The sequence below is a fragment of the Phaethon aethereus genome, assembly GCF_964289735.1.
Source record: "Phaethon aethereus genome assembly, chromosome: 7".
In the NCBI taxonomy this organism is placed as follows: domain Eukaryota; kingdom Metazoa; phylum Chordata; class Aves; order Phaethontiformes; family Phaethontidae; genus Phaethon; species Phaethon aethereus.
The window spans coordinates 4,880,675-5,445,244 of NC_138583.1; the positions used below are offsets into that span (position 1 = coordinate 4,880,675).

General features: G+C 52.2%; 10 protein-coding genes across 12 annotated transcripts; 5 read left to right on the top strand and 5 right to left on the bottom strand.

The window, feature by feature from the left end:
* Positions 1-32,983: 32,983 nt before the first annotated feature.
* On the top strand, positions 32,984-85,755 carry UNC5B (unc-5 netrin receptor B; the record flags this gene model as incomplete). The annotated part of the gene is made up of 17 exons (XM_082002094.1): positions 32,984-35,174; positions 71,291-71,512; positions 75,124-75,267; positions 76,872-76,975; positions 77,872-78,052; positions 78,621-78,788; positions 79,101-79,265; positions 80,082-80,114; positions 81,192-81,386; positions 81,841-82,236; positions 82,654-82,741; positions 82,826-82,994; positions 83,117-83,350; positions 84,239-84,388; positions 84,665-84,829; positions 84,920-85,101; positions 85,590-85,755. Exons 1-17 carry the CDS (start codon positions 35,090-35,092, stop codon positions 85,753-85,755), a joined length of 2,847 nt encoding a protein of 948 aa, XP_081858220.1. The 5' UTR covers positions 32,984-35,089.
* A 4,827-nt stretch (positions 85,756-90,582) lies between these two features.
* Positions 90,583-99,232, top strand: SLC29A3 (solute carrier family 29 member 3; the record flags this gene model as incomplete). The annotated part of the gene is made up of 5 exons (XM_082001909.1): positions 90,583-92,072; positions 95,348-95,430; positions 96,365-96,591; positions 97,712-97,874; positions 98,563-99,232. Exons 1-5 carry the CDS (start codon positions 91,809-91,811, stop codon positions 99,230-99,232), a joined length of 1,407 nt encoding a protein of 468 aa, XP_081858035.1. The 5' UTR covers positions 90,583-91,808.
* A 19,192-nt stretch (positions 99,233-118,424) lies between these two features.
* CDH23 (cadherin related 23) lies at positions 118,425-318,453 on the top strand. 3 transcript variants are annotated; one of them, XM_082002394.1, is made up of 67 exons: positions 118,425-119,354; positions 122,238-122,315; positions 158,053-158,195; positions 161,498-161,545; positions 161,777-161,869; positions 203,529-203,723; positions 206,905-207,033; positions 213,957-214,035; positions 225,705-225,817; positions 227,847-228,035; positions 236,650-236,799; positions 237,599-237,757; positions 251,911-251,975; positions 252,533-252,770; positions 254,078-254,183; positions 254,562-254,689; positions 257,989-258,061; positions 258,344-258,460; positions 259,048-259,160; positions 261,242-261,349; positions 262,573-262,762; positions 263,670-263,815; positions 264,132-264,351; positions 264,998-265,150; positions 266,103-266,216; positions 267,390-267,538; positions 276,260-276,320; positions 276,692-276,840; positions 277,784-277,919; positions 278,124-278,512; positions 278,605-278,706; positions 280,665-280,814; positions 281,457-281,585; positions 281,711-281,839; positions 283,493-283,720; positions 299,809-300,030; positions 300,113-300,232; positions 302,142-302,322; positions 303,218-303,351; positions 303,588-303,797; positions 303,977-304,084; positions 304,630-304,732; positions 305,641-305,766; positions 305,853-306,056; positions 306,289-306,747; positions 307,616-307,732; positions 308,315-308,539; positions 308,624-308,793; positions 309,076-309,213; positions 309,369-309,488; positions 309,937-310,114; positions 310,896-311,107; positions 311,640-311,834; positions 312,132-312,242; positions 312,429-312,558; positions 312,738-313,001; positions 313,126-313,287; positions 313,404-313,660; positions 313,934-314,031; positions 314,132-314,252; positions 314,430-314,509; positions 314,826-314,866; positions 315,199-315,259; positions 315,682-315,811; positions 315,893-316,015; positions 316,198-316,311; positions 317,258-318,453. In XM_082002394.1, exons 1-67 carry the CDS (start codon positions 119,288-119,290, stop codon positions 317,585-317,587), a joined length of 10,080 nt encoding a protein of 3,359 aa, XP_081858520.1. In that variant the 5' UTR covers positions 118,425-119,287; the 3' UTR covers positions 317,588-318,453. The 3 variants fall into 3 exon arrangements, with proteins under 3 accessions (XP_081858520.1, XP_081858518.1, XP_081858519.1); XM_082002392.1 differs by lacking the exons at positions 118,425-119,354; positions 316,198-316,311 and having other exon boundaries at positions 121,844-122,315; positions 314,781-314,866; XM_082002393.1 differs by lacking the exons at positions 118,425-119,354; positions 316,198-316,311 and having other exon boundaries at positions 121,844-122,315.
* Positions 288,283-298,154, bottom strand: VSIR (V-set immunoregulatory receptor; the record flags this gene model as incomplete). Its single annotated transcript, XM_082001910.1, is given in 8 exon segments — positions 288,283-288,320; positions 288,589-288,776; positions 289,197-289,224; positions 290,395-290,502; positions 291,824-291,871; positions 292,649-293,104; positions 298,000-298,073; positions 298,075-298,154. Coding segments are annotated over 8 exon segments (1,020 nt in total).
* Positions 318,454-319,466: 1,013 nt separating the features above from the next.
* Positions 319,467-326,315, bottom strand: LOC309406670 (prosaposin-like; the record flags this gene model as incomplete). Its single annotated transcript, XM_082001949.1, has 14 exons — positions 319,467-319,502; positions 319,585-319,692; positions 319,856-319,936; positions 320,022-320,191; positions 320,285-320,468; positions 320,574-320,660; positions 320,872-321,081; positions 321,350-321,406; positions 321,572-321,715; positions 321,943-322,218; positions 322,411-322,536; positions 322,638-322,712; positions 323,019-323,143; positions 326,255-326,315. 14 exons carry the CDS (start codon positions 326,313-326,315, stop codon positions 319,467-319,469), a joined length of 1,740 nt encoding a protein of 579 aa, XP_081858075.1.
* A 3,161-nt stretch (positions 326,316-329,476) lies between these two features.
* LOC309406705 (prosaposin) lies at positions 329,477-352,146 on the bottom strand (the record flags this gene model as incomplete). The annotated part of the gene is made up of 14 exons (XM_082002009.1): positions 329,477-329,512; positions 330,104-330,211; positions 330,787-330,867; positions 332,522-332,673; positions 332,844-333,030; positions 333,236-333,331; positions 334,348-334,461; positions 337,287-337,352; positions 337,892-338,035; positions 338,980-339,174; positions 339,433-339,558; positions 340,284-340,358; positions 341,358-341,491; positions 352,104-352,146. 14 exons carry the CDS (start codon positions 352,144-352,146, stop codon positions 329,477-329,479), a joined length of 1,557 nt encoding a protein of 518 aa, XP_081858135.1.
* A 23,341-nt stretch (positions 352,147-375,487) lies between these two features.
* CHST3 (carbohydrate sulfotransferase 3) lies at positions 375,488-379,100 on the top strand. Its single transcript, XM_082002517.1, has 2 exons — positions 375,488-375,734; positions 375,886-379,100. The coding sequence occupies exons 1-2, from the start codon at positions 375,598-375,600 to the stop codon at positions 377,114-377,116; spliced, it is 1,368 nt and encodes a 455-aa protein (XP_081858643.1). The 5' UTR covers positions 375,488-375,597; the 3' UTR covers positions 377,117-379,100.
* A 7,060-nt stretch (positions 379,101-386,160) lies between these two features.
* Positions 386,161-392,392, top strand: AIFM2 (AIF family member 2; the record flags this gene model as incomplete). The annotated part of the gene is made up of 8 exons (XM_082002068.1): positions 386,161-386,589; positions 387,497-387,612; positions 389,021-389,140; positions 389,560-389,652; positions 389,945-390,053; positions 390,235-390,387; positions 391,177-391,377; positions 392,238-392,392. The coding sequence occupies exons 1-8, from the start codon at positions 386,415-386,417 to the stop codon at positions 392,390-392,392; spliced, it is 1,122 nt and encodes a 373-aa protein (XP_081858194.1). The 5' UTR covers positions 386,161-386,414.
* Positions 392,393-393,676: 1,284 nt separating this feature from the next.
* Positions 393,677-414,047, bottom strand: MACROH2A2 (macroH2A.2 histone; the record flags this gene model as incomplete). Its single annotated transcript, XM_082002395.1, has 8 exons — positions 393,677-393,842; positions 397,390-397,564; positions 399,643-399,732; positions 400,679-400,778; positions 402,531-402,641; positions 404,273-404,470; positions 405,848-405,954; positions 413,876-414,047. The coding sequence occupies 8 exons, from the start codon at positions 414,045-414,047 to the stop codon at positions 393,677-393,679; spliced, it is 1,119 nt and encodes a 372-aa protein (XP_081858521.1).
* Positions 414,048-433,135: 19,088 nt separating this feature from the next.
* COL13A1 (collagen type XIII alpha 1 chain) lies at positions 433,136-494,700 on the bottom strand (the record flags this gene model as incomplete). Its single annotated transcript, XM_082002163.1, has 40 exons — positions 433,136-433,432; positions 437,940-437,978; positions 442,304-442,390; positions 446,537-446,572; positions 447,397-447,450; positions 447,711-447,764; positions 450,308-450,343; positions 452,856-452,936; positions 454,761-454,787; positions 455,302-455,343; positions 456,815-456,913; positions 457,693-457,845; positions 458,191-458,235; positions 458,770-458,823; positions 459,895-459,918; positions 460,456-460,524; positions 461,150-461,194; positions 461,402-461,455; positions 462,161-462,247; positions 463,306-463,359; positions 465,389-465,451; positions 466,082-466,108; positions 466,936-466,968; positions 468,707-468,751; positions 472,410-472,436; positions 473,038-473,100; positions 474,437-474,472; positions 475,222-475,248; positions 476,093-476,134; positions 476,608-476,724; positions 482,144-482,200; positions 484,300-484,326; positions 484,623-484,649; positions 484,758-484,784; positions 485,838-485,864; positions 486,956-486,982; positions 488,440-488,475; positions 492,302-492,352; positions 494,012-494,038; positions 494,680-494,700. The coding sequence occupies 40 exons, from the start codon at positions 494,698-494,700 to the stop codon at positions 433,400-433,402; spliced, it is 1,980 nt and encodes a 659-aa protein (XP_081858289.1). The 3' UTR covers positions 433,136-433,399.
* Positions 494,701-564,570: the final 69,870 nt, after the last annotated feature.

A 564,570-nucleotide genomic window follows, 5' to 3' on the forward strand; every position in this document is an offset into this window, starting at 1 on the left:
GGACTGCCTCTCGGACGCAAACCGGGGGTGTAAGTAAATGAAAAGATAAAGAACCTTGCAGAGAGACGTGGTCACCGGTTTTGTGTTGGTGCTGCTTCGGGCACTTGTGGAATGGAAAAGGCTCCGCGCCGTGGGTCAGCTCTCCACCAGATGCTGGCCGCAAGGAAAAGGCGGGTGTGTCGGTCACTTCTTAATATTCTGCCCTGGAAATTGGAAGCACCATGTAAATCCTAAATGCCGTTGTTTTTTTGTTGGGTTTTTTTTTTTTATTGTTATTATAATAGAGCCAGAGGGGCGGCAGCAAGCGGGAGCAGCACACCCGCCTCTTCGCGGGCATCGCGGCATCTTACCGAGAAGATGGTTCTGCCTGCGCTGGGCACCCGCTCTTGCTTGCACGGGAAAACACCGACCCGTGGCACTGCAAGGGTGAGAAGGGGGAGAAGGCGTGAGAAAGGCGGGCACGGGCAATCGGGTCGCGTTTCCCTTTCCTGGTTACAGAAACCGGTGCTGTCTGAGGCGTAAAAGGGGGAAAATGCAGGTGACTTGACCTCGCTTGCGCCTTGCCCCAAGTGCGGCATTCGCCTCTCGGGCCCCGGGCAGCTGGGCATCCTCTCGATGTCCCGTTCCCCGCTTGGGCCCTGGGGCAGGAGCCAATGGTGCCTTGTACCACCGTGCTCGAACATCAGCCCTGGGGCAGCGACGGGCACGGAGGAGCGGGAGCGAAAGCCCTGGAACACGGCACAGCCGGGCGGCTGCGGGAGACGGCAGCCCTGCTGGATTCGGTCTGGAAGAAGACGAATCAAAACGCAACGAAACAGAAGGGGCAAATTTTTACCAGCGTCACGACCGTGCTTTTCTCAGGGCCCTCTTCGTCTCCAGCCTACGTGCTCCGCTGAAAAGAGCTGGCGGGCGACTCCGACACACACCGTCCCGCTCCGCGGCGGGAGCACTTCTTAATTAATTTCAGGGCCGGATGGACGGGCAAACTCCGCCGCCGGAGGAGCACCCACCTTAACATCCCCTCTGAGATTTCCTAGCCAGCAGCTTGCGGTAAAACTCTCCTTTTTTTTAATTTCAAACCCAGGGCAGACAGTGGCCGGGTGCCGGCGGGAGAGGTGGCCGAGCCGGAGCCCACCCGGGAAGGCGGCGGTGGGCAGAGACCCCAGCGGGGTGTGCTGCCAGTAGCGCGCAGCAACCCTTTGCACGAGAACATTGTAGGAAGCCAAACCCAGGTCCTGCACCCACGGGACCGCTCCTCCAGGCACCCCCAGGCCCCGGCAGCACGAGCGATGCCGGGGAGAGCATTAGCGGTACCGGCCCCGCATGGAACAACAAGCAAAGGGCACAGGTAGGTAATCTAGATGATGCCTCCTCTTCTCTTTTTTTTCCTTTTTTCTTTTTTTTCTTTTTTCTTTTTTTTCTCTTTTTTCTCTTTTTTCTCTTTTTTCTCTTTTTTCTCTTTTTTCTCTTTTTTCTCTTTTTTCTCTTTTTTCTCTTTTTTCTCTTTTTTCCTTTTTTCTCTTTTTTCTCTTTTTCCTCTTTTTCCTCTTTTTCCTCTTTTTCCTCTTTTTCCTCTTTTTCCTCTTTTTTCCTCTTTTTTCCTCTTTTTTCCTCTTTTTTCCTTTTTTTCTCTTTTTTTCTCTTTTTTTCTCTTTTTTCTCTTTTTTTCTCTTTCTTCCTCTTCTTTCTTCTTTTTTCTCCTTCTCCTCTTCTCTCTCCTTCTCCTCTCTTCTCTTCAGTGCTGGTGATCTGGGGGCAATGCATTTGTTTGGGAGAGTTGAACAGAAGTGGCAACAGATGCACTGTGTAATAAAAACGCCAAAGCCACTATTCTGCTTTCAGGAAGGGAGCAGAGAGGAGAAAAACTGCAGGCATCGGAGATAAACACACGCAGGATTATGGAAAGGCAATATTTAATAGTTCACCAATCACGTTCTCATTTCCAAGGTACGTTACCCCTAGAGCTGAATTAAATTAGAATCTATTTATGTCTTTACAAAAAAAAGCACAAACCCAAGTATCTCCCACCACCAAAAGAATGAAACGCTGGCTCCTACCCCTCCATGAGACGAACTTTCCCGGTCCTCACGCCGCGCCAATGCATCGCCCGCTTTTAGGCAGCCTGGGCCAGTTCTGGTTCGGCATCGCCCCTTCGCCGTGGCTATGTGTGCCCCGCGGGGGGAACCGGGCAGTGGGTTTTTTTGGCGGCTCTGCCCGAGGGCTGCGTTTTACCCTTCACACCCGAAGGTTTTCACTAGCACAACCCCAAATCTAGAGAAACTCGAGCGACTCGATGGGATGGAGGGTGGGAGGAGGCGGTCGGTGAGCGGCAAAGGGCAGTGATGGCAGCTCCTTACACCAGCTCTGCCGCTGAAGGCTGTACAAGGCTGAGGTCAAGGTCCATCTAGACCAGTATCTTTTCTTCTACAGCCGCTCTACACATGTTTTCAGGGAAGAATAAAAACGGGCAGGCTGATACGACTGGTCCCCATCTCCTCGTCTTCACACCCCCGTGCCGTCGCTCGTTATCCCCTCCAGCCGTGGAGGGTATTTCCCCCGTGCACGAGGCGGAGGGGCCGGGTCCCTCGGCTACCGGCCAAGCTGGCATTGATGTGCCACGGCTGCTGTGGGTCAGACGGACCGTGGGTCTCGTTCTGCCCCGGCTCTCAGCACCTGCCCGGTGGCTCTTCCCTTTCATCCCGTTGTGGGACCCTCTCGTTCTGCACCGGTATCTCGCCACGTAGAATGGGACCCGCGCATAGACCTTCTGGGCGCTGCGTTAGTACCACAGATAAAACAAGAACAAGTACCACAAATAAAAAAAGAACAGCCTTGGACTTGCATGGACTGGCTCTTTCAAGGAGGTAGTACCTTTCATAATTTTTAAATTCATGTGAGGCAACTTGGAATTACCTACAAAGGACTCTCTCTAAAGCCAGCTTGTATTGTACTTAATCCCTATGCTTTTAGCCCTCTCTTTCCTTATTTTCTTGTACTTATAAAGTCTTCTAAAGGAAAATCTATCTTTTTTTTTTTTTTTTTTTTTTTCCAAGTGTCTGTGCTGGCTCACAAGTGACTCAGTACTTGATCAATACCTCCGGTGGCTGTTGGTACAGCCACTGATGGGAAGCCAGCAGAGAATTATTCAGGTGAAAGCGTCTGAGAAAAATCAGTTGGGGGAAGGTTGGTTAGTTTGCTCGTTTTAAATCCTCATTGTTTTCAGAAACAGGCGAAAAGCTGAGAGACAGCCGGAAAACAGGTTTTGGAGAGTGACAGAAGTATTTAAATACCCAGTGGAAGGAGGTGAGAGTTTATAGCCACAAAACTTATTACCAGTTTTTTTTAAAAAAAGGCACATTTCCAACACCATTGCACTTTGCAACCGGGAAAAGCCTGTAAAGACGTAAGAAAGGCCTTTCTGGTTCAGCTGCAAAGCGCATCTGTACTTACCACAAAGGCTGTCCTGACCTCCGACTGCTTTCCTCTCCGGGGAATCGCGGAGTCTGATGTGATTTCTCTGCCTAGTGCCACCCAGCAGATTTTCCTCCCTGCTTTGCTGCATCCCGCCCTGAGCCTACGCGAACATCTTCCCCTCAAAGGTGTTAAAGTAAAAAAAAAACCAAAAAAACCAAAAAAAACCCCAAAAACTTACTTAAAGGGTCAGATTTCCTTGTAGCCTTTTACCTTGGTATCTGCTGCTGTCCTCCAGCACACCACCCCAGCCTGGAGGGAGCAGGAGGACCCTCCCCACCTTCTTGCCCTTGACAATGAGGTTTATTCCTGGGGCTTGCGGGCTGTTAACCCCTCCTGAAGCACCTTCCCACGCCAAGTGCTGCACCACCCGGAGCTCGCCCGCGTCCCACCGCGCCCCAGACCCTTCAGGCTCTGCTCCCCAGGGACCCTCCGCTGTTAAAACCCTCCCCGGGAACTTCCCGCTGCCGCAGAGCGTCCTGACCTCGCGGCGCTGGAAGTACTTGTGCGCCCACCCGCCTGGCTCCCGCGCCCGGCGCTGGGCAGCCGGCCGGCGGAGCGGCAGCTCCTCAGGGCTCCGCTTGGGGAACCCAGCCCCTCCGCAGGCCAGGAGAAACCCCTAAATCTCGCTTTCCTCCCGGCTCGCTTCAGCCCCGCGCGGCGGATGCCACGCTACGTGCCGAATCCTGCAGAGACCGAGCACAAACTCGGGGCACCCGCCGCCTCCGCTGGATAAACGCCCTTTCGGCGAGCCCCCGGACCGCCGCGGGGCGGGAGCAGCTGGAGGGGCTGAAAGCCTTCCACCCCTTCCCAAGAGCTGCCTGCTCGTTTTTGGCACGGGCACTTGAGCTGAGCCCATCCTCCACAAGCCCCCTTCCTCGGGGGGTAAAACTCCGCCACCAAACTTTGCTGGGCGATGAGCAGAGCCCAGCAAATAATTCTATGCAAATAACTCGCTAAGTGAATCGAGCTTCTCTCGCCCCTCGCAAACCGCCCGTGAACACGCTGCGACCCACGGTGTCCCCGGGCAAACCAGTTATTGGAAATCGTTTGCCACTTCAAAATTCGTTCTTGGGCTTATGGCGTTCAATAAGCGAGCGGCGCGTATCGGCAGCGGCTGGTCGCATAAATCACGGGGCGTTTTCTTCCCCTTCCCGACCACCAGACGCCAGAAGTCAGCGGGGTGGGATGCGTCCTGGAGAGAGGTGGTGGAAAGGCAGGATTACCAAATTTTGGAGCATTTCAAACCTTCGCCTCCCCACGCAATTAAGCCTTGTGTAACACATCGCTCCAAGGGAAAATAGACCCTGGCAGAGAGCATAGTTCAGATTTAATCTTGCTGTATTGAGTTCACACATAAATAATTACCTGTGAACTTGCTCCTTCGATGTGCCCCGCTGACCGGCCTCTGTCGAGGCCTGGGAAATTCTCCTGAGTTAGGTGTTTTGCCTAAGATGAGCCAGAGGAGAGGTGCCAAGGAGAGGAATGATTTTTTTAACGTGAACACATCAGGCAGCCTTTGCAACATTTGCCCAGAGGATATTCGTTCCTGGTATCGCTATTTTCGTGGTGGCTCTTTTCAATGATTAATTTAAAGTGCCAGCATCAGGAATCATGGGAACCGGTGAGAAACCCGGTTTTCCTTTTAAAACAGAAGTACGTTTCCTTCCCGACGTTACAGAAGAAACCTGGAAAAAGGTCACGCTTAAAGGCATGTACAACACCCCTCCGCTTCTTGTCTAACCCCACACTTTTTCATTCCCTTACTTGATTTGGGGAAGGAACCCTCTCGTTCGGAGCGCACCGTACGGTTGCAGATCCCCAAAATGGAAAAGCCGGTATCGTTCGACCTTCAGCAGCAGATGCCCCGATTTCCCAGGGCGCTCAACAACGGGCGCGCGCCAGCCACCGCCTCACGTCCTCGTCTTCCGAGAGCTTCCACGGCGAAGTTGGGCTTGCGCTTCCCAAAGCAGCAAGCGAGGCGTGCGGATGGGGGACGGCGTCTCCAGCCGTCGCTTCCCTGCGCGGTAAATTACGTCTCCCCCCTTCCCGGTCACCGCTCCGTCCCCGTGCAAGGAGGAAAGTTGCTGCCAGCCCTTGCCCGGGGTGCCTTGTCCGTGCGTTAGTTGCCTGCCCTGATGACACAGTCTACTTCTTCAGGCCATCGGGCAATGCCACCTTTCAGGGGTCTTCGCCGTGACCGTGAGCTTGTCTTTTCTTACGCTTTCTTAGCTTGTGGTTGCTTTACATCTGCCCTGTAGCGCTGAGAAACCCGTGGCCTTCGGTTGGGTACCTGGAGGAGGTCATCTCCACGTCCCTCGGCGCTCCATCTCAGAAGGTGGGACCTCTTGACCAAGGGTCTTTTTTTCTTGTTTGTTTTCCCCAATCTCACGTTCTGAAGCAACATCTTACAGCTTGGCAAGGCCAGCAAAAGCCTTTCCTGCAAATCTGCTTCCCTGCAGCTGTACTTGGGATGTTGCCCCGTGGCGGTGGGTGACCCCAGCGCTCCCCTCCCCTTGCCGTAGACGTGCCTCCCCATCCCCGGTGGCCCCGTGGGCATCTCTCGTCTCACCGCTTTTTGCTTTATCCACCCGCTTGAGGGTGAGGCACCTCACCCACCCGCCGGAGCTGGGATTTCCGAAGCGTGTTCTGCCGCACCCCGAACCCCAAACCCCTGCGCTTCCGCGGCCGTCGCAGGCACACGTGCTCCGCACCCTCCCCAGGGACCCTTCCCCGCCCCAAGGGCTCGCCGGACCAGTGGCCTCCTCCTTGCCCCCGCGCCTGCCCCAAGGCTCCGCCGTCGCCTTCCGCCGGGGCACCTCGCCTTTATGCCACCCTGCACCCCTCTCCCCTCTCCTCCCACCCCCCCGTGCTGGGCACCCTGGGGTGCACCCCGTCCCTGACGGCAGACCCCTTGCCTTTGGCGAGCAGAGGGCTGGCAGTGACTGGCCGGGGAAAGGATAAGCTATGGCGTTTATATAAAACGTATTAATAATTTCGCCCTTTCCCTCCACGTTTACCAAATTGATTTTTGAACTGCTGGCGGTCGTATTGCAATAAATATAGTTGAAATCCATTGCACGTAATGGTTTATAAATTGTGAGTCATAATTCAGCGGGAGCCTTGGGTTTGGTTTGCTGGCTTCTGTCGGCGCGCGCGCCCGTGTTTTCCTTTCTCCAGCCCTTAAGCCTGCGCAGCTCTCCAGCGGAGTAATAAATTGGGAATAATAGCAGCTCCGCTAACTAAATTCCGCTCGTCGGGTGGAAGATTTCACGCTGCGCGTCAAGTTCTCGCAAATCGCGCGAGGTAAAAAAAAAAAAAAAAAAAAGATGAAATAACCGCGCCGTCCCCACGCTCCCAGCTCCCCGCGTCTGGGGTATCGGCGCGGCCGGAGCTCCGGCCTCCCGCTCCCAGCGTCGGCCCCCCACGAAAGCAGCCCCTCATGCCGCCGGGCAGCGCGGCTGCTGCGGGAGGGAGTAAGCTTGCGGCTATTTCGTGACGGGGTCCTCTTGTATAAACAGAGGGAAGACACCGTCCCCGCAGCCGCCGTCCCCCAAAAAAACGCGATGGCAAAGGCGCTGGGCAGGGGAGGCGGGAGGGGGATGAGGTCCCCGCTCCCGGAGTGCGGAGACCGAGCTGGAGCTCAGTGCGGCGGCCGGGCAGGAAAATCCGTATCTACCGCAGATTTATTATCTGTCACGTGAAATGTAGCACGGATATTTTTAAAACATAGGGCCATTGAGCTCTCCAAATGGGCCGGCTCACCTGTTATATTAGCAACACCTTGTGACACCATCTTATTTTATAAGTATTCCTCTCGGACCTATTAGCTCTCAGCTGTCGCATCCCATTTTGAGAGAGGAAAATGCCGTCAAGACCACCGCTCCGGTCACACCGAAACCGTTTAATGAGTTTTTATGGGGCGCAGGCAATTTAAGCGCTGGTCCCAGAGTTTTGGAGAGGGAAAAAAAAAACCTGCTGGGTTAGGAAGGGGGGTATTTACATATTGCTTTTCATTTTCCTGCGCTCTCCTCTGCGTGGCCGCGTGTTTAGTGTGGGATGGGTGCACGGGAGCCTGCGAACTTTCTCTGGGTCCCAGTGATGAAGAGGATGGGAATATTGGAAGCGCCATCCTGCAACCTGACGTGTCTGCAATAGTGACATATCCCTGGACGCAGCCCCGTTTTTTTGGTGCCAAAAAAAACCTTTCTCCTGAAAAAATACCCCCCCCCGGGTGCTGCCGGTGGCCAGCACGAGCCCTTGGGCGAGGGCTCTTGGAGAGGCAGCGCCAAGAGAAGCAGGGGTGAGGTCATGGAAAAAGGAAAACAAACTACGTCTCGCGCCTGGGAATCGGCTGCCAGTGCGGAAGGAGGGCAGAAAAATGGGTTTTGCGGCTTCCCAGCCCCTCGCTGGCAGCGGAGGGCTCGGGGCAGCCCTGGGAATGGGGAGGGAGTGGGATGCTCGGCTCTGCAGTCTGAGGCTTTTTGCCCAAATAAGTTTATTTTTGGGGGGAAAAAAAAACCAAACAAACAAAACCCAAACCACCACCAACCAATAAATGAAACAATTAAAAGCTTTGGAGGAAAACACGCTGGGTTTTCTCATCTTGCGACGAGATGCCGGGAAGCTGGCGAGTTCGGGGGATGCTTGCGGCACCGCTGCCCCGTCACGCCCCACGGAGCGGCGTGCTGGCGGGGGACAAACCCGGCTCTCCGGGCACGGGCGAGCCGCGCCGTGCCCTTGACGCGCCCGGCCGGCACCCCCTCGCCAAGGCAGGGGCGTCGGGGCGGGGGTCTCGGCACCCGCTTTCCAGCCCCTGGCCCGCAGCACGGCTTTCCAGCCGGAGCCCGCGCCCGCGGTTGAGGAGCGAGCCGAGCAGAAGCGTGACACATCCCCGAAAAACAGGAGAGTGGTGACTACGAGGGGCTGGATTTGGAGCCGAGGGATGACAGCGTTTAACCCTCGGCGGGACTCGCCGCTCGCCGAGTGGCTGGGCCGGCTGCAGCAAGGCAGGCAAATTTGGGGGAGAGAAGAGAGGCTCCGGTGACCCCCCGTCCCTGCCTTCCTGGTGGGCTCGGGGGGCACCCGTGCACCTCCTCTGCCTGCCGCGGCCAGCGGGCTCCAGCCGGCGGCTTTGGCAGAGCCCTGGGGCGCATCGGCGCCCGGCCGCGCCGGCCGCCTCCCCGTGCCACCTGCCCTCCCGCCCCGCCGGCAGGTGCGCCGAGCCGTGCCGAGCCGAGCCGAGCCGAGCCGAGCCGTGCCGTGCCGTGCCGAGCCGTGCCGTGCCGTGCCGAGCCGTGCCGTGCCGAGCCGTGCCGTGCCGAGCCGTGCCGAGACGTGCCGAGCCGTGCTGTGCCGTGCCGAGCCGAGCGGAGCCGAGCCGTGCCGTGCCGAGCCGTGCCGTGCCGTGCTGAGCCGAGCCGTGCCGTGCCGTGCCGAGCCGAGCCGAGCCGTGCCGGGCGGGTGCAGGAGGCACCCGGGCAGCTAAAAGGTTCCTTCCCAGAGGCTGAGAAATCAGCAAGGTGGTAATTTGGGGCTGCCTGACAAAAACGGGGCACCGGTTCCTCTCCTGGTGTGCCTCAGGGATAACCATGTCCACCTGCGGAGGTTTTGGGGCCGTAGTCCTTTCACCCCCGCCCTAGCCCGGCTATCAGCCTTCAAGGGGGCTGGCAGAGGCTGCTGGTGGCTCTGGGACCTGGTGGATAAGAGGTGTGGGACCTGGGTGCTCTGGAGCTGCTGGGAGAAGCTGCCCTGCTTGGGCACCGGGGGATGCACCGCTGGGAGGCAAGGTAGCTATAGCATGGCCATGAGGGTTGGTTTTGCGGGGGTTTTTTGAGTGTTTTTTGGTTTGTTTTTTTTTTTTACAGATAACCCTTAGTAATAATTTATTAAGGACTATACCCTGCTACCAGCAGAGTTGCGTGAGCACCTTCTGGCTTTCACCTTTAGGAATGAAAAAGGAAACCTTGGTCCCAATTCCTGGCCGAGTGCTTTCCAAATGGCTTGTGCTCTGCCTCGCTCCTCTGTTTTATTTAATGTTAAAATCACAGCAGAACTTTGCTTGGAAAAATTTAAAAAGTAGCCAAGAAGAATACACACAACTGCCCAGGAGAGATAATCGGTTGTCAAAACATGCCTGCTGCTCTAATTAGAAAGGAAATGAAATTGGGTTTAAAGTGGAATTAACTAAAGGCTCCCTTATCCTGTCCATCTATTGTGCTCTCCCAGCCCTTCTGGACAAACGTGATGGAAAGAAAAAAAAAAGCTGATCCTCCCTGAAGCCCCCATTCCTCTGGAGATCCCTCCAGACCCGGGACCTGAGCAATGCTGGAGAAAGACACCCAGTCCCTTCTGCTCGGCCAAAAACGTACCTTCAGCTGCGGCATCACCAGCTGTATGGGTTCCTGCAGAGCTCGCGTTTCACCGCCGCCTTGTGCTAATTTTCGGCGTCCTGGGAGTAGGCAGAAGTAGATTGCCTGTGTCTAATAGGTGCTTTAAGCTGTTTGAAATGAATTTCTGGTTATTCAGTCTTGGTCGGTACCATAGGTATCTTCCACTTCTTCGGGTGAAGGGTTAAAAGCCTGCGTCGTTGATGCTGATGTAATGGCAATAATGCTCATGGTCTCTGCCTCTCCTTTGAAAGGAGAAGCACTCTGGCCCTTAAATCTGGCCCCTCGGGAGGGAAACGTGCCAATAGGTAGCGGTGTTACGTGGTCAACACACTTTCGCCTGCTCTGTGATCCTTTCCCTCTTGACGACGGGGTGATCCATCCTTTGGTCTCCTCCGGCAAGGTCCTCTCTCCCCGCACGCTTGCGGCCGCGCTCTGCTGTTTGGGGAGTGGATCTGGGGTTTTTCTTGCTGAGCGTTTCCAAGATGCTAACAGCTCTTAAAAGTGGGTGAAATTAAAGATTGGCAATGATAAAAAGAGATGGTAAGGTGTTGACATGACCCTAATGGCGCCTGCGAGGATGCTTCTCTCAGCGCCTCGTCACCCGGCCTGGCACCTTTTGGAGTAAAACTCCCTGCTTGCGCTTGACATCTGGCTTTGCAGGTTCGGACGAGGGGAAAAACGAGATGTTAGCGCTGTGTCAGGGGTTTCTCTGCAAAACCGGACAAGAGGGCTCTAAAACTTGGCTTGGCATGGGTAACTCCAGGACTGGGACCAGTGAGGCTCTCCAGCAGCACACCATTTGCAGGCGTCGGTGGGAGAAGCCTACTGATCAAAGGGAGGGGAAGAACCTGGCCCATGGGAAGACTTTGCCAACACAAATGTCGCATTGAAGTTAGAACCACGGGTCCCAGCAGGGAAGGCCTTATCTGAACGCCAACTTGCATAGCGATAGCTATGCCAGTTTTTATTCCCGTTGGCTGATTTGAATGTATTTATTGGCAGAAGCCAATGTTTGGAGATGTTTGCCGATTTTGATGTTTTCTAGGCGAGATCCGTTGCAGCCGTCTCATGCCATGCAGCCTTCACCATTACCTCTGAGCCTGAATGCCAAGGGCAGGACTCTTCCAACCAGACCTCCCGAAGAGCTCGGACCCTGGTTAGGCACTGGAGAGATGCTTCACCAGAAGGTTGCGTGCATCTTAAAAATTTGGTGGCTCCTCCTCTTCCCATCATCTTCCCAACACCTCCTCTCCGTTAACCTTTGCGTTTAATACCTGCGCAGCTCCAGGAGTTAGCAAAGTAGGAGCGGCCGTGCTAGGGCTGGCAAGGGGTCCACACATGAGGCCATCAAGGTTGGAGCAAGACAGTGTCATGGGGCAGTGCGCCCTGAGGCAGTGAGTTCCAGCAGTAAATCATCGCCCCCCCACTCAAGGCATTTTTCCCCTGTTAAATTTAAATCAAGCTCCCACCCCTGCATGTTTTCGTGCTGTGAGAAAAGGGAAATACCTTCCCAGGACCATTAGTTATGTCTGCGCTCTATTATGGCCCTCTTATTCAGCTGCTTTCCGAAACTGCCAGTCCCCGACCCATCAATCTCTCCTTGTCTCTGCTGGTTTCTATTACTCGTCTCGGAGCCTCTTGTGTTTCTGCTCTGTCTTTTCTTGGATTAAAAACGCAGCCATATATTAGACCTCCTCGGAGGTGTTCGGGGAATCTGATGAGTGGGCTCTTTGGAAATGCAAACACTCGGGACTAAGGAGCTGCTGTACGCTCAAGTTCATCTTGATGCACCGCTTGACCTGTACCAGAGTGTTCTGAAATGACGCATCCACCACGCATTAGGGTGGGCCACGCACGAAGGACGGAAGCCCCTTCTGGCTTTTCCCTTGGATTGAATTCCTATGGATCCCAGCCTCCTGCCTGACTGTCATGGCTCGCCCTAAGGAGACCCTCGCCGATAAATGAGCAAATTGCTGGATGGCTGAAAAACGTGCACTCTGCGTCCTCTGTAATTTGTACTGCCACACAACTGTTTGTGGAAGTGAAATGCAATCGATGGATCAGACCAGAAGGCTCCAATTTAATCTCTGCAAACACTGAAGAGTCAAGATTTCTCTTGTTATCCTTTTTTTTTTTTTTTCCCCAGTGCCACAAGAGCACCATCCCATCACATTCAGACAAAATCTTCAGGTCATTTCATACCTTTACACGCTTTGTTTCCTTTCTGTAGATGAAACTTCCTCCTTGCCCAGAGGGTCAGCAGGTGTACCACCTAAATCTAACTGAAATCCTGTTCCCCTGGTTGAGGGGTTGGCAAAAGTGACCGGGTGGGGTTTATCTGTCATCTAATTCACCCGGCCCTCCTGGGCATTTTTGCTGAGGAGCATTTTTCTGATGGTTTCTCTTTTTTTTCCTCACTCGTGACTGCATTGTGACGTTGCTCTCCTTGATTCAAGACCCAGCTTGTCCCTGTTGCACTTGGCCGCCACTTGGTTATGGGGTGGGTCGGGACCATGATCTTTGCTCCGAAGGGTTTCTGAAGGCATCTGACGTGGCTCAAGCCTGAGGCATGGCACAGCCCTTCGAGCCAGCGTTATGTGTCCCAAGGAAACCTCGTTCACCAGGAGGCTTGTCCGCCTCCTGCAACCTGTAGAGCTGCAGAAAAGTCCACCGCGTAGCAGCTGTGAGATGGCTGATCTGCATAATTTTGTGGTTTACTTGTTTCTGGGTGTTTTCATCTGTTGCAATTAGCCAGCAAGCCTTGTTTTCTTATGACCATTTGTAGTGCTGATCGTTTGCCATAGATCTTTGGGCCGGAGCCAGAGAGCGCGGCAGCCTGGAAAGCAGCTGGTGCCCGAAGCTGGTCAGAGCGCTGGACTGATGCACAGATTATTTTATATGGATTTAGTTTAATTCAGAGCCATGAAGAGGTGAAGGTTTGATCTTTACCAGTCTGGAGTATCACTCCCTTAAAAAACCCAAAACCCCTGAAACCCTCCCACCCCACACCCCCCCCAAAAAACCCCAAACAAAACCAAAAAAACCCCCCAAACCCAAGCCTCATTGACTCAAACGCTTGGTTCCTTCTTCACAGGAAAAACTAGTGAATAACTGTTGGAGGAGACTTCATCCTTGATGGTGGTCCACTGGTACAGGCGTTGCCTGAGAGCGTTTGGAGGTGGTGACGCAGAGACCCCAGCCTTGCTTGTCATGTTCTCCTGCCCTGTCTTGTCCAGGGTGCGTGTGGTGTGAGCACCTCTCGCTGACTGCGTGGCTGCCATCAGCTGGCATCTCCCAGCAAACATTTCTTGCTGCTGTAGACCTGGGTAAGCCCCAGTTGCCTTCCCGGGAGGCCTGATGCACAAAAGGCAGGAGCATCAGCCACCTGGGCTCCTCAGAACTTAAAAATAATCAGCTGTATTTAACGTAAGCTCAACAATTTGCGTCGCCCAAGTGCTGCTCTAGCCGTGTCAGGAGGAGATGTTGGCAGGTGGGGAGAAAGAAAAAGGGACTCTATCAGGACCCAGCAGACAGACACCCATGTCTTTTCACCGGTGGTGGTGTCCTCCACCATGTCCCCACCGCTGGGCTGCAAGAAGTCCCCAGGGCACTGGGGTGCAGAAGGGGAGGGCTAACGGCTTTTGGGTATCTCCATCACCTCTGGGGATGCTCCTGTCCCCCAGGTGAAGCTATGGGGTGGGGGAACCTTCCACCACTCCTCCCAGGTATTTGGGGTGTCCGTTCGGGAGCTGGGGCTGCTCAGGTGTCGCGCCGTGCAAGACGTCGCACGGAGTCAGCCTGGGGTGGCAGGTGCTGCTGGGTTAGAACGAAATAATAATTCATGTCTCTGTTCCTGGGTCACGCTTGAAATTAATGAATAGCTTTAAAAAAAAAAAAAAAAAAGGGCACGTTTCCTTTTGTTGCTATATTTTGGACTCTTTCTTTGCCCACAGGTGTCCGGTCATGCTTTCAAGCTTTCTTCCAACCTAGAAAACACAAGATTTTCTTTCATCATGAGAACGGAGATGCTCTGCTAATCACACGGGTCCTGAAGCAGGGTCTTCAGGGAGGGGGAAAAGCAAACGTAGTAAGCAGCCGGTGGTAAAATCACGGTCTGGTGTGACTGGCACGTGTAGATATCCTTCAGCAAGAGGCAGGAGAGCGAAGGCCAAGATTCGCGGGGCTGTCATGAAGCCGTTGCAAAGCGTTCGCTGCCGGCGGTTTCCTGAGTCTCGCTCTTAATGGGTCCCAATGGGCCAAAAAAAATTGGGAGGCTGTAAGGGGGAGCCCGTCTGCGAGGAGGCAGCCTGCTGTAAGGGTTTCAGCGCCTGTCCAAGCGCCGAGCGTTTTGTTACGGACGGATGAGCGGAGCGAGAGAAGCGGCGTTTCTCTGAGACCGCGTCGAAGACGGGTCTTCGGCAGGTACCTCGGCGGGGAGGATGACTGTGTGGGGAGAGGTGCTGCAGGAGAGGAATATTAAGGGGAGTTTGCAGATTTTATTTATTTTTTTTTTCTTTTCTGGGGCATTTTGAGGGGTGCATGCGTGCTGCTGTATTAAAGGAAAAGCCCCCCACAAAGCTGCTGTGGCTTGAGCATCTCTCCCGTGGAGCGCAGCCTTCTTGGCATGGGTCCCCTCCTGCAGCCCACTGGCCACCGCTCCCTCCCCAGCATCCCCCACCTCGCCTTTCTCCCGGATTTAAGGTGTTAAAATGTTAGTTTGGGGCGTTGGGGGTGGGGGTTGGATGCTAGGCTTGCTCCCCATCCTGCTCCACGCGTGGCGGTGGGCAGTGGGGTGCGGATTCCCCAGGGCTGCGTGCATGGGTGGTGGTAACGGCAAAACGAGGGGGGGGGGAAGAAGCCACACGCACAGGAGGAGAAAATAATCAAGCCGAGGGGAAGGAAGAAACCAACTTGTCCTCTTATAACATAAAAGCCTTTCTCCCCTCGAAAGAAATAAAAGCCAGAGCGGAATGAAGGTAAATGCCAGAGGTTTAAGCGCGAGGCTGCCGAGGGTGTTTTAAAGGTTACCTTTCAGGGGGTTGAAGAGAGAGCGGGCGACAGGAAGGGAAGGAGTTGGAGCACTTCCCGTCGCGAGGAACACTCCAGCTCTTAATGGGTTTTTATATCCCTGTCTGCTTTCCGTGACATGATTAAAATTGTTTATTTTTAAATTTTTTTTTTTTCCCCTCCCTTTTCTTCACCTGGGCGAAGGGGTCGGGGTGGGGGGGGCAGGAGGACAAACTGTTGCCACGGCAAAATCCAGCTGCACGGTGCACATCTGCGTGGCTCCTTTGGAGACCAAAAAAAAGAAGTTTTGGGGTAGTTTGGGGCAGTTCGGCACGGCCCCGAGCCGTCACGCCAGCCGCTGGCGTTGTGATCTGCCTGGGTAAGCTCCTCTTCGCTCCTTACATCTTAAATGCCTCATCCTCACGACGGGCTGGCAAAAAAAAAAAGAGGGGAAAAAAAAAAAAGCACATTTTTGGTGGGATAAACAAGTGGCGCTGGGGCTAAGCTTGGATGGGAAGCGGCACTTCTGCTGGTCACCTCCCTTTTTCCCTGCGCAACCGGGAGACGGCCAGGGCTGCTTGCCGGTTCCCCGCCGGGCGCCTTGACCGGGCTCTTGCCGGGTGTCAGACGGCCTCGCAGAAACACGTTGTCGCCTCGCTCACAGCAGCCCCGGGTTTATGCCACCGAGCCCCCCGCTTGCGGGACCGGCCGTCCCACCGCCGCGCCGAGCCCCCCAGGCACCGTTATCCCAGCGGGTGGGTGGGGAAAGCGTCAACTTGTTAAAACTTTTCAGCTTTGCGCCCGAAATCTGTGTTTTGTCGGCAAACAAGTAGTAGGTACGATAAAATGAAGGTAATCTTTACTCCAAGGCTGTATTATTATTTTTTTTTTTTTTAGCTCCAGGGGCTCTGGTACCTCCTGCTTTGCTCTTATTTCTTTTGCTTTTATTTCACCAGAAAGCCCACAATAAAAACACCGCGGAAACTCTCGGAGAGAAGCAGTTGCCGAGACGAGTAGCTGTGGGAAATGCTTGGGGCCGAGGGATGACACCGAAGTCACGCAGCAACCAGCCAGGCGCAGCGGGAAGAGCTCCGCAGGGACGCGCCTTCGCATCCCGCTGCTGTGCCGGCCGTGGCTCTCGCCCCAAGGTGCGACTGGAAGGGTATTAGCCCCCTTTTTTGGGGGTTTTTTTTTTGTTGTGTTTTTTTTTTTTATTGCAAAACCAGGGCTTAGCACCTGCGTGTAAAGGAGAGCAGCAGCACCTATTTGTGCCGTGCTGGGGGTTGTGGATGGTGTGGTGGCCAAGGAGAAAGGATGGGTTGAGTCAAGAGGGAGCTGTGCCATCAGAAAGAGGGGAAAAAAATAAAATAAAACGGTCAGGCTCAGCCCCTCCTGAGACTACGTGGTGCGTGCCAATGTATATATTTAGGTTTTGGTTAGCTTTGCTTGCCTCCCAGCAGCTCGGAGCGGGACCCTGGAGACCCCGGCCAGCGCTGGAGGGACGCGCAGGCGCGCCCGATGCCGGCGGTGGTTGCTTGATGTGGATTAGGATTAGGACTCGTGCCTATTGCTTTGGTTGATTACGCCACTACAACGGGTGGGGGGAGAAATGAAGTCAAGGGGGAGATGGCGAATTAATTGGATAATTCTCACCGAAGCATCTCCTGGTTAACCAGCCAGAACCCCACCTGCATCTTTACATTATTTTGCATGTTAACAAGGTCTGCGTCCCGTGAAGCGGCTGGTGGGGCACGAGGGGTTACTAAACCTGGCGACGCCGCTTCCATTTATCCTCCAGTGTAAATTTTATTCACCGTTTATCCCCCTCTTGATTCCACCGAGCTGGGCGCCCGGCGCGGCGGCCGGGCTCTTCCTCGGGCTGCTCGCACGCGGAGCCGGAGCAAAACGCCGCGGTGCGGCAGCTTGGGCAGCTGTAGTGCCATCGTGTCATCCAGCAGCAGCGGGAGAAATGGTGGGGGGTTAACATCCAACCTCCGTCGGGGTGAACGAGCGGGGGCCCTGGCTTTGTTTTGCCTTTTCCCCTGCACTTGGCCGATGAGTAACAGCGCGAAGCAGGGCAGCGGGAGCAGAAGGGAGCAACCAGGACAGCTGAAAAGCTCTGGGTTTGTTTATTTTGCTCTCCCTAATTATCCAAAACAACCTGAATGGATGGATTTCTTTCTCCCAAAGCCGGGCTGGGCACAGACGTTAAGCCGGGTGGGAAAGACCTGCAAGAGACGGTCACGGACAAATGCTTAAAAGTATAAATATATCACTGGAAACTTCTGGAGCAATTCCCATCCCAGACAACCTGACCTTCAACGTGTTGAACTTCATCCCGTGATTTTAATGGCTGCCAGTGCAGATGCAAACCATTTGTTCCTGGAAACGCTGAGCTGTCCCCCAAGCCTTGAGAGAAATTCACGTTGCCCTTGTCCCCCCTGGGGAGGTCTCGCTCCGAACGCTTTATTTCTCTCGGAAGCATCGCGCCGCTCTCCGGGAGGTTGCCCCCTGCTCCGACCCTTGGAAGACATGTCCTGAAAGATGTCACTCGGTGGGGAAGTAAAGCGTAAAGGCGCTTGCCTGAAAAACGGCGGGATCAGGCTGGGGGAACGCACACCGGGAAGGTGGAAGAAGGTCTCAAGTTCTCCCCTCGCCAGCATCGACGATGGTCCTAGCAACGAGTGGAGGGCCCGGGAGAGAGCTGCTGTGGGACCCGCTCCTGCCACAGGAGCCCCCAGTCCGGATAGCTTTCACATTGGCTTCTGGGGGGGGGGGGGAAATTTGAATAAGGAGCAGATAACCCCAAATTCTCAAAATTATTGTGGGTAGTAAATTAGCAAGCGAAGGCAGGTGCCTCGGACTCGAGCATCCTTCTCCCAGAGCGTGGCTTGACGCAGCCTTTGGTGGGTGTCCTTTAACCGGAGGGAACCTCTCTGAATGCCGGGACGTGCCATCGGGTTTGCCCACGTCAGCTCCAAAAGGAGCTGCTATTCTGGCTGATTTTCTGGGTTTTTACGGCTTGGCTCTATCCAGGTTTTCCCAGGTGAGAAATGCCACGGGAGGACCGGTGACTGCACGAGCTGCTCCCGGAGCTGCACCCCTCAGACTGAGAGGGGACGCACAAAATCCCCAAGGTCCCTAATCCAGATGCAACCCTTAGCCAGGGAGCACAGCTGGTAGTAGACATCAGAGACTCCTCGCCAACACCCACCCGCTCCAGAAACACAAACTCCATTCAAAACCGGGCACCTCCAGCCCTCTTACTCACAGAAAGAGACGTCGGGCGCTGGCAACCTCCAAAGCCTTGGACTTTGGGACTTTGGGGTTGGGTCGATGTGGGCGCGGCGTTAATTTAGCGTCAGCAGGAAAGGCTCCGGTCCCTCGAACCCATTCCTGGTAAACACACACCGCCCTGCTTTTGGGGTGGGGAGGGAGGTCTCTACGCCGACCGGCGAGGCGCGGCGCCGTCCTTAGGGGCTCACCCAAAAGACCAGTGTTGGCAATAGCCAACTTGGTGGACGTGCCTGCCGGTGTGGGCAGCGCCAGACCTCTGCAGGCAGTGGGCATCTCCCTGCCATCGGGAAACCACGGCTTCGACCCACTGCTGTGGTCTTTTTCCGGATGTCGGGACGGTCCCGTTTGCTACCCGGTAGATATTTGCCCGCTTTCTTGGCAAGGGCAGCGGGGGGCTTCTTGCCAGCCCCCCACCCTCCCGAGCAGCTCTCGTTTTCATCCGACGAGCCCAAAATCAAGCAGCCACCACCCTCCTGCGCCTCTCCCCTTTACAGAACACGGGGCTGCGGTTGCAAACGGAGACCGCGAGCCCTGATGCAGCGTGTGTGGATGAGAACGATGAGAAGGGCGTTTACGGGGAACCGCTTTTTCCCTCGACTCCGCTACCGCTTGCTCGGCCGCGTAGGATGTAGCGCAAAGCGCGCTGGACCGAGCTGCAAGACGCTTGGTCCCTCGTCCCCGCGGCGGTGGGTGAACCCCAGAGCTCAGCACCCCCAGAGCCACCACAGACCCCATCGCGGAGCATCGTTCCCAAGCATTGGGGTGGCTTCGGCCAGCGGGAAGACCAGGAGACGCGATTCGAGGCTCGCCGCAAATGGAAATGCTCCGGGACGCGTGGCCGGAGCCCCCGGCCCCGCCGCCCCGCGCCCTTCCCGGATCCGGCCCGTCTGGCGGATACTCCCCGCAGCACCCCTGGTGCCGGTGCCGTCGGCAGGTGCATTGCGGGAGGAAGCTGGGCTTTGCCTCAGCGAGCGCCGGGTGTCACTCAGCAAAGGATGTCCCCGGCGCTGGGCGGTGACACCCATTGTTAGCAGGGCCAGGCTGCGTCAGGAAAAACAAGTGAGATGACACTCGGCGATCAGCAATTCCTCCCCCTCGCTCGTAACTCTGTCAGCCCTTTCAGCTGGATTGTCAAAATACGTTTGTCACGGAACAATCCCTACTCTTTTCTTTATTATTTTTATTTTTTCCCCTTTTTTAGACTCCGGCTGAACTCATCCGTTTGCAACAAAACCCAATATTCATTTCCTCTCTGGGCAGTTGACTTTATTATTGGCTCACCTGCTCCTGCAGTTGAAAAGCTATAAGACTAGCTGGGTCTTCAAAATTAAATTCTGTTGGGTGTTGGGTGGTGGTGTTTTGTTTGGGTTTTTTTTTTTTCTTTCTTTTCCAGCCTCACGTATTCCACGGCTGCAGGTTACTGGCAGGGATATGAAGATTAACCTGGCAAAGGCGCTTTCCGTCTGGGATGGGGATGAGCAAAACAGGAAGCCTGCTTCTCTCTAAATCAGCATCTTTCCAAAGGCCCGGACTATTCCGGAGCAGGACGGACCACGTCTTTCGCTGTGGATGACGCGGTGCTGTGGGCAGGTGCCAGGTGTTCCGCCGGGTGGTTGAGGTTAAAAGCGGAAAATGTGGGTTAGTTTGGGTTTTTTGGCGGGGGAAGGCTCCTGCTGAGCCCCAGCTTAGCAGCTGGGAGCCCTGCCGGGCTAGGATGGACTCAGGACGTTGTTCGGGCTTGGGATCCTTCTTAGGCTCCCCGATTCCTGCCGCGGCAGGATGAATTTTGCAAGCTTCGGGGACCGCGTTTGAGACGTCAGGCTCGAGAGTTTTGCATTGCACTGCCAGCTTTGCTTGTTTTAGCTACCCATCTTCTCTGCTGGCCTAGCAGAAGGACGATCTTGGGACAGGGAGGGGGGGACCCGCGTGCCCCGTTGCGTCGCTGAGACCGGCTTTCCCAAGCCAGACCCAAAACGCACCATGGGCTGCTTGGAGAGCTGTGCTAAGGGCTTGGGAACTCCCCATTAGCCACCGCGGGATTAAACTCTCCGCTTTTCCGTGGCTAGGTGATTCCACCTTCCTTCTGCCGCCGGAGGAGCGGGGCCCGGGGGTAGGCAGAAAACCCTAATTTCCGCCCACACCGGCTTTCACCTCCCCGGCAATATTCTCCGCCTCGCTTGTCCACGCGCGTGTTTTCCCTGCCTGTCTTTCCCGCGGGAGTCCTGGCGGAGACGTCCGCTCCCCCGGAGGAGTTCCCCGCAAACGCCAGCTGAGGTGCCAAAGCCAAAAGCTGACCTCGTCCCTCCTCCGTAGGAAAGAAGTTTGCCGACAGCGGGTATTCCCCTGACCTCGTACCGTGGAAGGTCTGCGTCCCCGCGAGGCCGGCAGCAGGAGCCAGAGGCTTTACCAGAAGGGGGATTTTTAGCCTAGCGAGGCGTTGCACTGGGAAACCGATTCCTTCAGACGGTAACGCCGTGGTCCATCGGGGCAAGCACGCGGGCTCTCCGGCGGCCGCGCCGGCGCCATCCCCGTGCGTCCCCGGCACCGCGGACGGATCCAGACCTGCCCGCCCGCCGGCACGGGTCAAGGCCGGACACGTGTTAGAACACGACAAGCAATCGCAGCTGAAAATGAGAGGAAGGGGAATGTGACGGAACCCTCGCGGGTGTCAGACGAGCCCCTCCGAGCCTTCCCCGCCGGCTCTGCCTGCCGGATAACGTCCGGGAAGGGGGCTGCTCCGGCGCGCACGCTGGCGTTTCTGCCCTGCCCCGGGAAACCGGTGCCGGAGCCTGGTGGCCTGGGGAAGCCGGATGCCGGGCTCGCCCACCGCGGCGGCCGAGGGCACGGAAATGCGTAAACGGGGTCGGGTACCCACGGGGTGAGGAGGGCCACGCAGCCACGCGCCCTCGGGGCCGGCGTTTCTCCCCGGCGAGCCGGGCGCGGGAGGACGGGGAGAAGCACGAGCTGTCGTCCCCTGCGCCTGCACGCTGAGGGGAGGGAAGGAGCCGGCGGACGCCACGTGTGCCGGGCTGCCCGGGCAGGTTTCCCCCTCCCAGTTACCAGCTGCAATAAAGGCGGCGGCGGCAGGACCGGCCCCGTTTAGTGGGACTGGGACTGGGATGGTCTGGGCTGAGTTTCCAGCCTCCGCTCGCGAGGCAGATGGAGCGGTCAGGGGGAACCGCGCCGCGAGCCCGGAGCTGGCTGCCGCAGGGTCGGCTTGAAACCCAGAGGAGGAGGATAAATCCCACCGGAGTGTGTGCGACGGCTGGGTTTTGGAATAAAGGGGGCCGCGGGAGGGCCCGGAGGGGTGCGGAGCCAGCTGGCCGGCTGGGGAAGCATCTCTGCCTGCATCCCGGACCCACCCCGCCATCCTGCCCGGCACCCGCGCCCTCAGATAACGCCACGCGCTTGCCGCCTTCACGCTGCTGTTGCCCCGGCAAGCCCCCTCGCGCCGTTCCCCCGCTAAAATAAAGATCCCCAGCACCGGTACGCCGCTTTCCCAGGCGGTCCCGGGCTCCGAGCTGAGGCCGTGCCCATGCCGTGGCAGCGCAGGCAGCGGCAGGCAGGAGGGGGGGGCAGAGACGGGGCGGCGGGCGAAGCCGGGGATGGGAGCGATGCCGAGAGGGTGATTATTTCATTCTTTTGGGGGCAGGAGGAAGCAATTTCCACGCGGGCTGGCCGGGCACACCTGGAGGGCGCAGCTGATGAATAGGACCGGTTTACTTGCCGCAGGCTGAGCCCCGCAAAGCTCAGGAGAGTTTTTTGCCTGAGCTGCTCCATTAACACAAACAGACAGCAGTGCTAGCTGCTGACACCGGGGTTAATTAAATCCATCTCTCCATCAATTCTTATTCAACTATTATCGATGGTCATTAGATCAGCAACAAAGTGACAAGCAAATGGTAATAGACTCATCTTAACCCTTGCGGTGCTGGAGAAGGGTTGCAGGCTAGGTGAGTGGGGAGGCGGCTTCTCCGGGGCTCCGCGCAAACTCTACTCGCTCCGCCTTAGAGCATCCCTCTGTGTTTGAACTAGTCTTCTTGGTGGGGCAGGTCACCGGCCCCGCTCCCCGAGGGGCAGAGCCTGTGCCCGTGTCCCTCGCCATCCCTCTCCGACGGCTTCGCCGCCCCGGGTCCCCACAGGAGCTGCGCCGCTCCTGGGGACGGCGGATGCGATCCGTGGCGCGGTGACGCGCGGCCTGAGAGCAGAAAGGTCCCGCGGCCGCATCCTTCTCGCCGCGGCGCCGAGACGGCAGGATGCTCCCGGGCAGCCGCGCCTCGGTGTCGGTCCATGGGGACAGAAAACCACTCTCGGCACAAGGTGGCACGGCCGAGGCACGGGGCTGGGTCGGGGGGGACACCACAGCACCCACGGAGCTGCTCTGCACACCTAAGCAGCTAAGCAAACCGCGGGAAAACTGGTTAGTGGGATAACTCCACCCGCGGAAGGACTAGCAAGAGCAAGGGGAATGCCTCCTTGCAGCCAGGCAGAGCTGAGTTCTGCCCCCCGTGCCCGTGTCCTGAAGGCCCTTCCAGCACCACTCGCGCTTTTACGGCCAGGCTCGCGGGGCAAAGCCGCTGCCGCCGCTCTCCTCCCTCTCCCCCCCAATTAACAGCTGAAATGAGCGCTGAAGGCTGCCCAAGGGCTGCAATACATTTCCGCGCCGCCGCAGCCAACGAGCCAACGTCCGGCTCTCTTCAAGGTCGCTCGCGACCTTCGAGCGACTCTCCAGCTTGCTGGGGGAGCGACGCTTGCGTCCCGCGGTTGCGAGCAAAGACGGCGGGGTCTCGCCGGGAGTGCTGGGGCCGGGTCTTGGCGGTGGCTCGCACGGGACGCACGGCGGTGGGTTATGGGATGCCTGCAGTAAAATGGCTATGTAATTCTGCGCATACACGCGGGTAAAGAAGCCAGGCGTATTTACCCTGATTTTTGCCTGGTCGTAGGTGAAACTCTTTGCCAACATCGCCCTTGGTGGTCCATGCAGGTCCTGGGGGTAGTCCCTGGAGGTCTTACACGCAGGTTAGGTAACCCCTTGGTTAGGAAGGGTGGGAAGGACTGCTTGAGGTGACAAGGCAAAGCCACCGCTGTTTCACGAGCCCAGCATTTGGGGTTGCCTCGGTGGGGTGTGCTGTAGCCCAGAGCTCTCCAGCTTTATGCTTCCTACGTTAGCGAAGCTACAAAGTGCCACCAAACACCCACCTCCACACTGGTAGGACAGAGCTCTCGGTGCTTGTTGGCTCTCAGTGGAGGCTTGCTATGACTTCTCGATCCAGCATGGTGCAGGTAAACTATTAAAAAAATACAGTTATTACCACTTTTCTCCTTCTTACAATCTTTCTGTTCTCGTCTCACTGGAGTCAGGCTGGTAGGGTGGTAGGGCACGGCCAGGCAGAGGAACGGGACATGGCTTTCTGGAGAAACTTCTTGAACACCCTCCTTCCAGCCTCTACCCAGAAGGTTTTGACCCGAAGACAAGATTTCTGAGTGCGGGTACAAGTGCCTCGTGATGGCCCATCTGCTCTGCCATGGAAAGTGTTTCTTCTTGCAGGATTGCCTGGGGTTTGTGTTTCTGGAAATAGTTAATAGTTACCGAGCTGGTTCATCGCTCCTCGGTACACGCCGCTGCATCGCTTCGCTGTTTTTGCGGGGTCCAGAGATCTCGGCGTGCGCGGCAAATAGCTTTCCTGGTGTAGCTCCTTAGGTCGGCTTTTAACACCTGCAGAAGCTGCAACATGCCTGAGAGACGGCGAAGAAACACTTTGCGAGTTGGTAAAACCCTTCGTTGCCGGAGTTGGGAATGGGCGCGCGTGAAGCACCATTGAGATGCTGGAGCGTGTCCAAAGAACAGGCAACGGAGCTGGGGAGGGGTCTGGAGCACAAGTCTGATGAGGAGCGGCTGAGGGAACTGGGGTTGTTCAGTCTGGAGAAGAGGAGGCTGAGGGGAGCCCTCATCGCTCTCTACAACTGCCTGAAAGGGGGTTGTGGTGAGGTGGGGGTTGGTCTCTTCTCCCAAGTAACCAAGTGGTAGGACGAGAGGAAACGGCCTCAAGTTGCGCCAGGGGTGGTTTAGATTGGAGATTAGGAAAAATGTCTTCACCGAGAGAGTGGTCAAGCATTGGCACAGGCTGCCCAGAGAGGTGATGGAGTCACCATCACTGAAGTGTTCAAAAAAAACATGTAGACGTGGCACTTCGGGAGATGGTTTAGTGGACACGGTGGTGTTGGGTTGGTAGTTGGACTTGATGATCTCGAAGGTCCCTTCCAACCTTAACGATTCTGTGATTCTGAGATTCTGTGAGCGGACAGCCAGGAAAGAAAAGAGGTAGGATGGTGCAAGGCGTACCTCTGTCCCAAAACAGAGAGGTCCTTGCTCCGTGTTGACCTCTTCCGTGCACAGACGGCCCCTCACCGCCTTCTCCTGGAGGTGACGTTTGTACGCCGCAATTAAAGGCGAGAAGGAGCCTGCGGTGGATTTTGTGTTGGGTTTTTTTTTCCCCTCTCCCTCTGTGTTTTTTTTTTTTTCCCATCAAATCACATGTAACGGATAAAATGTTCTGGCTTCTCTGGCTCAGGCTGGGGGGAGAGGAAAGGTCTCCCTTAACTTCGTTCCCTGCACCGGGACGTCGCGGCTCAGACGATGACTGCGGCGAGAGCGCGCTTTTCCCCCCGCGCCCGCCATGGCAGCCGGGCGAGGGCTGGCGGCAGGTTGAAGGAGCCTGTCGGTCATTCAGCGGGGCCAGGAGAGGCACAGGCGGGCACTTAGCACAGGTTAAACAATTTACGGGGGATTAAAAAGGAAAAGGATTAAAAAAAAAACGGCTAGAAGGCCTTCCCGCCTGTGCCAGCGGCGGGGTCAAGTCTGAAATCTATTCCTTCGAAGCATCAAAGTCCCGGGCTGGGATTTCTGGGCAAGCACCGCAAATGGCGAAGGGTCCCATTCTGCCACGGGCGCCGGCGTCCGGCACGCGCCCGGCAGCGCGGCCACCGCAGGAAAAACGGGGCTCCCGGGAGCCCCGGGGCGGGGGGCGAGGGCGGCTGGCGTCCTGCGGCGGGGCACGGAGGCTCTGGTGGGTAAATCGGGCGCCCCAGCCTTCGGCGCGGCCCTCGGTCTCGGCTCGCCCACTCCCGGAGGGAAGCTGGGGGCACGGCTGGCTCCCCCGGAGCGGAGGGGAAGGCGATACCTGCACGGGCTAATTGACACTAAATTATGTGGGGAAAGAGGAAACGGAAGGCGGGCGGTTCTGTAAACATATCTATTTTTCACAATCCGCACCGCCGGGATTGAAGCTGATGTCAAGGGTGATGCACGATAGAAAACTGATGAAACATTGATGTCGGGGGATGAATATTTCAGGAGGAGCTGTATACATTGTGCAGAGCTTTTCTTAAATCTTTAAGCAGCGTCGGGTAACCTTGAGCGGGGCGTTTATAAGTTTATCCAGGGGAGCAGGGAGCCGGCGGGGATTCGGGGCGCGCTGCGCCGGGGGGGACGGTGATACCCCCGGCGCGAGGCTCAGCGCGTCCCATCGCACGGGGCAGCGGGGCTAAGCTGGCACCCCGGGGAAAATCCGCCAGGCTACCACACGCCGAACCTTTCCCGGCTCCGAAAGCGAGCGTGGGGTGGGAAGGTCAACCCCGGCTCCGTCTTCCCTCCGGCAGCCTTCGGAGCGTCCCGAGGCGGCGGCTCACCCCTGCGCCGGCTGTAGCCGCTTGACCCGGTCCTGGCCGCCGCCGGCTCGGGCACGGCACCCTCGGGCCGACAGAAAACAAGTTTACAAGCTGCTTTCTCACCCGGGTTGGCTTTTCAGCATCAGCACCCGGCTTCGGCCGGGGGGGCCGTCCCCGTTCGAAGGAGAGGCAGAGTGAGCGGGGGCTCGGGTCCGGCTGGGGACCGCGAGCCCGAGCCGCGAGCGCTCGCAGCGCGGGGGAAGTTCGGAGCAGCTCGCAGCCTGGTGAGTGGAAAAGTCCCGCTGGCTTGTAGCTATTTTGAGGTAAGGCATTAATTGAGGACCAGAGGGAAAACAATAAAGCCATCCCGAAATAGAAGCTGTCAAAATGTCGTTGCTAGGAGGGAAGCTGAACCCGACTGTTTTTTTTTTAATTTTATTTTTTTTCCCCTGTTGCAGAGCCCGTTGGCTTCAAAGCAACTGCGAGGGGCCTGAGTTTGGGGTTTTTCTTTGCTCCCACCAAAACCAGACTTCCCAATGTCCCCCGTGCGCAGAGCAGGGGCCGGGGAGGCAGCGGCAGCCGGGCACACCTTAGCACTAATGCTTTTCGGTGACATTTAGAAGACGCCTCGGGAGCCCTTTGCGTTTGCTGCTCTGAAGATTTGCTTGTTTATTTTGGAAATTAGCAGCACTCAAGGTTTTTTATTCATAAAACCTCTAAGATAAAGGGTTTTTTTTTCACATGGAGGGAGCGTCGTCTGGATGACGGGTGTTCGGTGGGGTTTTGTTCCCAGGATGGAGAGAGGGAGAGGGAAGATTTGCAAGCAGGAGGGTTGTTTTTAAGGAGCAGGTTTGATGTTTCGTGTACAAAAACCTGTGTTATTGTAACACCGGGGTGTGCCTTTCCAGGAGCAGGACCTCCTGCCTGGGGCTGCTGCCTGGGTAAGGGTCCTCATCCCAGCAGGACCAGTTTCTCCCCAGCAGCTCAGAATGGAAGCGGAGCCAGCTGATCCGCGCTTCCCCCCCACCCCCCCCCCGCCTCTCCGTAGGCAACGTTCACCCGAAGGAAACAGGATGAGCGCGAGGAGGGTGCGGGAAAAAAAAAAAGGAGGAAAGATCCTGCTCTGCTGCGCAGAGGCTCGAACCATCCCATCCCCAGCTGGTCATGCCTGGGGTCCTCGGCACCGGCAGCCCCTCCTGCGGGGTCCTTTCGGGTCGTGCCCATGCCACGATTTCCGAGGCTGCAAATGAAGACCCTGGGGCATCCGCGTAGCACCGGGAAGACTCTTGTCTATCTTTTTTAAAGACATATATTTTTCGTTTTGCAGTGTTTAAACACCATCTGCTGTTTTGTACGGTGGCACTTTCACAGGAAGGGGTCGTTTTTAAGTGTAAATTGTTCCTTAAAGTACATATTGACAGTACTGGAGGCTGAAAGGGCAGGAAAAACCCTGCCGCGAGCAGGGGAAGTCCCACAGCCTTGGTCTGTAATGGCCATCCTCATCGCGCAGGGGCTTGGCTTCTTCCCTTCCCGCCTGGAAGAGCATCTTCCACCCTCGGTCTCCTGCAAACCCAGCTAGCAACCGAGGTCCCGGTCCTGAAAAAGAGGCTGGGGAAAAAAAAAAAAAAAATCCTGGACCGCTTGGCGGGATCAAGGCCAGCATCACCCTGCCAAAACCACTGGGCTTGTAACAACAAACCGGTGACGCTGCCTACGGCAGTGGTGATCACGGGGAGCGACGCGGCACCGCTCTCGGCCCAAAACCGGGGTATGAGCCCCCCCGGTTGATCCCCTGGGGACTCGGTCTCCATTTCAAGGTGAGCAAAGCAACAGCAAATACCTGGTGAAGACTGTTGGTCCCCGATCTGTTGCGCTGAAACAAATACGATTAAAATAATTGCTGCAGCCGGGTGGCCGCCCTCCCGTTCCTCGCTACGGAGCGTCACCGGGATGTAAGGACTGCAGCAGCGCTATTCCAACCTTAATTTGGTATGTCACGCCCAGCTGTCACCTTATTTATTTTAGAAGCTCTAATTTACGTCGGGCCAGCCATGCCAACTGCGCCAATGAACGCGGAGGTCGGGCAGCGGCTCCCGCAAACTGCGCGAGTCGGGGCTGGGTGCTGCAGCAGCCTCTTCCCGGGATCCCCTCCTGCCGCTCCGGGACGATGCTACAGGAGCTCCTGCCGCGGTCCAGGCTCAGGCACGCTCCGTAGACCGAGCATCTGGCACCTCCAGCCAAGCGCAGGGAAGCAAACCCTGTTTTTCATGTGTGGTTTTTATTTTTCCTCCCCCTTTTCTGTTTGGTGTTTTTTTTTTTTCTTTTTTTTTTTTTCCTGTTCTATCTTCTTGCTGGCAACAGCAGGTGTTATATTTTGACGAGTTAATAAACATCTCCCCCGGGAGTGAAGGAGCTCCAGCAGGCTCTGCTTCGCCGTGTTTTACGTCTGGCTAACAGAGTTTGTAGAGCAAGAGGTGTTTTTCTAACCCGAGAACTCCCCGGCTCCCGTCTCAGACTTCTCCCCAAAGCTGCTTCGCTTCCCCGCATCTCGGTGGGCTTCGTGGGGCTTCTGTGCTCTCTCCCGGGGGCTGACCCGTCGCCGCAACCTCCCCCGGCCCTTTCCGCCGCCCCCTACCCGCTCCCGGCCCCGGATCACCTCTTGGATCTCATGGTTTGGAGCCATTTATCAGCCTGGCATACCAAGGCACGGCTGTACCCCTCGCTCCGCGGCACCTCGGGGACCCGCGCGCTCCCGGGGCGCAGGGTTTCTGCCCTGACAGGACCCCCTTGCTGCTGGGGGGGGCACCGATGGACGCCGGGCACTGCTGTAACGAGCTGCTGGCAGATGCTCGGTCTCTGCAGGGGGGATGCACCTTGTCTTGCTCCTCCCGAGCACCTCCGTCTATTGCTTCGCTTACACAGAGTCCCACAACCCGTGGTTTTTATCGGTCTTTCAGAGCAAAACCCAAGAGTTCTTCATAATTTTGAGACCGGCGGGTGAGGAAACCTGAAGAGCGGGGACAGAGGGATGCGGCTCCAAAACCTGCCCCTTCTAGGATGCCCCTCACGGCCGTACCAACCCGGAGGCGGCCGCTGCCTTCCTGCCTTTTGGCAAGAAGAAGGGAGTCCTCGGGCGCAAGGCAGGTCCGGGACGACGGCGTGCGGGCCGGGGAGCCGAATTGCCGGTTCGAACTTGTAGAACATTATTGCTTGTGAATTATAGATAATTATTGCACCTCCTGGACGATAAATTATTGAGCTGACACGCTGGATGGAGAGCGAGGAGCCGCTGCCGTGTTGACGGCAGGCGGATCCGGCACGGGGTGCCCTTGCGGGGAGCGGGGGGATGTTTTTCTCCCTTTCCTCCCGAGCTAGAGCATCCCCCCCCGAAGCTGAGGAAACAGCAGGGCTCAGCGCCGCGCTGCGCCGGCACAGGGACCTAAGCCCCGGGGGGTGCGTCCCCCCCACCCCTCCCTGCCTATCCTCTAGCACCGTCCTCGGCACCGCCGAGGGCCGGTGACCTCCCCCTTGCTCTTAAGAGGATTTGGGGAACAGTTTATTTCTGTGGGGAGACACGGAAGGAGCATCCCGGGCGGGGGACGGCAGCTCTGCCGAGCCCCTTGTGCCACGCGTGCTCCCGGCAGCTCCGGCTGAGGGACTCCCGGAGGCGGCTGCTCCGTCGTGTTCACAGACCTTGACAGACCCCGTGTGCCCCTCGAGTTTGCCTAAATGCTTTTTGGGGCCCATTTAGGCTGGAGGTCTCCATAGCATCCCGTGGCAGTGAGTTCCATAATTTAATCCTGGGTGGTGCGGAAAAAGCACGGTCTTTTGTCTGTCCTTAAATCTGCTGCCCGGTAACTCGATTTGGACACTCCTGGTCCCCGTGTTGGAAGAACCGGGGCATTACCACTGCCTCTGCACCTGCTCCCGGCACCGGCGCGCGGCAATTCCCACTGCCCTGCCAGCCCGGCGCGGAGGATGGAGCCGGGAAGGTCTCTGCTTTGCTCCATGGCTGTGTTTATCCCCGCTTCCCTCCCGCCCTTTCCTTTTACCGGCGTGGGAGAAGCGCCGGGGCGGGGGGACGCAGTGCTGACTCCGGTCCGGACGCCGACGGACTCCCTCTGGAGCAAATCCCGATGCAAATGCCCCAAAGCATCTTCTGGGGGTTTCGGGTGCTCGGTCCTGCCCGTGGGGTCCGTGTGCGCACATGTGGACCCTTCCCCAGCCCAGCCCCTCAGGAGGGGAAGGGTTCATGGCACGGGAGATGGTCACCTTGGGAATTACTTATCTCCTAACCAGGCTTCCCTGGAGCGGCTCCCACCTCCGTCCCTCCATGGGACAGAGATGCCATGGAGTATCACCCCGGGGTGGGGGGAGAGAGGTGGCACGAGGGTCCGAGGCGGGGACAGGGAGAGGGGGGTGTTTGTGTCGGCCTCTCTCCGTGCCGCGTGGGGTTTCCGTCGCGCCTCAAGCCGAAGCCGAGGAGGCTCGGGGGTCGGTAGAAAGCGAAGCGCTTTCCCTAATCGAATCACACGCCGGCGTGACTCGTAAAGCTCCGCAAAGCAGAAAGGAGCCGCCGAACCACGAACACCACCTCCCTCCCCAGCGCCGCCGCGCGCATCCTGCCCCTCCTCTTCTCCACCCTCTCCTCCATGACCAGGATTTGGGAGGGGGCCAGGGCAGGGGCTCGGGAATCCCGCCCTGTGCCCCGCGTCTGGTGCGGGTCCATCACACCGCGTATCCCGCGGGCCCGAGGGTTTTGGGAGGTGCACACGGTGCTTCACGGTCTTGGTCTTCACCTTGGGGATGTTCTGCCCTTGCTGGTCACTTCCCCAACAGAGACGTCCCCCTCCGAGCAGGCCCTGGGCATGCCTTACCCCTTGCTCTTCCAGCGGGTCTCCTCCATCCTCGGCTTCCATGAAGGTGCTACGTCCCGCCCTGCGCTTCGCTCGGCTCCTTCACCAGCCCCTGCCAGCCCGAGCACGGCACGTGCAGCTCACAGCCACCCCGTCCCGAGGTGAGGGGCAGCAGAACAGCCCCTCGCCTTCACCTTCCCGAGAGGGGCAACCCGGGGACCGCAGGCAAGCTCCCGGGGGAGCCCGCGGAGCAGGGGAAGGACGGGTCGGTGCCGGGTATCTCAGCCTTGGAGCTGGGAGCAGAGAGCATCAGCAAGGTGCCCACCAGCAGTAACCTGCCCAGCGAAACAGGCTGGTCCCCCTGTTTTGCAGGAATACCTGCCCTCTCCTCCTCCAGCCCTTTTTCTGCCCTGGCTTTTCCTGCATTACAGAGAGAAGCAAATTCCCTGTCCTTTACAGGCGGCGGCCGGGACTTCTCCGCGGCAGTGAACAGCATCCTGGCAGCACGTCCGTCAGCGGCAATTTCCACAGCCTCCGTCGGTGCGGCCGGAGCACGCAGGCGAGGAAATTGCCAGTAGCAGGGGAAAAAAAAAAACCCAAACCAAAACCAAAACAAAAACCACTGCTAAACTCAGCATTTACTTCATGCCAGGGGCTCTCTTGGTCACAACGAGCTCCCTAGAAAAATCCCCCTTTACAAAAAGCAGTGGGATTTCAGCCGGGAGGGATGCCTGGAGGAGGGAAGCGGCTATTTGCGGAGCGAGGGACGGGCAGGGGCCAGCCGAGCCTCCTGCGGCGGTGGGACCGGCAGGTTTTCGGCGGTGGCCGCTTTCCCCGAGCGGGAAAGGAGCAATTTCCCACGTTTGGCCCCTGCGGCTGCGGGTGAGCCGGTGGGGAGCCGACGCCAGGGCGTCCGGGCTGCAGCATCCCGGGGAAAAGCAAAACTCCGTACGGCCGCGGCTCCTCCTTGCTGGGGAAGCCCTTCCCGGCGCCTCGACCCCACGTTATCCGCAGCTTTGCCGCGTATCCCCTCTTCTTCCCCTGCGTGCGCGGCTTCAGGCGCTCTCTCCTTCCTAATGCCTAATGGTGTCGGCGGGACCGTTGGGCCCCGGTCATGGATAACGCTACGTGAATTGCCTCGAAGACCTATGAACAAACCCCCAAAATAGATAAGCACCTCAGGCTACCCCCGGGCTTAGCCGCCTGTGGCCTTTCCAGGTGACCACGGCCGCAAAGAGCACGGGGGGGCTTTAAAGAAAATGCTCTTTAAAAAAAAATCCTTTCCCACCCCCCGTAGAAAGTTCTTTATACCATAAAGATGCCTCGGCATCTCAGCGCAACCAAGCCCAGCCTTATTCCAGATGCCGAGATATTTAGTGAGGAGCGTGGTTACTGTCTGAAAGAAAAAGGCACTTTTTAGAGGACATTTCGTCCCACCTAAGGTTTACTCGGCCTCTAAAGTTTGGGGGGGGGAAGCTGCCCACCCCTCCCGTGACAGTGCGACCGCGGCTGAAGGGCGCCGTGACCTCGAAGTCTGAACAAGCGAGTCTTTGTCTCACCTCCTGATTATGCTTTGGGAGTTTCCTCTGTTTATTATTCATCCGATTGCGATCTTTTTTAACGCTTTAATGCCCCCCCCGCCTATGCTACAGACCCAAATACCCCACGTGAGCCACGCACCAGAGGGGGCGGGGGGGCCCTGCTCAGGTGCGGTGTACGGCGCCGGTGGGATGTGGACTGCTGGTCCTCCCGCACCCCTGAGCGGGGACAGTCCCCTCCCTGTGCCCCAGGCGTCCCCAAAAACCGGGCGTCCCCTCTGATGCCGCCCCTCTCCTTTGAGCCATACCCAAACCGGGTGCTGCGGACCTTTCCCACGTGCCACCCGCTTCCCCTCGGCTTCATCCGGCACCATCCGCCCTCCGTCCCTCCGGGGCTGGCGGCGAGGGCCGGGCCCTGCCAGCCCTGCTGCGGCGGGGCGGCTGAGTCCCGTGCAACTCGTCGCACCTCCCCATCGGCTGCTGGGAGCGGTCCCGCTGTGCCGGGGCTGGGATCGACCCGCGCATACCAGGCCATTAGAGGAACACGAGGGGTAATACGTAAACGCCTGGGAGGGAGGAAACAACAGCCCTTTGCCTTAATGATAGTTTGTCATGTCATATTTTTCTAGAATTGTGAAATAGCGGTAGGCTAACCATTCATTTGCATGGCTTTAATTCGTATTTTGAATACCAGACAGTGACTTAAACGCCACCTGATTTAAACCCGCCCGCTCTCATTTCTGCACGCAAAAAAAAAACCCCGTACAAAAGGCGTGCTCTGCTCCCAAAAGCGGGCGCTCGGACCGCCCGCCGGCTCTTCCGCTCATCAACACCAGCAGCCGCACCGGCGCCAAGCCGCTCTCCAGAGCCCCTCGACGCGCTTTACACGCAAGCCTGTGTGTTATCGCTGGTATTTAATAAAAGAATAAACCCCCGCCCAGGCACAGAGCCCTCTCTCGCACGAAGGGTCGCGGAGCTCCGGCGCAAACGCCCGGGCTTCGGGGCTGCACGTGGGGCCGGAGCCAAGCGCCGATGTGAACCTTGAGTTACGCTGCCGGGAGCCCCGCGTGTGGCCCGATCCGGCTGGAAAATAGCCTTTTTTGCTGGTTTATTTTCCCGGATCTCCCACCCCCAGCCCCTCTCCAACGCCAGCGCCAGCGGGTCCGCATCGGGCGCATCCCCCGCTCTTGCTGCCCAGTCGAGCTCTTCTTTTACGGCTTCACCCCGTCGACAGCAACTGGAAATGAGATTTTTTTTCCTTCTTTTCTTTTTTTTTTTTTTTTTTTTTGCTCTTAAGACTTTTCCGGCACGTCTCGCTGCTCTGTAAACACGGGCTGAAGCGCGGCCGCGCGTGGGGTGCCGGAGGCAGCACCGAGGGCAGCCGTATCGCTGGCGACGTGCAGGTGGCCCCAAGCTGGGCGGCACGAGCACCCCGGTTTTGGGGTCTGGCCGGGGTACCCCCGGGACCGCCCGAGGGAGAGGGCTCTCTGCAAAGGTGGGAGAAGGTAACTGGGCAACGGGGAATGCTCATGACGGCTCTGAAAGATTCCCAAAAGTGGATTTTCATTTTTGGGTGATGCCCAAAACGCCCATCCCAAGCGCAAAGGCCACCCCCGGCGCTCCCGCGTCCCCTGCTCCGCACGCGACCCCCCCGAATCCATCCCCCGGCTCCTCCATCCCCTCCGGGGCCGCGCTACCCCTCCGAAGGCGAGGACGCAGCTCGGGCCAAGGAGCAAACCCACGGCCGGAGCGGCGCGGCGGGCCCGGCGAGCGGCAGCGCCAAACCCACAGCCCTGGTTCCACCGGCCCTAATTACTGCTTGGAGGGTTTCTTCACCCCCGCTGCCCAGCCCCGGAGGAACCGGAGCAGCTGCCAGCAATTAAAAGTAGTTAGCCGTTCCCATGCTATTTTAACCGTTTATAGGCAGCAGTGGCGGTGCCTTGGTGGATGGGAGAGGCTTTTGTTGTCATCTGGTGCTTTGCAGCCCTCCTTGAGTTGCTCGATCGTGGTGCAACTTTGCTGAAGTTGGGGTTGTCCCCCCTCCCGGGGGGTGGCTGAGCCCTTTTGCCCCCTCTCCGGCGAGCGAGGAGGTGGGGGGGGGGTAAACCCAGCCTTGTGTGGAAAACCGTGAGCCTCGCCGCCCAAAGTTTGCAAACCTGTGAGTTTGATTTCAAGTCTTTGCAAGAGGGGAGACGTGCGGTTATTGGGGAGCAGCTGCAGGGTACCTTCCCCGGTGTGTGAATTGTACTTTTTTTTTTTTAATTATTTCTGCGTGTCTGGGGGGTTTTATATGCTTTTTTAATACGGTATATTCTGTGTATATATATATTTTTTTTTTTATATGGTACATTCTGCAGCCTGGGTCTCGGTCCCAGTCCCTGGGGCGGGAGGGGGTGTAATACTCCATTAGGTGAGCCTGTGGCGCTCGCATCCTCAGCAGCAGAAGGACACGTTGCTTCACGCGTGGAAGTATTTTTGCCGGCGTGCTTCTCCCCGGGGTTTGGCGAGGTGGGGGGGAGGTGTGTGGAAGCCGGCGCCGAGCGCGTTGCGGGGCTCCCCCTTGTGCCCGCACGTCCCCGCTGCAGAGAAGGCTCCGCCGGTTGGTATTTCCCGTGGTTTTTCCATCCCGGCCTCGCAGCCCCGCTCCTGGCTCGGCTTTGTTATCCCTCCTCCTCCTCCCCAGCACGGGCTGGGGGGAGAAGGGGCTGGCGGTGAGGGGAGAGGGGGCGGGGGGCTGAGGCCGGGAGCAGCTCATCGCAGGGGCGGTGCCGCCCCGCCCCGCTCGGCGGCGGGCAGCCCGGCAGTGTGGCCAGGCGGGCGGGCGGGCAGGCAGCTCCGCTCCGCTCCCGGCCCCGCCGCCATGCCGCCGCCCGGGCCCCGCCGCCCCGCCGCCCTCCTCCTCCTCAGCCTCCTGCTGCCGCTCCGCCGGGCGCTGGCCGCCGCAGGTAACGGGGGGGGGGGGGCTGGGGAGGGGGCAGAAGTTTTTCGGGGTATCCCCCCCACTGCCTCTCCCCGCGAAAAAGTTCACTGCGGTTGCCCCCTTTTTTAGGGGCAGCTCGGGGAGGGGGGTGTCCAGCCTTGTGGCGCTTATTTATTTTCTATAGATACGTATTTTTTTAATGTAAAGGCTGAGGGGTGTGCGGGGAAGCGCGGGTTTGGGCAGGGGGGGATGCGGGCTGGCAGCGCTGCTCCCCGCCCTGCCGCTTCCTTGTATTTTATTTTATATCAACATTTAATAGAGATACTAAATTTTATAGATATAAAATTTTATTTTTTTTCCTTGAGAAAAGCAAAACAAACCCAACCCTGTTTGTAGTACCGCCAGCTGTGATTCCTCAGCGGGGCAAATAAGTAATCATTCAGCTTGGATAGGTGTTATTTTATTATTAATTTTTTTTTTTTTTTAAATCTGCCTTTTGATAAACCGAGCTACCGATCGGGCAACTCGGTGGTCTTTTCCTACGGCTCCTCAAAGTTTCCCGTGATGGAGATGCACCTAAATCCAGCCTTTCCCTCGGTAATTCCTGCCACAGACAATAAACAGAGGCGCGTCTCTCCTGCTGCCCTCTCTCGTTAGGACTCCTGTGATCAAATTCAGCCTCTCCGCTATCTGTTTTTATTTCTACCCCGCTCCCCGGGCAACTCACGAACACCTTCTGCGTCTCAGGACTTTGTCCTTTGTCATCCTCCGGCGGTGGCAGAGCGAAGGTACCGGTGTTTATCCCGCAGATATAAAAAGATGTCTTCGAGCGTAGAGCTCGGAAGTGGAGCCCTGTGAAGTTTGGTGGCTTTTAGAGGGCGGAAGAGACCAGAACCGTAAGCGTCGGGGCTCCGGTGACGGGCAAGGTCATCGTCCCCGTGGGAACTTCGGGAGGAGAGCCCCTCGCCCGCTCCCCGCGGCTCCTGGCGCGGGTTTGAGGACGCGGCGCGAAGCCGCGGATCCGTCTCGTTAGCAGTTAAAAGCGTCTCCTGACAAGCTGATTTTCTAGGAAAATGAACCAAGCCTTCTTTTCTGAAGCGTAATTAAGGTGACGAGGAATTTTAGGGAGGGAATTTAATTAGATTAATATTTTTTTCCGCCTCTGCCAGACAAAGATCTAGTGTGTTTCGGCAAATGGAAAACAGAAATGGCACTATTGACTTATCCAGTGGCCTGGACGTTGCTGCAGCAGCCTCCTCCAGCCAGAAGAAACTCTCCTTTTGCTGGGAAGGGGGAGCTTTGAGAGCCGGCAACCGGCGTCCCGCTCAGCCGGGAGCAGCGCGACGTGTGCCGGAGGGGCCCGTGCCGTGGGAGTGGGCGGCGAGGGGCCCGGAGGCTCGGCACGGCGTGGGATGCTGAGGATGGGCTTGGGAAGGCTGGGTTAGGCAGGCTGCGGTGGGTCAGGGTGCAGCCTGGGGGGGCTGCCGCGGGGGCTGTCGGCTGGGTTGGTGGTGCAGGACCCCCGTGCCCGGCTCTTTGTTTTTGCGGGCACCAAGTTCGTGCGGGGATTGCAATAAAGCTGGGCAGGAGGGAGGGAACATGAACGGGAAAAAAACCCCCAAAAACCAAGGTAAACCTGGCCAAGCTGGGTCATTTTGAGTCTGGGGAGCTTTCTAAAGGCACGCTGTTACTCTGGCATACGTAAACGCGTGTAAAGTTTTTAGCCGTAGAGCTATAATTAGTGTTTCTCCAGGAGTGTTGTGTAGAGATCGCGTGTGATGACGCAGAGGAGGGAGCTGAGGTGGGTGCTCAGCCCTGGTGATGATGTGCTCCCTTCCCCACCTCGGCCTGGTTTTAAGGAGGGACGGAGAGACATCGCCCAGAAAAATGTATTTTTTTTTTTCTTTTAATGACAGAGAATGTACGTAGCGTTCCTGTCGGGTTTTGCTTTGGGTTGGGGTTTGGCACCCAGAAGCGGTCGGCCCGCTCGCCCCCAGGACTGCTGCTGTGCTCCCCCCTGCTCCCGGGGGACCCCCAGCCCGTGTGCCCCCCGCTCCCGCGGCTTTGCCGGCCGGGCTCCTCGCCGAGCGTCCTGCTGCTCTGTGTGTGCCGCCCGCCGTAAGACAACGACGCTGCTCTACCGCCGTGGGGAGGGAAGGAGGGAGCGGGACACCGGCACCGCCGGCCCCCGCCGGCGTGGGTCGCGGGCTCCGGCGCGTCGGTGGCCGCGGCGAGCCCGCCCGCCGCTGTCCTGGCGGGCAGGTGGCTGGGGGAGAGATGCCCCGAGACCTGTCGCTCCTCGGCCGAGCCTGCCCTTGCGGGAGGTGGAGGCTTGCCTCGCTTGAGGCCGGCGGCACGTGGAAGGACCTGCTTCGCCTTTTGGTCGTCTTCTCCTTTAGCTTCCCGGCGACGGAACCCCCTCTCTTGGAAGCGGGTGCTCGCTGTGTGTGATCGTGGCAGAAAGAAATGATGAAATAAAAAAAAAAATAGGAGAGAAAGGGAAAAAATACTCCTTTTAAGGCAAAATGCCTTGGGAGTGGCAGTTGAGGGGGGATGCGGATTGCATTTTGTCCACTTAAAAATTAGAAGCGCATCACTGCTGACACAGTAAGCGGCTTGTAGGGACCAGCTGTGTCCTTTATCTCCTCTCCTGTGTAAGGCCCTGTGGGTCCTTTTGGTGCTGTGCACGCTGGCTCCCTTTCCACCCCTGTCCTAGCCATACAGGGATAAAATAAAAAAAAAAAAAAAAAAAATCTGTATTTTGGGTCAGTTAAGTGAGCCAAGATGATGCAAGGAGCTTGGCTTTGCTTCCGTTCCTAGCAGCAGCAGCGCTTTTGAGTCCTCAGCCCGGTGGCTTTCTCCCTGCCGGGGTGTTTGGGGGTGACCCCGTGGGTTATCGGGAGAGGAGCGGGGCTTTGCTGGGCCAGGCCCACCGGCCGGTGCCGGGGAGGTGGCGGGAAGCGCCGGGCTGCGCGGCGAGGGCGGAAGGGGCTGTATGGAGTCCGCGAGGAGTTCATTACAGCAGATGTCGGTGCCATAAAGCCACAGGTTCCTGCTGTTTCCTATTCACTTACATCCTCCCGGCTTTAGCGATGCTAACGTGAGCGAAAACATTTGCCGGGGCCGGGGTGGGGGGTATAAATCACCAGCCCGTTCCCTCTGCCCCCTCCTGCCATCCCACCCGCGCCTCTCTCCCGGCGGAGCGGGGAGGTTAATACGGGCGCGAGGGACGCCCGAGCCGCTCGCCGTCGGCCCCGCCGTGGCATTTTGAGGCCCGTTGCCTCCCATTTTGGTTTTCCTTAATAAGCAAAGCTGTAATTTGCTGTAATCAGTTGTATTGTGCAAGCCACCCCGGCTCCTGAGCCAGAGCGCGGCGGCGCGGAGCTGAGACGGCCCCGGCCCTTTCGGGTGCCGGGGGGGGGTGTTTGTGTCTGGTGGCACCAAGATTCGTTCCTCCTGCTGCTCATCCTGGGACGAGGGGAGCTCGGGTGAGCCTCACCCGGTGCTGCCAGAGCTCGGGACCCGAAATAAATGCTGTACAAGGTGCTTTCCCTCCCCAAACCGGGGCCTTTGTGGTGCCCCGGGAGTGGGGAAGCGGTGGCTTTTTTAGCGATGTGGCTCCTCACATCAGGCCTGGGCACTAGAGGGGGGAGGAAAAAAAAAAAAAAATAAAATTAAGAAATGCTGTATGGCCTGCCGCGGGGCTGGGAAATGCGGAACTTTGACTTGGGAGAGGCAGAAAACCCAGAAAGCTGCTCTGAAGGCTGGTTTCACAGCCGCCCTCCCAGGGACCTCTCTTGGTGGGAGCCCGGAGGCCCCTCGCGGAGCGCAGCACCCTCCCTAAGGCTCCCCAAATCCCCCCTCTCGCTGTCCCCGCGGGCTGGGCTGGCGCTTGGATTTTTACTGGCGAGGCGGTTCTGGAGCGCGGGTTTCCTTTTTAAGCTTCGTGCCGGAGTCCCGGCGTGGAGGGTGATGTTGTTCGTGAGGGTCCCGGCTGGGTTTTGGTTTAAATCGGTTTTGATCCCGTTGCGGAGCGAAACGCTAAAAGCAGGGGCTGCGTGCATGGGGGGGAGGCTGGAGAGCCGGGAGGCGAGCAAAGCATCCCGGCTGCACCGAGTATTATTTTTGAAGCCTCCTGGTTTTTCGGAGGCCTGACTCACGGCGCAGGAATGCGCTGGGCTGGCAGCCCCGGACCTGCTCCTTGGTGGAGGGGAAAGAGCTGCCGTCTCCTCCTCCTGAGCCCGTTCCCCATCCCCTCTCCTCCCAAACCGCTGGGCTGGGCTGGCAGCAGCCACGTGTTTGCTGAGCTTGGATTTTTAGGGGATTTTTCCCTCCCCCCCCCCTCGCTTTTGCTATTTGCTTTTTCACGTAGGGGCTGTTTTGTTTTGTTTTGTTTTTTGGTGGGGCTGGGGCAGCTTGGCGGGTCGTAGCAAGGCACCTCCGGGTTGCGCTGGCTGGTTGGAGGCGAGGGAAAGGCAGAACGAGCCCCGAGATCAAACAGGAGCCAGGCTGGGAAAGGCTGGGCGAAGCCACGCTGGAAAACGAGGAAAGGGAAGCAGGAATTACTTAGCACGGGGCTTGCTCCAGCGTGTCCCGCACGCTCCCTTTAATCTCCTGCGAGTCCCTCCCCGCTGCCGCCCGGCACAGCCCCGCTGGGGTCTCCTCTGCTCCCCCCTGCCTTTGATGGCTTTTCGCAGACCTGGTGGCTCAAGCCCAGCTTTTGGGGGTCTGCTCCCCATTGCAGCGAGCTCCCCTGGACCCACACGGGCGTGTTATAGCTGGGTTAGGTTTGTAGTGGAACACGTGGGGCAGTGGGTCCTGGTCCTGACCCTCAAACTGGGGGTCCAGGTGCTGCTACCTGGTGTAACGTGGCGGGTGTTGAAGTTGCAAGCCTTAACCCAAACTCCTGGTGGTTGGGAGGAGTGTACCTTGGGGTAAATCTGGTAAAGGGACCGCGGTGGCAAGTTTGGCTCCCTATGTTTCCCAGTGTTGGGCTCCATGGAGAAATTCAGGTGGGGAGGGGGAGAAAAGCATGCAAAAAAAAGACACCGGCTGGGTGTCTGACAGCTCAGAAGGAAGAAAGTGTTTTTGTCTTTGGTGCGGATTCTTCTTCCCATCTTTCCTCAGCCTGGGTCCTTTGCCTTGGCTGCCTGGAGCATCCGTGGAGGCCACCGTCTTCCCTCCTCCTGCCTCAGGCCCTCTCCAGAGGGGCTTGATGGCCAAGCACTCGCTCTTTTGGGTGCTGGGAAATATCCCCTTTCTGGCTAATACATTGCTGACCTTGCTCTTTGCTGCGAGGAGGAGGAATTACCAGGTCCCAAGCCCTGGGTGTTTTGGCTGCGGAGCCACCTGAGGCACGTACGCGGGGATGGCAGGCTGTGGGGCAGGCGTGGCGGTGGCACAGGAGTCCCAAAACTGGGCTGCGACCGTGAGACAAAGCCTCCTCCTGCAGCTGTATTTGTGCAGGCAAAATATTTATCGGGAGGCACAATCCCGTTGCCTGCCACGCAGGGCTTGGTCTGAGTGGATGGGGCTGGCATAGTCCCTCAGGATCTGAAAAGCAAATGTTTTGAGCCAGTTTTTTCCCCTTTAAGTTAAAGGCAGTGATTTTATTTTATTCTTTTTTTTTTTTTTTAACCCTGGGAGATGGAGGACACAAGTTGAGACACTTACTAAAGAGCAATATACCTGATTATACAAGGAGAAAACTGAGAAGAGCTCTAGCCTCAAACTCTGAGGCTTTTTTTTCCCACATGCATTTGGGGTCTGGGCTGGCCCGTTCCCTTTTCCTATCTATATAGGAAGACCTATATAGATTTCCCCAGCATCTCTGGGGGTCTCCTTCTCCACCTCCATCCCTCTGCCCCACAAGTCTGATCAGCAGCGGTCCATAGTACACATATATACACACGTATAGCACAGCTGCCTTCGCTTTGAGAGGAAGAAGAGCCAGGAGGAGGAAAAGGGCTTGTTTGCCCCACAAGCAATCCCTTCCCTGCCTGAATACCCGGGGCTGTGAGCATGGGCTGTCCTTCTAATCGGTACAAAACCCTCATCGAGCCGGATACAAAAGTCGGATCGTGGCATTGCTCGTGCTTCCGGGGGGTCCCGCCGGTGCGGTTTCCATGAAGGTCCCATGAGTAACCTTTGCTGCCCCACGGCTCTCCGCCTTCACAAGCCTGCGCCGAGTGTGAAAGCTGAGTGATTGTTTCCCTTTGAAAGAGCGTGGAAAATCTCATTTTGAGATGTTTAATGCGTATTAGATCCATCTGCCTTTCTCTCGAGCAGAGGCCACCGCAGGAGGCGAGGACAGGACCTTGGAGCGCGGATGCCCGGTTGCCCGGGCAGGCTTCGGGGCTCTGCAGGAGTGATGCTGCGAGCAGCATCCTTGACCAGAGGATCCGTGCAGGTGGATAGCACGGGATGCTAGAAAGAGGAAAGGAGGCGAAAAACCACCTGCAAAACTTCCACAGAGGTGGAGAAATGCTCTTGGCATTGATGTCACTGTATGCAGGTGCGGGATTGTTTTGGGTGCTTGGGCTTGCCCTAGGGATGGATTCAGCATGCCTCGATGTATTGGACCGAATGGCACGCGGGCACAGGTAACGTGTGCCCGAGAGGGTTTGGGCTCAGGACGGCGCGTGGGGAACGCTTCTATAGGGCACGATGATGCTTCTTCCCTCCCCGCTGAAGCTGCCTGGAGATGGACGTGGTGGCTGTTGAACGACACGAGCCCGGCGAGGGGGAGGCTTGCGCGGGGAGGTGAGAGCGGCCGAGATGAGAGCTAGCTTTTCTCCACCCTGACTTTGTCCTGCTGTTGCTCCAAGTCTTCCCTTTTGCGGAGCAACTCTCCTCCCTGGGAACTGCCACCGGCCTGGAAGTTACTCCCAATTATACCTCTTCTTGCCATGCTCCCTCCTTGGTGGGCAGCATTTAAATACCGCTGCATGTCCTCCTCCATGACTTAAACAAGGAGCAGTATGGGTTGCCCACCTCTGGGTGGGTTCCTTGGTGTGTGCCTGCATCTCCTGGGGCAGTGGCAGGCCGGAGGGATGAGACGTTGTAAAACAAACCCCGGATGGCTCGCGGAGGCGGGAGGCTATTAAAAGGGTTGCGTCGCATTGTATAGCGTGGGAGTTTTCCTTAGGCAGGAGGCTAGAGAGCCCAGAAACTCCTCAGGACAGATTTAAATGGGAGAAGGGACGCGCCTGGGATGCAGCGTTGCTGTCTCCTCCTGCCTGAGGTTGCCGTCGGCGGGAGTCCTCAATGCTTTCTGGGCTGTGAGGTTTTTGGGCTTATTCATGACCAGTGGCACACATTGGCCCATCCACCCAGCGGTGGCTGAAGGCACCAAGAAGGTCCTCAGCAGAAGACCTTGCTTCATTGACCATCCAGTTTTCTGGTGGACTACCGTGATATGCTGGGAAGTTGTAGTTCTTCCTTCAGGTGCTGGTGACCGCTATTTGGAGGATGGAGAACAACTGGGATGGAGCAATGGGGCTTTGGAGGATTTTATGGAGACAGATGAACAGAGCTTCCTTCTGCCATCTTGAGGCGGGGGTCTCATCCCTTCTTTGCATGGTCTGTGAGTGGGGCTGATCTCCACGTGCCTGTTATCCCCCGTGGAGACCTTGCTGTCCTATGTCATCACGCGGCTGGGTTACTGGCTCTATCTGTTTGGATTGGCTTGAAGAACAGGAGGAGGGTGTTTTCCAGCAGCCAGAAAGTGATTGCTATTTAAAACAACCAAAAAAAAAAAAAAAAAAAACAACCACCGCGGTCTGCTGCTTGCTTTTCATCGTCTAGCCAAGTGGAGCCGAGCAAGCATCCCCACCCTCACCTGGAGGGGCATCTCTGAAGGCTTTGCAGGGCCTGCAAGTGAAGCTAGCAGTTAGTGCTGGTCATGAGGGTGGATCTTGCAACGTGGCCATGGTGTCTGCTGTGGTCTGGCCGGGGGCCATCGTTCCGTTTCGGATGGCTGCTGCCCAGGTGTGGGATCCCAGCAGCTTCCCTCCACCCCTGTTTATCCCAAACAGGCTGGGGATGCTGGTCGGGGTGCGGGTACCTTCACCTCCCTGCCTGGCGTGGCTCTTTTTACAGTTGCTGGATGGGGTTCCTGCGCTGGAATATTATTTTGCAGGCTTTTACTTTTCCCCCTTGGCAGATGTGAAATGTAGAGACATGCTTAAAACGAAAGCATGGCTCCTAAGTTCAATTACACAGCAATTAAAACTAATCGGTGGTCTAGGCTGCTGCATTGGAGACTAGGCTCATTGAAGGGTTTTCTCCTCTAGCCTGTCTTAAAGAAGCTTAAATGTCCTGTTTTCTGCTTTCTGGGACCTGACCTGAGGACGTCTGCCCAGAGTGGGTCAAGTATTGCTGAAAATCTGCATTAGGCTGGAAGTAAGCTGTTCCCAGTGCTCAGGGGCTGCTCATGCGGGGCTGTGGCATCCCAGCTCCGTAGGGTCTCCTCTGAGTTCCAGCAGTCTATCCGCTTTGGGGACAAGCGCTTAGTGACACAGTGTCACTGCTGAGTGCATGCCCGGCTCCGTCAGTGCGGCTGGAAAGAAGAGGTGGCAATTTGGGCTTCTCTGCCCATGCGCTTCCACCTGGGTCTGCAGTTCCTCTCGTCCTCCCCTGGTCTTTAGGAGGAGACGGTTGACTTGGTTGTGGAAGTACGCTTTCCTGGAGGACGTGTGGTGCTTGCTGCGCATCGTTTCAGCTGCTTTTCTGCAGTCGGAGCCCTGCAAACACCTCCTCCTGTGCTCCAACGTCGGCACTAAAGGGATTTGTTTCAGGAGAAGGGATTTGGCTGCATGGCTGTGCAACATGGAGCTGCTCGGGTGACCGGGGTCCAAAATGTGATGAAGCTGGGGTATGGGCTGCCAAGGGCTATAAAACTTTTATTATTCCCCCCCCGCCCCTTTCCAGTCCCTCTTTTTTCACGTGTGTCTCCACTAAATGATTTGCTGCTGGTGAATGACTGGTCTGTGCTTAGGTGAAGCAAGATGGGAGATGCGGCTGTGGAGGCTTTGCACGTCAAAATCCCCTGGTGCCATAGCCCAGGGGTCCCAGCTTTGGATCGCAGGAGTTACAGCCCCGCGGTTAATCCCTATCCTGGGTCGCAGGTACTTCGGCTACCCTGTTATATAGATATAAAACAAGGTATTGAGGCACATAATTCAGACTCTAAAATTTATACACCAAGATAAAAATGTTGGCTCTGCCCAGAGCTGGAAAAGCGAGATCCAAAAGCTGGGAAGAGGGTTGGGTTTTGTTTGGGCTGAACGGTGACTAACAAGAGTTGAGTTTTTAAAACAAATGCTTGGGATAAACTGGTTATGCAAACCGGGGCGAATTGGGCAGGTTCCTTTGTAGTTTGCAACAAAACCCCGGGAGTCTGGGGCGTGTTGGGGCTGGTCCTGCCGGGGATGGAAAAACCCACGCGCCGGCTTTGCAGACGGGGTCCCAGCGATTGGGAAGGATCCCGGGGGATAAGTGGCAGGGAAAGCCACAGGTTACTGCAGAGCCTCATCTGCCCAGCTAAAACCTTGAGTAATGCTGATCCTAAAAAAACACGCTGGGTCAGAAATAGATGGTTTGTTTTAAGTGTGGTTTTGTAATACCTGCTAAGAGGACTTCTTGCTGTGCTTGGCTCCAAGAAACTGTCAGGCTTGCTTGGTCCCGTGCTGCCGAAAATATATAAATTCAGAGGATCTTTGGGGTTTTTTTTTGCCGCGGCACTCATCGGCCACGGCTGGGAGGATGGTGTGGGGTGCGCAGGCGCGCCGGCAATGCTCGGTATGCTTTGCAAAGGCAGTCGGGCTCACAGACCGCAAGGCTTCTGGTTTCTATCACGGCCTGTGCTGTTTTGGCCGGGGGCATCCATCCCCCCGTCCGTCCCACAGCCTTCCCAGGCTCTGCGAGGCTCCGCTCGAGTGCGGTGCTTTAAGGACACTAGAAAAAAGAAGCAGGTAGAAAGGCCCTCATGAGTTTTTTAACTTCACCCCGTGACGTGGGCTGGGGGAAGGTGATGCCTTGCTTGTTGGTTAAGGCGAAGTAATGCTCTGTAAAAATCTCTCTTGCCGTTTCCCGCTGGATTGGTCCTCTGGGCTGAACAAAAACCGGCTTAGGCTGCCGTCGTCTCTTTGCGGGGAAAAGCCCGGCTGTTGGATGAAGCGGAAAATTAGATGAAAACTGCGGAACAGGAAAAGAAAGATGATTTTTGGACACGGGGAGGGGGAAAAGAGGAGGCGAAGTTGCTGCTTAACCCCGTTGCCTGCCCTTCGAGCATCCTCCGACTACCGGCACCCTGCAGCACTTTGGCATCGCTGTACCTGTTTGCTGTCCCCGCATCCCAAGGGCTTGCTGCTGTTTCCGTCCTCTCCTGCTAGCCGAGAGGGATGAGGCTGGAGGTTTGAGCAGGGTGGCTTTTCGGTGGCCCCCGGGCCGGCTGGGGAAGGCAAAGCCCCGCTCGCGGAGCGGGTGTTTGTTGTGCAGGCGCTTGCTGCCTCCCCCTTTCTGCCTCCATATCCCAGTGACATACTGGCTCTGTTTTCATTAGTATTTATAGACTAGCTATAAGGGGATGCAGCAGATCCAGCCAGGCTGTTAATGACCCCTGCATGAAATAGCAAAGCCCACTTAGCAGTCTCGGCCGAGGGGTTTTACGGTCTGCCCGTGCCTGTCTCCTTCCTTTAGAGAGCGACGGGGAGGGCTGGCTGTGCGGCTTCTCGCTTAAAGAGAAAAGGGCTTGGATTTGTGTGCCTATGGGAGGCGGGGGAAGGAGAGTGTCTGTGGAAAGTATAGGGGGGAGAATGCAAACCATATGTTTCTGCAAGGGTCAAGTTGCAGAGCTAAAACCAGCGGGGCAGCAAAAGAAGCCGGAGTCCCGCAGTTTGGCTGCGCTTTGCATCCCGGTAGGTGTGGGAGGGTATCCAGCATGGCCTGCTGAAGGATGATTTTAAAAAAAATAAACCCATCCTAAAAGATGGTTTGGGTCCCTGCCTGGCACTCTGCGGGGTCACTGCTGTGCCGTGTCTTTAGGGCTGGGTACAGGGCTGTTCCCAAACCCTTAGGGCTCCTATAAATAAATGGCAGGGATGTTGGGAAGAAGGCTCTCCGGGTTGCCGTGAGTTCCTGGCGCGTGCGAGTTTGATAGGAAGTCAAGGGAAGAAACTCTTTGCAGAGAAGGGAGTTCCTGCAGCTTGCTGGAAGAGCAAGGTTGTGTTTGTGCTGTGCACCGTGGCTGTCCTTGCGTTCTCCTTCCAGCTACGTAGAGGACAGCCACACGAAAAGATCCGTTTTCCCTTCTTGGGTGGAAAAAGTTATGTGCAGGCAGCCTGGAGAGCTGTCTAGGCTTCAGAGCTACGCGATGGGAGCTGGACTGAAGTGCTTTTAAAAGAAGAAATCCGAAAATAGGGGGAGCGGCAGGGTCCCGCAGCAAACTTTTATAGCTGGGAGACATCTTTTGTTTCCAAAACTAAAGGCATGGAGACAATATCTGATTCCGTGACCGGCTCTACGGAGCCGTTTGCAACCTGTCAGCTTGGTAACCATCTGCTCGCAGCCTGCAGGGACCGCGCTATATGTGGGGTGCGGGAGGAGAAAGGCATTGCCCTGGCCCCCCGGGAGCAGCCGTGGGCTCCAGCCCCTCTGCAGAAGGGACCGTGGGGCACAGCATCTCCTTGGCCCATGCACCGAGAGCAGCTCCTGTGGCTCAGACATCAGAAATCCGTATGGATTTATCTTTTGGCTGTCTGGCTTACTTGTTTGTTTGGGGCAGTTTTCTTCTTTTAGCTTGGTTTCCTAAAAAAAAATCCAGACTGGGTTTTGTGGTTTTTTGTTTTTTTGGTGGTTTTTTTTTTTTTTTAGTGGTGCTGTTTGTATCTGCAGCCCTCCCCTTCTTTGACTCAGAAGTAGATGTCTCACAATTAAGTGCCTGCCTGCTTAGGAAATTAGCAATAAATTTTTTATCTAGGCAAGCTGGTCGGCCAGGGAGAAGGATCTATTAATATCCCACTAAAAAAACCCAACAGCATAACACTTGCCACCTACCACTGGAGAACGCAAACACCACGTGGGTGTGAGTATTTTGAGCAACAGATCTATAGGAAAGCAGGATTCATTCTGCTCTTTATGGGACCGTGTAGTTTTGGCTGAGATATGGGGTACCTCGAAATACATGAAGAATGAAGAAAAGTATTGGAAAAACCTTAGGCAAGGTGAGAGAAGCGCTGAAGGATGCCTTCAGGTCATGGCAAAAGACACTTGTTGGCAGATGATCTTTATTTGTTGCTGAAGGAAATGGCCCTTCACTAATGATGGTTGAGTGGCTGAAGGGGATGCAGGAGGAGAGCATCCTTCAGCTGGGGGGAGATGGGGAGGGAAGGGTGGGCTTCCCTATAGCATACAGACAAGCTTAGGAAGAAGTAGCTTGGCATGCTGGATGTGGCACCCCCATTCTTGGGTCTCGCTTTGCCAGCACGTGTAAAGGAAAAAAAAGTTAAAAAGGTGTTTTTGGAAACTGCAGGGGCTGGAGGAGTTTGGATTATCTTAGATCTTTGGGTCAAGGGCGTTCTTGCAGCTTCGGCTTTTCACGCTTTTGGGGAGCAGCAGTCTTTTACATCTCTGAAAATGGGGCATCAAAGGGGAAAGATGGGGGGGAAGAGCGTCTTCCCATTGGCATGGTGCCAGCTGGTCCTGCGGGTCCCCGTGGGGTTTGATCTGGCTGGCATTCAGCCCTAGGTAAGTGCCATAATTAACCTGGCTCTTGCTCCGCTGGCAGGGTGGCCTCCTGGCTCGTCCCAGCCGAGCTGCCCAGGAGGTGCTTTAAGGAAAAAGAGGTGCTGAGCCTGGGGAAGGGCTGCTCAGGGGTCGGGTCACTTGGGTGCCGAAAAGAGTCCTTGTCCTATTGCAGAGTTCCCTGGATTTTATACCATGTTACCTGCAGAGGCAGTCTCCTAATGCAATGCAGAAGAAGGCTTGAGAAACCATGATGAGGTTCTCAAGAAGGTGGTGAAAGTGAGAAGCTGGAGTTAGGAAGGCAAAAGTGTCTTTTCTTCCAGTACCAGGATGTTTATTCCAGATACAACACAGATGCAGAGAGATGGTATCCCTTTTAAATTAAAAAAAAAACAAAACAAAAACAAAACCCCAAAAAACCTCTATTTTGAAGCTGCTGAGAATGTGACTGCCCCTTGTAATGTTTCACAGATGAGATCATTTCTGGCTGAGTTAATCCACTCTGGAGGTTTTAGTCTCAATCTGTCTGTATGGGTGAGCTCAGAATCTGAATTTTTACATGGGGCGGGGTGGGGGGAGGGAATCTCAATAATTTGGGACCAAAAAGTAAAATAAAGCTATGAAGAAGCATCAGTGAAGAAAAGACTTCCAGGTTTTGGGGTAAATCTGAAGCTGCTCTGCTGTAACTGTAATTTTGCACATACAGATAAGCAAAACAAGAAATGCAGAGCAGTTGCTAAAAGAACATTAGCAAAAGCTGGAAGGAATTACTCTTTTCAGAAGTAGGTAATAGGCATTGTTTTTGGAGTAAATAAGTTTCACGAGTGCTTATTTAGAAAGAAATTTAGTCCGTTCACTGTATCACAGACTCTTGGAGAAGATATTAAGTCCGAGGCAAGCAGGCTGCCTCTGGGAGCAACTGAGACTCAGAGCAGGGCTTTAATTTCGGCGGTGTATCAGTGTAATAGTAGTCTTCGTAAGCTGCTCTTGCCACATGAAAGCAATGTTGTATTATCCTGGTTGGTCCTAAAAGCAGCGAACCGGCCAGAAGAGGCTTGATTACAGAGCGGCAGCTCTTTCTTCCCATCACTACAAAAGAATGGACAATAGAAACCAGGATCCAGTTTTAGCTCCAGTAATGCAATGCCCTCCTCCTGGTGGTCATATTGCATGCTGCCTGAGTAGTTCCCGTCCTTTTTCTGCTCAAAAACGGGCCTTGGAGGGAAGGAGCAATGCCTTTGGCTGGGTGATGCCGGGATCTGGTGTCCTGCTGTGGGTGCAGGCTGGCAGAGATGGTGCTGCAGGTGGACCTTGGACGAGGCACAGAGCTGCAGGTTTAGGAGAAGGTGGGATGGCCTTCTTCAACGTTTGTAGGGATGGTGGTGCTGAGGAGCTGGTGGGTTGCTGGTTGGAGGGGTCGCCGCCCCTAGAAATAGGGAGCACTTTGGCTGGAACTGGGTGTTTGCTTGGAAGATGGAGCCTGAGGTGTTGGAAGAAGAATTTGCAAAAGGAGCTCTGTGGTCACTGCTTGCTCATGCCATAAGCTTGTCGTCCATGCGAGGCGGGTACTAAGGCATGGCAAATGTTGACTTTTTTTTTTTTTCCTTCAAGAAGAATAATGAACTTGACCTGTGGGTAGCTGCAGGACATGTTGGGCAGCCAGGAGCTGCATAGCCTCCCTTTTGGATGTGGTTCCTGCCGGTCAGGTTACCATATAGCTGCATCGTGTGCTGCTTCTTGCCTTTCTAAGGTGGTTTGGAAATAGGAGAGGGTTTTGCTTCCAGCTTATTTTGTGTCACTTGACTTCCCCAGCTTGGGGCAATCCTCTTGGGATTTAATGGGTGAATGGAGAAGAGGAGGAGAAGGGGGACCCCGCCGAGGTTGTGCTGCAAACTCCATCATTGCAGAAGGCATGGAGAAAACTCTGGTGGAGTTATTCCTTAGAAAAAGCAGCTGCCGATCACAGCTGGCTTGCTTTGACCAGGCGTTCCCAAAGAGCTGGTTGGGAAACTGGTGCAGAAAGCCACAGCAGAAACCTCATAGAATCACTAGGTTGGAAAGGACCTTTAAGATCATCAAGTCCAACCATTAATCCAGCACCACCATGTCCCCTAAACCATGTCCTGAAGCGCCACATCCACACGTGTTTTGAACACTCATGGCTCTTTGTGCCTGGGACAAAGAGCTGGTTTGGAGTTACAGGGAAGAAAAGAAGCAGTGTTGGGGAGAAAGGTGTTGTAAGATGGGTATTGGGACCTGGACGTAGCAGGGGGGAGGCAAATGGGGCCATAATGAGCAAATACATCGTTGGGGATGGTTGAGGCTGCTGGCCTGCGGTGGGGGAGAAATCTTTCACTGGCCTGACGGTGGTATGGATGCTGATTTTTCTCCCACTTCTCTTCAGCTTTAAACACACAGAAGACAAACTTTCCCTGGTTGTCTTGGTGGCAGGAGATGGGTACACAGCATCAGCATCCTTCTCCTCATCCCCTGGGAGTGTGTGCCAGGGATGCTGGCTGTCCCACAGGTGAGACCTAGACCTGCTGCCACCCCCCAGCCTTTGGCCTCTGTGGGTTTTTTAAGCTTATTTTCCCCCTGCTCATTCAGTTTGCAGTTAGGAGTACCTTTTGTGTGCTGAAGACTTATGGTTCAGCTTGAATATGTTATCAGTACGGTGTCTGCTAAGTCTTCTGCCTCAAAGCCCTGGGGAAGCGCCTGCTCAGGGTCGCTGCAATAGATTTTTCTCTTACCCAGCTGCCTACGAATAGTATGATTTTTTACTTATTCCTTAACTGAACAGAATTACTTTCGTCACTGGAAAGAAAAATGCATGTCCTAGCCAGTGTTGTCCATAAAGGCTTGTGATGCCTCTCCCCTCTTTCATAAATTCATAAATGGGTGGCAGGACGTGCTGTTAGGAGGGAATAAATCTGATTGTGTGGGTGAGCTTGGACTGTATGAAGAAGGTGGCAGGGGGAGGATGAAGGGTTTGTCTGGGTGGGCTGTGGAGCTGGTGGCCTGATCTTTTGTGTGGATGGTGTAAAGGGTGGAGGCACCGGGACATTAGATTTTGCAAGAGGAGAGATGCTGAAGCATCCCTTGAACAGGCTTGCAATGGGGCTTGGCACTGACTGACTCTGGCTGCGAGAGGTGAAGTACAGTGCCCAGAAGAGAAGGGTTTTTTTTTTTTCCCCCCAAGCTGGCATCTTGCCGCTCCCCTTCCCACCCTGCTCCTGGGTCTTGCTGGTGGGATGTGGTTGCAGTGCTGGGATTGAGGAGAGCCTCCCCGGGACCTGGTGCAAGTGGGGTGTGGGTCAGTGGGTCGTTTGCTCGGTGATCCGTGGGTGTCTCGACCACCCATTGGGATGTGCTTGGGTGGCTGGAGGGATTCGTGGCTTAAAATGGTGTTGGAGTGGGCATTTGGGGCAGCTTTGCCCGGGCAAGATGAGGATGTGGCACTTCTGGAGCAACCCCTGCCCCAAACCATGGCACTCCAGAGCTCAAACAGGCATGGTGGGGGGGTTGTGCCCAGCAGGGAGGGTGATACAGGGGTCCCCGTTGCCGTTTGGTAGGCAGGAGGAGGTACTGCATGGCATTGGGTGCAGAGCATCTCTGGAAGCAGTCTTGTGGGCATTAAAGAGCCCGAAGCTCCCCTTTCAAGCTGTAATAGCCAGAGCTGAGAGAGTCAATCCATATCTATTTAAAGCACTTCAATAAATAAAGGTACTGAAGAAAATCACAGTGGCCCTGTACTCTCTCCCTGCTTCTAGGGATTTCTTTCCCCCATGTTTGCCTCTGGGTGCATCTTAAAGCAAAGGTGGGGAAGGGATGTGGACCATCAGGAGGCTCTTAGTTTGGGTAGATGACCTATACCCTGTAACAGTGGGGTTGTTTTCTTTTTCCCCTTTCCCAAAGACTAAGCAGGGAATACTTGTTGAAGGATAAAATTAAAAAGCCCATGGCGGTTTATTTTGAGGAAAATGTGTTTGCTTTCACATCATGCTGGAGGGAATTGCTCTGCTACTGTCAGCAAATAAATAAAATAAGAGCTTTGTTTTAAATGAGACTTTCTTCTGGTCGCTAATTAGGCGAGCTGATACCTGCAGTTGCATTACCTCGGCACTAAGTGTACCGTGCATATTTGAGGCATATGGCTGGTGTCGGCAGCTTCTGTACTTCATTAGCCCCTTATGATTTTTTTTTTTCCCCCAAATATCCCCTTAATTGGATGCAAATTCTTTGGGGGTCCGATGGCATCAACACAGTTCTCCATGGGTGGATGCCCGTGAAACCCCTGGCAGGGGTGAAGCCGGGGGTTGCCGACACCAGCCCGGACTCGGCTGTCTGTGGCAGCCATGTACCCATGTGGCGAGCACAAATTCACCGTGGGTGCCGGCGTGAGGCTTTCCAGCCGCTGAGGGGAAAGTTCTGGGTTCCTAATTGGGAAAAAGAAAAAAAAAAAACAAACCCACAACAAACCACTTGCAGCTCTCTTTGGGTGTTGGAGCATTCGGTCCTCGTACCGGGAGGGAGGTGAGGGAGCTCCGGGCTGGAGCCATGGCTCCTGTCCTGCCTGGCAGCAGGCAGGAGGAAAGGCAGCAGCTTGGCTTTGGCCTCCCCTCCTTCTCCCCTGCTGTTTTTGGGCTGCTTGAAGTTCTTGTTGGTCCTGTTGGTAATGGAGATCAGCCCCCGGGGAAGCTCTAGCGCCGGTGTCTGAGCACCACACTCCTCGCCGGGGAGGAAGGCTCTTGGGGGCCAGCCCTCCTCTCCCTCCCACCCTAAAGGCTGCTCCTGTCTTGGAGGGCCCGCAAGGCCAGCGCTGAAGGCCTTGGGTCTCTGTGGGGAACGGCTCACAGCCCTCGCCCTGCATCCGTGTGGGTGGGAGGGGAGGGAACGCGGCTGTGGCCTCATGTCCGCCGGGCCCGTGCCCTGGGCTTCTCCCGGAGGGCTCAGCCCGGCCTTGGCTCCTTGCTTGGCTTTGTTTAAATTTTTTTTTTTTTTTTTTTGGAGCCAGCCTACCCAGGACTTGACTTTCCGGGAAATTAAAACAGAGCAATTATCCCCGGCATAATTACACGGCCCTTGGGCCAAGGCAGCGGGTGCTTCCCACCCCGCCGGCCACCCCGGGAGCTGGCGGCTCAGCCGTGGTCACCCTCATGGTGGGGTCCCTGCCTCCCTCTCCCCTTCCCCACTCCTGCTAGTTCTGTGTGAGAGGGGGTTCCTCCTTCTCCCCCCCTCTCCTAGAGCTGTTGCAGGGGCTGCCCACATTCCTCCTTGGGAGGAGATAAGGATCCCGTCTGGCGCCGGGGTTTCAAATGTGCTCCCTGATTATCAGCAGGCGCCGGGGCAGAGCCCCAGGCAGCAGATAAAGAGGGAAGGGGAGCGGAGGAGAGGGGGCTGCTGCCAGGCCTGCCCCGCTGCGCTCCGCAGCCCCCCGGGCCTCCTCCACCACCACCACTGCGCTCAGGAAACTGGTTAACCCCGCTAGAAAAGGGTTTTGGTTTTTATTTTTTTCTGTTGTTGCATGTTCCTGTGGCCTCGTGTCTGTAACTCCTCTGCGGCAGGCAGCGCTTGCGCGGGGATGGAGAGGGATAAGGGGAGAAAGGAGAAGATGGCCTAAGCTCGGCAGCTCGGTTCATCGCTTCCCATCTTTGCTCAGCGAGAAGCCACCACCCAGCGTGGCACTTTGCCTCCTGTCCACGGCCGCGTGAGGTTTCGGCGCAAGGACGCTGCCGCCAAGCTCGCAATGGTGCTCCCCTCAGCTGGAAGCGGGGGACGTGCGTGTCCAACGTCACGTGCAATGGTGCAGCAAGCGCTGTGTTGCATGGGACATTGCCATGTTGCACGCTTCCCCCACCAGCCCCTGGCCTTGCACGTCTTGGCCTTGCACGTCCCCCACCAACTCCTCAAGCTGGGCTTGACCAAGGTGCCCCTGAGTTTCATGAGCTATAGGGTAGGGCCTTGGCGGGTGGGCCCACGACTGTGGACAGAAGCTTTTATCATGCTCGTGTCCTGGCTGTGGCATCTCTGTATGCAGTTAAACCCTCTGTGTCTCCTCTCTGCCAAGGAACCTGGAGGCGAAGGAAGAGGCTTATCTTCCTGCTGGTGGCTGGAATGCTCGTGCAGCCCAAAGGTTTTTCTCTGCCGTGCTAGTGCTGAGATCTGGGTGGAAAAAAAATGAGGGGGAGTTTTGCCTTCTCTTTTCACTACTAAGCTTATAAATAACAGTGCAGCATCCCAGGGAGAGGTGGTGGGTTTTGGTTTTCTTCTTCCTTAACCTTTTTTTTTCTTCTTCTAAGTGCAACTCTGGGCTGATATCCCAGGAATGTGATCTCTCACACTCATAAAGCCCAGCTTCTGGCCGCCTCCTTTCTCCTCCTTCCTTCCCAGGCATTAAAGAGCCAGGCCTCGGAGATGAGCTGGTGGGATCTCATATCCACTGGGATGCTCCACGACATATGGGGCCTCTGGTTTCCGGTGTGATCTCTCTGAAGCTTCCTGCATTAGTATTTGATGCTTTTCCTTGGGGTGAACATTAAAAAGAAATCACTACCACCACCAAAAAAAAAAAAAGGTGTTTTTTGTTTTTAGTGGGGAGAGAGAAAGAAGGAGGGGGAAAAAGCTGAAATGCAATCATTTTTTATGGCTTCCTGGAACGGCTTGGATGTGGGTTGGACGGCAGCGGGTCAGGAGCAGAAGGAGCAGATAGCCCCATGATCGTCTGCCTACTTGCATCTTTCCCTTTCAGGTCGTAAATATAAAACCACTACTTGAAAAAACAAAAAGCTCGTTAAGCTGTCAGCGGGCTCCCTCTTGGAAGGTCATAAATGTGTCTCTTAGCAGCAGCTTTCGTTCCTGTCTCAGCTGGGACGTAAGCACAAGGTCCTGCATGGGGCTGGAGAGTGGTCACTGCTCATAGAGGCACCAGGAGCTGGTGGAGGGGATCCTGACCCCACTACCGAGGGGAGTAACATCCCACCGCCACAAATCCCTCCCCATCCATTCTTGACCTGTGTCTTGGTCCCCCTCGTGGACCTTGGGGTATCACGCCTAGGTATGATGGTGTTCCAGTGGAGCTGACGTGAAGTGCAACTCCTTCAGAGTCTCTGCCTGCTGGTACGTTGGGGCAGGAACAGGTCATCTCTACTGGCCAGGGCCTGCAGAGTGTTGGCTTCTCTTATAAAGCCTCTGGTAGGGTGATAAAAAAATACTAAATTTGAAATCGGATTAACTCTTCTGATAATGGTGAGCTAGGATCTTGGAAGTAAGGTGAAGGGGAGAGGACGACGGAGCATCGCGGCCAAGTGTTCTCTGAGTGCGGTTGGGTTTATGGTCGTGTTGGCGATGACAAGCGGTGGCCCTCGTTGACTGTCCTTGTGGTGGGGGCAGGCGCCGCAGGCAAGGGCACAGACTCCTGCCCGTGTACCACCTCACTGATTTTATTGCGAACAGCTCAGCTCACCTCCTCGCAACTTGCTGAGGTGAGGGTTAGAGATGATTCGAATAAACAGCCCAGCAAACAGCAGAGAGGAGGAGGAGGTGGTGGTGAAGAGTGTCCTGTTGCCTTCTCCTGGGAGATGGTCCACAAAGGAGCAGCCAGGAGGGTTGGTTGGTCTTGTGGCTGGCGGTTGACCTAAACACAGGTTATTTTGGGATGCCTCTTGTTCTGGTGCGGGTTTTCCACTGGCTCTGGCTGCATTACAACTAGACAAAACAACCTCAGAGATCCTGGGGATGGAGAGGGAGGAGATCTGAAGCAGGCACCATTGTGGGCCATGGACATCAGGCAGCTATCAGTGGGTACAGAAGCAATCCATCCTGGTGTGGAAAGGATATCAATGTCTTATGGCCTATTTTGCTTCCAGAGAGATATTTTTCCACGCTGAGAATAAAGACGCCCATCCCTGTGATCTGTTTGTCCTTTAGGGCCCTGATATTTTTCTCTTGGCTACACCACGTGCTGAAAATGCAACCGCTCTCGCATTAACATCTAATTAGCAGCAGCTAAAAAAACGTGCCTGAAACAGGAGGAGAAAGAAAAGGGTGAGAAATTAAAGATGCAAGAGACCTGTTAGATCATCTGGCCCTTCCTTTGGGATTGTTTCAGGGTGTTTTGTCCAGTCTTGCTCAAAAGTCTCCAGGGCCATTACCGCTTCCCTCAGAGGGCATTTCATTGTGTATTGAGAGAAACCTTTATAAATGTAAAAGCTTTATACAATTGAGGTAGAAGAAACAGATTGAGTCATTGTATTGTTCTTTGTAATCAGCTTTGCTTTTCATTAATTTCCTCCCCAAAGCCTTATTTAGGCTGGGAATTTTAAAGCAAAGCAGGGAAATGGCACGTGTGAGGGATGGTGGGAACAGGCTGCCCGGCTCCGGTGGGTTCCTGTGCATCACCTTCCTCGCCCCCATGGCGTGGATGTGTTCAGACACCTTCAGGAGCCGGTCTGCCTGCTCGGTGGGCCAAATTTAGCTGCGGTGTTGCACACCGGGGACTGGTTTGGTGCTCTTGCCGCCTCTTGCAATGGGGTCCAACTCGTTCGGGCAGCTGCTTGCGTGAGTGCAAAACACTGTCCCCCCAAAAATGCCTTTGTCCTTCCTGCTCTTGTGGGATGCCTGAGCCACAAGCACTATCGCCAGCGGTCCTGCACGCCGCTGCCCGCGTGGACACGATGGGAAATGAGCAGCGGGTGCCAGATGCCGTGCAGCCGCCTGCCCCGCTGCCGCTTCCTTGCCGGCGTGGTCCGGCGCCCGACCGGCTTTAATCCTCCCCGCTGGAAAATGCGAAGATGCTAATCCCAGGCTCTGCCAGAGCAAATGGAAAGTACATCTCTGCCTGTGTAGGAAACGCAGAGGAGATGTTTTGGGGGGAACTGGGGTTTACTTTGGTCTTATCCAGTGGGCTGGGGGGATCCCATCCTGCGCGAGAAGCGGCTGGTTTGCTCCGAGGAGCCGAGCGAAGCTGGGTTGCCAGGAGTTTGGTGCTGTGCCCCATGCCCCCACGCCGCCGGTGTAAGAGCGAAGGCGGCAGCGGAGTCGCTCCGTGGGTTTGAGCGTGGTTGTTGCGTTTCCCGGCTACAAATGCAGCTGGGGGTGCACGGAGATCACAGAAGGGACTCCTGCTGTGATCCAGGCTAGTGCTGAGCATGGCCGCTCTTTCATTGCCACTCCCCCCTGCTGTCATCTAACACCTCCGTGGGGTTGCTCGCATCCCCGTGCCCTTCTTTTTTTCTCGCCCCCAGAGCTCCCCGTTGGCTGTGGGCGGGTGGAGAGGGAAGACGTGGGACGGCAGCTTGGGCTGGTGGCCAGGGGGGAATTCCCCCACGCGGAGGGCCCCGGCTGCGAGCCGGCCGAGCCGGCTTTCCTCCCGCGCAGCCGGGCTGGAGCCGGCCCAAGCGTCAGGCCCGGCAGCCTCCCCGGGCTTCCTGGGTCTGTGCGTGGGGTAGCGCGCCGGGCGGCTCTTTCCGCGGGGCTTTTGGAGGAGTAAGAGTAGGAGATGAGGAAGAGGAAGGAGAAAACACCTCCAGCCCCCTGCGCCGGCTGGGCAGGACCTCCCCTCTCCGGCGGCGGCGGACGTGGGGCATCTCTCGGGGCTGGCAAAGCGTGCCCTGGTGCCCGCCCGCCACGCGCGGAGCCCTGCGCCCGGGCGTCCCGCTCGGCGGTGGCGCGTCCCCGCCGCTTTCCCTCCCTCCCGACGCTGCGCGCCGTTGCGACGGGCTGAAGCTGCCCGTGCCTCGGCAGGTGGGAGCGGCGGGAGGGTTTTACTCGTCTCACGAGCTCGGGGGTTGCATCGCTCGATGGGACGAGCTGAGAGACGGGCACGGGTTCCCCCGAGGAGCGCCCTTTTTGGGGCGGGGGCTTTGGGTGCCTCCACCGCTTTGGCACGGCAGGAGCAGGTACCCGGCGCTGTGCCGGGGCTGGGCTTGCAGGACGGCTGGGGTCAGATGTTTCCCAGATGTTACTCACTTCCTGTCTGGCTCCTCCGCATTTAGCTTTTTATGTACTTGTTTGTTTTGGACTACAAACAAAATAAAAAGGGTTTTTATAACCCCGTTCCCATGAGGCTGCGAGTTCAGGATATAATCTGAAGTCTATTCACTATTGTCTTGATCCCTCTCCCTGCCCTCGGTGTCGTCCCTGGGCACGCACAAACTCACACGCTGCTTTTGTTAAAAATGTTTTTTTTTTTTCTTCCCCACGTGACGTCTTTTCTCAATGGGCCACCGGGCATTTTTCCTTATGACCTCCTCCAGCGCTCAGGGGAGCGGTGGGAATATCCCCAGCCAGTTTGGGATGGAGGCAGGAGGAAGAAACACCGTGTTTCTCAGTCCTGACCTGCTCCTTGCCGTGGGCTGTGCTGTTGGGAGGGTTCTGCTGTAGATCTGAGGATGGGAAACTCATTGCACTGATGGGATCCGGCATCCTGATGGATTGCTCTTGTGCCAGCGCTATGCCTTGCTGAGGATGTGGGGAGGGGGATGAAGGGGGATGCGGAGAGAGCGAAATAGCCATTTTGCTGAGATTACCCCGAGATTAAAGGTGTTTGTACTTGATAGGTGAGTGCAGGGGTTAAAAAAGCGGGGAAAAAATCAAAAAGGGGTCAGGAATGGCACTGTGTAAGAGAATGCTGTTGGCTTAGGGGTAGGGAGGAGGGGAAAAAAAAAAAACAACCCTTATCTAAAAGTATTGTATGTTCTGGCATGTCAGGAAGTCCTGGCGATCGCCGTAACCGAGAGCTGTTACAAGTGCAGCCGTGGAGTTTTCCTCTCCCGGAAAGGATGCGGAGCAGAACCGGTCCCGCGGCTCGGCGGGCTCCGTCAGCGGGTGCTCCCCCGCCTGACCCCCTGGGTCTCGGAGCACCCGCTGTAAGACCCGCTGGGCTCAAGCGCGTGGCGAAACAAAATGAAGCTGAAGCTGGCAGCGTCCCTTTAAAACGTGTATGTTCTGCTCTTTCTGGTCTCCTCTCGCTTCATTTATTACTTCCCCCCCCCCCCCCCCCGCCTGTTGGGGTTAAGGCCCCTTTTCCTCTTTTCTTTCTCCTTGTCTCTTAATTGGCTGTTAAATAATTTAAATATTTAGGACTAAAGGGCTTCAATTATCCATTAATTTACATTAGTAATTTATATATCGGGCTGAATGGACACACTGTTAGCGAAATGGGTCCCTGCGGACAGGCAGAAGCCGTGCTGCAGTGCATTTTCCTGGAAGCACAGCCTTTTTTTTTTTTTCTTTTTTTTTTTCACACCTCCCGGCCCTTATTTCAAGCGTGCGGGAGGGAGCCCGCTGCTTGCACGCATGCGGGGGCCAGGCTGCTGCAGAGCCCGGCGCGCTCCTGCGCGCTTGTAGGTGACAAATGCAACCCCGTCTCCTTGGGAGAGGGTTGCTTGGGTTTTGATGCAGCATTTTTTAAAATTTTTTTTTTTTTTTGGCAGTTTGAGCTGTGCTTCTAAGAATCTGGCACTGCCCAGTGCCATTCCCACTTAAACATCCCCTTCTGATCTCGGCTGCAAGCAACACTGAGCTTAGCAGGTTCTAGCTTATACTTAGGACTAGATTTGAGACTAAACCCTGGCTTTAAATTCAGCCAGAAGGGCTGTATCCCTGCCTGGGTCTGCATTTTATGATTGCTGCTTGCTGGCGCTGAGGATCCCAGGTCCCGGGCTCCTGTAGGCACCGAGCAGCTGAAGCGGAGGAGCTCGGCAGGCTGCCCGGAAAACTCGTCTATTTAGGAGCGGGGGGAGACCTGTGGGAAGGTGCTGGAGGACCCTCAGCCCCGTCCGCCGCCTCCTTGGCGTGTGCCGCGCAAGCCCCGGCTTAAGCCTCGCCTACGGCAGAGCTTGCCTGGCCGGGGCTGGACACGTCGCATGGTGGTGGACGTGTCCCTTAGCGAGGACAGGATTAATTTGGGGGTGGCGGGGGCTTTCTGAGGCTAAGCCCCTTGGCTGCGGGCTGAAGCCATCCGAGGGTGCCGCAGGGATGCCGGGAAGCGGATCCGGGCTGGCGGGTGGCTGGTGCTTAGCCTCAAAGGCCGGTGTCCCCTGGGTGGTGACAGCTGGCTCTTCCCTTCTGTCACCCTGCCCCGGCACGGCGACAGGGCGATTCCTCTTTTCTGCCTTCAGAAATACCCTTCTGGGGGGCTCTTGGGGGCTTGCATACGGTTGGTTTGAACCCAGCTTGATGGCCACCAGCCCTGGGCTCTCTGGCAGCCGTGGTGGCCGACTCACGGTGCCGTGGCATTGCCGGCAGCCGGCCCGGCCGGGTGTCGTCAGGGTCCGTCCCTGCCGCGGCACGGGCGTCGTGCCCATGGGGAAACTGGCAGCATCTCGACTCCCCGCCCGGGGTGGGGCAGGAGTGGGAGCCATTGACTGGTCGGGCTCCAGGGAAGGGCAAATGGGAGCCCCGCTCCATGGCTGCGGCACGCCGGGGACGCGGGAGCGTGCCCCGCTTGGGGGGCGCGGCCCCGTGGCCCGGCCGTGGGGCTCCGCGCCGGCCCTGCCTGCCCTCCCGGAGCAGAGGTCACTTAGCGACTCGGATTACCCGCGGCATGGCTGTATTTAAAGCAATTAGCACAAATCACTTATGGAAATGCAGCCGCTGGGGGACGGAGAGGAGAAGAGGACGAGGCTGGGGGGCGAGGTGCTTTTTTTTTTTTTCCTTCTTTTTTTTCTTCCTTTTTTTTTTTCCCCCCTCCCTTTCCCCCTCCCTCCTTTTTCTGCGTCCTTGATGCTCCGTGCACGTGATCCTGTGCCCCTGCAAAGAGACCCCTCTGGATCACGTCTGGTCCCGCGCTGGTGCTGCACATCCCTGGGTGATGCCTCTGAGCCCAGCAAGAGCCGTTTCACTGCCAGCCCGGCTACGGCGGTGCCTTGGGTGTCCTGCACCCATCCTCTCCGGGCTCCAAGTTTGAAGTTAAAGACGCTCAGCGTGCTTGTCCCCATAAAGTCTCCGGATTCAGCATCCCAAACTCCGTTTAATGTGTTAGCGTTGCGCCTCGCTAGCAAGCGTCCTAATTTTTTAGGGCGATTTTTATCGATGCCTTGGGGTCCCGTAGCGAGAAGGGAGGGAGGGGAGGGCGCGGGAGGGAGCGTGGTTTGCGTGCAGGCGTATCGCTACGCGTAGCTCCGTGCGGTATCGGTGGGGATGCCGCCGTCTGGGGTGCCGCAGACCCCTAAAGCCGGGGTGTTTCCAGCCCTGGCACCCACCGGGTGCCCGTGAATCGGGGCTCGGTCCGCGGGGCAGAGCTGGAGCGCGCGTGCCGGGGGACAAAGGGAGGAAAGAGAAACGCGGCGCCGCTGGAACACGGGCTGCATCCAGAGAAGAAAAGGTGGAAATTCCCGGTGGTGAGAAAGGAAGAAGCGGGCTGTGGCGGCTCGGGGTCCCGTGGTGTTTAAACCCCCCGGGAGCGCGGGAGGCTGGAGGGTGCCAGCCAGCGTTAGGAAGCTCCCACCTTGCTGCCATCGGGAACGGGAGCGGGAGGGAAGGGGCTTGGGGTTTTTTTTTTATGGGGTTTCCTTCCGCTGGAGCGTGGGGTGTTTCTCCCCCCGGCGCGGGCAGGGAGGCGGCGAAGGCAGGCACCGAAAATAGGCACCCGCCTAAAAAAAACCCAACCCAAACCCCTCCCAGCTTTAATAAAATCTCACGTTTTCTGCTCTCTGTAAAAGCAGGTGCGAAGTGCTAGGAGCCCAGCTGGCTTCGGGGGTTTAGTGGGGAAGGAATAAAACTAATCAAGGTAATTGCTAAAATCCTTTTGCAACCGGCTGGAGACCTCTCTGCGTGCTGCGAGGGGGAAGCCGAGCCCTGATCTCGGGTCCCCGCTCTCCTCCCGGCTGCGGGGATTAACGTATAGCGGCGGCAGGGGATGGGGAAACCTTGTCCTCTAAGCTGGTCTCCCTGATTGTTTTGTTTATTCTTTAATAGGGATGTTGCTGAAAGGGAAGGGGGAGAGAAAAGTCTTAATATTTGATATTCAGCATAGGAAGGGATTATTTTTTTTTTCTTAAATCTTTTTCTATCTGTGTTCTCCCCCTTCCCCTCCCCTTTTTTTCCCTTCTGTTTGTCCCTTACTGTCGCAGTAAAATGAGAAGGGAAGAAAAGGGCAGAGAAAGGACAATGAAAAGCAAAATGTTTCCAGCCAGAATTCGTAGTGGTTGTTTTTTGGGTGGTTTTTTTTTTGTGGGGTTTATTTTTTTTTTTGATCATAGCAACAAATCTGAAAGATTAAGGGCAACTTTAAAGACTTTAATAAGGGCCTTAATCAGCTGCTCTTGTGATATTCCTCCTCCAGTTGAATTAATGGGGGATTTGGGGCAGCCCTGCTTCCCGGGATTTCGGCACAAAAGTGCCACCCAGGGCCGTCAAACCTCGGGGAGCCGCTTTTAGAGGGCACGGTCGGGCTGTCACCCCCTCGATGGTTGGCACCTGGACGCTCAGAGGGTGGAAACCCGCTCCCCTCCGGCTTGTGGTCCCGGCGGGATGGCCAGGGAGGGCTGCCCGGGGCCGGGATGCCCGGTGGGCAGCAGAGCATCCTTCCCCTCCCCAGGAACACCGGCGGGTTTGCAGCCCTGCTTGCAAAAGTCGCTTTTCGTGCCCGAAGCCAAGGCGGTCGCCTCCGCATTTGCACGTTGGGGAAAAGAAAAAAAAACAAAAAAAACCCCAAAAAACCCAACCCAAATGAAAACCAAAACACAACCAAACCCATTGCAAAACAGCCGCCTGGAAGTTGCGCTCTCAAGGGGAATGCTGGGGAATTTACATTTTTAAATATGTATGTCATTTGGGCAAGGGGAAATCGCTTTCTGTCTGCAAAACCGACAACTTTCTCACGGAGTTAGCATTTTAAAACCGCGTTGCTCATTTGACCAGGAGACCCATTTTTTTTCTTTCTTTTTTTTCCTCTCCAGGGAGAGATTGCATCTTGCACTTGATTTACTGCAGTTTGAATTATAATTAATAATTCCTCGGACTTTCTGGCGTTAACCTGGGCACCAAGTCCCTGTTTGTTCCTTGTTTTCTTTTCCCTTCTCGCTTTTCTTGTTGAAATTATTATTCTTTTCACAACAGAAACACGGTACACGCCGTACATGGGAATAAACAGCATCGTACCGCATTATCCGCTGCTGGCTTTTTTTCTTTTATGAGCCAAAGCAAATAAATAAAAGTTCATATAATTATTATACCCATTAAAAAGAACTCTGTAGCTCAGTAAACAGAACCTGCTATACAAGAGTACCGCGACAATGGAATTAAAATAGCACAAAGAAAAGTGTCCGTGCCCATAACAAGAACCAGCGCTAGATGAAATTTGGAGATAGTTTTCAAACGTAACCGCTTCCCTGAAGGAAACGTATAAAATAGCACAAAAGAAGCGAACACAATAGAACGTAACAGGGATTTGGTACATAATTCCTCCTCCTTTTCTCTTTCTTTATGTTTTTTTAATTCATTCTCCTTTCTGTGTGGGTATTTACGGGGATTCACGAGGCTCACGGCTCCGCTCCGTCCAAACCAGAAATAAGGAACGATTTACTCCAATCTGCCTGCGCCGTGTTATAAATCTATAGCATGAAAAATGAAGAGGTTCGTACCATAAGGGATCTCAGCTGTTTGCACTTCTCAGGAGGCTTTGCCTTTGATTATCATAATCATAAAGATAAACAAAAGAGTAGTGGCTCCATAAATACTCCAGCGCAATGCGTAATCAGCAAGATAAATCTCTTTTTTTTTCCCATTTTTTTCTTTTTTTTTTTTTTTCCTCCCCCCCCCATCCCAGCGAGGGAAGTTGCTGGCAGAGCTGGGTGTTTCTCCTCCGGGGTGCCGGTGCTCGGGATGTGGGTCGGACCCTCTCAGCCGCCGCGGCTTGCGGCGATGCAGGGATGCTCTGGTGGGCCGCCCCGTGCCAGGGTACCCCGCTTTTCGTTTCCCTCTCGGGCTGCTTTGCAAAAGCCTGACCCGGGGATGTAGCTAAAGAGATAATTAGATTTTTTGGTCAGTTGAAGCGTTTTTTGATGGATAAGATGCAAAAACACCCTTGGTGCCGCCCAGCTCCTTCTTCCCACCCTTTCCTCAGCGCAGACTTTCCTTTCTGATTTGTCTTTTTTCCCCATCCTGCCCCGGTTTAATGAAGGTGCCCAGCGAAGGGGGCCGGCGACGGGCTTTTCCTTTAGCTGGGAGAGGAATCTGCTTTTTTTTTTTTCCAAGGGTGTAATTAGGGCTGACTGGGCACACCCCCTCGTTACCCGCGCTGGGGAGGAATGCTCTCTAATTATAACATTTGCCTGCCGCCGGGCAGGGAGGGGTCTGCTAACCTGCCTGGGATGTGGCCGTGAAATGCTGTCCTCCCGTCTGTCTGTCTGTCCGTCCCTGGTGTCCCCTGTCCCCAGCTGGGAGGGCTCCGGGAGGAGCTGGAGGTGATGGGACCGAGGGATGGGGCTCGCTCGTGCCTGGATTTACCCGCCCCGGGGACGATGCCGAGTTGGGATACGAAGGGATTGTAAAAGTCCCGGGAAAGGGCAATCGATGGAGGCAGAATGAGGCGGTTTGTCAGGCTTTGGGAAAAAGGTTTAAGCGGTTCTTTCCAAATTTAGCTATTAAGAGCAGACGGGTGAGCCTAGAGGGGTGCTGGCGTGTTGCCTCGAGGGAGAGAAGGGCGTTCGCCGCCCCGCGTGTCGGTCTGTCCGTGCTGCCCCGAGTCCTGCTGCTCCGTACGGGGAAGGGGGGTGGGTTGTCCCCCCAAACTCAGCCCGTGCAACCAGGCTTGCAGGTGCTTTCCCGGCGAGCGGGAGGGGTGGGCTCTGCTTTTTGGGGGCGCGGAGAGGAAGACCCTATAAACGCACGACCCCGGGGTAGAGGAACACCTTCTGCGGACCCCGGTAGCGAGGGTCGAACGCTGCAACGTGTGTTTTTGTGGTCCGGCCTTTCCTGAGTTACCCTCCTGCGTGCTTGGGGGAGGTGTCAGACGCCACGGGGATGGGCCACCCCATGAGCACATCAATGGCTGGACCTTCCCCGTGACCTCAGAACCCAACCTTGCTCCAGGCTGGAGATGAGATGCTGGGTGGGTACCGGTGTTTCTCCTTCCCCGACCCTCCCCAGCTCCCCCGTGCTCAGATTTTGGCCTCCTGAGGCTGAGTCTGTGGGCAGCTGGGGTCTGTCTCATCCCGTCCTCTCGGTCCTCCCGCGGAGGGAGACGCTAACGAGCGCCGTGCTGAGTTAATGAGGCCGGGGGGTTACATCAGCAAGCTGCGAGCCAGGACTCGGGGGTGACGGCAGCCCTGGGGACGGCGGTGCCGGGGGCCCGTTCCGTCCCCTGCGTCTCGTTTTCGTCAGCGCTTCCCAGCTTGCGCCTCGACCCGCTTTACAAACAACTCGGAGGGCTCTGAAGGCAGGAAATTTTGCTGGCTCTGTGCAAGGGAGAGGGCTGGGGAGGAGGCTTCGGTCAGCGCAAGTGGCTTCGAATCCCCCAAACCCATCCTCAGTTGACACCCTTTGTTTTGGGGCATCAGATGCCCCCCCGGAGAAGGGGGTTTGGGCCACGGCTTCGCACGGCACCGCTCTGCCTCGTGGAGACTTGGCCTTGGAAAATGCCACGAGCTGCTGGCACCTCCTTGGTGGCGGGGGGGGGCCGAATTTGTGCGACGGGGAGCAGAGCGGGGAGGGGAGGGCGATGCTGGGGGAAGAGACGATGATGCTTTGGGGAGAGGAGATGCTCGGGGCGCTTCTAGGAGGAAGAGCGTGGCCGTGTTTTACTGCTGGACCCGAAATTACCCCAGGAGGGCACTGTGCAGTGGGAAGCCCTGGGGGACAGGGCAGCCCTGGACCGGTGATGCTGACTCCCCCCGAGCTCCGGGGTGGGCTGAGATGTGGTGGGGTGAGGACTGCATCCCACGCGATGGCCCTCTCCCGGGCCGGGATGCCTCCGCGTCCCTCCGGGGCTTGCAGCAGGGATGTCCTCGGTCCGGCAGCCGTCCTGGCGTGGGAGTGAGCCACGCCGTGGCTCGGGCACCGTAATTTGCTGGAGCTTAAATGGCACCGGCACTAATCCCTAAGTGCGTCTGTTCATACGTTTTCCCTGGAGGTGATCAGAGGGGGTTTGGGGTGGGAGAAGAGCCCCGCTCCAGCCTTTCAGAGACCTCCTCGAGCCAAGCCGGTGGCCAGAGCATCCCCACCGGCTTGGCCTCGGGAGCCGGAGCCGTCCCCCTCCCCGCCGTGGGGCTGGGAAGGCAGGCGGCCCTCCTCCCCTGGAGCCGGAGATAAGCTGTCATATTGTTATTGGTTTTTTGTTTGGTTTTTTTTTCATTTCTCCAGGGGGATTTCTACCCACCCGGCAGGCAGCGATGGGTTTAACCGTTGCCTCTCAGGCCTTCGCATGCAACAGCGCTGACCCCGAGACAGGCGTGGGGTGGGGGAGAGGGAGGCGGAAAGGGTTAAGCGCCCGCTGCCACCAAGATTTAGCTGGAGAAACCCGGCTGGAGAAACCCAGGCATCCCGCTTTAATCCTTACGCCGCATTCCTGCCTGCCCAGCGCGGCAGGGCGGGATGCGTGGCAGTGGGTGATGGGCACCGGGCTTCGCCACCGCTAATGCTCCTGTAATCTTCCAAATATTTGGAGGGATAACAACGGCAGGAGAGAGGATTTTAACGCTTTCCTGCGGAGGTTTGCTCAGCCGTTGCTGCAAGGGGAGTTGCTTTCGGGGCTCTTCATCCCTCGTGCCGAGTGTTTTGGGGCGATGGGGGGGTTAATGCTCGAGCCCGGCTGCGGCGCTGCTCCCCGTGCAAGATGCTGGTGTTGGTTGGTCGGGGCTGTCGATCTTCCACCAAGTTGCCAACAACTGGCTGCAAACATCTGCAGGTCACCCCCCGGGGAACAGATGCTGCGGATAATCCAGCTCAACCCCATGGGATTAAAACGGGCGATGAGGGACGGGGAGGAGGAGGCCGGAGAGGAAAGAAGTCGTCGGTGCCTACTCCCCCCCTCCCTTTTCCGTCCTGCTGCTCCTACCGCGCTCACCCTCGTGGCGTCAGGCTTCGGTCCTTGCCTCTCCTCCCCCAAATAGAGTACCGAAGTCAGCACCCGACCGCGCGCCCCGAGTAGCGCGAGACTGTGGGACACTGACAGCCTGGGACTTTGGGAAAAAAAACCCCAGAAAGCTCCCGAAAGGGAGCGGGGAAGCAGGCACCCACCTCTGGTGGGAAGGAGGGAAGCCGGCAGATGGGAACCCCCCGTAGACGCCTGCCAGGGAGGTGATGATGGCCGCCGGCGCGGCGCGCTCTCAAATATTTACCGGTTTGTCGCTGCTGGGAGTTTTATGGCTCGCCCGGTTGCAGGACTGGAAATCCCGGCTCCTTCCCTGGCTTCGCACGCAAAAGCCTCTCGCTTGCCTGTGTCCCTCCCGCGCCCGGCGCTGCTCCCATCCCACCCGAGGTAAAGCAGAAGTGGCCTCGGTGCACGCGTGGGTCCAAGCATCCGCACCCGAGGGCGACGCTTGCGGCCGGCTCCTCGCGGGCGCCCGTGCCGACCCTGCCGCTGGCAAAGCCTGCGCCGGTATGAAAGCCGTCCGAACGTCCCGGCGCGTACCCCCAGCCTGAGCTTGGCTGGTGAAGGCAGGGACTGCTTCTTGCAAGCTTGCTTGTGTATTTTTTTAATATATATATATAAAATGCAACCATAATATTATAATATGATGCAAGACCGTTGCAAGGGGAGGGTGTTCTGGCAGGGGATACCCTCTCCCACCCTTGCAAGGCCATTTATCGATGTCCCTATTCTGCTGGCACAGACCGAAGCCCTTCCCCAACCTCTCCATCCTCTGCTCTTGTAACCCTGGCACTAACAGCACCTCGTCCGGGCTGTGCCGGAGCCGGTTGCCCCCCCGTGCTATGGGGGAAGGACCACCTGGAGGTGATGGTGTTACACCACCGGGAAGGTGCTTTTTTTTGCTTTTTTTTATTTAATTTTGCGGGGGTTTTTTGTATTTTGCTGCTGGATAGTCAGGGCAGCCGGGAGCAGCACTCGTTCGTCCTCATGGCACGAGCGGGTGTGCTTTCCCCCCGGCACTGACTGTACGTGGATTTTTGGGGGGGCCCCCGCCACGAGCGTTAGCCGAGCCAGAGGTTTCCCATGCGGCGGGTGGCCGGGCGTCGGGAAGGAGGGATGAAAGCCCGGGTTGATGGCGTATGATAAACGTGCCCAGCGTGGTTCTCCTTCCTTTTCTCGTCCAAACTCCTCGTTGTTCCTCTGCCTTAATTCTTCCCCGGAGTGTTTAAATACAAAAACATACGGGATACGGGCTGTATCCCGTGCCGGAGCCAGACGCCCTGCCCAGGTGCCAATGCCCGTCTTCGGCTGCGTAGGGCTGGTTTCTGGATGGAGAAATGGGGAGAAATCCTTGCTTTGCTCGTTCGTGAGTGGGCAGGAGCCTGGGGGAGCCGTGGGGCCGAGGCTTTGTGGCACGGCCCCGGTTATGGGTCCGCCACAAAAAAAAAAAATATCTTTTTTTTTTTTTTTTTTCTGTCTCCTGTTAGAGCTGCTTTTTTGGCCCCAGATCTGTCTTGGCCAGGAAGAAAAGATCTCTCGGCTGTGTGAGTTTGCAGGATTTCAGCTTTCCCAGCAGCCAGGATGCTCCTAGCATTAAAGGTTCGGGGGTTTTGGGTTCAAACCTTAAACCGAGCAGGTTTTTATAGCGACCGAAAGCTGATGCTGGATCTGGCGGCGGCTGGGGAGATCATCCTATTCCACCACCCTCATCCCCAACCTCACTGTGCCCCCTCGGAGAAGAAACCTGAAACATTGAGCTCGAGACCCCCAGCACGGATTTGGGCAGACCCCCTCTCGGGGCGGGGGCCTGGATGGGTGACCCATCAAAGTCTGCGATTTTCATCCCTGTCGGGCCGTAACTCGTCCCCTCCCCGCTTCCAAATCCTCTCGGGTGACCTAAAGACTCATTTAGCATCACCGAAGTGGCGGTGGGCTGGGAGAAAACCTGCCTTTGGTGTTGGCTGCTGGAGGGGGACCTCTCCTTGCCCGGGGTTTTGGGTCGGGGGGCACGTGCACTTTGGGGCGTCACCTTGCCAGATGCAAGCCCCAGACTGAAAGGTCCTCCTGAAAATCACCTTCTTTGGGGATGTCAGGCTCCCCTGGGTCACCCTTAGGGTGCTGGGCGGGCCGCAGGACCCCTCACCTGGGGTGTTACTCCTGGTTTGGGGAGGGGGGAAAAAAAAAAAAGGAAGCAAGAAAAGAAAAAAGCAGCTGGCACAAGCTATAGAAGAAAAACTTAACGGAGGGTTTCACGCCGGCGTTACGGCCAGGGATGATATCTCTTGGAGTCGTTACCATCTCTGCCGAGTGCCCTCTCCAACCCAACAAAACAACAACTCGGTGGATGCAAAATCGAGTAGTAAATTAAAAAAAAAAAAATAAAAAGAAAAAAAGTTTTTCTTTTCCCGTCGGGGCACCGGGAAAACTACAGGTCGGCAGCCGAGATGGAGGAGGAAATGGCCGGCAGCGGAGAGGTGAGAAGAGCCAGCCAGAGAGAGGGGAAATTAGCCCGGAGTTTAATTCATTGTTTCCAAAAGAGCAGTTAATGGATTATGACAAATGTCCTACCGCTCTCCCTTAGTGCTGTGTTAAATGGAAGTGGAAAGTCAATTTTCCTAAATGGATTTTAAACGACTGACCTCGCGTGTTTTTTTTCCCCTCGCTGATTTTTGCTCGGGAGGCAGCTTGGTCATCTTGTTTTCTTGATGCATCTGATTATTTTTTTCTTCTTCTCCTTCCATCTGGGGGTTCTCTGATCCTCTCGTGCAGCGCTGCTTCTTGCCAAGGGTGACGAAGGGAGTGGGCTTCTTTCTTCCTTGCCAGCCCCGGAGATGTTATCACAGGGCTGGGGATATTTACCGTTTTCTTGCACGCTGGAGTTGAGAATCACAGCTCTCGCCGGGGGAGGAGAGGAGGAGGAAAAGCTTATAACTCTTTTAGGTGTTAAAAAAAAAAAAAAAAAGCCTCGTGACGTGACCTGACTGCTAGCGAGATGCCCAGAAACAACAGGTTAAGCAGCAGCATCCCAGCGCGAGCGCGCGTTTTGTCAGCCCCGCGATATTTGGGTTTGCTCTTGACGGGCAAAGTGGTTGGGAAGACGTCTCCTATGCTGGGTGCTGCAGACGCTCCTCGGCGTTGGGCACAGCATCTTCTCAAGCCGGTGCTGGGCACGAGCCACCCTGAGGCTCCTGCTCCTCGGGGCTTATGTCCCTGGGTGAGCCCTAAAGCGCTCGCTTACCCCTCCTCAGGACTTTTCCCGGCCTGGCCTGAGCAGATGCGAGCTCTTCTGCTGGTTGTTTTTGCAATGAATCACGGAATCACACAGAATCACTAGGGTTGGAAAGGACCTTCAAGATCATCAAGTCCAACTATCAACCCAACACCACCGTGTCCCCTAAACCATGTCCTGAAGTGCCACGTCCACACGTTGTTTGAACACCTCCAGTGATGGTGACTCCACCACCTCCCTGGGCAGCCTGTGCCAATGCTTGACCGCCCTCTCGGTGAAGGAATTGTTCCTAATCTCCAATCTAAACCTCCTCTGGCGCAACTTGAGGCCATTCCTCCCGTCCTCTTGTGCTTGAGAGCGAACGAGCAGGAAGACGGGGGTCACCGGGGCGCTGACCCCCTCTGGTTTCTGGGGTGGGATGGTGTGGACCCTGCTCGCCTTTTCGGGTGGCGTTCTCCGGAGGTGGCCGGGCTGGAAGCAGTCGCTGGTGTGTGTGACGGGCAGGTGGCCGGTCCCCGTGGGCAGCGCTGGCAGGGGCTGCCCCCCGCCCTGGTGTGATGCTGAGATCCAGGTGTTGGCAGCGGGGCGAGAGCCCGAATGCGGGTCCGCCGGAGAGCGGGATGGGTGGGATTCGTGCCCGTGGTCGTGGTCAGCGCTCCCAGCACGAGCCGTGCCAGCGTTTTGCTCTGAGCGAGCCCGTGCATTCCTCGGAAGGGAGGCTTGGGATGAGGACGCCAGCCCCTCCGGAGCCTCTCTGTGTCCCCGTCACCATCCCGGGGCTTGGGTTTGCTTTGCTTTTTTCCTGGTGGTCTCCTTCAGCGAGGTCACCCAGGCTTTAGGGTCGGCCTGGGTTCGGGGTATGGATGAGGGTCTGGTACCCCAGCAAAAGCAGCCCGGGCGAGCTGCACCCCGCAGCAGCAGATCTCTAGCTAGCAGAGATCTGCTTTTCTGTTTTTTGGGAGCCTCCAGCCCTCTTTTGCTTTTTCGAGCGTCCTCGGCAGAGGCTGCTGGTGATGCCACCACGTGTCGGGCACTCCTGGGAAGGAAAGGGAGGGATGAAACGGTGTAGGCAGGAGTTAGGTCCCCGCTGGGACGGGACTGACGGCACCTCCCGACCCTCTCGCTCCTCTGGCAGGGCTGGAGTACAGCGACGTGCTGCCTGACTCCTTCCCCTCGGCCCCGGCGGAGACCCTCCCTCACTTTCTGCGGGAGCCGCAGGACGCCTACATCGTGAAGAACAAGCCGGTGGAGCTCGTCTGCCGCGCCAACCCCGCCACCCAGATCTACTTCAAGTGCAACGGCGAGTGGGTCAACCAGAATGACCACGTCACCAAGGAGAGCCTGGACGAGGTCACCGGTGAGCAAACCCACCCCGACATCACCCTGCCTGCCCTTCCCCTCTCTTTTTTCCGTGCTGCCCTTCCCTCTCTTGTACACCCCCACTGGAGATGGTTCTCCTCCGGGGAGACCAGCAGGTCTCTCCAATTCATTTATATCATTCCCAAGCGGCTGCAGTCTCGCGAGGTGGCTTTTTTTATGTTTTCCGCCTCCTCGGTCCATGCGCAGCTTGTCTCTCTCGCCACGTCATCGGTGAATTTTAGTAGAGGAGTTGCCCCTTTCCAGACCACTGGTGAAGGCATGATGATGGTGCGGGTCACCGTACCCCATAGAAGCTTAGGGAAGTCAGCCTGCGCGTTTGCGCGCTTGCCCTTCTCCAGGATTTGGGGTTGTTAGATGGGATTTGAAAGGCAGCACGTTTAAAACTGATAAAAAGAAGGAAACGCCTTCCTAGAAAATGCCTTATCAACACGTAGGAGGGGTTGCCACGAGGGGTGGCAAAGGCCGGCAGCTTACTTGGGTTTGCAAAGGGATTAGGTGTTTAATGGGTAATGAGAACGTTTGCAGGTAGGATTTGAAAAGCCTTTTAACGGCAGATGAGCTCTCCTCTGCCTCGGAGGACAAGTCAACCACTGGCTGCCTGAAACGGGGGGCAAGAAGGTGGTTTAGGCGTCTTAGGGGGGGTCTTATTCCATGGGATTGGGCACTGGCAGAGCTGCTTGCCCCATGCTTTGAAGCATCCCAGCGTGAGACCAAGGCTTGGGGTTTGGGTATATCATGTAGTCAAGCAGATTTGCTAAAATCAGGACATTTCAGCTCAGCTCCCACCTTTTCTGCCCTGATGTTGGTACCTGTGCCCCGACCAGGAGAGGAGGAAAACAGTCCCTTTTCCTGTGTTAGACCTGTTCTCCGCAAATCCCCGAGCCTGCGGCATCCCTCATCTCCAGAAGGCTGTAAACCAAGGCAGCCTTTTGAACTGCTGCAGTGTTGGCCCCAGAAGGCAGGCTGGGCTTAGATGAGAGACTTTGTCGACCTGCAGGAGCGCAAGTACTTTTAGAAAATCTCCTCTTGTCCCTTTTTGCCCAGCCTTGCCCTTCCCCAGCATCTCCTCGGCTCTTCATCCCATGCTAGCCATGAGCCGGTCCTTGCTTGGGTGCCTCTCTGAACCTGCGCGGCAAAGGGGAGATCGTTCCTTTTCCCCGTGCCTTTCTCAGCCTTTCCTAAAGCTGCTTCCTCTGGTCCTGGGCTGTTTTTCTTCCAGAAGATCTCTTTGTGAAGGATGGCCAAAAATGCACGGCGAGGCTGTCCCCTTGCTTCTGCGGAGGCTGCCGGGAGCACCGGCGGCACCGTTTCTCTCTTTCGGGGTGCATCGCCGGCTCTCGCGGAGGCCAGAGTTGAAACCCTCGCCGCTCTGGGGCAAAGTCAGTGCCAACGAGCGACCGAGCAGCCTTCCCCGAGGGGTTATTAACGAATTTACAACGCGTGACCGCGCTGGCTCGAGCCAAAGGTCCGCGCGCGGCAGCGGCGGGTGCTTAGGGGCAGAACGTTGAACCGGGACGAGGATGGAGCGACGGACCCCGCTCCGTTACCCTCCGGCAGCGGTACCGGAGCGGCGTGCTCCAGCCCCGCATGGATTCCTTCCCTGTGAGTGTCTCTAAAGGCTCACGTTTATCCTGTGGGTTGCCCCAGCATCCTGTAGCCGGGGAGTTTCACGGCTTAGCGCTGTGCAGCGTGGAAAAAGCACTGGATTTCTGGCTGCACCTCTTGGGTGAATACCCCTTTGCCGAATAACCTGCCTCGTGCAACTCTGGAGCAGAACAGGCTGGAGAAAACCCAGCGGAAAGTCCTGGCAGCAGGAGCTTACCCTGTTTTAGGGGGGGACTCGTTTGCTTTGGGCCAGCGTCTCCCTCCCAGATCCCAGCCTGCAGATGCAGAACACGTGCCGGCAATTTGGGGAGGAAACAGCACGTACCTTCTTCACCCGGCTTTCGAAGATGGTATTGCTGTGAACAAACCGGTAACACCTTCGGTACGGAGGTGATGCCGTGCATGCCAAACCCCACCGGCGTGGGCACGTCTGCCTGGCAGCTACCCTGGGAAAGGGAGCCGCAACCAAAATGGTTTGCTGTGCTAAAAAGACCCTGCGTTTGCAGCGGCTGCCGTTCGTAGGGAAAGCTGCTGCAAAGGGGAAGAGAGGGGAGAGCCGGCCACGAAGCGACGGGTTCACGCGGTTAGGCGTTCGCGGCCTTTTAATTACCCCCGGTTAAAAGCTTGGCGGAAAGGACCTTTCAAAAAAAAAAAAAAAAAAAAGAAGAAAACAAAAAAAACCCAACAACTCTTAAGATGATGTCTCTTTCTGACTGCATCTGATCCCAAACATTTCATGCGGAAGAAAGGAAAAATAGGCCAAGTCAGAGAGGATAATTCGGCAGGACAAGAAGGGGCAGTCGGTAAGAGCGGCTGTGTTTGGATGCCTGTGAGACATTTAAGTAGTGACTCCTGTGAGCCGTAAGCTCAGTCTATAGTTTTGGGTAGCCTTTGCTTTCGGGGATACAGAGAGAAGCAGGGCATTTGCAGGATGCTCCCCACCTTTCCAGGGTGGCTCAACACACCCCACCGGGGCTTTCCAGAGAGACGAGATGGTTTTGAGCCGTCTCCATCCTGGGTCCTTCTAAAAGCTCTATTTTTTCCAAAAGTGCTTGGCCCAAATGCCTTTTCTCGTTGGTTCCCACACCCCTTAATAGTGGCAAAATAAATTGTATTTCCTTGGTGCGCTCCTGTCAGCTATTCCACAGGAGGATGGCAGAGAGATGGTAATTGCTCCTCGCAGCGCCGGGAGCAAGCTAACAAAATTACAGCTGGGGAGCACACGGCTCTCGTATCGCCATGAACTTGAGGCCTTTTCATAAATAGAAGCTGCACAAAAAAGGCAGGTATTGCTGAAAATAGGGAAAAGCAAGCCCCGAGTCCCTCCCGCCCTCGGCGATGGCCACGCCACGAGGGGTTGATGCTTCGGGCGAGGCTCGGCATCCTGCGGTCCAGGGGACCATGTCCTGGACCCGGCGGTGCCAGCTTTGTCATCGTGCCATGGCCACGGTGTCCTGGGCGGGGGGCGTTGCGGGGGTTGCTGGAGGCGCGTAACCCTTTTTGGAGTCAGTGGGCGTGAAACACCATCATCGTTGGATGGTTTCTTTAAGATCTTTTATTTGTCTTGTTATATTTGTGTTTAAAATGGCAGCTGACAGAGATGGTTTCTCGCCCCAGCGAAGCCTCGGAGGCATCCTTCAAACCCCGGTGGGCGGGAAGGGGTCTGGGCGGGGATGGGGATGTCCGTGCCGGGAGAGAGGGCTGGTGGAGGAGAGTGATGCCTCTTTGAAATGGTTCAGACCAGGGAGTCAAAAAAAGACAAGACCCCTCCACATGAGCCGTCGCCCTGGCTTCAGCTGCCAGTTGCCCTCCAGAGGGAAGAGTCTCCATGACTTGCAGAGGTGCCACGCTCAGATGCCTCCAACTCGCTGCCTCCGACCTTGAGCTTGGAGCAGCCAGCAGCCCTCCTCTCGGGCACCGCCTCAGCTTCCCTCCTCCCGGCGGCTGCTGCCGAGCTGATGCCGTCCCTCCGTCCCCTTCCAGGGATGCTGGTGCGGGAGGTGCAGATCGAGGTCTCCCGGCAGCAGGTGGAGGAGCTCTTCGGCTTGGAAGATTACTGGTGCCAGTGCGTGGCCTGGAGCTCCGCGGGCACCACGAAGAGCCGCAGGGCGTACGTCCGCATAGCGTGTAAGTGCCCGGTACGCGTAGCGCTTGCTCGGACGCGGCCCCTCCGGCAGTGCTTTGGCTCACAGTCTACTGAGTTACTTTAAATGAATCCTTCTCCCATCCTCTTTTCCGCTTTTGGGGGCCCCCGAAAGGTTTCCAGAGGGTACAGCTCACCCATTTAGAAGTGGTTGGCAAAGCCCCGAGGTGCGACCCTGGATCCCAGGCTGTAAAAGTGGGGGTGTCAAGCTGCTTTTGGCAGCAGCGCCGGCTGAAATCGCAGCCGGGCCGTTCATTCCCAGCTCCCCGGGACCCTGGTTTTAGCTCCCCGTCCCAGCTCTAGCTTTGCTTCTGGGCGAGCATCGTCCCTGCCTGCCTGGGTGAGAGGCCGTGGCACCAGCTGGGTTAACGCCGCGTCGCCCACCAGCGTGCTCAGCTCTTCCCCGCGCTTTATTATCGTTAATAACCCGACGCTTAGCACCTTGCCACGCTTTGCCTGAATCAGCGACTCCATGTCCCCGGAGTCCCTGCTGTCATACGTCGCTTCTCTAAGCTGCCGTTTGTGGGTGTCAGCCTGATTAAGGGCGCGTTAATCAGGCTATTAACCGGCTGAATTTGCTCTCTTAGCAAATGAGATGGCAAAGCTACAGGAGAATGGCCAGGCTTCCCCCGTCGTAAACAGATTTTGCTATTAGAGGGCTAATAACCCAGCACGTTATCCAAAACGGAGGTGGCTGGTAAATCGGCTACGCTGCTGAAGGATTTAGCCTCAGCGGGGAAAATGTTGCCGGGCACAGGGCTGGCTACTGAGGGAGCCCGTTTGTCCGGCCCCAGCCGGGGGCCTGGTGTTCCTCGGCGCCGAGCGGGCGAGCTGAAGCCGGGGCTGGCCGCCCTGGAGGAGCGGGAGCCGCAGCCGCAGAGGGCTGGGTGCCGTCGCAGAGGATGGCAGCACCATCTAGTGATGCTCCTGCTCCTGCCGAGGCTCTGGAGCGGGTCCCTGCCATGGCCCCCGCCTCCTTGGGGCCTCTGCTGGGCTTCTCCCCTTCCCCCAAAGTGCTGGCCAGCCCCTTGCCGAGCAAGCCTGGCTTTTCAGCAGCTCCCGTTCCCCATTTGGGCACTGTAAGTTGTTTCCGGCAAGTCTGGGGACGTGGGTCAGCCAGGACCAACTGGGACAGAGCTGAGCAACGGGCCCCCGTAGCCCTGAAATTGGGGGATCGGCTTCGGCGCCGACGTGGAAGCCGAGATGTTGCCCAAATCCCATTTCCCCCCCACTCCAACGCAGAAGGGTCCCGGTGCCGAGTCCAGAGGGGGAAGGAAACGGGAGGGGTGGAGAAACAGTGGTTCAGCTGAGTTTTAGCCCCAAAAGGAAGAGACGGGAGGAGGGGTGTAAGCTTGCAAGTGCATGAAGGAGGAAAGGCATCGTCCTCGAGCACCACGAGCTGTCCCACATCCGACCTGGCAACGGCACTTCTTCGGCTCCGTCATCCCGGGACGTGTTTTGCTCTGGCCGTGCCATGCCAGAGCGATCTCCCTGCTCGTGGGTCCCTGGTGCCCCCGCTCCGAGGTTTTGCAGGTTGCCCTGTTTCTGCAGTGGGCTGGTAACCCCTGGGTTTTCCTTTCCCTCCCAGACCTACGGAAGAATTTCGACCAGGAGCCGCTGGGCAAGGAGGTCCCACTGGAGCACGAGGTCCTGCTGCAGTGCCGCCCGCCCGAGGGGGTGCCGCAGGCAGAGGTGAGCCGCTCGGCAGCCCAAAAAAGAGGGGCATCCCCTCCCGGCGGTCCGCAGCCGCAGCCGGGGAGAGACGGGGCACGTCCTTGCAGGTGGCTGGCGGCCGTGATGGATGGCCTCGCGCCGAGACCGTCAGCTTTCATTATTCAGCAGAATTGTTTATTTTGGGCAGCGGATCTGTTGTTCTGACATTTAATAACACACGTAACCTCAGCACCTGCTCAACCCACCTCTCCCACGCTTCCTGATGTGCCGTTAACCCGTTAGAGGGAAGATGTAACGAGGAGGCACCCAATGACTTGTCCAAAATCGCAAGCAAGACCCAAGGTCCAGGGAAGTCCATGCGGACGGGTTTCCCTAGGTCAGCAGCGATGCTTTCCCTGCCCACAGCTCTGTCAGCCCCCAGGAACTGTGCGCCGGTGGTAGCCACAACGTCCCATCCTTGGCCAAAACAGCAGTAACGTGCCCTGGTCGGGCCTGGTTTGGCCCAGCTTTCGAGGAGAAATAAATACAGGCAGAGGCAAGGTTGGCCAGATGGTTGTGGTGCTGAGGACGCCGGTGGTCTCGGTGTTGAAGACGAGGAGGGTGCTGGGGCAGGTGATAGGCTGGTCTGGGGGGGGTTGCTCTCCATCAGGGCTGGTGAATTCGGCCCCTCCAGCCTGGTGTTTGTCCTTGCTTGTGCTCACACCCGCTCTTGGTGACAGTATCGGCTCATGGCCTTCCCAGACAGCCTAGTTAAGCAGTTGTGTCCTAGCTTAGCTTTGGGGGGCCCTTGGAGACCCTCATGGTGGGGATGGGCATTTCCACTGAAACTCGTGACATGCTTTTCCTGGCTGAGTGTTCAGTTCTTGTTCGGCTTAATCACCTTCCTTTCCCCATCCCTTCCTTTGCATTGCCAGGTGGAGTGGCTGAGGAACGAGGATGTCATCGATCCCACCCAGGACACCAACTTCCTGATCACCATCGATCACAACCTCATCATCAAGCAGGCCCGGCTGTTGGACACAGCTAATTACACCTGCATGGCCAAGAACATCGTGGCCAAGCGCCGGAGCACCACGGCCGCCGTCATCGTCTATGGTACCAGCCCTTGCCGTCGGGGAGGGGGCCTTTGCTGGCAGCCGGGGCTCCAAGCCGAGGGGAAATACGGGGGTTTTCTAGGAGTGGTAGAGAGCGAACCCCACCAAGGCGTCGCATTAAATTAGGTAACAGCCAACGTCTGCAAAACAGGTACCTCGAGCAGCTCGCGCAGGTTGGGAGGAGAGGTTATTAGGTGTCGGTATTTGCAAGCCTTCTCGGTGGGGTACGAAGGTTGGGTGGAGGCTGGACCCAGCCGCGTTGCTCTGACTCTCAAAAGCAGCTGAAAAGGAGCATTTGGCTGAACTTTGCTATGAAGCCAAAGATCTGCTGTGGCCGGATGCAAAAATACTTGCAAAGTGGAAAAAGGACCAAAACAGGCTTGAGCAGCTTGTGCGGGGGGTGCGTGACACAAGAAGAAGTCTCGTGCTTTGCTTTTCACGAGGGTAAGCTGTTCCAGGGTGTCGCAGAAGGTGCAAGGACAGAAGACCCGGCGAACCCTCGGCTTAGCTCCGGGCCCTGCTGAAATGGGCTCCGTTGGCGCGTTAACGCTGTCCGTCTCCTCTTGCAGTGAACGGTGGCTGGTCCACCTGGTCCGAGTGGTCTCCTTGCAACAACCGCTGTGGCCGGGGCTGGCAGAAGCGCACCCGGACGTGCACCAACCCCGCGCCGCTGAACGGCGGCTCCTTCTGCGATGGGCAGCCTTTCCAAAAAATCACCTGCACTACCCTCTGCCCAGGTAAGGCGGGTTCAGAAACCTTACCCCAGGTTGCGCGGTCCGGCCGTGCTCCCGGTGTTCCCCAAGGAGGCAGGGGCTCAGGAGACCACTCCGAAGCATCTTTCGGTCTGCCAAGACCTGAAAGAGCTGGAGACATCCGCAGAGACACGACAGGGCTGGGTTTGCTGGGGTAATGCTCCCCGAAGGTCCGCGGAAGCCCCGAGACGGGCATGGGCACCGTTCTGCTGCCGCGGACATCCCGGCGCTGGGGAGCGAGCCCCGAGGCCGCACCGAGGGGTTGTTCCGACACGCCTGTGTTTCGGTGGCCCGCAGTGGACGGCGCCTGGACGGAGTGGAGCAAGTGGTCGGCGTGCAGCACCGAGTGCACCCACTGGCGCAGCCGCGAGTGTGCCGCCCCGGCTCCCCGCAACGGCGGCAAGGACTGCAGCGGCGTGCTGCTCGACTCCAAGAACTGCACCGACGGGCTCTGCCTGCAGCGTGAGTGTGCGGGCGGGCGGGCAGCGACCGGTGCCGGCGGCGATGCCGGCGGCCGTGGGGCTCCGGCGCTTGGCCGCGCTGTTGTTGGCCTTGCCCCCAAGTTGGCGGGGCAGGCAGCAGTGCCGCTGGCGCCCGGGTTTTAAATTCTGTCTTTAACAAGGGGGTTTTTTTAACCAGACTCACCCTTTCCAGAGCTAGTTCTCACCCGGTGGAAAGAAAGGTTTTTGGGGATTTTTGGTGGGATCTAAACGTCCCAGCAAGCCTTCTGAAGCAGGGCTAGCTTTGGGGTCTCTGCTGAAATAAGGCTGGTTGCGGTTAGTGGGGGCGAGTCAGGGGCAGTTTCTCAGCCCCACCATGAAAACGTCTGACCTGGGTCCTTGTTTGGTAGGAGCCCTGGAGCAGCAGCTAGGAAAAAAAACAATAATAACAACAACAATAATAATAACAATAATAATAATAATAATAATAATGATGATGGTGCCCCACTCGATGAGTGGGCACATGGAAGGCTGATGCTGCCACCTGCTGCTGTGTGACACCACTGTCCCCTTTAACACTGCCACAGCCAGAAACGCCCAAAATTCCTGTCAGCTGGGGACACATGCCCCGGGGGCTGCCCGGGCCTGGGGACATCCTCATCACCGCTTCTACCTGGGGAAGGATGCCGCTGTCCCGTCCCGCCCCACCACGCCGTGGCTCCTCAACCCACCCCCCGGCTCGGCTCTCCCCCCACTCCCCCCCCTTCTGTTTCGTCTCATCCCCATCGCACCATCGCCACCTTCACCTTTTGTTTTCTAACTTTTTTTTCCCTAACAGACAAGAGAGTTCTAAGCGAACCCAAAAGCCACCGTAAGTGCTCATCTCATGCCCATTTTGTTTCTTTGCGAGGCATTCCTTTGGTTTTGTTCTGTCCCGTCCATGGTGGGACTCCACGGCAGCTGGGGAAGGGCAGGGTGGGAAGAAGGAGCAACTGAAGCCCACCCCGAAACCCCCGTGTACATTAAATCGCCCGCTTCTGCACCCCTGCTCCTGTGCCTTGGGTGTACCGCGATGCGGCCGGTGTCACACCCCCAAAGCGTCGTCACCCTGCCCCACGAGGACTCCCGCCCTCGAGTCGGGGGTCCCAGGAGGCATCAGGGTTCTGTTCCTGGCATCCAGAGCCGGGGGACACTTGGGGACGAGGTGACACCTCCCCGAAGCGGCATAGTCCTGACGTGGTTGAGCTCGCCGGGCTCAGGACAGGGCTTCGCTCAAGCGTGAAACCGTAGAACCCCAAGAGATGTGGGCGAGCGTGGAGGGAGAAGGAGAGAAGGACGGCTGAGCGTGCTCCGCTCCCGCTGCTGAGGGCTTCACCGTGCTCTGCCTTCCCTCTTCACCCCGCTCTTTCCGGGCAGAGATACCCAAGATACAGCAGGCGCGTCAAGGTCGCGAGCCTTGTGGCAGGGGAAGGGGCGACGGGGAAGCCGAGGGGTGTCTGTCTAGGTACAGTGACGCCCCATCTTTCCCAACGGCTGCGTAGCTCAGGCACCCGTACGTGAGACGCACGGGCAGGCGTGACGTTTGCTCCCAGGGGTTGTCTCCGTTAGGATGCGAGGGTTGATCACTTCGTGAACCTGAGCTATAGAAACCCAACGTTTCGGGGAGTCTCGGCGCTCAGGTAGAGTTCGCACGAGCCGCGGCGAGGTGCCCTCCAAGGGCTGGAGGGGTTTCACCTCCATCTTGTCCTCTGGCATCGCTCTGACTGCTGGACGGCGCTTAGAAAACAGCCTCCATCCGCCTGCCACAGCCTTTCCAGCGGGCGCAGGGCACATCGTCCCCTTCGTGCCTGCCTCCCGAGTCAGGCGGTGGGGTTGGGGAGCACCGGTGGGTCTCGACGCGTGTTTCTGGTGCTCCCCGTTTCACCTCCATTTCTTCAATCCCTCCCAGTGCTGGAGGCCACGGGTGACGTGGCCCTCTACGCCGGGCTGGTGGTGGCCGTTTTCGTCTTCATCGTCATCCTCATGGCCGTGGGGGTGGTGGTGTACCGGAGGAGATGCCGGGATTTCGACACCGACATCACAGACTCGTCAGCCGCCCTGACCGGTGGCTTTCACCCCGTCAACTTCAAGACCTCCCGGCATGGTAAGAGCTGTAGCCCGTGCAGGTCCCGCTCGCTGGCCCGAGCCCAGGCAGAGGGTCTGGCTGCAAGTCACAGAAGCGCGTAGAGGACGGGTCCCTGGTGAACCCCCAGCCCCCGTTTTCTAGGGGAATGCCCTGATTTGTGAAGGCCGAGGGCTCTGTGGGGGTGGTCAGGCAGGCGGTGGCGGCGGGAGTCGCGGCACGGCAGACGCGGTGGGGTTTTGCCGCGGAACGCCGCTCCTCGCTTAGCCGTGACGCTAAGCAGCTCCTTTCCAAGCGGAAGGCGGGTGGACGTAGCCCGGCGCTGCGCCCGTTGTACCCCCTGCGCACCCTCCCTCCCTTGCCGGGCGAGGAGGGCGTCTCGCGGGCACCTCTTCCAGCCACGCGGTGCTTCTGCTTGGGGTTTGCCTGGTTTCCACCGCCGCCTTCATGCGATCCGTGCTTCCTCCCCCCGCAGACAACCCTCAGCTCCTGCACCCCGCGATGCAGCCGGACCTGACGGCCAGCGCGGGGGTCTACCGTGGCCCCATGTACGCCCTGCAGGACTCCTCCGACAAGATCCCCATGACCAACTCCCCCCTGCTCGACGCCCTCCCCAACCTCAAGATCAAGGTCTACAACTCCTCCACTGCCTCCTCCTCCTCGCCGGGGCTCCACGACGGGACAGACCTGCTGGGGGGGGTCCCTGCCACCGGCACCTACCCGGGGGACGCCGCCAGGGACGGCCACTTCACGAACGTGCGGGGCAAAGCCCTGGGCTCCCAGCATCTCCTCAGCTTGCCCCGGGAGCACGGCAACAGCGCCAGCGGCACGTTCGGCTACCTGGGGGGAAGGCTCACCATCCCGGGCACCGGTAAGCCCCGGGCTGGGGAGGAGGGCGCGTTTGGCCGCTGAGTTGCTCTTGTCCTGGCAGACCTGCCTGCCGTGAGCAGACCTTTGCTGTCCCAAAGCTGGCTCAGGGGAGGAAGGCAGCAAGCCATTCCCAAGCCAGGGTCACAGCTCGCAGGACTTTCCTGGTCAGCCCTGCCATTGATCCTGGGCCAGTGCCTTGCAAAAGGATCCAACATGCGGTTCTGCTGTCTCATGCAGTGGCCTGGCTTCTCCCTACAAGCAGTGCAGCTGAGGAACAGCTGGAGATGTTCCTCCTGGGGCACCCCAGGCTGCCCTAGCTCGCTGCTGCCCTCGTGCTCGCCGGCTGGGGTGGAGGGATGGTTTCTCCCGGGTGGTTTCTCCCTCGTTTTGTGACTAACGCCTGCGCGTGTCGTGCTAGGGGTGAGTCTGCTGGTGCCCCACGGGGCCATCCCCCAAGGGAAGTTCTACGAGATGTACCTGGTCCTCAACAAGGCAGAGAGCGCCCTGTAAGTCGCGCCGCCCGCGCTTCTGCTTTTCGTTGGCCACTGTGAGGCTTTCTTTAAAACCGGTGCCCCCTCTCCCCTCCCCAGCCTGCCCTCCGAAGGCACGCAGACGGTGCTGAGCCCGGCGGTGACCTGCGGTCCCACCGGCTTGCTCCTGTGCCGCCCCGTCGTCCTGACCATTCCCCACTGCGCCGACGTCGGCTCCTCGGATTGGATTTACCAACTGAAAACACAGTCCCACCAGGGAAACTGGGAGGTAAGGTGGGAACCCAGCCCCTGCAGCCAGCGAAGACCGTGAGCGTTGTGGGACACAGTCCTTAGCAACCCCCCCGGCCGATGAGCTGACCCCCAGCCTTGATATCCCATCTCTCCCTGTAGGAAGTTGTGACCCTGGATGAGGAGACCCTCAACACTCCCTGCTACTGCCAGCTGGAAGCCAAGTCCTGCCACATTCTGCTAGACCAGCTGGGCACCTACGTCTTCGTGGGAGAGTCCTACTCCAGGTCAGCCATCAAGAGGCTCCAGCTGGCAATCTTCGCCCCCACCGCTTGCACCTCCCTGGAGTACAGCCTCAAGGTCTACTGCTTGGAGGACACGCCAGATGCTCTGAAGGTAACGTCGCCTTGCGACGCCGGCGTGGGCCGCCCCTGCTCCCCAAAGCTGTTCGCGCTGGCGGCGAGATGCTGCCTGGTCCCCTCTCAGGATGGCCTGGCCCCAGGGAGCAGACAACCTGATGCAACTGCCGGCAAAGTGACCACAGGGAAATAAGCAGCGTGTTTACTGCTTTCCCTCTCCGAAGGAAATAACGGGGGTGTTGCTTAGCTCCTATACTGGGGCCCCTTTCCGCAGCCGTTACACGAGAGGTGCTGCTGCTGCTGGCTGGGCTTTCTCTCTCCTACGCAAATAAAACCCCACTTGCTGCTGTGATTTACCTCGTCGTTCTATAGATCCTGTTACTCCTGAGTGGAGACGTGTCTCTCCCCTGCTTGGGAGGCTCTGTGGCACTGATAGCGTGGAGCGCAGCAGGAGGAGCTCGAGTTCTGACGCTTTGGCTGCCTGGTTTAAGTCCCCGTGCCGTGTCCTGTGGCGTCAGGAGTGCTGCAGGGCCTCTAGGTGGAGATGCAGGCAGCGCCCTGGCTCCTGGATTCCCTCCTCCTCCTCCTCGGGAGAGCTGCTGGTCATAGCGGGGTGGTGTTAACAGATCGGCTGGCGCTCCTGGGGAGCGCGCCTGACCCTGCTGTTGGGCCTCGGCGCCGTCTGAGGAGGAGAGGGGCGTTACACCCATGCCCGCGTGTTCTAAAAGGTTCAAGTTGTAGGTGGGGCTGGTGCGTGAGGCCAGTGGGCAAGTTCTTGGGGAGCAGCTGCTGGGCTGGCAAAGGCTTGCCGCGGGCCACCGGCTTCTCTCGGCGGGAACGTGCCTGGCTTTGGGTATGGAAGGGGAGAGAGAAGCGGCCCCTGCTCGTCTCGGGGGTCTCACGCTGCCTGTCCCGCTGCCCGCAGGAGGTGCTGGAGCTGGAGCGGACGCTGGGCGGGTACCTGCTGGAGGAGCCCAAACCCTTGCCCTTCAAGGACAGCTACCACAACCTGCGTCTCTCCATCCACGACATCCCCCACGCGCTGTGGAGGAGCAAGCTGCTGGCCAAATACCAGGTGAGGGGCCGAGGCGCGGGCAGCCGGCGTCCCAGACCGGGGACACCATCTTCAGCCAGGCACCACCGGCTTGTGATTCCCCCGGTCTTGTCTCCGGGAGCATTGCAAAGGGACGGAGGAGGAAGGGGGACTGTTTTTCACGTGGTCCTTCCTGGTGGGATGCTGTCTGTGGGGTCCTCCTGTCCCGTCTCATCCCTGTGGGGTGGCCGGAGGAGGTGGGAGCTCCCAAGGGAGCCGCTGGAGCCTTTGCTAAGCCCGTGCTTTGGCGGCCTGCAGGAAATCCCCTTCTATCACATCTGGAGCGGCAGCCAGCGCGCCCTGCACTGCACCTTCACGCTGGAGAGGTACAGCCAGGCCTCCACCGAGCTCACCTGCAAGATCTGCGTCCGGCAGGTGGAAGGGGAAGGGCAGATCTTCCAGCTCCACATCACGCTGGGAGAGGTGAGCGGTGGGGAGATGGGGAGACAGCAAGGGGACGTGCTGGGGAGCCGCTCCGCGCTGCAATGTCTCGCCCCATCCCTCCCCTTGCAGCACGCCAGCTCCTTCGACACCCTCCGCTCCCACCACAGCGGTGCCACCACCACCACCCAGCTGGGACCCTACGCCTTCAAAATCCCCCTCTCCATCCGGCAGAAGATCTGTAACAGCCTGGATGCCCCCAACTCCAGGGGAAACGACTGGAGACTTCTTGCCCAGAAGCTTTCCATGGACCGGTGGGTCTCCTCGTGCTTTGCTTTCCCCTCCTGCACCCCGGGCAGGGGGGCTTTGCTCCGCTCCCTGCTGCAGTGCATCCAACTAGGTGATGTCCAGCTGCACAGGCCCATCCATAAATATGGATACAGCTATGCACAGCTATACCCATCTATGTCGCTGCATCTGTCTGTGCCACGGTCCCGGGTTCTCTTGTCACTTTGAACTAGCCCTTATTTATCTGGGTCCGTGCTTGGGCTGTTCCTGTCCGGGTTCACCTCCGAGGACCGAAGGAAGGGAGGCTAATTTCAGCAAACCAAAGCTTGCATTGCTTTTGCGCGGATGCCTGTATCAAAAATCGAAGATGATGTCTCAAGGGCCTTGGCATTTGCGTTGTGGCATCTCCCGGGGTTCGCATTGCAAACAGGTTTGCTGCTCCAGCATCTTCCATCCTTCCATCCCCGAAGGGCGCCGCGCCAACCTGGACCTCCTCTCTGCTTCCCCTTCGCAGGTATCTGAACTACTTTGCCACCAAAGCCAGCCCCACCGGGGTGCTCCTGGACTTATGGGAAGCCGAGCACCAAGACGACGGCGATCTCAACACCCTGGCCAGTGCCTTAGAAGAGATGGGCAAGAGCGAGATGCTGGTGGTCATGGCCACGGAGGGCGACTGCTGATGATGCTCCCCGCGGCTGGCGGGACGGGAGGACGAAGGGGAGGACCCTTCCCCGACGGCGGGGGGAGGCACATCCATCCCTGGGCAGCGGCTGAGCGAGGAAGGGCCGAGGCTGTCGCTTTTCCCTCCCTCTCCGCATCACTGTCAGCCTTGGAGACCCATCCTCAGCGTTTACAAGCAATTCAAGTGTTATGCAGCATTCCTCTTCCTCCTCCTCCTCCTCCCGGCCATCCCCAGGGTGGCAGCCGGCGGCACTCGTGGCACGGGGAAGAATTAGGCCTTCTCGAGTCGGGATGGGGGCTTTCCTTCTCCTCCTTTGTTTGGGTTCCCTTCCTCTTCCTTTAATAGCATTTCTGCGTTGGAGAGACGAGTACAATCTAGGCGAACGGCTTACTTCTGTCAAAAGCTTCAGACAGCTTAATAAGGCAAATAAGAAAGAAAAAAGGAAAAAAAAAAAGTTTCTTAGGAAACGCAAATAATTTATTATCCAGATCTTTGGATGAGTCCTTTTTAAAAAAAAAAAAAAAAAAAAAAAAAAAAAAAGAAGAAAAAAAAGACAGATTTATACATCTTTTTTGTGCGTGTGAGCAAGAGCGTTGCTGTGGTCAGGGTGGCGAGGAGAGAGATTTCGGTGAAGACACTTTTGTAGGGAAAAGAGTGCGATCCAAGTTGAGCAAAACGTGTTTACATGTCCCGGGGAGCCCGTAGGGTGAAGTGCCTCTACGCCCCTCTGGTTCCGGGCTAGCTGAGACCCTCCCCAAGATTTTTTTCCCTTGCAAACGCCCCTTCCCCCCTGCAGGGAGGGCTGAGGGGTGCTGCCCTGCATTTAGGGTCGGGGCGGGGGGAAGTACGTCCAGATATGGGTATTTTTAACGACTTCTTCCCTGGGGGAAGCTTTTCAGGATGATGCCGCCTTCGTTTACCGAACTTCAGTCCAAACCAAAGAATTCAGTCCTGGGGCCTGAAGGGAGGTGAGCAGCTTGCGGAGGGGCCCGGGCAGAGCAGAGGGCTGGCGGGTCGGGACGCGGCCCCCGGCAAGCCGCCTCGGTCCCGGGTCCGTGCGCTCGTGCCCGGTTTTTGATGCAGTATTTCGGCGGGGATTTGGGGAGGGAGGCCGCAGTATCTCCCGGTTGTGAGCCAAGGCTGAGTGTTTTCATGCGAGGGACGGCGGTGTAAGCGGTGATCGGGTTTCCATCCTCTCATTGCAGCTCCTTTTTTTTTTTTTGTCTTTCCCTCCTGTAATAAACTTTTTATAACGACGGAGAAGCTGTGGGATGAATGGAAAGTCATCAAGGGGTAGGCAGGAACGAGGGTCCTCACAAAGATACGGTGTCTCAGTGAAGGTAAAAATTGCCTGCAGGTAGAAATAGTTACTCGGCGAGTGCTGTATCTTAGAAATCTGTCTGTTGTTAAAAAAAAAAAATAAATAGGAAGGGGATGGTAAGCTCAGGATTAGACGAGGCCACGCGGCGAGGCTGTGGATTCTCCCCATCAGTGGAAGTATTAAGAGCAGGGTCTGAGAGCGGGTCCTGCTTTGGGCCGCGACGCGCTGCCGGCTGCGAAGCCCCGGACCGGGGCGGCGGGACACCCGTGGCATCCTGCGGCGTGCCGGGGACCGGAGCGGACGCGGGGAGCCCTGCCCTGAGCGCGAGCATCGCCTTCCCCGGGCAGCTCGGGGGGGTGCTCGGCATTGCTGGGGCGCGGGTCCGGCTCCCCGCGGCAGCTCTAGAAGCGGCGACGGAGCGCGGAGAGCCGCTCCCTCCTGCGTTTCGGGGTCTCCAGGGTTCCTTTCTCGTTGGGTTTTCACGGCTGTGGGAGAAAGGGGAGGTTTTTGTCATTTGTGCTGGGTGGGAAGACTTCTGCGTCACGGCGGGTTTTATCTGTCCTTTAGGTCGCGTTTGAGCATCCGATTTCTGAGACCCCGTCTCTGAGCTGGGGGAGGGAATAAGTGAATTTGGAAGGAAACGAAGGGCTGGTGTGTCGGCCCGGCTGCCGGCGTTTTATAGGGCTCCTTTCTCAGCGCCACGGTGCTCTCCGTGAGGCGAGGTGCTCTTCCTTCGGGTCGCGTCTGAATCTCTCTCGCCGTCCCTCTCGCTGTGTCTGGTTTGCGGGTCACTCCGCGCCGTCCATCCGTCCGTGCCGTCCGTCCGTCCGTGCCGCCCGCGGGCGCCTCTGCCTCCATCCCCATCCGTCCGCGTTTGTCTTCCCCTTCCTTTCGGTGGGCAGCAGCCGCCTGGATCCACCGAGGTGCATGTTTGGGGGGGGGGTTCTCCCCATTTTTCAGACCAGGGAACCTGGCGTCGGGAGCAAGAGAGGGAGGAGGCAGGATTTGCCCCCCACCCCGGTCCTCCGAGCGCCTGCGCCCATCTCCCATGGGTGCCAGCTGCCAGGAGCCCTCCGTGGCTCCCTCTGCGACCGGGGCTTTCTCCAGCCGGGCGTTTTGGCAAAGGCAAACCCACGGCCCGTGTCGTGCCGCCAGTGTCCGCCTCTTGCTCCGCAATCTGTTTCCATATTTATATGTCCAGGGGATGGGCCTGGTGGCATCCTCTAACGCCGCATCTGTTTAATTCTGTAAACTAAAGAACTGTAAATAAAGTTTAGCATTCCTATTGTAACAAAATAATTTTTATGCAATAAATTATATTTCCTAGTCTAATAATAAAAAAATAATTAAAAAAAAGAAACAATCTGCTCGCTCCTCTCATGTTCCTCACTCACCAGTTCCTGCTGGGTTTAGCATCCGCAGGGATTCGGGTCCAGCTCGAGCAGCGGCCGCAGCGTGGGCATCCCCGTCAGCGTCCCTCCGACCTGTTTTTGGGTCGGATGCCGCAGGAACGCCAGCGCCGGCAGCAGGAGGACGTTGCTGTCGGAGTCCCCGATGGAGGTAAGGGCTGCAGGGATCGCTTTACGGTTGGCTTCGGACTCACGTGGGTGATTACGAGGCGGGAGAGGAGCAGTTCATTTCCTTCCTCGAGGGATATCCGCCGGCCCTGCTGAACGCGATGCCCCTTCCAGCAAGGACCAGGGTACCTAATTTGGGAAGCGGGAACGGAGCACGGAGCTGTGCTCCGCCACTCGGGCATCCCTGTCCTGCAACCCCTGCCTCCTCGCTTTGGGACCACCGCCGCGCCGCTCCCCGCCTTCGCTCCCATGGCGCCGGCTCTGCCAGAGCAAGCGAAGCCGGGAGGGTTTGCAGGGCGAGGTGAGGGTCCCAGGGCGAGGTGAGGGTCCCACCTGGCCCGGCTGACGGGGACAAGGTGCCATGAGGAGATGGCAACGTTGTCCCTGCTCCGGGCAGGCGTGGGGATTCTGTGACTGGTGAAAGAAATGGGGGGAAAAAATTGCCGCCCTGTCACTGCAGGAATTCCAACGTAGCTACGCAGAGATGCACAACGTTCCAGGCTGGGCAATCCGGCTCCCGGTACGGTGCTGAGGCAGGTACCTTCTCGGAAGCGATAGCCTTTCCTTCTCTTTGCATATCAGCTCAGCCTCCCAAGCCTCCCGAAAGACGCCTTTTGCACTAACCCATCTTTCCAAGGGCCCAGATCTGTGCCTAGCTTTGACCAACCGGCGACCGATTTCATCTGAGGTTCTCTTGAAATACTCGGCTCGCTCATTCCCCTTGAAATCAAGCTGGCCCAGACGCTTCTCTGCAGCTGACACCTTGAACTCGGTCCCCACGGCAGGTTCAGAAGGGGCTTTTCCCGTGCACTTGCCACGAGCCGCTCCGTACGGCGGCAAGGGGTGCCGAGGCGGGGGGGGGGGAAGCAGCCTGCACCCCACCTTGAGCACAGGGGTGTCCCTAAAATCTGCCCTGAGTCCGCGGCGGGGGGTCTGCGTCACGGAGGGTGGGTGATACCGACTCGAGGGGCATGTGGACCGCCTTTGCGTGGACCGGCTTTGCGTTGGCTGCTCGGCTGTCGGGGTCCCTGTGTGCTGATGCGACCCGAGGCTCTGCCGCAGCGGTGGGTTTTTTCACGTGATAGGCAGCAGCAGGTCGGAAATACTAAGCGGATCCCTCCGAGCTGATGGGTTACCGGCTTGGACGAGCTGTGCCGTCTCCTCAGGTGCGCTCCCAGCCTGGCGTGTCAACGCGGATGGAAATCCCAAGGAGAAACCTCTGGAGAGAAACCCGCGTGCTCTTCTAAAAGCCTTTCCGTCCCAGCGCGTCGCCGGTGGGTTGGTCGCGTGCTTCTGCTTGTTTGCTGGTGAAGGCGGGTGGGGGGGGTTAAAAAAAAATTTAAAAAAAAGTAGACAGTGCATGTGTCTTGGGCTGTTTTCACATCTGGGTGGCTGAGGCCATCTGATCTGCTCTCCTCGAAGGCTCAGAGGAGCCGGCGGTGTGTGGTGGCTAGCCCAGGCTGCCGGGCAGTGGCCGGCTGCACGTGCGCTGCTGGTGCTGCTGGGAGACGAGGCACCTGGGTCCGTCTGCATTTGTCCCCCAGGCAGCTGTACGTGGAAAAAAAACCCCAGACTAGACCACCTTGGGACCTTCTGTGAAAAATGGAGGCTAATTTGCTTCGATGAAGAAAAGCTGGATACAGGTGCAATGGAGGAAAAAGCAAGGGCCAGGCTGGTTCTAACCACCTCAGCCGGTGGAGATGGGGAAGGCTAAAGGCAAGGAGCTGGCAGCAGGAGCCAGAAGGTGTAAAACTCCACTAGTTGCCCACACACATGCAAACAAAGTGCCAAAGGGTGTCTGATTGTAGCGGGGTTACAGAAAAGCTGGGGCCCCACCAGTTTGTCATCTTCCCGTGTCCCACCTTTGGGGAAGGAGAGAGGGAAAGAAGAGTCTGGCAGAGGAAGAAGGCTAATGGTGTTTTCCTTCCCAGTCCCACGGTGCCCTCACGGTGAGCGTTAAAAGAGTAGTTTGGAGGGCATGGAGGATTTTTACAGCGAAGTTCATCCCAACAGGGCGTTGCGGGAAGCAAAGCGAGTAAAGGAGCTCTGGCGAGGGGTCCCCCGTGCTCCAGGAGATGCTCCCCGTTCCCAGCCCTCCATCCTCGGTAGCAGCTGACGGATTTGCGCTTTGATGCCTTCCACCAAAAACCAGACCGGGGGAGCGGGGGAAGCTTTTTGTTATTCCCCTCCCGTAAGCCAGGCCCTGAATAACGCGGATTTTTAAGAGAACGCTTCTCATTTAAACCCCCCGGGGGGGCTGGGGGGAGCGTGCTGCTTGCGCTGCGCCTGCAAGAGGTCAGACGGACTAAATAATTAAAAAAAAAAAAAAAAAAAGAAGAAGAAGGAGGGGAGAAGAAGGGGTTGGGGGGGGCGGGCGCTGCGCCGGGCCAGCCCCGGCGGGGCGGAGCGGGGCGGCGGGGCCGGCGGCGGCGGGGCCGTTTGTCCCCCCCCGGTAAGTGCTGCGGAGGGAAGGGGCGGCGGGGAGGGACGTGGCGTTTCCCCCTCCTAAAACTGAAGGCTTTTTTGCCCCCCCCCCCTTTTTTTTTTCTTTTCTCCCCAAAATCCCCGATTTCCGGCATTTCCTGCGCTGGGCCCGGCCCCTTCCCCCGCGGCCACGGGCCCTCGTGGCCCTTTCACGAACCGCCCCAGCAAAAGCCGCCGGTGGGGCGTTAGTTTGCGCGTCGTTATCCAAAGCCCGGTGACGTCGACGCTGGTTTATGAGTCAATTTGGCATGAGCCGTGACGATGCTCTAGGAGTTTACAAGCCGGTCCGCGAAGCCCGGTGGCCCGGCGTGAGTTTACGGGTCGCTCCGCGCAGCCCGGTGGCCTTGTTTAGTTTAAAAGCTGTTAATTTATTTCCGCTCTATTTATTTATCTACGTATTTAATTGATTTGAGCCTCGTGCGCGCTGAGGTTTCCTGCATTTGCAAGGCCAAGGGGGACGGGTTAATTACGGGTTACGGAGGGGAACACGGGTGCCCGCTCCCACGCCTTGCGCGGAGCCAGCCGTCGCCGCGCCGAGCCGGTTCAGCCCACTCATCCGGCTGCACGGCCGGCCGTGGGAGGAGGGACCCCCCTCGCGCGATAATATCTCTTTTTATTTTGTTTTTTTCCTTTGGTTTCGGTGGTTGGTTTCGGCAGCGTCGCGGCACCATGCAGCCGGCAGCCAGCGGCGTTCCCCCGGACGAGGAGCCCTTGGTCGCGCAGCCCTCGATCGCGGAGCCCTCGGTGAACAGGTACAGCCAGCAAAAGCCGAGCGACCGCTTACATGGGGCCTACGTTATTTTTTTCCTCCTGGGCATCGGGTCCCTGCTGCCCTGGAATTTCTTCATCACGGCAAAGCACTACTGGATGTACAAGCTGCAAAACTGCTCGGATCAGGCAGGCCCGGCAGGACGGGCAGCGGCCGATCTGCGGGTGAGTGTGCTGCTTTCAAGTCAGGAAAAAAAAAAAAAAAAGCCTCTTTCCTTCTTTATTTGCCTTTTTTTCCCCCCACTCCGCTTCCCCAGAAGGTGAGTGAATGTCCTCTGGGGTTCTGCCTCCTGCAAACCTGAGGTAGGGGTTTATTTGGGGAGCGCAAAGAGTAGCAAGCAAGATGCTTAAAACTAAAAGGCGTAACGCTTTGTGGTCTGTCTTTTAGCTGTATTTGAAGTGCTAAGGTTTCAGGTGCATAGTAAAAAAAAAAAAAACCGTGGCTTTACCTGCCCCATAAGCAAGGACAGTTTGTACGGTGCAAGGTAAAAATCTGTTCATGATTTTTTTTTTTTATTTTATTTTATTTTTTGTGTACTTCATGCTTGATGGGCCCCTGAGCCCCGCAGGGCTCTGTGCTTTTTCCAGCCGGCCTCGGCCGCGACTCCCCGCGGGCTGAGAGAAAAATTACCCTGAACTTCTGGCTGCGCGATGAGGCATCGAACAGGTTTTGGGCGTTTTCTCCCTCGCGCTGGCTGGCGCGGCGCGGCATTGGGAGGCGGCAGCAGGGCTCGGCGCGAGCACCGGCCCCGGAGCGCGCGGCTTTGCGCTAGTCTCGAGCCCTCCGGATGTTTTCCTGCTTTTCCTTCAACATCTGGCAGCTGTGACCAGAGTATCTCCTTGCAGCGATCAACATCTGGCTTTTGGCATATGGGATGAGGAGCTTGTCACGGGGCAATTGATGAGCCGGCCTTGGGGCAGCAGGCTTGGTGGCTGCTCTTTTTCTCCCCCAAAAAGCCGCCTTCTGTTGCTCCTCTGCCACGGCAAGATTATTTCCCTGTGCCCCCCGACAAAGCACTGCTATTTCTTTGTGGCTGGAAAAAGCGTCGGCGCGACGAGGCCGCATCCTTCTGTTGCCGAGCTCGTTCAAGTGGTTTGGGCACATTTTCTTTTTATATAAACATAGAGCCAGGTGTGACACCCACCCTTTCTCGATGATTTCTCACGCCATTGCGGCATCCACGGCTGTTTTAATTTCAATAGTTGTTGAGCCGGCTGCGTTTTTGATGGGGAGGAAGCAGAGCGTCACCGAGGGTGCTGGTACCGGGATGCTGAAGTCCTGGTGTAAATCGAGGTACTGGGTGGGTTAAACTGATGGAGACCAAGCCCCCGTGGTGCCCGAAGACCACGAATCGGCTGCCCCTGTGCTAGCAGGGGTGCTCAGAGAGCGGGCGAAGGGTGCTCCGCCACCACGTGGCACGGCGTCCCGCCACGTTCCCTGCGTCCCACCCTCTCCTCACGCCTTCTACCTCAGGCTTCTCCAGGGCAATTCTTGAAATTTAGGAAGTTCTTCCTAAAAAACTCTCGCGCGGCTGCGTTCCTGGTCGGATCCGCCATTATGGTGTCGAAAAAGATTTTTGTTTTTTTGGTTTTTTCCTCTTTCTGTATGGCCGTGGCGCAATGCTTTTTACTTCCCCTGTTGAAAAGCAGCCTGGCTTTTCCGTGGCGGTCGATCCGACCAAAACCAAACCAGTCGACCGCGTCTCTGCCCCGGGATGGCGAGCCGCGGTGCTGCGGCAGGAGGGCTTACCTGCAAACGGAGCTCGACCCCGGAAAGACGCAGCGCCCCGCTCCTGGCTCCCGCCTGCCCCGCCGCTGCTGATTTCGTGCTCCAGGTAACGCTCCGGTGCCTTCAGCCGCCACCCTGGACCGGGGCTGCTTTTCAGGAGCCCGGCTGCCGAGTCCGGGCTGGAGCGGAATAAAAACTACTTTGCAAAAGCCTCTCAGCAGCGCCGGCCGATGCCGGTGACCGATTTGCCACCGTCATGCTTCGTTCTTCTTCAGGGTTGGTTTTCGTTAAGGTGCCGAGCGTGTGCCGAGTATCACGGCAGTGTGTTTGGAGGTAATACAGGGCCAAAAATGTGGTGTGAGGGCTTCCCTTGGGGTTTTTTTCCCCACAGAAACAACCACAAGTGAAACCTTTCTACTTGGCTTTTCTTTTCCAGTAGGGTTTGGCCATGGGTAAGGCAAGGTAAAGCTTCCCCGTGCGGTGCAGGCTCCTCAGTTTTTTAAATACTTCCCTAATTCTCTTCCCACCGCTGGTGTGAGCACGTTTGCTGGGAATGAATGAACGTTTCCCCGGGGTGCTCGAAACGCAGCATCTCTGCTGGATTACTTCAAGTACGCTTCTGCTTGGTGGAAAGCATTGCAAAGTCTTTTCTCCTCCCCAGCAGAGAATGAAAATTAACTTGGAAGTACGTGAAATGTCCCCAGGCTGGTTGGGGAGGGGGGTTCTTTTAAGTAGGTTGGTAAATAAGTCTTAGTTTTAGCAGCCACCTTTGCATTTTATTTTGTCTTTTCTCCTATAATTCATCCTATGGCCGTAGAGCTCTGAGCCTCCTGCTTCGCCAAGCCGATGCCATAAGTGCAGGCGTCTGTGTCTCCGTCTACATGGACCCTCCAGGAGCGATTATTAGATTTCCCATTGCTTACAATAAAGCGCCTGGTGGGGAAGGATAAATGAACATGCTTGTCAACTGATTAAAAGACTACAGTGCAAATCTGAGGGGGCGGGGGGAAACAACCCCCAAAAAACCCAACGTAACATGCGGAGAAAACGTGCCGAGTGCCTTCCCGTGCCCGGACGCGACGCGGCCCCGTCTCTGTAGCTGGGTAACTGCAGAAAATGAAAGCCCGTCGCGATGGGGGTGGATATGTAGGTCATTCTCTTTGCGAGCATCGTCCTACCTGCTGGCTGAGATTCCAGCGGTTAGCTGTGGAAAATTGATGCTGCTGTTCATAAAAACCGGCCCTCACGGACCTCAAGTGGGGTAAAATGTTCAGGGGGGTTGGTCCAGGGCACCGGAGCCATCCGGAGAAATTCAGACCCCCTTATTTTGGTTGCTGCCCCGCAGAGTCGGCGCAGCGGTGAGGCAGGTAATGCCTTCGCCGTTTTTGCTTCTGAATTTATCACGTCCCCATTTTCCTAAAGTACCCCAGGGCTGCTGCAGGACGAGACAGCCCCGGGGCGGTCCCCATCGCCCATTCCCGTCGCCTCTCGCCCCGAGCCGCGTTGGCAGCATGTGCTACGATGCGAGGAGGTGGACACCCGCATCGTGACTCCCCATGTCTGCTGTATCGTGACATATTTAGGACCTGAAATTCATGTCTTGTTCCCTCTCTCCTTTTTTTTTTTTTTTTTCTAATGGGGTTGTTTGTTTCTTTGTTTGTTTCTTTGTTTGTTTCTTTGTTTGTTTGTTTGTTTGTTTGTTTCCTGGCAGGACTTCTTTGAGAGTTACATCTCCATCGCTTCGACTGTGCCCTCGGTGCTGTGCTTGATGGGAAACTTCTTGCTCGTCAATAAGTAAGTGCTGCTGCGTTCCCGGGTCTGTTAGCCGTGGCTCTCCCTGGCTTTCCCGCATCGCTCCTGTCTTCCTCTGGCTTCAGCCGTCGTTCCCAGCTCCGCCGGAAACGCCTGGCGGGGAGAAGCTTTAAAATGGGGAGGCAAAGCTCGGGAAAGCCGTGCTGTCCTCTGGCTGCCGCGAGCGGGGCGAAGCACCCCGTCCTGGAGTTGGTTTGAGTTGTCGCCACCGTAAATAAATCCCTAATAAATTCCTTGGGTAAATCCTCGGGAAGGAAGGTCCGTGTATGCGGACATGTGGTCTTTCCTTCTAAAAATGCCACCGTTGTCACCGGGGAAGCGGACGACGAGAGCCAGGCACGTCCGGGCAGGCGTAACGCCCTGCTCTTGTCCTACCGGCCATTGAACTGGGTTAAGAAAAGGACCTTGCTGCAAGCCTGTCTTAAATCTAAGTCAGCGTCGCCTCATTTGTGAGGCGTGTGCTTAATCTCTCGATCTCAGCTGCCGGCCCGGCCCCTCGCTTCGCTCCCTCGCCCCTCCGTCCTGCGCCCGGGCCAGCCCGGCCGGTCCCCGGCTGCGCGATAAGCAACCTCCGTGCTCAGGCAACTAAATATCTCATTATCCTGTAGCGACGTGCCCGGGATTGCTTTCACCCGGCCCGCCGTGCGTTGCTCCCGCGCTGGGGAGAGATTTCTGGGAGATTTCTGGGAGAAATGGGTATTTACAGCTCGCTTGGGCTGGTAGGCTTAGTCCTACCGACGGCAAGAGTGGAAATGGCAGAGTTAACGTCGAAAGGCTTCTGAGAAAAATCATTACTTTTTATTCCTCATCCCCCCCCGCCTTTCTTTATTTTCTTTGACCCTTCTCGCAGCCGAGGAGTTGGTGTCCTCTGCACCGCGCCTTCGCGTTGGAGCTCTCTCCTTCCCCTTGTCCCCAGGGTGCCCGCCAGCGTCCGGATCCTGTCCTCCCTCTTCGTCATGCTGGCCGTTTTCCTGGTGATCACGGTGCTGGTGAAGGTTGACACCTCCGCCTGGACCACCCCCTTCTTCGCCCTCACCATCGGCTGCGTGGTCGTCGTCAGCAGCGCCTCGACCGTCTTCACCAGCAGCATCTTCGGCCTCAGCAGCCGCTTCCCCATGAAGAACTTGCAGGCGCTGATCTCCGGTCGGTGTCCTCCGGCCGCGCCGTCCCGGTGGGCTCGTGCTCTTCGGGTTTTCTGCGGTTGGGCGCTCGGTTTCCTTCTCCCTCCCGCCTCGGGCGTTTGGTCGCAGGGAGTTTGTTTTAGAAACTTAACTTGGCCTTGAAGATAAAGGGAAGTTGCTGGAGGAGAAACACGCTGGGTCACGCGAGCCGGGCGTTCTCGTTTCTGTAAATACCCGTAAGCCCACGCGCTGGGGGCTCGGCAGAGACCAGGAGAGCGGCGGTCCTTCGCCGCCAACGCCCCGCGGAGCAGCTCCAGCCGGCGCGAGGGCTCGGCTCGGCCGTTCGTTCTGCGCAGGGAGCGGGGGGGAAGGAGGCGCGGCCCCCGGCCCCTCTCTTTGCAGCTGGAGGAGTCCTCAGCTCCTGCGTTGTCTCCCCCCCGCGGCATTGCCGCGAGCGATGAGCTCCCCGGAGGGTTGATAACGTCACGGATGCGCCGAGGAACGGCTGGCAAAGCCAAGAGGCGGGGGGGGGGGGGAAAATATCGAGACAGAGAAATTTGTCCCAGGGCCAAGACAGGAGTGTTTTAATGAGTTTAGCCCGGAGCGGGAAAGCCCCGCGTCCCCGAGACGGCGTACCTGTTGCCGGTGCTTGAATTCCCGTCGGGGGGAGCGCAGAAGAGGGGTGGTGGTGTGTGCTTGCCGGTGGGAAGCCAGGTTTGGGCTGTGGGCAGAGTTTGGACCTACTCCGCAGGACTCGGCAGAGGCCAGCCCGGCGGGCCGGGTCCCATCCTGTCCCTCGCGCAGTGCTGCGGCCGCGCCGGAACGGGCGCGGGGTGGGACCCGGGCGGCGATGCAGCCCCGCAAATAGCCGTGCCGCTGCGAGGCGAGGACGTGGCGGCGAGGCGGTGTGTGCGGCTGCACCCTGAGCTGGCTTTGGGGAACCGGGGTGTGGGGCACGGGGGGGAGCTGCTGCTCCCGAGGGGGTTCTGGGCACCGGGGGGGGTTAGTAAGAGGACGCTGCCGTTTCTGGGTCCCCCCTCTGCACCGAAGCCCTCCTCGCTGGAGGTGCTGGGGTTGCTCTCTGCCACCTCGACGCCCCTCACCCGTGCCCTGGGCGCTGAGCCCTCTGGTCCCCCACGCAGGTCAGGCCATGGGCGGCACGATCAGCGCCGTCGCCTCCGTGATAGACCTGGCAGCAGCGGCCGACGTTACGGACAGCGCCCTGGCTTACTTCCTCACCGCTGACATCTTCATCGTCGTCTGCATCATGGTGTACCTCCTCCTTCCCAGGCTGGAGTACTCCAGGTGCGTGCACCAGCCTGCCGTGGGTGTCCCGCCGGGGGTTTGCTGCCGCCGGTGCCGGTGGGGTTGCCGGGGATGCTTGCCGCGCCGGTCCCCGCGCCGTCACCCCCCGGCGTCCCACCACCCCCGCGCCCCACGCGCTCCAGCTCCGGCGCTGCGCCGCCGCCAGCCGCGCTTCCCCGTTTGACCGAAACCTCGGACCGAAACCGGGTGCCCGCCCCGGCGCGTGCCGAGTTTCTGGCAAGCCGCCACCCCGGGGGGGGCAGAAGGGCGCTGACGCGGGGGCTGACCGAATGCGTGACGTCATCAGAGAGCTGTAATCGGGCAGCGGCCAGCCGGGTGGGTCCCCATAGGGTGTCCGTATCTGCAACGTCACGCACCGACGTGCGCGACCCGTTGGTCTTGTCGGTGCTCGAAACCCCCTGGCCCCCCCGAATGCCTGCGTGCAGTAGGGTCCCCCCGTGAACCACCGAGGGCGTAAAGGGACCCCGGCGGTGGGGAGGAGGGGGCGGCGGGTCCCCGGGGGTCACCGCCCCACCTGAGGTGGGAGCTGGAGGCGCGGCGGGCTCGCTGCAGCCGCCCTCGCTGGGTCCGGCAGACATCCCTGCCTTGCCAGCCTCTCTCCAAGCCTCGGCTGGAGTTCCTCCCAGGACACGCGTGGCTGATAATCTCCCTCCTCCTCCTCTTCCAGGTACTACCTGAGCAGCCAGAAGGAGAGCCCGTCTCTGGCCGCCGTGCCGGCCGACAGCTTGGCGGAGGAGGGGGAAGAGCCGGGAGGCACCACAAATCCCTCCTTCCTGGCGAGAAGCACCGGCATCCCCCCGCTCCGGCCCATCCTGCAGAAGACAGCCCTCCTCGGCTTCTGCCTCTTCTACGTCTTCTTCATCTCCATCATCATCTTCCCTTCTCTCTCCTCCAACGTCGAGTCGGTCAGCAAGGCCTCGGGAAGCCTCTGGAGCACCAAGTACTTTGCGCCGCTCACCAGTTTCCTCCTGTACAACTTCGCTGACTGGTGCGGGAGGCAGATCACCGCCTGGATCCAGGTCCCCGGCCCCAAGAGCAAGCTGCTGCCCGCCCTCGTCCTCCTCAGGACCATCTTCCTCCCTCTCTTCATCCTCAGCAACTACCAACCCCGGGCTCACGTCCCGACGGTGGTCTTCAACCGAGACGTCTACCCGGTGGTCTTCACGGCGCTGCTGGGGCTGAGCAACGGCTACCTGGGGACGCTGGTCATCGTCTACGGCCCCAAGATCGTGCCGAAAGAGCTGGCCGAGGCGGCGGGGGTGGTGATGACGTTTTACCTCACGCTGGGGCTGGCGGTGGGGTCCGCCTGCTCCGTTCTCATTGTCCACCTCGTGTAGAGGAGCAGCCGGGGCGGGGATGCCCTCGATTCGCCGTGCTGCTGTCGGGTATTTAGGGTTTTTGGTTTTTTCCTCCCCCAAAAGCCAGGCATGCTGTGTCTTGGGCTGGGGGTCTCATCCAGGGGGAAAGTCCCCCTTCTGGAAAGGGGTGTCCCCTGCCTTTGGGAGGTCCTTTGTCACTCCCCACTTTGACCGGAGCAAAAGGAACAAAAAAGCCTCGTCCTCCCCGGGGAGCTCAGGGGAGCATGGGGGGCACGGGGAAGTGCCGGCGGGCAAGGGTGGTTCGCCTGTGCCACCACGCCGGGCTTAAACCGAAACCGGGGCTTTTGAGGGCGCCTTGGGTTTTGCTGCCTCTTCGTTAAGAGTTTAGCCCTACAGCATTTGGGTGGTCTCGGGGAGCGCCCGGCGCGGTGCTGCTAGTCCCGGGGATGCATGTCGTGGCCCAGCTGAGACCGTTTCTCCTGCTGTGGCCGCGGCGGGATGGTTGTGGACTCGTAACTTGCCTGTCTGTGGCCGAACCCCAAGGAAAGCGAAATGCTAAGTGGTCCTAACCGGAGGTTTTTAAGGTGCCTTTAGTCTGCGTTGAGGAGGGTCCGTAAAAGCCATGGAGCGGTATTGAGAGGCTCTGATCTGGTCTTCACGGCAGAAAGCTGATTAATTTAGGTAGGCAGGCGGCATACGGTCTCCAGATGCTTTCAGAGGGGCGAGCTACTGTAACACCCACAAAGATGGCCCACCCAAAGGGGACCGGCTTTTAAAGCCACTTAAACTTCCATATGCAAATGCAGCCTGGACCAAATAAATAAAATTATTGCGTGGATTTATGGTCTAGGAGAGGTGAACTGGTGAGCGAGGATGTAATGGCGTAACTTGGCACTACAGCTGATGCCTCAGGGATGCTATCTGTGGAAAATACGTCAAGAATGGGTCGCTAGCGGGTGCTCTCTCCCCGTCTCCCACTTGACCGAGTCGTGGTGAAGAGCCCGAGCCAGTCTTGCGCTGGCAACCCAAGTGTCCCTTTGTGGCCTTCAGCGCTTCCCACTCGAGAGCGCGCCGCGTGGTCTGCTCTCCTCAACTCATACGTTTTCCTCCGGTCCCAGGTATAATGAGGTTCTGCTCGTTTGCCGGCTGCTTTGCGCCTCTGCCGATCCTCGCCCTCACGTTACAGACCGGATACGTCTTGAGAGAGAACTTGATTATCCGGTGCCGTTGCGAATAAAGTTAATTCTTGATAGTGTGCAACTGCTGGTGTCTGAAGTGATTTCTCTTGGAGACGCGCCGATGCACGCGCTTTTAGTTTGCATTTTTCCTTCCGGTCACCCTTCTCTCCCAGCTTGGATTGTAGACTCGGAGAAATCACTGGGAAGGGAAATGGCAGAGAGAATTGCTTTGAGAGCCCAGGTTATTCTAATTTAGGATCTCCAAATGACCTGCAGGTAGGTGTGAAGAGTGTACTTACTGCATCTGCCAGGGGAAGCAGGAAGGGAATTTATCCTTTGTCTTTGATGTCTTTCCTTAGTCTTTTCAGCTAAGGAAAGTTAGAGAAACGAGGGGAAAAATCAATAGAGGTGCAAACTGGGCAAGAACGAGGCCTGAGTACAGAGCGGGGACGGATGCTGGCGGGCAGCCTGCGCCACGAGCGTGTGGGTGACCCCCCCCCGGCAAGAGGGGACGGGTAATTTACCGGGCGTCGCATATAGCGGCGGGGAAGCAAGTGCTGCTGTATGGTGCCGGGGCGAAATCGCATCCCATGCTCCGCCCGGGCCGTACCGACGAGCTCAAGCTAAGGAAGTGCAGCATGACTGGCAGGGCTGCAAGTGTTGGCACCGTCTCTCCGCCCCACGGGGTAGAAATGCCGCCACGTCTCCACCCGTGCCACCAGCCTCGGCCAAACCCCGAGGTTTGGCGCAGCGCTATCGCCCCTCGGGCGGCGGAAGCATCATCGAAGCAACGTCCCTTACCCTTCAGCGTGGCCTTGGTGGAGACCAAGGAGAAGCTCCGCTGCCTGTCGGCCGCTCCGTTGTGCGTGTTTTGGGGTAGGGCTCGTCCTGCCGGCTGCGGTGGGATTGCCTTCGGCGGCTCGACGGCGGGAGCGGGGGTGGTGGTACGCGGTACCCGGCAGCACGGAGCATCCCTGCATCCCTGCCTGTCCCCGGCATCCTGACGGAGCTCCTAACGAGCCCCGGCGGTCCCCTGACCTCGCGCTCGTTTACCGCCCCGTGGCGGCTTCGTTCGCGTGGGCAGCGGGGTCCCCGGGCAGCGGGGTCCCCGGGCAGCGCCCCGTTCTGCCTGGCCCCGCGGGCTGCGGCGAGCGCGCGGAGAGCCCTCACCCCACCACGGACGGGGTGATGCTCTCCGGCCCCCGCCCCTCCAAAACGCGGCCGCCTCGCCCTCCGCCGCCGCGGAAAAGACCCGTTCCAAGGTATTTTAGCTCTCGGCCCTCGTTCCCCTCGGCCCACGCTGGCGCCCGGGGGGGTGCCGCTTTTGCCAGCCTCCCCAGCTTTGCGGCGTGCCCCTGGCGAGCATCCTCCCGGAGCGGGGCCCGCGAGCCAAGGGCCCGAAACGCCGGCGGTCGTCGTCTTCGGCAGGGGCTCGGGGTGCCCAGCGGATGAGCTGAGCTGATCCCGTCCCAGAGGGAAAAAGAAAAAAAAAAAACCTCGGCTTTGAAAGCTCGCCAGCCAGCTGCAGGCTTGCCCGGCTGCTCTTCTCCTTTTCCACGTTTTATGGAGTAATTTGTACTATATTTACACGACGGCGATAAGCAGTTTTTAAAATGGAAGCAAAGAAAAAGCTGTTGAATGGATTGTTAGAAAAAAGCCCTGTTTGCCATGCCAGCAGGGGGGAAAAAAAAAAAAGGGGGATAAAAATCACCATCCTAGGGACACGCTGTTCGTCATATCTGGGTATTTTTTCCCTTGATTTGTGTGCCTAACGCGAGGAGAAGTCGCAGATGCGTGCTGAATTCTGCAGGGAACATATGCACGCGTTTAAATCATTTACAGCATTTACTGGTGCAATTGTGGAGCACATTATTTTTCTGCATTTGTAATTAGGCTCCAAACAGATGGCGGAGGACGGTGGCTTCTGATTAGGCAGGCTTGCGCTCTGTTGGGCGGCGCTGGGAGAGCAAACCGAGCCGAGAAAGTTTTCCTCTTAATTTATCACGCCGTGGCGGGGAGGGGGTAGAGCACCCGTGGCCGGCTGAGCGCGGGCTCCGGCGTGCCCGTAGCAGGCTGGGCAAAGCGGAGCGAGCCGGCGGGTCTGCTGCCTCTGCCATCCCCGCTCGCCGATGGACGGGGCGTACGGACACCCCCCCAGCTCGGTTGCGATTCCGGGTTTGGTAACTCTGCGCGGCACGGCTTCGGCTACCCGGCAGCGCGGGACGGGGCGTCCGCTTTGACAAACGCTTTTAATAATGAGGCGGGGGGCCGGGGTTTGGGAAGGGGCTGTAGAGCGGGAGCGAGCCGCGGGCTCACGGCTGCGCGCGAGGAGCGAGCGCGCCGTCAGCTCTGCGCTCCGGCGTTGCCCTCGGCTTGGCGAGGCGGGTAGAGCTCTCCTGCACCTCTACTGGGGGCAACCTTGGCAGCTTTGACAGCAATGCAGGGTTGGCCCGTTGCCTCTCCATCTTAAGGACCCGACTGCTGTTTTAAATGCATCACCCTGGAGACCTGCTAGCCTCGTTTTTGACCTTAAACAGCAGCAACAGCTCTTCACAGCCAAAGTGCAAGTACCTCCACGCCAAGCCCATGTTCCCGTGCATGTGCCCTCACTCCAGCCGGTCAGGGGTCCCCTCTGACTGTCCCGTAGTCATATAGAGGAGAATTTATTTGGTGTTATTTTGTACTACTTCCTACAATTTCCTATTTTCCTGACATAACCTCCCCAAATTCTAGGTGCGCGAGCCCAGCCAAAATGGATTAAATGAGAGGCAACTGGAAGAGCAGAGCAACACAGGAAAGGAGCAGATCGTGGGCCTGAGCAGCTCAGGTAGACCCATGGGTCTGGAAGTTGGGGCTCTCGGTGAGCAGCATAAGTGCTCTCCAGGTTTCCCCCAAGGCAACTGCATAACCGCAGAATCACAGATTCATTAAGGTTGGAAGGGACCTTTGAGATCATCAAGCCCAACCCTTAACCCAACACCACCATGGCCCCTAAACCATGTCCCGAAGTGCCACATCCACACGTTTTTTGAACACTGTCAGTGATGGCGACTCCACCACCTCCCTGGGCAGCCTGTTCCGATGCTTGACCACTCTCTCGGTGAAGACATTTTTCCTAATCTCCAGTCTAAACCTCCCCTGGTGCAACTTGAGGCCGTTTCCTCTCGTCCTATCACTACTTACTTGGGAGAAGAGACCAACCCCCACCTCATCACAATCCCCTTTCAGGTAGTTGTAGAGAGCGATGAGGGCTCCCCTCAGCCTTCTTTTCTCCAGACTGAACAACCCCAGTTCCCTCAGCCGCTCCTCATCAGACTTGTGCTCCAGATGCCTCACCAGCTCCATTGCCCTTCTCTGGACATGCTCCAGCACCTCAACGTCCTTCTTGTAGTGAGGGGCCCAACACTGGACACAGGATTCGAGGTGCAGCCTCACCAGTGCCGAGTACAGGGGCACGATCACTTCCCTGCTCCTGCTGGCCACACCATGTCTGATACAGGCCAGGATGCTGTTGGCCTTCTTGGCCACCTGGGCACACTGCCGGCTCATGTTCAGCCGGCTGTCGACCAGCACCCCCAGGTCCCTTTCCGCCGGGCAGCTCTCCAGCCACTCCTCCCCAAGCCTGTAGCGTTGCAAGGGGTTGTTGTGACCCAAGTGCAGGACCCGGCACTTGGCCTTATTAAACCTCATACAGTTGGCCTCGGCCCATCGATCCAGCCTGTCCAGATGCCTCTGCAGAGCCCTCCTGCCCTCCAGCAGATCAACACTCCCACCCAGCTTGGTGTCATCTGCAAACTTACTGAGGGAGCACTCGATCCCCTCATCCAGGTCATCAATAAAGATACTGAACACGACCGGCCCCAGAACCGAGCCCTGGGGAACACCGCTTGTGACCGGCAACCAGCCGGATTTAACGCCGTTGACCACAACTGTCTGAGCTCGGCCGTCCAGGCAGTGAGTAGTGGCCGTCCAACTTTACTTTGTGTCCTCTTTGGTCCTTCCCTCCCAACTGTGCCAGCGGTGATCACCTTTCCCTTGTGTTTTTGTCCTGCTGCTCCTCCTGGGCTGCCGCCCGTCAAGGTTACACGCAGGGTTGCCCAAGAGCTGGCCAAGAAGGAGGTCATCTTCTAACCGGCACGGCGCTCTGGGCAGCCCCTGACCACAAAAGCGGACAACCTGGACACGCAACTCGGAGACCACGCGGCAGGGAAGGTGACACAGCAACGGCTATGGTGGCATGCGACAGGAGGGGCACGTCCAGAGGAGGCGAGCGATCCGGAGGGCTGCTGTGTGGATGCTGTGCCTGTAGATGGCACCTTCTACTCTGCCACTGCTGAGGAGGAACGGAAAACTGAGGGGGGAAAAAACAAAAAAAACCCCAAACCCACATCAAAACAAATAAAAACCACCCCAAAACCTGGCTGGTAAGGTAGGGCTCGAAGCTAAGAGGACGATGCTTTGGGTGCCTGGCATGATCCAGGGTAGTCACCCCCCCGGGGAGTAAAGCACCCGGCTCTCCCCCTCGCCGTAACTGCGCTGGCTCCAGGTTGCCTGCCCCAGTCACCGCCAAACCCTGTGAATTTACTAACATTGCCCATCCGCAGGAGATCCCACCGAGGGCTGTTCCAAAAACCAGCAAAAAGCACCTCCAGCTGCTTGGGCAGTTGGTGTGAAAGGGTTGGGGTTGTTGGTAGCTCAGCTGGACCCACCGGTGGACGCAGGCTGGCGGGTGCCCGATGAAGGCTGCCACGTGAATTGGGCATCGGTTATAAACCTGTGCCCAGCTCCTGCCCTTCCCACCAGCTTTAAACACGTTTGCCTTACCCTCCGTATGGACTATATCGCTTTATAAAGGTGCAATTTGAAATGCAGCACTTCTGTATTTCTACAGGAGGGAAAAAAAACCACGGAACGGTCTGTTCTTTCAGTGTTTTTCTTCTACAGAGGGAGAAAAGGCAAGCAATCCCTTGACTTTGCCCAGATTCCTCTCCAGCCTCCTTCACCCATAAATTCCTAAACAAACAGCGTGATCCTAATATTGGCCTTCAAAATTCTGTGTGAAATGGACCTGGAAATTAATTTCACACCGGAAAAAAAAAAACGGCTCGCTGTCAGCCGTGGCGCAGGTGCTCGAAAAGAAAACCCGGTGACGGCCGTACAAATTAATCCTGCAACGTGGGCGAGAGGGTCGCGCGGCGGGGAGCGGCCTCCCTTGTGCCGCCGGCCCCGTCCGCGCCGCCACGGGGGATGCCGGAAAGCCACGGGCGGTGGGAGGCTACCACCATCCCTGAGGGGCTCACGGTCTGAGGGGGTCACAAAATCACCGTGTCCCCCAAGAAAGTGAAAATGGGGGGCACGGGCTGCCTCCTCCCGAGCGAAAAGACCTCCTGCTCTTTCACACGGGTTTTTGCTTGCTAAGCGAGGACGATGGTTTGGGGAAGCAGGTGAAGGGATCCTTGCGGGAGACTCCTGGGGAAAAGGAGGCGTGAAGAACTGACTGATGGTGCAATATCGCACGCGCCGGTTGTCGGGCAGCTGATGTCCGTGCAGACCCTGGGGTCCACGGCAGTACGTGGTCCGTGGCAAGCAGGGATAATTCAGTGCCTTAGCTGGGCAGGATTTTGCACGTGCCTGCATTTCGTCTGCTTTCCATGTGGTATTTCATCTGTTTAAAGATTTAGAGGCCAACGGCGATCGCACCCCTCGCGGCAGAAGGGCCAGAGGAGCGGTACGCCGAGGGGGCAGTTGGACGGAGAAACGTTCCGTGCTTCGGCAGAAAAGCGAGGGGGGGAGAAGCCCTGCGGTACAATTCCGAGGTTGAGCGAGTGGTGCCGGGAGGCTGCGAAGGCTCTGCTTTCGCTGAGGGAGGGGGTTATGGGATCTGCCCCCCCCCCCCCCCCCCCAAAAAAAAGTTTCCCAGTAATGAGCCCACGGAGAAAGGGCGGGGTAGCCGGGAGGTTACCCTCGCCCTCCTGTGAACCGCCGTGCTCCCTGCCTCGCAGGGCTGGCACTAACTGCGGTGGCCTCCGAGCCCGACGGCGACTGGGAGCATCCCTCTGCTCACGACGCATCGCTCCATTTCAGTCCCTTTTTTTTTTTTTTTTTGCCCCAGCTATGAGCTTATTAAAAACCAACTGTGACGGCGCATCCCCCGCGGATTGCGTCTCCCATCGACGCTGCTTCCTTCAAACAGGAGCTCGGGGACATCAGCCCGGTGCGCTGGTTTGTGGTCCAGCCCGCACGCAGCGATTGCTGTTGCCGCCTGATTTAAACCGAGCTTGACAGGGAGCTACAGGTCATGGGCTACTGAATTCCCGTGGGTTTTGTGAGCCTAGGCGGTGAGATCCCGCTAGTCCTTCCCCCCCGATGGGAAAGGCTGCCACCCGGGCTCCACTGGGAATCGGACCAGGAGTCCAAGCCGGACCCACAGGCCAGGAGGGACTCGGCTTCGTTAGAGCTGACTTCTGTAAACCCGGCGTCAGGTCGAGGTGTGAGCTGTGGGTGATTTTGCACGCCGAAAGCCGCGGTGCGAAGCCGAGGCGTAGGAACCGGGCAGTGACTAAGCGGAGGAGAGGTGCGCTTCTGTTTAAATAGCGATGCTGACCTGAATTTATCATGGGAGTCATTAAGTGAGCCATCACTTGTGCAAAGTCAGAGCGGCTGCAGACAACAACCAGGCCTGACGTGTGTCCTCGGGTCGCTTAACGTACAGTTTTGCTTGGGTTTCCCCCTCTTTTTTGTTGTTCCTTCCCCTAATTAGTGCCCTGATTTTATGGAGACAGCTGGGATGGGCACGGTGCGGGTAACCCGGCTGCGTGCACGCCGCCTTGCGCCGATGACGAGGACAAGGGAGGGATGAAGGACCCGGGAAAGAGAAACCACCTGGACCGGCGTGGGCTCAGCTCAGCAGGATGCTCCGAGCCCCGCACCGGTAATGCCTGCGCCCTTTGCGCTCCTTGTGACCTGCGACTTTAGGACAGTCCTTAGCAAGCCCGGTACAACCCAGGCACACCTGAGGAGACACGTCGCCAGCGTCTCCAGCATCGCCAGTCTCATCCCCCCCCCGCCGCAGGCAGCCAATGGCACTCAGCTGTTGGCCATGGACTTCTGGTTTTAACCCCAAAAACAGCTTCAGGTGTGCAACGTCGGGCTCAGGGCCCCGCCTGCAGCTTAACTGGGTTTGGGGGAGGCCCCTGCCCATCATGGGGAGGGGGGCTCTGCCGTGGCCCCCCCCCAGGGCGGAGGTGAGGGCACCAGGAGCAGACCTCTGCCCGATTCAAGTCAATCAGCCCGGGAGCTGTGGTAATTGCCTAATTAGCAGAAGCTGTTCAAGAGAGGCAAGGGCTTAATTATCCCCTCCTGCTCCCGCAGAGGCATTTGCCCGCTGCTGCTCCAGGAGGAGGGATGCAAAGGTGGGTGGATGGGAACGCTCCCGACATTGCCAAGCAGGGCTCCAGGAGGGGCTTTAGCAGCACAAACTTCACTTATTTAGTGTTTTAATCAAAGCTGCTCGTGATGGGGTCGGGGGGAAGGTAAATCCCTTCCAAGTTAGGAGCGGCTGGAGGCTTGTGTACGCGTGTGTGGCGGGGCAGGACCCACAGCCCCGGCCCTTGGCGTGGGGACGGCTGTCACCGCAGGCCGCTTTCTGCGGCTTCGTCGCTCCCGAGAGGTGAGAAATGGGGCGAAGCGGTAGGATTTGGCTGCCTTCCCTCAAGCTTGCTCGTAGGGAGGGCTTGGACCGGGGGCAGAGATGCGCCCTGCCGGGATTAGGGAAGCCGGGAGGACCTGGGGTCGGAGGGGCGAGAGCGCGAAGGGTTGGGTGGAAGCCCGTGTCGGTGGCGCGGCAAAGATAACACCGTGCCCGCAGAAAGCGAGGCCGCGAGTGCCCGAGGGAGAGGAGCCGGGGAGGAAGAGCTGCCGTGCGGCTCTCCGGGCGCGCCGTATCGCTTCGCCGCTCGCGTGTGATTTACGCGCCCCCCGGGCCTGCCGGCCGCGGTCGCGCGCGGCTGGGGAAATGCTGCCGGTAGCAACAGCGACCGGGGACGGGAATTAAAGCCGAAGAGGCTTGAGCTCAACTCCCTGCGGCCGCTGCCCGGGGCTGAGCCCGGGCTGGGGGGGGGGGTCGCTGGAGGCGGAGCTGAAATACCCGTTACCTGGGCAAGGGGCGCTGCGCCAGCCGCCGCCCGGGCTCCTTCCCCACCCCTTCCTCCTCCTCCTCCTCCTCCTCCTCCCGCGGCGGCTCACTCGGCTGGGCAGGGCGGCGGGGGCCGGCAGCCGCCCGGGGAGGGGGGGACGACATGGGGGGTGACCGCTGACACCGAGCGCCGGGACCCCGCCACAGGTAACGCCCCGCCGGTTTTCCTTATTCCGCGTCTGTTTGTTTGGGGGTTTTTCTTTTTTTTTTTTTTTGGGGGGGGGGGGGGGAGATGCGCGGAGGATGCGCGGGCGCGGAGCCTCCGGCATCCCCCTCCGCCCCTGAGGGTGGCTTTGCGCGCCGTCCTCCTTCCCAAACCTCTCTGATCTGCTCCCTCCGAGGGGACAACTTGTTTGGGGTGAGCGCTGCCATCATCATCATCGTCATTACCTCTACTATTGTTATTGGGGGGGGGGGGGGTGTCGTTCAGCGCGGTGGTTCCTATGGCAGGAGTCGGGGAGCCCAACCTCTTTTATCAAAAAATAATAGTAACGCTAAAAGGTGTTGGTGCCTGCTGTCCTGCCCCTGCCCCAGCAAGCGCCGTCCCTGTCCCGCACCCCCAAGCCCACCCTGGGCTCTAATTTTGAGTTTGGCTCGGAGGAAGGAGGCGGTGAGAAGCTGCGAAGTTTCTCAGGAGAGCCAGGGCTGAAGTTCTTCAGAGGCGTGGGGATGCGAGGCGTGCGGGTCTGGCCCTAGCCGAGCGGGACCGAGCTACAATGCAATTTTTTTTTTAATCCCCTCAAAAACTTATTAAATGGGAGAACAGCTTTTCAAAATGACAAACTTGCCTTGAACGGTTTCTTTTTATTTCTGCTGAAAACACTTGCTTTGAGATTCCACCACCGCTTCTTTGCTCGCTCCTCTTTTTTCCTTCTCCTCTGACAAAACCTGTGATGGTCTTTTATTTAAATAAACGTTTTCCTGAGCACCCCAAACACCGACACCTGCACGCATCCAGCTTGGCATTGGCCGGGCGTCTTTAGCTTTGAACTGCCTGGAGTCATCGCTGGAGCCTTTATTTAAAGAAAACGCTCAGACTTCAAGGGTCTGGTCCCTATTAAAGCCGGCCAGCTAAATTACATTACCCTTCCTTTTAACCTGCAGAGTTTGGGGTGTTTTAGCCGTAAGCTTTTCGGGGCAGGGATAGCTTTTCCCCGGGTGGTGTTCTTTGGTTTGATCTACCCCGGCACCAGCCCCTTTGTTCTGATCCATGATTTTTGGATGCAATGTGAAGGTAAATAACAGCCTGTGCCCACTTGCAATTAGAAATACAGGCGTGGGACTTCATTACTGCCATTTAATTGGCAAAAGACAAGATCTTGGGGTGTCGGTAGTGAAGACCTATTGGGGGTGTGTGGAGATAAGGTGATAAGGCTGTTGATGTAAAAGGCAACAGTTCTTTAAAAAAAAAAGAGAAGGAAAAGCAGGGCTGGGGTAGCTTATTTGGCCAAATTAAAGGGTGTGGAGGATGGGGTGATGCGCCTGTGCGCAGGTGAGCAGCGGAGCTGGGAGCTGGCTGGGGCGCAGCCCGGGGGTCTCCCACGGGTACTCTGCATGGGAAGGGCAAATCCAAAACCAGGCCGGTGCCAGCGATGCCCGGGGGTGCTGCCAGCACCTTCTTGCCAACCACTGTCGCTTCCCCAAGCTGCCTGTCCCCTCTCATCCACCAGTGTTTCCTTGGGGAGGAGGAATGGGAAGTTTTCTATGCTAGTGCATGGGGTTTTTGTTGTTGCTTGGGGCTGGGGTTTTTTTTTCCTCCCTGTGCTGCGGGAAAGCCCTGCCTGGCAGCACATCCCCTGGGCATGACTGATGTCGGGGGGCTGGCAGAGCTGCCGTGGCCAGGCTGCAGGTGATGAGCCCGGCTTCTTCCCGCGGTCTTCCCGGCGCATCCTGCAGCAGCCTGGGACGCGCCGTGCCTGTGGCCTCGGTGCACGACAGCGCTACAGGATAGAGCTGGTGCATGAATTAAAAAAATAATAATTTTTTTTTTTGCCAGAGCAAGGTAATTCCCATGGGAAACTCACATTTGTCAAAATCCAGCTGGCTGTTTCAAGAGAAGGAGTTTTACCGTTGTCTTTCCTTCTTCCCTGCCCTGAGGAAGGAGATCCCTTTACAATCCCATTTTCCTTCTCCTACCCCTCTCCCCAGCACCAAGCTCTCTTGTTTCGGGAGGCAAACTGTAGGTTTTGTGGCACCAAGTCAATGTCCTGTTGTGAAAATACAATGTTTTGTTTTAAGACCAAGTTGTAAAACACTCCCTTTATGGGAAAGTGTAACCATTTATGTTCTTTTTTTTAAATTTTTTTTTTGTGATAATATGGAAGAAACAATTTTTGCAAGAGGTGGGACCTGAGGAGCTTGGCTGGTTGCTGTAGCTGGGAAGGGCACCCAGCCCATGTGCAGAGAGGCTGCGTGTCCTTCCTGGGGCCATCACCTGAAAATAGGAGGGAAGTAGCACGAGAAACATAATTCTCCAGAGCAATATCCATGGTATGGTAGCTTCTCTGCTCACCCGACGGACGTATGGAAAGAAAAAGGGCACCGCAGTCCCCTTTGGTGCATGCCCCAGGAACAGCCGGGGTGGTGAGGATGTCTTAAAAAGGATGTAATTTATGAATTTTCTCACATGTTCTGCGCCGATGGTCTTGAGCACAGATTATTTTTAAATTTATGAGGCTTTGGGATATGGGCTTGGCTTGACGAGGGGCTGGCCTGTGGCCTCTTGTCGGGGTGTAAAATGCCCCAGCTGCTTGCAGCCGGGCTATTGCAGCTTGCCTAATTTTGCTGGAGCTTTGCTTTGTGAGCGTAAACAGCTCAAAGCACATCCCAAAACTTCTGTGTGTTTCCCCCCCCCCCCCACTACGGTACCCTGCTTTTTGCAATTAAGACTTTTAATAAAGTTACAGGAGGGTTAGTTTGGGGCTTTTATGGCCTGAGACCTACAGACGTGAAAATTCACGCCTTTATCCTTGCGTCGCCGTCGGACCCTATCTCAGCGTGCAGGTTCTGCCGCTCAGATGGGGAATCCTGGTGGCTGAGACTCACCCAAATCTTGGGGATGTCCTGGACCTTGCCCGTGGGTTGCTGAATCACCAGGACGCTGTCGCAGGGGCTGGAATGGCGTTTCCGTACAGGCTGCGCTGTGCGGCGTGCCGAGCTCAAAGCCTCGGTCAACGTGGGCAGAAAACCTTTGGTGGTGGAATCTGGTGGCTTTCAGTCCGTGAAGGTGTCAGCAGGTGGCTCTGGTGGGTGCTTGCTGACCATGGTGTGCCCCATAAATGAGCAGAGGGGCCATCCCTGGCCACGTCCCCTCCCGAGCCTCTGCCAGAGCCAACGCCGCAGCGAGGTTTTTTCCGTCCTTAGCCCGAGTTGCTTTGCCCTGGTCTCTGCATTTGGTACAAGGGCTGCTCTCCGGGGGAGAACGAGATCCCGCCTGGAGTACGCCGAGGAGAAAGTCACTGGGGCCAAAGTCCTGCTGGCAACAGGAGGATATGCTGGTGCCCGGGCTGCTGCGGCGTGGGAGAGGGGCTGGACAGCTTAGAGGGTCCCCAGCCGTGGCTGAGGTCCTAGGAGGGCTTGCACGAACAAGCCTGTCGCTGGTGATGAACTACTGTCATTAATCCAAATAACTTCATTGCTGCTGAATGCCTTTGTCTTTCAGTTTGATCCCCTGCTCTCGGGGGCTGCTGTTTAGGATTGAGGGATTTTTGTGGTGTGGTGTGGTTTTTTTTTTTTCTCTCCCTCTGAAGTAGCCTCATCTTCCTTTCCCTGTGCTCTCTCTACCACTTTGGGTTTTTGCCCCCCATCCTAAAATTTCAGCCAGCGAGTGATTAGCCACAGCGTGCCCACGGTGTTACTCCATCAGGCAAAGCATCACTTTTATTAGCTAGAACAGCCAGTGGGCCTTGAAAAGGTCCGTTGCAGCAAAGTGCCTCTCGCTGAAAGTTAAGTGAGCTTTGTGCAAAAGCAGCAAGGACACTTCTCTCTTGATTTGGATGAGGCCAGAAATGGTCTGAGAGCTTTTGCAGCTGAGGTTGCTCAGTGTGAGGGTGTTTTTTTTTGGTTTGGGTTGGTATTTTCCCCCCCCCCCTCCTCTGAAGCACCCCTATTTCTCTTTTTTTTTTTTAAGATCTACCTTTCCAGCCTGTGGTTTGAGTTGCCAGAGGACTGAACAAAATAGCCTTGTTGCTTCCTCATACTGACGCAAACATCCAGCCCGGAGCTCAGGAGTAGCTGGAGGCAGGGAGACGGGGTGAGGTCCTGGGTGCCCTCGTCCCCGGGGTCCTGTGCTGATGGGGGGGCTTGGAGTGGCGTCTTGAGCGTTTGCCAAGGAAGATGGTGTGAAATAACTAACCCGTCGTCTTCGGCAGGGCTTCAAAATGTAGTTTGGCTACTGATTGTCAAGAGCTCCTGGTTCTGTGGCTGGTGGCTTGCTCTTGAAGTTGATGCTGAATTTCTTCCTGCGTTGCTCACGCTGTTACGGGCGTACTTCTCGGGGTGAAGCTCATGGCGTGCTTCCTCCCCCCCGCTGCAGAGAGGGGATGCTCACGTTCAAAGCTGTACCCCGGTGCGGCAAGGAGGGAGGTGCCGTGCCGGTGCCCGCCTGTGCCTGCAAGCGCAGGGCCCTGCCGAGCCCCCGGCTCCGCTGCAGGGCCGGCCGGAGACCCAGGGCTCGAGCAATACTCATAGAAGCATAGAACAGTTTGGGTGGGAAGGGACCTTTCAAGGCCATCTAGTCCAACCCCCCTGCTGTGAGCAGGGGCATCCCCAACCAGAGCAGGTTGCTCAGAGCCCTGTCCAGCCTGACCTGGGATGTTCCCAGGGATGGGGCATCGACCACCTCTCTGGGTGACCTGGGCCAGGGTTTCACCACCCTCATTGGGAAAAATTTCTTCCTTGTATCCAGTCTAAATCTGCCCTCTTTTAGTTTAAAACTATTACCTCTTGTCCCATCACGACAGGCCCTGCTAAAAACTCTGTCCCCATCTTTCTTGTAAGCTCCCTTTAAGCCCTGGCAGCTGCAATAAGGTCTCCCCGGAGCCTTCTCTGCTCCAGGCTGAACCCCCTCAGCTCTCCCAGCCCGTCCTCCCAGCAGAGCTGTTCCAGCCCTCAGAGCATTGCTGGGGCCTCCTGTGGCCCCGCTCCAGCAGGTCCATGTCTCTCCTGTGCCGAGGGCTCCAGAGCTGGACGCAGCACTGCAGGGGGGTCTCCCCAGAGCGGAGCAGAGGGGCAGAACCCCCTCCCTCGCTCTGCTGGCCACACGGCTTTGGGGGCAGCCCAGGACACGGTTGGCTTCTGGGCTGTGAGCGCACATTGCCGGCTCATGTCCAACTTTTCATCTCCCAGGACCCCCAAGTCCTTCTCCATGGGGCTGCTCTCCATCCCTTCACCCCCAGCCTGTGCTGGTACCGGGGGTTGCCCCGACCCATGTGCGGGCCCATGCCTCGAGCTTGCCCGGGTCCCTCCGGATGGCATCCCGTCCCTCAGGCGTGCCAGCCGTGCCACGCGGCTCGGTGTCACCTGCAAACTCGCTGAGGGTGCCCTCGATCCCACTGTCTGCGTCAGTGATGAAGACGTTAAAGAGCGCTGTCATCTACCCTGGGTCCGCTGTGCGAGCTTCTTATTCTGTAGATGGAATGGGCAACATTCAGATGAACTTTTTTTTTTAATTTAATTACACTTCACAGATGTCCTCTCTTACCTTTTTTCTTTCTCCTCCTTTAAAAGCCCCAACCTGAAGAGAAGTGTGCTTGCGTCTGGAGCCGTGCAGGCAGGAGTGCCCCGGGATACGTTACAAACTCGCCCAAAAATATCGCGTGGGGGCCTGAGGATGCTTCTCCTGCATGGTGGTGGTGGCTGGCGGTCCAGCCAGGCAGCTGCCCAGCCTCGGTCCGCAGGCAGGCCTGCCTTCTTCTGGGCAGGGCATGAGAAGGAAGCGCCTGGCCTCCTGTTCGCTTTGGGTCAGCCCTTAGCACCTTTACGTTGCCCCTCTGTCCCCTGCTGTATGTTTCTGGAGCGTCTGGAGAGCGGTTCCTCTCTTGCGAGACCGGACTGTGCACGCCACTTCACCGAGCTCAGCTTTCTGCCTCCTCCTAAAGCAGTAATTCCCATCCTTCTTCCCTCTCCTGTTTTTTTTTTTTTACCCCCCTCTTTTTTTTTTTTTCTTTAAGCGCAGTTCTGTTGCTGTTGGCTTCTTTCCTACCTTTTCATCCCACCTCAGCATCACCTGCCCTGCAGCCCTGCTGCTCCTTTGCAGCCTTGCCCCCGTGTGCCGGGCTCTGTGTGGGCGCAGCCCCAGAGAGCCGGGAGCCACTTGGCTTGGTCTCCACACCCCACCCCAGTCCGCCTCCCACTTTAGGAGCCACTGTTCTGGCCTAAGTGAGGTTTTGTGATGGAAAATGGTTGCTAGTCACCATAAGGATCGTAGCAACCAGTGCTGGAGACTCAGTAGAGCCGGTGCTGCCCTACTCGACAAAAACCAGGCATCTCCTCTTCCACCTCCCCAGGAAAGATGCTGCCTTCTCCCTGGAGGGATGGGTGGCAGCGACTGCCGCAGCGGGGAACGGGGGGTCCCCCCTCCCAAAGCCCCGAGGGGGGTGTTCTAAGGTTGCACAAGTGGAGAGGTGGATGGGATGCTCGCACTCGTAGCGCTAAATGACCCTCCGCGGGGTTTGCCCGTCGCTAACGCGGAGCTGGGCAGTTGTCGGGATGACCTTATGGCGGCTGCCGTGACTTGGAAAACCAAGTTCCCTTCCAACCCAGACAAAGCTTTCCTGCATGGACGGAGAAGTTCAAACACAGTGTTTTCTTCTGGTCTTGGGCTGTTGGTTAAAGGCGCTGTCCTGGAGCGAGCGCTTGTTTCCTATGGGACAGCGAGCCTCTCGCAGCCCCAAACAAAATGTTTCCACTCCTGTCCTTGTTTTTGAAAGGGAGTAAACTGCTGGGAGCGTGGGAAACTTTGGTGTTGCTCGTCGGTAAGAGCTCTGGCTTTTTCCTCTGCTAGAAGAAAGCTTTAAATACCACCAAGTGGTGCTGACGGGGACGCGCAGGGCAGCTCCGGCTCGCTGCCGGCTTTGCGGGCATCCACCCATCTCGCAAAGCTGAGGTTGGATTTTGGGGTGAAGGAAGGGGGGAGAGCATCTTTCATGCTCCTTCTGCAAGCACCAGCGCGGGGCTGAGGTGGGTTGTGGCAGCCGTGCTCCCTGTTCTGTGTTTCTCCATTCTTCCCTCCCCACCCCGACGTGCATACAAATATTTTGGACTGTATTTATGTAACGAGGGAATTTTTTCCTTCGCTGCGGGGAATAGAAGGGGGGAAAAAAAAGGGCAAATTTTTTCACTGGGAACAAATCTCATTTTCAAGAGTCCTGACAAAATGAGCCATAAAATTACAATATTTCAAAGTGCTTCGTAATTCTAGCGCGGACGGCTCTTCATCATGGAATCTGAAAGCTCAGAAAATATAAAACTCATTAGATTAAAATAAACCACCTACTGCGTGGAAGAAAAGCTTATTTATCAATATCAATTTACTTCTGATTACCCTGTTCTGCAATTTGTTATTTTTAGGAATTTTGATTTGTGCATAGCTCATGCCAATGGTGGTGGGGGAATAAAATTAACTTTTACTTTTTTTTCCTTTTAAATCCTATTTATTGTAAAGACCTGACCAAGAAGCAATAGGAAGAAAAGGTGAATTTCTAACGGCGCCTCCGGCTGAGGAGCGGAGGGACGGAATAGCCGGGAAAGCGGGAGCCGCCGCGCCTCCGCAGCGGGCGGCGTTTTGGCGTGAGGCTCGACGCCGCGGGCTTTGCCGCAGAGGGACCGCGGGGGTGGCCGCTCTACGGCGGTGGCCCCCGCCGGAGCGTGTCCCGGCCGCCCGCCCCAGCTGGCCGACGTGGCGGGGGAAGCCGGGGAGAGCGGGCGGGGGCGGCGCTGACGCTGTAAGATTTGAGGCGCGAGCGTCGCGGTGCCGTTTGGGGAAGGGAAGAGCGGGGAGAGGGGCCGGGGGCTTGGGGGGTGACTGAAGATGCCGGCGGCAGCTCGAGGCCGGGCTCCGTCCGCGGGGGCTGCTCTGTCCTTCGGCCGAGCTGGTGGGGTCTTTAATAAAGCCGCTTCCCAGCCGTGGGAAGGAGGGATTTGGGGCAGGCTGAAACGCCTCTGCCGTGCCGCTTCCTAAACTTTCAAGCCCTGGACTTCTCGGCGGAGCGGTGTTTCGGCAGTAGAGGCTCCGCCGGTTCCCATCCGTCACCGTCTAATGGGGTTCTGTCTGCCGCTTCCCGTGCCGTGGGGAGCGCTTGCCGGCGGACCGGGAAATCTCTGGTCTAACGTTAGTGCCTTTGCAGCCGGGAGACAGCGGTTGAGTTCCCAGAGGTGGCTTGCCCGGGTACATTATTATGCTGGAAACCGCACCGAATGCTTCCTGCAAAGAGCCTCTTTCAGGCAGAAGGTGTGATTTAATATGCTCTTAGTCACAATTTTTAAGTTCTCCCCAGAGATTTCTCAATCCCGTTCCTAAATTTGCAGTATTCGAGTGAACCATTTCGGAGAACCAGTGAAGAGCTGCAATATTAATGAAGACAGACAAAATCAAAATGACATTTCAGGCAATTACTTACATAATGAAGTGACTGACTTGGAATATACAACATTTAGATTTATCATGACACTCGAAAGGGGATGCTGTCAGCTGCCTTTATTTCTACATCGCATAAATTGTTTTTTCCGCTGCCCTGTTGCTTTTTAAACGTGGTCTGCGAAGCCAGAAAATAATATTTCCGCTCACTTGGGCTGGTAGCGGTGCTGTTCTGGGAGAAAGTTAGCGTTTTCCTCAGTGGCGTTTTGGCAGAGCAGAAGGCGGAGGAAGAGCTCGGGGTTGTGCTGCCTTCCTCGTCTCCGTCGCATCCTTTCTGGCGACAGCACGATGAGCGTTGGCTCTGCACCCGGGGAGATGCGGGGGCCTGAAGCAGCGGCATCGTCGGTGTCCAAGGTTCTTCTCCTCCCTGAAACCTATTGAAGAAAGCTGGGCAGGACAGAGAAGTTTGGGGTTTTTCTTTGTTAGAAGAGTCTGTTCTGCTTTTGTTGGCCGAGTCTAAAGATTTAAAGGGCCTGACAGGATGCCTGGCTCCTGGGGAAGCGGTAATTTTTGTTTAGAAACTGGGTTTTTGGATGCTCTGCTGGCACCAAAGTCAGAAACTTGTTGGGGGGTGGAGGACTGCAGTCTCCTGCCCTGCCTGTGTTTTCTGGGGAGATTGCCTGGCGCACCTAGAAGTTAGGCAGTGCTGGTCCCGAATGTCTTCTCGGGCTCGTGCTGAATTTCCTAAGGACACACAACGAAAGCCCACAGCGCTGTTTTTCTTGCCGAGGTGCAGACCTTTTCCTCCGAGAGGCTCTCTCGTGGCAAAATAGCCGAAGAAACTAGAATTTAGGGCCCTTTCTGTGGTGACGAGAGCTGTTATGAACTGTCTTCTCTGACCAGTAGATCTCAAATACGCGTAGCTGTTGCTTGGAGGGTCCGCGGAGGTGGGGACCACCCGTGGGTGCCCGTGCATCTCTTAGGGTAGCGACGGGGTGTGGACCCCTCCACCCTCCGCCGGGCTCGCGGCGGCAGCCTGTGCCCAGCACGGTGCCCCGCTTTTGGGTAACTCCGCACGCTGTCGTATTTAGGGTGCTGGAAAGGGAAGGCCGAGCTTTTTTGGGCTAAGCCGAGGGCAAAGCGGTACCCTGGGGTTAAGGATCAGCTGTCTGCTTGGGTGCTCCCCGGGTGGGGAGCTCGTATCACAGCAGCTTATTCAGGTCTGTTGCTTCTGTGACTTGTTCTCCGAGCGCCGGGTGAGCAAAAATACCGGCCGAGGATACAGCCGGTTGCCAGTCTAACACTCGGGCTCACAGATGGAAGGGGCGATTTATTACTCGTTTCAGCCCTCGCGGCGCAGGTCAGCACTTGATCTCAAGTGGGAGCCGCTTACGGGTTTAACTACGGGCTCGTCTCCCTGTTCGCTGCCCGGAAGGCTGGATGTCGCGTCCGTCTTCCGTCTCCTTGGGTCTGCTGCTGCGTGGATGTGCTGAGCCGGTGGGAAGACGTTCCCCCAGCCCACACGTTTCGCAGCCCCCCGCCAGTGGTTGGAGGGGTTTGAGAGGGCTCCGCTTTGTCCTGCGAAATCCCGGTGCCTCTTCAGTGCTCCTGGGTTAGGCTTCCCGTGCAGCTCTGCCGAAGCACCTGAAATCCCGCTGTGACCGCGTGCCGCGGCTCCCGGGTCACAGCGGCTCTTTCTCGCCCTCAAAGCCCCGCTCGAGCGTCTGGTCTCAGCCGGGGCTGCTCCTGCTCCGGACCCGACCGCAGAGATCGCCGGGGCTTATCCCCTCGTGCGCGACGAGCGAATAGGCTTCGGAAAGTGGAAGATAAAAAAAAAAAAAAAAAAAAAAATTAAAAATATGTATCGTCTAGGCCAGGTTCATCCCGGTTTTGATTTGGCGCTCACCAAGGGGACGGCTGGGGCTGCACAAAACAAGGGATCGGCGGCGGCACGCTTGGGCGAGGTGCCCCATATGGAAGCCGGGCGTTAAGAAAACGTTCCCCAGCCCGAGCGGCTGCGCCTGCAGCATCGGGGCCGGGCCGCGTCCCCGCGCCCGCTTTGGGGAGACGAGGTGACGTCCGTAAAGGGCTGGGCTTGACGCTGCTTTTCTTCTTCGACAGGAACCATGAAGCGTCCTGCTGCTGCCGGCAGCCTTCTGCTTCCCCTCCTGCTCCTGGAGCTGCTCTGTCCGGGTGAGTAGTCCCGCCGTCTGTCCGGCGCCGTGCTCCCCGCGCGGGTCTCGCGTTTGCGCGGTGGCGGGCCGACGCGCGCTGCGTTTGCGCTCTCTTGGTGAGCACCTGAAGGCGACGGGGAGATGGGGCTGGCACGGGTCCCGCCTGCACCGCACGCGCTCCCGGGGACCCGCGCCGCGTGCTCCCCCGGAGCCGCTTCTCCTGCGGGAGGGCTTGGGAGGAGGCTTGGAGGAGGGGATGCGCTGGCGAGCCCCATGGCGGCAGATGCTCCTGGCGTGTCTCGCTGGGAAGAGCGTGGCGACTTCCAGGTGTGGGGTCCCAGAAGTCAAAGCTGGTGGTGGCAACAGACGTGGTGTTAGGTCACTTTATGTAAATAAAACCCGAAGGACGTTAGAGGGAGTGGAGATGAGGCAAGGATGTAAACCAGAAGCTTGTTAGTCGCTCAACAGCAGAGGTGTTACCTCTCCCCGTGTTCTCGGCAGCTAAACTATTACCCGATCTGTGCTTTTAATATACGCTGCACGGGAAACAACTCCTCTCCGAGCTGCAAAACCTCTTTTCTGACTCCAGCCGGAGGGAAGGGCAGGGCTCCGGGCAGGCAGAGCCTGCTCGTGCCGCTGCCGGGCTCTGCCCTGTGAGCACGACGCTCTTGGTCTTCGCCGGCGCGTGGGCTTCGGGCAGAGGGATGTGGGGTCCAGCCCGGCGGCCGGCTGGGAGCTTGTGGGACGAGTGGTGTAGAAATTTGTCTCTCGGGCCAGGCTTTGACATTCCCCGGTGCTTAAGCGCTGTAAATGTATAGCAAAGCCCCGTGAAAACCGGCATCGCTGCGTGAACGGGCTAAAGCCCCTGGGTGCTGGGGGGCGGAGAGGGAGCCCGGGGCGGGGGGTGCCTGCGTGGAGCTTGCTGATAAACAATAGCGAGTGTGTGTCCGTCTGATAGCGCTGTGCCCTTTGGAATAAAGGCTTTTTATTTTTTCTTTTCCCCCTACCGAAGCCTCGAGAGGGCTCGCCCAGATTGGCAGCCTGATTAAGCAGTCGGTGGCTGCCGTTCGCTGTGACTGACGGGCGCAGTCAATATCCCTCTGGTGTCGTACTGGATCAGGAGTAGCCTCGCTAGTTAACTGCCCTGTCACTCCTCTGCAAGGGGAGAAAAATAAGTTAAAAAAAAAAAAAGGCAACCCAGAGAGTCCTTCGCCCCGGTCCGAGCCTCGTAAAGCTTGCCCCCCGCCCTGTTGGAGAGACCGCTTGCCACCGGTGCTCCAGTACGTGCCCTTGGAGGTGGGAAGGTGGGTGATGCTCGCCTGGCTGGGGTCTCGCTCCTTCATCCCTCCCTGTGCCGTCGGTGCGCCCGGCCCTGCGCCGGGGGCTCGGCCGCAGACAACGGCAAGCCGCGAAGAAGAAAATCCCCCGGGGCACCAAAACACCGTCGATCGCCATCCCTCGGAGCCCGTCGGCCGCACGCCAAGGAGGAAGGAAGGGTCGCGAGGGTGTGGTGGAAGCGACGGGTTTCTGCCACGCGCCTTGCTGGGGGACCATGGGCAGGAGTTGCCTGTTGAGGGATGCAGCGAGGGTACGTCCCAGGGTATGGCCGGGTGGCTGTGGTGGTCTTGCAGAAGGGAAGTCCAGCTGATGGTCCGCTGGATGAAACCATGGATGATGGGTGGTTCGCTGAAAGTGTGAACTCGCTTTCAGGCTATGTGGTGTGTGGTGGTGATTCCCAAATTAATTTCCGTGAAAGGACCAATGTACCCAAAGCCAAAAAACCCCACTGACATTTCTGGATTTAATGCGAGAGGAAAAATTCCGGAATCCTAGACTAGGCGGCAGGACGTTTGTGTGGAAAGCTTGGGTTTCACCGGCTGGTGAAGCACCTTTTGACAGCAGCCAGGTTACAAGGGTAAGACCTCACGGCCGGATCTGAGGTGGGGAGAAGGTTCCTCAAGGTGCCCCAAGGATGCAGCCCTGGGCGGTGGTCCGGGCTACGGGGGAGCTGGAAGTAGCTGTAGCTGGGACGTGAGTAGGGATGTAGATGGGACAGCGTAGGGCGTGAGGGTGGGGGCAAAGTGCAGCGCGGTCGAGAGGGAAGCCTGGACGCCCGATCTCACGCGGGGTTTGCTGTGCCTTTGTCCGAAGCGCTGCCTTTGCCGGAGGCCGTGCCGGTAACGGCCGTGTTGAAAGGAGCCCGGCGGGATGCGCATCTGGTGTGGCGGGGGGTCACGCTGCCACTTTGCTGGTAATTTTTTTTTATACTCCTGCAATCTTGGGTTTTGGCTGGGCTGGTGACGGCGGGGAAGCGACGCTCCATCACTTCCAGCGAGTCTCCTGGCCTTGGGGCTGTGCTTGGGACCCCGGTCCAGCCTCTGCCCCTCCTGGGGCGGCCCGTCAAGGGCCATGAGCTGTTTCAGCCAGACCGGTTCAACCCTCTGCCCACCCACGAGCAACCCCGTTTCGGACGTCTGGCAGCTGAACTGCATTTCTTAAAGCCTGCAGGCTTGGCCAGCTCTGGCCGTGTAGCGAGAAAAACCTCAGATGCAGCCCGGTCAACACCAAACCTTCTTGGAAAATTGTTGTGTTTCTCTCCCAGCACCTTTTTTTTTTTTTTCTTTTCTCTCCCGGCATCCCTCGAATGGTAAATCTTTGCTGGTTGACTTTTTTCCCCGTCCCGGTTCAGGCTGCAGTCACTGCGTTCCCGTGCGTTCCGCGCTCGACTCTGTGCCGCCGAACGAGGCTGCGGTTCGGGCTGAGGCTCCGGAGCTCCCGGCTCCGTCAAAAAGGGAGCGGGAAGAAGCGAGGCTGGCTATTAAAGGCGAAAGGAGGCAATTAGAGGGAAAGGCGGTGGGTGCCAACCAGCGAGATAACGCTTTGCTTTTTCTGCTCTTCCCAGGCCGGGGCAATCGGCTGCCGTACTTCATAAACTACTTCTTCGACACTTACCTGCTGATCAATGAAGATACTCCCGTGGGTAAGTGGGGCGTGCGTGGGATGGGGTGGGGGGCCCGCTGCTGCTGACCCCTTGATGGAAAAGGGTTAAAGAAATGGGCTTGTTTTGATTGACAGGTGTAGCTTGCTTTCTTTAGCTAGGGATCGGTTTTTAGTAAATGCAGAAATCGACCCGGTCATTCCGGGCCTCTTTCCAGGCGCTCAGTCCATTAAACTTGTGCTCTTCAATCAGGGCTCGTGCCTGGCTTTTAATGGGGGGGGGGAATCGATTGGGAGCGGAGGGTGTGGAGGCTACGGAGGCCCCTTCTCGCCGCTTCTGCCGCCCTCAGCCGTGTGCCCCGAGCCGCAGCCCCCTTCGAAAAGGGGCTCTTGCCTCACCTCGGGCACCACCGGAGCCGTCGAGGGCTGGAGGACTCTGGGGAGGTCTCCAGGGCTTCCCGGTTGAGAGAAGCTTCTGTCTCCCCTTGGGGCGGGGGGGTCCGTCTGCCTGGGGAGATTTGTCCCCGGTGGCACGCGGGTTTATTTGCGACGGGAAATAATACTGAAACCTCGGGTGCCTTTGCCCGCAGCAGCGCCGAGAGCGAGCTGCGGGCAACGTAAGGAAAGGAATCGCTGGTTGGGAGCAGCTTAATGGAAATGCCACCTCACCAAGCACGCGGTTCTTGAAGTACTCGAGCTTTTGAAAGACCTTATGGGAGTTGGACTGAAGTTCTGCTTTGGCAGAAAATGGGGAAGACTCCTGGCAGTCTGCTTGCTAGTGAGATACCGTGCGAGTAAAATTTTCCCTGGAATTACTCTGGGGGTTGAATTCTCTTTTGTTTTTTTAACCTTTGTATTGCACTGTACAGAAATGAAATTCACTCTTAAGAATATTGGTACCCTGGGATTTTGTTTCCAGACGCACCGGAGGGGAATGTCAGCCTTGAAAGTGTTGACAAACAGCATTTCTGTGTTTTCTGCTGTTGGTAGGTGTTTTCCGAGTTAGGCTTATTAACTTTAAAAACAAAACAAACAAACAAAACAAACCCCCAAAACAACCCTCCCCCCAAAAAACCCAAAACCAAACCAAAGGCATCATCTGGAAACACCTTTCCTGTATCCTGACTGGGGTGTCAGTACCAGAACTGTATGTGGTGCCTCTCGGCTAGAAAAAAGACTGCTCCTTTTTGGATGCCTGTTAGAAGTGCCCATCACCGTGGCATTGAGTGACGTCCCCTTGCAGCCCCCTCCTCCTCTCCCTATGGCATCCCTGGGCATAGCCTCACCTAGCCCCAAACTGAGCAGTCCCCGCTTGCTGCCTGCCATGCCAAAAGGGATCTGGAGCAACAATTAAGAGATCATTCCCCCTCTAATCACTTACAAGAGTAAATTAGTCTTGTCAGGAGCTATTAAGACAAAGAGCTCAGAATTCATTAGGTGAGATTGGGCCGAGGGAGCTGCTGGCGCTGCCGCCGGTCCAGGCTGATTAATTTCTCCCAAAACATCATCAATGCCCATCTGTTTCGTTTAGGTCTGGGGAGAGCAATTTTCAGGTGGACTGACCCTCTAGTCAATTATTTCACCCGGCGGTAATGAAACGCGCGCGCCCGCGCGGAGGCAACGGGAGACGTTGAGCTTGAGGAAGGGGAAAATGATTGAAGGGGCCGGGGAAGAAACTGCAGGAGGAGGGGGAGATGCCTGGAGAGGAGGAGGAGGAGCGGGAGGGATAATGACTGGTTGGGCTGCGGTGGCACGGGCGAGACGGGGCGCCAGGAGAGCCCGTGTCGGCTGCCGGTAGCCGGATCGCGGTGCGTCTTGCTCCGAAAGCAGAAGTACTGGCTGGCTAACAGCCCTTAGGAGAAGAGTTTGCAAGAGAGGGACCATCCATCTTTATCGTGCTGCTCACTGCCTTTAGCAAAATCCTCCCAGGGGCTATTTCAGTTAATCCCAAACCATTTAGAGGGTGGGGGAGCGTGGCTGTGGGTATCGATGCCAGGTGAGCTGCGGGAGGTGTCTGGCAAGGTGTGATGCTCATCTGGATTTGGTAGCAGGTGGGAACAGGCAGGCAGTGCTCTTGGCTTTCTCTTGGCTCGGCTCCCCCCTGCCCTTGTGGCAAAAGGAACGTCTTTTTAGCAAAATGTAATGGCTGGAGTCTAATTTCCCAGCAAATGGATTTGCTGTATGCAGGACAGGAATGGGAAAACGAAGACGATCCATCATGTCGGGTCTGTAACTAGCCTTGTAACCACCGAGCTTGGATTCACCCGAGTTTCTCTGAAAGCTTTCATGCCTCAACACCTTGCAGAATGCGTGACAAAAGAGGCCGTTCAGACGAGCGCGATTCCGCTTTCCTTTCACCCTAGAGATAACGCTCTGGCATCACTGGAATAATGTTGTCTTAAAAGAGCGGGGAACACTTCAGTCGCTGCACCCCAGCTGATACCGTGCCCTTGGCTTTGCTCTCGGGCCACGCGTGTCGGGGGCACGGTCGTCTGGGTGGGCTGGGGACAATGTGTCCTTCCTGCCCATCGGACCTTGGTCCCACATGGCCTGCTCAAAACTAGGAGAGGGGACTAAATTTGGAGGACTGATCTGGCACTTCAGGACATGGTTTAGCGGCCACGGTGGTGTTGGGTTGATGGTCGGACTTGATGGTCTTAGAGGTCTTCTCCAACCTTAACGACTCTGTGATCTCCTCTGTAAGGCTTGCTGAGGTGGAGCAGGGCATGACGGAGGGGTAAACCCACCGGGATTTAGCTGCGAGGCTTGGCCACCCCCCGGCAATGTGAGCATGAGGAGATGCCGGCGAGGCTGGGACAGGCGCGTGGGACGGCTGGCGGGTGGGGGGGCCGGGGCTGTTTGATTCCCTTGGTCGTTTCTGGGCGGGAGAGCGCGCAGCTGAGCCTCTCGGCTCTCCCGGGACCACCGCTGGGACGCTCGACCCCGGGCCCCCCAAAAAGTTGGGCTGCTTCGGCACCTCCTTCTGCGGCAGCGCAGGGCCAAGGAGAACCTCTAACTCGGCAAGTCCCGCGCCGGGGGCCGCTGGCGAGCGACAGCCCCGAGCGGTGCTGGCTCGGCGCTCGGGGGCTGCCTGGGCCGCTGGGATTTCGGGCAAAGGCCTCGCCTGCTCCCTGACCCATCGGTGCCACTGCAGCGTGGAGGGACGGGTGCAGGCCGTGCCTTCCGTGCCCTGGGCTCGCCCGAGTCTCTTGGTGGCGTTGACCGAGCCACGAGCTCTGCCAGGGCGCGGGTGGAAGCAGTCTTGCTGGGGCACGTGGCTGCCCGGTGGCTGTGCCGCTGGATGCCCGAGGATCCCAGTCTGGCTCTCGGCACTGAACAGGAGAGCTTTGCTGTCTGACGGATTTCTGGTTGGTGTGGTTTGACTTTCTGCGGTGGGGAGCTCGGACTGTGCTTTTCCAGGGTGGGCCATGTTGAGCAGACCACCTCCTCCGCTCACAGGAGAAGGCACCAGGGATTTGGGAAGAAAGCTCATCTTCCCCCGCTCCCCGCCCCGGCTGAGGAACTCGGGGGGTTCAACATACAGATGTTTCTCCACCAAGTTCTGAGGGGCAGAGCTTGACCTGGCTTTTTGAGACCACCTCCACCAAAATGGGCCATGGTGGACATTCCCCGTGGAGTTGCGCTCTCGCTGCGCGCCCCAGGTTGTTGTAGTCTAAGAGCGGCCGGGGATAGCGCGGCACCACCGCAGTGTACGTTGCTGGCTGGCGGTAATTAAAGTAATTAGGTTGATGCGTGTTGTCACCTCTTTCCGGCCTTCTGGGACGGGGAGCTCTTTCACAAGAGGACTGGAAGAGGAACTCGGTGTTTAGCAGGCAGCGGCGGGGTGCTCGCCGGTAACTCCGCGCGTGGGTCTGAGGCAGCGTGTCCCTCTGATATTTGTGGATGACTTGGCTTGGTTCTCCGTGCTGGGCGAGGACCAGGCCAGAGGGCTTTTCTCCTCCAGGCAGGGAAGGCTGCCATCTTCTGTGCGCTGTATCTGTAGCTTCCAAGGCAACCTTCTCCTCCACCACAGCCTTCCACTGCAGTGCTCTGGTCCTGGGCAGCCAGATGCTTTGGCACCCGGGTAGGGTCCCCGGGGGTGCCGGGCCATTCAAGCTGCTGCTGAAGATACGGTTATCTGTATGTGACGGAGCACGGGCTGTCTCGGCTAAACCCTGCCCGCTCCTTTGATCCCACAGCTGTAGGCGTCCGCGGTGGCTGAGCTCCTCCACCATGGCACTTGCCTAATGCATCACCGGAAATGATGGGGGGGGGGGAAAAAAGGGGAAAAAAAAAAAGTGCTGGCTAGGGTCTCTGCGTGCTTATGGACTGATTAAATTGTTTCAGACCTGTCTGGCCCCGGTATCCATGCATGAGGCTTGTGGGCCATCTGTCGGGGACAGCTTTGGAGATGGGACCGTGGGCATCTGAGCACGGGACCCCTTTCCCTTTGGTGTCTCCTGGCCTCCCTCCTCGCCTGCAGGAGCATGCAGCTACTGCTGGGGAGGGGGAGCTGCCTTGGCACATCTGCTGTTGTGCCCCTTTTGCTCAAAATTAAATACTGAAGCTAAAAGGAGAAAATTAATTTGATCTCTGTGCACCACGGGGTTAAAAGTCACCGTGGCAAGACCGGAAAGCATTGCGGGCATACTGTTAATGAGGTGTTAATTGGGTACCAAGGAGGTGTGGCTCAGAAGAGCACAGAGGATGGCTTTAAAGCTTGGGGTTACCTCCCTGGAAAGGAGCAAGGCAGCCCTGGGAAGCCAGAGCAGCGCAAGAGCCTTTGGATGCTACAAGGTAGACTGGCTTCTAGCAAAATTTGGCAAGTTGGAAGATGCTTTTGGAAAATGTGGTGGCACTGGTCGTGGAGCGGATGGAGAGCTTGGGAAAGGCAACTTGTTTGTAAGAAATGTACGTCAGAGCAGTGGCTGTGCCCTCTTCACGTCGGTGCTGCTGGGCACCTCCTTCCCATGACTGCATGCTCGGCCGGACGTGTGGGGAAGGGCCTCTGTGCCTGTGGAAGATGCCACCTGCCTTCCCTTCTAGAGGTGCTCCATCCAAGGTGGTTGCGTGGTGGTTAAGCCTCCACCCAGCTTCACCAGCTCCGGCCACACGTTACCGCCCTCCCCGCAGCCAGCGCCGCGCTCTCAACGCCCGCTGGGTTAGCGGGAAAACCATCCCTGTGGTTTTGCGTGTGTGTTAGTTTGATGAAACGGCTCCAAAGAAAAGCTAATGCCCTTACAGGAAGGCGAGGGAGGAATGTACAAGTGGGAGGAAGGTGAGAGCCCAACAGCCATGGGACCTTCCCCACCCCAGTCACACCGACACTAGGTGCCTGGGGTGCAGCTAACACCTACTCATTCAAGGATTTGTCTGCTGGTCTGTAAAGCTAGCTTTGAGCTAGACCAGCCTTTAGGCATAGCTGATGGTAGAGCGGCAAGGTCAGGTGGACGTGTAAGTCATAGGAGTCAAGATGGCACAAGAGGGCAAGGGAGGCTCTCCCTTTGCCGTGGTGTTGCCCGTCAGCGGGGTGGGAGCACGTGCGTGCACGTGCAGCCAGCAGAATCGTTTTCAGTATTAACGGCGAGCGCCGTGACCGTCCAGTGGCTATTTACTGTTTAAAACTGAATTTGCAGGCTGCCTGAGTGCTCTGCGAAGGAGCAGCCTTGTTTCCAAGTGTGGTAACGAGCCTAACGAACAGCAATATTTGAGGAGTATTTGAAGAAGGGGTCTTGGTTCTCGTAACGCAAGCCCTTCTGTTGTCTGTCATTTGAAGACCTGTTGATGAAATTACTTGTTGAGTTGTAGAAATTACAGCATCGTTAATGAAAACTTAAGGCTAGAAAATTAGTTATTCCCAACATCAGGAAACTTAAGGGAAAAAAGCTCTCCCCACCCCCTCCGCCCCCAAACCCCTTAACCCTGTGTCATTAAATTAATCACTTCATCAATCACTTAAATTTTCATATCTGCTTTGCTAATAGGCAATAACGTTAATGCTTACATTTAAAAAGAGAGAGAGGAAGAAAGTATATTTGCAGCACGGACTAATTAACGCGTCAGGGTAACCTTGCTTTTGGCAACTGCCTTGTCAAACCACTTGGAGGTTTGATCTTGCCACCTTTCACGCTCGCGCGGGGGAGCCCCTGGCACGGGGGCTAAGCCCTTCCAAAAGAAATGGAGGAAGATATGCGTTTGTGGTAACGAAGTCTGAGGTGATTTTTTTATGTCTGAGACTTACTTTAGTAGCACTAATCTCAATTATTTGTACGACGCTGTCTGTAGGAGCTTCGCTCGTCAGGTAGCTTCTTGCTGGGTATTGGGCTGTGCAATTAAAAACAGATTATGCATGTATATGTGTGTATATATATTCAAATTAGGAGGAGATATATATATATCTATCTTTTGTGGAGGTATTAATGTTCTAAGGGAATGTATTATGGGCCAAGTATTTCCCTGTGTTGTAAGGAAACATGAGAGGAAACGTCCTCAAGTTGCACCAGAGGAGGTTTAGATTGGAGATTAGGAAAAATGTCTTCACCGAGAGGGTGGTCAAGCATTGGAACAGGCTGCCCAGGGAGGTGGTGGGGTCACCATCACTGAAGCGTTCAAACAACGTGTGGACGTGGCACTTGGGGACATGGTTTAGCGGGCACGGTGGTGTTGGGTTGGTGGTTGGACTTGATGATCTTAAAGGTCTTTTCCAACCTTAATGAGTCTGTGAAATACTTGCATATGCAATGCTCTAAATGTTTATTTTTGGTGGGGAAGGTGAGCTGTGTTTTCACTTTGAGTCTATCAGTGGGACCTTTTAGAAAAAAGCTATCATCATAAACAGTGCTAAATGTACTTATGCATTTTGCCAGATCAGGAATTTGATATATTTGGGTTGTGTGAGTTTAAAAAAGAAGCAAGAAAAAAAAGAAGTGCCCCTACTTCTGTGTTTGCACACAACGCTCTTATCGGAGACCTCTGCAATCTGCATCTGCTCCACCACTCTCCAGCTAAATTTGAGTAATTTGAGGTTTTGGGGTGGGCCGGCATCCAGCCGCTTGCGTGGTTCACCGTTTAGCAATGGAACGCTGCAGAGGCACGCATCCAGCCCCCAAACTGGCTGGCTGAGGGGCGGGGGAAAGACCTCGAGGTGCTTTCCTGTGCTGCTGCAAAAGGTATCCTGCTATAGCCTCTGTGAAGATGGCTCATTTTACGCCATTTTCAGACTTCCAGCCTCGTGAGAAGCTAACCCGTTCGTTAAACTCTCCATCATTGAGCACCGTGGAAGTATTACTTTGTCTTTTTAAAAAAATGAAAAAGTCAAGCTATTCCCCACCACCACCAGTTTGTGGTTGTTGCATCCTGGTGTAAAAAAAGTCATAAAAAGAAAAAAAAAAAACCAACCAAAGAAACCCAAAAACCCCAAAATCAAACCTCCCAACAAGCAAACAAAAAAGGTAAAAAAGGTCCAGCTTCATTTCACCTGCATCAAAATCAGCTGAGCAGTTAAAATGGGAATATCTACTTAGCGAGTCCTCGTGATGGAAAAAGACCATATTCTTGTATGCGAACAAGCAGGTAGCAGAGATCCCTTCTGGAAACGTGTACACGTGCCGAGACAGTGGAGTGCAATGTGCCGCGGTTGGGAAGCGTCCTTCTGCTTTTGAGGGGCTTTAACGTGCTCGATTGGTGGTGGGGGGGGGTGTCCTAAATTGGTTCCTTCCGTCAAGCTGCTTCCGTACTTTGATGGCTTTTGAATTAACCGTAACCACCCGGGGGTGGGAGAGAATAAAGCTGGCGACGGCGTTGTTGGCCAACTCCATGAAAACATCTGTTCAGTTTACGGCGGTGGTCAGAAGAGTGAACAAGCTCTGCGCGCTCCCTCTCTTAAAGATTTATTAATATCGCTCTTTACGCAAGGGGGAAAGATTGCAAGCGCTTGATGTTTAATGGTTAGTAACTCAATTTTATTCCATTCATCGGCATGGGTTTGTCAAACGCCTGTGCTGTCGAGGCTCCCGCATCGTATCGCGTAGGCTGTCCTTCCGTGCGCACGCGATCTGGAGGGTGATTTGGTACCTGACTACGGAAAAAACTCGTGGGTTTTTTTTTCTCGTTCTAATTGATTATTAGGGTTGAGGAGGGAGAGATTGTGTTATGGAACGTAATACGCTTTCACAAACAGTGATGGGGCTTCGTTTCTTACTCCACTGTTCAGTTTCGAGCAGTTGATTTGAAAATAGGAGAGGGGAAAAAGACTTTAAAATGTAGAAAGTCCAAGGGAGACTAACAATTCAGGGTATGGGGAGAAGCATGGAGCATTCTCACCATTAATCTCAGGCAGAGATTAATGGTTGTTACTAATGATTTTGGGAAATAGAGGGGAAGGAATAGATACGGCAGAAAACTGTAAAATAAGTAACGGCACTGCAGAAAACCTCGACTCTTGAAACACACCTTCTCCCGTATGACAGCTGCATCAAATGAAACACATCCTCCCGGATAAAATGCTATTTCTGTACGAAAAACTATTTTTATTTACCTGCCTTACCCTCCCGCCCGACGTAAAACTCAGTGTGGCGGGAGGGTAAGGCAGGTAAATAAAAGGGAGCAAGTAGAAAGCACCATCCTTCTATCGTCCCCAAAGCAGCTTTCCTCGCGGCATAAAGGAAAGGGTGGGTTAAAAAAAAAAAAAATTTCCCTGGCTTCTGCAAGTTGTTTTTTCCTCTTGGAAAAATTGTTTCAGTCCTGGGGATGCTGCCTGCGGTCCCGTGGGGTAGGGAGCTGGGAGTGATGGGTTGCCCAAAGCCCATCGGCCGTTACCCTGTGTACTTCGGTGGGGCGGGGGAAATAATTGTAAATGAAGGCTCTCTCCCCAGTTTCAGTCCAAAACGTGCGGTCGGCTTGTCAGACTGAGCGAGCCATGAGCTGGCTGCGCACCCCGCAGCTCCGTTTCCAGCCTTGCGCTCTGCTTTATTGTAGCCCTCAGTGCAGCACCTCCGGTTTTCGGGGACCTGCGCCGCCGTGCATCGCTTGGGGATTCCGCTGGGTGAGGGGACGGGGAAGGTGGGCTCCGTCTCCCGCCTTGCTTCTGCTGGGTCCCTCGTCGTGGGAGGGAGGGAAACACCCCAGCACACGGCACAAAGCGCAGAGCCTCATACGTTACGCAGTGGGAACGGAAACCCTGCAAGGAGCCTGTAACGGGACACGTGTCGCAGAGTCTTGAATGCAATTAGCATAGCTTGAGAATAATTTCTTGCTCCCAGGACAGCCCTTGACTATTTTCGTTTTAAGCTTTGTGGTTAAATATAAAATATTGGCTTCTTATCCAAGACTGAAAAAGTATGGCAGTAGCACGAGTGCGTGGTGCTAAATATTACAGAAACCCGCTCTGCCTTGCCGGGCTGCTGAGCTGGGGCGGCGTGTGGGAGATGTATGTTTTGAAGGCTACATTGAGGTGGAGAGGGCTGGCCTGGCCCCCCGTCTAAGTAGCAACTAGCATCTGGATGCTCTTGCCGGACTTTCTCCAAAAAAAATGGTACAAAGTTCCCTGGGCTGGAGGAGAATCGCGGCAGAGTGGTCTAACGTCGGAACAGGCTGCCCAGGGAGGTGGAGTCACCATCGCTGGAGGCGTTCAAAAAACGTGTGGATGTGGTGCTTTGGGACATGGTTTAGCGGGCACGGGGGTGTTGGGTGATGATCTTAAAGGTCTTTTCCAACCTTAACGACTCTGTGATTTTGCATGAGAAGATGCTTCCTTGCACGTCGTGTCAGCTGCCTCTCTTGGACCTCGCGTCCTTCGGGCAGTACCAGGGCAGTGCTCGGGCTGACGTGGCCAGAGATGTCTCTGGTAGCCCTCCGCAAGCCCTGCCTGTGGGCAAAACCCCTCTGCAGTAGCTTTGCCCTCCTCCCTCGCAGGTTACCCGCTGAATTTCCAGCATGCAATGAGAGACTGAAGGCTGCCATTCAGCCCGGAGCATAAATCCCTGTCTCTCCCTTGTCCTCGCCAATTTTTGGACCAATGACTCTGTCCTAGGGTGATCAGGAGAGGGTTTCTTTCTCCAAAAATTCCCCCTCTTCCTGTGCCTCTTCCATAAGGGCCAGAATTTGATGGCTGTGGCTTTGGACTCAGCAGCGAGTGCCCAGCTTTTCTGGCCTCAGCTTCATGAACAGCAGCAGCAGTCCGGGAGGGGAAAAAAGGCTCAGGGTCTCTTTGCTGCTCACAAAGAGCTCGTTATTTCATATCGGAAGCCAGAAGTGCTGCGCTCGGCGGGCATCCGGCTGTAAAACCAGCTGGAGTCTGTTGGAGATGCTGCTTTCCAGTGTTTGGTTCCCCCCCCGCCCCCAGAAATATAAGTTCACCCCAGGGACCAGCGATACTGCAGGTGCTTTGGTTCTGGCGTGTCCTTCGTGCATCCTGCATCCGGTGGCATCCTCCGACAGTCTTCCTCGGGACGCTGATCCCAAAAATGAAGGCATGTCCCCTCCAAAAAAACCCCCTTTTCTAGCACAGATCTGCATGCCGCCTCTTTTGAGGAGGAAGCAGCATCAATATTTGGCTGCCCCGGCTGGAGGGTGCGGGTAGGGCTGCGTGGGGTGGTGACCGGGGGGTTGGCTGGGCAAACTGCTTCGCCAAGCGCGGTCTCATCCCCGTTGCCTGTTAAACCCACCGCCTTGGAAGAGTGGAAGTGGCCCCAGGTGGTTGGATAATGGCGTCTTTAATTGTGCTCTGAATGAGATTAACGTCTTATCTGACAGGTTGACATCTCTATTATTATTAATGTGTGAATAATAGAGTGCAGGGTGGGTGGCTTTTTTTTTTAATACGTACTTGTGGTAGCAAATGTTTCGCTTTTGTTTAGCGGTGTCTGTTACTTTGCTGGTTAGCCACCCTCGGATTCCCAGGCTCCGAGGGCGGGGATCCCTGAGGTTAAGGGATGCTGCTCCTATTATTTCTTGCCTTGCTAAATGGTAGCGAGAGGCAGTGGCAAGCAAGTTCTCCGCTGGCTCTGGAGTTACCTAGGCCAACGGGAAGGGTGGTGGGATGGGACGCGGAGGCGGGGGGCTAGGGACTGTCCCTCCCGAATGCCGGGCGGGAGGAGCGATACCCGCGGGCTGGCCCTGTTCCGGAGGGAGACTGTTACGGCCCCAGGAGCTGTGTAGAGGTTTGCACCGCTTCCCGCTGCCTGGCCGAAAAGGGAAAAATGAGTCCAAAAGCTGTTGCCTTACAGTTGGGGCGTGTGTGTGTGAAATGCTGCTGCTGGGGAGGGGGCTTGGGATGCTGCTGGGGGGGCTGCGGGTGCCCTGGCAGGGGCTGTCTCGGAGCGGCGGAGGGTGGGGGGCGGCTGCAAATCTATCAACCCCACGAAAAGGGGTTTCTGCGGTGTAACTTGCTATTAAATGGGATAACAAGGTCAATAATGCCTTTGCCTGGGAGAGCTTCAGCCAACACTTCTATCAAAAACAATATTAATTTTCACTAATTAGGAGCTGCGGCTAATGAGTGTCACAGCTAATTTACGTCATCCGTAACGAGGCAGAGGAGGGGGTCAGGTGCCCAGGATCAGAAGCTTGCAAATCTGCCTCCTCTCCGCCCTCCCCTCCCCTCTCGGCGGCGGTCGCCTGGGTGCCTTTGCCATCTCCGGGGGCGTGTGCGTGGTGTCCGTCCGTCCGTCCCCTCCCTCCCCCCCGCGCCTTCCGCGGGGTGGGGGGGACGCTTTGGGGAGGCGGGGGCGAGGCACCGCGCAGCCGGGCTTGTCTGGTCCCACTCGAAAGAAGGAGCGGCCGGGTGAGGCGGGGAGCACTGGGCACCCCGGCACCGCCGCGCTGGCTCATGCCAAGGGGAGGCGGGCGAGGGGGGTTCTGGAGCTCGGCTCAGAGCTGGGGGGGGCGGGATAAAAACGGAGCTTGGAAGGGTTTGCGAGGGAAATGCTGGGAAAGAAAAGGATGGCTGTTGTACTGAAGGGGAAGCTGTAGCAAAGCGTGTTTGCTCCTGAAACTCTTAAATTAATTTCAAAAGCTTTTACTGTACCTTTTATCCCCGTTCTCTTCCATACCAAACGACTGCTGTATGCCAGGGCAGATGAGCCAGCCTGGAAAGCACAAAGGGATGAAGCAGTTTGTCACCGTTCGTGCAGCCTCCAGACTCCCTAAAGCGAGCCTCTTTCGCTGGTGGAGCCTTGCTGCAGGTCTTTGATTCTGTGACAAGCTGGACAAGCGTTGCAAAGGACGGAATTTTTTACCGGCTTGGCTGCCAGCACGGGCTGCAGGCGGGAGCACTCCGCAGATGTTGCCAGCAGTACTAATAGAAAGCGAATTTCTGATTGGAGTTATCCCTGTTAGTCCTGTAAACTTGATCTGACGGCTCAGGCAAGGGAAGAAAGGGTGCAATGTCCATCGCATCTTTCCAGAATGGCTCAGGTTTTATAGTCTGTGCTTTCTAAACAAGCTAGAGAGTAAGAATTATCCACAGATATTATTGTTTTAAGTAAGAACACGCTAGAGAAATTTGTGCTCTGCTCTCGGCTCACTGTTAGGGATGGCCAATATTGACTGATTCAGTGGTTTTATTCCCCTTGCCCTGACTAAACCTCAGGAGCCTTCCTTGTCGGAACTGATCCCTTCTCCTGGCAAAAGGATGAGCGACGTGCGCACCATCGGCCCATCCGGGCACACGCTTGACGGAGGACAGAAGAGCTGTTGCCTGGTCCGAGGCGGCTTTCCTAACAGACATCCTCCCGTTGAGGGTTTCTGAGGCCTTGAGAAAAGGTTTGGGCTTTTAGTCACGCCCGGAGAAACTCGCGCAGGGAAGTGATGCGCAGAGAAGAGCCTCTCTTGGAAACCATCTCACCAAGAGCATCTTTTTGGAACATCCTGTGAGGTTCAGGTGGGAGCTGCTTACAGTCCTGGCTCTTATCCGTATGCCTTGGTGGGGTTTGCCTCTGGTAGCCCACCAAGTTGGTTTTGCTGCTAGTCCATGTCCAACTCTCCAATTAATCCTGGCTGGGGCCGGTTTGTTTGGTTTGAGCTGCTGGTCTGTGAAACTGCCACCCAGCCCGTGGTAGCTCCCAGTACGTGTTTTGGCTCTACCTGCTCTAAGGCTCGCTGCACCCGCAAATGGTTGGGCTTCTTGACTTGTTCCTCACCAGCTCCTCCCGTGTCTGTCGTCAGCCTTGGTGGGGAGAGGAGCATAGCAGCAGAAGGGCTGTGAGTGGGTTTCGTATTCGTGCCCTCAGCGTGCTCAGAAACGATAGGGTCAGTGCTCCCCTCTTTGTCCCGACTGCTTTGGTCGCCAATAAGGACAAGGGCGACTTGCAGGTAAGCAAGTCCCAAACACCTTTATAGCTTAAAACACACACTGTGAGCCTGTAGGCCTTCCCGTAGCCTTCTTTACTTTCTTCGTGGAGACTTTGACACCACCGTCAAATGCCTGTGTTCAAAACAAGTTAGAAAGGAGGAAGAATGAGGAACGGGGAGAGCAGGAGGTAGCCCATGCCTTGGCGGTGCAGTTCTGGTGATGGGGCCTGAGCTTCACGGCCAACTACTTGTCGCACGAGAAGTCCGCGTACAGGTCCTCTCTGTGCTTTGACAGCCTTTGATACGTACGTGCAACCTACCCAGAGGCACGTGCGGTCCCGTATTTGTCCTCTGGCCGGAGCAAACCCGGTGGTTGATCAGATCCTGAACCCTGCTTGGGAAGTTGGCAGCACAAACTTTTGAAGGGCAGAGAAAAATCCCCGTTGGCATTTTCTTAGCTGAATTTGCTGCAGGTCAGCTCTAACCTGAGGAGCAATAGTTAGTAACATATTTCTCTGCTGCATCAACCCCAGCACTTTCTTCTTTTTCCCCCCCTCCTTGAAGCCTCGCACCGTCAGCTGAGCCATCTGCAGCGCTGGGAGCAACAGGGATAAGGCAGCGTGTGCTGTAGATAACGCACACGGGTAGTTGCTCCGCTGATTGACCCTGCTTTGAGCAAAGGGACAGAGCTTGCCAGTATGTTGTCGGCACCAGAGGAACGTCTGGGAAATCTTCAGGGGGAAATCCCATCCTAGAGAGACTACGCAGTGTGACTGCGCGGCCTTTGGATGACAAATATGTGGGTTTTTGTTAATGTGCTGGATGAAGTTGTATTTTCAAGGTTTACCCCGCTTCCTACGGCACCTGTTGGCTGTTGGAGTTGCAGTACCAGTCACGCTACAAAAATAATAGCGTGGTGGTGACAGTGAAATATAAGCCAACAGCAGTATCCATGAACTCCTCTGATGGTATTTGTGCAGAGGAAGATGTAGCCTCATGCATCAAACGTCTCGCGGCAACGGATTCCCGATCCTTGCAAAGGAAGGGTTGGAGGGGGTGCGGATATTGCCTGCAAACCTCTCAGCTGTGCGCGAGCTGTGCTGGGTCAGCTGGCGGGCTCTGCGTTTCTCCGCGCCAACGCGTTTGCTCGATCCGTTGAGGACGCGGAATTTGGGGTGGGGGCGGCTCTCGAACCAGGGTGTTGTGCTTTTGCTCCCCGGTGGGAGGCCGCAGCCGGGGGTCTGCGGGCAAAACGTGCCTTCCCAGCGAGCAGACGGGATCGCTGGGGGTGCTCGGGCAGCCCGAGGCTGAGCACACTTGCTGCCATCCCCGGCTCTCCTGCGCGCCCTTTGTTGGGGGGCCAAGGCGCCTGAGAAAGTTTCTTCGCGCTTATCACCCAAGAAAAGCGACCTTCAGGCAGAGTAGTTCTTTGCGGGGGGAAAAAGCTTCCCCGACCGTGACAGATTTGACTGTAAATCTCCAGTATTAATGCTCGGGTTCCCAAGGTCTGTCGTCCTGCACGCCGGCGAGGCGCGCGAGTTGCTCAAAAACAACGTGCCGACTCATCAGTCATTTCGGGGGCGTGTTGGAAAAGCTGTAGCTGCAAGCGGAGAGGTTGAAGGAAGCCCGTGAGCGTGCTTGTGTGGGGGTACACGGGAGAATATCCTCAGCTGGAAGCACGCACAAGCGTCCCACCGGGGTCCTGAGCCCCACAGCTAGCCAGGGTAGCGGGTTTCATCCACCGCGTTGTCCTCTACCCTTCCCCGTACTCGGTCTCTCCGTCGTACCCCCGATTGCCCTGCGTTCTCTGGGAGCAGGCTGCAGGTACCGCTCGATGCCGTGCGTTTTCCTTGGCTGTGCGTGCCCAGAGCAGCCTTGCCGGTGCCGTGCCGCGTCGGCAGCGAGTAATGCCAGCATCCAGCCAGCTGCCACCCGCTGCAGGAGGACAGCTCTGTTGCAAAAAAAAAATATTTTATTTGGATTTTTGTGACTGTCTTCATCAACAGAGGAAGAGAGTGCTCTTTTTTTTTTTTTTTTGCCTTGGAGAAAGTGTCAGACTGGTTTTAAAATAGACTCAGCGTGAGCATCTTTTATTGGTACAGGAATTAAGTTAGTTATGAATTTCTTGCACTTTGTGTCCTAGGAAAATCCTTCCCTTTATTCCTTCCTCATTCACTCTTGGTTAATAAGGCTTATTAGCACTCCTTAATAATGACAGATACAACCTCAGCCCAAATTTGAGGAAATTTTGGGAGCTACCTAGGCCGGGGAGCTCTCTGCATCCTCCCAAGGACAAGGGCTAGAATAAAGGACCACCAAAAGAGGAGGAGAAGGACCATGGCCGTCCTTTTAACGGGAAGGGGGAAGAGAGGTGCGTCTCTTGCCGACGGCAGGAAAATGCTCGCCGCCAGTAACGCAGCCCTGTGTACGAGTGCCCGTGGCACGGTTGGCTTGGTGGAGTGAGTACAGTTTGGGTTTTTCTTTGAGGGCTTTTGGCCGTGTCTCATGCTGTGGAGATTGCCAGCTACTGGGGCAACGTCCCTGGGGCTGCGACATCCTTTCAGGTCCGATGAATTAGGGCTCGCACCCCCCCCCCCCCGAGGCCCTTCTGTAGAGGCAAGGGGCCAAATGGCCGGTTGTGGACTCTCAGGCTGCACATCATAGTTGCAGATGGAGAGAGCTGGGGTGGGTCTCCTTCACCCGGGAAACGAGCGTATCTGAAGGGTTCAGCTCTGGCAAACGGGTTTTCTCGGTTGAGACCCTTAGCGCTGAGTTGCCCTGTCCGTGCTTCCCGGGGAGGAAGGCGCGCCGAGTTCAGACCCCGCTCTTCCTCACGGGCATGGCGTGCTGAGCAGGCACCGCTCCCAGCCCAGGTCCTCGGCCCCTCCGGCACGTGTTTCGGCGCGGCGCCGTGCACGGCCCCTCCAGCGAAGGACGCTGAACTTGCCTGCGGGAGCCGGCAGCGGAAGCGTGGCTCGCCGAGAGGGCCCCTGAGGAGCGCAGGAGGCTTCCGAGGCGCGATGGAGGGCACGGCTTTGCACGCGCGTTAGAGGCTGGTGCTGCCGAAGGGGCTGGAAAAACACTCGGCGCGCGGGACGCAGGGTGGCTGGGGTTTGTCTCTGATGCGTACAAGTAGCTGTTGGCAAGCGGATGCTGAATTCAGTGGTCAATACCCATTTCTTCCTCAGTCAGGGCTTCAAGGGAAAGAGAAGCTTTGAAAGTCTTTGAGCAATTGAAAGAAAAAGCCTAAAACTGTGACTTATTGGATCACTTTTCTCTTCATAGATTTCCACTTTTAGCACAGCCTGTGAAACCTCAGTGATTGCTTTCTTTCTGCCTTCAAACAACGCGGCAGCTGGGACTTAGCGGAGTTTTTTTTTTTCAGTTTGGATTTTGAAGTGTTGTTTGGTTTTACATGTGACAAAGGGGGAGGAGATGGGTTGTTTTTGAGCATGGGCTGGCCTGGATATCAGACGAGGGGTGCATAGCCCTCAGCCACCCCTTGCAGCTCTGACCCAGCTTGCAGAAAGGGGGATATGACCACGGGGAATGTCCCAGGCTGATGTGTGCCTTAAGTTGGGGGTCCTGCTGGGATGACTGCCACGGCGACTTGGGTAGAGCTCTTGATGTCTACTGTTGAACATGGCAGCGCAGTGGGGTAAAGGACCAGGAACGCAAGGTCTTCCCCTTGATATCCCTTAAAATTGGGTCATCTGGCTGGTCTTCCACCTGCCCCTAAAGCAAACGTAACGCGATATGGCCCCTTCCTTGCGCAACATTTGCTTCTCTACCTTCTTAACGTGGTGATGAAGAGCATGAAAAACCCATTTTGCTTCTCCTAAACATAAAAATTGTCTCGTTCTTAAACAGTAGAGGCTTATCTGGGTTGTCAAGAGCCCCTTGCCCTCTTGCCAAAACGCAGCAACCTCTGGAGCAAAGCTTGGTGGTAGCAAGGGAGACAACCGCCTTGGAGCAACGTGGTGTAGACAACCAAAACTGTTCTTGTAGGAGGATTTGTGGTTTCGGACGTGCTGCACATACTGTTACAGGCTACAGCTTGTGGTACACGGGCAAGGAGGAGTCCGGGCTTGTCGCGTGCCCAAGGGATTACGTCGGTCTTGGAAATAGCCCTTCAAGTCCTTTCTCGCCCTGTTTTTTTTTCTCGCTGCTGTGATGGAATTCCTGCAGCAAGCGTTCCCTGGAGTTTTGAGACAAAATGCACCTGGACAGATAGGATCCCGAATAAGGAGCCCCGTGGATGCTTGCAGGGTGCTGTGGAAGCTACCGAGAGGTGCTGCCGCTGATGTTTTGCGTAAAGTCAATTCAATCTGGTATTGAACTCTGTTTGTGTTTTCTTTGGGACAACTCCTGTGCAAGTTGTCTTGTGTTTTTAAGGAAATTCAGGCAGGCCAAACACTCCGCATTTGCATGAGGGTATGTTTTGTGCAGGTGCTTCCACAGACCCTTGGAAAGCTCTTTCTGGAGGTACGTTGCATTCCATCAAGATGCAAAGGCGTTCCCACCTGACCACAGGGACCATTTACATGGTGCAAACAGCCACTTGCCAACACTCAGAGCAACAGTTGTAGGAGCATTTAGCAAGAAATCCTTTGTCTGAAATATGTTTTTAATAAACTATTCACTGAATATATTCAAATAACAAATAAATTCCTGCAAACCCAAGTCTATTTGCAGACAACTCACAAACGAGAGAGGCTAAATTAATTGAATGCTTTAGTCACTAGGGACAATGGTCCAGCTGTAACAGGTCTCCAGATGTTTGCTTGCAGAAAAGTATGCTTTCATAGGAAAAGAAAAACACTCGTGGGTATATTAACTCAGAAACAAGTTTACAGCTGCGTGCTTGTGCGCTCTGCCTTGTGCTCCCACCAGTGGCTGCGGAGCTCTGTTCCAAGGTTTCCTCCTGCAATAAACAGCCTCTCTATTTCTCGCTCATTGTCCTCCTGGCCACGTTTAGACATCTGTGACGTGCAAAGTGAGGCAATGGCCCTGTGAAAGCCTCCCAGGCGTCAACAAATATCACCCTCGCTGTGCTCCGGGCTGTACCACGTGTTGCAAGTACAGCTGGACTGTTGCCTCTTCCAGTTTAGGCTGTTGTGGCTTGGCTTTTCCCCTTTGTTTGGGTGGGTTTGCTGCACGAGACTGTAGGTTGGGGGAACAAGATGCTGCATGTTGTGTTAAGGCTGCTAGGAGCTTGCAGGGGTGAGCGGAAGAGTTTTGGTGGCTGGGAAGGGGGAACACTCTCGATTTAATTTCATCTATAGGCTGGAGCTCTGCCCAACTTCTACCGAAGGAGCTTGGCTTTATCAGTGTGTCGGTCATCAGTCCAGCGCGTTCCATCTGTTTCCCTTGGTCTTGTTTTGTTTCCGTCGTCAAACAGCCCAAGTTGGGTGTGAAGCCCCGTAGCTGAAGTGCCCCATTACTCACAGGCGAGAGGACAATAGAACGCGGGGCCGCTCTTAAATGTCTCTCCACGTCGGCGTCATTAATAACCGTAATGCTGGCACCACTTGCTCCTAAATAGCCTCATTTATCAACAAGCAATTTACTGCAGCGCTGTGGTGGGGATGCAGATAAGCTTGTGCCTCAGATACCCAGGCACCACCTGCCAAGTCTCTCCCCACCTTCTCTTTGGCATTCGAGAGGGAGGGAGGCACGGTAGGACATGCTCCGTTCGAGCTGCGGCCGTTGTTGCCAGCCCAAGGAGTTGGGTTGAGCTCGGAGGAAGGCAGCTCCGAGGCCGGGACCGGTGGACGAAGGGGTTGATGAGTTGCACGCGTTGTATCTCCCCCTTTGTGAAGAGTCTTCCGAGCGTCCGGTTGTTTCTCTTGGTTCTCTTAAGGGTTTCGTTTGCTTTTTCAGGGGGCGAGAAGAGCAGGAAATGTAATCTTTCCAAAACTGGCTGCCTTGGGCTTCAAATTTCTGGCCCCTTTCTGCAAGTCTTGCTTTTACTGCAGCCACATCTTGGAGACCAAGAGGTGCTAAGAACTCCAGAGAGATAAATCAAGAAGGGACTTCACTGCCTCTTCATTATAACCAGGCAGAATCCATCACCCAGCACGCGTTTTGAAACCTCGGAGAGTTACGGTGACAGTCCAAGGCCAATTTGCTTACGGATCTGGAGTCTGCAGGCCAAAATCGGACACCGGTCCCACTTCCTTCTGGCTTGGGCCAGTTGGTGGGACTTTGATGCGCGTAGCAAAGCACGCTCGTGCCGGAGCAGCGCGTCCTGCAGTATCTGGGGCTGAGGATGGCTGTATTTGCTCCTCCGAACGTTCGGAGAGCGGAGCAGCTGGGCCATAGGCAAGCTGTAGCACTAAAGGCTTTGTATTCCCTGCGAGACTCAGCGCCTCGGGGGGTGTTTCATCTTCCGTAAGGCGCAGATGAGGCTTCAAACGTAGACGTGAATGAATCCTGCTCGAGCTTGACTTGCGCAAGTAAAATTTGCTGACGGGTTTTTCCTTTTCCTCATCCGTATCGATCAGCTCCTTGGCTTGTCGGGGTTGCCGGTGGAGGAAGCGGATCTCGGGCAGCACTGCTTCAGAGGTGGCATTTTACACGCTGGCTCATCCCCGTTACTGGGGCTGGCGTCGTGCCGATGTGCCGTCGATGGAGCCCTTCGGCTCTGATGTTCGCGTGACTTCTCCGTTAGCGTTGCTGGCATCGTCGCCTCGCTGTCCCGGGGGTGTCTTCCACCCTGCAGGCGCCTTGCAGTCCTGCTCCATGCGGGGGTAGCCCGGGGACCTGGTCTGTAGGCGTTGCTTTATCTCTGACCTCGTATTAATTGCAGAACACCTTCTCTTTTCCAACTAACACGAAGCTATGCTACCTTGTCCGGGTAAGATGCAAACTACTGCGTGTGTCATCTTACTCCTACATCATTTATTTACGCCAAGTAGCAAAGCACCTCATTAACTCGACTTCTGGGGTCCTGCTATTCTTCTGCTTGCCCCACTGTATTTCTAGAAAGCTTGGTGTGGCCGAAGAGAAGCAATGAACTTGAGGATTCTGGGTCAGCTGCACCTCCTGGTCTCTGAACCTCCTGCTTTCTGCGCTCCGTGGGAGACTGCAGTGGGCATGTACCCCTGTTTTTCCAAGTTGAGGTGAATCTGGATGATCTCTGTGGAGCTCCTGTGAGTTCATTGTAATCCACTGAGCAAGCCCTGGAGCTGGGATGTGGTTTCAGTCCTCGCTGCTAGCCCAGCCAACAGAGCTGGCTGGTGCTCTCTGGACATACGGTAACTCTCAGTCCTCCACCTGCTCTGGACCTCCCTTTCTGGGAGGGGTGGCAACGCCTTGTACGCCTTGGTGGCATGTTTTGGCTCAACTATCCCCGAAGCAAGCCTTGTCTAATCTTTCCTAGTGAGAGCGCATGGCTTGCTTCGGACTGGTTACTCCATCTTCATGCCCAGAGGAAAAGGTGCCTCTGAAAATACCGGTGCTCAGCATCCCCGTCGCTACTCGGTTTTATTAGCCGGCAATAATTGCTACGCCTCGCAGTAGTCAAAAAGGGCAGCTGCAACAGGTCACCTGCTGAAATGCTTTCTTCTAACCTGTGAAGCTCCTTTCGCGGTGCCTTGGTTTCTCCGGCAGGATCAGGAGTCTCTTGTTATCACTGTTCTTGCCAGCTGGCAGTCAAAATGCAAGCTTGCTTGGCTCTGTTGGGAAAATCAGCCCTCTGTCCTTCTGCTCCCCGAAGGGGACCGACCCCAGCACTGTGCCGCTGCGGAGCTGGTCTCCGCGCTTGTTCGTACGACTGGTTTGGTCAGTTGGCGTAATTTCTACAAATGGCTCTTGTTTCTGGAAGCACCGTGACTGTTAACGTCAGTCGCTGCAGAAAGCCCCCAGCCGTGGGGTTCTGACCTCAAAATCGGTATTGATGTAGAGTTCACCCCAAGCAACAGCTTGGAGTGAGTGCTTGGGAGGAGTTCCCGAAACCCCGTCTCTGCACGTAGTCAGTAAAACTCCTGGGAAGAAGGTCTCCTCGCTATGTCCGTGAGAAACCTGCGCTGTCCCGAGAGAGGCAGGATGTCCCGCTCCCCTGTGACGGTCCGTGTTGATGGGACATCTGGCAACTGCATCTTTTAAACAAAAAGGGCTGTGCCCCTAAGGTCACCCATTCAGCTCTCCTTAGTTTAGCTGCTATTTTCACGAAGCTTGTAGGCATTGTGTCTCTCTTGTGGTGCAAATCCTCCTCCTGTGTCTGGCTGTAACTTTCCAGGGAAGCTCCTGGGTTGTTGGGGAGAGGATGGTCATGGTTGTTGCTGGGAGTACCTGCTGTGAAAGTACTCGTGCAGCTTCTATTAACTGGGTATCCTACCGTCCTTCTTTCGAAGAAGCATGGTCTTCTAAAAGCTGGCCATCAAGGTCGCTGTGGGTATCACAAAAATTTGCCTTCAGAAATGGTATTTGGGGAAGGGAGTTAAAGATCTGGCCAGCGACCAGCTGTCCTGAGTCCCCTCCGGGTGGTCTCCACCTCTGTCCTGGAGCTTGCCCAGCACACAGGCGCTGGTGGGAAGCCAGGGTGAGGGTCTCGCCATCACCGATGACCTTGTTTTTCTGCCTTTTGCTGAACCGCCAGGCTCATGCAGAGGAGAACCGGGTGGTGTTTCCGTCCACGCGGGTACCTGTGACAGATAACTTTGATCTGCGAGTGTTTAATTAGTTTTAAAATGAACTCTCTTCTCTTCGGAGGGAGGTGGGGAGATCGGGAGAAGGCAGGGAAGAACAAAGGAAATATTCCTTATTCTTTTTGGGCTGTTTCTTATTTCAAAAACTAATTAGAAAAGGATATTCTATGGATTTAGGACTTAAACTTCGCATCAGAAACGTTAATCAAGACTGCATTAGCTAGGTTTTCATTGAGGAGCGCGTGGGGAAGGGGCATACGGGGTGTTTCGGAGGTGGGCACGAGGCGGCGTGGAGCAGTGCTCGTGGCGATATTTGGCAAACCCCTTCCCTCGGCGTGGCCACGCTGCCTTCACGGGTGGGGAGCACCCCTCTCCCCGGAGCTGCTGAGCTGGGCTTTTGGATCCCATCCTGTCCGTGCTTCTGGGGCTGTTCCTGGGCTGGTTTCGTAGCATCTTTTCCTGGCCAGTTTTAGAAGCCCCCAGGTGACGTTGGGGCTTTTTGCCGTTATTTAACACCTCAGTAGATTTCACCGCTGGGAGGCTGCTGCTGACCTCGGATTTATGTTTCCCTTTGCTTTTTCGGTTCATCCTGCTTCCCCCCACTGCTATGCCCCTGTCTCACCAGTAGTTGTTGGTCAGATGAGGGCAGCTCCAAGGAGCAAGGCTGGGTTTAATATTTAGGGTTTTTCAAGAATCCCCTTCCCCGGCGGAGCTGCGGGGGCATCCATGCAGACCTCCCTTTGCTTCCCGGTTGGCAGCGCTCAGGAACGAAGGCGCTGTTCCTGCCGCCGTGGAATCGGGAACGGGCTTGCCTGCTTCGTGCCGTCTTGTCCAGGCTCCCGAGCATCGCCCCAGCCCTCAGGAAACCCCGAGCTTCGCGAGGCTGGGCGCTTTCCCGGGCGGACGGGACAGTGAATCCCGCGGGGTTTTGCCCTTCGCAGCCCCACGATGCTCGGCGTTCGTGCTCCTCTTGGTGTTTACTCCCCCCTCCTTCCCCTTCTTCGTATTTATTCTATGAGTTTACCAAGCACGGACTTTCCACCCCGGAAAGTCTAGATACTTTAATTCCACAATTCCTTGCTGCTCCTCTTGTTCTCTGACCCTTCTCAAAGGCATGAGTGAACCGCCGCTTAATTTCCTTTGTAAAATTAGTTTAAAACCAAGTGCCTTGAACGGTTGGCTCGCCAGCAGACCTCGTCCTTATAACGGGGCTGCTCTCCTGACTTGTGCTCTGGGCTCTGCTTGGGCACAGGATCACACCCCGGCTGGAACCGGCTTCTCTCCTTCCCCTTCTCGCTGTGGGGATGAAGAGGGAAGGACAGATATCAATAAAAATGAATGAGACTTTTTGACAGAGCAGCTTCTGCGAGGGAACTTTTTTTTTTAATGGTGCAAACAATGGATGGAGCAGAATTTGCATAAATCTCATTAGAAAAAAAGTACAAGTTTCATAAATCTTGTGATAAATTAATGTGATATCATTCTGAACGTGATGTATTAATTTTAGGATGAAATGAATGGGTCTGTGATCATTGTTGGTAATTATGAGGCTCCCAGGCAGTGTGGAGAGGAAATTATTTTTAAGAGGGCTTTTTGAGTGTGGGAACAGTTTTCACACTAGGAATATGTTAAGACACTCAGACGCCTTTTTTTTTTTTAACAAGTGTTTCTTTTCTTATTTTACTTTCTTGTTTTGTGGGTTTGCTTTTTTTTTTCCTTTTTGATGCAATTGTATTTACTCCCCTCTTTCATGCTGATACAGCCTATTCCTTTCCAAACACAAGGAAACAAAAGTCCTTTCAGCTTTTGCAAACTATCCGTGTTCTCCCTTGTCAGAGGGATGAGGGCTGTGGGTTTTGTGGTGAACCTGAGGGCAGGCATGGCTGGATCCCTGCCTGAGCCGGCAGGGAGGAAGGAGAGGCAGGCACCCCCTGAGCCCGTTGCTGTTTGCAAGTGGTTTGCCCAGGAATTAGCTTTTTTTAATTTTTTTTTTTTTTTTAAATCCTCTTTTCCAGGCAGATCTGGAGCTGCCACAGTGACGCTAAGGCATATCAGTGATTTTGGCAGCCTGGTTGGAGAGTTTTGGTGAATAAACCACTGCCTCCAAGCCCCAGGGGTGCCAGTGACGGGAGTGAGGGCTGTGACCCAGGAAGGCACCGGCATGAAGACAAACATTTTTAACTGGTTTTGGAGAGCTTGCTCGATATCTGTGGTGCTGTAAGACCCGTTCGAAGGTTGATGGAGCAAAACTGGCTCTATCTTAACGGGGTTGATATAAGTGTTGACTTTAACTGGAAGGGTGCCGCTCCTCTGCCTGCGTGCCCACCGGCAGCCCAGCGGCTGCCTGTGCCGCGTCGACCGGGAGAGCCTCAGGTATTGTGTTTACTGTAATGGTAATGTCAAGGAAGTTCAATATACCCTTTGGTTTTTGTAGTGTGGGTGGTTTTTTTTTTTTCCTCTCTCTCTCATTTCCCTTGTAAAGTTAACCGAAGTGTTTGGTAAAGAGCAAAGCAAACCAAAAAAGCCATCTGTTACGGCCGCTCTTGGTGCGGCTGCTTGGCTCTCCTGTACCCGCTGCTGCGCTCTTCCCTTTAAACGGCTTTACACCCTTTTAAACGCCCCTGCGAGAGCTGGGGGGAGCGGAGGCAGGCAGTGCCTCTTTTGAGGTTTGCCGCCGGCTGCCAGGTCTACTTATGGCTCCCGTCTCGCCACTGACTCCCCGCTTGAAATAACCGAATGCAGCAGAGGAATTACAGGCTCTGCCTCCTGCTCTGGCTTTGAGCATCCGAGGAACTGGGAAAAACTCGCTGCTTCCCAGCTTGATGCACTCTCTCAGAAACGGTTTTGACTGCACAGATTTGTTTTCCCCCTTCTCTGTCACCTCCTTGTTCGGCTCCTCTCTCTCCTGTACCTGATGGGTGATGGCAGTAGTGCACGTGGCTCCTAGACCAGCTTGTCCTGGCCTTTTTTCTCCATAACTGGTAAAGACTTACCTCCTGATTTTTTTTAATTTCTTTCACAGGCAGAAACTGCTCTTTTCTCCTTTATTTATTATTAGACTCTTTTAAAAAGGTGTTGGTGACTCCCTGCCCTTTTTCACCCGTCCCGCAGCACAGCGGTGGGAGCGGAGGCAGCCTTGGTGGCGGGGTAACCTGACACTTCCCATTAGCACCTGGAAAGAGAAGCATGGAACGTTGAGCTCCGTTGCAATTGTAGGAGCGGAAACTTCCTTTGCTGAGTCGTTCCGGAAAGTTCTGGCTCAAGTGGTCAAGCCCTTTCTTGAGAAAGAGGCCAGAGAGTATCAGTTGATGTCGCAATTACGAAATGAGCTGGCGGCCACGTGCTTTGGGAGAAAGGCTTGGAGATGGGTGAGTGGGTTGCCCTCGTGCCTGTGATGCGCATTTAGGTATCCCTGAGCCTATCTGAATGATGCTGGCCAGGGGCTAACGTCAGGGAGCTTGCATGGCATGAGTTTTGCTGTTATTGTTCACCCAAGGCGTGCTCCAGCGGCGAGGAGCAAGGTCTCCCCTGCAGTAGGAGTCTGGAGCACGTGGTGGTTGGGCTCTGGGAGCCCCCATCTTCCGCGTACGCTATGGCCATCCGTGGTACGGGTAGGGAAACCGCTCCAGGAGGCTGGGACCGACTGGAAGGCGGGCAGGAGCAAAGATGGAGAGACCCAGGTGCCCGCAAGAGGTTTCCTGAACCCAAGTGTGTGTTGGTTGCTCTCCCAGCCCCACGCACCGTGCCCACGCTTGCGCTTCAGCTGGGGTCTCCCGAGCCTGCTTTGTCCCCAGCTTGGGGCTTGCCCTCTCTGGGAAAGCGATGAAGTCTCATCCCAAGCACGGGAGCAGCTCCCGCTTGCTGCGACCTCCTGCTTGAAACTAGGTTTTACTTTTATTTTCCTCGCTGTCCTTTCCTCTCCCCGGTGTTGCTCAGAGGTGGCATATTGTAGGATTGCTCAGCGGCACAGAAATATTGGCATTTCATCTTTTCTTTTAAAAAAATCTTTGGGAAAGCATCACGGAAGGGCACTTTTTTTTTTTCTTCATTTATGTTTTTTCTGAAAGGTGAAAGAGAAAATGAATTATAGGCAAAGAAAAGGGAGCAGGTGAAAAATGAGAAGAAGAGGGTTTGAATTTCAAGATCAGATCCGTCAAATCCTGACACCAAGCGCATCAGAGGCCAGCCTGCCGTGATGAACTGGGCTAACTGGAGATGCCTGTGCTGGGGCAACTGGGGCAGGGCTGCTGGCTAGCAGCTGGCATCAGGAGCGTTGTGGGAGAAGTGGATGGGGTGTGACTGTCCCACCTCCCTCCCGAGGAAGGAGGGGAGAGCCAAGGAAATCTGGTGGCAGCTACTCTGGAGCAAAAGCGTGGCAACGGCCTTCACGTAAGGGGACTCCTTGCTGCAGGACGTGGACGCTAAAATCATTTTTATGTAAAGAAATTTGTGCCGGTTTGAGAAGTTGAATAGCAACTGAGGGCTCTCTGTGCCAGCTAGTGACCTTGGTTGAGGACCATCGGCGTGAGGGCTGTCTCCCGGCCGCTTCCCGGTGTGCCCGGTGCCTCTGATCCGTTTGCCGCTGCTCACTTAGAAATTCCTGGCTTCTTGTTCTGCAAAACCCCTGCAAGCTGAGGGCCCAGGGTGCTGGCAGGCTCTGGACCGCTCCGAGTGGCAGAGGCAGAAGATGGGGAGCCGAGAGGCTGCGTGGTGACTGCGCCCACGGAAAGGATCCGAAGCTCGGGAGGGGTGAGAAACAACGAGCCGACGAGAAACGGGCACGGGCTTTTAAAAGCAGGGATTAAAATGCTTTTAGCGTGAACGTGTAGCTGATGCCTGCAGCGTCGAGCCCAAAAGGCAGCGCAGTCAGCGGAGAGATTCCTGTTAACTCCACTTGGGTATGGATTAGACCTTTCAAGAGAGCATCATTTTAAACAACTCATTAGAAACTTGCCCCTTCCGTTGGATCAGGGCGTCCTCCATCCCGTCCCACCCCATTCCTGTGCAGACTGTGTCAGCGTCTTGCTCTGGCAGCTTCTTCATCCTCCGACTCTTTCCCCGGCCTTGGGGCTTGGCGCTTCCAAAACCCTCCAGGAGCTCTGGGATCTTCCCGGAGGGCGCGCTTTTTTTTCCCTCCTTTCTTATCCCGCTCTTGAAAGCAAAACCAGCCGAGAGGAACTGGGAGTGCCCAGCCCCTTTGCCTACTTTCCTCCTCGGTAAAATGGAAGGGCAAGAAAAATGTGCAGGTTTACAGCTGAAAGCGAGATGCTGAGGGAGGAGTTCCTGTATGGGGGGGAGGTACACCCCATAACGCAGCCAAACCTTAAAAAAAAAAAAAAAATTTAAAATCCGAGCAGGGACAAAGCAAGAGGCGGCAACAACAACAAAGCTCCCGAGGTCAATAAAAGTTCAAGACTCGGAGAAAGAAGAAAATCTGTGTATGTGTGAGAGAGAGGGAGAAGCAGCCGTGATTGAGGGAAAGGAGGCAAAAGGAGACAAGGTAAATTGTGATTATCTGGTGGAATCAAGACACTTAGCTGCCCTGTCTGAGTCCTGCGGGGAAACAAACGCAGCCCGTAGCTTTGCACTGCAGAAGGGCAATTTGTCCCCGTCTCCTCAGCCCTCGCCGGAGCCCGCTCAGGTCTGCGGCGGCTCGGGCGGCATCCTTGGCGCGGCCCTGGGGACAGCCGGGGCTCCTTTTTTTTCCTTGCAAGTGCCCTGGGAGAGGTTTCTGAACGATGTGGTGCTCCCCGGGCTCTGCGTGCCCTGTCCGAGCAGCACCTTCCTCTTTTGTTAATGATTTCCTCATTTGTTAATGAGGCAGGCACCCTTACCTGAAGGTGCTAGCGCGGCTTTGGCAATCCTTGTACAAGGTGAAAAAGAAATCCATGAAAAAGAGTGCGGAGTCCGGCTGCGGAGCTGGGTAGCGCTGGGTCGGGTGTTTGCCTCGGTCTGGTTTCACCTATGGGTGGGACAACAGCACCTTCCCTGTGATCGCCCCGGAAAACAGGATTTCCTGGGGTCTGTCGAACGGTGACCGTGGCACGGACGCTCCGGCTCTGCGTTTGCCTTGTGCTAGCCAAGCTAGCCAGCTCCTCCCTTGGGGGGGGGATGCGGGGGGAAAATGCAGACTCAGAGATATAGGTGCTAAAGGAATCGGTGGCAAGTAGCTTGCGGCAACTTCAGCCTCGGTGGTGAGGGAGCCCAGCGCGCCCGGCTGTGGTCCCCTCTCGTCGCAGCCCGCGCTCCTGGTTCGCGCCTAAACTTAGCGTTCCCCTGGGCTAAAGCTCGCGAAAAACGGGAGTAACGGATGGCCAGGTGATGATGAAGTCTCATTTCTTATTTCGGGGATCTGCTTCTCATTATCTTCTATATAATTTGTTATTTTCATCTGTATTTTATGCTTTTGATCCGTGTTTTATGCGGGGTTTTTTTTTTTTTCTATAATGAATTGGGAAGTGCTCTTCGGTTAGGATGGTGGTTACTGGCTGATGGACAGGTAAGGGAATGGGTAAAATAATAATAATTAGCTCTTAATTTTTAATTAATTAATTTTAAATTTAATTTAACTCTTAATTAATTAGCGGGCCGCGGGGCTCCGACTCTGCGCGTCTGCGGACGGGCAGGAGCGAGATACGCAGGCGGGCCAGCCCGGGGGGCCCTGCCTTCTCCTCCGGGTTACCCTGAATTTAGGGACTAAATTCCCTGACGGCGGGAGGCAGCTGTGACGCGACGAGGCAGCGAAGAGTTCGATGTTTGTTTGCTGGCTGGTGCTGGTTTGTGGTGGGTTTGCAGCACAGAAACGATGGATGCGTCCCGGACTCGGCACGGTTTCCCGACCCGGCAGGGTTTTTAGGAGTGTTCCCCTCCCACGGAGCCGAGACCCAGCCCTTCTGGAGTTTGGGGTCGGTACTCCTCGCCGCCCCGGGGGGACCTGCGGGGGCCGTGTGAGGGGGACAAGCCTCTTCGGTCTCCCGGCATGTAGAAGTTTGACCCCGCGTTCGGACCCGCTGTGCCCGCCGGTTCGGCGAAGCCCCCCCGGGTGGAGGGGGGGGAAGAGGGGACTCCGGCCCCGCCCCGGGCCGGCAGCGCGCGCTCCTGGCGAGCGGCAGCGCTGGCGCCGCGTGGGCGGGGACTAGCGCGGCGGCGGCCGCCGAAGCCCCTCACGTGCCGGAGCGGCCCCAGGCAGCGCGAGCGGCCCGGGGCGCGGCGGTTGGCGCAGCCCGCCCGGCAGAGGCCCCGCCGTGGTCTCCGCTCGGCCGAAGGCCGCGGCCGGGAGGAACATGGCGGCCCAGGCCGAGCTCCCGCTCGAGCGCGCGGCTGTCCCGGTGTCCGGCTGCGGGTAGGGCCTGAGCTCACTCGTGCCGGAGGCGGCGGAGACAACGCCCGTGTGCGGTGCGGGCAGGTGAGCGACCTGCTCGGCCTGGGGCAGAGCTGGCGGAGGCGGCGGAGAGGCTGAGGGGTATCGGGGAGTGCGAGGGAGAGGTGGGTCGGTGGAGCCACACCCGGCCGTCCCTGGGGCAGAGGCAGCCGGTGGAGGCTCCACAAGCAGCGGGGGATCCCCTGTCCTCTCGCTGCCGGGCAGGAGGAGGGGACCCAACAGACGAGGGGGAACGGAAACAGGTTCCTGCTCGGGGCAGCAGGCGAGTCCCCTCCCGGCCTCCTGCACTGTCCCGGGTGCCCTCACACAACAGACATGGGGCTGTGGAACTTGAGGGCCAGGCACGTGAGGACCTTGATGAAGGTCCATCCAGGGGGTTGCCCAGGGTGAGTCAGCCAGCCCCACGCATCAAGACTTCCTCTGTTACGAGAAAAAGGAGGATAACTGTCGCAGGCGACTCCCTTCTGAGGGGAACAGAGGGCCCAATGTGCCGACCGGACCCAACCCACAGAGAAGTCTGCTGCCTCCCCTCTGCCTCCTCTCATCTCCCGGTGAGAGATGTCACCAGGAAACTCTCTGGTCTGGTTCAGCCCACCGATTACTACCGGCTGTTGGTCATGCAGGTGAGCAGTCGTGAGGTTGCGCAAAGAAGTCTAAAAGTGATTAAAAGGGACTTCGGAGCGCTGGGGCGACTGGTCAGTGGAGCGGGAGCACAGATAGTGTTTTCATCAGTCCCTTCAGTGGCAGGGAGGAACGCTGAAAGGAAGAGGAAAACACACCTGGTTAACACGTGGCTCAGGGGCTGGTGCCGTCGGCAGAATTTTGGGGTTTTTGACCATGGGGTGGTTTACGCAGCGCTGGGCCTGCTGGCAGCAGATGGAGTGCAACTGTCTCCAAGGGGGAAAGGATTCTAGCTTACGAGTTGGCAGGCCTCATCGAGAGGGCTTTAAACTAGATTCAAAGGAGGAAGGGGATAAAACCAGGCTCACTGGAGATGAGCCTAGGGGTGGCGTGCCAGAGCTGAGAGTGAAGTCGATAGCCCAGCTTAAGTGCATCTACACCAATGCATGCAGCATGGGCACCAAACAGGAGGAGCTGGAAGCCATTGTGCAGCGGGACAGCTATGACTTAGTCGCCATCACAGAAACATGGTGGGATGAGTCTCACAACTGGAGTGCTGCAATGGATGGCTATGAGCTCTTCAGAAGGAATAAGCATGGAAGGTGAGGTGGTGGAGTGGCTCTGTATGTTAGGGAGTGTTTTGGTTGTATAGAACTTGAGGATTGTGATGACCAAGTCGAGTGCTTATGGGTAAGGATGAGCAGAGAAGCAAATGAGGCAGATATCCTGCTGGGCATCTGTTATAGACCACCCAACCAGGATGAAGAGGCAGATGAAGCATTCTACAAGTGGCTGGCAGAAATCTCGTGATCTCTAGTACTTGTTCTTGTAGGGGACTTCAATTTACCAGACATCTGCTGGAAGTATAACACAGCAGAGAGGAAACAGTCTAGGAGGTTTCTGGAGTGTGTGGAGGATAACTTCCTGACACAGCTGGTAAGGGAACCTACCAGGGGAGGTGCCCTGCTTGACCTGCTGTTTGCAAACAGAGAAGGACTGGTGAGAGATGTGGTGGTCGGAGGCTGTCTTGGGCTTAGTGACCATGAAATGATAGACTTCTCAGTTCTAGGTGAGGTAAGGAGGGGGGGTCAGCAAAACTGCTACCATGGGCTTCTGGAGGGCAGACTTTGGCCTGTTCAGATTGCTGGTTGAAAGAGTCCCTTGGGAGTCAGTCCTGAAGGGCAAAAGGGTCCAGGAAGGCTGGACAGTCTTCAAGAAGGAAATCTTGAAGGTGCAGGAGCAGGCGGTCCTCATGCACTGCAAGATGAGCTGGCAGGGAAGACAACCGGCCTGGCTGAACAGGGAGCTTTTGCTGGGACTCAGGGAAAAGAGGAGAGTTTATCACCTTTGGAAGAAGGGGCAGGCAACTCAAGAAGAGTACAAGGATCTCTAGGTCAAGCAGAGACAAAATCAGAAAGGCAAAAGCCCAGCTAGGACTCAATCTGGCTACGGTCGTAAAGGATAACAAGAAATGTTTTTACAAATATATTAACAACAAAAAGAGAGGCAAGGAGAATCTCCATCCTTTGGGGGATCAGTATCACCAAGGATGAGGAAAAGTCTGAGGTACTTAATGCCTTCTTTGCCTCAGTCTTCAATAGCCAGACCAGGTATCCGCAGTGTATTCATCCCCCTGAGCTGGAAGATGGGGATGGAGAGCACAATAAACTCCCAATAATCCAGGAGGAAGCAGTCAAGGACCTGTTATGCCACCTGGATACCCACAAGTTTATGGGGCCTGATGGGATCCACCCAAGAGTACTGAGGGAGCTGGCAGAGGAGCCAAGCTACTCTCCATCATTTGTTAGCAGTCCTGGTTACCAGGGGAGATCCCAGAAGACTGGAGGCTTGCCAGTGTGATGCCCGTCTACAAGAAGGGCCAGAAGGAGGATCCTGGAAACTACAGGCCTCTCAGCCTGACCTCGGTACGGACAAGATTATGGAGCGATCATCTTGAGGGTGCTCACAGGGCATGTGCAGGACAACCAAGGGATCAGGCCCAGCCAGCATGGGTTCATGAAAGGCAGGTCCTGCTTGACCAACCTGATCTCCTTCTGTGACCAGGTGACCCGCCTAGTGGATGAGGGAAAGGTTGTGGATGTTGTCTACTTGGATGTTAGTAAAGCCTTTGACAGCATCTCCCACAGCATTCCCCTGGAGAAACTGGTGGCTTGTGGCTTAGACAGGTTTAATCTTCGCTGGGTAAAGAAGTGGCTGGACGGCCGAGCTCAGACAGTTGTGGTGAACGGCGTTAAATCCGGCTGGTGGCCGGTCACAAGCAGTGTTCCCCAGGGCTCGTTTCTGGGGCCGATCTTGTTCAATATCTTTATAGATGATCTGGATGAGGGGATCGAGTGCTCCCTCAGTAAGTTTGCAGATGACACCAAGCTGGGTGGGAGTGTTGATCTGCTGGAGGGCAGGAGGGCTCTGCAGAGGGATCTGGACAGGCTGGATCGATGGGCCGAGGTCAACTGTATGAGGTTTAATAAGGCCAAGTGCCGGGTCCTGCACGTGGGTCACAACAACCCCACACAACGCTACAGGCTTGGGGAGGAGTGGCTGGAGAGTTGCCCGGCGGAAAGGGACCTGGGGGTGCTGGTCGACAGCCGGCTGAACATGAGCCGGCAGTGTGTCCAGGTGGCCAAGAAGGCCAACAGCGTCCTGACCTGTATCAGCAATAGTGTGGCCAGCAGGAGCAGGGCAGTGATCATGCCCCTGTACTCAGCACTGGTGAGGCCGCACCTTGAATCCTGTGTTCAGTGTTGGGCCCCTCACTACAAGAAGAATGCTGAGGTTGCTGGAGCATGTCCGGAGAAGGGCGACGGAGCTGGTGAGGGGTCTAGAGCACAAGTCTGATGAGGAGCAGCTGCGGGAACTGGGGGTGTTCAGTCTGGAGAAGAGGAGGCCGAGGGGAGCCCTCATCGCTCTCTACAACTGCCTGAAAGGGGGTTGTGGTGAGGTGGGTGTTGGTCTCTTCTCCCAACTAACTAGTGATAGGATGAGAGGAAATGGCCTCAAGCTGTGCCAGGGGAGGTTTAGACTGGAGATTAGGGAAAATGTCTTTACTGAGAGGGTGGTCAAGCGTTGGAACAGGCTGCCCAGGACGGTGGTGGAGTCACCATCACTGGAAGTGTTCAAAAAATGTGTAGACGTGGCACTTCAGGACGTGGTTTAGTGGGCATGGTGGTGTTGGGTTGGTGGTTGGACTTGGTCTTAAAGGTCTTTTCCGACCTTAATGATTCTGTGATTCTGTGGATTTATCTTGTCCTAGTTACTGGCTGTCACTGCTATGGGGATGGTCACGGTCTTGCTTGTTTCCTGGGGCAAACAAACCTTTGCTAGGGATGCCTTCAGATATCCTCCAAAGTAAAACCAAATTAGTAGCTTGTTTCATATCAAGACTCCGAGGTTTGAGAAAGTGTAGGGTCATTTTGTATCTCTGCTGTTTGCCTCACTGAGGCGATGGGAACGTTGCAGATGAACTGGATGATTGTGGTGGTTTGGATAAGGACTCTTGCTTTTGGGTCTTTGTCCACAATGTTTTGGCCATGACCTGTCACTCACTTGCACCTGTGTTGGTGGAAGGAATTTTTTTTTCCAATGGTTAATTATAGTTGCTCTTCTTAAAACAACTGGTCCTTTTTCTAAGAGAAATTTGTCTGGGATCGGGCACTGAGTCTTGCTGTTTTTTCTTGCATTGGGCTAGTCACCTTTACTACATTTTGTTCTCTTCATGAATGTGCTCCAGAGGGCCTGAGTCATCTCGCTCTTCTTTGTCTTAAATGAACCAGTTCAAACTTGTAAACTCCTTGTTAAGTGCAAAGTATTTTTGCTAGCTCTCAAATGTTTGTGGCTGCTTCTTGCACCCACTCCCGAAGACGATGCAGCCAGCCAGGCAGCTTGTAGAAACGCACTCTTGGTAGAACTGGCTATACACCCCTAAAGTCACTCCTCTGAGTACCCGAATTGCACTGTGGCTCTGTCAGCCAGGGCATGGAAAGAGCTCCTTGCATGCTTGGACCCTCCGCCCTACCAGAATGGCTGGTTTTGGGATGCCCTCCTCTGCAGCTGTGGTCCACCAGCCTTTTTCGAGGGTGTTTGGAAGCAGGGTTGTGAAAACAAATTTTTAACCAAGCAAGCCCAAATTACCAGGTGCTTCACCTGTCTGCTTGGTCCTCCTGTTATTTGCCATGCTGCCACCCAAGTTTGTACTGACAGCGATTTTGTGTCATGCGAGGATGTCCCCTGACTGCTGTCGGTGGCCTTGGGACCTGCCAGGCAGCTGGGCTCTCGCTCGAGTGTGCTTTGTCGATATTGTACGGCGCTAAATTTTTAATCAGAAAATCACGCAATGCTAAGTCAAATGCTTTACAAAAGTCTATTATTTCTTTGCAGTTACCTTTATCTGCCAAAATTGTAATCTCATCAAAGAATAAAATGAGGTTTGTTTGACAAGACCTATTTTCCATAAAATCGTGTTGACTGGCATTAATTATGTTCCTATCATTTAATTCTTTATTAATGGAATCTCATATCAGCTTTTTCCATTATTTCTGCTGTGATTGATGTCAGGCCAACCAGTTGGTAATTGCCCAGGCCACTCTGGTTGCCGAGCTGTGCCACCATTTTCGCCCTCCGGTCTGCCAGAGCTGGCCGCCTCTTCCCAGAGGGATGAAATTTTGGCATCTGCTTTCCTCAGCCAGATGATTTGGGGTCATGGGGTGCTCTTGTACCGCCAAAGCTGGCTCATGCAGAAGAGGCTGTCTCCTCCCATCGTCAGGGCCAGGCGGCCAAGGGGATCTCCTGTCCTTATTTCCACCTATTGGATTTTTTTCCTCCTGTTTTCTCCCCTGTCCTTCTGGGGAGGGGACTGAGAGCGGCTAGGTGGGTGACAGGCAGCCAGCCATTGTCAGCCCCCACACCAGACTTTGAATGCGTTCAGTTGCGTCATGGAGAGGCCCAAAATGACCAACAAGGCTCTTATGGGGCTGAAATGTGGCTCCAAGAGTGGTGGCTGTCCCTTGCTTTCCGACCAGTAGAAGTCACCTCGCTCTGGGAGCAGCATGGAGGTCACAAACAGGACACATGGCTCCCGTGCAGCAGCTTCAGAGGGTCTGAGTTGCCTCTTGGGTGCAGTCAGGAAGAGACGTTTACAACCGCACATCTGTGAGGGATGGCTGAGCAAGGCCTCTGCTGGCTGAGGTATTCAGGATGCTGCAGAAGATGGTTTCAAACATGATTTGGTAGAAGGTGTTGATGGATTTGTCCTAGCAAATGTCGTGCTCTGTGGATGCATGTGCTCCACGTATGCCAAGAAGACCAGCACTTGCTGCAGCTGCTGTGTTCAAAACAGACCCCAGGTTTGTGTCTGGCTCCCAGCCCTACCAAATCCCTGAGTCTTTAAGCACCTGTGGGCATCGCATCTGTGCTCTTGGCCTTGGGATGTTTGCTTTTAACCTGGAAATGTTGTTATATCTGCTGGTGGTGCCCCTTGGCAGGGGAGAGTGTGAGGAAGGCCGGTAGGTGCTTACCCAGAAGTGGTATGGGTTTTTCCACTGTCTCTAGTGCCCGAGATGGCCATGCAGCAAACGTGACTTTCGATAAGAGCGAGGGAGGAGAGGAGCTGTGGTACAATTTATCTGTGCTTGAGAGAACAGTAAGACCATGTACAGCTTGACTCCCCTTGCCGCTGTATAAATGTTTCGGGCATTGCAGCACCACAGGAAAATAGTTTGGGTATGACTTGAGGGAGGAAGGCAGAAAACCTGAATATTTTCAGGATTTCTTCCCCTTTGTCCTGTTTTGCTCATGATTTCTTTCCTGTCTGTCTCTGCCAGGCTCCTCAGTGACTCAGCTGCTGGCCCGGGACCTGGACAATGACCCGCTGGTCTTTGGCGTGGTTGGGGAGGAGGCCAGCCGGTTTTTCGCAGTGGAGAGTGTGACCGGTGTTGTCTGGCTCAGGCAGCCCTTGGACAGAGAGGTAATGCCGCTTGCTGCTGAGAGTATCCTCTGCTGAGGGGAGAGAAAAAACATCTCCACTCATTTAAGTGGTGTCTCTCTGCCTTCTGTAGGAGCTGGGATGTCGCCTGGGTGTTGCTCTCACACCGAGTCGGGAATCCAGGTGTCAGATGTGTCCCCATCGGGGTCTGTCCCTAACCATCCTGTCACTACCCCCAGCTCAGTGGGGACATGGGGAATAAGCAGGGTGCTCTGGTTCGATCTTGCTTGTTAGTTTTCTTGGAGCCCAGAATAATATCTGCAAGTCCAGAAGTAAAGAAAGTAGTAAATGAAAAATGATCTACTAAAGAGCAGGATGCTCATACGTTCAGAGAAGTCTATAGGTTCCCCCTTTAAACCTCTATTACAATTAAATCCTTTACTATTTGAAACAGTGCATGAAGAGATGTGAGGTATCCCTGCTTATTCATGACCTTTCATCATCCTGTGGATTCAGGCTGCTGGATGCTAAATTTGGCAGGATTTTTGCCTCGAAGCTGTTTCACACCCCTATTTTCAATGGTAGCTTTGGTGTGCAAAGATGGTATCCTACCCAGGTACCTGTTCTACAAAAGCCCTGGCCCTTGCCGCATTCCTGGAGCAAGGAGGAAGGGGACAGCACAGGAGCTTGGTAAGAGTGGGCAAATACTGTAACGACTTGGGCAACGTGCTGAATTTTCCCTGTGCTCCTGTTCTTCTTTTGTCAGTGGCAGCGTTGTGAATAAAAAACTCATGAACGCACCTCAGGCGCTTACAGTCTTGTGCTGGTGGTCCTGGTCGGAGCCGGCCAGATGTGGGGATGTGGCGGAGCAGGGTGATGGATGCTGCTCAGGCTGAGGGAGGGCAAACCCCATTCCACTGCCTTAAGAGTGAAGCTCTAGAAAAAGAGTTTTTCTTCACCCCTTTCCCCTCCGCCTCCCTGTGCCAACAGCTGCTAGCATGAGTCATAAACCTTTCCTTATTCAAATGCCTACCGCTTCCCAATACTTATGACGACAGCCTTAAGCTGGAGAGGGTGATCAATGGATTTAGGTGGCTTTTGGTGGAGGGTGGGAAGGGAAGGAGCTGAGCAGAGCTTGCATGCCTGCCCAGGGTGAACCAGGAGAGGAGCCTGCACCCATCAACTGATGCCAGGGGCTCAAAGTCAGCGATACATGGAAGAGAGTGAAGACAGACGCATGCATTGCTTGGTCTGACTAAGGGAAAGGTGTAAATGGCAATTTATGGTGGAGGAAGCAGGATGGCATGGGAGGGAAGGGACGGAGGTGGACAGCACGCTGGGGGCAGAGAACGCTGGCCTGGATGTATGCGATCAAAAAGTCAGGGGAGAGAGCGCTGTACAAGAAAAGTGGTGGGGAAAGAAAAGCAAGAGATCAATTCTTGTACAATGGAGGAGAAAAAGAGACATGAAAAGGGAGAGGGAGTCATAATAAGGTAAATGATGCAGGAAAAGGGAAAATAGAGCAAGAGAAGAAGGGGCAAAGGTACAGAAGCAAAACAATTTTTAAAAGATTTTTCACTCCCACAAAGTTTAGAAGGAAAGCAGGTTTTTTTTTTTAATTAAAAAAAAAAAAAGAAAAATCCTGGGTCAAAAAAAAAAGTGCTAAAATGAAAGGTGGAGACAGAAACTAGCAGGTGGCAGCTTTGTCTGATTATTCTATCAAGTTTTTAAAATTTAAATGCTCAACAGGTTGTTTCCTCTGTCCTATTTTTCCTTTCTTCTCTACTGCTTTGTCCCTCGTGGTGGCACCAATGGGTAGGGGGGAAAGAGGGGTGAAAGATGCAGACGCAGCAGGGTGGGATGTCACAAGGAGCAGAGGCTCTCCTCTCCATCAGTATTTCTGCTCTTTATTCTGCCTGCAAGCATTGCCTCGAGGCAGGAGCTAGGAAAGGCTTTCTCAGGCTGAATTCCCCGACTATTTGGATGGGGGGCTGAGTAAGGGGGTAATGTGGGGACAGGAGGGGTGCATGCTCTGGTAAGCTGTTCCCCAAACCCTTCTCCAAAATGAACCGCTATGCCGGTGCAAGCGGAGCTCCTGGTCTGGGCACCAGTGGCTGCTGCCTGCCCCTGAGCTGATGTTATTAGGAATAAATCAGCCAAATCTGCAGCACGGAGAGCCATTTCAAGCTTGCTTTCCAGCCTTTCCTACACAAGGCTTTGGGAACATCAAGCTGCTGGGCTCAAGTAGCTTGGGCAGGGGCATTGCGGGTGGGAAGGGATGCTGGGGGAGGAAGAGAGATTTGGGCTTTGGGGGAACCAAAACACCAGACAGAGCCTGGGTACCAGATAGGTGTGGTGGTCCAAGTCCTGCTGTCTATCTCTGTGTGATTCCTTGGTAAAATGTGAGTGAAATGGTTGCTGGTGGAAAAGAAAGGTTAGGAAGGCAAGGTCTGCATCCTCTAGCAACGTCCCTCTGCCCTGACAGCAAAATAATCCCCTCTTCCCCGCTCGTCGCTCACCCCAGCACCAGTGACTTTAATATATTACCATTTCAGACCAAGCTGTTAATTTAGTTAAAGCAATAAGGGGCAGAGAGGATTGCACAGGCATTTTTTTGAATGGGCTTCTGGGATTTCAGCCAGTTCATATGACAGACCCTGGGCTTATCCCAGCTTTTCCTGCTCTGTGATATCCCGGGAACTGCTGCATGGCAGCTAGAGTTGGAAAAGCAATAGCAAGATTTAGATGTCCTCAGTGAGACTGTGTTGTATTGTTATCTCAGAAAAAAGCTAATTACACAGCTTTTTCTTTGGACTTTCTTCTCTTTTTGCATCATCCCTGTATCTTGCAGTTGGCGATGATGCTAGGTCACAGTAGACCATGGGTGGAAAACTGCTTTTCTCTGCCTTGTGCTGATTCCTTCTCGCCACTAAAAGAAGGCAGCCTGTGGCATCGGGGACCGGGCGGGTGTGCAAAGAGAGCTGGGGCTTGCTGCCATGCTGAAGAAGGTTAAACAGTGGGTTCCTCTCATCTGCTTTGGCTTAGTTGTCTGTTTAAAGTGCTTGGCTGCCAGTCGAGGAGTCTGTTCCCTGGTCCTGCATCCTCCTGACCCAGGGCAGGGTGGTTCTCTGTGCCTGTGCAATACACTGGAGCCCTGCTGGCGTTAATATTTCTCAGCATTTTATGCTCAATGTAGGTAATTGCACTCAAGCGCCCCTTCTCTTCTTGAAGGTCCTGAAAGCATTTTGCATGTAATAATATTGGCTAAAAGTCCCAAGCCTGCCATCTGCAGATAAACACTACAGTATCTTTAATTATATGTTTTTCTTCTCCTTCCCTTTCAGACTAAGTCAGAATTCACGGTTGAATTTTCTGTCAGTGACAGCCAAGGGGTAAGTGTGACTTCTCATTTCATGGTCTGTGGCACAGGCGGAGGGGAGCGGGGAGGATGAGCGTGGGTCGCCGGGGGACCTTCTGTATCACCCTGGGAGTGGGGGCCTGGGGAGTGAGGCCATCCCTTGCCAAAAGCCCAAGTCAGAAAATACAGCCACAAGCTTGCTTTAGGTTTTAAATCTGTGGATAAAACTGACACCCATGCCCTGTTGTTATCCTTGGGGCTGCAGGTGATCAAAGGGACTGTCAACATCCAAGTCGGAGACGTGAATGACAATGCTCCGCGCTTCCACAACCAGCCCTACAGCGTCCGCATCCCTGAGGTAGGGATTGCTGCAGCCTGGCTTCTGGCTCTTCCATTGGTGGCCACGCTTGCTGCCTGGTTGCCACCGCAGAGCTGACTGCCTGAGGGCCACCAAAGTACGGGACTGTCGTCCTGCCCTGGACCCTCACTGTGGCTGCGGGGAGGATTACACATCTGGAAGTTATTGTTGCCTGAAAATGGGCGGAAGCAAAGTGATGGTGTTTTGGGTGTTGGGGGAACGGAGATGGACAAGGAGGTTTGGAGCTCAGAGCCTTTGCAGCCTTGGTGATGTCGTTCCCATGACAAATGTAAAGTTTGAAAATAACTGTAAATGGGAATCTGCTTCTTTTTCCTTTGAGCCAGGGGGGATGTGCAGCTCTTTTCTCAGGTGACCTGAGGTAGGACTAAATATTTCTCCAAATGCCTGATGTCTGGCCCAATGGCTTCTGCCCTTGTCGATGATTTTCTTTAACAGCTCTGGAGCAGGACTTGTCCCAGGATGTCCTAGGAGTAACATAGGCAGGAAGGGACTACAGGAGGTCATCTGGCCCAACCTCCCACTAAAGCAGAGAGAATTTTCATGTTAAATCAGGTTGCTCACAGGGCTTTATGCAGCCAAGTGTTGAATATCTCTAAGGACAGAGTTTCCACAACCTTCTGCCACTCTCTCTCCATGCTGCCCATTGCAAAGGAGATAACACCTAGTCAGACGGTCGGGGAGAGCTGCTGCACATAGAGCTCAGCTTGGCAGAAATATGCCAGGGACTTGCAGATCGGCTGTGAATTTAGACTTTAAAGATGTGGAGTGAAAGGTGGTTGCTGGTGCTAGGGGGACATAGTTGAGGTATTATATTTGAAATAGGGGTTTAGTGGGGCATTTCACATACTCCTGTGGAGGAAACCTCTCCCTCATGCACCCTGGTGCCAGGGCAGAGCCCGTTTTTCCCAGAGCATGCCTTGGGATGTGGATGAGGTCAAGCGTGCATCTGTGTGTGTGAAATCAAGCAGTCTTTGGTAACTGAGAGGTACAAACGATTGTGTTACAACAGTTTATTTAGTATGCTGACTGCTAATGCCTTGCCATGCTGGGCTTTGATCTTTCCCCGTCCCTCTGCTGCGAGGATGAGGTTTCTTCGTTAGGTTGCTTGTGATGTATGAGCTGGGAGTTTTAGCCTCATCTTTGTGCCAAGTCATCTGAAACTTCCCTTTGAGAATGGCACTGGGTCAGAGTAATTTCTTCTCCTGTTTAAAGCACGGAACAGTGCAGAAATGACTTGGCAAAAGCTGCACGAGCTGCTCCTTGCTCTCGCCTTTCTGCTCGGAGCGCTGGAAGGTGATGGGTGGACATCTTGCCTTGCTGCTGCTCTTCCCAGTGATGGTCTATCTGCAAAGTAAAAGGCATGTCAGTAGGGCTGAAGGGGAATAGTCTCCTCTCCCCTGCCCTCAGATTTACCTCGAGTTTTGCGGTTTACAGCACCTGGTGCAGAGGACTCCCTTCTCTGCGTGGAGAGAAATGGAAAGTGGGTTTCTGTGTCCGTCCCCAGGAATTGGGGATGAGTTAAGCCCCGGTGTTTCTATACCTGAAGCAGCTATGCCACATCTCCTGTTGCTCATTGCTTCTGCCCTAAGCACCTATATTGCAGATCGTTTCAGATCTTAACCTGCATCAAGCCTGGGGAGCAGGGAGGGGAAAGGTCCAGTGCTAGTTTGGAAAATTAGGGCTGGCTGAGGAAAGGGAACTGTGGCCAGGTGAGCTGGATGAAAAATAAAAAGAGGCTGAACCCCAGAGCCTGCCTCTTGCATGTCATGCTGCTTTACCCGTGAGCTGTGGTTCTGCCAGGAGGGATTTCCAGGACTGTCTAACCGTTCGGGGTGCAGCAAACATGGGGCTTCCCCCAGCGCACCCGCTCTGCCACTTGGCCTTCAGAGCTCTGCTTTTTCTGGAGGGTGGCCTAATCGGATTGTAAGGCGTCATGTGGCAGTTTCCAGTTTCTATCCATGATCTTTAACCAAGGACACCGATCGGAGCTAATGAGCCACAAACTCATTGCTCAGCCAGCACTTCTGTTCTTCTGCCAGGGAGGCAGCATTTCCTTGTCAGGCACTGTGCAAACAAGGGATGGGGTCCCACCACCTAAGGAGGACCCTCCAAGGGCTACGGTCCATGGGAGATGTGAGCAGTGAATTTACCGTGCGTGTGCTGGCATGGCTCTTGAGGAAGAGACGCTCTCTTGCTTTGAGAGCTTTGCTGGGCCACGGGTTGTCCCGGTTGCTTGACCACAAGTACTCAAAGCTGGAGGTGATGTGGGATAGAGATGTGCCTTCAGAAGCTGAAGCTCCTGGAGCCAGGGGACACCTTGGATGCAGCTGAGGCTGGGGAGCCAGTCATGGTAGGGAATGACAGCTTCCCCAGGTCACGCCCCTGCTCTAGACAGCTCAGGTCAGGGTGAACAGCAAGGGCATGGGTAAAAAAATCTGTCTCAAAGACCACCCAGCCCAAGCTGCAGGGCTTAGAGCTAATGAATAAACAGGGGCTGGAGCTTGGGGATGGAGAAGAGGCTAGCAGAAGTGCTGGTGAAGCTTTGCATAGGCTGGCTCTGTGCAGAATTGGCAGCTAATGAGGGTTTTTCTCTTTTTAATTTTGAGATAAATGGGTGTATCGATTTGCAGTTGTCCTAGCTAATGGAGCAGCAACAGAAAGGCTATTTAAACCTCACTGCTATTGTGTGGCACTAGGAAAGTCAAAAGAAGAGTGTGCATAAATAAATGGGACATGAAGTAAACTGACCTTTAAAAACAATACTGCCTCTAAATACCCGTCCTGGTGTTTTATGCTGTCCGCTTGATTTGAGAATGGGAATTTATTTGGGCATGGGCTGCGGACTGTGATTCCTCTCTAGCCTGGGGAGCGGGGAGAGCATGCCCAGTTTAACCGTGGGCTCCTCCACATCGCAGCAGGTCCGAATACCCAGCCCGGGCATCGCTCATGTGTTGGGCTGATGCTACTGGTCCTCCGCGCTCGTCGTGTCTTAATCGCATCCCTGGCACCTGCCTGGAATAGCGGAGCGAGGGCCTGCATGTCGGGAGAGGGACGTTGTTCCAGTGTAATCGTCCGTCCCGTCTGGACAAGGGCGCCCTGTGATTTGCTTGTCAAAAGGCAACGAGGCGGTGCGGATGCTTTCAAGTCTGTAAAGAAAAGGGGAATCCTGCTAGAATTGGCAACTTAATTCACCAAGCTGGCCTCGACAGAGCTCATTAAGTTCTCGTGTATTCATTTCAGGCTAATGGCTGTCATGCTGACTGCTGTTTGATTTGCTATAATAGACTTTTATGGCTTTCCAGTTTGCTAGGACGTGTGTGCCTGTGTCTGTGCCCTGTGGTGCTGCTGTAGTACATTAGTTAGCCGCTCATGTGCTTGCTACTCTGACCTTCAGGGTTTGTTCTCCTCTCAGATGCATCCCTTGCACTTCATCTCTTGCACACGCTCTTTTTACCCTCCTCATCCTCACCCAGGGTATCATGTTTCTGGGAGTCTTAGGGTTTGACTTTTAAATCAGGTAAGATATATTACTGAGCCTGTGGCGGGCTGTTCTGGCGATGCCTCAGTTTCTGACAAGTCCGATCTGCTTTTTCTAATCTATTTTTCCATTTGACTGGACCTGTAGGAAACTTGGTCTTGTCGGATTGTTGCAGTTCAATGGGTTTATACAAAGTCAGCCAGTGAAGTGGAGCCAAGCCCCCACGTTGGTTTTGTGGTACCTGCTGTGGTGTTGGGATGGGGGTGGACTATTCCCATAGGTGCCTTCTAGGCATTCCTGTCCCAGTTTCCAAGCATGAGACCTTCAGGGGCATGCAGCCCCCCATTTGCCTTTGAAGTGAACATCCTTTTAAGCTTATGCTTGAGAGGCATGGCTCTGCAAGCCTCCCTTCTGCATCTGCTGCTTCCAGGTGCTATGCTGTCTACAGGATCCCATCTCGGATCCTGCAGAGGTTCCTCAAACGTTGAGGCTGTCGTGTGGTGTGGTAACCACGGCTAGTACCTTCTTGCGAAGAGCTGTTTTTCCCCATGACCCCCCAACATCCTGAGCCTGCTGAATCAAGTTCAAACCATCTGTGTCCTCTCTTGGCCCTGAAGCATCGTCGGTGGCAGAAAGGTCACTTAGTTTTTTGTTTCTTTGCTGAATATTCCCTCAGGAGGTTTCCAGTGGGTTTCTCTCTCCTTCGGTGCTCTCCTCACCTCGCTACTGTTACAGTTAACACACTGAGTGATTTATAAAGTATTACGTATTATTGGGATACATCTTCCAGCAAAAATCTGTCCTCAGCCAGGCTTTGGGCCAGAGACTGCCGTTTAGCATCCCGGCCGTTCGCAAGATGACAGTTGCACCACGAAAAGTATCTGTAACTTGACAGGAGGTATTAATTATAACAGGGCTCTGTTTTCAAAAGGCACCCACTGCGTATATAACCACAACCATCCACGTTGGGAACGTGCTCATCTCGCCTTGAGTTTAAGCAAGCACTAGTAAGAGGCAGGGCTGTGGAAAAGAAATTTAAAAATAGAAAGGAAAGTTTCTGGGCAGCACACAGCATCGGTTAGGCAACTACAGTCCAGCTTGCAGGTGTTGCATCTCCTGAACTCAGGCCCGATTTACCAATTTATTTTAATTGTGAGGCAGGCGGGCACTCACCATCAACAGCAGTCCCTTCTGCTCGGGGAGTAGCCTTTGGGATTGAGTCTTCACAAGCTGCTGGTCACCATTTCCATCCTTAATGTGGTGCTGTAGTTGAAACAGTGGCTTTTATGATGTTTTTCTTTTAATCGTGCAGAAAAGTGTTTGGCAGGGAGAGGGAGAGAAAGGAGAGGACCATCACTGTCCTGTCCCATTACACAGCCTGGAACCAGACCATGCTAGGTGGTGAGCAGGGACAGGGAGGATCAGAGAAAGCCCCAAAAGCCCTAGCTGTAATTAAGATTATTATTTTGCTTTAATGGTAATAATGTCGGTAATTACATCAGTTTCCTTGCCATCCTGCCTGGGAGTCTTCAGGGGCTCATATAATTCTATTGCGCTGGCTCCGAGGCCTGATGCTGCGCATACGAAGCAGCCGCAATGAGTGTGAGCTCCCGCGTCAGCCCTGTTAGCCGTTCCTTTGCATGCTCCCAGACACCTTTTGGGTTTAGTTGTTGGTTTGTTGTTTGGGTTGCGGGGTTTTTTTTTCCCTCCTTTAAATAAAGAGCCTTTAAATTGAAGGCGATGGTAACAGAACCGATAAGAAAGATGTTCCTGCCATGTTGCAAAACGGCCTTATAATCATTGCTGGCTGCTTTCCTTCCTCGTTTCTTTTTTTTTTCCTCCCTCCTTCTCCTTGCTCACTGCTTTCTTTCTTTCCCTGCCCTTATGCTTCTGCGTGGATTTTAGAACTGAACAAATAATTTATAATGAATAACTTATCCACCAAACCCGGCCTTCCCCTCCTTCTGCCACCTTCGCGCATGCAAAATTTGCAGGTGTATTGAACTCTGCAAAACTTTGGGTGCAATTCTATTTATCTATTTATGGTGTTTTGTTTGTTTAAAAAAAAAAAAATTCCTAGAAAGGCAACAAAGTAGTGAATTATTCAAGCTGTGTTTATTAAACACTGTTGGCCAGAAGCAGGCTGGTTCTCTTTCCTGGGTAGGCAAGAATCTCCATCTCCTCTCCACCCTGGCATCCCATCGGCGTGGCCGGTGCTGGGGACCGAGGGTGATCTGGTGCCTGTTGGAGAAGTGGGAGTTGAGGCTTTTACCGGTGCTCGCTGCAGCACGAGGGTCTCGGTCACACAGGTACACAACGATAATCTGCAGCAGGTGAAACATTTACTAAACTTCCTGAGCATCCTCATTTTTAATTGTGTTTATTGTCGCTGGGTTTCAAAGCCAGCCTCCATTGGCCCTGAGGGAACAGCTGGCTGACAAAATAACAGGTTAGATTTCCATGCTGTCTCTCTGGCTTCACAGAGCTGGTCACCATGCATTTGTTTTGATGTTTCTCATTTCCAGACTTATTTTTTTAAAATTTTTTTGAGCAACCTTTAATTACTTTCCAACTTTGTCCAGCAAACTCATGGAAGCAGAGACATGTTGTGAAGGGTGCGCCTACCCTTCAATAGTCTTAAGTGCAGGTGTACTGTCCATCTGTTAAAAAGCCATCTCTTAGCAGGATGAGATAATCCTTTTGAGAGGGTTTCATCTGCTCTGTAATCACTAGGTAGAATATAATATCCCTCAAAGAAATCATGCCTTTTCCCCTCCCCTCTCAACCTCAACCTGCATGATCCACCAAGATGGGGCTATTTCTGTATTGCTTGGAAAGATTGAATGTTAAAATGTATCTTTACATGGAGAAAATTGTCAAGTCAAGATTTTTTTGCCAGCAATGCCATAGGATGCCCTTTTCCATCAGTAATCAAGAGGCTGCATGAGTGACCGTCTCCTGGCTTGGAAGAGCAGAAAGAAGGGGAGCTGAGAAAGCAGCAAGCAGATGGAGACTGAAGGATGTGAATAATGCACAAGTCATCAGGCTGAGTTTACTCTGATGGGTGGGATGCCATGTGTGTTGGCATGCTGGGCACGTTTGGCTCTGGGGTGAGTTTGTAAATATTCACAAAGGTCCCCGCTTTTCACATGCAAGCAAAACATAAATGGGCTGTTGAAGCGCAGGGAAGTTTGAGCATGGTCTGGGGCCTTGGTTCTGACTTTTGGACGTTGGTGATTCCTTCGGGCGAGAGCTTGGAAGCACACCAGGCAGCAGCTGCCATGTTCTCCCTGTTTTTTGCTGCCAGCACTGAAGAAAGGCACTTAAATAAAACAGGCTGCAGTGCACTGAGAGAAAGAGCATTTGGGCTAAAGGATTTGCACAGCCAACATCAGAGATGTCCGTGGGATTTATGTATAAATGTTTCTTTTCAGGGGGTGAGGTGCTTACATGTGATAAGACATGGAGGATTTGCGTGGCGTGGCTCGGGTACAGCGGGTTGCGTGGGGCTGGGAGGCTCGTAGAGGTCTCTCCTTTCCTTGCATGGAGAAAGCTATTGTGTGATGAAGGAAGTGCTCAGACCTGGAAGCATCCTTCCCTCTGAAGGTCATCCGTGCGCAAGTTTTTGTCATTAATTGTTGGCGTGTATACTGTGACGCCAGATGGAGAACGTCAAAGGGTCTTGAGTGACGTCCTAGGGAGAAAGTCTCCACCTCTGGCAGTCCTGTTGCCTGTCTGGCTTCACCGGTGAATAGGAGACCCTGGTCCTTTAAAACACATGCCCGAGGAGTGAAATGAGAGATGCAACAGAAACTACTGGGGCGGAAAACTCCAAATGGCGTGGAAGTAATGTGTAAAGTGTCCTGGAGATAACAGTCATTTCCACCAGGCAAAACTTGGGCTCTTTCTGGAAGGATACTGCAGCAAAGAGGGGGGGACAGCCTGAAAATTAGAAATAGTCATGCTGTTCTGCCCAGCATAATGCTGGGGTAGGCGAAGGGAACAGGGTAAAGCAGAAAGGGTAGAAAACAGCAGATTTTGAGCTGAAAGGAAAGCTAGTGTGGGGCAGCAAGCAATTCGGTGCCTCTGTGGAGGAGCTGTCATGCTGGGAAAATAAGACTTCCGGAGCCAAAGAAATAATTTTGGGACAGAGGAAGAGAAACACGTCCACCAAAAGAGGAGCACCCAGACAAAGAGGGGAGAGGTAATTTAGACAACTCGGGAATCATTCCTCTGGGAAGAAATGGGAACAAGGACAACCACTCTCACTCGCTGAGCTCCTGAGCAGCCCCGGGACACTGGTGTGCTTTCAGGTGCTCTGTCGGAGTTTCTTCATATGGGTGCTGAGACCCAGTGTGTGCCCGTCCCTTGCTGAATTTCAGAGCGCTGAGTTTATTGCAGGTGTCTGTCCCAGAGGTCGGGATGATGTCTGAGCTCGGGATAGATGAACAGCTCCTCGGGATCCCCTTGGCCCCACTGGCAGCTGGGTTGCTCAGACCGGGCACACTTCCTCCGGAGCGGGGACGGTGGCTTTGTGGTCCCACAGCATCTCTCGCTGCAGAAGCAACTGAGGTGTGGGCTGAAAGGCTGCTCTTTTCCAGGGGACTGGAAGCGCCCGCGTGGGGCGTTCGAGCCCAGCCCTTTCAGTATAATTACACTTACACATCTGGGCAGCAGATGGCTTCAAGGTCTCTTCCTTGTCCCCGGCAGGAGGAAGGGCTATCTGCTGCCAGAAACAGGCAGAGGAGCGAGTAGCTAATGAATGTGACCTGCTAGCAATTAGTTTTGTTTTATCTCTTTTTCCTCCCAGAAGCCTGGGATGTAACTTACTCTCTCATCCTAGCCAGCAAAAGCCGCATCCCTTCGCATCCCTGTTTGTTTGCTTACCTCTCCGTACGTCGTCTTCGAAGTCGGCAGCGGGAGCGTGCCTGGCCGTAGAAATGTTAATTAAGGCAGCGCGCGGGTAGCAACTGCTCAGTGCAAGGCAGCAAAAGAACCTTCATTGAAAGTGCGTTGTTTTGTTTTGTGTGGGTTTTTTTGGGTTTTTTAACCCACATCATGCGGTTTAGTTGTTTTGGGCTCCTTTTTCAATCGGGCTGCCTAAATGAAGGAGTGATTAAGGTCATACAGAAATGCACTGTGCCAGGGGATGGTGCCCTGGCCGCTGCCATTTTAGTGTATGGGCTCTTTTCAACCTGAAATAATTGAGCTCAGCAGCACACCTGCGAGGTGGGCACGTGTTGGCATCCTCACCCAGCGCAGCTAGGGAAGGTGAAGCTGGAGCTGGCAGAATAGGCTTGCCAAAGCATTTTTCAATAAAAATGCTGTTTTTAATTAAGATAGAAATATTTAGGAAAAATGTTGCCATTTTGACAGCAAAGCTGGGCAGAAATAGCATTTCAAAAGAACAATAAAAATCACTCTTGCAATAGATTCATTCCAATTTCTTTTTCAGAATTGCATTTTGTGTTTTATTAGTTTGTAATGTGTCAGTGACAGTCATGTATAATAAGCTTTCTACTGCTGGTCATACTTTGTGATAAAATAATAGACTACATCAGTCTTTATTTTTTTAAAATATGTGTGAACTGAACTGTTTTTATCGGTTTCAAACTATTTTCATTACAAGTGGAAGAAAGTTGATCTAGGAATAAGCTTCAATCAGTATTAGGCAGCCATTGCTTAATTTCAACCATTAATTGCTGTTGAAACTTAAAACATGGTTGATTTATTTTGTCGGTGTGAATAATGAAGGGAGCAGGAGAACTGCATATAGGGTTCAAGGCAATTTTGTTTCAAGAAAAAAATCAAAAAGTTTTTAATTTTCAGGTTTTAGTTTTATGGGAGATTTGAAAAGTGTGTTGTTGGTTTGTTTTTTTTTTTTCCCCTAAATGAGGATGCAAACCAAATCTGGGCGGACGTGGGTTCAGACAGCTCATGTTGTGCAGAAGGCTTGGCCCTGGGGCAGTGTGATGCTGAGCCGCTGGGCATTTACGGAGATCATCTCCGCCACTGCAATATTGCCATCAGGCCCGCTCCCTTCTGAGCAGCAGAACTGAGCAAATGTGCGGTAAATGAGCTTTGCAAATACGCTTTTGCGGTTCTCTTGCCTCCCTGCCGCCCCATTCCCAACTCCTGCTGTGTTTCTGCCGCTCTGCCTTGCTCTCCAAATGTCAGGCTCTGCTCTTTTTTCAGCATGAGCAGCTCGCGAGGTGGTTTTGTGCGCACACGCGCTTGCACGTGCGTGCAAAGTGTCTTGACAAATAGCCGTGCAAGCCAGCTCCCTGTCTCCAAATAATTAACAGAAGCGTGAAGAGGTGCACAGGTGGGAGGAGAGAGCTGGTGGCTGTCGCCCTGCATAGGATGGTGGTAGTTTGTCCCTTTCTTTCCAGGGACCAAGCTTATTCGGCGTGGTCCAGGGGGGTCTCGCTAGGGTGCCAGTGCAGTGTGTCCAGCCACAGCCCACCCGTCTCCTCCGAGCTCAGGCGACGGTTATACTGACAGCCTCTCTGTTTTGTCAAGCAAGCCTTGGTTTTCATCATGTTGATGTGTCACTTCCAGCTAGGCTTGGCCCACGATTGTAAATCAAACTTGAAAGGGTAATGGGAAGGAGGGAAGGGAGAAGAGGAGATATTAATTAAGTCGGCCACCTCCTGCCCAGCCTGCGTGTGATGAGTCTCGGTTGCTCATATGTGTTTGGAGGTATCTTCTGCTTAGATGACCTGGGGTTTGTGCTAGGGTGGCCACCAGCACTACCTTCATACAGGTATCTAAAGAGGGAAAAAAAGGAGTTTGTAACCAGCAGGCTGGTATGCCTATCTAAGCAATGTATTTTAGCACTTCTGAGTTCATTACCAAGAGTGGAAGATGAAAATAACTTCCACTAATTAGTAAATCTTTATTTAGAGGTAAGTTGAGAACACAGCTTTGGAGAAAGAGGGACCTACCTCTGCTTCGTAGCATAACCAGACCTTGATGAGCACCCTGAACGGGGAACGATTTCTGCAGTGCATGCGATTTGGAGGACCCCAAACCTACATGAGTCGGGAACCGCTGAGCCAGCACTTGGAAAATCACTCTATTAAACATGCTGGAACCACACGGCCAGATGTGCCTGTGCAGATTTCTCAGCCTCCCAGGAGAAAACGCTGCCCTCTCTGAGTTGTGCTACCTTTGCCTTGCCTTCGAGATGGGCTGAGAGGGTTAAAGCGTAAAGCTGTTCCACCGCAGTGGGTAGCTGATGGCCCATGAAGCATCGCAGGGGTTTTCAGCTGGTTGGTGAAATAGCAGGACAGGTGGATATTTTTTTTTCCTATGTAGAACTTGTGCATTTGGGGAAGGAAATTTTTCAAAGAAGCTGTTTCTTCCAGTACGAGCCCCTGAGTGCTACGGCACTGTGGTTCACCCCAGTCCTTGCAGTCAGCAGGGAAACGGGTTTTGGGGCTAAAGGCCAGGTGTGATGCAGGTGGGGTTGTCTCTGCCCTGTGGGGCATACCTGCAGCGTCACCTTGGAGCGCATCTACCTTGCATGCAAACTCGTGCTCAGGTCCCAGAGCTGCATGAGCTTCAGGGCATGGTCTGGGAGAAAGCTGGAAGCCTGCATCTTCCTAAGGTGGGTGAGCCAGCCTGGTATCCCACCACATATCACAGCCCCTGCAAGGCTTTCCCGTGATGACCTCATTTCCAAGGGCCTTGAACACAAGACCTACCCCTATCTGCAGAGCAAGTGGTACTTTTTCAGCAAGGTTGCACCTCCAGAGCACGTGCTTCATCATCATCATCTTAACTGGTGTCTTGCTGCATGCTCGCGTGTTGTCTTTGGTCTGCTTGGAAGATGTGAGGAGGAGGTCAGCTGTTCTCTGGAAGACTGCGGACCTGTTTTTCACTTTCAGTTGTATGAAGCGGTGAGTCCTTCACCGGGTTGTTTTCTTGTTTGTGAGCACCTCTGAAAAGGAGAGTGTAAGTGGCTGCGCTGGGCTTCTCTGGGGTGTATGGGGGTGTCTGGTGGCCTGTGTGTGGCCCTGGCAGCAGTGACGGTGCTTTCTGCTTGCGCCTGATGTGCGTTTGAGGAGCCTGATCTCTGTGAGTCTGATGCTTTTGGGCTTGGGACCTCAAGAGGCAAGTGGAGGCTGGAAGAAGAGCGAAAAGGAGCCCAATCCCCAGCAGGAAGGTACCTGGCAAGGAGAGAAGGCAGCCTAGAGGAGACCTTCAGGACAGGTGGGTGGCAGGAACAGGAGAGCCAAGCCTCACGCTGGCTGCGAGTCACATCCCTTCTGCACGTTTGCGCTTGAGGCCAAGCTGCGGCGGTCGTGCTTTTTTGGGGGGTTTTGGTTAAAAAGCCTCATTGGAGCGTTATGGAATTGGAATGTGAAGGGTAATTGAGCTGAAAGCCATTCTCTTCCTGCAGCCTGTGCCGCAGGACCTGCCGAAGGACCCTCAAATGCCAGCCTGGGAATCCCGCTAGAAGAGCAGGAGGTGGGGGGAGCATCCCCTCAGCCGCCCTCCTGTGCTTAGTGCTTGCGGGCAGGGGTAGGAGATGGTCACTATAAGGGGTGATGTGGAGGAGAAGCTGGATGAGTGACAGATGAAGGTTTTGTGTGAAATGAGCCTGGAAAGGTAAATAGGTTCCTGAGCTGCAGTCTCCATTCTTGCAGGCATCGGTATGCTCTCCGAATGAGTCCTTGCAGCTCGGACGGCATCTCCCTGCATCCGTCTGCGGTCACGTCCTCCCACCGCACCCCTTCCCCATGCAGGATGTCAGAGTGGAGCCCCACCAAGCAGCCCCACGCCCCCTCCCCGTGACACTCATTGTGCTGGTGCCATCCACACGTGGAGAAATGCTCCAGCATTCACCAGCATGGTCAAACGGGTAATATTTTTGAATAATTGTAAGGACTAGATTAATCAAAAAAAAACCAGAAATGTGGCTAGTCAGGACAAATGTAATTATGAAACACAACCACAAGATGTTAGTCATCGCTCCGGTCTCGTGCCTCTCTTATGGAAGGAGTGTGTGGAAGGGGATAGGGAGTTGGAGACCTGCCGATGTGACTTCGAGGAGGGGATTAGCAGAAGACCCCTCCATTTTGGACCTCCGGCACAGTGATGGCGTGAAGTGCACGGCCCGATTGTGTACCTTGTCGTGCGTTATTGATTGCTGAACAGGCGCAATTAAGTGCCTCTCATTAATATTTGTTTTGGTCTTTTCCCTGAATTCCGATGAGCGGAGGAGATGCTTCTTATCTCTTTCCTGCAGGTTTTCTTTCTAGAGGATTCCTCTGGCTGGTGACAAACCCGGGCTTTGTAGCCACTCTGTTCCCCTTTCGGGAGGAGGGATGAGTTAGTAGCTGACACAAAATCTTGGGAACTCTGCAGAAAGAAAGCGAGGAACCAAAATTAACACAAAATTAAGAGGTAAAAATGCTCTGCCTGTATTCTGCAGATGAAATATGGATTTCCAGGATCAGCTGGGTTTGTAAATCTCTTAGAAGGGACTCTTTGGGCACACAGGTCACGCTGGCTAAACTTCTAAATCTGTGAGCAAGGATGAATGGTGTGAGCTGTGGGGCTGGTAACCAGGGACTGATTCTCAGTCAGTGCTTTTGTAGCTGGTTTTGAGGTTTCAAAATTAAGACCAGAGGCTGTGGCCAGTGGACGTATTGTCTGTATTTTCTGGGCTGTCGTGTTGACATTGGTCCTTCAGCTTCTCCATCACTTAGAAGATGGCCTTCTCTTCATTTCCACTCATCTCGCTGTTCTCCTGAAGATAAGGCCTGGTTTGTGCATTCCTATGACAGCTGGCTGTCCCCACTTACAGTTTTTGACAAAAGCCTGCATCTCAGCATTGCGCTGTGGTGGTGCCACTTTGGCATCATGCCCATTTGTATCAGATACTGCTTTTGAGGCAGTCTTCCATGGCTCGTATTGAGAAGCTTCCTGCAAAGGTTTCTCACTTTGGCTGTGCTGTTTGCCTCCCTGAACAGCAGGCTTCTTGCAGAGCAAGACGTGGAGAAGGTTGTCCCACCTGTGGTGTCACGTGCCGTTGGATGTCCTAGGTCTGGAGTGGATCCTTATTTCTCTCCTCTATCCCTAACCTTGGTGTGCAGTGGATGACTCTCCTCTTTGCTTTCGGTACCCCTTCTCCCAGGCAGCGGGGGACTCTAGATAGCCGTGCAGGTCTGAACTGTTGGGTTATGGCCAGTCTCTTTCATGAACAAAGTCACAAAAGGGGCTTCTGAAACTTGACTGTAGCTTAAATAGGGCAAAGCACTATTTCTTTCTGTCTTGTATAATAATGCCTTGTTTGTTAGGCTTGACTTAACCGCAACTGGTCCACCCGAAGCTATTGAAATGATTTTGAGCAGCAGTTTCTATTTATTCAGGTTGTGCTCCCAGGCACTTAGGTGCAGCTCCTGAAATGAAAGATTTCTGGTGTGCCCAAAAGCAGTGAAGAGAGCTATTTTAACGTGGTTGCTTCTCTGGCTTTTCAATGGAGAGTTGGATTCAGGTCTGTTATGAAGTGATATTAGAGTCTGTGGAGCATGAGAAACTGCATTTGTTTGTGGGTTACAAATGAAGACCTGTCAAAAACCTTTTTAAGCAGAGACAGAAGTTTTTCTTTTTCATGATACATTTAACTTAAAGGCTTTTCCTCCCAAGGAAGCTTGGTTCTTCTCTTTGTCCCTTTCTATGAGTTTGGAAAAATATGCTTGGCAACAGTTGCTCTTCTCCTTTTCCTCTGTCTCCCCATCCATTTGTAGGGTGTTTGGATCCTCTGGGGTGCTCTTGCTTCTGGAAAACGGTGTGGCCAGGAATGAAGGGGGTGATGAGCACTGGGAGAGAGGGGGCATGGGACGTGGTGCTTGAAGCAAGTGCTTTACCAGCTTCTTGTGGGAAAAGGGTGCAGGTTATTTCTATCGATTTGGTGTCAAGAGATGTTTTTCAAAGGGTAAATGTGTTTATAGGATTTCTGTTCTTTTGTTGTAAGAAGTAGGACATCGTTCCTGGACACAGGAGTTTGCTAGGAGAGTGTCACATCAGTTCTTCATCAATGTGTTTCATGTTGTAACCTCATTCCTAGGCATGCTATGCAGGTGGCGTGTGAAACGTGGTGTTGCTCACTGCTGTCAGCTGTGGCTGAACCTTTTATTCAGTGCAGGCTCTGGACAGGCATTGGGAAGCTGCTTCCAGGCACCATACCCCAACCTGTGTGCTCCTGGCTGTGTCTGTGGCTTCCTTTTGAGCAGCTGGAACATCTGCCTGGCTGTGGGTTTAGAAGTATGATACAACTGGACATGTACAGAATAAAAAGGGCTTGTCAGAGTTGATGGGATTGGGGTTTTTTTGCTCCTCTGCCCTAGTCTCAGCTCAAGAGTTGTCTCAAAGCATTTGTGGGGAAGGTAAGAAATTGTCACAGCTGGTGTTTTCATACAAGCTCAGGAAGGTGAACGCTCCTCTCTCCACCCGCAGATTAAGTACCACGGGAGGATGGGGGATGCCAGGATGTGGGCTGGTGGGTTTCAGCCTCGATGCAGAGAGGTCTCCTCTGGTTTAAGTCCTTCTGCACCGTGACTGTGGGGAGGATTAACACCTTTACCTTCCTTCTGTTGACAGCACTCTTTCATTACCGCACCCAGGGAAAATGGGTGTGGTTTGTGGCCTTCCTGGCCTTCCTTAGGCTAATTGGTTGTAGCAGTAATGAGCAGAGATGCTTTACGGAAGAAGATGTTCATCTCCAGCTGTTCAGCTACCCAAAAAAGTTCCTCCCCTCGAGTAGGGGATAAGCTAACAGCGTTACCCTGCGCTCCAACTGAGCGGGTCTCATTGCTAATTAGCAAGGGATCTTCATTAGGAGAGGGGTTTCTTGCCATGAACCGCCAGCCCTTTGTGTGCCTGTACCATGGGACGCTGCTGCTCCTTGGGTCCCGGGTGGGGTCACGCTTTTGGTGGGGCCGGTGGGCGTCAGCAACCCAGAGAACTGGGGGGCTGTGCCAGCAGGCACCCTGGCAGGGGATGAGGAGGAGCAAGAAAATAGAGGAGGAAGGAAAGGACCTGCATGGTATCCACTGAAAAAATCTGCCTGCCAAAAGCTTGCAGGGAAGGAGAAGCAGTGCGCTCTTGAGCGTTTGGGTGTTTTTAGCAATTGAGGGTCCTTGGAGGGGAAATGGTAGCAGTGACCCACGGTTGTGGCCTGCAGCTCCCAGAAGGTCTGAGAGAAGGAGGCTTTAACACGCTTGTTCTTTTGCGGGTGTTGTACATCTTTAGTTCATCGCAGATCCAGCTGTTTCTGCATCTATTTGCAGGATAGATTTGCTAAGTGAGAGGTTTGGTAGCAGGGGATCTGGATCCTGCCCAGCTGTCCCAGCAAGAGAGCAGTCCCTGGGAGAGAAGTCTCCAGCTTCTTCTGGTCTGTTCAGGACAACAGGCTGGCGTTAGGTGAAACGATAGCCTTGGCAACACACTTCTGTGGCCTTATATTTCACTACCTGCATAAGGTCTTTTGCAGCTGAGCACCAAGATTTAAAATAACCCAGAGATAAAATGACACAACAGAAGATGACAGTTCCCTCCAAACCTTTGGGACTGACCCACAGTCCTGCAGAAAAGTAACTGCAGCCAGGTAAGATGGGATCAAACCAGATGAAACAGCAGCCGTTTGCATCTCCTTAGCACATCTGACACTTGGAGTTAAATGGATCCTGCTTTAAAATGGACTTAAACTTGAACTGGCAGGAAAAGCTCAGCCAGCTGCGTCAGCCTCCTTCCTTGACGGTCGCTTTGTGCTAATCTCTGGGAAAACTGGCAGGGCTGCTGCCCAGAGCACTTAGGAGGACTTGGAGAGAAGATGGTGGTCCTGTGTCTCCTTCTGTGTGCTCCAGGATCAACCAGAGTCTCTCCTAAGGAAGCTGCACCACTGTAAAATAAGGGTACTTCGGTTCCTGCAGCTCCTTAAAGAAAGGATTGGACAGAGGGATTAATAGCTGTTCTGGGATTGCCTGCCTCAGTTTCCTTAGACATCATCTTTCTTTCTGCCTTGTGCAAGGGGTGGGCGTCCCTTGGCTGTGGAGTTGGTAGAGCAGCTCCTGCTGCCCACCAACCATGTGAAATCAGAGTGGAGGGGGTGAGGCACATGAAGGGCTGGCCGGGCTGCCTGAGGCAGCATTTCTACCTCTCTCCAGCTCATGGAGGTAAAGATGGCAAGATGTATTTTTGCCCTGGGCAGTGGACAGGTTAGGACCACTGGCTCTTGCTTTCCATCCTCCAGCAGCTGTATTCACAGCTGTATTCTCATGGCTGTGGAGCTGCCCCTGCTTGAAAAACTGCACCCCCCCTTGTTTTTTTTCCAAATCCCTTTGCTAATGATTTCTGAATTACTAGCAGAAGAGACCTTGTTTCTAGCTTGGCGTACTCCTGCCCTGTGTCTCTTCTCATCCTGGGCACCTATGCTCCCACCAGATGCTTGGGCTGCTTGAGACCATCTATCTTTGGGCTCCTGGTGCTTGTGGATCGTATCACGTTCCCTGCCCCAATGGTGAATGGAGGACCCCCAACATTCCCCCCCCCCGCCCTTCCCTTGTTGTCTTTTTCCAGCAGGGATTTCTCTCACAAAGCTTGCTTGTTGAGGGCCGTATATTTTGGGTTGGCATGCCGCAAGTGCTTTCATTTAACAGATCTTTTATCAGGGTCGATTTTCTATTCCTCCTTCCCTTTGGGTGTGCTTGGGGGGAATTTATTATTTTTAACACGTTTATTCCAGTGTCAGGTATTGGTTTTAAAAGGCTGGGGGCCCTTTGATTTGATGCCTGGAAAATTTATATGGTTTCTGGTCCCCTCCTGGGACTGGGAGGGAGGGGTGGTTGGATGGATAAGAGGAGGAAACTGCAACCTCTTCTGCCCATCTAACAACAGCTTTCTCGTTCTGTGTGTGTTTCACACTCACGTTTCTTCTGCTGCCACCAGCAGCTGAGTCCTGCGGGTGGTTCTGCAGGAACCCTCGTGCAGATAAGGTGCCAGATGTCTCCCTGTATATTTTACGTGGCGCATCTCTAATTCTTGCAGGTAACCTGTACCGGCGCGGTTAGCCGTCTGCATGTCTGCTGGGGAAGCTGTACTGGTGTCAGCAGCCCTAGGGGTATCTGTAGAAATAAGCACTTTTTCAGCTCTTCTTGTGAAGGTGTGAAGGCAGTGGTTTCACTCACAGAAAATGTGCGAGCTGAATGAAGTCCCTGTATGAGGACTATGGGAATGGGGGCTCAGAGACAAGATTTTTTTTTTTTTTCGGTGCCATTTTGCTTTTATTTCTCCATTACGTTCCTCAAGTCTCGGGTTTCTCATAAATGGAGCTAGAAGCAGGGTTTTGGTTTGGTCATTTGGTTAAATCGCTAGGAGGGATTAAATTGAGAAATACCCCCATACATCTCCCTTGCAGCTGAGGGCAAATTTAACCACTGGTTCCAGAGCTTCTGAAAATGGCTTTGTCTGAAAATGAATTTTGGCCTCTCAAAGTTCAAACATTTATCCTGAGCCAGAAATATACACAGATTTGCTCTCTAATTTAATAAAGTCATCCAAATAATATGATTTCTCCCATAACCATCGTTTATGTTTCACAGCGAAATGATAATGAGAAAGTCATTAGAAGTAATAAACAAAACAAAACCCACACAGCAAATCCTTCACAGAGCCTGACTGATGGGAGGAAGAGCATTTGAGTCTTGGGCCACGTAATGTTTGCCGGCTGCAGCTGTTTTGGAGTAGATGCATTCTTGAAACATTATTTTGGTTGTTGCATTTTAATGGGATTTTGCTGCTGGAGCAGGTGGGCACCAGCAGCGCAGGGGAGCAGGTCTGCGGTTGGGTTAAATATTGCACCCGTGCCCAGTTGGCATTTCTGTTCTCGCCTCTTGAGGGCTGGCTACAACTGATGATTAATGGGCATCAAATCCTCCTCCTTATCGTGACTTTGACAAAGTGCTTTTGTTTTAATTTCCTGGTTAAGACTTGGACCAAGTGCCCGCTGAATGTGTAGAGAACGAGAACTGCATCGAGATAGAAAAACCCCTCTCCTTTTTATTTATAACTGTATATGCGCTTTGGGCTGCAAGCTGAATGTTTGGGTTTGGGTTATCCTCATCCAGGCAAATTTTGCTTTGACTTCAGTGTTTTGCTTCAATGGGCGTTTTAATGGCTCTTTACTATTAAAAGCATTTATTGTTGCTGTATCTCCCTTCTGTTATCCTTTTGCTACCTGACTGTGGCACCCAGGGACATGGTTTTGTGGTGGACTTGGCAGTGTTGGGTTGACGGTTGGACTGGATGATCTTAAAGGTCTTTTTCAACCTAAATGATTCTATGATTCGATGACTTTACATTGCTCTCCTTGCTGTGCAGTTGTTCCAGCTGGGACCATGCGAAGGTGGCTTGTCCATATAGTCTTCCTTTTGGGTCCACGCAGAGGTGGCCAGAAGGACAACGTGCTGTTGTTGGGGTTTGCTCCTGCTGCCTGAGCCGGGGGCCGGTGCCATGCTGGGAGGTGAAGACCTGCTTCCGGCACAGCGTTTCCAGAACAGACGTCACTGCGGTTATTTGGCTGACACTGTTATGCTATTCCAGCTCTGGCATTTGTTCTTTTTGGCCCAAAATAGCCTACGTCTGTTGCTGCTGAGTGTTCATTCACTGCCTTCCATCCAGGCTTTGGGGGAGGGATAGGATCTTGGGAACAGCTGATATCTAGCAGTTTGTTGGTATTGTTGGGCTTCTTTATAGGTCTCATTCATTGGTTTTCTGATTCGAGGGCACCTTTTGTTGATTTTTGTGCTTTCAAAATCACAGCGAATGTACGTGGGCCCAACATAAACCTGTTTACTTTCTTCTCTTAATTATAATTTTAAATACAACAATGTGAGCTGCTCTTCTGTGCAGAGTCAGGTCTGCAAACTGGACATGCTGTGGGCAGAGGTAGGTCCTACAAAATATATGACTGCTCCAACCATGGCTACTGCACCAACTCTTTCTATTTAGCTCCTGAGCTATGGCTGCTCACGGTCGGAGGATGCAGAGTACCACACGCCGTGAAGGACTGCGTAGGTATGCAATGCCTCCGTAAGTTTTCCCTACTCCCACTTGAACTTTGCGTATTTTTAGTGACTGTTGCTGTTTTGTTTTAATCTGTTGACCCTCCCCAGACACTGGGTAGTTCTGTGTGTGCATAAAGGTTAAATCCCCTGTCTTTTGTGAAACTCAAAAATGAAAGGGTTGAGTCACCTTTTTCTTCTTCGCTCTGTTTTTTTGTGGTCATGTTGCTGTGAAGAACGGTCATTTGTCTGGAAAGCACGCAGGGAGGAGAGGCTGGAAGCAGGGAAGAGAGGCTGCAAGTAGAAAGGTTTAGCAGTGCAAAAGGTTCAGCTTGGCCAACGTAGGGTGCCGGGAGAGGAGATGGAGGAGTCTTCTTCCACTGTCGCCCCTCCTCGGCTCCTGCTATCCTCTGTCCCTCATCCCTGGGCTTCACCATCCTCCTAGCTCCCAGAGGAGCTCCAAGGGCTGTTTGTGGCACTGGTGGTGCTGAGGTGGGAGTACCAAAGGTCCTCCGAGCCGGAGGCTGCATGTGTGGCTCCTTCTCGACTCCTGCCCAAGAGGGTTCATGAGTCCTTAGTTTTCCACCCTCCTTCCCTGGCCTGACCTAGGTGCTAACAAATAGCTCCTCCAATAAAAAAAAAAAGGCTCATTTTTGGTATTTCTTGTATGCATTTAATAGAAAATAAATAGTAATAGAAGAAACTCTGCTGGAAGAAGGTTTCAGACAGCATGTCCTGCACATTACTCTTTTGCTGCTGTATAACTCCTGTCTGGGCTGATGGACTAAATGGTGCAAAACTAGAGATGTAACAGCTCTTTTTGAAATAGTACATTCAAGCTGTCCCTGGACAAACTCTTGCCTGCTGACATTTCAAAAATTGCTCTTTTAGGGTCCTCCTCACTCCCTTCTTGCTTGCACTGTGATCTTCTTCCTTTCTGCTCCTAAAAGAAAATCTTATTTCTGTTTTCACCGTTGAAAAATGTAGGGGTTTTTTAAAAAAGGAAAAACAAAATCGGATATGCATGCACTGGAGCTGTGTGGTGGTCAGAGAGGAGATAGCTGTTCCGGCTTTTACTTGTATTTCCTACCCAGATATGCTGTGAGATTCTTGGGCAAAACCAGCTGAATGGAGAGAAGGTCCCCTGAGAAAACAAGGCTCCCGGGTCTCCTGGCTGCTTTCTTCCAGGGGTAATTTTTGTATTTTGAGCATACGTAGCGCTAAGTTGAACATGAGTTTCCCTCAAGCCACTGAGAGCAATTTGCAGCCTGTGTTTTCAGCAGCCTGCTTTTGGCAGAGAGCTGCTGGGTGCATGAAACCTGTGCTCGATGAAAAGCTGAAATGCCCAAGAGCGTGCTTCGTGTTGGGAGGGCAGATTTTTGGCTGGAGGTGCACGGATTTGTGTTTTCCAAAAGAGTGATCCTAGGGATGGTTTTGGAGGTGTACATCTGCCGTAGTGGGGAAAAGCAAAGTGAGCTGCTTGTCCTGCGTCGTCATTTTAGCTGCTAGGATGCTCGGCCGACCACGGAGAACAGGAGGGGAGTGCCTCGTGTGGGTAACAGGCTCGGCTCTGCTGGGGCTGAAAGCAGAAGGAATCATCACTTGGGAGTGCTAGAGAAGGTCCTGGCGGCTTCCCATGGCTTTATGGAGAAGTGGAAAACAAATATACTCATTTTCTGGGGATGTCGAAGCTTCTGTAGGGTGCACCTTGCATGTGGCTAGAGAGCAAAGGGTGGAAATTGCTATTTAAAAGACGCTGATGGAACATGACCATTCTTTATAGGAAATAAAGGGAATTGACACTCTGATTTGTTAATGACTGCAGGGATGCTTTGGGTACGCTGGCAAAACCAAATGAAGAATTATAAACCCATGTTTTCTCTCGCTGCCTTTTTGATGCATTTCTGATAGAAATGCCAGTGCACAGGCCAAAAATGCAAGAGCCCTGTTTCCCTAAAATCCCTGTTGGGATGTTACCTGGCACCTTCCACCCCCAGAGCAGGGTGCACCCCAGAAAGAGAAGAGCTCCCTTTTGCGGCGGGGTCTCAAGCCGGTGCGGGGAAGGCGGGGGGTGACGGGGCAGCCGTGTTTCACCGCCCAGCTTTGCAGCACCTTGCAGAGACATGGCAGCACCCCCAGGCTAAACGCACACCCTCGGAAAGGGCCCGGCAGCTCTCTGAAGGCAATTCTCATTCAGCAGGCAGGCGTTTGGAAATAGTCAGTCATCAGGCACTTACGGATCTTTCAAGCCCCTTTCTCTCCCTAATAATCCCACCTCTTGGGAGGTATTGATTCTCCGCTGTTGGCTGCCTCTTGGTATTCCGCAGTCCATTTTTGTCTGTGTAAATCGCTGCGCTGTCATTTTCACGCAGCAATTACCTACTCTTGATTTCTTTCATCCACAGTCCTTTGCCAGAGATCTAAACTCTGTATTGACAAACCACCCTGGAAGAAAGAGAGGGGTCGGGGTTTGGGAAGAAGTTTAACACAACAAAAACTTTGGGGAGAGTTTCCCCTGGGGTGTGATCATCTTGAAGATGCTCAATCTGTGTTTTTTGTTGTTGGGTTTTTTTTGTCATCCGACACAGAGGTATGCTGCGGCTGCCCAGCCTGCAAATGTGACTTCATGCCTTGCTTTTTGCTTGTGCTGAAAACACAGGAAATTTGTCACCTTGCTGCTGTGCAAAAGATCAACCTGGAGAGCTGGGGGCAGCTGTTTCCCAAGTCATCCTCGATCCTCTGCTGGGGAATGAGCACCCATCTGCATGAGCTGTGGCCAGCCATGGGGAGGTACCAGACCAAGTTAGACCAGGCACAGGTGCCCAGGCAAGCTGTGCTTTGGTTAGACAAAAGCTCAAGGTGCATCGTAACGCGGACCAAGATCAACAGCTGTGTCTACCTGAGGGTTTTTGGGTTAAAGCTTCCCCATGCTGCTGCTCCAAAGAGCTTGGGTCTGCATGGGTTTGTAGCGGGGCTGGGGTGCTAATGCAGAAAGCGAGCTGGAAAGCTTAGGAGGTGTCTCCTCCGACAGAAGCAGTTGGATCAGTTGGCGTGGGTTTTAGATTGCTTGCTGTCGCTGTCTCTTGTGCTATTAAGCTGGTGGCTCATGTGCAAGGAGGTCACCCTGGCTTGTCATCCGAGATGGTGGCTCAGCTTTGGGCAACCTGAGAGATCCCACAAGCATCTGGGTGAGATGTCAACTGGGTGAGGTGTCACACACTCTCATCTGGGTGAGGTGTCCTGCAGAGCCGTGGTCCGATGTGCTGGTGAGCAGGCACAGGGCTGTGCAGGGGTGCACTGGAGACTGAGTGCTCACAGATGAGCAGCATCATGGGCAAAAAGGATGGGCATCTTCTAGTCTTCATGATCTGTTTACATTTCCAGTCGGGTTTACAAGGAAAAGGGCTGGAAATGCCTTTAAAAAAATGAAAACAGATATTCATGCTGACATTTCTAGGTCCCAAGAGTCACCAGGGAGAGCAAATGCCTGCAAACACATGTTTTGGAGGCCTTTTGTACCACAGCAGGTTTTCCTAAAGACACAGGCACAGTTGTAGGCAAAAAAAGCTAAACCCAAGTACAAACCAAGAAAGGTTCAGCCTCAGGTCCTTGAGCAGGAATTTCATGGTCTTGGGTAGTTTTGATGGTGGTGAAGGTATCGGTGCAGCAGTTGTGAGCTTCCTCTTGCTTTCTGGGAGGTGGTCCTTTGATTCGGGGTTGTGGTTCAGCCGTCTGGGGAGGAAGGGGACATTTGGGAACTGGTTTTAGTCCCTGGTGATGTTTTTCTTTCCAGGTAGATGAAAGTTGAAGGACACTGATTTACAGCAGTGGGGTTTCCTTCAGCCTCGTCTGCCGTGGCACAGGAGCTGCAGCTGCCCCCCCAGAAGCGGCAGGTGCTGTATTAACCTGGCACAAAGGCACACCTCCAAACTTGAAGGCATTTTGTTATTAAAACGGCACGCCTGGCCGGTGAGGGCTCTCACTTGAACAGAATCCCCATCCTAGCAGAGAATAAATTAAAAAGCCAACTGGCCGCGGCTGCCTGAGGAGCACCGGGACTGGAGATAGGGCCAGAAGTCAGATAACAAACAGTGTCCAAAATTGCAGCGCCTGGTGCAAGGCGTGAAATTAAAACCTTTTCTGCCTCCTCCTGCATGCTGTAACAAAACAGCTCCTGCCACAGTCTGTCGGCACTGTGAGCGAAGAGGAGAATAATTAAATACATGGAGATTTTTGCCTCTGAGGGAAGGTCTTCCGAGGGAAAGGATGATGCTGCTCTGCCGTGGACCTTGGTGCTTTGGTCCTGCAGCCAGGCTTTAGCTGGGAGGGTCTATGGGCTGTCCTGCTAAGTTGGCTTTCGACGGCTTCTGCTACCTGGAGGTGGGAGGAATCTTCCGTTTGTTTGGTTGGTTTTTTTTTGGTGACCTTTTTTTTTTTTTGTTTTGTTGCTGTCATTGTTGCCTTTTTCTCTGAGTTTGCGCCCTTCACCTTCCTTTTGGGGCTCGGCAGCAGCCCTGGGATGTGCTGGTGTCGTATCGGCTCTTCTCTCCCCAGACCTCACAGGCTTTCCAGACCTCGGGAAGGACATTTCTCCAGAGTTACTACCCAGGAGTGATGAAGAGGGCAGCGCTTTTTAATCAAAGTTACATTAGGTGAAGCTTATATTATTCACTCTGCTTTATTGCAGCTATTTTTACACGGGGGTTAGAAGTTAATACTACCCAGCGAGCCTGGTTTTGCTGAATTCTGGCAAGCATCGAAATCCATCAGCACATCCAGACAGGGTAGGAAAGAGCCCGAGCAAAAAATAAACGCGATAGCTGAACTGAAAAAGCAGTCAAAAAAAAAACCCCCAACAACCCCAAACCTTTTAAAAAATAAAAAAAACACCACCAGACCCTTGATAATAGAGGATCTGGTCTGGAGGGGCAAAAACCAGCCAGGACCATCAGCTGTAATCAGCAGAAGGGCGAGCTTTTGCAATCAGCGCGGAAAGGGGAGCGGGAGCCGTAGCAGGAGGGCTTGGGTGACTGCAGTGCCACAGGGTTAGTTTTTCCCTGCTCTGGCAAATGAGCCTGTCCCTCTCCCCACCCTCATCTGCAGCCACGGTCGATATGATGAAGGCTTAGTCTCATTCTACCAAAGTGATGTCGGGGCTCGGGAAATGGCTGTTGACTGTAGCCAGTGTCTCAAAGTGAATAGTTTCAGCAAATAAGGCTTTGCAGGGTTATGTGCGTTTTTTGTTTGTTTGTGGTTTTTTTTGTTGGTTGGTTTGGTATTTTTTTCCCCAGGTAATGCCAAAGGTTTAAGCTGTGCTAATTCCTTAGACCTGGCAAGGATGCTGGCAGAGCTGGGATCTTCTCTGCTGGTTGAAAAAAAGACATGATGAGCTGAGAGGGAAAGAGGGAGTTGTCCCTGTGTTTCTAGAAAAGGGCCAAAATGCAGCTTTTTTCTTTCTCCTTTCTGTTTTTTCTCTCTCATTCTCCTTTTCCATCTTTTCCCTGTTCTTCAGCATAGAGTTCCTTTGCTGGAACACCCTTTCCACGCTGGTGTTTTCTAGGCCCTTTGCTGGTGTATTGTCCCCGCAGGAGATGCTATGTTGAGGCTGTAGGACCGAATTGCCTCTGTTCATGTGCCATCCCCATGCTCAGGACTGTTCAGAGATTGGGGCCACTTAAAAAAACAACAACAAAAACAAACAAACAAAAAAACCCAATAAACCAACCCAATCCTGTGTGCTTTTAAATAAAATAACAGGTAGTTTTAAAAACCGCTTCAGGTATCTTTAAAAAGTGCTTGACTCAGAATTGACTCAGAGTCAGAATCATTAAGGTTGGAAGAGACCTCTAAGATCATCAGGTCCAACCACCAACCCAACACCACTGTGCCCACTAAACCATGTCCCCAAGTGCCACGTCTACAGGTTTTTTTGAACACCTCCAGTGATGGTGACTCCACCACCTCCCTGGGCAGCCTGTGCCAATGCTTGACCACCCTCTCGGTGAAGACATTTTTCCTAATCTCCAATCTAAACCTCCCCTGGCACAACTTGAGGCCATTTCCTCTCGTCCTGTCACTTGGTTACTTGGGAGAAGAGACCAACACCCACCTCACCACAACCCCCTTTCAGGTAGTTGTAGAGAGCGATGAGGGCTCCCCTCAGCTTCCTCTTCTCCAGACTGAACAACCCCAATTCCCTCAGCTGCTCCTCGTCAGACTTGTGCTCCAGACCCCTCACCAGCTTCGTTGCCGATTGATTGCTTAGACCCCTCTTCCACCGTGACTTCACCGAGTGTGCTCGGTTGGTTCTTTGGGCTGTATGGCAAAGGCTGGTTCCTTTGGCAGTGCTATTAGAAATTAAAGAAGAAAGAAAGAAAAAAATAGTTTTAAAGCAAAACTCTTCTTAGAAGTGAAGCCTCCTGCTCCCACTCGGAACCGGTTGCAGATTGGGAAGGTTAATCTGAGTTCTTGCATGGAGAGTGCTACAAGTGGGGAGCGGGTGGAGTGGGCCGCAAGCCTGGGGCAGTGGCATATCAGCAGATCGCATGGAGCGGTGAGGGGCACACGGTGCCCTGCCCAAATGTGCCCGCCACGCTCTGCCGGGGGCAGCGGCATAGCTGGAGGGAAAGCGGCATGCAAAGCAGAGCAGCTCTGCTCTGGCACCAGCTGGGAGGAGGCATGTAGGAGAGCTGGTTGCTGACCACGTCGGTGGCTTTGCAACTGCTTACTGAGGCTTTCTGCCAGCTGCAGGGAGGTTCGACAGCCGAACGATGCCAAATGCTGCCCAGGACTGCACAGGGCAGGACCTCTGGAGCTGAAGGAGCTTGTAAGGGAGACGGGAGGATTGAGGAGAGGGCTCTGGAGGCTAGACCCAACACCCGTGCTGTTCCCCTAGGCTGTTAGCATAGGAGCCTTCAAAGATACCCTCTGGAGCTCCCATTAAAAAGCATTGGCAATTTAGGATGATGTTTAATGTAGCATTACTAGGCTACGGTATTATAATTGCTTGTTTGTATTAAAGTGTATCCACAAAGCTTTTCTGCAGGCGGAGAGTCACTGACAAAGGTTTGAACCCTGGTTAGTGCAAAGCGTGCGATGAGCAGGGGTGAGGGGAGGGGGTAGGTCTACGAGTGCATAAAAAGCATCCCTTTGGGCCAGCGGCCCTTCTGGAGAGAAGGGAAGGAGGAGGGGAAACTCACACGGCGACTGCCTTGTGCTCCTGTGAAGAGTAACTTGCAAGGGATAGCAAGCTTGTGGCTGCATGGCTCAGCCCTTCCTCTGCCACTGGTGGATCTATCTACCCAGCAGTGTCTTTTATGGAAGAGATCTGTGGAGACCGAGTGCTCTGGGTGGCATTTCATGCCTCCAGCTTCAGTCGGGAAATTAATAGTATGAAAGAAAAATCGGTGGTTTTAGCTTACCCCACTACTTGTACCTGATGTTAGGGATGAGTGTCCTCGCTCTTCTACGTGGGGGCAGATGGCCGTGTCCTGACATGCAGAGTATGGGGAGAGGCTGGGAGGGAAGCATCTGGGTGGTCTTTGAAAACCTGTGCAGGAGCTCAGCTCTTCCTGGTGTTTTGCATTGCTGTTGGGGATGAGATGTTTAAGGAACAAGAGAGAAAAGGGAAAAGATTTTATTTTTAATGTGAGGATGCATGTAAGCCACATCCAACATGATCGCTTTTGTGGGTCGACTTGATAAGCTAAGTTTCTGAAAACTGTCATTAGAAATAGGGTGTTTGTGGTGTGACTTAACCGATGAGGTCACCAGCCTTGACCGTGTCCCGTGCTGATGTTCCTGCCGTACCCTCTGCACCTCCCTCTGCATCTGCTGCCTTGCTGCAGCCTCAGACTTTGTCGAGGCTTGAATGATCTCCCCACTTCTTGGTCGCGTTGTTCCTTGGGGTTTTAGAGGCAAAAGTAGCCAATTGCATTGCTTCAGTAGTCCAAAGCTTGAGTAGCATAAAGCTCTTCACTGCACCAGGAGCAGGCATTTAAAGACGCGGCATGCTCTTCCTCCGGGGTATTGACTTGGCAAGTGGTGCCTGCTCGCTTTGGGGCTGCCTCTTAAAAAGCAGCTCCTCTAGCTATCGTTTAAAATTGGGAGAGCAGGTGTCAGAGTGTGAACCAGTGTGCTGTGCTTCGGTGGCAGGGTTTGCAATGCCTCAGCCGTGTAAACAAGGGGTGGTAATGTTATTCCTGAAGTGCACGGATGCAGAGGTTGTTTAGCTTATGCCCATCTTCAGAGTACGTGAGCAGAGGTACGATGAGTTGGGTCTGGGGTAGCAGCATCATGCCGAGAGGGGTACTGTGCCCTTCTCCCCTGGGCACTGCTTTTGGGCCTGCCAAAAAGAGTCACCTGAAGGTGTTCAAGGTCATGCCCGGAGGCTGAGGTTGACTGGTGCCTGTGCTGATGTGCCTTATTCAGAGTTGAAAGATGGCCACAGCAGAAGAAAGCCAGTGGGGAGCTGAAGGAGAGCTCGGGTACGTCTGGGGTGCGTGGCGCACACCTTGGGTTTTGGGGCTTTTTGCTTTTGCTTTGCTGGGGCTTGTTTAGCATGAAGGGGTGGGGAGAGAAATTTAAATGGACTTAGAAACTCAAACTCACCTACGACTGACAGACAGTGGGTCCCTGCCAGACATCAGCAATAAGCTTCTGGTGGTGATGCCAAGGAGGTGAGTGAAGGTGAGAAACAGCAGAGGAAAAGAGGGGAAACCCTGATTTATTTGTAGTTGTTGTGAGTTTTGTTTAAGTTTGTAACCTGTAAGCCAGTGATACTAAAGAAACAAAGTTGGGCAAATAATCCATTTTCTCAGCTGTGAATGAGGGCAAAGCCGAGGGAAGAGGAGAACTGAAGTGACCCATGTGAAAAGAATAGACTTAACCCCGTTCCTCAGGCAAGGTTCGAGAGGATTAAGCTGGATTTGTGCCTGTTTCCCACCACACAGATGCTGCCCTGAGCTGAAGGGTGTTGGCCTAGAGTGAATGAAGGGAATTCCAAAACATTACTCCTTTAATTCACCCAGATGTGCCAGTCAATGAGGCCGGTGAACTGAGCCCTCTGGGAAAATCCTTTTCATTAGGAATCCCGCTAGACGGGGAAACAGCGCAATGTGAACACAATCATCCCAGCTGATGCACCGAGATCCCAGCCTGGATTAAAGAAAAGCAAAGCCAAAACAGAACAAACCAGAAGTTAAATGATTCAAAGAGCTTTATTGCTGTAAACGTGCAAACGTATTTTAATCACAGCTTGGAGAGCACGTTGCTGACCAGGATAGGAGAAGAAATGCAGCAGCGACGTGGCTCCGCAGCTGCATCCAACGGCTTGCATCCCTTCCCCTTGTGCCGGGCGCTCGGCTGTGTCACTGTGCAGAGCAGCCCCGACATGGGATGCTCCTGTAGCGGGGTTTCGCCTCTGCAAGGAAATTAGCTGGAGAACTGTGAACCAAGAAGACAATACCTTGGAAAAATTGCTTTTCAGAGCTGCCTTTTCCTCATCGCCTGCACAGAAACCTTCAGCCTCGCTGAGGGCAGTGCTGAGAGCAGATCTGTCCATCCTTTCCTCAGGGTAGGATCTAAAACTTTTAATCTGATGCCAAAAAATGACAGCCTCAGTAAAGTTACTAGGTGTGTGATGCTTTATAACTTGCCCCACCTGTAGCCAGAGGCAAGGATTACTTGTCTCTCTGTCCTCGAGAGGCTGATGACTTCATTGGCCCTTTCTGTGCTAATATTGCTTTTCCACTTCACAAATAACTGCTGTGTGGGTCTGCATGGTTAGCATAGTCTCACTAAATTCAGAGCATTAGTCCTCGGTCTCTGTTTGGCTTGGAAGGATGCTCTTTTGTTGTTCCAGAGCTGAACATCAGTGTCTTGTCCAACACAAAGTGCTCTTCCCTTTGCGAACCTTGCTGTGCTCCTACTTGTCCCTTTTCCTCTCCTTTTGAGGCAGGCTGGCCTCTGATGCTCTGTGCTCAAGCATCTGCTTTTGGGACCAGGAGTTTATTCACCATGTACCTTGGAGCTCTTGTGCAATTTTTCATGCCAGCGTTGCTGCCTGAGGTCTTTGCCTCTGATCTTCCCAGGTTGGAAAAGCCTTACTGTCATGAGAAAGCATGGAAAAAAAACCCCAACAAACAAACAAACCCAAAACAGAGTAAGGTGAGCATCATCTGCTTATAGCAGAGGGCAGGCTCTGTCCTCAGGGTGCCTCATCCTTGGTGCAGGCAGGCGGCCTCGAGCCTAACAGTGAGACAATGCTGCTCTGCATGTGGGTGCAGCGTGTAGCGCTAAGCAGGGAGTTTTCAGGCCAAAGCAGGTAAAGCTGGGGTGTTGCGTGTTGCTAAACCCCTTTCATAGCACGCGTGTTAGCAGAGATGAGTTTGGAGCGTGTGACACGCATGCCATTCCTTATGGCTGCGGCACCGGGATGCTGCATGAACTCAGAGCCTCGGTGCTTTTCTTCCCATTTCTTCCTCCTCTGGGTCGCTAGATTTCCTGACATTATGGTACGTCTTAATTAGCTTGGTCTAGCTCCTTTGCTGGATTTTCCCGCTCTAGAGGTTCAAGGACAAGTCAGTAAGTTTTCATATATTGTACTTAAAAAAGAAATAAAATTCCCCACACGTTTCTTTGTCCCAGGTTTGTAACTGCTTTTTCTACCTGTGATCGCTGCAGAGGTGGTGGGAAACAGCAAACTGGTGCTAGCTCTCGTGGGAGAGCGGTATCCGCACTGCCGGCGTCCCTCCAGGGGAACCATGTCATGACATGGCTCGACAGAAACTCTTCGTGCTGGAATTTGCTGGTTTAGCACGAGTGCTTCAGCAAGAGCGAAGCCCGATGAGGAAACCTGAGCTAAACTGTTACTGATCCTTCCTTTGGTAATAAAGCCATCTGCAGGAAGATGGGGAAATATTTTTTTTTTTAATCAGCACAGCTGTACAGATTTTGCTTTCGCTCATGTTGAGTGCCGATACCTGCTCGCAGGCAGCTGCAGAAGCTCTCGCAGGAGTTTCTTTTTGATGGATCTTTGGGATCTCTAAATCCCAGACTTCAAAGAGAGATTTCTGCGCCCCCCTCCCCCCTTTTGTGAGGACAAATTACTTGCTCCACCTGTGGTCAGAAATGAGCCACTCTGTGCTTTTAGCTTTTCTACCAGAACAGGGGATAAACAAGCAGTAAAATAAATAAGGTGGTAAAGCGGGCAGGTTTCTATCTGCTTGGCTAAAATGGTAGCGCAAGAGATGGGGGAAAGAAGGGTGATCCTCTCTACAGGAATACACGTGCTAGATCAGAGGGTCTTTTGAAGGCTCGAGATGGTCATTGGGCGCGTGTGGGATAATAGGAGGAGATGGCAAGAGGTCCTGGTGGTGAGTTGATACGAAAGCAAGTCCCGATTTCTCCTTGGCCAGCTGGGCTGGCCACCAGGTCCTCCTCCAAGGTGGCTCAGATGGTTTGAGAGCCAGGGAGGGACAGATACCGGGCTGGCATGGAGAGGAAAGTGTGAATAGATAAGCATCCACAGATTGCATGTATATATTTACAGTATGCTGTATAAATTAATGCAATACCTAATGATTCGTGGCTATTATTTGAAGGGCCCCAGTGTTACAGATTTATTTGTCATTTCTTGTAATAACACCGATGATAATGAATTCATTTGTATTAATGTGGGTGTCGTGGACTTCCGTTGATATTCTGCATTAATTAATGTACCATTAAAAGAAAGTGTCACCCAATTAATATCAAGTAGAAGCGATACTCAGTGTCCTGTCATTAGGGTTTCATTTGTAATGCATTGTATTAACACTCTGCTTTAATGGAAGTCATTTGCAATCCGGAGCATCACCCGATGGGGTGCCATGGGGGGTGCCAGTTTGTACCTCTTGCAGCAAGAGTTACCCAGATGAATCGATGGGGACAGGCTGCCGTTAAAAGTAATCCTCCTTACTGCCTGGGCTTGGGCACGGCAGTGGGCACCGCTCCCGTCCTCCCCGGCTCTGGCACAGACGGCTGCCGGAGGCTGGTGCGCTGCCTTCCAGACATCCTTTTTAGTCCCCAGCTTAAAGGCTGGTGCATTAACTCAACCCACATTCTTGACCTCTCCTTGGGCTTAGAAAGTAAAAGTTAGCAGTGACTGCAAAGAAAATGGGATGTAAAAAAATAAGATCTGCCCGTTTTATGGTATCAACCCCGAGCAGAAATCAGAAAAGGGATTTCTTCATTCACTCTGTAATGTATGTTGGCTGGTAGCAGTAAATCACACTGGTGACTTGATTTTGCTACTGAATCTTAATATTGAGAGGAGGGATAGTGGAAAGTCTCTCTGGCTGCTGCGGGTCAGGGCGCCCTTGGCTTCCCTGGACAAAAGCTGCCTCTGCCAATGCTGAGAGCAGAGGCAGGAGTGGAGACCTTGACTTTGGCCATCTGGATCCACTCGGTCCATGCCCACCGTTTCCGGCAAGATTACAGCCAAAGGGGTGCCAGGCCACCTGCGGTGCGTGCCCTTGCAAAGGAGGGAGATTGCCCCGAATGCATTCTTCCAGCATGAAAATCACACCAGCCGGAGCGAAGCAGCACCGTCGAAGCCAGGAGCTCTCTGACTGACAGGTTTTCACATTCTTGGCATTTGCCTTTGACTTTCAAACGTCTCGTTAGACCATCTTGGGTTCCCATCTGCCGTCTCCGAAATCGGGACTGACATAATAGCAGCCCAGGAGGGCAGCGCGGCCTGCCTCCCAGCCCTTGCTCTGGCCCAGCTCCTCAAAGGCTGGAGATGGATAATGAGCAGAAATGGGAGGGAAATGTGGCTTTTGGCTGCAGGTGCTGAGTTAGTGAGGTTGCGCTTGCTTTACCACCCTTCCCAGTGGGAAACAGTCTGTTTTACAGGGTGATTCCTCCTTCCTAGGAGAGCTGTGTTTTTTGGTTCATATATAGGACTCTGCATTTACACATTAAAAGTAACAGGTATTGGCTCAAACCAGTTGCTAGCAATCTGCTTGATGTTGATGGTCTGTGCCCTTTGTTGTTTACCCATCTCCCAACCTCTGTGCTTTTACTTTTCCAGATGATTGGTAAAAAAGTCAAATAATGGGCAAAGACCTGCAAGTTCCCAGCAGGGATCCATTAAAAATACACTTGCCTGATAATATTCCTTGTTTGCAATTGTGTTTTGAGGGCTACATGCTAGCTGACTGTGTTGATTTTGAATTATTCTATGTGTTAATCAATCTCACAGCGCACCGAGTCATCATATGGCTTCAAGATGATGTATGTGACTTTGATTCTGTCACCCTTTTCGACCCAAGATTGTTGTTTGGTGGAAAGATGAGAGAGAGCATAGAGCAGGATCTATTGTCTGTCAGTCTTATGGGAGGTGTTAATGGTGCTGCTTCCCTTTAATTCCCTATTAGCCAAGAGCTACGCTGAGGGTTTCATTATTTCACCTGGAGTTGATGTACCGAGAGGTCTGAAGTCGCTCCCGCTGAAGAAATCGTGACAGCATGTTGGTTGCTCTGCCCACTCCGCTGCTGCTCCTTGGTCTTTTGCGGGGCTGCTGAACACCATCAGGAACGGTCCAGTGAGCATCTTGGCCACCGTCTTTAATGCTCTTTGGCAGGAGTTATCAGACCTGCTGACTGAGATGTGTCTCGCTGGAGGAGGCTGCAAACGTAAAGGTAGACTGTTTTGTCCCTGCCAGAGCTCTCCCCACCTCTTTTCCAAAGACGGAATAGTAACCCTACGTGGGTTTTTCTCCTCTCTCAGACTGTGCTTCTGTGCTTATGACTTTATGAGCACAGTCCATCTCGGTGGCTTTTTGGTTGCTGGAATGGTTCCCACAAAGGTTCCCCTGCACAGAGTATGTAAGCTGGCATTAGCTTTGCTCCTTTTCAGTACTTCTCGTGGAGCTGTGAGAAGCCACTCATGGTCTCCTGAGATCTGGAGCAGCAAACGCAAACCCAGGGCACAGCGTAATCGCTCGAGTTCCCTCGAAATAGGGGCTGTCGAGGGAAATGAGCTTCGACAGACAAAGCTGGCTGTCTGCTTAAATAACCGGTAACAGCGTGGGCAGGATGGCTTCTTGAAAGCTGGCATGGAATTTGCTTTCTTCTCTTTGCTCTCTTTCTCCTGGTATTTCACCCACCTGGGTGCTTGTTGGTGTGCATGGCGGGTGGTTGTGCAGGGCTGGGGAGGGACCGAGCACCAAGATGAAGGCACTGTTCAGGGGGAGGAAAGAGAGAAGCAATCCTCTGGGTCCGGTGGCTTGGCTGGGGATGGAGGTCGTGGTGCAGCCCCTGTGCAAGCCCAAACCTTGTGCTTGCTGTGGTCTAGTCTTTTGCCCCTGAAGCTGCGGATTAAAGCTCTGCCATATAGTGCTTTTCCACCCCTCGCTTTCTCGTTCGGATATAATTCGAGCCATGTGGCCACTGTTGCTCCCGAGAGCGGAGAGCTGGGGGGTGACAGGTCCCACTTAGTGTACCACTGCCTGGAAGGCACAGCAGCCAGAGCTAGTTGGGAAGTTATAAATAAGAGGAGGAACGTTACGGGTTTCTTTATTTTCTTATTAGCAATTCCTTCCTCTCCCATCGGTCCTCTTCTGCCTTTCTTGGACTTGCCCCTCGAGCTACATGCTGCATAAATGATGGGTGCCAGGAGGAGAGGTGGCCGAGCTGCTGCGCGCCCAGCTTTTGGGATGCCATGCCCAAGACCCTCACTGGCAAGGGCATAGTTATTGTCGGTGGGAAACGGGGCAGGTCTGGGCCGGAGGAAGGAGGCATTTTTATCCTGCGGGATACCAGAGCATCCTCTCCCATTTGTGCCTGCTTGCCCTCTGCCTGCCGAGCACTGCTGTCCTGCCAGCGCGGCCAATTCCCCCGCCAGCTTCGCTGGTTGCAATCTCCCTTTCTTCAGTGCCGTGCGTTGGGTCGGGCCGCGTCTGCCGTGAATAAGCGCTCTCAGCTCCGCATGCGGTTACCCAGCCGCGAATTCAGTCCCCAGCTCCAATAACGCATCTATTCCAGCTGTGTTTATGGTGTTTTCAAAAGCCCCTCAATTGAATTATAGCTCTGCGGTGGCCGTTCGCCAGTGTCACACGATAATGAGGGAGGTCACTTAATAGAGATAGCAACAAGAGATACATATTAACGAGAGCTGATTGAAAGGTGGGGTGAATTTCAACCAAAAAAAAAAAAGGAAATTATCAGGTTTTAAAAATCAAACTTTGAAATTGGAAATTGCTTGGCTCAGACTAGCAGTAATGCAATTAATAAATGTAATTAAGAGTGTAATAAAGAATACAGGAATTGGAAGTCTGTGCACATCCATGTGAGCATTTAGAGCTGGCATGCGAGCGAGGGACCCAGTCTGGCAGTTGGACCGCTTCTGAGATGGAGCCTGGGGAGGGAAACCCAAACCTGGGGCTGGTTTTCCCTCTCGGCAGAGTCTGGAAGAGGGGCTGGTGCTCGTTCCAGCTCTGCCTTCGCGGCTTTCTCCTGCAGCACTGTGTATGAGACCTGGAGGGGAATAGGTGACTTAAATCTGTCCCAGGCAGCCCAGGGACGAGGGAGCCAGGATTTCAGCTGTAGCAGAAGAGCACTTGGATTCAGTGTCAGCTGTGTTACACAGCACCTCTGAGATGCCTTGCCTTGGGCAAGCGGCATCGAACCCCCCTTCCTGCCCTGTGCTGAGACGGGGTTGGCGAGAGCACCTTTGACTCGAGCTGGGGGGGATGTCTGAGCCGGCTTTTAGCAGAGCGCAGAGCTCTTTTCATCTGCCCCGCTGCACGGTGGCAAGAGGCAGGGAGAGGGGAAAGAGCCATCAGGAACAGCAGCAGGGAATTATTTAAGAGTAATAGGTTGACCCGAGATATAACAGGAGCACGAAGCAGCGAAGCATCTCCTGATGGGAGCGGTCAGCTCCTGCCTTGATGTAGGGGCAGCGCCGGGAGGGGGGGAAAAAGCAGGACCTGAAATAGGGCTGGCAAGATGGTTTTGATGCTGATGTGAAGATCACAGCACGGGCGGCTCAGTTTGCTGCCTGCTGCTCCAGCCCTCGTGCCTGTCACCGTATGCCCCTCAGTCCGTTTGTGTTGCCTCCCCTCATCCCATCGACCTTCAGACAGCTGTTCGGCCAGATTGCCTGCCGTTTTTCCACATTATTTGCGTTGGTACAGCACACGCGCATCCGCATCCTAATCATGTCTACCAGCTTCTGCTGGGGTGCTGCTGGGTGACTTTGCCCTGGGAGGTTAGATGGATGTCCTCTACACGGCCAGCCGCTGGAGCTGGGGAGCAGGCTCGGAGGTACCATCCCCAGATAAACCCAAATAAACATTTCTAGAAGCTTGTAACAGCCTGTCTGTAGGTTGGAAAGGTGGATGCATTTAAGGGGAGTATCTGAGAAACTAACTCCCGGATCTCCTCCACCTCATCTCCCCCCTTTACTTTCTATCTGACCCCACTGTAAAAAAGTCAGCTCCAGATGTTCCCCCTCTCAGCCCTTTGCCCGCAGGGTGCCCGGTGTCAGGCCAGTTGGATGAGACGGATGGATCAAGGCACGTTCGAGGTGTTGGCGTCCCGTGGCCCGTGAAATGGTTTTGCCATGGTGGAAAGCTCTCAAAGGCGCTGTGCAAATCCGCTCTGTTAGCGGGGTGAGTGGCTGTCTGACAGCCAGAGGGTTTTATACGCTCTAGGAGCAAGTGCTGTGGGCCTGCTGAAACAGCACGGATGCTGGCTTTTCTGCAAATAGCCTTTTCATTTTTGCCCTGTGTGAAAGAGGAGCTTGTTCACGTAGGTTTACGTACGCCTTAAAAGTTGACCCCCCCCACTAAAGTTTTCCTTGATTTGGGAGCTTTTTCCTCAGCAGCTCCTCACCCAGCCTCTCTCTGGTCCTTATTGTGCTGGCATGGTCCTGTCGCTGCTTTGGTCCTTGGTGCTTCTCCAATGCCAGCCCTCGCCCCAGCAGCCCTCGGGGAATGTTTGATGGCAGACAAGAGGAGATTGTGCTCTGACATTTTTAGGGAGTCCTGCCCCACGCAGGACCCTCACGTTCAGCCATGTAATCTGCCTGGTAGGGCACGTCGTTCCTCCGGAGGCTGCATCTCCTCTGGGTCATAATCCGCTTTGTGTTGCCACGCTGCGTCAGAGCAGCGTCCATCAGAAATTTTATTACTAATACATTATATAGCAGGATTCATTATAAGCTGTGAAAGACTATAGACGTGGCCAGAAAGTGAGGGGTAAATATACTTAAAAGGCCCTTTTCTGATAACCTTTTCTTAAGCATTAGCTGTCCTTTTGAGGAGAATATCGTACGTAGCCTTGGTGTCCCAGCTGCCAACGTGCTAGGGCTGACCCAGGACATGTCTGCGTCTGGTCACTCGTGCTGGAGGGTTGTGTGGGAGGTGTTTGCTGCCATGGGCCGTGCTTGGTCCATACTCGTGAGAGCTTTTGCATGGAAACACAACTTCTTTCTGGTCGCTTGAACATGCATATTGCCTTGTCGTACCGCTACTGCATCGGTGTGAGAGAGGTAAGGCCTTCGTCTCTCCTTTGCCTCTTCCTTGTGCAGCCACATCCTTTTGTGTTTGGACAGGGATTTTAGGGTTGTTGATGCCTTATTGTAATAGGAGCCTATCCTTGCTATTGGTGACACACTGAAACGGCTTATTCTCTTCTTGTACCTTGCTGCTCTTGGTTTGGGCTTCCTGGCACGTTGGGTAGCTGTGTGTAACACGTGCCGTTACCATTCAGTATTTCTTTCCGGCAAACAGGACCCCAGAACTTCTCCTATAAGATTTTTACAACAGTTTGAACCTTTCTTACACATTTATTGCAAAATAAGGGAGGCATAAATGGCCTTGCTGCCTTGTGCCCTGGCATCCCCAGCCCACACGGCTCAGCTGACTGACCAGAGCCCTTTAACTCCCGGAGCTGCTCCTGCTGAGCTGTTGGATGAAGGATGGGATGCTGGAGACAGGTCAGGAGCCGGTCCCGCTCCCGTTTGCCCTCCTTCTCCTCGGTGGGAGGCATCGTCTGCATGTTTATTTTTGTCTCACATCTGCTGGCATCGTAACAAAGATTTAATGATATGACACAGTTTTGTCACCGGTTCTTTTTTCTGTGGCGAGTTAAGCTTCATCACTGGCTGCTGGAGAGAGTCAAAAGCTTTAAAAATGACAAAAATTTGGCAACTCATGTAGAAACTCACCTGTTTGCCACAAGCACCCGTGGGCTGTCATCTGACTGCATTTCCTTTTTTTCTGGACAAAAGATAGGATTTGCTATTTTTGCCTGTCGGTGATCTCTAAGCATAACCACAATTAATCTTTGCAAAAAGAACAGCCATGAGGGACGTGCAGAAGAGTCCTGTGAATGGGCCAAATACTCAAAATGTAGAAACACGGTCCGTCTTGAGCGGGCCTGGTGCTGGGCTTTCCAGTCGCATCTCCCTGGGACATGCCCTCTGCTTGTTACTTACCATCAAACACAAACCTGAGCTAGTGCTGTTTATACAGATATTTTGCTCCATTGTTTGGATGATGAGCCACATCTTTTGAGAAATAAAGATGTCAGGCTCCCGCTGAGGAATATCTTCAGCCTTTTTGACCCAAAAATAGCGAGAGGATTTTAAAGACATACTTCTTAACGCTTTTTAAGGCAGATGATCTGAAATTCCTCCAGGTCCTGACTGTGTCTTGCCTGGGCACGAACATTGAAAATGAGGCCTCTTTTCCTGGAGGACTGTCAATATGGGATGTCTGCATTCCACAGCTGGTTTTGTCTTGACAGAGTTTGGGGGTTTTTTTTGCTTGCATTTGAGCTGGGGAAAAAAAGGTGCATTCCCCAGAGCACTCCTTATAGGTCTGCATCCTTATAGCTGTGCGCTGTCAGGAATAAGGGCATGCGTTTGGTAGTGAAATTTTCACAGAATCATTAAGGTTGGAAAAGACCTTTAAGATCATCAAGTCCAACCATCGACCTGTGCACTCTGGGCAACATCAGAGATTTCCCCCTCTGCAACCATGCTGTTCTGCTTCAAGCTCCTGTGACGCTCCTCCTATTGCCTGGGGAGCCCTTGCGCTCCCCTCCTAATTTCACCAGCCCCGTGCTTTGCTCGTGTGCTTGCCCATGTGCTTGCTGGTGCCCAGTGCCCCCGCTGAGATCCTGCCCTGGGGTCCCTCGCAGCCCCTCGGATGCTTTGGTGTAGATGCCAGTGACTGTTTTCCAGGGCTGGCCAGATCTTTGTCCCAGAGCTGATACCCTGTTTGTATTGCTTTTGCTATCCTGGCCAACGAAGGGACCTGGTCAGCAAAGCTGTAAAATAAGGATAAAGATACAGTAATTGCCAAGTCAGAGCTCAGGCGGTGTCTGCGGGGGCCGGAGCTGATAGCACCAAAGCTGGTGACCTCCGTGTCCCTCCAGGCAGCTTCTCCTTTGGAAGGACGAGGAGATGAACTCTCTTCAAAGCCTGCTTTTGGGCTATTGTATGAAATACAATGCTGGGGAAATCAAGCTCTCCTCTTTCATAGCCGGCTGCGCAGCCCCATAATCACGGGTGACCAGAGCGGATTTGCATGTTAAAAGGAGTGGCTAGGGGCACTTAAAAAGAAGAGGAAACATATTCATCAAATCTAGCTTTATCCTTATGAATATTATTATTCCTGGGGACAATACACCCCAGACCTCATCGGTGCAACCCCCCATCTCCTCTTTTGCTGCTTCTCCCCTCCTCCCCCTATTAATGGTTAATGTGCAATGCTCTTCGTCCTGACATTGATACTGCGCTGGCTCCGGGGGAGGAATTTGAGAAGGCGGTTGTTGGAGCATGTGGACCGCAGCAGTCGAAGCAGTGCCCTGGCAGCAGCGAGGGGAGGGCTGCGGGATGCGCTGAGGCTGCTCCCAGCTGATGATGGCTTGGGGGGAGGCAGGTAGCCCAAAGAGGGATGGGGTGATGCTCTAGTCCCACCCGAGGAGGTGTCTAGGGAGGGCTTGGAAAGCGAACACCCACCGTAGCCCTCCCACGAAGGGTTTCTCCACCCCAATGCGCCGCCCGGACTATCTGAGCTGTGGTGGCTGGGTTCTCTGCACAAGGCAGGATTAATGTGCTGTGTGCGTGGCACAAAGTCAAGGGCTTACGTGGCAGCAGGGTGGATCTGGATTAAGCGTGCCAGAAAATGAGCGGTTGTAAGGCAAAAGGCAGCAAACTGCTGGGACAAATGTGCTGGGGAGGCTGTGATGCCTCCATCGCTGGGAGGCTTTAAGGGTGGGAATGATTTAGATGTAACACTGGGACAGGTTTCTCTTTTGAGGTCCCTTCTAGCTATATCTTTCATGCTTTTATGATTGCTGATCACAAAAAAACTTGAAGGCGCTTTAAAAAATAATCTTTGGGCCATGTCCTGCAAGGCTTTCTTTAGCAGCTTGATTTAGAGGGTGAAAAAAAAGAAAGCAAATGAAAAATCTAGGTGGGAACTGCAACCTCTCACACCTTGGCAGAAGTGATATTGAAGTAAGGAAAGTGGAATTTCTCTGGAGCCTGAGGCCAGCTTAGATGTCAGAGCATCCCTGCAATGCCGTGTGGCCGGATACAAGAGCAGGGAGGTGCAAGGGATGTGCGCGGATGAGGATGTTCAGCGCTGCTTTCTGGACCCCGAATGCAAGTCGGCGGATGATGCGACCTGGGTTCCTCGCTGTGTCTAACCAGGCTTGCAGCAAGTCCTGTCACCTGCCTTGAAGGCAAGTTTCTGCTGGCCTGAGCCTCTCCGGGGGAAATTCAGATGCTTTCGATCTTTTCTGGTGCTATCACCCAGTATTAAACCGGTTAAATTGGCTCTCTGAGTGTGGAGCCCTGGTTTCTCATGCTTTCTAGTGGAGGTGGTGGTCTGGGGCAGCCTTGCTGAAGCCCTGGTTGTGGTTCAGTGCAAGTTTTGTGGTTCCCAAAAAAACTGAAAATGGCTCAGTTGGTTGCTCAGCTTCAAGGGCTTGAAGGAGGAGCTCCATATGGAAGCAGTGCCGCATCTTCTAAGCTCTGCATCTCCTCAAGTCTCCTTCTCAGCACTTCATGATACTTCTCTGTGAGCTGAGGACGAATAAGTTAATACAAATGACGTTAACAATAAAACGCAGAGGCTTGGGAAGGTTTGCAGAAATAATCCTTGTTATCCCAACCGGCCATAACCAGCTGCTGCTATGTCTGGCTTCTGACCTCTGCTGTCTCCCTTTCAAGTTTTAGTTCTTCGTCAACCCCTAACGTGTCTGTGAATGTGTTACAAACATACGGGCTTGCCCAAGCGGTCGCGATCTGTGGGTACCTGCAGCCCGGGTCCCCAGCAAGGCCTTTTTGCTTGCGGTATGTGCTTCTGCCTTTAAGAGAGACAAGAATATGCATTTAAGATTTGCATAGGAACATGCAGCTGTTCCACCAAAAATGGATAATTGTTCTCCCTGCTGTGAAGTTAAACAATAAGAAGTGCCAAACTGCATTTGCCATTGCTGATTTTGTGCACTCAGCTGCATATTTTATGCATGTAGATTAGTTCCAGATTTATGACGATTTAACTGTTAATGCCTGCGTTAATTGGGCCAGGTTGTAGTTGCTGTGGCAACTATAACTTTGAATTTTGCATAAAGTTCCGTGTTGCATGTAATGCTTTTTTTTTTTTTTTTTTTTTTGAGGCTGTCTTATGTTTAATGTCTTATGGTGAAAATGGAGAGGGAATCAGGGCTGAAAAGAAAAGTGCCTTTGGGCAGAAAACAAGTTTCAGCAAAGAGAATAATTTTTCTGGAAAGTTGTGATGTCTGGGAAATAAGGGTTTGCGATAGAGTGCCATCTTGACCACAGCTGTATAACTATTATTATAAGCGTGTAACAGCTATTATAGCTGCTGCAATACTGTCATAAAGAAAATAGCTGAATAACTTATAAATGTCCTGAATCCTAAATACAGGACTGAAGTTCTTGGGTCTCTAGATATTCCTTCTGGTGGGCAAAGGAAATTGCTGATGTGTGTTTGATGAGAAGATAGGTTGGTGCACAATTTTACCTTTTTTAATTTTTTTTTTTTCTTTTTTAATATTTCCAGAATACGCCGGTGGGCACTCCGATTTTCATAGTGAACGCCACGGATCCGGACCAGGGGGCAGGAGGCAGTGTGCTTTACTCCTTCCAGCCTCCTTCCCATTCCTTTGCCATCGACAGCGGCCGTGGCATCGTGTCGGTGATACGGGAGCTGGACTACGAAGTGACTCAGGCGTACCAGCTCCAGGTCAACGCGACGGTGAGTCTTTTTCTGCCTGCTGCAGGAGACGAGCTGTTTTCTGGAAGGACTGCGATGGGGAAGGAGCTGCTGGTTGCTTATTTTATTGTCTCACTCTGGCATCTTCTCCAGCACATCCAGCATTTTCCACTTAGAAAGGTATTATCATGTTGCGGTGCCTGGATAGTTTCAAATCGCTCGTGGAGCACAGCTGCACCTCTCCAACAGCATCGTATGCATGTCAGGGGCTTCTGCATAAAGGCGAGCAGCTGCCTTGGTGAAGGAAGCCAATACAGGGCGTACAGCCTGTTAAATCCTCCGCCCTCATTCCTTGTGCATCACGGCTTATCGCAGGTGGATTCACCTCTATTAAGTCTGCTGAGGCTCACTCAGTAAAAGCTGAGTTCAGACCACAAGAGTTAAAATTTTGGTGGATGGAGGAGGAGGAGGAGTCACGGTCCTAGTTACAGTAAATACCACCGTACCAGGAGGGGACCCCTGGGAGAGGTACATCGAGATGGCAAAATTCACTCCTCGTCTGAATGGGAAACTTCTTTCCTCAGTCAAATGTAGCAAGAGCTCACTGGGGAGCATGCCATTGAGGAGCCCTTTGCCAGCAGGCAGCCTGGGTGATGGCGCCTTTCCCATCTCAGATACAATAGAGGAAGGTGAGATTTAGCCCTACAACACGTCTGACCAACTCTGCATTCAGGAGAGGGGGCGGAAAACCCTTCCCAACCTCTTCAGGCAGCTGGGTAGAGTTCTTGAAGCATGTGATTTAATCAAGATCATTGTCTTGATGCCCAGCCACAAATGTCATGAGGACACGGAGGGCTGCGCAGGGCTGCTTTGCTCTCCACAGCCACAGAGGCTGGGCATTTGCAGACGGCAGGGCCACAGGCAAACAGCTCAACCTTTCAGCTCACTCCCTGCACATTTGAAGCTGTGACATTTTTCCCAGAAGCTTAGTTTTTCCTGAAGCGTACCTCATTTTATTTTAAATACTCCAGCGATAAGAGGCCCTGCCTGTTATTTGGTTCCTTGTTGGTCTCTGTTGCCGACACGCTTTCCCAGGACGTGCTGTTCAACTACCTAGTGGGTTACAAAACATGGGACCAAACATAAGTCCTGATGGACGCATGCCTTTCTTTCCCATGCCTGATTCTGGTTTCCTCAAGGATGCCATCTCGGTTCATCCAGCTCCATCAAGCCCTGTACCCCAGGTGCAGTTACCCGCAGAGATAAAATGGGGGCATATCTGGTACCTGCTACCTAATACGCTCCTGGCTTCTAGTGATTCCCAGCTCAGGGAGTTCAAAGACTTAAATATTTAAGTCTCTGAACTGGGCTTGATTGCAGCTGTGGGAATATCTCCTCTGTTCGGTTGCAGGGCGCAGGGAGTTTCTGGCAGAAAGGCAGTGAGAAACCCCCGGGCAAAGCTCAGCCTGGGAAGGAGGGTGAGAGTTGCACCAGCGTAGCAGGAGCTGGAAGAGCAAATGCAGTCTCTTGCCCACCTGATGAAGAGTCGGCATGGTCTGGAGTGGCAACTGGGGTGATGGTGAATTTGGGGTGGCCACAAGAGCTGTGGAGCCTTGGTTCAAGGCAGGAGCTGTCTCATTCCAGGGATGTAGGCAGCAAAGGCAGAAAGAGGCTGGAAAGGACAGTGTGAGAGGTGGTAGGTGAGGAAACTTGAAATGTGCTTGCTTTTTCAGTGCTATCTGTAATACTTTACCAAAATTTAAGAGATGAAGGGGAGGGAAAAAACCATTATCTGAAGAAACAAAAGACTTCAACCTGATAACGCCAACAGCAGAGTGCGAATCAGAAATAAGCATCCATCCAGGCCATAAACGCTGAGGCCTGCAGGTTAAGAGGATAATGTACGAGCTGTGTTGTTGAATACGGCTTAAATTAACATTAATCTTCTGGCAATCAGTCCTTGCCGCTGTTCATAGCCATTTTGCAGAAGTGTGCGGTAACCTCTAATGGTCGCCTTTCACCACAGTGCTTGATTAGGGGGTAAAGAGATTTATTTCCTTCCCTTTGTGTGTTATCTCTTTGCTCCTGCCCTTTTAGTAAAGGGCTACGGGCATTGGGGTCGCTTTTGAGCACCCATGGGACAAGGCTCCAGCAAGAGGACTGGTGGCAGCAGGGCACTGCGAGGACAAGCTGGTGGCAGCGTGTACTGCTGTTGCGTTGGCTGCTGGAGAAGGGTCTTGCCCTGGGAAAGTGCTCGTGGCTCCGACCTGAGTGGCTCCATGCATCCCAGTGGTGGCATGCGAGGGAGATGATGCTCCTGCTCAGAGCATTGAAGTGTTCAAGGGCCACCACTGGTTGTCCCAAGATTGCTGCGTGCTGGTTTTGACCTGCTTCGCAGAGCAGGGAGATGGGGAGCCATCCTCCCTGCAGCTGTGAAAGCAGCTTGGCTTGCCTAGAAAGGCAGCTCCTGCTTACCCCGATCCTGCCAGTCCCTGTGCAAGGCGGGACGGTAGAAATTTGCAGTTTATCGGAGACAAAACCATTAGCCCAGTAGAAAGGAGGTTGCTATCGCCAGGATGTATCCTGCGGTTTGGGTTTCCACTCTGCCTTCTGCATGAGAGCTGAGGCATCCTACAAAACTGGGAGCGGCGCTTGGTGCACGTACCCTCTGCCAAAGCTCAATGGAAAAGAATAAAGCCACGGCTGCAACACAACCCGCAGTGTTATGAAGAGCAGCAGAAAGGCAAGGGAGCTGGTGGGCTTTGTCATGTTCCAGCCGATGGAGCCCAAGCTGTGCGGAGGCATCGGCACTGGGGGGTATAAGATGCTCTAGCGTGATGTCCTGGTATGAAAGCCTGCTGGCAACCACACCTGAGTCTCAGTGCGAAGGTGCCCTAAGGGTGTATCTGTATTAGAAGAGAACTTGTATTTTGAAGTATATGTTGAACAGTGTTGCTGCTTTTCCAACCAAAATGTGATGAAAACTGAATTGGTGCTTGCTCTATTTTAAAGGACTAATGCTGGAATGAAATGCATATTGTATTTCAGCTTAGAGGGAGGTACAGTGGACAATAATTCCAGCAGGTAGCTTGAAAAAGAGATGATTACCAGACTGTTCAGAAATTTTGACCCAACTATAGCTGCAAGAGACTTAAGGCTGTTGAATAATTCTATTTTTCTGATAGAAATCCTTTCTCTCTCCCTCAACCCTTGTTTTTTCAAGGACCAAGATAAAAACAAGCCTCTGTCCACTCTGGCCAACCTGGCAATCACCATCACAGATGTGCAGGACATGGACCCCGTCTTCATCAACCTGCCCTACAGCACGAACATCTATGAGAACTCGCCTCCGGTAAGGGCTGCTGCTTCACTGGGATGTGACCTCAGTGTTGCGCCGGGGGCCAAGGGAGTATGGGGCAGATGTAAAGCACGAGGTATCCCACAAGAGCTGGAGGAAAACCTCTTCCAGAGGTATTTGTCCTTCCATCCTTCCTTCTATCACAGATTTTCGTTGCTTTGCCCTGACGTTTGCGGCTCAGGTGCAAAGAGGAGGAGCCTTGTTTCCATGCTAAAGCACAAATGCTCTGAATCATAAGATTCAAATGGCATCCAAGGAGAGGCAAGCCTTTTTCTTTCTGGAACATCATGTTTCAAGCCAGCTGCAAAACATTTTGCCCTTTTTAAAAAAAGGGAGCCTGAGCAAGGAGGTTTAGGAAGCCTGAAACCCAAATAAAATGTTTTCCTAAACATTTTTTCTTATATTTTAAAAAGGCTTTCTGTTGTTCTTAGCACAGAGTCAGCCATTTCCTCCCCACAGCATCTATGCATGCCATTTCTAATAGAAAAGTTGAAGAAAAATGTAAACGTTCCTGAAATGAGGCAGTTTTGAAAATGCCAGAATCATCAGCCATTTCAGCACTTTGAGCATTTTCCCCCAGGTTTTGCCAAATTGATCCAATCATTTTAGTTCTTCTGAAACTCAGTTTGTCAGCAAACTCGCTGTTTGTGGAAAACATCTCCCAGTCTCTAAATACAGCAGGGCTTTTTTTCCCCGCAGCAGACGGCGGGCAGCTTCGGCTTTGGGAGCTGTTATCTCTGCTCCCAGGACCTTCAGCCCAAGCACCAGCCCTGCTCAGCAGCATCTGCCTTCCCAAGGCATCCCATAGCTTTGTCTATAGGGCAAATATTTTTGTACATGGATGGAAAAACCTTCTGTCCTAAAATTGTGGCATGGTAGGCATCCATACTACATGCGTGTCCCGTAACATCTCTGGGGCACTGGATCCAAAACGCCTAATGGCTCAGTTCATGCAAGTGGTAGGGGAAACTCCAGCTCGTTTTAGTTCATGCCTTTTTTTTATTCACTTTGGAGCAAACTGCTGGCTCTGACGGCACGGAGAGTGCTGGATCAATAGGGCTGAGTCCTACTGTCACAAATCCCGCGGTCAGACAGCACATTACCTGTCTGCCGGGCCTGAAGATGGCCAAAAAATGGCTTCATGCATCACTTTCATGAAGTGAAAGTTTCAATGAGTTTCAGTGCTGTTGAGATTAAGGACTGCTGCTGTGGTGGGCAGTATGAGCTGCAGGGAAGAAAAAACACCACTTAGATCACCCTCAACTGGGGAGGAAGAAGCCTTAGATGAAATTATAGAAATGGAAATACCACAAGTATCAAAAATTATAGACTACATCACCTTCATGGAGTGACCTGGTATCTAGGAAAGGGGATCTCTCTCAAAGTAATGATGTATATTAAGGCTGGAGCTCAACGATCTCTTTGTGTTGATACACCAATCACAGTAATTCCCGGAACGTACGCTGTTTGCAGTAGGCAGAGCAGCAAATAATCGCTGTGTAACCTGTAATAGGGAATAAGTGAAGGAGGAGTGCTCACCAAAACAAACTGTTACCAGTTTTCTGATGGATTTAGAGATTTTAACTTCTCTTGGCCCCATATAACATCTCCAACGGCATTGAGATATCCAAGATGGATAGGTGCCACCAGAGACATGATGAAGAAGACAACTACTGAACGTGGGCAGTACTTTGGGTGGGATTGCTCTCTGGTTTGGACCCCAAGTCCCATCCTTCACAGGAGAAATCTCTGCTGCTGAAACAAGGATGTGGTTTGCTATGGCAAGCCTGGGGTTTAACGTGTACATTTTTGTCTCTCCATGGGAGGTCTTCTCATCAGCTCTGCCCTACCGCCCAAGGGAGCCAGTCATAGTGCAGAGTGGAAGCTGTCACCTCGCAGAATGGCTCAGTTACCAAAAGGGTAACAGCAAATTTGGGTGAGGAGTCTGGGCTTGTCCAGGTCAAGCCAACAGGCTGCAGTGGATTTGTGGGTGACATTTGCCCTGCCACCGGGCTCAGTGGGTCAAAATATGCTCGAGACATCTCATCCCAGCCCCAAACCTGCAGAGCTGAGACTTGCTGCTGCTCCACGCGCCCGCTCTCTGTCTCTCTTGCCTCTCTTTTTATCTGTGGTGCACAGCATGTCTGTGTTCCTCTATCAATGTATCAGGCGAGAATACCTCATCTAAAGTGTATACATTACCTAATAAAATCCTTCTTATTTGGGATTATTGCATCAAATTTTAATTTCCTCACTCGAGTAACAGCATGTCAGCCAGCCCGTCAGTGAAGAGCCGATAGAAGGTGAAAAGAGTGGATAAACTGCAGCAAATTACCGCAAACAGATCTCTATCAGCCCTTTGACTGGAATTGACTGGAATTAAGAAGTGAGAAATAGGATTTTTTTTTTTTTTCCGTGGCAGCTTTCTGAAGCGCTCCCCCCTCCTCCTCCTGCTGCAACGCTGGGCTGCGCTTTGCCTTTCAAGTCCCTAATCCTGTAAGAGAAGAAGAAGAAGAAGAAAAAGGGGTGGAGGCGTGCGAGAGGGGAGAGAAGTGCCATTGTGGCTCTTATTTTTCGCAGGCCAGGATCTGGAAGCATAATTTAGAAGCATTTTGGACACATGCTTATTTGGACACTGGAAAAAAGAAATTTCTTATTGGGCAAAGGAAGAGGATGCAACAGGGAGAGACTTTGCTGGTCGCCCTGGAGGTGGTGTATCTTCTTCCGTGATGCTGTTTATCTACTCAACGTGCTTCAGACATTTCTCCCAGGGCACCCAAGTGCACCAAAGCTGCCTGCAGCTGTGACAAAGCTTGACGATGTTGTATTTTCCATCCTCAAAGTCTTTGTGGGTGTCCGTCCTCACAGTGTCTGTAGACTGGATAGCATCGTTGATGTCCTCCAGACAAGTTAATAGGTGCTGGAGCAGAGGGGCCATTTCCCCTTGCAGAGATGCTGTTGGTCTGATGGCCCTGCTTTTGGACCTCAGCTGGTGCATGATCTAGGCAGCATCACAGCTTCACTTTGAGGGTGCAAGAGGAGGAATCCACTTGCTAAGAGAGAAGCTGAGGCCTATGAAAGTGTGCTTTATCCCACAGGGAGCCACACAAAGGCAAGAGGGGATACAAACCCCACTGGTAGTTGTATTCCCTTGCAACAGCATGGTACAGATACGTGTCAAATATCATTAGAACAGTTTTAATTCTTCAGCACCATCCCCCTCCTCTTCAAAAACTCCTTGGGTTAAAGAAATAATGTAGAATCAGTGCTATTTTTGCCCTAGAGTCTCAATAGCTCAGAGTTAATTCTTTCTTACAATATTTCCAGCCCATCAGTGTGAACACTTTATTAAAAGCTCAGGGTTTTATTAAAAAAGGATTGATTTACCCCTGCCCCTCTTCAAAAAACCCTCAGATTTTGTTTGGATAATGTGCCATTCTTTATTTTCTTTGCCTTTTTTTTTAAGCATAGGCTTTTCCAGATTATTACTTTTCTAAACCTTCTTCCTCCTTCCCTAGAGGGAGAAAGTTATTCTGTTCTGGTGCTTCGGTCTATACCCACCACCCACGTCCTTTCCTTGCAGCCACCGTTGTCTGTGGTAGGCGGGCGAGGTGTTACTTGCTTTAAGAAACGTCAAGAATATTTGGGAGTTTCCAAGAGCTGCAGGTTCAGACCACAAATACATAGGGTAAGATCTGGGCAGAGATATTGGTGCTGGAAGTCAACTTGGTGTTTCCACGAGTAAGTGGAAGCCTTGCCAGGTGTGTTTGGCTAGAGAGGGTGGGAGGGTGCCCTCCAGTTTAGGGGTGCAGCTGGCTGCCTATGGGAACCAGAGCACAGCATCTCATGCCCTTGCTGTGCCAAGACTTAGATAGTGAAAGGTATCTAGGTGGTCTGGCAGGATTTGGGAGGAGAAATTAGAAATTGTTGAGCTGTGGTTGGTGAGAGGTCAGTCTTTGCCATTGTGGGATTCCCGTGATCAACAGTTTGTTTTGGTTTTGGGTGTTTTCTCATTCCTAGTCTCTCTTCTCTGGTTAGTTATCTCTGCTGACATGGTGAGCAAGACACTTCATGGTGGTCACAGGTACTAAGAGATGGGTGTAGCCTGTGTATAGCAGCATGTTTTGCATCACATCGTCTCCCCATCTCACTCAGACATGTGCTGAATGAGAATACTCCTCCTTGTTGACCGTGCTGAGCAATCATGCTCCTAGGCTATCTTCATCACTTGTTACCACGCACTACAAAACCAGTAATTGCCACCAGCTATGTGGATAACAGTTATGCCTGTCCTGTGGCACTTGTTTGGCCTCTTCCCCAGAAGCTTCAAGATTGATCCTAAACACTCTGTGGATGCTTGGGGAGGGATCATCCATTCCCAGGAACTGGGATCTGCCAGTCTTGTGGATATTGGAAGCCTCTTGTGAAGGAGCTGACAAGAAGGATGGAAACTAGGAGGGATGCAAAGGGGTGGCCAGGTCCTTGCCTCTGCCGTGGTTCCAGGAACGGTAGAGTGCTCAGCCCTGCATGAGCATGTGTTTCTCGGTCACTGGTGAAGTGGATGGGCTGGTGAAGGGGCTGGCGGAGAAGGAGGCACCACTCAGGGTTGCAAGAAGAACAGGGGGAGACCCAATCTCAGAAAACAGCAGCATGAAAGCTGTTGTCACGGGCTTCCCAAGGACCAGGCAAACCTTAGCATGCTCTCTAGCAGCCTTCATTCTTGGGATCATATGTCTGGGTAATTTCTGTCCTGTGGACACCTCTCTGGCACATGCTGCTGAGATACCCGAACAAGATTCCCTCTCCTCCCCTCCCAAACTTTCCTGACTGCAACATCTGAGCTCATCCTTTTATCTCTCCCAACAGCCCTTCCCCTTGGCTCCTACAGGAGGGACCTTTCCTGCAGATAAAGCGGACCCAGTGTCGGCCGGCTGATTGCTATTCCTCGGCCATCGCAGGAGCCCTGCCTTCTCCCGTAGCTGCCTTCCCTTTGAAATGTGCCGCACGGCAGGCGACACTTACCATTCTGTGCCGCTCCCTCGCTTTTTGACAGGCAATGAGCAAGCTGTCAGATGGACCAAGTGCCTTCACCCACCGCCCCTGCCACAGAGGAGCTCCCACTTTGCTGGGGAGCAGAGCGGGGCTCGTGCTGGCCCTGTGGGCATGGCAGATTAAAGCAGAGTACGCTGGGGAGAGCGTGCTGGATTGCATGCCTCTTCTTTTTTTCTCTGCTTTGCCTTGCTTTCCTTTCCACATGCCTTGTTCTGCTTTCCCACCTGCTCCTTTCCCACTTCTCTTGTGCTTTTTAGCTATCCTTGCTCCTTTGGAAAGGACAGTTATTGTCGGTGATTTAGAGGATCTCTGGCGGCTGCTGAGCCTCACCAGCCGAGTGCTGCTCAAAGGCCACTGACCTGCGATTTATGGCTAATGTCGGTTAATAATGTGGATTTACTTAAGGAGTCTATTGAAATGCCCTGGGAGATCAAGAAAGGGGCAACCTGCCCAGCCCCAGGAGCCTTCTTTACGGCCGGCTGTGGCAAAGATGGCAAGTCCCCGCTTTCCACTGGTGATGTTTCTGCAGCAGCTTTCCCTTTGGCCTTCAAGTGATGGATTGCAGGACAAACAGCACCGCTGTCCCACTGTGCTCCCTCGTTAGATATGCAAACGCCTCTGTTGACATTTCCTTTGAGGGAGAAAAAAAAAATTGCTCCTTTTCCCACTGTTAATAAACCAATGAAAACAAGAACAGCTGAGTTGTAAATTTTTTCACACTACGTTAATTATGTGCATGTGTTTGTACTCACATGGGCTCACTGCCGTGCAGCAGGGGCAGTACAGCTTACGGAGCTGACAGAGGCACATGATCTTTTCATTTAAGGAGCTAAATGAGAATTTTGGATCACACATTCTTCATTGGTTTTGAGCGACTCTTGGCCTTGTGGACCTTTTTGCTGGGGTATAAGAAACAGGTTTGTCCTGCAGGATGGAGGATGAGGTGGGTGAGCTGGAAGTTGCAGAAGCTCCTGCCTGTGGGCAATCCCCTGTTCTCAGCATCTGTCCAACCCTCCTTCTCCTTAAAGGTTTCAGTTAAAATCTCTGCAGCTCCCTTAGTTACGCAGCTGGATGCCGATGGTCAGCACGAGCATCCCTTGTCGCTTGGGGTGCCTCGATTGAAGAACGCAGGGGGAGAAGAGGACTGGCTGAAACTGGGAAGACCGTGGGAGATAAAACTGGTATAGTGACCAGTGCTGAAGCTTGTGGTGAGAGGGAATTGTCGATTTTGCTCTTGAGGGACTTCAGAGTGAAAATCTCTGCGACAGAGAAGCGTGTGCTTTTGCCTGTCAGCCAGAGCCTCAGCCTGTGCAGCTGTGACACTGCAAGGCAGCGTGTCCTGACTTTCCAGTGCTGCACCTTCAGCTCCTCCTTCCTCTTCTTCCTCAAGCACTGATAGTTGTGCTCACCGTGCTGACCTTGCTTCAAACCCTTCTCCTCTGGGCAAGGGACAAGCAGTGTGGGGAATGACCCTGATGGAGCGCTCTCCAGTCCCTGTGGATGCTTGCCCTGGCACAAACCAACTCTATGGTCAAGGTCAGCCTGCTCAGTGGTTCAGTTAGTAGGACATGCTCTGCCGGTCCTGCCCTCAGCATCACCAGCTGCCTCCTGGGATGGGTTAGCACAGTTTCGCAGCTTGCACAAGAGTGATGAGTGGTGAGCCCCAACTGCCCCAAGAAGCAGGGATGGGACTTTTCCATGACATGCCTTGTCCTTGGACAGGTTTTCCTAAGCACATGGCCCATGGTAAGAGATGCAATGCTTCGGCAGTTTCTAGGTGAGCTCTGCTCTCACTACCCTGCTCCAGGAGCCCCAGCAGCACTCGGCTGGGGTGGCTGTAATGCGCGTCTCCTCTCCCTCCCCAGGGTACCACCGTCCGGATGATAACGGCGATCGACCAGGACAAGGGCCGTCCCCGGGGCATCGGCTACACCATTGTCTCGGGTAAGTCACGGGGGGACGTGGTGGGAACCCCAGCTGGGCCGGATGATCTAGCCCTGCAATAAGTCTTTGTACACCCTGTGTCTGGGAAATCTTATTTGGCTAAGTTTCTCCTCGACTGTACTGCTGTCAGAGCATGTCGTTTGTGGGATCTCCCTTTCCTTGAGCAGCAGACATTATTTCTAACAAATTTGACAATATCTCATAGGAAAACCTTTCAGTCCTAATGACGAGCCACAAACGGCCCTGCTTCATGCAATGCCACAGAGGAGACCTGCAAAAAGCCGGGCATAAAACTCTTGCTGGTGGTGCGGTGGTTATTGTTTAGGGAGAGAATGGGACTGATTAACTGCTCCTGGTGGTTTCCATGGCACTTCCCGAAAGCCTCGGTGCCGAGGGCTGGCATTGCCAGAGCTTCGCAGGCTGAGAGGCAGGGTGCTGGACCCGCGAGGGCACGGGGCTAGAGAATTAAGCTTAATTAGAGCGGTGGAGACTTTCTGCCTTCTGGCAGCCACGTGGATTAATCCTGCCTTCATAGACTGGCTCCGAAGCCCGGGGAACCCTTCCCAGTATGTGTGGGTAGCTTGCTGAAACTGGTGTAGCGGGTCACCCACGGATTCTTGCTGCGCAATGCTTGGCTCTTTTAGGACGATAGCTCGGGGACCTCTTCTGACAGCAAAAAAGCCAGGGGCAGGACAGTCTGGGCAGGCGTTTCCAGATAATACACAGCTAGCTGCTTTTTGGAAGGGCCAATTTTTGGTGCTGGACCTGTCTTATTTAAAATGCCTTGAGGTCAGTGAGCCTCTGCCATATCCAAGGCAGACTTTGATGCTCGCTGGGCTGCACTTAGATGCTGCTTTTGTGGGGCTGTGCCTCAGGACGGACAGACTACTCAGGTTAACCCAGGAGTGGGAGACCAGCTTGGTGGGTCTGGGTTGTAGTCCTATTTCTGGCATTGCTTTTGAGGGGGAATCTTCACAGCAAGAAATGGCAGCAGTGCCTCCTCTCCCTGCTGTGCCACATGTTTTAGGTGCTGGCTGGCAGCTCCTTCGAGCTACACATGTAGAAAAATTTCCCAGTTTTGCTTCCTCAAAGCTTAGGCATTTCAAATGCTCTTTTAATCAACCTCTAGGGTCAAGGTGATTTCACCCTGACTTTCAAGTCCATTGATCCGGACTGCAAGTATCCAGGTCAGTCTGCCTTTGAAGATGCAAGGATTATTTATTCCACTAATTCCCTCTGCAATTTATTCTAATGTTCCCCCAGCATGAATTAAATGAGAGATTCCCCCAGATCGCATGTATCCATCTGGGCAAAGTGCAGCAGGGACTTTCTTTGACTGATGCGGGCTCTTTTTCACTGGAGACTGGACCGAAACCTCAAACTAATTTTGCAGCTGCCGCTGAACTACTGTGAGAATGGTAAAAGCCTTCAGCTTAGAGAAACCTCACCCAGCTCAAAGCCTGAAGATGCTCAGTGGGTGGGAAATCACCCCTGTGCTGTTCATACACCCTCCTTTGGGCATCTGATGATGACCACGGACCCTTTTTCTGACCCAGTATGCTGTAGGTACCTAATTTTCCCTTGTCAGCACCAGTGCAACACAAAGCTCTGGGCTCTTTATTTGACAGCTCAAACCTACAGAAACAACTGTGCTGTCTAAAGAGGGGTAATTCGCTAAATGCATCCCTCCACTCGTGGTCACGTCAGTCTTTCTGCTCACTGGGCAGTCACGGCTGCTCTCCCGAATCAAGGAAACCAAACCTGAGACCCTGGGTTTTTACCTGGAGCGTTCATGCATGCTCTTCTTGTCGTGGCTTTGGCTTTCCTGTGAAATGGCCACAGTGCCCCTTTGCGAGCGTCTCCCACTCAGTGCCAGGGTAGCCGTCAGCCTGGCCATTACGGCCGGGCGGAGGGATGGTGGAAGGGAGCCAGGTATGCTCCCGGAGCCTGGTGGTGGCGGGGTGCAGAGTGACAGGCAGGCGGATCAATGCAAGCATCATCGCATCTCCTTGCGTATGCTAAGAGCTTAATCTCTGCCCCTGGTCCTGCCTGGCGGGGGGCAGCTCTCGTATCGGAGGATCAGGCAGAACACATCAAAGAGTGATTAAACTGCTTTGCATTTTTTTTTTTTTAAACCCAAACATGAGAATTGCAGAGTGTTTTTGTGGCTGGCCAGGAGTCCTCCTCCCGTCGGCACCAGCATCTTGCAGAGCGGTGGTGCTGGGAAGGATCAGCCCGTGGATGGACGGAGGGATGACTGCACACGCCTGCTATTGCCTCCCACCTCCTCCCCATCCTCACCCTGCCTTTAGCTTAAGGTGGAGATTTCCAAAATCCCTGAAGCCAAGCTTCAGAATGCTCTGCTTCCATTTTTAATTGAGTTTGTTTCTAGAGACAGGGTTTGCCAGCTCCACTCAGCTGCCAGATTGCGGCTGAGATGCGTGACTGAGGGCAAATTTTAAAGAAAACATGGTCATGGGGCAAAAAATTTTTTTCCTGAAGTCAGCAAGGGTGCAAATGCCTCCCCGGCTCTTCTCAAAGCGTTCACTTATACTTCCCATGGTTTCCTTCTTGCTTTTGAAAGAAGATGTTACCTTCTGATGTCTGAGAGTCCGGACATGGGAACCAGCAGCTAACGCACCTCCAAAATCCTGCTCACCCAAGGCAAGCGATTTTTTTGGCGGGCAGGTAAAGCCTAATTAACTTCTCATTATCCTCAATCACGATGGTAAAGGTCAGCGAGCAGATTTTGTGCCTGAGCTGGTAAATTTTTATGGCAATTTTACAAAAAAAAGGTCTAACATAGGGAACGGGGAAGCAAATTAAATTAGAAACCGACCGTAAGCAAAAGTGAAAATGGCCGGTGGAGGTAGTAATTATACCTGGCTCTTCAGCTCACTTGCACGAGGGGAGGTGGTGATGATGCTGTTCCCATTCCGTGGCAGGGATGGGTGATGCCTCTCCCCAGCTCTCCCAGGATTTGAGGCACCAGGCTCACATGTGGCTGGTCTGATTTTACCTGCTAGGGTTGAATATACAGCACTGAGAGAGCTGAAAAGCAACCTAGCCATTTATCATTCCTTCGGTATTAATATCTAAAGCATTGGTATGATTTGGAGGCGGGGTTTAAAAACTAATTTGGAATTGCTGGTGTCCTGTTCAGCTCCGTCCCTTGGGTAGCTGTGCCTAGGGATATACTGCAGCAGCTCTTATTTGCACGGCTATCTCCAGCACAAGGTCCTCCTGTGACAGGAAAACAATAAAACTAAGAGATTAACCATAATGACATAAAATAAGTCTTAAGATCTAACTTTATGCTGCCAGCTTACAAAGCTGTTAAGCCTGAGATGACGGAGGAGCGCTGATCTAGCTGTGTCGTGGCATTGGCTAGTTGTCCTGTTGGGACAGACGAGCCTGCCTGCTGCCTGCCTGCACTGGGAATCACTTCCATATCTTACAGGGAAAAGCTATTTAGTTGTTTCTCTCCTGTCCTTCCAATCCAAGTGTTTTAACCCTGTGAAAACATGTACTTTTTCACCCCGTGCTTTGTGAGGAGCGGGGTCACCGCCCTGCGAAAGGCCATTTGAAAAAGAAATCCAAACCGAGACCTCACAATTCAAGCCCCTCGTGCCGACAGGCTGGTCGGGGCCGGGGCTTCCGTCGCTCCAGCGGGTGTTTCTGCTGTTGTTCCCAGGCAAAAAGGAGGGTGCAGGCAGCCCACGGCTGGTGCCCTGCAAAAGCCTTTCCTCCCTGGTTCCCCGGCTGCTTTTGACAGGTTGGAGATGCTCAGCCGCTGAGGTCAGGACTCTGTTTGAAGGACAGATAATTAATCCTGCAAAGTAATCCACGGTTCTTTTTTGGCAGATTTATGGAGATAGCCTCTGTACCGGGGACTCTGCCTCATCATCTTTCATTTCCCAGGCAAAGCGAGTGACTTGTTGTATAACACAACCTGTTCTAGATAAGGCTTTTCATTTAGGGGAACTCTCTGGTCTAACGGAGATTGATTTTCCCAGTGGAAATGGGAGGGCCCCCGGTGCTCTCGGCAGAATCAGGCCTGCAGACGGCAGTGTGTTTTCACATTTGCTGCTGCTGCGCATCACCTGGGGCGTGGGGAATCCTTTGGCTCTTTAAGAGAAGGATTTTTATCGTGAATTACATGGCAATTTAATTAATAGGTAGGAGGGGACTTTGGCCCGCGAGCTCTTGTTAGGAAAACGTATTGTGTGACTGCAGTCTCGTGCTTTGCTCGCTAGCGGAAAGCTTTGGGTTTATTTCCAGGACGCTCGGGAGACTTCATGTCTCCTGGCATGAAGATATGAAGGTGACCGGTGCTGCTTGGGCAGGCATCAAAGGGTTAAACCAGGACAAAAGGGTCCCGGGGCTCTGCAGGATGCCTGAAAGTCAGTCTCTGCCTGCCTGACACATTTCGGGTGCGATGATGGATGGGCAATGGGAGATTGCACAAGGGCAATCCATACGTCCTTCCCAGGGCTTGGTAAGTTCTGCAGGAGAGAAGGGAGGGAGCGCATGGTCTTTGGTCGGTGAGCTGGTCCTCAGGGCTCTTCATGAACCCTTAGGGCGTTATTTTTTTTTTTTTCCCCAAAGTTGATTGTTTTAGGAGGCTGATGCAGTTTCTCGGCAATGCGCGCTCTTCCTAAAGCTGGTGCGTCCCAAAGGAAGCATGAATTAAAAATCATTATTTGCCCAGTGTAATAGAAGCATGAGTTACAAAAGCAAGAGGGAAGCATGTCTGAAAAGAATTGTTCTCCGTCTTTCTTCTGGTTTTCCTGCTAAGGAATAAAATACCATATATATATACACATATATATGTAAAAATCGGTGCAGTAGCTCTCAGAACATGTTTCAGATGGTCTTAACAGATCTGGAGACCCCCGCTGCCTTCCTTTTGAAAGTGCAGCACGAACCCTTTAGGGTAAGGTTAAGTGGCCAAAGAGGTCTCCCAGCCCTCAGCTGCCAGCACCTCTCTTCGTGTTTTGACCTGACTTCATAAAGAAGGCAGGGCAAAGCAAGCCGCTTCCCTGGATCCCTTGAACTGGACATCAGGGAGGATCCTTGGATTAGGATCCTAATAACCTGCTAATTGTAATTTTCCTGTTGCCCGTTGGCCTACATGGCACCGGCTTTTTCCCACATTCGGATCGCTTGGTGAACTACTAGGGTGTTAAAGTCCTCATAAATTACAGCTGCTGGGAGGGCCTTCCAGCGTGATTTAAAGGCAGTCATCATAGCAGAACATTTCTGTAGGAGGACACGCTGATGGGTGGAAAAGTGCCTCGCGCCGAGTTATTCGTCAAAGGCTGTTTTTCCACCCTGCCAATGCAAGGGGATGAGACAGCACAAAGAAGAGATGGCAGCAGTGGCTGCAACCCCTCTCTTCTTGGCTTGCTCCCCATGTTCATCCCCGCTGCTAAAGATGCTTCATCGTCACGTTGGCATCGTGCTTTGGCTCCCTGCCAATCCAGAAATCGCTGGAAACAAATACAGTTGGGGTAATGGTTTCTGTGGCAGGTGGTCCCCCAGCAAATGGCCTTCAGTAATTAAAACTATACATTCCCATTTATGTGTAAATATGAAGCAAAAGCATATTTTTTGTTTAATTTCTGGGACTATTTAACTTCCTGGGATTTAATGTGTGTTCGAGATGTTGGCAACCACTGGAGAAGGATGAACCTGCGCTGCCTCTGTTCATGTTGGGGCTAGAGAAAACCACGGGTTCTGAGATGGTTTTTAATGGAAGATTTTCTGAAAGGTGTTGAGCCTGGAGGTGTGGGGTTTATGTTAAAAGCTGATTCAGACTTGTTACCAGGCATATTACAGTGTATTTCTTTCACGTTCTCCTGCCTGCTGCTGTGGGAGAAGCAGGAGAGGTGATTTGTGGGTCCCTCAATCCAGCCCAGGCACAGTAGCCGTTAAGAAAGTGCCAAGTTTATGTGTACGCATCCTTCGGCTGCGGGGTGAGAGGGTGGTCTGCAACTGCTGCTCCGAGGTGGCGATGCCTGGCAGCCCGGACCAGCCCGTTCTCTCTGGGAATGCACGCTGCCTTCCACACCCTCTTTATTAGGACAAAATCCTCTGCGAGCTCAAGTTGGGGGTTAAAGTGTTGCCTTTACAGAAATGAGTGAAAGAAATGCTTACGGTGGTTTTCCCTGCGCTGCTCTGCTGTCTTGACTCATGATCCAGTTGTTGGCTGCTCTCCCGTAGCAGGTCTTAGGGTGAGATTCATGGAAAAGAGGAAAGGCTGGGAGGAAAAAAAGCCAAGCCAGGCAGTGCTGATTATTTGCCTTCCCTTTGAGCCACTGAGCACTTTTTAGATGACGTGGGGGAGTGGTGGTTGTGGTCCAAGACTCAGCATCCTTTCGTGTGATGAATTACACTCCGAGCAGCGACCTTTAAACTCTGCAGGCTCTGTTCTCCTCTCTGGTACCCACGTGTAGCTCCCGGGGGCTTCGGGAGGGGGATTGCACCTCGGGTGATAAATCTCTCCTTTTATTTTCTCTTACTGTACGTTTGGTTCTAAAAAAAGGGAACCGTGCGAGCATTTAATCCGAGCTTCTTTTGCAGCTCTGCAAGATCAGAAATTCTGCCGTTTGTGCTAGAACGGGCAATTAAATCTTTTGGGGAAAGTACTAAAAATGCCTGTTTGCAGAGCAGGCGCGTGCAGAGGAGTGCCGGCACGCAGCTTTGGGCTTGAATCCGTTGTCCCAGAAAGAGCTGTATCCTCTGGGAAGAAGAACAAACCGAAGTCCAGAGCAGGAGGAACGGTCACTGTTTTCTAGAGCAGAATGTGACAGCAGCTGGATTTCACGCAGAGTGAAGAAATATAATAACTCCCCTTTCCTTTGGAAATAACTTCTTCCCTTTGAATTTAAGCGTAGGGTGAGGAATCTGCCCTGGCCTGCTTCCCTGCATATCGCACGGGGGCAAAAACTCAAGGTGAAGAGCAGCGAGGTGGTCATGGCAGCTGACGGACTATTTATACGATGATAACTGTGTCTGTTGCTGACTCCATGAACCACATCCAACAGCATCTATTTCGGTGCCGAGGAGCCCTGACAGAGCACATTTTGATTAATAAATTATCCGGCGCAAGGTGTGTGATGGGTTCCCCTTTCACATCTCATGAAAGTCATCCGCTCCAAGTTCAGCAGCTCAGCGAGCCCAGGGCCTTTCGAGGATGTGACTCCCCGATACAAACGGCCCTTCGTGTAAGGGGGGTGGGAAAATCTGCCTGTGCGGGGGAATCGGCTTCCCCTGGATGACAGGTAGCTCTTCACTAGAGCTGGACAATAGCTGCATCTCTCTCTCCTATGATTCTGAATGGTGCTCAAAGGCCAAAGGGGTAGGGAGGAAGGAAGAGACATCAATGTCTTTTTTTTTCTTTTTTTTTTTTTTTCCTTGGGTTTGAGCCAGTATTTTTAATGGCCTTTTTAAACTGTGAGAGCATTGGCTGAGGGCAATTAAACATTATGGCCCTCATCTATAAAACCCCTCGTTATAGCAGTGTTTCTCCAAAATGATGCCTATGCCACCATCCGTTCCTCAATGAGCCTGGAAAAACACTCCAAATGGGCTACTGCGATCCATCCCATTGCTCCCAATCCTGGCTGCAGTGGATGTAGGAGCTGCTGCCGCCCATGTACCCGCACACGGATGGAGGGATGGGAAAGTTTTCCTTCTCCTTTCACCCGCGTCATAACAAGAAGCTGGGCTTGAATGTCCTGAGCAAGCCTGTTCCTTGCCAGGTGAGAGCAACAAGTCTGCCAGGAATGCATTCGTATTGCTGTCCCGAAGTTCGTTCTTTTTTTTTTTTTTTTTTTTCCCCCCTCACCTTTCCCCTGTCTTTTTGAGTATTTAAAAACATTGTCTGTTTTGCTTTTCTTCTCTCTGCACTGCCTTTTGATGCTCGGCCTTCCCATGCTCAGCCTTTCCCTTCCCAGTAGCCTGCCTTCCCATGGGGGTGTCCTTCTCCAGGGGATGCTGCCTCCTAGGCAGCCTTGTGTTTATTTTCTGCTCTGCTTTTCTTAAAGCCGTACTTGCTTTCCCAGCACTTGAAAGCAGAGCTCCTCCTTTGCTGATGAAAGACCCATTTATTCCTTAGCTTTGCCTGCTCCATGCAGCGGAGCTGGATTGCCTGTGAACGTGCCACATCCTTGTTTGGATGGGGAAGGAGATGGAGGACATGTAAGCCTGTGCTTAGCAGAAACCAGAGCGTGGTCTTAGGCTCCCTTTTCAAACCAGAGGCATGGAAATGAAGTCCTTGGTCTCCACGTAGAAATGCTTTGGTGGCTCAGGCCAGACCTCAGGCTAGGCAGTAGATGGCTCGGGCAGGGACACATCCAGCAGCTGGAAACTCCTGAGCCATCATTGCCTGCCTGGTGTGGAGCAGGAGGCTGTGTGCGCCATGGCGTGAGCACTGCTTATGGGAGAGCATGTGAGTGGGACACCTTTCTGAAGGTCACTTGGCTTCCGTGTCAAGCGCAGCCATGATAGTTCCTGTCTGTGTCGGTGAAACAGTTTGCAGAGTGCAAACTCGGAGATGGAAAGGTCTGTGCCGTTCTGTGTCTTCTGGATCCACAGGATTATCTGGGGATCTTGACTGAGTTTGAAATGCCTGCTAAGATTCTCCATCCCCTCTGTGTTCTCCACCTCGTGTCTGTGCATTGCCATATCGCTTCAAAACCAGTGACAAGCAAACCCTGGTTTGCTCCGTTGGCGAGCCCGGCAGGCAGCGCTGGCCATCGGCCGGAGCGTTGCGGCAGCGTGGAGAGGAGCTCACGGTGTCCACCTGCCTCCAAGGCCACGGTGGGCACAGACCCCTGTGCCCAGGAGCAGTACAGAGAGCGGTGGAGCAGACAAACAGCTTGAAAACCGTTCAGCCGGTGTGGCTGGCTGCACCGTTAGCTGCAGACTAAGCTGCACCTAACCCAGGCTTGGCTTTTTCCTGGGTCAGGAAGCTGATGGAGAGATAACAGGAAAGAACCAGGTGGGGAGAGTGAGAGACTGGGGGGAGGGAAAGACAAAATTGGGTATTTTTTCCCTCACTTTTTTTTCTTTTCCCTTACTCTGAGGAAAGTGAAAACATGTGAAGATGATTAGAGAGGTTTTTGCAAAGAAAGCGTCTTGGGGGAATGTGCATTGTTTGGCAGCGCGAGTACTTCATCGGGGATCACTGGCCAGAGGAATAATGAAATGATGGTTGGAGAGGCGTTGTAGAGGAAATTATGAAAGGCCTCTGCGGGATGAGTTTGGAGACCCCTCTTTCCCTTCTGAGGCTAATTTGCAAACCCAGCAATCCCCTGCTCGAAGAAAGGCGCCCCAGAAGGTATCAGACGCATAGCTGCCATCCGAGCGGTGTTGGGGAGGCTGAGCCTCTGGTGTGCTGCCTGGGATGGTATTTGGGTCCTAAATGTATTCATCTATCCTGCAAAAAATGACTGTGGTCAAATATGGAACACATAACACTACGAATTTTTAGGACACGGCGCTCGGTGCTGTGTTTAGTCCTTTGTGTCAAATTCCTGCCCTAGTGACCTATTTCCACTAAAACCCATTGGTCTCCGCGTTTACTGATGCCTATTAGCAGAAGAGTATTTTGTGATTAAAAAGGTATTTTATTACTCTTTATATTAGGGGGAGTGTACCAAGATCGCCCTGATGCATAAACTTTACCATGGCAACATGGCATCCTGGAGCATTTAAATGCCTTGCAGCACAATTCAGTATATCTCGTGGAGTGTCCTTCAAATCTGGTATCAGAAGAAGTCTCCTAAAGAGTCAGCCATAAATTACACAGCAAAGGTGGGAAGTCAAGATGAAAAGAGGGGAATCCGCAGATCTTCACATATGGCAGCAAAAAGTTAGATTAAAAAAAAAAAAAGCAAGGATGCTGCTTATATTTTAAGTAGCCGTGCATCAGTTTGTTAAGCTGGCTAGCAGTCAGTGGGCCATTTTGGCCGGAGAGAAGAGAGGACCAAGGACAGAAATGGGAGGCATTTGGTCTGAGAGGACGATAGAACCTCAGTAATGGGGGCAAAAGGCGTTATGACACTTTGGGTTCTGGGAAAGAGAGGAGATGCTGGCAACCAGCAGCTCGTGAAGGCCAGGGTGGCTCCCAGGGCTGGTAGGGAGGGGAGAGCCAGACCTGGAGGCTTTGGCCATCCTGCAAAAGGTGCAGCCATGGTTAAATGGGGGATCGGAAGAGAGCGAGGGGGATGCTGAGTGATGGGAAAGAACCTTCTGTGGCAGCAGTTCTGTCTTGCAGCTCCCTTCCAGGGAAATTATGAATGTTGTGTGTGTTTTGTTCATGCTGACATCTATTGAGAAGACAGGGTTGGCTTTTTTTAATTTTTGACTGGGTTGAGTATAGCATACCTGCAGGGTTTCCTCTCTCCCGTTTGGGGCTGGATCAGGGGTTTCTGCATACTGTGAGACGAGGAGCGGAGTGGTGTGGGTGGCCATCTGCCTGTGTGCAACCACCTTAGTCATCACTAATTCAGCAGCCGCCTCTGGTACTGTGTCGGGCCGGCGTCAGGTATCCCAGGCTCCACATACCAACTGCTTTCTTTTGTCTGGCTGACAGAGAGAGCACCTGGGACTGTCGCAAGGGCATTCCCAGTGCTGGACATTTGTCTTTTTAGCATCTGCTGGCTGTGAGACGCGAGTGTTGTCTTAATCCTCTCTGGGTGTCTAGTTCCAGAGGAGGAGTCAAGCTGCGGATGGGATGCTCGATGGAGCAGCACAGCCCTCCGTGGCACCCTGTCTGGTTGCTTGCACGTAAGGACTGGCACAGAGGCCAAATTTGGCTCAAGTAGAAGAAAATAAGGCAGCTGCACAAGGTCAACACAGCTGGCAAGAGCATAAAAGCAGCGCAAGTGCCTATCGTACTTACACTAATACTCTCCCTGGCACCAAGTATGTCCAGCTAAGAAAATTCCCGAGCTGCATGTGGCTTCTCTGTTGATAGGTTTTTTGGTTTTTTTCATTAACATCTACAGTCTCTCCTTGAATACGTGTGGACTTTTATCATCCTCAGCATCCTCTGGCCAGAAGCCCTCCAGTTAAACTACCGCTTGTTATCATATAACAAATTACTTGTGAGCTTGGTCCGTCTGCACCTTCCTCTGATTAACCTGGACTGATGTCCCCTTAGCCCATGTGTTTTAAGAGAAAGGCCGTGGCCACGCTGGGGACATGGTGTCCTGTGAATGCAGGCAGTTGCTCAGAGGGGAGCACCTGGATTCGGCCCTAGTTTCGGCATGTTTTAACCAAAACCCTTTGAAATTCTTCAGCTGCCTGCAGCGTTCGCAACCTTATTGGCTGTTGGAAGGAAAACACTGTTTTGAACCTTGAGCTGGGGCAGGCGAGAGGAGGAGAAGACCATTACAGCCATTAAATTTTAAAGCACATTGAGATAATGTGCAGGGTTCGCAGAGCCCGCTGCAGCCTGTGCCCAGCTTGGAGCTCCTGGCCTGGCAGTGGGTCTGATCTGTAAAACCTCTCTTCCAAGCACCAGGTCCGGGCACATGTGGAGACTGGCAGGGAAAGAGGCTTGTGTCCTCGTGCTTCCCTCTCTGCGTTACCCCCTGCACCATTCAGCATCGGCTGTACCAGCTGCTTGTGCTCACATTGCCTCTTCTTTTCCTCAGGTAACACCAACAGCATCTTTGCATTGGACTACATCAGCGGAGCCTTAACCCTGAATGGGCCGCTGGACCGGGAAAACCCCTTCTATAGCACTGGATTCATCCTCACGGTGAAGGTGAGACCTCCTCCATGTGGGAGACACACCGGCAGAGCAGGACGGGGAGGGCACCCTGCTTGGGCACAAGTCTTTTGAGACGGAGGCACAAACCTGGGACACATTGCTCCTGTGGGCATCCAGAGCCGTGATGTGCTGTTCCCCAGCCAAGCCAAGCAAGATGTTTCTTGTATGATTGCCTCTATATGGGTGTTTAAGGTTATTTTTGGTGCCCTGCCTTTGCCTGCAACTAGATCTCCCTGTGGCTCTAATCTGCTGGCAGCATGCAGATGCCCTGGGATTGCAAATAGCACAAGACACCTACATTCAGGCACCTGAGTTGTGCCCACTTGTGCCTATTTCCCACCCTTTTCCACCCCAAAACCCCAGAAAAGTAGGAACATTGTGTCATGGCAGCAGGCAGCAGTGTAACAGGGCATTGTTTGCATCTGCCGGGCACAGGGAGGGAGCGATGCTGAAAGTTGCCTTGTCAAGAAAAGGCATTGGAGCGTGGTCTTCCAGCCCCACCAGCCCCACCTGAGAGCGGCTCCCCAGCTCCGCTCACAGCCCTGTAATTAAAATCAATACCAAGCTGGGCAGCTGGTTGGAAACATATTTAGAAGTATAGATTCTGCTGGGCTGGGGTGGGGAAAAATCAGCACTGTAGGAAGGGTCATTGATTGGGAGGGCGGCAGCCAGCGCATCACCTTCTCGTTCTGGCAAGTGCAACGCTTTGTCAGGGGGGCAAAAGGACAAGAAATTACCCCTCGTGGTCCCAAGCACAGGTCATACTGTGGGGCTTTATGCACAGGGAAGAGATCCACATCCATCCCTAGTATCTTTTGGTTTGAGCTTTTATAGTTTAAATTCAGTAGAAATCCATAGAGGGAGGAAAAAAAACATACGCACGTTGTCTGTTTTTAATAGGGACAAAAATATCTGTTTAATCTTGGAAAGGTTTTTGAACCTGAAAACTTGCCCATTTTCCTGCCTGCATGATAATGGAGTTCCAACTATATTCTGTTGATCTGATAGATTTTTATTTCCTCTCCCCACAAACTTTGCATCCCCCCGCAAATGCCAACTCTGTGCATCCCGCATCCCCGGGACCCAAAATGTTCTCTGCCGCTCTCATCCTGGAGCACGCAGTGAAAATACAGCTGGATTGCTCCTTGTTCGGATCAGCCTGTTCTGCTGTTGTGTGCAGAAGCGGTGAATAGCAGTGAGCCGTGTGGGTCGTGTTAGCGTTGCTTTTCCGTGCCCACAGCAAAGCAAGATTATCCAAAGGACAAGAGGGAGGGACTGTGCTTGAAAAGGCTGTTTCACAAGTCTTGCTTCTCTGGCAATAAAATCTGCACGCTTTTCTTTTGGGAAAGCAAAATTGAAGTCCTTCTTGAGACAGAGGTGCGATACGGAGTCGTGACTCAGATCTGTATTTAGACACATGTTACCAAACCTATTTTAAGGTCTAAATCTTGTTTTTCTCTGTTGCCCTAGTTTTCTGTCACTTCAATAGTACTATGGTGGTTAGCTCCCTGCTCCTGATCCCACCTCTGGAGATTGCAGAGGGGAAAATAGGAGTGCTGTTCACTCCCTTGTGCCTTCCTTTATTTTGAGGACTGTCTCCCACATCTCGAAAGGCAATTTTCTGGTTTAAATGCTTGTGGCAGGGAAATCACCTGCTCATCCCCCAGTGTGACTCCAAGTCCTGACAACCTGTTGTATGGTAGGGCCAAGTGATTGCATGGTAGGGCCAAGTGAGAACTTGGGAACTTGAGAACCAAGGGAAATGTTAAACCCCTGGGAAGGGAGCAGGTTTGCGAGAGTGCTGTGGGTCTGAAGCATGGGTGATGGAAAAACTGGGTCAACATCTGCATGTGTTAATGGGTCAGCAATGTGGAAAGGTGCTCAAGGTTAAGGGGCAATGGCAGAACAAGGTGAACATCCTTCCTTGGCAAAGTGGAGGAAGCAAAAGCTGCAAGAGTCCCTAATCACGGCGTGCACACTTTTACATTTTACTCTGATGCCCTATTGTTTTCCCTCCTTGCAGGCGACAGAGCTGAACGATGACCGCACACCCTCCAACGCCACCGTCACCACCGCCTTCAACATCCTAGTTATTGACATCAATGACAACGCACCCGAGTTCAACAGTTCGGAGTACAGCGTGGCCATCCCGGAGCTGGCCCAGGTGGGCTTTGCCCTTCCCCTCTTCATCCAGGTGCAGGACAAAGACGAGGTGAGATACCGCCTGCCACGGGTGCTTCTCTCCACCCTTTGTAGGGTAGCACTGGTGCGGTTTTGGGGGATAAGGCACTGATTATCCTGTGATGAGGTGCGTGGTTATGTCCCGATACCCATTTTTTCAGCTCTTACTGCTGCCCTCACTCCACTTGCTCAGTCCCCCAAGTGCAGCCGCCCTCCCCAGAGCACAGCCACAGCATGTGCTTTAATGTAGTCAGGATTGCACGGCCACCGAGAGCCAGAAAACAGGATTGTACAGGATGCTGATTCTCGCCTGCTTCCGAGGGCTCTTGTCGGGCAGTCCTTTGCCAGCCTGTTTTAGAAAGGGAGGAGTTTTTCTGCTGGGGCTCCCAGGGGACTTGCCAATGAGGGGAAGGAAAGGACCTGCAGGCTCTCTGCCCCAGGGGGGACAGGTACTGCTGCTGTCAGGGGAGGAGGTAAGAGATACCCACCAGCATGGGGCTGGAGGAAGCCTAAAGGGACTGGGATACCAGCTCATCACTGCAAACGAGCCGGTAGCGTTGGGGACTTGTTCCTGCATCGTGTTAACAGAGCTCCTATTTATTATGCGCCAGTCTGTACCACGGCAGGATTGTAGCATGTTCTCCAGCCCTGGGCTTGCAGCCTTCAATTACTCTGATTATTTGACTAGTGCAGTTCATGTCTGGCTGCTTCTGTGTGCTGGTACCCTCCAACCCCGCCACGCTGCCTGGTGTCTGCTTTAAACAAGTGCTGACACCTCATGGTGAACTTTCCGAAATCCCTCAACTGGCTGTTGAGGCTACAGGCTCCTTCCATCCCTATTCCTCTTCAGGCCAAGCGAGAGATGAGGGGAGAGGGTTTGTCAAAATAAATGGCATCATCAGGATGTTTTCCTGATGCTTCAGGTAAACGATGTGGTGGCACCAAGGGATATGAAACAGAACATCTCCCCCTGCCCCCCGAAATCCCAGTGGGTCAATTAAAATGTGCATCTTCTAAGATGCCTTTGCTGGCTGAAATGATGGATTTGCTTTTCCCCAGCCCTGTCTGGAGTTCACAAAGTCTCGTAAAGCCACCCAGAAATCCCATTTTTTTCATGTGGAGTGATTATGACACAGAACTAATAATCTACTTGTGACATGATGTCACCATCCGAGAGTTATGAGTTCAGCCTGAAGAGGTGCAGATGAGCTATTAAGCAGATAAAGAGACTGTTTTTTCTTGAAAATGTCAATTGCTAATAAAGAAGATATGGATATGACAGATGCTTAGGATAGTTTCTGAATAGAGCCGCTGTCGTGCTTTCTGAGAGATGTCAGCAGATCCGTTCTTGAAGGGCATTGTAACACTTCTGTTTGTGCCAGGAGGATGAAGGATCTGTCATTACTTCTGGTTAAAAGCTCATTTTACTGGAGTGACTCCCATTCAAGAATTCACTTTTCAGCCTTGCTAATTTTAAAATGGGAGAATAAAAAATAGCCTTGCCTTCCCAATCGCACCAGCAAAAAATAGACTCATTCTTTTGGTGTATTTCTTTAACTTCCTGAGATTTCCCCAAAAGAATTGTCTGAGATTTTTAAAACTGCTGAGAGAGGACCTCTTGCACGAAAGGAGTCTGAAGGAGTTTTACTGTACTCGTCTTTGGAGACCGTCGTATTAGCATGGATTGCTTTGACCGTAGCATTATTTTCACTGATAAGCAGCACAGGAGAGCTGATGTCTTGGAATATCTGGAGGGAGGAAAGCTATAAGCAATTGTTTTGGGGGTTTTTTTCTGCATTATCCTGTGGTGGATCTTCCTTATTTCCCCTCGTGGATGCTTGCAACTGGATTAACCATTTATGGAGCACTTTGGGGGAAAAAAATGGGGAGAGGTTACCTAGGTAATGAAAAAGATACATGTGAGATAGAAGTGGGACTGCATCTGGAGCCAGGCTTGTTCTAGCACTGTTTCCCGGGCAGTGTACTTAAAGAAGTCCCAAGACCCTTCGACTTTCAGTGAAAAACTTAGAGAAAGGGAAAATAGTTGCCTGATGGTGATATTTTGGATGCTCAAGTACCTCATGAGAGTCACAAGCCTTTTACAGACCGTCTGGATTTGGGGTAGCCAGGCTGATGCCAGGCGCTCTCAGCTTTCTGTGGGTGCAGGGATGGGATGGTGAGGACCGAGGTCTTCAGGCAGTGATGTGACTGAGGACATGGCTGACAGAAGCTATTTCACTAACAGCCTTCATGCTGGAGATGACACAATTCGTTTGTGTAAGGGGTAAAGGAAGCAAGAAGAGAATTATAGATGTCTCTGGGGAGAACAGCCAAATAAAAAAATGAGAGCAGATGGATAGAGACACATGAAATTGAAGTTAGAGTCTTCAGGAAGATCATTTTGCTCAAGTTTTGTCTCCTGCCTCCCAACCTATGTTGTTAAGTCCTGAGAGAGCCCCTTGGCAGGTTGGTTTCTTTCTTGAGCCAAGCCATCCAGTCTTGTTCTGGCCACTCCAGCAAACTTTGATGCTGTTCCTTCAGCCGTCACGCTTATTGAGGTCCTACTTAGATGGAGCAGCCCATACCTGAACTTTGCCCCACGCAGGGATACAGTGGGTTTGGGTGGCTGTGGGGAACCTGCCTGCCATCACACCCTGGTTGTGTCTTTGTAGAGCTGGGGAAAGGGGTGTCATGTGGGTCTGGCCCTTAAAACACACTGCGTGGGTTGCCAAGGCCGTTAAACAAGAAGGTCTTTTGTAACCAGGCCCACGCGGCCTTTTTAAATGTTGGGGTTTTGGTCTTTCTTTCTTCTGGTGTGTTTTGTGCAAACTTAAATGATTGCTTTTTGAAGGGCTTAGATTAAACGATTCAGCAAAACACTTAAAAATGTATTTACGTTGCACACAAGACCACGCTTGAAAGCCTGCGCTTGAATTTACCTCTGTATTTAAGTGCCTTTCTGGACCTAGGCTGGCATTAACGTCTCAGACAAGGTACCTAAGCGGGGTGCCTCCAAGGAGAAACCCATTCCTCTGAGTCTGTCCCTTGCAAACTCCCAGCTGCCCTCCCTCAAACGTGGTCACGGTCTTGCTCCAAGAGGAGCTGGCTGGGGGTGCGAGGTGGGACGGGAGCATCTGGAGAGGATGCACCTGGGTTGAGCTGAGCTGATCCCAGACGTGGATTTGGGGTGTTCAACCGGGTATGCTGGTTTTTCTTTTTCCATTCTCTAGGGCTTATCAAAAACACTTGAATGCAGGTGAAACAGTACACAGGGTTTGCATAGGGTTTTGGACCCAGCCTTCTATGAACCAAGAAAAAAAGCATTAACCTCTGTGCAGCTGAGCTTCTCTCTCTGCCAGATGGACTGCAAACCACCTGAATACCTTTCCAAAGCCGTTTGAGAGCTGGTCATGAAAATCTGTGGAAGTTTCCCAGTGTTTAGACTGAGCCTATAGTCAGCTGGACACCGCAGAAGACCGCAATGTATATACACTCCCAGGCAGGGGTTGGATTTTCCCCTCATTCATGTTCCGATAGATCAGCAGGGGCAAATAAATCCTGTGTGTGAGAAGGAAGATTAAAGCCTTGAATTACCCAGTTCTGCAGCAAGGTTTGTTTCCAGGTTGAGAGCAAGTGCCCCGAGCTGTGGAACAAACTTGTGTTAATTCGTGAGGCTGTTGAGCTCAGGCTCATCTGCTCCAAGGCTGGCTGAGGCGAGGGACATGGATATCCTTTCAGGATATGCTGGTGGCTTGAATGCAGTATTTCAGGGAGAAGGCAAGGGTTTGGCTGTGCAGGAAAAGGAACAGGGCATCCCTCATTTGGGCTTCCTATCGCTGCAAGATCCTCAGAGATGTATTAAGAGAAACGGCAGCGGACTTTCCCAGGGCACACCAGAGAAACCAGCTCTTCTGCCACGGCTTTTACTTGATTTTCCTTGACGTGGTTGACTGAAGAGGAAGAAGAGGGCAGAGACTGTATAAAGCACAAGTCTGATCGTTTGACATTCTGAAATAATTTTGAAACAATTCTCCAAAATAAGCATATTGAGGAAGATAAATGGGGAATTTAAAAAAAGAAAATCCAGGCCATGGGAATACACAGTATTTGTTGCATAAAGCTGCATCAGCGACTCACATAGGGATATCGTATGTGCCCATGCGTGTGCAGGTGCAATATATGAATCATCAGTAGCATATATATGCATATGACAGACATGCGCACTATAAATATGATCTACAGAGCAAGGAACTGTAAAGGGGAATTGACGGCGCTCGAGTATTCTCTCCCCAAAGTGCCAGCTGCCAGTCGGGCTGAATTAGATTTCACAGGGGTTTTTGCAATACACGGAATTCACCAGCAAATTACCCTTAAAGAGGGAAAATCAATCATTTGGAGCAGAGATAAGCTGAAGGCGAGGCAGCCTAGGATTGATCCCGTCTGTGCAGGCGTGTGTGGAATTCAGCAGATAACCTGGGGAGAGTGGGGAAGGAGAAAACTCTTCTGCGGGGGAAGCCAGCAAGGAGTGCCACTTAGGATGGACAGAAAGATGGGAGAGAAGGGCTGCCAGCGTGGGGAGGAGGATCGGAAAGGCTGGGGAGCATTTTGTTCCAGGCATCCTGCATCACCTGTGACCCCAGTTGAGGTCCTTAGGGGTGCAGGGGACAAGCTCCCATGCCCAGTGAGCCCTCAGATGGGGTCATGGATGCTGTCATGCTTGGGTGCCGGGTGGGAAATGGGTGCTGGGAGCGGGCGATGGGTGCTGGGAGCCTGAACTGGCTGGGCAGCGGGAGAGAAGCAGGCAGCTCTGAAGGTGCTGTTCAGAGCACTCAAGTTAAATGCCTTTAAGTGGGTGAAGAGAATAACCCTCTTCATGCCTTGTGTTTTCCAAGGAAGGATTAAGCATTATTTGTCTCTGACTAGCTAGAACCAGGCATAAGGTATCCAGGCTGTACAAAGAGGCACTAATTGCTTTTTTTCTCAGACAAACAAGCCTCTTTTTTTTTTTCCCCCTTCCTCCTCCACCACTCCTGAACTCTTAGCACTTTCCTTTCTTTGCAAACTTGCCAGAATGAGGGATATTAAACACTCCTCACCTCTTTGTAAGTAATAACCCGTGCCTAGAAAGTGGCTGGGAGGAAAGCTGGAGTTATGCTGGATTTTGTGCTTCAGAAAGGCAGGGCTCTCCATTTTGGACAAGCAAGCTGGAGCTGAGCTGGGGAAGAGGGAACCCAAGGGAGCCCTGTACCAAGTCAGCATGAAGAGAAGAAAACTGAGGATCGCAGGCTGCATTTTCTCAACCTAGGAGAGATTTATGCTGAAAATGAGCACAAACCTACCAACCTACCTACCACCACCCTACCTATGCACCTCAGTGATTTCAGGGAGTGGTACGGTTGAGGAAGGGTTGTTTACTTGTCTAGGGGGTTTTGGTTATTTATTTTTTTTTTACTTCAAGTTTCTGTGTAGCCATTGGTAAGTGATGTTAAATACTTTGACTGGTGGAAAGTTGAATAATTTCTGAAGAATTTCCCTGTGCACTCCCATAAGGAAGGCGCTGGGTGGGAGCAGGAGTGATGGATGAAGCTAGTGGGCAACGATGGGTGAAAAAACAGGGATAAAGCTTATGATCCATCCTCGGCCAAAACGGGAACAGCTGATGTGGCTGCTCCTGGCCTCCTGATGTGAGAATGTGTTCCCTGATTCGTGGTGAACCATGCCCTGTGACCGTGTCTTGCAGGTTGGGAGAGCAGACTTTTGGCCACCATTCATAGCAGGTGCATGAGCAGGTCCCATATGGTGCCTGGGACCTCTGGAGGGACACACATACCCACCCCTTGGCATCTCTCAGCCTCACGCCTGAGCTTCTGCCCTCACCTGCCGGGCACTAGCTGTGCCCAGGGACAGTCTCCCCTCCGCTCCAGCCCCCTGAAATTTAAGAGGGATATTGGGCACGTGGGGCTGGCAAACAGGTCCGTTGCAAACTGGTTCAGATATGAAGCCTTTGGGGCACGTCAATCAGCGGCCGCTTGTTTGGAAGTCAGGTATCAGCATGAGGTTGACGCTGGCATTGTGGCAGCAGGGACATGATGCGGCTCCTATTACACGCTCCGAGGAATACGCACGAAGAACAAAGTAATAATTATGCCCAACTGCAGCTACGATTGTCTTTTAGCTGAATTGACATGAAATTTCCATCAGTTGTGGCGCCGGCTACGGCTGGGAGGAGGTTTTATTGCTGGGAAGGAGGCAGCGGGCAGCAGCCTCGAGCCACGGCAAGTGCTGGCCCCATGTGCTGGCATGGGATGAGACGAGCTGGGAAACGTGCGGCCATGTCCCAGCTTTGTGCAATAGCAAACTTCCCTCCGAAGCCTCTTTCTTTATGGCTCCATTTGTTTCAAATGGAGAGTGCGTGCAGACGGGTTTATTATTGTAGGGTTGCTAAGCTTTGGCAGGCTACTCGTTAATTTATGCCTCTAAAGGAAGGCAAAAGGAGCCAATTTGTTTTCAGTGATGGGAAAAACCTCGAGCGACACAAGAGCTGGTGGGTAAGGGGTTGGAGGGGGGAAACGAGCAGGTAAAGCAGGTCATGCACCGATAGCACACCCATGCGTCCCGTGCTCATCCGCGGCACCGCAAACAGATGATGCTCGGCCATGAGCCCACCACTGCGACCTGGGACCTTTGTGAGCCCGGGGAGACAGCGCTTGTTTTAGTTCCTCATGAACAGTTTTCAGATCCGTTGTTTGCTCTGGGTGGCAGGAGCAGGTAAGAAGGGGTTAGGAAAATGTAAGCAGCTCCCTGTGGCTTCCTCCGGAGCAGGGGGTACTAGCTGTGAGCCAGGCTGAGCCAGCCCCTTCTGCTGGGCAGCTGATAACAATATGAATATTCAGATTTGCTTTCAGCCATCCGCAGGGGGCTCGCAGGCTCCGGGAACTAGGAGCAAGGAAAGCAGCATGGGGGCAGAAACAAAAAAATAAATAGCTGAATAAATATATAAATGGCAACTCACAGCAGCCCTCCCGAGAGGCAGATGTATTCCCCTTCTCCAGACCTCACATGGGTAGACTGAGGTACTCGAGGGGCGGCTAATTAGGGGTAGTGGCTATCTGGAGGCTGATCTCCTTCCCCAGCTGGAGAGGAATTAATCCACCCGGCTCCCTTCCCACAAATACTTGGGTTTCTTTTGATGTTTCAACTTTTATCTCATGCCTCCCACAAACTCACTCGTCTCCGGCTTCCAAGAAAATCCCTCACATCTCGCCACCATGAAAGGTGTTTTCGTGTACTGTGGGCAAGGCACGGGGCTCCAGGAGAGACATTGAGGGCTCAGCAGCAGAGCTGGGCAGAAATTCCTCAATGAAATGTCTTTTTGTCGCTGGTGGGAAACAGTTGTTTGTTATAAATCGGCATCTTAAGGGTAAGGTACCGAACAATGGCTTGGGGAGTGCTGCTTCCTCCTGCCGCTCTCCGTATCCTCTGCTCCCTCCCTCCCAGGCTGTGTACTGGTGTCGGGGAACATCCCTCACTCGTACCGGGGTTGGCACTTCACAGTTTGCCAGCAAAACAGCTTTTGGAAGGAGCTAAGTCTGCCCCGAGACAGGTCCCTTTTGTTCCTCTGTAGGGATGCTCCCTCCCTGTTGTCCCCCAGCTGAGCATTGATGGGCTCCTGGGACGGTGGGTGCCCTCGGGACTTGCTCCTGCAAGCGTGGCTCCCTGGAGATGCTCAGCTTGCCCCCCAGCTCCGCCGGCTGCCGGGGGGCTACTGGGGGGCGTGGCAAGGAGGAGGGCAAGCAGGGATTCTGCTCTTGCTGATGGCTCTCAGCAGTCACGCTTAGCCAGGTTTTGCTGTTAGTGCCCCTTCGTGCATTTAATTGGTCCCTTTTTCTGATAGGAGGGAGGTCATTTGGGGAAAATTGGAAATTCGGCTCTGGCAGCTTCTGAACTTGCTTTTCATGCGCTCTGCTGGGCCACGCTTTGGGAAGGGGTGCCATGCCTGGAGCGAGGGCCCCAAAATGCTGCTGTTGGTATGTTGGTGATCCTGCTGCTCAGCCACATCTTGGAAGCGGATGAGTTTTCCAGTTCCCAATTTGAGCTGTCTTACTGGAAGGAATCTTCGCTTGGGAGAGGCCTCTGTGCTGTGCTCCCCAGCACAAGGCAATGAAATCCCAGCGTGTGATAGCCTGCATGGCGTGTGGATCTCGAAACAGTAAAAGGGATTTTCCCTCCAGCTGTGTGCTGTGCAGGTTTATCCCAGGGATGCATTCCTTTCATGTTCACATAGATTTTGTATAAAATGGGTGCACGAAAAGAAGATTATAGAAATCGTATGCATCATACACCCAGTAAGTGTAAGAAAACACAACAGAGTGCTCTAAGGTTGGTGCCGAATCCTGTGACTCAGCTAACCAAACCCAAGCAGATAAATGCTCCCCTGCATCTCCGGTAATTGCATTTTTACATGTCTGAAGGCAAAGGGCTGTGCCCAAGCTGCTGGCGCTGGCAGGTTTGTGCTTTGCAGTCGGGTCGGTGCTTTTGTCCCGCGCTCGCGCCCAGGCTGGCCCCGGCTGCTCACAACCTTACCCAGCGGCTACACCAGCTCCTTCCTCCTTTGTCACTGTCAACCTTCCTCTCTCCCTTCCCAGGGACCCAACAGCGTTTTCGAGGTTTACCTGGTGGGCAACAACTCCAACCACTTCATCATCTCACCGACCTCCATCCAGGGGAAGGCGGACATCCGCGTCCGCGTGGCAGTGCCGCTGGACTTTGAGACCATTCCTCGCTACGAATTTTCGGTAGGGCTGCACCCCTGTGCTCTATGGGACATCCATATTTTTAGGAGTGACTTGAGAATTACCATTAACCAGGCTTCTCTCTTCCTCTCTCTAATCCACGCTGTGAAACTCCAGAGCATTACAATATGGCAAAAAATGGAAGTAATAATAAAGAAAAGAAGGAGGTGGGAAAGAGATTTTCTCTGCACCTTCTCTCCCTTTCCAGCATCCAAAGGCTCAGCTGCCAGAGCTTAAGCAGAGCATGTTCCCCCTCCCTATGTCATGGGGCCGTAAAAGCTTTACAGAGCATAAAACTTTGTTTTAAGTGCACCTATCAGGCAGCAAAGCTCTCCCCAGCCTCCTGCTCCAGCTTTGTCCTGCTCTCAGCCTGAGATGTAAATTCTTAAGGAAGGCAAAGCAGGCTCATACCACATCAGCGGTCTTAATCCCGGCAGAGGGGCTTTCATACACTGGTGGAGAAAGATGAGCAAAAGCCTTCCTACCCTTGCTTCAGGCTGTGGTGGGGTGGCCAGTCCTGGTTCTCCAGTTTGCCAGGCAGAGGCTGGGGCTGGTTGGGGCAGGTGGTGCAGGGTGTTTGGCTCACACAAGGTCAATGCCAACTAAGCAGCTCCTGGGGGAGAGGGAAGGGGCTCTTTTCTTCTTTTGAGCATCCATACTTCAGTGGTTACCACTGAGCCGGCTCATTGGGTGGGGGAGCCCAGAAGAGCGTTGTTTTCTCCATTACAGAAGAATAGATAACTCTCCCAGGCTTTGCAAACAGTGTCTCCAACCCTCCCCTTCGCTTCCTCTCTCTGCCCAGCTCTTTGCAAATGAGAGCATCCCAGACCACGTCGGCTTCGCGCGAGTGAAGATTAACCTCATTAACGAGAATGACAACCGCCCCATTTTCAGCAAGGCCCTGTACAACGTCAGCCTCTTCGAGAACACCACCGTGGGCACCACCGTCCTCCAGGTCCACGTGAGTAGGAGCATCCTGCCTCTCTTTGCCAAGTCCTTTGCTCTGCAGTGCCTATCACCAAGGGATGGACTGGGGACCCTGGTAAGGGAGCATCAGGACATGCTGGCAGTGGGGTGGGTCATAGTCCTCCCGTGGACTTTTGGAGCAGATGTCTTGACTTTTCCTGGTGTCTGGGTGACGTGTGTGTGGTTGCCACCACACCGGGAGCTCAAAGAGAGCCCTGCCCTGAAAGGTCTCATCTGCAAACAGTGGCTTCGCCTGTAGATGCTGATTCCAATGGTCATGGTCTTGTCTCTCCCTCTTCCTTGCTGCGTGGGATCCACCAAGTACTTCAGTTGTGTACATGGCTTGTGTCCCATCACGTATTCACTGCTTCTCTCTTACCTTAATTCTTATTGGAAAAGAAGCTCTGGTACCTGATGAACTTGGTTGCTTCATCAGTGAGAGTGAGCGCCCAATAAGTATCTTTCAGTGTGGGCTTTCTCACTGCCCCATTTGGAAGCATCATCTTCTTCAAACAAATCGAGGTCAACTGAGCCAGTAAACAGGTGAAGGATGGAAAAAGAGGGGAATGACTGTATTTAAGAGAGCGTGGTATTAAATGGCTGACGGCAGAACGGTGGTGCAGCAGACAGAGGTGGTGACAATAGAGAGACATTTCCATAGGGCTGGCAAGAAGGTATGTTTTCTGGGGCGCAAGGGTGACGTCGGTCGATGTCAGCACCCATGGGGGCACAGCAGAACCAGATCAAAACCCTGCGCTGAAAAACAACCTAAATAGGAAGCAAAGCTCCTCTGGGATGGGAAACATCAAAGAGGGAAGGCATCAAAACTCCTGATAGGTTTTGGGTGCATTACTACTGCTATGGCTAGTTGTAGATGAATTTGGTGCCCTCCCGGCCCCCCCTTGCCCCCACTCTCCTGGGACTCAGCCCCTGGTCGCCCATCCATGCGGGCATGCCGATCCAGAGAATAAAAGCCCTGACAAAGGGGTTGGGTGTATGCGCCTGTGCGTAAGTGTGTTTACTCTACAAACAGATGGTGTGAAACTGTACAGAGCCCCTGAGCTGTTCCCATCTGACAGTTATTAATATTTCAAGCAGATGTTTAGCTAGTCAGGCTGTCAGACGCTAAACAATGAGATTGTTACTGCGTCTCCTCTTTCCCCAACTTCCAACTATGCCAGCATTTTGGAGCGAACGCAAAATGCCAGGAGTTGTATCTTCTATGATAAATCAGAATGGATGCAATTAGTGCTGGAATCCAGATTGCCCTCCCAGCTGATCCCAAACTTTTAACAACCCTCATAAAGTACCAGCTCCTCCTGCTGCTGCCGCTTGCCTTCGAGATGCAGCCCTCTGCTCGCTTCCATGGCGCTGCCCGTCTGCACAGTGCCTCTCCGACTGTCCCATGTGCCGCAGACAAAAAGTCTGCTTTCCTTGCTAATAAATTCCTCCTTTTTTTTTTTTTCCTTCCTTTCCGCTTACCTGGGAGCTCTTTATGGGTACTCACCCATCGGGGTTAGGGATGGGTTTTTGAAGAAAGCCTGGCCTGCCACAGAGAATGCCCGCTGCTTTGGTGGATGCTGAATGACATCCTTATGAAAGGGGACTTTTGTTGGCTCCCCCCTTGCTCAGTGCTGCAAAACGTCCCTTTGTGCAAATAAGTTCAGGTTTTGTGCCGTGCATTTGGAGGGGCGATGGGTTTCCAAGGTGCTAAGGACAAATCAGGAGGTTTACGAGCCTGGGATGAGCAGGGGAGCGTGTGGGCTGGGCGAGCGGCTGCCGAAGGACAGCGGGAGGCTTCCCGCCAGCCGTTGCCGGAGTTGGCCAAGCACAGCTGGCAGGGCAGAGCAGCGCCTGCGGCCCCTTCCCGGCAGAGAAGCGAGCAGCTAAAACTGCGGGGGGCCGAGGCAATGGGAGATCGCTGATCTTTTGCCCAGCCCGACATCCTGGGGAAGGAGGAGACGTTACTCCTAGCAGCCCAGAAGACCCTGGGCTAGTTGTCTGTCTTCCAGCAAGCGCTTCCCCGCTTGCCTGCCTTGGCTGCTTGTGGTCGGGTGGGTGTAGGCGAGGGGAAGGGGTTTTCTTTGTGGCCTGGGAAGAGCGGTGAGCTTGCCCTGCCGAGCGAGCATGCTCCTCGCTGCCGCCCTTTCCCCGCCGCCCTCTGCTTGGCCAGCTGAAAATGGGGAAAAAAAAAAAGCGCAAAGCAGACTTCATTTGCGGTGACAAAGGGCCATTCGTCTCTGCAGCATTTCAGCTCCTAATGTCAGTGACAGCAGAGAAACATTGCCTGTTACACGTATAAATCAACTGTAAAACAACCCGAAGTGCAGGCAGCCAGCAGGGACCCAGAGCTGCTGCCTGCTTTCTGCTCTCTGCCTCTTTGCCTTTGCCCAGGGATGCGTGGGTTCGGATACGCACCCCTCCAGCTTCCCAGGCAAATCTTGGTTACTTCCCGGGCACGGCACAACCTTGTCCGCCCTCTAAGGTTTTGTTTGTCTGCTTTTTGTTCTTTATTTTGCATTCCCTCCGTCTCCCTGTCTGTCCATTCATCCATCCATCCATCTGTTTAATTCTATCCGTGAAACGCATTTATCATATAGATTCAGGTAGTCATTTGCTTGCACGAGAACATCTGGAGAGTCCAGGCTTCACGGGAACAGCTCCTGCCATGCGCAGGGAGCCTGCAACATGCCCAAAGGCAGCCTTCTCTCCTTCCTCCGTGCTCTTTAGCCATGTGATAAGCCCCTTAGGCCAGAAATTGCTTTTGTGGCAACCAGCATGAAGGGGTCCTTACTCCAGTCAAAGCTTCCAGGTTGGCCTGTAATAGAAATCATTGCAGTTTGGAGTTACGTGTGCGTTGCAACCCAGTGGCTGAGCGGAGGGGAGAGCAGGCTGTCTGGGGCTCTGCAGTTGTTAGCGGCCTCTCCCCATGCAAACTTCTCTTTTTCCCTTGCTCCGAGCCCTGCTGTGCAGGGAAAACCAGGCTGGAGAGGCTCGGAGGTCCTGCACAGCAGCACATTCCTTCTGCAAGGCTGGGGTGAAGCAGGGAGGTGACCAGAGTTCAGCCTGAAGATAATGGGCAAGTTCTGCCCCAGCTACCAACAGATACTGAAATAATATTTTTTTTTTTCTGAAACAACTGGCCATGAAGCCTTTTAATAACGTAACAGAAAAGGTCAGGGAAAGAATTTCACACTTCTTGAGCAAGCAGGCAGCCAGTATAACTTCATGCCTTCCAGGAACGAGAGGCACAGAGAACATACACGCACCCTGAATTAACTGGGGCTCTGACACCCTCAGCCAAGTGCTGCCTGGGCAGCTAGTGGCTTTCGATGGGTGCTAGCTTTCCTAATAGCGAGAAGGCGGCTAGAAGACTGCAAGACTCAGCCCAGCTTCCAGCAAGCTCCCCCAAGAGGGAAAGGAGCAGGGGGGCTCAGCCCCGCATCCCCTCCTGTCCTTTCGGTGACGCGCTGGGTCTCTGGCACCAGCCGTGCCCCTCGCGTGCTGTTGAGGCTGCTTGGCTGGGAAGAGCAGGGAAGGTGTGAGCGTGTGTTCGCGCCTGTCACGCTGACCCTGTGGCATGCCCGGGTCCTGCTGCCTTGCAAAGCTGCAGGGTCTGAGTGCCTCGATGGGTGGAGCGGAGAGCACGCGTGCCCCTCCAAAACTGCCTTTTGGACACTGCTGCTTTCACCGCAGCTGCCATGAGCTGGGGTCAGCGTGGTGCTGGCTTCCCAGAAGCCAGCGATCTGCACGGTGGCATTGGTATGTGCTTCGCTCTCCATTGCTGAGGTATTTGCTAGACCTGGAGGAATGGGGAAGGGGCCTGAGACAACCCAGCGGGAGGTAAGAATTAAGAGGCGGGAGGTCTCCTTAAGCTCCTCGTATCCTGCAGATCTGCACAGCAAAGTCCTCCTGAAAAGCTCCGATAACCAAAGTCATTAAAGCCCAAACAAACCAAGAGTAACTTGTTTTTAACACAACAATGCATTTGATTTGCCTTGAGGAGTCTGGAGAAAAATGGTTCTCCAGGGAAGTGTGGAAAGTAATCCTAGCTCCGTGATCCCTCCTCTCTGCTTTATTTGCCCCGGTCTGGCTTGGCTGCGCAGGCTGGGATGGGTCGCTGTGGCTCCATCAGCGGGCCGGCAAGCAGGAGTGAGCTGGGGAGGCTGCTGCGTGGCCCCCTCCCAGCCCACGCTGCCTGACAGAGGGCTGGGAGGAAGAGGGGGAGCGGTGGAGGGGCTTGCAGGGAGTGCATGACCCAGCCACACACCTTCACCAGCCTCCATGACAGACATCTTCCAGCAGAGGCATTAACCCCTGCGGCTCCCCACGCTCTCCTGCCAGCTCTCCCTTACTCAGGCCAGGCCAGATGAGCCAGCTGCCCGTTCAGGCACCACTCTCAGGCCAGCCGGGCTTTAAAAATAATATTGATGCGTCCCTGGGATGGTTGCGTAGAGATTTGTCCCAAATTCTTGCTGAGTTAGTGACTGCCTTCTCCCTCAGACCTTATCCTCACCCGGTGTTGCAAGGTTATGTTCTTTGCCTTGCTTTGATGTCCTCCTCACCCAGAAATACCTCTGGTCTGGGGTGGTGCTGGCTTTCTCCCCATGACAGCCACCTCAAGGAGAAGTCTGAAGGGGATGCTGAGACTTTTCAGAGCTTTGAAATATTCCCCCCCAACCCCAGCATGATACTTTTGGGCAAGCCTGCTGGTGTGCTTTCCAGAGTTACTTTTTGCAGACCCTCAGGAACAGTCTGAGCACCTCCAGCAGTCCGCAGACCTCAGACTATAAACTACAGTGCCTGATTCAACCATCAGGCATTGAATTCAGCATGGGAACCATTTGCTGTAGCTTGTGGTATGCAGCAAGGCAGGTAAAATAAGCACCGTGTTCCCTCGGGGTTTGATAATTTGAATCTGTAAGACAGTCTTGTGCTTTAAAAAATGACACTTTCCCTTTTTTTCTGAGTTTCAGATTATTTTTATGGAGGGGGGGACGAGAAGGTCCCTCCATCTTTTTTGCAAATGCGTTAGCCTATATATTCTTACATGTGTGAGTGGATATAACTTTTTAGGTGTATATATATTCTGGTTTGCGTTCGTGTATAGTCCCTTTCTGCTACCCTCCATGGTTTGTCCTCTCCCTGATCATCGTCCCCGACACATCCATTCACCTGGATTCTCCTCTTCCCCCTCCCTGCCACTGCACTTCCTCGGGAGAAGCCTTGTTAGAAAGAGCCTAATGAAGTAAATGTGCTAATTAACCTTCCATTACTCTCCTCATTAAGACAACCTTTAATTTGGTTGGCAAAGTTTCTCTTCTTCACCACCCAGCTGTCAGTTTGCTTCTGCTTCTTCGATCTCTCTTTGGCCTCACGTCGGGGATGGGAAAATCGATCCTGGCCTGATTTTCTTTCCCCTTCTTTCCAGCCAGCTGTAAACGCCAGTCAACAAGAAAGTAATAATGTGGTTTTCCCACCCTGGGAAGGAGAGTTGCAGACATCAATAAGCATCTATTTAAAATGCAAATCATTTTCTCAATCAGCTGTCAGTCTGGAGTTTGGCGGGGGCATGGGGATGCCATGGTCCATGGGCTCCCACATCCCAGCCGGGAGCTGTGCAGCGGTCCCAGGGTGGCTTTGGGGTGCCCAGGAGGGTTGCATCCCTCTGTGTTTCTCTGACTCCAAGGGCACATGGCTGACATGGGTGGGATGGGGCTTTGCCAACTGGAGGCTTTCCTCTGGTTGCCTGTGCAGCCTTCAGGTCTCACCCACTGTGTATCCCTCCATCCCTTTGGCCAGGGGTACCTGCTATCCCCGAACATCTGCGTAGCTGATGTCTCTTGTTTCTTGAGGACCTCCAACGCTTTTCTTTCCTATTCTTTTTCTTGGAGAAAAAGTGAACGCAGGGGTCAGAAATAGCCGGGGATAAAAGGCAGTAGTTGCAGAAGCTGAGCGGAGGAGCTGGCTGTAGCTTTGAGGTGCTGTGACAAGGGGCTCACCCGGAGCTGGGTTTCTCCCTCACGAGGTGATGGTGACTGTGTGGACGTGCCTTGAGGGAAAGCCTGTATCGCTTCCAGTTTTGAGGAGGTTGCATGGAGTAAGGAACATAGCCAGACAGAGTGGGGAGTAAAGTGGGGAAATACCTCGGAAATCAATGGAGAGATGAAAAGGCTTCCAGGGATGACCATGCTCGTGACTTCTGTGGGGAATCAGGTGGGAGATAAACCAGCCCCTGACCCATCCATGGCTCCTGGGGCACTCCCTCGGCATTAGAAGTGGAGAGTGTCACAGCCCATCATCTTACAGGGCATCAGTGGTCCGCGGGACAGCGTTCCCCCATGCTGTGATGGGGATAGCACAGGGCTTCTCAACCGTTTCCAGTTGACTGACCCGCTAAATTTTGCTCAGGGGGATGAGTTTGTCTCCTGCTCTGCAGGGAGTTGCCTACTGCATGTGTGTTAGAAGTAGCTCGCCCCTCTTCTGCCTTCCTGCGTGGGTTTGGGGAGCACAGGGTGGTCAAAGACTGGGAGAAGAGGACTCCCAGGTTGGCCTTTATCCTTTATTTCTGCCTGAAGTGAATGGAAAATGAAAAGCCCTTGCTGGAGAGGGTGAATGCGAGGGAGGTGGTAATGGGGGACTGTCAGCAGCAGCTCATGGAGGCTAGAGAAGGAGCAGGACTCCCAGCTGGACATTTCTGATGTCCTCCAAGCCTGGACTTAATTCTTCCTTCCAGCCCTTCTCCCCTCCCCTGGCCCACACAGCTTGTCCTCCCCGTTAGCATCTTAATTGATCTTGTTGTTCTCAATCCCCCTGAGTGCTCTGACTCCAGCTGTGCTTAAACAGAACAAAATCTCTTCCAATTTCCCCACCGCTTAAAAGAAAATTGAATCCTTTATCTGCAAGAGGAGAGGAAAGCTGCAAATACATGAAACAGTAAATAGTTAAATAATCAAAGCAGATGAATCCAAATTGCCTGGAAAGCTAAACGTGAAAGGCTTGTCTTCTTCCTGCGTGCTTCTCTTTTTTAAAAAAAAAAAAACCCACATTCTTGCACCCGTTGTTCCTGTTAAATATTCTTATCAATCCAGCTCTGTAAATAAAGGGAAGGGAAGGAGGGAGTTACCAGGTAGCAGCGTGATTGACGGATCTGAAGTCCTCGTCTTTCTGTCAGGGCCCAGTGCTCTTTGGCTGTGTTTATCTCTTTAATCTAAATATCAATCCGTAAGACCGAAATGGGGTGGAATAGGAATCATGACAGCCCGAGCGCTGAGGAGAGAGACACTTATTGCAGCTTTTGCGGCCGTTCCCTGTCCTGATGGAGCTGTCAGGATAAATGTGCAACTAAAGCGCAGATGTGGGAAAAACAAAACAAAATCACAGCCTCCCCACCAAAAAAAGACAATTCAGCCTTTGAGATGGGAAGGAAAAACACGGAGCAAAGACAGACTTGCTCCTGGGCAAATTGCATCCTGCAAGGCACAAGCCGGGCAGCAGGATTCCCCCTACCCTTCCCAATGTTCCCAGTAGGAGATGGCGCTGGCTGGTTTTCCCTTGCTGCTGGCTTTGGCTGCAGATTTGGGAGGTGGCTGGGAGCTGAAGGGAGATGTTTTCCCGAGGTGATGGTTGCTGCTGTGCGAACATGTCCTTCCCAGCCGTCCCTTTAGGGCAATTGCTGTCTTCACCTCAATATGTCCTCTCCCAGACTTGGCGTCTCTGAGCAAGGGCAGCTCCATCGTACTTTCCCACCCAGTTTTCCAAGCTGGCTTCACCCGTGCCTCCGGCACCCACGTCTCTCCCAGAGCAGTTGGGGCTGTTTCCTCGAGCAAAGAGCTCCCACGCAAATCAGCACCCAGCAGGTGCCATTAGCTGAAGCGATGCTGTGACAGAGGCAATGTCACCCTGTGGACAGATGACTTTGTGCAGCCCCTCATACTGTTGAGGAGCTGCTATTGGGGTGTTAAGGGGAGGTTAATTTACCTAACTGGGCATTTGGGAGCTGTGAGCTGTGTGAATCAACCTCCTGAGATCTGTCACACCATCCAGAGGCCACTTCTGCCTCGGGCCATAGGCTCTGCTTGATCTTCCATCATGGCTGATTGCTGTGTCCTGTAACCAAACCTCTCCTGGTCTTTCCAGTCATGGGAGTAAAGCTAAGGCTCTCCAAACCCTAAAACCTCTTTCAGAAGTGGCTGCTTGCTGTCTGACTGAGACTCAGGTGTACTTTCCAGCTCCTGAGGAGCTGGATGTGGTCTTCTTGGAGCTCAGCCTAGAGCTTCTGGACCATGATTTTCCTTGGGCTGAACAAGGAGCGTCCCTGCTGCTCTCTCTGGGAATGCCTCTGCTTGGCAGGAATGTGTTTTGAGCTTGCTACCCCTTGCTAACAAACTAAAAAGCCTGCTTTCCAACTGGGTTTGTGTCACACTTAGAATCATAGAATGGTTTGGGTTGGAAGGGACCTTAAAGATCATCTAGTTCCAACGTGGAGGAACCATGGGCTGCGTCTAGCTTCATGGTGAATTATCTTCATTTTTGCTGGAGGAAGGTTGGGCTTTGCCATTCCCTTTCTCCAGGCCAGGATTCACCATGTTTGTATCCGTCTCCAGGCAAGGACTGGTTCAGCTTTTCCCTTCTCCTTTGCTTCTATCCCCCCTCTCCCTTCTGTGCCCCAGATGATGCTCATCACCTGGATGAAATGGAGTTGCAGATGGTGGGAGGTGTGACCGGTTTCCAGGAGCTCTTGCAAATACTTCGGAGATCATTGGGGATTTATATTTCCTCCACTGGACTTTGACCTTAATTTCTTCCATTTTGCGGGGCTGTAAAACTCATTAGAGACCCAACAGCAAAGTGATTGAGATGTCAAGCCAGGCAATTGTGTGGTTATTTAATCTATCAGATGTGCCGCTTGCCATTTAGGTGGACAACAGGAGAATATGAAATCAATGCGGTTCATTAGCGGAGTACTTGTGCCCAGCTCCAGTGCGGAGCTCCGGTAAAACCCGCCGAGGAGGGCATCTAAATGGTCTTGGGTGTCGCCTTGCGTGATGCAAACCCGCGCTCGAGACGCCTGCTTCTCTCGCTCGAGGGCCGTCTTCTGCCGGCTCGCATTTTAAACCCCAGTCTCCAGCCATTGCAACAGCCCGGCTACGGTAAATGACTCCCTGCTAAATTAAGGCTGCCCAAGCAAGTGTTAACCTCGCTCACAAGGAGCTGATGTTGCAGGGAACGCTGTTACAAAACACAATCAAGGAGGCTGTTGTTTTCCCCGGTGGCTGGCAGAAGAGGTGGGAAAAAGCTCTGCAGTTCCCAGGGGGGTTGATTGGCAATGTTTCCCCCCCAACCAGCCTCGGCGCAGCCCTCTGGGGTCATTAGCGGCGATTGAGCTCCCAGCTCGGTGCAGACCCCGTGATTTGGAGCTGCTGGGGAAGGCGGTGGCGGCGGTACCCCAGCATCACCCCAATTCCCCGCTCCCGCCTCCCTGCTTCCTGGCTAATCACGCCGCTGGGCTCCAGCGCACCGATGCTGGCCGGCCGCCGGCTCCGCTCGTGCCTGATTGCCACCTCCCACCAGGCAGCTGCACTTTAAAGACCTGGGAGAGCGCGCGGTCGGGGTAGGCCATGCCAGCGAAAGAGCTGTTTTCCGTCTGGGAAGGGCGTAATGACTTTAAGTAGGTTTTTCCATTGGTTTTCTTGAGCTGGTTTTGCAGCCTCGGTGATTGCTTCTCGTGGAAGCTCTTGGCCTTTCATGTTTTTCTCCTCCAAATCACAAATCAAATCCCATTCCAGGTGGACACCAGAGGTTAGCTGTTACTCCCCCGGGACCTGAAGATTGCAATAGGTTGCATTTAAGAAGGGATGCTTGCTGTTTAACACATGCAGGTTTACGTGGCTCCAAAAATCAGTATGATGGCAGGGCATGGCTCCCCACCCTGGGTTGCTGGTACCATGGTCCGAGCAGCACGTGGCTGCCCTGTCTGCCCCAAGGAGCAACTGCATCTGCCTCATTTTCCTAGAAAACTGGAAAAAAGTAGGAAGCAGATGGGAATCCTCCTTCCATTTGCTTTCTCCCGTGTCCCAAGCCATCTTGGTGCCTTGGGTGCCTTGGTCTCCCTGCTGCCCACCCGGCGTGGCCAGGGGAGCAGGCAGGCAGCAGCGGGACGAGACTCGCACCCGGTCACTCGGGTACCCTGACAGCTTTTTGACGTTCGGTAATTGCTTTCCTGCTACAACTCTTTTAAGCAGAGAGCTTCTGGCCAAAGCAATTTGCTCCCCATCAATTTTTATTTCCTGGTTTCTGAATGCAGGCTAGGGGAGGGAAAACAAAGAGGACAAACAAGAACAAACCGAGCTGGGGCCAGCTCTGGCAGCCCCGCGCACATGGAAAGGTGGGAAGGATTTGGCTCCCTTGGCGCTGGCGGAGCCATCTTCAGGCAGGCAGGACATGGCAGCCCATCTCATCCAGACAGCAACGAGACGTCCTTCCAACGCGCTTTGTTCACCCCTGCAGCCGACCTCCAGGTGCTCATCCCCGCCCAGTAGGTTTGGGGGGATGACTGCTGTCCCCCGACGGATCTATGCTGCCCCGAAAGGCTCTTCTGGGCTCCTTAAGCCCTTCCTCGCTCCTCCAGCTGCGCTCCCTGAAGCTGCTCTGAGTAGAGTTAATCTCGAGCAGTTTAAGGAGTCATTGAGTGGGGCTCGGCGGATGATGAATGTCGAAACCATTACCGGCGAAGCTCCGTGGAGCTGTTTAAAACTGAATTCTCCCATGTACATTTCTGCTCCATCAATTCTGATGACATGTCAAACATTGCTATTGTTTCCCGAACAAATTGGACGACATGCCCTTTCCTGCAGATTTGCCCACGAGAGCAGAACCGCTCGCTGGCTCCTCGCTTTTGTCTCCGGCTCTGCCGGCCCGCAAGCCGGTGGGGAAGGATGGGTGCGATAGCTCTTGGTGGGACAAAAGGGAGATGTCCAAAATATTTGTGCTTGAGGTCTGGAGATGGATGGAGAGCTGGACCGTGGGTATTTTTGCATGCCTGTGATTCACGTACCGGGTGCCCACACGGTGCTGCAGCTCAGTAAATTAATCCTTTGGGTTATCCAGCCTTCCTCTTCCTGCCGCTCTCCTGGAATTTAACTGAACAAATACGGATTTTTTTAGAAATGGGCTGCACCAGTGACAGCTCATAAAAGTACAGATGTGGACCTGCGTTTTCATCCTGCCCTTTTGCAGGCTCCAGTGGGCAAATCCCGCTTTAATATTCTGGGCAGGAGAGGAGCAGCCGTAAAAGCCATTAGATTGCTTCTCCAGGTTGAACCCCGGGAAACTTCTAGCCAGATGCCTTCCCTCCCCCGGCTGCGGGGATGGATGCGTACGTGCCAGGGGGGACACCAGGCAGCGAGGAGGGCGAGCCCTGGGAAAACAGCTGCTACCCAGGGATTGCGAAAGGCCCTGCAAAGCCGCCGGCTTGGTGGGATTTGGAGTATTCTGCACATGGACTGCGTGTGCTCCCTGGGAGCCCTCGGGATCGCTTTGTGAAGGAGGAGCATGTTGCCTCCCCAGGGGGTTGAACATCTGAGCTTCTTTTTCACCCTTAGAGGGAAAAAGTTTGGTAATGCAGAAACAAGCCTAGACCCAAAATTAAATATGCTGAGCGTGCATGGGTTTGCTTTTTGCATATTCCCTGTCACGCTCAAGTAACCTGCTCCGTTGCTCTGCATTCTGTCCATGATGTTCAGTTGCTAGGAAAGCCATCGAGCAGGCATCACCCTCCACCTCCCCTGGTGTAAGTCAGGGTAATTAATTAGCCCGGCTGGGGAGGTGGTGTATGGAGCAGACTGAGGCTGCCCGGCCTCCTGGCTCCTCGTGAGCGGGTCGCTTTGCCTCACTGGCAGTTTTGGCTGGTCCGGCATTGCCGCAGCTTGGGGTCCAGCCCACCCTCCTGGCTCGGCTCCCCAAGTCCCTCTGCCTCCCACGCCAAGTAGCTCTCTCCTAACCTTCTTTTAACCTTCCTCCTTCCCTATATTTTTTTTCCTTGGCAGAACAAAATTACACTTTCCCAGTGTTGTCTGTCACCGCAGTAAGCACTTACAAGTGCAATTGTATGGGGCCAAATGAAGGGAATTAGTTTTGCCTGTGCTTTGTAGCATTGTCAGGCCCCCTGTAAATCATTATCTCATCACCAGCTGATCCAGGTGCATGGAAAATGCCTTTCTGGGCTCTGCTATCACACCAGCTATCCAGGGATTAATGGGACGTAGGGCCTTGCAGAGGTTGTGGGCACAGAAGTAACGGCTGGGAAAAATCCTGGCCGGGAGGTCAAGGGCCGGCTTGTACCAGGCAATGCTGAGGATGCTCAAAGTGCTCGAGGATTTGGGGGAGAGAGGACCCAGCGTCCTCACTGGCCAGACCCCACCATGCTTTGGGGGTTTGCCCCCACAATTCACAGCCATCTGGGCTGGTGGCATGTGTTAGGATGGGGGACTAACACCAGCATCAATTGGCTGAGGGAAGCCGGGGTGAACGGACAGTAGATTAAACCTCCTCCTCCCAAGGTGTTTCCATTTGGAAAAGCAGCTAGGCTCTGGCTGGCATGGAGCATCTTCATAGGTTTCCTCCGTGGTTTGTCCTCTAAGGGCAAAGATGCACCCGGAGGGGCTTGTCCTCCAGGAGCAGGTGCTGCTCACTCTCTGGGCATCTCTCCAGGCAGATTTTGGCAGGTTTATTCAGTTTTACTGAGCACAGTTGCAATGCACACGAAAAGTAAATCGCACCTTAGCAGTGGAGAGGAAAATCAGTAGGTCTGAAAGGCTGGATCCACCAGCACACACTTCAGCTGGCGTAAAGCAGCGGGAATTTACCTCCTGAGCGGGGGAAGCATTTGGGGAGGGAAAAATGAATTAGTCCTGGCTGGTTTTCATGCCTTTTCCTCTCTGCCACCCCATGGTGTGGCAGGTAAGCGGCGGACAGGGGTAAAGCAGTTTGATGTGCTCAAGCTCCTACTCTGCTGTCAAGGGTAATCAAGGCCATCGATAAATCAGGAAGGTTTCAGGAACGAGTTGTGTTCCATGCCAGTCCTAAAATACAGCCTTTTGATGGTATCTGGACATAAAATGTGTCTTTGACCCAGCTTTTTCACAGACCTGTTGATATCTAAGTAATCCAGACAGGACTCCATTTAGAAAATATACTAGGGGAGAAAAAGGATATTTGGGGGCTTGTATTCCACTTCCCTCACCTAAAAGTAAAATTTTTTGGTCCTTTTTCCTGCTGCCGCTCATGCATATTTTATATACTCATTAGAGAAAAGACTTTAAAACATACATAAATCTTGCCTTGCTCATCCACAGCTGACACAGTGAGTTTCACACCCCTTCCCCAGAAGGTGCTGGTTGCTTAGCCGTGACCAGCCCGCGCCAGCTTCAGCAGCTGGCAGCGGTGTAGGGTGTTGAGTTCTGCCCCTCGGCAGTGGCTTGACTGCGAGCCGGCACTGCACGCCCGCGCCGCAGCATCCCGAGGGCATCGGTGCATCGGGTGGGATTGCAGCAGATTGCAACCCCCAGAAGGGCTGTCCGGCGGGAGCCGCTTGTGGAAAGCAAGGTCTAAATTCCCTCCCTTGCCTTTAGCCTGTGTTTTAGCCTGGAGGAGTTTTGAAGCAGGCTAGGTTTTTTTATTTCTCTCCCCATGCCATCAGCCCTGAATGCGCAGGGACGGGTAGGAGCTGTGTATGCAGGGTCCTGGCTCTTGGTTTCACGGGGCCAGGATGGGTAGCCTGCAAGAATTGTCCAGGGAGACCTTTATTTCACGTGCGCTTCCCGGATCAGCTTTGTATGTCAGGGCAAGTACGTACCCGTCAAATTTCCCACGCCAAAGTTTTCGGGAGTGATGCTGAGAGCTGTTGATGGAGGGCTGTTATCCAGAGCAGCAGCGAGTCAGGGACACACAGGATAACCCAGGCGAGCACAGGCGGCTCCAGCCCCGCATCTCTCGGGTGATACGTGGCCGCGCACGATGTCTGCGCTGATGCCAGCCCACTGGCGCCGGGGTGGAAGGAGATAAAGAGGAGGTAACAGATTCAGCAGCGTGGGTAATGCAGCGTTCCCATAAGTACCTTCATTTATTAATTAACTTTTATTTTTTCAGGCAACTGACAATGACGTGGGCACATACGGGAAAGTCGGTTATTTTTTCAGCGATGACCCCGACCGGTAAGTGTGACTGAACCACCAGCATGACTTTGGTTCTTCACATTCCTCTTCTAGCCTCACTGAGAACTCACGTGGCAATTAAGGACATTCGTTATGTCCTACCTGTGAGATACCCCATGAAAACCCCACTACGTTTTCTCCCAAAGGGGTGAGTTAACTTTGGCACATGCCTGATGCTCAGCGTGTTTAACCACTTTGCTGAATCAGGACCTGCAGGCACCAGCAGTGCTTGGGACCGATAAATGCACCTGCCAGCAAGTTGTTGGCCCTGGAGCATCACATGAGGCCCGGTCGTGGTGGGCAGCTGGGGGAGGAACGTGGGCTGCCCAGCAGAAGGGATCTGGGGGCCTCTGAGCCCACCTGCTCTGCCTGTAGAGTAGCGCTGAGGGTTTCTATCCCACCACCTGTGCCGAGCTCTTGAAGGTGCTCTGGGACCAAATATCCCTCAGCAGAAATATCCCTTCACCCACTGTGGTGCTAGCTGTCAGGCTGCTGCCACCCCACCTCTCCATCTCCAGCATCACCAGGGCTTTCCCCCTCCTTTCCGATCCCCTCAGTTTCTCACTGGACAAGGACACGGGCGTAATCCTCCTGACAGCTCGGCTGGACTTCGAGACCACGCAGCGCTACACCCTGACCGTCATTGCCCGGGACGGCGGCGGGGAGGAGACGACAGGGCGCGTCAGGATCAATGTCCTCGATGTCAACGACAATGTCCCCACCTTCCAGAAGGAGGCATACCTGGGGGCCCTGCGGGAGAACGAGCCCTCCGTCACCCAGGTCGTCCGGCTCCGGGTGAGCGACCAGAGCGGCTCCGCTTGGGATGCGTGGTGGGGAGACGGGAACAGGTTAGGTCTCCATCCATCTGTGCTGCTGTTCCTCCCCCGTTCCTCACAAAAATGCTTTGGGCTTTACTGCAAAGTGCAACTGGGTGCGGTGCGGCTGCCGTCGGCTGCCTCCTTCCTCCTCCTCCTCTCCTATAAGTCCTGTGCCTATACGGCATCCCCAGGACCTGGGGCTTCTCCCAGGGCACAGGTGCTGCCTCTGTATCACCTTGCTAACAGAATCACAGAATCATTAAGGTTGGAAGAGACCTCTAAGATCATCAGGTCCAACCACCAACCCAACACCACCATGCCCACTAAACCACGTCCTGAAGTGCCACAGCTACACGTTTTTTGAACGCCTCCAATGATGGTGACTCCACCACCTCCCTGGGCAGCCTGTTCCGATGTTTGGTTTCTCTCCCCATAAAGAAATTTTTCCTGATACCCTAAAGATATTATACCTAATTATATATATAATTATATATACCTATTATACCTAATACCCTTATAGGAGGTCTAAACCTCCCCTGGCACAACTTGAGGCCATTTCCTCTTGTCCTATCACTAGTTACTTGGGAGAAGAGACCAACCCCCACCTCACCACAACCCCCTTTCAGGTAGTTGTAGAGAGCGATGAGGGCTCCCCTCGGCCTCCTCTTCTCCAGACTGAACAACCCCAGTTCCCTCAGCCGCTCCTCATCAGACTTGTGCTCCAGACCCCTCACCAGCCTCGTTGCCCTTCTCTGGACACGCTCCAGCACCTCAGCATCCTTCTTGTAGTGAGGGGCCCAACACTGAACACAGGATTCAAGGTGCGGCCTCACCAGTGCTGAGTACAGGGGCACGATCCCTGCCCTGCTCCTGCTGGCCACACGGCTTCTGATACAGGCCAGGATGCTGTTGGCCTTCTTGGCCACCTGGGTACACTGCTGGCTCATGTTCAGCTGGCTGTTGACCAGCACTCCCAGCCACTCCTCCCCGAGCCTGTAGCGTTGCACAGGGTTGTTGTGACCCAAGTGCAGGACCCGGTACTTGGCCTTATTAAACCTCATACAGTTGACCTCTGCCCATCGATCCAGCCTGTCCAGATCCCTCTGCAGAGCCCTCCTGCCCTCCAGCAGATCAACACTCCCACTCAACCTGGTGGTGTCTGCAAACTTGCTCTGCTCAGTAAAGTCAGCAGACACGGAGGGGAAGGTGCTCTCCGGGCCCTCTCCTATTGCATGTCACCGGCACAGCTCCCGTGCTCATTTACTCCCTCTGCTCGTGCCCTAGGCGTCTGATGAGGACTCTCCTCCAAACAACCAGATCACATACAGCATCATGCAGGCGTCTGCCTTCCGCGACTACTTTGATATGGTGGTGTCGGAAGGGTACGGAGGTAAGCGCTGGTCCCGGCACCACGGTGCCCCTGACGAGCAGCAGCATGGCTGTGACCAGCAGCAGCTCGGGCTGCATTCGCACCCCTGCAAGCAGTGGTGTCAGCAAGATTTAGGAAGCTGCTCCAGCAGCTCCTCTGCTTGTCCTGACCTCTCCTGTGATGCAGTCCCTTGCAGCAGGGCTTGAGCCGAGCCGCTGCGGAGCCATGTTTCCGTGCATGTACAGCTCGCTCCAGGTTATGCCAGTGCAAGGAGCTCAGTAATGCCCAGCACTCGTGTTTTCAGGGGAGGCAGCGTGGATGGGTGACCCCCCAAGCCTGCCTGCCGTCCTGCTCCATGTCTGAATGCCCTCCTGACCGCCTCGCTTTGCATCCTTTCAGTGATCAGCGTGAACCACCCCCTTGACTACGAGCAGGTGGCCAACGGGGTTATTTACCTGACTGTGATGGCCAAGGATGCTGGCAACCCACCACTCAACAGCACCGTCCCCGTCACCATCGAGGTGTTTGTAAGTACGGCGCCTGACGATCCTGTCGCGGTTTCCCTGCAATTGCTCCATAGCGGTGCCGTTAATCCAGCCGTAACCCGGCAAGACTATCCCACCCCGTGGATGTGTACATGCGGATTGCAATTACGTATGTCTCATATATGTATATATGTGTCATATACATCTCATGTACATAGGTGTCATACATACTGGTAAAAGAAACGCTGTCCCTGACGTTTGGTAAGGTCTGAGTGACAGAGGGCGAGTGAGAGTGTTTCTGAGGGGGTGTCATGACGAACAAGCGCAGACGGGCTGTCCTGACCCCATGTACCTCCTCCCTCTCTTCGGCTGTGCACGATGCACAGGGAGGCCGCTGGAATTAACATGGTAGGAGCCCCAGCTAACCACTGGGTGAGGAGCAGAGCTGGGGACAGGGTGGAGATGGACCCTCTGCCCTTGCTTTTGACTGGGGAGGTTCACTGAGCACCCAGTGAGCCCTTCTCTCAGCTCGCAGCGACCTCCTGGCTGGGATGCTCCCCATGCCGGTAGCCAGAGGCGCTCGCTGCAGCTCGGATGCAGAGGAGAGAGCTTTGACTGCACCGTAGCACTCGTAGTGTCCGAAATTATTGGTCCCTGAATCAATCATGGGCACTTGCTTGTTTATCTCCCCGGTGCCGGCTGTCCCGGCCAGGCTGCGGGCTTCGCTGTGCATCTCACGTGCCGGCACCAGTGCGAACCCCCTCGAGGAGGGGCTGCTGCTGGGGGAGGGAAAGCATCGCGGCATTCCTCGGGTAGATTAGATCAGATTGTCACTTCGAGGCGCATTGTGGTTTGAGGACGTCCAGAGGGAGGTATCAGTGATGGAGACAGTTTGCTTGATAACCCGTCAGTCTCACGGTGATGGGATCTAAGCCAGGCTGGCGACAGCGTCAGTCTGGGAAGGTGAAGAAGACGAAGTCCACGGTGCCGTAGGACGTGAATGAAGTCACATCAGCATGCCTCTCCTCCAGCTCCCTCACCGTGCTCGGGAGAGGGGGAATAAGGCAGTGCCGGGGTGGTTAGCGGTGGTTAAATACATCCTTTCCATGCTGTGCTTTAGACAGCATAAACATCTCTTTCTAAAGAACATACTTCAGTAGGTCATCTCGTCCTGGTTGAGCCTGCACACTGGCGGGGTTTAAGTAGCTGTCACTTCTTCCACTCTCAAGCAAAGGGATTTTCTCTCAACTGGAAAAAGTAAAGAAAAAAAATGAGAAAATAAGAAGAAAATGAGGAGGAAGCATTTCACAACGGCAGTTGAGGAACAAGAGCTGTGAAAAGGCAGAACGAGAGTGAGTGTGGAGGGAGGTAATTTTTTTTATCCTTTGGTTGTTGGTTTTTAATAAAGAAGTCAAACTCGCCTTGTAGATTTCCCATTAGGGGACAATACGCTTTTGTAGAGGGAGCCGCCGAATCAGAACTAATAGCGCGCCACGCCAGGAGCCGGGGAAATATCACCACTAATAAGTTTCTGCCTCGCTCCCTGCTGCTGACGCCCTGTTCGGGGCGATGAGCCAGCAACTTACACCGTGCCTGTGTCTGGAGAAAAGGGGGTTGTGTGCTTAGTGTGAGTGTCTGCAGTGGTCAGCATCTCTGAAGATGGTATGGTGGCTGTCCAAGGCTGAGGGTCGGGGGACTGTGGGAAGCTGGTTTTGTGGAAGTCGGTGAGGTGGGATCATCAGTGAGGTGGTTTAGCTGGATGCCCTCTCCTGTGGGAGCAGAGGAGGCGTGCCGGATCCCGTCTGGCGTTGCTGCCAAGTGCCACAGGAGGCATTGCAGGAAGGCTTGCAGTGGGGAGCTTTGGAGTTCAGGTTGCTGAAGTGGACAATGTCCTTCTCAAGTAGAAAAGCCACACACCGTGCTGCAGGCAGGTGCACGGCAGCTCCGGCCAGATGGAGAGCTGGCCAGGAGCGAGCCCCTGCCTCCTCGGGAGCCGGCTTACCGGGCCGTGGCGGTGCTGAGCACGGCCTGATGAACTCAGGACCGCTAACAAAGTGGCACAACGTCTGCTCTGGCTTGCTTCCACCCAGCCTGGACAGCGGCAGAGCTCACCGGGGTCTGGCTGCAGGCGGCACGCGGACGCGTGTTCAGTCTTTCCGTTTCCTTCGCCTTTAACCTGCACCTCCTGGGCTTGCCCTGGGGCTATGACTCCGACCCAGCTCAGCGAGGAGGAGGAGGGAGATGCGGAGAGCACCCCAGGCAGCAGGCAACTTCCTTATTACCCTCGGAGGAGATGCAGTGAAAGCTGAGTGATGCAAAGGCTGATTAAAGACCACCTGCTTCCAGCAACGAGAGCAGAGGATGGCAATTTAATTGCAGTACGATGGGCATCGTTGGCACATGAAATTGCCTCAGATATCAAGTTCAGTGGCAGCAGGAGCAGCTGAGCCTGCAGGTCCATCAGTGGTCTCCAGGTAGAAAATGTCTCCAGTGCAGCCCCAAGGAAACGGCGAAGTTCATAACGGTGTTTTAATGTCCTGGCAGCTCCGTCCTTCCCTCTGTAGGCGATTGGGTTTGGTTCACTTAAGGCAGATTCTTAACATTGTTTAAACAGCACTTAAAGCTTTAAACTGGTCTGAAATCTGTTTTGAGGGATGTTTTGAGCAATTGCTCCTGCCTGGTTTCACCAGGCTGGCCGTAGTCACTGGCAGAGACAGGCTTGGAGGGAGCACATTGATATGCATACCAGCTTCCCCCCTAAAAATGCTGTAGCTGCTCTCTCTGCAAACACCCACAGCATTCCTCCGCTTAAACAAAGGCAGCAAAAGCTCAGCAGTTCCCCCGGCCAATCCAGTCTGCTTGGTGGCCTCGTGGCCGGGGTGACCCAGAGCACTAAGCCACTCGTGTGCCTCTCTGAGAGGGAGGAGCGGGTCTGCGCACAATGCTGCTGAGCTTCGTGCGGCGTTTGTGTCCTCCCAGGGCTTGCAGTGGAGGCAGGAGCAGCTCAGAGGATGCTTGGCTGCAAACGGCAGCTGTTCCTCAGACCTGTTGTGTATTGCCCGGGCTCCTGGATAACGAGATAGTCAGTATTGGCCCCACTGTATGGCTCAGCAAAGTCACTGACAATCGGCTTACCTTAACCTCAGCTGCCTCTGCAGTGAAACTCTGTGCTCAGACCTCTGGTGCCTTACTCCTAAGGCCATCTTCCCCATGCTGATGTCTTGAGCTGGTCACACCTTGAGATGCGGCTGGCCAGGAGCATCCCCGTTACCTGACTTTTGCAGCCACTTGACCATCTTGCCTTTTTCCCAAGCAGCCTGTCAACCTTCTTTTTGCTTCAGGATGAAAACGACAACCCCCCGACGTTCAGCAAGCCCTCCTATGTTATAACCGTCATGGAAGACATTATGGCAGGTATGGAGCACGTCTCTGCTCCTTCTCCAGGCTAGCAGAAGGGTCCTGGGGATCTTACAGCCAGAATGGGGTGGGTGATGGCTTTTGGGGGAGATAAAAGCCAGGGACCTGGCAGAATTTCATAGCTGTGGGGTCTGAGGGTTTGGCCCCACTGTGCCTGCAGGCGAGGGGACCCCTTGGCTGGGTGACCTGCAGGAGTGGTGTGGGGGGACAGGGCAGCTGGGAAAGAGCTGCTTCAGGCTGCAAATGCCCAGCCCAGACCTCATTTCTGCCTCCCCCAAGGAGCCACAGTGCTGTTTCTCAATGCCACGGACATGGACCGGTCCAGGGAGTATGGGCAGGAGTCGATCATCTACTCCCTGGAGGGCTCCTCACATTTTCGGATCAATGCTCGTTCAGGTGAGCCTCTGTACATGCTGTCCCTCTTTTCCTTTCAGTTCCCTCTCCTGAATTTCCCATGGTTTTCTTCCCCATTGTTTTTCCTCTTTCACCCTCCCTCCTTCCCTTGCCCTTCCCTCCTCTCCCCAGAGCAGCCTGCTGAGGGGATGCACAATTTAAGGGATTCACCTGATTTCAGCCACCAGCACTTGCACGGTGACTATGAGAGCTTTGGCAGAGACATCAGCGGAAGCTCAGCTCACGGTGGGAACACCTAAGAAAAGGCTTTGGCTGCAAGGGCTTACGTTTGCTAAGGAGCTGCTGCCCGCCTGCCCTTGCTGGCATCGGTTTTGGCTCATTACGGGCAGAAACGAGCATGAGGGATCGCACGCAGTCGTTACACGGGCTCCCGTGGGAAGACACAGCACGAAGTTTGCAGGAGCTTGCTGACAAGCTGACCCTTCCAGGGTCCATTATTTGAAACTGAATCAGAAGAAAGGGCCCATTTGTGGAGGATCCTGCCTCTTGTTTTGAGTGTCCCTTTTTTTCACCGGTGCCCCTATTTGCCATACATCATCTCTAATCCCTCTCATCTCCTGTGGCTGCAGGAGAAATCACGACAACGTCTTTGCTGGACCGGGAGGCCAAATCCGAATACATCCTCATTGTCCGGGCAGTGGATGGAGGCGTGGGCCACCATCAGAAGACAGGCATTGCTATGGTGAGTGTCTGAAGGAGAATCTCCTTGAGCCACCAGTGCCTGCCTTGGGGCTGGTGTTGGGGAGGGCTGCCCAGGCACCGATGCTTCAGTTCCCCATGCTAGCAGCGTTTCATTTTAGCTGTGTGAATGAGTAAAGAGCATACAGTGGTGTCTACCCTCTTGGGCTGCCCCCACTGCTACTTGTAGCCCTTGCAGAATGACTGTCTGGGCTGTGTAGACTTTGAAATCGGGCTCCCTTTCCTGGCAAGCCATTCACCCAGGAGCAGCTTGACCTTCCAGCACTTTACAAGTCCAGCTCTCCATGCAAAGGCAGTAATGGATACCTATTCCACCCGCGGCACGGCTCCCCTTTGTCCATACCTCTTGAGAAAACGCTTAGTTGGAGAGCCTGCAGGCACACTTACTTGTTCCTGATGACCACTATTCACATACTGCCTGGATCAAGGGTTTCCAACCGGTTTGTGATTCGTGGGCTGCTCAGAAGGTTCTGGTGGAGGTGCAGGCCATTGTACTGCAGATTGAAGCCTTCTGCTTTGCCTTGCCCTTTGCAGACGTCAGGGAGACCCATCTTTGTAAAAGTCTTTGGAAATACCGGGAGGTCAAAAGCCAAAGATCCATCTCTCGCTGGTCATCGCACCAGCTCGGTTTGAACATTTTGTAACGTTTGGGTGCTTCTACTCCTGGGACACTTGACTGAGTTGCAGGAGAGATGTCCCATGCAACGGAGGATGATTCAGAGAAATATTGTGGTTGTGCTGAGGAGATCCCTAAAATAATTGTCACTGCTGCTGAGGGCCATCGAGATGGATATGATCCAGGCAGCAAACTAGAAGCTTCCTATGGAGCCTCCCAGAAGCACATGACAGCCTTGGCTAGGCAATGGCATGGCCTGTTAGATGCTGGGTTCCCCTTTGTGGCTCCAGATGAGATTATGTTCTCCTAATAGCTTTACTGAACAGCAAACCAAGGTTTTTGCAACACAAATTGCAATTAGGAAAAAAAAAATGCATCACCGTTCCTAAAGAGGTAAAGAATATTAAAACTCAGTGGGAACTGGGTGGCCGATTAAGTTTGTCTGCTGTCGTTAGCAAGGATATACACCTGGGACTCAAAGCTATATGTTCCCTATAATAATTTTTCATCTGGAAACAAGGGTCCATTCAGGGGCTTTGCAAGGTCTCCAGGTGATGAACAAGCACCTGGGGTGCTCAGGATAGCAGTGGGTCACCAACCTTCCCCCAGGGACTTCCCCAGTGGCTTGGCTTGTGTCCGGGGTCACATCCTTGGAGACCGTGGGGCCCAGATTTGCCTCTTCTACCACGGGATGGCACCAGCAGCTCAGCCTGGTGCGGCTGCAGCATTCGATTACTTGGGAACACAGAAGACCTCAGGAGAAGCTCCACCGAGAGACCCTGCGTGGGGGGTGGCAGGCACCGGGAGCTCCCTCCTGCTCCTCTGCCCCCCTTTCTCTTGAACTGCAGGTCTTCCCTCAGGCACCTTTGTAGACTCACAGGCTGGATTGAAACTGGTGATCAGGGGAGGTGAGAGACTCACAGGCAACAGGATGCATCCCACAGCTCGCTACTGTCACTTAGATGCCGTTTCTCACGCTGAAAACAAAGATAGGTAACACTTCAGGGCACCATCCTCTCTATGCTGTCTTGCCTTTGCACCTCCTATCTCCTGATACCGTACCCTCTCCCCATTTCTCATTTATTCCTTTTTTTCTTTTTTTTGGCTTTTTATCAGTCACTCAGTTTTTTCCTGCCTTTCCTGCCACACTCCCGCTGCGCCCTCTCCCCTGCCACCGTGACCAATTTGCATCCCCCCCGCAGTGAAGTAGCTGCTCAAAAACACACCTCGTGCCCCCGCTGTTGTTTTAACTGCAAGGCAATAAGTACCCATGAGCCAAACCAAGTTTAAATATATACCGAGGAGCTTTGGCTGTGCAGACGCAGGACGTTGTTTTGGTTGTTCTTCTAGGGGTTTTCCCTCCGGAGGCTGAACATGAGTTGGGTCCCTGGTGCTGCCCCAGGACCCAGTACCTCTTGATGCAGCGTTGCTTGCTTGCTCCCTCACAGGTGAACATCACGCTACTGGACATCAACGACAACTACCCCACGTGGAAGGATGAGCCATACTTCATTAACCTGGTGGAAATGACCCCCCCCAACTCGGACGTCACCACGGTACGTGCGAGGAAAGGTGGCTGTTGGGCTAAAAGCCTCCTCCTTTCACCCAGCGAGGTTGTCCCTGGAGCAGGGAGTCACCTCTGAACCGGTGTCACCTCTTAACTGGTGTCGCCTCCAGTCAAGCACCATCTTGCAGAAGTCCATTTAAAAAGTTACTCCTGAGCCTCCTCGCTGCTGCCTGTCCTGTGTGTTTCTCCTCTCTGCTGGCATGTATTTTTTTCTCCCCAAATTGTGTGGGTTTTGGCCAAATTCTCCTTTTTTTAGCCTCGCCTGCGACCTCCTTCAAGGACCTCTGAAAGACATTGATTTACAGCCTTTCAAGTCCCTCTGGTGAAATAAAAGAGAAGGAGAGAGGGAGGCTGGTACTCCATCACGCTGGGAGAAAAATGACGGGCACGAAACGGAAAATAAATGAGGGAGAAGTGAAGAGAATCCACAAAATCATATAAGGAGGAAAGCTGCAAAAGAAAAGGAGTTGAGGGGGGGGAAGAAAGGTCTGGCAGCACAGCCCAAGCCAGAACACGGTGGTTTTCCTCTCTTCCGTGCGGCACCAGCTCCGCTGCTCGGCGCCTGCTTCAAGTCGTCTTGTCTTTGACATCCCAATTAGTTGCTGGGAAAATAATTATTGTGTCACCGACACGATGTAAATTCAGCTGTGGGACAAGCAGCAGGGGCCATGGAAGTTATGAGTGTAATGAAGTTGAGGGGTTTTTAATGTAAATGTCCTCTGTAATTAAAAATGTCACAGGGAGAACAGTAAAACACAAAATGTCTGGTGTGGAGGAGAACTCCACTAGTGAATTATTTCCAGCATTTCCAGTGTGGAAGCACAAGTTCCTCAGCATGCCTCTTGGTCCTTTTTATTTTATTTTTCTGGAAGGTGCTTTTTTTCTAGCTGGCCTTATTTAAAAGGAGAAAAGCCTGTTTGATTGCTGCGTGCTCGTGTCTCTCTTGCCATGCCATTACCTCTCGGGCTTGCAGGCCAATTTCGGTGAGATTTAACACCACAGTAGAGGTCTCAAGGGTACAAAATCCCTGCAAGTATCATGAAAATATACAGCTGTGCGGAGGATGGAGAACTTCTTGCTGCTGCTGCTATGGAGAAGCCTGTCATGGGAGCTCAGCCTCGCTATTAGACACCAGTGAATCTACATGGGGACACACCACGGGAGTTAATTCCCGTCGCTCTGCTTTTAACTTTTGCTGTTTCTCCGTGGCAGGTGGTGGCCGTTGACCCAGACCTGGGGGAGAATGGCACGGTGGTGTACAGCATCCGACCCCCCAACAAGTTCTACAGCCTCAACAGCACCACGGGCAAGATCCGCACCACCGGCGTCCTGCTGGACCGCGAGAACCCCAACGTGCAGGAGGCCCAGCTCATGCGGAGGATCGTGGTGTCAGTCACCGACTGTAAGCCCCACTTGCATCCCGCTCCTTTTTCCGCGCTGGCTTGTCTTGCTCCACCATAGCTAGAAATCGCGGGGGCTCAGGTCGCCCTCCTCAGCCTCCGCTTTCTCTCCCTGATGGTTTTCACACGTTGAGTTGGACTTTTCCCAGCCTGATTTTTGCTTTGTGATGAAGTTTCTCTTATTTTTTTCCTGGTTTGAGTGTAAGTTGCAAGGATGTTTTGGAGGTTAAAAAATGAGAGTAGGTTAAAACCTGCTGCTAAAAGAAACCAGGAACCTTCAACATGTGAGCACAGTCATTTCTGTAGCTGCCTTGACCATGAGCCTGGGAGGCAGAAACTTCCCCTCTTCTCAGTCTGGCTCCATCAGTATTTAGGAAAGTCAGTTGAGCAGGTGGGGGGAAAAGAGCTGATCAAGTGGTGAAATGTATTTTTCTCTGGGAATAGTATCTTGGGGAAACTATTTAGGAAAAAAGAGATACAAAAATAATTTTCTATTATCCAGCCTGTTTCCAAGAGCCAGGAGGCACTTATAACCTTACCTCTGCCCCTTTCTATTTTTGCATCACCTCTGCGCTGTGCTAAAGCCATCGTCCCATCTGTCCCGCCAGAAAGAGAGAGAACAAGCACAGGCTGGTGTTGCTCTTGTTTTTCAGCTGCATGTACAAGTAGCCATCGGTCTGCCTTGCACGCCTGCTGCCAGGGAGAGTTTTCCTCTAGCAGGGAACTGTGCTGTTAGTCCGACGGGCTGCAGTGCCAAGGGCAACACGGACTGGTCAGTGCCTCAAGGGGGTAGCCCCATCCTGCACTACTGTCTGCATAGGGCATGAGGGCTCCTTTTTAGGGGAAAGGGGTGGAAACCCTTAATATCTCGAGGTATTAACCCTGAGACCCGCTTCCTGGCCTCCACAGGTGGGAGGCCACCCCTGCGAGCTACCAGCAGCGCCACCGTTTTCGTCAACCTGCTGGACCTGAACGACAACGACCCCACTTTCCAAAACCTGCCCTTCGCCGCTGAGATCGCTGAGGGCCTTCCCGCAGGCTCCTCTGTCTTCCAGGTGAGCGTGTCCCACGCTGGGAGCTGCTGCTGGTGTCGCTGCCATCGCTTCTGCAAAGCAGGCTAGCAGTACAGCCTCACCATCCTCTCCATCCTCTCCATGCTCTAGCAATGCAACGGGGGGGATGCAGGAGGGGCTGTGGCATCCCACCCCATGTGCTTGCTCCTGGCAGGGGGGATGCCTCGAGATCCCTTTGCATCAGCCCAGCAGCCCTGGGGGCAAGGAAACGCTCAGGGTTTATGTACTGTGATTTTCCATCATCAGGAGATGATCGGGCTCCCCCGTGCTGACCCCTTCCCTCCATTCTCTCCACCAGGTAGTGGCCATCGACCTGGATGAGGGTCCGAACGGGCAGGTGATGTACCGCATGCAGGTGGGGATGCCCCGCATGGATTTCCTCATCAACAGCACCAGCGGGCTCGTCACCTCCACCACCGTGCTGGACAGGGAGAGGATCGCCGAGTACTACCTGCGGGTGGTGGCCAGTGATGCCGGCGTGCCCTCCAAGAGCTCCACTAGCACCCTGACTGTCAAAGGTGGGTACACCGAGACCCCTTCCAAGTCCTTCCCAGCCATAGAGATGAGTGACATCCCTCTGGTCCCCAAAAGATGGGTGACAAGGACAGGTCACCAGGGGGAAGATGAAGCTTATATAGGAGACACACAGAGACCCTTATTATGCGGTCTGTCTTTAATTTGACGTGTTTCTATTCACATGAGCCTAGTGCTGAGGATAAGCATCATCTAGAAATAAACTGACACTGCATTCTCCTCAGGCCTGGGTTTGGAAGAAGAATTTTCTGTTCCTGTAACTCCAGAGCCCTCTGCCATTCACCAGGAAATGCTGAGCTTATATTTAAGCCAGAGGTATTCCTCTGAATGGGGATGGAAACGGGTAATGCAAACAGTAATTTAATTGCAGTTATGTAGGGTTTCTTATGACGTGTGTGGCATGATCTGTACGTATCAGAGGCAACCAAATACAGCCTGCAGCCATGGGGACCGGTCCTTATAGCCAGTCTGCAGGCACCCACGGCACACAGACACAGGGAGCCGCAGGCAGAGCATTGCCTGGGATGCTCAGAGCAGCAGGCAGGTGGTTTTGGGAGCCTGGCAGACATCAGCCTGGCATCTGCAGGAGGGGCAGCCCTGGAGGGGCACTCAGCTCTGCTCCCCTTTCAGTTCTGGATGTGAACGACGAGAACCCCACCTTCTTCCCAGCCGTCTACAACGTGTCGCTGCCCGAAAATGTGGCCCGGGATTTCAAAGTGGTCCGGCTCAACTGCACGGATGCTGACGTTGGGCTGAACGCTGAGCTCAGCTATTTCATCACAGGTATGAACCCCTTGCAAGACGCTGCACAGGGGAGCTTTGGTTGCGGGAAGGAGCAGGCTGCCCCAGACCTTGGTGAGGGTGTTCCGCACATCAGCGCTGCCTTTTCAAGCCCCTCCAAACCTTGTGTGGTATCGCCCTCTGCCGAAGAGCTCCGCTCGGCTCCCCGCCTCGCTGACTCCTCTTGCCCAGCCTGGGGTCCACCCTTGCCCCCCCCCGAGTATCCCCTGCCTCTCACACTGCTGGGACACAGCCAGGAGAAGCATGAGGATGGGCTTAACACCGCTGGGGTGGCGTTTGTGTAACATGCACGTAAGGCTGGAAGCCTCTTCGGGCTTTTAGGGCATCTCGTAGCCCCGCGTGCAGGTGGTTTTGGGTGGGCAGGGAGTAGGTGGGTAGCGATGCCGCCCGGGCAGCGCCTGGATTGCACTGCGGCTGCAGCACCTGCGGCGGGAGGCTGGGGAAACCCCTGGCCACACTCTGACTTGCAAACTGCACATGCGGCATTTAGCCCTCAGGAAGAGGGCAAAAACAGAAGTGTCACCGCAGTCGTTTTTTCACAATAGCAGCCCTGCGTTTCATCTCACGGCATCATGCCTCACAGGTCCCGCAGGCCACACCAAAGTGACCCCAGTTTGCTTCTGAAGCATTCAGGGAATGCTCTGGCATTTCTACAACTCAGCTTTTCCTATAATCATCGCTGTGAGGCAGGCACGGCACTTGGCGTGGTGGAGGGAAGGCGCTCTGCCCACTTTGGCTGCAGAGAAGCTTTGCCTAGGACGAGATACGAGCTTGCCCTACGCTCACCTTGCTCAGAACCATGTAAAATGCAGCCCATCAGGAGGGCAGGCTGAGCGCTTGCCATTGCCACAGCCGGGCTGACCCCATGCGCCAGCATGGGCTCTGCTCCCTGCATCCGGACAAGGGGTAACACGGTCCTTGTCCTTTGTTGCAGGTGGGAACCAGGATGGCAAATTCAGCGTCGGCTTCAGGGATGGGGTGGTCAGGACAGTCGTGAGTCTGGACAGGGAGACTGTGGCATCGTACATGCTGATCCTGGAGGCCATCGGTAAGGATTTTCCACCATTCCCATGGGACCGCTGCCACGCAGCCACGCGGAGTGGCTGTGCACGTGCCGAGCCGCCTCACAACTGTGTTTGGTATTAGCATTTCACAACCCACATGCATTAATATGTCCCAGTTTCACCGTCACTTTTGCAGACAGTAAATTCACCCCTCGGGCTCACCCAGCCCTGGGGCTTTCCCTTTCCCCCAGGGGAGGCAAGACCCCTTGTTCCTGAGAGGCTCCATGCTCTCCAGGGCAGACCTCCACTCAAAAATGCCAGCTCCACAGCATCGTTCCCCTAATGCCATGCCAGCCCTTGGCTCAGTGGCTGCCGATTAATCCAGAGCCACCTGGCACGGGCAGAGGGCCCGCATGCCAAATGCGTCTTGGCCGTCATCCCCAGAGCTTTATAATGATGTGCCTGTTTACAGAAGACTTGGACGTCCCTTTTGAAAGGAGAGATAAGTGGCCTGGTCAGAAATCTCGTGGGCACGGCATTGCAGGTGCCACAGGGTCTGCAGCAGGGATGCTGCACTGGCTGGACATGCAGAACCAGACCCCAAGTGGTAAAGGGTCTGTTCTGCCCCTCTGATGGGTACCGGGCTGCCTGTGTTTCCCCAGTCAACAGATCCCAGCCGGGTGGGTTTAGTGCTCACTTGCATCAGGCATGTTGGAAAAAACGAAACCCAGCCTATGCTCCCCGTTGCCTCAGCCTTCGTGGCAAAACCAAGAGCCGCACTGCCATGTCCTTTATCTACTGAACATCAACTGGTCCTGGTGCTCTTTGGCTGTGAGCTGTGTCTACAGAAGACTGGATCAGACCCCTGCCTGTCTTCATCTCCCAAATCCCTGACCTCCAGCAGTCCCTTCCAGCATACATCACCCTCTTAGTTTATGGGGCTGCAAACCCTCTTTAATGACCGGCTGCGTTTCCAGCCTTGCTGGGCAGTGGCTCCATGGCAGGGCTTCGGGGCGGTTTGCCACTTCCTTTTTTCTTTCAGGATAGGCAGAAAAAAACCTCATGGTTCCATGTGGGTTTTGGAAGCTGCAGAAAAGACAGAGGCTTTTAGTTTAGAAATTTTGGTCCTGGTATTTTCTGCAGCTGAAGGTTGAGCACCACCTGTGCAAGAAGATGGAGGTGACCGAACCTTCCCTCGCCATTCTCTCCCGTTACAGACAACGGCCCCACCGGGAACCGGCGCACCGGCACTGCCACTGTGTACGTGACCGTCCTGGATGTCAACGACAACCGACCCATCTTCCTTCAGAGCAGCTACGAAGTCAGCGTCCCCGAGGACATCCCGGCTGCCAGCAGCATAGTGCAGGCATGTGGATCTGTTCCACCGGGGACCCTGGGTGGGTGAAGGGGTCCCCCACTCTCTGGGCCCTGGCACCGTGGCTGTGAGCTGCAGGAAAAGCCCAGGACAGAGACTTTCTCTCCGCATCGTCAGTCTGTTCCCCCAGGCCAGGACAAGAAGTCTTCCTGCTTGCATGCTCCCCTGCTCCTTTGCTAGTGTGGGCTGTGAGCACCAGGGGGAAGACGGCAAAGCACAAGGGAGAAATAAGAAATTCACCCCGTTTCTGCAGGGGGTGAGAGGAGAACACCCAAGCCCTGTGTTGGTGGGGCCCCGTTGCCTGACTGCATCCCCGCTTTCTCCCTCCGCCCAGCAGAGAAGGGGCCGAGAGCGGAGATCCCAAGGGGGAGGGAGAAGAGTGCATGCAAAGAGATGCTCTGAGAACTGGGGAAAAACGGAGGGAGCAAAGCATTTGGACTTTGCTTTCATTTTTGTTCGTCTTTGAGGGAGCGGTGGGCAGAGCTGAATGGCTTAGTGAGCGCCGAATGAATGCGGGCATTCACTCAGCCTCCGAGGGCTTCCAGCATCCCCTCAAACCCGGGGCTCTTCTGGAGCAGGCACCAAAGGCTCTTTGCAGAGGGCCCTGGGAAGGCTCCTCCTGCCATGAATACCTCTCCCGGCGATGGGAAAGGGGCAGCTTTGTCCCTGGCTCTCGCGGGCAGGGTGAGTCACCGGGAGAGAAGAAAGGAGCCTTTCGCCTCTTGCAAAAAAGCTTTGCCGGGAGTCGTGCGTCGTGCCCAGGGCGGCCAGTTCCCCAAGCGTGAGCCCGGCGGCTCCTCGTCACCTGTCGTGCCGTGGCATGGCGTTACGTGATGCCCGCAGCACCGCGCCTGTCGCGGGGGTCGGGCGTCTGCCTGCCGTCCCTGCACCTGGGGTGGAGGCGGAGAGAAGCCCTGCCATGGGATTCCTAAAACGGAGCCATTTTTGTAAATTAAAAGATTGGGAATAGAGGAAACCCGAGTCTGACATCAAAGTCCCTTTTCTTAGAGCACGCTTCCCAAAAGAGGGAGATGCCCTTGGCAGTCTGTGGCAAAGGAGAGGCGGTGTTTGGGGGAAGTTTGTCTTTCACAGGACAAAATTAGAGAGAATGGGAAATGGGTGAAGCTTTTGTACTGAAGGTCACCCCCTTCAAACACATCCGCACATCCCTATGGTGACAAGGGAGTTTTTGAAGGTATCCCCATCCCTTTCTTACAGACACCACCCTCATCAGCCCCCATCCAGCCCTCTGCACCCTCCGCTCCAGCCCTGATCAGCAGATTGACCCGGCTTTAAACAGCCAGGGGCTTGGAGCCATTTTGCTGCTCATTTTAATCCAGTTTATTTAGCAGATTTAGAGCCACGCAGGCAGCTGAACAGGTGCAAGTCTGAAAGCCAGGCAGCCCAGGGCTGGAGGAGAGATTCTGATGCAGAGCTGCGCCCCGCGACGGTGAGAAACCATGCGAAACCCAGAGAGACAGGGGTTCGATGCCCATCACGGGGCCTCGCCGGGTGCAGAGGCTTCACTCAAAGGGGTGAACTCAATGACTGAACTTAGCATGAGCTGCAGACCTGGAAGAATTAAACCACTTCTTCTTTCTCCTACTGATTCTTTCAAGCACTTCAGATTACCTGCTGGCTGCTGTACCCTCTCCCAGCAGAAAAGAGCAGCTCAGCTTTATGCCCTGCTTTTCCAAGCTGGCAGCGCCTGCGAGCCTCTAAAGGCCTCTTTAATGCATTTACAGGCGTGTTTACCTGCTCCTGCTGCTCGTTTATTGAAGCAGGTTTCCAGCAGACAGCTGTAGCGTGCGTCCTTCCAACAGCCCGTTGCACAGGGAGGGGGGGACCAGGCAGCACCCGGGGGGCATGAGCCTTCCTCCACCTGCTCGGGAGCACATCTCGGGGGGCAGTCTCGGCTGAGGACTGCTCTTCGTGGCGCGTGTTTGCTCCAGGATACTTCTCTTCAAGGCAGCCAGGTTGCTCTGCTCTCACTTGCACAATGTTTTCCGAAAGAAATTAGGCAGCAATATTTTTTTGGACTGCTCAGTGATAGTGTGGGGGTAGTTTGGATGCCTCTGCCTTTCCTGTCAGGAAACAGTAACCTGGAAAGTGTTTGGGAACCTGAAATAGCAAAATCTCCTGGCGCCTTGCAGAGCCACTGCCTGGAGATGAGCCGCTTCAGAGGGGCTTTGCTGGGTTGCCCAGGATTCCAGGGGCTGCTTGAGGAAGGAACTGAGCCTAAACCAAAAGCTTGGGAAAGAATAGCGATGTGGGATGAGCTAGTTCCCACAGAGCAGGATCACATTTTGGTGGATTCCATGACGTCCCAGCCCTGGCTGGCAGGAGGGCTTCTGAGGCAGGTGTGCTGGCTCTGAGACACCGGCCGACTCCTCCTGAAGGGGTTGGTGGAGCATCGCAGGGAGCCCAGCCGCTTCCAGAGCCTCAGCTGGGGCTCGCTGGCGTCCGCCGGGTGATGGGGCATGCACTCGTGGGGCCCAGAGCGGGACTGCTCCAGTGCCGCTGGCTTGCAGAGCGTCACAAAGATGAGGAAGGTCGCCAGGAGAAGGAAGATGCCGATGAGTGTGACGATGATGGGCAGTGGGTCTGCCTTCTCGGGAGATGCGGTAATGGGTGGGACCAGCTCGGTGGTTGAAACCAGAAGCCCAAGGAGAGGTGGGGTGGGAGAGGACCCATTGCCAGCATCCTCTGTGCTCATCTTCCCTGCAGTGCACAAGATGAGACAGAGAAACAACATGGGTGATTACCAGCCAGAAGTTGGACAGACTCTGTCCAACCTGATGGATTTTTGGCTTGCTTTGATGTCCAAGGTCCTCCCGGACATGTTTTCTGTGATGTGAGGTGACGGGAGCCTGCCTGCTTTGCCAGGAGGCAAAGCACAGAGGTGGGATTTATACCTGCAAAATACTGCCCTGAACTGCAGTGCAAAAACCATCTGGCAAAGAAACCTAGCACAGGTGGTACCACGTACACGCAGTACCACGGCCCGGTGATGGCAGCTGGAGGGCACACACACACGTATCGGCATTGAAGCTTTTCTCGAGCAATATATTCCCACACACTAGAGAAGGTCCAAAATCCTCCTGCCAAGGTGCTGGGGTCTGGTTCTTCTCTGTTCCCCAGAAATGTGGTTTCGCTGAATTGACTATCATTTGGGGTTTTTTGGTTATTCCCCTTCCCCCAGAGGAAACAGATAATTGCTTGAACCCCCGCCTAGATAACTCCCCATCGAGCTGCAGTATCGCACTAGCATTGCCTTTTTTATTTTGCAGGGGCGAAGTCCTCACCCTGCTTTTGCCAAAAACCCTCTTGGGTTAGGCGTTTTGCTGACCTGGTTTCAGGTTCAGACACGCCACGGGTTTCTCAGCCAGATCTGCAAACAGCGATGCGAACCAGCTTCCCAAAGCCTCATCAGTGAAAGTTCTTACTGAACACCTGATGGTGACTGTCCTCTCCTTTCCCCACCAGGTCAGATCCCCTCTCTGAGCTGGCCAGCAGCCCCCCAGCTCAGAGACAAGGGCAGGGGAAATACTGCTGTGCCAACCCTCTGCAACCTTGGCATGGCCCTCGGTGCTCTAACCTGTGTGCTGGAGGTAAAGCTTCATTATGCTGACTTTCCTACAGAGATACGGGAGTGGAAGAGTGATGGAGAGCTGTTAGACTGGTCTGCAGCCGGGCAGTCTCCTAGCAAGTACAAGTTGGGATTGAGCCAATTTAAAATTAAGAGTTTAGGAGGGGAAAAGCAGGGTTGCAGGGACTGCCAGGGTCTCTGGGTCTGCTCTTGCAGCCATCGTTCCGAGGCCACACAGGTTTGTGTAGGCAGCAGCCGGACGTTCACCAGTAAAGCATTCAAAAAAGGGGAGAGAAGACATCGGTGACATGTCTTTAATCACCAGTTGGAAACTATGAGACGCCCCAGCAGAGACGGGCCCAGTAGAAAGCGAGATGCTGCGTCAGGAGAGACAAGCATCGCTCACCGTGCAAATTACGCAGGAGGAAACAACCTTAAGCAAACACCGTGAGAGCCACAAGGCTGAGCGTGCAGAGGTTAAGGAGTCCCTGAACTCGGGTTGTCTGTGCCCCACCCTCGGTGTGGGTGCACGTTGATGTAGGCGAGCCCCCAGCTCTGGTTTGCCGGGACCCTGCCTGGTCCCAGAGGGGACAGATGACTCCTGCGGGATCCGTGCTCCTCCCTTTGCAAGCAATGAGCTGCGATACGGAGGGAATAAGGTCAGAGGTTTCCACTAGAGTTGGGTGCTGGGTTCGAGGCACTTGGGAGATGTGATTTATTTCTGGAATACTTTGCATTGTCTGGACTTGAGCATTCAAAAAACACATGGACGTGGCACTTGGGGACATGGTTTAGTGGGCACGGTGGTGTTGGGTTGGTGGTTGGACTTGATGATCTTAAAGGTCTTTTCCAACCTTAATGATTCTGTGATTATGCGATTCTGTGATTCAAAGCTGCAGTGGTGGTGGCCTCGGGGCAAGGACTGTATCGGCCAGCTCAGAGCTGGGAGGCTGGCCGCTTCCACGGGTCAGAGCCAGGTCTGCGCTCAGAAAATGGGAAATGGAACAATACGATGGGTCAGCGTCTGAGAAAACCTTCGCTCAGATGAATCCCCATGAGCACTGCAAGCAAGCTCAGGGGCCAGGGCTCTCGTCCCCTCCTCCAAAAGTGATGTTTTCACTTCTCTTCACCCCAAAAGCATTTCTTTATCGTGCAGCCTCTCCTTGCCTGTCCCAGCCCCTTCCCCTCCAGCTTTGGGAGCAGAGCAGCCCCCGGCAGCCACAGCCATCCCAAGAACCCCCCTGCTCCATGCGCTGCCTGGGGACAGGGCATGAAAACCAGCAGGCAGGGCTGCTGCTTACCATGCACGCCAAAAGCAGCCTGCATCAAGGTTACCACGGCTACCTTAATTCTGGCATTTACTAACCACACGTGGTTTGGCTTGGTGACCTTACATCGTTCGTTAAGAGCGAGCCGGGAGGCGTGGGTAATTGCTTCGAGTTGTTTTTTGCTCTGTCAGTGGTGGCTGTGGAGTTTTTCTTTCAGAGCTGACTGACTGTGTCCTCTAGAAACCCATCGGGAGGGATCACGCTGATGTTTTCCCAGGCTTTTCCAACTGTGCCCTCTTCTCCTCTTGCTTCCCATCCATCCTCTCCTCACACCCAGCTCGGCTGGCAGAGCTGTGAGTTCAGGGAAGGTCCAGGCTGTCCCACACCTGATCTCTAAGCCCTTCCAGAACCGGAGCCACTAAAAATCTGGGAAATCTTTGCAGACTATATGTGAGCAGAGACTTTTTTTTAGGGCCGATAAGTTTTCAGTGTATTACTGTGGACAAAGGGGATTTCCCCCCCCACTCCCGCCTGAGACAGAGCTACAGTGGTTTCAGCAGAATTTCAGCAAAAAGCCTCCAAAATTGGGGTCTTAGCAGCAGAAACGTCAGGGCTTGGTAAGAGCCGCACTCCCGTACCCACGGCACGCACGGGAATGAGGGCTTCCCTCCCGCGGGGTGGGAGCTCAGTGCCTTCCCTGAAGTGCGGCAGTGGACCACTTGCCCCAGAGCATTTTGTACTCGCTGCCCAAGCGGCTCCTGCATCCCTGTTCGTAGCATCGCCCCTTCCCAGCATCGCTGTCCCACCCAAGCCCCACGCTCTGCAGTCCAACTGGCTTAACAGCAGGCTTGCCCAGCCTGGCAACCCCCCCAGAAGGGTCATCCCTGGCTGATGAGCTCTAACATGAGACTCTTGGCATGAATTTTTCCGTAGGCTCTCCCTCCCTTTTCTCAAAAGTCCTGCAAAGAAAAGGCTGTTTTCAGGCATTTTGGTGCCTGTAATACAGCTCAGATGAAAAGTGGCTCACTCTCTCCCCTCCCCGTCTTGCTTAGCGACGCTTCCCTGGACCTCCCCAGCTTTTCCCAATGCACTAAGTCTTTCCACTCGCTTGCAGGAGGAGGTAATGCTGGGGGGTACCACACACCAGGCTTACCCACCGGATAGCTGGGTGCCGAAAGCGAAGGGCTGCAGGCGATGCTGTATACCATCACTCTCGCTGCTGTCAGCACTGCATCCACAGGACTTTCCGCCTCTGCCGTCGCCGGGACAGACGGGGAAAGGAGGAGGGATGCCTGACGTCAAATCCACCCCAAATTTTGCATCTTCCCTTCCCACCCTGTTTGCAGCCCTTTCCCCGGGCGGCTGCAGGGCCGAGGGCAGCAGCTCTGTAGCTGGGGACGGTGGCACATCCCTGGCCTGCCTCGCTCGCCCCTCGGGATTAGCCTGCGTGGCCCGAGGCAGGTTTGCCGTGGGGATTTGGGCTTCCTACCTTTCGCAGGCCGGCCGAGCTCTGGCTTTGCCTCCCAAACGCTTGCCTTGCCGCCTCTCCCACCGTGCTCTGCCGGCTGCCAGCCCCCTCCTCCCTTTTTGGAGGGCAAGGGAGGGTGGGAGAGAGATGGCAACCGGGCTGGTGACAGCCCGAGTTTGCAAAGCCAAGGGGGCCCCCCAGCCCCCTCTCAGGCTTTGCCACAACAGCAGTGCCCTGGGGCTGTGCCCCGCTGGGGCGAGGGGTCGAGCCCCCCGGGATGTGTTTCCCCTGGCTTTGTCCCTGCGGGAAGGCTGAATGGTTCGGTTGTGGGCTGAGCCCCCCACGCCAGGGAGGGGGTGAGGCTGCTCCCCCTTTTCCCAGCAACTCTGCGCCAAGCCGCCTGCTTTTTTCCCATCCTTTTATTCCCCCCCCTCTCCTTCCTCCCCCTTTTCTGACCCCTTTCCAGTAGCTGGGAGTGTTTGAAAGGTAGCCTGCAAACGGCTGGCTCTGCCTGCAGCCCGCTTTCTCTCGCAGGGGAATAAAGCCCCTCGGCTGCACAAGGTGCCTTGCACCTGCGGCAGAAAGCTTTTCTCCCACTGCTCGCACCCGAGTTTAATCGTTTTCCCAGGTTTGGGACAGTCTGTCAGAGTACCACGTCTCCTCTAGAACCTCAGTGGGTCAAACCAGCAGCAGCCGAGCTTTTTCCCGGCAGCAGCAGGAGCATGCTTTGGTTTAATTGCAAACTACTGTGTTTTTAATAAAAACCAAATACCTGGGCTGAACCATTTTGCCTGGCTTGTGTGCCGGAGCTGCCTGCAGCAAATGCTTGGGTGAACTGGGAAAAGGGTGGCTAAGGGGGTGTTTGCAGGGTGCGGTTTGCTGCTCCCATGCAGCGCTTATCACGTTGAAAACCTTCCCATTTCCTTGACTTAAAATGCATTTTCCCGGGCACAGCGGGGCAGGGAACGGCACAAAAAGCTGTGAAGATTTGTCTCCCATCCCTCAGGCTTCCCTCCCACCGCTGCCGCGCCGGCATGGTGTTTTGGCTGACAGGATAGCTTTTCCCAGGAGGGATCCAGTGCTCACGGCAGGCTGGTCTCGCCATGCCAAGGCAGCTGGTCTGCCTGGGCGTCGCTTGCCGGCTGGTGTGGGGCCCATCCGTCACGCCGGAGAGGAGACAGCCCAGCTCCTGCGCCCAGAAATGGCCTTGGGGAGCCCTGGGGATGGAAGAGCTGGTGTGGATGCAATGGCAGCATTCAGAGGGAGAGCTCTCTGCTGTGAAAGGAAGGTGCTGGGTCCATGGTGACAGATGGAGAAGGCACAGGCTTGTGTCCGGCCATAAGCAAGACGTGAGCCAGTCTGGGACAGGGGAAAACAGCTGGAGAATACGGGCTAAGGCATTCCCCGCGTCCTCGCCCTGGTGATTCACAAGCGGCCAGCGCCACGGTTTGGAGGCTTTGTGGGAAGCGGTTTCGGCGGAGGGGAGATGCAGCAGCTGGATGCCAGCCAGGGAGGAAGCCCAGACCCTGCTGCCCCTCGCTGGGTCCCGCTTCCCAGCTGCCGGGGCCGGCGGGCTGCTGGCTGGGGTTTGCGGGGAAAGCACTGCAGTGTTGTGCAGAGACACCAGAGGGGACCCGTGGCTTGGGTTTCCCGGGGTGGACGGCTTATACGGTACATGCGTGGACCACGCAGTGCATCACAGCTGAGGGGTGCTCCCCCCTGTTGCTTGGGGGTCTTGCAAGGACTCGGACCGGTGTCCAGACCACCAGCGTGCACTAGACTGGTTGCGTTCACGTTTCGGTATTTTTTGCATACGCTGCTGCTTGGGTGACTTGGCAATAGCTTGCAGCACACACAGGCGGCTCTCAGAGCCAATAGACCTAGGTGCGTGCTCGTGTGCCGGCCGAGAGGTGAGCCTTTCCTTTAACACACTGTGTGATACGCACCAGTGCCGTGGGCTGGGTGCCCAGCAGGCGTGGGAGCAGCTCTCCCTGCCTGGCCCGGGCCGGCTCTGTGGGCAGGGAGGCTCCGTCCCCGGCAGCATCTCCAGGGAGGCAAGCATTGGCGTGCAGGGCAGGCCCAGTGGAGGCACCTGCTCCGGCGCACTGGCCCGTGGGTTTCATGGCTCATGGCCACGGCCCATGGGTTCTCGGGCTCAGCTCCCACCCTGAGCCCGTCCAACAGCCAACCTGGTAGCCAAGCACTCCCGAGCCCGCCACCCCTGCTGTCTGGTGAGGAGGGAAGGGTAACTTATTTTGCTTTGCCGTTGGTAAGCTCCCTGGCTCTGGTGGAGGAGCTGGATGTCCAGCCTCGGGCAGGGTGGGAGGACTTCTCACAGTCTGGAAATCTCTGCCCTTCACCTTCACTGCTTTTCTTTTCTTGCAAAGGTGAAAGCCACAGACGCGGATGAAGGCGTTAACGGGAGAGTGTGGTACAGGATTGTCAAGGGTAAGTCCAAGTGCCACTTAGTGCATGGGTGGGTTGGCGCCAGGCTCTGGCCAGCCGCACGTGCAGCCCCGTTGTGCTCTCCATCCTTCTGCACTTTGCAGCCCACAGAAACATTTCCCCCACTCGTCAGCATTAGGGTTAATTCCCAGGGGATGATTTGTCATGGGTGGACACCACCTCAGATGCCATAGCTCCTGGCTTGACCGGAGCCAAACCCTGCTGAGCTGAGCGTGATGTAGCTGCAAGTGATGGGGTTGATTGCGTTTTGCTCAATAATCTGCCTCCAAGAAAGCTCTGGGGAAGGCTTGGCGTGTCGCCAGGACCGATGCAGCGGCGGTGGGTAGCATCCATCTCACTTTTCTCCCCGCCAGGAAACGAGCACAACAACTTCCGCATCAATCCCAGCACCGGGCTGGTGATGCGAGGCGTGCGGCACCTGGACCGGGAGCAAAACTCCTCTCACGTTCTGGAGGTGGAGGCCTACAACACAGAGCAGGGACCCATGAGGAGCTCTGTCCGGGTAAGGACCTTGTGGCCGCCGAGGGGTGGGCAGCAGGGCTGGGTGGCGGTGGAGTTGGTCCAAAATATTGAGGATGCTTCATGAGAGGGCAGTCATTGCCAGCCCTTGCAGGCAGGCAGGAAGTTTGAGGGCTCTGGCATGGAAATGCTGACGGAAAGTCTCCGGGGGCTGCCCGTGGGTGGAGAAGAGTTTGTTGGGAGGTTTTTTATTGGTTTTTTTTTTTTTTTCTTTTTTCCTGTGACATTTCGGTGTGATGAGGTTGCTAAGTGGTGCGGCAGTCGCTGTTGGAGGGAGTCCTACTCGCCCCCTGAGATGTGGCTCGGCTGCCGGGTGGAAGAGCTGAGCCTCAGCCTGTTGGAAACTGTGTCTCCTGGCCAAGCATCTATTTAAATAAGCCAGGACCCAGTGGCAATAATCTTTAGCAGTGACACACCAGCTTCTCATGGTTCCCATGAACCCAGCCCTCCGGTTACATCTATTTTTAGACCCGCTGGTGGGGTGGGCTCCAGCCGAGCACGTCGTGCCCGTAGCACCAGCAGAAACCCAGGAGGAGAAAGGATGTTCCCTGGGGAAACAGCAGCTCGACCCGCTGAACTTAGAGCAAAATTTCCCACCGAGCTGCCAGCATTTCTACATTGTGGGATCTCGAAGTGCAAGGCTTTGAGCAGGGGATCCCAAACCACGGAGGAATTAATATACAGAGCATACCTCTCTCCGGCCAGGGGAGAACTGCGTCACTCCTACCGCCGGGCTTGTTTAAATCGGTGATGTTAAACCGTCTGTGCTCACTCTCCATTGCCTGGCGTTGGTAGTAGAGATAACGTTCCTCCTGTGCAGCAGATGAGTGCCATGAAGGATATATTTCCCCTCACAAGTGTAAGCAGATGGCGAGGGTTCACTAGCTTGCCCAGCTCACCCGTAGTTTCTCTGGGGGGGTTTGCAGGTGATCATCTACGTGGAAGACGTCAACGACGAGGTGCCGGTGTTCACCCAGCGGCAGTACAACCGTCTGGGGCTGCGGGAGACGGCGGGGATAGGGACTTCAGTGGCGGTGGTCCGGGCCACCGACAGAGACACAGGTATGAACCCAGGGGTGAGCTTGCAGTAACACTCAACTTGGGGTGGAAAGCGGTGAAATCAGCCATTGCACGGATCCTGGCTTGGCTGGGCTGAAATCTCCATGTGGGATGGGTTCTGCTCCAGGGTTGGGGTCAGCATCAGTGGTGCCTGCCTCTTTGGGATGCTTGGTCCAACTGGCATCATGGTTCCCGCTCCTGCTCCAGGCAACGGCGGTCTGGTGAGCTACAAAATCCTGTCAGGCGCAGAAGGGAAGTTTGAGATCGATGAGAGCACGGGCCTCATCACGACGATCGAGTACCTGGACTACGAGACCAAAACCAGCTACCTGATGAATGTCTCTGCCACGGACCAAGCACCTCCCAACAACCAGGGCTTCTGCAGCGTGTATGTCAGCCTGCTGAACGAGCTGGACGAGGCCGTGCAGTTCTCCAACAGCAGCTACGAGGCTGTGATCATGGAGAACATCCCACTGGGCTCCGAGGTGCTCCGGGTCCAGGCCCGCTCCATCGACAACCTCAACCAGATCACCTACAAGTTTGACCCCAACACCAACGCCCAGGCACTCTCCCTCTTCAAAATCAACGGGATTACCGTAAGTAGCCACAGCGTGGTCCTTCCTGGCTTGCTTGTCCACTGTGGGCTTTGGCATTGGTGGCCGACACAACTGTTGTTCACCCTTGGCAGGGTGTGATCACGGTCAAAGGCCAGGTGGATCGAGAGAAGGGGGATTTCTACACCTTAACGGTGGTGGCCGATGATGGAGGACCAAAGATTGATTCTACAGTGGTGAGTAGCTCCTATCTGCTTCCCCACCATCCTCTGTGCAGGCAGAGCTGACCGCAGGTCACCTTCCTCTTCCTCTGGCATGGGACAGCATGTCCTAGCTGGCCTCTCTGCTCCAGCTGCCAGGGGCTGGAAACCCTGATTTGGGGGAAACCCTGCATTTGCATAAGCACAGACTGCAGCTCATCGGGTGGGATTTCTCAGAACAACAAAAAAAACCCACCCCAAACTGCAGGGTTTGCAGGTCGCTTGCCAGGCTAGAACAGTTTTGAGGTAGGTAAATGTGGGGGCCTTGAAATACTTCACGGTGGTTCATGTTTATAAGGGGATTATATTTGGCAGTTTCAAAGGCAGCTGAGCAGGGGGGTGATTTGCATTTCTCTGCCGGGGCAGGAGGCACGCCGGGTGCAGGGTGAGCCTGCTCCCCGTGCCGCGGGCAGGGGCAGCTCGGCTGGCACTACCCAAATTCTGCTGGTTTGGGCCAGCTGGTGGAGCAGAGCCCCAGGGAGGGTTTGAAACAGGAGGCTGGCCCGCAGCGATGGGCAGCGCTCTGTGTTTCGAGTGCTGCCTGTCCCCACCCATGGGTGCTGACGGCTGTGCTCTTGTCCCAGGGTGAGGAGCAAATGCACCAAGCTCATTTAGAAAAAACAAGGTAATGCTCCAACAGAGGAGCCTCTGAATCATCGCAGAGCGGTACCCGTGGCCCCTGGTGCTGCCACGGTGGGGTGCAGGGCTAGCCCACTGCCCCTCGCGTGTGCCGGCACCTCCTCATCCCCCACTAACTCTTGGTTTTCTGTTTTCTCTCTTTCTCCCTCTGCTCTCCTCCAACAGAAAGTAAGCGTGTCCATCATGCTGGCATCACCTTGGGGGCCAGGATTCATCCTGAACTCTGCGTCGAGCTGCAGGGAGGGATTGGGGCGGAGGTCTCCAGCCCCATCCCACCAGCACCAGCCTCGATGACACCCCTGGGGACATAGTGCAGTGCCTGCGAGCCACCCTGCTGTTGGCCAGCAGAAACCCCAACGCCCTGATCTGGCACTTGGGGACAGCAGCTGCCGGATCCGTCGCAGCAGCTGAATGGGCTCTCCCCGCTCCTGGCTCTCTGTTTTTAATTCAACGGCAACAATAAGCCGATCGCCCCAAGGCACACAACACGCTCCCCGGCTTCCTCCGGGATGTTGTCGCATTCAGCCTGGCCACACCTGGGGGCTGGGGGCACCCAGAAATAGAGCCCCGGGAACAGAAAGGCCCTTCCTCTCTCATTTCTGTGTTGCGTTGCAGCTCTTTGATTACAAACGCGATGAGAGCATTTCCTCTGGCTAATTGTGGCCGAGGTAGCCCGGTCCCCGGTCGCCTCCGCACTGTGGCGGGGTGCCCCTCCGAGCACCTCCTGCTCGGTCTCTTGCCTGTCCGTGTGCTTTTTCCCAGGAGGGAGCTCAGGTCTTCTATATGCCCAGTTTGCCCTGGTTTAGTTAAATACAGGCAGCTCTGACTTCCATGTGTCCGTTTAGCTTTAAAGCAAACCCTCCCCAGCCTCTGGTGCTGTGAGCACGGATGAAATCGCTGCTTGTGAAAAGCTTAGCAGGAAAGGGTCACCCTGCAGCAGCGTGACTTGCTCTGTGCCCAGCTCTTGGGAGGATAGAAAACAGGCGGATGCGGATGCTCCATGGAAAAATCCACCATTTGAGAGCTGCAGCACCGTTGCGCTCTTTCTCCAGCCTCTAAAGCATGCCTCCTCCTCCTCTTCCTCCTCCTCCTCTACAGATAGGGATGAAGCTTCAGCTCCTGGGCTCAAATACCTGCAGCCAGGTGGGACAGACAACACCCACGCTGTCGGCACCTGGGGGGAGTTCAGTGGGTCAAGAGTTTGCAGGGGGTGTTGGCATGGCTATTGATGCCGGGTGGGCAGGGGGGGCCGGCTCCTGCCTGCACCCTGCCTGAGCCCCATGCCATTCCCGCAGGTGACCATCACGGTCCTGGATGAGAACGACAACAGCCCCCAGTTCGACATCACCTCCGACTCCTCCGTGAGCGTGGCGGAGGACAGCGCGGTCGGCAAGCGGGTGGCCGTGGTCCTGGCCCGTGACCCGGACGCAGGCAGCAATGGGCAGGTAGGGAGGCCAGCGAGGCAGGTTTGGGGCTGCCCATAAGGCTGTGGTAGTGTTTCACCGCGGCAGAAGCGCCTCGGTCGGTGTCTTCCCAACCCCTTCCCCTCATCTGCATCCCTGCGAGAGCAAACTCTGGTCATTGATGCCGGCAGTTTTGGGGGTGTATGTGCAGCGGGTACCGCTCAAGGCATGCCCACCAGAGAGGAAAAGCATCATCCCTGGGCTGTGTGGGGCAAAGAGCTCTGTGGGACACATGTCAAAAGGAGCTCAGGAATCTGAAAACCAGCTGTGGCCTCTCCCGCCGCGGGGAACGGCAGCAAAGCCTTTGGCAGGCTGAGCAGGAAGCCTTCTGACATTTGTTATTTTCTTCAGCACGCAGACAGGCATTAATGAGGTCTCGTCACCCTTAATACCAAAAATCGCGAGCGTCGTAGGAGGGCTGTGGCTGAGACCGGGGTTGGCCCATGGGTGTTTGCTTTGGGGTGGCTGCAATAAGCCAGCACACCCGTGGACCCCAACACATTGAACTTTTTAAAATGCTTAAAGAGGTGATGCTGGGTTTATTATTGTAGGGTCTCCTTCTCTCCTTCCTCCTCACAGCATCCCATTGCCTGCCCTGTTTTTCTTTCCCTGTGATGTTTCCAGGTGACTTTCTCGCTGACGTCGGGGAACATCGGCCGGGCTTTCGAGATCCGTACCACCAACAACACCTATGGTGAGGTGTTTGTGGCACGGCCACTGGACCGGGAGCTGCTGGATCACTACACCTTACGGGTAAGCACCAAACCACCCCACTTACCTCCTTGGGCTTCTTCGGGTTTGAGCATCGAGGTTGTTTTCTTGGGGCTGTGAGCTTAAAAATAACTTTTTTTTTTTTAAATTCACCCCCCCAACCACAGATCCAAGCTTCGGATGGCGGTGTGCCTCCCCGCAGGAAGGAGCACACTCTGCGAGTGAACATCCTCGACGTCAATGACAACCCCCCCATCATCGACAGCCCCTTCGGCTACAACGTGAGCGTGAGCGAGGTGAGCACCCAGCCCTGCTCCTCTCCGTCCATCCTCCCAGGTGAGGTCAGACCTCACCTTCGGTCATTTAAGAGTTGCTGGCCCCTTACAGACCTCACGTTGGGTCATATAAGGGTTGCTGACCCCTTGCAGACCTCACGTTGGGTCATTTAAGGGTTGCTGACCCCTTGCAGACCTCACGTTGGGTCATTTAAGGGTTGCTGACCCCTTGCAGACCTCACGTTGGGTCATTTAAGGGTTGCTGACCCCTTGCAGACCTCACCTTGGGTCATTTAAGGGTTGCTGACCCCTTGCAGACCTCACCTTGGGTCATTTAAGGGTTGCTGACCCCTTACAGACCTCACGTTGGGTCATATAAGGGTTGCTGACCCCTTGCAGACCTCACCTTGGGTCATTTAAGGGTTGCTGACCCCTTGCAGACCTCACGTTGGGTCATTTAAAGGTTGCTGACCCCTTGCAAACCTCACCTTGGGTCATTTAAGGGTTGGTGGCACCTTGCAAGCCCTCGCCTGTGATGGCCTCTTAGTTTTGGGCTAGGAGAGAGCTCTGCAGGCAACTTAAGCCCATGAGGCTGCAGGGACCAGCAGGAAGAAGAAGTGGCTACACACCCATGGAAATGCCACCGAAGTGACACAAGAGGCGGTGCGGTGCAGAATAGGAATTGCTTTCAGGAAGCAGCTCGGCAAGAGCTAGATAATTAAGCAATAAAACACAATCAGGCGTGAGAAAAGACAACTTATTTCCTGACAGTTTAATTCCTGGACCGGGGGGGTTCTCAATTTGATGATGAAAAATGAAATACGAGTAATAGCCAGTGACACTTAGCTGTGAGGAAGTGCTGCTCATGATTAATAGCTTTGCATTAAAGTTATTGCCCTGCTAGGATTCTCTTATCTATTTAATACGTGTTCAGAGCTGGTTGAAGAACAGAATTTCTGTTTTGATTTCTCCCGTAATGGGACTATCCAAAAATAATTAGCTGAGCTCCGAGTCCATTACACAGCCTTCACCTTTGCACACACACTGGTTTTTACACTCTTTCAGGCTGCGCCAGCCTAGAAAGGACCTAACACGCAGCTTTCTGCGGCAGGGTATCAATCTGGTTCATCGCAGCAAACGGGAGATGCTGTAACATAGGGAAAAAGAGGTGCAATTTCGGCGCACAGCGGCAGCTGGCTTTGGCAACTTAACAGCAAATGTCACCTGTTAGCTTTATTCCATTTCTTTCTAAAAGCTGATGTAGGAAACACATTTAATTTCAGAGTTCAAACCAAAAAAGGTCGGAGCACTCAGGCAAAGGGCAGAGCCTTCCATTGCGAAGCCCGTGGCTGATTCTCAGCTGAGCTGCGAGCGGTAGGGCGAGTAGCCTTCGTTCACTTTTTGTACAAAGATGCATCTATTAACAAAACATCGTTTGCAATAAGCACTGTAAAAACGGCATCCAGGAGCTGGCGAAAGAGAGCAGCCTCCTGCTTGGCTGCTGGGTGTCGGGGTGGCAAGTTTGGAGCCTAGAGCACTGCAATGCCTGGAAAAACCCCACTCTAGTTTAGAATTATGTTATTAACGTTATTAATTACGTATTTTATATGCCACGAGGTACGTGTGACTTACGTCGCGTATCTCTGCCGCTCACCCCGCTGTCTTACCCTGCAGAACGTTGGCGGTGGCACGGCGGTGGCCCAGGTACGCGCCACTGACCGGGACGTGGGCCTCAACAGCGTCCTCTCCTACTACATCACCCGCGGGAACGAGGACCTGACCTTCCGCATGGACCGCGTCACCGGTGAGATCGCCACCCGTCCTTCCCCGCCGGACCGCGAGCGGCAGAGCTTCTACAGCCTGGTGGTCACCGTGGAGGACGAGGGCAACCCCTCCTTGTCGGTGAGCCACCAAAATGTCCTTTTTGGGGGGAGGATGGAGCTGGGCAGCACCGCGGGAGTGAGCTTAGCATTGAAACGTCGAGCGGGGAAGGGGGCAACAGGCACGGGCAGCGATATTTTGGTGACCCAGCCGCTCAGGTGACGTCTCGGGGTCCAAATTTGCTGGTATGAATCGGAGCCTCCTTCGGCGCCTGGTCCTGCGGGACCCCCTCTTGAAGTCGTTCATGCAAGATGCTTTCCATCTCGCTGCGCCTGCTCTGAAGGGGCTTCAGCAGAACCGTTGAACTGTTTCTCTCCCATCTGTAAACACCAAAAATACCACCAGCACCCGACGGGCGAGCGTGCTGATGGCTGCAGGAGTTGTCCTGCCCACCGGCTCCTTGCGCTCTGAGTCCGAAAGGTCTCGGGACGTTGCTCATGCCCATCTCAGGGCAGGGGGTGGCTGGAGAAGCAGCTGGACCACAGTTCAGCTCGCCGTGGACCGATGTCTGTCTGCTCTGGTGCCTGCAAATGAGATGAGCTCTGGTAATTATCGCTACCGCCGTTGCGATCCCCGCCGTGCGAGATCTGGGCCGCTGGTTGGTCGCGTTGCTGCCGTCCAGAGCGCCCTGCCCGCGCCGAGCAGGGTCTGGGCATGCGTTTGGGGGCCGATACGAGACCCCATCCACCATCCATCGGTCTGGGCAGGTGGCCACCTTGCTTTTTAGCTACCAGCGTGCAGGAGTGCCCAGCGGGTAACTGCGTTTGCTGCAGCCTGGCTTCTCCCCCTTGCCACAAACAGCAAGTCTCGTTGCGTGTGCCGTTAAGAAGGACTCTGGCTTGGGAGAGTCAGAGGAGCAAAGGACATTTGGGGCATTTTCCAGCCTCGAGTCCCTCCTAAGCCCGCGGCTCTGCGGGGAGGGGAGCGCCTGCGTGCACAAAGCGAGCGCCAATTGTGAGACGGGGAGGCATGACCCTGCGCAGCACCTTGCCATCCTTCCTCTCCCCCACCTCCAGCTGCTATCTCTCGCCATCTCTCTGATCTCCCGGCACAGCTCTCGCTGCAAAGCCCTGCTCTACATTTTGAGGAAACGGGTTGCAACCAGTAGTGCAAACTGTGGCTTTCAACTCTCATTTCAGGCTTTGCGCTCTCAACTCCTCCCTCCCGGGTAGTTCACGCGCCTGCTTGTGCATCACCATCTGTTTCTTAAGCCGTGCTGCCTCTGTAGCTTAAATCTAGGTCTCTTCTCCCAAAATGAGAGAAAGCAGCTTCGTGTAACTGCAGTACCACCAGCTCCTCCTTGTCCCCATCACCCTGGCACCCCGGGAGCATCGCTGATGCTGCCGTGGTGAGGAATGCCATGTGCTGAGCCGGCAAATCCCATTGCCATGGCAATGCCCTCTTCCCTTCCCGGTGCTGGAGAGGACAAGTGCTGCAGCTTCTCGCTTCACGCTGCCAAAGCAGTGTCCCAGCAGCCCCGCTTGTCCTCAGGGTTTCTGCTGTGTGACCGCCACGTCACCGGCACAAAGTTACGCCAGCAGCGATGATCAAAATCCCACCGCGCTGAAGCGAAACAAAGCATCCAATGACCCGATTCCTGAGCGGAGAGAAGAGTTTTGGCCCTTTTTGGAGTTTGAGGACACTTTGGTCTTGTGAAAGGCTGTCCTGCATGCCGCTCGGTGACTGCTGGCCTTGTGCCTGGGTGATGAAACGATGTCTGTCTGGAGTTTGTCACCCACCAGAAACTTTGGTTTCACAAGTAAGTCTAGGCTGATGCAATGATGCACAAAAGGGGATTATTGTTTGTAATTTGTACATCCCTCCATGTGCTTCAAGATTTGACCTTCCGAGTATGGGAGAGGCAGAGGAGACAGAGCTGGGAAGTCCAGTGCTGATCCGCGATACCCAGGACAGCAGGGCTGCATGGAAGACCGACTGTCCTCTCGGGAACTGAAAGTGCAGGGGGGAAAGGGTAAAGTGCTGATGGTAAAAGGAGAGCATTTACCCAAATAAGCATTGCAGGAGAGAAAACCTTCACCGGCTGGTGAGCAGCAACTGGAAACTCTCGGCATCCTTGCGTGGGAATTGCAGGAGTCACCCGGGCTCTGTCTGACCCGGGTGCCAGCCTGCAGCTGCACCTCCCCAAGGGCTGGCCCTGCTCCGGAGTCTTTGGGACACTTCCCGCAGCAGAAGGAAGGATATCTGCCCAAGGGAGCTGCAGCATCCACGTGCACAGGAGCAGGGCTCATCCCGGCACCCACAGACCCCGGCACCGGCGGCTGCAGCGCGGCAGGGCGGATCAGCAAAGCCGCTCCTCGCCGCCCAGATGCCTATCTTGCAGTCACCCCCAGCCAGGGCTGCTTCGGCCTCTGCAGTTTCTGTTCCCGTCCGCCCGCTCTGAAGCGAGGGTTCAGGTGAAGCGCTGCAGCTCCGCACTCTCCCCGTGAGCGAAGCCCTGAGTGCTGATGCAGCGGAAAACAGCCGGCAGCGGGGCACAAGCTCGGCATGCGTTCCCACGCCAAGCGCTTGCAAGGGAGCCGGTGGGAGCCGGCAAGGTCCGTGAGGGCATGAGCATCTCGCTGGGTCACCTTCACCATAAGCGTCCTGCCCGAAGGTGCAGCGCCGTGCCGTCTCCTCCACTGGCGGTGGAGGCCAAGGTGGGGTGCCAGCACCCAGCGTGCCAGGGCTCCTGCTCCAGCATGTGTGGCAGGCAGGGTAGCCATCGCCTCTTTCTCCTACAAGTCTTTAGTTTTCCTTCTGGCAAGCTTTACAGATGGGCAACGGTCCCTGATGCCACGCGGTGCCCCGACATGCCGCACCAAGTACCTCTGGCAGAGAACGTGGCTGCTCAGCTCACCTCTGCCTGCCCACCACACCTGCCTGCGGCACGGGGCATCCCAAAAAATGGGATTCCTGCAGCACAGGAGGAAACCTGTTTCCAACAAAGCTTTATTCTTTCATCAAACAACGCATTCCTTAGCAGAGAGGCTCGGGGAGGGTTTCAAAGCAGTTAGGACTCGTAGGCAGGCAAATCCCTTTCCGGCTGCAGCCGCTGGGATGGGGAGAGGGAAGCGCCGGAGGTGCTGGGCGAGCTTCCCCAACAAAGCCGGGAAAGGGGCTGAGCCGTGGGTGGCAATAAAGCGCGAGTGCCGTGCTCGGGAAGGTACGTTCGTGGCAGGGGCGTTGGTGCTGGCTTTTCCTTTACCCCTTTCCCTGCGGCCAGACCATCTTGAAGTTGCTCTTGCTGAAGCCAACGCCAGATTAATCAAATCCTGCAGCTGGCCAGGGTGCCCCAAGCCCACGGCAGAGGCAAACGCCGTTTCCTCCAGCCCCATAGTGTGAAAATTGGACGTGCTGCCGGGGACGCTCTGCCCGGGCACGCTGCCTGATACGGCTCTTGCTCAGGTCTGACACTGTTTTGGTATGACTAATGTTTATGTTTGTCTACTGGCAATTTTTTCCCCACTTTTTACAACAAAAACAGAAGCAAGAGAAAAAAAACCCAAACAAACACACATTTCGAGTAACAGTGTCTACCACAAGGTTTTTTCTCCTCGCCAGGGTCTGAGTCACGCTGGAGCCTGACCCACGGCTTCTTTTGGATAAGCCATGCCGGGGTGCTGCGTTTGAGTGGAGGATGCTGTGAGGACACCCCGTGTCCCCCGGGGCATTGCAGGGTCCTCCGCCATGGCTGAAGGCAGTGGCCCCAAGGACGGCTGCTCTGGCCGTGCTGGCCCCAGGAGGATGGGGGAAAGTCCCCTGGAGCGTTTCCCACTGCCCGCTGTGTGCTCCAGTGCCTCCACCTCTCCTCCAACACCCTCCAGCTGAACTTTCTAATTTACAGGCATTTAAAAAAAACCCAAAAAACCAACAAACAAACAAAAACCATAAACATCCTTTTTTTTTTCTTTTAATCGGCACTGGTAATGAAACAAACAGAAAGATAAATTCCCCTGATCCCAAGGATAAAATTGCAGCAGAAATAAGGCTCCTCCCGACGTGCGTCCAGCTGAAAACGTGGCAGCCTCGCAAGTCCATGGCCGTCTCAAAAGGCTGGTGGGGAAGGAGGGCTCCGTCACCAGCAGGGAGCCTCTCCCCTTCCTGTTTTGCAAAGAAAAAGGTGGTACAAGGTTGGCCGGTGACCCTGTTTTGTCTCACGGTGGATAAAGTACTTTACCATCCGCTCCTGGCAAGGATGTTCAGTCAAAGATGCAGAAACAGGCTGATGTTGCAAGGGCTTAAACCCCTGGCAATAAATTAAATCCTTGGGGAGGTTTGCATGTGCGGGCTCCTTCCTTCCCCGCATCCCCAATTTTCAGCTAGTCCGTGAAATGTCAGCGGTACAGAGCCGTGCTCTTCTCCATAGAAACAGGTAGTTAAAAACCAAAGTCCAGGCAAGAGAGGTTCACGGCCAGCCCCAGGGCAGAGCCAGGACAGCAGGCGAGGGCAGGGCTCCTCACGTTGTAAGCTTCGCTGCCCGTGGCCACGCCGCCCTCCCGGGGGTCTCGGCTGGGCGAGCATGGCGCGGCGGCTGCCTGGCCTCCCCCGGCTGCGGCTGGGGGATGTGGTTTCCTCTGTGGTCTTTAGGCTTTCAAGGAATTTGGTGAGTCGGGAACAGGATCTGGAAAAAGTCAGGCCAGGGGTATTAGTCCGGCTTGCAGCTGCGGGGCTATGCTTCGGGAAGCGGCCAAACTCTGTTTTTGCACGGAAAACAGAGGCTTTGGGTCCTTCCCGTCTTCAAAGCCTGGGGACTTGCTGTCCCACATAACGCAAAGTTTGCAGCTGATATTTAACCCCCTCTTTCCCGCGCCCCCCCCTCCAGCTGCCCCTTTCCTTCCCACCTCTCCCGCAGTGGTCCCCGTGGGGGCTGAGCATCGCCGGTCACTCACCCAGGGTGGGGAAGAAGCAGTCCCCGGGGCCGGGGGGGGACAGGGGGGTGCCGGGCTCGGAGAGCAGATGCCGGCCAGACTCGGAGGGCTGCCGGCTGGCCATGTAGGAGAGCTGGGGTCGGGGCTGCGGCTCCGCGCTCGCCGAGGGGACCGCTTCAAAAACAGGGTTTTCGATGCCATGGGCGCTGCTGCAGGAGAGGAGAGGATGTGAGGGGTGACGATTTGCGTTTTTATTTCAGGAGCCTTTTTTAATCCCCAGGGGTTTTGGCTGGGCGCCGGGAACAGCCAAGCAGGGCAGGGAGCAGGTTCAGGCAGCGGCACCTCGGCTGAGAGCAAGCGGGGAGCCCGGCGCAGGGGGAAAGCTTAGCCGAAAGGCACCGTGGTTTCGAGCTCTCTTGGAGCGTGGGGAGACACATGCCCTTGGCACAGGCAGAAAGACAGACCCTGGGCACGGGTGCCGCCAGCATTCCCTTCGCTCTGACCGGCTGAGGATACACACCGGCTTCAAGGGGAGGGGAGGAGAGGACAAGACCCTTGCGGGTCCGGGATGCAGGCAGAGAGGATGCGAGGAGGCTGAGGGGAGCTGGAAGCACGTGGGGTTTCCTTACCTCTCCATCCTGACGAGCTCATGGGCACCTGCCAAAGACAAAACGGTTGGCGTGAGTGCGGGCAGCAGGAAGCCCGGTGCCAAACCCAGACCCACTGGCAGCACTGTTTTCTGGCTCATCCACATCCAGTTCCTCCTCTTCCTCTGCATTCCTCCCTCCTTTTCCCTCTTCTTTAGCATCAGCCTCTTCTTTGCTCCCAAACCTCCTTCTCCGCATCCCTGCTGTCTCCCACCTTGTTTACTCCCCAGCCCAGCTTCCTCCCGCATTGAAACCCCAGGCTCCCCCGAAGAGGGAAGGAGACGCTCCCGCCGGCTCAGGGTGAGGCGAGGCGCAGCTGCGGCGCCTGGGCTGCAGCCCGGCCCCGCTCCTGCCCAGGTGTGCCCACCACCCGCATGTGACCCCTTCCCGGGGCGCTGCAAAACGCCGCCCCGGCATTGGGCTGCCCGTGTTTGTCTGGGCAGCACCCTGTTAGTTATTTGTTCATCCCTTCCGCCGTAGCAGATCCCACAGCCCGTGTCACCCGGGTGTGCTGGCTGGCCGCATGGCGAAGCATCCCGAGCCGAGACGCACGAGTTTTCGCAGATTTTTTGACCCAGACTGTGCCGATGGAAAGCGCCCGGTGGAAATAACCTGTAGCTAACCTGGTCCAAGACACCCCAGAAGCAAATCCCCCTGGGTTTTGCCTTCCCTCTTGGCTTAAGTAGCACCCAGGTGATGTGTTGCAGCGCGGGGAGGGGAGCTGCACCCCAGCCCTGGCAAAATGGATGCATGCAGCCCGTCTTTTGGGCTGGGGATGGATGTCGAAAGCACAGTTCCGGTTCCCGTGGCTGGCATCGTGCCCGCCGCTGCTGCAAAAACCACTTCTCCAAAGGGTTTGCTCAGAGCCGCACAGCCGCCCACCGAGCTCCGGGAGAGAAACCGCAGGGCCCCCGGCTTGCCCAAGGCCCGATGCAATGGCTCTTTCGGGCTAAGGCGGTGCCCCTTTCTGCTTAGTTACTGAAATCCCTGGGAGCCGAGCACAGGCAGGCGCTGGCAGTTGGCTGCACCTCAGCACTGCCTGGTTTTCTAGGGCTGGGGCAGCGGGGGAGATGAGATGTCCCCGGCGGGACACGTCCCATCCCATAAAGGCCATGCCGACGCAGCCTGGGCGATGAGATGGGTGTCCCCGCCAGCCAGCCGGCGAGGGGAGGGTACGTACGTCTGTTGCTGACGGCTTGTCTCTGCTTGTAAATCAGGAGCAAGATGAGGGGCAGGCAGAGGATGCCCACGATGCAGGCACCAGTTGCCAGCGCAGCGGCCGTGATATCTGCAACAGAAGGCGGCAGAGCTGGAGCAGGGGAGGGTTCGCCTGAGTTTCCTTGGTTTCCTCAAGCCGTAGCAGAAGCACGGGGCAACACTGGCGTTGCCCCATGCCCGATGCAACACGGCTCCTGCACCCACGGGAGGTCCGCTCCTAGCGGGATTCACGCTGGGATGCACTACCGGTTGCAGAGATAAGCTCTGAGGCATCGGTTTTAGGACCTTGACCGAAGTCCTTCATTGCTGGAGGACACCTCAAGGTCTTTCTTTGGTCTTCTAGATATGAGGAGAGAAGCAGGGGCCCTGATAAAACTCTCTGAAGTCAGCAGAAAGGCTCTCGGTGATTTCAAGGAGTGCCGAGCGCAACCCATGGCCGGCTCATGGAAATTGGGCTGCCTCAAAGTACTCGGGCATCAAAGGGCTCACTACCCAAGGCTGCTGCTAATGAACGTGTCCCTGGAGAGCTCTACTGCGGAGGCTCCCCAGAAAGGCTGGTATGTCTGTGGCCAGAAAGGTCCATGTGGGACGGCTTGCAGCAGGGTCAAGGGCTGCCTAAATTAAGGGCTGGTTCGGCGCAAGCCGTTCTCCGCAGCACACCCACCTGGGGAAGCAGCTTCTTGCTCCGGGTGTGTTTGCAGGGAGGGATTTTTTTTCCCCTTTTTTACCCAGCATTTGGGACTGAGTGAGACAGCAAGCACTACTCAGGAGGAGGACGGTGCAGCTTCTCGTGGCTGGGCTGGCCCCAACCATGCTGCAAAGCCAATTTTAGCAAAATCTGCCCATTCAGCAGCCAGCTAATGGGGTAGACAGAGGGACCCACCTGCATAGCAAAGTGTGGGCACGTCCAGCGTCTAGACACAGCCTCATGTTGTCTGAGCGCTCAAGCAAGATTTGGGTTTCCCCTGCTAGAGCATCTCTGCTCGGGGCGAGGTGGCAAGGGCTCGGGATGACGGCGGGGTGTTGCAAGAGGTTCCTGTGGCTCTTTACCTTTTTGTTCCTTCCCATCTGCTCATGGCAGCAGTCGCTAAATCCCCAGTCGTGGTTTGGGGAGGGCTGTATAACCACGGGGTGAATGATCTCCGTGGGCTTCAGGACAGTCACGTCCAGGTGACGTGGACACGTGGGCCAAAGGAGGCTCTCCTCAGCCTGAGGACATGCCTGTCAGATCCACCCCATGGGGATAGCCTCAGAAACCACCCTCCCAACACCCAGCCGTGGCGTTGCATCTGGACACCGCTGTGTTTATAGCAAGCGGCCATCCCTAGGGAAATACAGGGGCCAGGGTGGAGAGCAGTGCATCGGAGAGAGGGAGGTTTTCTTCCCTTTACCTTTGCTGTTGGCAGTGTGAAACGTGCAGTTTTGAAGCCCTCCTCTGCCTGCGGAGGAGAAGAGAAAAGCGTGTTAGATCTCAGGGGATTCGCTCAGGTACCACAGAGCTCCCGCACCCACTAGTCGTGCTTGCCTTTGCTCACCGGTATTGAGAAAATCAGACCAGAGCTTCCCAAAAGCAAGAGTTTAATCCTGGGAAGCTTACACCGAGATTCCTGCTGCAAGACCCCTTTTCCCTCACTGCGGCAGGGCACGTCCCTGTCCTTGCAGGCTCTTTTTTTTCTTTTTTTTTTTTTTTTGGTCTGAAAGAAAAAGTATCTACCCTAATGCAGCAAATCAAGGGCAGGGGATGCCTCCCCCTCCAGCTCACACCTCCCTGGGCAGCTCTCCCTGCTGGGGAGGTTATCTACACGCCCTGCAGCCCAAGCGCTGCCTGCAGCCCTCGCTCAGGCTTGGACCGCCAGCCAGCTCCTTGTTATGTTGAGGTTTGTTTTCCTTTCTTCCAGAAAGAGGTTGAGGAAGATCAGTGAAACTATGTAGCATGGATTTTACTGCGTTCCAGGCCCTTGATTTATTTTTTCTCTTTTTTTTTTTTTTTTTTTTTTTTAATGTTCCAGTGCTCTCTGGCCCCAGTTCAAACCTTCAACATCTGCTGCTCTTTGACTCTCGCAGCATTGGCGTGGGCTTTCAGCATCGGCACGCCCTGCCTCTCCAGCCCCGATGCTGCACCCCGGCATCCCCCACCAGCCCTTATCTGCCGCCTTGCCCCAACACGCCCCGGCATGGATGGGGGGCCAGGCAGGTGCTCCCCTTGCCCCCCTCACCTTGCTGGATCTGCAGCTCCACGAAGCCGTGAGCGACCTGCAGGGTGTGGGGCTTGCCGTGCTCCCTCCTGGCCTCCACGGCATAGCAGCAGTAATTCCCGCTGTCCTGCAGCGTCAGGTTCATCACCATGACGTGAAAGGCACCGTGGTGGTCGGGGACAAACTCCACCCCGTGATGGCTAGCTTGCCCCCCGAGGGGGGATTTTTGGGTGCCATTGCCCGGCGGTTCATGGTGCCTGCCCAGGTCGTGGTGCAGCTCCTTCTCGGTAACGTTGCGGATGTGTTTCTTCTCGGAGCAGCTCTGGTCGCCGTTGCTGCTGAAGTACCAGGTTTTGTAGAGCAGGTCGTGGCGGTCGGCGAGGGGACCGCTGATCCGGCAGGTCAGGGTGACGTTCTGGCCCTCGGGGCAGACGCAGAGCGAGTAGGGGGTGGTGATCAGGAAAGCTGCCGGCCCTCCTGCCGGGAAGAAGGCACGGCGGCTGGGTCAGAGCCTGCAGCCCTGGGCTTACCCTGCGTTCACGGCAAAATGGGGATCCCTCCCCAAACGAGCACCGCAAACCCCGCCACCGGTGTCGGGCAGAGGGATGGCTCGGGGTTGCAGAGAGCGAGCGGAGAGCATCAACACCAGCCTGCAGGCAGAGGGAACAAAGCCTTCACCCATGCCCTCAGGGCAAGAGAAACTCATGAGCTCCCCGGATCCCGAGAGAAGGGAGATGGGAAGCACAGGGTGAGCCCATCGCTCGCTCCGTCGCAACGTCCCAGCAGGGCTGGAAGCATGGCGTCACCCTAGAAATAAGCCCTGGAGGAGAGGCATTCTTTAAATATAGCTGAGCGCCAGCTTTTAATAGCAGCAGGGCGGCAGAGGTTTGGCTGGGGCTGGCGGAGCTGGCAGAGCGGGGCAGCGTGGGGCAGGGAGGTGGGGGTCTGCCCCAGACGCCTGCTTTTGGGGCACCAAGACCTCTGCAGAGCGAGGCAGCGGGGTATGGCTTGCGAATGAGGAAATGCATGTGCTGCTGAGCCGACTGCAAGCAAAATGGAGAAAAAAAAAAAAATAAAAGTAGCTAGGAGGAGGCTGTGCCCCCCGAGATAAGGCGGGGAGCGAGGCCCACCCTGCTTGTTTTTCAGCCCCTGGGGAGGAGAAGGGGGAACTGGCCGACACCGACTGCGAGAAGCTGCTTGAAAATGAAAACAATTTTCAGAAAGAAATCCCTGACCGCTGCCGGCTGCAAAACGCGTAGTGGGAGGCCTGGCAGAGGCACAGGATCGTGTTGGCGGGGACGGAGGCAAGCAGAGGAGCGTACCACGGCGTTACTGGTCCCATCCCAGCACGCTGTCGGAGGGTGCTGGTGGGTGAGGGGAGCTGTGCATGAGGGGAGAGCAAAGAGCGAAGACGGGTGAGTCTTCAGTGCTCTGGCCCCGCTGCCGCTTTGTGTTTGCAGAAGTGCAAACATCACCTTCAAAAGCTGAATTATAGGGAGATTCTAGGCTCATCTTCTTTACATTCTTGAGAAAAAGAAGTTCCTGGGGCTGGTTTGCAACAGGGAAGACACTATGAAAACAAGATGTTCTTTTATTTTGGTAACATCCTGTTGTGCCATTAGCTCCGCCACGGTTTCGCTTTGAGGTTTTTCATTTGCTATATCGAGCGGGCGTCAGTCACAGGCGGGGTGTGCTGCGCCTGCCCGCAAGCCATCCAGCCGGGCGAGGGGCTCCCCACCGCCGCGCGGCCCGGAGAGCATCCTCCTCCGGGCAGGGTCACCGCGGCACCGCCCCGGCACGGGGCTCCGCTTGAGAGAGTGAAAGCGAAAATGTCCTCCGTGCCTTCCACCCCTCCTGGTTATTTATGGCTTTTAGGATGACGGTGATCTCTAAGCCCCGTAAGAAGAGCCATGAAGCCCCCCGAGTCGCAGCAGCCTGCCTCCAGCAGTGCTTTGCAGGGAGAGGGGGGGTTCAGGGAGGGAATCTGCCCCACCGGACCCCCCCGGTCTGCAGCACACGGTGCCGAGGAGTCCCGCGGAGCCGGGGATGGCGTGACCTTTGCCGAACCGCTCTGGCTAATCGCTCCGGCTTCCTGCAGGCGCCTCAGCCTGCTCCCCACGGAGCAGCGCATCCCTGGGGCCGCTCTGGGGCGGAGGTTTGCGTGGCCTGAGCTCAGCAAACGGCTGCCCCGTTTCAGCTTGTTTTGAAGCGCCGGCCGTTGCCTGTCCTCGGATGCTGCTGGGGCCGGGCTGCTTGGCCGGGCTGGCTGGGTTTTGGCACGCAGCAGAATGGGTCCCCCACCTCCTTGCCAGCGCTCCGAGCACAAAAGGCACCTCAGATGTGTTTCTCGATACCTGCCGCAACGGGAAGTGCCCCATTCACATCGGGGGTCCCCCGGGAGCCAGGGGAAGGAAAGCCGGGGCTCTATTGGAGGAAGCCGCACTTCCAACACCTTGCAAAAGTATCTGCGGGGGTCTTTGTTTTCCACATACACCCCTCAAATAAAACGGGGCCGTCCCGCTCATCCCTGCACAGTTTGCAAAGCTCTGCCGTACTAAACCATCCAGCTTCCACCTCCGGGGCTTGATGGGAACCGTCTGGACGGAAAGTCAACACAGCCCACGCTTTCGGCAGCGGCGCCCAGCCGCGGGGAGGGGCGGAGGTTACCACGTGTGCGAAGCCTTCGGCGTTACCAACTTCCCTTCTTTCTCCCGAGTAGGGGAAGGCTTCCAAAAGCCATCGAGCGGAGGAGAAACCAGCTGGGGAGGAGAGCTGGCAAGGCGCGGCGTGCCCCATAGCAGCACTGGGGAGGTGGTTGTTGCCTCCCCAAGATGTAACGAGGCTTTAAAGCCGTGCTAGATGCCAGGTGGTGCCCGGAGGAAACATCTTCTGTTGGCGTCTTTACGCTAAAGCTCCTGAATCTTAATCTTCCCTGGGTGCTGTGGGCTTCTTCAGTGCCCAGACCCCAGGCTTGGCTCCATCCCATCTCGGTCGGACCATTCCCTTTGAAATCAGCACAGCTGGCAAATGCTGAAATAAAGCCAGATGTCCGGCTCCACACAGCTCCAGCCAAGAGAGCCAGGGGAGCGCTGGACCTGTCAGGGTCCAAGCTGAGACCTGTCATCTTGTCACCATCTGGTAAAGACCAAGCAGGTGCCAGAAGTGCCTCTCTTCCTCCTTGGAACCTCAGCTCCTCCCCGACGATCCGTGGCATTGCGACGGTGCGGCACAGAGCCCGATGCAGCACTGGTGCATCCCCCGTGCCGGCACCGCTGCGCAGCTTGAGACCTGAGAGCTGTCCTTTCAGAGAAAACGAAATGTGAAAAAGAAAAGTGCTAAAGTCGAGGAGCCTGTGTCGCTTTGCCAACAAACAGCTTAAATAAAATGGGATTTCATGTGGAATTCTGGGTCGGTGAGCAAAAGCCTCTCCCGGTGCTTCTCCTAACTTCGGTACCGCACTATGGTAAGCAGGTGTTTGATTCACACTCCTGTGACTTACAGAAGCGATTTCTACGTCATGTCAGCTCTTCCTGCTCCAGGGTGGGAGGGCTGCAGCCTTCGGAGCTTACCTGCCGCAGAGGAGGGGCTGCCGGAGAGAGAGCAGCTGCTCAGTGCTGGAGCAAGGAGCCTGGCTTTGATTCCTCTTCTGGGAGCTTTTGTAACAGCCTCACATGAAAGTGCCGCAAGCCCAGTCATCGCTGTGCTGTCATTATGCTTCAGAGTTATCAGCCGGGTGAGGTGTGCAGGGGCATCCACACCTCAGCACAAGTACTTACAGCAGGAAAGAAAAAGGAAAGAAAAAACTTACTGAAGATGCCAGATGCCCGCGTTAATGGCCCTCACCTCCCGCACCGCAAGGAGCCGAACGGCTTTTCGGCGGCGGGGCCGCTCCCTGGGTACCCGTCATCCAGGCCATGGGGAGAGCAGCCTGGAGCAGCTGCACCTGCCGGAGGGTCCTGCCTTGCTCTTCTTTCAGCAGAGATCTGGCTCAGGGACAGGGTCACAACGCCAGGTTTCTCTTGGGAAACGATTTTGGAAAGCCCAGCTCAGGCGCCCTCCCTTGGGCGGAGAGGAGCCACTTCCCCATCCACCTTAGCTGCCAGCGTCCCCAAACCATGTAGGAGCCGGCTGCCTCCAAGGGCTCTACTTCTCTGTCGAGCCTGGCTAAAATTAGCCAGGGCTTCAGAAAATTTTGGCAGGCGCACAGTTGCATGAAGCTCAGTTCCCCTGGCACCAGGCTCATGTTGAACATCGGTGTCCAAGCTTGCTGCGTTGCAGAGTCCCAGCGCCCCAGACGTGTAAATGAAATAATCCAAAGCCCCACGGAGGTGCTGGGAATCACTCCTTGATGTCGAGAGGCTCAGACGAGAAGCAAAGCACATTTCAATCCGCACCAGCCTTGCTGTCCCAGAGGAGAGAGGAGAAGGGACCCCTACCCCGTTGCAGCGGGGTATCATTTCTTCCTGGGGATGCGCCGGCAGAAATCCTGGAGGCGGTCACGTTGCCATCCTGGGACAGAGGGAGAAGCCAAACCCGACAGGATGCTCGTCCTCCGCAGGGCAGGGAGGGACCATGGTCCTTCCCAGCTTCGGTCTCTGACCCTTCGTCCACAGACAGGCTGCCGTTTTAATTGTCCCCGTTTGCCCGCCTGGCCCCGGATCCCCGGTACGGAAGCGCTGGTGCGGAGTCAGGCGTGAAGCGGCCCCGGCTCCCCGAGCACCCCCCCGCCGCGCTGGCGAGCGGCCGCAGACCTTCCAGACCTGCGACGCGCTCGCTCGGTGGCCGCACACGGTGGTCCTGGCCCAGCCGGCTGCCCACCCGGAGAAGCTGCCCGGCGTCTCCCAGCAATTACGGCGGAGCGGAGCATCTTTAGAGAGGGCATCCCGGCCCTGCTCGCACAAACCGCCCCTCTGTGCTCCCCGGGGGCTGAGGAAAGGCTCCTTTCACCGCGGCATGGGGCGGCTGTGTGGCCGGGGGCCTCCGGCTGCGCCGGGGCAAAGCGCCGTGCAGGAATGGGGTGGCTTTTCCAGCTCGGCATCCCCAGCGGGGCGCTGGCAGGGACAGGGGCTGGCTGCTTTCCTTCCAGCATGTTAGATCAAAGCAAAGGAAGAAGGAAAAAACCCAGTCCGAGAGTTTTAAAATAACAGCTTCCCCGTGGCCCCTTCCCTTTGACACAACCGGCATCACACGAAACGCTGGCTGGATCCCCCCCCCCGACTCCGAAATCGCAAGGTGAGAAAGTAAATACCCCCCCCCCGGCAAAATGCCCCAAATTCCTTGTGCCAAAGCACAGTCCCGGCCGGGTGAACGCGCTGCCCCAGCGAGGAGAGTTTCTCTGGCCAGGGAGGGGAGGAAAGCAAGCCGGAGCTTACCGCGGGCAGCGAGCAGGCAGAGCGCGGCCAGCAGCAGCGAAGGCCGGGGGAACGTCGCCTCCATCGCGGCCGGGGAGCTCGCCTCTCCGGAGCCACCCGTACGCTCTGAGCAGCCCCGCAGCCGCAGCCGGACTTGCACACACAGGAAATTTCATTAAGATGTTGCGTGCAGCAATGGAGGGAACTGCGAGCACCCCCAGGAGGTGAGATGCGGCAGGGAGCCGCGGGCGGCCGGGGCGAGCGGCGGCACCCCGACCGGGCACCCTGCGGATGGGTGATGCTTCGTTCCCCACCCGTTTGGGCAGCAGCGGGTGCATCTGCTGGGTTTTTTCCCTTGCAGCGTAGCTCAGAGCAAGCTGGTTCCCCTGCGTGCCGTTTCGGGGTGCACGGGAGGTAGCTGAGGAGGATGCTCGTCGTGCCGGGGGACATGCTGGTGCTGCTCCCCGTCCCTTCCCCAGCGGGACCCCGTCCCTGGGGGCCAGTCTCCAGCTTCATCAAAGTGCACTTTGCTTGTAGTTATTGTTTTTCCCATGTTTGTGAGAATTAAGTGGGCAGAAACCCTCCTGGGATGAACGGGGGGGCAGGTACAGGAAAGGGTGACTCAGAGCGGTGCCCGCTGGGGGAAGGGAACGGAGCTTTCCCCCCAAAAAAGGGGAGCAAAGCCCATTTACACAGGGGGAGGCCCTTACTCTGCCCTTGAAGAGCAAAGAAGCGCACCGTGGGCTCACTGACATAACTCCTGGAGCTTCGCTTCGAATTCAGAAGGTATCAACGAAATCTCCCTCGGCAGCTGAGGGCCACCTCGTTTCAAAACAGTGTTCCCTGGAGCCTGGAGACACGTGGAGCTTTGCAAAGCACGGGAAACTTCGCTGCTAACCCGCTCGGCATTTGGAGCTTGCAGTGAAATAGAAAAGTAGCCCATTGCCGTGTGGCTTTGCGGTTTCTACAGCAAACATGTCTTTGGAGCTCTTGGCAAGAAATGTAGCCCTTGTCTGGCAGGAGGAAATTTGTCACTGGGGGAAAATGCAGGCACAAAGTCCAGAGACTCCAAGAAAATGGCTTATCCATCCCAAGACGCTACCTCTGAGCTGAGCGCTTAGGTAGGGTGGCACGCTCTTGTCACCTCCCCGTCCCCAAGTGTGCCCTCGGGGTGACACACCCAGAAGACAGCCGTCAGTAAGGACATCCAGGTGCCTGTGCAGGACCAGATAGAACTGGAAGAGGGTCAGAACTGGCTGAGCCTGACCAGCAGTGAAATTGGGGTTAGCAGGTAGATGATGAGACCTGGAAGAGGAGGGGTCGGTTATCTGAGATGCTCAATTTTGTTCTTACCCTGAGCCATGGCAGCGTCATCTCCAGGTACTTTCCACCCTATCACATTGCCACCCTCATTAATAACAACCAAGTGGTCCCCAGTGTCCAGGTGAGGACTCACACGGGCCTCCTCCAAAGGCAGCGAGGCATGACGGGGTTCAAGCTCTGGCTTTTCATCTGCCATGGGCTGCTCCCTGGTGTTACCAGTGATGGTAAACACTGTGTGAAAAGGAGAGGGGTCCCACAGAGACATGCTTTGCTTGGGAGCAAGACTGTGATTTAATCTCTGTACGTTTATCTCTGTACCCAACCGTTACTTGGAGATGAGTCTGCAGCCACGGCTCATTTCATTTTGAGCCCTGCATCCTGTTTCTGTCTCTTGGCAGGGTTCAGCGCACGTTGGTCATTGACCTCGACAGGTCCAGCCTTCCCCGGCCAGTTCCAAGGGTTGCGGAGCTGATCCATTGCTTAATGCGATGTCCCCATGTCCCACAGGCCACCACCACGGTGTATGTCACCGTCCTGGATGAGAACGACAACGCTCCAGCTTTCCGGCAGCAGCTGTACGAGGTGACCCTTGATGAAGGTCCCGCCACGCTCAACGCCACCCTCGTCACCGTGCAGGCCATGGACCAGGATGAGGGACCCAACGGCACAGTTGCGTACACCATCACCGAAGGAAACATCTTGGGTACCTTCCACATCGACAGCACCACGGTCAGTAAGGATGCCAGCCCCATCCCAGCCATGTCCCCATCCTGCTCCCTTCACTCCCAGCTGCTTTCCCCTCGCCTTGCAGGGCCAGATCCGCACGGTGAAGGAGCTGGACTACGAGATCAGTCACGGGCGCTACACCTTGATCATCACCGCCACTGACCAGTGCCCCATCGTCTCGCGCCGGCTGACATCAACCACCACGGTAGGGAGCTGCTGGCGGGGTTGTGACACCACGGCCTCTTCGGGGTTGAGGAGTTCCCCCTTGCACGAGCAGTTTCACATCTCCTTCCAAGTGGTCACCAGTCGCTTTTCCCAGCAGCAGCCGGTTTGCCCAGTTGCTGTCACCCCAATCCTTCATGGAGGTTGCAAAAGAGGGAGGTGGGCAAAGGACGGGGCAAGGGATGCTCATGGGTTAATTAGCCCAATTATTTGGCTCTGCAAAGACCAGATTATTTATCTGCTTTTTAAATTCCTTTTTCATTCCTTGCATGAAGGTTATTTAAAGCATCAAGTCATTTTTGTTGCTTCACTCTATAAATCTTCCATTTTTCCCAGACTGCAGTGACCTGAACTTACTTAGTGCACTGCTCAAAGTGTGGGGAGGGCAGACTAGCAGCTCCAAAGTAAATGTTTTGCAGGAGCTGAATACACTGATTATTTTTGTGACCAAAACCAAAATTTGGCAGGTTGTATGGCAGACGTTGTCCTCCATGCCCAGAATGATTTTGGGGTGTGCAGGTGGAAGGCATCAGTTAGATCTTCTGCCTTGGCTCCCTATTGTGGACCATTATGCCTCGTCCAGATACCGAGCCAAGTGTTTTGTAGTCCCCCAGAATGAGCTAAGTTCTTGTGTGCAAAGAAAAAAAAAAGAGAAACTGAAGGGGAGGTACCAGTGAGAAATTTCCATGGACAAAATCTGTCCCCGAAAGCCTGGCAGCATTGTTTCCAATGCTTGGGCATTTGGAAAACCTTCAGATGTGTGTATCTATCTGATTGATACTGCTGGAGATGCCTCCCTGGCCCAGGAAAACTGCAGCAGAGGCCTCGAGACCTGGGGTTTAACTGCCGGCAGGGAAGGCGGCAGCTGCCGGCGGGCTGCAGGCGACGGCAGAGCTTTCCCTGCTCTCAGCCCAAGCAGAGACGTGCACTTGGAAACCCCTTCAGCAACAAGTACCGAAGCTAGAAGGGATAGGAAACGCCCTCCCTACACGGCCCAGGGAATTTGTGCCAGCACTGTATGAAAACATAGCTTTTAGGAGGAGGTTTAGTGATTATTCAAGATCCCAAGTGATAGGAAATCCATCACCCTGATAAGGCGTGCCAGTGTTTGTTTTCTCCACTGCTAGGAAATGGAGCAGAGACTCAGATATACTCTTCTGTAAAGATTAGATTTAGCCAGTACCAAATGCCCAGCTGATGGATTTTACTGTCCTTTAACCCCAGAGGTAGGAAAGCTCCTTATTTTCAGTATCTTTCTCATATTAATCTGTACCACTGAAGCTCAGCCTTTTATTAGCCACTGGAGACTCTCCTCCTCAGGCAGGGTTTCTCCACTGTGCAAGTTCCCTGAAGCTTAGCAAGGGGATAGCCCTCTTTGCAGTATAGTATACAGCTATATAAATGTCTTCTATGTAGTGTGACTCAGTTAAAAGGCAAGACTCAAGTTCATTTGATCCCCGGCTTCATCGGCAGCCCTGTGGAGAAGAAGTGAGCAAGTGTGCAGCTGGCTGCAGAGATCGGGTCTCTCCAAATTCATGGCTTTGGTGGTCAAATCCATGTCTGTGGTTTTTGTCTGTCCAGCTTGGGTTTCTGAGTGGAGAACGTTTGGATTTTGCCTTGACTTTTCCACCATGGTGTGTGGCCCAGAGGTTGAAAAGGGCCCCACCTGTGTGCAGCCGGAGTTTCATAGTGTCGCTGTAGGACGGGCACGATCGGGAATAACCGAGTTTGAGTCGCTGAACCATGAGCTGGATGTTTGGTGAATCCAGCAAAGCCAGATATACGGGAGCAATGTCACCCATCCGTGGCTTCCCATGCTCACGGCCAGCGGGCTAGTCTCCTTTTCCATCCCTTTCCTCTCACTGCCCTCCACCCTCTCGCCCTGACCGCAGGTGCTGGTGAACCTCAATGATATCAACGACAACCGTCCCACCTTCCCTCGGCCGTACGAAGGTCCCTTTGACGTCACGGAAGGGCAGCCTGGCCCACGTGTCTGGACCTTCCTGGCCCACGATGGCGACTCGGGACCCAGCGGGCAAGTGGAGTACAGCATCATGGCCGGCGACCCACTCGGTGAGCGGGGACGCCAGGGCATCACCTCTCCTTCTGGCTGCCCCATGGAGGAACCCGGCTTACGGGAGCGTGGGCAGCGGAATTTCAGAAAAGTCGTCCTCCCAGCCAGGCGCTTCTGCGAATTCAGCCTTTTGACACCAGGAAATCCTGTTTTCAGCAACAGGAAACTTAACCTGTTCGTGGCCAGGCAAGGTGGGGGCCGGAGCTTGTGCAAGGGAGGGGAGAAATATGCTAAACAATACACACACACAAAAAAAAGGAAAAACAAAAAAACGGCAGAAAGAGAAACTGAGAGCTGCAAATGCACAGCCCTGTCCCCTCAACCCACAGGGCTTGCAGGGCATTTGGGGACCGCCTTGCTCTGCACCCCGTGGTGAAGCTGTGGCTCCAGCCCCTCCGGCACCCCAGAGCAGGTGGCGGAGGGGCTGCAGGCATCCCCAGCCATGGGGACGTACAGCTGTCCCTCCGTAAACGGGTGGTGACTTGAGCCCGGGGTATCTGGAATTCAGAACCCAGACCAAGCTGACCCTGCTGCAAAGCTTTTCCAGAACAAGCGGGACACGGTCCCTTCGCTCAGGGGGGTCCGTGCCCACCCTGCTCTGGCCATCACGAGGCACGGGCAGGTGCTTGGAGGACCATTGGCATCTTCAGAAAGGCCCGGCCAAGTGGTGCAGGGACCTCTTACCTGGCCATTCAACCCACATCCCCTGTTCCTGCTGGTCCCTGCGGGTGCCTCCAGGAAAGACCCCGGCTACCCACAGTCCTCCTGTATCTGCAGTAATGGGCTGTGGGAGCTGCTGTCCCCAAGCCTGCTGTGGTGCATGTCCCCTGGCTCCGAAAAAGCTGTTCCCCTGGGGAGCCGGGCCGTTCGCAGCGGGCTCACTGTCTCCCGCAGGGGAGTTTGTGATCTCCCCGGTGGAAGGGGAGCTGCGGGTGCGGAAGGATGCTGAGCTGGACCGCGAGAACATCCCTTTCTATAACCTCACCATTGCTGCCCGGGACCGGGGGATGCCACCCCTCAGCTCCACGGTGAGTCCCCCACGGAAGCATGCGGGGGCCGCAGGGTGCCGTCGCCCATCCCGAGGTCCTTCCTCGGGGTCTCCTCTGCCTTCGCTCTCCCCCTCCTTCCCCCTGTCCCTGGGGCTTTCCTCCCCCAGACTGTAGTGGACTGAGTGGAGAAGCCCACTTTTTCCAGGGGAGGCAAAAAAAGAATTGGAGGGATGGAAATAGGTGCCACGTGCCCGCACTGCTTCTCTCCCTGGCAGATCCTGGTGGGTGTCCGTGTGCTGGACATCAATGACAATGACCCCGTGCTCCTCAACCTCCCAATGAACCTCACCCTCAGCGAGAACGCCCCCGTCTCCAGCTTCGTCACCCGCGTCCTCGCCCGGGATGCGGACAAGGGGCCGAACGCCCTCCTGACCTTCGACATAACAGCAGGCAACACCGAGAACACCTTCTACATCAACAGCACCGTACGGCCCTGGGGCAGGGGGGATGCCGGGATGCGGAGGGTGGGCACCCCTGGCCCCAGAGTCCTGCCTTCTCTGGGCACCCATGGGTGCCGTCTGGCATCCTTGCCCTGGCTCAAGATGCCCTGGGGAAAGCGCTCCTCGTGTCCTTAGTACCTATTTCTTCCCTTTTTTCTCGGTAGAGCGGCGTCATCTACGTAAACCGCCCGCTGGACAGGGAGCGGGTGGCGGAGTACAGGCTGACCGTCACGGTGAAGGACAACCCTGAGAACATACGCAATGCCAGGCGGGTAATTACGGATGCTGCCAGGGCCTCCAGCGGTGCAGGTGACAGGGCGGGTGGGAGAAGGGGCTCCTGCCAGGGCCAAAAATAGTCAATGCATTTACCCACAGCATTTCCAACAGCAGCCTCGTCCCCCAAAAGCATCTGGGGGTCGCAAGGAGTGGGCTGCAACCCCTTCTCCAGCAGAGAACAGGACGAGTAGGATTTAGGGCAAGTCCAACATGTTCACTCTATGCAACAGCAGTAGACGTCACAGAAGGTGGGACAAAGTTAGGCTGGAGAGCTGGTCAGCCACAATGACACTGAAGCATCCTTTGGCTCTACCAAGATGTCCCACGCTTCACCCTTTGGGGTGTGGACCGGGAAGGGATACCCAGCCCTGGGGTGAGGGTCCCTGCACACCCTCCAGGGTGGTCCAGGGAACAACACAGCATCACAGTTGCACAGGGCTTCAGCTTTTGACTGGCACCAAGTTGGAGGTGGGAGAGGTGGTTGGTGAACTCGAGGAAAGGATGTTGTGGTCATCGCCCTCTTGTCCCTGTTTTCCTTTAGGATTTTGACCTGTTGGTCATTTCCATAGCGGATGAGAACGACAACCGCCCCCTCTTCACCCAGAGATCCTACCAGGCCGAGGTGATGGAGAACTCACCCCCGGGTAGGTCTCTCTTCAATCCCTCACATGGCTCCTGGAGACTCCCTTTGGGGCCGGGCAAGGGGAGGTGTGTCCTGGCCGTCGTGGAGGAGACATGATGCTGAGCCAGGGAGAGGCTGCAGGTCAGTGGGACAGGGATGCTGAGTAGGAGGGGCTCCTGCCAATCGCCTGGGGAGGTCAGCCACGAGAGGACCATGGCTTTGGTCCAGGCTGCTGGTGGAAACCCTTGCTGGCACAGGTCAGGCACAACCATGTGAGGAATCAGGCCTGTTTGGGAATTGCTCAGCCGCAGGCAGCAAGATGTCCCCCTGGTCTGAGCTGAGCCTGGGGGCAGCTGTTGCCTCAAGGACCCCAACCTGCTCGACATCCCTGCAGGGGACGGGACAGGGTACCATGTCTCCATCACCAGCACCTGGAGCCGCCTTGCTCTGGGGGTTAGAGATAAAATAGTCCAGCCTGTCCAAATAGACGTTTCCCAGCCAAAGAGCTAGAAATACTCCTTTCTTTTTTTTGTTGTTGTTGGTTTTTTTTTTTTTGTTTGCCTTCCTGCCATTTGAATCGCTCCCTGCTCCAAGACCTCGGGTATCTCCCTGTCCCACCACCAAGGGACATCTAAGGCAAAGGGTTTGGGTGCCTCCAGATGATGCCCTCAGCACCCTGCTGGTGCCACCCATCTGATGGCTGTGTCTGTTTGTTTTTAGCTGGACGTCCCATCGCCTCGCCTGGGCCTCACGAGTCGGTCTGCAAGGCTGCAGCAGCCACCCCCCCGCTGCCTCGTGCCCCGCGAGGCCCTGCTCTGTCACCTCCTCCATCCATTCATTGCCGTCCCTCATGTGTCACTGGGGTGGGAGGGGGACAGGGGGGCTCCGCAGGGGGCTGCCACCCTCCCTAACCCTTGTCATCTCATCCAGGGACTCTGGTCACGGTGCTCAATGGACCCATCCTAGCTCTGGACGGCGACCAGGGCAGCAATGCTGTGGTGACCTACCAGCTCCTGGAGGCATCCCTGGACCTCTTTGTTATTGATAACAGGACAGGTGGGATAGCTCAGCAGGTCCCTAGCCCCAGCCCAAGGCCACCAGGCAGCTGTGGGATCTGTCACTGGGCTTTTCCCCTTCTCCAGGTGTCGTTTCAGTGAAGCCCGGCAGCTTGATAGACCGAGAGGCTTTGCTGGACCCTCACTTGGAGTTCACGCTGGTGGCTTGCGATGTGGGGGGGCTGAACAGCACTGCCAGCCTGGCGGTGACCGTCCTAGATGACAATGACAACCGCCCTGTCTTCCAGCCGGCATCTGTCACGGCGTGGCTGCGGGAAAACAGCCCCCCAGGTCAGGAGGGGGATGGGACTGGATCTGAGGGTGGGCGACGGGAAGACCTGGATGTCCCCCTGGGACTGTGAAGATCCAGCTCCCAGTGTCAGGGCTGCCAAGGATGGGGTTGAAAGGAAAATTTGGGAATTGGGGCTGCCCACGTCGCTTGACGGTATTTGCCTTGGGACCGGGGGCCTGCTGCTGCTGCTTTCCAACCCTCACTTGAGAGGGCTGTGTCCCCCCTTTCCAGGCTTCTCCATCCTCCAGGTGACAGCCACAGATGCTGACAGCGGCCTCAACCAGCAGCTGGATTACCGGATCGAGGGCGGTGGCCAGGACAGGTTCCTGATCGACGCCGCCACGGGAGTGATCCGCGTGGCCAATATCAGCATCGACCGGGAGGAGCGGGATGCCTACCGGCTGATGGTGGTGGCCGTGGACCAGGGCACACCAGCGCTCTCAAGCACCGCCACCGTCAACCTCTTCATTGACGACGTCAACGACTGCCGGCCCGAGTTCATCAACCCCATCCAGACAGTCAGTGTCCCCGAGTCAGCCGCCCCTGGCACCGTGGTGGCCGAGGTGACTGCCATCGACCGGGACCTCCACCCCCGCCTGGAGTACTACCTGCTGGAGATCGTGGCCCGCGACGACACGGACGCACTGGTGCCCGACCAGCAAGGAGCTTTCACCGTGGATTTTAGGACAGGTAGGAGAGCGGGAAGGGCTGTGCGGGCGACGCGGAACCCTCTACTCTCTCCTGCTTCTTCTTCTCCTCTGCCTGGAGGTAGGTGTCCAAGGCACAGGGAGGTGGTGCTCCCCTCCTGCCTCCCCACTATCCTCCTCCAGCTGCCCCGTTTCACCCTGCCCTGTTCTCTCTCCCCTGGCCGACCAACTTAACTAACCCGTTTCTTTCCTTTCCGGCTCTCAGCCTGCCAGGTTTGTCTCTGTGTCTGTGCTTGTTTCTCTTTCTGTGCCATCCATCGCCTCCCTCCATCTCACCCATCTCCATCGCAGGCGGCCCTGCTGCGGGCTGGGGGCTGCTCAGCCTTGGCAGACTGGACACGGGCACCCTCGCTGGGGGGAGTTGGGAGGGGCCTCCAGGTTAAGTGGTGGGCTCTACCCTCAGGGAAGGAGGGCCAGGAGCTCCCCTGGCATCTCTTTTGGAAGCACAGAGCTGATCCAGGAAAGAAAAACGCCCTTGCTTGCAAGGATATGGGACAGGACTCCCAAAGATGCTGGGATCCTGGATGGGGTCGAGCAGGGCAGCAGCAGCAGTTGCTCCCAAAGCCCTCACCCGCACAAACCCAAACCCTTACCCTGGCTGAGGCAGCGTGAGAACCTGTTAGCTGGGCAAAGCAGAGCGGGCAGGATGGCAGGAGATGGAGAGCAGCGGGACGAGGTTGTCTCCTCCTGTAGCTGTCGAGTGTTTTCCCCCTTTAGCCTTTGGGGAGAGGCAGGAGAGCGAGAGCAGCGGAGGGTGCAGCAGTCAGCTAGTGCAGACCGGTCTGCTGGGGGTCCTCGGTGGGGGGGGACACAGGCACAGCCTGTGACCCCCACCTTTTTGGGGTTCCCAGGAGCTGTGAAGATCAAAACCCCCCTCAACCGGGAACTGGTGGCCACCTACGAGGTCACCGTCTCCGTCCACGACAATGCCAGCGAAGTCATCGACCGCTCGGTCAGCGTGCCCAACGGTAAGCAGGGGCTGAGGCCAGGCAGCACGGGGCCGGGGTTGGCAGCTGCCGGAGGCTGGCACAGCCTTTCCCAGGCACCAGCGTAGCTTCTGGGTAGTCAGCAGCTCTCTCACCTTCCCTCTCCATCCTGACCAGCAACATTTCCAGCAGTCCTGGACCAGCTCCCAGCAGTTTTGGGTCCTTCTTTGAGCCCTCCTTTAGCAAATGGCTCAGACATCCTGGGACTGAATTTGGGATGGAGAGGACTGTGTACCCATAACCACACCATGGGACACCCCTGTTTCTTCGTTACCGTTCCCGTGATGTCTTGCCCCCCTGCTCCTGGTAAATCCAGGCCTGTGTGTGAGAAGGCAGATCAGGAGTAGGTCTGAAGTAGGTGAGACTGTCCCACAGCCAGCTCAGGGCATAGCGGCTTTCCTGAATATTGCCAGTTTGTTGATGAAGCAGCTCAGTTTAGTTGGCTTTCCTGGAGTTTCACGCTTGTCTCTTTCTGAACCTCCTTTTTTCCCATCCTTCCTGCCTTTCTCTTTCTCACTTGTCTCTTCCTCTTCTCTTCCCCTGTGGTTTCTACCATTGCCACAGCCAAGCTGACAGTCAACGTCTTGGATGTCAACGACAACACGCCCCGCTTCCGCCCCTTCGGGGTCACCTATTTCACCGAGAGGGTCCTAGAAGGAGCCACGCAGGGTACCACACTCATCTCCATCTCAGCAGTGGACCCAGACAAAGGTGCCAATGGGCAGATCACCTATGAGCTGCTGAACCTCTCCCCAGAAGGCTACGCCTGCCTCGAAGACCAGTCGGCAGGTCAGTGACCTGGGGAGGTGGGAGTCCTGGGGCAGGTTGGTGGCCTGGGGCAAGTTTCTCATTTCAGGGTCTGCCATCCTCTAGGGAAGGTCGTGGCCAACAGAACGGTGGACTATGAGGAGGTGCAGTGGCTGAACTTCACTGTTCGAGCTTCCGACAACGGCTCTCCCCGCAGATCTGCCGAGATCCCCGTGTACCTCCAGATAGTGGACATCAATGACAATAATCCTGTTTTCAGCCAACCGTCCTACCAGGTGAGCTGGGCTTCCCTGTCCAAGTCTGTGTGGGGCTGGGCAGTGCTTGCCTGGTGAGGGTGGGCACAGAACTGGGGATTCTCCAGGGACACCGTCTCTTCCTTCTCTCTGTGCATATGAAGAAGATGGTCAACCCACCAATGTACTCTGTGTGAATATCTTGTTCTGGGTCTAGCTGTGCCCACCCCCGGGTGCCACCCTATGCCCTCAGTTACTGCCCACTAAAACAGCAGGTGATGAAACAACTGCTGAAAGGGTCCCGCCTGCTCCCTTTGCTTGCAGAAAGCTGTCTTTGAGGACGTGCCGTTGGGTACGGTCATCCTGAGGGTCAAGGCCACGGATGCAGATGCTGGGCGGTTTGCTCTCATCCAGTACAGCCTGGGGGATGGAGAGGGCAAGTTTGGGATAAATCCCAACACGGTAAGGAGGCAACCAAGACTGGAACAGAGAGAGGAAAGGGAGGGGAGGCTGAGATGGTCCCAACTTGTGCCTTGCTCGCACACCTCACCTTCTGCCCCTTCTTGAGTACCAGCTCTGCCAGACGAGATCCACCTGAAGGTCTCTGTGTGCTGCAGGGGGACATCTACATCCTGTCAGCCCTGGACCGGGAGAAGAAAGATCACTACACACTGACAGCTGTGGCCAGGGACAACCCTGGGGACATCTCCAGTAACCGTCGGGAGAACTCCGTGCAGGTTAGGGCTCCCCTCCTCCCACCACCCCTCGTGTGGTGGTCACCAGCCCTGCCTGCAAGAAGGTGTTAAACCTCAGGCTTTCCTCCCCAGCGGGCTCACTGGTGGCTCCGGGGAGGAATCGGGCAGAAGGAAGAGCGGATGACCCCAGGGGCTGCGGGGTGGATGGTGGAGGGGACTTCATGTTGCGGGGACGGCACGTCAGCAGGAGGGGATGGAGCAGGAGGGGCAGGCGAGGGCGATGCTATTGTCTGCAAGTGCTCCGGCACGAATGGGTGCCCCGGCTGCGACAGCCCCCATTGTTGGAGGCAGGAATTCGGCTAGCAGAGCTAAACGAATAGCAGGAAGGTCACCGTGCTCCGGCAGCGGAGCCGCAGGTCACGGCAGGGGTATGGCCCCGGGGGCTGCCCGGCCATCGCCAGCCTCACATCACAGCTGTGCTGTGTCGAAGGTGCTGATCACAGTCCTGGACATCAACGACTTCAGGCCCCAGTTCAGCAAGAGCCAGTTCAGCACCAACGTCTACGAGAATGAGCCGGCGGGGACATCGGTGATCACCATGACCGCCACCGACTTGGACGAAGGGGACAACGGCGTGGTGACCTACAGCATTGAGGGCCCTGGAGCAGGTGGGTGCTGGCGGTGGGGTCTTCTCTCTGGGGAGGAAGGTTACGATGAGGAGCAATTGGAGAAGATATAGGGGCCAAGCCTACACCCTGTGTCCTGCAGCTGCAGTTGGTTGTGCGTGTGGTCCTGGGAGCAATACCGAAAGCATGGAGCCTTTCGGTATCGCTCCGCAGTCCTCGTGGCGTGGCACGTTACGACTTTGCCTGCCTTTGTCCTGCAGCCCAGCCTTGGCTTATCCTCTTGTCTTCCCCACCCCAGCAGGACTTTCTCTGAACACAAGTGTGTCTTGGAGCAAACCCACTGCACGCTTTAAAGGAAAGCTAAGAAGGGCTAGGAGGCTGTTCGTGGATAGTGATAGTGCCTGAAACCCAGTATATCTCTGCTTACCAAGGACTAAAGGGAACCGAGCAAAAGCCAACAGAAATGTAGAGGAAGATGGCAGAAAGTTCATTTTCCTGAGACCTGTGGGCTTCTCTGACCACTGCCCTGTCCCGGCCGATGTAGCTGGCCTGGGCAGGAGTGGAACGCAGCCAGGGCTGGCCTGGGAGCAGGGCCCTTGTCATTGCTCAGTGACAGGGAGTCGGCAGCGGGCGGGGATGCTCTGAAATGGCGCTCTCAGAGCATCCGCACCCCTGGGCTCGTGCAGCTGGCTCTGCTCCATCACCCCATCACAGGGGTTTCCCACCAGTGAGGGGTGTCCTTCAGCTGGTATACTGGTTCCTAATCATAATTTATCTGGTTCCAAGTGTCCTGAGCAAGAGACATGTTTTTTTCTGCCCCCAGAGGCTTTCAAGATCAATAAAAACTCCGGGCTCATCACATCCCGGCGGCGCTTGCAGTCCTATGAGAGGTTCAACCTGACCGTAGTGGCCACAGACAAGGGGCGTCCCCCTCTCTGGGGGACCACCATGCTCCATGTGGAGGTCATAGACATCAATGACAACCGCCCAGTCTTTGTCCGCCCACCCAACGGCACCATCCTGCACATCAAGGAGGTAAACCTCTTGAGAGGGAGCGGGGTCATGGGCATGCCGAGACCGTGCCCTGGAGCGCTTCTGCCTACCGGTGCCAAAATCCAATCTCCATCTCCACTGGGGATGAAACAAGACCTTGATTTAACACCTGGCAAGAAGGTTTGGGCCATGGGGCTGGACAGTCAACAACAGCCCCTTTCCATACGTGCGAGTGGGGATGCCGGGGCAGCTTTGGGGAACAGAAACCCTGGCAGCATGCAAAATAAGGAAACGGCCAGTCACTGCATGCCGAGCTTCTTTTTATAAAAGGGCTAAAACGCTGACATTTGAGATGTTTCTCCTTTCTGGGAAGCCAGGCTGGGCTCAGCCAGTCCCCAGCATGCATGTGAAGCAACCACCCTGCCAAAGGGAATTATGGCTCTGTGTTGCCAGCTCCCGGTCGGGTTTTCGGTAGCAGGAGCCTGCTGACTCCTACAAGGGAGTTTGGGGGGTCAGGGGCAGCAGGAGGCTCACATGCAATGCCGGGGCTGAGGGGCTGCACGTGTGCAAGCAGGAGATCCCTCTGCGGTCCAACGTCTACGAGGTCTACGCCACGGACAAAGACGAGGGCCTCAATGGAGCGGTGCTCTACCACCTGCTGAAAACCGGGGCAGGGAACAAAGACTGGGAGTATTTCAGCATCGATTCGGTCAGCGGGCTAATCCAGACAGCCATGCGGCTGGACCGGGAGAAGCAGGCGGTGTACAACGTGAGCCAGGCGGCAGCGTGTCCGTGGGGTGGCCGGGATGGGGGATGCTAGTGATGTGGTGGGGATGGGGTCGGGATGGGGTCAGCTGCCACAGCTGTGAAGATGTCACACCTTAGCAAGAACTGGGTGGTTATCAAGTGCCGTTGGGGAACTGCATCCTGGTGGGCCAACTCCCAGTTCCCTCTTAAATCTCCTTAAAGTCATCCACCACCCAGCCATCCCCTCTGTCCCTGCCTCAGCGATGTCTCCTGGCCCACGTGGCTTTGCCCAGGACGGTGCTTTTCCCTCTCTTCCCAGCTGATCATCGTGGCCTGCGACCAGGGCCAGCCAGCCTACGAGACCATGCAGCCCCTCCAGGTCGCGCTCGATGACATCGATGACAATGAGCCCGTCTTCCTCAGGCCACCCGTAAGGCACAGGGGATGCAGGGCTGGGGATGCTGGCGAGCACCGTGTGATGGAGCATGCACCAGTGGGCATCACCGTGGTGGGGAGCACGATGGGATTTGTCTACTTTTAGCCTGTCAAAGCAAGAAAAAAAAAAAAATCCACTCCCGACGCTCATAACCCGCCTTTCTCCCGGGATCTCTGTCAGAGGGACAGTCCCCAGTACCAGGCACTCTCCATCCCTGAGCACTCACGCCCGGGCACTGTGGTGGGGAATGTCACCGGGGCGGTGGATGCAGATGAGGGCTCCAACGCCATTGTCTACTACTTCATAGCAGGTAAGTGCCGAGCGGGGAGGGTATGGGCAGCTCTGCATCTCCTCCGTGCATCCCTCGCCAAAGGTTTGCCTCGCTGCCATCAGCGCCTCGTTGCCTTTTTGCGCTGGTCAGCGGCCAAGGTGGCATTTCAGAAATGCCGAGGCCAAAGGGGTCTAACCGGGCTCCCTTTCTGCACCCAGCTGGAAACAGGGAGAGCAACTTCCAGCTGAGCCGAGAGGGCAAGCTGCAGGTCTTGCGAGACCTGGATCGGGAGAAGGAGCCATACTACTCCATCATCGTCAAAGCATCCAGCCAGAGGAACTGGTCTCCTCCCCGGGGCCAGCGGGCGGGCAGAGCCCAGCCTTGGGACCTCAGCAGGGACCTGACCCTTCAGGAGGTGCGAATCTTCCTGGACGACATCAATGACCAGTCACCACAGTTCACCAAGTCGGAGTACACGGCCGGTAAGGGGTGCCGAGGGCTGGGGGGGCACCAGGAGCCAGAGATGCTCTGGGGAAAATCCAGCCGGATGAAGGGGCAGTGAGAGCCAGCCCAGCCCCAGGTCCCTGTCCCATCTCTCTCTCAAAGGGGTTGCCACTGACGCCAAGGTAGGGTCTGAGCTGATCAGAGTGGTCGCAGTGGACGCTGACGTGGGCAATAACAGCCTGGTCCTGTACAACATCATGGGCATCCGCTACATCAAGCAGCACTCCAACGAGTCCGAGGAGGTGGCCAGCATCTTCAGCATCGGTGTGTACCCTGCATGCCTCAGGAACTCAGGGCCATGGCTAGAGATGTCCCTGGGGCCAAAGACATCCCCATGACCAGGGCCACTAATGCTGGGATTGTGACCGTCCTTCCCCCAGGAACCCTTGATGGGATCCTGCGAACCTTTGACCTCTTCACGGCCTACAACCCTGGCTACTTTGTGGTGGACATCATGGCCTCTGACCTGGTGGGCCACAACGACACAGCCATCGTGGGGATTTACATACTGCGGGATGACCAGCGGGTCAAAATCATTATCAACGAGATCCCTGACAAGGTCAGGCAGTTCGAGGAGGAGTTCATCAGCCTGCTCTCCAACATCACGGGCGCCATCGTCAACACAGATGATGTGCAGGTAACCATTCACCTTTGAGGTTGCTTTGAAGAGTAACCTTCCACATGCTGCTTGGGAGGTCTCCTTTGAGTGTCCTGCCTGTATAAACCACAGGCACCCCTGAGCTCTGAAGGTGATGGATACGCCCCGGCCTGGGGTGTATCGAAGGCGTCCAGACCAACTCCATGCCAGCCCTGAGGGTCTTGCTGTGCGAGCACACCTCGGGGCATGCTCAGGAGATGCCCTGAGCAGAGACACCTCTCCCACACTGCAGACCTTGCTGTCTCTCCCCAGTTCCATGTTGACAAGAAAGGTCGGGTGAACTTCGCGCAGACAGAGCTGCTGATCCACGTGGTGAACAGGGAGACCAACCGCATCCTGGATGTAGAGCGGTACGTCACCTGGCCCATCACCCAGCTCTTCGCCTGACCCGTTGAGTCCTCAGGGAGCCTCAGTAATGTCAAGATGCCCAAGCAACCCTTCTCTTCCCAGGGTGATTCAGATGATAGATGAGAACAAGGAGCAGCTGAGGAACCTCTTCAGGAACTACAACGTGCTGGACGTGCAGCCCGCCATCACTGCCCGGGCCCCGGACGACCTCTCAGCTCTGCAGGTAACAGCCCAACTGAGGCTGGAGATGGCTGCTCACAGGTGGGGCGATGTCCCTTCCCATCCTCTATGGCCCTCCGTGGCCTGGAGAGATGTTTCACCCAAATAAGTGTGGGTAGGTGCTCACCGCTAAGTGCTGGCTCTGTGCCGGAGGTTGCCACCACCCCTCTGTCTCTCCCAGATGGCAATCATCGTGCTGGCCGTCCTGCTCTTCCTGGCTGCCATGCTTTTCATCCTCATGAACTGGTACTATCGGACAGTGTGAGTAACGTTCGGGCTCTGCGCCGCCGGCCGCAATGTCCCCACGGGCCAGGGGCACCCTGCGTGGCAGTGCCAGCAAGCAAAGGAGGGCATCAGCCTCCCAGCACCCACTGCGGGGAGGCTCAGCCCAGGTTCAGAAATTGCCCCCCTTCCCCCAAAATATAACTGGTTTAGTACTGGTACCGGCTTTCCCCGCCAAGCTGGCTGTCCTTATGGATACCGGGGCTGTTTGCAGGGCTACTGCAAATCTGTGTCCCCCTCTCCTTTCGAGCATCTTCCTTACTTTCTTCCCCGATTCGCTGCGTTTCTTTTGCAGGCACAAAAGGAAACTGAAAGCCATAGTGGCTGGCTCCACCGGTGAGCAGTGCTTGGGGTTCTCCAGCTGCCCGAGGCAGCAGGGTGCATGAACAGCAGGGAGGGGGTACATGGTGAGACGCGGGGGATGTCAGCGGCGTGTAAATCGGAAGCGACCCTGCCCAGCGAGGCGTGACGGTGGGAGGCTTTTCTCAGCATCCAGGCTCCGTGTTATCAGCCGCAGCCCAGCGTGTTTCTCACACCACTGGTGCTTTTTCGGTCGCCAAGTTTCCCTCCCCAGTAAAGAAGTGCCACCCCGTGCCCCACGGCCAGGCTGGTTGGCTGCTCAGCCCGCCGACGTGCTTCCCTGTAACCCACGCCGCTGCCTTTTGCAGGGAACAGAGGCTTCATGGACATCATGGACATGCCAAACACCAACAAGTACTCCTTCGACGGGTGAGTTCTCCCCTGCTCTCCGCTCCCTGGTTTGCCACCTCGTGCGGGACGCCTGCGTTTTGCAGCCAGGGGTGCACGGGAGCTGGAGTCGCGGTACCTCTCCGCTCTGCGGAGGAATGCAGCCGGGCATGCTGTGCAGGGCATGACTCTGGCCCTGGCGTGCGTGGTTGCCTTGAGAGTTTTCAAAGCCAAAAGACCTTGTGCTTTCTCCTGTGACTCCCATCTCTGCCAATACTGGCCAGGCTTGGGTAAGCAGAGGTGACGAGCGTGTGTCGACACGTGTCTGGATCCAGACCATGACTGCTAAGGGCAGGAGGAGGCAGCGCAGCCTCAGCATCCGGGCTCTGGATGGGGTTAGGGATGCTGCCGGCTTTTCAGCCGCCCTTTGCGTGCGCTGAGGGCTGCTCCTCTCCCCCGTGCAGGGCCAACCCCGTGTGGCTGGACCCCTTCTGCAGGAACATGGAGTTGGCGGCACAGGCGGAGCACGAGGACGACCTGCCGGAGAACCTGAGTGAGATCACCGACCTCTGGAACAGCCCTGCCCGCACCCACGTGAGCCACGGCCCCTGCCGGGATGTCTCGTCCCCGCGCCCAACACCGCGTCGCCTCCTCAGCCGCTCTCTCCTCCCGCAGGGGACCTTCGGGAGAGAGCCCTCCGCCGCCAAGCCTGAGGACGACCGCTACCTGCGGGCAGCCATCCAGGAGTACGACAACATTGCCAAGCTGGGGCAGATCATGCGGGAGGGACCCATCAAGGTGAGCGATGAGTGCGGGCATCCTCCACCGAGGGGATCTATCTCCTACCGCTTCAGCTTCCAGGTTCGTGGCTGCCGGCGCCAGAAGGTGATGTTGCTCCAAAAAATGCTGGGATGAGGCCGGCCTCCTTCCAAGCGAACCATCTCCCTTGGTTAACCCTTCCTCTCTCCCCCTCCGCCCAGGGCTCTCTCTTGAAGGTGGTCCTGGATGATTACATGCGCTTGAAAAAACTCTTTGCCCAGCGGATGGTGCATAAGGCCACCGCCAGTCAGGGGGACCGCTCCTCGGTCTCGGAGGTAGATGGGGTGGTGCATGGGCGTGGGGAGATGCTTGCCGTGCCCTCTGGGATGCAGTGTGTCTTCTCGGCCCCCACAGGCTGTGGTCGCTCCTCGCGGCCATGGCTCCCATCATCCAGTGGTCCCCATCTTTCCTGCTTGGCCAAAATGAGCCAGACACTGGTTTTCCACTGAGGCTGCCAGTTCCCCGCAGTGCCCCAGCTCTCATGACCCCCTACGTTTCCTCTGAGCTTCGGTGGCACCCTGGGAGGACACCCCTCTTTGTGGGGTGTGCTCTTGTCCATCACCTCCCCATCTCCCCGCAAAGGTGCAGCCACTCTGGCCAAGAAGCGGTGGGTCCCTGCACAGACGTGGGGACATCTCCCCTCCGCCCCTCCGAGTTTATCAGGCCAGCAGGTTTTTGAGGCAAAAAGGCTGGGACGGAAGGCTGGTGCAGGAGGGCTGGTGTGGGGCGAAGCAGGTCCTCCCACAGCCTTCCCCCTCTTCATGGGGGGTAAAACATAGGGCAAAGAGAGTGGAGGAGAGCAGTGGGACAGGAGACACCGCTCAGCCCTTCTGCCCCCTGTCCCTCCTCACCCTTAACCCCCTGCAGCCCCATCCAGCCTTCCCTCGACTCCTTTCTTTGTCTGCCTCCTCCCTCACCACCCTCATACAACCCCAAATCCCAACCCGGGTCCCAACCCCTCCTTGGCCGCCGCGGGGGCTGCTGCCGGACTCACCGCCCAGCTGGCAGCCAGTGCCTGAGCTGGGGTGCCCACCCGACGAGCGAGCGATTTGGCTGGAGATCATCATCGTGCTGGTGGTCCTCATCACCACGCTCTTCAGAAGAGGAGGGTCTCGTCCCTCCCGCCGGGCTCTGATGTTGCAGAAGGTTCAGAGGCAGGGAAACCAGGAACTGCTCTGGCCACCGTGGCGATTCCCAACCCCTCTTGTGGACCTTTTGCAGCTGATCCAGAAGGAGCTGGAGGAGGAGGAGGAGGAAGACCGCAGCCCCGGCCAGGGCAGCCTCCGCTTCCGACACAAGCAGCCGGTGGAGCTGAAAGGTCCCGACGGCATTCACGTGGTTCACGGCAGCACGGGCACGCTGCTCGCCTCAGACCTCAACAGCTTGCCCGAGGACGACCAGAAGGTGCTGGGTCGCTCGCTGGAGACTCTGACCGCCGACTGCGGGGGCTACAGTGACCACAACGCCCGCACCGAGTCGGCCAAGTCCACCCCCTTGCACAAGATGCGGGAGGTGATCATGGAGAGCCCGCTGGAGATCACTGAGTTATGACGAGAGGTGGTGGAGGTGCTCCTCTAGGCAAGCCGGGGCCAGCAGGGATGAAGCACCGACCAGGGGGGCCGTGGTGGGGGCCAGGGGCACCCCAAGACCGGCGCTTGGTCCCCTGCAGAAGGAGTCCAGGCCGACCGGTGCGGTTCGCTCCGGCAGCCTTAGAGAGCTTGGCCCCCGGAAAGGGCTCTCAGGACCGGTATGCTTTTACTCACCTGTCATTTATCCATGAAAGCATTAAATTTTTTTTATTTTTCTTATTAAAAAAGAAGTGGGTTTTTTTTTAAAAAAAAAAAGAAAGAAAAGCTAAACGAATCCAATGAGTCCAGGCTGGACAGGGGTGAAGGTTCAGCGAAGGTGCAGGTGATGTGCCGCTGCAGCATCCCCGGGCGCGGGCTGGGGACGAGCAGCCATCACACCTCGACCACGGGCACGGGCAGGGCCGGGGCAGGACGAGGAGAGGCCGAGTCCGTTTGGCATTAACATCAGCTTTCCGGCAAGGAAAGACACACCCCAAAAAAAAAAACAAAAAACCACACAACACCAAAACCGAAGACATTCCTCCATTTTGCTGGCTTTACCAAACCATGTTGTGACATCGAAAAAGAGAGAGACTGACAATAACTGGGGCTTCTGGATGTGGAGTGCTTGTGCGTGTCGTTTATGCCCTTTTCCCTTCCCTCTTGCTTTCGGGTTTGTTCGTTCGGGGGTTTGTTTCCAATCGTAATTTTGTGGAGAGTTTCGGGCACGGTCTGTTACGGGACTCAGAAATATACTGTCTCTGGCTTTGGGTAACCTGTCTGTCGTCCTTCCTCCCCGGCCCTGCCGCGCCGGGTTCACCGTACCCAAACCACCTTTTGAGAAGAAAACCCCCTTTTTCCCTTAATTCACCCCTCCACCCATCACCTTCGCGAGACGCCTCCCTGGGTAGCGCTGCACCCCGCATTTTTGGGGAAGCATTAAGCCCCCCCACCCAGGCTTACCCCCCTTTGCCACGCCGCCAGCCCCCCGGCACCCCAGGACAAGGAGGAGGGAGACGACCAGCTGGGCTCACGGGAAGAGTTTATTTGCGGTGAGATGCTCCCGTGCACGCTCAGGACCGGGTGCCACGGGCGTCCCCCCTCCCGTGGCGGGGAGGGACGAGCCAGCACCCCGCTGCCCCTCACCGCCATGGCTGGGTCAGCACAGGACCCCCCCGGCAGACCTGCGTGCATGAAAGGAAATCTGTGCCCCCAAACTCACTCATTTTTTGTTCAGGGGATACTTAAAATATATCTCTCTCCATATCTATCATCTCCAGCCATCGGAGATATTTTAGTGTATTAGTGTACTGCAAATGTCGTGCGGCTTTGCGTGGTAAATTTAATCCACTTTTTGTTTCTTTGACTGGAGCCGGGGGCGGCCGCGGAATAAAAAATTACAAAGCCACCCCAAGTTGAAGAGGGACCAGCAAAGCGCTGGGCTTGCCAAAAGCCGACGAGCCCTGCGGTGCCAGCCGGGAGCTGGCGGGCCGGCATTTGGGCAGCAGAGACCGTCCCGGCCCCCGGGGACGGACCCGCATGGAAGGATCCGGGCTTTACGCGCCCTTCGGGGTGGGCTGGGGACAGAGGTGGGGACGGGGGGGTTTGCATTTGCCCTGAGAGACGTCAAGGCTGAATCCCCAGTCCTGAAAATACTAACGAGCCCCTTAACCTGATTTGGAAATCCAAGCCCCAGGGGTGGAAAAGGAAGCGGCAGAGGCGGCTGGGGCACCCGCGGCCCCCACCGGGGTGGCGGGGCCGGTGGGCTCCTGCCGCTGCCGTCCGCGGGTGCAGGTGCATCCCAAGGGAGGGGGGTCCGGGATCCTGAACCGAAACGTCCGGGCACGCCGGGGAGGTGGCTCCTAGTTCCATAGGTGACGCCGGCAGTGCTCGACGGCCTGCGGGAGAGACGGGGAGCGGTGGCGGGGAGAGGCGCCGGCACCCTGCCGCGCCAGGGGAGGGGACGCGGCCAGCGCTTACGTGGCACTCGACCGCCGTGGCCATGTTCTTGCACCAGTAGTGGGGGCCCCAGGCGCAGGGGTCCGAGCCCAGGAGATCCTCCTCGGATGAGTCGCAGGCTCTTATTTTCTGCATTGCGAAGGGAAAAGATGGGAGGGGGGAGGAAAAAAAACCCCCAAAACCATGAGCAAGCTTTTGAGCCCACCGCCCCCCAGCTTGGCCAGAAGGTGCCCATCTCCACCCGGGCCGCCCCAGGGAGCGGGTGCAGCACCCGTGGCACGGGGACACTTACGGTGCAGATGAAGGTGGGGTCCATCATCTGCACGAAGAGCCGCACGGCCGCCGGCTCGTACTGCACCACGAGCGCCTCGCACTGGGGAAGGATCGAGGGGGTGAGCCCGGAGCAGGGGGACCGGGGGGGTCCCCGCCGGGCCAGGGGCTCCCCCACCCCGTCCCACCTTGCTGGTGAGCGGCGTGGGCAGCAGCTCGCAGCCCTTCTCCAGCACGTCGCCCAGCTCCGCCAGCGTCTCGTTCTTCAGCAGCTCGTTATCGAAGTAAGTGATGACGATCTGGCAGACGTTGCAGAAGGCGCCCGCACCCACCGCCGGCTGCTCCAGCGTGGCAGCCCCTGCGGGGACACGGAGGGGGCCGTTAGCGTCGGGGGGGGGGGGGGGGGGGTCCCCAGCACCCGCTCCCCGGGGACCCCGCGCCTGGGGCTCACCGCGGTGGGCGTCCCCGCGCCGGGGGCAGCAGCGCAGCATGGCGCAGACGGCCGCCGGGTCGGTGGCCTCCAGCAGCATGATGACCACGGCTTTGCCGTAGGAGTCGACGAAGTCCTTGCACTGCCCGATGACGCCGTGGGGCAGCATGTAGCACACCTTCTCGATGTCGTTCACCAGTTGCTCCTGCCGGGAGAAGGCGGGCAGAGGGAGACCCTCCCCATCCTCGCTGCCCCCTTTTCTCCCCTGCCCCGGTCCCCGACGCCCGCGGACCGCAGCGGCGGGGCTCACCTCCGTCATGTTGTTCTCCAGGAGGCTCTCGGCCGCCTTCACGGCGAACTGGCACACCTCGCACAGCGGCGTGGTCCCCTCCCCGTCCTGCCGGGACAAGGCGGTGGGACGCACGCCGAGCCCCCCACCCCGAGCTGCTCCCACCCCACCCACCCGTCAACCCCTGCAAAAGACACTCCCACCTTGGAAAAATGGAGATGCTTGAGGAAAAGAGTGTAAAATAAGTCTCCCCCTTCCTGGCACTTGGATTTTTAAGAAGTAGGGAAGACTGGGGGGTTGGGGGGGGGTCCCCACTTACACTCAGCATGCTCAGGACCTGCATCACCTTCTCGGTGAGCAGCGTGTGGAGGGGCAGTGCCGAGGCGGAGGAGCAGAGTCCCAGCTGGCCACACAGCTCCATCGGGTCCTGGGGAGAGAGACGTCCCGAATCGGGCCCCCCGGGAGGTTGTGCCTCTACCCCCCACTTCCCCACGGAGGGTGATTTCAGCCCGTCGGGGCACGGTTCTTGCTTACCTCAGCCTGCTGCCGGTGGAGGGACCAGAAAATGGCAAGAAAAAACGAAAATAAAAAAGAATTACAAGGGTTGCAAGCCAGAGAGAGGGGGGGAAAAAATATTTAAAAGTTTGCAGGAATATAAAACAGTGGGTTTAATTAAAAAAAAAAAAACAAGAGCAGGGCCCCACGTTTGCTGACGACGTCCCCTTGTCTGCCCCACTCGGACCCCCGCCGATGCCCACCCGCCGCCGGCAGCCCCGGGGAGCCGCTCTCCCGCTTACCAAGCGCCGGAGCAGCCGGGCGGCCGCGGCCGCGTGCTCAACCAGGTAACGCTGGCACTGCGCGGGAGAGACACGGCGTCAGCGTCCGAGGAGGGGACGCCCACCGCGCGCCCCCCAGCCTGCCCCGGCGCCGCTCGGAAGGAGGCGTGGGCGAAAGGTGCCCCCGCGCCGTGGTGGCACCGGGCGGGAGGAGGGAGCCCAGCGGGACGCCGGTGCCCTTACCCACTGTGCCAGGCCGGCTGGCAGGCCCTCGCACGCCCGCTCGGCGTGGGCCACCGAGCCCTGGGCGAAGGCGGCGTCGGTCCCCAGCTCCAGCTGCACGGCCGCCACCAGCTGCAGGCAGTGCCCACACCCCTCCTCTTCCTCCTGCGGGAGGGCAGGGGCGCGTCGGTACCCGCTCCCCAAAATTAAACCGAGCCCCCCCCACCCCGGGTTGGCAGGGCTGGGATTTAAACGCCGGGTCACAACCTGGAGCGGCTTTTTGGCCAGCATCTCTCCGGCATCCACCCCCCCCCCCCGCCAGCGTCCCGTGGTATCCTGGCCCCGAACCGGTGACACCCCGGATCAGATGCCGTTTTTGGCGTTTATTTTGTTAATTCTTGCCCAACGGGTAACGCTCGGGCGAGTCCCGCCCTTGAGTCGCGCCGATGGCCGCCTCGCCCGTGCCGCGGTACCTGGGCCTCGCCGCGAGGCGGGTCCTGGGGACGGAGCAGGAGCGGCACGTTGGCGATGAAAGGGGTGACCAGGTCAGCAAAGTCCCGAGCGGGGCCCGCGGGGGCCGGCGGCGGCTCCTGGAACTTCAGGGCCCCCGTGGGGCTCTCCCGGGGCTGGCACAGCTTGATGGTCCCGCACACCACCTTTGGGTCCGACTGGGGGGGGGGGGCAGAGCGGGGGGAGTCTGGGGCTGCGTCTGCCCCGTCGCCCCGCCACCCCCGGGTCATTTCCGCCCCCGTGTCCCCCCCGCAGAGCTTTTCTCCCAGGCTCCAAGAGCATCCCTTGCCCCGCGAGCCCCCCAGCCATCTCCCACACGGAGAAACGCAACGGGCTCGCCGGCCACTTACCAGCACTTGCTTGCCCAGCTGGACGAGGATGAGGATGCCGGTGTCCACCATCCTCCTGCACTTGACAGACCAGTCCTGGAAGGGCAGGTACTGGCATTTCTTATCCAGAAAGAGCCGCAGCTTTTCCTAGGTGACAAAGGGAGAGCTCAGGGCCGGGGTGGCTCTGTGGTGGGGACACACACACCCCCCCCCAGACCCACACACGCCCCCCCTGGTCTGTGACCCACCTCGGTGCGGTTGTCCTGCAGGATCTTGCCCACCACGGAGACCACCACCTGGCACAGGTGACATGGGATCCCCTTCTGCTGGGAGAGGGGACGCGTCGGGATGCTGCCACAGCACCCAGACCCCCCGCTTGCTCCCCAAATCCCAACCCTTCGCCCCAGAAACACCTCACCCAGGGGCACTTGGGAATATCCCAGGGTACCCGCTCGTTTTTGCCGCTCCCTCTGCGGGCCCTTTGCTGCCTGAGAGCATCGGCAGATGCTCCTCTGGGTGCCCGGCGTCGGGGCGGCCAGGCTGGGGTACTCCCCCGGCCCCACATTTCGGGGCAGGACGGGCACGTCCCTCCACCCCCACCCCGCATGCCCCTCTCGCGGCGCGGTTACCCCCAGGGCCTGGTCCCAGACGGTGATCCGGCACAGCTCCAGCGCCCCACACTTGGCCGCCGTCGCCGCGTCGCGGCACCAGTCCTCCGGCTGCTCGCCGCACTCGTGGAGGGGGCTGGCCCCGGCTGCAGGCGGGTGAAGAGGGGACCCTCAGCCCCCAGGGCACCCCGAGACCGTCTCCTGTCCCACAGCAACCTCGCCACCGGCACCCTGACCCCAGCCCTGCCCTGCAAGCCACGGGCGACGCTCCTTCACCCTCCCGTCGTGATTCACCCGCGGGTTTCGCAATGGCCGTGGGGCGGCTGGGTTTTGGAGATCATTTTTCAAGCCCAGCGAAGGCCGGCTTTGCCGGGCCACCGCGGGCTGCCGGCTTTTCCGACGCGATGTCACAAGCCGCTCGGGGGCAGCGTCGAAAGCAAAGCAAATTTGGAGGATCACCCTCAGCCTCGCAGCGCCCTTCAACACGCCGGGGAGGCGGCTGCTTATAAAAACAGCAATAAATCTTGCAAAACGAGCAAACCGGGGGTGCCAGTGCTCAGCCCCGCGCGAGCAGCCGGCTTAGCCATGCCGCGGCTCCCGGCAACGATTGAGCAACCCCAGTTTTGGATGGTTGTCGGTTTGTTGGTTTTGGGTTTTGTTGGTTTTGGGGTTTTTTTTTTTTTTTTTTTTAATTTCCTCCCAACGACAGCATTTTCTCCCGGCTGCAAATCGCCTGCGCGGTGGCGGCAGCGTCGCCCGCCCCGGCCACCCGGCTAGCGCGGTGGCGTGGCGCAACGCCGGAGCTTTTAATTGCCACCTTGGCATGTCAGGATTCATTCGCGATGGGGCAAGTGTTTATTCCCGCCGGGGGCTGCGCCCACCCAGGACGCGGCCGGGGAGGTGGCGAGGAGCCGGCGACAATGCAAGCCCCGCTCCAGCTGGGAGCTGCTCCGGGGAGCGGCACACGGACAGACGGACGGACAGACCCTGCTGCATGCGCTCTTGCAGCTGGCACAGCACAACCCCTCCGGAGCGTTTGCACAGCAGAAATAAAAGCAAAGACAGGAACCACTCCTTCCACGCGCCCGGCCCTTCTCGGGTTTCTCCCTAAAAGCTGCTTTTCACGCACGCCGGATTCCGGCAACGTCTTCCGGCTCATCCGCAGGACGCGTTGGGACAGCGGCTTGAGATGCCACCCTGGCAAGTCCCTGGGGGTGAAGGGCTACTGGGAGGGGGCTCCTCAGCCCCCCCGCAGCCCCGCCTGCTCCCAAAAGCGCTGTCGCAGCTCGGCGGGCGCCGGGTGGTGTTTCAGCCCCGATTACCCCATCGGGCTGACGGCAGCGCTGGGGCAGGAGCGAGCCCCGGGGCAGGGCGAGTCCCCCCGGTTTCCCATGCGCGGCTTCCCACACAGCTCTCCGGCAGCACGATGCCGCGGTCACCACATCAGCTGAGAGAGATATATTTTTTTTTTTTTTTTGAACCCTGGCGCTAGCGTCGGGGAGAACAGGAATGGCAAGTCAGCGGATGAGTTCAGGGGCAGCACCGAAGGAGGAAAAAAAAAAAAAGAGGGGAGGCAACAACCCACAGCTGGTTTCTGAGCTGGTCATGCCTGACCCACGGACATGAGCATCTCTCACAGCCCCACGCTGGAGACCGGACCAGCGGCGTAAGGATGCTGCCAGCGGCAGCGTGGGGGGATTTCGTCAATCTGAAGCACACCAGGGGTTTGGACCTGCACCTTCCCGGCTCCCGCGGGCGCTCAGCTCGGCGCTTACTCCTCGCTTTGCTCCACCTGAAACTCGGGCAACAAGCGCCGGGCCGGAAAAATAATTAATAACAAAAACACCCATCTGCTGAGAGCAGAGGGAGCTTCCTCGGGTGGAAAGCATCGCCATGGGGCAAGCAACCCGGGTGACCGGTGCCCCGTGAGCACGTTTCAAGGCCGTGCCGGAGCTGCCTGGCGCTGACCGGCACGCAGGCAGCAGGGCGTCGGGCGGTGTTTTCGGCAAAGGCCTGGCACGAGGCTGGGGTGCTCCCGTGCCGCCGCAGCGGCCCCGAGCAGCCAGCGCTGCGCCGTCCCCGGCTGCCGGGCCCCTGGGGTGGGGTGGGCTTTGCTGGGGGCGGGGGGGATCCGGCGCCGAGCTCCGGCAGGGCTGTGCCGGCACCGAATTACGCAGCACGCCGGAGCGCGCCGGCCGAGCCGGCAGAGCCTGGCGAGCGGGTTGTGACGTAAGCCCCGGGGGTGGCGGCGTGGGCCCCGGCGCCCCAGTTCCCGGCTGGGCGCGTGGCCCTGTTACAGCCAAAAATGATAAATACGCTCTTCCCGGCCTCAGAATCCTGCTCCGATGCTTGCAGCGGCCCCGCCGCTGAGCTACCACCACCACCACCACGAGAGCCGCCACCGGCTTCCAGGGCTGGCGTCGCCCGGCGCGTGGACGCGCGGGGACATGCCGGCTCTGCCCGGAGCGCCTGGGCACGTCCCACCGGCCGGCCACGTGCGCCTGGGCACAACTCCTCCAACCAAAGCGGGGCCTGGGCGGGTCGCACCCGAGGAGACCAACGTAATCGGGGCGCAAAAGGGTTTTTTTTTTTTGCCTACAATTTCCTCTGGAATAAGCGCTTTCCCCTCGAGTGAGGACCAGGGGTCAGAAACAGCCCCTTCCCAGCCTGTTTCCCGGGGAGGGGCAGGGGATGAGCCAGGTACCCCCTTCTCGCGCCTGTCGGGGGGAGCTCGCCCGCAGCCGAATTTGCCAGCCCTGCTGGCGGGAGGGCAGCGGAGGCATGCAGAGCCGCAGCATCGCACCCCGTCGCCCTGCCCCGAGCTTGGCGAGCCACAGGGGAAGAGGTTTCCTGCCTGCCACGCCTCATGAGGTCCCTAAGGAAATGGCACCAGGCAACAACGAAGTGTTTTCCCCCACATCGCACGTACGCAAGCCCGGTCCCGATGCCGAGGGCAGCAGCGAAGGCAGCCCTCTCCTCCCTTGCTGCCAGCACACCCCATCAACTGGCCTCTCTCCTTCCACACCCCAGCAAAACACCAGCTCCAAGTCCAGAGAAGGGACTTTTTGCCCCAAAAATCATCTTTCAAGGGCTGAAGCTGCAACGTTCACGTCTAAGGTGGTGGCACCTGCCCCAGCTCTCCTCCAGCAGAACTCCAAAACCGTGGAGCTTAAACACTGCAATTGGGAAGAGTCTGGGGGTTCAGAGGGGTTTTCCAGGCTCTCCCCTCATCCTGTTCTCCCCAGGCCTGGCCTTACCTCGGTAGCAGCCAAGGCACACAGAAAGGATCAGCACCCAGCCACTCCATTTGCTCTCCATGCCGTTCCTAAGATAGTCCCCAGTGGCTGGTTCCTCTCCTGTGCTGCTCCCAGTCTGAGGAATCTTGGATGGGTTGGGAGAAGTAGTGAGAACCCACACCTACGCAGGGCAATTACCACACCCCTCTCCTTACACCTTGATTATAAAATCATCACCAGCCTGCAAGTGGAGGGAGGGACCGGAGCCCGGCAGGTTATTCCCGGGAAGTCAAAACCAGCCCAAGAACCTGCTGCTCAACGCTCACCTCACCGCTCCTGGCTGCAAAGGGTGGGCACAGCAGGGGAAAACTGTCCTCTTGCCACACGATACAGCCGTTTTCCAAATTAGAGCATCAACCCTGGGAAAAAAAAAATTTAAAAGGCAGCAGAGCAGACAGTAAAGACCAGTAAATTTATGGTATATTTAGAGGCAGTCGAGAAGTTCCCTTGAAGCCTTTAAAAGACATTTATTTTATTCAAAATAAAGCAAGGCAGGAAGACAAAAGGAAAGCCACATGAAATGCAAGTCAGCACTGCAGCCTGGTATCAAGCAGCTTCGAGAACTCCCTCCAGCCTGCGCAAGGGAGAGAAATTGCGACACGGGGCTGTTGCCTCACGTCAGGCATTGCGTTCGTCCGGGGAAGAGCGTGGCGGCAGCAATCGCCAGCAAGCCTCTTTAACCTGCGGCTGAGCTCAACAGAGCAAAGGCTTGACGGGACACGCATGTTGCGAGGCGATGGCAACTCAATGGCAACCTGAATCCTGCCATTCAGCCCCAGATTCCCAGTGACATTTTGGGATATGCCTTCTCCTGGCTCCACGGATAAGAGGAAGCTAGTAAGATCCTTCAACAACTAGCACACAACAAGGAAACGAAACACGCAAACCTATAGGTTTACAGAAGTTTTTATTGTTCGTTAAGGAAGCTTTTGTGCAAAAATCAAGACAATGTTCTTTAGAAAGCAACTGCACATGTGTCCCCCCAGCATAACTCAAGCGGGCCAGGTGCCACGGGCCACAGGAAGGGAGAAAAACTAAAGAGACTCCCAACACAGGACTTCCCCCGGCTCACCTCACCCCACAGGTCGCTAGCACGGATCCTTCACTACTTAAAAACCCAAGAAAATTACAACCTTGCCAACCTGTAAGAACAAGCACCAACCCATGCTCCCCTCCCCTCCCCCCCCCCCAAATCACGTTAAGAGAACGCCATCCAGTTTAAAAGATCACATACGAGAGACTACATGCCGTGGTGTAACACAACCCTGTACCTCCAGGGCAGCGATGCTGAACAGAGCCCATTTCCTATCTGGCATATCTACCCCAACTGGGATACACCGCTGGAACCACTGTGCAAGCCTGCCAAGACAGAAACCTGCAGGTAGTTTACATCTTTAGGGGAAATTTTCTATTTTTTTTTTTCCTCAAGAGCTTCAGCTTTCTGTACAAACGCAGAGGAAAGACAAACCAGTTGTGATCTGTCAACACTGCCCAGACATTTAATATGTACACGTAGTAACAAAAAGAGCTGCAGTCAAGTGGTTTTCCATTAAACTGCATGAAAATTAGTTAGCTTGTTGCTAAAGCATTGTTACTGGAGCTCCCACCTCACCCAGGACACCACAGGAACAGTAGCAGTCGCCGGCACCTTTCTGAACAGGACTGGAATTTTCAAAGCTCCACCTCTGCCCAGCTCCTCCTTTCCCAAAGCTCTCCTCAGAGCTACTCTGGTGCCTCTAATTTGGGGGCTAACTTGATCAGAACTACGTACTTAACGCCAGGAGGGGCTGCAAGGTCCATCTCAAGCAACTTAAACATGATTCTCATCCACAAGGCCCCTAAACTTCAAGGGCTTGACTGGCTCCCAGAGCAGGAGCCTGCCTTGAAAGGCTTTTGTTGGGAAGTTTGGGCCGTTTCAGCAGGATGCTGCAGAGGTGTGAAAAGCAGGTTGGCAGGTATGCCAGCAGAGCTGCCCAGTACCTACTACTGCGCTCTTACCGTCTGCCATCTCCGCTTCCTACTCAGACACATTTCCCAACAGAAATGGGAACTCTGGAAAAAAAACATTTCTACTTCAACCCACTCAGAAGGGTGAGAGTCAGTGGGAACGGGTGGCAGCGCTGGGAACTGCCTCTGAAGTTTTAAGTGACTGAAATAGGTTATGAGAGAAAAGCAAATCAAGGAACAAACCAGCAGTTTACAACAAAAACCATTTTTCCATGCATTCTGCCCTCTACGCTGAACTCATTGACATGTGCACAGCCCCCTGCTGACTTTTTCCCCCCCCCCTCCATCTTCTACCGACCCAGCTCGCTCCACCTCCTTGGCACCCGGCTGGCTGCATGTAGGAAGTTGCAAGACTAAGCAGAATTGAGCAACAAGGGATAAGAAAAAAAAAAGGGAGCTGTTCCTTAAGTCAGCATGCTTCAAAAGACTGAAATCCCACCGTACGAGTCTTGACAGCAGAACACCCACGCTTAGATCGGGTAGTCCGAGGAAATAAAAGGGACACGATCAAAGGTTGAGAGAGGGTTTCCCTAGCTATGATAACACCACAAGCCGTAAGTGCAGTCAGTCAAATGCAAAAGCGTGGTCACTCAAATGCAAACGCATCTTCTTAGGTACCAGTTACTTTCAAAGTTAACTGGGCACACAAAGTCCCCTCCCCTGCACCTGTAGAGCTTTCAAAATTCCAGCCAAAGGGATTCCCGGATTCAACATTATCCCTTAGAGTTCCCCTACAGTTACACAGAAAATTAATATTCCAGCCAGGTGTTAAAAACGCAAAGCATGTAATCTTCCCAATGCTGACTACAGAAAGTTTAGTTGCTATCTTGTTCTTTTTTTAAATTAAAAGATAAGTCTTGTCTCATGTCACCTTCTCCGCCATTCTTCCCAGCACCTAAAAAACACTTCAGCCTACCAATTAAAAATCTACAACACACTGACTATTTGTAGGAGCATAATGAGTTAAACTGTACAATCAGAAGTATCTTTGTTAAGTCAACAACGAAGATCTGATCCTTCAACAGCAGCACTGCTACAGAAGAGTTACAATAAAGGAACTTGAAGGTCAAATTGTTAATGAGGCAGAGAGGAGGACATTTGAGATACAGCTCTCCGCCAACCTCAGCCCACATTTTTAAAAGCCGTATCAAACTTTCAGAACTGGAAATTCTTCTTCTAGTTCCACACATGACGTTTGCAGTGATCAACAGCCTAAAGGGAAAGAAATAGGGTATGTTAGTGGAAAAAAGCCTTTCTGCAAACAAGCATGCATCTACACACACAATTTAACGCCTTATTCTGAGCCAAGATCTTGGGAGCAAATCTGTTTTTCTTAAAATAAGTGATTCCAGAGAGGACTAGAACAAATAATACCCTCGTCCCCACCCAGAAAGCTTCAAGGAAGAATGCTGATGACCCTTAGCCATTAAGGCCTGGCAGGGAAAGCACCAGCCCACAGCAATACTGGAAGCCAACTTTTAGCGCCTGATGAGAGGTCGTGACACGGTCTCTTGGCTGCAGGAACACAGACTAAAGATAAATCTCATACTGTATCTTACCATAGATTCTGAAATGCTAGCAGAGGGATGGGGGATAGGAACAAAGGGGAGAGGACTGCTTTGAGAAAGCTAAGGGCTATGGAAGACCCTCTAACCAAACTCAGCCACCTCTAGCTAGTACCCTCTTGCTTCCCGAAACTGGAATTCATCCACTTGAAAGTCTGGTATAGAAGCCAGAAAAGTAGTTTATAAGGTGTGATCAAAGACCAATAGGGAAGTCAAGGCAGAATCCTGCTTTACGTACGTTGCACTGAGCAGCAGTCTCCATGTTCTTACACCAGTAACCTGGACCCCAGACACAAGCATCATCCCCCAGGAGCGGCTGTTTAGCCAACCCACAGACTCCAAGTTTCTGTGAAAAGAACAGCAGCAGAGTCAGCATCTTTGTATTTGCACCATGAGATTCTCAACTCCAGCCTCACGTCTGAGTTTCCACCTGACCGAGCGCAGAAGCAACGCTGAGGTAGCTTCAGGAGCTCCCACAGGACCATGCTCAACTGACAACTGCAGTCACGATTGCAGCTGAACGAGTAGACATGAAGCAGGAATCTGACACGAGGAAGAATTAAGCTACCTCAACTGCTTCTTCATATTAAGTTATGAGAAACAGAGCTTGTAGAAAGGGACCTTTCTCAAGAAATGTCATTCAACCTCATCACATTCAGGGCACACTAACACCTTGCTACTGAACCTCAACAGTGGGTAACCACTGGCAGCTCTTCTGTCCTTTCTTGCACAAGGCTGGCAGACAGACAGCTGTCCTTTCAGTAAGCCCGAGGCCTTGCACAACCACATTTGCTCCAAGCATTCAGCGTGCTGATTTTCATTCCGGCAGAGTTTCTGCATGCTAGGCACTGAAAGGCGTAGAGAAGAGTAGGCAGGACCGTATCGGCGCCCATACTCAATAGGGCTAAATGCAATACTCACCGTGCAAACAAAAGTGGGATCCATCATCTCTGCCAAGAGTTGCACAACCACCGGTTCATACTGTTCCACAAACTGAACACACTGTAACAACACACAGGTTGAGAGATTCTCCTGTTAAAGCCTCAGAAAGAAGTGGAAGATAAAGTCTCCAGCAGGCAGACCTGTACACTATTCCAAATACCCCAATAATACACTCCAAGCTGTTACACTTGGAGTGTAACACACTCAAACCAGAGGCTTGAGCTCTGCAGATGAAAAAGGACTCGGCATCACACTAATCACACAACTAGATAATTTTTTTTTTAGCTCATACCTGCCTGCAACTGTCTGCAGACAGGTTATGAAGAGAAAGGGGTCAAAAGGAGAAAGCACCGAGCAGGGCAGGCTTTGGGAAAAGCACCGAGCAGGACAAGCTTTGATTTGCAAAGCTTAGTCTCTAATGGTGGAGATCACTGCTGTCTCAAGAGGAAAGCACACTGAACAAGCTGGAGACAAACATCCCAAACAGGACAGCAGCAGTGCAGTAATGACTCTGAAGCGCTTTTAGCCCAAGTAGTTTCTATTCACTTCAGACCGGGCAGCAGCATGACACCTCCCATCGACAACAGTCAGCCCTCTAGTGGGGAGGCCATCTCCAAAACAGAGACTAATGGCACCGATTAATAAGCAAACCACAGCTATTAAACAGCCTCACAGCAGTTAGCAGGAATAGCTGTTTCATAGCCGCTTTAAGCCTGTATATTGTACACTTAGTACTAACTCAGAAGCAGTTGCCACTTGCTGACACTCAGCAGCCACCTAATAAGACTACCAGGTAAATCTTGATAGCAGTAGCCTAAAAGTGTTGCTTTTTGCTGTCTCACTGGAATTATGCCAGCCTACTTCCAATTACTTCATTAATCCCCTGAACAGGATCAGTGTTGAGGAAAAGAAAAAAAAGCCTTCAGCTGTTCCCACCCGCTGTTCTCAGAGGATTTCTAGGCAAACCTTTACTGACTGCAAATTAGTACAACAATCCAGGCAGTCACTTCAGGCCCTTAAAAGTCTCCATCTACTCAAAGGACTGCTAACCCCCCAAAGCATGGGGAGTGTGAAAACCTAATCCCCCTGCACTCCAAATTCCGCCAAACTCCTTCCAGCCTCTAGCAGAGGAAGAGATTCCTTCCACTCTGACCTTCATTATACTGACTACTGTTACAAAAACCACCAAGAGATGCTGCTCTCTAGTTTTTCCACATACTCTGCAAAATGTTTCGTCCTCTTGTTCATCTCTATCTGCCTTGCTCTGACTGGAGGGCAGGCTGCCACACAGCAAGGCCTGCATGGTCATTTGCCTCAGATTGAGCCTTCTCCCTTTTTTTGCTCTACTGCACATGAGAAGCTGCTACGCTTTGGTGCTAACTAGTAAAAGGGAAAAACCTAAGAAGGATCAGGTTGCTGAACACAAGCCCATCCCAGCCGCACCTGTGGACAGTTTGTCTCCAGCCAGAGACCAAGGCAGTTGGCCAAACACAGAGACCTCTTACAAGTACCTGGACATTTATAGCAGTAGAGACACTTGAGAGACGGACCTAAAATTAGCATGTAGACAGAGTATCAGGTGAAAGACTCAGAAAAGGAGATAAGCATAACTGTCACTGTAGGACCTTTGTAAACCCAACAACTCAAGAAGGACAGTTCCCAACCACCAACAAGACCACTGCTTTTTAGCCTGCCTCCTGCAAAAGTGCTTTACCTGATCACTGACAGACTCTGGCAGGAAGTGACAGACTTTCTCCAGTAAAGCCTCAATTTCAGCTGTCGTGGCATTCTTCTCTAGTTCTTTGTCTGCATAAGCTACCACCATTTTGCAGATATCACAGAAGCCGCCTGCAGGTTTCACTAAAACTGAGAAGGCAAAAAACAAAACCAAACACAAACATCAGTGCTTAGGTACTTCCCCCAAATTGAAGAAAGGAGGCAGCATCAGCAAAGTACTAAAGCACATGTCCTCAAAAGAGATATAATCACAGGTGAACTAGCTCATTTTGCAATACCACCCACTCCTCATTACCAACCTGGCTGCTGTGGAGGCTTGTTGGCTGCACAACATTTCAGCATAACACACACAGCTTCAGGATTCGTTGCCTCCAAGAGCATGTCGATCAAAGCCTGGCCATAGACGTCTATGAAGTCCTTACACTGATCTTTGACACTTGCTGGGAACAGGTAGCAGATCACTTCCATTTCATGCACAATCTCCTCCTGGTGCACAACGAAGGATAAGTGGCAAATGAGGAACAGAAGTCTGACTCAGTTCGTAAGTACATGTTTTCTTACTCTGTCCCACCCAGGATGGGAATCTTGCTCTCATGAAAACAGGCAATAAAATTAACTTTCCTTCCCCCTCCAATATAGCCCCATTTTAGCCAAAGGCTAAGAAGAGGTACCATTTCCAACACTTACACACCTCTGTCTTGTTGCTCTCCAAGAGGCCAGTCACTTCTTTCACCATGGTCTCACATATTTCACACAAAGAAAAGGTCCTCTCTTGACCTGAGGCTTTCTGAATACACAGAAGGAACACACAAAACACATCAGCACTTGGCCACATTTGATAAGGACAACTCATAAAAGATCGGTCTAACAGTGTTCACATTCAGGTGCAGCACACTAATTCATTTACCTAGCTGGCCAGTTTGAGCTGAATTTAAAAGGTCACACAGAACCCAAACCCAACCTCAAAGGTCTCAGTAAAAAGCCTTTTCAAGTGAACAGTCATTTTGTATGACTAATTAAAGACTACTATCCCCAGGTTGTAAAGGGAGGGGAGCTGAATCTAGTAGACACAGAGATATAAGCAGCCCCACAGTGACTGGACTCAAACAAAATTGATTTTTTTTTTTTTTTTTAGTTTTTTAAAATTAGGTTTTTTACAATGCGCCAATTGAGGATGAAATTACTAATTTACTAGAACTGAGAGCGCCCACCTGTCCACAAAAGAAACCTAGAAATTGAGGGACCTGAGGGAAATTGTTTGGAGCCTCTTAATCAGAAGTTAACTGTCCTCAAAAGACTTTCTTTTTCAAAAAAGCCTCAGCCCATGTCTTGCCCAAAGGCCATGGGAAGCTAAGGTGCTTCTCCAAACTCAGAGCTTCAGCATTCTGACTCTGATCACTCACCCACACATGCAGAATGCAGTCCCATTTTTAAGAGGGATCAAAGCGTAACTCCAAATGTAGAGCAAAACTCAAATTCAGCAATTTGCCCTCTAACATTTGTGGTGGCATTTAGAATGACTGCTCTACGCTACTGCTGGAACAAGAGTTCCAGTTTCAGTCCTGAAGTATTACCTTATAGCTTCGGTTTAGCATAGGTCCTGCTATTCTAACAAATCAGTCAACTCTCCTACTTCACAGATCAACATCAGAAGCAAGAGGAGGCCAGAAATTTATATGCAAGTAGACTTGGATTATTCTAAGCACAAAAGCTCATATTTTTTCTGTTTCATTCCATTTTCTAGTTCATTACCCTAAAGCAAAAAGGAAGGCAAAGCTGTTGAGTACAAAAAGTCCTTCTTACCTCCACAGTTTCCATTTTTACTTCACGAACCACCTGAGCTGGCACCAAAGTCTGAAGGGGAACAGATTTCACGGAAGGACAGAACCCAACCATGGCACAAATGTCCTTTGGTTGCTGGAAAGAGACATATAAGCAATTCTTAAAAGTCTAGAAGACTCTGCCCTTTCTATGGAGCCTATGAGCAGGCACAGAGAACAAAGTTTTAAAAGGCTCCAACACAATTAGGAGTTTCACAACTACTTCTACTTCAAGTATTGCCAAAGCATGTGATATGGTTATAGGCAGGACAACTACCAGATGGAATTTAGCAGTTCCTTTACCAGAGGAAGAGGTTAGGCCACATCCATTTAAAAACCCATTTACCATGAGCTAATACACTATACAAGTCCTTCAAAGGAGTTGACTTAAGAGCTACCAACACCAAAACAGGCCACCAGCATCACATTAGACCTGCACCAGCAAAGCTGCTCCCCTGAAAGCTTGAAGTAATCACAGAAGAGGCTAATTGTCCTGACTTCACAGTTCACCCAACAGCTGAAAGAAACACCTAGAAGAGAGGACTCCTTTTCTCATCCACAAACTACCTTCTTCAAAGCATCCAGTAACATCACATTTTGCAAACAGAAACAGATTCCCGCATTACTGAACACATCCTACAAGAAACAAAAGTTAACCATGTTAAAACCTAAGCCTAACCCTTTTTACAAGTATCTGCAGTAACTGTATTTCAAGTGCTCTTTTCACAGTAAGAAGGGGAAAACAGCAAACAGAAACAAAGCCTTTCAAAAGACTAAGTCTTTCTCAAAGGTTTTAGAAACATACAGTACTATATGCAAAAAGAAATGCCGGACATGAAGCTAACTGCTCTAAGGAGGCCACATTATACCCACACAAAGGGAGAAAGGCTGTACAGAGTAATACACAAAACTTGAATTTTCCCACCTGAAGTCTACTTCAGCTAATAAAAATAGTTATCTTTGGTCCTATGGGTAATTAGAAGATCATACCCCACCCTGTCACCAGGGGATCAAGCTTCCTACAGCAGAGGCTTATGCAACAGTTAATACATCATGCCACAGCCTCATGCACAGGCAAAAGCAGTATCTCAACAACACAGTGCTGCTTCATACTACTCCAGGCAGTACCTTTAAGTCAAGCCCTTTGGTTCATGCATTGTAAGAAGCATTTCCAGATATTAATGTTACAGCAAAACCCACATACACACAACATGTTCTCTCACAGAGAGATGACAGACACAAGGTCTCCCAGGACCGGTTAAATTAAAAGCCCCAATACCTGTAGGAAGCAGGAGCCTAAAAGACCTCCTGCATCATCTTTTCCGTTCATATACTCCAAGCATCTATATCATTGTCCTATATTTAAAGGTTAACCAAGAATAGATCCGGGGACAGCTTCACTCAAGCCCTTTTGAGCCCAGATTTTAAAGCAGCAGCTGGCAGGAGCCACTGGAATGCTTTTTCTACATCTCATCCTTCTTGTATGAAAGTGAGCATATTTTCTGCTCCACTGGCCAAAGTATAATCAAGCTGAAATCTTAGTAGCACAACTGGTATCTGGAGCTGGAAGTAGGACTCATCCACTACAGGAAGTCTATAGTCTTTCTCTGTTTTAGCCACATAAATATCCCTTGTATCTGTCAACACTGAGTACAATCACACCAGGTACACAGCTAATAGAGCAAGAAGTGAACTACAAGCCCTTTAAGAGCAAGAAGTGAACTACAAGCAGGCTATCACCACAGGCAAGTTGCTCACCTACCTGATCCTTCTGTTGACAGGGGAGATTGGAGACAGAGGAAGAAAGGAGAAATTAAAGATAACAGTTAAGAGAAAAAAAAATGTCAAGCACTTGGAACTGCACGAAGATGACGAAATACGACATTGTCCCCACCCCAAAGATCCTTAGCATTGCTACAGCAACTCACATTTAACTGCACAGTGCTAACCAGCATTAGTCATTTGAAATTATTAAAGCATCCTGGACAAGACTACCTCCAAAGAGTTTGAACAACACTCAGCTGTATGCAAGGTATGGTCATATTCCAACTTCAGGTATTAACAGCATTCTCATTTTAAGCATTGCAATGCAGTAACTAACTGTTGTTGGAACGAAGATTTGCCCCCTGCCCCCACCCCAATGCTTAAGAATCAGTATGAGCTTCTAAATAGCATTTAGCAACTGGAAACAAAAAAAGGCCACTGTGTGGCCAAATTCAGGTTCAAGCCAGCCACAGACTATTCATAAATTCACCTATAATTTGTTATGTTACTTGCAACATCTAGGCGCTGCATTCTCTAGGCAAAGGCTTACCTTTTTTTTTTTTAAAAGGCTTTGAGATCTCTGGATAAAGAGGTACTATGGAGGTGGTGAGAGGTAAAATCTATTGTATGTTGCTGCAGAAGACCAGAGCTGCTGCAGTACAATTCACTTTCCATGGCTCCTATCAAGAGCCCAGAAAGCAGGAGTCTTGAGATAGCAATTCCAGAAGAAGGACATTTAATCTTGCTTCAAATAGACACATTACCCCGTAACACTTGAACCTATTTTGCAATACTGTGACCAAGACCAATTCTAATATGCTTAACACAGTATTTGGTGGGGAGGAGGGGGAAGTGGTCTAAGTACAGGACTGATATAATGAGTATAAAGGAACATATGCAATGCACCTTCTGTATTTCAAAGAATTAGAGTGCTTTTTGCACCGCTGAAGTGGTTGTGAAAGAAAAGGAAAGTGCTAAAGAAAGCATTCTGAGACTGAAGTTACTATCCAATTAAATGACAAGTTCAAAGCATTTAACGCCAAGACATACAGAGCAAGGACTCTCCCCAGACATTTACTGCAGTAAGTGTTTCCCGTTTCCAACTAAGCTAGCCACACGAAGCAGAAAAATTAGCTGAGAACAAATATTATATTCTACTGATCTTACCATGTGCATCATCATTTGGATAGCCAAGTCAGAATATTCAGAGATATAGTTCTTGCACTGCAGGAAGTAGAAAAAGAAAGTCTTGTAAGTAACAAACCACTTAAGCTGTAGATTTAACCTATAGTTTTCTAATACATCTCAAGGTATTAATTTACCTGCTCTACTTAATAACTATTCTGTCGTCTTTCAGAGCTTGTCCCAAATATAAGATGGCATTTCAAGTTACACAATCATTGCACACACAGCTGCTTATCTGATGAGTCCTTTCTCTTAGGGCAAAAGCACTCCCCCTCATTGCTAGGGTCACATTACCCTGTCAGATCATTTTTATGAAAAAGGCCTTTAAGGGCTAGCAGCAATCTTGAGTCTTTTTCTTCCTCCTCAGTCCCATACAGACCACCCCACCCAACTCCCTCAACCAGAAAGTTTATGATTTCAGTATCAAGTTGTTATTGGTATACTGTGTAACACATCCTACATGTTACACTCTCCTTTGTTTTATTAAATACAGATTACGTTGAGAGGATTAAGGCACCGACCAAACTATTTTACGTTCTCATACAGGAACAAATTTTTAAACAAAAAAGATAGCTTACCATATCAGACATTTCAGGTCCCAAACGGTCACACTCCTCCTTGGCATGAGCAACTAAAGACTTTACAAAAGACGAGTTTGTCCTCACAGCTTCCTGAACATCAGTAACCAGCTGAATGCAATCTTGGCATACGTCCCCACTTCCCTACACAAAGAGTGAAAGGAAACTTAAATTGATATATCTTCGCATAGCATGTTTTAGAAGCTTCCATTACTACCAAGTTTTAAAAGCTATTTTAAACTATATACAAACCTTACCAAGTACTCTATGGAATACTTGAAAGTCCGAGCTAATATGAATAGACAAGCTACTGCCGGCACAAGCACCAGCCACTAGATGGAGATTAGGTACCGACTTGGCTCTGAAACCTGAGATAACCATTAAGATACCCAATCTCCAAACTATCTTGGTTTTGTTACAGACCACAGTGGGAAGGTTTCTAAATTTGGCAGAGGTCTTACCTGCTCCACCCACAGCAGCTTGTTCTCCACCCACCCAATCGTTTAACTCCCTTATCTAGGCTTGCTATCAGGACTCCGCCTCTACTCACAAGTTCATTGTCTTGTCTACTCCCCTTTGTCAATTATTTGCTCTTTTCTGATCCAGTCTGTCACCTCTGGAGGGAGACACGAATGCTTCCCCCGAAGGGCACAGCTAGCAGATTACTCAGAACGTGGGAGAATTCTTTCACCTTTGAACACTTGTGCCAAACTTGCTCTCAGAAGAAATTGTTTCCAGTAAGACCTGCTTGACTACTACAGTCCTGGATAGGGACAACCCAACACAGGACCTGGCTTTATAGACTGTGGTTGTTGATCCAAGATTATACATATGGTCCACAGGGGCTGCAGCTATCATTTTACTTGGCTTTAAATCCACAGGTTAAGGAAAAAGTAGCTGTCTGCGTGCAGCAGCACAAAATCCACTAGGAGACAGTCACCCAGCTGGAGCACAGCAGCTTAATCTACACTCAGTACAATAATCCCTTACCAAGAATCGTCGATACACTCTTACACAAAGGAGCACTGAAGCTCTGGAACAAAAAAACATGCACTTCTGCATGCTGGAATAGAGCACTGCACCCTTACCTTAGACTTCTGCTTGGGTTTGTCCTGAGGGTAAAGGAGAAGAGGCACGTTAGCCATGAATGGGGATGCCAGTTCAGAAAAGTCCAGCTCTGGTATCTTATTGGACTGGAGTTGTTTCTGAAGTTTCATTGCTGCAAGGTGCTTCTGAAGGGACTGGCACAGTGAGAGTGCACTACATACAACTTCAGGTTTATCCTAGGGGAGGGAAGATATCAGACTTTAGACTGACGGCACTTGTGAAGTTCAGAGTAGAGTCATTCAGCTGAAACATGATAGGATGGGAAAATGTTTCACACCAAGGAAGCAGTCTTCAAATTTACACCATTAATTGCAACAGCAGTGATCCATACAGGATTAAAGGATCATATGCACAATCTTACGTAGAAGATAAATTCAGGCATCAACAGGAGCACTACTTTTAATTCCAACAGTTGCAAATTGTTATCTACTTACTAGCTCTTCTTTGACCATATCCATGATAACTGGTAGGTAGGAATCAACAATTTCTTTGCACTCAGAGACCAGGCCTTGGTCAGGAAGAAATTCGCATGTCTTTTCCAAGTAAGAGCGGATCTCATCCTATAAAAGATGAGGTGGGCTATAGACTCTGTCTATACATATACACCTGTACACACACATATCTCAAATGCTCTTTCCATTCCCAAAATGCACAACACAAAGCCTAAAAAAAAAACCCAAAACCCTTGGTCTCGGGTAGGTCCAAGCAAAACTAGGATGAGGTTTTAAACTATAGGTCTATTTTCCCCAGTCCTGGACTTTTGATGAGACCCTGCCAAAGCAAAAACATGAAATAGTGCTTGCAAGGCCTGCACAACACAGTCTTGTTGTGCAACAACACTCTAGAACATTTACATTTAAGAAAAGGAAGTGGAATTATGGACTAGTGGGACAGTGATTTGTTTATACAAATTACTCCCAGGTTCACAAAAGAAAAAGGGAAGAAGTGCCCACAGCCAAAATAAAGTCCACTTGCTGTAATCCCACACTTCTAGAGACTGTGGTATCCCACCTTTTAAGATCAATGGCACAAGAACAATTTTATTAAGCATCCACAGTCAATCAGGGATGCATTAGAGCACGAGGCTCTAGAATTTGCTAATCTGTAAAGCAGAAGAGGCTGTTTAAAAGCCTTTTCCCTGTGTACTCTGGCCCCTTTCAACATTTGCTGCTTAGGTTAGGAAAACATCACGCACACTACTCTTCCACCCCCTCACCTTGCGATCTTGTTACAACAATGAAATCAAATAGTGCCTTGGGGCAAGGAGAAGGGGAGCTCTGCTTACCTCAGTGCCATTATCCTTCAAAACCTTGCCTGCCACTGTCACAAGTTCCTTACACAAGTCACAGGGGATACTGTTCTGGAGACAGAAGTAGAGAGTTACTTTGAGACAGACCTGTAAATGCAGTGTGCAAATAATAGTGCAAAGAACAAGAATCACATTTGGAATTGAGGTTAAGGAAGAAATGCTGGCTGAAGCCAGGGTGGGAAGAGGTGTTTTTAAATCAAGAGTGAGGCTACTCCAGCATGTCCAGCTCCAGTTTCTTCAGTAAATCAACATCCTAAGAAGCAGGAGGCGTGCTACCACTTGCTCATTTCACTTAGTCCCACCTTCCTTGAAGTATGAAGTATATTGCCCTGAGAATTAGTAGAAATCTAAGAACTTTTCAGGCAGCTTCACTCATTTTAGTTGTGCTCTGCCATTTCTCCCTTCCCATACCTTTCCATAAACTGACACATATCTCAGCACACATATAGCAACAGTGGACTGAATGCATCTGTAAGTAAAATGCATTTTCCTCCTGGAAAATTGTGAAACAATACCACAAACTACAGCTAGATCTAGTAAAGCAGCACTTGCATTTACTACAAATGCAACTTGAAAAGCCACACTAAATGTAACATCTGTACCACTACAAACACTTTTATAATTTAGCATGTGCTGCATCTTTTGTGGAACAGTAACTTACAAGAAAGATCTGAAGAAGGATACAGCTTTTTTTTTTGTAATAAGCCTATCAGTTTGGCACTGCTCAAGTTAAGAATACAAAAAGGCTCAATGAATTAGGAGTTTTTGTAAATAGGAACAAGTCTGAAATCCACTAGCTCCATTCCACACATTGCTTGGTGATTGTGCAACAAGTCACAGGAGAAGTCAGCAGACAAGTTGTGCAAGGCAGAGAAGTGTATCTGAAGTGGAAAGCAACCTTTATCTGGCACCCAAATTAAGGCACAGTAACCAAGGCAGTCAGATGTAGCACTTAACTCTGATCAGAGACTTGAAAAAAATCTTCATCAGCATATGGAAACCAGCTACCTCAACTACAAGTGGGAAGAAGTCTCAGTAGTTGATACTTACTACAGTAGGCTTGTTCCACACATTCTGCTGGCAATGTTTCACTGCTCCACACTGTGATGCTGTCCGAACACTCTGACACCATACCTCCGGACCCTTCACGCAGTCCTTCTGCCACAAAATGGGGCTTGCCACAGCTGCCAAAGAAAGAATTGTTCTTTCACAGTTGCACATTTGAGTGATTTCCACGCCAAAGTAAGCAGGTTAATGCCGTACAGTATAACCGCAACCTCTCCAGTAGGCGACTTAGATTTACTAACATTTTTAAGCACATTTCAGTCCAACAATTTCTGACCTGAAATGTAAGAATGAGCCCCAAGGACAGATTACACAGCCAAAGAACTCAGAAAAACCACCACAGTTGAACTTCTCTGAGGTCTCAGCACCTCAGCAGTCTGTTCCCCCATCACCCATCTTTTGTAAAAACAAAAAAAAAACCACCCCACACTACAAGAAAAAAAAACATTACGCTTCAGACAGCTGATTCCCAAAGCTACACCCCTCCCTGTTCTTTCCTTGCAGACACTTCAACTCTGAACCAGTAGTCACATCTAGCTTACTGCTAGTTAGTCACATCTAGCTAATTGCTGTCTGCATTCCTTCTCCCAGGTGAACCACCCTTTTCTCATACAGCAACCGCGAGAGCGCAAAAGGAGGACAGAAAACAATGTGAGACATGTTCCATCAAATAGTTTTTAAACCCATTAAATCTACTTAGACTTTGCTTCCTCTTGGTCAATTCTTCAACTGTGTAGAGAAAAATTGCTGGGAGGGGAGGGAATGAGTACAGTTCCTTGTCTGGACATTACCTTCCACCCCATGTGGAATCGTCTCACAACCTATAAAGTTTAAGTAAAAATACAGAATACCATTCCTAGACAGCCTTACTAAAGGACTGTAAAAGGTCTGTACTATTAGTAAATAACAGGACAAGTTAATCAACTTCACCATTTAGCTGACTTTACAGGCCTTTTTTTTTTTCTGCCTGAACTGGACACCTAACTTCTCCCAGTTTTCTAAAACCTTCTTGCCTGTCAATAGACTCAGTTTCTTCAGCAGTCATTCTCCTACGTTGCACTAACCTACGAAGAAACAACTCCTACAATCCTACAGCAGACAGGCTCCAAGGAAATCTGCTGTGGTCTAAGCCTACAAGGCACTGCTGTCAAAGTTTTAGAAAAAAAAAAACCCATTCAAACCTATTAGCTGTATAGGTGTTGTTTAGAAGCCATTACCTTCACATCAATGCTGTTTACACATCACAAAATACTGTAAAATTACATTGTCAACCAAGAAGCAGGAATTAGGCAGTTTGATTCCAATGAAGCTTCTCGTAAGGTTATGGCAGATGAAAAATCACTTTTCCATTTCTCACATCTCAGTTCTAAGCAATTAGAGGATCAACTTAATGGCTGAATTACCAATGCATCTGCTAGGTACATAGCCACTACACATCAGAGACAGATAAACGCTGCTTTATAGGTGGCATTCTGCAGTCTTCTCAGCTGTTGAATTATAAAGCCTGTTTACACTGGATTTCAGAGAGGAATGACCCATTTATTTTAAGAAAAATGTGCTTTGCATGCTTAATCTTCTACACAAGAGCATTAAGTTTGCCACTCTCTCTCCCAGCAAAAAGCCTAGATTGCGCAGTATTCTTCAGCAAGACAGCGCCCTAGGACTGCTTACAAGACTGTAGGAATAAGAGTTCAAACCTCCTAATAACGTATGGTTAGCAAAATATTTACAGATGGCCTATTTTAAACTAAAAGCATTATTGATTTGGAAGCACTAAGAATAGTTAAGTTTCAGAGTCAGACTGCTCAGCCAAATAGCTGTCAGCTCTGACAGGATGACAATAAACAAGTATACACTTGGTTGAAGGCGTTATTCTTCCCCTTCAGATATTGGTATTGAACAATGGTAGGAAGACACTGCAAGGCAAAGTCAAGCTCTGGCTAAAGTCAAGCGAGACCTTGACTTTAAACAGTGGAACTAACAGCTTCCAGCTATTCACAAGTATAGCTTTTAACCTATGCCTTTATTTCTGTGAATCAAAAGAAAATTACTCCCCCTCCCATGTTTGAAACATACTGTAAAACTACAAAACTAAACTATAAAACTACAATAGTTATTCTCAAACTCTTGGTCTAAGAGGCCATTTAAAACCCAAACTGAGGAATTCATGCCATAACTTGCACTGGTTTCATCTAGCTCTTCATGAACTTTCAGGTTTTGTTTGGTTTTTTACTTTAACAACCTGTTGCTGTATGACTTCTCAGATCCATACCCAGCTTGGGCAGAACGTCTAACAGCTAGCCTTGCTTCTTCTACCTCATAGCCTCTGACCTGGTCATTAAAAGTGTGGGACAAAATAAATACCGTTCTTCAGATTTATGCTTATTTATCAAGGTTTTTTTGGCTGTATGTCTTCAACAAATTCCCTGCTGCATGGCATTTGTATCAAACAGATGCTCACAGAGTCAGTCACCACTGCTCTGACTTGCCAGGACACAGCAAGGTATATCAGCAGGGCAGCAGGATTTTGTTGGGTTATGACACTGAGGCAGAGGGAAAACTGAACAGCAAGGCAGCAGTCCAAGCCCTTTTGAGGTGAGCAGCGTGCAGGTTGCAGATAATTCTGTTCAGAAGGAAGAAAAAGAAAAACCCTTAAAATTAGACTGATTTGTGAAAGTATGTTAACTACTTGATGCCTCCGACTGCACTACTTCCCTGCATCACATCTCACCAGTTTGGAAGAAAAGAGTAATTCCTCAGAAGAGGCATACACAGCCACATTTTGTTCAGCTTCTGCTCAAAGCACTGCCACTGGGCACACGGTCACTTTGTATTTGAGAATAAGGGCATTAATGTTATCTGCAATCCTCTACAGGAGACCAAAGCCACAAAATCTCAGACGACCTTGAGACCATCAGGGACAGTGAAGAATGAGAAGCATCAAACTGTTCCAAAGCCAGTGAACACTGAAATTTAGTATTAGGATGCAAGTAAGCACCCCAAACACCTTCCCACTGGTATTATTTAAAGTCCTCACACCTGCACAACATTAGAGCAAGACAAAATGCTGATATATCTTCCTAATTTTTCCCATCAAAGAAGCCAACAGATTCAGGAAATCTGAATCAGCTATGCCATGAGGATGAACACTTGTCTACAGAAAACAGAAAATGGAAGAACAGCAGTGTCCTTCCAGTTACAAAGGACACTGGGGGAAGTTCTTTCCTTCTCAGAAAACAACTCTACATTTGATGCTTTCAGTACAGAACTTTCTGGTCAAAAAATAACTGGGCAAATTTGTTTGTTAGGGCCACACATCATTGGCACATTTTAGAAAGCAGCTACAGAACAAAGATGACACGTGCTAAGCACGGCTCCTTTTCTTCCATATTCCACAGTGACTTTAAATATAGTTAAGCTTCTATTAGTTTATTCTGTATTATGTTGAAATACTGTTATTACATAACTCAATGTCTAATGCGAAAGGGTGTACCTTAATTGCAACAGTATCCACCCTCCCTTTCTGAATGTCCTGGGGAAAAAACGGAAACAAAACTAAAGAACTCTGTATTAATTCAGATCTTGCAGATTCAGAAAAGAATACCCTGAAATCTGTTAATGTTACCACTTTTTCCCTTAGTTTGTTCTCCTACTTAATTTTGAGACAGCATTCTTCCTCATGCTACAACAAAAGCAAATATGCCAGTGAAGCGTGTTAAGACCTTGTGCTGTTTCACAACAGAATGAACAGTTCTGAGACTTAACAGTTATCTTGCCTGTTCCCTCAAAATACCCTCTGCAGCAAGAACGACGCCTTAATGTGATATTTCACATCCCCAGCACAGCAGCAAGCACAGCAAAACAAAGCACTGTTAGTTACCTCACACGACTCTTAATGCATGCCGGATAAACCCAATGGGATTACCTTCTTACTTATCTCTGGCATCCCTTTATTTTATATATTGTTCTTTATCTAAGGTCATCCATTTTTAAATAGATTTCTCCTTTCTCTGTAGATTAGCTCTCAGCAGTCACACGTCATGCCCATCCAAACCTGCCCCCCCTTCCCCGAAGTTCCTGCAAGCCACTATTTTTAGAGCACCAAATGAGTTTATCTGTGAAGGCCAGGGTGTTTCTTTACTCGTCCTCTTCACTGGTTCCTCCCTTCTTGAACTGCTTCAGAGATGTGGTTTCTTCAATTTTAGAAAAAACAGCCTTTACTCCATCAAGCTTTTCCTAAATTAAGCAGTGAAAGAAAATGGAGGAGGAAGGAGAAAGGGGGTAGAAATGCAATCCGTGTACAAAGGGTATGTCTTTCAGATGTGAAAGACTTTAGCTTTCAGGCTTCTAGCCAAGCTCACAGCCCACAGGCACCCTTGGAACCTTGCATACACTTGCACCTTCTCAAAACAAACAAAAAAACCACCCCAAAAAAGAGAGATTCACACCGATTCTGACACTCCCATCTGGCAGACACGAGAAGTCATCTCCCAGAACAAGCGTTGCCTCAGAAACACAGCCTGAAGCCCAACAACATAATCAAAACACTCCACAAGCTGCAGGGTAACAGCAGAAAAGGAAGGAGAAACCTCTTCCCCGACGCCCAGGTCGGCAACCTAACGCTGCCGGAACACCAGTAACACAGTCCTGACAAGCGACAGCTACCGCATATGACACAGGCTCCCGCCAAGGAATTCCTGCAAAATGCAGTTTAAGGGCTGCAAAGGCAACAGGAAACTGTGCGTTACTCCCAGACATTTCTTTAAAGCAGCAAGCACCAACTATCATCTCCTTCCTCAACACTAGGCATCTGGAATGGAAACGCTTACATACCGTCAGACATTGGTGAAGTAGAGTGACAGGCCTCTCAGACAATACCACCTCTTCTACTTGGAAAGCTTAAAGAGCCACGCATGTGAAAGCATAGTTCAGTTCTTCACTCCTCTTCAGAAAACAGGAATACAGAAGGAAGCTTATAATGGCTGGATTACCATTCTGCAAGGACAGCTACTGGAAAGTTGTTAGGTAATTACCCTTCCTGAGAACAACCTTCCCTTCCCTCAAGCATTTGTTCTTATTCTTCTTCCAGGGAGAGCCAGCCTGAATTTCTTCCCAAGATTCTCCAAAAAACATCCTAAGCAATCTCCTCCAAAGCTGTACTGAATCTACTGATGAGACTTTCACGATTGTGCCTAGAAGTTAACACCTTATATAAGCTTCTATGAAGAAGGATTCTATATGGGCCAGACCAGATTCCCTACAGAGCCAGAGGACAAACCAGAAAACTATCACCCAGAACACAGAGAAATTCAGCTTGAAGACTCAAGCCTCCTCCAAGCAAAACTGCTAGGAAAACCTCGGTGTGAGCAGGATTTTTACAAACAAATTAACCTGCAGTTGGCAAGAAAAGGAAAGAGCTGAGCTGCTGTTCACTTTAATGGGTTGAAGTCAAATGGGGAAGATAACTTGAGGTGCTGTCAACTCTTATGCCTTTATGACAGTCTAATTTGTTCTGAGTATATTAACATGCTCATCAGGAAGGATGCTCTTTCCCAGGCTGTCACACTTTAAAAAAAAAAAAGACCATTCATTATCTCCCAGAAATGCCCACAGACCAAGTGAATGCATCAGTCTCTGCCATTCTGTAGTATCAGTTAGTTACTGACTTCTCCCCATTTCTTTAGGGAAGTGCAAAAGCAAAGTGTGTTTAAGTTCAAGTCAAGAGGGATCAACTTCTCTTCAACAAATCTTACAAAGTGTCAACAAGTCAAGGAGTGACCTCAACCTGAAGTTATCTGAAGGGCTCAGTACTCCACAGCCTCTCTGGTCAGTCAGTGAGTTTAAGTAAAATTTCAAAAGTTGTAACCACATCACATGCCAAAAGGTCTACTATGCCTTTGGCTTAATGAGGCAGTAAAACGACCGCAGTATTTGAGAGATTACAGGCAATTTGTGGAAGAAACACTTGAAACCTGACTAGCTGTTATGGGTAGTCCAGATGTCATTTAAAAATCAGAGCCTTCCTGTCCTGTATCTACTGATCAAATATTAAGCCTGAAACATTTGCAACTAGCGCAATGCACAAGAAATGAGTTTTGGATTATTACCACGATTGGGCTCCTCCTCAAAGTGGGGAGCACATTCCCATTCTCGTATGCTACCTGTGGTGTAAAGCGTTGCACTTATCTCAGATGCTCCCTTGCTTCCCTCACCAGAAGGCAAGCAGGGTAAGAGAAACAGTTTGTGTACATACAAGCAATCACAACAAAGTCAAAGATAGCAGAGAACAGGATGAGTCAAGACAGCAAGATTAGCTCTACTGTCCCAGTAGGTTGTCCCGATTGTTATAAAGGTTACAAGAGAACCATAATTTCCACATTGACCAGAGGTTGCTACCAGGTTGCCGTGCAAGCCCAAATTTCTGCCTGAGACTTTTCTGTGACAGAATCTAGAAGATACATTTGAATGTTCAAGGGCATCTGGCAGTCATCGGGAACAAGCGGTCCCATACAGTATGTTAAGATATTCCCAAGAAGTTATGAGAAGCATTTTTCCCTGCAGCAGATCCCTGTAGAAATATGCCTAAATGTTTTGAACACACCTGTTGTGCAGACCATTCCTTCCGGTTTTGTTTTATTTTGGGGGGGGGAGGGGGGGTGGGGGGGCAGGCATATTACATGCAGGTCTCTGCAGAAATTCTGTATTGGACATCCTTCTTTCACCAGGCACAAAGAACGCAAAAGTCTGCTAGCTCTGCAGAAAGCCATGTCTGTAACAGAAGACAAAATGCCAGGCCACAGGTTATACTGCAGCCCCAGAAAAAAAAAAAACAAAAAACTTTAGAAAAACAGAAGGGCAGTTCGAGACACTACCATGAAGAAACAAGAGAAGTGTGGGGAGCAATGCTCTTTTTCAGACTGCTGCCAGAGAACTGCTTTAATGCAGAATGAATGCCAGATATGTAAGACAACTCAACAGGAAGCTCCCTTAGGGAAAGGGAAGACATCAGACCCCTGCAGCTGAGCAGAGAAAGTATGCCAGAGGGATGAAAAGGGACATTTTAAAGAGCAGCTTCAGGCAGGACAGCAGTTAGTGATGGGAAAAAGGCAAACTGTGGTGCACAAGGTGAAATAGCCTGCTCAGGAGTACAGAGATGAAGCAATTGATAGCCAGAAAGAAGAAAGTGTTAGCCACTAATCTGTGCATACCAATAGCTTGCATCCCAGTATGAACATTGTCAAAAGATTTTAAACTGTTATGTCTGGACAAAACAAGCCTCAAAATCTCACTGCAAGTTCATTTACCCAGCATCTCCAAGAAAAATCTCTCTATATGCAGACTTTTACAGAAGTAGAGGACAAAGTTTAAAAACTAGTCAGGGTAAACAGTGTAAACGTGAGACTCCTCACTCCATGAGGAATAAAAATACTGATATCTGAAATTAAACATTGCTCCGTCACCAAATACACAGACAAGCATTGCCACAAAACACAGGCACACACTTCAAAGACCACAGAAGTACTCCTTTTAACTTGCAACAGGAACTCCGACATCTTAACAGCAGCAAATTAATTGCATACAAAAGCTGCTACACTTAAAAAAAAGCCAAAAACCAGAAAATGGACTGCAAGTAAAAAAACAGACATAAACCCCTTTTTTTTGTCACATAGTCCTAAGGCGTTGCCCCAAGCTTGCTTTGAAGAATCAGACCCACCTGAGACATTGAAACAAAAACCCAGGGCAGCCAGCAGTAACTCGTCCTGCTTCCCTGCTGAGATGCAAAGTAAAAATCTTCCTGCATGTTATACCAGAAAACCCTCCCTGAAACAGCACAGTCCAACCTCCCGAAGTGACCCAACTGACATCACCGCCATCTGATGGAGACACATTCAGTTTTGCTGACAAGCTCCCGCTCTCTCATTCCACCCTCGACATCATCTCTGTTTTCAGATTCCCAGAACTGCTCCTCTGCGGTATGCTCAACTGCACAAACCGAGACCATTAAAAAGACCACCTAAGACTTCAGAAGCTCTGCAGATACAATGGCAGAGCGCAACTGTGACCAGGCAGAGCAGCTCACACAGCTCCTCCAAACACAGACAAGAACAACTCTTTCTATTTATACCTCTTCTACAAACGAGGAGGAGATTGTACAAGGGCAGGTTTACACAAGCCACATGACTGGTACACTATCGAAGCACCACTTTGTTATGTGACAGCTGTAAGGTGCCTCGACCACAGCACACTCTGTTATTCCCCTCAGAAAACAAGGATTTTTTTTTTTTTTTAGAAGATACTTTCCACTGTTGGCTTAATTTCATCTACAGTAGTGGGCTGCACCAGCCTAGCTTTTTTGTTAGAAACCACATTCCCAACTACAGCAAGCCCGCAAACTACAGAGCATGGTCCGAGTTCAATTATCTGCTTTTTCCGCATTCCCCAGAAAATTCAAGTCAGGCTAACTCAGCCTTCAATTTTCCTGTCCCCGATGTTCTGACCAGTGTTTGCTAGAGGCATTACACATTAGCTTGAAATTTTGGAAGGAAGATTAAGTCTACTATTTTAGGGAGCGGTGTAAAATAATCACATCCTCAAACTTTTTACTTTCTACTCCCAGCTTAACTTTTATTTTACCAAGGTGGGTGGGGGTGGGGGGGAACAGCTCAAGAGAAAGCACCTTCTGTTTTAACTCTGCACCCAGCCTTCCTCCTTTCCTGGTCTCAAAGACAAGCAATAATCAAAGTGCCTATCAGTAGTCTGGAGATCTCGAGTCCGGTACACCCTGCTTTAATTCCTTCGTGTCTCCCTTAAAGGGAAGATGCACAGAAGCACTCTAAGTAGGTCAACCAAAAACCCTCATGGCCTACCAGCCATGCTGTAAACCAGCCAAGTAACTCCATTAGCCAAGGGTGGCTAGATTTTGATACAGCTGATTAGTTAGCTTAGCAGATGAAAATGGTGTTTCAGGTTGTCACAGCAAAATCCTCAGAAAAATCTGCACGATACTGTCATAGGTGAGTCAATGAGTATTCATAACAGAAACTTGGTGAAAAAAGACAGCTGTTTATTTGTGTTAAAACAGTGACTTCCTAAAGAAAAACAGGCCTAACAAGTCTTCTGCTATGCTCAGTTGCATACGCATGCCTTTAACAGGTAGACCAAGCTAACTCTCATTGCTGAACTGGTTTCTCATTACAATTTCCCTAAATACGCTAATGGTAAACCTGGTGGCTACTTCAAGGCAAATCCTTTTCACTTTTAAAGCACAAGAAACTACGATGGTTTCTGTGATTTGGAAACAGTCCCAATAGAAATGATAATTCACAGCAGTTAATTCAGTGTAGAGCAGACATCAGTCATATTATTAAAGCAGATAGACATGCAAAGTGAAAGCTGACATTTGCTTTCTTGCTTCCAGCCCGAAAGGTCTGAGATTCTCCATTAAACTGCCCACATATCAGTGTATTAAAACCCCACTTAAGTACAAGACCAGCGTACAGTCATGCAAGATCTCGGAGGCATAATTTACTGTAGTCTGCCAGTTGGTTATCCCTATGGCTTTTAAACAGCTAGCCAGGCTTTTTTTGTTTGTTTGTTTATTTGACTTGTGAAATGTTGCAGGTTCAACTCATAAGCAAATAAGCTCTGGGTATAAAATTGTCTTATTTAAAGGAAAATTCCCCCAAAAAACGTGTGCATTACTGTATTAGATCTTCAATGTTGGTGTTTCTAGACATTCCGTATCACAACCTGACGGTGTATTACCCCTCCAGCCAGCCTATGAATCATTTCTGTAGCACTGTCTAGCTTCTGCAAAGGACAAAATACAAGCGTTCCCTTTTCTCATCTCTACTCCTAACGCTAAAGGCAGAGTATCAGTTATCACCACCACCACTCCCACCTCAGCAACAACAGGTAACAAGGCAGCAAGCAGCAACATTAGTGGAATTTTCCACGTGGAGCAGGAGACCCTAACGAAGTGAGGCTGCTAAAAAGCACGCAACAGCAGAGGCTACCTACCTCTTGCCATCTGGAAAGGGATTAACACCCATCTATCCCTCAAGTGCCAAAGATAAATAGAGCTGTTGGTAGAAAAACAAGTTGCTACCCGTTGCTCTTATTTGGCTCTACGAGGCGATATAGCTGCCCGGTTAGTGTCGGATATGCACACAAACTGACCCGATGCCACCGCGGTGCCGTCAGGAAGTCATTTTCCCGCTGGCAGTGGGAAAGGCTGCTTTCCCACGCGGCTCTCCCCCTTCCCCCTGCCTTCACCTGATCGCTGTTCTCGGGTGATTCCCCCACCCCACCCCAAATACAGTTTTTCCGCCACAGCGCTCCTGAAATCCGCACTCGCTGCCCTCCCGCCTCCCCGTCCCTGCTCCGCCGGCGGCGCTGGCGGGACCGTTAGGCCCCACACCGGGCTGCGCCACCGGCAGGGCCCGGGCAGGAGGCTATCCCCGCCCGCCACCCTCCCTCATGGCTGCCTCCTCTCCCCGCGCTTTCGGTAGCCGGGCCCGGCAGGTCCTGCTGGGAAAGAGAGAAGAAAAACAGCTTTAAACCCGGCCTACCCCCCCCCCCCCCCGCCCTTGCCTCACAGCGCCGGCCGCACTCAGCCCGCTCCCGCCCGGGCAAGCCCTCGGTGGTGAAGGAATGCCGTCCCCAGACCGCCGGGGCTACGCGTGAGGGGAAAAGGGAGGAGGAGGAGCAGAAGAAGGCCGGGCCGCTTACCGGCCGCCAAGAGCCCAAGGAGGCAGAGGAGTCGCCGCGCCATAGTCCCCACGCCCGTCTGCAATGCGGAGCCTCCGCCGCCCCCCCGCCCTTATATAAAGGCTGCGCCGGGCCCCACCGCGCATGCTCGCCCCTCCGCACCGCCCCGCGCCCGCCTGCTGCGCATGCGCCTGGGGAGGGGGCGAGCTCCTCGCGCTCGCACCCCCCCCCCCCCCCCCCCACACACTCCCCTCCCCGCGCATGCTCCAGCCGGCGCCGCGGCGCCTCAGGCGGGCTGGGAATGGCGGCGGTGGTGGCTATATGCGCGCCCAAAGCCGGAGCCGTGGTTCCCCGGGCTCCTCTGGGTAGGGGGTACGAGCCCCCGCCGCTTGAAACGGCCCTACCTGGCCGGAGGAAAGGCCCCACGGGCTGCAAAAGGCGGTTTGGGCAGTGCACAGGCCAGAGGGACCCCATAGGTTCCCCCCCAGGCTCGCCTTGGGGTGGTGGCATCTCACAGAGGTGCACGCCGGCAAGATGTGCCTCGGCAGAGCTTGGCACTCACAGGCTTCCCATCTTGTTCCCCGGGGTCAGGGGTGCTTGTTTTTCCTTGCTGTGCCCGGCAGACTCCTGCTCCCTGTTGGCACTGGGCAGCTAGGTATCTGTGCGGTCCAAAGGAACAGTAATTAAAAGTACAATTAAGAAAGACGGCCTGAATTGACTCCGTATCTCCCAGCCTCTTGCTCCTGCCACATCACTTGCACTGATTCAGCCAACTGGAACAACAAACTAATCCAGAAGAAAAAAAAAAATGCAGCGTTCTTCCTACTGGATCAACAAACTGAACCAGCTCTGCTGCGGGCCAGAGCTGGTCCCTCGCAGGCAGAAGCCAGGCTCACCAGGACTGCACAGAGCTGCTAGACCAGCTCCCCTCTTCTTTGAAACCCGCTCTCGGGACTTTCTCTTGCTGGAGGAAGGGTCCCGATAAGCCAGGTGCCTCTGGCAGCCAGGAGAGCTCTGCTGGGATAGCCCCTGCAGCCTGGCCTGAACTCGCAGAGGCTCATCGCTTTCACACCTGAAGTGCTCACCATCTGTGAGGCTTATCCTGCCCACTTCGCAAGGATCATCAAGGTGTTGCCCTTCACCGAAGGGCGTACACGGTATTACCATCTTAGGTCCCTACCTACACGTTCATTTTTCAAGGACCAGACTTTCTAATAACACTTAAGGTTCACTTGCAGTTTAAAGGTTAGGAAGAAGTGGATCTGTTCTGTTTCACTTTGCCAGTCTATACCCAACAGGGTAATGCACATTTCTCCCTCTTGAGAAGATCATTTTTAAATTAAAAGCCAAGCTAAGAAGCCACTGTGGGAGGCTTGTTATCACGCTCTTCTTTGCGAGACACAGCAGGAGAGCCTGATGCTTACACAGGGCCTTTGCCCCCTGCCAGTCAGCACAGCTCCTTTCGGAGCCTCTCGAGCCTCTGCTATCCCCTCCATCAGGAGCCAGGGCTCCTAGCTAATTCCCAAACTGGAGCCAGATGCACCCGGACTGAATCAACCAGGCAGAGTGCCACCCCCAACAGCAATTTTGGCCAGACTAAACAAGCAACCTTTACTCCGGTGCTAAAGCCACCCTGCCTAGGCAGGGCTCAGCATGCCTCTCTTATCTCGTGAGTGCACACAGTGTTGATGAGGCAGCTTGACTTTCTAACCAGCAGTCAGCTACTAGCTTAGGAACACCAAAAAAAGCAAACCAGCTTCGTGAAGACTTTTTAAAAGGAGAGGTAAATAAGACTGTCTGGAACAGGAGAGCTATTTCAGCAGGCAGGGCGTTTTTCTTCTGGGAACTGAAGAACAGGGGTAAGGAAGGACTAGCATCAAGGTAGCAGTTGCCATCACCAATCTATTCACAATTCAAACACCAAGACAGACAGTGCTAGCCCAGGATTCCCTGGAGTTTCACTAGTTCCAGTTGATTTGGGGACTTTTTTTTCTCCTCTGAAGTACAGAGCCTATGGTATTGAACCAGCAGCTTCCTGACAAATTGTCACCATGACATAGCTTTCCTGGTTTAGCCATACTGCTTGCTAGTTTTCTCACTTAAAAATGGGATAAAATAAAATAAAATAAAATGGCATTAAGAGTTCAAGCACTGGCCATCTGCCACCAGTGTCAGGACTGTTTGCAAGAGTGGGAAGCCCCAAAGGGCAGCTCAGCCTGTTGAGACCAGGTCCAGCTCATAGAGGTGAGGACCAACTGCATGAAGAGAGACCTCGCACTGAGGGTGTGTGCTGCAACAGTCCGCCGTCTGCCTACCACCTTCTGCTTTTGCGGAGCGTCTGCTCAGATTTGGGTTTTTTTCCTGAAGATAAACCTCCAAGATAAGGCGTCAGATGAGGCTTCTCAGGAAGGACTGTGGTTTGTCCATAGTCACATACAGCTGAGTCACTTTGCTGTGGCTAGGAGAGAAGGGGGCCTTCCTGGCCTAAATATGATTTTTAGCGCCATTTTCTGGGAGGCGTATGCTCTCCATAGAGAAAGTGGGTAGGAAGAGCCCATCCTCCCCCAGGCTGGAAACCTGCGGCCGAGCGAGGGACTCTCCTGCAGCAAAAACATATGACTCACTTTTCAGGACCTGGCATCCAGGAGCGCTGCATCCCTTACCAACCAGTTGGACCGGGCTAGCACCAGAGCCCGGCTGGCTCCAGAAAGCCTGATGCTCGGTTTTGTCATGCCTACGGCACATAAATTCCTTCCACCATCGCCTCACCCTCCTCAAGCCCAGTTCTCCACTTTGCATAATCAGCACACGTGAGGCATCTCTCTTTGGCAATCTCGGGACGCCAGCCAGAGGCCCCTGCAGGCTCTGGTTTTGCAGCCTGCCGCAGCCAGCTTTGCAGGAAAAGTGCTCTCATTGCAAATAAAAAAAAAAAAAAATTAAATGGAGGCATTTTCTGCAGCAGCCTGGCTTTTTGGACCATTTTGCATTTCCACTGAGACTGCAGCAAGCTGTCAGAGAGGAAGCAAAGCCAGCCACAAATTACAGCCTGGCAGCCTTGGGAAGAGCCTTGGACCTGTTTGAAGTTTGTTCCAGCCCAAGCAGGAGCAGCTTCCCCGTGACTCACAAATGTTTTGGCTTGCGGGTCCCAGCTGGGCTAGAGACAGACTCCCCACCACATGCCCCCCTTCCTCGCCGCTAACAGGCTGCGGAAAAATAGCTCCCGCTCTGACGTACTTCTCAAAGCAGGAGGCATCAGAGCATTTTCCAAACGGGAAGGCGATGCTGCGGGGACTGGATCCAAGGATGTCCCCTCCCTCCTGGTACCCGTGCTCATCAGCCCCCGTGCCGGGCTGCTCCAGGTCCCTAACACAGCAAAAACCCCCTGACCCCAGCAGCAGATGGTTCTTTACCAGATTAGTGGCCTGAACCAGCCCAGGGTGCAGAGGGCACCATGCCACGAGCCAGCGGGGCCACGGGAGCGAGACGGCAGCGACCCTACGCTTCTCCGGCCTCTCAGCCCCTCGCATCAGCGCCGACAGCCGCACGCTCTGCCCAGCCCAGCGACCGATACGGCCTTAGGAGTGGTCCAGTCCTCTCCCCAGGCAGTTTTTTGCCTGGATCCCGTTTGGTGTCTGAACACCTGTGGCAGCACAGGGTGAAAGCAGTGGAGGACCATCCCCTTTTGGCGGCTGCACCTCAGCAGAGCTCTCAGTTAACACTGGCATGATCAAGGCCCACACTCCTTCCCACGTTCAGCTCAGCCACAACTTAGTTATCAGAAGGGGTCACGTCAAGTGCACTGGATTTTCTAAGCAAAGCATAACATAAAGCCTCCAATCACTGCAGCTAATTCTCATTTCAGTATTTCCTTTGTCAGCTGTCACAAGTCTTACATTTTAGTTACAAGCTGCATTTTGTTCCAAGGTTTCTTCAGCATTTTAGGTACTACTTACGGGGATTAGACCCCTGTTCCAAGGCTGGCCATATCCCAGGGCAACTATTACTTCAAACCAAGTAGACCAACACAAAGAGAGTCAGCAGCCATAAATGCTTTGCCCTCATGAACCAGGATTTCTGGCCAGCGTGGAGTTGCCAGAAAAGCAGATGATTCTTCCTAAATACAAGGGAATCAACAGTGCAGCAGCATCTTGTAAAGCCCATGCTTTAAAGGCTATGCACAAAGATGCAGAATCCCATTCCTGCTCTCATTGTGTCATCTTTTCCAGATTTTAAGCAGTAAGAAAGCAGCCAGACAAACCTCTGCAACAACTTTTGAAGGAGAAACAGCTTTCTTTCAATCAATGGAAAGGAGAATTAAGTCATATGTTTTTCTGTAAATCCTACTTCCCTCAAAAAAACCCGAACAAACTAAAACCACAACACTAGAAATATGCATCTTGGTTACCCAAGGAGGAAAATAAAGGAAAATTAATAATGGAGTTAAAAATATAGACCAGAAATCCCAAGAAAATAAAGTCTGACAAAGCAAAAGAGGATTTTAAGACACCTTTGGTTCCCACTCATGCTACGACAGAGGAAAAAGCTCCCCAGCAGCCCCCTGAAAGCTTCCCCTCTCCTTTCCTAGCTTGTCTGTAGATTTAAAGCAGCTGACTCTGGCTGCTTATTGGCAGCTAAGATCCTCTCCAATAAGAGAAGCAGGCTCGATACTTTACTGAAGAAATAAAAAAAAAAGAGAGGGATGAAGAGTGCCCTTACCTATTCCTGCCCGTCACTGCTCTCCCTCCCTCAGTCACATTGTGCTGTTGCATTGAAGCTCACCACTGTTTCCTAGAGCAGCCAGGTCTTTGCAGGCTCATCTATCCCACGGAAGAGCCACTTTCCAGAAGGTGCTTTTAATATATCACCTCTCTCTCTCAAAAAAACAACCAAAAAACACCAAACCAACAACAAAAAAAAACCACCCCCAAAAAAAACCCAAACCCACAATCTTTTAAAAACCATACCAGCCCACTTCTAGGAGTGGTCACCTCTCAGAAAGCATGGCATTGCAAAAATAAGCAAGTTTTTAGTTTGGGTCTTCAAAGCCCGGTGGGGGGAAATCACCACCCCCGGCCCTGGCTGACGCCCCGCTGCATGTACCCTGGCAAGCTGCGGGCGGTGTTGGGGCATGCGACCGAAGACCACCGCTCCGTCAGCTTCCCAAAGGAGGCACTGGCAGGGGGTTTTGCAGGCACCCCAGAGAATACGCTGCCAAAGCGGGGCGTGCATTTCCCAAAGCAAATATCAAAGGGCACGGCCAGGCCTTGCCATTAACTCAGAAGGGGATAGCGAGCGCATGGGTGAGGGCCCCGTGTGCACAGGGTCTCTCTTTCGCTGTAATTTCTGGTGTGGAGCGGAGAACATCTTCCCTTCACAGAGCCCTTGGACAGAGCAAGCGTTACCTCCACAGGGCTCTGCCCTCAGGAACAAAACTGAGCGTTACTCAGGTGTTACAAAGTCTAATATTCCTCTTTTCCATGTGTTGGCTCCAAGGTAAGAGGCAACATGTTCCCCATCTTCATCTTCCTCCTCCTCCTCCTTCACCTGTCCCTTAGGCTTGTCTCAGCTCTCAGCACAGGACCAGCAGCTCCAAATGCCACCGCCTTGCTTTTAGCACTGCCAGCCAGAAATGGGCAAAACTTGCCTGCCAAAACCAAAAAGCTTTTACAAAATATGGGGCTGAGTTCCTTTTATTTGTGTTCTGCTTTGCAGGTTTTCAAGGATTACACTTGGAAGCTCTAAGGGCTTTTTCAGCAGTGCAGACTATTTCCAGCCCTTTCACAGCAGATGGAAAATCTGCTTTGACTCTCTGTTCAGCTCACACGGAAGTGATTAGGTAATCACGGGACTCCCGGAGCCATGGCTTTAAGAAAAAGCACAAAGTATTATAGGCTTTGCAGACAAAAAAAGGAAGAGTTGGCAGGGACAAAAAGCTACAAGGGCTCCTGTAAGGAACCAGACTGAGAAGACACCCGTCCCCCTCATTTTCTTCATAGAATTTCCTCCGCTGTTGAAATACTTGCTTTCTCTTCCCTCATTATCCCAAGTGAAAGGGCAGGCACTGAAAGAAACATACTATTTGGGGAAGAGGGTACAAAACAGAAGAATTTGGACTAGAAGTAAAGGCCCAAGTAAGCTGACCTTAAAAATTTGGATGAGCAAATAGGTTGTGTAGCTGCTGTGTAGGGAAAGGAGCAGGACTAGATCGGGGAGAACGTATAGTCCGAGATCTTAATAAGCAGCCCCAGAAGTCAGGCAGGCATCACACAGGGACCGCTGCTTGCCTGCTCGCCTGTCACTCTGCTGCTGCAGCGTCTGCAGTCCCTTTTCTAGGTCACAAATTTGGGAGGCATCAGGCAACACCTCTTCACACGTGATCCCGCCTCAGCTGCACGCTCGCGGTCAAGGACAATTAAGCCAGGCAGTGGATTTCAATGAAGTTTGCAACAGCAGCTAACCGCTGGCCAAAACTGGCACGAGTTTGGATTAATCAAAGTCACAAGGACGCAGTGGGGGAAGTGGCGAGTCCAGCTATTGTGGCATCCACGGCAAGGTCTTACATCATCTTATAGTCACCAGCAGCACACAACCCACAGCCAGAGTCGTGGGCATCTGAACCGTTGCTCTCTGCCCTCTCGTACAAAAGGCTAAAAGCACGGTCAGAGACTCAAATCTCCCTCTCCCATTGCCCCAGCTAAGCCTGGGATTTACGTGGTTCAGAGGAAGCTGCCCATGCAGTGTTCATTCCTTGCTTGCTCCAACTCTGACAGAGATCCAGGGTCAAACTTCTTGAGCCTCTTTTACTTTTTTTTCCCCTTCACCTTCCAGTTTCATAAAGCAAAAGCATGTTTCAGACCAGGAAAAAAAAAAAAACCAAAAACAGCTGGATCGTAGCAAGAGTAGTGCAGACAGCTACAATTCAACACCTTTGGATTTCACAGGAGAATTCAGCAGCACCTTTCCCTGCTAGCAACCTCCCCATCTGTGTCCTTCCCACCATTCACCCAACAACAGCTCCTCAAAACAGCCAGCACAGGGCGATAGAGGTGTTTTATGGATTCCATGGGCAGTGCTATGACTAATGAAGTATTGCCAGCCTGCAGCCTGGTTTTCCACAGCAATCACAATTTCCATGAGTACCACCTCATGTGTGTCTTTGAGAGTTGCTTTCCACCTCTTCCCAGAAATGAGTTGGTTCAATAAAGGTTTATTTTAACCCTCAATTTGTAAATCACAAACCTGAGAAAAGTCAGCTCCATATATCCACACAAGCTCAGCTACAGCCAGGAAATAGCTAGATCAAAACTCACCATTCTGCTGAGCTTTGTTTGCCATGGTGAACATCAGAGAAGAAACAAAACCCCTCTTATCCTTCCCCAGGGAAGGGCAGAGAGGCGTAGGAGTTAGCTCTCAACCCCGGGCACTGCAATCCAGCCAGCTACAGAACAAAAGCATGGCTGAGCCCATAAAAAAGAGAAAAATGCAAGAAACCACTCTGTAAAGAACAGCAAACGTCATTCCTGGCTTAACACACTGGGTCAAATCCACCACTTGTGGAAGGACAAGAGAAAAACTGACCCAGAACACCTCAGAAGCCTGACACTAACCTCATGGGAGAGAAGGGAGAAAGAAAGGGGAGAGAGGAAGGAGAGAAAGAAGGCAGAAAGAAAGGAAAAAAACCACCCCCAGCTCCCTTCATTAGGCCATGCTGCAGCTGCCCTTTAAGAGTTATCCAACAGCTGCTTCCCCTCAGGTTGTAATTTTTCTGTTCAGCTGTGGCTGATCTCTCTCCGTGCTCCTGTAGTTGGACAAGGTTCAGAGCCATGTTCTGTCCTTACTAACAGATCTGCAAATGAGAGTTAATTAACCCTGAGAGATTTAGAAACTGTTTTTCCATAAAAATGAGGATTATCAGGTTTGAGCTGCTCCTATTTCACAAGGGAGCCTAGAAAAGAAACAAGTTTTGCTCTTATTTGGTTTTTCTGATGCTGCCTGAGGCAATCAGAAGATATGTGGAATTTATAGTGATTTCTAGCAAAAGTGTCTGGGTTTCCCCATAATCTTTTCCTAGCTTGCTCTGAACAGCAGGTCTGATGATAGCCTCCCTAACAGCAGGTCAAATTGTTCTCTTGCTGCATTCAAAGACCATCATGTAGCAGTCATGTCTGCACAAACCGTGAGTGATCTCCAAGGTGAACCTGGTCCTTCTCTCTCTGAGACCTATGGGGTTTACATCAGGAGGGTCCTGCCCTGTGTCACACACCATCTCTCGTTCCACAACATGCCCTTCAAATGAGAGACCAGCCACAACCAGACCTGCTGAGGTGGTGAAGCGTGTCTCCTCCTTCCAGGCTGCCAGGACATAGCAGTGCCATTTCCTAGAGGTGGATCTTCCAGAGGTCTAGCTACAGGGCTTGGCTGACCCTATGGATGTCCTAGTGAAGTCCCCTGGCTTCTGGGCAGATACTGGTTCTCTCTTCTTCATCTGCTCTGGTACTTTTGTTTCAGGTTCTTCATTGGAAAGGCCTTTCCCCTGTTATAAGCAAGGCTTCAAGGTTCCTGGTACCCTTATTGTGTGTTAAGTAGCAAAGATTTGGTTATGACCAAGCCAGACAAGTTTTCCAGGCAGAAGTGTTATCTTCCTTTTGTAAGCAGACCGACAAGGCTACACCATGACTACTGAGGGATTGTCAGAAGCCACTGTCTGCCCTTCTGCAAACAGTGGCTGAGCTCCAGGAAGAGTTAAAACATCCCCCCCTCCAAAAAACTGGCAGTCAAGCATACTAGTAGCAATCATGTGCAACAGCGAGCTCCGATCCTTCAGCCGGTGGCTGAGGAATCTCAAACCTGAAAGGTTTTTCAGAATAGGATGAATATATGTGTGTCCAGACAGGGGTCTATCAGGTTTCTGTGGGTCCACGGTGATGTTCAGAGTGAAAGCCCATGACTGACCTGATGCTGGAAGGGGCTGCTCTGCTGCCTCTCGCACCCTGGCCACGCACTCCTGCCGCTTCCCTGCCTGGGGACAGACTGACCCTGGGTAGATCTGGTCAGCTCCCGATCCAACTAGAAACTCACCCTGCGAAGGAAAAGCAATAAAGGTTTTCAGGCTCATGTTGCTGCAAGTGACACAAAGGAAGAGAGAGGGGACACGTGCCGGGGACAGAAAGAGAGCACAGGACGGTCTTTTCTCTTCCCCGATCTTTTCTCTTCCCTTCCCCGTCTTAGGTGGATTTAAGCACATCATGAGATTGCAGGGCAACAGAAAAGATGAGATACACATAATACATGAGGGTAAGGAAATAAGCTGCATCAATAAACCTCACTGATGGGAACACTCAGCTTGAGGACCCTCTTCCAGCCTAAGGTGTTGTATTGGGTCTGCGTGGCAAGATTTTGGTAGTGGGGTGGCTACAGGGGTGGCTTCTGTGAGAAGCTCCTAGAAGCTTCCTTGTGTCTGATAGCGCCAGTGCCAGCCGGCTCCAAGATGGACTCACCGCTGGCCAAGGCCATCAGCGAGGGTGGCAGCGCCTCTGGGATAATGGAGTTAAGAAGGGAAAAAACTGCGCAACAGCAACTTCAGCTGGAGAGAGGAGTGAACATGTGACAGACACAGCTCTGCAGACACCCAGGTCCATGCAGAAGGAGGCAGGAGGGCTCCAGGCACCAGAGCAGATGTTCCCCAGCAGCAGATCATCCCCAGATGTTCCCCCGGGGAGTCCGGCTGTGCCCCTACGGCCATGGAGCTCCACGGGGGAGCAGATCTGCACCCGCACCCGGGGAGGGCCCCACGCCAGAGCAGGGGGATGCACCCGAAGGAGGCTGTGACCCCGTGGGCAACCCATGCTGGAGCAGGCTCCTGGCAGGACCTGTGACCCCACAGGGGACCCAGGCTGGAGCAGCCTGTTCCTGAAGGATGGCACCCATGGGGGGACCCAGGTTGGAGCAGCCTGTTCCTGAAGGACGGCACCCGTGGGGGGACCCAGGCTGGAGCAGCTCGTGGAGAACTGCAGCCCATGGAAAGGACTCACGCTGGAGAAGTTGGTGGAGGACGGTCTCCCGTGGGAGAGCCCCACACCGGAGCAGGGCAGAGTATGAGGAATCCGCCCCTGAGGAGGAAGGAACGGCAGAGACAGCGTGTGATGGACTGACCACAACCCCCGTTCCCCCCCGTCCCCCGTCCCCCTGCGCTGCTGGGGCAGGAAGGAGGTAGAGAAATCGGGAGTGAGGTTGATCCCGGGAAGAAGGGAGGGGTGGGGGCAAGGGTTTTTAAGATTTGGTTTTATTCCTCCTTACCCTACTCGGATTTGATTGGTCATAAATTAAACTAATTTCCCCAAGTGGAGTCTGTTTTGCCTGTGACAGTAATTGCTGAGTGATCTCCCTGTCCTTATCTCAACCCACGAGCCTTTCGTTATATTTTCTCTCCCCTGCCCAGTTGAGGAGAGGAGCTATAGAGCGGCTTTGGTGGGACCCTGGCATCAACCCACCACAGGTTTCTTAAAGGTTTTATCAACACGGGGGAACATTTTGATAAAACCACACCACCTCACAAATGCCTTGACACCAAGGGTTTGTCTAAGATATTAATAAGTCACCATAGCCAGAAATTTTTCTCATACTCTTAAGACCATCTTATGATGTTCTCGGTGAGGAGCAGAAGAAGACACCCTCCAGCAGAGACTATCCCTGGCATGCACTTTGGTGTGTGCCTGTGCCCCTGTATTACACCACCGATGGGAGTTTTAAGAGGATGCAGCTAACCCGCCGCATAGCAGAGCTAGATCTTCTAGTTTTATAGCACAAGCTTCAGACAAGCACAGAGAAAGCTTGGTGCAACCTTGCAAATCCCATTGGCAAACACCAGCTCTGCTGTGGACACTTCCTAAGCAAAACCCAGCGGGTAACACGGCCAAATAGCTCAGCACATACTGGGTGCTGAGCACCCAAAAACCTGAGTCACCCCTGTGGTTTTCTCGGTGCTGAGTAATTCTCAATAAAAGGCAGTTCTCACTTCCTTCTTTCAGAGGGCAGAAAATAGGACAAGTCATGGTTTTGCAGACTTTTCCTCTCCTGCTAAAGCTCAGAGTGGGTAACTGGTGCCGTTTAGCTCCTTTTCGCAGGGGTTTCACTTCATACGCAGGCTGGTCGGAACGAAAAGCCTGCTATCAGTTTGGGTCAGTCTCCCAGCCACGAACGTCAGGGAAAAGGAACTTTATTTGGTTGATCCTGAATAGAGTTCCCTGCCTTGAATGGTGTTTTGGGAGAGTGGTTTGCTCAGACGGGGGGTTATCCGCACTTGTAGAGAGCAGGGGAGCCCGGATTTTACCCAACTGAGGATGCTGCTGACCTTACTAAAATGCTGACAGGCGCCTGATGGCATTTTTTCCGCTGCAGCGCAGCCCCAAAACCAATGGCAGCAAGTGGAAACACGCCTGCAGTCTGCATGTGATCCCTCCTCTCTTCTCACTCACCTTTTTTCCCTGTGCCAGAGATTTAAAAAGCCAAAGCAGTAAGCACAAGGCTTCCCACTCGCTCGGGAGAGCGGCAGCCTGGCCTTGCTGGCTCTCCCCGGGATGCGGACATGAGGGACATTTTCTACCTGTGTCACTATTTTAAGGTTTTCCAGCCTTTCTTCTCGCCAGACGTCCCCCTGGCTCCGCTGCTCTCCTCATGTCAAAGCGAACCTTTGCGCTGCAGGTTTAGAAAACGTTTGCCATGATCAAAAATAAACTAACGTCTTTATTTTGCCCTCAGCAGTTTTAAAGAAGCGGAATTGAAAAAGGAACAGAAAATGCGGAGCGGGATCCTTGGAAGATGGTGCGGGGAGCTGCAGGAGGCAGCGCGGGAAGGATGTGCGGAAGTCAGTCCAAAGCACAGCGGCTGTCAACACTGAGTTTCCCACCAAGCTCCCACCCAAATTACGTCCACTTGTTTTAAGCGTGCCCGCTGGGGAAGGAAAAAGACACAACCCAAAGAGAACTGAAAATCTCTCCGGGGAGCACAAGTGGTGGGGTTTGCTGGGGCTGCACGAGCCACTTGGCCTACAGAGGAGAGCCAGGAGAGCAAACACGAGAAAGCAGCCGTCACCACAGATGCTGGATAGAAGCTGGCCAAGCATCAGTTCCCCGTGGCCAGCAGCGACTCCTTTCTCGGGACATTTGGGAAAAGCGCCGTTGTGCCGGACAGCGGGCAGCCTTGCGTTCATTTCGGTGGAGGGGAGGCGTAGGCAGCATCCCTCTGCCTGCCCCATCACCCAGGCCTGAAAGGGTGAGGCAGGGCTCATCATTTCCCTTGCAGAGACCTCATCCCGCCGCCCCTGCAGCAAATAATTAGTTTCGTTAACGCACCCAGGCCTCGATGTCGTTAATGCGTCAGGCCTAGCCTCCGGCAAACGCCTCGGGTTTATGGCTCGCCCTTGACACGCCATTTGCTGGCCGTCGTCTCCCCCGGCTCTCTGGGAGAGAACCCCCCCACCAAAACCCTCCCCTCCCAGTAAGGCTGCGAGACTGGGCACCAGCTTGCAGAGTAACAGGCGAGGGGCCGGCATGCCGCCGCCAGGGGGCGCCAGGAGCCCGCCGAGGGCAGCGGGCAGGGAGCAGCGGGCAGGGAGCAGCGGGCAGGGAGCAGCGGGCAGCGGGCAGGGAGCAGCGGGCAGCGGGCAAGGAGCAGCGGGCAGGGAGCAGCGGGCAGGGAGCAGCGAGCAGCGGGCAGGGAGCAGCGGGCAGCGGGCAGGGAGCAGCGGGCAGGGAGCAGCGGGCAGGGAGCAGAGAGCAGCGAGCAGCGGGCAGCGGGCAGGGAGCAGCGGGCAGGGAGCAGCGGGCAGAGAGCAGCGGGCAGGGAGCAGAGAGCAGCGAGCAGCGGGCAGCGGGCAGAGAGCAGCGGGCAGAGAGCAGCGAGCAGCGGGCAGGGAGCAGCAGGCAGAGAGCAGCGGGCAGCGAGCAGAGAGCAGCGAGCAGCGGGCAGGGAGCAGCGGGCAGAGAGCAGCGGGCAGAGAGCAGAGAGCAGCGAGCAGCGGGCAGGGAGCAGCGGGCAGCAGGAAGAGAGCAGCAGGCAGCGGGCAGAGAGCAGCGGGCAGAGAGCAGAGAGCAGCGGGCAGAGAGCAGCGGGCAGCATGAAAAGAGCAGCAGGCAGTGGGCAGAGAGCAGAGAGCAGCGGGCAGCAGTTAATGACATCCCGGTTATCTGGAAGATGCTGTTAAAGCCCTTCATTTCAAAGTTTGGCTTTTTTATAGTCTTTGGGATGGGACTGATTGGCGGCAGAGGGGGTGAAACACCATTTATAGTTACATGAGGAGAGGCTTCCCGATTAAGTGTGGGTTTGTGTTTAATTATTGAAAGATCATTAAAAAAATAAAAGCTGGAAAAGTTTCAACCGGTAGTTCCGCATTCTGGTAAGCAGGCTAGCCTTGGCAGAGAGGGTGAAAGTTTATGTGCGAAGGTCATCCAAGAGGGAAAGTCCAAGGAGAGGTGAATCGGTGACTGAAAATGGCATCTTGAAAGAAAAACAGGATTTTCGCATTGATGCAGCCCTCATATCCGCCCGCAGCGAGTCAGTCATTACAGCTGTCGTTAAAGCAGCTGAGAGCACTTGTCTTGAGAAGGTCACGTACGGGTTATGGGCAGGCACGGTGAACACTCAGCTGGAACACCCGCTCTTCTTCGGCACTGCCTGCTTCTCCCTCGGGGCACCGCTACCCTTAGTGCTCTGGGATGGCTGTGCACGCACCCACACGCTCCGGGGGTGATGCGCCCACCTGATCCAGCAGGGATACACCCGCAGCCTGGCACTGAGACAGACCTGCTTCTCCCTCTTCGGAGGCGGATCCCAGCCGGCCAGTTCAGGCTCGGCACTAGGACCCGTGCTGCACTTTGTAGTTCAGCATGAGCGTCCCTGGGGGGTAAATCCCACCATTTTCCGCTGCACCCAAGTCCCTTTGGCCACTGGAGAATGATGTTTCCCGGGATGTGTTCGCAAAAGGCCCTCGTGTGAAAGGAAATCGGGGCGTCGGCGACTCTCATTTTACAGCTGGCAGGTCGTCCCCCCCGCCATGCGCTGTCACCTCTCCGAGGAACATGCCGAAAAGCAGCTTGCCGCGGCGTGGGCCACGAAAAGCAGAGGGAAGACTACCATCAGATTTCCAGCTTTCTGGGGAGCAAGAAATAAATTCGAAATGAGCCCCTGCAGATTCAGCCTTGAAACAAAGCCTGAGCGCCTTCTCCATCTCACAACCTCAGACAACAGGCGTCCTTCTGCTTTCTCTCATTTCTGAGCCACGTCATGACCTCCTGGGAAATAAAATCATGAAGTGCCTCCGGGGGAAGCAGTAAAGCACAGGAGAACTGGGTTGCCTTTGGACTGCAGCTTCCAGACCTTTTCCAGGTGCCCCGTCACCACGTCCTGCTGCCAGATGCCACCGGCCGGCTCTTGAAGGGACGTGGGTACAGATTTAGTGACATCTAATCCACAGGCAAATTTCTAGGCAGATGCTGCTGTGGCTTTAACAGAGCAAAGGCCAGTGAAGGCTTGTTTAAATCAGAGTCCTACCTGGTCACCACCACGTCATCAGCTCGGACCGAGGATGGGTAATGAGCGTCAGATGCCTTTATTCCCTGAAAACCCAGAGCATCCTCGTCACTATAGCGACACGTCCCCCTTGCCTTGCTCCTGGTGTCATTCTGAGGACCGCTCCCCTGCCTCCTCCCGCACGGCAGGCGTGTGTGCGCACACGCGTGTGCAACACGGGGAGTGAGGAGAACGATCTCTGTTATCCCTGGGGGAAGAGGAGTGGGTGACGAAGAGAATGTGATCCCGCAGCCAGTGAAGGGCAGAGGAAACACAACTCTCTGCCTCTCCCGTGACCTCTCAGCAATTTGCGAGGAGGAGAAGGGACTTTCTTCCTCCCTGTGCCAGCTTTACTTACCCATGAAGCGGGAAGGCGATCTCCAGCCGGAGCTCGGCGTCTGTGTGCAGAGCGGGCAGGGAGCGCACCCGGGGGCCTCGGGTGGGTGGGCTTCAGCCCAGGCTGAAGCTGCACAGGGAAGGGTCCCTCCTCTGCTCCCGCCACCCATCCCCCCTGGGACCCCTGCAAAATCAGGCGACAAAGGCAGTGACAGCCCGCTAGCGTGGGTGTCCCGCTCCCCACCAGCCTCTCTCTGCCCTCATCTTGAAATTCTTAACAGATTAGGGATGTATTTTCACCAAGATCTCCTCTGCCCACAAAATCCGAGGCAGAACTCCCTGTTTCAATTGCAAGAACAAACAAGGAGCTTAAAAATGTTTCGAAACCCCACAAAACTCCTGCGGTGTGCGGCCAGCCAGACTTAACCACTCTTTTTGACGTGATTAACCTGACAGCCTACACAGGCTGATCCCGCAAGCCCTGGTTTTGCCTCATTTAGGCAGAGTTTGTGAGACACTGCCCTTCGCCTCCATCAGCGACACTGCGGGAGCCGGAGCCACGGCAGGGCCATACCGGAGTTACCGCGCCCGTCTGCAACCGGATGGCAGAGTTAGTGGCTGCAGGATGTATGGACGGATGGAGGCTATAGCATAAACATCCCACCCAGCCTTTCCTGCCTTGATGTTTGTATACGACCTGTGCCACCAGCCCCACCGCGCCTCCAGGCAGCAGCCGGCAGGTCCGCAACACCCCTGCGTTAATACAGGTCTCTGCATATATACGATGACGCACACGTATATGTTCGCACACACCCCCTGTTGCTGCAAGCACGGTGCTGGCACTCCACGCGTAAACCCAAACACATTACCTTCACTAATAGGAAGCCACTAACGAACTACACAGGTCATCGCGCATGAATGCCAAGAAAACCTGCATTTTTTGCCTATGCCACATGCGTAGCAGAAAAACTATGCCAGGAATGCGAATAGAGGGCTGAAACTTTTTATGGGGACTATTTTTTTGGAGATCTCTCTCCCTGCAAAGCCAGATGTCTTTCAGCTCCTCGGCGTCTAACATTACAGAGCTGTATGAATTTCTGCACGTAAGCCGGAACAGCTGTTTCTATATGATTTGGTGCTCCAGACCCTGTGGGGACAGTGACAGCCGGTGTCCCCCAAAACTCCTGCTGTGCTCCCAGTAAGATGCTCTGACTCCCTGCCCTCTCGGGGCACGCAGGCGTGCGCTCACCGGCACGGCACACCATGTTGTACAGCTGCCGCGTGGGGCAAACCCACACACAGCTCCTGTACGGGGAGAAAGAAGAGTTTGGTACTTCAGGGAGAAAGATGCTGACCCTGGAGGCAGTTTTGGCCGTGGGTGAGGAGAAGGAGGCTTCCCACGCCTGCAAGGTGGTCATTCTGAAGACTGCTCCCCTGCCTCCTCCCGCACGGCAGGCATGTGTGTGCACACGCGTGTGCAACACGGGGAGCGAGGAGAACAGTCTCTGAACGGTCTCTGAGGGCGAGAGCTGGGACAGGAGAGGTTCAGGGCAGGTATGAGGAGAAACGTTTTCCCCATGAGAACAGGCTGCCTGGAGGGGTTGTGCCGGCTCCATCCTTGGCGGTTTGCAGGATAAAGCCCTGACCACCCTGCCGTGACCCCGCTGTGGGCAGGAGGCTGGAGAGGAGCCCGAACTGCCCCAGCGGTGCCCAGGAGGGGACTCGCCTTGGCCCTGGTGGGGCACTTTCCCGGGGCGTCTGTGCGCTGCCGGCCCCCCATTCCCCCATTTACACACCATTTACACATCCCACAACCGGTACCGGGGTTGGGGCCGGCGCCTCCCGGTTTCCAGCCCCGGCGTGGCGGGCAGGCGGCGGGCGGGCAGCGGGCGGCGGGCGGGCAGCGGGCGGGCTGGCCCGGGGACCCTGCCCAGCTCCGCCCCGGGACCCGAGTCCAGGCGCCGGGACCGCTCCCCTCCCGCCGCCGCCCCGGGAGGGAGGAAGGAAGGAAGGAAGGAGGGAAGGAGAGAGGGAGGGAAGGAGGGAGGGAAGAGGGGAGGGAGGATGACAGCGCCGTGAAGAAAAGCAGGGGACCCGCAGCCTTCCCTCCTCCCGCACGGCAGGACCAGGCGAGCTCGCCCCGCCGAGCGGGTAGGTGCAGCGGGGGCCGCGGGCGGTGGGGCTGGAGCCGGAGGGCAGCCGGTGGGGGGCCAGGACCGAAGCCCAACAGGGGGGCCGGGAGCGACGGGCAAGGCGGGGGGTCCCCCCGGGAGCGCAGTCCCCGGCAGCCCTGGGGCCAGGGGGAGGATGGCGGCGGGGGTCGGGCCTTTCTTGCGGGAAGTTGGGCGTGCGAGGAGGGGGCCCACCGCCCCGACAGCCCCCCGCAACCCCCACCCCGGGCAGGGGGAGCGGGGTCGGGCCCGGGGCGGTGGGTCACGGGAGGAGGCCGTGGGCTCCGCGGCCGCATCCCCCCGCGGGAGCGGCCCCGGGCTGCGCCGGCTCCTTTGTGCTCCCTCCGGCCCCGGCCGCTCCTTTGTCTCGGTGCGGGGCCACCCCGCAGCCCCGCAGCGATGACTCCCCACCGGCGGGGCAGCCGGATCCCAGCGCCCTGCCTTGGGAGAGAAAGTCCCGGGGCACACAAGCTCTCCCCCTTGCTTTCTTTCGGGGTGGTGGGGAAGAAAAAATAAATAAAACAAGGTGAGCGGTCCAAGCTGCAAACACTGAGCTTCTGTCCGGAGCGCAGCGTCTGGGTCGAGAAAAGGAGACTTTCTCACAGCCGTCCCGGAGTTGCATCATCCGGCCTGTCAGCCCCTACCAGGGAGCTCTGGAAAGTTGTCCTCACCCTTTCCCCTCCTGCCCGGGGCTGCTGGGGCACCCTGGCCTTTGCCGGCGCCCGTCCCCGGGAGCCAGCGGCTGTTCTGCCGGAGCTGGGGCACCGGCACCCCAATGGCCGCAGGCACCCAGATGGGGCCCGGCTGGCACGGGGCCACCCGCCTTCGCACCACGGGACCCCAGCCCGGCTTCGGTCCCCGGCGGAGAAGCGTCTCCTTTTCCACCGTCAACGATTTACGACACCGTGCCAGGGCAGGGATTTAACTCTGCGATTTTTCCACATCTACCGAGTTGCTTTGGTGTAGGACTCGTTTTCACAACCCCGGCCTCCCCGCGCTGCCAGGAGCTGGGCACGGTCCACGTTTTCCCGAGGGCAGCAGGAATTCACTACTCCCCCCATGAACACCTCTCGTCCCCACACCCTCCCGGAGGTCCCCGGAGGGCTGTGGATGCCTGTCTTGGGGTGAAAGGGGAGCGGAGCGGGGCGCAGAGCGAATGGTGTCCCTAGTTTTTGGGGTGGGTTTGGCAGAGGAGCATAGCCAGAGGGGAGAAGGAGCGCGGGGCGGTGGGAGGGACCGCGGGCTCTGCGCCCCAGAGAAAGAGCTCATTGAAGCAAGGACATGGGCATTTGCGGTTCCCAGTGCGGCCGGGGAGCGATGGCACGCGCAGCGTTCGGCACTGTGCCGCCAGCACCGAGCAAACGGAGCCGGGCATCCCTCTCGCCCCTCTTGGTGGTCTGCTCTCCGGGCCCCCTTGCTGCCCGGCAGGTTGGAGCGTTTGGTCGCATACCAATGCTGCAAAACCCACCCCGTCAGCATCCGTGGGTGCCAGCAAGTTGGTTTCAAGGTTAGAGGCTTGTTAGCCAGCTCAGCTGGTCCCTGCCGGCTCCTGGTCCGGATCAAGCCAGGGCAACGCAGCCTGGCACGCCTGCAGGTGCACGGTTTCACCCCCGTGCCCAGCACTGGTGTCTCTGGGTCAGGAGAAAACACCTCTCTTGGGACAGCACCCAAAGCGAGGGAGAGCGAAGACCGGTCTGTCCTGGCCACCAAGCCTGGGCTGGTCCTGTCACCGGCATTACTGTGCCCGACACCACCCTCTAAATCCCTGCCGGACAGCGCTTTTTGGGACACGGGGGCAAGGACAGCTCATCTGGGTCATCCCAGAGCTCGGTGTGCCTCCTCCTGGGGGATAATAAATAGTGGACAGAAGACGGCCTGGCGCACCTGGCGTTTGAGAGCACACGCGACGAAAACCAAGTCGTTTCAGCAGTGCTGGTTTGTACCGACGGCCGCTGCTGCCGCCGCTCCCGAGCGTCACCTCCTGCCCCGACCCTCACCTGCGTGCTTCAGCCCCCGGGGGTGGCTTTGCCCTGCGTGCCCAGCGAAGAGGAGAGCAGAGGACCAAGCCAAGGCGGGCTGAAGAACCGAGGGGCTGAGCCGGGAAGGGCACGACGACGGGAGGAGAAACAAGCTCGGCCCTCGCCTTAACTTGAGGGATCGAACACGTGGAGGAGCAAACCCCTGGCCGTGTCCCCCGGCTGGGGGGAGTGCCGGAGCAGCGGACAAGTGCCTCTGCCCTTCCCGTCGCCGCCGGGGGACACGGCCCCTGCGCATGCCGGTGGGACGGGCTGGGGCTGCCGCCGGCACCCTGTCCCTGCCCGAGCCAGGAGGACTGCTCCTTCCCAAACCTCTCCTCTGGCGGGGCAGTTTCCAGCCTTCAATTTGATGGGGCTTGGGGCTATTCTAGGCAACTTTATAAACATCGTAGGAGGTGACTTTTTTTTTTTTCTTCCCCTTTTTTTAAGCTCGAACACACATGTTTTTAAGCAAAAAAAACCAAAACCAAAAACCTGCCCAGGCAGCCTCCTTAGCTGCGCCGGGGGGCAAACCGAAGCCGTGCCGCGCTTGTGCCATGCCTTGGAGAAGAGCCAGGGGCAGGATGAAAATTGCTGGGAGATGAAAGCAGAGGGGGAAGCGTCGGTGGCACATTTCCCAAGGCCAGCCTTGGGAGGAAGTTGGGAGCGGAAATAGTTGATAGAGTAAATACAGAGGCAGCTCAGGGCGGGTTTTGGTTGTGGGTTTGTTTTTTTTTTTTCCCCCCTCAGGTTGCAGACAAAGAGCAGCGGGGAGAGCAGATAAGCCCATGCGCCTTATCTCTTTGTTGTTCCGCCTCTGTGTTTTGCTGCGCTGCCGCCGTTAATCTGATGAAGCAAAGCATCGCGGAGGGAATTACCTGCTCCGCCGCAGGTCCCCACGGGCTCCCCTCTCCCGGGGGGCGGACGGCGGAGCTGGATGGACAGAGGGATCTCGGGCGTGGAGGGAGCTTACAAGTAGGTGCTTCGCCGCCGTTCCTCGTCCAGGAACTCAGTTGTTGCCTGTTGAGTCACCGGAGGAAAATGTGACTTCATTCAGTCGCACCTCCAGCTGGCTTCCCCCGCCAGCCCGCAGGCGTCTTTCCTTTCCTGGATCCCACCGGATAGGTGTTCGGGGCAGCCGCAGGAGCGGGATGAGAGCCCCAGGGCTTCGTGAAAGACTCTCCCTTTCCCAGCTCTCTGCCCGAGGAGGCTGAAAGCCTCTCCTCCTCGCTCCCGGGGCGGGCGAAACACCCCGCAGGAGGGCGGCGAGGGCATCCCTTCCTCGCCGTCCTTGCCCTGGGGCTACGCTTCTCTTCTCACCCCACCCGCAGCACCCGTGGGAGCATCCATCCGACCAGCGAGCGCTGCAGCAGACTCGAATAATTTGGCATCTCCAAGTCCTTCCCTCTATCCTTCCTTCTCGCTGCGGCAGGGTTAAGTTAACTTGCTAGTAGCGGCGGGTATCCGCTCGAGCAGTTTTGCATGGGAACAAAACCCCCGCCACCACTCAAAAGAATCAGCTCCTTCGCTCGCTTTGGCTCAGCTGGGAAATCCACAAAGCCTTTTATCGTCTCGACAGCGGGAGTGGCGGCCATCCCGGCTGAAACGAAAAGCACTTCCAGTCTGAGGGATGGGAAGAGGCAGGGAGCAGCGCCGGGGGAGTTCCCCCCAGCCATCTGTGCCGCTTTCCGGGGCGTCTCAGCACGCAGCGCTCGCGGAAACCATTCCGCCTTGCTTTGGGACGTGCGGAGCGAGAAGAGAGCATTGGCCGGCCACCGCCCGCCGTCACCAGCGACGACGTCTGTCCGTCCGCCTGCTCGCGCTGGTGGGCGCGCATCTCCCGGGAGCGGGCGCTGGTGGTAGCGAGCATCCCGTCGGCTCTCCTGGCGGCAGCGGGGAGCCATCCCCGCGCCTCCCCGGCGCGGCGAAGCCCCGGCGGGCGGCCGGAGGGGAACGCGCGGGGCGCACAGAGCCCCTCTGTTCCCGCGCACAAAGGGATGCTTGTGGCTTGCTCGCTGCCCCGGCCGGGCTGCGCCTCGCGGGCCCCGGCGAGGAAGAGCTTTAGGATGCCGAGCAGCCTCGCCGGGTCACCCCGTGCGTCCCCCGGCCCCGAGGCTCAGCCCTGCAAGGGCCCTCGCGCCCGTCGCCGCCACCCCGGGGGTCCCGGGCGGGACATCTGCGGCCGGCTGTTTATTTAAGGAATTACGTCCGCCCTGGGCCCGCGAATCAGGGGTTTTGCCGGCGCTGCTGGAAACGGCTGTCACCCCTGTGAATAATTCCTGGTCTGTGCATCGTTCGTAGCCTGGGGACACTGGAGGGGGAAAACGCCGGGGTTTTTGTCCGGTCAAGCAGTGGCACGCCGTCCCCACTGCCTGTGTGCTCTGGGTGGCGAGGGGCCGGTCCCCCCGGTGCGAGGGCAGGGATGCAGGCCGCCGCTCCTGGGGATGCCGTGAACCCGAAAGCCCTTTGCGGGGGCAAAGCCGGCGGCTGCGCCGGGAGACGTGGCTGCACCCCCAGGGCTCTGTATATTTTATTTCTTCTCTCGGTCACTCAAACGCTCCGATGAGCCCCGTCACCCCGTCACAAGCGGGACTCGGGGAGGAGGGGGGCTTGGGGGGGGCCGCGCAGTGGAAGGCACCTGCCCCGGCGGCTGGCCTGTCCCCGAGGGGCAGCGCGCTGACAAACCGAACTAACAGGGTGTTGTTACACACACACACACACACAGACGTGTGCGGGGATGTCGGTGCCGCTGGCTGCAGAGGAAAGGGGGGAACCGGGGGGGGGGGGCTGGGGAGCCGCCGAGCTCCCTGCGTCCCCCAAAGCACTGGGCGCGTGGGGGGTGGGTGTCTCTTTTTTTTTTTTTTTTTTTTTTGCAGCTTTTGCTGGGAAGGAGGTGGCGGAAAGCCAAGCCCTGGGAGCCGAGTGGTTTGCTCAAGCTGGGAAACTCCCGGTCCTCCCACAGAGAGGGCTGGGGACCGGGTGGGCTGGGATACTGCCCTGGCCTTGAGCGCATCCCTCTCCTCCCGCCTGCGCCCCCGAGGCTGTCCCCCCTTCCCAGCGGGAGGGGCGTACAGCGAGCAACCCCCCAAAAATGCGCGTTTTGGCCGCGGACGGCGTCGAGGAGGTTTGGGCGTGACGCAATGCCTGGCAGGGCTTCCCCGCCCCACGCCCTGCCGAGGGCTGCGGGTACCACGGCTCGGCCGCGGCATCGCCCCTCCGGGGAGCCCCCCAAAGGGTGAGACTCTGCCGAGGTCCCCTCCTTCACCCCTGAAAGCGGGGGTGGGACAGGCTGCTGGGGTCACGCTGGCGCTGAACAGACTTTCCCTGAGTCACCAGAAGTCTGGCCAAAAAAGCGGGACGGGCAAACGGCGTCACCCACGCGGCCGGCCGGGCGTGCGAACCGGGGAGCCAGGCACCGAGCAGCCCTGCGTGCGCAACGCGTGCCGGGGACCTGCCCTGAGGTCCCGAACGGCGGCTTTGTCCCCTCAAAATCTCCACCACATCCCAGCCGGGGACGTGGGTTTGGTGCAACTCAGACCAGCTCCCGCCATCGCCCCCCGTTTCGTCAGCGCCGGGAGGAGGAGGAGGAGGGTTGCGGAGGGGGGGTCTTTTCTCCTGAGGGGGGTTGCCGAGTACTCCCGGTGGGTTTTGCATCCCGCACCGGGCAGGCGCGCCGCCATCTGCGGGTTTTTTTGTTTTTTGTTTTTTTTTTTTTCTTTTTAGAAAAAAACGCCCAGGAGCATTTTACGCCCCGAGCGGGGCTGGTGGCAACAGCAGCAGCGTTTTTCCGGCCCGCCGTCGTTCCTGGAAACCCTCCGGGTTTCGGATTCGTGGCCGAGCGGCTGCCGCTGCCGTGCCGCGGCAAGGCGGAAGCTGCGCGGCCCCACGTCGGGGCCCCGCGGCGGAGCCTGCAACCTTCCCCAAAAGTAGCTCTTCCCAGAGGCCGGGAGCCACGATGCCCCGCGGATCGGGATGAGGAGCTGCTCTCGCACCCCGGGGGGGCCCTCGCTGCCGGCAGCAGGTTTTTGGCCGGCGGGGAGCAGGCAGCTGTCGGGGAATTGGGTTTCGGGGCGGGCAGGGGCAGCCGGCAGAGGCGCGGGAAGGGGTCCCGTCAGGCAGATGGAATTTGGGAAGAAGGAGGGAGCAGCCGACGGGAGCTTCGGGCGGCTGCTCCTGACGAGCGGGACGGGAGCGGTAGGGAGGAGCTTCCCCCCCCCCCCCTTTTTACAGCTCTTCTCTAACCCTCGCCGGTTGTCCCTCGTGGGAGGGGTCAGCCGCTGACCCCCGCCCGCCGAGAGCCGCCGCGCTGACCCTCCTTCTCCCCGCAGGCAGGGCCGCCGCGGGCAGGGCCGGCGGGGCAGAGGATGCCGGGCAGGTAGCCCAGAACTCCCCCCCGGAGGGTGGGAGGGGCGCCTGCGTCCCCTCCCCATGGAGATCCGACGCGCTTTGCCCCAGGATTTCCGGGAGCTGCTGCACTGCCTGAAGATGAGGAGCAAGTACGCCGTGCTGCTGGTCTTCGTCGTCGGCCTCGTCATCATCGAGAAGGAGAACAACTTCATTTCCAGGTAGGGAGCGGGTGCCTAAGCCACCCCACGGTTTTAACCCTTTCTCTCCCCCACATCCCGAGCTCCCGTGCAGCAGGAGCCCCCCAAAGCCCCCCGCCGGGACGCGGGGGGGGTCCCGCTCTCCTCCAGGCTGGGCTGGGTCTCCCCGCAGGGTGTCGGACAAGCTGAAGCAGTCCCCGCAGGCGCTGGCGGAGCCCAACGGCACGGAGGCCAGCCCGGCGCCTGCCCAGAACGGCTCGCTGGCCTCGCTGCAAGAGCTGGACGCCGCCTTCTCCCAGCTGAGGTCCCACCTGCGCAACGTCACCCTGCAGCTGGTGGGCGACGGGGACCCCGGGCCGCGGCGGCACGTCCTGCTGATGGCCACCACCCGCACCGGCTCCTCCTTCGTGGGGGAGTTCTTCAACCAGCAAGGCAGCATCTTCTACCTCTTCGAGCCCCTCTGGCACATCGAGAGGACAGTGACCTTCGAGCCGGGGGGAGCCAACGCGGTGGGTTCGGCCCTGGTCTACCGGGATGTCCTCAAGCAGCTCCTCCTCTGCGACCTCTACATCTTGGAGAGCTTCATCTCGCCGGCGCCCGAGGGCCACCTGACACCCTTCATGTTCCGGCGGGGCTCGAGCCGCTCGCTCTGCGAGGAGCCCGTCTGCACGCCCAGCGCCAAGAAGGTCTTCGAGAAGTACCACTGCAAGAACCGCCGCTGCGGCCCCCTCAACATCACCCTGGCCGCCGAGGCGTGCCGGCGCAAGCGGCACGTGGCCCTGAAGACGGTGCGCATCCGGCAGCTGGAGTTCCTGCAGCCGCTGGTGGAGGACCCTCGGCTGGACGTGCGCATCATCCAGCTGGTGCGGGATCCCCGGGCTGTCCTGGCATCCCGCATGGTGGCTTTCTCCGGCAAGTACGAGACCTGGAAGAAGTGGGCGTCCGAAGGGGAGGCTCCCCTCCGCGAGGAGGAGGTGCAGCGGCTGCGGGGCAACTGCGAGAGCATCCGTTTGTCGGCCGAGCTGGGGCTGCGGCGGCCGGGCTGGCTGCGGGGACGCTACATGCTGGTACGCTACGAGGACGTGGCGCGGGCACCCTTGCAGAAGGCGGAGGAGATGTACCGCTTCGCCGGGCTCCCCCTCACCCCCCAGGTGGAGGAGTGGATCAGCAAAAACACGCAGGCGCCCCGCGACAGCAGCGGCGTCTACTCCACCCGCAAAAACTCCTCCGAGCAGTTCGAGAAGTGGCGGTTCAGCATCCCCTTCAAGCTGGCGCAGGTGGTGCAGGACGCCTGCGCCCCGGCCATGCGACTCTTTGGCTACAAGCTGGCCGGCAGCCCCGCCGCGCTGGCCAACCGCTCCTTCAGCCTGCTGGAGGAGGCACGGCCCTCCTGGGTCACGTAAGGGCGAGGGGAGCGGCGGCGGGGGGGGAACGAGGGGCTGCGGCCGCACTCCCGGCCGGCCCGGAGGAGAGCCGGGGGTCCCCGCTCCCGGAGATGCTCCTCACTGCTGCTGGGTGAAAATCGGCAGCCCCGGGAGCCGGAGCATCCTGGCGGAGCCGGCCCCGGGGTCCCGCAGAGCCCCAATTGCACGATTTCTCTGGGAGCGGGGAAACGGCAAGTGTGAGGGGCGGTGGGGAAAAGCCGGGGGGTTGGCGCCAGGCCCACCTCCCCGGCTCGGGGGCCACACCGAGGAAGAGGAGGGCGAGCGGAGGGCAAGGGGGCCGGATGCCTCCACGTTGGCCCCAGCCCGGCTAGGACGAGGCAGGGACGAGACCCTCACGGCGGCCAGCAAGGACCCAGACCGCGGAAGCCTTACTGGTTTAGTGCCTTCATTCACCAGCACAGACTGGGAACCGCCCCGGGGGCACGCCGGGGCAGGAGTTACCCGCAGAGCCCCGGCTGGTACTTGGGCTGCAACAAGATGAGGTGACTTTGTGGTTTGGTGCTCTTCAAAGTTGGGGGGATGGGGGGGTTGGGTTTTTTCCCTTTTTTTTTCTGTGTATTTGCATACCAGGGTCGCCAGGCGAATTTATTTATTTATTACGTGCAAAAGAGAGGGAGGCAGGTCAAGGAGCTAAGCCCAAAAAATCAGAGCAGCACAATGCAAAGAAACAGAGAGACACCCAGAGCCGAGGCGGCAAAGGTTGGATTTTCGACGGAGACCACCACGCACCCCCAGGAGAGCCCCCGGGGACCGATGGGCTATAACCCCCCCACCCCAGACCCCCGGCAGAGCACGGCTGGCGCCGGACCTGCACCCACCCTGCGCGGTGCAAACCTCGGCGCCGGCTGGAAGGCGGTCGGACTTATTTAATTAAAACCAAAATACAACGGTGCGGCGGCCAGAGCATCTCCCGTCTCCTCGGTATTGGCGTGTGCCCCCTGCCCGGGGCGAGGGGCTACCAGGAACACTTGCCGGCGGGTGACCCGTGCCTGGGGTTGGGTAGAGGCACGGGGAGTTTCGGGGCGTTTGCCACGCGTGGACGTTCACCCAGCGACAGTCTGGTGCTGAGCTTGTCCCCTCCCAATTCACCTTTAATGAATTAAAATGCCTATTTTTAGCCCGCTTTGCAGCGCATCCTTTAACTCCCCGTGTATTTTGGGCTACGGCAGCCACCCGAGGGAGAAGCCAGGCGTTTCGGTGGAGGGTAGCGGGTTGTCTGAGCCTAAGACTTGCCGGGGGAGCCCCAAGGGGTCCCCGCTGCCCCCCACCCCAGGCACAGCCGACGGCCCCGCATCGCCTCTCCCCAGCCAGAGCCGTTGGCCAAAAGCAAAAATAAGTGAATACGTGAAATCAGGCAGCGGCTGGCCGCAGCTGGGCTGCGTTTCTGCCGGCGGAGGGCAGCCGGGAGGAACGCGCCGGGGCTCCGGCGACGATGCGCGGCCGGGGCGAGCTCACAAAAGCCGCGTTTTTGACCCCAGAGGGAGAACAGAGGCGGCATTGAGGAGCGCGGGGCCGGCCGGCGCGGCGCAGCCACGCCGGAGCCCTGGGCGGCCGCCCACCCGCCCGCGCCGGCTCGGGAGGTTTTCCGAGCGTGGCCGCCGCGCTCGCCGGGAAGCATCTGGCCTCAAGGTGTGAATTCAGGGTTCCTGATGCCAGCCGGGGAGAGGGTGCGAAAGTGGGATTTTTTCTTGGATTTTTTTTTTTTTTCTCCTTTTTCCCCACTTTGCGTGGAGCCGCGTGGGCGATACCCTCACGGCTTTGCAAGCGGCGGAGGAGCCACCAGCCCCCCGCTGGTCTCGCCTGCGGCTCTCGGCGCGGCGAGCGGCCCCGGCTTTGCCGAGTGAATCGGGTTTTGCGCGGAGGCTTCCCGCCGGGGAAGGACGGGGTCCCTCAGGTCGGCCGGGCCCCCCGCAGCGACGCGCTGGCGAGAGCCCGCGGAGCTCAGGCGGCGCGAAGGGGAGCGCGGCCGGGGCCGGGACGACGGTCACGGGCAGACGCCTCTCCCACGCTTCTGCGAAAGTGCCCGTTTAGGGTGGCTTTTGCCAAGCGCATGCGGTTGAAATTATTCGGCGCTTGGCAAAGCGGCAGAAGGGGCACGGAGCTGCCGGAGCCGGGAAGGGGACGTCAGGGGGGTGGCCAACATCCCCCCTCCCACCCCGCCGGGCGCGGAGGGGCCTCCGGCAAAGCAAGGTTTCGGGGGCAAGGGCAGGCACATAAAGGGAAACACAAAGCAAGGGGTGACGGAAGGGGGAACTGGGCTGAGCTGAGGCCAGAGGGGACGGTGACAGCCACCCGTTCCCGCCCGCGCTGCCTCAGCCCCAGCTGGCTCCAGCCCATCGTTTCTAGTGAAGCAAGAGCATTTCTTCCTGGACACCCTCCAGCTTCCTGTCAAAAATGTCACGGGACAGAAAGAAAACGCACCCCCGACCCACGCAGACTTCCGCAGGGACTAATTGCTCCCATTAAACCCGTGTAGCTGTGACTCCTGCACGGTGCCAGACGCCCTGGGTAGCCACGCGGCACACAGGGCTCCTTTGGGGACCAAAGCACCAACTTCACCCCGTGCCAACTCGGGGAAGGTTTGTCCTCCCAGGAGGGGCACCTCCTGCTCCCTCTGCCCCAGCCACTGCCAGGCCTTGCCCCGGTCCTTCCCTACAGGGGGAAAAGCATGGATTTGGGAGAAAAAAAAGCATGGGAAAGCCACAGCAGGAGGCAATGCCCGAGAGCAAGGACGTACCTGCATTCAGACCGGCCACGGGGCCCACAACGGATGCAGCCTCACCCTTCCCTCCATCCACGCCAATGCCACAAAAACACCAACCCATCCTCTTTTCAAGGGATTCAAGCTTCCAGAAATAAAACAGCTCCCAAAAGGCTCAAGCTTGCCTTAAAATGAGCAGACAAATAAAAGGACTCCCACCCCTCATTTCCCCAGCCCAAGGCTGCTCCCACCCCTCTATACCCTGCCGTCAGTGCCTGCAGCTGTGCTGCCTCTGGGCTCACCTGCTCAGCCTGCCACAGCTGTATTTTGGGGGAAATTCAGGCACGTTCTGGTGATGCTTATTGTCACCAGAGAGACACTTTCTATGAGTAGCCCAGAGCAGCGAGTGGACGCACGTCCTGCGGGACAGGTCTCCTCCCTGGGGTTATTGCAGGTGACAGGACTTGGTGTAGCACCAGTGAGAGCCATAATCACCATAAATCACGTTCTGCGCTGTTCCCCTCTAAATGGGATCTTTCTGGTTAACGCTTCCCTCCGCCGGTCTAATCCAGACTTGACTTCGGACGGCAGGTACACCCCGCTGCTTCCCTGCCTCCCTCTCGGAGACGCGCGGGGCTTGCCGGGGCCGCGCCGGCGCGGCTGAGCTTGCCGTGGAGGGGAGATTCCTGCCGGAGTCAGAAGATGCCGGTGCCTGCCGGCTAAGAGAGAGGTCGAGGCAGGCAGGTCTCTGAAACGACACCGTAGACACTGAGCTGTTTAATGCGTGGCCCGGGGGGCAAGGTGGATGTCTGCCGGGCCGTGAAGCCGAGCCGCCACGCTGGCCCGCAGAAATGCATAAAAAAGCTTTTTTTCCAGCTTGACATGAGGTTTGTCCCAAACCTCAGACGTCGTGGCTGCTCCGCCGGCTGTCCTGACCCACCCCCCCCTTCTCCTCGCTTGCTCCAGCTCCATTTAATGGGATCGGACGAGCTAATCCCCCGTGTCCCCTCGCAGCGCTACCAGGTGGGATTCCTGCTCTGGGGCTGGAGGGAAACCCACCGCCCAAGCAATCGAGCCCCCTCGCCCAGCCCCGACGGCTTCTGCTGGAGGCCGGATCCACCCTTGCCCTGCTCGAGCTGCGGGGCTCGGTGCGGTTCCCGAGCCCCCAGTCCCCGAACCCCGGGCCGGCGGGGGGACCGGCGGGGGGACCGGCGGGCCAGCGAGGGACGGGGGGCTGCAGCACACATGGACGTTTCAGCATTAAATGACAGCCTTGTTTGCTGTTGTGTTTTTTTTAAGAGGCCGCATGCCTGAGCAGACCACATTTCTTGGTCTGTATCCCATATTTATCCTGTAATTACACCTTCGGACAAAGGCTGCCTGTCTGTGAGGCTGATTTTTTGAAGGACACGGTTTTCTTACGCCTTGTGCTTTCACTGTAACGAAACCCTGGAGAGGGGCAGGGCGGTAGAAAGGTCCCCACAATTTGGGGGTGAAAGCTGTTTTTTCTCGAAACCAGCCCCAAGAGCGAAGGAGCTTGCCCAAGCCCTCTCCCTTCCTTTTCTGAAGGAAAACCCAACTGCTGACACCCTTTCTGCTTCTCCACCACCCCGTGAGGATTAAGGCCACAAAACCCCTCTCCGTGCTGTCCCGTGGGAGAGAGGTGCCGCAGAGCCGCGGGCTCCTCTGCCGCCGGCACAGAGCCTCGCCGGAGAGGTCTTTGCGAGCCTTGTGGCCAGCCGGCTAAGCTGGATAAAGCCGATTAAGCTCCTCCATGCCCACGCCGGGCGCCGCTGCGAGCCTGGCCGCGCTTCGGCTCCCCGAAAGCCACGCCGGGGTGAGCCTCTCGAGAGCCCAAATCCGGAGGTGCCTGATGACAGGGTAGAGATGGACCCTACCGCCGGAGCGCGCCGAGGCTGGCAAACTCATCACAGGGGTGGCAGCCGGTTCAGCGGGAAGCGAGATTTTGACCGTGCCCAGCTGCCTTGTGCTGGGGGAAGAGGAGCTGGGGAGCGCCTCAGCGCAGAGCCCGCTTCGATCCCAGGAACACGGAGAGCGGCGTTGTGGCACGGCCCCGGGACGGAGCGGACCCCGCCGCCCTTCTTTTGGGTAGAAAGATCAGCTGGATCGCAGAGACCACCGCGTTTTACCTTCGGAGATTTTCCTGAATCCATTTTCCGGGTGGGATCTGTGAGCAATTTATGGGCTGGCACGTACAGAGGCGCTGCCGATAAATACACGTGACTGGCTGGTCCGGCCTGACCAAAATAAAGTGACTTTGGTGCTGTGGTTCAGGGGAAGCAGCCAGCAAGCCGGTCTTCTCAAGCTGATGTCACTGAAAAACTGGAAGAGACAAAAACCATCCAGAGACAAAAACCACCCTTCCCCTGGAGCGCAGCCTTGAGCCGCCGGGACCGTCGCAGGACGATGCGCGGGCAGCGTCTGCGGGCGGAGGGGACGCGGCGCGCCGGGCTGCTGGTGCGGACCAGGACGAGCGCGCTCGATTTCTTTTCGCAGCGGTCGCCGCTGGCCGGACGCGCAGTAACGGCCTCCTCGGGAGCCGTTGCTCTGCGGCGAGTTCGGTGACGTTTATTGTTAAGCCCTGAATCATCTGTTCGTGCTTGCGAGGGACGTTTTTCCCTCCCGTGCCGAGGCCACGAAGAGCCGCAGCCGGGATGAGTCTCCTTCGGTTTTACGGCAGAGACATCGTCAGCGGCGGGGGGACAAACAGGATCCCTCGAGCAGCTCAGACTTGGCCGGGAGGGATGGGGTCTTCGGGCTGGTGCCCAGGTGGCCAAGAAGGCCAACAGCATCCTGGCCTGTGTCAGCAATAGTGTGGCCAGCAGGAGCAGGGCAGGGATCGTGCCCCTGTACTCAGCACTGGTGAGGCCACACCTTGAATCCTGTGTTCAGTTTTGGGCCTCTCACTACCAGAAGAATGTTGAGGTGCTGGAGCGTGTCCGGAGAAGGGCGACGGAGCTGGTGAGGGGTCTGGAGCACAAGTCTGATGAGGAGCGGCTGAGGGAACTGGGGTTGTTCAGTCTGGAGAAGAGGAAGCTGAGGGGAGCCCTCATCGCTCTCTACAACTACCTGAAAGGGGGTTGTGGTGAGGTGGGTGTTGGTCTCTTCTCCCAGGTAACTAGTGATAGGACGAGAGGAAATGGCCTCAAGTTGTGCCGGGGAGGTTTAGACTGGAGATTAGGAAAAATGTCTTCACCGAGAGGGTGGTCAAGCATTGGCACAGGCTGCCCAGGGAGGTGGTGGAGTCACCATCACTGGAGGTGTTCAAAAAACGTGTGGATGTGGCACTTCAGGATGTGGTTTAGTAGGCACGGTGGTGTTGGGTTGGTGGTTGGACTTGGTGATCTTAGAGGTCTTTTCCAACCTTAATGATTCGGTGATTGTATAACTCTATCCCCCAGAACCACTTCCCTACACCTCTTCCTTCCTACTGGATCCCTGCTATCCCGCAGGGAGCGTATGGTCCACGGGGCAGGCACGATGAAAAAGGCTGGGGAGCCTGGAAGAAGCCAGGACAGGCCTATCGCTGCGCCCAGCCTCCACCGTACAGATCACCAGCAGAAGACAAAATCCTCTCTGAAGCTGACCAGCTCTTACTGCAGCCGTCTGCTTGCAGCTGGCCGGAGAAATATCATCAAAACAACGTATTTGCCAAGGCTGAGCGCGCACCTGCACGCAGAAAGCTCCCTCCGACCACAGTCTTGAGCATTCGGAGTTCCTCCCCGTGCGCCTGGAGCTGGATGTGAGGTTTTCACAAAGGCTCCTTTCACACACCCCCCCGTTTGCTTTGGGCACTCTTCTGGCCACTGACCTTGTCTTGCTTGTTGGTGCATCTCCAACGTGCCAGCCCACAATTTTTTTACCCTTTTTTTGAAAGGCGACCCTGATCTTCTGGTGTACCACCGGCTTCACGCGATGGTAGCCCTCATTGCCTGGGGGTGATGCTGAGGAGAGCTGTCCTTGCCCGTGACTTTGTCTCGATTTGAAGGCAAACAGAGGACAACCAAACCCACCGCTGGCGATGGCGGGGAACGCTTTTTCCTGGAGGCAGGGTGAAGACGTTTGCCTTGTGAGCAGCAGAGTTAGGGTAGGATCTTCTTCTTCGTGGCAGGTCTGGTGCAAAGGGAAGAACACCCCGTGATAGGGGAAAATAGGGGAGTACTCTTGGAGTAATCGATTACTCCCCGCAGTGGGGTATGTGCTGTCAAATATATGCAAATGCCTGGCATGAAAAGCCAAAAACTGCCTCTGTCAAAGCCCGAGCTGGGCACAAAGGTGCAGGGGAAGGGGGAGAGGGCAGTAGCACATGGGAAGCAGCGATCCATCCTCAGCCCCTCCATGGTACAGGATCGGGCCTTTGATCCAGCTTTGCTCCCGCGGGATGAAATGCCAGGGGAGTTATGCAGGTAAGAACAACCCTGCCTGGGAGGGGATGGGTTCACACACACACACACACCGGGTGCGAAGCAAGCCTGGCCGTGTAATCTGAGGGAAGAGCTTAAATCAGGTTTTGATTGCTGAGTTCATCCCTTTAGAAATGGAGGCATGTTTAGTTTTTTTACAATTTTTGCATTGAATTATGGTTTCTCAAAGCCAGCCATCGCCAGGCTATTCCAGCAGCCTCCTCACAGGTCAGTGCCCGTGCAAGTACCAGGAGAGAGGGCAGGGAGCAGACCTGGAGCACTGTTGCCTCAGGGATACTTCCCAGCCTCTGGGCATTCATAGCTCCCGGATTTCTTGGCCAGGAAGAGTGTCTCTGTGTTTAGCAGCTCTGGAGGATTTATCTTCCCTGGATTAATCAAAATTATTTTCCCCCACTGAAAGCTTTCGTATCCTCCAGCCAAGTCCTGTGTAACAAAAAGCACAAACCCGCCCCGGCTTATTCCAGCTGAGGCCATGGGCTTTCCTACCCAGGACCTTCCTCCACTCCCGGTTTTACTGTTGGCTGTTCCAGCTCTCCTCTCTCAGCTCTTTTCCAGGCTGAAGAGTCCCCCCTGTGTGGAGCAGAAACGTCCCTCTGCTTTCAACCCCTTTGTCACCCTTCTTGCCCAGTCCCCGTGCCCATGCAACAGCAGAAGGGAGGGTGTCCGGCACCGCACGCTGGACTTGGACACCCATGTCCTGTGTCCCCACGGCCGAGCCGGCTGCACCCTCTGGTGGCAACCCTAAGTCCAGGCCCTGCTCCTCCTGTGGAGAAAAAAAAAAAAAAAAGCTAATTCCTTCATCCGTCTCCCACCTCTGAGGCTGGGGGGGGGGAGTTTTGCTCGGGACCCCGCTGGGAAGGGGCTTCGGCACCAGGCCAGCGTTCCCTGAAGGAGGAATGAGGGGCAGAGAGCGCCTTCAAACCTTCATGGGAAGGAGAGCGCGGGGGCAGCTCTGCCAGCTCACAACACCGCAGTGTGCACAGCAGCTATATTTATCCTCACGGCTGGCAGCTATATTTATCTGGAATGCCACAGGAGCCGAAAGTCTTTGGGGTAATTTCCGTGCTGCGGAAGAAGGCGATCAGGATGTCCTTTTTACTGTCAACCTTCTCTGCTCCCTGCTCCCCTTCTCCGGGGGCCTTCACTACCTTTCCAGCCTTTCCCTGCTCCTCCTTACATCCCACTATCTCCCCTCAGTGATGCTGAGCTCATCGTCCCTCCATCCCTCTCCGGGCTCCTTTGCCCGCTGCCCTCGGAGTGGATACCTCTTCACGTCTCTCTCCAAGGGAGCCGTTTCCCTCGGTGAAGGGACTGGGCCATCCTCTGGCTGCCTTATTCCCCCAGCCTGCAGTCTCGGCCAGTTTTGTGGGCTTCCCAGCGACCCCTCCAAGCCACAGCCGCTGAGGGCTGCGAAACGTGGACTCCCCAGGAAGGGCAGGAGCAGGGCACCCCACCGCTGCCAGCCCCCAGCTGCCCCCCAAAAGGGGGCATTGAACCAACATGCACTTAACCCAGCATTCACAGCTGACTAAGGACAAGCCAGGGTGGACAGACAAAGCCTGATGTTCATGAACTTTCCAAAACAAAACCAAACAAAACCAAACCAAACCTTCTCCTTTTTTGTTTGTTGTTTTTTTTTTTTAAAAAGATGAGCTCATGACTTTTTAATGCTGGGGTTTGGCAGGGCTGACCGCGCATCCTCAGCATTAGCAGAGCCTCTTGTTTGGCACAGCATCCTTACCCGCTGCCAGGTTGCAGCTGCGGTCCTCGAGCTGGCTGGCTCAGCCGAGGCAGCTTCCCCGGTCTCTGAGTGTTTGCCCATCGCCCTTGGGGTTCGTAAGATCCTTACGGTCCCCTTCTCACGTGGAGGATGTACGTGGGGAGACCTAAGGAAGGCGAAAGCTGAAATATTCTGTACTCGGGACTCTGCTGCTCGTCCGGGCAGACGCTGCGCCCCGGCAGAAGCACTGCCCTTGCCTGGCCGAGCCGAGGTCCGCAGGCTGGGCTCAGTCCTTGACAGACCCAGCCCCCCGCTCTGGGCTGGCCCGGGCTGGGCCCGCCTTCCCGGGCGCGGCGCGGAGTCAGGGCGCGGCTGGGGCAGCGCCGCACGATGGGATCCCGCGTGTCCGTGGACGACTCCGTACGGGTGGTGGTGGTCGGAGGTGGCTTCGGAGGCACGGCGGCCGCCAGCCTGCTCAAGTCCTGGGCCATCCCCTTCGTGCTGGTGGACGCGAGAGACGCTTTTCATCACAACGTGGCTGCCCTCCGTGCCGCCGTGGAGAGCGGTAAGAGCTCAACTGATTTCCGCTGCTTTTCCCCTGCGTGGGTCCCGGTGGGTGAGCTCTTATCCCCACCGGTGACTGCAGGAGCTTGGAGGCACTCGGAGAGTAACAAGGAACGGGGTACTGAAAGTGCCTCCTCTGCCCTGCTGGTGGTGAAAGACTTGACGTTTTCTGTCTGAAAACAAGTATTTGGCTCTGGGAGGACCCACAGACCGTCTGTGTTAAGCTAATTGCACGTCTGCTGGGAAAACTGAGCAAAAACTACTCGGACAGGTTTTTCTTTTGTTTTATTTGAAGAGCTTAGAAGGTGACTAAGCTAAAACTGGCAGCAGCTGGAAGGGATGAGTGAATGTCTTTCTGTATCTGGTACGTGAAATGTCGAGCAGCTCAGCAGCTCAGCCCTGGCTGATAAAATTCTGTCGGTGAGCTGCTCAGGCTTGTCTGGGATCTCACTTGGGAGGCTGGGCTAACCCCATTACTCCAGTCGCTGGGGACTTAGAGGGAATATCTCATGTTCAAGGCTGGGAACAAGCATCAAAAGGATGTCAGAAGCTTGATCTGAGAGGTGGATAACATGAGAAAAAGCCTCTGACATCCTGCCTGAAATGCCCTGGACCACAGTGAGGCACTTACCGGCAAACCAGTAGAGGAGATTCTGTACAGTGAGCAGAGACAAAGCAATCTAGCCAAGGGTGTCACCTGGCCTCTGAGGAGCTGATCTTGTCACCATATCTGAGGCAAAGGTGCTAAAGCTCATTGCCGGGCAGAGGTAACGCACAGCAGGGGCCCAGCCTGTGGTCCCAGGTGCATACAATGTTTTTGTCTGAGCAAGGACGGCATGAGGGGAGAAGAGGGGCTGGTTAACCTCCACAGAGGGAGATCACTTCCCTGTTGTCTCCTCTTCCCACAGGATTTGCCAAGAAGACTTTCATCTCCTACTCCGTCACCTTTGGGGACAGCTTCCGACAAGGCAAGGTTGTTGGCATAGACCCTGGGAGGCAACAAGTCTTGCTCAGTGACGGCGAGGTGGGTGGTGCAGTAACTTGTGATGAATAAATTGGCTGCCTTATGTGATCACCTGCTGATGCGGCGAGTCAGCCTTCAGCAGGGCATGTTGTGAACCCCTCCTTCTCGGGGTTTTTCTTCAGCTATATCTTGGCTGTGAGAATGCAGTACTCCAAATCTAGGCTATGTTGGCTTTGACCGGTGATGTCTGGTTGGAAAAGTGACTTGGAATTTGGGTTTCAGACTGCTGTCCTTGCTTAGAGTCCTCTGGAGGGAAAGAGCGAGATGAGCAGGACCACAGGGCACCTACAGAAAATGTGCCTCTGAGCAGGAAAAGGAGTGTAACCCTCATTTGCCAGGGGAGGGGATGTGCGTGCGCGGGACTGAATCACGCTCTGGGAAAAACAAACTGGACCTTTGCCCTCAAGCTGGAAATGCAGTTCAGTTGTGGCAAACACCCCCATATCTCCTACAGTGCAGGTCAGCTGAGCGCGTGAACCCTGACCTATCCAAATCCCCCGGAGCTGCTGTTCTGATGTAACCCTCAGTTTGGCTGAAATGCCTGACCCCAAACAAGCCACAACCCAAGCCCTCTGGGAAGGCACTGATTGCTTTCCTCTAGGTTTCTGCCACGTGGGCAGATACACAAATGCTCGTGCTTAAGACTGGCCCTGTAACACTAGGAGGGAGAGAAGAATGAAACCAATGACCTACGTCTATGGAGGCCTGCCCCAGTGAGAAGCAGGCCCCCAGCCATCTCCTCTAAAACCAAGAGGCAATGTGGGGAAATACTCTAGCATTTAATCCACCTGAAGAGCTTGGCAAGAAAGACCACCTTTCCCCGCACACACTGAATGGCTCCATCCCTTCTAGCCAAGCTAAGTGGCCTAGAGCTGTTTTGGGCTGTGGGTGTGCAGTAAATACCACACCCCATCTAGTGCTAAGATGAGCTTTTATTCCCAGAGCTGGATTTAGAGCTCAACAATTAACCCTGGAGCTCAAATCCTTATCTAACTGCAGGAAGAAACGAGGACAGCAGCTCTGATGACTCTTTTCAGCCAGAGCATCTCATCTTTGTTCAGAAGAGGAGGAAGGAGAGAAGTTAGTCCCTGGAGCCAGCTGTGATGGTAGCTTTAGTGTCTGGCATAAATATCGGGTTATTTTCTATAAACTTGTGGTAATTTGTTCAAAGCTCTCAGCTCACCTGAAGGATGGTGCTTCTCTCAGACCCTGAGGAAGGCAGTTACTCGGTGTCACCTGGACCAGGTCTCTTCCTCAAGTCACTTTCTGACAAGTGGCAAGTACTTTCCTAGTTATCAGCAGGGCTGGAGGAGAGGGAATGAATGAATAGCACCTAGGAGGCAACAACTATGTTCTAGGCTCCGTTTTTAAGAGGTCTAACACCCTATTCCACTTTCTGCCCTCCCAGGAGCTCCACTACTCCCATCTCATTCTTGCAACAGGCAGTGATGGGCCATTCCCTGGGAAGTTCAACAAAGTCATTGACATGGAGAGTGCCATCCAGACCTATGAAGAAATGGTTAAAGAGGTGAGGAATCTAGTTATTTCCTAAGGAAGCGTTGCCTGCCTTTGTTCAGCTTCCCTGTCCCAGACATCACTATGGGTACCTGGAGCCATCTGTGCCACGGTCTCTTGTTGACCGTGATGCCTGCAGGGACGTGGACAAGGACACGGGACAAGGAGCACGTGCTAGCTTGTCTAGCATTCTGCGTGCCCACGAGGAAGACCAGCTGTCTGCACAAGGGGAAACCTGAAATGCTCAACAGTGTTACAGTGTACACAGGAAGAGTGCATGGGGTTCTCATTTTTTTGTTTCCTCTTAATGAACTAGGTGGTTTATTGCTGTTGGGCCAGTGCTGTATCCATCTGTTCACAGAGTGGCTGAAGGCGTCCAACTTCCTGCACATAACAGTTCTCTTGTAACATGAGTTTCCTCTTTACTTCAAGATTCAGAAATCGCAGCGCATCCTGGTAGTAGGAGGTGGTGCTGCTGGAGTCGAGATGGCTGCAGAGATCAAAACAGAGTACCCAGCCAAAGAGGTAGTAGCACATTAGTTACAATTAACTTCATCGTTGATTCCGAGACTTCCTGCTGGAAGTATCTGAGATCACTGCAAATCTGGAGTTTCCCTACAACGGCAGCCTTCTCCCCCACTGCCTCCCCTTCTGAGAGTGCCCTATAGCCTGTCACCAGCAATTATTTGCCCTAGATGCCTTTCGCATTAAGGGCCTTAAGTGGGGCGGAAGGAAGCTAGCTATAGCTGCCTCCGCCCAGCACACAGCAAGTCCTGTCCCATTCCTGTGTCCCCGTTTGCTGTTTTGTCCCCAACAGGTCACCCTCATTCACTCAAAAATTGCACTAGCTGATGCAGAGCTGCTAGATAGCGTCCGTCAGGAGGTGAAAGAGATTCTCCTCAGAAAAGGAGTGCACCTCTTATTAAGTACGTACTTAACGATGCCTCTGAAGCTCTATATTAGCCAACGCATCTCCTTCTGGTGTCCTCTTTCTGACTTTATTAAGCATGGTTCCCTTGAATTCCTGTTTCTCTAGAGAGCCATCTGGGCTAGCTGAAAACTACAGTCTAGTAAAGGTTTGTAACCCAGGGCGCTCTGTCACAACAGGTGAAAGGGTCAGCAATGTGGAAAACCTCACACCAAACCGGTTCCAGAAGGACATGGTAGTAAGGACAGAAAAGGGCACTGAGGTGGTTGCTGACATGGTGGTCCTGTGCACGGGGATAAAGATTAATTCTTCAGCATATGCTGCTGCATTTGGTAAGTGAAAAACCACTGGGTGGGGAGAAGCAACGCAATTCTTCAATGTCTTGCACTTTAGTACTGTGAGAGTAGGAATCAACCTTTTACAACCTGCAGTGGTTATTCCACGATACAGCAAGTGCTCTAACATCACATTAAAATACGTGAAACGTGACCTTCAGAAACTTACAGACCATAGATCAAGTGGCCAACAGTCTTCTCCAGCTCTTTCTGCTAGTACCTCCATCCAGGAACCTTAGTGTCCTAGTTCAGCGTGAGGCAGATGACACCTAGAAGTTGATGGTGACATCTAGAAGTTGATGGTAGCTCCTGCTGTCAAGGCCAGGATTTCATCCTAGATACAAGCTTGCCGAGTTCCGAGCAAAAACAGGCTCAGCACATTCATCGCTCTTGCTGAACTACCAATGTCACAGGGCATTCAGCTGATCAGTTATTCAGTAATACAGCTTCAGTTAGAGTCCTCTTGCACCCCAATTTCAGTTATGGCACTACAACTATGGAGCAGTACGGCCATCGTACAGTCTCAGGCTGCATACGCTAGCTCGTAAAGTTTCTTGATGTTTCTGCTGAAATATCAAAGGATGATTCATTGCAGGAGACTGCATTAATTATTAACTACAGGAAGGCAAGAAGCATCTCTTCCCTGACATGTAGAAAAGAGGGTGAAAAACCAACTCCTCACTTTGTGTCCGTGATGTGTTTGGTAACATCATCAGCATTTTGGGGCCTCAGGCCCCAAGCAGCAACACAAAGCTCCTTCTGAAAACTTACTGTTTGGCAAAACAGGGCACAAAATGGCAAGTAACGGTGCTTTGAAAGTTAACAAGCACCTCCAGCTGGAAGGCTATGAGAACATCTATGCCATCGGGGACTGTGCAGACCTGAAAGAACCGAAGATGGCCTACCACGCTGGGCTCCATGCCAACGTCGTGGTGACAAATATCATCAACAGCCTGACACATAAGCCTCTTAAAACCTACAAACCAGGTAAGGTAATCTCCCACCACCTGGCCTTCGCTGTTGGGCTGCTTTTCTGCAGAGAACAGCTGTTTAGCACGTACACATCCAAATTTGCATGGGACATGGATTAGAGGTGAAGGAACACACAAATGGGGTTGACTGCATAGCTTATAGCTCCAGCTTCATCTTAGTTCTTGCCAAAGACACTGTAGAAGTTAATTATCTGTGTCAGCCTCCAGACATAGCATGTCCTTCCTTCACTAATGCCTTCCTGATAAATCTACTGGTGGGTGTCTGCTATTCATCAAACTTGTTACCTTTTCTTTAAGTTGCTTACTGTCCAGTTGAATCCTAGGAACAAGGACATGACTTGACTCTCTCCCCCCTTCTCTACTTAAACTATACAATGGCCACAAACTGATCTAATCTCAAAAATCTAGCGAGGTGATGGGCCTTATTAATAAGCAACTGATGTAAATACTTACCATAACTGTGTTGAAAGCTGTCTATGTGGCTGGAGGATAGCTGGACAGCAGTTTGGTTTTTAAAGGCTGTCCAGTCTATTTACATTTCTTTCTACTTACATTTTGTTGTCTACCTCTTGGACTCCGTCTTGGGAGAAGAGAATCTTTCTACAGTGCACACACACAGCCAGCCCAATCCTTTGGCAATCCCATTAACAAAGCAGAGCAAATGGTAGAGAGTTGTGAGTAGTTCTCCTTGGGCCTGCTTCTTTCCTTATCACGCAGCACAGGGGTCCTGTGCTTACCAGTATGTGCGGGTATGAGGGAGGGCTGAGAAGGGAGGGTTTGGAAAAAGTGCAACATCCAGGCTTTGATACTTAGCTTTGAAACTGCTTAACTTAAACCTCTACATCTTCTTTCTAGGGTCACTAACATTCCTGCTTTCGATGGGCAGGAATGATGGCGTGGGCCAGGTGAACGGTTACTATGTGGGACATCTCTTGGTGACCATTGCTAAGAGCCGGGACCTGTTTGTCTCCAAGAGCTGGAAGACAATGGGACAGACAATGCCCTCTTAAGAAGGGATCAGTAACAAACCAGCAAGGAATACAGCAACTGTAAGAGGGTGAGGGTGCGCTTTTATTGCTTGGACAAAACCGATACTGTCTCCTGCAGCACCTGCTAAAGCCACCCATCAGTATGTTGCATTAAAGAGGTGGCCTGCCTTGCTGTAAAGGAGAAGGAGGCACTTTCCAAATGAAGTGCACAGGAGTTCTCATGATAAAAAACAAGGAAGGAATATTTCTTTTTCTTCCCTGTTGAGGTAGCTCCGAGCAAGAAACTTGGTTTACCTTGATTTGTAACAATAAACACTGTGGTTTTCAAAGTCTCTGTGGTTTGTTTGTTATGTGGTTTTGCCCTGGCTTTCTCTATTCTTGCTCTTCTAAAAAACTACCTGCCTCTTACGGATCTGAAATCTACTTTCCAGTGTGCAAGAAGAATGGCTCACAGCACTGCCTGGGGAAAGCCTGCCTAAAGCCTTGAAGAAGCTAGGGTAGTCCTGGAACTCAACAGAATATAATGCAGCTTTGTGTCAACATCTCCACAGCAGCCTTAATTACATCTCTTAGCACTATACTTCAGCCAGAAGAGCTGAGGGGCTGGTTAGTTGTGTGCCAAGTAGGATACAGCAAGTACTTAATTACAGATGCTGCTGCTTCCCCCCCACCCCCTGCTTTTTTTTTTTTTTTAAGGTGAGAAATGCCCAGAGCAAAGTAGGATTTATAATAAAAACCACACTTGACACATCTTTTTCTTTTTTTCTTATAAAACAAAGAAAGTCACCATGAAATATTCTCAGTAATTACAGAGATTATTGTGAGTTAAAAGCAAAACACGCTCCTCATGCATCACTTCTAAAATCCTTTTCCCCTCGCTTGGGGCTCGGGGCAGAAGTTTACCACCTACCCTCAAGGGAGGGGAAAAAGGAGCAGAATATTTTTAAGAGCTTTCTTTAAAGAGTGTGTGTGTGTGTGCGCGTGTGTGAAAAATTTATCACTACAAATCTAAAATGAGGTTACTCTTTTAAAAACTTCTAAACTAAAATAGCAAGGGACACTAAAACTCCTGAAAAGTAGACGGTAACTCAATTGCTTAAGGTGATATAAATGGCTAGGGGATGCTGATAGCATGAAGAAATCGGACTAAACCCTTCTCATCTCTAGTCACAGCTCTCCATTAAGTCACAACACATCACACTACTACCACTCCCCCTCATCACATTGAAAAAATAAAACCCACCTCTAATGCTTTTAATGCTACTCAAGTTTGTTGAAAAATAAAGTTTCATTTGGCTGCTGTTGCTACTTAGTGTCTAGCTTGGCCATTTCTTGCACATAGATGCCAATACTTTCACTGTCGAAGAGCAGAAAGTAAATGTTCTTCAGGGAGGAAGAGCTGGTGCCGTCAAAATGGGTAGAGATAGCTCTTAGAGTCACCTGGGCTGCCGTCTGTTTTGGAAAGCAGTTTCTATGTGGAAAGGGAAGAAAACAGAACAAAGCGAATGTCAGCCATCTGTGCAAGCATTATGCACATGTGATGCTGAAAGAACAAGCCATAGCTGTACCAACTACAGGCTGCTGTTAAGATAGTGCCAGTTGCAGTTTCACAATGTGGAAATCCCAGAAGCAAACCCCAAGGTTTTGACAGCAATATTCATCTGCTGCTGTATTAGCTTCCTTGCTGGCATAGTTACTGTTTTCACTTGCGTCTACTTTTTATAGTTACACAAAGTTTTTTAATGCTCTCCCTTAGAATTAAATTTTTCTATGCCATGCTGGGCAGGCTAAAGAGTTCAAGGGATGATTATACTTTTTTTGTTAGAAAGAAGATAAAAATACAGCAACCACTTAGCTGTCTTCCTCACTTTGTCATTAAAAATACTTTGCTTGAGACTTCGGTGAAAATAATTGAAATTACAAACCCAAGCCAAGTTAAGGCCAAGACGCATTCATTCATTCATTTTGATGGTAATATTCTCTAACCTACACTCTGAAAAGCTAACAGCTCCAGTCTTTACAGCATGTGGACTTTTCAACTGTGTTGACAAGTCTTGAGGCACCTGCTCTACAACCTTGAGGTTCAAGTTTCTTGGCAGCAGCATTTTTTCCATCTTAATCATTCTCATACTCCTTTTTCAAGTCATGAAACCATTCAGCTGCAACACAGTTCCTTCATCCTCATCTCTGCACTACAAGGGAATGGGCTGAGAGCACATCGCAAAGAGCACAGTTACTATGAAGGTCAGCTGCTTCGCATCTCTATTTATATAAAAATATGACTGCTATAATACTGGACATAATTTCAAGAACTGTTCTACAGTTTGAACTTGGTCTAATGAAATATTCTGCCTTGCAGTATGCTCACCCTCAAGAAGGTTGTTCTACTCACAATTGTTCTACTTGTCTAATACTAAACAAATTCCTTGACCTAGAAAGGACCACTCATACCTGTGCGTCTCTGCCACTGACATCTGGAGGGAAAGACACTCTCCTGCATTCCCTGCTGGAGTTTCTCTGCTGCCTGACAATGCTCATAACAGTTCCTCTGATTTTGCACAACACTGGAGAGTGTCGATGCAGTGCTTGCTACATGAGTATGTAGGAAGCCATGTACCTTGGAAAGTCTGGATGAGACTTTACTGGGACATACCAAATTGTCTGCAAGTGACTTAAGACCCAGCTGAGATTTCAGATAGGTCTTTGGGCATAACTCAGCTGGCTGCTCTTGAGTTTAATGCCTGCTATCTAGATTCTACTGCATGATGATGCTCCAGACGAAGTTAGATCCATGCCAAAGAAATTGGCCAGCACAACCTAGCTTACATCTTTCCTCTGAGGCAGGATTACATATAACTTTTCTGCTTCTGAAAAAAGTTTGTCTAACCTATATATTTAAAGATCTTTCAGTGGTGGGGCTACATCAAAATACAAAGATAAGCCATTCCAGTGCTTAACAATCCTTACACTTGAAATATTACAGTATTTCTTTTAATAGCATCCAGGACTGCCTTTGCACTGTTTTTTTTCTTTTTCCCCCACTCTCTGATAGCACTGTGATGTGCATTGGTTTTTATTTCCCTTTCTAAGTTTAGTACTACTCAATTCTCCTTACTCAACTTCATGTTAAGTCATTTCAGACTAGTTATATTTACATTAAATATCATCCAAAAAATAGTTGTCAACAACCGCTGTATCAATATTCACTGTAACCCAAACGATTACTAGCAAACAGATTCTCCTACTCTCAGTCCCTGGACAGTATCTGCAGCAACCCAGCTAAATAGCCTTTCTGGCAGCAAGCTATCGATAAGGACTTTTTGAAAATGTTTTTCAGTTGATTTATATCTGCTTCACAGCACAGTAATTTAATCTAAACTGCATTTCTCTACTTTTAAATGCCAAGATCATAGAAGTGAAAAGCCCTGGCACAACTGAGCTATCCCACCTCTTGCTACATTCTACCAGTTACTGTAAACAGTCCCTAAGATGGGACACAGGAAAGATGAAAATTCACAGACCCAATACAGCATAATTCCTCATCTACACAATAAAACCAGCATTTCTTGTGCAGACATGTAGGTGGAATAAAATGACAGCAAAACCATTAAGTCTTATTTGGGAAAAAAAAAAAAGTGCCTTTTTTCAGATAACTTTGAGGTCCTTTGATAAATTAAGTATAAACCAGCAGCACCTGTTAAGACTTACTCTATTTTCTGTTAGCAGGAGTAATTTTAAGAGCAACAGAGTGTGAAGTGGAACTAAGCAGCAGAAGAATCTGCACTAAGACTAATGCTCCAAGACTGGATTATTCTTAGGTAACACTCACAGGAGACATGAGGTCTATAGAGACCATTTCTATTTGCATTAAAAGCTACAGTTAATTTTTGAAAGCTGAACTTTAATAATAAAGGGTGGTAAAACAATTTAGCACATTTTGCTTTGACTGAACACTATAAACAAAAAGATCTGTGTATAAAAACAAAATATATATATAAAATATATATATTTATATAAACAAAAGATCTGTGTCTGCCTTGCCTCTTGATTTTTTTGTCTTGATCCATAAAAATATTATTTTGTCTTGCAAAGTGTCTTGTGTAAAAATGGCATTTTCACCTCCTGTGTATTCAGTGATGTGTGGCGATTTCCCTGACCAAAACACAGTTTTACTTTCATTTTATTCACTGGCAGGCCAACACAACTGGACCGTACTATGTACGCTACTCTTTGGGCATTATTAACAAAATCAGTAGTTACACTTCAAATTAAACATAAGGATGTTCACATGCTTCATCACGAAAGAACAACTTCTGCAGTCCACAGGGCTTGTGTAAGGTTTCTTGTGATCAGAGACCAAGCAAGATTAACAAACTGTTGGTTTTAAAAGAAAAAAAAAGAAAAAAGGTAAGTACTTTGTGTGTCAAGCACATTTGCTAGTTATTGAGAAGAAATGTATAGTTTCACTGTTGATTTCATAGTTCCCTTTTTAAAGCAGAACTATATTTGAGAAACATATATTTTCTTTTGAAAGAAAACATTTTGTGTGTCTACTCTGTTTAATATATATTCTTGGGATGACTTAAGTGAACTCCCTACATTTACCTAGCTCAGGTTACTGTTACTTGCCTCCCGTATTATGCTGGTATGAACTTACTAGTATGAATGTAGCTTTAGTAAGATTCACCACAGCAAAATGAAGGGATATAAAAACTGAGGTGGTGCAGGCCCATAGAAGAAGAATGAAAGTTACTGCCTAGCAATAGAAAACACAGCAAGTCCACTCAGCTCTCCTGTGGGTTAGCTAATTTCTCTATATAAAGGCTTTCTGGTCGTTCCATGCAAACACCACACATCAAGCTCCTTTAATCTGGAGAAGCATGGTGTCAGATGGCCCCGCCACACCTTCTGTGCCATGGACCAGAGGGTACCTCTCGCTATCACAGCGGCAGCGCTCTGACAGCTAATTATACCACTGCTACCCGACACAGAATCCTCCTATACAGAAAGTGTCATACCTGCCACTGGGAAACGGGGGAAAAGCCACGGACTTCAACTTCTTGTCTTCTGCGGCTGTTAAACAGTTCTTGATAGTCTCTTCAAGCTGCTCTTCACACTTGTCTGAGCCCCACTGTGGGATGTGACAGTGGATGACAAACTTTGCTGCTAGGCCGCTAGACTGAGTAAGTGCAGCTAACACAAACAAAAATATAACATTTAGTTTTGAATAGAAACCACCCTGCAATGCCCTCTCAATCCAAAGTACTTCCTTAATTACATTACCTCTCCAAAGAAGTACATTAGGGATCAAAATATGCCACAATGGCTCACTTGCAGTCATCATCTGGCTGTCTTGTCATTACTTTTGTGATCAACTATTATTTCTTTGGAGACCAAAGAACCCAGCGCTCATTTGGTTAACACACAGTTATTCAATAGTATTTTATAGCTTTCTCATTAAGCATGGCCTCTGGATTTGTTTTATGCAAAGCACCAAAACCCTGCACTGAACACAGTATCATTAATCCCCCAACAGACATTTCTGCAGTGCTGTCACAGCCTTATGTGCATGCTTTGCACAAATACCCTGCATCATCATTACAGCTCCAGAGTGTTAGGGAGTAATATTTAGACCCACTTCACAGCTGGGTAATTTCAGATGACAACACGAAAGTCAAAGATGTTTGCTGAAAACCTCCACCAGTTATGTCCAATTAGGAATCTCGGATTAATTTTTCAGAAAGCATAATACTTCTCCAGGACCTGCAGAGTCCACAGCATGGCATCAGTTTGCTTTTGTTGCAATTGTGACCATTAGCACTTCTGAAAATCTGGGTCTCTGGAATCTCAGGTTAAACACCCTGAAATTAGCTGTGCAATTAATGCCTAAGGATGAAAAACTTGGATTTATTCACTTGTCCACCATCACAGAGGAATTCTTTTTCAGGCATAGAGGAATCCTGTGTAATGCTACAGGAATTCTGTCTAATGCTTCACTGTGCTGCTTAAATTTCAACCAGAAGAGAAATGTCAGGCCTTTAACCACAGGGAGCAAATTGACTGAAAACAACACAGGTATCCTGCAAGCAGCACTTTAATTCAAACCCATTAGGCTGGAGCTCAAGTGTTTGCAGTAGAGCTCCAGTGATTAACAACCATTTATTATTGCTTGCCTCAAAACCTGTAGAAGGGGCAATTTCAAACATAGAAACTCAACACAATGCTTTAGAGTGTACATTTTCCTATCTATTAAATAAACTAAGATTAACTTCCTTCCTGGAACTGGTTTAATAGCATAGGAGGAGTCTATTTTCTACTTAGATAGTGATGTTGACAGAGAAAAGTAGTTTACTTAGATGTTACAGCATATATTTTTGATTCAATACAAAAGTGAAGCAAAGTATCTTGTACAAAATTTTCCCTGTCATTTGAGATTATAAAACTAGGCTATTCATTTAAGCAATTTTAAAAACTAGACTACTTGAAGCATTTAGTTTCTTGGGTATTGAGATACAAAGCCAAATGAGGCACTGGAAGATATATTGTAACTTCTCTCCATCTGCCCTCCAGCCACCTTCAACCCCCATGAATTGGTTTAATTTGTTGACAAAGGAAGACATAATCTCAAACCCCAAACTATTCACTGCTACAGATATGTTAAACATTTAAAGGAAGTTCTTCTGTAATTTGTATTTCTATAATGTAGCTGTACTGCCTGGGAGAAGAGCAGCAGTTGCTCTTCCAAAAAGCATGTCAGTTCTAAAGATCGTATCACATCTTTATTTGTGTTCAAAGTAAGGTAATTGTTTGGATTATACTGTTCATGAAATATGCATAAAGCAGGATTATTTATAAAATATCACTGTTCTTATACCTCTTACGTTAGACTGAGAGCTGTTTCTGATCCTCACTAACGAACACAGTACAAAAATAGGACAGGAGAGATGGCACAACGGTGACAGCACAAGTCTTCCATCATTTTTGGTCTCTCACAGACAGAAATTGTCTAAAGTAAATTAATCATCCTGCTGTAATTTATGGTGGCACCTAGAAACTCAAAGACTGGATGTGCACAGCACACAGGTATCCTATTCTTCTTTCCCCCCACACCAAGCAGGCTGTCCACATCAGCAACAGCTTTGAACAAGAAACAGAAGCATTTGCATCACATAAGCAAAGGCACATAGGTAGTCAAGAAGAGATCAGAATGTCCAGAGAAAAGAACATACAGAATGAGCTGTTTCCGAAAGAGAGTGTAGTGTCCTTTTTACCTTCAGCAACTTCCAAAGGTCCTTGAGATTTGCGAAGCTCTTTCACCGTTTCTAAAAACTCTTTCCCTCCAGCCTTTTCCAATGCCTTCCCTGCAAAGACACAGAGCAAGAGGCCTTGGCTTCAAAGTATCAGCATAAAAAAAAAAAAACCAAAACCCAAACTTCTACATTATTTAGAAGAAGAACATTGTACACATATCATCCTGTTTCCCCTCTATCAGCAGGAGCTGAAGTTTATCTCTACCACTCTATCTAGCCACAGATAAAGTTTACTTTTTATTGGTTTTGAAAAATCCCTGTATGTTATTACTGGAAATTAATAAGTATCTGTAAGAATGCTATCTTACTCTGGCTTATGGCTAAAATAGCGAGGACTGGGATTTTCAGCCTCCAAAATCAACTAAACATATGAACTCTAGCAGTTTCTGAAATAAACACAGCTGGGATGCCAGTGAAGGTCTTGACGACCGACTGTATAAAACAAGGACCCAAAAGCCTGCCACTCAATTCTGTGCCTCTCTGTGCAACTGACTGCATATCTCTTTTTTTTACCTCCCTCTTGCTTCAATTTCCATATTTGTACACCAACAGTAATACTATTGCCTTATTTCACATGAGCAGTATAAGGCTTTGCACATGAGTATTTCTAAAGTATGTAAAATCCTACAATGAAGAGCGTAATTAGAAGAGTTAAGGTATAATTTTCTTCACAGAATTTTCAGTCTCAAATGTAAAACAATCCAATAAAGACTGCAATAATTATTATTTACACCTTTGCTGCTCATGTGCTTCAACAAATTATCTGGTTTTTTGATTGTCGTAAGCCATCATTAAAAAAAAAAAAAAAAAGAGATAAATTAGCGATTAGCCTGTTATACCTAGTCAGATCCAGCCTGATTTTCAGAAGTGTTGTAAGTGATATTTTATGGCCTGGGGAAGATTCAGATGAAACAGGACGGGATCTCAGCAGGCAGCTAGTAGACCAGCTACTGTTCCAACTCTAGATCTGTTTTTTCTGCGTGTAGCAGAGCCTCACCTATTTCCTCCTTGAGGTCTATTTCAGCAGTTGTAGGGTGAACGATGCCTTCTACTTTCATGGAGCCAATATGGCTGATGTCACTCTGTGTCAGAGAAAGCTGTAAAATAAGAGTAGAAAAAAATAAAATAGTAATCCAAGTGCAAAATCATTTTCATACCAAAAAAAAAAAAAAAAAAAAAGAAAGCAGGCTGGATTGAGTCTTTCAGAGATCAGTAGTTTTATTGTGTTCTATATATGTGATTCTGATTTTTAGCCTTTAATTGATTAATTTGTACACCACTTAGATTGTTTTGTGATATGCCCACAGCTTGGGAGCTTGCTCCAGAAAAATTTACTACTAGAAAATTCATGTTCTAGTATCATGCTTTGAAAAGAAAGGGCTGACTGAAAACGCTTTTGTTTAAAGAGAAAAATACTAAAATTAAAAAGCTTTTCTCCTGTAGAAAACACTTGCCCCCTGTAAACCACTGTAGGGACTGAGAAGGAGGGATGAACACTATCCTGATCTACAAAGGCTTCACCAAAGTAATTAATTTCCCTTTGCCTTCCTGGCATAAATAAAATAAGGAATGCTTTACCCACCCACACAGCTGGATACAGGAACTAGGCAAAACTTGCTGTCTTAAGGTGCTCAAAGGTGGCTGTTCCCCAGATTTCACAGCCTCATCGCTTTGGGCAACAACAGAGGACAGAAACCCTAAAAGCCGTTAAAGACTTTAGAGTTGCTGAACATGTGCCCGGCATACCACCTTTCTTCCAAAATACACTGTAGTATTTATGTCCTAACCAGAACTGCACATTTTCGAGCACAAAATGAGAAGCCACGCAGATTCTGGAGGAATTTAGGACAGGAATGAACTCTAGTAAAGGAGATCCAAGTTCCATTTACCTAACCAGATTACTGCTTTGAGCAATCTTTTGGATCTAGTATGTGCCTGGCCCATCCTAGACCACTGCTTTAGCAAGAGATGGGATCAGACGCACTGAACTCTTAAGCGCTGCTTCATACAACAGGGTATACCATCAGTACAGGGAGCTTACAGAAGCAGTTTCAGGAAGAACACTTTTTCCAGATGACCTTACTATTGGAAATAATAACCTTGACTATATCTCCATTGTTAAACCTGTAAGAAAAATCTCCAGTTTCATTCAGAGGCTCCAGAAATTAAAGGCAGGCAGAATCTGTCCCTCTTGGTGAGTTCAGGGGGGAAAAAAAATAATTAAAAAATGGGACAGACAGTTGGCTGGACACAAGGATATGCAGGTATTTCAGAGGAACAGTTTTCTAACTCTGTCCAGGCAAGGTGTCACAGTCTGCGCTGAGATGGAGAAATAGGCATGCCCTGCAGCTCTGGTGAGGTCCTCAGTTTGAACAGTGAAAGAACAGCACCCCACAGCCTACTTTCAGATGGAGCATCCAGGCTTCTGGCACAAACCAACATGCAGAAATTCTGGGTGATCCTGGGACCTGGCCCAGAAATACTCTTTTATAAATAATATATAGCCTAGAAGGTTAAACCTGGTTTGGCAGCACGCCAGGCATAATACAGCCAAGTCCAAACTGAACAAAACTCTAATACAGCTTAGGCCAAGAAATGAATCGGTATGGTTCTCTATAGAAAAGAGAGTCTGACCAGCATTATTCTTGGAACCCTTCTATCTGCAGACATGTTTTTTGAGACCCTCTACCATGCCCATGACTTGAGTGAGTTTTGGCCTCAAATTTAGGACCGCTAAGAGAGAATGTAGAGCAGATTTTGTACTGGTTTAGATCAAAAGCATCCTTCCGTTTATGCTAGGCTTGGTTGCCATGATCCCAATAAAAGTTATAACAATAACTTCGTATTACCTTTTGTCCTGGCACAAGGCTCTTGGAGGACAAGATAGTGAAACCATCCCCAGGTCCATCTTCAGATGTTGAATTTGAAGCGCCTTCTTTTTCATTGTCCTTTTGTTTGCTCTGTTTGGGGGCAGGAAAAAAAGCAAGAACTCTCAAAGGAAAAGAAAATAAAATCAACTTTTATCCTTATTCAGTAATGGATAGATTTGATCAGTTACTACAAATCTTTTCTTCTCAGATCAATATATTACTCATAGCCTTTTAGTCCCCAAAGATTATGTAACAACAGAGGTCTTCACTGTTTATATAATGCTAAAACATCAGTGGCTCATCTGAGGCGTTACATATGTCTATAGTCACATTAAGAGACAGGGCACCCACATCCATCTGTAGTTTTACCAACAGTTAAGGTTGTATTTATGGGGGTGTGTGCGCGCTAGTTTATTTTTGCTGCTAACAGGGCAGAGCTCATAATAAATCAAACTTGGTAACTTAGTAACCCAGTCAAATGCTCCAATCTGAAGGAAAAAAACAACTTTATGATCTGAAAAAAAAAAACCAAACTCTTAAGTCTAGCTAACAAGTCATAAATCTGAATCCATATTGACAGGAGAAAGCTATCACATCTCCATACAAGCAGTCAGAATGACAAAATGAAATAACCAATACCTGAAGTTTGAATGCAAAATCCTCTTTGTGGGACACACTCCTTCATGCAGCCTATCTCCAGGAGCAGCAGATCTGTTCCTACCAGAGCTGCAGGAGCACCTCTTCACATCTCTGAATATTTGCTTTAAGTTATGTCAAGAAGCTAACTCTTCCCAACAAGTCCCAAACGCTGCACATGCACAATTCAAAGTAAGGTGGTAGCCAAGATCAATACACAGAGGTGTCCTGTTAAGCATCCCATTAAGCGATTCAGTTTTTCTTTTTGATTCTGCATATTCCCAACTATGGAAATGTATTAAAGCTTAGAGGTCTCCAGAAAGAGGTGCGTAACACAAGTTTAAAAAGCTTAGGTCAAAGCTTAATATCATTTAATCCTATCCAATCAAAAATCTGGTAGTGTTTTAAGATACATGCTTTGGAATGACAAACCAAGAGCACTGATGTGGGTTACTGTTTTACCAAATTAAACCATTTTGGATAGTGACAGAGGATGGGCAACCTTAAGGGAAGGTGCAGTGGTCAAGTTCCGATTCCTTTATTCTTCTTGCAACTCTTAAAAACCATTAACAACAGCACACCGAAGAACACATGAAACAAAGAGCTTGTCAAAATGACATTTATGTACTATGTCAGGACAAGTTCTCTGGACAGTGAAAAATCTCTAACAGCAACCTGGTAACTGTACAAGACTGAAGGTGTGACATCTCTTAATTAGAAAAAGTTTTAAAGCACAGTTTCCTTTATTTTAAAAGTTAGAGTTCACTGCCACACCGTTAATGTGGAGTTAAAGAGATTCTAAACAGCTATCAAGAAAGTATTGCAAAGGGTGACACAGAAATCTGAAAAGTTTCCCTCAAAGCTTTAAAGGTTATTGTTATGAAAATTCATTACAAAAATATTGTGTTTGCCTTTATTTCTAAAGTTCAGAGGAAAAAAAAATTCTGGTGTGTGTATTATCCACTCCTACCTCCCATTTCCAATTGTTACAAACAAACAATGCAGAAGCATTAAATTCTTCCTAATAATCTTAGATCCACTCCCTCTCCCACATCTCTGGAGTCCCGTATCTGCCTAATGCTTACCTTTTTGGGTGTCCGGGCCTTGGTAGATTTTGCCTTCTTCCCACTCTTTTTGTTCACCATGGATTTCCTTCCCTTCTTCTCAGGAGTAGGTGAAAGGATGGTCTCAGATTTGCCTTTGGCACCCCGTTTCTTGGCTAGAAGTTCTGGCTGAATTCTGGGCAGGACACCTCCACTTGCAATAGTCACACCTTTTAGCAACTGCAAGGAGAAGCAGTGTACAGGAGCACATTACAGATTCTCTTAGTCTGCACTCAAGCTATTTTTGATGACTATATTACACATAGGCAAGTAGAGTCCACACTTCCTAATGCATTGCACCTTGTCACTTTATCATGAAAAACACGCCCACCGAACCAAAAACCATGAGGGAGAAAATCCACAATAACAAGAAACCAGCAGGTCACAGCAAGGTCAGCCAGCACAGCCCAGAGAACTCTGTTACTGTATGGGTCCATCACTCTTCTCTCTTCCAGTGCTGGACTTTCTGCATGCCTGTCCTCAGTGACTCACAATCAGTGAATGAGGGTAAGAGGAGATAAGTGCCTGCAGGCTACTTTAAAAAATGATTGCACCACAGTCCTGCTCAAAGAAGGACTGGTTGTAGATCCCTTTGGCAGGGAAACAGATGCGGTGAAAGCAAGCATGAGTACCAAGAACCTGCTTTGCAGAGGTGAACAATACAATAGGAATGGGCTGTGATACTAGGCGGAGGACAAAATCTGGCTAATTCCTAGTGGAAAACAGTAGATCCTGTCCCCAGTTCACAGGGCAGTGACCAGGGAGCAGGGAACAGGCTGGTAGCATTAGGCATGCTTTTCTACCTGTCCTGGCCTCTGTTTTGACTTTTCAGTCCCCTTGACTGGAAACAGAGCCAGATGACTTCATGGGCACCACAATTTCATTATTTAAAAGCAGTCAAATTAAGTGCGAGAATCTTGCAAAGTGTGAATGATGTCATCCATCTTCATGAGGGGCCAACCAAGAGGAGATCCTCTGATGCTGACTGAACCTTTCCGGCACCCCTGAATGCTGCAATTCACAGCCCGTGCCATGATCTCTCTTCTCACTCAACAAGTTTAGAAGTGATCCTCAGCATCAGAGCACTGCAAACCACAGTCTGGGTGCTAATGGGACCTGGGCATACAGAGTGGGAGGCAGTCCTGGAGGTAGCAATAGCAGAGAGTGAGCCAGATCCCTACCCAAGATTGGCCTCACAGACGGTACAACAGAAAACACGTATTTCTACAGCTTTTGGGAAAAGGTCTTCCATATGGCACGTTTTCTTTAAGTATTGGATGTCCCTGAGGAAAAAATTAACATCAAGTTTACCCAATTCAACAGGAGGACTCACAGGCTACGAAAGAAGCAAAATTTATATCCAGAGGATTTAAGATGAGATATCTCAGAAGCTTTTTTTTTGTCTGCTTTTATTCAAGTGGGCACAATCTTGTGTTCTTCTACTCTAATAATTGTGTTCCCATTCATGTGCCAGACTAATCTGTTTCTAACCTTCCATGGCAGCAGCTTTTTTCATGCCACAGCATATAACTCTCGCACAGAAATGTAAACAGGTACCTGATTCAGTTCCTCATCATTTGCAACTGCCAGGAGGATGTGTCTGGGGGCAATTCTTCCTTTCTTGTTGTCTCGCGCTGCATTTCCTGCTAGTTCTAGAATTTCAGCTGTAAGCACATTGAGATAAAAATGAGTTACAAAAAAGCAACCTATGTACAACCTATATTTTACATTCCTTCTTAATATCCATTTTACCTTTTCAGGGGTGTTTCCCAATTTAAGCGGTCTTTACTACTAAGAAAGGCAGAAATCAAACCACACTCAATGTATTTATAAATTTACATAAAATAACTTGTCCTTCCCAACTCCCTAAAGGATAGCTAGCAGAAAATACGCTAAACTTGGTTCACATCACTTCTTTTACAAGTCCCAAGTCAGAATTCTCTTTCAAAAAAAACAAGAAATACCCTATAAAAATGTACATCAGCAGTCCAAAATCTAGCAGTAAGCCTGTAACAATAAAACAGTAAAGCATGCAATGAAACCCCAAACCTAGCACAGACAGTTCCAACAAAACAGCAAGGATTCTCAGGACCAGGTAAGATGAAGACTGAGGTGCATTTAAAGAAATACTTTGAAAGCCAAACTAGCCAGGCGATGCTGCAGTTCTGTATTAAAGGGCATTGAAAAATCTGTGAGAAGCTTTATTTCAGAACAAGATATGAAAGGTTTGACTTAGAGGCAAGCAGAGACAACATAAGAGCTTCAATGCATGAGCTGTTGGTAGAAAGTTCCTTCTACATCTCCAAGAACAGGAGTAATTTCAAAAGTAGTTTCTCTAAATTTGCAATAACATTTATCCTGTGACTAAAGTCACTGAGCTTTTTCTAATTGTTATAGAGGAAGCACAGACATGTCTTATTTAAACTGTAGCAATCAGCATAATTAACTTACACAGTTTGGCCTCTACTCAGAAGTTATTTCTCACCTAAGAACTCTACTGAAACACTGAGAAGGAAGGAAAAGGGAATGTTTTGCTCCAAATATTCATATTCACACCTTGTTTCATTTTAAAAGCATCCAGTGTCCCTGCCTTCTGTTTTTTTTTATTTACACCTGGCAGTAACAGGGTGCTAGAAAGTTACGGCCCATCAATGTCCTATTAATGATAGCTTACTCCTTTTTATCAAGTAAATAAAGAACTGTAACTATTATAAAATGAAGAACTTTAACAAAAAATCTACATAATGCTCTCTGGCTAAAATCCAAAGGATTTCAACAAGAGGTTTAGCTCTCAGTTCATGGGAAGAATACAAGCTTTCAATTTCACTCAGTTAGAATAACAAAAGCACATACTTGTCATCCAGTTTTCACTACTATACAGCACACATACTTAACTGAATGTTGGAGACATAAAAGCCATTGTTTAGAATTATGTGCATATTCACAGTGGATTGTTTAAGAAACAGCCAGTGTCTGTTGAAAATTTTCACAATTATTCACACAAAACTTTCAAGAAACATTATCAAAGTGGCAAAGATAAGCACGTAAATTTTAGGAAATACTAGAACCGTGGTTGCGATAACTAGGCCACTGCCACAAGGAAAAAGCAGCGTGCGATCGGATGACCAGAAATAGCATCACACCACAAATACACACCGGGCCTACATTAAAAGTTAGGGCAGCAACCTCAGCTCTGGCATTTCCTAGCTTTGGAGTGTTTGACTTGGACTTTAGAGAAGGAGACTGAGAAGAGATCCTGCATAATCCAGCTATATTCACCCCTGCGGGGGCTGCAGGGCTGGAAGTTTCAGACCCAACTCCCAGACCTCTGCCAGTGGAGCTAAAGTAGCAGCAGACAGCAGGAACAGATTGCCATCCATTGTGCAGACCAGCATAAAGCAAGAAAAGAGACTCAGACTTCTCCAGTGGGTTTTGCAGATTGGTGTTGACAGCAGAGGAAGATTGTATCGGGGCAGGGGGGAAACAAAAACAAAGCAACACATACTTACCCGTGTGGTAACTGAAGTTCTTTCAGATGTGCCAACAACAGGCACATTCTGCTACCTGTGTGCTCAACCCACTCCCCCAGGTTCTGGGTCCTTTGGCCAGCAGCATCCTGATGGTGCACTCAAATGTCCTCTGCCTAATGTTAAGAGCAAAAAACGCAGAACACTCAAATGCCAGCCCTCTACCACAGGACACTGGAAAGAAGGGAATCCAAGGCAGAGATGATGTATGGCAGACTGTGGAATATGCATATAACTTATCAAAGGATGCCAATTATTTGCATAGGTAAATAATTGCCTTACCTCCTTCTAACAATTGTCTCTATGCATATTTTTCTAATACTGGAGGCAAGGACTTAGTCTTAAGACTATAAAATGGCACTTGCAAAATGCAACATCAAATCTGGAGGCTTCAGTTATCACATCCTCTGCTGATAAGAACAAATCCCCTAAAGAAATTGCTTTACATTTCAAGTAGAAACAGCTGAGGTTACCTGAACTCTAAGGAGACTAGTCTGACAATATAGGTCCTATAATGAAGTCCTACACTATAACAAGCTCTCTTGAAATCGGACATCTTTATATTTTCAGATATAAGTTGGTTTTACTTTACATCCTCTCAGCAGCAGACATTAAGAATTAAAGTGAAATCTGAAATATTCTTGCTTCCCTCAAGATTCAAAATCCACACAAGATACCTCCACACTGGAAGCATGACTTCAAATTCAGACATCTTCAGCGCAGATGGCTAAAAGCTCATTTATGTGCTCCACAGTTCACCTTAGCCTCAGACAGACATCGAACGTATGTCAACGGAGTAATGCTTAGACCTGCCCGCTAACTCTACACAACACCCAGTCTTATTAACAGAGCCTTTTCTCCTGTTTGATAGGCACTTGGGACCAGGGAAGAACATAACTCTCTTTCAGCTGACACAAGCAGCAGCCAAGCTATGACCTGAATGGGATTACGTCTTTTCATCCTGTGACATACACGAAAAAGAGGTTTCTTTAGCGGATGGATCAACAGATTTGGAGTTTCTGGGAACTAAAAGCATCATAGCCAGGCCAAAGCTATTTGTTCAGCTGAACTCAGCCTGCTTTTGTGAAGTGCTCAGCTGGACTGATAAGAAAGATATACAAGAACTACTGATAGCAGAATCAGAAAGATTTCAGACAGGTTATCTTGTTTTCCACTTCCCTGTTAGGATAAGTTTTGACAGTCACTGTTACACTACCATGTACAAATCTACCCAATAATACCTTTGCTCTGAAAAGATGTATCAGATGATGGAGTCCTTGGTCCTCCATTTGCAAGTGGAAAGGTATCTGCTCGATTTGTCTCTTGACAACAGATGAGTGAAACGGAGAGAGGAGTATGCCAGCTGATGTCCTTTGAAGGAGAAGATATTTGCTGGTGTTGTGTTCTGCCCTGATTTAGAGAAGATGGCTTTTCATTGACATCTTCTGCGAGTTCCTCTCACCAGCACACCATTCACATGTCTTCTGCTTCCTAAGCAAGAGGCACCTGTATTCTTTATCTACATTTTAGGAATGTGCATTATGGGACACATGCAGTTGATGTTTGACTTAGATGATGACTGTAGTCACCCCCATACACACTCAGAGCATAGTCTGGCATATGTCTGTTGCCAAGTCCATAAATCCTATGGGGCCGAGGCCAATCCTTCCATGGAGTTTTAACTCTGAAGCCAGTGGAGCCCAACACTGTTCCAGTAAACACAACCTTCTTGATAGGAATTAAGCTACAGTTTTGCAATATGATTTTCAAGCCTAAGATATAAAACAGCATAGAGAGATTATAAAAAAAGCCTTAGAACACTGATGAGATCTCCTTCACATTAGCTAATCGGTCGAGGTAAAAGCACCTCTTCTTGAGATACATTGTGGTGATTGCTGGCTTTTTAATAATGGAATTGACAAGCCAAAGTGCAGATTTGGTGTTGATAATGGCTGTGAGGTGCAGTCACAATCAATCTTGCATACAAAGTGAAAAAATAGGGATCTAGTAGCTTGTGACACAGAACATGTACCAAAGCCAAAAGGCAGCCTGAACCACATGGCAAGTGGAAATAAGTATGCTCAAGATGTCTAGCATCATCCAGGTGGTGGTCTCTCATACAAGAGACTCGGTGCTTCAGGAAAACACAAATATAGGCCATCAACAGACCATGTGTACAGCTGATCGCTCACAGGAGAATCACTGGTCCATGCTAGGCCCTGGATAAATGCAATCAGACAGCCCTGGTCCTTTTTGACCCTTCCAGCCTCATCCGCCTTGCCCCTATCCCAGCCACGACTTGCTTTCCTAGCTCCATAGCCCACTCTCCTTTCCTTGAGCAATCCACACCTGAGACTTCTATCTCAGTTGCCTTTCCCAGACAGTCTCCATTTCTCCTGTCTACTCTTCTCAGCTGTAGTAATAATGAGGCTCAATCTTCCTTTCTAGGTTCTTCATTATCAGCACCCCATCCATCCAGTCCTTGGCCTATGCCCTATTTTTCCAACTTACTCTCAAGCTTCTTGGCAGGATTTTTGGACATGCCTTGCCATTTATTTGCCCACTCGTAAGATCCTCCTTCAACTCTTATTCATGTACTCCCTGCCTCCAGTCCCAGACCTCTTGCTACCCACATCTGTGCAGCTTTTGCCTTCACAGCAGAGAGCTTCCTCCCCTGTGCTGCCCAGGACCACTGAGACCACAGAAAGCCCACTCCCTGCTCTGCATGCTGTGACCAGGAGCAGCCAGGGACAGCAGTGAGAGGGAAAGTCCTTCTGAGCACCTGTAGCCATGGGCTGAAGCACAGTCAGCCACTGCATGGAGTGGCTCATGCACAGTTCTGTCACATGTTAGAGCTGAGAGGTTGAGGCATGCCCCGTTGCTCTGGGAGGATGGTGCATAGGCAGTCTGGGCAGCACTGGGAGCTGAAAGAGGCTGGAGCATATTCAGTGAGGACCAAGTCTTCAGAGATTTTAGCTGTTAAAAATCAAAGAAATCTCTGCTGAGCATGAGCAACCTGTGTTTTTTCAAAGTTACAGCTTGGCCAAAGAGAGCAGATTTCTCTGAGATGGCAGGGACCACCCTTCCCCTTTTCTAAAGCATCAAGTCTCTGCTCAAACGCACCCAGGCGTGTAGAGGAGAAATTCTCATGAATGTTTTAACGTAACAGAAAAGCATGGTTCAACTCGCTTCTGTGAAACACTTAAAGAACCAGACTCCCTTACTCCCACCCTCCCAGACTTAGCCTGAAGCAAAGGGAGGAAATGGAGGAAATAAGGTTGCCTGGTCAGCTACGATTTCATAGTTGCAAGTCAAGGAGAGAAAACTGCAATTTGAAATAGGAAGCATCAGATAATTTTAAGAAATTAATCAAACTGGTGTTTGATATACAATACCCACTTTGACAACAGCCTTGGAAAACCACAGTTTATTTCTAAAGGCTTCCCAAAACCAAAGACCGTTGCAACACTGTTTTTTAATTGAACTATCCATCTTTGTAATCTTTTCAAACAAAACTCTGGATAGAGCACAGAAACTTTAGTTTGGAAAGACCACTATCCACAAGCAATAGGTGTTTGCTCAGAAACATTACTCCATTCTATTGCAGTATATACAGGACTGGGGCAAGATGTCGTTCTCTCTCTGCTGAACCAAGCGACTTAAAAAAAAGCATTCCCCTACAGTTTATGTGGGCCCCCAGCCCAGACATCTAGCAGTTTTCTTGCCTGGTTGATGACACATTATTTTTTTCTAAAACAAAGTGTAGGCCCACACATAATCTATCCTTACCATGTTAATGATTTAAACTAAACTCCACTTACCAGTCAGAAGCAGAGCCAAGATATACACTGTTCTAGTTCAGATAATAGGTAAACAGTACTGCACTGTATGTTATAAAAAGATGACCATAACTCAGTCTGCACTACCGAAGTGCTGCATATACCAGATGTGCTGTCGACAATTTATGACTACACCTTGTAATAATTGCCACAGCTCAGAACAAGCACCTCCAAATGTTTATCCTAGAAACCCCTTTGAATGCTATGGATCCCTGTGGAGTGGGAAAAGAAAAAAGTATTCCTCCCCAGACTGAAGGTCAGCACAGTCCCTATGCAGCACATTATTCAGTTAGAAAAGTTAGTGCAATTTCCAAAACCCGTGTAATATGGTTTTCATCTTGCAATACTCAGACATCCAGAATTGTATAGATGACTTCTAAGTGACTCACAATCAATGATGAAGTAAACACACCTTGCTATAGAGAAACTCATATTTATGACATTCCTGAAGAGGCCTGAACCTCCACATACAGGGACCTACCAACAAAAACAAGGTTGAAAAATCGCTGTAGTAGAGGCAGAGGGGCTATGAGAGCTACGAAACCTTCATCTCCACCTTACCTCTAACCCCCTGCAGCCTCTGAAGCATCCCTGCTGAGTAACACTCCGTGTTGCAGACAGCTAAACAAGCTCGGCAAGTCACAGACTTCCCCAGTACAGCACAACTGCACCAGCCCCACTGAGAGATTTCTGCAGTTACAAGACTTCATTTTTAATGTATGAAACAAATAATGGGTATACATATGTTTTTAATGAAGTGAAAGATCTTCTCCAAAATCACTTAGAGAACCAATCTTTCTCTACTATTAAATTATCTTTATATAAACTTGTTTGTTCTTATACAGTAAAAAAATAAAATAAAATAAATAAAACAAGTGGGAGAGCCAAACCATCTTGGCTTTTCATTCTGCTTTTCGGTGGAGTTTCATTTTATTTTAAAACCAGCTCCTTTTCTGGATTTATCTCTTGAAGGAGCTGAGGGTGAATGTAAATGCAAATGTAAATATTTTGTTTACATTTCTTCCACATATGTAATACTTTTTCACTCCAACTCCAGAAGTAGCCTCGGGGGCAGGGGTGGGGGGAGGGATTAAAAAAAAAAAAAAGAATCGATTCTCATCCTGCAATTAATCAGCACAAATGTGGAAGTTTCTATAACATGCTATTAGGCATCATCAGAAATCTAATTTTAATAGTGAAATTATCACTATTTCAGATTTTCTCCACACCTTTGAAAGAAAATAGTGCTTTTACTGTCTGATAGTGAGAACAGGCTTTCATATGTTTAAAAAAAAAAAAAAAAAGATGGCAACGTTTTTGCCAAGACTGGCATGTTGTTGTATGGACAATCAGGCTCCATGCAAGCTTCTTCCATGCCACTTTGGCAATGAACTATGCTCCTGAAACACAACCCACTCAACTAACTCCATCCAGGCTTGTGACTCCTCACAGATTTTCTAATGCACCTCAGTCTTGATCTGTAACACCTAAGTAACCTGAAACAGAATCCTCTCTACACCAGGTGTTGTCACAATTTGCCAAGGTGCTATTTTCCACAATTAAATAAGAAATCAAGCAGATAAGATTGTAGGACTGTCTGAAATATTGCAACACATCACAGTATACTGTATCACCATGTGACACCTGCCCCTTCCTCTGAGGTCAGTTTCAGAAAGGAAGGGAAAAGAAAACACAAGGCATGTGGTAAGATTTAAACCCTGACACAGTTTCTTTATACACTTAGGCAAGCCAAAGGGATTTTTAAAATAAAAATTAACAACCTCCATGTTTCATAACACTTTGACACTGTTCTGCAAGGAGAAATGCAGTCAGCGAAACAAACTTAAAAAGCACAATAGATGTACAAGGTGGGTTTGCTTTTTTTCTCTCCTGTTATTCACATCCAGATGGGTCAAAAGCCTAATTCATATCAGTTTTCTCTTGGACAGAAACTACCTAGATGTAACTCCTCACTCTGCAAAGCAATAAAAAATAATCCTTCCAGCTAGTGACCAAGCATGGTACCTCTAAAGGAGAAAATTTGCATCCTTGGCTTCAAGAAGCAAATGAATCTCCTTAGCATTTTAAGCAAATTCCAACAAATCCTGAAATTGCAGAGCCTGATTTTCAGAAGCGCTGAACATGTTCGTATCCCATCCCATGGGTATCCCTGGCTTCTCTGTGTGATCAGCACTCCCAGGATCAGGTTCTTGTTTTACCTGCTAGGTATTCTATGACGGCTGCCATGTAAACTGGTGCTCCAACACCTATCCGGTACTTGTATGTTCCTTTCTTTAAGTAGCGCATCATCCTGCCCACAGGGAAAATAACGCCTGCCCTGCTTGAGCGTGAGAGTTTGGACATTTTCTTCTTCCCACTTCGGCCCGACATCTTGCAGCTTTGTGCTTTTCAATTTGTTGGTGATTCTTATCCCCTTGCTTCAATCCAAAAGCTGCAAGAGAAAAGAAATGGGACTGGTGTTCAGCATGTGAGAAACATCTTTGTACATTATCTTGTTCTTCCCGAAAAAAAAAAATCCAAACCCATTCTCAATACCTGTTAAAGCTGAGGCATTATTAATTAAAAGTTGGATAACTGGAACATTTGCTATAGCTTTTCTTTTGACTAACACACCATCAGTGTAGCAATATCACAGAAAAAGTGGTTTGGAGAATATATAAAAGAAATCAAATGTACATTAAATTAATTGTTTATAAACAAACCAAACCAAACCACAAATGACACCAAGGCAGACATCCACAGCATGGAAGATTTCCATGCTGACTGTTAAGTTTAGCAAGTTATATACAACTGAGAAGAACTGGCATAACAGACTGCATTAAACAAGCTGAAAAGCAGACACTGGTGCCACCTGCAAGTAGAGGAAGTCGTACTGCTCGCACAGGAGAAGATAGAACCTACCTACAAGCACACCACTTCTTCACAGGTCTTGTATACAGGGAATTTCACATGCATGGCTGAAGAGGAGAAGCAGGCAAGCAGCTATGCTTCAAGCACCTCCTCTCATAGTACTCTGGCCTCAGGAACTGAGCCCCAGGGGCCAGCTCACAGGGTTCACTGCTTTCATAATTTTCCTCAGATCACTTTTACAGCAGCTCCTGGGAGCCCCAGAAGCCTTCCTCCACAGAGCTATGGGGAGATCTTTAATCTCTCATCTTAAAAGGATTGGCTACCAGGTTTTTCTGCCCATCAAGCTCCCTGAAGATGTGGGTTTTTTCCCCTGCAGTAAGAGCCAATCTAGTCTATACATGGGAAGAAAGAAAACAAATCTCATCTTGTCCTTGTTTTTCTGGCCTGTGAGATCACAGGTAAACGGACAACAAACCCTGGAGTCAGCCACTCCACAGTGTGCACGTGGTTGTAGTTACACCCCTAGTTCTCACTCTCAATCACATAATGGGGAAGTTTTAATTCTGTGGTCTAACTGTGACCCTGGTTACAACACAATAGATCAAGATTCACTCTGAAATAAACAAAGAACAAGTCTGCCACCCATGGTATTTCTGTCAATGAAGGCACAGCTACTTAATTCCCAGTATTCACTCACCCCAATGAAACAAGGAAACAAAAGGAAGATCATTTGAAAAATATTATGCTGACTTTAGGTGATACTGTTAAATTTTATCACTATCTGCATTTTAAATAGCCTTAAAAAAAAAAAAAAAGCCATTTGACACCATTGCAAGCCCTTGGGAAAAATCCATCCCAGGAGGGCACAGAAATCTGTGTTTCGTTCTTATCCTGCTTATTACAAATCAAGTGCATATACAAAGAGGCTCACCTCTCCCATACAAAGCCAGACATTCACAGAAACCAGCTGATCCATAATAGCCAAATTCAGGGGTGGTTTTCTACAATAACCTAACCTGAACACTCAGTTCACTTAGGATAGCAGGGAAATAAAATCACCACAGGGTCTGCAGGGATCTATAAAACCCTGGCGTGTCCTTGTCTATCAGCTAGATAATTTTTTATTTCTGTGTGCAATATATTATGTGGGCACGATAACAAAAGTTGGGAAGGATCAAACCAGTAAACCTATCGGACACTGACACCTCAAAATGGATGCTGCTCATCATCCCACTCTGAGATCCCTGCAAACTGCCAGCTTGGAATCATGAGTGGTGGCAAAAGAGCTCCTAAACTGCCGCTTGCAAGCGCGGATTAAAGGCAATGGCCACTTCAAGCAGATACAAGTGGAAAACGTTCCCAAGCAATCCATTAATTGCATTGATGCAGGAATAACTAGCTGTAGGAATAACTAGCTGTGCAGGACAGGGAACAATTGCTAGGAAGCAGCTCCAGGGACCAGGACCAGCAGGTTATGGGTCAGGGAGGGGTACAGAGCTGTTGTGAAAAAGGCAAACCTTGCATTAAGGCGTGTACGAGGACAGCCAGCGCTGAGCTGAGGAGCTGTGTCCAACTGCAGATACCGCGCTTCAGGCGCGCGCGCAGCAACGAGAATCCAGAGGAGGGTGATAAGAACGATTGGATGTCCGACACAAACTTAAAGAGGAAGGCAAAAAAAAGGCAGGGAGACATGGTAATGGTCGTTAGAGATGTAAAAGGCTGCTTCGAACGTGGAGAGAGAGCGAGTGTTCCCTGTAAAAGGGACAGGAGAAGAGCGGGACTCTTACAAAAGCTGTGTAGCAGAGAGGACCGGAGCACTGGACTGCCAGGAAGGTGGCAGAATCTTCCTGCCAGGACAACTTTAAAATGGTTAGAGAATATGTCAGAAATGGCACAGGCAGAATTCAATTGCGACAGGAGGCTGGATGAGGTGATCTCTTGAGGTCCCTTCCTTCCAGCCGTCTTGCTCAATGAAATTTGCAGTTTGACAAACTTTTTCTAAACTTTCAGCTTCGTGTTATGCTACCGATTAACCTTTATAAAAAGTGTCCTTTTCAGTTCGTGATAACTGACATTCAAATTAATGAACAAACGTAGGCTGAGAGTGAGGTTTCTAGCCATCAGAGGAGCGAACTTCTGGAACAGCTTTCTCCTATGAGTAATATGAGCAACAATAACTCATTTTAAGGTGGAACTTAATAAAATGTAAGCACTAGGCTACAATATGATTCCTGCAATACTGGCAGGACAGTTTCATTACCCGAGACTTCAGTCCTATGCTGAAATCCCCAGAGAGCCATGCTGAAAGAGCATGCTACAAACAACCATGTATCAAAATCATATTAAGCTAACCTCTCATATATTTGCTCCTACAGTACCAAATCCCAACTGCGTGTAAATCAATGAAAAAAAAAGCAAACATCATGAGGTTGCATACACAGAAAATATTGTGGTCGCACTTGATTTCTGTGATAGAAAATCAAAACATACTTGTCCAACTAAGTACACCACTCTGGGGCATGCTGTTGCATTATATAAATTTCTGTTTGACTAATCACTTCTGGCTCATTCTTCTGTTGCCTCACTGAACTTTCCATCCCTGCCTCTACCCTTCATTTATCCCTTCTCTCTCACAGCAAGTCTCAGCCATTTTTTCTCCTGCTGACAAGGCAACCTTTGGAATCCCCAAAAATTTTTGCAAATACACTGCAGGTAACAGATCAGGTATGTTTGTGGAATTCTGTGAGATCCCAAATACATAAGAGGTTTCAAAACTCTGCTGACATTCTCTCTCTCTTCTTTGCAGCTATGTAGACCAGAGTATACTGGGGAGTGACATATACAGCAGCATGTTCTTGTCTTGTGTTCTATCCCACAGGAGGCAATTTCTCTTAGAAAGCCAAGCTATGGCATCTACTAGAATACAACTCCTGCGGACATGGCTGAGGAAATGTGGCACACTGGTGTGGTGAACTATCTACACGGAGCACCTTGGAGGGTGGATACCAAGGGAATGATTCATAGGCTCAGTCTTTGGGATTTCAAAGCTGCCTTGCACAGAAGAGCTATGCCTGGGCTGCAGCGAGGCCCCAACGGTTTGCCCCTGCTGGCTCATTCCTCCCACAGGCAAGGGTTTGGTTTACCTTGGAGGATGCACATCAGCTCAGCCCTGACACAGTTACGCGATGCACTCACCTGAACTGCTCCAAAGCTGCAAACCACTAAAGAGCTACAAGTTGAGCACCGCTGTCCTAATTGTCCTCTTCACATGATACAGTCAAGTGCTTCTCAACTGCAAAGCCCTTGAGTCTACCCACATGAGTTCCCTCGCTGCCAGCTGATTCATCATCCCTATGTTTGCCCTTATAAACTACAGTCTCCATGAAAAAACACAGCCACATCACCTATGTGAAGTCCATCCTCCCTGAGTTAGGAGAGCTGTGTCTATATCTGGCTACCACAACATCATGAGGCTTGGGCAATTTAAAGCAATTAATGTTTCTAATCCCATAATTGGTCACGGCAGACTCCTACTCTGCCATGACTCCACCATCCCTGTGTTGCTATGGGGGATTTAGCAGCTACCAGATCTCCTGGAGCTCTTTACAATATGATGAAAATAAGGTAGACTTTTGCAAGCTGGGCCCTCCTCTGTGAATTAAATATTCAGAGCCCAAAACAACCAGCAATATTTTCCTTCAGCTTGGTGGAAAAAGAGCTCTACCTCCTTGCCACTCTCACGTGGGTCTGCTTTGGCAGACTTGGAGGGCCCCTCCGCTATAGATGCTACAACCCCGTTTTCTTCCACCATAGTTATCTGTTGCAACACTGGTGGAGAAAAGTAAATTCTGGCTGTTCCTCTTCACATCCCTGATCACACACAAGACAGAGGCAAGCTAACATAATAGCTACACCAAATGCAAAACGCACAGTAGCAACTAGCTATCATTAGATATTTGAGCAACGATTAGGGAGATTTCCAGTCAGATTAAAACAGCTGGCATTGCAGCTTATCCTTCTGGACTTTCCAGGTGGCTACAACATCATCTGGCAGGCTAAAATTTAGGACAATGTGCCAAGTGCCCCGCCTCAGACAACCAGAAGTTCAGAAGCAGACATTACGCTGGGAGCTACACCAGAAGCTCACACAGGCTAAAGCACTCGGTTACAGCTGGACGCCCACCTCGGTGGCCTGGCTCATAGAACTAACACCCGAGTGCTTGCCAGGCTTTGTACCAGAACTGTTTCCACCAAATTTATTCACCATTGACACCCTGGACACCATTTCCAGCTGTTTCATGCATGCTTGGCATCTAGAAGTCTTGACTTCCACATGTCGAGAAAACTTGAACTTAGCAGGCAAAGGACATGCAAGACCATCAACACACATATACAAATGTCACTTTGTAAAAATTACTCATAAGACCTAAAGCAGAAGGTTGTTACCTGAATAAATAGGTAAGGCACAACCAATGTGCAAACATAGTGCTACTCAGCAGGCAAGCGGTACATCTCCTGGACTCAACCCACTCCAAACTGACAGACACAGAGCACATTCCTAACTGAAAGGAGCTCCACGGGCACACCAAAGCCAGAAAAACCTGGGAGGCCTTGCAGAGCCAACATTGCCCTCACAAACCACAGGCTGACCCCCGTGGGGCAGCACGGCTCGCTGGCCGAGAGGATAGGCTTCGGTACTGACTCACACCCAACCTTCTTCTGACCTTGCCGAGAGCTGACGAGCCAAACGGGGAACCAACCCGATCAACCACCAAGCCCCAAGCCCCTGAGGACCGCGGCCGTTAAGCGGCGGTTCGTAGCCCCGCCCCGCGCACGCCTCGCGCGCACCACGCCGTTGCCTGGACACATCCGCCCCGCCCACTCCCCTCAGAGCATCGGCGCGCGCGCCCATTGGCCGCCCGGCAGCGGAGCCCGGAGGTCGGCGAGCACCGCCCCCTGATTGGCCAGAAGAGCCGGCCACACCTGCGCGCGGGGCGGTGGCAGCGGAGCCCGGGCTAGGAGGGAGCGCGCCGATTGGCCGGGAGCCGATGAGTGACAGGAAAGGAGGTGCGCGGCGGCGCCGCGTGCGCGCTCTGCTGCCGGCCGCGCAGGCGCCCTGAGCCGCGGCGGAGGTGAGGGAGTGGCCGTCAGCTTTCCCGCGCAAACGCTTCCCCATCCCACCCCCCCCCCGCCCCCCACCTCAGCGGGCTCGCTTCCGCCGTCACGGAGGCTTCGCCCGCTGCTTGCGAGGGGCGGCGGCCGCCGCCGAACGCGCCCCCGGAAGGGGAAGTGCTGCGGCATCGCCCGGCTGCGGGGCGAAGGGGGGAGGGAGGTAGCCAGCGAGAGCCGCAGGCGCGCGGGGCCCGCGCGCAGCCCCCAGGGAGGCCTAGCGCCCCCTTCTACATCCGCCCCCCCGCCGCGCGCTGCCCCCTGGCCGCGCGCGCCGCCGCCTCGAGCCCCAACCGTCGCCCGCGGCGGTTCCTCCCCACAGCCGCCCCCCCTCACACACACCCCCTTCCCCTCACGGCGGCCGGCCGCTGCCCCCGCCCTGGCCATGGCCGGTCCCTCCTGGGCGGCTGCGGAGAAAGACAGTGGCGGCGGGAGGAGAAGGAGGAGGTGGGTCGGGCGGCCAGGAGTGGGGAGAGGGAAGGAGACGAGCGGGCCTCGCCGCGGCCCCGAAGCCCCCGCGCCGCCGCTCCCCTCACCTGCCGGCGCCCGCCGCCGCCTCCTTCTTCTCTTCCCTTCCTCTTTTTTTTTTCCCCCCCCTCTCCTTTTTCTCCCCCTCTTTTCCTCCTCTCCTCGCCCCCCCCCTCCCGTTTTGGCTCCCCCACCCCCCGCCCGCACCCTTGCTCCGCCTCAGCCGCCGGCTCTCTTCCCTTATTGTATGTTTCGATGGCGATGGCGGCGGCTTCTCTTGGGGGGGGGTGGAAGGGGTTTCCTCCTGCTCCGCATACCGCCTCTAGGAGGAGTCACTGCAGCCCGGGCCTGCAACAACCCCCCTATCGCTGCCAGACATCGCGCCGCTCCTCCTTGCCCGGGCCCCAGGGCTGCTGCCGCCTTCTTCCCACAGGCACCCGCCTCTTCCATCGCTCCCCCCACACACAGACACGCTCCGGAGAGAAAGGGCTCCCCCGACCGCAGGAGCTGCTGGGTTTGCGTTAGTCGGCAGCATAAAGGAAAAAAACGCGGCTTCCCATCCTTTCCTTGGTCGCAGGTTTGAGTTTGGAGCCGTAGGGGTTTCAAGGCAGTCCCAGCTTGGGCTAATGCTCGAGGATAGGTTTTGAGGTGTCCTCCTCCACACTGCCCGGTTTTTGTTAGGAAGGGAGCCGCCCATCCCTATATCCCTTAGGCAAGGTGACCTGCACGCCTTGCATCTAGTCCAAATGTGTCCAGCATCCCTAAACTGGGTTAAAACGGCTGTAACAAAAGAGTACTGGCAGTTCTTTGTGTTTTGTTGCGAACGCCTTAAACGCTCCAACGCAAGCTTTTTCAACTCGGCCACGAGGGCTGCAAACTTAAAACTTAACTTGCTTTCTAAAGGAAAGCTGAGGGTTTGTTTGGGGTTTTTTTTTGCCCGCAGTTGCGTGGATTCGAGAGCTTGAGCTCCAAGATATGCAATAAGAGATTGTAATACCATCACGAGTCTCGCAGTATGTCTGTTGGCAGTGCCAAATAACATGATCAGAGACCGATGCAAACAGAAGAGTGCAGGGCTACCTCTTAAACTGATCTCAGGGATATTATTACATGAAATTGGGTTCATATCGTCATTCCTGTGCAAACATTTTGCATTGTTGTACTGATTTCACTTGAAAGATATTTGGGGGCTACCCTAAGGCACCAGGAGATACAGTATTAAGCCAGACCACTCCATCTCGTGTACAATGTTACTTTAGGAGGGTGGCTGGGAACAACAGAACAGAGTGATAAAGAGGCATCCATGCTTTCAGCTTTCCCTTTGTCTCTGTGGAAAAAATCAAAGATTCACTGGCTTTCCCAGAGTTTGTTTTTGGCTCTGCCAGAGTAAACTTTTGTGTCTGTATAGAATTGCATTTGGTAAGGGGAAAAAAAAAAAGAGAAAACATTCCTTCAGCTATATTAATTGTGGACCACACCAACTCCTGAAGAAAGAGAGTGCGAGTTGAAAGCGTAGGGATTTCTCTCTGTGACCCTGGGTAAAGCGTTTCACTAACAACAGCAGTATTTTTACTGTCATCAAAACGGAAATAAAGATACTTTTCCTCTTTTTAAGCAGCCATTCAGTGAGTAAGATATCTAACGTATTTCTGTGGATTAATGCTTTGGAGTCTATTCTCTTCCTTCTTTTTGAAAACAAATGTTTTGAAACCATAGGAGAAAAACCTCATGTGTATGAGTCTGAATTATTTTCCAACTAAGGGGAAGTCTTCCTTGGATCTTCCCAGTTGAGACTTTGAATTTAGCAAAGGAAAAGTTACCTGTAGAATTAGAAGTGTATTGAGCCATATGTAGGGGGTAGGGGGAATACGAAGAAGATTGTCAAGTGCTAAGCATAAAAATTAAAGACAACTTAAAACCCATCTGAAAAAGGAGAAAGATCATTTACATTTTTCTATTTTGAGATACAAATAATTGTGTCCAATAATCCTAGCAATGATGTGTGTGGTACATAGCTTTGTAATGAAAAATAATTTGAGATGGGACAAAATAAGCATCACAAATTTTTGAATTCCCAGCTTGTTACAGATTAACATCAAATAGTTGCTGTGTGATAACAACACGAATGTGTAGGAGGCCTTTAAAGAAAATAAAATTGTGTCTTCTGAGACAAACTTGCAGCATTAGGACAACTCATTCTGTTTACAAAAACATTTTCTGTTTGCAAACAACATTCTCCTTACGTGCAGGCATATTTTCAGCTTTAATTTTGTGGGTTTCATATCCACCACATAGGTATGTGTCATTCAGGTGGATCAGATGAAATAACTGATGTAAGGGTGGGGCTCCTCTTTGCATTTGGTTTTCATAGTGTAACGTGGTCATCAAGTGTCACAGTCTTAGAAGAGGCTTACCACATTCAGTGAGTGCAGGGCTTCGGCCTCTTGATAGAGCTTTTGTGTTCCCTGAAATACAAATCTAATTCCCTCGATTTCTTCTTTATCACCCATGCCAGCTTCTACCAGTTTCCACATCGTCAGTAAGAACAGTACATCCCAGGAGTAGTCGCGTCCCTGAGCAAATCACTGTGCTGCTGGCAGTAGAGCAGGTATGAGAGAAGGGATCTCCTGTTTTTCAACTGGCTTCTAGTATTGCTGACATTATTTCTGTGGGGACTGCAGTCTGGGAAGAGTTTCTGTATTTGGGGAAGCAGCAGCAGTGTGGAGAAAACCCAGATGGTTAGCTGCCCTTGCAGTGGCTAAGGAATCGCCGTCAACTCACAAACTGTAAGACAAACCCCGCAGTAGGAGACTGAAGGAAGCAGGAGTGCTGGAGAAGCATAATTAATTTTATGTTGGTCATAGATGTCTGAATTTTAATACCAATTTTCCTGCTTTTGTGGTTTTTAATTGTGGCACTATAAAGTAAATTTCACCTCTTTATTTCTTTCTCCAGTGAATACAGCTTATCTTTAACTTAAATGTTAACAGCATGATATGTATGTTTTATGTTGCTTCAAGTGTTTCTGGAACATTTGTGACACAAGAATAAACAATTTTTTGAGTAGAACAGACCAGAACAAGGCAGCATTTGAACAGAGAGTTACCACATGTGAATTGTTTTGCAGTAACTGCACTTTTGAACTGCCAGCTTTTTTAGACCAGCTAAGATACATGGGTTTTTCTCTCCAGCTCTGAGTTCAGTATTGAACAGTAAGACTGCAATGGAAAAGTGATAAGCAGTAGGTCACCTAAACCAATTGGCAGGGTGGATATGTTTACACATCTTTCTGTGATGCAGAAGATGACTGAAAGTTCGAGCTTTTGGGTCACAATAGCTGTATGTTCTGGCCATTTAGATCTAGCTGTTCGGGGAAGAATTGTTACCAGTTAGCTTTCTTCAAGACAAAAATTTGCAATGCTGGATTAAAAGAGAGCTTTCCCCAGTCAGCAGGAGCGGAGTCTGCCCTCACTAGGTTGTGCAAAGACCATCTGCCAGTTGACTTCCAAGTGCAAATACAATCTGTTACTTTGTCAAAATAAACGACATATCTATTGACAGAGCGTTTATAGACTGCTGACTGCCTAACTCCCCAGCTATTGGGAAAACAGCCTGTTTATGGCACTCTCACTTTTGGGCAGACGCTGTTATATCACAAACGTTGTAATGAATATTTCATCACTTCAGAACCAAGAGGTACGGCTTTACTCTCGCTTAGGCTGGCAGGCATCTAGGGTCATCCTGGCAGTACAGTAATGTCAAGTACTCTGCAAGCTCTTATCTTGTGGGCATATATAATCCAGGAATTTTATCAAATCAGTGTAAATGTTGTCATGTCATTAGGATAACAATGCGATCAAAGTTGATGTGGGTATATATTATGGCAGTAGATAACAGATGTAATAACTGAGTTCTGCAAATAATCTGTAATGACTTTTTTTTTTCCCCTCTGAGCCCTTTTTTAACACCCTCCGTACTGCCTATGGGGTTATTATGGTAGTAGGTTGTGTACAATGAGCTTTACTTCTTAAACCAGAAAAGCTAAATCCTAACTTTTTGGAGAATTCTCTTATAGTAGTATTTTTTTAAATTAGAGCATCCGGTGTACTTCAGAATTTAACGTTTTTGTGTGTGTCAGATTCTGACATGGTATTTAAGGCAGACCGATAGTTAGGATGTCTTCAAAACTCACAGATTGGCTAATGTATAAGCAAGAAGGAAAGAGATCTTTCCTGTCCAGACACCAACTGATCCTAAAAGATAAATGCTGCTTATTAGCTTAAAAAAAAAAGTAAAAGAGTGTTTTCATCCTTGTTATTTTAAAAGGAATGTTTTAATCCTTGTTTACTTATCCTTAAACACATCAATGCAGACTGCAGAGATCATTGTCTTGACTCAATTATTCCTTAGTCATATAAGTAAAAATACTAATTTAGTACAAATATTTGAATAGTCACGGTTATTCACAATAATAATTTTTCCCCCCAAATAGAGATTTACAAATATATCTTTCAGAATTACAGAAAAAAGAATAAGGGAACAGAACCCAGAAAATAACATTGTGTTCAGTTGAGGAATATGCTGCAGGATTCCTCTCCACAGCTGAGAAACAATAGCCAGAAATGGGTAAGGTATAAGGAAAAGCAATGTGGGGAATCACATGTACGGAATGGTTTCTCTGAAGAATTATACAGGTTAGGGCTTCTAGCTAAGAAAATTCAGGAGCGATATGAGAAAGGACACAGCTGATTCTCTTGGTTTGTTGCCCTATGCCTCCAAAGGAATGCAATTTTGGTATTAACTAGCAAAAAAAACCTGCTTCAGTTTCTAAGTTTAAGGAAAGCTGGATGGATAAAGTGATAAATTTGTGTGTGATGCGTTTGGCCACAGATTAATACGATAACCAAGCACTGCCAATCTAAGAGGCAGAAAAGCCTCCATCTCTAGCGCACGTGAATTTCTTGAAGCAAACTACTTGCAACAAAATGTTTGTGCTTTTACTATACCACAGTTTTTTAGTGCAGAAAGTGACACATCCCAGCAGGTGCCTGGGGACTTCTGGTGCAGTTATGTTTTGGCATTTGTAGAACTACATTTCTTTGTTGGAGGAGCAAAGATGTAGCACTGCGTCATTGCACTGTTTGATCATCAAGTCACTCATCTACAGATCAATCCAGATGTGTTCCGCAGGATACTTTCTTAGCAAACTGACATCTCACGTATAAAACTAGATCATATTTCCCACTTCTCACAATTTTGCAAAGGAATTTTTTGTGGTTATATCTGATCAGTTTGTCTTGTGCTGGTAAAGATGTTTGTCCCTTTGCAGTTACGCTCTTTGGTATAGTTTGCAGCTGTGATACACATTTCCTTTCTCTGGTAACATTTAGTAGCACATTGTCTTCCTGGATGGGACCATTAAGCTCCAAGTTCTTTTCAGAGAAAATTCACAGGACAGCACTGCCTGTTTTGATTTAAAACAGCCAATTTAAATCATTAGAATAACTGACTATTTTTTACTGCTAACTACAGAGCCCTTGGGGTGGGAAGGGGGGGTAAATCTCAAACTGTGACCTATAAATAAATAAATGAAGATGCACTGAAGCAAACCTATCTTTGGGGCTCACGTCTGTCTGAAGCAGTACGCAGCAAACCTCCAAAACATTTATTTATTGCACAAGTGCAAAATTTCACTGCTCTCCCAAGGTATAATGATATATATGCAGGAGCCATCATTTTTATAAAGCAAAAGTCGCCTTAGAGCCTTAAGGAGTTACAGAAATCATGTGTTTCAAATGCATTCTCCTTTCCAAGTTGGAGCATCCAAACACATTCAATTTTCTATATAACTTAATGCATCAGTCACTGTTAACCATCCAGATCCTTGAGGATTTTGCCTCGTGATCCAAGGCTCATTATATCTCTATCCAGGGGAGGTCAGGAGTGAGGCAGGCACTTTTGCTCTCTGGCAATTCAAGAGCTAAAGGTTTTTCAGCAAATCACTTCCATTTCAAGGAATCACCACTGTGTTGGTGCACACGTTCCCTTTGGGCTAACACAGGTGTACAGGAGAGGAGGAGTAAACAGCAGTCTCTAAGCAGAGGAGGGAAGGAGAGAGATGTTCCTGGAGCTGCCTGTTTCTCCCCTTTGGCTGCAAAAGGAGCCAAGGGAAACTTGCTCCGACGCGGATGTCTAATTTTCAGATATCTAAAGTTAGACAAGAGGAATATATCACTGTGGGGTATGGCGCAGTCATCGTAATAGCTGTTGTGGCATTCAAAGCCAAAGGCACCTTCCCCTTATTACCATGCCTTGCCAAAACCACAACAGGACAGATTCTGCTGTCCCCAGAGCATTGCCAAAGGCTCAGTCATCTGATTTGCTGGGTCCCCGTCCTCCTGCATTAGCAGGGATTCTTAGAAACTGAGCAAACATTTTGCTTTAGACAGGGTCCCTTATCAAATAGCTGCTAACTCTTGGATTTTAATATCGATGTACGCCTTGTTATTGAGTCTCTGAATTTTGAGAAAAGTAAAACAATACTCAAAGCTGGTAATCACGATCATTTCAGCATGGGCATAACTAGGGAGTCAGTCTCTGCTTCCTTCTGGTCTTGGCTCTGTTTGTGCTCACTCTCTCAGTTCCACAATTCATGTAGCTCTGTGTTTTACAGCTGATTAATTGCATGCCTTAAGAAAGAGCTCCAATAAGGCTATTCATGCAATGGGATGGTTCAGGCTGTCTTTCTCCTATGCAGATTCCCCGGTGTCAGTAATATAGTGCAGCTGATGCTGCTGCCTTTCCCTTAGCACAGGCACTAAGTAGGGCTCTGTCCTCTATCCAGCAGTCTATTTTCATAGAGCTGGTGATAACGGTATTTTTGAGACTTCTGTCCCTTGGCCAAATCAGTTGAAATTGGCCACCGAGTTCTATAGTTACTGGACCGGACTGGCAAACAGCAGATGGCGTGATTTCGTTAGGATATTAACCTAAAAACCATCCCCAAACGGAAAGACAACAAACCATAAATTCACTTACATGTCATTTGCATTAGCTGTCATTTACAAAAGACAGGAACTGTGTGTAAGTAAACAGGTATTTTTATAAAAGGGTGAAGAAAGTATGTACATCGTACACAACAAATGCAGATTGTACTGGAATATGTATGGCACGCAAATTAAAATAGAAACTTCACTAAAACATTGACACAAAGGAGTAAAGCTTCAACACAAGGCACAGGGAATTCATCAGACTCCTCCTGGAAAACAATGGGATGACACTTTAAATATGGTGTCATGTTTACCGTTGCAACAACCATCCAGCCCAAGACATTTTTCATTACCTCCTGCCTGTTTTTCGAGCCCATTCCCCAAACTAACTTCCTCCTGGAATCTCTCATTGTTATTCTCATAATGATGTAGTGAATAGGCTAAGGCATTTAAAATAGCAATATACAGCTCTTGCACAGCAGCTTTCATCTTAATATAAAACAGCACCTCAGAATAAAATAAGCACTGTTTTCTTCATCTGATAAATGGATACGTGTTGGTTAAATATATAAAATTTCCGTCTTTTGCCAGAAAGTAGAAATGCTTTAAAGGAACTTCAGCAATTAAGCAGTGGCTTACTTTTACAAAACCGACTGTTCCTACTGAGCAGTGATTCAGCAAGTTCTTTAAGTGTACCCTTAGTTTTAAGGGCAGGTGTGGTTTCATTGGAATCACTGGAGTAGTTAATGGACACAGGAAGTAGGTAACTGAGGCACAGTTTTTGTTCTGACATAAAAATTCATAAGCTATTTTTCATTCATAGGGGTAGAAATCATTTAACTGAATCCCTTTCCTCTTACGTGTTAAGTATTTAATCCTTTAGTGTCTTTTCAATTTTTATCACACTGAGAAAAGATTTGCTTAAAAACTTAATAGTGGAAAAAACATTTATAAAGAAAAACAAAATAATTACAGTATTTCGATTCTGTGATGATCAGCAACTCCTTATGGCACAGCTATCTCTGCTTTTCTAAAATATTGCTAGAAATGGTTGACATGGAATTCAGAATTTCCAGGATTAAAAGACAAAGCAAATCAAATGTTGTCATATTACCAAGGAAAAAGTGGAAAAGAAAAAGCAAATGCTCATTTTGGCTGAAGAAGCTCCTACTGAGGTTGAAAAGATTGTGGGAAAGAACAGCCCTTTGTTCTCTTCATTCTAGCAGTTATTTAGTGTGGAATTTTCTTGAAGGACAGAAAATTCCAAGGAGCTAAACTATGTCAAAAGGAGTTGAAAGACTCAAAAGGAGTCTTAGAATCAGCACAATGACAGTAATAATTACCAGTAACACAGAAGTATATTACAGCACTTACTTACATTAATGAATGCCAAATAACATTGGGTATTTAATATACAGGCTGAAAAGTCTAATATAAAAAAAGTCATAAAAAGTGTATTCAGGATTAAATGTCTCAATCAGTCAGTGTCTAAGAGATGCAGAAACAATGCCCTGTCCAGCATTACTCATAACTCATCACTTTGCTACAGGTATATTAAATATTGTACATTCTATGCCACCAAAGGATGGGGGGAAAAATAATAAAAGTAATTCAAGGAAACCAGATATGTAACAACAACAAATTGCTTCAGAAATCATTCTCCTGCAGGGATTAGGTCATTAATGTTTGACTGATGTTGGCTAAAGAGCAGCTCTCTGACAGAATGTCCCAGTATCAAAGAATTTGGTGTCCAAATTGTATAAAGATGCAAAGCGAGGGCAGTGCCAATGACATGAGCATTCCAGGTGTGGGGAAGGTACATCAGGGAGGTTGTTTTGTGTTGCTGTGAGGACTCTGGATGCTGCGGGGATGCCTACTTCACACATCTTTCTTTATAGAGCTAACTCACCTGGGTGGGAGACGCTCTCCCACGCACCTCCCAAGCCAGGGCATGGAGAGCGATACTCCACACGGCACAGCGTGGGGCTGGAAAGACGTGCTCTAGAGCAGGTTGCAGGCTGCTGGCCTGGCACGTCTGCGTTGCCACCCCATTCCAGATCAGAGGTGTATCTTTAAAGCAAATGGCTTGATCATGCCCATGTTCTGTGGTTTGGCTCACAGCACAAAACGGTCTCTGGTATACAAACTAGATTCCCAATAGATGAAACTGAACCAGAAGGTGAGCTCCAGCAGCATGCCTCGTGTCCGAACCATTAATGGCAGCTAGTCCACCAGGCCAGGCTAGAGCAGTCAAAAATTAAACCTCCTGAAACAAGATAGTTTCTCATCAGGACCTGTTTTGTTCTTCAGCCCTGCTCCTCTCATACTGCTCCGTTTGGTAACGTACATAGGGCCTGTAACTCAGGCACTGTGAGTCGTACTGCTGAAGAGCCCATGGCATCTGCAAGCTTTCCCCATAAATCAGAAACTCCCCTCCCATTCCTCTGCTGTTGAACATCTGGAGTCAATTTTGAATCGTTAAAAGCTATGAGAATGTTCTGGAATCAGGCCATTCCCCCCTGCATCAAAGGGATGCTCTCAATCCTCCTTTTACTGGGCGGGGGGGTGGGGGTGGGGAACACGAGACACACACGACATGACGATGACAGTGCTCTGCCCCAATTTCCCCTATCTTTAAAATGGCGAGGGAGAAGAAAGAATAATAGAGCAATCCCATTTGGTTAGAGAAGTGGAGAGAATGACTGAGGCTAAGTGCATGCTGCAACTGGGCAGCAGCCTAGATGAGGCCGCTGGAGGCCTCTGCTGCCATGCCTTGTTCGCTGCTTCTCCTCCACCTCTCTCCGTCACGCTCGCTTGGGTGCCTCTGCTTTTGGTGCGGCTGCAGACCGTCGGGCCACCTGCACCTCCAAGATAGCAGACTTCCTCTGGAAGCCTCCCCAAAAGGGCGAAACTGCTTGGTCTGTGGCGCTGCTGGTGGTGTGCAACATCAGAGTAAAAGCAAATCTTTGCAGGAGAGTAAAAAGGAAGATATACTGAAGCAATGTTTTGAGACATTACTGTGAGAAAACAATGGAATTATCACAAAATGGAATTTCACACTCCCAGCAAACTTCTGCCAGAGACAATGGACTGACAGACAGCCTGCCATGGAAAGCAAGAATACAAGTTCCGCTCCACAAGTTTCACAGCCAGTCCTCTCATACCTACCTAAATATGCCTAACCTACTAAACCCTGTATGTGACGGCAGTTCAACAAAATCACGTTTTGCAGGGAAAAAAAAAAAAGTTTAGCAGGTTTTCCTTTAAAAAAATTATGCAGTATTCTGACTAATTCTGAGTCTTTCTAAAAAAGAACAATTTTATTTAACTTCAACAAGCAAACGATCATAAGAAAACTACAAAGCTAAACTGGTCTTGTTGCCTAGCATTTTAAACAGTAGAAGCTTTACTATCAACTCCAAAACTATCAACAAACACCTACAATATTAATTCATGTTTTGCCATGATGTTTTCATCAGGTCAAAACATTTGACAATGAAGGGGTACGAGAAGGGAGGAAGTATAGCAGGAAGGATAGATAATGAAAGTGAGTGGAAAAATGATCAAAAGGTGACCAACAGAGATTTTCTGAAAATGCAGAAAAGAAAGTAGCCATTTTGTCTGGGACAAAGACATCTGGATGCAACAGGAACAAAAACAGGGCAAGGCGGGGGGAAGCAAACAAAAAAGTGTAAAAGAAAGGGAGACCCTCATCCAGCAAAGCATTTGCATGTAGACTCAGCATGAAGCAAAGCCTAAAGATAAGGTTGAACTGAGTGCATTGCCAGATTCAGAGGGAAAACAATAGCAAGAGACAACAATACTTTAGTAGGTAACTACCAACAGCTTGCCGTTTTCAAGAAAACATGTTTATTTTAATTGGTATTTCAGAGCGCTCTAGCTAAGCCCAAGATTTCAGGCTGTAGAATGCCGCTGAAGAGGGGACAGCGACTCTTGCCTGACTAATCGCTTTACAACAGACCACCTAAGATCAGAAGAGACCATTTTCAACCAACTGGTCCCTAGCATAGCCCTTTATGAATTTGTAAATGTAAAAGGAAGAGTTTTGGAGGACCGTTTTGTCTGGGAGGGGTCACTGGTACCTGGTCCCGAGGCGTGGCCTGTGTGGATATGTTTATCCCCACTAAAAAATGGTCTGCCTACGGAAAGCACCATTTTACTACTGAACTTAGGGAGAAAAAAATCCACAATAGGAATGTCCTTAGGACATCTTGGGTGAGGAACTTTTACAAACTTATTCCAAAAGCCCATTAAAAATATACCTAAAAGAAAACACAAGAAAACAGAAAAGAGCAAACAAATCGCCCCCAAAAACCATTAATAAAAAGAAAAGTAAAAGTAACATTATCAAACTATATATATAATTGTTTTCATTTAAAGAAAAGAAAAAAAGCACACCTACCGCCTGCAGTTCTGGTTAGGTTCTCCCTCCTCCCCCCCCCCGCCAAAAAATTAAAACGAAAAAATACAAATAAAATAATTTAACCCTTTCATCAGCCTGGTTCATAACTGAAAGAATTTCTTCCCCTGTTACTCTATTTACTGAATACATCTGTTAGAATTCTTAAGAAAAAACTACAATTCTTCAGGCGAAACCGAAAGTAGAATTTTTTTCCCCTGCTCTTTGTAATCCTGGAATTATTTTAACAGTAGACTTTCCCCACGGTGGTGAGAGGAGATGGGTGCTGGGTACAAGTGTCCTGGTCAGAAGGTCAGGATTATTCCAGCTGAGTTGGCAAAGGATGTTTGAATGAAGGTTATTGCCTTCATGGGACTTGCTCTGATTTAAAAGACATCACTTTGAACTTGAAATCAGCACTTTCTTTCTGCACTGTAGTGTGAATTGCTTATCATTTAGCCCTGCCTAATGATTTAGATAATATCATTCATTAACTCTAATAATAATGGCCCTGATTCCCCAGAGTACTTAAATATGCAAATAGCATCATTTAGGCCAACAGGAATCACAGGCTCAAAGTTAAATAAGTGTTTTAGTGCTTGGGCAAATGAGATTCCCAATGCATTCAACGAACTGGAAATGTTATGAGTCATGTTCGTAATATATGAACTTAATAATTAATTTTAGTTTTTTTAATAAATTGCAAGAGCTGTGGTGGGAAGACACTATAGCATACATCTGAACAGAATTTAACCTTCAGCAATGGGAGCTGAGTAAGGGATGCCAGATTTGCACGGCAGTTGGTACAAAGTGTCCAGAGTTGTATATTCTGCCCCTCAGGCAGCTGGGAAATGTCCTCTGCACCCCTCAGCCCTTTGCCAAATCTTTATTTCCCTCCAGTGAATGTACTAAAACATGTAATAGTGGAATTTAACCCCCGTGATCCTTATTTTCCATCTGGAAGTACATCTGTTGAGAGGTACCTGCAAAAGGTCCTTAAGAGGCCAGCAGAATAGTATTTCTGCAGGGCTCCAGACAAAATACATCCAGCGTGCCTGGTGGAGACCAAAGCAGAAGTACAGGAAGCAAAGGAATTATTCAGTGAAACCAGGTTGGTTTTTTTTCCACACTCCACATTTTTCTTCTTTGACAAGATAACTTCATCCCTTCAAAATCCAGTATGGTTTTCCCTTTTGAACAACAACAACAACAAAGGCATTTCTTTATCATTTAACAGGAAAAGAAAGTTTGTGATGAAAAGGTTAAAGATGGAATCATCAACGATATAGGTGGAAGCTTATCATCTGGTAACCAGAAACAGTAGCAAAAAGTTTTGTCATGTCCTTTCTGAGCAGCACTCTGAAGTGAACGTGTGGGGTTTGATTGATTTTTTTGAAGGACAGTTGTTCAAGAAGTATTTCTTTCTTGGATCAAAGGATCCCCCCCCCGAAATATTGTCTGTGTCTTGCATTCATTTATACAGCAGCTGCTGGAAAGTGAGCCTAATTCTTCATCCTGAAGAGCCTGACCACAAAAATAGAGTGAAGTGAAAATGACCAAAGGAAAAGAATATAAATGGTGTCATTTTCAAACCCTGCCACTGGCCTCTGGGAGAAGACAGAAAGCAAAGCAGAAAGCATTGGCATGCCAAGCTCCCGCAGCCCCAGCGGGCAGCATATGGGCACAGATTCCTGGTGTGCAGTTGAAGAACTCTTCCCAAGCTCCAGGGAAGGAACCTACAAAACATCTCCAGCAAATCTTCAAGGAAGGTCCTTCTCCTTTCATTCTACCGTCATTTCCCAAGCTTCTCCGCCTTCAGGCTTGTCTCACTTTTTGGCTATCAGCCAAGGAGTTTGACCCTTGAAGTGGCAGACAAACAGTTTCACATGAAAAGAGCCCAGCAGAAGGAACAGTCATCAACAGCAACCCAGCTACAGGTTTTCGGAGGGACGGAGCCTGAAACTAAACTGTCAGATTCAGGGTGGTGCAAACCCAGCTCCTACCATTTGGGTTTTTCATGAAATGCAAGGCACTTATGTTTGGGAAGAGCAGCAAATCAGAGGAGTTACACTGATCTGCACCCTCTGGTTCATCCCCAGTGGCTGATGAGATTTTTTTTTTTTTTGAGCTGTTTTTTTGGTAGTCAGCTGCACGAGACATTCGTGACTCAATGCCCAGAGGCGAAACTTTCCGAGAGGGACTGTGGGATTGCCAAAAACACTCACGCGCGCTAGGCAGCTGCCTGTCAGCGCTTAGTGTCACAGGCTGAGCTCACAGCAGCGCTTAGGTGTGCCACTCTGACTTAGGTGCCTGCTTCCTGGAGAAACCTGGGGGAACTAGCTATCTCAGTGCTAGAGAATTAGCTCTGAGCTGAGTTTTCTCCACAGCTGAAGTCTAGCAATCCTTTTTGCCAAGGTGCAAAAGGAGCTGCTGGTTTGCAAATGAAAGTAGAAATTAAACAAATTTTCAGGTCAGTAGACTCTCCTCCAAAATGGCAGTCGCAAAAAGGTTTTAAAATGCTTTATGCTGAATTAAATTCAGCATCTTAAAGGAACTCAAAAGGAATCATTAAGCAAGTCTCTGAAGGTCATAAACTCTGTCTACAATAAGCACCTTTAGAGTCCAGCAGCTAATTGAAGCCAATGGTGTGAATAGAATGATCCGATAACGAAGAATAAAAAGGTAGTAAGTCATGTGTTGACCCTGTGTGTGTGTCTGTGTTTTGCTGACGGAAAGTTAGCTGAGTCTTACAGAAGTTGCGGCACCAAAGCCTCTTACGGTTTTGCACTGTTGTAAGTCAGGAGCATCTCTACCGATAGCAGAAGAATTATGCTGGGGCAGAGATAGAAATAAAAATCAAACCTCTTTTGCTCAGACTTTCCCTCCTCCCCTGCCTCTTTGCTGACACAACTCAGGTACTTTCAGGAGTTGTGGCAGTTGCATTTCAAGGTCCCCTGTGCCTCAGGCAAGGGCTTTCTCTCTCACAAATACATCAGTCAAAAAACATCCCAAGAAATAAAACAGATACAGTATCATCTCAAGACTCCTTTACCTTTCAGTAGCTGTGTCAAGACAACATAACAGATGTACACTTCGCTTGCTTTTAGACAAGACAAAGACAATCCCATGCAGTGCAATCGCAAGTAACACTTACAAAACAAAAACACACCACAGACACCAAAGGGAACGGGAGGCATTGGCAGCTTCTTCTGGGGAACTGTAAGTTTTTGAGGATTAAACAGAGCCAGCACTTTTAGAAGAGGCTGAAGCATTCAAACTACCTACCTTGTGGGCTGAGTGCTACAAGACCAGAGTAGGAACTCACTGCTGCCACTACTATAACCTCCCAACACCAAGGCACCATCAGTATGCCTGGCTGGGACTTTAGTAACTGGTTTGTGTTTAACAGGTGTGCAATTAAATCACCAGAGTTGTGTGGCATTCATTTAAATAAGTCCTGTTCCAATGAGCTAGGCTTCACAGCTGCAAAGCCTTGTAACAGGGAGCTGGGTCTTATGTTCATGAGCTATATTGCTGAGAAAACAAACAAGAGCCCTCGCTGTGCTGCAGCTCATTTTCTTTCTGTGCCATTTCAGCCCCAGTACCCCAAGCATCTCATGAAAACATCATGCATGGAAAAGTTTCATCCAAAGAACAATGTTGGCATGAGAAGAAAATGGTTGTAAATATCATGAGTTAGTTTAGGTTGAAAGTTTCAAGGAGTTTCCTAACTGAGTTGGGAACAGCCTGTGGGACGGGAAGGCAAGGGACACAGGGTGGTAGAAACCTCACTGCTTTTTAGGTGAAGTTCAACAGGTTTCTGAAAGGGTGAGGTGACAAATGGATTGCAATAGCCAGGGGCTGGGCTCGGCTCCTTGGGCAGCCCCTGGCGGGCTTTCTGCTCCGCGTCCATGAGACGCACGTCTCTTATTCTGTTATTTTACTCTGATGGTGTGAAAAGGTTGTATGGAATCGGTTGGAAAAAAGAACTAATTAGCAGTTTGTAAACAGATGACTAGTTGAGTATAGGGGTTGAATAGCTGAGCATCGGTGGCAGTGGTGACCACTTGAGCTGGACCAGCTGTAGCCCTGAGAAGCTGTTGTCAAGGCAGCCCGTGATCCGTATATACAGCGGGAACTGGTGGTAAATCTATGCAGCAACGCTGCAGGAGAGGGAGCTGAATTCCTTCTGAGGTGGCAGTGTTACGCAAAGAGCAGGACTTCAGTGGATCAGTCCAACTGGTGCACTACCACTGGTGTTTCTCTGTTGGGATCTTTAAGTGCTGATAGCTTCTCTCTATCCCCCTGAAACTTTTGGGTTGCAGACTGTCTTTCCCCCTTACATGAAGGGCCAACGAAGTGGACGTGTTTTAGGGAAGAGATTTAGGTTTCTGCTCCTTTGCTTATTTTCTAGGAAAAGTGTATTGTAATGTTCACTTTAGTCTGATAGTATAATTTTTCTTGATGGGTAGCTTAGACTTGAGACATTAACAAAGGTAGGTCAAGAAGGATAATTAAGATGTACATATGCAAATTATAACCACACACTGCAAATTTGCATGCAACCTTTGGTTAACATTTTAAAAAGCTATGTGGATTGATTTGTCTAATAAACATTCATTAGGGTATCATTGAGTTATTCTGTCATGTGCTTAATTTTAAAATGAAGTTTTAATTAAGCTACTTGCTGGCCTACAATTTAGAAAGATGTTAGAATTTCTTGCCGGCCAGGGCTCGTCATTGTGAGGGTTATTCCAGCTCATGAAGGTGCTCTATTTTATTTTTATTTATTTTTATTTTTTTTTTTTCCCCAGCTCACAGGAGGTGCTCTCTTTTAGCCTAAGAGACTGAGAGGTTCTCTTTGTAGATGCTAACCCCACAGCTCTTGGGGAAGGCGTTACTCTTCCTTGTACGGCCAAGGAGCAGCCTCTAGAGGAGCTGGCGGGGGGCTGCATTTGGCTGGCTGAATCTGAGCATGAAACAGACCTTGTGTGATAATACGTAATCACGGAATCTCTAAGTTCCCACTGTACAGTGGCTACTTTGAGTTTTTCCAGCAACACCTTAATTTAATATTTCACTTTAATAAAAGATACATAGTATTTTGAAATAGTGTTGAATGATTCCAGCTTGAAAAATGAAAACGACCTTTAAATCTACACAGGGCAGTTCCTTTGGGCACTTTTAATGCAATAATTTATTAAGTTCCTATATTCATCATGTGTGCACAAAGATCATGTAAATATTACAGCCGTACTCCATGACAAAACAAGCATAATGCAGACATAGAATTATACAGAGAACTGACAAACAAGGAAGAAGGGAGATGTAGTATTTTCTGTACAAAAAATATGCAGCTTTTTGATAATTTGTAAAAATGCATAGCTTTTGGCATTTCAGAGAAGAACACTGTATAAAAATAAATATTCTATGTACAGTAACACACACAGGCCAGTCCAGGGTTAGAATCATCACTGCAAAAGAAAACAAACAGGTGTTAGTGACAATTCAGTAGCAGTTGTTAGTGACAACTCAGCAGGGGGAAGGCCCCCTTCATGGGGTGGAAGGACAGTGGGACAGCATTGGGGAAGCTGGCTCCGGCTTCTCCAGGAGGAAAGGAACCAGTGCTGGATCTCAGCAGAGATCCTTTTCACGTCCCTGGGCAGTGAGCGTGGGAGGTTCAATCCGGGACCACTCTCTGCCTCCACTTTCTTCCTGCCACTGTGGCTTGAGTGCTTGGCATTACCACACACAGCAGGCACAGAAAGTGGGCTAGACCCTGAAGAGTGGCAGAGGGGTCTATGGGAACCTCAGAAGAGGACTTCTGGGGCAGCTGAACCATCAGAAGCAAAAGGGGAGCGGAGGGAAGCTTTCAGCGCTGGCCCAGAATCGAGCTGCCAAGCCCATTGGAGCCGGACCTGCCCCAAGCCCCACGCTGCAGCCCCGGTGCCAGGCTGCCCCACAGCAGGAGCACTGCAGGGAGCGCGCAGGGGAACTGAGCCGCAGCACGTTTGCTCTGCCCTGCGCCCACCAGCCTCCCTGGCACCCGGGTTACCTGAGGTGTGCCAGCGCCCAGCCTCTGGTAATAGAGTTGACCAGATGGAAATCTAATTTCTGTGCAAGTATTAAGGTACTGGCTACAAGTCCAGGCAGCTCACAGGCCACAAATACAATTCTCTCCCTTTTAGCCTATAAAGCTAAACTGCAATATGCAAACAAGGAAGGGTTTTGCTTGCTGCTTTTCAGGGGTATGGTCCTGGAAATCCCATGCATGCCTCCACACCTCTTTTGCTTTTAGCCGGGCTCATAGAAAATTATCAGCACTGCCAGCTCAGCAGAGCCACAACATTGCCAGGACTATTTTACCTTATTCCAGCAACCTTGAACGGGAAGGCCATCTTCCCCCTGCAAAAAAAGATGCATGAAATAGCAGTTTAGAACACAGAAAATAGCGCAGAGATGAGGACAGGAGTGTGTTAACTATTACAGCTGCAACAAACAGTCTGAACCAGTGCTGGAGGAATAGTCTGAAAGATATTCCTCACCCCTTTGGAGTGACCCAGACTTCTGGCTGACATAACCAGTGTAGCTTGAAGCAAGGGCCGGGACTGAAGGGAGGCTGCCTGCAGCTACACAAGGAACTTATGTACAGGAGGTCCCTAGGCTTGTTCTCGTTCCTCACTGAGGAAGGTGTTTAGCCAGGCTTTCCTGAAGGAAGGGAATACAGGAGGTCCCATTCAGCCAGAAAAGTATAGTAGGGAGTTGGCCGTGGAAAGCACAAGATGGCTGGTCTATGTCCTCGGGCTGGACTTGTAACGCTGAAGTTATAAGCAAACGCCAGAGGCAGCATTAACCCTGAGTCCTGAGGAGGGTCTTGAAAAGACCTCCATTTCCTTTGTACCATGTTTGTTAAAGGGTTTGCTTTATCACGTGGGAGATGGTCCATCTGTCCCTTGTTGCCTCTCGGAAAATCAGGAAGGCAAGAAGCTGGGCAGACCCTGTGCTGCTTGAGGATGTCTCAGCTGACTCCCCGAGGGGAGGCTTTTGCCTCAATAAAGTCAGAGAGATTTCTGCAAAAATCCCCTGGTGCTTCTGCAACCGCGAAGGCTTGGGCTACACATCCCAAGGTGGGCATGTGATTGTTTTGGGGTTTTTTTTAAATTATTTTTAATGGTGAAGAAGGTTGGATACTTTAAGGGCTGTGCTACTAAAAGGCTGAGACTATATGGTTAGGAAATGCTTTTGTGAATTACAGCCATTAATTTCATCTTGGTGCAGCCCTACTTGATATGAGAAAACAGGTAATTATGTCAATGATAAGGTGCTCTTGAGCAGGAGATAAAGCCAGATATAAGGAGCTACACCTCTGACATGCAAAGTCAAATACTGCTGCTGTGTGTGCGTGTCAGGCTTGTGGGCTATTGCTATTCCCCAGGAAGACTCAAGAGAAGGGAGTGAAACTGTACAACGCATGGTGCAGGCACATGTCTTCATTCAGATGACTCGGTTCTCACTTCATCATACTGTGTGAGAAATCTGCAGTGCATATCATCCCATTTGAGAAGGAAAAAAGAAACAAACAGAAAAGCCAATGCACAGTAGCATATTGAGAAATAAACTATTTAAAGGAGATGCACTTTCAAGGGACTGATGAAGTGAACGTTGCCACAATACTACAACCATATTGCTTTTCAAATGCATTTTTTAGACTGTGGTCTCCTTGTGATAATCCCCCACCCACTATGTGGAAATACTGAGTTACAGGTTAATCAATGGGTAAATTGTGGCGTTCCCATTGGTACATTGGTGGTGGTAGGAATGACTGGTGTAGTGCATTGCGGGAGGAGATGGGAAGTTAGGTGTATGAAGGAATGGGAGGCCAGGGAGTTACAGCTTAGGGATCAAAGGAAGACCAGGGTCACGAGGAAGTGTTTGTTGCAGGCGAATTTGCTGAGAACGGAAAATGCGACATGCTTATTAGTACCAAGTATCTCCTTCCACATAGCTCAGATGTGTAAAGCATTAGTTCATGGCCTCCATAAGTTACACACATGGATGTGTCAGCTGGATGCTAAGCTTTTAACCTAGTTGGATCAAAAAACATGCTTATTCACGTTCCCAAGCTAGCTTGCATGCCAGAACACTATATATATGAAAAAATAACGCATCCGTATTTCACTAGATTTTCTGGCAAGTTTCCCTTCACAAAAATAGGTATGAAAAGAAGTGTACCTTCTAACATGGCCATGCAGGATGAATCCTGACTGAGAGCAGAGCCAAAAAAGAAGGTCTACCAGGGCACTGGCAAAATCCTTCTGCCTGGGAAATTAGGTGCCTCATTCAGCCAAAATTTATTCCATAGAAACCTGACTGTTATCAGTGGGAGGCAAAATACATGGCTCAGTGTTTTTTCTCTTTTGTGGACTGTTCTGGGCAGGTGTGATGTCACCTGTGGGACTGGCAGAAGAGTTTCTATTAGCCAGAATTTACAGAGCAGCAACTGAGACTTTGCAAGTGGACACTGACACTGTCACTGCCCCAAAGAGACGTCAGCGCACAAAGGAGGGAATGCTGGAAGGAAGACAGTGTTGTCTCTTCACAAATGTCAAATAACGAAGGCTTTTAATGGCAGTTTCAGGGCTAATTTCCTCAGGAAAATTAAGAAAACCTTCCAATGGGGCTTCCTTGCTTTGGGACACATTTTTCCAGCTAGTTGAACTAACCAATATCCCATCCCTTGTAAATGGAATCAAACATCTTTAAGTGAGCATGGAGCTTGGAATGCCTGTCCTCAAGCAAACCTAGTCATGCCAAACAGGGGCTGGAAGGGCAGGAGAGAACAAGTTTCAATGTATTACGGGGTTGTCGAGACTGCTGTAGGGAACAAAAACCTCACCTGAATGCTGCATGGCCAGAAAATCTCAGAGTAAATTAATAGACTGGCAATGTTTAATAGGATACTTAGAAATCAGTTGAGATTAAGTGTCCCTGAATACCTTTGTCCTACAACAGTTGGGTTAGATGAGGCACTACTACAATAATAATCTTTTAATACTTGAATAAGATGGATATCAGGAAACAGGCAATTCCAAATTCAAGTTTCTTGGATGCTATGGGTACCACTTTGACTTCTGGGGAGACTCACAAATAGGAATTATCTAGCAGGAATCGAGGGAGGTAGGTTTCCAGTTAATGTGTTTCACATGGGCTTGCTAACAAGATAGCTATTTTTTTAGTCATCTTAATGTATAGGGTGACTGAGGTAATACCAAGCAGTGTCAGACTGCGCTAGACACACACAAGCACTTAAAAATAGAGTTAGTGAAGTACATAAAGCATTGCAGCTCCTTGCTAGAAAGCCAAGCCAGGGAAGAGGCAGGTCTTCATACATTATAGTCTAATGAAAGTTCTCAAAGCTAAGGCAAAGGAAGAATTGAAACAGTTGTAAATAAATTTGCATTCCCACTACATTTTTCCTTATGCCACAAAGCAATGCTGACAGCAGCTGTGAACCATAGCATGAAGGGAAAGGCTTGTTTCTGACAACAGCAGCGTGAGAAAGGTAGGGTGGAGACAGGCGAGGAAGGAATTGCCAGCTGTTTCTAGGACATGCAGCTCTTTGGAGGTAGCAGAAAGTAGCAACCGAGATACAAAAAGCAAACGAGCATGCAGGAAAGGGAAGGTACGCCATACCAATGGGCATGGGGCATCCAGGCCGTCCAGCCCAGGTAACCCCGGCTCACCCTTCTCGCCTTTAAAACCTCGGAGACCCTGTTTATGAAATCAACCACTATCGTTATTTCAGTTAATGCCAGTCACCTCCATGTCATGGGAGGAGAGGCCAAGTCCCCCACTGGGACTGTCGCAGGGCACTCTGCTGCGTACCCAGAACGTCCCGTGTCTTCAGTTTTAGTTTTGTCTGCGTAATCGGTAGTCACAGTTTCCTTTCTTTTTTTCCGCAATCTACGAGTCAGGAGATACTTCTCCGAGTTAAATCTGAAAGGATGGGAATGGCGTTTCCTCCGTTCTGAAATCATCCATTCTTCCTATCCTCACTAGAAAACCTAGCAGCTGGATTTCTAGATGCATGATCCACAAGTACTCCTGGGATTTATGGCACTACTACAGATTTTTGGCAGCGTTTGCTGCACTGTATGAGTTTAGATGAAAACATATACATATTGCTGTATTTATTCATTTGTCTAGATTTATAGACACTATATTTTGTCAGAAACAGATCCCATTTAAAATAACTGAGATTTGTTTTCCCTCTGGGTAACGCAGCTTGAGTGCCCTGTGTCGCTCTCAGGCGATCACATCAGCTGGCCATTATTCCAAGGCAAGAAAAACAGTGTTCAGGTTTGGCTGTTACGTAGACACAATGACATTAAACATTTCCAGAGAAGAGCCGTAACTAGCAGCAAGAGAGACACAGGGCTCTATCCACAAAGGAGAAAGCCCTGGGCTCCCAGCACACGGGACACCCCCATGTACCCAAACCTCCGGAAGAGGAAGGAATATAATAACCATGGTCACTCAACAGCCTGATTGCTCAAAGGATCAGTGGTTCCCCACTGCAGGAAGCAGCTTTGCCATAGACTGCAGTGGGAACCAGGCTGGGCCTTATCCGAGTGTTGTGCTTTTGCAAGACCATTATTTATGTTATGATTTCCTTCTTTCTTCGCCATCAACAAATCTTAAAACAATACATTTGATGAAACAGAACATACCAACGGACAGGGTGCATCTAATCCAGGCGCTCCTTGGTCTCCCTTATCCCCTTTAGACCCTCTAGAGCCTTTCTTGCCCCTCTCCCCCTGTAAATAATGGTTCAGTCCAAGAAAAAAAGAATACACAAAAGCTTTAGGATCATCCATTTCAAACAAATGTCAGCGATAGTTTAAAAAAAAAGATAAACATTTAGGAAACATTTTAAAAGAAGAGAAATCTCCCTTTGAGATGTTAAGTGAAAAACAACATACGGAGCTACTAACCGTGACTTAGCTGCAGAAACACATTGGCCATTGGTGAAATCCCCCACTGACAGACTGTACGGGCTCTGCATCGGGGGCATTACCGGCGCCTCTGAACTTTATGGACAGGCCTGTAGCCAGCCAGCGGAGCACTGCTCCTCCTCCATCAGTACCATCATTAGGAGACTACTTCTCTGGGCTTCCTCTACATTTAGTACAGCATACATTCAGAGAGAGGCACTTTCTGGGAACTGGCTGACCCTAGGCACACAGGATGGGAAAACACACCTCTGGCCAGCAGCATCCCACCTCATCTCCATCCCCAGCTGGCTGGGGGCGTCCATCCTTTGCCACAGGAGCTCTGGGGTAGAACACCTAGAAGCCTCGTGCCTCAGACGACAAGACCTGCGGCAGACCCCAGGCCAGCTCTCCTGCTGTGGTAGGCAGGCACTGCTGGCACAGAGGCCCTGCATTGACTGTACTTTTGTTACCCCTCTGAATTCTCATTCTTAAAGAGATTCTCACTCGTGGGAGTGTTTTTAGAAGCTTTCCCTTAAACCGTTTAATGAACATTGTTTGACACCAGGGGTTGCTAGCTTTAAAAATGGGGGTTTTGTGGGGATTTGTTTTGGTTTTTTTTAAGGTGTAAAATTACTTCCATATCCCAGAGCAGCAAAGGTTTGACTTGAATGAGTGTGCTTGCCCGAGTCTTGCAGTGGTTTGTGCGCTGGGGTGCGTCAACATTGCTAAATAGAAGAGAGCCAGAGAATGAGGGAAGCACTCAGCCCTGACAGTCTGCACAGCCTGGTTGTCCTTTGGGATGCTCCGAGTAGTGCTCCCCCAGAAAACCCTGTTAGACGAGGGACTACTCCTAAGCAGCATGGCCGCAGGGACAGGCACATTTGGCAGCACAGACATACCCCAGGAAGGCGGGATTCTTACAATGCTTTGACATTACAGTTTCTCCGCAGGTTTCTCCAGGTTGAGTTACACCAGAGCCAGGGCAGGAGGAAAACAAATTGAAAAAAATCAGAACCAAAGAGGAGGCTTGCTCTCTTGTTGGAGGGGCCGCATTAGGTCAATGAAAGCCAGCCCCAAAATGGGCTGAGAGAATGCCCAGACGCCCCTCCTCACCAAGGCAGGATACATCCCACCCATAGTAGGTCAGCCAAGGCAAGGTATAGCATGGGGTATCATTGTATCTATACAGTTATAGCTATACCAAATCTTTCTGTATAACAGAGGAAATTCTCAAAGCTGCTGAGCATAAAACAGGGAGAGGGGCCGCTGCACAGGGAACTGAATTTAAGGTCCTTGTGGGGAGGGTTAAAGGAATTAAGGGATAGAATCAGACAGCACGGGTTGCTGTTTCTTCTTTTAAAAAATAAAAAGTGTTAAACCCAAAGCTGGCAAAAGAAATGGATGGGAGAGGAGAGGCAAGGAGAAGTCACCCAGAACCAAGGACTGGAACAGAGAGGATAATCCAGGAAAATGCGGTATGGGTTGCTCTGGAGGAAGGAGGAAGGAACCAGGAAGAAAGGCAGAAGAGGAGGAAGGGATAAAGGGGACAAAGGTGCACCTGTAGGAACGAGGAAGACGCACATACACACAAGAAAAAAACCACAGGCATTAAAATAACAGTGAAGATACCAGCTTGGTAGCACAAGTTCAGGGTTTACACTTTTTCAGCTGGGTTACTTGAAAGGTCATCTGTTCCCATGGCTACCTAGTGCCACGATACTGTCTCTGCAGGTCCCCAGTCCTATGCTGTACTCCCACACCAAACACAGGGCAGCAGGAGTGTTTCTGGGGTTTGAAAAGCACTGCTCTGCCTAATGTAACAGGATTTTGGCAAACTATTTGGGAGCTGAACAAAGCAGATCTTCTTTTTAATGTGCTGAACACTGAAAATATTGATATTAAAGGGCTATGCATACTGCTGCTGTCTAAAAGAAAGAGGCATTTCATACGAACACACCTCCCACTTCCAAAGAGGTGGGTGTGATATCCCAGCCCGCTGTGGAACTGGTCAGAAGTGGAGCATTGCCTTCTCTTTTTCACTTCACAGCTTTCTTCTTGTTAATTTTGAAGCCTCCTGGCTGAACTGCTGCCATAGTTTTGCCAGCAGTTGAGACAGACTGTCCCACACTTCCGAGGAGGTTCTGATGCAGAAGCTGTCCGCCCCACTCCAGGGTAGACCTAGCCCTTCAGCTGGGGATACTGCGCTCCAAAGCAGACCCTGGGGAACCGGCACTGTACTCAACAGTACTTGTCAGATGTCTGTAATGACTTCAAAGGGATGGAGGCAAAACAGCTGCATAAAAGGGGCCTCACCAAAAGTGTGCTGTTTTCAGTCCCGAAAGTAGTAATGACCTGTTCACAATTTTTGAAGAGGGGCAGGCGTGAGGGGAAGGCCCTGTACAAAGATTCGGGGGGAAAAGTGGTATTTTCTAGGATCCCGCCTGCAAAGACATTGCACTTGCCCACTTACAGTCTCAAGTTTCTCACACTTTTTCGTTCCAAAATATTGGTTGCAGTGAGGCAAAGTGCATGCATGCTTTAAGGGGCCAGCAAACCTTCCCACTCCTGCTTTCCAACTCATCCTCTACAAGTAGGTGCAGTTTCTCCCAGTTTTCATTTGCTCTTAAGCGAGAGCTTGGAGAAATCCTATCTACAGCTAATAAAGATTCTTCTTTTTTTTTTTTTTTAATAAAATACCCAGTTTAAAAACCAACTGAAGAAGTCTAGGAATTCTGTTAAAGTTTTTTGTTTAGAAGCCACACAAACAAAACAAAACACATCTTAGTGAAGAGGAAGTTAAAAAGCAAAGCCATAAATGCAATGATTAAAAAAGGGGAGAACTTTGGAGCTCCCATGAAACTTGGACCTTTCTCCCCTAGTTTAAGATGCCAATTGGCTACTGCTTTCCGAAACTGCCCATTCTGTGCAGAGTAAGGTCAGAAATACATCGCAGATAAAGGACAGTGAACACTCACTAGGAATCAAAAGCAAATTCATGTAATGAAATCACTGCACAGGCACATGCACTATAAAACTACACATAGGTGATACCAGAGTCTAATGAAGGGAAAGGGTATGCGTAGGTGTGAGCACATGCATAAAGACATACACATGTGTACTGTATTAAACTGCTTGACATATTTACACAGTTGTAATCTTGCAAAGATTCTGATGCAGAAGCCATTTATATTTCTAAACATAAATTATATTCAACTATAGCTCTCAACTGTTTTTATCAAAAAGATTCAGAGCCTTAACAGGCAAGAAATTCCTTATGTTGTGGAAAACCTGATGAAAAAGCAAGGAGTTTCTCAACATGCACTTTTGAGTAAAGTTTATCTTTCTATAACACAGGTGATATGACCGAAAAGCACCCATTCCCAGTATTGGTTTTGACCCAACTCTTCACCATTGCATCCATTCAGGACAATGCCTGAGGAGACTTCACGTCTGATTCTTTAAGGTAGGTGAATTTCATATATCTTTTCCAAATTTCCATCTTCCAAATTCTCTGGAGGATCATTTGCTAGAGGGCAACTTTCTTTTTCATACTTTAGGGGGAATTTAAGAGTAATGTAATAAGATTTTCTGGCTCCACCTCAGTTAATTCTCATGAGAATCCCTACAGACATCAGTAAATAGATCAGCAGGGTTTCCTAAAGCATGCCATGTTGGCCTAACTCTACTACACATGAAGTTCCATGCTTCAGTGAGGAACAGAGCTATGACAACAATGAACACGTTAGAAAATCCCTCCTATAGCTTTCAGATAGATGTACCACAATGTCTCAGGTGGTTATACAAGCTACAGGTATCACCTTCTAAAAGACAAGTTTGTAAAGGTACTTACACGAAGGTCTAGCAGACAGAACTACATGCTAGCTACTTGAGGTTGCTCAGGAGTTAACCGGTCTATCACTGTGTGAAAACATTAGTAACTAAATACAAGAAGTGTGCCTGGTAACTTACCCGGATTCCTTTGTCACCAGGTAGACCTTGTAAACCCTGAAATACGTCAGCACAAAAAGAAATATTTTAAAACAAGTAGGCCCCATTGTATTCCCACTCACAAAGAAGAATGTGTGCCCAGGAGTTTGTTTTTTTCCATTTGTACCAATTGCTTTACGGTTTAAAAAAAACCACAAAGCAACCAAAACACACAACAAAAAAACCCACAAAAAAATCCCAACTTTTCCAGCAGACCACCTCCTTTTCACCTCCATTAGACCATTCAGGTTGTAATACCAATACTACTACTCTGAGGGTCCTTCAGATAAAAACCAAACTAGTTTAGAGAATGCAATCCCTGAAAAAAGCAGCAAACTTCCTTTTTTGTGTTAAACGACGAAGCAGCTCCACGATTACATAAAACTAGAGTTCCAACACTGGCCTCATTTTGCAAAAAGTAATCCCAAATAGTGGAATTAACCTCACTGAAGGGAGCTTTTGTCGCTGCAATGACAAGACGGGGCCTTCTCAGACAGGTGGAAGGCAGGCACCCAAAGCTGTGGGGAGGTAGACAGAGCAGATGTGCTCAAAAGCAGCATTTTCGACTAAGGTATGTATCCTGGGAGTCCCACACAGCTTCTTTTGGTAGTTTGAGGACTGAGGTGAATTAACAGTGTTTCCCTTCAGCTTCATCTACCTCATTCTGAATCACTGCTCTGAAGCTACTAAGCTCTTTCTATTTCTCCCGTAGCGTACATAAGCTTGTGACTCTGGTTCTTTAACACGTCGCAAATGCTGTATTACAGCAGCATCTTAAGCTATCAACCACAGCAAGGAAACAGGTGCTGTAGATAACAAATCCCTAGTACTCCCATACTTACAGGAAGACCTGCTGGCCCCATTGGTCCTACAACTCCAGGATCTCCTTTACTGCCCTGAAATGGAGACAAAAAAGTAGAAATTGTTACATTCCTATTCAGTACAAACAGGCAGAAAAGTAAAGGACGTGTTTCAAAGCACCTAAAAAACCCCAAGGCTGAGATGCTCAAAAAGCAAAGAGGCCCAGCTGAGGGTCTTCTATGCACAAGGAGAGAGCAGCTCCAGCTCTAGAAAAACCTAGAGCTTCTCTATCGCAGGGAGCTGTGGTATCTTCAAGGAAGTTACAGAGTGTTGGTCAGTTCTGAAGCAAACTCACCCTTTCTCCTTTTGGTCCTGCTGGTCCCGAAACCCCAATTGGTCCTGGAGTACCCTGTAGTTGTAGGAAGAAAAACACATCAGGATATTTTTATTCTCAGCCTCATTAAAGCCAGAAGACACTGCTGCTCCTTTAGGAAAAAGCACAGCTGGGAAGGACAGTCTGGTGGTGGAAGGCATCTAGCAGCACTACAGCTTTCAGTGTTGGTGGTGATGGATTTGACATAGTTGTTATAGGCAATTGGAAGAACGTGGGAACTGCTATGTTAGATCACACCAGCACCATTTTACAGAGCCTTATTTTTAATTTTGAAGCTATCTCTTGACAATTGTTGCAGCAGGCATTTCTACCAGTTCCACAGGAGGGAATTTTTTCCTCTCTAGTTTATATCAGACAAGGCTGAAAGCTGTAGCAGAATAAAGGCCATGTAGATATATGATAAGCAATTTTCTTTTTCTTTATTTCCTGATTTTATTTTACCCCCCTCTGAGCCAGTTGAGCAAAATGAAAGAGTTTGGTTACTTGGTGGCAGGCAGCCAGTCAGTCATGCAAGCTGGAAGACACCATGCTGCAGAGATGAATGCAGATGCATACATACCCAGATGCAAACTAAGAGGGGTATCATTTGGTCCCAGTCCCTCTGTTCCCCTTTTTGCTATTTATGTCACTCCACCAGCCTCTCAGTCATGCTAACAGGAAAACCCGCCTTTTTACTAACCCTTTGACACAGGGGCCATCTCCCACTAGCACAACAAATTTACTTCCCAGTGCTGCTGAGACTTGCATGGGCTTTGGGAAATTACCCCAATCAAAGCTTATCTTTAATGTGGGCAATACAGCAATTAGGCAGGAGTCCTTCTGGCTAAAAAAAAGGTTCAGGCACCTTCAACTCCGTATAGACCCCTTGAACTTGTGGAGTATTCCCTGTTGGAAGGTCTCTTACAGCTCTCCCAGACCCCGTTCTGCAGTCTAGATACAGTGTAGCCCTCAAATTTGCAGTGTGCAGTACACCCGTCTAACTACATAGTATAGATAGGCGTTTACCTTCCTAACCCTGCGTCACATACTTTTAGATCAGCAAGAACTTTGCTAACCATTTAGGTATTGAGCTACAATTCCTACCTGGAGCCTCGATAAAGGGATACTTTTGAGGCCCATGACCTGCCTGCTAGGAAGAACAGAGGAGGAAGCTTCCGGAACAGGGAAGTCTTCTTTTAACAGCCTTAAGGAAAAAGGTCTTGCACTTTTTAACATGAGCTTGCAATCTTTAGTCACTAAAGTAACCCCTCCGATGCGAGCAGGATGACTCATGTGGATCAGGAGAGCTTTTCAGACAAGTTAAGATCTGCAGAATCCAAGTGGAGAAGTAGTTCATGCAGCACACAACTTCAACGCAGTGAAGGAAGGGAGAAAAATCAGGCTCTCCTTAGATTCATGCACAGGGGTTCACATCATGGAAATCTTAATTACCTGCACATATGCATCAATTTAAGATCATTTAGTGCCATGAAATACATTGAGATCTCACCTGCACATTTACAAAATTAAATCTATGGTTTCCCAAAACAGGTGAATGTATAAGCTGCCATTCAGGTTCTGTTCAGAAGTTAGAGCAGCTGAATTATTTGCAGTTACGCTGAGGAGGAGAAATCACTTTTTCTTTTTAAATAGCCAAATGGATAGTAGATGGGCGATGCGTGATTTCCCAAGAGGTATTAAAAATATTTGGCCCTTATTTAACAGCTGTTACCCAAGCATAGCAGAATGGTTTGCAGAACCAGGTTAGCATTACTTGTCTCGTTCTGAATTTGAAAGACTGAGAAGCTTAGGCACAAGGAGTTCATTTCCTTCACATCTCTCAGTGAGTTAGCAACAAGAGGTGGGAATCCTGCATCTTCCTGCTCCACTATTAGATGTCACTACCTCTCAGGTGTATATACTAACCCAGAACATGTCGCACCACCCCCAGGTATCTGGGACTAAGGAAAGCACATGTGGAGCTGCTGAAGTTGCGTGGCATTCTCCTGCCGAGAGGTGAAGGGCTAATCCGGCTTGCAGGAGGTCTTTTAGATGCAACTTCTCCTTGTGGGGAGATGCTTACCAGGCTACGGAGAGATACCTGTAAGCACACCTGCAACCCACGGCAATGCAGCCTTAAGCGCTGTCTGTGAAAACAACGCACAAAGCTCTTTGCTCACAGGGCAAAACAGACTGGCACCATTACGCCTGAGACAAAACTGAAGAGCTACTGCCATGAAAATTCAGCAAGCAAGGCTACCATGGAGAATGACAGGATGGAGACGCCTCACAACAAAGAGGACAGGCGAACAGAGCACCATGGAACCATGCAGAGGTTTCATTCATCTTGTTATTGAGATAAAGTGGAACAAGTAGGCCGTGATCCCAGGATCCAGACTTGTAGCATCAAAAAAGACAAGCGTGTGACATCACTTCTCAGTCTAAGCTTAACCCCCTCCCAAGCCTGCTTTGGAGAAAAGAAGATTATTCCTGGTGTAAACAAGACTCTGGTGGAAGAGACAAGACAAATCACGATACTGGGGAGGAAGAACATAGGGTAATGGAGAAATGGAACTCACCGGTGGTCCAGGCCTGCCGTCTAAACCTGAAGCACCCTGAACAGACAGGGGAGGGTTAACAAAAACAAGGTGAGAAGAAAGGGGACGAGGGTGAGGGGGAAAGGAGAGGGGAGAGGTGAGTGAAGCAGTGACTTGAGACAAACATGTGCTTGCAATAAACAAAAATTAAGATCTCAAGGACAGATGATGGTACTTACAAGCAAACCGACAAAAACATAGAAACACTGAATACATATAATGTTGACCGGCAACTTTCAGATCACCTCAAAAATGCAAAATTTCCCTCTCTCAGTGCCACCAAGAAAACTGCTGAGGAAGAAGCTGTTCTGTGACAGGTGATGAAGAGGACAATGTGACAGTGGAGTTGAAAACTGCGTTGCCTTTGTGTCAAGCTGGGCAACACAGATGAGACACAAGGCTCAGAGGCCTGTGGTCACGGAGGCATTTACATGCAGTGCAGAGCCATCAGCCATTTGAGTTCCCACCAAGAAACCCAGGTCCTGTAGGTACACACTTGGTCAGCTGCAGGCTTGCTCCTCTCTACAACCAGTTGTTGGGAGGTTTATAAAACAGGGAGCTCATCTTCCTGTGTCACCAGTGCAGATTTACACTAGATTGAGACTAAGTGGCACTTTTTTTCTGTCCGCTTGGCTCTTGCCCTGAAACCCCTCATCCATAAAACCTAACGGTGGTTCTGCCCAAGGCCCACCTAGCTCAGTGTCCTGTCTCTGGCAGCGGCCAGGAGACAAAGCTTTGGTAGAATGTAAGTACCAAATACTGAGTTTTCCTCCACCTGAGTATAACAAATTACTCAGCTTGTCAGCCTTACAGAGAAGCCCGAGGCTAGTGCAGACAATCAGTGCTGAAATGTGCTGAAATTCTGCCCTGTCAAGCCCTAAGTCACACATGAAAAGGTAGCAGATCCAGCTGTGGGATTTTACAGAGTCTGCCTTCGTAAGATTTCAGTACCTGTTTGGCACTGCATTTAGTTTGGCAGGCTGAAAACACACTGGATCAGGCATGGAAAAGCTTATGAAGAGAGTTGGGTAGCTCTGAGGAGGGATACAAGGTCCACAATAGCTCTCTGATCTTACTAACAGCTCAGTAACTGTGCTTCCTAGTTGTCCAGCTGATGTTGTTGATCCAAACACAAAACATTTCTAAGTGGGCAATTCTGAGCCGGTCTTCCCCTCTCTACAGCTCAAGAACAACTATGTGAAAAGCCAAGGGACCCTGGTTTCTCATGGGGCTCACTGCTGTAGTAGAACCAGGCCGCACATTCCCTGCCACACTGATAAGTGTGTCAGGATAATTGCTGGCACATCTTCTGCTCAGACTGTCACAAGGACCTCCTTCCCCTATCCTGATCCACACAGACTTGAGGGAACGGCTGTTTATGCAGAAAGCTTCCATTTGCATTTCTCAGGGCAAAATGGGGACTGGGTTTTTACTTCTTGCTGCTTCACTGAGGCACAACCCTTTGCATTTGAGCCTTCCAAAAGTATCACTTTCTCCTCCCTGGCTCTGCATGGAGCCACAGTGAATACACTCGTCATGAGGAGCTCACTTTGTGCCTAGAGTTAGATGAGGGGTATCCAGGCTCTAGAAGGTAACTGCTACATGGCACAACTGAAAGAGGAAAACATTTTATAAATGAAGACACGCACATTTCAGCCAAAGTCAGGGACAAGGGATCTGGGTGATGAAACACAGGCTGACAAAGTCACACAGTACACAAAAGATGGGCTTTGTGGTGCTCGTTTCCAGACAGTACGTTCAGCAAAGGGAGAGGGCACGCTCTGCCGCAGTGCTTGTTATGAAGAGAGAATTTAGGGGTGGCAGAGCAACTGGATGGGACTGAGTTACCACTAATTCATTATCAGCTGTCAGCTCAGACAGTGGGCAAAGAGGCTTTTAGTAGATGTGAGATAAGAGCTTCACCAAGCCTTCAGGTTTGTATCTAAAGCTCCTGTAGCGTCTTCATAATTCTGCCAAAATTCCTTCTTGCTAAGCAAAGCAGTGCATTAACACTGGTCTAACATGACTGAGTTCACATACGGCAGGGAACGCAGCAGGCTTCTACCGTGTCAGGGGAAGTATCGATTCCATTGCAGAAGTGATAGGAAAGTATTGCCTAGTGAAGAAGCTGGATGCATTCAGAACCACCAAGCTTTTGCACAAAGCCTGGCTCAGGTGACGGCTGGGAAGGTGTTTCCTTTTCCACATCCTTTGGACTTCCATTTCTGGTCTTGCCCCAGTGCCCTGAAGTGCAAAGAACCCACAGAAAAGCTACTGCTTGTTTTTCCCAATCCTGCCAGAAGCAGGAAGAATTAAAGTGATCAGTGATCCATTTAACAGACCTAAAAGATAAAGGTTCTGTATAGAAATTGAGGCTTTATGTTTAAAAAGCAAAGGCACAGTTATTTATAGATCATCTCTTTCTTTGACTTTACGTATCAAATCCCTGCATGCGTCTCCTATTGAGGGATCTTTTTACAGCTGATATAAATTTGGCTCATAAAGTGCTGCTGGCTTCCTGAATACTTACGGGTAATCCCAGTGGCCCTCTGTCTCCTTTTTCACCCTGGGCACCCTTCTCTCCTTTCATTCCATCAATCCCTGCTTCCCCCTAAAGGAAGGATGGAGCAGAAAATAAACCCACCGTAACACCACTTATATAACAAACGTTCCTCCGTTCAGAACGCATCGAAGAGGCAGAGAGAATACAAGAGGCAGCAGAGCAAGTGCTTTATAGCCCAATTCTCAGCCCGATCTGAAGAAAACCAGCATCAGTCAAGTGACCTCTGTGTGAGCACCTGTTTTAAGTCAGCAGCAGTAAGAGGAGATTCAGGACCAGTGGGTGAAGATGGTCAAAGGGGAACTGAGCTCACTTCTGTGTTGCAGGGAACATCAGGTAAATATAAGTAACCAGAAGTTATCTGATAGGGTGGCTTTGCATTCTAAGATGGGGATTCACTGGCAGTGGATGACAGGTGTCTATAAGCTTTAAGGGGGAAAAAAAATCATACCGAAATATTTTTGGAAAGACTTTTGTAAATGCAAAGGCATCAATTTCAAAATTTGGAAGAAAGGTCATCATTCCTTTTCCAATGGTATTTTTTAAATTCTGTATTATAAACTATAAAGCAGTATTAAACAAAATAGCCCTTCTTCATAAATTCAAAATGCAGCCCAAAGCTTTCTTCCCCCCTGCTCCTGTTCATAAGACATTTTAAAACACCTTGGTTTGCATGCAACGTCTTGGTTGCATGTTGAAACAGAAGTGTCAGAAGAACCAAGTTTGCACAGAAACAGGAAGCCTGCTTGCCATACTCTTCTGCAATTCTAGGGCAGCACATGGCCGGCTCACTCTACCAGCACTCCCATTTCCATGCAGCTGTGGTCACTGCCCACTGCCCTGCAACACTATTTGGCTCAAGCACATACCTGGAAGAGTTACTTATTTCTGACATGTCTGCAAAGGGTATAAAATGCTCTTCCTCGCCACTACTGAAAGCCTCATCACAAAAAGACTTACTACAAATTGCAGGGATTTGTAATTTTGCAGGAACAAAAACTTCCACATTTGGGACATCTCATTGCACCGGCCCATTAAGCCTACACGGATCCTCTGTTCAGAAAGAAACTGGTGCAGTACTTCCTCTGTCTGTAATCCAGCCTGTGCTGTGCGAGACTTTCACCTGCATTTGTTTGGCACATATTCCAAAGACAACAGCACCTTACGCTGTTTCCCAATAGCAGTGGCTAGTGAGTTACAGACAAGCAAGGCAGATAACTGTATCTGTAATCAACGCCTGGAGGAGAGATGAGCCAGGATAAATATACCATCCCCTTTAGCATCCAAATAGCACTGGTAGTCAAATACTAGGCATAACCAGAAGACACTTTTCATGTTTTCCAGTCTTTGCCATGAATGTCAGAGGAAAAACGCAGCTCACCTTGAACATTTCCACTCAAATCGTTTTTCATCTAGGTGTACGATTTTACTGCAGGCAAACCAGTGGTGCAGGCCGAGCATAAACACATTTAGGTGGAGATCAGAAAGCTTCCAAGCACCAAGAGCACTAAAGTGATATATAGAACCTGGCTAGTTTTAAGCTAGAGCTGAGTTACTTAGGATTGTATGACAGGCTGTCCATCCCACTGTACAGACCTTCACCCTTCAGACAAAGATTTCAACTATGTTTTCATGGGAAGATTCCAAGGGCCCATCGATTCCCACTTCTCTGGGTGAAAACTGGAGAAAATGACCAGTTTTCTGGGTCCTAAAATGAGAGCTGCTCATCTATCTCCTTCAAGAAAATATTCAGAAGTATTTGTCCTCTTACCGAGATGGCAAATAATGTTTGCAAGCTAGAAAGTTGTTACGGAAGAATTCTTGCACCTGGGACAGCCGAGTGGAATTTCAGGATGTAATGTTTTGCAGCCTTACCTTCGGTCCTGGGAGGCCCTGAAGACCCTGTATTTGGGATGAGAGACAAAATATGAGTAACGTTTAAGGATGTGTTTTAAAAATCCAGATATCCCAGTTCAGTGTGCAGCATAGAGCTTTCACTTTCTGACACACAGAGGGCACAAATGCTTAGCCCAGAGGCCTCTCTATCTGTGTAAAGGGCACTTCATGTACTGTTCTCATCTGGTAATAAGAAGGCTCTCACCAAGAACAACCTGGCAGCAGGCCAGGCTTGCGATTAAGACCGTTTTTGCAGTGATCCCTTTAATCCCATCCATCCCCTCTTGCTACCGTCTTCCCTTTCATCTCGGACTAACATAACCTTCTCTCTTTACCTGCCCAGCCCATCATAGCTCTGACCTACCCTGGGGGGTGGTTTTGGAAGCAATACTAAGCATGTTCCTATTTCAACGCTGCAGTGTTTCTGGCTGTTTTCTCCACCCAGAATCCTCCCCAGCCACTTCCCGCTCTATCCTCATCCCCAGTGCTTTGCTCCTCAGGCAAATCACTCAAAACTTACTGGAGGTCCTGGTGGGCCTTGGGGTCCAGGTGGGCCAGATATCTAGAAAGCAATGCAAGACAAGTCACCATCATAATCTGCTGCCCTCAGAAGGTGAGGGGGAACTGCTCAGAGGGGAGGCAAGGTATAGCTGAGCTCTACCAGGTGGAGTCCAGGTTTCCAAGCCTAAGGACTATATTAGGAAGTGGCAGCAATCCAGGACAGAGTGGCTGAGAAGCAGCAGCAGGACTCTGAGGAGGGTTACGCAGCAGTTGCAGAGATTTAGGAGGAAGGAGAGCAGTGAATTTTATTTTCTTTTCAGAAAAAGATCCACTGCTACTAGTCTACCGCTGTTCCTGGAAGGAGGCTCAAGGTCAACAGCTAGCAGCTGTTTGAAAAGATAGGAAACAAGGCGCCTGGCTCCACACACATAGAAGAGTATTGATAGCCTGTGGGACTCCTTGCTGCAGGGTGGTAAAAAAGCTAGGGGTGAGCTTTGAGGGGAGAACAGACAAATTCATAAACCCAAAATCTATTGAAGTAAAAAATATATAGATACATGCAAGTATTATTCAGCAAATCCCTTCACTGTGAATGCCGAGGAAAATATTTGTTACGCTTTCCACAATCTTCTACTCTGCCCTAGACATTCAGTATTGCTTGTCGTGAGCTAGATTGTTCTTGTGTAAGGGAAAAGTAGGGCATCAGGAGCTAGAGGTGGTTGGCAACTCAGTCCCACAAGACAAAGCTTGCTGTCTTCAATGAAGGGTGTGTCATAAGAGGGTAGGACATGCTGGTTTTCAGCAGCACCGCTGCCAAATTATCCCTCCCCTACTGCCAAGATTGCAGAAAGAAAATGAGAAAGGTGACCTACCGATTCTCCCGGATTTCCTTTGTCTCCACGCTCCCCAGGCTCACCCTTCTGTCCCTGCACACAACAGACCCTGTCACCACCAGCTGCGCTCTGGAATCTCACCCCATCAGAAGCCATCTGTGAACCACCCACGTGCTGACAAGCAACAGTTCCCCAAAGGAGGAGTGGGAACATACCATGTATTTCACAAACAGCTCACCTGCAGCTCATCGTGCACCTCTGCTTCCAGAGGAGACACCCTACAAGGAGGGAGGCCTCCAGGAGCAGTATCTCATGGCTGTGCAAGGGGAGTGCTGCAAGAATTGGCTTCCCCTTCCCCAACAGCAGCCTGACGCCTCTCTGCTGCATGACAGCCTCCGAGGGAGGGAGCACGGCAAGCGAGTCGGCAACAGTGTCATGCTGCCAGCTAACTAGGCTTCTCGGCTGACTTAGCCACGTAGGCTCTGCAGGCAGCTGCCAGAGCCAGCACCTCCAGACAGCAATGGGAGCAGATGCCCAGCCTGCTGCTGGACACCTGACTTGATGGACATTTGGTGACACCCAACACCTAACTCTACACTCGGAGATAGTCAGCGCTTTGGGAAATGAGCCCTTGTGTGTTGCTCTACACTGTTTTCTCTTTGCCAAGCAGGAAAGAGCAGCCTGTCTTTTCACTCTTACTGTCAATCCTGGAAGTCCAATGGGACCCGGCAATCCTGACGGTCCTGGCATCCCTTGGTCACCACGTTCGCCTTTCTCTCCAGTGGGGCCATCAAGACCCTATGGATCAAGAAAGATTTGTGGATTTTTTGCAAGACTAAGTCAGGCAGACATACAAGATATCACTGCAAGAGTCAAGACTGGCTCTGGTCATCCCAAGAACACACTGAAAACCCCAGACAACCATCAGGTGCCCAGGGAAATGCAGGGCTTCACTAGTATTGAAACTGGATGTGCAAATGCCTGAACATCCTCCTGTCATTGTGGATGTGCCAGTCCCCAGAATGGGGCTAAGGACTGCTTTCCTGCCTCCAAGTTCTTCACGGTTATGCAGTTTGCTGGAGTCAGTGCTCGAAATCGCTCCCCAATAGCCAGCTGTTGTGACATCAAGTGTTTTATCCTAGTAATCTCGTAGAGAGGCACAAACTCGTTGCATAAAACCCTCTTGACTAGTCCTGGGGACACAGAAGTTGGAACAGACTGAAGCTGGGAGACTGGGTACTCTGCCCCATTAGTGGCAGGGACGTAAGGGGTTATCCCATGCTGTTGCCCTCTTAGGAGGGCATGTGTGCTGGCACCTCAGCTGCCTTGCTCACAGTCAAGCCCACTTGCTCACAGCGGGATTTCAGTCTAAGTGATAAGCTGGACAGCAAGCTGAGGAAGTGACACATCTGCCAGGGAGCAAAGGCCTTGCTTCTGTATTGGTACGCTTCATACAGCAGTGATGAGGTGCTTCTGACACCCACATCGGAGGGGTGCTGAGGTATCTGAGAAGTTCCAGGGCCTTGCCCCATAACCTGGACAGCCCACAGTGCTTCAAGAGGCTTCAGTTTACTCACCGGTGAGCCAGCTTGTCCTGGCTCTCCTTTATCGCCCTTTTCTCCTGTGACCCCGATATGGCCTGGCTCTCCCTTTACTCCAGGTGGTCCATCCTTTCCTGGCAGTCCATGAGGGCCAGGGGGGCCCATTTCTCCAGGCTTGCCACGTGGTCCCTAAAAGAAATCCACAAAAAATATTTGCAAAACACTTACAGAGAAGAGTAAGGTTACTCCTGCAGAGCGACCCCCTGTCCCAGAGCTGCTTTCAGTGCTCATCCTCTCACGCACAGCAGTGCCATTTGAGGAGTCGTGGGCAGGACAAAGCAGATTTGCCATGCCATCCCAGCTGCTCCTTGTAAGTTAGTACTTTGATAAACCACTAATGCTCATTTTTGTGAAGCAAAATACTTGTTTTCCCCTGTGGGAAGAGCAACTGTGCAATGTCAGTGACAGAGATGGAACTTCAGATAAGACCACTGAAGGAAAGAGCCATCCACAGAGGCACGGTGTCTTTCCTACCTTTTCTCCATCATGGCCTGGAGGACCTGGCAAGCCAATTTCACCCTGAAACATGAAATTGTTACTTTGGCAGCTTGAAAGCAGCTATTCTGACACCTTCTGTGTGGCATTGTGATGATGAAGGGTGGGCATTACAGAACTAGTCTGCAGGAACTCTGATAACTAATAGTCACAGGAAAAAAAAAAAAAGCATGGAAATCCCTGTTGAAACAGCACATTGTGTGACTTCCTAAGAATTTCACCAGCCTTGTTTATCCTGACTGATAGTTCACAGCCCCAGGGCTATAATATAGTCCCCAACTAACACAATCCCTGCACAGAGATCAGTTCCCATAAGTGGCTTACTAAAGGGGAGGGCAAGTAGAAAGGATCATTCATCCTTCAGATAAGGCATTATCATTGTGGGAAAAGAGATTTTTCAGGATATTGCACATGAGGAGGAGTGGTAGAGGCCAGCAGGACAGTCTGATGGTGCTGCACAGGGAGAATAGGAGCATTGGGGAGGGTTGTATGGGGGAATTCTGCCTGGACCACTCCTGTATTCCCCTTAGCTCTGCAAGTGCTGAACTGAGTAAATACCTTCTGTCCTGGTGGTCCTGGAGGTCCAGCCACACCTGGAAGTCCTGGGGGTCCCTAGATAAAAGAAAAAATCATTTTCAGGTTATCAACAGGGCTTTTATTTTCATGTTTTGAAACCAAACAGCTCTTCTATGTTTAAGGGGAAATCACGAGGAAATTTTCCGAGGGACTCCTAAAATTGTATTTGCTTGGGAAGCCGAGCAATGAAGAGTTCCGAGTGAGCAGCAGGCCAAAGTGAGTTGTAGGTATGTTTTTCTTTACATTTTTCACAGAAGAAAACGAATATGACCACAGCTATCTGGTCCTGAAACAGAGATGAACTTAACAAGGTTCTCCCTTCCTACCTACAAAAGTTTATTTTTAGAATAGAGATCACAGGAAACACTGTACTACTAAGATCCCAAGCACAGCTTAAGCAGAGGTAAATGGCACTAGTATTTTGAGCAGATTCCCTGATCACTCTTAGCAGTTACCACTTTAAGGAGACCTAGGAAGCAGTTTGGCCTAGCAAGTGATGCTACTTACACCCATTTTGTGCTGCCCTGTCATACTGCATTTTAAAAATCCATCTTCTTTCCTAACCAAGTTTCTTGTCCTGAGAAGCAAAATACAGGGACGCTTTTTCCCTTATTTTGGCTCAAAATAACTACTTCGCCTGTCTTCATCTTTAGAGGGCTTGTAGTCACTGCTATTTTAAATGATCAGTTTTGTACAGGACCTTTATGTCAAGTTATACTTATCAATGATGAAACTATGTCCTCCCCTCTCATCACAGAAAGCATCCACCACAGACCACCAGTATAAGCTTTCATGCAAAGGCACCCAAGGCCGCCTTTCCCTCTGCTTCGGTCAGCCCACCCTTGCTCTCCCCTGCCCCTTCTGGGCACTCCCTGCTCTGAGCAGCACATATTACCTCTTAAAGCAGAGAAATAAAGGGCCTGATTAGAATTCAAGTGCCATTATCAGAAGGCAAGATGAGCTGTTCCTTCAGCTGTCAGCTGCCCCAACTTTAGCTCCCAACAGCAAAAACCAAATGTTTTAGCTGCACCTAAGTTGTCAGGCCACCTGCTCAGGATGAACACATGGCTACTTGCTTAAAACCACACAGCAAAGATAGGAACTCACCATCAAGGCCAAAGTTCGTATTTCCTAGGAAAAAAATAAAAAATTAAAAAAAATCAAAAAGGAAAACAGCCATTTGAAAACTAAGCTTTTTTCTGGAGTTGGTTTGTTCTCCACTAATGTAACACTGGCCCAAATGAGGAAGGAACAAAAGCAAAATACCCAGCTCTGAGTCCCATGGAGCTGTTATTCTACCATTTCCCCTTTACTCAGGTAGAACCCAGGCTAACCCAGAGCTGGGCACAGCCGCTCGCTCACCGCAGACCATCAGCGCACACTTCTGAGGAAGCTTTGCGGTCCTTTTATTCACCATCTACCCCAAGTCATGCGCCACCCCTGAGGGTATTCACATGACCTCTATGTCCACCAGTGTTTATACTAAAGTACAACTAAACAAAGTGTACAAGTATTTACCAACATGCTGTACGCAGTGAGCTGTGGGGTGAAGGGGCCTATGGAACACCCAAAAGAAGCAGATCTACATTGTTCCTGGATTTCTGCATCCCCCGGGAAACAGTAAAGCAGCCAGCAGTCACTTCACAGGACAGGAAGGCAGTTGCTCACCTGGAGAGCTTCACTGATGTTACCATCGTAGTCCATCATTTCGTCCTTCCCAGGCTCTCCTTTGGGGCCCTGCAAAACACCAGCTCTTTAGCCAGGGCTTGGGGATTGCCCTTCCCATGGGGTACTCAGAGCCGTGGTCCACGCTGAAAAAGGGGTCTCAGAGGGGCTTGTTTCATGAGCTTCCAGTTTTTCATTTATTGAACAAAGCTTCTGAAAGCATATCTTATAGAGGAAACACTACCAGAGTGTGGCCAGACAAGGCCAGATCACCATGCCATGACCAAAGCTGGCAGGTCCAGTAAGTGGTGAAGTTGAGGCCAGAATCCAGGAACTGGGTCGTCTGGCCGATTGTCAGACTTGGGCATGCACCAAACACCCTCCTGCCACCCTCTGCTGATATGCCAAGGGCCTGGGATGTCCAAACCCACCTCCTCCCATGAATGAGACGAGCATTCACCCTGAGGTGGCTCAGAGACTTTTTTCCCCCCCGTAAGGTGGGGGTGACTTCTCATGAGGTTATGGAGAAATGGCCTGTCTCAAACTTAGCCATTGCCCAGCTATAAGCACTCTTAGTGATGGCGAGAACATCTGTCAAGAAAGCAGAGGCCCAAGCTAGACTGTCAGCGTGGTCCCACTATCCTTAGAGTGCTCTGAAGGGCCAAAACTCTTCAAGTGTTGGTGAAGGGACACCTACCCTTGGACCCATGGGTCCCTGGTCTCCCGGTGAACCAGGTTCCCCCTGTAACGAGAACAATATGCTGTTACCAAAGCCTGTCCCTCCACTTGCTCAAACTCCAGGAATTGTTGTTCTCTGCTAGTCCTCTGAAACAGTCTGGGACTAGACAGCTCAGTTTTAAAATGCTCCTTTTCAGCTAAGTTTTGTACATGTAGGAACAAATTTGCAGCTACTGAACCTGGAGTGGGGTCGTGCAGAAGCACTCTGTACCTTTTCCCCCCGTGACCCTGCAGCACCAGGCCGGCCAATGCCACCAGCTTCTCCCTGAGAGAAAGAGAAAGGGAAAGGGATGGGTTTGTATTGTGTGGAGGGGGTGTGACTCCACTGCTGTCTGTGTTTCCAGGAGGAAGAACTGCACCAGCCAAGTGCCCCTGCCATGCCCGCCTCCCCTCAGGTAACCCAAATCTCCCGCTGTGACTTCTGACCAGGTGCCCTTCTCTTCTACCCAGTGCCGAGGGAGTATTCAGCATGAAGGAAAGCACCTGATTCAGACCCAGAGTAAGTGCACAGGAGGGCTGTTCCAAGTACATCTGATGGGACCTCAGATTTAAGTGTTCTTGGGGTACTTTGCCAAGGGGGAGGATTTTACTGCTGCTGCTCCTTGAGGAGGTAAAAGAGGAAGGGGAGAGGAGACTTGGAAGGCCTCCATCCTGCCTCCCTGTGTCCACCCTGCCTCAGCTACCACAGGGACTAGAGGCTGTCATTGATTCTGGGCAACTGGTTTCTCACAGAGCCTAGAGGGGAGTTATTTGAGCACAAGGAGGGTATTTTCCTCGAAACACAGTTTATAAATTTTCTCACCTTCAGCATTTAAAACAACAAAACTGAAACACCCTGCAGAACCTGATATCCCTTCAGTAGGTAATCAGAGGTGGGCACAGATGAATGCAACCTTTGCCCCTTCCTACATACCTCGTTGGGCACAGTCCCTCACAACACACAACTCACTGGAGAAAAAAAAACACTCACCTTTGGTCCAGGGGGGCCAGGCAGACCTGGAGGGCCAGGTTCTCCTTTACCTCCCGCCAGGGCATTCTCAGCATTTCCCTTCTCTCCCTGTTTGCAAGGAAGAACAAGCTATGCGTCACAGTGTAGTCTCTCCATCTCCACAATTTCACTTGCCAAACTGTTGGCTTAGACAGGGCCCAAGACAAGGTCCATCAGCTGGCCTCTTGATAGCCCAGAAACGTCACTGCTCCAGAGCCACCAGCTGTCGGGAACCAGGCCAGTATAGTTCTGCCTGGGGCCTCCACCGAGAGCCCTGCCAGCAGTCACAGCTGTCCTCATCCCCTCGGCTGCAGTGCTGCTGTTCAGCCCTTATTCCCCAGGGCCATATAAAGCTGCTGTAGGCAGACGTCAGCCCCCAGCCTCCAGTTTGAACACAACTGTTCTCTTCTACTGTTGAAATTGAGCTGATAAAACCACCTGATGATGGCTTTTTTGGGTACGTCTTCCTCTGGAGCTGTAATCATCAGACAATCAGCCCTGCAGACCACATCCTTTGCACAGAGCAGATACAGAGGCAGTAACAGGAAAGCTTCGCTCACACCAAGTTGCCATTACACTCTCATCCTTTCCTGAAATGGCCACTGTCATTTAGTGCACCATCCCCTTTCCCAAAGGAAAAGCATCCTGTGATAATCTGACTTGAAAGGTACGATTTCTGTCCACATCTCAGCACACAGAAGAAAAGCCACAGTTTCAGAGCTTAGCTTGGGCTGACCTGCCCTGCGTCTCTCCGAGCGCAAGGCTGCTCTTCCAACTCAGAGCACAGCAGTGCAGCTCCCAAAAAGCCCATCTCCTCCTCACACCTGGATCTTGGAGCAGGAGGGAGGCTGAAATGCCACATTACATATGAGGTCATGCTTTTAAAGGGGAACACAGTTCCGTGGTCACATTCCCAGGACCACAGCCTCCCCCCTCACTGCACGAAGGCATACAATTCCTCAGAGAAAGTCATCCTTTGTGCAATGCCATCACATCCCCAGCTGGGACCGACATCCAGCTGAGCTCCGCAGAATGTGCTGCTGTATGCTGCAACAGTGACCTAAGAGTGCGTGAGCTGTGCACAGCTGGCACAGGAGGGAAGAAAAAAAAAAATCAAAGATACAAACCTTCATGCCAGGGAGTCCAGGAATCCCAGGGTCACCAGCTCGTCCCTTCTCACCCTGTTGGTAAAACAGACACGGTCGGGCTGACTCTGCAGGCTCTCTGTCCTGGAGAAGCAGCTAAAGGACGAGCTGCTCCTGGTTTCAAACCCTCTTCCCCTTCCTCAGGGGATTTTATTTTAGGCATCCTCCAGCAGTACTTGCTCAGGCCGGTGAACGTTTTCTCCTGCCCTTTTGACTATCGCTGCACATCATTTCCATTTCTGTCCAAAGGAAGGTGAGTGGGAAAGGGATCCAGGATCCCACCTGTGCATCTTTGTTATCACTCTGGTCTGCTAAACCCTTTTCCCCCCCAGTCCTTCAGCACAGGCATTCCCCATTCCATATATCCAGAGAAATCATTGCCTGGGGCAAGTTTTATTTGGAGTGCAGGACTTTCTCCCTGCCCTGATAGAATTCAGCTCTTTTCACAGAAATTGTCCACTGCTTGAGTCCACCCCAGTTTCCACATCTCCTCATTACACTGTGAATTACACTGCTTGGCTTTGGCAAAGATCTCACAACCAACATTCCCACACCTCTCCTAAGGGGCGCTTTCCTGCTCCTGTTCCCTAACTCCAAATCCCAGTCTCATCATGCTCTTAAAAAAAAAGCACCACAGTGTCTCAGCAGCCAAGCTCTGTGACACATACTGGTGGCGAAAAGCAGTGAAAAGAGGAGTGGTAAAAATGGCAAAGACAGAAGGTGATGGCATAAAACCCCTGATATGATGTCTGGAGAGCAAGGCCTGCAGGCTGAGGAGTATGGAGGATGCCACACGGCAGTGAGCAGTGGAAGATATCCAGCACCCAGCATTCACTTGGTGAAGTGACTTTGCTTAGTTCACCATGACATCTGAGTCATCTTTTGACTATTGGGGCTTTACATTGAAGTGAAGTTCGATTCAGCCCATGCCATCCAGCTGCTAAACCTATGGTTTCCAGCTACAGTGTCCTGTTCAGGAGTCTGCATCTTGCCAGGACAGAGTGATACCAGAGATTTCTGTTACCGTGAAGAGATGTTTCAAATGCATCATCAGAAAAAAGGCATCTTCTTACCTGCAATCCTCACACCCCCAAGACTTCATAATTTGTACAGATTACAAAGAGCAATTCAAAACTTTCCCCCAGCAGGTGCCTAGCTCTCTGCACAACAGCAGCACACCAGATCAGCAAGGCTAGCAAAGAGTTCCTCTTGGTGCCATGACGGTGCCTGCAGAGGCTGGTGCTGCACACCAGTCTCACCAGAGCTCAGGGGCACACATCTGACATGCAGGGGACTTGCATCAATGCTCCAGGAACAGACGTGCACTGGTGGCTCCGTGGAAAATAATTAACTTGCAGCAATCTTACTTTTTTTAAGGCAATTCTAGAGCGCAGTGACCCCTTTCTCTAAGGTAATTGGGCCTCCAGCCACCTGTAAGGCCCCTACCCAGCTTTCCTCCCCTGCCAGAGCCTGCATATTGCTGCCCTAAATTAATGCTTCGCCCCCTGGAAAGAAGGAAAACGTTTGCAGGACCTCATGGCCAAAGAAAAGGTTTGGCCTTTGCGGTTTTTGTAAGAATGTAATCTCTAATCCTGTCCCAGGCCTCCATGAATCCCCGCTTCTGCCTTGCTCCGCTTTTGGTATCCTACTTTTCATTCAAGGACTACTTTTCAATATACGTGCCCGTAAGGGCTACTGGAAACATCCTGTGCTGCCTGAACGATGGTGTGAAGAAGCAGATTTCTTGAGGAGGGAGGTCAGATTACTGAATCCCTGTTTAGGGTGTTATTTTTGGAGTCAAAAGATGCAGCACTGTCCTTAGTTGTTCCCAGGACAAGACTACATCCCAGGCATCTCATGCTGCCCTGCCTGCCCCCAGCCCCCCACCTTCTGCAAGCAGGAACACACAAACACACTTCACCAAGGGAGGCAAGAGCCAGAAAAGGACACATAATCCCCCGCAAGCACGACAATGCAACGCAAAGCAGGCTCCAGCCAGCTCTTGCTCCCGGGGAACACAGCACAGCACTGCCAGGACACCAAGCCCAAACACACAATGTCCTACCCGCTGCCCCCTCTTCCCTGGCAAACCTGGGGGGCCCATCCTCCCTGGGACTCCAGGATCTCCCTTCGTGGGGAAGAAAAGAGACGGAGAACATGTCTGTTATACGTCTGTTGCACGCTGTAACATAACCCAGCGAGCCCCAAACAAGAGGAGCCAGCTGTTCAGAAACCAAGCCGGCTGCTTGGTGATGGAGAGCTATGGGGCAATTTTTGTACCGTGCCCACCACAGGAACTCAAACCAGGTCACGCTACGCTGAGACAGGGGAGACTGTGCAGGGCAGCTTATACAATGCACGAGAGAACAGCTCCCTGCGGTAACACGGGAAGACTTCTGGTGGACGCAGAAGTACTGGGAGGCAGAAGGGGACAAGGGAAGGGGGAGAGGAAACATACTTGCTAAGCCAAGTGTGCCGTGCATATTTTGTGGAGTAGGGAGAAAAGGAGGAAGGCAGCTGGAGGGCATTCCCATCAACACAGACATGAGCAGGAGGGAGGGAATCTGTTTGTGGTATAATGCCCTTCTCACTTGGCATCACTGGATGCTACTACCATTTTGCTTACACTGGCAGGTGCCATTAGAAACTGGATTTGGGCACTGGGACATACAGAGCCATTCCTCAGCTCCTTCAGCTGCTCTTTGTTTACACAAACAAGCCAGAAGCACAGGCTCAGAGCAAAGCCTTCCAAGAGTACCTTTTCTCCTGGAGTCCCGGGCTCACCCTAGTGAGGAAGAGACAGGAAAATAAAGTGAAAAACCAGGCAGAGAGAGTACAAAATCTCCTAGAGCTATCAGAGTGGTGGAAAGAACTTTCATCTCTGGAGGCCTTGAGCTTGTAAATAAGGGCATGAGGATGCTTTAAACGCATATTATTATTATTTGTGCCCGGAGCTTGTTTCATCTTCATTAGCCAGCTCCTAGGCTGCTGTAAGAAACCAGCAAGCCTCAGGCAAGAAGTTTTTATAAAACTGAGGAACCACCTTGCAGTATTTCTGAGGTTTACCAGATACAGGAGAGCATAAGACAAGACCCATCTGCTGGCATTAAGGAGTTTGCCTACTCCCAGCTCTGTGCACACAGGAGCAGAGCAAGGCTGCCGCTTGCAGCTGGGCTGGGGGGAGGCTGTGTTGATGCGGAATTAATGTGGCACAAAGGAGGAAAATCCACTCCACCAGTCCTGGAGATAAGCTCTTTACTTCTGTCTTTTTCCCCAGCAGCCAGAGGGGAGCGGGACAACAGGTCGTTGTCTCGTTGCGCATCTCGGATCCCTGGAGTAACTTCTCGCCCCCTAAAACTGCACCTAGCTCTTTGCCCTGTTGCCATCCCGACGCTGCTGAGAAGTATCAGCAGTTCACCAACCGCTCTGCCCAGAGAGGCGCAGGGGGGAAAGGACTGCTGCTGGAGACGGCTCTAGTTTCTCTGCCAAAAGCAATAGCAGTTCCGATATTCCCCTTTAGTGGGAGCTGTCCGACCATTTTCCCATGCCTTGTGCTCTCCAGTCCTTGCTCTTAAGCGTGCCCAAATTAAGCCAGTGTAGTGTAAAACTGACCTTCATGCCTGCGGTGGCCATCCCAGGAGCGCCCTGGCGGAGAGAGAAAAGACAGGAACACCTTGTTTGAAATGAATCGGACACAAACCTTTTAAAAACAAAACAGTATCAGCCAGAAGTAACTAAAAAGGCAAAATCCACATCTTTTCCTTTCCAAAACTTGGGAGTAATGCTGTAACACCAAACAGCGCACATCCACCTTCCCTGTGCAGGTTGTTCACCTATGGCAGCGGCTCTGCTTTCCAGAAAGCTCCTCCAAAGGCAGACATCATGAGCACAACCCAGTCAAGACCACCAGATTTCCCCAACCCTCCCCGGTTTTAGTCCTGCAAGTGAAGCAAAGGCCAACAAGCAGAACAGTGTCAAATAACCAAGGAATGCGAAGGCAGACTGAGGACCAAACACCCAGTTCAGCGCTCGATCCCAGATACATCAGCTCAAGCATCCCGAGAAAGGCCAGCTCGTACCCCAGAGCCTTGGTCTTGCTATTTCCCCTCATACACAAAAGACAAACCCTGCAGTAAAATGTTTTCAGGAGAGCTCTGAAGCCAGCTACCTTAGGGGTAGAGAGACCTCCAAGCACTGCACTTCAGGCATCATTCTGCAGTGCAGAGCAAGCCACCACCATGAGACCATGGAGTCCAGCCTGCCCTGCAATCCAAGACAGGCGCTTCAAAACCCCAGGAGGCAGCTGCTCCCACAGGGACAGTCACATCTCCCTCAACAGCACTGATGCAAAAAGCAGGTCTTCCCTATCAGCCCTTTGCTCTGACATCTCTGTATGCGCTGTGTTAGTATTAGTTAGGTCCTGGTGAAAAGGTCCAGTTACAAAAGCAAATGAGGGATAACAGGTCTAAGGAGAGGGGAGGAGGTGAAGTAGTGTTAGAAGGTGGGAAATGAGAGAGGTTGGGATGTAGCACATGAGGCAGAGGAGGAGGACCGGGAGCCAAGTTCGAAGTGAAAAGAGCTTGGAAAAGTTCAAACAAGGAGGAGTGGGGAGCCAGAGAGCAGCAGGATCATACCTCTCAGCTTTCTGAAACAGAAATCAGGGACAAAGCTAAAAAACACAAGGACAGAAGATGGAGATCAGGGATTCTATGCGATAAATGGGGGAAAAAAAAAGCATTCCAGATTGTCTCAGGGGTCAGTAGGTTTTAGTGAATACGGACTAGAGTCATGAAAGGGATTACATGCAGCAAGTGGCTTGGGTTAGGTTTCACAATGCACTTGGGATGCCTCTTCCTCACTCTTTGGCCTTTAAATGGCAGCGAATGCGGGTGATGTTATTTTCTAGTATTTATCCTAAAACTGCAACGCACACACATGCAGGCTTGCTCACACACTGACCCTGATTCACCACTGCATTAGTCCAGGTTCACACTTGCATAACCCTCCTGATCGCAGTGGGCTAACACACATCACTGAAGGCTGCGGCCGTCGCTTGGGACCCCCAATTTAAAAAACGCCAATTCCCTGGAAACATCAGCCATCGGCCGCTCTCACTAGCGTAAAGCATTAAGATCCTGATGTTGCAAGATAGCATCGGACTGGGCATGCCATTTGCTTTGTAAAAACTTCTTCCCCCACCACCTCCTTCATAAATTAGGCCCTACATTTTGCAATTTAGAAGCAGAAAGAATTCAGCTGAGGATAGTCATTGACTAACAGACACACACACACACAAATCCAGGCGATGCTTGTGCATCAGGGGCAGTCGAGTGGTATGGGCGAGATCAGGCAGACAAGCGTCACAGCACTGTTGACAAGGTACCTTAGTGCCATGTCTTCCTGGCAGCCCTGGCATGCCTCTCTCCCCCTGGAAGCAGAGCAAGAAACACAGAGAAAGAGAGCAAGAGACACAACGTGAGTCCTCCCAGGACTGTGTGAGCAGAAGCAGGACTGACCCTGCTGGAGTGCCACAAAGATGGTTTCTGTATCCTACTACCACATCCCATGCCATGGTACGCTGCCTATAGGGAGTCCCTCAGTCTGCAGTGACTACAGGATGAACAAACTTATCTGGAGAAACACAGAATCCAAGGCTTGCCTTGTATCATTAGCCTGAATTTTACCTGCTGATAAATGGAAAATAAACCATCTTTAGACAGTCTGCTTACTGCTGTTATTTTGTTCTGGGTGCTTAGGCCTTGCTTGGAAGGACTGTTTAGCAGGCATATACCTATATGCTTTTTTAAAGGCACTTTTTGTAATTTGACATCGTGCAAACTGTATTTTTTAAGATGTTGTCTAGTACCACAGTATGCAAGACCTAGGGTAGGAGGTGCCCCCACAGTGCCTATGTGGGATACTTAACTAGGATATTTTCAGCTATGAGAAAAATCAACTAACAACTATGAAATGCCTTGTACTGGAGAAGTGGGGACCACGCTCAGCCCTTCCTTGCCAGCTGTGCTCCCTGTTTTTGTTCTTAAATGAGACCGAGCAGACAAGGCTCCCCCTTCTGCTGGGAGGCACCCACACTGCTCGCAGAGGCTGCCCCTCCCCAGAGCATGTGAAAGCAATTCCCATCCCAGAGACCTTCCTGGGAGAAACTGCCTGCCTTAAGAGCTCTTTAGCCCTGCAAAAGCAAAGCCACCTCAGTAAGACAGAGCAAGATCGGCCCTTACAGGGGAGAGTTACAGAGCCACCACACTACCCTGCATTTTCTGATGATGGCCCCGGCTGGCTCACACAGCCCCCATCGGCACCGGCGGGATCACGCAGGCACTAGAGTTAATTAGAGAGCAGGAGCAACAAACCTGACGCTGCGCCGTTAAAAGGCAGAAAGAAGCCCCAGGGCCAAAACCAGAGAATAAGCAGGAAAAATTACTCTCCAGAACATCTTTAAACCCTTACGTATTTGAAAGCCATTGTAAGTACCCCCTGGGCTGATCCCTTCATGATCCCCCACTGCCCTTTGGGCCCGAGAAGGTGCACGAGGGGCCGTAGCCAGGCAGCAGCAACCCACCAGAACCAGCACTGGAACAGTGCGGCCAAGCCAGAAGCTGGGAAACATCACGGAAGGCAGACACAAAAGGCAAAGTGCCCAGCACAGGTCCCCAGTGGGGCGGTCAGCAACCTCTCCCAGCTCTCCTGATCTGATTTAGGAAACACCTCCACACACCCCAATCTCTCTCTAGAAGAGTTAGGCTACCCTCCTCCCCTCTAGCACAGACAAACCCCCTCACACTCTCCTGCCCTACACCTGGTGTGAGCAGCTTTATACCCACTCGCTGCCAATCGTGACAGAGCATGCCTGTGCTGATCAGCTCATTAGCAGTACTGGTTACAGGCTGCCAATTAAACCAGAGACCCTTCCTTTTTTGCTTCTTGCTGTGAAAGGCAGATTATGAGGGGGTTATTAAGCAAGGCTGTGGGCAGTTTCTTTATTGGTCTTTCCTCAGAGAGTGACAAAAAGCCTCATCCTAAGGACCTTTCAATGAAAAAAAGAAAACGTCAGTAAAGCTGAACACGATGGTGAGGCTGGGGGGCAGCGAGGCAAATGCTTATTCAAATGACCCAGGTGGTCACACTGACTGGTTGTCTAATGACCTTCATGGGACACAGATGTAGGTCTCCACATGATCAAAGTAAAAATGGTGGCCGCAGAAGAAAGTAGCTAAGAGAGAATCTAAGTTGTGCTGCATCTGTCACTGGGTGAGGAGAGGTCATGAAGTGATTGAGGGGTCTGTGTGAAACCAGCAAGCCTCTTCAGGCCTGAAATGTTCTTCACTGCCAGCAAAAGCAGGGATGTGCTATGCAAAATTGGTCACTACAGCTACACTATGAATCACAGTGTTTGTCCTGGGCTCCTCAAAACAAAGAGAAGGTAAAATCTAGCCCAGGTAATTGGATCCAAAAGTGGAAGCATCAAAAGCCCTCCAGAGAGTCCAACGATCCTCCGAGGTGGGAGGACGACAGGAAGAAGCAATTTCCAGAGACAACCAATGCACAGGCTGTGCGGATATTCAGGAGTGCTACTGGGTGACGCCTGGCTGCTGATTCAAGGGTACCTCTGCACTTCCCTTTCCACTCCCCTGAGCAAAGGAGAAAGGAAGTGGAGGGAAAAGTGATCCTGACAATGAGAAATGGAAGGCTGTGTGTGAAAGCAGAGGCTGCTGTGGGACTGGGGATGTGCCTCTTCAGAGCTGCGATTTAGTACCACAAAAAGCGTGGCAGGTTTCACCTCCACTCTTCATGAAGTGGGATGAATAAGAGCCCAAGTAGCGAAAGCATGTCTCCAGGGTTGCCCTGGGTCACTGCTCTCTACCACAGAGCTGGGAAGGCTCTCCCGCTTCAGCAGAGCTCAAATCAAGGGCTGATCAGTCCTTGTACACGGGTGCGAGCAGAGCAGGTGTCTGCTAGCAGTGAAACGCGGGAGTATAAGCAAGGGTGGAACGCAGGCCCTCCTTCCAGCCTTTTCTCCCTCCCAGGCCACACTTCAACTTCAGTCCTCCAGTTCAGCTTAATAGGAGAGCACCTGGCTGTTGCGAGAGCAGCGAACAAACTCCTAGCCCCCAAAACATTAGTTCTGGGTGCAATTCTGCTTTCATTTACACTGGCACAAACTAGAAGCGATTCCTGCTTGCTTGATGGAATTACACTGATGTGAAGATGGACATGGGGGAACCTTTGGGCTTTACATACACTGCAAGATTTCTGAGGAGGTACTGTTTTCTTGTAGGAGGACAGTCACCGCTGTTCTATTCAACTATCAACCCAAAGAACATTTCTTTAAACTTGATATAACACATCCATGTAAAGTTCTGAAGGGGCTTTTTCTCCCTTCAAATAGTAATCCACCCAGATGGAAAAAATATAGAAAGTGGATATGCTGCACGATAAATGAGAAGCATGCCACATACTAAATACGTGAAATGTATGTGTCACTATTAATGCCTTTCAAAATCTTACAGGACCAGTCTTTTCTCCTGATGTTTTAAGATGTATGGCATGACACAGTATGCTCTGTCATGAACACTTGCCAATGTTGTAATGTTTTAAGCACAGTCTACATTGAGTAATATACTTTAAATATATGGGTACAGTAGATTTCAGTCAGATAGCATCTGGGCATAGACCATATGAGCCTCTAAAAAGTGTCCAGAAACAGACAGAAAAGCGCGGTGCCAAACCTCAGCCTGAGTTGCAGAGTTTGAGTGGATTTGATGCGTCAGCTAACCAGATTTTATGAGGAAACCCCAGCCCAGCCCATCAAATGGAGAGATGTAACAAATCATTAGCAAGCTTCATAGTCAAGAGAAATGCCTTTGGTAAGAATCAAATTCCACCAAATGGATAAAGGCTGCTTTTATTGCCTGAGCTTGGAGTGTCTGTGGTTAATCAGAGCACAGATGTGTACTCCATTAAATACCCCACAGAGCTGCCTCAGACCCAGCTTCCTCTTACAACCCATCAGCCCAAGATCTCCCAGATGATCTACCGTGGTAGAAAACCATATTTCTCATGCCTACCTTTATGCCGGCGTCCCCTTTTTCACCCTGCCCAGCGAAGAACAGAGAGAGAGGAAACAGAGAGGGACAGTGAACATGAAGAGAAATCAAGCAAGCAGCACAATCATAACAGCGAGGGCCAAAGAGAAAGCAGGGGAGGGAGATAAATACAACCCTAGGCCTCCAGGGAGAACTGGCTCCTGCTAATAGAGTACTGCAGCCCACCCCTCCCTGGGAATGCAAGGCAGTTTATGTCCCTGGAGTGGATGCTGGAGGTCGCCCGTACTAATGCTTTCCTACATGCTTTGGGTGTAGACAAACCATCAAACCATTTCATGGATCAGAGTATCCTCATTCTCCCAGCCTTAATGCAAACGCCTCTGAAGGCTGGGTGAGTTTTATTCTTTAACGGGGGCCTGTGCAGGGCTGAACCTGGCCCTGGTTCAGGACAGTGGGGAATCACTCTGGCCAGAAATTGCCCAGGCCCTTTACACAAGAGCAAGTTTTTCTGTTTACATAGCTCATACCAGGCTCTAGAGAACTGCCTTCAGTCCCTGACCTTCCTTATTCCTTTAGCGTGTCTCTAGGCTTGTGTGCCACTTATCTGCCCTTGGGAGATGGCCCCACTGGCTCTGAGTTTAAGGGTTACCTTGGGGCCGGTGGCTCCAGGGAGGCCATGCGCACCAGGCAGGCCTGACTCGCCCACCTCACCCTGAGGAAGAGAAGAAAGAAAATGGAGGAAGAAGCAAACACAGTAAACAGGAAGAAAAGGAGCCTGTGGATTGCCTGAAAGGTCAGCAAAGATGTGAGAGGGGTGTCCTGAACAGAGGTGCCCACCACACACCAAGCTACCACCTGGGTCTCTCTGGGAGAGCAGCACCATTCTGCACCAAGACAGATATTCAGGGTGTGAAATGTATGGAGCGGTCCCGCAATCCTGTATCGTATCAGAGCTAACATCTTTGCTCAACTCTGCCTTCTTTTCCCTTCCCCCTGACCCACTCACTAGGGAGGATTTTCTCCCCTACTTTCATCCATTCCTTCCCTTTCCCAGAGAGAGGTCACAACCTCGGGCTCATTCCTCTGAGATCAGTGCAGGCTCTTTGCTTGGTAAGTAAATTAGCCAGACAAGTCGTTTCATGAAAGAGAAGTGTGTAGGAGAGGCCCTCACTGCGAGGTTGTTGCAGGGACCCCCTCACTGCTCCCGCGTGCTGAGAGCCGCCCGCCCAGTGCACACGGAACAGGATGGGCTCTTAATGGAAAAACCGACGGTTCACTGGAAGAAGAGACAATAAATTGCGTCTGTCTGCAGGAGTGGGCTGTGGTCTGCAGGGGCTATAATTTCCACTTCCTGACATAACAAAAACTTCTCAGTTTATACAGAACTAATTTAAAACCTCTCAGGTCTTGCCATTTTGCTCGCAGAGCACCCATAAAGCAACGTGGAGATAACACGGGACACAGGATTCCTGCCTGCTGGGAACCTTCGCCTTCCCCTTCTCCAGCTGACATCTCTTTAGCAGTATCTCTTCATTCCCTCTCTACCCTTTGATCTTCCTTTGTGTCTTTTCCCTGTCTCTCCCTTTGTCTCTTCATTACATCCTCTGGGCTTGACAACCCTACTGTTAATTAGCTGCTGCTGAAGACATTCGGGCATTGCCAGCTTCTGCCTTTTCATCTGGAGCAAGATCGACTCTTTCCTGCTTTATTCCAGAGCGCTACACATAGCCAGGGATTTGGCCCTTTGCAGCCTCCTGTTCAGCTCTGGATGCACAAGAGGAATATTTCAGCCTGGACGTGGGCGTAGAGAGGCACACAGATGGAGAGACATTTGTACCGTAGCTACTGGAGAGTTAAAGATACCTCTGGGTCCAGCCTCCCTTTACGCGGCTGACGGCAGGGGAGCTGTGGGCCTGTCGCAGCCCCCTGTCTAGCGGGAGCAGAGCTCAGCAGAGGGCTCCAGAGGAGTCAACAGATTTGCAGCCATGATCCCACAAGGCATCAGTGCAGCTTAATTTATTTAACAATATTGGAGCTGCCCTTCTTACCTTTCTGCCAGGGTATCCCTGAATCCCAGGGTCTCCCTGAAAAAGGTAAAAAGACAAAAGAAAGTGAGGCTTGGCCTGAGGAGGACAAATCCTTGTCCTTTTCCCTGTGGAGATGCTGGGATGAAAGGGCACTCCATGGGGAAAATTCACCTTTTGCTCAGCGTGACTCCACCGAGTCCCTGACCCCTCAGACCCGTGGGTCACTGTTACCTGCACCGGACTGGGTCCTAGCAGGAAAGGTGCAATAAGCACTGGCAACTGGATAACTCATGCCAGCTCTGTGCCCCAGCTCTGCGGTTCCCATCTCCTCACCCTGGCTAAATATCTCAAATAAAAACAAAGAGGGGTGGGTGGTTGCAGCTGAAAAACAACAACAACACCCCCCACCCCCCCCTCCCATTTTGGCAAGTGAATAAATGGGAAACTGTGGCGGAGTTAACAATAGCGTTGCAAAATCGGTTCCTGAAGCGCTGGTAAATGCTTTGAGAGTGGAAGAAGCCAATAAAGCTGTGTGTGGCAAAGAATTTTGCAAGAGGGGCTGATGAGGCGTGCCTCGCTCAGTCAAGATGCAACTCAGACGTGTCGCCTGGACAAAACCCATGAGTCAGCATACGGGCCAGGACCCAAAGGCAATACTGAACTGGGTTAGAAATCTTTTTCAACTATTTGATGTAACCTTCTTTCCCCCTCCTCCACCCATTAAAATGTGCATGTCTCTCCTTGCCAGGAGCATCCACCTCTCTGTCTATCACCTTGCTCCCTCTAAGTGAGGCCAGACATCTCACCTTTGGTCCAGGAGGCCCAGGTAAGCCCTGCAGATAAAATCAAAAAAGACACTGGAGTTGGCAACAACATTACATGGACTGCAGGGTGATGGGAGATGCTGACTGCTCTGTTTTGAAATGCCCCTTTACAGAGATGATTGGCACTGGTAAGCTCAAACATCCCCAGTCTATTCTTCCTGTAGATGAACACTATCTTAACCCACACTCTCAAATAAATTCATGCCCATAGCACTCCATCCCCCCAGACCTCGTCTCACTGAATCTGAAGACCAAAAAGCTGCTTTGCCTTATGCATTGTGCTCCAGAATCTTTTCTGTTTCCCTGACTTTGCTTGGGAAACTTGTTCCACTGAGTAAATCAGGCGTTTGTAGCTTCCTCTGACAGGCTAAATAAAGAGAATGTATTAACAAACAAGCCACTTGTGTTTTTAAATGAGAAATAACCAAACAATTTACCTCATATGAACCATGAAGTATACTGGATATGTGTGTATGTAAATATAAATAAACAAAATATGCATACAGGAGCTGCCTTCCTGATGTGAGCAGACAGAAGGATAAAACTACTCTAGATACGCTCTGATGCTGGTACCACCCTTGGTGTTGCCTGTTATAGCAATTCAGATGTTTAGCCATCACATCTTTGGCTCCTTAGAGCTCAGAGAGAGATGAGAACGCTTACAGGACACCCGACCCCTATATTGTGTGCAGAGATATGCTTTTGCCTCAGGGGACAGGACTTGCTTGTCCTGCTAGCAGGCCTTGAAAACTCTTGGAAATGGAAACTCCCTTCACGCCGCAGTTGCTGCAGGGCCAGAGTGCCATGTTTCTCCCCGCAGCTCCCAGGAATGGAGCTGGTTTCTGGTACCCACCTTTCCATCTCTGCCAGGCTTCCCAGGTTCTCCCGCCCTGCCCTGTTGCAAGAGAGAGGTTCATTAGCAGGATTTTCTGCCCCGTCCCCTGCCATTTAGCAATAGTATTATTTTAAATGCTGCTTCTGGTTTTGCTACCAGCCTGAGAACAGGACAGGGACAGGACTTCAAAGCGGTCGCAGGGATCCTTATCAGCCAGGTTTCTGCTGTGAGCAGGATAATTACACCCCACATGTTACTTCCTCCCCGTGACTGTCTGTAGAGGCTGAGGAGGAGGAAATGGGCCTGGTGTCACACGTGCGTGTCCAGATAGCAACAGTGTGGGGCACACACCTCCGCCTTCTCTCCCACTCCCCCCTCCTTCCTGGGACCTTCTTCCTCCTCACACATCCGTGTCCCCTGCAAATCTTCCCGTCCATGGCTATCTTGGCTTCAGAAGAGGCACAAAGACCAGAGGAAATTGTCTGTGCCCTAGGGAAAGAGGAAGCAGAAGGCTTTTTTGTAAGTGAACTTACAGGTGGTCCAACTGGCCCAGGTTGTCCTGGAGTTCCTTCAGGTCCAGCTGGTCCAGTGGGCCCTGGTGGGCCAGGGGGCCCTGGGGGACCTTGGATTCCCGCTTGTCCTTGTTCACCCTGAGGTTTGTTAAAACAAGGGTTATCACCAGGCAGAGCAAACCCTTCGCACCACCCCCACAAGGGCCCAAGGCAGGCCAGCCTGGCTGAAGCAGAAGAGGTAAGAAGCAAGTCCCAGGTTAGTGGCAGAAGAGGTTTCCAAGAGTGAGGCAGAGCCCTGCTGAGGATGGCTGGGCTGCCTGGGTGGCAGGAGTCAGCATCCTACAGTTTGCAAAGATGTCTGAGGCCACCTTGTCAGAGCTCTGTTTAAAGGGGATCTACAGATGACTGAGCAGCCCAAAGAGATCTTTTTCTTCATGAGTCAGTCAAGTACAATTTATATGTCAAGGCTCAACTTCTCCTGAGCTTCTCAGGAGGCTTTCCAAAGCACTTGACGGTCATATGTGAAGCAAAGCCTCCCGTGACCACACTGGCACTTCCAGGCAGAGCTGCAGTGTCTTACCTCAGCCTATTTTTTTCTCTGTGCTATATTTGTTGGACAACACTCCCCCTGTTTTGCCAAGGACCAAAAGTAGAAACGCCACAAAACCAAAAGAAAATAACACGATCATCATGGCATTTCTGGAGCCCACCCAAAACAGGCCTATGTACGCCAGGCAGAGCCTGTTTTTGTAAGATTTAACAAGCTAGTGCGTGCAGAGCCACCTGCCATTTTAAGCTCTCTGAAACAAAGTCGTTTCAGCTGGTTCCTCCCCAGGCCCCTCAGTAGCCATTCGGCGGCTGTGGCTCATGCCTCAACAATGTCATCTGGCCCAAAGGACCTGGACTTGGGACCAAGCGGCGCTGAGGAGACAGTGGGTTGGAAGCGCCACGTTCAAATACCAGACTGCTGATCTATAATTGATGAATCCAGCAAACTCCTAAGGCACCGTGGCACCCACGCTAAGCTGTTAGTCTCATGGGCTCCCCTCCTGTTCCCTCTCCCTAGATAAAATATCACAACATCCTACTGCCAGCGACCCAATTTAAATTCAAAGAATTCTTCTTGGTGGATCCACGGGAAGCTAGAAATCAAACATGGTCATTTCTCAATTATAAATCAGTGGGTGTGCAGTTGGGTCTCAGCTGCGTTTACCCTCTCTACAGACCTGTACACTGCTGCTGGGTAAAACTAAGTCTGCTCTCACGCACTTGTATGTGCAGGAGAATGCACAAAATCTGTCCCCTGCATGTGTTCCTACCACGTGTGCTGTTTATCCTGGCTGCCTTTAGTAAAACACACAGATACAGGGATGTTTGCTTTATTTAGAATGATAAATGAAAGTAATAAGCTGCAAATTTCACCCCTTCTGCCATGAGCTCTATTTAAAAGAAAATTTCCAACGTGCAGGCCAGGCTCGTGGGAAGCTCAGTCATGTGTGGAGCAACAGCCCTTCTCCTCAAGAGAGCTGCCGCCTCGCTGCCCGACCCGCAGCCCACACTTTTTTTCACCCCCATTTTGTAAGTGGATCCTGGCTCACCCTGTGGACCCATGCAAGGGGACGCAGATCCTTCCTCAGCTTCCCTATCCTCCATACTCAGTGCTATTCAACTGTCCTGTAAATGGTCTCGTAGCTTTTACATTTGGATTCAATGAAGACAGAGGTTTGGAGGACACTGGCATATATTTCTAGATTTCCTCTTGCCCTGACCTCTCAGCCCAGCTTCGGAGACTTACCTCCCATTGCATCTTACAGCACGCCATCAGGGGTGCACAAACGGGTGCATGCATCTTACAGCAACCCCATCATGGGTGCACCATGCGGAGGCAAAGGGGGCTTTGCCTCCCTCCTCTATTCCCACCCCATCTGCTCTCTGTCAGCCCAGTCCATGCTCCAAATTTAGGGCACTAAAATGCAGCCCAGTGCTGGGAACGGGTGCTGACATCCCGGCAGGGGACAGGGAGATGGGGAGAGCTGGAGCCCTGCCCCAGCATGGGGAGCAGCTAGAAGGAGCTCACCCAAACACCTGTACACATCGCCTTCGCTTCGCTGCCTTGGACAGAGCGGGCCTCAGCGAGTCCCTGTCCATGCAGATCCCTAAACAACACAAAACGTTATTACCCCATCACCACAGTTGTCTTAGTGCATTCAGCGCAAAAAACTCCCCACAGACCTAACTGGATGGTAAGTGGATACAGTAAGTTGGAGATCAGGTGTCATTTTCATCAGATGTCACTCTGTATTTTTAGCCGTTGACTGGAGCTATTTTTCAGTTCTTTTAAACACCAGTTAGCCACCCTGATTGTGTCCCAGCAATGCAGTGCTCGTTCATCCTCCTAACACAGGTGTCTGCTCAGCCCATGCCTCTGCTGAGCCCAAGCCCTTGGGCAAAGTGCTCTTGCAATGTGCTCAGAGGCAGCAGCAGGACTTTCCTCTCTGAGGCGCTGGTGCTAACATTTATTTTGCAGCCTCACATTTTTTCTTAGTATTCATACGTTGGGCTCCTGGAATTGCTTAGTGCTGGCAGATTCGTAGGAGTGGATTACGCTTTGTTGCACTTAGAGAATGAATACAGCAACGGCAAAACTGATCATAGCAAAATTCTCCGGTGAAGTTAGCCTCTGGAGACAGAGGGAATTTGCAGCCCTGGCTGATGACAGGACGCGGGGCAGCTATTCAAGTTTCCCACTTCATCCTGGATACGATCTTCAGCTTTCAAAGCCTTCCCAAGAGGTCAGTCCTTGGCCTGGCTCTCCAGACTGTCACTTTGAAGAGCAACCAGTGCAAGCCACGAGGCTGTGTGTGGTGTGAACGCTGAATCGATAGAAACTGAATCGAGACCACTGGCTCAAGCGATAAGGTCAGGATTTTGCCGGCATTGGGCAAGGACCAGGCACCTTGTGGTAAAGGCCTGTGCTGCAGACTGCAGTTCCCTGCTAGCATCCGACCGTCTAGACAGGCAGCAGGGTGACAAAACCCGGCCACTTAACAGAGGGTGCCCAGCACACTTCAGCGGAGTAATTACAGCGGTTTTTGTCCACACGGGAAAGTTAATCCCAACTGATTGGAATGAGGGAGCTTAAAGTGGGCTCATTAAAAGCCACATGAACTCTGACTATGGACACTCTTATTCACTATTCATATGTCCATAATTCATTTTATGAATTCATTCCCCAAATAAACTAAACTAAACATGAATGATGGCCCTGGAAACCAAAATAAATGTGTTTACACAAAGATTTAATGCAATTTAATGAAACCATTATAAGAGCTTATTTAAACACATTTTCCCAAGTGTCTCAGACTAGCTAGAAGAAGCATTCGCCTATTCATTCATCTCAGTTAAATTTCACAGACATTAGCTGCATTTCAGCAAGAGCTTTCTAACCTCTTCTGGAGATGGAATATGCAGAAACTGACTCCTTAAGGTAGGATACTGTTTGTCGACAGTCCTGAGAACAGTTTCATGGCCCATTTCTTTCAGTTTAAAAAACTGGCTTCACTGCATTTCTTTTTAGCCACATTATCACATCAAATATTTCCTCTGCTTCAAAAAAAGCCCCTCAGCTCTGCTCAAACATCTTGGAAACCCCTCTGTAGGGGAAGACAGACAGGTAGCAAGCTGATTAATCGCAAGCATCGGGGTAGGCTTAGAAACAAGGAGGAGAAGTCTACCTGGAAAGTGCGTCTCTTTATGACCGGAGGTGGAGCCAGCCGCACTGAATTGAGGAGAGGCAACAGCTGAAGAAGATCAAACCAGAAGGTCGCGGTGCAAAAGAGGCCATTAGGGCACCAAGAGTCAGAGAGCAGCCAGGGGAGAGAACAGAGAAGAAGGGAACAGAGAAACTGCCATGAAGATAAACCTCCGCGAGAGCGCCGCGCACGGAGGGCGCATGGCACAGGTACCTGCCATCAGAGACCTCTGAGCTCCCCTGCGCCGTGCATTGCTCACAGGGGAACTTGTCGTGTGTCAGGTTTTGACTCAGCTCCACTGCTCTTCTTGGGCAGTATTTACTGCAAGACATCCCCTCTCTGGCTCTGCTAAGCTCTCCAGTGGCAGAACTGCTTCTCTTGATTTCTCCTCATCAGATTTGAGGCAACTATCAAAATGCCAGTTTTCTTCAAGTTTTCCAAGTGCAGTTTCCTATCTCTTTCTATCTTCCCTTACAAGAAACACAGTGTATCTCCAGGCCTCACCCTTCCTCAGGGTGTGGAAGGGAGTGGAGAGAGGCTAGCCGGGGCCAGCAGCAGGCATCATGGCCAGCAAACAGGTCCTGGTGTGGTTCATTTAGCTGAGCAGACACAGCCATCATGGACAAGGGGGAAGACTAGACCTTGGTGCCTCTGAGCCCTGAGCAGGGTATTGCCTTGGGAGCCTGTGCTTTGCTTTTCCTTGTTTAACAGTAACATCAGCCCCTGACTGCTTATAGTCAGGAATGTTGCCTTAGGGCACAAAGCTGACCCGGACACAGAGAAATCAAATGCACTAAAGCTCAGGAGCATTTGTTCATCCTTCTGCTGTATCCAGTTTCCACTTGCATGCATGCTGCTGTCAGCCTGGCACCCACCGTGCCGGCTCCAGGCCCAGGAATGCTTCTCTGGCCTGATCCATTTTCCTGTTCCTATCACTTTTCCATTGAAGCTGCTCTTGATTTACACAGGGAGAAGAGAAAGAGGCTTTCAGTGCTCCGGCACAAAAATGTGCCCATGTTCAACATTTCCCCATGTGAGCTGTGCACACATATCTGAGAGGCGTGCCCATAGGTCTCCCACTACAGTAACCATACGCATCCAAGCAGCGGATTTTAATCCCTTTAAACATCATTCTTCGGGTTTGCGGTGAAAGAGTGGATCCAGTCCTGATGCAAAGTGGAGTGGCAACCCAATACTGCAGCATGACCACCCTGCTATCAGGTGGTTGTGTTTGAATGTGCTGATCCAGGCAGCCACAAGCTATCACAACAAAAGCGGTGCTGCTGGAAAATTAGCCAGGCTGATTTTACCTGAAGGAAATGCTTCTCTTTCTAAAAGACAGTGCAGGAGGCCCCATAGCTCAGGAGAGCGTTCAGGACTGCACCTACCTTCTCAAGAGGGGTGTTGCTGTAAAGCCCCATACCCCCATGCTAGGTGTGCCTAGCATGTCTGTACGGGTGACCCAGATTCAACTGAGCTGGCTTCACCTGGCTCCTCAAGTGCTGAAGTGTATCTGAAATACTATGCAGCTTACAGGGAAGCACAGCAAGGATGCTGGAAAGGGTAAGGAGGAAAATGGAGAGAAGCAGTCCTGAAAACAGCGGTGAGACAAGACCCAGTAATGGATTCAGGTGCAAGTGGGAGAGTTTAGAGCAGAAACTTGAAGCCTCTTCCACCCAGCTCCTGCCTTGCCCCATCTGTGTCCCCCTCTGCAAGCCTTTTTCAGAAGGCAGCGTGCAATATTGGATCTGCATCCTCGTGCCTTTGCATCAGAACTGGGTCCCGTCAGACTGTTACCCACAAACCTTTAGTGTAAGGATCTGGTTAGAGCGCAGGGCTGCAAGGGTGGTACTTAGGTATTCCTAGGGGACAGTGAAGACACGACACAAATGGGGTCAGTCAGACACACAGCATTTCTATGTGCAGACAGAGCACAGCTGGTCCCCCCCTTTCCCTGAGCTGAGTACCCTTCCCCAGGGCAGCACTTTGGAGCAGCTTGAATGGCCAGCTCACACCAAATGGGTAGCTCCATGCCTGGGCTCATCCCTTACAGCAGTGCAGGCCATACAGACTCATACAGAAAAAAAAAAATAGGAAACCACAACATGAGCCAAGGCATACATCCTAACCTTACATTTCTTTCCTAAGAACACAAAGACGAAACAAAACTGAAACTACATCCCTGTTTTTTTCAGAATGCTGGTTTTCATTTCCTCGCCCAGAACATCTGACAAAGGGCCTTGTCAACTAGTAAAGCAAGAACAAATTGCAGTTCAGTCAAACACATAGCATTTTTACAACAAAGCTCACCCTGATTTTCATTTTGGGAGGAAGAGAGCAAACTGCACCTCTGTTGGCTGATCTGTGCCTGTGACTAGACTCTTCAGGTCAGCCCACCCTTGAGCTGATCTGAGGACAGTCACCCTTCCCGTGAACATGTCTCTGCCTTGGAGTGACTCTTGGGCTTTTTAAAACGTTGAGCTTGCTGCCTCGTGAGACCAGAAGTACCTCCATAAGAGCCAAGGAAACGTCACCAGGCTTTGCTGGGAGGTGAGGCTTTGCACCAGCCCTTTCCCTGCTGTCACAGCCCTGTAGCATGTCACCCCGGGGTGCCTACAACCCCGACCCACCAAATCAGTGTGCCTTTGCCCCCAGGTCTGAGCCCAGGCTACTCCCAGTGATGCACAATCTGCATCTCCATTTCCCACTGTTGCTGCTGGTCCAGCCGCTGCTTTTCACCTTGAGCACTGAGGACAGTCAGAGCCAAGGGCTGTAACAGGAACCCAGGACACTTCTTGGGTGAACATTGTTGTTAGCTTCTTTTTAACATAACAATCTAGTGAGCCAGCTCGCCTAAATAAACACAGCTGACCGGCTATTATTGTACCGGGACTGGCACATACCAATGGCCCCCATCTCCCTCACTGCCAGCCAAGCTCTCTCCCCTGCCTCTGCTGCTCAGAGCATCCAGGGCCCTGCTCCCTGGGGGCCAGGGACCTGAGCCCAGCTAGTTGTCCAGAGGCCCATCAAAAATAAACAGAAAGCTCTTAAGCCTGTCTCCCTGTACACCCAGATTACAAATTCCAGCCTCTTCATATGATGTCGTTCCAATGCATTTCCAGTGGATTTTCAGCACTCTGGTTGTTTTTAGAGCTGCTTAAATTTTACCACTGTAATCCCCTCAAGCCCATGACGTACTCTCTCCTCTCTTGGCTGTGGTACATGCCACCCAGGCCAGGACAAAGAGACAAGTGGGGCAACATCCTGGCTTTCATTAAATGGTTGCTGGCATCACCCCTCCCTTTCCGCCTCTTCTTTGCGGGCAGAAAGCCCACCAGGCCTGGGGGTCCAATGCGGGGACCAGATCACCAGGGACCAGCCAGAGCACCATGGCCAGGGGTGGTCAGGGTTACTTTTGGGCAGGGAGCACAACGCTTCCCCTTGTCTCTATGCAGGGTTGAGGCCAGCACGAGGGAGGAGAAAAAGGGAGGAATGACAATAGAGTCTTCCCGAGGTCTGCAAACCCCCCACTGCTCCTGGCCACGCAACTGCAGCGGAGCCTGTGGAAGCAGGATGGAGCTGGTGCAGCAGCACACGGTGTGAGTGGGTGACCTCTACTCCTCCAGAAACCCCAGGTTTCGTTGGGTTTTGTGGTGAGGACATGGACCTTCTCCACTCCAGCACAGAGCATGGGAGGGTCTCCAGGAAGCAGCAATGACAGCATTTAGCTGAGGGTCAGCCCCAGTGGGCAGGAACAGACCGGAGAACCAGTATCCCTCCAGGAAAACCTTATCTGCTGCTTTTCTGTGAAAAACATCACTCAGCCAAGCGCTGCCCTCGGGGCCCGATGACGCATCTTGTTAATGAAACGACCTATATTTCCAACAAAAAGCCATTCAAACGAAGGAAGATTAACATGCAGGAAGGCACGGGACAGACGATAATAACGCTAATGACTTACCCTGTGTGGGTATTCTGCACACTGACCCTATGAAAGAAGGGGATTAAAAGGAAAGAGTTTAAACCACAAACACAAGGGCCCAAAATAGACATACGGGGTTAGATCCCGAAGGTGTAAATCCTTGTGACTACATTGAATTCAGTGCAGCTCTGACAGTTTGCACCCGACAAGCACCCTGCCTCCTGTCCCCTCTCCCCAGAGCACTCTGTTCTTGCTGTATTTCTCAGCCACTCAAAGTCAGAACAAGCAGCACCAAGCCCGTTGAGCCCCTCCCCTGCTCACTTTTTAAATTTCATTTGCAGCACATCTCCCATTAAAATTACCTTTTCTCCTTTTTGTCCTGGGGGTCCCTATTAAAGAAAAGTGATTAAAAAAGCCCTCAGTAAATGAAGGCGTTCAGTGCATGCAAGAGGAAAGGGATTAGGAGGAGGTGCAATTGCAAGAGATGGGATACTTACAGGTTGTCCCCTGGGACCCGCAGCACCCTTTAAAGAAACACATTGTCGTGAATGCGAGATGGATTCCCGTTTACAGTGACAAGATGACAAAAACTCTCAGCGTATGGAGTAGGTGGAAACTCAGCTTTTAAAAACAATTGTGGAGAAAAGTTCCCAAGAGAGATCTGGGTTCCCTTTGTTACTCTGGAGGAGTGGAAATGCACACATGTTCTGGCTGCACTGTGGGGGGCAATTATTAAAAGGAGAGGGGAAAAATCATCAGGAAAACACACCCTTATTGTTCCCAGGACCTCAGTTGACAGCGCGTCTCCTCAGTCGACACACTGGGATGGAACCAGAAGCAGCCAGGACTGAAGCCTGAGCTGCAACTGCCTGAGCTAGGATTGCGCAAGAGGGGGTTGTCAGCTCACCCCTCCGCCGAGGAGAAGGGAAGGGGGATCTTCAACATGTGCTTGCCAGAGGGTTATACTGACACTCAGGCTCAAAAAACAGAATGTTCAGCATTTCAGTGAGCAAAGGTGACTACAGAGCTTGGCATACTTGTGTTTGGGGATTTCATCATCAGAGATGTCGAGAGGAACAAGACTACATTTGGGTTTCCATTAAGCATGGCCTAAGTTTATCATTTTCAACCAAAAATATTTTAGCACAATGCACATATGAAACAGAGCTTCAAGAAAGATATTTAATACAAAAAATATGCTTTTTTAGATAAGTTGAAAGCTGCCACATGGGTTTTCAGAAAACTTTCCATCAACTTTTACTTCTGCTATGAGGCCAACCACAAAAAATGTCAGCTCCCAGAGTATATTTAAAGAACATAATTGCCAACTGCAAGGAAAACATGTCCCATGCATAACTAGAAAGTTGTTGTTGTGACACAATGAATCTGATAGCCATAATGTAAAAATTACAGACACGCATCCCAGCACTGCTATTATGAAGTTTACAGAATTGGCAACGCAGCTAGCGCATTAGCTAAACTAGGATCCCTACCCTGCCTATAAGCTCATTTCCAGCTGAGAAGCAACGTCATTTCAAACCAACCCATCACCCACAGACAAACATATATTTTTTTACCATCTCCCCCTTCTGTCCAGGATGACCCTGCAAAAGAAAGAAAACCTGCATCAGCTTCGGCTGCTGCAGTCTCTAGACGTTGGCTTAACCTGCTTACCCCTTGCCTTGGGAGGTGCCCGCAATTTCTATACCTTGTCAAGGGAGATGTAGTGCTGTGCACATGGAGCTTTGCTCACACACCTAACAGAACACTGCTCCCTGCTACCCAAAATGCTGAGAACAAAGCTCTGGAGGATAAATACAGGGGGCAAAAGCTCTGTGGGGCATGGCTGAGACATGGCTAAGCCCCCCTCAGGCTAGCAGAGCAGCTTCAGCTGAGTGCAGAGTGCTGTGTCTTCCTGGGGTTCACGTGTGTCCCCCAGAGTAGTACAAGGGAGACACTGCTCTTGAGGGTGATGTTCCCCATGGCAAAACCAGCACCCTGCTGTAGGAAAATAGGTGCCAGAAGTACGTGCTACTAGCTTCTTCTCCATTACAACATGGGTAGAGAAAGTCTAGTGGCCAACTCAGCTAAGGGCTGCCTGGGGCTATGGGTTTCATGTCAATTGGGTTCATAGGGAAGTAGCTGTATTTGTGCCCAGCTCTCTGAAGGACGGGAAGAAGGTAGGTCTCTCTCTCTACTACAAAGCTGATTATAAGAAGGCTCTAAGGACAGCATGGAGGTCTTCAAGGTCCTTTCCTCGTCTACTGCAACTCTTTGCAGCACAGCAGCAAAGAGATAGAAGCTGTAGGGTTGACTTCTAACAAGGCTGTTGGCTGTCTAAGGCAGAGGGCTAGTGCGTAGGGGCCTGCTCTGTCTGTCTGATTTGGGGTGGAGTGCCTGCTAAGGCTTTCCCTGCAGCAGCCAGGCTGTTGCACTTGTGAAGTGCTATATAGATTTGCCTAGAAAGGAAGCAGCCACATTCTGCCTTCCCTAATCTTCTGACTCCTGCATCTACCCCAAGGCATCTGTGGTATCCTCCTGCCTGCCAACCTTCTAATTTTCTTTTAATCCATGCATGTGCATGACATTGCAAAATAATCCTCTTAAAAACATACTCCATAACAGGCAGGCTGGCAGGACAGTGGGACCTAGCAGGAGGCAGGGCAGAAAGCCCTGAGAGAAGCTGTTTGCTTACCGGTTTGCCGTCCAAGCCAATAGGCCCCTGAAATACAAAAGGAGAAGTGATGAGAAATGCTTCATTGGGGTGTCTGTCCATCTGCCCCAGCAAGGACTATGTGTTGCAAGATTGCAATGAACTGGGGAAAGGATGCAGAGGTGAGGTGACTCTCTCTGCCCTCCCACCAAGTCCTGGCAGGTCCCTGGCCCACCAAGTACCAGCCCAGCTTCCCAGTTACTTCTGCAGGGACCTCCTCGCTGTCAGCCCATTTCAGGGGAAGGGGAAGGGGAAGATTCATGGGCAATTTGCAAAACCCCTCATAATTTCAAATTTTGCAGTGTCCTGTAAATTAGTTGAAAATCAGCAGTTTTCTCGAGACTTTGATTTAAAAAGGCGCCCACCTTTGGGGGAAGAGGAATTTTTGCGAATGATAGAATAATAAAAGTGTCCCAGGGAAGAGGTGACATACAGCTCAGCAGCATTTTGAAGGTACTGCTTGATGAGAAACAGGCCCCGCAGAGCACTGTCCCACCCGGCACTTTCTCAGGAGCTGGCCTGATTTTTCTGCTCCTCCAAAACCCAAAGACCTCAAAGGCCTGGAGAGATCTGCTTCTCCTCAGCCCAGGGGCAGCAAACAGCCCCCCTTTTCACAAAGGGCAGAGCCACAGAGCCCTGTCAGATGGCTCAGAGGCTGACAATTCCTCCTGTTTTCCAGGCGTGAGAGTCTCTCCTGCAAACCTGCTCTGGCACATCGTGCGTCCTGGAGCAGCAGCTGAGCTGCCTGGCAGGAGCCAGGATGCAGAAGGTGTTTGTGTTTGCCTTTGGCTTCCTAGTTGTCCAGGATAAATGCATAAGAATAAATAGAAACTGTTGGAGTTCTCCAGCAGCCTCAATGCTTCAGAAAGTGTTGCCAGCAACTGTAGGACTGAAATTAAATTTGCTTTGTCCTCTCCTGGGCTTGTTTTCTGTTCCCTTGTCCATCTGTAACAGTGTTGGAGAAGAATCCCTCCTCGTGCCTTTTGTCCTTTCCCTTTGGCATGCCCAGGGTATTCAGCCTAGCATGGTCCCCAGCTGACCTGCATCACGCAGGGCCCCGTTTGGATCACAGGCGCCTGCTGCTATTGCAATATCACCTAAAGGTTCAATAAAGGTTGGAATTTCACCTACCTAGGGGTTATTTTCTTTGTTTGGGGGTATTTCTTAGGATGGTTTTCTTTTACTGAACAGAACTGACTTCAACTATGTTATTTTAACACTTTTTTTTTTTTTAAATTAATTTCCTTTCAGAGTTGTGTGGTTTGGTGTTTTTTTTTTTTTCCCTAAGTATCATTTAAAAGAAAAAAAAAAAAGGAAGAAAAACAAATGAAGGAAAATTTACTTTTTCCAGTGATATCAGATCCAGTCCTTGGTTTCAGACAGAAATGATGAGATACAGCAAGCACTAGTAAGGCTTCCTAGTAATATCGCACACCTATACCTCATAAATTAGCAGTTACACTTACCGGGAATCCAGGAAAACCTCTTGTTCCAGGCTGTCCCTGGGAAGGATGAAACAGAGACAGCAATTTAGAGGAACTGAAGTGGATTTTGATGCACCCTAAGTCCTCTCTATGGAGCCTTTCCTTCAGCCTCTGCCCATTTATCCTGCAACTCTCTGAAGAGTTTACCCAGGACTCAATTCTCCTCCAAGGGGAAAGCATCTTGGGAAGGAGGGGAAATCTCTCATCCCCCCTCCAATTTGTACAGGGCCAGGAAAATGCTGGAGCAGGTCCAGTTTGGACTGCAAGCAGTTTCCTTGAAGTTTCTACATTAATTAAATGGGTGTCCCTAGCCCATACGCTAGGCTTTTGGACTATATTCCAGAGGCTGAGCTCATTTTATGGCAATCCTTGCTGCCATAAACCGGAGGCGTTTAATGCAGGGTGCTGCTCTGTGCAAGACAAACCTTGCAGGTCACTGGTGTCTAAATACAGCCATCCCTCTTCTCCTCCTTCCCTAATCTCATGTCCCAGTGCATTCATTTTCCTCACAAATAATTCTGGAGAAAAGATGATTATTTTTTTTCTTTTCTGTTTTTTTTCTATGAGAGCTAAGAGAAAAAGTAGAGTTAGGTAGCGTGATGAGAGGAACATGAGCACCAAGTCCTTTCCCCTGCCTGTTTCTGACTAACCAGCATTAGCTACCAGTTTGGGATCACTGGCTTGGGATATGTTTGGCAGCTTCTTCATCACCCACTTAAAAAACACTGAAAAAAAGAAAATGTCCTGGCTGTTAATTTTTCGCAGTTCTTCAGTTTGTGGGACCTGGGACATCCCAAGTCACAGTTACCCTAGATTTGTGGGCATCCAGTAAAGATGCCACTTTATTTAAGGATTTTTTTTAATCTCAATTTCCCCGAAAATGTGTGAGCCGAGTCAGGAAGCAACATGGACCAGGCTTCAGCAGATCTGGAAGCACACTCATGTGATGGAAACAGCAGGATGAGGTAAATCCTGTACCACACTCATTGAGTGACCGCTGTGGCATCTTGCCTTCCCTGAAAGCCATGCAACGATGCCAAAAAGCCCAGGTTTCTTATGTGTTCTCATGCTTCATTTTGGGGAAGAAAATGCTTTCTTGGGCAATTTGATATACCATGACCAGACTGTTTGAGTCCCACAAGGGTTTCCTAGGAAAGAGTTGGGTATAGACGAGGGTTCGCTTTTGAAAAGAAATGCACGTGGGTGCAACTCTGCCTTAAGCAGAGCGATCATGTGTGGTGCTGAGGGAAGGGAAGGGGAAGGAGTGGACGGGCCTGTGAGGCTGAAGTTTGCCACAGGGAAGCAATGATAATCCCTTGGAGAGAGCTTAGAGTCACATTGGCAGGGAAAACCTTCACCTTCAGGTTACGTATCCTCCAGCCTCCCTCTATCTGCAGAGAGACTCAATGAAGGTTTACCCCTTCAGAGGATGGGGCCAAATAACCTCTTTGCAGCGCCTGAGGGATGCTCCTACCACAAAATGCCTCACGTTGCACTGAACAGTTCTGTTTTTATACACAATGCTAGCAGGACCGAATCGCATTTGCAGTTTTTTTAGTTCTGCAAAGTTGAACTTGATCAGCTTTGCTTTGCAACATAAATAATAATACCACCTGGTCCTGTTGGCCAGTGACCAGGAGGGAAGATAAGCTATAAATTAAAGGATCTGTCTGCCACTGGCTTCTGAAAAGGCAAGAACCAAGAAGAGCCGAGACACAATTCATTAATTTTGGTTCCCCGTTGGACACCTCCCAGGACAAGAAGTGCTAAAAAAAGAATTAGGGAGAAAACCTGGAAAGGGTGTAATTTGGCTTCCTCTGTAGACTACAGACTGCTGCCTCTTTCTCCTTGGAGAACAGCAGAGTGATTTGCACAGTATCAGGCCAAAACAACAGTTCAGCAGCGAGTGATTCCAAGAGACTGTTTTTGTTGGGTGGCTGTTTTGCCTTGTCTTCTTTTTAAAATGTTGATCATATGAAGTATGTAATCCCGGGAGCTGCCAAATCATGGAGACCGTCTGTTTCTGCCACTATCAGTGCACTGTCCTTCTCTGGCCAGAAGTTAAGCAGCTCTGAGCTTGAGCGAAAACTTTAACCTCCAAACAAAAATCTGGAAACTATTTGTCATCCCACGTCTTTCCGAGTGGCCCCTTGGCCAGGGTTTCCGTGTTTGTCTTCAGTGCTCAGCCATCCTTTTGACCTATCACCAGCTCCCTGACAAACTGGATCATTTTCACAGTAGGCTTTGGGGGTGGAAGTGTGGAGTTGTGCCAGTCCTGGCACCTCAGGGCTTTGACTGGTGTAGGCAAAAGCCCATTTTAAACATCGTTTGCCATCTAAGTTTTCTGCTGCTTTGGAGACGCAACGTGCTCTGCAGTTTCCCAAATAGCAGCAAAGGCAATGAGGCAAAGCAGCAGCACCAAAGCAGACATTAAAAATTGTCTTGCAGACCAGACATATGTCCTTCAAGAAAATAGTGGTGCCTGTCTGTTTGCAGGACCTACAGCAACAGGGACTGATGGCTTTTCTCTCCAATTACTATAGCCACACTATCCAGAAGGCTGAGAGCTATAGCTTGTGAGAAACAGCAACAGTAATGGGGCATTTATGCTCCAAAATCTGCTGTTTGTGGAGCAGGGTGGTCTTGCTCGGAGCTTCCATGGAGAGACCTGCCAGCCCTTCCTCTTCACCTGGCCATGTGGCCAGGGACCATCTGCTGGGTATAAAACACCTGGGGAGACCCATTTGTGTCCTGGGCTTTGGTTCTGTCGCTTCTCAAACTCCAGCATGTTGGGCAGGTGGGCCTGGGAACCAGCAAAGCTGTTTCTTATTAGAAACACTTATCATGGGGCTTTTGGAAAGTTAATTGGAAAGCCAGATGTAGCCAAGTGTTCCCACTGCCTAGGTCTCTCTCACTTGACCTCCGCTGTGAAACAAAAGTTGCCGGTGACCCATCCTCTCTGCAGGTCAAGGACGGTGCTCTTCACAGGTTAATCAAAATCGGAAGTGCCCGCTGGGAGGGAGAGAATTGAGTCTCTGGGTCTTTTTTAATGGAAATCTCCGAGGCTGTGCAAGGATGGAGTGGAAAGAACTGGCTGCATCCACACAAAGGCAGAGGCTTGATGGCTGAACTGCAGTGCAGCAAACATCCAGCATTTAGGGCATGTAAATGCTCCAACCCTTCACACTGGTCTTTTTTTATGACCCTATCCTTGCAAAAAGCTTTGTCTGGCTGACTTGTTGCACCTTGCAGGGACACTTTTGCTGGAAGAGGTTGCAAAATCCTGCCTACGCTTTCCTCAGCTCCTCAACCAGCTAAAGGACTTTCCAGGTAGTGGTAACTGTGCTGTTGAAGAGTTACCAAGATTTTGGGTACTTGACAACTCTGAACAACTTTTGGGTACTCTGAACAACTCCAAACTACCCATCTTTGTGAATCCCCCAGTTACCAGCTTAGCTCCGATCCCACTCTTCTGCAAAATCAGGGGGTTTGTCTTCTGCTAATGAAACCAAGGGCTGAGATCAGCCATGCAAAGGACATATTTTCTCCCAAAGCAGTAGCAGTCCTGTTGCAAGATGGAAATATGTTTCTTCCTTTTAAATACAAGAATATGGTTTTCTTGCTAGGGAAAGCTTCCTCATTCGTTCTGGAGTAAGAGCTGTAATTTCATTATATATAGTATATAATAGCAGTATAAAACCAAGCCTGGCTCAGCATAGGAACCACATTATACAGGGTTTTTGCTCTCTCCAGCTGATGCTGTGTCTTACTGCCCCTCCTAAGTATTTCCCTGTAACTTGCCCACATCCTGCATCAGTCAAAAATAGAGAGAAAAGCCACTTACGGGTGGACCGCGGGGCCCAATGATAGACATGCCCGCTTCTCCTGGAGCACCCTGCAGAGAGACAAGGGAGAGGAAAACGTGTGAGAAAAGGAGGAGAGGAAAATACAATGATAATTATATTCCCATCAAGACCAGGGTTAAATGAGGGTGCTCAAGGTGCGAGACATTCCGGGCTTATGGGGCAGCTACCATTCTGGCCTCCCTCAGCTCTCATCCCACACTTTGGGAGAAAAAAATGTCATTTGGAGCCACTCAGACGTGCCAGAAAATGGAAGCTGCACAGCAAGGAAAACTATAAACACATAAAACATTTTCTGGCAAAACAGAGGTTCTGCCCCATTACAAGTGTGAAAGATGGCCTGAAACCCTTCCTGTGAGTCCAGGAAGACTGTGTCCTGCAGAAGAAAGAAAAGAAGAAGGGATGTGCTGGGCTCCAGGGAAATGGGAGCTGCGGGCAGCTGTGTGAAGCTGTGTGCTTCTCAAACTCAGTAGGGATGTGGATGAAAACAGCAAAGTCCCTGCTGGAAAAGAAAACAGCTGCCTCTCCAGCTCCTAGCCACCCACGACGTGCAATGGGCAGGACACATCCCTGTCTTTGGAAAACACGGCGTATTCCTGAGAGGCAGCTCCAGAAGTGCCCAGGGAGCTTTGGGATGGAGTATCCCATAAACCAAGCAGCCTGCGAGCAAGCAGAGCTCTCTGCAAAAGAAATCTGGGGCCTGCCACGGACCCAGGACTCTCACGGAGGGCTTTGGAGAAGCATGGGCAATTAAGAGTGGTTTTTTCCTTGTTTGTTTATGTCTATCTGCTCTCCCTTCATGTTGAAAGCTTTGGCCAGAGAGAAATGCAAGGTCAAGCAGAGAAAAAGCAGGATGGCTTCAGGCGGTGAAATCTTGGTCTATTAGGTGATGTTGGTTGGCTTCAATGAGCAAGCAGTACCTTGAAAGCAAGGAAGGAGAATCTCTGTCCTACCTTGCCATTCCTTGCCGTGTTTTTCTCTCTATCTCCTATGGGCAATGGGCCTGGGTATGGCAGTGCACGGATGATCCCCCTACCAGGTAAATATTCATCCCTTTCTTAGTTTCTACACCTCCATTTTGCTTTTCTCGCAGGTGGGAGGTACTCACAGCTCTGGGGAAAATACACTAACACTGAAATGTCAAACACTTCAAAAGATGGGGGCCAGAAGTAGGATGCTTTGCAAACTACCACTTCTTTGCAGGTTCAAAACACCAATTCACTGCACAGCAACGCGAGATGGCATCCCACGGACTTAAGTTATATCATCAGTTTTTCTTAGGAGGAAGAGGTCCCACCATGTTAGAAATAGGATGGTGCCATGCCATTTTCTTCCTTAGTACAGCTTGCACCTGGGAGGTGGAGAGGAACTGCGGGCTGATTAGGCTGCCAGCAGGGAAGAAACTCCACGGTTAAAACCCAAGAAGCCTCGAGGTGAGCCCTGTGTGTGCCCACTGGCTCTTATGCTGTTAGTAAATTGTCATAAACAAGAAATGCAGCATCTTTGGAGGCTGAGTGGCCTGCAAGGAATTTGGGAGATAAACTCACACTGCTGGGGAAGAGGAGGAAGCTGGGGGGGGCGATGTGAATGCCCAAAGCTGGCTGCAGTGGCCATGACTGTGGCCGGAGAGCTTGGGCTGGCTCTAGAGGAGGACAGGCGGGGATGCTGTGGGCTGTGAGGAGCTGACTCACCTTCTCTCCAGGTTGCCCTTTTAGTCCCTGGGTCAGTGGCACCCGTCACAGCCACATGCAAAAGGGTGCAGGGGAGTGGGGGGGAGAGAGAGAAAGAAAAAGAGACACAAACACAGGCATCAGCGGCAAGGGGATGCTCCCCTGCCCCAAAACCCTGGCTATGGGGCTGGGATGAGGAGGGTGGCCTCAGCTCCTGCCCCAGCCCTCTTCCCTATCCTCACCCTGGGATGCCCGAGCAAAGAGCAGCTCCGAAATACAGTGCTCAGCCAGGCAGGAGATGGCCCCCTTTGTTCAGGGCAGAGTTATTTGGAAAGGGCAGCTGCCGGTGGCAGGCAGGGGCGCATGTTAGCAAGCCCACAGTTAGCAAGTCCAGCCGGCACATGGCATGGCAGCGGGAGGCACCCAACCCGGGGCGGTTGCTGAACCAGAGGAGGGCATGAGCAATAGGGCAGAGGGGATGGAAACACCCGCCCAGCATGCATGTGGTTTGCAGGGCTGGCCACCCTTCTGTAACAAGGACAGCCCCTCAGGTGTGGGGCTCAGGGAGGGTGGCTTTGCTCACACTGACACCCACCAAGGGTCATCCTGAAAGGTCCCCGCCCCTGCAAAATCTTGTGGGTTGGAAGAGGATAGGGAGGACAAGGCACATGCGAGTGGTTTCGACTTACCGGCCGCCCAGGGATCCCCATCGCGCCTTTGTCTCCCTGGCAATTAAGGCAAAATCAGAGGCAATTGGAGACTGGCCAAAAGCAAGGTTATAAAACACCACAAATGAGCTATGCCACAGACGCAGCTTTGCGCTGCGGTGCAACTGGCCAGGGATTTTGAGAGCGGGAGAGAGCAAGTTAGAGAGAGAGAAAAGTGTGTTTGCATGTGCCCAAACCTGTCTTTAAGAACATGCATAAGCCACCAGTTCACTTGTGCATATGACAAACCAGCACATCTCACAACAGAAATTACATATGGCAACTTAGGCAGCAAAGGAAGGGCAAGAGTTTTCAGCCTAATAAAGTATAATCCCAATTTCCAACGCTTCATAAAATCTGGTTCCTGGGAACTGGCTTCCTGCAGTAGCCAACTGTCACAATTTTCTCTTCCTTTACCAAAGTCATCTGGGTGTTAGCTATTTATTTATAAAGTTATCACTTTAAAACAGAATTCTCTTAGACTTGAAAATATGGTCCTGTCCAAAAGCAAGAGAAAAATGTGGGAAAACAAGCTGACACAGGAAAAAGCACGTCTGGAAGAAGACATATGAGCAGCTGTGTTCAGTGTCCTCTACCCCTTTGAGATACTTCCCAGTGCGTTGTCAGGGTGTGAACGATCCTAGCAGTGGTTTAAGGAATGACTCTGGGTTAGGCAACACTGAACAGAGCCTCGTAAACACGTGAACACAAGACCAGTGGCAATTTTCTTCAGCCACTTACCTAGTAGGCAGTTTTCAGCCTCTTACAGTTAAATTTAACTATGCAATTCTTAAAAAACATAAAAAATTAAAAAAAAAAAATCAAACCCCTCTGCATTTCTGGTCACCAAAATTGAAGGCTGTGCAGATTTGGAAGATAGCAGCTGATTGGTAAAGGATCTTGATGATTATGGCTTCAGTGGTCATGTAGCTTTTGCTCTATATTTTGCAAAAATGACGTGATAATAATCTCTCAGTTGTTTCCAGCAACGTTTGGGTTTTCCATACGTAAAACAGAGTGTCCCTGCTTGTGGCTGTCTGTAGACGTAAATCTTTTTCTGGTTTCTGCAGCTGGAGACACCAGCCCTATCTGTGTCACCTCTTTTTGCCTTCCCCGATGTTGAGTCCCAACGTGTGTGAATGTAGGCTGAAATGTCTGGAAGGGGAATGCACTTAACTCCATTTGTTTTGCCGGGTGTACACAGAGACTCCTTTGGCCATGCATCCCAAACTTGGGCATTATTGCCTGGGATCAAACCATTAACCCAGTGAAAGTTTAGCTGCTTCCCTCTGCAGAGCTGCGGGGCCGTTCGGTATTGGGGGCATTCCTTTCCATGCGGTGCATGTTTTGATAAATTGAAAAGCAATATATTCTTTCCAAAAGCATCCCTTGCAGATAGACGAAACGCTACACAGCTGCTTGATTTTAAATTTTGTAGATGATATATTATGGGTAACTGCTTTCTTCTAGGGTTTTAGGCAGGTTCTCAGTCCTGCTAATATTTGCCTATCTCTGCTGTGCCGGCAGCAAGCAAAACTCCCAGTCTCAGCATCCTGCCCTGGGATTACGTTGTGGCTGCTGGAGAACATAATGTTGAGTTTTCCTGTGCTTTTAGTTCCTTAAATGCTGCTTTCCTCCAGAGCTGAACTGAGGCTGATCTCCCTCATGGTTTGAGGTAAAAGCTGATTTTGTTTCTCCTGGCTCTGCTGTGGCTGGTGCCCGAGCAGGAAGAGCCCGAGGTCGGGGCTGAGCTGTGTTTGGTCTCCAGTGAGTACCTGGTGTCAGAGTGGTACATGACAGCGCTGTGTCTGGTATGTGACTGCGAAGCGTTACAGCCCTCCAAGCAATAATAGCGAAGTGGGAGCTCCCGGTAGGACAGCAAATAAATGCCAGATGTTTATAAGGAAAGGTTGTCTGTGACAGGGAGCCAGAAAAGAGCACTCGCGGGTGGATGATACCATGTACGTTGGTTACGAAGTCATGCAAAGCTGCCTGCAACTCCCACATTAGAGCTAGAGGAGCATGAAAGGCAACAAAAGCAGCCTCTGTCCCGAGTCGGGGGGAGAGACAGCAGCACAGTTTGCATTTTGTTCATTAGGAAACTGCCTGTTACGGCTCTTGCAGTCTCCAGGTGAGCAGCAGCCTGGGGAGCAGGGAGCCATGGCCCGAAAGCATGCAGCCGAAACCCCGAAAGCCACGATCCTGCCTCACTCATGACTATCTCAGATGCAGGTACTGTTGTTACGGTCTCTTGCATTTCTCCCAGAGTGAGTTAGGTCTTTTAAATCCTGGTGCAACTAGCAAGCCCCATAAGCAAGAATACTGCACTCTGTGCCTCTTCAACCAGACCCTCAAGCCGACAAAGGCATCTTCAGAAGTAGTGCGTTTCCTATATGCAGAAGGGTTCACAGGGATTATTTTACCCTTAAGTTGGGTCTTACAAAGCTCCTGTGGTCCTTACTCTGTTACGAGCCCTGTCCTGTTTGCAGTATGCTATTCCACATCAGGTTTGCTCTGCGAGATCGCTACCTTCTCCCAGCTTCCAAACCCCAGAGGCCTACTGATGAAAGTATGGCCAGAGAGAGAGCATGAGGGAATGAAAAAGGAAGAATGAAGTATTTACCGGGAGCCCTGGTCTTCCTATAAGGCCCTGAAACAAAATACACAGAAACGGCAAAAGTTAACTTCAAACTCTGAAGGGAGAACTTGATAAAGAGACCAAATCACATGCAAGGGTTTAGGAAACAGAATGGTTAAAATACTCTCCACAGCTCCTTGACCATCAGCTCTGATTGCTTCAGTTTCTTAATCTCCTCTTTGTGAAGTTTTCTCTCCTTTTGGCATGACTCTACCCACAGCTCTCCACACAGGCTCTGAAGGTATCTGCAAGTCCACGGAGAACGAGCTAATTACAGGGCCCTGACTTTCTTCCTTAGTTTCCATCTGCTAAATATTATTTTTTCATGTATGGAATTGCTGCAGTTGCCACAGAAATGTTGCATGTTCAGAAATGGGAGAGAAAACGTCCGTGAGAGGATCTTTTCCTTCGGATGTGGTCCAGACGGCAAAAGAGTCCGGGAACCTCAGGACTATTGCATGATTTCATCATTTCCTTCCTTCCTTTGCCCCTTTTAGTCCCAATCTCACCAAATTTCTTACATGACTGCGGGTTGCCCTTGCCTTCACCAAAGCCTCGATTGATTTCAAGAATAACGGTAGGAGCATCTGTTGGGCAAGAGGAGAGCATGAAAGCCCCTTTTGCTGCTGGAGTATTGCTCATCCATTTCCCCAGGTTTTCTCCCGGTTATCTAGACTACAAGCAGGGCTCAGTGCATTTCTAATGCGTATTTCTGCCCATCCCCACACTCAAGACAACACCAGCACCGGGGGCTCAGCCCTGCTGGCCAGCGTGTTGTGTTTTGCAAGCTGGCAAGGAGACCCAGGAGAGAGATGTGGGGTCGTCGCCACTTTGGGGTTGCTATCCAGAATGATGTGTATGCCATTCAGCCAGGCAGGAGCCCAGGTCTGTTGCTCATAAACTTGAGTTTCCATGCGGTTTTAATCACAAGAAATATGAGGGGCCGGGGGGGGAATATTTCCTATGGCAACATGGAGGACTCTGCTTGACTCTTCAGCGGTGAACTTTTGCTCGCGGTGACTGATCCAGTCTCACTCACCCGCCAATCAGAAACCCCAGAGGTCCTGAATAAGACGAGGGTGCTGTTAGCCCAAGACAAATTCCACTTTGGCTAACGACGCTCGGTCTGCCCGATTTCCTCTCGTTATTTCCATTGGCTGTAGCATTCCTCGCAGCCTGTCCTGAAAGTCTGCGCGCGGAGACAGGTTCAGGGGTCGCAATAAGCCGGGATACGGTAGCATATATTGTCAGCACTTCTCTGGTGGTCCCATGTGTTTCTGCCAGGCTTCAGTCTTTCATTACAATATTAAGTTTCTAACCCTTATTGCTGCAGAGAAAACCTGGAATGTGCATCTTCCCCACCTTGCAAAGGTGCACACTGCTCCCTGGGAGACGTCTCCATTAACCTATTGATTTCTCTCCAACTTCTCACAGCAATAATAGAGATGCCAACACCACTACCAATTTTGTGCCTACCCCATCCCTTTAGTGCCGACATGCCTGCCCAGGGTGGAGGGGCTGGAACAGCCCTGGGCAGACTCCACTCGCAGCTCCCTGCAGAGCAGTGTTTCTCTCCCAGTAACCCAAAGCTAACGCTGAAATACATCCACTTCAGTGGCCAGTCCTGAAAGCCCTTGGGATAAGCCATCGCTGAAGGTTTGCGTGGATCAGGGCTTCCAGCTGTAAAATGCTTTCAGACCTTTTGGCCTGGAAGGTGCAACTTTTTGGAAGATTGTTGTCATTAAATAGGGCTGTGCTTGTATATCTGTGGGAGTTCAGTCTATAGCATTTCTACTTGATGAAAGGGGAAAATAGGTTGTGCAGCAACTACTCCTCAGAACGTCATCTGCAAACTGTTTAAGACATTTTTGCGTGAACAGACAAAAGATGACTACCGTATGTTTAACTTCTTATGTTCCTTCACAGAAGCCCAGTATAGTTACTCTATTGTACATGAATATGAACCATTTCCTCTGGATGGACCATGCTAGAGACAATATAGCGTTTCTTTATAATCCTGAGACACGTCGATACACGGCCTCATTCTTTGCATTGCTGCTTCTGGTTCACTGTGGGTCTCTTAATAGCTGTAAGAAAACTTCTGCAATAACCTAGCTGCTTTCCTGAAGCCTAAATCGTCTGCGCTGAGGTTTTGCATTAGCTAACATTTGAAAAGGAAGCTGTCAACACAATTTTTCCTCTGAAATTGATAGTTGAACAGCTATACTTGAAGGTCCAACAGTTCAGCAAGCCTGGGTGAGTAGCAAGTCCCTACAGCTCGGCTCCTACCATGTGTTTGCGATCTATCTTTCCTTTTTTCGCAAACACATCTTGTTCAGTGTGTGGCATCCAATGCATATGAAGCGCATACAGCAGACTCCCCCGGGATACGTGGGGCCAACTGGTAACACACAGATATCTGCGCCCCTCACGTTTTCCGTGTCCCCATCCCTTGTGCTCCCTCCGTCTCACCCTCACAATCTGTGATGCAGCCGAGAGCAATCCCACCCCAATATAGGTCCTGAGCACCCACAGTACTTGCTGTTTGGGAGATGCCAGGGTGCCGGGACTGCAAAGGTAGCTACCACACCAGACACTACAGACGGGAGACTTTGCTCGTTCATGCCCGCAAACTCTGTGTCAACAGCTTCTAAAACCATAGAGGTTTGGTACTTACAGGTGGACCTGAAAGAGAGAAGGAAAATAAACAATAATTAATTTTTTAATGCAATAAATCCTAACAAGAAAGCCCTGTGTTAGGAAGGTCATATAAGTCAGGCTCTCAACACCATTACACACAGGTTTGGTCCTTTGGCACATAGGGGTCCTGTCCCTGAGTGTGGCACTGCTGAGCATGGGAGACTCATTAGCTGTGTGACTCCCTCTCCCATCCTGCTCGCTCCTTGGGGTTGAGAAAGTTGAATCTGGGGAGGCAAGAGCCCCTTTGCTGCTAAAACACCTACGCATTTTCCACCAGCGTTGGTGATCTTGCAAAGGCACGAAAAGGTTAATGAGGAAACTACAGCTATTAAACATATCAAGTACCTTTTCTCTTTAGTAGAAGCTAATTTTCCCCTTTGTGTCTGCCTCTGCTTCCATAGGAGCAAACCTGCCCTCTTGGAAGAAAATCCCTCAAATCCTTTGAGTTTCTTTTATTTTGGAAAGTCTTTTGGAAGCTGCCAGTGTGCAGCACTGCACTTTCCTCATACAGATCCATTGTACAGTATGTATCAGGGCTTAAACAGCACATTTCTTTCATCAGTTCCCAGAAAATTCCCCAAAATCCTGATAGATATTGTGTGTGTGGAAAGAAACCCTTGGACTCACTATTTTGTGGTTTCCTCTCTGTGGGAGAAGCGAGACACACCATGCAACTGTCAGGGGTTTCTACATTTTCCATACTTTATAGACACTCCGTTTTCTTTTTTTTTTTCTTTACGTAAAGTGCCAAGAAGTAAGACTAAGCAGTATAACAGGCGAGCTGACAAATAACAGGCAGCAACTTCTTCTTTGCATGGGAGGCGGATGTCACAGTGAGCACCTGCAGAATACGTCGTCATCCTGAAAACGCCTCTGGCTGAAAGTCCATAAAAGAAACTGGAGACTTTGTATGAACAAACATTTTCCGCATTGGAAATCTCTCACTTAGCGTGACTCCTTCATACCAGGAACTATGGCAAATGGTTTGGCTATCAAGCTTTGATGACCTAAAATTGCACCGTTGAATGTCACTGAGACTTTTGCTCAGCTTTCATCATGGTTGATCAAAAGAGGTTACCTCTAAAGGGTACCTTTTGGTTAAAATAATAAAAAAAAAAATTTAGCACCTTCGTGGTGACCAACAGAGCTAAGGTCAGCATTCACAGCCAGAAGGCTCAACAACTCAAAACAACTCCACCCAAATTTAGGACAGGAGCTCACGGGAGACCCAGATTTTGTTGGTCTGGCAACCACCTGTCAGCGGTGTTAGTGCTGAGGTTGCTATCCTACCTGGTACGCCAAGTCTAAACAACAAAAGGGTTTCTCATCAGAGAGTTCATTTTTGAGGGCAAGGTCAGACTCAGATCCAGGAATCCTAGTTTATGACAGACTGGGAGGAGAAAAAAAAAAAAAGAGTCTGTCTTGGATGACAATAAAGTTCTGTGAGAAAACTGGTTTGGAGAGATTTTGTTTCAGAGTGAGCACCCTGTCACAAGGTCAATGCCTATACCTTGCCAATACACGGACTTTATTTCCATTATCAACACTATAGACCCTTAATAACCCACCTACCCATCTGTGTGGGTTTGCAGCACTCGTGGATTGCATGAACCAAACCATTTAGCTAACACTGAAAGAAAAATTTAAAGGCAAGCAAATCCTGAGCCACCTCTGCCCTTCCAGACCAAATGCAACCAGACAGCAGCACAGCCTGTAATGGTATTCCAATACCACTGAGAGAAAACATAGGCTTTTGTTTGCTCCAGAAGCTACGTCCGCAGAGCAGAGTAAATCAGCAATGCCGGCAGCTCTGGGCCCATCAGGCCATGCACCCCACACAGATCAAAGGCAGGAGACATACTGGAGGCCCATCTCTGTTATATGCCCTCTATAAAATTAATGGTTATGTGAAGGGGGGCTGCACAGTCTTGTGTAAACACACATCAGTGAGCTGCAGGGACACAGTCATGGCTGCAATAAGTCAATCGGTAGAGACCATCCAGGGACGGGGCTTCAAACGCTGGGACCATCCACATGACCCAGGAGAAAGCGAAGCCCTCAGATATAGTCACTTCTAAAAGCAACATCATCTTGTATGGGCTGGAGGAAGAGGAGGGAAAATGTCCAGAGGACAGTGGGGAGGGAGGAGGTGCTGCTGGATAAGCTGTTGCAAAGCACCGGGGATTTTACAAAGTGAAATAATGCTTCAGCAAAGTGGATTTGTCATGTTCTGTCACAGTGATTAACGAGAAGGCCAAGCAGAGCTTCTAAAGAGGCTCAGTCTTTAATATAACAAGTAGTAATTTAATGCACATTAGAGGAAAAAGCAGGCAAAGGAGGGAGGAGATCCTTGTGCCTCTACTCTCAACTGCTCTAACCACTGGTGGCTGGGCTGAGCCAGCCTCTCCCAGTGCACCAGGCTTGCCCCTGGCCAGGGACCTGGCAGAGCTGCCCTGGCCTGGTCAGGGATGCTGGTAACCCTGTAAGCCAAGAGAGCAAGTCTACAAGTCGACCAGGCTGCACAGAACCCTTCATGAAAGCAATGTGAACTGTAACAGAGTCACCACAACACCACTGCGTGTTGCTCCCCAGCTCCTGCAGCCCCAGCCAGATTGGGGCAGCTGTGTAGAAAGAGGTCTGATTGCCACCAGGTGGGCCAGGTCCTGATGGTGGTGAACTCCAAAGAGCTCCACAGCAAAGAGCTAACAACCTTGACAATAAGGAGTGCAGATCACACCTATGGGGGTTCCTGCTCTCACATGTTTACAGCAGGCTCTTTTGGGGCCAGATGGAGGCGGTGCTGGTTAGGAGATGAGCTAGATCTCCTTTCCATAAACAGACATCAGAGAAGGGACAAAAAGTCAACGGAGCAGGGATCAAAGCTCCTGTGAATATTTCTAAGACCATTTCATAGCTAAGCCCAGCCAGCAGACAGATCCAGAGCTCCCAGATCACCAAATTCTCCAGCCTTGCGCAGAACAGGGAGCCCACATCTGTAATTAGCACCTCCAGATTCTGTGTGTTTTGAAGCTGACCTTGCTGGGACCAGAGCGATGCTGGTGCTGGCATGTGGGCTGCAGTACAACCATCCGCCCACGACAGGCAGCTTAGGAAGCATTTCTCCATGCCAGCATCTCATTGAAAGGCACCGGAGGGCTGTAAGCGACTGTGATGGCTGTTTATCCAGCTGCGGGGCTTGTAGAGCAGCAGGGGATGGAGGAGGGGATGAAGCAAACGTGTCAGGAGTGGACGAGTGGGAGGAAGCAGCGGCCTCCTGCAAAGAGGAGACCTCCAAAGCACCTTTGAAAATGAACATTGAGAAAACAAAGAATTCTTGTGGGGTACCCAGGGTCCTTCCAAACATATGGCCGCTGGAAATTACCACCATCTGCACTGTCCCTTCTCAGCTGCTCTGGCTGCTAAGAAACTTTGCTTAAAGAAGTTCTGCCTTTCCTGTAGCCCAAGTGAGCAAATAAGCCGTCACGATCCGGCCAGGACAGGATGAGTTCAACCTTATTGCACATATAGAGGGGGCACACCTGTGATGAACAGCAGCGCCATGCCACAGAGCCCTCCGCTCACTTGTCCTTTCCCCATGGCCTGTTCAGCCGGTGACTATCTAAAACAGAACTGCAACGACCCTTTTCCCTCACCCACACAAAGAGATAAAAAGCCACCCTCCACACCATAGCCTCTTCAGGCTCAGAAGAGGGGATGCTTAGTTTTGTGAGTCATATTTATCCTAATCTGGAAAGTCCCATGTCTCAGAATATCAGATCTTACAAGCTGGACAGTATTAGAGCAGGTCAGTGTGGTGTGAGACCTTCTGCTGATGGCAGAAATATCCTCCAGCTTTGGAGACAGCAATGCTCTCTGGACTGACAGGGTCATTGAAACCATCCCATCCATTTAAGGGATGTCTGGAAAAGTATATGTTCTTAAAAGGCTCTCAAATGCTGTTGCTTAATTTTTTTCCCCTCTAGCTTCTTGGATTCAGGCAGTCCAGTGCCTGCAATGTGGGTGTCTTCCAGCCTGCTCCAAAAGCTTACATACAAGGGATTTTTTTTCTGCTCTATAGCATACACAAGATGAGGAGGATGGAGAGGGTACATAAAGACGTTATTGTTGCTTCCTTGGGTCATCCTCACTACACACTCTGGCAGAAGGCGAGATGTAAACATGTAATCCATTCCTGTGAGGAAATCCAGCCATTTCACAGACCCAGAAGGCAGCCTTAGCGAGTTAGAGAGATACAGTTACTTCCTGACATTCAGGACTATGTTAATTGATAACAAGATAGCTGTGGCCAGGCAATTAGTTATGAAATGCTGATTAAAATGTCAGCGGCCTGAGCACGACCTTACCCAGGGTGGCAAGGAGCCCTTCGTTCACGGCCCTGCGGGAGTTCAGCACAGCATGATCCCATTTCGGAGCAGGCAGACCCCGGTTCGGTGCATAGATGGGTGGTTTTGGCCTTTTTTAAAGACTGGCCGCGCTGCAGTTTTCACACAACAGATTAAGGGTACTCAGTCTTTTAGAGACATCTTCCCTACCTCCATCAGGAGACAAATGATACAAGGGGAAGTGTAGGGAGCATTAACTCAGAGTGCTGCAAACAAAATGGCAAAATGCCATGTGCCTTGCCATAATTCAATATTATTAGTTGTAGGGGAAATTAAAGACAACAGAAACCTTCAAAATAATAAGAAAAATTTTAAACAACAGTGATTACCCAAAGCATACCCTCCAGAAATTTTGCTTCAGGTGTTGTCAGCAATAGCAGACAATCTGGGTGTATAACTCCCCCCAGAGAGCATGAGCCCCTTCAAAGGCCAGGCCCCTCCGTCCCCAAAACATCCTCTTGCAGAGCAGCAAGAGGTTCTTCAAAGGATTGCAGAAATGTTGGACAGCGAAGAGGCTATCAGGATTTCACTGCCAAAAAATGTGACCGACGCTAAGCTGAGGCACCAGGTTATGCCAGTCACTGAAGCTCGCCTCCAAAATCAAACCCATGACATCACCGAGACTCGGCAGTTAATATCAGCAGCTGTTGAGGGTAAAAGTCACTGCTCAGGCACTCTGAGCATCCCGGCACACCACCACCAGCCCCTGCCAAGGAGAAGGCCTCAAGCACAGCACTGAGAGGAGACGTCCACAGGAAGCCATGCCCAAAGCGAACGACGAGGTGGAGCCTCACAGAAAAATTAACATGATTAAGCAGCACTCTGAAAAATAAAAGAGAGCATCTGATAGCAGAGTTAAGCCACAGACTCTAACTGCATCTCCAAGCATCAGCTCGTTTCAAGAAAAGTCTATAGGGATGACAGGAGCCACTCAGGCTCCAGAGCCAGAAGAATCTGATGAGGAAAATCTGGGCCATTGGCATAACCGCAGTGAACCCATCAGGCAGATTGAAGTGCTCAAAGAAAAGAGTTCAACAACAGACAAACAGAAATATTCTGACAAACATTTGGGAGAGCCCCTTGTGACAGCACGAGGCAGGAAAGGGCCATGAGCAGATGGTCCACACAGTGCTGGCTGCACCTAGGACAAACACAGCACCTCCAGTGCTGCTGAGGGAGAGACTGTGGGATGGCCGACACAGGGCAGAACAATGCTCGTTTTGGGCAGCCATCCATGGATCAGCAAGCTCTTTCCAAAAAGCAAACAATCGCATTTGTCCCTGCCATGCTGAAGCACTTAGCACCGCAGAAAGCAGAGAAAACAGGGCTGGGAAGGGCCCCTGGGGTCAGCTTGCCCAGTGGGTTTTCACGCTTCGGATCTGGAGGCCCCCTCAGGGTTTTCCAGTAGCGGTGCGGACCCCTGGATGGTAAATTGAAACCGGATGGCGGCAAGCTCACTCTGCTGCACCACCTTCTGCCAAAGAGCCAGCGTGCCCCCAGGCTCGCACAAACCGCCAGCCGAAAACCACTGCTCTTGACTATCCCCTTTCTCTTCCCCTTCTGCCTCCCCTGAGCAAACCAAAACAGAGATTAAAGGATTCCTGAGGAATGAGAAGGACACAAGATCGAAGAGGGAACATCTTCAAAGCAACCAAAGGAAAAAGAATCTCTACCTAGCCCATTTGGGCAAATATTTCTCTAACCTGTTGCTGTCCTCTGGGGATGGAGACACCACACTCTTCCCTAGTGATCCGGTCCAGGCAATACCCATGCCCTGACTCATAAGGCCATATTTATTATCTTTCTTAGAGACTACCCAAAATTTCCAGTGTTGTTAAGTCAGTTGATGACCTCTCTGTTGCACAGCAAACTCAAAGAACAGCTTTTTTTATTTCTCTCCTTTTTGCGGTTACCTTTTATGTGTTTGAAGTCTGCTGTCCTGTTCCCCCCAGTCTTCTCTTGTCTTTAGACTAAACAAAACCTAATTTTTCCAGTCTCTCCACAGAGGCTGTGTTTTCTGGACCTCTGGTTGTTCTCATTGCTCCCCCTCAGTGGCCCATTTGTCTCTCGAAGTATAGTTCTCAAATAGCAACCTGCTCTCTCTTGCTGAGTGGGTCAACGGCGGACAACTTGGTGAAGGCAGAAGACATGGTGTCTATTTACCTTATCCACAGGGTCTTAATCACAGAAGGAAGCTGAGTTCCTCCCTGTCACCACCTCTTCCTTGCCCTTATCTTCTGAAATGCCACGTGTCCTCCATGAGCCCTCAAATGCTCAGCAATTTCTTGCAGTGTTTCTCTAAGAAGCCGGTGTCCTCGCTGTCTGGTGTGACCTGCTCTCACGCTCCACTGAGGAGGAAGGTCACCTTCTCAGTCACAATGAACTTTCAGCATTTTCTTGGTGTCCTTGACAGTCCCACCTCACCCTAGGTTTTCAGATTTTCATCTTGCATACCCATTCATTTTAAACCCTTCCAGCTTTACTTTTCCTCTGTCTTGAATTTCCTCTCACTGAGGAGTTTGTGATTTTCTTTAGTTGATCCCTTCCTATAACTCCTTTGCACTGAGATGGTTTTAACTCATGCCTTAAACAGAGTTTCCCCTGCCAGGCTGCTGAGTTTCCTCAACTTCTTCCCCAGTTCTTGCTCTCAGGGGCACTTACCCCACTAATTCTCCATCTCCTTGTGTGTTTTTGAAGTTCACCTCACACACCTGGACATTTCTGCAAGCACCTTGCGACTCTTAGTGTGAAGACACACATGCCAATGCAACAAGCTACCACTCCAATAAAACCCTGCTCTTAGCGAAGTAGATGTTTGATAGTTTCCCTGCAGCTCCCACCCTACATCCTCTAACGGATCCTATTCCATGCCAGGAATATGGAAGGTGGTGTCCGAAAGCCCTGGAGATCCAAACCAGTTTGAAAACTGCAGCTGGATAGCCTGGAGAAGTCTAGTATTCCTCTGAGGAGGAGCTGACTGCTTCTTCAGCACTCGGTCGGGCCCTGCACATGTCCTGTTCCTCAGAGAACTGCAGAATTAGGAAGTAACCACAGGGAAAAAGTGGCCAAAGTAAATCATGACTGGGTAAAGCAAAAACCAAAATCCATGGCACTTTTACTTCCTGCTGAAAATTACACTCTCTCTCATAACGTGGCTGTCTGGGAAAAGTAGAAAGTTGGAATTTAATATAGCTAATAGTTATTTAAATAAATTCTTTGATCGTGCACTTAAAATGCAAATTATACATTTTGCTTACTTGTCAAATAGCATACATTCATTTTCTTCCTACGTAGTTTTTGCAATTAGCAGCTGATTTTAATACCTAGTGCACTCTTACTTCCCCCCCCTAATTCTTGTTATTCTTCCCTCTTTTCCATCTGCTAACTCTTTTCTTCTTCCTTCCTCCTTCCAAAATACTTTGCAACTTTTATAACAGCAAATTCTGTCACCTACCCGGGAAGGAGCAACAGACCATTGTGTTCAATTTATCTTTTAATAGACTCCTTCCTCAAATACTTCACGGACTGCCAGTACTGTCTTCCAGACCCTGTCTCACACCCTTTTGAGTTATGAAAATGTTTGGGAGGGTCTTTCCTTTAACTGAGACATTTTTCCACCCGAGATGATTGATAGCTCCCAGTTACCACTAATTACCCTATCAGCAGTTGGACATAAGCCTAGCCACAGCGCTCTTCCTCCAGAGACCAGCAATGCATCCCTGTCGCTCGTTATCCTCCTCTTCAAGGATGGAACAAACTGACTAATTAGAGACACCATAAATTCTTCCTTCAGGCTCTTTCCTGATGCACTGCCTTGTTTCCAAACAGAGCATGTGGAGGAGAGCGGGGCTGATGCTAGTCCTTTCAAAAGGAAAAATGCAATAGGGTTTCTGAGCCCAAGCGGGTTTGCTCAGCATGTTTTATTGCACAGGAAGAGGAGAGTATTCATTCATTCATCTAAATGTAGCTGATGCTTTTTTAGCACATCTCCAACTCCAAGAGGTTTGCTTAGCTTGGCTACCCCCACGCAGGGCTCTGCCTGGTAGCAGCCAGGCTAGGGCAGCATGCACATATGGAGACAACACACGTTGGCTAACAGGGATAAAAGTATTCACAGCTTTCCTTACCTAGAATGAACTGAGCATGTAGATCCCTCCCCTGTCACCTCCAGTGCCCAAACCAGATGCTTTGCACAGCACACACACTTTAGAGAGAGCCATCACACTGGAAAGGCAAAAAAATAACCCAAACCAACTGCCGCCTCCGTGTTGAGCATGGCCTGGAAAGCACCTCTACTCTCTCATCTTCTCACTGTGGCAAATTTGACTCAATGAATAAGCTTGCTAAACTCTGTCAGGACTTCCGTCTTGTTTGAGACTGAAAGATTTTTCTTATTTAGGCATATAGGACACTATTTTTTAAGTTAGTGAGAGATGTCATGATAATCTCAAGAACAAAAGAGAGCACAATGAAGATGGAAAAGAAATATTTTCCCCTGCCCCCGGAGCAGAAAAAAAAAATAACCTGGAGGAAAACCAACCAAGTTTATGAAGTAGTTACTCTGAAGCTCTTCCCCCCAGCCAAAAGGAAAGGCCCTGAGGGCACAAGGGGAAAAGAGCATTATATTTAGAGAGAAACTTCTTCAAAGTACATGGGGTGGGTGGTAAATATGCGCTGCAGGGATGTGCGCCTAGCAAAAGATTGTTGGGGCTGCTCAGCCACCGCCAAAGACTACCAAAACAGCAAAGAGGAGGAATGAGGGCCGAGGTCTGCATCAGTTTGCTGCATGGGAAAGGCACGTGGAAAAACCCATGTGGAGGAGGAGGCAATGGCTGAATGCATGCCAAACCACACGGGGCCAGGGACAGCGCATGCCCCGCACCAGCCCTCAATCCAAGAGTCACATGTTTGTAGCTTCCCTTCCTAAAGGACCTGAGAGCTACTTCCCACCACTGTCCCAAGAAACTCCAGGTCCCCTGCCCATTACGAGTCAGGTTAATGCAACAGCAGAGCGCAAGGATCTATGCAGGATAGCTTTGAAATTCAGGAAGAGAAATATTCACAACTACACCCAATAACCCCTATCTCCTCTTGTTTCTCCAGAAAAAAAAAAACCATTTGCTCTAAGCACACAGGTCATCCATAAGCAAGAGATCACCACACAAATGAATCAGGGGTAAACTCAGAAACACAAGGCTACATCTTTCAAAAAAACTACACTTCTTTCCCTCCTTCCTTTCCTTCTGTTTTTAAGCCCATTTTAAATTACATTGCACAGGGGATGCCAAACAGCCTTGCAATACCACAGCTTCTCCCTGGGTTTCAGACAGATCAGGGCTGGGTACATCACTCCCTGGTGAATAGAGGGCTGAGACGTGGCTCCCTCACTGCAGCCAGGGCTGTACCACAGACCCATAAGCTCTGTGGGGTGCTTTTGGGGTTTCAACCCCTCTTTCATCTGTGTTGCACTTGTATATAGTAGGGTTTAAGGGGGAGTTAATCTGTAGGCAATGACTGCTGTTTTGAAAGATATAACTACTCCTTCTTTGCTGCCAAAATCCTTCTAATAAGGAGCTAATATTTAAAATCTAAATAAAAAAGAAAAAAAAAAATCCCAGCCCATTGTGTGCTTCAGCTCTGTTAGGGACAAGGCCAACACACAACTTCTAGCAGCTGCTGCTGCCTCTGGCAACATCTCCTCCCTTTGGACAGCAGCGGCTGATAATAGAGGAGGACAAGCAAAGAGCAGCCACTGGGATCTGGATGCATCCACCCAGCACCACATCCCAGTACCGGCTTCAGCCTCAGGAAGGCCCCTTCCCAAAGGCAAAGCATGGCCCATGGCCCCACAGTCCTCTACCTGCTGCTGGTTGAGCCACATGGCAAGGAGAGCCTGGTGTGGATGGGATCGCTGGGTGGTCCGCAGCATAGCACACACGCTGCCCAGAGCAATACCAAATCATAATAAACAAGTCCTGTGTACAAAGCCCTGTCAGTGCAGATTCCAGTTCAGCTGATACAATCTACATCTTCTCTTTGAAAGAAAGGAAAAAAAGAAAAGCAGAAAGAAAAAAACAGACATCCTACGGGACACGAGCAAGGCAAGCGATGGATTGATACTGCCTGTGTGTGTCTCAGCCCCCCAGCATGGGGAAAATGTGCTGTTAATCAGCTTCCCCCTTGGGGAATACGTTGATTTAATTACCTCCTGCTCGTACAGTCTGGCTGCGATGCTGCTCACCCAAGACATCGCATGAGGAAGAAACAAACACCGAGCCTCAACAGCTGGGTTGGAACAGGATGGGCAAGCAGAACAGGAATTGCCCTGGCCCTTTTTCAGGGAGTGAGTAGGTAATTGGTCCGGGGAAGTTGTGCGAGTGGGCTGCCTCCCAAACCCATCTGTGCAAGAGCTAGAGAGCATCAAAGGGCACATCATCACCCCACCAGAGCCACAGGCGCTGCAGAGGGGACGGATGCATCGAGGAGTTGCTTTTTCACTAACTGAAACACAACCTTATTTTGGGGGAAATACAGCAAAGATTTGCAGTGGGCAACAAGGGGGTTTCCAGATAGGAAAGAGAAGAAATAGCCAGACAAAAGGAAGGGGAGATGCCCTGTTAGCAGGCGTCACGACAGCCACCTCCGCTCACCAGCTGCGCAGCACAGACTCTGCACGTGAGCATGTCTCTCCAACTCTCCGATCATCACGCCGCTGACATTTTGCAACATTAATCTAGGATACATCAGAGCATCGCTCCAATACAGGCAAATATTTTCCAGGGCTTATGTTTCACAATGCTTATAAGTGTCAAAGAGGCAGTGCACAGAGGGGCAGAGACCTGGTCCGGCTCCTGGAAGGGGAGAGCCGCATCAAGCTCATCCACCCTCAGAGTGACTCTCTGGACAGTCATTTTGAAGCAGCTTCAGCACAAGACATGCTTTTCTGTTCTCCCACCTGGAGGACAGCCGGGATGTTTAATAATTAATGGTATATAATAACGTATGCTTGCCCACGAAGGCTGGCGTGAAAAGCGTTGCTGTGTCTTTAACAGCTGCCAGTGATGGGAAACTCATTGGAGTGTGTGTTCGGAGGGGAAGAAGGTTAAGATGATTAACTGGTGCTAACAAGTTTAGGATGTGGAAGAAGTATTTTCTTGGACGTCCATCAAAGAGAGGATTGAATGTTCCCTGGCGGGGGGGTGGGGGGGGGTAGTCGGTATGTGTTTAACAGATGAAATTTCTGCCTCCCGAAGCCGCCCAGCCCCGCATGATGCAACATCTCCTTTTTAAACCTCTGCCTCTCCCCCTGTCCCATCAGCCATACCTGTGGCCCCAGCCTGGCACAGGGGCCGAAAGGTGATCTGGCAGGGAGGAAAGCCACCCCTCCACTCTTCCTGTTGATCAGTGCACTGGGACACCCTTTGGGCATCTGCGGATCAGCCTGGCCCTTGGTCCCCACAGGGTGAAGGCACAGGCGGATGCCCGGAAGAGCCAAGAGGGAATCGGGTATCACCACACCGAAACCGGACGCCCCAGAGAGAAGGGCTCCTCCTGGGCCTCTGCAGCCCCACTGCAAAACCCCATGCTCTGCCCCGCCTCAGGGACGTCGAACAGAGCCATCCCCACCACCAGCCGGGCAAGCAGCATGCTTTTTACCTCCCCGTTGCTCTCGAGCGCGCAGCGGCAGCTAACATTAGCACCCGAGCAAAGTCCCCTTGCAAACAGTTTTGGAGCGAGCTACTTGGCGCCTGCAACATCTCCCTTGGCCCGTCCTGGGTATTTTCGGTGCTCTTCGCCGGCTGGCGGGCGCCCATGCTTTGCGCAAGGGGCTTGGACACCGCCGGGCACCGTGCCCCGCCGTCGAGGCTGGCGGCCGGTGCGACTCGCCCTCATTCCTCCGGCCGCCGCAAAGCTGCCAGGATGGGCAGCATAGGCGAGACCCACGTCGCGGGGCCCGGACGTGCGTCAGCAGCTGACGCAAACCAGCCCGGCCATGTGCACAGAGGCCAGGCCTGGGAAAAATCCTCCACCCCGGTAGCACTCACACTGAATCAAAGCCGTCACTGTACAGTAGCAGCACAATGTGCTTTTCGGGTTTCCCCAGCCAGCTGGGATGTTTTTGCCGTGCTTTGTCAAGGCACTGATTTATGCCCATATGTACCATATACATTGTAAGCACAGGCACGCAATGGTGTAAACACTTCTACCAAACATCTGTACGCAAATCCATCAAATATGCAGAAGCTCCCTGCTGCAGCCCTCGACATGCGTCCCAGGCACTCCACAGACAACCTGTCAGGGCCTGGTCTGCATGCGGGGTGCCATTCGCCGCTGGACCTGTTATTCGGACACGGCCTGGCAGGGACAGTACAGGTCACAGTGAGACCGTTACCTGATGTAAATAAGCACAGCCACAATACTTTTCTCCTGCATCAATCTGTGCTTCAGGCTGGAGCCCACCACAGGAGGTATCTGCCCCTCTGCAGTGCTGTGCATCCATTCCTCCCTCCAAAATCTCTGCCTTTCCCATGCTTTTAATCCTTGCTGTCTTTCTCTGCACCATACCCTTGTCTGGGGAAGAGGTTAGTTTATCCCTGGTTTTGGATGGAGGATGGCTGTACCAAACAGCCAAGGCTTATGCAGGGCTGGGATATAATATTTAGGATGTAAAATACATGCACCATTAAAGCTAATGCTTTGCCACCAGAACTCATGCACATATGTACACAATTGTTCAGCTGTTTGCACCTTTGGGGAGAGCTCAGCCTCCAGAGAAAGAAAAAGACCCCCAGCACTTCTGTGTGCTTGGAGGAATTTCCTTCCACCTTCCAGCCAGTTTAAAATAAAAAAGCTTAAAATAAAAACTTTAAAACAAGAAAGCACATAAAACAACAAAGAGAAGAGCCCTGGAGTGTCCAGGAGACAGGCCTGAACATGGCAAGAGGGTATTACACAAAAAAGCATATAGGTGTAAATAAACTGGCCACCATCTTGCAGAGCACTTGTGCCCATCATCATGCATCAGCACCTTCCCTTTTTAATGCATTGTCTGTTTCTAACCATATTTTGGATAAAGAAGGAAAGGCAGAGGGTTTTGCCTTCCTAAGTCTATCGGTGTGGTAGCACCACAGGGATGTGCCATTTTGCAGCCTGGGCAGTGCTCACTGCTGTATTAATGTCTTATGCAAGCCCTCCTAGTCTGCACTGTGGCAACAACTGCAGGTTCATTAAAATCAATTAAATACTCCTTAATAAAGTCAGTTTAAATCCCAAATGCAGACTAAGCCAGATGAGTTGATGCTTAGAGGTATAAGGAGCATCCTTGCTCCCTCTTACCATCCCTCAGCCACAGATGTGGCAACATCCAGGTGACAAAAGCCAAGGTGGGGGTGACTCCTCGAGCCACTCCAGGCGGTTGTGTAAGAGCACAGCTGCCTACGTGTTCAGAGAAAGAGAGTTAAGCGACCAAACAAAATGTTTGTTTGTTTTTTTCCTGAATTGTTCATCCCCATCTATTCATAACTGCTCACAGAATCCATGGAATTCATTGTGTGGTTTGCATCTTCAAAACAAATGAAACAACAGTATGTCTAAACCAAACAAACCCCAACCCAAAATACAGCCGGCAGGCCAGGGCGCATGAGCAACCTCCGAGGCTGAAGTGTGTGTATACTCTGGAGGGCTCAAAAAATGTGGATGGGGGGGAACATTTAAATCTCAGGGAATAATAGAATTCCCAGGGAGATTTCTTATAAGGGGGGGGAAGAAAGGAGAAGTATTTAAGCACTGATTATGCTGCAATTTTTCTTCCAGATGTGCCATGCCGTGCCAGTGAATCGCATTTTCTGACATGGCAACGTGCTGGTCTGGTGCTGGATGCTCAGCCATGAGGGCTTTGCCAGTGCATTCAAGGGAAAAAGGCAATTCGGAAAGCTCAAAGCTTTTGGCAAGGACTGGCTGCTTGAGACAAATGTCCTTTTTTCCAATTTTTTGGTTAGAGGTTGTCAAAAAGCTGCATTTAGACATTTTTAAAGCAGAAAACACCTTTTGCATAGTCAGCATAGAAAACCATGCTGACTTATCACCCTGAAAAGGGGTCAAACACAAAACCGTAACGTTTCAACTAGTTCAATGCACCTCCTGACAGGAGGGCCACGGGGATGGGCGTTTCATTGCACACTCCCACCTCACCTTCCTCGTGGCTCTGAGCCAGGGCCACCGGCATGGTTTGTGGCTGCCAGTGTTTAAACAGCCGGGGTGACCCTTCCACACCTTTTCCCCATACCAGGGATCCCAAACACCTCCTCTACCTCTTAGGGCTCAACAGTGTGTTCAGGCTTTTAATTTCACAGGAGCCCTCAGATCTGTCCAAGCAGCCCTAAGCAAGCTGATCATGTTAAAAATGACAGCAAGAAAACATAAAAGCCGTGAAAACAACCTGGCAAGACATAGAACACCTTGGCTGGGGTGCAGGGTGAGAGGAGCAGGCAGGACTCAGGCATTGACCCCCTTTTTGTCTTACCTCCCCAGAGGCATTTGGGGAAGAAGTAAGAATCCCAAGGAAAAAACAGATGCATCTATTTGGATGCAATATTCTGCCAGGGTGCTGTGGGGTTGGAGTTCAGCCTGCACTGCCCAGGGGTCTGCCATCTGCAGCCATCACCGCTACCCCCTCGTCCACCAGCCCAGGTCCTGCCCTTCCCAATGTTTCCTCTCTCTGCTGGCTGCCTGCAGGACCAGGCAGGGGTCGGGACGTGGGAAACCCTGCCGCCTCCTGCCAGCTGGCCCTGCCGGCTCTGGGTGACACATCCTGGGAGGGAGCCAAAGCCCCGCTGCAGCCCCGCGCTGCTTCTTGCTGGTGTCCTCCAGCAGCTGCCGCTGTGCCGAGGGGTACAGCCAGCACAGGATGGGTGTACCCAAGGGGGTGAGCAGGATGCCTGGACTGGGTATGCACACCTGGGGTGCAACTGGGGCCATTGTTGCACCTTTGCTCTCACGGGCCACCCTGCAAGAAGGGAAACAGCAGCAGCATGTTTGAGTTGCGGCAGCTCCTGCTGGTATTTCTGTAAGGTCAATTGGAGCTGAAGAGAGTGGCCAAGTGGCTTTCTCTGTGCCCCGGGCTGGGGCGGATAGGGGACGCGGGTGAAGTTTTGTATGAGAAGAAATGCCATGGGGACATTCCCTTGCAAAGCCTCAAAGACATTCCTGAGAGGACCCCAGTTCCTGGCCAATGCCAAAATCCTTGCAGCTGCCCCACAGCAGCTTCCAAGCCCCTGTAACAGCAGAAGGCACATTGGTTAGTGGCAGGGTTGTGCAACCTCCCTCTGACGGCCAGTCCCGATCCCCAGGAGCCCATGGGGCCGGAGCTGCCTCCTCCCGCATCCCAGCTCCCTCCTCTGCCCCCAAGTGCTGCCACATGGAGGGATGGAAAAGCCATTCAGCATCCCTCCGAGGCGCTTCCCTGCTTGCACGGCTGACCGCCTCCAGCACTGCGGGCTCCCAACCTGCCCAAGAAGAAACTGGACCAAAACAAGCATTGCGGGGGCAGAGGGAAAGGAGCCAGCCTTTTTTTTTTTTTTTTTTTAAGGGATATTGAAGACTGGAGCAGAAAGCTAGCAGAGTGAAAAACAGCCACGTGGGGACTGTGAAAATAGGAGCTGAAGAGAGGAAGATGGGAAAGGTCTAATAAAGAGAGTCACAGTATATAAAATACACGAGCACACACCTCCGCCAGGAAGGTTGTGGGAGGGGGTTTTGGTGATAATCCCTGGCTGTTTGAGGCTGTCCAGGCAGACAGGATTTGGATCTGCAACTGGGTTTGGATTAGACCAGGAAAGCTTAGGTTTTCACCCTGTCAAACTGAAACACAATGCTTTTCCCTCAGAGTGTTTTGCTATTATGTGGCAGAAATCAAGGGAGGTCAGTTGGCCGTGAGAGGATCCTCCAGCTTCAGGTAGCTCTGCCAAGCTCTCAGCCACATCCAGATCCCATATGGAAAAGAAACATTTCCCTCTGAGTAAAAGTCACGAGGGGAGGCTCGCTCCTAGAAATCAGACCCATGGTCCCACCAGCAACTGCTCAGCCCCAGAAAAACTTCTCAAGTCTCATCCTAGCATGCAACAACCTCAGGTCAAAACCTGTGCTGAGCTCCCTGTCCACACTTGGCCCCAACATGGTGCAGGGTCTGTGGGTGGTGAACAGCTGGGCACAGTCATTGCTGCTGTTGAGGTTTCGGGGAGCTTTCCCAACCTGTATGAAGTTGTCACAGGTCAGTCTGGCAGACAGTGGGGACCAAAGGAATCACACAGGTTATCTATCAGACAAAGGGAACTGAGTCAATTACACAGGAAGGTTGTGCTAACCTTAGGGGTTGTGTCCTCACCACCGAGACATCACTGGAGAAGCCTGTTGCGACCTCTGAGCTCAAAAAACACAATGCTGAGGAGTGACATCTTGCTCACAGGTAGCCACACCCAGCCCCAGCCCAAGTGATCTGAAGTAGCAGCTTCCCAGCCGAAGGAAACTTATATTTCCTTATCATTTGCTATAAATAAAGCTGTGCTGTTTTCCTGACCATGTTATTCCTACAGTCCTTATCACATGCGCTCAGATAGCCACAGCACAGTCACACACTTCAGTCTTCTTGCTCTCCTATTCCCAGCCTTTCCAAACCATTTACGTTCACAACTCCCTGTCATAAAGCTCTTCTACGGCAATAGGTGACCCTGCCCAGGACCTCCACATCCGTACTCAACAGGTCAGCAAATGAACTTCTCTTCCTTTTCCCCTTCTTTGCCATGCATGGACCTGGCTCACAGTTAGGGATGAGCTCAAATGTCACTTCTGATAAACATTTATTTTTGGTGGGGAACATGATGTGTTTATGGGCGGTGGAGTGGGCCAGTGAGAAGCAACGGGCATGCGCCAAGTCTTGCAACATCTTGATGCTTCTCAATGCTTCCGAATACCTTGGTCTCCCGCAAGGATCACATTGTCTGGTCCTTAGGGCATTTTAAAGACAAGGGGAAAAAAGTGCATTGGGGAAAAGGATTCCCAAGGTCTTGGGCTGGAAGAGAGACCATGTTGAAACAGCACCACAGTGCTTTCAGGTGGTCTGCGTTGCATCAGCCTAGAGACTAAAGGGAAACACCCCGGAGCAAAGGGTCTGAAATGACACAACGGCTGACTGAAGGTGCCTTGATTTCTGCACTGCCCATAGCCAACCAAGACTTCTCCTACCACATCATCAGCTTTGGACTATAGCTTCATTTCCCTTGACAGATCAGCTGACAGGATGGGGGAAATTTTTACAAATAGTTTCTGTGTCTGTAGGATATTTGATGAAGACAAGCAAGTTTCACAGGTAAAAAGGAAGCCTGAACCTTTAGGAGACATTTATTATTACTGTTCTCCTGAATCAAAATTGTCCTTCAGAAAATCTATGAGCTTAATGGATTGAGCGTGCGCTGAGATTTATGAGAAATCCAGCACCGATTGCTGCCGTGGCTTCACAAGGGATGTGGGTATCTGTAATCAAGTATTATGATCTTGATGCTGAAATACTTGGGCGATTCATCTATCACACACATGGTGTAGGGGGTCACATTCAGATGGCCTCAAAAATCAGTTAATCTCTTTTTTTCTTTGCTCTTTATTCAAGTTCTAAGCTTCCTTCTCCAAGCTGGCTCAGAAACACCAGGAGGATATTCATTCCTGTGGTTTTATGGCGTTTATATGTCAAGTCTAGGCAGGAACTTGAAAATGGAGTAGTGCTATGATTTGTGTTCCCATCGAAGGCAAAAGGTTCAAGTTTAAAAACAGTTGAACTCAGTTTTGATCTGATCATTGAAGAAGAAGAGATACTTCAAAGACATTTCCATTTGTACTGTCTTTTAAATTTAAACCAAAATTGTTCCTGTTGTTTCTTTCTGGGACTAAAAAGAAAGTCCAACAGTCCTGATCTCAACAAGTCAAATCAGGCATTTTCCAATGTTTTATAAGTCTGGATCCTAATTTTAGTTCTTTTCCATCACAAACTTGTATAGCTTTACCTCTTGCTTTTACAAGCTGCTACCTTACAAATCCATTTTAGTCTGACAAGAGACCGTACCTCCTATGTCTGTACACAGGTCTAAATACACCAATTATGAGACAACATGACCTACAGCAAAGACAGACCCCTTCATCATTTCATTCACCACTATCCCACTGTCGACCATACTTAAATACACTTTGATATGTATACCACCAGACACTGCGAAAGACCTCACTTTGGGCACCAAAGAGAACCAAGAGAGAAACCACAGCAAATAGAAATGCCGCTTTCAGATGCTCATCCAGACACAACTTTCCCTGCCTCTTTCTTTTCAAGATGAGCTTCAGCTATTCAGTTTGGATATATATATTCAAACTCTCCCAGAACTTCAACTTTGGATGTGAATGGTAGCTGGCACTTTTTTTTCCCCTACACAATCAAATGCATCAAAAGACAATGAGGAAGGCTGCATGATTCATAGTAATGGAATGAAATGCCATTCACAAATGATTTTCCATAGCAATTTGTCACTTATTGTATTGAAACCACTTCAGAAGATGTGTCTCAAAGAGCCTTTTGATATTAGCTTGATTAAAAACATAATGCAATTAAGCAATCCTGTAATATTTCTGTATGTTATACGAGCAGGACCTTGAGCGACCACTTCATTCAGCCCCCTGATAAATGGCTGCTTCTAACAGAAGGCTGTTATTCTGCAAGATGCCTTAGATAGTTGTATAACACCAAGGAATTCAAATCTTCTCACCCTAGAGGCATTTTTGGCTCACCAAAATTTAGCTGTCCAGCTTTGGTATTGGGTCTAGCCTATGTTTCTCAAACCTTCTCAAATCAGCCAAGAAAGATGCACCTCCCAAGAGCCATTCTGCTGACTTCAAAATTAATGTCTAAAATTAATGGGAACATTTGCCCTCTAAATGTATCTTTCTTTATTGACTATCTAGATGTCTACCTAGATATCCATCACTTTTCCTGCTGTTTCTGTCATATGTGGAGTAAGTATTTACACACGTACCCAACTTGTTACACACGTGTCCATATTGATTTACTATACTTCAAGCACACTGTTAGGCAAGTATGCATAACTTTGCATTCGTATACCACACAGCATCAAAAAAGCTTTCCACAAGATGTAGACAAAAAAAGGCCCTTCCAAAATGCTAGCCGTCCCAGATCCCTACCTGCTGGGCAGTTGCATCGCTGGTGTGTGTCTCGAACTTCTCGATGTCTCGGCAAGTGGAACTTTAATTTCTGAAAGGAAGGGAAAACACCAAAAATGTTCATTAGTACCGTTGAAACCAAAGCCTCAAATTCTTGGAAAAGTAGGACTGGGGGATGCTGCCCAAGTAAAGATGGCAGAGAACAGAGCATAACAGTTTAGGAACGAAGAAAGGCATTAAAGTTCATAGTCTTTAACTAGAAATGTGGGGTTTGATTGGACGCAGGCTGAGGGAGTTTCGTAATGGCCTCCAAATGTGGTCCTCCTGACAGGCATTACAAATCGAGAGCCAGCAGTGGCGAATAAAGAGGTGACTGTGTCCTTAGCAGAAAGCCGTGTTTCTCTGAAGACCCACTCAGCAGATGAAAAATTGAGATCTGAAGCAGGTACTCTTCCCCCCTGCGGTAGACTCATGCTCACAGAGACACCTGGACAGACAGAAGGGTCTCACTGAAAAACTGCAGCTGGAAGTGCCCTGAAAACAGCAACAGCATTTCATGAAACCTTCAAAGGCTGTGAAGCTTAACTTTTCTCCAAGCGCAGAACAAGACAAAAATCTATCAAGAGCTTCCACAAGGTGGAATCATGTCAAAATGTTCATTTCCAACGAGCTTGGATTTCTAATGATGCCAGCATGTCAATCTCCTGTTCTCTAGCCTCATCTATGTATCTCTTAAAAGGATGATAGAGCCCACCTGAGGCCACCACATCTTCCCTCACTGGAAATGTCATTAAAATTGACCCATGTCCTGAGCAAAATGCACTTTAGGGACAGCATCCACACCCCTCAGAGTTTATTAAAATAGCTGTGATTTAGTGAAGAAAATGCAAATCAATCCAAGTAAGTTATTCATTAATGGCTGTGAACCGCACTTGGTTAATGATTTGAGAAGACTAAGGTACCAGGGTGCCTGTGCTAAGGAGTCTCCTTTCTAACCCTCAAGCCCAGCTGTTCATCCCAGTTGCATCTTCTTATTGTCCAACCTACGTCACAGCTGGGGCCAACATTTTGAAAGAAATAGCCTTATGTTGGGTTCAACAGAAGCCCATGCCTAGGATCATATAGAAATTACTTGATTTTCACAAGTGAATGAGCACCTTCCTGCAAGAAGGCATCAGTTTGAGGAAAATCTCTTAGAGAAGGAAAAAAAAAATAAAGCAACATATTTCTGGCTGGGATGAGGGAAGGCAGAACTGGCTGGAACGCTTCCATTTCTCACTTTGAAAGGACTGGCTTCCTTATTGCAAGTCAAAATCAGTAAGGGTTGTTGTGACTGACAAGAAATTGAATATTTGCAGAGCTTTTTTTGCATGTTAGACTGAAATGTTTTGATAGCATGTTGATTTGATATCAGGGTGAGGAGAGGGTTTCACACAAGAACTGCCAGTTCCCATACAGCATTTTATCTGTGTTTATCTTTTCAGCTTAAAAGCACAGATATGTGAAACTTTGCATTTGGGCATGTTCCCATCTAGCTGCTACCCCCAAATGGCATGGCTCTGCTCCACAGCACTGCCTGGCTTCAAACACTTTGTGCTAATGGTCAAACATGGGCACAAATAGGACAGCGGAGCCTTTATTTGGATACTCGCACTGGCATGTAGACATACACATTCCCATTTCCATCTACACATGTGCCAACCAAAATGTCTGACCACGAGACTGCCACATTTGGTGGGGTTCCCGTGTTTGGGAATCTGGCTTAGGACAGGGAAAGGGAGGTGGTTCACACATGCAGGAGCAAAAAGTCATTTCCTAACCAGCGAGGGTCCAACGCACTGCAGCAGGGCCCTTTATAGGACAGAAATCTGCAAGGAAACATGCAACAGATCCCTGCCCCACCAAGTGCAGAGGCAACACAGGGCCAAGAAGGAATGGCTGGGGGGAAGGCCAAGAAGGAATGGCTGGGGGGGAAGGCAGAGTTCATGTTTGCTGCAAGAAGCCTTGGCTGCCTTGCTCTGCCGGCACACAAGTTGAGAAGCAGCATAACTGGACTTATCAGGGGAAGTGATGACCCAGCAGGACTTAAGCATGACCGGGGGAGGAACAAGGAGCAATTTCCCTATGACTTTATCTGCAGGATCGGGGTAGTGGAAACATCTGGGACAACTGAAATAGCTTTCTCAAGGACAGGGGTCCTTCAGGACGGAGGTATGGGTGCCGCTGGGAGCATAGCCCCAAGCACCGATACCATGCAGCCATCGGGCACTCACTGGCATTGGGCATTTTCCCCATCTCTGGCCATCACGGTGCCTCCCTGGAGCCCAGGAGCTGTGCACATCCCTGGAGCGTGCAAAGGGCAGTGGTGCCGTGGGATTGCTCCCCTTCAGTAGGAAGCAAAACCTAGCAGGAATTTAGGAGCGCCTAGAGTTCAGTTTCCTGCACAGTCTATTAAACAAACATTGACTACAACAGAAAAAATCCTTGGCTTCTGGAGACCTCAGTTCAACTTTGGGTTGAGATGGCAAAACAAAATGTATTCCCAGCCTTTCCTGCTTCCCTCATTACCACTGTGCAAAATAGCGCCTGGTCCAACAAGAGAAGCCAGCTTTGCTCAGGAGACCAACAAGAAAGGGCTTTCCTCTAAAATGGGCCTTTCCAAGAGAAAACTTCCACTCCTAGGCAACAGAAAACCATTCAATTTTAGGGCAAGGTTGACTTCTGTAGGCAAAAATAAAAGAACATGGTCTCTAGGAGTCTAGTGTTTGCGATCTCCTTTCTGATATCTAGGGTTTGCTTTTTCACCTGGGGGGACACCTGGAGCATGAAACATCAGAGCAGCAACTGGCTACCTCTTGCCCTGGCAGAAATGCTGAAAACACTTTTTACAGAGAGGATCAGCTCGTCAGCACAGCCGGCTTTGCTCTTGCCTGTCATGATTCCCAGTGACATAGTGGCTGCACCTTCCCCCTACACATATGAAAGCAGCTGAAAAAGCCTTTGCCAGCACAGGGGCCACAGCTGACTGGCTCCCACGAGTAGAATGTTCACCTCTGTGTATTTAGGGAGCCATCACACATCACTGGGTGCGGAGGAAAGGGGAAAACCCCGTCTGCAAGAGGGCAAGGACAGGAGGGTCGGGCTGAAACACGTGCTGGAAACGGGAAATAAAGGTAGCATGGGCTTTTCCCATGGGTTTTGTTAACTCACCGCTAGCATGCCAGGACAGGGCTGGCTTGAGTGGACAGAGCAGTGACAGCAAGACCTCTTCTGACATTAAAGGACCACGGCTGTGGTCTCCTAAACCTTGCAAGTGCCTGTTTTGGATAGGCACTTGAGATTAGGTGAAAGAGGGCACTTCTTCAAAGGGGGCAGATTAATAGCTCTTTAGCAGACGTAGCTGTTTGCAGTCACCCGGGGAGGTGAAATCATTTCCCACTACTATCTCCAACAGCTAAAAGAAACATGTTTCAAATAGATAATCTATTACAACCATCAGGGGGATTTCAAGGGCCGGTGGTTTTGTTAACTCTCATTGTTTTATCTCCAATTTAGCTGTTTTTTCTTAAAGGCCCAGCTCCTGGAATTGCACGACCATGTGGCATAGAGCAAAAGCAAGCAGCAAGCCCTCCTAGATGGAGCAAAAAGTTTGTAAATAACACCATCTATGTTCAAGAATTGCCAGCGGCTGGAAGGAAACAGGACTTAGCTACCAGAGGAATTGGAAGAAAAGAGATAGATCTCATGATTTCGGGTGGAAAACATTAAGCTAAAGATTGAGGCAGGGGATGCTTAGAGCAATCTTGCTGACCCTGGGAAGCAAAATTGAGCAGTGTGCTTTGAGACATTGAAGCAAAAGGAGGAAAAAAAAAAGCTTTAAGTTGGGAAGGAAAGGGAGTTTTCAGGTGTCCCTCCTTTGCTTGCCTAAGTGAGGAGAAATCCAGGGAAATGAGCTTACCGGAAGGGCAGTGAGGATCAATGCTCCTTCCCCATCCATGACACAGCCTCCAAGTCCCTTCAGCATCACTAAAGACACAACAAATGCCTTCAACACAACCCCAGAGAGGCTGAGCACACTCACCACAAGTGCAGAGGGGCAGCTGATCTTCCCCCAGGCTTTACAGGATAACTGCTGTTGTGTTGCACACACACACTTCTATCTCTACAAGCACACAAATTTTGTGGGTTTGTTTTTTTTTTTTTCCTAGCAGCATCATTGAATCCATCCTGCTCTCCACCTTGCCGAGCTTTTGGCAAGCAAAATAGTACTAAATGTTATCCAGCACAGGAAAAGACCTTGTTTTCTTCTTTGGAAAGCTCTGCCATTCCTGCAAATGCCAGTAGTGAGTTTATTTGTGCTTTTTGTATGAATTTCTGATGCCCCGTAAGTGCAGAGGAATCCCTACACAGAATTAAAGTTCTCCCTGAAGTACCTGCTTCTGGCCCATTCCACACAGATGTTTTTGTGGGAGAACTTAGTCAATTTGTGTCTGGTAGAAAATTCCCCTCTGGTATTTGCTGACACCAGGCAGAGGTTCACACAGTAGCGAGTGAAGCAGCACTGGTCGGGCTGCTTCTGGGAATGCATCTGCCACCCTCTCCTTGCTCATCCTGAACTGAGATGGAAACACTGCCACAGCCAGCCACTGGTGCTCCAAAGCTGGGCTCCAAGACCAGGAAAACATCCCCACCAGCTGACTTAAAATTAACATTTAGAGCAAACAAAGCCAGCTCCTCCCCCTGCCAGTTTGCTTTATTTTTGCTTGTCCAGAAGAAAGGTATCTAACAGGACTTTGTCATTTTGCACTTTTCAGTGCGCTCATACAGTGTCCCCACGGCTGCTCGCAGACCGCTGGGGACCTCTGGGGCACAAACATGGCACAGTCTGGAGGGGACCACGCACTCCAGTTCTGAACACAGAGCAGTACAGGTTTTGAGCATAACCTCAGCTAGCTCCTCTATCATCCCTCGCAGACTTTGCTTCTTCACTTCCCTCCAGCTGATCTTCACAGCCACAAGAGAGAGAAATGTGCTCCTGTGCCCATGGCTCCCCTCACCTCCCACGTCCCTGCCCGGCTCAGACCAGCTCTTTCCAAAGCTGGGGTTTCTTTAAAGCTTTTCTATTTTATTTTGTGATGGATAACACTGAGCTGGCAGCTGTGAAACCCATTAAGGTCGAAACACCAGGAAACTCTGCGAGGATGTGGCAGTGAGCAACAGCAAGGGTCTGAGCAGGGGGGAATGAATATCCCGCTTTCACGTCCATCATGGCAGGCCCAGCTGCAGCCCCTCTCCCTCCAGTCCTGCTCAGCACTGTCTCTTAATTTCCTTGTTTTTCTTCTCCCATCCTTTCCCTGCTGCCCTTTCTTTCTTGTTTTTCTCCATCCTTCTTGTCCCTCTCCAGCCAGTCTGGGAGACCCATCCAACTTAGCCCCACTTCAGACCCAATGAAAAGGAGGACTAGGGGGATTTGTTTTTCTTTCCTAAGCAAAAGCTCCATATGCCACCCACCATCTGTCCACCAGCAGACCCACATGCTGCACCCCAAGCTGCTTAGCCCACACCAGTGCCTCTGGCTGAGGTGTGAAGGTCTGAAGTAGCTCTTTTAGGAGCTTGGCTGAAGCAGGCAGATTTGGGGATGGTCTCCTCCCCGGGGGGCACAGCCCTCCTCCTCTCATGGGCAGCAAACCTTCCCAGGGACAGGTGACCTGGGCCAGGCATCCCTGCTCTTCCACAGGCTCCAGTGCCTTTCTCCAAGCTATTTTTGAAGCTGTAGCCCAGCAGGGAGCTCATAACCCTGGTGGTACCTGGGAGCAAGCGCTGGCCCCCTCAAGCAGTGTTTCCTGTCCCACGGCTGCACCCCACACTGGCTGCAGGGGGACTGCTCAGGGCTCAGGAGGGGCTGCTGAGAAAACAAGGGTGCTGCCAGGCACCTAGGCATCATGAAAGCCCCATTTCCTTGCTAAGCCAGGCTATAAAAAGGTGGAAAGGTATCACAGCCAGCAGAGCCAGCAGGACACAGGGGGCCATCCGGCCCCTGGGCACTGCTCCCGGGAGGCATCCCGTGGCATGTCTCAAATCACTTGTGAGAGATAAACTGTGACTTCCCAGGAGACTCGTGCCAGCAGCAATGAGGGGAGTGCTGCATGTTAGCCCCTGCCCAGTGTCGGGGAAGGAGTCCCTGCGCAAGAGTGCAACCGCGGGACACAGGTCCAGCCATTTCAATGCTTCTGCCTCCCTGAAAAGCTCTTCTCTGTGGGGTAGCCCCATGGACCCTGTCTCCCCCTTATTCCTCATCCAAAGAGGCCACTCAAAACCATATCCCTCAGCTCCTATAGTGTTTGCTAAGCCAAGGTTCACAGCTTTTGGCTGCAAACCCCAGTAGATCCAGGGACTGCTCCCACAAGACCCACAAACAGTAGCCGAGCCTGTCAGCTGTAGGCATAACCCCCTCACAGCAGACCTTCACGGCTCCTAGAAAGCATAGAGGGGTCCTCAGGTTCCCCTGGGTGCCAGGAAGCACCTGAGGCAGGTCCCAATAGCCACCATGCTCATCATCCTGTTCCTCACCTCATTTGGCAATAGCAGCACACAAGATTTTTTCAGACACAAAGAATTTTTGGGCTAGACCTAGGGATCTCTGCAGCCTGCCAAGGCTGGAGTAAACAAGAGAAAAGGAGAGGTGGGTGGAAAACAACCCCAGCCCTGAATCTTAGACCCGAACCGCCCCCAGAGTTGTGGGAACAGGTCAGTGTGGACCTGCCTGGGGAGTTCAGAGACATGAGCCACCAACCATCTGCTCCCTAACACATGTCAAAATCACTTCAAAGCCCTGACGAGGTGAGGAATCCTGCAGGGTACCCATCCCACCCAGGGCAGCCTCTAGCAGCATCAGCACAGCAAAGTAAAAGGTGTCAGCAACAAAAATCTGCACTTTTGGCTGCTCTTTATCAACCTGCTGAAGCACAGGCTTCTTCAGCAGCAGCACTCCCTCATCCTCAGAGGAAGAGCCCACTGGCTTCAGTGGATTTTGGATAGGGCTCAAGCAGGCATAGCACAACCATATGCTCTGCACTGATGCTCCGGCAGTACCAGAAGCTACCCCAGCAGTGCCAGTGTGTCTCATTTTCCTGAGCCAGGAGCCATTGAAGGGCTCACGGCCGGCACAGCGGCAAAGCCAGTCCATCACAACATTGGTGTGTTTGCAGTTACCTCCTCCCGTAGCCACACCAGTTGTGGTGTGCCTTGCCTGTCCCCCTCCCGGGGCTCAGACACTGAATTCCCAGGTTTAACTTCTATCTCTAACTCTTTCAGCCAGCAATGCCGCTAGTCACTAAACAGAGAGGGCTGAAGGCTCTTCCCTCCGTGTCAGAACCACGGATGAGGTTTCCCCCTTTGCAAACTGCCGGGGCTCAGCCACAGAGTGGACTCGGGCAGAGGGAAGCAAACGCCAGGCAGGTTTGAGAGGTGGGAGGGACCTGAAGGCACAGGAAATTCAACTTAGCAGCATCACTTGCACAGAAATATATTTTTAAGGGAGGAAATAAAAAACAGAAAATGCAACTATGCAAGCATGCGCATGCCTAAAATTTATAGTACTGCAAACTATACATGCAAAACAAAAGGACACCAACCTCATCAAGCAGTTGGTCAACTCTTCCCAAAATAGCTGTCTCCATTTGGTCTGCTGAGAGCCAGGCAGGGAGCTGCGTGGGTCTGTCCGCTTCCAAGTGGGACACCCGGGACTGTAGATCGGAGGTCCGAAAGTACAGCAGGAGGCTCAGCACCAGAGAAAGCAGGGAGACACCAGGCAGTCCCGAGCCCAGCAGGAGAGGGAGGCGGCAGCATCTCTCCCCATCGCCGGTCCTGGGGGGAGCCACGCACCCCCTGTCAAAAGCTGCTTCGCCGACGCCTTTCCAGCTCTTCTCCTCCAACATTCCCTCCCTGTCCTGAGAAACAATAAATAAATAAATAGAATAAATAAAGCCTCACTCCTACTCTAAGAAGCACAATCCAGAAGGCATAGAAAAAGAGCGTCCAAGGGGATCCCAGTGCCAGCAAATGACAATTAACAGCAATAATGACAAAACTAGATGGGAAGGGTCTTTAAAAAATAAAAACAAACCACACACACAAAAAAGGGATGCAGAAAAAAAGGATCCAACTGCGGCAAAGAGTGGGAAGGGAGGGGGAAATCTGATCAGGATTTTTTTTTCCTCCTGTGTTTCAGTCTTTTGGTTTGTTGGTAGGTTTTTGTTTCCTTCTAAGCTGCCAGTTTCAGTTCCTTCGCAGACTGGCCAGGAGCTCACAGATGAAAGTCCCCATTAGAGAGAGGTAATTCTCAGCTGCTCGGGCAACGTTGTGCTCTGGCTGATCGTGGCTCCCCTGTAACATGACACACTCCCTCGGAAAGACGGGGCTGGGATGAGCGAGCTGCTGGGACGAGCAAGCTGCGTGGCTTCCCAAAGTAAGCTCCTTTGCTCGCCCTCTCTCTCCACCTCTCCCTTGCTGCATGATTTATTTGTTTATGCAAAGCGCTGGGGTGGGATCGGGCAGTGGGACGCCCCTGTCCCACTCAGTCCCCAAACCACCTCTCCGCCGCCAGCCCTTCGCTTTGAAGTGACTCTTGCTGAGGTTATTTATAGCAGCAGGAAAGAGATTGTAAAGCAGAGGCTGGGCTCACACCAGCCTGCGTCTGTCTTTTCTCCCCACAGCCAAAGGACACTTTACAGGATAGTACAAACGGGCTGTCGCATCCGCTGCACAGATGCCGGGGCAGCCCTGAGGCACCAGCAATGGGGTATTTTGACCCCGATATTTTGAGGAGACCAGCCAGGCGTGGTGACAATGAGAGGAAAATGTCTGGAAACAAGAGCTGGCAGCTGAGGGCTCTGCAAAAAAAACAAGTAAAGAGCAGTAGGGAGCAACACCCCAGGCGGGCAAGCTGCAGTGCAAGGGGGGAAACTTTGGGGCTTCATTTGAGTGTACAACCTGCCGAGCCCAGGGGGCACGGAGGGCATTCAGAGGAATTCATCCGCTGAGGCCCTCTAGTGAAGCACAGCTTCCCATCACCTCCTCTGTGTCCCGCCAGGCACGAGGCACCGGACAGAAAACCCCCTTGGCAGGGAACAGTCTCCCCAATACGTGCCTTAGGGCAGCTCTGGGCCACGCATCTGGGAAACAAAGCCTCCTTCTGTTCTTCGGGAGGAAAGGAGGCCCACCTCTACCCAATTTTTCCAAGCATGACATACAGTATTTTATCCTCCGGGGTGACATGCAGGCTCTGCTGAGCCCCTGTCTGTCCGTCCTTTGATCCCCTTCTTGAGCGCACACAGCAGCGAAGCAGCACGGGGCCCGCTGTGGTGCACAGTCATTTAAAATGGGGCAGCAAATTGGTCTTTTAAAATCTAGCTCCCTTGTGGCTCTTTCGCTGTCATTTACACATTTTAAATGAAGATCTTGCGTGCAGCCTGTGCTGGAAATTACTAGCAGAGCAAACTCATATTCATCTCTCACCCGGTCTCTATTTCAGAGGGCTGGAAGAAATAGACCTTCTGGGAGCAGGTTAAAGTGAGCACGAGCTGTTTCTTCTCCATCAGACAAACCCTTGGAGGGCCCGGTAGCACACAGCCCCAATTCTTTGAACGGCCTCATGCCTTTCACAGCCGCTCGCTTCCCAAAACAAGGCTTTAGCGTCTGCGAGGCAGGAAATCCATTCTTTATTTCTTTTAGCAGATTTCATGTCATCTCACTGCTCAAATTCACATTACTGCTCCGGCACGCATGGAAAACACCCTTCTGACGGCTGCAGCCTTTCAACAGTTTCTCATATGAGCAGGGCAGAGCTGTGTAACCCACAGACCCAGGACACGCAGGGTGTCTATTCATTTCGGAGGTACAGCCACCCCAGTCTTCTACCCCCTGCTAGGTCTCTTCCCAGTCATGCCTGTGTTAGCAGCCTATTTCTCTGTGAAAGGAAAAGGAGTCTTTGAGGCTGTGGCTCTGCCAGAGAGAAACCAAGTTACTGAAGATGCCATCTGCCATCACAACAACTAAGCAGACGGTGAGGAATGAAGGGGGGATGCTTAGAGGCTGATGATACAGTGTTTGGGAAGCAGAGATCTACACTGGGAAATAACAGTTGGCAACTGGGATGCTGGGCATCCTAGAGAGCTCTGAAGTATGGTACTGAAAGACTGGGGTTGAACTACTGATGACTGCAGCTACCTGCCCATGTTATACATAGCTTCAAAGGCTGTCTCTCTCTCCTTTATACCAGCCCAAGCACTAAAATAATAAAAATGTACCCTTCTAAGCTAAAAATGGAAATCTGCTGGGCATCTACATTTCATTTCCCCACACTGGCTGGGGAGAGCTCTCTGCTTTTTCACTCCAATTTGTGATAGAGATCCTGCTGCCCAGACACAAGCATCGCCTGAATGACTCTGTAAGTGCCTTTTCCTGCCTCCCCACCAGCCCCTCTCCAGCTGATAGGTTCATTTAGGGGGTATGTCATAGCCACTGCAGGCTGGGGAGCTGCACTCACCTGGGTTTCACGCAGAAGCCTTAGCTGCAGCTGTGCAGGAGGGTAATTTTTCTATCCATGAGGTAATAAGGAGCCCTGTCATCCCATGCCAATACAAATGGACTAATTTAGCTACAAACCTGAGCCAACTGTGCGTGGTGAAGCCTGCAGCACTGCTCACTAAACAAGCTGCCTCCGGAGACAGGCCCCAGCACATGGAGTCACCTCATTGCTCCTCGAGCTGAGTGTGGCACAACCTCCAGTGCTCTCGGCACCCTCAGAGGAGGTGGGTGCTGGCCTGAAACCAGTCCTTCTGCAAGTTCATGACTCTCAAGGCTGGTCAAGTAGAAGCAGATGCTCAGCTGCAATCAAAGGGAGTGATTTCACTGACCGGTGACTCTTAGAGCAGGCTAGACTGCCCTCGATGTGTTGAGCTTGAGGCTATGTCCCTCTCTCCTCAGGGAGGTTGATGCAATTCTTTACAAGGACAGTAACCACACTCTTCCACCGCTTCTAACAGGTCCTCTGGGGCAGTTACAGACCTAGCACAAACACGCAATGAAATCTGGAGCAAATATAAAGCAATATATACCTCCCAAGGCAGCTGAACCCCTCTGTACAAGGAAAGAAAGCGTTTCACATCTAGCACGTGGCACTGGGTCAGTTGACATGCTGGACACGGTTACGTACAGGCATGCAAGCCTCCAGGTTTGTCAGTCTGTAGCTGGTACTGGCACTTTGTCCTTCTCAGGGGTATTTGTATGTGGGCAGAGTGCCTTATAGAGAGGTTTCCCAGTGCTGCTCTGCAACAGACACACAGTGCTCACACAAAGGGGCACGCTGTGTAGGGATTCCTCGCAGGGCACAATGGGGTCTCATTACAAGAGACCATAAACGCTCTTTGACCCCAGGTAGGTGCCGTGGGCATGAACCACTCCATGCCACAGGCCAGAAACAGAAAAGCTGGGCATGGATGAGGTTCGCGCTTCTATGTGCATGGTTCAAGGTAGCTACACAGCAAGTCTTTATCTGGCCCAGAAAGGGGTGGGCAATAGCAGCAGGCCTTCCTCGCTTTCCTTTGCCTTAAGCGGAGACTTTCATTAAAACAAACAAACAAACAAAAACCCCAAAACACCAACAAACAACAGCATGCCCTTCCTGTCACTAACTGGAAGTTGAAGCCAACTGGAGATGGCCATGTGCTTGATCCCACCAGTAATCTCCAAAATTGCCTGAGAACTTCCCCTTTTCAGGCTATTTACTAGGGAGAAAAACCCCACCCCACTTCTTTTTCTTTCAGGGTGGGTTTTTTTTTTCCCCTCCTCTCAGGAAATGTGGGGGTCTTAGTGTGCTCAAAAGAGCCATTAACTAGCAGCCAACATCTCCAGCTATTGTAAATATATTAACTCAAGGCCTTTCGCTGCGTTTATTAGACTCAAGAACAACATCTGGAAACAGATGTTTGCTGAGTGCAAAGGAGAGAAGGGAGGAGGGGAAACAAACAAGGGGAGGAAAGAAGGACTCTTACAAATGGAAGTGCATGGGTCTGCAGACCATCCCTTTGCAAAATGCTGCTCAGATGGAGCATTGCGAGGAGCGGAGGCCAGTGCAGCCATGTCCCTCCTAGGCAAGGCAATGAGAGCAGGACATCTCAGGGGGGCCTGTTTGAGAGAGACAGCCACGGGGGAATAGAAGACCTCATGTCTGCTTTCATGGCCCTTGCAAGAAACAGTCATAGCACTCTCACAAAAATAGGATATTTAACAGGGGAGAAATATTGGGGTGGTTTTTTTTTTTCCTTTCCTGGTCACAGACCTTCCTAGTCCTCTGTTGCTCTGTCCCCCACAGACTGCCAGGCTCATGGTGGGGTAATGTCACCTCCCCAGCAGCTTGGCAGCATCTACCACAGGGACCCACAGAGTGGGCAAGGTCTAGGGTCTCCATGGGACACCATGTGCCCCATCTACCCCAAGCAGCCCTTCCATAAAGGGCAAGTGGAGACAAAACCTCCCATCCAGAGGTCTGTGAAGGACCCAGGGGTCATGCTTTGACATGGAGTCTCGAAGCCATGGCTCAAGTCGAGACAATAATTAGAGAATGATATAGGGTTACAAAGGACAAAGAGCAAGTGAGCACATGCACACTTAAAAATATATCCCATAACATTATTGGTGAAACTCCATTCTCAACTAGATACACTTTGGCTCAGGTACCAGAGATGCGCAAAGTACAATAGAGGTCTGAGATCAATGCTTCCCTGCATTTCTTTTGAGGGAAATGCAGTTGTACTCATACACTTGCTTTTCATTAAAAAGATACCAAAAAACACACAACACCACAAAAAACACACCACAAAAAACACAACCAGTATTTTCTCATCTTTAACCCCAGGTTCACCTCTGACATCTCCAGCCCTGTCTCCTCTGATATGCAGCTACAAATACTTTGCTGGCCAGGTCAGGAATACTGGGTATTACCTACCTAATTTGGCAGTTGTTTATAGGAAGTACTAAGTAGCCTATGGAGCAGAACAATTCCCGCCTGAGGAGCTGCTCTAGTCCATTGTGGAGTTATAGAATTAAGACACATTTGATCCTTTGGGAAAAGGGTTATGAAAATACATGGAAAAAATTTACTGTCCACACATAGTAGTATCATGGCTGTTTTCAATCACTTGGTCTCCTACAGAACAAAAGGGCTCGCTGCACAATATAAACTCCTAGCACTGACAACAGCAAGAGCAGAAAGGAAGAAGCAAAGCTAGTAGTATCTGGCTGGGGCTTTATATTTTCAGAAATGTAAATGCCTGAGCTCATTGTTGCGTCCCTCCCATCAAAGCCAAACAAGCTTCATGCAGCTGCAGTGGTGGGAACCTGTTCCCAGAGCTGCGTGAGAACAACTGAGCTGAGCTGGGCAGTGCCAGGGGAAGGAGCAGGAGCCCGGCCACCAGCAGCTCCTGCAGCAACTGGGTCAGAGCCTCCAAGGAAGGATGAAGCAAACTCGGGTTTCACACAGTTTGGGGGCCAACACTTCCTCAAGGCTGACCACCCCTTCTCCCTCACCCCCCGCAGAGGCTTTGTGGGAGGATAGCACCAGGCAGCAAGTGGTGGACACACTGTTAAGCTGCCCACGCTCCTCCTTGCGTTTTCAACTAACCTCTCACCTTTTAGTTCAGAAGATGAGGGGAATGGCTCTGAGCAAACCAGGCTCTACATCCTTCTTCATGGAAGAAGGAATTTTTTTCCTCAGCAGAAGCGTTTCACATCCAAGTTTGCGGGATGGAGAAGTTTTACTTCTTTTCAGCAGTAGTTAGTTTGGTTTTTTCCTCCTAGAGCTGATTTTTAATGAGTCATACCTGGTGCTGTTGGAGTCTGTAGAGCTGGTCATCTCTGCTGGCCTGATTTTTACTTTTTATCTTAGTTCTTCCAGAGCCTGGGTGGGAAAGTGAAGTTAATTAACAACAACATTGCTACAAATAAGACAAGAAAAAGCCTCCACCCCTACAGCACTATTCCCTGGCACCTTGCTAGCCTAAAAATACACACAGCAGCCAGCGGGAGATTTTTTGTTTTCCTCCAGTCTAAGATACGGCTACCCCAGGAAAACTGCTTTGGAAACACTTGTAGTTTTGGTGAACCTGGGAAATCCCTGGTGCAGACCGACACCACAAGCTCTCAGCATGGCTAGAGCAGTGCAATGCATTAGCCATAGCAAAGAGGCACTCAGACTGAATGCTCAAAATCTGCTCATACAGGTGGAAAAATAAGGGTGAGATTTTCAGGCATGAAGCCAGCAGAGTCAGCTCCAAAAGCAGGAGGCAGCTATCCTTGGAACACTATGTTCTCCAGCACGAGGCTGGGGCTCGGAGAAGGAGCTCCTCAGTTCCCCACTGCAACTCCCCTCGGCCCCTTGCTGAGCGGAAAACCTCCCTTTAATAAAGCCAAGCTCAGACATTGCATGCTCAGTTAGGTACTCATGCACCGAGGTGCTCGCCACGGTGCATTGGCACGCATGAGGCTGATAAGTCAGAGCGCTGATTTGCATTTGGATTTACCATTAAACAGTTTAGTGAGAAGCTACTACTGAATGCCTTCAGCCTCACTGCCCAGCCGGGCTGTTGCATCCACCCCAAAGTCCACCCTCCTCCTGCCTCCCCCTCCCTTCTGCCAGGCACGGGACTCCCATTCATCCTTCGCTACCGATTTACGCACACCGCTAAGAAAACCCTTTCACTTCACCTTTGGCAGATGCAAATCAAGCTCATGTCTGGGCTGCCAGCAACCTGGGACAACCAGTCAACATACCTGGGGTGAACATGCTGGTGAGCCGGAAACCCCAAAATTCTGGGGCCAAGCAGGCCTGCCCAGGGGAGACCAGATGCCACGTGCATACCCAGAGGCAGGCAGAGCTGTGTCACAGCTCTGTCCAGGAAACCAAATCCTACTGTGCCACCATGCTAGGGCAGGCATGTGTCCCTGTGCAAGCAGCCAGGGAACCCACAGCAGCTTTGCACAGCCTTTGAAGCTAATGAATCAGAGCTGGGAGGATTGGGAAACCCAGACTAAGTGTCAACTGCACTGGGGAAGCTAAAATAATGAAGCGAGACTCCCCCAGAAGACAGATCATTTCGGAGTCCAGGAGTGAAGGGGAATGGATACAGCAAGCTCAGGAAATTGAAAACAACTTTTGGTAAATACTTCCTCTCACTCCAACACTTGGTCTTTCATCAGAGCTCGTTCAGACCCTGACAGCAGCGTGCAAAGTAGCTCTGCTCCATCCTAATGCAAAAGGCAGGCTCAGCGGCTGGGAGATTGGCAGCTAATGGAGCAGAATCAGGTTCCATTTCCCTGGAAATTGCTCACAGAGGAAAGCAGGAGATGAGGAGCACTGCTTATATCCTTCTGCGACACTCCTGCTTCCCCTGCACGGGGCAAAGCCCTCGCTCATGCCCTCTGCCTCTGACACCACAGCTCCCCGCAGCTCATCCTTGCACTCCAGCAGGAGGGAGAGCAAAGCAAATGTGAAGGAAGAACTTGAGCCTCATCCCTGGGAGCAGATTGATGGTGCCAGAGAGCAGTGTGGCTCCATGCATCAGGGTTTTCCCTCCCACCACTGTTGTGCTCACAGCACCTGATGTAAATCCTCCAGGCAGGTGGTTAACCTGCCTTAAAGGCAGGTCTATCAGTAAATTCTCAGCCATCTGTGGAGTCTCTTCCAGCTTGTTGGGTTTTTAGCTGTCACCAGGGGTTTGTCTCCTTTTAGCAGCATCGCAAGGGGACTACAGAATGATGCTTTTCCACCCCAAAGGCACTCTGGCAAGGCACAGGGGCACACCCAGGGCTGCAGTATTCCTTTGGGGCACCACATCCCCATCATGCTGGGGCACCCAAGGGGCACATCCAAAAAAACCCCAAGCTGTTTTCTTGGCATTCTAAGAGAAGCTACCCAATTCCTCTCACTTGGGACTTGTTAAAGTCAATGGAAAAAAACATATCTTTTTTAGCTTCCATAGGCTTTACCACTTGTGTCTCACACCAGCTTGACGTCAGCATAGTCACTCCAGATTTGTGCTGGTTCAGAAAAAGGGAATCAGTTGTGACAGGTCCCAGTGAGAAGAGGGGAGAACCGGGTCCTCCAGGCACAAGACTCAGTGGAGAAGCCAAGCCCCCCATTTTTACTACAGGCATCTGAAATCTTGAGGCATTATAACATTCTCCCTCTTTCTCCTCAATAAATCAGTGCTATCCACTTTGTATGCATGAAAATAAAAATAACTGGAAGTTACACTTGAGCACTGGTACCTGCTTCAAATTTGACAGACCTGTTGCTGATTACAAACAGCAGGGAGTAAAGTATATATACTTACTAGATCAATATTAAGAAGTAGTAAACACACCCTTGCAATTTCCCTTTAAGGACATTAGTCCACAATGATGGTTCACATCCTTCAGGCTCAAAATATCCTTCCCCCCGCCCCTACTGCTACCAATACAGAGAATAAAAACCACACTTTTCTGTTTTAAGAGAGGTCAACAGGTAAAGACAGAGCGAGCCCCCCTTCGCAGGCACTACTGCCCACCACTCAGCTTGCAAACACCCTTCCCTGCCTGTGTCGGGCAGCATCCTGCACAGGTAACGTACAGCATCCTGGACTTTGTGATGCTCAGGGCAAAGCCACCATAACCCACATCACCCACGGAGGTTTGGCTTGCGTTTGTTGAGTGCTCTGCTGCATGTCAGCGAGGGGAGAGCTGCCTCCCACCGGTGCCCCTCCTCAGCAGCGGGAACGGTGCTTGGCTGCTTGCACAACTGTCCCTGCATGTTTGGAGCGCAGGGGTTAGCGCGGAGGCTGAAATATCACGCCTATCAGTAGGGCCCTGCGAACAGAAAATAGCAGAGGATCTGGTGGCAGTTTCCTTTCAAGACGTACAGGAATAGCAGCACACATCTTTGCCGGATCATATGGACTGAATTCCTCAGCCCAAATCCTTCAGCTTTGAATTCTTCTGCAAACCATTTTTCCCCCGCTTGGCTTGTTTGTTGTTTCAGGACCACTAAATTACCGAGAATGGTTTATATTATATAACCACCCCGGTCCCTCATTGCATTTCGGGGAGGAGACTCTGACAAACAGCCAGATCTAATTTGTACTTTAAATTGGCTTCTGGGCTAGACAGTCATGCCTTCCAGATGGAAAATCCAGTTGCACTCACCAGCAGATATCCCAGTGCATTCAGCTCCCCAATCAGCTTTGTCCAATGCATGCTCTGCCATGCAATTTGTTTTTTTACAACCTAAGGAGAGGCTGATGGTCACCGCAGTCCCTGTTGAGGCAGCATTGCTTTCCATCACCTGTACCAGTTCAGCTGTCAGCCCTGCCTCACTGTCCTGTTGTTCTTCCTAGAAGCCTATCCGACAGCTGTAGCAGCTTTATAACTGCCAGATTTGGGATTTGTCTCCCTGGGAAAGTCCTTTCAGGTTGCCTTTTCCAAGAGTGAATCTCCACTACGCTTGCTTAACCTGTTTAACACTACCCCAAATCAAAGATAATTTTCAGAAAACAAATGCCATGCTGCTTTTCACACATGCAAAGATTTGGATGGTGCAAGATCCTCTCAGCTCCTGCCAGGGCAGAATCAAGGATACATTCGATCCTGGTTTAGGTTACAGCCAAGGCCTGGCCGGCGGCACGTTATACATGGGACGCTAACTTTGCTGACAGCCACAGGGTGTTAAAGTGCTGCCATTGACAGCGGCAAGCCTGAGCTGTCATTTGCTTTGTTGGGGGCTAGCTAGGCAAGGCGGCAACTGCCTTGAGGTAGCCCCCAAACGTGGCTGGGAACAGGTGTCCCAGCTGCCCTGTTCCACATGCCCAGTTTGGGGACCTGGTGGGAATAGCAGCCCAGGCCGAGACACACAAACTACATCTCACAGGCAGCTTGCTTGTATTCATCCACTGGGAAGCCACACTGGAAGATGCCCATCATCTGCACCGGAGGCTAGCATAAGCCTGCATATAAGGTGGCCCCAGATAGAGGGTCTGTGGCTTCCTCACAGTCCCTGTGACATATTTTTGTCCTTTTATCCTTTCTATTGCACGCCACATTTGGATAGGGCTGATGGATAGACAACTTGGTCTTTTTCCCACCTCTGCCAGTCTGCTGCTTGGGGGCCTTCAGCATGGCCTTTCATTCCTTGAGTCTTCATCCCTTTTCTCCTCAGTGAAACAAGGCTACTCTAAATTGCTTTAAGATAAACTGCCGACCAGGGTTATCATTCAAGGAAAAGAGATGAACAAACAGTCAGCCACAAAGCGTTTCAAGATGGAGTTATCAAACTCCTACCTTGCAAGTCCTGAATCTCATGTTGCCCATGAATATCTCCTCCTCCTGGTCTGGAAAGGCTCCTGTCACCAGGGCATCATTTAAAAGCCTGCTCATGTTCACCTCACACCTCCAAGAGATGCCATGTATCATCCAGGGAAAGGCAACGAGCGGTGCTGAAGGAGACTTGAGAAGCCCTTAGGGACAGCACTGAGTGAGCCTCCCTCATTCTTAATGCTTTATGTGATGCTGATAGAAGAACAACCATCCCATTGCAATGTCTATGTCCTTCCTGAGTTTCTCCATGTTTTCAGGGGCTTTATCTGCCTAGCAACATGCATGGGTCTGAAATGAGCTTTTTGGGGAAACATTAAGAACAAGCTTCCTCGGGTCCGTCATCTGTGGACAGCCAGAAGATTGTCGATCCTGCTGTAGATGGGCAAGATCACTCCTGAAAGGCTTAATGAGAAGCCCACCCCTAGAAGCCACTGCTGCAGCTGAGAGCATTTGGGTAGACTCAACCCTGACAGGCCTTGCACTAAGCACGGCATTACACAAGAACAGGACTACAGTGGCTTGCCTGGACAGAGAGGCTCAGCCAGGAACATTTCTTGTGTGGGAGGGCCGAGGTGTTGAGCAACGTACAGCAGAGATCTGCCACCAGGTCTCCACTACATAGCCTAACAGTAGCCACGCATTTCCCAAGTCTCCATTTCCCAGTACCTCTTGTAGGGACACACATTTAGCAAAGAAGTGTAAACCACCATCAAATCTGAGTGGTTGCACTTTACAGCCACTTCAGCTCAGGCCCAAACAATTGCACAGAGTTCATAATAGCAAAGACCAGGCCCATATATTATTTTCAAATGAGTAGTTTGTTTTGGTTTCACTCCCCTGCCCACATCTCTCCAAAATTGCCCTCTGTTTGTTTGGGATATTTGCAGGCATGCGACATTTTCCTGGCCGACTTGGCGAGGGATATTGCCATCCCAACAAGCTCTGCCTTTCACTCCTGTGTTGCTGTGGCCAAGTCCTTGGACTCCTCTGAGGAGTAAATCAAATGATGTTTGCAAAAGCAGACTTGAAAAAATAACATATGCAGAAGGACTGACGTGTTAAACTACGAGCAATAACTGCAGGTGTGCAAGAGAGCTCCAGGGCTGATACTTATTGCTCCACTAGATAAAAAGAGTCCCAAGGACCAGATAGCTACACAGCAGGATCCAAGTCAAACTCATGCAATTCTCCCTAGAAACTGGCATTTTGGAAAGTGGGGAAACTTCAGCACAGTGAACCCAAAACGGCTCCCAAACATTTTCGGGTTGTAAATAGCACCCCCCACCCAGCCCCTGCCCCCATTTGATGCTCCCCTCACACAGGATCAGGAGGCCCAGCAGCAGGGACTAGCAAAAACTGGTTTCTGAAAAGATGGAAAACAAGTTCCTGAGGGAAAAGAAAAATCAGGCTTGTTTCACTTTGAAGGCTTGTTTGTTTGGCACCTTTGGAAAAAGGAAAGAAAACAGCGATGTTTTTAATAAAAAAATGCCCAAACGCAGAAAGAAATAATGAAAAATGAAATAAGACAGTTATGTCTTTTGACAAAAAAAAATGTTGGCCATCCACACTGCTATGTTTAAGTCAGACAAGGCTCAGCAGCAGCAAGTGTCCTCACAGACCATTAACTGGCAACAGCCACTAAAAAATCCTGCCCTAGCTTGGAGCTCACACCCCCCCGCTCTCTGTATTAATTGTCTGCAGTTTGTAGGAATGGTATGATCTCAGCAGCATATGTATTTATCTACCTGTTAACGCTGTGCTGTCATCTGCTGCACACCAGGGTCACGGGGTCTTTCTTCTTGCTCTACCTCCATAAAGACAGGGCCAGGTTTGCAGCAGCCCGATACCTTTTTCCACTCCCACCCTACCGTGCCAAGAAGCATCCATTGTGGATCAAGGCCACAATTCCCTCTGGGAATTTCTTTCATAAATACCTTCATATGGCTGATTTCTTGGGGTTGCCCTTCCAAAGAGCCACACAAAGGTTCTTGTGGGGAGCTGTTTTCGGAAGAGCAGATGGTAAACAGTTAAATATTGTTCCTGGTAAAAAGCTAGGGCTGTGCTAATAGCAAAGCATAACAACAAGTTGCCTCATGCTCCCAGCTCCACTAGGACAAAACCGTGAAGAAGGATCCAAAGACGTAGTCTTCAATACTCCCTTTTAGTCCTAAACCAGCTAATCTCCATAGTTGTACATAAAGTGTATGCAATCCTACAATAAACCAAAGGGAAGGATACCTTTCCCGGCATACGTGTGTCTGAATTCACATCACAATAGCAATAAAATTACGTTATCTTCAGTTAACTTTGCACATATGTATCAAACGTCCCAGAGTCAAAACAGGTTGTCTCATTAAATACGTTATCAGTTTGCAAGTGTCAAAGCAACTTTTCTTCCTCCTTACTTAGACAAAACACATTCTTGCCTGGGCAAATTAGCACATTGCAGGGTTTCTTACACAATAACAAAAACTCAGGAGCTTTAGTGCCAAACCTGTGCAGCCCCATATTCATGATCAAAGCATCTAGTGCTCAGAAACCGAAAACCCACCCAAACACCTCCCTTAACTTGCTTCCAATGAAGCAACTAAACTAAAAGCCTTATGTGGACCCAGAAACCTGAGCTACTGTCCTCAGGGCTTGAGCCCATGCCTCAAGGTCTGTCACTTAAACCCACAGCCATGTAGACAAAACCCATGTTTTTGTACTTGCTTTCCTCCTCTTCCTCATATAAATGATGTGACCCAAGAGCAGACCAGGCTGGGCTTACTGTGTCCTGCTGCTTGTCACCCACCCAGCCGCTCTCCGACACACATCCCCTCTCATCAGCAGGACAGGGGAGAAAATGGGAGGAAGAAGCTCACAGGTAGAGACAAGGACAGGAGACGTCTCAGGGGTCACTGCCACAGGAAAACAGACTCCACTTGGGGAAAATTACTTCAACTCACTGCCAGTTAAACCAGATTCAGATGGTGAGAAACAAAGACAAAATTAAAACCCTTTCCCAAGTGTGCAGCAGCACGTACCTGCCCCAACATGGCGTCTCCACAGGCGGCAGGGGAGTCCCTGCCCCGACACCTGCGGCACACACCCCCCTCCCTCCTCCTCACCCCACCCAGTACTCACAGAGCTGTTGTTCACTTTTTTCCCACCTCATTCCTCTCCTTTTTCCAGCATTTTTCCCCATTTCTTACCTCCGTTTCCCCAAGGCGTCACACCGGCAGGGCTGAGGCGCTGGGCTGTGCGCTGCCGCCAGAACCTGCCAGAACCAGCCGGAACCGGAGGTGTCGGGGGCACCTCCCCCCCCTCCTCAGAGACCCCCCCCAGCCCCGCTGCCAGCCCTGGGCACAGGCACCCGACCCTGGGCACAGGGGACCTGGGCTAAGCCGGTGCCCACACCCAAGGAGGAGCCCCCATTTCCTCACAGGGACCGCCCAAGGGCTGCAGCGCTTCGCCTCCAGCCAAAGCCGCCATCTCCGAGGGTCTCCCGACCCCGTACGCACATGCACCCGTGTGCTCGACGCACCGCTCTCTCCCCACCTCAACCCAAGTTTCCAGAGATGACAGTAATTAAGTTGTAAAGGCTGTGCTTGCTTTCCCCCCACCTCCATATGTTTTCACTTCAGCCAAACAGCAGAAATATTTCCTGGCAGCTGTCTTCAATTGAGGGCAGGGAGGGAGGTAAGCTGGTGGGGAGGAGAGACCCACAGAAGGGACACTCCTTGAGCCTTTTTGTAAGAAAAAACGGGGGAAAACAGGAAGGAAAGGTGTCATTGCTCAGTTTTTCATGTCAACGATGCTAAGGACAGCGGTGGTGAAGGCGGGCAGCCAGCAGCCACCCCGTGTCTCACAGGCAAAGCCTCCACATGGCTGCTCCTGCCCCCAGCTCCAGCCCACACCGAGGAGGGAGCCCAGGGCTGGGGTCAGAGGAGCTTCACAAGAGGTGGAATAACTTTGCAGAAACCTGAAGCAGAAGCATTTCAGTTATCCCTTGCATTTTGTAAACTAGCCCCCTCCTGCTCCCCTGTCCATTATAGCCCCTTGCATCAAGGGCTGTTAAAGCCAGGGCAGCACAGGAAGGATGGGTAGGCACCAGTTCTCCGCTCCTCCACCCAGTGCGGCCATTTGGGGACAGCAAACCAAGCTGGTGGGCAGCTGGCTTGGGGTGAAAGCAAGCAGCCATTTTCTCAAGGCACAGCCAAGCTGGGTGAAAGTTGCCTTCGCCACCAATGGCCGAAATTGCACGACAGTAAAGATGGTTTGTTGACTTGGGAGGGAGGGAGGCACTTTCACACACCGCTTTCCAAGCCCTGGAAACCTGAAGCGTCCCCTGAAATGCCTCCTCCCGACCAACAGCCTCCCACATTAGGTCTGTAGAAGCCACGGCATCAATGGCAGCAAGGGGTGGAAGGTGATGCTGTCTTGGTTTTATTCACGTGTCCTTGTGATGAGCTCACGTTTCTCCCAGGGATCTCCGTTGACTTCTGCACGCTGAGGAAAAAGGTCCTTGTCTTCACCTCGCCTGAAATCAAACAAGGAGAATCCCCCCCAGAATTAGCAGAGCAGAGACCAGTGCAGAAGCCAAACCAGAAGCGGTAACGTTAGCAAACGCCGCGCTGGCCTCAGCGCAACGCTCCTGCCTGGGAAAGCGCAGAGGCACCGCGTACGTCCCCACTGCTGTGTGCTCAGCAGGACCAGGGATTAACCTCCCCGGCCAAAACCGGGAGCAGGAGACAAGAGTTGCAGACTGAAAAAACTCAGAGCTGGAAAAAAATCAGAGGCCACAGCAAGGTGGAGATCGGGATCCGAACCTGCTGCATGCCGGGGAGCGCTCGGAGCTGGGTTCAGAAACCCAGCCCTGGCCAAAAACTCGACCGCTTCACTGGCAAAGACTCATGCCACCACGTTGCTGGGCAGAGCTGGCCTGCACCACCTGAACGGTGTGGTGAAATATAGCCTGTAAGCAGCTCTTACAAGCTAATTTCACCTCGCCCCCATTCTCCACATGCACACACAGAGCTTATTTTCCTCTCTTTCCATCTGCAAGACATGAGGTTTTCTCTTCAATATTATAACCCTTCCAGCAGATACGCTTGTACTTTTTTTTCATATCCTTGCTGGACATATTAAAAAAAAACCTGACACAAAGCTGTTTTCCATGGCATATCCTCCAGGCTGGCCTGCTCCTTTCCACAATCCCAGCCAAAACCACCTTGTACCAAAAATGAACATTTATTGTACCAGAAACATTTACATTTGAAGCACGCCCCTGCTGTGCCCCAGCCCCTATGTTGAAGTACAACAGCATCGTGAAAAGTGTCTGCCATTTCCAGAGGGAAAGCCCAGTAATTAATGACTATCAGAGGCCCAGCTAATCACTCCACACGTGTTACCTTTGCACAGAAGCCAGCAAAGTCATAAAGTTGCCAGGGCCAGTGCAAACTGCTGCATTGCCCAAAACGTAATCGCCTACTGCTATGGTATTTCCATAAAACCCCATCCCTTCTCCTTCCAGGCTACTCCACCCCCACATTTATTTTACTGCACCACAGACTCAAAAAAGGCAAATGTTCTCATGTGAGTTTCATCAGGTCATAGAAAGCATGAGAATCTCTCAGCTGGGCACCTGCTTTTATTCTTCGCCTCAATAGCCTGCAGAAAACCCCAAAAATGCTAAAACAAGCATCACTGTTAAAAACCAGGCAGATAAAGCCATGCTCAGTGCTCAGAGCTCTGCTCTGCTATTCTGGGGAATATCCAGAAAATCCTAATTTTGCAATATCCTGTTTTACCTTTCAGGTTACTCTAGGTCCCCAGTCCTGCGACGGGAGAAGCTGCGTCCTGCCTCTACGCAAGCGCTTCTCCATAGCTCTTACAACCATGTGCCATCAGAAGTTTGCTCTTGCTGCCACGCTTCCAGGTGGTCCCAATTAATCCCACGGAGTTAGAGCACAGCACGTAATCGGGAGCTCACCCATGCAGTCAGGAACTGGGAGCCCCAGACACACTGTATTTATCTGTAAATCAAAGTGAAACTAAGCAGCTCACCGGCCCTGACAGCATTGGTGGGTCTCCCAGAACATATTACAAATTATTTTTATGACATGCTATGTGTCTTTCCATGTTGGACAACATGTTTACTCAAGAGTTTCTTCTGAAAAAAATGCCAGGGGTTGTCCGTAGGGGCCAGAACAAATTCAAGAGGATACGCCATCCTGTTTTATTTTTTATCCATCAATAGCCATTGTACTGTTTAAACAACTCAGAAGAGTTTTGTTAGTGGAAATCTTTTCAGCACTTTGATTTCTCCCCCCCCCACCTTCTTTCTCTGCAGAATGTCACTTGTGAGTCTCCACCTTTTTTTTTTTTTTTCTGGGTGGTTATGCTAAAACTTCTGCCCAAAGGCTTCTGTCCAAATTTTTCCCTCAGATATGCACATTCAACTGCCAGTGAAATTAGTGGCTTGTTTGCACGCGCATCGGAGGAGGGAATTTGGTTCCATTGGCAGCATTTTCTGAGTAGCCACAGAGTGCACGCACACCAATTGTTTGGACCCACACTTCAGACACCGTGGCCCAGGGGCAGCCAAATTCCCAGACCCCTCCAAGTCACGTACCAAATCTTCACACCGGTGAGCTGCGCAGGACACGTACCTCAGCCCTCGGCACTGGAGCGGGGTGTAGCACACCTGCATGGCACGACAGCAGGGGAGCCAGGTGCTGGCTTTGCTCTCCAGGACCTCACCACCTTCTTGGCCACAGCCCTGCTCAGCTGCAGGTAGGGTCAGCATAGAGGAAAGCTGGCTCTATACATTAAAAACGTGCGTTATCTACACATTGAGGATCTCCCTGGGATTCTGGTGGACTGCTGAGTGATTCAGCTCATGTAGGATCCCACTTGGTCTCCATTGACTACAGAGGGAGATGGGTGTAGGTAACATGAGAAATTCAAGCAGCACATGGAGGCAACATCACCAGACACCCACAGCCTCAATGTCATATCCTATCTGCCGTTCCACACAGAGGTGGAGTGCTCCCTGCCAGCAGACACCAGCAAAATCGTCTTGGTTTCAACGCTGGTGGGACATTCAAGACGGGCTGGATCCTCTGTAGCACTTGTAGGGAAATCAGGTGCTTCCTGGTGGAAGGAGGTTTGCTTTTGTCCTTCCTGGCATCTAGAGACATACAGCTAGTCTTCCTTCATTTGCTCCTGTTCAGGCGGGTACCTCCAATGTGTGGTGGCAGAACAGAGGAGCCTCAAAAATGCCTCCTCCAGCTCTTCTGATTGACCCTGGCAGGAAGGACAGCAGGTCACAGAAGGGCTGTTTTCAGAACTGGAGCAGACTCCGATAACTCAACCAACATTCCACCCAAAGTCAGACAAGATCAAGCTCAGACCTTTCCCACAGACATATGTGCATTTAAATGCGTGTATGTGCATACACATACATACAGGCAAACATAAAATTAACATCCATCAGCACTTCTTGATTCTGGTAAGAAGGAATTATGAGGGATGCTAGCCTTGTGTTTTGGGATCCTGGTGTGACCAGGCTGTTTTGGAAGAACATCTGCTTTTGGGAAGTCTGTCTCCTCCTTTCCTCTGCCCATGTGTGCATACATGTATGCACGGTGGTCTCCATGGACAAATCTGACGCTATGGGGAAATTGGGACAGAAGCAGCAGCGCTGTGCACGGCTGGTCCCCATGTTATTTCAGTTAGTGGCAAGGCAGTGATGAATTCCAAGAAGGGTGGAGGGCGAAAGAACGAACCAGCCCAACATTAATCTCTTTTGTTCATTCAGCTAACAGCATAATCTCCAAATGTCCACAGACTGTTCTTCAAAAAAAGAGGATAAAGAGCAAACAATGTTACATGTCCACCACATTTCCAGCCTGAAGGCCTTTCTGGTATTTGTGTCTATCTCTGTTCCAGTCTTAATAACCCCTCCTCCATGCTGAGACGCATAGGGAGAAAACAGCATCCCTGACCCAGGATCTAGCCAACATCCTTTTCAAACCTGGTTATTCCCTCTCTTAGGTTTTAGCAGCCAACCTAAGCACAAACCAGGCTGTTCATAGAAGTCTCCCATGTTAGCTGTTGAACTGAAGACAAATAAGACACTTCAGTCTGCAGAAATTACCTTTCTGTCAACAGGATTGCTAAGAGCTCTGGACCAACACCCTCTTCCAGAAATACGTAACTGTCTCCTGACACTTAAAGCCTGCAAAAAATCTTTCTGTCATTCAGTTGACTTTCTTGTCCCTTATCCTGCAGTTCATGTTCTGCAACAGTCCCACTGCCATCCGTGAAGCTGATCACCAAAGAAAACTCCTTGCCACCACCAAGAGCATTGGGAGATGACTTCGCAGGCACACGTGTGACTTAGAGACCTATTGGCATAGTGCAAGAGTTTTAGACCTTCTGCCCAGACAATTCCCGCAAGCGATGGGCTTCCAACAGTGTTGATTTTTTTTTTTTTTTTAACCTGGAAATACTTCTAACCTTCAAAAGTCTCTGTACCTCAGTAAATGTGAGAGTTTTTTTGGACTGAACCTGTGCTCTGGCATCCAAGTAGTCCCAGTGGAGCTGAACCAAAAAAAGCCCAATAAACTGCTCAACTAAAAGAACAAAAATAATTGCCCCCAAATGAAGAACCTCTCCAGTGTCTTGGCTACATAACACAATGATAAAACCGAGTAAAACTGGTCTCAGTCTCTGTTGACTCCAGAGACCTGGATGGATTTTGTTGCCATCACTTTGAACTGAAGGACACAAAAGACCTCATTTATTCTGCCTTCTTCATTCCCTGCCATAAAAGCCAGGAAATGCAGTAATATGGCATTTCCAGTGCCATTTCATTCACTTTGTGCTTGAAATATTTTTATTTCCCAAGGCAAATGGAGAAGTGCAAGACAAGCATCCGTCCTTAATTCCAAATTTCCTGCCATTGACCAATTTAAACTGTAGATCTAATGTTGTTAGGACAATATTTTCTTCTATATGTGTCTTACTATTGATGTTAACTACTTACTGTGTATTTCCTACAGCAGCTGGGAACATGGAAACATGTACTTAAAGGGCTGAGTCACCTCCCCGATGTCTAATGTTAGCCTTGACACAGCTGGGTAAGGACATTCTTGCCTCCAAAATCAGGAGCCCCCCATCAGGGTGGAGCACAGATCTTCAAAGAGAAGAAACAAGTAGCCAGGAACACTGCCAAATCAGAGAAGGACAGACAAATGGCAAGCGGGGACGGACGGTCAGACCTTAATCCAGCTAAATGGAAAGCTGATAGCCCTGAAGGAAGGGGAACTCCTGCTACTCTGTCTCATCCTCTGAACAGCCAGGATTGCAGCTCTTCGTGGATAACCAGAGTTGGCAAGGATGGGGGACAGCCACCGCCTTTTATCTCTTCCCCAGTTTACACTGCTGGCTGGAGGCAAGCCCCCAGCAGCAGCCCCTGGCACCAGTCTGGGGACCCCCCCGTGGATTCAGCTTGGGTTAATAACGCCTGTCTTCCCTGGGAGCCAGGGATTTGTTGTGGAAACGCTGCCAGAAGAGCCTAACTTTGGCTCCTCTTCCCAAACATTTGTGGAAAGGCTGGAAAGCATCTGCTGGGACCCCAAGCTGAACAGAAGCCAAAGGCGAGTGGGGAATAGATGCCCTACCAGGGCTGCGATTCCTGCCAAAGACGTGGTGCAACATCAGCCCCTGGCTCTCCAGGGCAGGGATGGATAGAGGGTCCTCCCCTTCCCTCCTTTCCAGAATCAACTTCCAGAAAAAGGGGGAAAGGCTGGATCTGAGGGACTCCCCGAGGGGAGAGCTTGAGGGCACTCCACCTTTGCTCCTCTCCATCGGTAAGGAAGGTGCCATGGGAGATAAGCAGGGGTGCAAGAAAAAAAAAAAATTAGCTTCCTATTTTTTTTAGGGAAATAAAAGAAAACAAAGTTGGAGGATATGAGACTGCCAGCAGGAAACCAGGTCTTAGCAAAGTGAGGTGTAATGAACAGAAAACACTGGTCCATAGAGCTCTCTGCAGGAGACAGTCACAACCGTAATGGAACCATCAGAAAAATATTGTTTTCCTTGCAGTAACACCTCAAGCCCAATTTACTACAAAGAGGAGAGATCTGTAAAAGAGTGGGAAGTCTCTCCATCCACTGCTGCTTCCCAGGGACTGCATGAGGCCAGTTCAATTTGCACCTTTTATCACCCCTGCCTGCATCTCACTTGTTCGCAGGAACCCTCTCCCCAAAGCAATAAAACCAAAATTACTGCAGAAAGCAGGCCATGGAAATGGCTCACCTGGAATTCGAAGGGGCTTTGTTGGGGTGAGAGCTGCCGAAAGACACCGTTGGACCCCTCTGCCCCAGGCACCCCGCAGCCCCCGATCCCACTAGCACCCTTCACACAGCACCAGGTACCCATTCCCTGCACTGAAGCAATACGAGCTGAGCTCCCCCGTTGTCTGCGGGTGCCCTCCCACCCATGTGTTTCCTTCTACCTCCATGTGAAAGCCTCAGCCCGATAGGAGCCCGATAGGCTGAGCCCACCAGAGGAAAACTTACCAGCTCTGCTCAATTTTTCAGCTTGCAAGCTTTCCCCCAGCTCAGCTGCTTGCTCCTGTCATGGAAATACAGTCTCCAAATCACATCCCATTTTAGAGCCCAGCTGCTAACTATGAGAGCAGCAAGCCCCTCTCTAAATTTTTTCCATCATTTTTCTCCTCCGTTTCTGGGAAATGAGGGTCCACACGGATCCCTGCCTCTCTCCCACTTGCAGCACTGCTGAGAATTGCCTCGAGGAACCCAAAAACAAGAGGATCCAGTGGAGGCACCAGCCAGGACACACAGCACCCGCATGGAAAGGCAGCAATAGGGGAAATAAAGTTCCTCCTGGGATGGGTTGATCAGGGAGGATGTTTAGGTGCCTAACTGTGTTCAGATCCACGGGCAGCCAGGCTGCTCTCTGCTGCCGACCCCCAGTTCTCTCTGGCCCACCAGTGGCATCTCTGCCCATCATCCGCATGGCTCTGTATCAGCAAAAAACTGGAAATGCAGGCAGCCCTGCTTTTGTGGGCCGTTAATTGCTGTGAGCCGATAAACTGCAGCTCTTCTTCAGGCTGCTATAACCTGCCGAGCACCTCTTCCCCGGCCCAGCGCTCCTCTCCTACTCAACTTTGCTTTCAGGAGAAATTAGGCTGGGTTTCAAGCAAACCTGGGCTGAGCTTCAAGCGAGCCTGAGCCAACTCCTAATTTATGCTGTCAGCCTATTGTTTGGGGGTCAAAACTATAAGACACATGGAGGCTTTTCCTTGTTTTTGCTCCAACCTGAAAGCACATCTGAGACATCCTGGCTGCATCTCTCTGCCTGGATCACGGTGCAGCACAGGACTCTGCTGGGAGCCAAAGGAGGCAGGTCTTAGGCCAGGCTGGAACAAAGGGTTAACGCGCAGGGTCCCAAGTCCAGCCCAGGCAGTTATTTCAGGGTCATGCTCCTGAGTGATAAATTCTCAAAAAACAAATCTCACTGCAGGGAAGACACCATTACTCTTAGTTAGGCAGAGCTGCATCTTAGCAAGTAACCCTTTCCCTGCAAGGGCTCTGCGCATGAGGTGACGTGGGAAATAGGTTTCTGGAAACTGCCAGAGGCCACGTGGCTGGACATCACCCGCCAGTTTGTGGGGTCAGGTCATGAAGGATAGGGCTCAACTAGGAAAATGCTTCATTATTTCAGGACACCCCAGAGAATTGTATTTTACAGATGCTGGGGTATCAAGGGGTCATCATCCATGTCTGTCACTCCGCAGGCATGAAACACTGATGATGCTTAGCTTTGCCCCTTTCTCTCTCCTCCCAGTCCCTTTTGCACTTCTGCGTCGCTTTTTCCAGAGCAGGAGAGAGGAGACTTGCGCTGGGTGCAAGAGCCAGAAAAGCCGCAGCACCCTTTCCATACCAAGGCGGGCACCACGGGCCAGGCGTGCGTGGCCGGATCTCCCCCTCCCCGGCTCCCCGCTCGCTGGCTGAGACCCTTCGCACTGTCTCACCGCTGCCGGAAAGGCAGCTCACCTCCTAACAGATCCACCAGGCAAGCCAAAGAGCAGGAAAGGCAGGCTTTCTCCTCTGGAGACGTCTATTCCAGTCCTGTAAAATTCAGAGAAAGGTTTTGGCAGGTTAGGGCTTCGTCAGCACTGCAAAACCAAAAAAACACCTTGAATTAGCAAAGGGAGCAGCTAAATCAAACTGACATCAAAGCACCGAGACGGGAAGTCCCCACGTTCCCATGAGTTTTGGCAGCAGGATGGATGAAAAAGTTGGCCAAGAGCATCTACCCCATGCAAAGATTCCCATACACGCGTGGCATATAGGTATAACATACGAAGTGCATACGAGCTACCTCTTCACAGCATCAACACAAGAGGCAAACCACGGTCTGCAGTGGTGGTTCTGTATCTGCTTTGATGGCAAACATTGGCCTCGAAGCAGCCGCTGATGGAGGCCATCATCTCAGAGGAGCACAGCTCTTCTCTGTGAATTTTGCTCTCCCCTACGAGAAAGTTTAGTCTTGCTGGGAGGCTGCATTTATATTGTGGCTGAAGGAATCACTCCAAACTGGAGACTAGTAAGTTAAACAATCTCCCCAGCTTGTCTTTGTGCTGCAAACATGTTCCACAGCGCTTCAATAGTTTGGGCAACAGTGGGGCTGTGTCTCATGTATTATTTCTGGCCATCTGGAACAAGCATTAACCACAAATAAGCAAATTCGCTTGCTCTTTACTGCAAAGAAAGAAGAGCCTTGCCAGAGCGATGCTCATTTCCACCGATGACAGATGTTTCAGGCACGCTTGGGTACCAACTGCTGCATGTAAACCAGAAGTCACCCTCCTCCATTCTGAAGTTTATGGGCTGAGATTCTGAAAAACTAGAAAGAGGGAGGGAAAATAAATAATTTTAAAAAAATCAACATTTTATGTTGTCTCAAGTTTACTGTTTCCCTGGATTTTTGACCCAGTGTCCCTGTGGAGCAAAGCTTACCCAATGGCTCTCTGTTCCTCCTCGTCCTGCCAATTTTTGCAACCCTGGGCAGCTTGCAGGCGAAGGGGAGCAAGCTGCCCAGGACGGCTGCATGGCTGAGGACAGAGGGGCACATCGAGGCAGCCCCCCGCAGACCATCTGAACCCACGCCTGGAAAAGTCCCCAAACCTGGGGATGGCAAACTTCCCAAAGCGCCAGCCCCACGTTCTCTGTATCCATACACACACTTTCTCCCCCTCACGCACATACGCGGCCGCTCTCGTACTTTCAACCTCCCACACAAGCCAGAGGGACAAAATGAAATCAATAAATAAACGCTGTTAGCTCCTGCATTTTCAAAGTAGCACATGGGGATTTGAGTACATGTAACTTCCATTAACCCCATTTCAGAGTCAAAAACGTAACACCCTGGCCACCGCTCCGCAAACTCCGAAGCTTTGCTGCAAGCCACTGGTTCTGGCAAGCCCTCGCTGTTTCTTTGCCCAGGCCAAGGTTGGGGTTTGGGTTTTTTTTTTTTTTAAAAAAAAAAGCGACTGCTGTCCTAAAGTTCTCATTTCCCTGTTATTGTTTTCAGTTGCCAGCGTTATTCAGAGGCGGTCGGTGATCCAGGACCATCGCATCCCCATATGTCAGGGTTTCAGCAGCAGACTGCCTAAGCACGCTGCGCTGCTGACCCGCCTGCGCTTGGATGGTGCACCCAGGCAATCCCGTCTCTTGCAGAAGTCACCCTCAAAACGTGCGTGCCAGCAGCTCCTGGCTCAGTGCAGGAGAGCTTGTAGGTGCAGACTCTGCTTTCTCTTTCCATGCTCCAGCGCAACTCTCCAAACCGCAGCGCAGTAGGACATTGCTGTATATTTACACCCTGATCAACCCGGACCTTTAGTTGTGTATTTTTAGAGAAGCGTTAGGAGACATGGCAATTGTCTTCCTTTTTAGGAAAGCCTTTTCAAGAACACTAATTTCTAATCAGGGTTGGGCACAGAAGAAAGCATCCTTCCACAGGAAAGGGCCTTCAAAATAACCTTCAAAAATGTTCGGCCACAAGTTTGGGAGGCAGGTGAATTGTTGCAGCGTTTTCCTTTGTACTCATTTTCTTTTTATCTACTGGAAAGAGGACCAAAAAAATTGATTTTTTTTTTTTAATGATAAAACAAACAGTTTTGTAAGAAAAAAGGAAAAGAAAGGAACGCATATGTTTAAATTCCATATAACTGAAAAACCCACTTCAGGTAAAGACACTTCCATAAGTGTTTGCTTCCTATAGAAAAAAAAAAAATCCATTTGCAACTCTTTCAAAATGTTTTTAAACAATGCCTTTTGTTTAAAGGAATTGAGATGCATCTCAAGCAGTTTAGCACACAAAGAAAGTGTGCATGCTGCTGGCAGCAACATTTCTTCATCAGAGCATATACAAGGCTTTCTTAAAGAGCAGCTCTGGGCTCTCTTCCTCTCACTCAGCATCACCAGTGTGGATGACGAATCCAGGAGCTGCGTCAGTGGAAAAAGCATCGTTATATGTTAGCTAAAAAAACTATACAAAGACTAGTTTTGCTTAATAGATGACTCGTCGTCAGCTACATCTAAGCAAAGCGGTCAGGTCACACCTGGAAACGAGTGAACAAACCCCCAGAAAGCTGTATTCGTACACATGGATGCACTTCCATACATCTGGTCATAAAAGAACGAGTCTGTCTACGCAGAACAGAGCCACTGGCACAGGGAGATACACGCCGTCGTACGCAGCTGTGGAGCAGCGGAGCTTAGGAAGCCGCATTTACTACATTCTCAGACATCTGGCTTGGACTCTCTGGTGTCTGATACGAGCTGTGGTCAAACACAGCCTTCCCCTCAAGCAGAAGGTGGAAAGATCTAACCTTTTTGGAAGGCTCCACTTGATTATGAGCCCACATCCAGGCACGGAACGGTATCAATGGCAGCAGAAAACACCTCCTGTGGTGCAGGAGCCCAGGTGAGGTCTGCCTAGAGGCACACACAAGTGTTCCCGCACACCTCTCTCGCCACCAGCCTTCCCCTCACATAGCACAGGATCCGCCACCCTAAAAATAGGCAGCCAGCCGACAGCTGATCCCCACACAAAAGACCCTCCGTATCCCAGGAATTTTACATGGCTGACAGAGAGGGGAGCAGCCCTGCTTTGTGCTCCCAGCCCCAAACACTGCTTCCAGCCCGTCCGTCCCTCCCCAGCACCGCAGTCTGCATCATCCTCGCCGCTGAGCACGCTGCGGAGAAACCCTCCATGGATTTTCACTGGCGTGTACAAACCTGGGCTTTTCTTATTCTTGCAGGTTGGACTGATTTTTCCGTCACGCAGATTTTGTGATGGGCCTTTCCACTCATTTTCCTTCCTCAGCCTAAATCTGTTCTTTTCACCAAGACCGCGTAGCCTTTTTGGTGGTGCTTCACAGCATCCATGCAAGCTACTCATCAGGGCAGGACGTGCACATCATGGGAGCCAAAACCTGCCAACCCCAGCAGCAAACTATGAAACAAACCTGGACCCCAAAAGACACCAAGCTGCCTGAAAGGCAAAGTGCTGCCACAGGTAATGCTATGAAAATTAGGGTGGTTTTGAAAATAGCCTGCAAGACTGGGGAGGACTTACTGATGCACTACCCTTAGTATTTTAAGAAAAAGAACATCTGTATTGTTGGTGTTGCTATGGCAAAACGTTATCGCAACAACCCATCGTGTCCATACCATCGTTAGGGTGGTGGTTTTGTTCCCACCCTGAGAGGAGGTGAGAAATGGGGTAGAAATGGAGCATCTGGGAACAAGACCACCTCAGGGGGAAGCACAACCTGGGAAGGGGGAAACGGGGCAGGAAAAGCCCAGGTGAGGCTGCCCGGCACAACCGGCGGGCAGGAGGACAAGCCAGCGCCCCACACGAGCAGCAGCTAGGGCTGGATCAGCCCGGACCCGGGGCAGCACATGGGAGCTGTCACCGTAAATTACCAGGGAGAGAGCCGGGACAAGCAGGGCACCTTTTTAGGACGGCACAGCCTTGCGTAGGAGAAGTCTGGGCAGCCACGGCAGGAGCTGGCTGCGGCTCCAGGCTCCGGCGGGGGGGTTAGCAGATATTGGGTCCATCCAAGTGCCACCTGCTATGGGCAGTCAGCGCCGCAGAGCAGGCACGCTGCGGATGGACAGAGGTCCATAACAGGCCGATAAATGCCTTGTCTTCTCATTACGTTATCCATACGCGCTTAAATCCCAGAGCGGATTTTGCCGGCTCAGCGCAGCTCCCCAGCTGCGTTTCTCCGCTCGCGCCTGCCGGGCTGGGCAGCAGGAAGGTGCAAGGACTGCTCTGACACCGAATCCCTTTGTTGTCTATTTATACCCTGCCCTCTGGAAGCGGCTCGCTAGCGGCTGTCACTCGGCGTCTTATCTCTCCTCGCTTTGCAAACTGTCTCCTGGCAGCCCCGCCGTACCCCTGCCGCCGCTGGGGAGGCTGCTCCCAAAAAAAGCATCGTAAGACACTCGGATTGCAACCGTTTGGTTAAAGGCAGGACTCTGCTCTTCTTCAAGGCATAAGGATTTGCTGATCCCAAGATCCAAACCATTACCTTCGTTTTGTTCCTGGCGTGCAGAAGTCGACGTCTCCCGCTGCGCAAGTGGGTACCTTAGTCAGGGCGTCAAATAAGGTTCATTACAATGACCCGTATCGATCCCCGCTTACATAGCCTTAGATCTCAAAGCCCTTTAAAAGAATTTCCATATCATTATCCTTATTTTAGGAAAGGGAAAAGAGGCACAGAGGAATTAAATGGCTGCACGTGTACACCCAAAAGCCACAATCCCAAAGCTTTTGAGCTTGTAATGCATCAAGAGCACCAGGAGAGCAGTGACCAACCTGTGGATGCATGTAGCACCTACCTCCCTTCACACCCCTCTCAGTCAGCATTTGAAGCTTATTTTGTGCACATCTGCAGGGACTTCCAAAAAACAAGCCACTTTCCCCAACCGTGAGACTGGTATTTGGATCAGTCCAACGTTCCCCATTAAAGCACCTCCCTGCGAGGCCTTCGCCCCCCATGGACCTAGGGCAGAGAAGGTGGAGGAACCTATTCTCCCCTCAGGTCTTTCCAAAAGCCACCACAGGTAGCGCCATGAGCTCTCCTTGCTCTGGTGCAAGCCCAGATCTCTGGTGCAAATACAAATCCAAGGAGCTCTCAACCCTCCAGCTGCAGAAGTGCCCAAGAGCAGGCTGTGCTCAGGGTCATGCCTGCTCCTGGACCATCTCCTTACAAAAGCTGTAAACCAAGGTCAGGAAGGGTGCTCCAGCAGCTGTGAGAGGATACTGGTCCCTGACTGGTGAGACCAATCTCCCCCACACAGGAGGCTCCAGCCCCACATGGGTTGGGAACCATGGTGCACCCAGCAGGGATGCTCTGGGCACCCTGCTGAGACCAAACCCTCTGTTAATCCCCATTTCTTCCCCGGGGCAGGGCAGCAGACAGACGCCCCGGCAGCAGGACTGATGGACAGGGTTTATTTGCAAGCAGTGTGTCTCTGCAGCCCAGGCAGCCTCCAGCTGTCTCTGGAGCTGCTCACAAAGCCACAAGGCAAGAAGGTGTCAGCTGGGGGAATCCTCCTTCCCCGGGTCCTGTTGCAGTGTCAACTGGTGGGGACAGAGGAGGAAGAGGGCAGCCATGGGAAGCCACAGGGCTGTTCGCACCTGCTCGTCACAGAAAAGCAAAAGCAAAACAGCCAAAGCAGGGAGCAGGCAAGGAGAAAGGTAAGGCTGGGCTCTCCAGCCTGGGTGAAGGGAAGGCAACGGGGTGCCAGAGATGCACAACCCCACCACAGTGGCAGGGACAGGCCTGGGAAAAGGGGCCAACACACAGGAGGTTTGGGGAGAGCAGGAGCCTGCGGACACCACAGCATTCAGCAGAGTCCCACAAATGGGTTTTGCAGGCCATGTCCCAGCAATGGCTTGCGTGGACAGGCCCTTCTGCAGAAGGGACACTTCTGCATCTGGAGGCAGACTGCGGTTTTCAGGGATGGGGGTGACTTGGCTGGATTATACACACGGCAAATTAGCTTAAAAATCAGGTTGTAGAGGCTTCAAGACTGAGCAAACCTCACCTCCACAACAGCCTGTGAAGACCACAGAGCTGTTATAAGCCATCTCAGACCACTCTCCCGCCTGAAACACAGCTGAGGTGTTGGCCATGTACAAAGAGCTCCTTATTTAGCTGAAACCACATCCATCCCAGGGACAACCAAATTCCTCCTGCCAGGAAGAGCCCAGTGACAGCAATCTCCAGCCACTGTGGCCAATTCCCAAGCATTTTCCATTTGCTCTCCTGAAACCCCTTTGCTGGGAAGCTTTGGGGCAGCCTCAATGGTTTTCAGTGCACCTGAGGGCTGGGATGGGGGCATTCACTCAACTGCTTCAGATTAATTCAAAGCACTGGTGAAGCTTTGAGCACCACATTGTTTCCTAAAACATTGCTCCTCTGGCCCAGAAGGGCTCATGGGAACAAGGAAAGTAAGCATTGCCTTCTGCTCGCAGCAAACATCGTTTGGCAGCACCAAGAGCTATAGAGAGATCACCATAAAATGCAATCCTTGTGTTATTTATGCTATTCTTTTTCATGTTTTCCCTGGAATGTGGGGGGAAGCTGGTTTCTTCAGAAGCTTTACACTTCAGCTCTTCTCACCAGCCCAATTTGCCCTGAACCCTGGGTTTGCTGAGCTCTCCAAAGGAGGTTACCCCATAATTGGACTCCCTCTCCCACCTCTGGGCTAGTTTTTGGGCAAAGCTTAAGGACCATCCTCCCAGCAGGCCTGGGGTCTCACAGCTCTCCTGCCAACATGCTTTCTTCTCAGCTGAAAGAAAAACTACAAGTCTTCTCCTCTTTTAACAACTTGGTAAGACGACGAGCACGTTCATCCCTCTGCTCCTACCTACACCTTTATGGAGGTGCTTGTGTGCCTCAGAGGCCTGTAAGGAGCTGTCAGGCAGCACTTTCCCTTGAGCAAAAAATGACTGCCCTGTAAAGTTCCCAAATACTTTATGTGCAACAAAAATACAGAAGCAAAACCATCTCGTAAGGAGGTTCAACTCAGGCAGAAAGCACTCCAGGCTGTAAAAAAAAAAACAACCGCAAGCTTTAGTGATGTCTCCTGTGAGACAGGGAAGCCTTGAAAGGACATGTTGTACCCCCAGAGACATCGCTGGGGACAGGTCACCATCAGCCCAGGTGCCTGCTGTCACAACAGCAGCTCCCCAAGCAACCTCTCCCTTTCACCCGGGTCTTCTGCCCCCGTTATTCCTCCCGCCTCCCGGTCCTCAGAAACAGGCTGGAAGCATGGTCCCAGCTCCGAAAAGCTGCTGCCATCTCCTGGAAAGAGGCTCCTTCCCTGGAGAGAGGCGAGACTGCGCAGGGGCCGCCGGGACCTGTGCCAGAGGGGACCTGTGGCCACCAGCACCTGCTGCGCTGGGGATGGCCTCGTCCTCCCCCCTGATGTCATACCTGCCAGCCTGACGACCGAGGGTGATGTCAGAAAACAGGGTTACAAGCTTGCACTGCTGAGAGCAGGTGGGGTCTCTGGGGGCAAGGGCTGGGGCCACCCGCGATTTCAGCACAGGCTCCCCAGGGGCAGGGGCACCCTCCTTCCCCGGTAACTTTTAACTGGCACAGGCAGCACTTGGGTACCGGGGCTGCTTCCCCGCCCCCCTTCCACCCCAATTGCAAAATCAGAGCTTTTGATGGAAAGAAGAGGTGCAGGATGGCTCCCCTGCACCAGGCGCTGAGGCCCTCCCCAACATCAAGAATCATTGCAACCCCCCAGCTCTCCTTTCATCTGCAGCAGAGACCCTCTTGCACCAATACACATGTTCATAAACACACCTGTCAAACGGGGTTGGGGTGGATTCTCCCCCCCCCCCCCCCCCAAAAAAAAAATCTTCGCGCTCTTGCCCTGATGCCGCAAGACCGAGGGGGTTCAAATTGCCTTCCCCAAACAGCAACACCCACCCAGGCACAGCTGATGGCCCCGCAGCGGGCTGCACGCCGCCCGTGAGCTGGCCCCTGTGAACGTCACCACAGTATTTATATCCCTTTATTATGCTTTAAACTATTGGGAAGAAACAGGTGCAGAGCTGCCTGCAAAGCAGTGGCCAGCAACGTCCCCCCGAGCCGAGCCGGTACACATGCGAGCACGGACATGCATGTGCGGGAGGACAGAGACCTTTCAAGTCCCCACCGAGTCCCAAAGTTGTGGTTAAAAGCAGTCCTGAAGGAGGACGCGCAAGGCACAGTACAGACCTGATGGACAGATTAAACCCTCACGGGCAATTCCTCCGATAGAGACACCCCACGGCTATTCAGAGGGGGTACAGCCAGCTGGGGACACCCACACACCCTCTTTCTGGCTAAACTTCAGCAAATAAGTCACCCCGACCTTCAGCTGCTACCCCAGGAGTGCAGCCTTCGCAGGAGCTGCCCTCCCGAAGGTACCCGGAGTGGGAAGAGCGGCTATGGGGCTGCAGGAAGGCCCTTTGTGCTGTACACTGGGTTTAGACTGCGCTGCTTACCTCGTTTCTCAAGTTGCAGTCGCAGGGGGATTTGCCGGGGTGCGTCTGTGGGTCCTCCACAGCAAGGTGAGGATGTCTCCGTCAGAGAAAAGCAACTCTTCTGGACACAGACCAGGCTCTGCCCACTTCAGATCCTCAGAAACCCCCCCATCTTCTTCCTTAGGAGGAGGTTGACACCTTTTCTTGGGGGATGCCCAAGGAAATCTCCTTTTACAACTGGGAGCAGAGCCACAGTATCCTCCAGCAAACTGAAAGAGAAGCATGGCCTGGGGTTTACTGCCCTCACCCCAGCCAGGGTGTCACCATCTAACCAGAGATGAACCTGACCCAGACTTTCCCAAGGCAAAATTAAGGGAGAACAGGAGGACACCAGTAGCTTTATAGCCTCAAGTCAGCTGGAGCAAGCGTAAATTGTCCTCACCAGCCCTGCACCACCTCAGGGAAAGCCCCATGCAATGGCTTCAGGTTCACAGCTGGCTAGCAAGCCCTCACTTTTCCTTAAAAGAGGTGGAGGATGATAATAGGATTAGCAATATAATGCCCCAGTGCCTCGAGCCCGCTGACCTGGGGCAGCAGCAAGCTGAGCAGATTTCAACCGAAGCTCAGCAGTGCAACTTGCCTTAGGACGCGCCTGGTTTTCACGGGAAGGAGACAGGAAGCCTTGGGTTAATTGATCCAGCATTAACACTTCATTGCTAGAAATCAAAGCCGAGTTTAGCTTCGAAACCCATTTTTTTATGGGTGGCAGCATTACCGAGTGCCGCACCACACTATATTACCCCAGCCCGGGACTCAGCCAGGTGCCGCTGCGACAGCCGCTATTCCGCCTTTGCGGAAAACGATCCCTTTTCCCCCCCGAGCAGGGGAGGAGCGGAGGCGGCGGTGTCAGGCAGTGTCCCCTGCAGTCGAGCACCTCATAAATCTCCCCCCGCGTTGGAAAAGCAGGGCAGCCCCGCTCTGCTCCCGGGGAAGAAAGCGGGTATTGTTCAGCATCGGGCTCCGGTACACCACGGGGAGCGTCTGCGCCGAAACCCGAACGTGTGTGCTGTGGGACGGCTGGTGCGACAGCCAGGACAGCCCGGGCTGATAAAAGACTGCAGGTTTCCTCTCCCCTGGGCACCGGAGAATAGCGCTTCCGATTTTTACATCGCTTCCAAGAATAACGATGCACTTTGTAACGTACAAAAGGGAAATACCAAGATCAGGTTTACCTCCACTGCTCATCCTGCACGTGTGCCAGGGGTACGCGTTGCTGGGCAAAGCGGGGAGGGGTCCATTTCCCCCAGTGCCATCCCCAGCAGGACAGAGCAAAGCTTTCGTAGCCCACTTGCCAGCATCCTTCTCCTTGACTTCAAGGCAAAGCTCTGGGCACCTTTGCCCGCTGACAGCCCGGGTTTGCGGATCTATATAGCATCTGGCTCAGCAAGGGGAGACCCCCGTCCTCTGTGTCACTGCCACGGGGAAAACGCTTCCTCTCCCTCCGCACGCCTCCCGTGGGAAACCAAAGGTCAGGGAGCCGGAGGGAAATTTATAGGCTTCCCCTCCTAAAAGACTTCTCCAGATGGGGCTCCAACACTGGATTTTTTTTCCAGGTGAAGGGAGAGAAGAGGGGAGATGGGCAAGGGCAAGACTGCAGGTCACATTCTTCTGCTCACGGCAAATGCATGGGGCAGAGGGGCTGGTGGGTGGCCAGGCTGCTCCTCCCAGTCCAGCTGCGACAGCATCAGATGATGTTGGGCTCAACGGGGGGCACGGGGCCAGCTCAAGCTCCAAGTTCCCAGCTCATACCAGGCCAACAGCAAAAATGCCCATCACAGCAGCTGGCAGCTAGAAGTACCCCCTGGAAAAGCTCCTGGTGGAAAAAAACCCCACACAAACCAAAAACAAGCCAGTGATATGTTGGAGATTTGATGCAATAGCCCACACTGGGATTAAGCAGCTTCGGGGGAGTGAGGCACGGCAGGTACCATGCGACACTACCACCTCATTTCAGCCAGACCCACAAGCCCCCACGCCTCCTTGGGCAGTGGGGCTGAGGGGTGACGTTATCTCAGTGCCCTTGCTTTTCACACCCGTCACCTGCGAGCAGCCAGCACAGCAGGATCACAGGCATCATCCAGCCTCCCCGGATCGCCTCTTGGGAAGAGGAAATGCCACGCGTTTTCCAGCTGCTTGTACCTGCGCCAAGTCTAAATGCCACCCCTAAAAATACCGGCGAGAAGGAGGGGTGACACCACCAGCCGCTCACCCCCTCGGCCGGGCCACCGCGGCCACCTGGTTGTTTTTGAATGGGGCAGCAACTCCCATCAGCTGAGCCAGCCCCAGCCTGGGCTTTTGCACCTCCCCACCCGGGTTGGAGGGCGACAGCCCGGTGTCACCCACGCAGGGCAGCGGCAGAGCCACGACAACACCCCCAAACTGGCTGCGGGCAGGGGCTGCTCTCGGCGTCTGCAGGACACCCGGGGCTTTAACCAGCGCTCCCCGCGAAATTAAGCTCCCCGCGATGCTTCTGCCTGATCAGCGGCCAGCCCTGCTTTTCTTTAGCCCAAAGGGACTTCGATCCTCTGGCAAGCGACCCCAGGCACCTCGCTGGCTCCCCCGAAAGCTGAAGCCTCCGCTTCCCAGAAGAGAGAAGGGGCAGCGGCACCTCCCTTGGGAGCACTGCTCCCACACAGAGCAGAGCTGCCCACGGCCCCGCGCCCGTTTGCATGGGTGCCCAGCCACGAAAAGCCTCCCTCAGCCCCGGACGAGCGCACCCAGCAAACCACAGGGCCCCAAACCACAGCCTGGCTGGAGCAGCTTTTTTTTTTTTTTTTAAATCGAACAGTGCCTTATTTCAAAGTCTGAATTATTCTGGGTAAATCAGGATGAAACCATGCAGCCACTGAGAATTACCTTCAGTGCAGCCGCTTTCCTGCCCCTGGGGGTGGCTGGGACATTTCAGGGAGATATGAGACACCCCGATGCCCCACAGTCCTGGGGAGCCCTGGGTGTCGTCTCCATTCCTCCAGGGTGTTTGCACCTTCCAAAAACTGGCACAGTCCAACCGCTGTCGCATCGCTGGCATCAGGCAGGGAAAGGCCAGCAGCATCTCTTGCCTTCCCTCCAAAACACGGCCCCACAGCCAGCGGTACCTACACAATCCTCCCCATCGTGACTCCAAAACCGTTGGGAGTTTCGCCATTTGCTGTTGAAGAGCTGCCACCTCCCACCCCCAGCCCCACGTGCATCTCAGAATGTGATGCTTCAACAGCACCCACACACAGTGCCATGGGCAAAACACCCTGGGAGTCCTTCCGAGGGCAACAAATGCAGCAGCTTCAGCTCTGCAGCCCCTTGGAAGGTGATCAGTCTGCAAAGGCCGTAAAGCCCACCTCTGCCTGCATCCGGTATGTAGAATAGGAGCAACTTCAGAGAGAATTTGTCAGGCTGGCAAAACCAGACTCTACAGTGCCTATTTAGAGCAAAAGAGCGTGCTTTTTCTGTGCGATGCACTTGCAACACCTCTGCAAGGCTACCCCAAGCCCTGCTGGGACATCTGGATCCGACAGACCCACCTGATGCCTACAAGCATCCCAGGACAAAAAGGCTTCTGTGAGGATGAGGCGGGTGTCCAGGGTGGGAGCACGGAGGCCACCAGCAGCACATGTGCAGCTGCCCCAGATCCAAAGGGATGCGCCGGCAGAGAGAGGAAAATTGATGATGATGAGGGAAGTCCATCAGGCTGCACCCCGGCCCCACAGATTGATGGCCTCTGCAACAAGCCGCACATAATGGCCAAGTTCAGGCTGCGGTGGCCGGGAGCTGAAAGGCAACAGCCATAAATAAGCCAGGGAAAAGAGGGAAGACACAAGGCTGGCAGGGATAAATAAATAAATACGCATGCTACAGCAGGGCTGGGGGAGGCACGGGGAGAGGGGCTGCAGCACCGGGACGGGATGCAGCCCGTGCTGGGATGGAGATGCTGCCCGCAGAGGTGGCTGCTTTGGGGTGAGGGCTCCCTGTTCAACAACACCAAGCTGTTTCCCCCCCAAACCATCTTCCCATTCAAAACCGTGGCCAGCTGCTGAAGGGGCCATGTCACACATCCTCCCACAAAATACACCGTGGGACAAAAACCAAAGGGGCTTGGCACAGGGGGGTTTTAGGTTGTAATCCCACCATTACCCAAGCTCCAGCTCACTCTGAAGCTTCTTCCCAAGACTTTTACAACTCAGCAGGTTTCTCCATGACTGATCCAGGCAGCTCAGCTTCCCTCATTGCCTTCTTCAGCCAAAAGTACCAACCTCAGGCTTTCTCCTTTTTCAGTTCTCTGCCACCAATGAATGAAGACAGGGGAGCAGAGGGCACAGAGCTGGAGGTTTCCGTCATTGTCCCCCATCTGCTTCATTTGGGCCAGTTACTCTTCTCCAGCTTAAATAAGCCCTTTGCATTTTGTTGTGGTCTCTTCTCTTTCTCTCCTCCACCGTTTTGTCAAGAAAAACCTTGCCCAAAGAGCTGCTGTGATTTACTGCAGCGCTAACAAACGTCAGAGCTTGGGAGCCTTGTAGGAACCGCTCTCTGGCAGCCTGCCTGGACAAACATACTAAAAGTCAACCCTGGTGTGGATGCTTGAGGAATTAGTGTCCATACAAAGATGCATTAAATACAGGGAGAAAGACAGGGCATTTTTACAACAGAGGCTTGAAAGCTTCCTCGGGGCTGTTTAACATATGGCGCTTCTCCTCTGCACCTGCCCCACGGCCCCTTGCAAGAGGAGCTCCCAGCTCCCCATCCTTGTCACCAGACCCCAAATGCCACTCGAGCTGTATTTCCCGAGGGGTGCTGCCTGTCTGGCAGGGACTGAGCCCACTTGCAAGGTAGGGGGTTTTTTTGTACACGTGTGTTTTAACAGTTAATTTTTTCCCCAACCCTCTTTGCCAGATGGGTTTTGCTGGTGGTGGGCACATTGGAGAGCAAGCCCTGCTCACCCAGGCAGGGTTCCCCACTTGCCACCAAAAATGTGTTTTTAAACACAGTAAGTAGCAGGGGGAGGGGAAGAAATAATCCATAAACCCCACTTGCTCATGAAATCGTTACATCCATCTCAGCCATAGGGGAAACACAGCAGGCTCAGGGTACCCAGGCAGGGAGAACCATCAGGAAACCAGAGACATATTGGCTAATACAATGATTTTTTAAAAAAACTCTCAACATTTCCTTGGTGGCTGCCAGCAGCTCCCCAGCCCTGCCTGCATTGCCCGGGCCATTGCTGCAGGCAGGGCAAGCCACGCCAGCCGTGCACCCCACACAGCCCCGCTGCTCTGCTATTGCCATTTGCTCCGATCCCAAGCACTACGTTAGGGAGGAATATTTTGCGCGCACGTCGTGTGTGTTTTAAAGGTTAATTCCCCCTCCAGCGCCTTCTGCTCGACAGATTTGTCCAACATCATCCGCGCCATAGACAACGGCCCCGTGCCAGGAGAGGCACACACTCAGCCTTGCAAAGCACAGCCAGGCAATGTTCCTTGGCCCATGCCAAATTTCCAAAAAACCAAAAACAGAATACAGAAAAAATATCACGTCCTAAAATAAAAAAAATAAAATACACCCTGGGGCTCTTGATAGAGCAAAACATTTTTCCCAAGCAAATCCATTCCCATATATGCACTGCCTGGCTCTGTTGGATGGGGAAGGTTCTGGAAAGGTTGTTATATGAACTGATGCACTGTAAATCTCCTGCATTAAGTGGGATATCACAACCCACAGTAATTTAGCAACTTAAGGATCATCTTGTCAACCCAGCTGACATGATGTTACCTTAGTTTACCTCTACGCCCTGCCTCCGAAGCACAGCTCCTCAACCACCAGGCAAGACCCATGGAAGCACACCAAGAACAGAGGGATGAGTTGCTGGAAACCTCCCCTGGTTAT

Coding starts and splice junctions, on each gene's coding strand:
- CHST3 (XM_082002517.1), top strand. CDS start 375,598: ATGGAGATCCGACGCGCTTTGCCCCAGGATTTCCGGGAGCTGCTGCAC. Junction 375,735..375,885: donor GAGAACAACTTCATTTCCAG/GTAGGGAGCGGG, acceptor GTCTCCCCGCAG/GGTGTCGGACAAGCTGAAGC.
- CDH23 (XM_082002392.1), top strand. CDS start 121,883: ATGCAGCCCGGTCAACACCAAACCTTCTTGGAAAATTGTTGTGTTTCT. Junction 264,352..264,997: donor TAGCACCCTGACTGTCAAAG/GTGGGTACACCG, acceptor CTCCCCTTTCAG/TTCTGGATGTGAACGACGAG. Junction 280,815..281,456: donor ACGCAGGCAGCAATGGGCAG/GTAGGGAGGCCA, acceptor TGATGTTTCCAG/GTGACTTTCTCGCTGACGTC.